This window comes from Homo sapiens, chromosome 2 (genome assembly GCF_000001405.40).
Source record: "Homo sapiens chromosome 2, GRCh38.p14 Primary Assembly".
In the NCBI taxonomy this organism is placed as follows: Eukaryota; Metazoa; Chordata; class Mammalia; order Primates; family Hominidae; genus Homo; species Homo sapiens.
The window spans coordinates 8,590,396-9,016,371 of NC_000002.12; the positions used below are offsets into that span (position 1 = coordinate 8,590,396).

General features: G+C 42.3%; 3 protein-coding genes, 3 long non-coding RNA genes, 1 other non-coding gene and 2 pseudogenes across 37 annotated transcripts, besides 28 other annotated features; 4 read left to right on the top strand and 5 right to left on the bottom strand.

Moving 5' to 3' along the window:
• Positions 1 to 8,473: 8,473 nt before the first annotated feature.
• Positions 8,474 to 66,030, bottom strand: LOC105373411 (uncharacterized). Of its 3 annotated transcripts, none has more exons than XR_001739274.1 (3): positions 65,925 to 66,030; positions 17,078 to 17,406; positions 8,474 to 10,622 (listed from the first exon to the last, which is right to left on the bottom strand). It is a non-coding gene; the product is annotated as an uncharacterized LOC105373411 (long non-coding RNA). The 3 variants fall into 3 exon arrangements; XR_922758.2 differs by lacking the exon at positions 65,925 to 66,030 and adding an exon at positions 32,375 to 32,518; XR_007086198.1 differs by lacking the exon at positions 65,925 to 66,030 and adding an exon at positions 22,360 to 22,576.
• On the top strand, positions 12,662 to 13,109 carry SNRPEP5 (SNRPE pseudogene 5; annotated as a pseudogene).
• Positions 42,783 to 43,982: an enhancer, noted in NCBI's record as "P300/CBP strongly-dependent group 1 enhancer chr2:8773308-8774507 (GRCh37/hg19 assembly coordinates)". NCBI's record gives its function as "activates an origin of replication core promoter dependent on BRD2, BRD4, P300/CBP, MED14 and CDK7 cofactors, with strong dependence on P300/CBP, by STARR-seq in HCT116 cells {active_cell/tissue: HCT116}" and the evidence as "EXISTENCE:reporter gene assay evidence [ECO:0000049][PMID:35650434]".
• Positions 42,783 to 44,337: a biological region, named in NCBI's record as "P300/CBP strongly-dependent group 1 enhancer GRCh37_chr2:8773308-8774507".
• Positions 43,836 to 44,337: an enhancer, noted in NCBI's record as "H3K4me1 hESC enhancer chr2:8774361-8774862 (GRCh37/hg19 assembly coordinates)". NCBI's record gives its function as "activates a minimal SCP1, AML or CMV promoter by ChIP-STARR-seq in primed H9 embryonic stem cells {active_cell/tissue: H9 hESC(primed)}" and the evidence as "EXISTENCE:reporter gene assay evidence [ECO:0000049][PMID:30033119]".
• Positions 46,806 to 47,329: an enhancer, noted in NCBI's record as "H3K27ac-H3K4me1 hESC enhancer chr2:8777331-8777854 (GRCh37/hg19 assembly coordinates)". NCBI's record gives its function as "activates a minimal SCP1, AML or CMV promoter by ChIP-STARR-seq in naive H9 embryonic stem cells {active_cell/tissue: H9 hESC(naive)}" and the evidence as "EXISTENCE:reporter gene assay evidence [ECO:0000049][PMID:30033119]".
• Positions 50,869 to 53,066: an enhancer, noted in NCBI's record as "VISTA enhancer hs1527". NCBI's record gives its function as "enhancer in: neural tube[7/10] | hindbrain (rhombencephalon)[7/10] | midbrain (mesencephalon)[7/10] | forebrain[7/10]" and the evidence as "EXISTENCE:transgenic organism evidence [ECO:0001131][PMID:17130149]".
• Positions 71,855 to 73,054: an enhancer, noted in NCBI's record as "MED14-independent group 3 enhancer chr2:8802380-8803579 (GRCh37/hg19 assembly coordinates)". NCBI's record gives its function as "activates an origin of replication core promoter dependent on BRD2, BRD4, P300/CBP and CDK7 cofactors, and independent of MED14, by STARR-seq in HCT116 cells {active_cell/tissue: HCT116}" and the evidence as "EXISTENCE:reporter gene assay evidence [ECO:0000049][PMID:35650434]".
• ID2-AS1 (ID2 antisense RNA 1) lies at positions 80,589 to 91,468 on the bottom strand. Of its 2 annotated transcripts, NR_110154.1 has the most exons (4): positions 91,432 to 91,468; positions 82,642 to 82,912; positions 81,186 to 81,377; positions 80,589 to 80,882 (listed from the first exon to the last, which is right to left on the bottom strand). It is a non-coding gene; the product is annotated as an ID2 antisense RNA 1 (long non-coding RNA). The 2 variants fall into 2 exon arrangements; NR_110153.1 differs by lacking the exons at positions 80,589 to 80,882; positions 81,186 to 81,377; positions 82,642 to 82,912 and adding an exon at positions 89,414 to 90,192 and having other exon boundaries at positions 91,432 to 91,466.
• Positions 85,348 to 86,266: an enhancer, noted in NCBI's record as "H3K27ac-H3K4me1 hESC enhancer chr2:8815873-8816791 (GRCh37/hg19 assembly coordinates)". NCBI's record gives its function as "activates a minimal SCP1, AML or CMV promoter by ChIP-STARR-seq in naive and primed H9 embryonic stem cells {active_cell/tissue: H9 hESC(naive and primed)}" and the evidence as "EXISTENCE:reporter gene assay evidence [ECO:0000049][PMID:30033119]".
• Positions 86,267 to 87,184: an enhancer, noted in NCBI's record as "H3K27ac-H3K4me1 hESC enhancer chr2:8816792-8817709 (GRCh37/hg19 assembly coordinates)". NCBI's record gives its function as "activates a minimal SCP1, AML or CMV promoter by ChIP-STARR-seq in primed H9 embryonic stem cells {active_cell/tissue: H9 hESC(primed)}" and the evidence as "EXISTENCE:reporter gene assay evidence [ECO:0000049][PMID:30033119]".
• Positions 87,898 to 88,431: an enhancer, noted in NCBI's record as "OCT4-NANOG-H3K27ac hESC enhancer chr2:8818423-8818956 (GRCh37/hg19 assembly coordinates)". NCBI's record gives its function as "activates a minimal SCP1, AML or CMV promoter by ChIP-STARR-seq in naive H9 embryonic stem cells {active_cell/tissue: H9 hESC(naive)}" and the evidence as "EXISTENCE:reporter gene assay evidence [ECO:0000049][PMID:30033119]".
• Positions 88,377 to 88,876: a silencer, noted in NCBI's record as "silent region_11126". NCBI's record gives its function as "represses an Ori minimal core promoter by ATAC-STARR-seq in GM12878 lymphoblastoid cells {active_cell/tissue: GM12878}" and the evidence as "EXISTENCE:reporter gene assay evidence [ECO:0000049][PMID:35858748]".
• Positions 88,377 to 88,965: a biological region, named in NCBI's record as "H3K27ac-H3K4me1 hESC enhancer GRCh37_chr2:8818957-8819490".
• Positions 88,432 to 88,965: an enhancer, noted in NCBI's record as "H3K27ac-H3K4me1 hESC enhancer chr2:8818957-8819490 (GRCh37/hg19 assembly coordinates)". NCBI's record gives its function as "activates a minimal SCP1, AML or CMV promoter by ChIP-STARR-seq in naive H9 embryonic stem cells {active_cell/tissue: H9 hESC(naive)}" and the evidence as "EXISTENCE:reporter gene assay evidence [ECO:0000049][PMID:30033119]".
• Positions 90,860 to 91,363: an enhancer, noted in NCBI's record as "NANOG hESC enhancer chr2:8821385-8821888 (GRCh37/hg19 assembly coordinates)". NCBI's record gives its function as "activates a minimal SCP1, AML or CMV promoter by ChIP-STARR-seq in primed H9 embryonic stem cells {active_cell/tissue: H9 hESC(primed)}" and the evidence as "EXISTENCE:reporter gene assay evidence [ECO:0000049][PMID:30033119]".
• A 192-nt stretch (positions 91,469 to 91,660) lies between the features above and the next one.
• On the top strand, positions 91,661 to 94,066 carry ID2 (inhibitor of DNA binding 2). The gene is made up of 3 exons (NM_002166.5): positions 91,661 to 92,118; positions 92,448 to 92,511; positions 93,290 to 94,066. The coding sequence occupies exons 1-2, from the start codon at positions 91,771 to 91,773 to the stop codon at positions 92,502 to 92,504; spliced, it is 405 nt and encodes a 134-aa protein (NP_002157.2). The 5' UTR covers positions 91,661 to 91,770; the 3' UTR covers positions 92,505 to 92,511; positions 93,290 to 94,066.
• Positions 91,851 to 91,900: an enhancer, noted in NCBI's record as "active region_15273". NCBI's record gives its function as "activates an Ori minimal core promoter by ATAC-STARR-seq in GM12878 lymphoblastoid cells {active_cell/tissue: GM12878}" and the evidence as "EXISTENCE:reporter gene assay evidence [ECO:0000049][PMID:35858748]".
• Positions 94,183 to 94,973: an enhancer, noted in NCBI's record as "H3K27ac-H3K4me1 hESC enhancer chr2:8824708-8825498 (GRCh37/hg19 assembly coordinates)". NCBI's record gives its function as "activates a minimal SCP1, AML or CMV promoter by ChIP-STARR-seq in naive H9 embryonic stem cells {active_cell/tissue: H9 hESC(naive)}" and the evidence as "EXISTENCE:reporter gene assay evidence [ECO:0000049][PMID:30033119]".
• Positions 94,974 to 95,763: an enhancer, noted in NCBI's record as "H3K27ac-H3K4me1 hESC enhancer chr2:8825499-8826288 (GRCh37/hg19 assembly coordinates)". NCBI's record gives its function as "activates a minimal SCP1, AML or CMV promoter by ChIP-STARR-seq in naive H9 embryonic stem cells {active_cell/tissue: H9 hESC(naive)}" and the evidence as "EXISTENCE:reporter gene assay evidence [ECO:0000049][PMID:30033119]".
• Positions 95,268 to 95,327: a silencer, noted in NCBI's record as "silent region_11127". NCBI's record gives its function as "represses an Ori minimal core promoter by ATAC-STARR-seq in GM12878 lymphoblastoid cells {active_cell/tissue: GM12878}" and the evidence as "EXISTENCE:reporter gene assay evidence [ECO:0000049][PMID:35858748]".
• Positions 95,348 to 95,567: a silencer, noted in NCBI's record as "silent region_11128". NCBI's record gives its function as "represses an Ori minimal core promoter by ATAC-STARR-seq in GM12878 lymphoblastoid cells {active_cell/tissue: GM12878}" and the evidence as "EXISTENCE:reporter gene assay evidence [ECO:0000049][PMID:35858748]".
• On the bottom strand, positions 130,686 to 247,218 carry KIDINS220 (kinase D interacting substrate 220). Of its 16 annotated transcripts, NR_145964.2 has the most exons (32): positions 247,085 to 247,218; positions 236,591 to 236,734; positions 228,300 to 228,398; positions 227,223 to 227,321; positions 222,842 to 222,940; positions 222,000 to 222,101; positions 215,876 to 215,974; positions 212,535 to 212,732; positions 210,005 to 210,103; positions 207,807 to 207,905; positions 206,376 to 206,474; positions 203,415 to 203,592; positions 200,665 to 200,829; positions 199,485 to 199,664; positions 198,252 to 198,417; positions 195,811 to 195,962; positions 195,346 to 195,635; positions 189,279 to 189,419; positions 188,501 to 188,744; positions 188,244 to 188,332; positions 186,353 to 186,497; positions 180,275 to 180,437; positions 161,071 to 161,249; positions 159,717 to 159,940; positions 157,492 to 157,605; positions 156,750 to 156,806; positions 146,473 to 146,604; positions 144,260 to 144,358; positions 143,049 to 143,285; positions 136,794 to 136,872; positions 136,492 to 136,548; positions 130,686 to 135,204 (listed from the first exon to the last, which is right to left on the bottom strand). NR_145964.2 is itself a non-coding variant. In NM_001348738.2 (30 exons), exons 2-29 carry the CDS (start codon positions 236,696 to 236,698, stop codon positions 136,498 to 136,500), a joined length of 4,047 nt encoding a protein of 1,348 aa, NP_001335667.1. In that variant the 5' UTR covers positions 236,699 to 236,734; positions 247,085 to 247,218; the 3' UTR covers positions 130,686 to 135,204; positions 136,492 to 136,497. The 16 variants fall into 16 exon arrangements, 14 of the variants coding, with proteins under 14 accessions (NP_001335667.1, NP_001335670.1, NP_001335668.1 ...); NR_145965.2 differs by lacking the exons at positions 156,750 to 156,806; positions 157,492 to 157,605 and having other exon boundaries at positions 222,000 to 222,098; NM_001348738.2 differs by lacking the exons at positions 136,794 to 136,872; positions 156,750 to 156,806 and having other exon boundaries at positions 222,000 to 222,098.
• On the bottom strand, positions 166,513 to 167,471 carry LOC100216337 (ARF like GTPase 1 pseudogene; annotated as a pseudogene).
• Positions 213,462 to 213,511: an enhancer, noted in NCBI's record as "active region_15274". NCBI's record gives its function as "activates an Ori minimal core promoter by ATAC-STARR-seq in GM12878 lymphoblastoid cells {active_cell/tissue: GM12878}" and the evidence as "EXISTENCE:reporter gene assay evidence [ECO:0000049][PMID:35858748]".
• Positions 247,275 to 247,334: a silencer, noted in NCBI's record as "silent region_11129". NCBI's record gives its function as "represses an Ori minimal core promoter by ATAC-STARR-seq in GM12878 lymphoblastoid cells {active_cell/tissue: GM12878}" and the evidence as "EXISTENCE:reporter gene assay evidence [ECO:0000049][PMID:35858748]".
• Positions 247,345 to 247,394: a silencer, noted in NCBI's record as "silent region_11130". NCBI's record gives its function as "represses an Ori minimal core promoter by ATAC-STARR-seq in GM12878 lymphoblastoid cells {active_cell/tissue: GM12878}" and the evidence as "EXISTENCE:reporter gene assay evidence [ECO:0000049][PMID:35858748]".
• Positions 259,784 to 260,078: a silencer, noted in NCBI's record as "tiled region #5743; HepG2 Repressive non-DNase unmatched - State 21:Repr". NCBI's record gives its function as "represses a minimal TATA promoter and a strong SV40 promoter by Sharpr-MPRA in HepG2 cells {active_cell/tissue: HepG2}" and the evidence as "EXISTENCE:reporter gene assay evidence [ECO:0000049][PMID:27701403]".
• Positions 262,295 to 413,289, bottom strand: MBOAT2 (membrane bound glycerophospholipid O-acyltransferase 2). 13 transcript variants are annotated; one of them, NR_135598.2, is made up of 14 exons: positions 413,145 to 413,289; positions 368,102 to 368,247; positions 352,792 to 352,869; positions 318,226 to 318,321; positions 297,623 to 297,678; positions 292,116 to 292,170; positions 286,635 to 286,818; positions 282,713 to 282,905; positions 278,051 to 278,154; positions 273,775 to 273,839; positions 272,195 to 272,327; positions 271,876 to 271,927; positions 270,218 to 270,369; positions 262,295 to 268,509 (listed from the first exon to the last, which is right to left on the bottom strand). NR_135598.2 is itself a non-coding variant. In NM_001321267.2 (14 exons), the coding sequence occupies exons 4-14, from the start codon at positions 352,821 to 352,823 to the stop codon at positions 268,284 to 268,286; spliced, it is 1,296 nt and encodes a 431-aa protein (NP_001308196.1). In that variant the 5' UTR covers positions 352,824 to 352,869; positions 368,102 to 368,247; positions 383,964 to 384,040; positions 413,145 to 413,289; the 3' UTR covers positions 262,295 to 268,283. The 13 variants fall into 13 exon arrangements, 4 of the variants coding, with proteins under 4 accessions (NP_001308196.1, NP_620154.2, NP_001308194.1 ...); NR_135603.2 differs by lacking the exon at positions 271,876 to 271,927 and adding an exon at positions 383,964 to 384,040 and having other exon boundaries at positions 273,775 to 273,855; NM_001321267.2 differs by lacking the exon at positions 271,876 to 271,927 and adding an exon at positions 383,964 to 384,040.
• Positions 264,523 to 265,074: an enhancer, noted in NCBI's record as "NANOG hESC enhancer chr2:8995048-8995599 (GRCh37/hg19 assembly coordinates)". NCBI's record gives its function as "activates a minimal SCP1, AML or CMV promoter by ChIP-STARR-seq in primed H9 embryonic stem cells {active_cell/tissue: H9 hESC(primed)}" and the evidence as "EXISTENCE:reporter gene assay evidence [ECO:0000049][PMID:30033119]".
• Positions 264,664 to 264,958: a silencer, noted in NCBI's record as "tiled region #138; K562 Repressive non-DNase unmatched - State 17:Gen3'". NCBI's record gives its function as "represses a minimal TATA promoter and a strong SV40 promoter by Sharpr-MPRA in K562 cells {active_cell/tissue: K562}" and the evidence as "EXISTENCE:reporter gene assay evidence [ECO:0000049][PMID:27701403]".
• LOC124906167 (small nucleolar RNA U13) lies at positions 388,500 to 388,604 on the top strand. Its single transcript, XR_007088755.1, has one exon. It is a non-coding gene; the product is annotated as a small nucleolar RNA U13 (small nucleolar RNA).
• Positions 411,946 to 412,600: an enhancer, noted in NCBI's record as "OCT4-NANOG-H3K27ac-H3K4me1 hESC enhancer chr2:9142470-9143124 (GRCh37/hg19 assembly coordinates)". NCBI's record gives its function as "activates a minimal SCP1, AML or CMV promoter by ChIP-STARR-seq in primed H9 embryonic stem cells {active_cell/tissue: H9 hESC(primed)}" and the evidence as "EXISTENCE:reporter gene assay evidence [ECO:0000049][PMID:30033119]".
• Positions 411,946 to 412,659: a biological region, named in NCBI's record as "Sharpr-MPRA regulatory region 6065".
• Positions 412,365 to 412,659: a silencer, noted in NCBI's record as "tiled region #6065; HepG2 Repressive non-DNase unmatched - State 20:ReprD, and K562 Repressive non-DNase unmatched - State 1:Tss". NCBI's record gives its function as "represses a minimal TATA promoter and a strong SV40 promoter by Sharpr-MPRA in HepG2 and K562 cells {active_cell/tissue: HepG2 | K562}" and the evidence as "EXISTENCE:reporter gene assay evidence [ECO:0000049][PMID:27701403]".
• Positions 413,203 to 413,662: a silencer, noted in NCBI's record as "silent region_11131". NCBI's record gives its function as "represses an Ori minimal core promoter by ATAC-STARR-seq in GM12878 lymphoblastoid cells {active_cell/tissue: GM12878}" and the evidence as "EXISTENCE:reporter gene assay evidence [ECO:0000049][PMID:35858748]".
• LOC124907728 (uncharacterized) lies at positions 413,681 to 418,468 on the top strand. The gene is made up of 2 exons (XR_007086199.1): positions 413,681 to 413,733; positions 415,074 to 418,468. It is a non-coding gene; the product is annotated as an uncharacterized LOC124907728 (long non-coding RNA).
• Positions 418,469 to 425,976: the final 7,508 nt, after the last annotated feature.

Sequence of the window (425,976 nt, forward strand, 5' to 3'; positions counted from 1 at the left end):
TCACGCCTGTAATCCCAGCACTTTGGGAGGCAGAGGCAGGTAAATCACCTGAGGACAGGAGTTCGAGACCAGCCTGGCCAACATGGCAAAATCCTGTGTCTACTAAAAATACAAAAATTAGTTGGGCATGGTGGCATGCGCCTGTAATTTCAGCTACTCAGTAGGCTAAAGCACAAGAATTGCTTGAACCCGGGAGGCAGAGTTTGCGGTGAGCCGAGATCGTGCCACTCTACTCCAGGCTGGGTGACGGAGTGAGACTGTGTCTCAAATAAATAAATAAATAAATAGAAATAAAAATAAAAGTCACATGCCCGTAGTGACTGAATTCAATCACTATGAAAGGTTATACAATCCAGGTTAGTTTCCTGCTCGTTTCATGCCCCCATTCACTCTCCAGAGGGGTCCGTTGTCAACCCATCCACCCAGAAATTCCCCACCTACACAAACACATGCAAATATCTTTTTGCAAAAAAAAAAAAAAAGCTGTCTATCATCACCAGTTTTTGCATTTTTGTTTTAATTTAATAACATAAATTGGCGTGCTTTTCCTATAAAATCTGTCTCATTCATTTAGACGTCAGTATAAGATTCCATTATATAGATGCATCATAATTTATATCCCCAGCTTCTAGTTTATGGCCATTACAAATCTTGCTACAGTGAGCGCCCTTGTTCATATTGCCACAGGATATCTAAAGGGCAAATTCCTAGAAGTGGAATTAGAAGTCTCAAATTACATGCACTTATGTACGTAAGGCAAAATTGCCACCAACGTAAACTCTGGTCCAGTTTCTACTGCCACCAGCAGTGCTGAGAGCCCTGTTCCACCACACCTGAGTCATCACTGCAGATGATCAAACTTGTTCATCTTTGTCAATATAATTGGTGAAAAATGGCATCGTCTTCCGATTTGCATTTATGAAGCAGTGAAGTTGAGCTCCTTTTCATGTATTCGCAATATAGTAGGTTGTGTTGTGTTGTTTTGTTTTGTTTTGTTTTTAAGTGAGGCTAAGATCCAGAGAAGAGAAAGAAATGTTTTAAATGTTACTGTCAATAGCTATAGAGCAGTCAGCTATGCTCATGTCAGCCCCACGTTAGTAACTTATAAACATCCAAATGGAGGGGTCAACAAACATCACTAGCTTCATATTCAGGCCAAAATGCTTTCTACCAAATTCATCTACCACCTGAGCTTCCGAGTGGGGGAGAGATTGAGCCCAACTCAACGGCAACTGGACACGACACTTTCCTCTCTCTGCTGCACCTTCCTCCTTCCAGAGTGGCCCCATTACTGAAGTGTTTGTTAACTTTTGTTAAAACACACTCTCTTTTGGTACAAAAGAGAAGTCTGGTGGGGGAATGGAACGTTGTGGTGTTGGAATCATTACGTCTTATCCCGACCTAGCAAAATGTGTCTCTTTTTGTTTTTCCTGCTTTTGATTTTAATGTTTTATTTCATTTTTGCTCTGAACAGGTGACACATTCACATGGTTCAAACCTCAAAACAACATAACCAGGTGAACTTTGAGAAGCCTGGTTCCCACCCCCGACTTGATCATCATCTCATCCCCCACCCCTTATAATTACTCTTCTCCTTATTGTCAATAGTTTTTATTATGGAAATATCAGAGCTGGGTACAGTGGCGCTCACCCACAGCTACTCAGGAGACCGAGGTGGGAGGACTACCTGAGCCCAGGAGGTCTACAGTGAGCCGTGATCACACCACTGCACTCCAGCCTTGGCAACAGAGCAAGACACCGTCTCATAAAAAGAAAGAAGATAATAGGGGTTTTGAATTGATCTTCTAAATTTCAAAATATATAATAGTGCATAGGCTTTTTCAAACGATCTTGCTCCACTCACCTCTACCCAGCAGGCATCTTCCTCCCTTTTGAGAAGCCCTGGAAGAGAGATCCCCAAAGTTCTGTCCATGACGAAGACCATGCGGCAAACGTGAGAGGGAGCCACAATGCAGCTGCCATACATAAATAATGTTTTCACCGTCAACATTTCCCAGGAGGGACATTGCTATTTTGTGAGTGAGCACCTCATCCCTGGGAGCATTCAAAGAGATGCAGCCAGGGACAGTGTAGAGCTTTCCACAGGTGTCAGGAGAAAGGAGCATGAGACTTCTTCCACTTCCGGAATTCCACGTTAAAATTTATGTATTCAACACACATATATAAATACAGCTTCCTGTGTGCCTACCAACGTGCTAGAGAGTGCCTGCAGAGAGCTGCATCATAAGCCCTGCCTGCATTCGGGGAGACGAGGCCAGCGCTGTTGTGCACAGGGTTGCAGGTTTTTCAGTGCACACATTTCCTAACTGCACGGGGAGTTCGTGAGCCAGACAGCTAGCCAGGTAGCAGACAGAGGCACATGGAGAAGGTGTCAAGAGTCAGTGGGACGGGGCAATGGAGAGCAGAACAGAACAGGAACGGCTCCTCCAGAAGCTGAATCCTGAGAGGCAGCCTCTCTGCACCGCACTCCTCATGGCCTCCCTGCCTATCAGGCGTCACAATGGTGTGACTGATATGCTCTTGGAATGGCCGGGAGTGGCACTGTGGGATCCTGGAGCTGTGACAACAAATGGGAAAGGAATCCAGAGGCCTGGGCACTGCCTCTAACTGTCTCAGCTGTGGACAGCCACCAGCCTCCCTTCCAGGGTCCTCCCCATTGGAACAACCAGGACACCTGGTCCCCTCTCACCTTGTGCAGGTGTCAAAAATGCCCACCGGAGCCAGGCATGGTGGCTCACGTCTGTAACGCCAGCACTTTGGGAGGCCAAGGCAGGTGGATCTCTTGAGGTCAGGAGTTCGAGACCAGCCTGGCCAACATGGTGAAATCCCATCTCTACTAAAAATACAAAAATGAGCTGGGCATGGTGGCGTATGCCTGTAATCCCAGCTACTCAGGAGGCTGAAGCAGGAGAATCACTTGAGACACACAGATGGAGCGGTGACCATGTGAGGACACACCCACAAGAGGGCCATTTGCAAGCCAAGAAGAGATGACTGGGGAGAAACCAACCCTGCAGACACCTTAATCTTGGATTTCCAGACTCCAGAACCGTGAGAAAGTAGATTTGTTGTTTAAGCTCCCTGGCCCTGTGGTATTTTGTTATCACAGTCCTAGAAAACTGATACCATCATTATTTATCCCTTTGGTGTTTTTAATCTTTCTTCTTTTCTGAGCCATTTGTGGTTTCCTTCTCTATAAGAGTAGATTACAAGTCCTTACGAGAGGAAGCCATAGATTGTGTCTCCCACTCACACGAGCAAACCCATAAAACCCATACTTGCAAATCCGCACACGCGCACACACACACACACACACACACTGTCTTGCCTCTCCATCCAATAATCTCTCAGTCAAGAAATGTTCCCCCAACCAATTAAAGCGTTGGTTATAGTCCATGGGTAAATCTTGATTTATGAGCCACCTTAAAATGAGAGAGCCCCTCTCCAACGTGACAAGAGGGGCTCCCATGTCCGCTGACCTGTGCAGTTAAACAACCTTGATAGGTGTTTCCTTTTCCTCCTCCCTGCCTTCTTCCGGCGTGCTCTCCCAGCCCATCCCTGGTGATCCTCATGCCTCCCCAAATCATTGCATACTTGCCTCAAATATCCACAGCCATGCATTTGGGGGAAGAGGATAAATCTTTCCCTTCCTCTTCAATAAATAATGATGCGTATATGATTTTAAAAGCACATTCATCCCATCCACCAGAATGAGTCCATAGGGAGCATGAGGGACACGTCTACTTCCTGGCGGCTCCATGTGCACCGCCCAGCCTGTGGTGGCTGAGCAGGGCCTGAGCTGGCTAGAAGCTGCCCTGCACTAAGGAAGGGTTCCCCAGCAACCCCAAAATGCACCCATTAACTCAGTCTTCCTCACTGGAGAACACTTCAGCTGCCAACTGCTCAGAAGTATCACCAGGGACTTGGAAGCCATTTTAGTTCACTGCTAAAATCTGGTCTTTTCTGAAGGCAGAGGCTGTCCTGAAACTGAGGATGAGAGCTCAGCCAGCAGGAAATCTACCCACCAAATACGGGGCACCATAGTGTGACAGCTTGTTCTCCTTATCAGCTTTCCAAAGATAGTATTAAGTCCAATGCATAGAAGCTGTAATAGAGGCTTTTTCCTTTCTGTCTCGCTCTACCTAATGAAAATGATTTATCTATTATGAAACAAATCATTTTTATTTTTATAATGTTATTTTATTGAAAAAAAGCCATAAGATTAAAATAAGAATTCAAGTCCAAAATCATCCTCAAGTCCATCCCCTAAGAAAAGTTCATGTTTCTCTTTATCTGAATTATTCTTGCCCATTTGCAGATGTAGTTTTCACAAAAATAGTTTTTAAATCAAGTAAATAACAAGTAGTTTGCTTTTTCTTTCTGAGAAATGTGATTTCCTTGGAAGGACACGAGGGTAAAACATGAAAATGAGTGAAAAGCACCCAGAGCGTGAGTCATGGGCTGTGATCCGGCAGCCAGGTCCGAGGGAGGGGGCGCCGGCCATGCACGCTGGATGCTGCAGGCAGACCCAGACACTGCAGTGAGCTCCCCTGCCATGGGGCAGCACTTTCCCTTCCAGAAGGCGCTTCTGCACACACACCCACTCGATTCCACACTCGCTCTCAGTCTGTAAGTGTGCTGCCTCTTGGGGGAAAATCCACCTGTTCACATCTGAATATTTTCCCTCTGGGGTGCCCCTTCTCTCCTTATCCCAATTTGCTACAAGCGGGCCCTTCAGCCAGCAAGCCGACTCAAGAGGGCAAAAGCTTCACTTAATTCCTTCCCAGACAAGTTGTTCCAAAATATTCTTTTCAAACAAATCGTAATCAACAGCAGGAAAATGTCCCAGGGACGGAGGGCCCAGTGCTCACCTCTTTGCAGCTTCCTCTGTGCCCGCTGTGGGGTGCGGGGGCTGAATTCCCCGTGAGCAGCTCCCCGGAGGGTCCCCACCCTGCCAATCAGGTCCCCTGCTGTAGTGTAGACAGCATTGGGCAGTGAGGATGCTGCACTGAACCCGCTTCCCACTCTTCCTGCTCCCCATCAGGCTGGGACAGAGTCCCCGTCCACCTCCGGGCTCCTGACTTCTGGGAAACTCCTGCTCCGGGACTCCGGCCCAGAAGCCAGCTCCAGGCCCCACTTCCAAATGCTCATCCAGCCTATGGGTTGACCAGCAGTCACTCATGTCCTCTGCTAGCCTGTCTTCAGCTTGCCCTGCCTCCACCCCACGGCCCCTGAGCAGAAGCAGCAGCCCAGGTCCTCTGAGCCAGGAAGGAAAGGCAGAGAGCAGAGGACAGGCTCCCTAACCGAGTTCTGTATCCCGCCGCCAGTGCCAGGGCGCCACGGCCCAGGCCAGAGCGTGAGGAACAAGCCACCAAAGTAAGAAAGCAGCCACACGGCAGCCCGAATGCTCATGCGTTCCAGAGCATTCTCCAGGAACTTTCTCATTCATCCCTCCACACTTTTCTGCTTTTCAAAATAATGCTGGTACAGGGCCAGACACACACGCATGCCACACACATGCACTAGACTCCCTACAGGCTCACAGACACACACCAGTGCACACACTGCGCGTTCCTCTCTGCTGACATCTGAGCGAGGCAGGTTCACAAGCAGCCAGCGGCCTCCCACATCCACCCGTCGCAAAGGCATCAGCCTTCTCCCCTTTCTCACTTTCAACAGCCCCTTCGTTCACCTACGTGTGGACCTGTGGCCAAAGCTGCAGTATTCGGGAGAGAAAAGGAATCGAATGCTTGGTTTTATCAGAGGAGGCACGGAACAGGTGCTTGCCTAGAGATCAGACGCCAAGCCATGGCCATACCTGTTCTTCCCAGTGGACTCTGGCACCCACCAATGTGGGCGTTTCCCACGTGGCCAACATCCTTTTTGCTTCTTTCCTTCTTTTCGTTGCCCACTCAGACGACAGGGATGCCCCGGCCACACAGTCACTAGTCTGCTAGGAAGTGACCTGGGTATCTTGACACCCGGCTGCCCGGGCTAACGATGGGCCCTCAGAATGGAACCCTGGAGCCTGGCAGGGCGGAGGCTGCCTGGGAACCCGCCAGGGGTTCCTGTTTCCTGGGCCAATGTGTGACCAGAGGAGTGCGAGTGTGTGTGAACATGCAGACCGTTTGTAAGTGTGTGTGCACTTAGGGGTGTGTGTGTGTGTGTGTGAGGGAATGTGTGGTATGGGGTATGTGTGTGTGTGTGTGTGTGTGTGTGGTGTACACATGCGGTGTGGGAAGGGCATGAATGAATGTGGTGTATATTGTGTGTGTGGTGTGTGTGTGTGTATATGTGTGGTGTGTATGTATGGTGTGTGTGGTGTGGTGTGTGTGTATATGTGTGGTGTCTATGTTTGTGTGGTGTGTGTGTGGCAGGTGTATGTGTGGTGTGGTGTGGTGTGTGTGTGGTGTGGTGTAGTGTCTGTTTCTGTGTGTGGTGTGTGTGGCAGGTATATGTGGTATGTGTGTATGTGTGTGGTGTTTGCGTGGTGTATGTGCGGTATGTGTGTTGTGTGTGTGTGTGTGTGTATATGTGTGGTGTATGATATGTGGTAGGTGTTGGTGATATATGTGTGTGATGTGGTACATATATGGTCTGGTGTGTGTATATGTGTGGGGTGTGTGTGGTGTGGGTGTATGTGGGGTGTGTGTGTTGTGTGCTGTGATGTGTGTGTGTGATGTGGTGTGTGTATATGTGTGGTGTGTATGTGTGGTGTGGTGTGTATGGTGTGTCTGTGGTTAGGTGTATGTAATGTGCATGTGTGGTGTGGTATGTGTGTATGGGTGGGGTATGTGTGGGGTGTGTGGTGGGTGTATGTAATGTATGTGCAGTGTGGTGTGTGTGTATACATGTGGTGTGGGGTGTGTGTGTGTGGGGTGTGTGTTGTAGGTGTATGTAATGTGGGTATGGTGTGTGTGTGTATATATGTGGTGTGTATGTGTGGGGTGTGTGTGGTAGGTGTATGTAATGTGTGGTGTGGTGTGTGTGTATATGTGTGGTGTGTATATGTATGTGTTGTATGTGTGGTGTGTTTGCATGTGTGGTGTGTGTGCACTCATGCACACTTACACAGTGTGTGTGAGCATGTTGGCCCTGTGTGGCTCTTTGCGTGTGAGTGTGTGCCATGTGTATGAGCGTGTGTGTGTGTGTGTGAGCCTGCTACCATTGTGCCTGTGATATGCTGAGGAAGCCTGCAGAGAGCAGGACTGGGGTGTGGATTCCAAGTCTTGGCCAGTGCACAGCAGGATGGGGACCAGGGAAACCCCTCTCCTGAGCCTGTGCCCTCTCGAACATAGGGGCAGGTTCGCAAGGACCAGAAGGGATCTGCCTCCCATCTGCCACCGCCCCATCAAAGGCAGAGCTGAAGTGAGATCAGTTGGGTTAGGGCTCCACGGAAAACCAGGTAAGCCCCAGGGACCACAGGCCGACTAAGGCTGACAGCAATTAGCTGATTAGTGAGGGGCAGAGGGCAAATCCAGTTCCACAATCAAGGACCATGAATGCAGAACTGTCAGTGGATCCCATGGGGGTGGCGCAGGGGCATGGAAATGCCCTGGCTCAGGACACGGAGCAGCCAGGTCAGAGCCCAGCTGAACTCTTAGGAGCTATGTGACCCTGGGCTGTTCACTCACCCTCTCTTGGCCTTATTCCACTCGCACACTCAGATGCTATTATAACAAGCAGTCCCTGGACAGCAGTCAAGTCCACAGAGGGGCTCTGCAACCCATGACATACTACTCAATTGCTAGTTTCCAAAAAGTACCTGGGGGCTGATCCAAAATGTGGGAATGGCAGGTCCCAGCAGAGAGAGAGAGGCACTGGTAAAGCCGGGAGAGTGAGGCCGCCAGGCATCACCAAGGGCCACACGAACCAGGGAGGAGTGACAGAGGCAGGAGAGGAAGCTGGGGGACAAGGCCCAGCAGAGGGCCCTTAGGCTAAAGGAGGCCGTTAAACAGAGCAGGAGATGGGACAGTCAGCACTGGGACGAGACATGGGGGCTGACTTGGAGACAGTGAGACCTGATAGGAAGACATCACGCAGGAGTCCTGTTGCATCACTGTGAGTCACTCTAGGAGGATTATGCAACATATGATGAGTGTACAATATTAGCCGGGCGTGGTGGCTCACGTCTGTAATCCCAGCACTTTAGGAGGCCGAGGCTGGTGGATCACTTGAGGCCAGGAGTTTGAGACCGGCCTGGCCAACATGGTGAAACCCCATCTCTACTAAAAATAAAAAAATTAGCTGGGCATGGTGGCACGCACCTGTAGTCCCAGCTTCTTGGGAGGCTGAAGCATGAGAATCGCTTGAACCTGGGAGTCAGAAGTTGCAGTGAGCTGAGATCGTGCCACTGTGCTCCTGCCTGGGTGACAGAGAGAGACTCTGTCTCAAAAAAAAAGAAAAAAAGAAAGAATATGCAATGTACAGTGAGTATGAAATATACGACGAGTATGCAACATAAGATGAATATGCAACATATGATGATTATACAATGTACAGTGAGCATGCAATATACAATGAGCATGCAACACATGAATATGCAACACTTGAGTATGCAACATAGGATGAATATGCAACACATGAATATGCAAAACATGATGAATATGTAACATGAGTATGCAACATGATGAATATGCAACATATGGACATATACAATGAGTCTTCAATTATGATGGATGCAACATGTAAATATACAATATATGAGTCTGCAATATACAATATACAAGGAATATGAAATATGAATATGCAATGGATGAGTATACAACAGATGATTAGCATACAACATGTAATAGACAAAATGCAATGAATATACAACACACGGTGTGTATACAACATACGATGAGAATACAACATGCAATGGCTCTACAATATAGAATATAAAATCCATGACGAATATACAATATACAACGAATATACAATACACAGTGAAGGCCTGAGCCCAGGTGGTGGGAGTGGGAGCAGAGTAGAGGCTGGAAAGGTCACTGGGGAGAATAACCAGGACTGGGCTGCAGGAGGATGTCGGGCTTAAGTGACGGCGACTGGAAGCAGGACTCTCTGCTCTCTAGTTTGGGAGACAGCCAGGGCTGCGGCGCCATCTCCAAGACGAGGAAGATGTGGCCTCTAAGAACAATTAAACCTTTCTGGAAACGTTTCTACCACTTCCTGGAAGCCTTCCGAGGATCCCACCTCAGTCTTCCGGCCGCCGGTCCATCACTGGGGCTAGAGGATTTGAGGAAGCCTCACCTGCATACAGGTCAGCTGGTTTGTAGGAAAATATCCTGCCCATGTCCCCTCCGGAGGATTAACCAGAAAAAGGCATGTCTGCTGCCCCCTCGGGGACGCTGGGGCAGCTTGGTGGGAAGGGTTGGGTTCAGAGGGCTAAAAATGGGCCACAGGTGCTCCTAGAGGCCACCATGTGGGAGAAGCCAGACCCAAGTCCACTGGGGCAAGGGGAGGGCCTGGGCGCAAGCAGACACAAAGTCCAGAAGGCAAAGGCAGGGGCACAGGTGGGAGGAGCCCAGGGTCTGAACCCCGGTGAGAAGGCCAGACGGTCAGAGAGGGAAGGGTCTGGGGCAGGCCCACCATGCCTGTCCCTTCCCAGGGAGATGCCACCCAAAGGGGCGGGGCTTGCCCCTGGTGCCCCAGGTGGAAAGCCCCAGTCAGAGCTGCAGGAATCCCATCCGGGCGTGACTTCAGCACTGCAGCCCCTCGGCCCAGCACTCTCCACAGGGCCTCCTGCACACCCTCTGAACAGAGGCCCAGGACGGGGCCCCTTCCACAGCCAGGCCCAGCATCAGCAGCCCGAGAGAATGCTATGCGTTCCCAGCAAGTGGGGAGCCGCCCCTGGCTTTGGATAACTTGTCCCAAAGCCCCTTGCTTTCTGACAAGAGTACCCCGCTCCAGCTGTGCTCGGTTTTACCTCCACAGTTCTCCAAGCCCTCCAAACTCAGACCCTCCCACCAAACCCATTTCCTCTCGAGGGTCTCATGGTGGTGGTGAGAGGGCTGAGGTCCCACTCTTCTAAGGAATAGAGTGCAAACACCCTTCTGGGCCACAACTGCCTAAGGTCGGCTTCACTGGAAATGATACAACATTCGAGGCCCCCAAAGTGCTCTGACGCAGTGGATTCTTGATAAAGGTCTTGGAGAGTGGGTCCCCCAGAGCCGAGGGCACCCCCTCTGAGGCAGGCTGGACCCATCCCACGCTGGGCTCAGAAACCTTCCTCCAGACAGTGCTGCTGAGCCTCGAACCCAGGCAGCCGAAGCCATTACATGAGAACCGTGGGCCTGGGCCCGGTGTCCACTCTGGGAAAATCCACAGAGCCATGGCCGTGGTGACAGGCAGCCACCCACAGCCACCGCAGGGACGGGAGGGGAGCAGTTATGGGCTGGTTACAACTTATGGTCACAGAAAATAAAACGGGGAGACGTCCAGCTCTGGGTGGAAAAGCCCCATCTTTTTAAGCCTGGAAACTATGCCATGTCTCCACGTGCGTATTAAAGATTTCCCAATTCGGAAGTCACTGAGCACCAGTCCTTCTAATAGAGCCTCAGATAGATAGTCTGTTTTCTTGAAGATCAAGTTTGAAACTTCACTCTCTGGAGAAAAGAACAGGATATACATGAAATCCGCAGAAACACAAAGAACCATCCTTCAATGTAAACTTAAAAATTACAAAATAGAAGTAAAATAGGAAGTAACTTTTCCCTCCCTTCACTCAACCACCATTCACCTGAAATCCTTGCCGAAACACTTCAAAGTGTGTGGGGGGGCTGGAGGCAAGTTGCCCGGATGCGGGACCCTCATGCACTATGAAGGGAGTGCAAATTGCTACAGTCCCTTCCAGAAGCGACAAGACAATATATATATTCTCTAAATATTCTAGCCATTTCACCCCCAAATCCCTCTGCTGGGAACCTGCCCTAAGGAAGCAATTCAAAAGATCAAAATCGTATGCACAAAACATGTTCACTGTGGTATTCCCTATAAATTAAAAGTCAAATGCTACAGCCATAAAAAGGAACGAGGTCATGTCCTTTGCAGGGACATGGGTGAAGTTGGAAGCCATCATCCTTAGCAAACTAACATAGGAACAGAAAACCAAACACTGCATGTTCTCACTCATAAGTCGAAGTTGAACAATGAGAACACATGGACACAGGGAGGGGAACAACACACACCAGGGGGTGTGGGGAGTGGGGGGAGAGAGAGCATCAGGATAAATAGCTAATGCATGCGGGGCTTAAAACCTAGATGATGGGTTGATAGGCGCAGCAAACCGCCATGGCACATGTTTACCTATGTAACAAACCTGCACATTCTGCACTTGTATCCCGGAACTTAAAGTAAAAAAGAAATAAATAAAGTCAAACGCAACTTAAGTATTTAACATCTGGGCATCATAAGTAAATTATCTTGCATCAAATCAATATAATATTATGTAGTATTTAAAATTGTAATTATGCTAAGTATAGTAACAAAGAAAATAACTTACAGAAAATATCTGAATATTGGACAAGGTCAAGAAGGCACTCCCCCAAAATGAAAGTCATTTATTTACCTTTGTATCTAACTGTCCTTCACTTTATTCCAGAAAATTCTCAGGGAACCCTTGTACACATGCTTTACTAGGATGCTGGAAATGGGGTTTATTCCTTTAAAAACATTTTTGACAATTTATTCTGAGAAAATTATCATGCACTCATTGCTGTACTGCTACTATTTTCTAAATGGGAATAGCATAAATGTCCAATAATAAGGGATTTAAAAAATAATAGATACCCAAACAATGGAATATTGTGCTACCAATCAAACTTATGTTGTAGGAGAATAATGACATCAGAAAATGTTTCTGATATATTAAATGAAGTAAATTACAAAATCGATTTTAAAGATTAGTTTCTGTTTTTTAAAAGGTATATATTTTTAATTTTAATTCCTTAATATTTTTCTTTTATATATAATAAATGTTAATTCAAAATGGAAAAAGTGTTCCAGAGCTGAGCCTGATAATTTAAGAATAAAAATATCCAAGGGTTAAGAGCTAAAACTATAAAATTTTTGAAAGAAAACATAGTTGTAAATCTTTATAACCTTGGATTAGGAAACAACAGACATGTGACAACTAAAGAAAAAATATTAGATAAACTGGAAAGAGAAAAGACATGGAAGAAAATTTTTTCAAATCATATTTCTGATAAGGGCCTAATATCCCAAATCTATAAAGAACTCTTAAAATTCAACAATAAAAAGACAACAAATCCAATTCAAAAATGGGCAAAGGATTTGAATAGACATGGTTCCAAAGCTGTACAAACAGTCAACAAGTGCATGAATAAATGCCCACCGTCATTAGTTATTAAAGGAATATAAAGCAAAAACCACAAGGAGATACCCCTTCACACCCGTTAGGACCACTTAAAGAAAGAAAGATATGGTCTATCTTGTAATTGTCTGACAAGTTTAGTTAAGGAAGATGTGGAGAAACTAGATCCCTCCTGCATTTCTAGTGAGAACGGAAAATGATGCAGCCACTTACCAAACCAGTTTAGCAGTTCCTCAAAAAGTTAAACATAATGTTACCATTTGACTCAGCAATTCCACTGCTAGGTATGTACCCAAGAGAACTGAAAACATATGTCCTCCTCTTGTGAAATTCCACCATGGTGTACCATGGCCAGGGCCAGAAAGTGCAAAGGGTTATGGTGCAGCCCATCAACCTCATCTTCAGATACTTACAAAATAGATCACGGATTCAAGTGTAGCTCTATGAGCAAGTGAATATGAGGATAGAAGGCTGTATCATTGGTTTTGATGAGTATATGAACCTTGTATTAGATTATGCGAAGAGATTCATTCTAAAACAAAGTCAAGAAAACAACTGGGTCGGCTCATGCTAAAAGGAGATAATATTCCTCTGCTGCAAAGTGTCTCCAACTAGAAATGATCAATGAAGTGAGAAATTGTTGAGAAGGATACAGTTTGTTTTTAGATGTCCAATATGAACATTTATTCATATTGTTTTGATTACCCTTATGTTATTACAAGATGGCAATAAATGCTGTGGGATTGTTTGTACTAAAAAAAAAAAAGAAAGAAAAAAGAAAACATATGTCCTCCCAAAATTTGGTACAAGAATGTTTATGACAGCATGATTTATAACAGTCAAAAAGGGAAGGAGGGCTGGGCGTGGTGGCTCACGCCTGTAATCCTAGCATTTTGGAAGGCCAAGGTGGTGGATCACCTGAGGTCAGGAGTTTGAGACCAGCCCGGCCAACATGATGAACCCCCCCACCTCTACTAAAAACACAAAAATTAGCCGGGCTTGGTGGTGGGCACCTGTAATCCAAGATGCTTGGGAGGCTGAGGCAGGAGAATCGCTTGAACCTGGGAGGCAGAGGTTGCAGTGAGCCAAGATGGCGCCCATGCACTCCAGCCTGGGGACCAGAGTGAGACTCTGTCTAAAAATTAATAAAAATAAAAAAGAGAAGCAACCCAAAAGTCCACTAACTGATGAGTTAATAAATAAAACATGATATATCCATATCTATACCATGGAATATTATTTGCCAATAAAAAGAAAGAATAATTAACGCATGCTACAACATAAACAAATCATGGAAACATTATGCTCAGTGCAAGAAGCCAGACACTAAAGGTGTGCATTATACTCTTTCATTTGTAGGAAATACGGCAAATCCGTAAAGACAGAAAGTAGATGATCAGTGGTTGCCAGAGGCTGGGGGAAGAGGGAATGGGAAGTGAATGCTAATGGGTTTCCGGGTTTCTTTTTGAGGCAGCAAAAATGTCCTTGAATTAGATAGTGCTGATGACTGCACACCTTTGTGAATATACTAAAAACCACTGGGCTGTACTTTTTAAAGAGGTGAATTTTATGACATATGAATCATATCTCAATTTTTAAATTATGGCAAATATATACAATAATGCACCACATAACAGTACTTCAGTCAATGTCAGACCACATGTACCATGGCCATCCAATGAGATTATAATGAAGCTGAAAAGTTCCTGTCTCCTGGTGGTGATGCTATAGCTGTCATCATGGCATTAACCCAACACATTACTCACGTGTTTAATGTAAACAAACCTACTGCGCTACCAGTTGTATAAAAATCTAGCACATAGAATTGTGAATAGTACATAATACTTGATAATGATAATAAATGACTATTATCATAATATAGTATGTTGTACTAATTTATGTACTTACTATATGTTTTATCGTTATTTTAGAGTATACTGCTTCCACCTTTTTTTTTTTTTTTTTGAGACGGAGCCTCGCTCTGTCACCCAGACTGGAGGGCAGTGGTGCAATCTCGGCTCCCTGCAACCTCTGCCTCCCAGGTTCAAGCGATTCTCCTGCCTCAGCCTCCCAAGCAGCTGGGATTTTAGGCACCCGCCACCACGCCCAGCTAATTTTTGTGTTTTTACTAGAGAAAGGGTTTCACCAGGTTGGCCAAGTTGGTCTCAAACTCCTGACCTCAGGTGATCCACCCGCCTCGGCCTCCCAAAGTGCTGGGATTACAGGCCTGAGCCACCGCACCCTGCCTCCTTCTACTTATTAAAAAGCAAAAGTTAACTATAAAACAGCCCCAGGCAGGTCCATCAGGAGATATTTCAGAGGAAGGCATTGCTATCATACCAGATGACAGCTCCATGTGTGTTTCTGCCCCTGAAGACCTTCCAGTGGGACAAGATGTGGAGATGCAAGACAGTGATATTAATGATCCTGACCCTGGGTGGGCCTAGGATAATGTGTGTGTGTTTTAGCTTTTAACAAAAAAGTCAAATTTTTAAAAATTTTTAAATAGAAAAAAAACGTATAGAATAAGGATATAAAATATTTTTGTAGAGCTGTACATTGTGTCTGTGTTTTAAGCTGTTATTACAAAAAAGTCAAAAAGTTGAAAAAATAGAAAGTTTATTAAGTAAAAATGTTACAATAAGCTAAGGTTAATTTATTATTGAAGCAAGAAATTTTTTTTTATAAATTTAACATAGCTGAAGTGTACAGTGTTTACAAAGTCTACAGGAATGTACACTAATATCTAAGCCTTCACACTCACTCACCACTCACTCACTCACTCACCCAAAGCAACTTCCAGTCCTGCAAGCTCCATTCACGGTAAGCATCCTAGATGGGTGTACTAGGTTTTCATCTTTTATGCCATATTCTTACTGGACCTTTTCTATATTTATATAAACACTTATTCATACCATTGTGTGACAATTGCCTAAAGTATTCAGCAAAGTGACATGCTGTTCGGGTTTGAAGACAAGGAGCAATAGGCTACACCACATAGCCCAGGTGTGTAGCGGGCTCTGCCAAAGGTGTGTGTGACTGCTCTGGGACGGCCTCACCATGGCATCACCTAATGATGCATTTCTGAGAACGGATCCCCGTCGTTAAGTGATGCTAACTATACTTACGAGTACATTGTGATGAGTCATTATTTACAGGTCATTTTAAACCCAAACAGTGATTTACAGGGACTCTATCTCCTAGAACTTTTGAATTTCCTACAGACAGTCACAAGAAAAACATTAAGATGAACTTAGAGAACAAGCTGAGTGCTTTCTCCTTGCATTTCATAACAAAAGGCAATGTTCATAGGGGGATTTCAGATAGTGTGTTGATTTAGGGAGAAAAATCACATTGCTTGAAGAATTCAAATCAAACTATAGGTTCAAATACTCTACTACCTAATCAGAGATTTCTATTTACACCCAAATAGGAACGGTCAAACCTGAATTATTATTATTATTTATCATAAACCTAAAGTCCCGGCTTGAGTAATTCATAGGCACAAAGTGTGGCAGCTACAGTCGCCTATATGTCCCGCCAGTCACTAAAACAGGCACAGTTCTTCATCCACACGCCATTTCCTCTCTGCCCTTCTTTGTACCAAAGATCACTGTGTCCAAGAAAAGCATTCTCAGGAGGCCCGAAACTGTGCTGTGGGCAGAAAATCAGCTTTCTGAAACCCTGAAGCTACTACATGTTTGCTCTTGGTTGAAACTGTGCTCTGAAACCTCCCCGTAAAAGCTTCCACTGGGCCTGGGCCCTAGAGAAGGTGATAACATGTGGAGGACTGAGGCTTCTTCAGATGAGGGGAAACAGAGTCTGTGCAGGTAGACGACATCTGCTTCTCCCTAAGGCGCTGGGTTCTAACTCACTCTCCCTTCAGTTTAACCCAGAATGAGTCCCAGGAGCGAAGCCCTTGCTCCAGTCATCTTAACACCAAGATGACAGGGGGAAGATCAGAGGTGGGAGAGACAGTCAGGAGCCCTGTCCAAGAAGTGCCCTTGGTAGAGGGTCCTGCAGACCTTGGACCACCCGGGCATGACACCAGTCAGCGCCCCACAGGCAGCTCTAAAGGCCTGTGTTCTCTCTTGGGATGGGCTGAAACTCGTTGCACTGTCACTTTGCACACAGGTCCAAGCTTTATGCTACAAAGCAGCATGCAGACCAAGCCTGCCTCAAGTTCACGTGAAAGTCCCTCAGATTCATGAATACATCAACCCTGTCTAGGCCATTGCTTCAGGGACACTGAGAACAGATGAAACCAGGGGGTAGAGATTAAAAGACACCAAATTCCAACCTTCATCTTCGTCTCTGAGTCTGTCACTTAGGCCCAGAAAGTTAAATTCTCTGTTGCCCACAAACAAAATACTGAGTACCACTTCCTCCCCAGGATTAAGATGAGAAACGCTTTAAGGGAATCCCCGTAAAGCACAAAGCAAATCCATTTTATTTTAAGAGAGAAATTCCTAGCCGGGTGAGTCCAGGTTTTTGAGCCTCACGGCGACAAAGGCACATGGCAATTGCTTTCTCCACGTTTCTCCTCCCACCTTGCAGATGCCAAGCGTGGGATCCTCTCTCTCCCTGTTTAGCCCTTCCTCGTGTTTCCCAAGGAAGGACCTGCTCAAGCCCCACCGGCAATTGCACCTTGCATAGGAATCACCCGCAAAGGGCTTTGAGAAGGGACTCGGGCGGCAATGATGAACAGAGCACGGGGATGAGCCTCACCTCAGACACCCTCGCAGGGACCTCCAGCAAGTTCCTTCTCCCAGGCATCCTCAGTGTCCTCACCTGTGAAAGGAAAAGGCTGGAACCCATGATCGCTGAGGTCCCGTCTGTCTTGATCTCTTCTGCCCAGCTCTGCCTGCTGTTCGTGAACTCCTCAACCAGGTCTTAGAAGTGCTGAATACTTTAAATGGTAAATCATCTTGATTGCTATCAAAAATGGGTTTGGCCGAGCTGAAGCTTATTACTGGTCCCATGAGGAATTGCCTGGCCAAATGAACAATGATACAGCAGCTTTGTTGATTTAGCAAGACATTCTTTTCCTTTATTTCCTGTAAAGAAAAAAAAATGCCATCATAAATTCAACTCCTCTGACTCTGCCGGCCACAAACCACTCATTCCACTGTGAAATGCTTGTTGAAACTATGACGTCGTGTAATTCTGGAGGGAAACTGAGGACACAGCTGGCTACAGAGAAGGCCCCACATCTTGGCCAAACCCATTTTTTATAGCAATCAAGATGATTTACCATTTAAAGTATTCAGCACTTCTAAGTCCTGGTTGAGGAGTTCGCAAACAGCAGGCAGATGATGATACCTCGTGGCTGAGGGTCTAGGGGCTTGCGGCCTCAGGATTGAACTGAGAGTTGTAGCAGAGAGATATGGGGGGGGGAGGGGCGACAGCTCAATGTGGGGGAAACACCCAGATATTAAAGCCAGAAGGACCCAGCCTTCATCTCGATTCTTTGATGGCTAGCGGTGGGGCCCTGAGTACTCAGGGCACATGAGCGGGAATTGCTGCCAGGAGCTCCAGGGCTGCCAGGATGGAAGCTCTTCCATCCTAGGGCCCTATTTCAAAAGTAATTTTAAAAAAAAAAAACCCCAAAGCCAGTATCATGATTGACTGAAATTAATCACATCACTCCAAAGGCATCTTCCACCAACACTGGCCCTCTGTCCTGGTCTGAGAGTGGATAGCGGTGGAGTGATCAAATGACTCAGGTTGGAAGTTGCAGGAAAAACCCCCTGAGTGAGCAGTATGGCCAGGGCGGTGGGTCAAATGAGAGTGGCACTCAGAGCAGAGGCTGTGCACACTTACCCATCCATCATTTATTATTTCTTCATCCAACCACCACTCACTGAGAACTTCGTCTGTGTGAGGCCCTGGGGAACTACAATGAATACAATGTGGCTTTGGTGGTTGAAGCTCACAGATGAAAACAGAATGCTGGTGTGTCTACAAGGAGCCGATCCTCTTACAGATATTGTTTCACTGAATTTTATCATCACTTTGAGGTCCGTGTTATAATCTTCATTTTACATCATGAGGTTGTTGAGAAGCATTTGAGGTTGAATAATTTAAGTCACTGTCTTAGTCAACCTGGGCTGCCATCACGAAATATCACAGCCTGGATGCCTTGAACATCACAACTTCATTTCCTCTCAGTTCCAGTGCCAGCAAATTCAGTGTCTGGTGAGGGCTCTCTTCCTTACTCACAGATGCCACTTTCTTACTGTGTCCTCACGTGGCAGAGAGAAACAGCCAAATCCCTCTCTCCCTCTTTTTATAAGGCCACCAATCCCACTGGATTAGGACCTCTCCCCTATGATTTCATTTGACTCCAATTACCTCCCAGAAACCCGTCTCCAAATATCACCACATTTGGAGTTAGGATGTCAACATAGAAAGCTGAGGGCGGGGGCACAATTCAATCCCTAACAGTCAGTCAGTCAGTCTCAGAACAAGATTTAAAACTGGATGCATCTGCTTCCAAAGCTGGTGTCCGCTCTACTCTACTACCCTACTCTACTCTACTCTACTCTACTGTACTCTACTCTACTCGCTGCCTTCTCCACGCTTACCACTTGCAGGTTATAGACCCCTTGAGAATGATTTGGGGGGACATTCTTGGCCCCCAGCCTTGTGCTGAGTATCACCAGCTCTTTGGGCAGTGCCAACATTTCAGGATCGGTGGGCACCCCCTTCTCACTTGTTGTTGAGGTTGATGTCCTATATTAATTTTAATGATTTTGCCACATTCACCTCCAATTGTCACCATTTAAGCAAGAGCCTTAAACAGGTGTTCCAAGGTCACATGCGTTTGGAATTTGTTTCCCTGCCCTTTGTCCTGGGAAGATATCCACCTCTGGGGGGAAGATCAAAGTGCAAATTCCTGACTGCCTCTCCTCGTGACAAAAACCACATGCAGAATGCCATGCTGATAGGACAAGTGTGGTATGCAGCTGGAGAGGCAAGTCGGCTGAAAAAGGAGACGCCTCTCCTCCCCCTTCAAGGCCCAGCCTGAAGCCATAAAGATCTTTGGTGCTTTAACTAGGATTAAGAAAATTCCAGGCGGAAACCAACAGTTGACTTCTTTGGGCTTTCTCTTGATTAACTCCACATAAACCAAAGTTCTATGCCTTGTAGAATTCCAACTATGGATATTCTCAATCAATCTACTATTTCCCATGACAGAAGCAGGTATTGGTCCTTTGCAGACATTGAAAATAGGCCAAACAGAGCCTCGAATAATTTGGCCTCATGGGGCCACAATCCATCTCAGTTTTTAATGCATGTTTCTCTTCAGCAGATTGTGCACGAATGATTTTACTAATGAGGTAAGGAGGACACACCTCAATAAAGCCAAGTAATTACTCTAACTCAAAATACTTGCACAGCACCTCCAATATGGATTATAAACTAGCATGTTCAGATAAACTGAAGCCCACTCAGCTTCTGTGTTGGATGTGGAAATCCTCCAGCATTCAGCATGGGCATGCACAGAGCCGGACGCAGGGTTTTTTTGCAAGAAAGTCGTGAGACATGAAGACTGTAAAACAAGCCTAGTTTCTGGGATACAGAAGTACAGACCATCAGTTTGTGTTTGTCCTCGAGTCTTTGTCTTCTTATAACTGAAGGGCCTTGGACAGGTGATCCCCATGAGCCCCCATCTCTTCAGGATATTCCTCATGTAAAACAGAAGTAACAAGATGGATCTCGCAGTACAACGGAGGGGGTTAGAGTAGATAAGGCGTGCAACAGTGCTGTGAAATCTGTAAAATCCTACAAACACGTTGATTACAAAGATGACTGTGCTAAGCTCAAGAATAGCTACATGTAGTATTCCCAACAGGAAACTCCCCCCAATGTCCAGACACGTCCAATCTGACCCAAATTAATGGATTCTCAAAGAGAATGTAATACTAGCTGTCATGTATTGTGCACCTAGCTCTGTGCACATAGACCTCATTTATCCCTCCCAGCTGCCTCCTGGGTACCAATATTGCAATTTCATGGATAAAGGACACTTAGAATCTGGAAAGTTCAGCTGTCTGCATGAATTAGTCCATTTTCATACTGCTGTGAAGACATATCCTAGACTGGGTAATTTATAAAGAAAAAGAGGTTTAATGGACTCACAGTTCAACATGGCTGGGGAGGCCTCACAATCACAGCGGAGGTGAAGGAGGAGCAAAGGCACATCTTACATGGTGGCAGGCAAGAGAGTGTGTGCCAGGGAACTGCCCTTTTATAAAACCATCAGATCTCCTGAGACTTATTCACTATCACGGGAACAGCACAGAAAAAACCCACCCCCATGATCCAATTGCCTCCCACCAGGTCCCTTCTAGGACACATGGGAATTACGGGAGCTACAATTAAAGATGAGATTTGGGTGGAGACACAGACAAACCATGTCACTGTGCAAATATGTAGAGCTGGATTTGAAGACCAGTTTCAAGAAGGAGGGAGAAGGCTAAAGCAACTCATTCAAGGTGAGACTATGAAGGGGACCCTTGGTCCCATTGGGGGCCGTGCCTCTCCTCTCCATCCACGCCAGTGGAAGGAAACCAGCCAGGTCCAATACGGCTATCGTGTGGCAAAGCAGAAGGCAGAGCTCCGGGGAGAATACCAACCCTACCACACTGCTGCCCGATTGAGGATGGGCTAAGGGCCTCTGCTTCAGGCTTGTTTTTGAAGCTCCCACAGCCTTGTGTGACTCTTGGGATCCTGGAAGTCACAGATGGGCTCCTGGCTGGCCAAGCAGTGCAAAGTGCTAGCCAGCCCGCCTTTGTGCCCACAAGAAGAGGGTTGTGCTGTCCTTGATCTTTTTCATTCCCTGGTGGGTTTATTTGGGCTTTGATCTTTAACCAAAGATCAAATCAAGATCTTTTATCAAAGGTGTTTGTATAGAGAGACACCCTGAAAAGAAAATGCCTTTGTTTGATTAAAAAGTATCAGACACCTCCCTTCCCTCAATGAGTGGTCGGGGTCTTCCACCTCGGAACTGAACACACCAGAAAAGATCAAACATTTCTCTGAGGACGTTTCCCACTGAGACCACGCTGCTGTTACTTTCAAACCAAGGAGAAATGTCTAACCTGCCAACAGCGATCATAAAGTTTGTCGTCAAATATTGAGAAACATCAGAGCACACTATGGATGCATGGCCTTGAACGCTGAAAGCCCTTGTGGTGTTGCCTGGGTCACAAAAGCAATATATCTTCCTGGAGTGATGCTTTTATAGGTTACTGCGGAGTTTTCAAGCTGTAAAGGCCCTGGGTAAGCTTGTCTGACCACCCCCCGACCATGTTGGTGATAAGAAAACTGAAACCCAGCGAGCGAGGACTCATCCAGGGTCACGGAGGTGCTGGACGCAGAGCAGCAAGTGACCAGAGCTTCCATTAGGGCCTGTTTGGAGCTGAATTGAGACCCCCAAAATTCATATGTTGAAGTCTTTACCCCCAGTATTTCAGAAAGTCACTGCATTTGGAGAAACGTTTGTTAAAGAGGAGATTAAGTTAAAATAGGGTCATTAGGGTGGGTTCCAATCCAATTTGACTGGTGTCCTTTTAAAAAGAGGAAATTAAGGCCAGGCACAGTGGCTCACACCTGTAATCCCAGCACTTTGAGAGGCCAAGGCAGGCAGATTGCTTGAGCCTAGGAGTTGAAGACCAACCTGGACAACTTTGTTGGACCCCATCTCTAAAGGAAAAAAATATATATACAAATTAGCCAGGTGTGGCGGCATGCACCTGCAGTCCCAGCTACTCAGGAGGTCGAGGTGGGAGAATCACTTGACCCTGGGAGGTCAAGGCTGCAGTGAGTTGTGATTGTGCCACTGCATGCCAACCTGGGCAACATAGTGAGATCCTTTCTCCAAAATAATAAAAATAAAGGAATTAGGATGCAGACACACATGGAGAGAACACCACGGGGAGACACAGGGGGTAAGGCAGCCACCTCCAAGCCACACTCAGAGGCCTCAGAAGCAGCACACCCACCAAAACTAGATCTCAGACTTCCTGCCTCCGGGCTCTGAGAAGCCAGACTTCTGTTGTTGGAGCCCCCAGTCTGCGGCCCTTTGTCAGGGCAGCCCTGAGCAGCAACACTGTCCCCCTCTGCGTCTCCATGTCACGGCAACCACGTGGGGAACAGGGATTTTGAAGGACATCATTTCTGCACACTTACTTAAAGAGATGCTGGCAAAGCCCTTTTCATGAGTAGACACAGTATGGGAGAGTCCCTTTGATGTTGTTTGTATTGCGCAGATAGTGATAGAAGGTCATGGCAATCATTTTCCTGTGTGATCAGTAAGCTGTCTCTGCAACCACCTCCCAAAGAAGCCATTCAGAATAGTTGAGGCAGGGATGAGATCTCTGGAGTAACTGTGTCCGAGGCATGGTGCTCCCTTCCAGGGATAAGATCAAGTTACTTTGTTTGAAAAAATCTAATGAGAGTCTCATGGATTTATTTTCTTGCTTCCTGAACTGAACTGAGAAGGAAACCATAGGGAGGATTTTTTGTTTGTTTTTTGAGACAAAGTTTTGCTCTTGTCACCCAGGCTAGAGTGCAGTGGCGCAATTTCAGCTCACTGCAACCTCTGCCTCCTTGGTTCAAGCAATTCTCCTGCCTCAGCCTCCCAGGTAGCTGGGATTACAGGTGTGCACCACCACCCCCAGCTAATTTTTTTGTATTTTTAGTAGAGATGGGGTTTCGCCATGTTGGCCAGGCTGGTCTCCAACTCTTGACCTCAGGTGATCCACCTACCTCAGCCTCCCAAAGTGTTGGGATTACAGGCGTGAGCCACCGTGCCCGGCCCATAGGGGGAATTTCTAATGGAAGCATGGATGGAAGTAGGCAGAGGACAGAGTAAAAGAAAGCTTTAAAATGGAACTTGCTCATGTGTGTTCAACTGCCTGTGAGTGTCCATGCACTCTGGACCAGCATTCTGGGTTGCAGAGACGGAGATGAAGGTGCCATGTGGCTGAGGGCTGTGGGTCATAGGCCCTGTAGCACAGTAGTCACACATGTGGACTTGGAGCCAACCTGCCTCCACCACTTGGCTGTGTGAGCTTGGGCAAGTTCCTTGACATCTCTGTGCCTTGGTTCCCCATGATGTTACATGGAAGCCCTAGCAGTGCCTCTCACAGGGTGATGTTAAGGCTCCAGTGAGTAAAGCATGTGGTGCTCTCGGCACAATGGAGGCCGCACAGTAAGGCTTTACCCTTCTGGCTTGTGGGTGAAGTCAGACCCTCTGAAAAGCAATAACTAACAATGCCAAGAGTATCCTAATGAGGGCACATGAAGGGCTTTGGAAACCCCGCATGGGGAGCCCGAGACTTGGCCTACAGTGGGTGGGCACAGATGAACCCTAGGGGGGCCTGGGGAGCTGACTCCGGAACACAGATCCGAGCCTGTTCTGGAAGGGACAACCCCTGTTGGCAAAGAGGGGACAAGGGGAGCCTTGTGAAATACTGCCTGTTTGGGGAAATGTGGGGAGTTTGTTGTAGCTGGGGAGAAGGCTGTGTTGGGGAGGGTGGTAAGAAATGTGACTGGAGAGGTTGAGAGGGTCCAGCCACAACTTTATCCCAAGAGCAAGGGGTTTAGCAGGAGGTGGTGTGGTCAGATCCGCAGCTTAGAATGACTGGCTGCTCCTGCTGCTGGGAGGAAGCTAGATTGGAAGGACAGAGGCTGTAAGCAAGGAGACTCGTAAGTCCAACAGGAGATGATCAGGGCCCTAACGGCAGTACTGCAGAGGCACCACATCCCTTCCCCTCCCTGAGCACGCGGGGAGGAGACCGTCTCCCGGAGTGCATTTCCCAGCCTCCTTTGCAGTGAGCTGAGGGGCCGCAGGACTGAGTTCTGACTAATAGAATGGGGCAGAAACGATGTAACCCATTTCAGGCTTGGCCCTTAACATCTTGCAGGACCCTCTCATCTGCTCTTACTTTCTGCAGCAAATTCAGAAGTACTGGTTCCAGATGGCAGAGCTACAGCTCGAATTAGACGAGATCCCAGAGTGGTGACCTAGAGGTGAGTTGCCAGAAGACCAGCCCGGCCATCCAGACACTGTGTTCAGCCACTGAGATTGCAGGGATATTTGTTACAGCAGCATGACCTAGCCCACCTGACTACGCCAGGAGGACTTGGGGCACTTGGAGAATGAGCAGGACTGGGGGAGAGAAAGGAGTCTAGGGGTGACTTCCTGGATGACCAGGTGAATGGTGGCACCATTAACTGTGGCAGGAGATGCTGGGTGCTAAGTCAGTACTTCTATCTTAGACAAGTGTGTTTGATGAGCTTAGGCAACAAGCAGGAACCCCCTGCAATACGTGCATGAAGCAGCATCAGGGAAAAGGCTAGAGCTGTGGACTTGGGTTTGTTGGCCTCCAGGTGGTCGCTGATGTCTTGTGGAAGGAAAGAGAGTGTCTGGGAGTGCCTTGGAGTGTGCAGGGCAAAGGACACTAATGCACAAGGAAAAGAAAAGGAGAAGGAGCCGGTGAAGGAGCCAGAAAGAGTCTGCTATTCGGGAAGGGGAAGAATGAGGAGAGGGTGATCAATGCCAAGATGCTGATCAACAGGCAAGTCTGATGCAGACCAAATGCACGCCCTGGATGTGGCACACAGTAGGCCCTGGAGGGGCATACAGAGCCAAGCCGGGTCAGGGGATGGAGGGCGGGCACCAATACCATGGTCTGAGACATAAAAGGTGCAGTGGGTGTCCCCGGGAGAAGCCCAGCCCAGAAGGGAAGGAGGGAGGTAAGGGAGATGCTGAGTTGAGAGATGCTCATGCCAAACAGAGAGAGATGGCAGAAAAGCGCAGCAGAGGGGAGGTTGGAGAAGATATAGCAGAGAGAGGTGGCACTTGGTGCAGAGACATCTAACCCCAAGGAGCAAAGGGCATGGTGAGAGATGGAGAAGAAAACCTCCAACTGCCAAGACCTTCCCAGAGCAACGTTCCCCCGACCCCACCCCAGAGGCTTCCAATTCCCTAAGATGGCAGCCAACTAGGGCTGCCGCAGCCTCTCCAGTGTGCCAGCCTGCTGGTGTCAGAAACCATTCAGCCCCATGGCCCAGGGACCAGAGGTTTGTGCCCTCTGCACGTGGCCCTGGTGCAAGGCCCTTGGCTGGGCACCGAAGAAGATAACAAAGTGTTTATGACAGTCGCAACCCTTCAGGAGCTAAAGCAGTCCAGGAGCAAGATAAGGCAAGTTCAGAAATAACTCATCTGCAGCAGACAGATAACTGGTAAGTGCCAGGGAGAGGAGCAGATAATGTGTGAGGGAGTTCACAGGGAGACTCCCTCCTGCTGGAAGAGATCAAGAAAGAAACACTGACGCAGGGCCTGGGGACCCAGGCCTAACCTTTGCATGCCAGTGTCTCTGCCGGGTTCTGGAGTAAATTGTCTCTCCTTCTTCTCGCCGGGGCTCCCTTCTCCATCCCATCAGCTCCAGCTCCTGCTCCCACCGTGGTCAGTGAGCTCGCGCTAGATGAGCATCCTGTTCCTCCGATCACCAGCAGCATCAGAAATCTGATGCATGAACAAGAGCAAAGTCACAGGGCTCCATAGACACCTCCTGGGATTGGGGCACAGACGGAACTTGAGCAGGACTTTAAAAATGAGCAAGTGTTAACAGCTCATGGCAGTCGGCAAGACTGGCTACAACCACAGCACCTGCTCTGACAAATACAGACCATCCTCCTTTATCAAGTCCTCCCTGTTGGATAACGAAAAATCCAACAGGTAAAGTTTGCTTCTCAGATCTTCTGAATAGTCATTGAATTCAGGCCATAAAATAATGTCAAACGCTTAAAAAAGGGAAGGGAATGAGGCATCTTGCGTACTGCACAGAGCAAACTGAAAACCCAGATTTATTTCCATAATGTGAATTTTTAAATATGATACTGAAATGGGCACAAAAGTCAATAACTTTATTAAAATGATTTTGCATTTCTTAACTTGATCTTTTCTGACACTACCCTTTGGAGTCACAGATGAGAAAAGCAAGACACATGACATGTGGTTCTACCTAAGGCAGCAAAGTGAATAGTGGAAAGACAAGCTTGTTCCAGAAACAGCATGGCGGGGAAGGGTGTCTGTCGTTCTAGATCTTTCCAGCTGACTCTGGGGAAAGGATGCAGGGAGAAGAAAAGCTCCTTCCAGGGACTGCCATTTTTCTGTGTGTACATGAGCTTCCGAGGGACGGTGGTCACCTCCAAGGTGAAATTTGTGAGCCACACACTCAAAAAAGGTTGGCGGGCCCGGAGGGGAGTCCAAAGGGAAGCCCCTACACACACAGACATGGAGATGTGCTTGCCTTAGGTCATGAGGATGCCAGAGCGGCTTCCTATGATTATTCAAGCCTGATGGAATTTCACAACTGGTGCGAGATGAGCGCAAGGTGTTTAGACACCTTGCAAGAGCTGGAATGCCAGGAGGGGCGGCCGGGGGGCGGTCTCCTCCAAAATTCAAACCCCCAAACAAGTCCGACTTTCTGCAGACAGCTCCTTCGCCATTCAGTAGGGACCTCTCCCCCAACACGGGACCAGCCCCTGAACTTGAAAATCCTACTTGGCTTCCCTCACCCCAAACACATCGGAGTCGCAAGCCCCACCAGGCCCGTTTCCAAGCCCCCACTCCTGTGTCTCCAGGAACCACTTGCCTTGTCTTGCCTTGCCTCAGAAGCATCATTTGGAAGCAGAAGCCTGTGGCTTCATTTCTTTTTATTTTAGAGCTGATCTGCTAGAAAAAGGTATTTTGCGAGGCGCAACGGAGGTAGAATGTCTCGTCAGCTAGCCACTTCACAGACATATGGCCTGCTATCCCACCAGTTAGGAAGTGATTATTGGAGCTGCACAAACAGATTTTTTTGTCAAAGTGGAGGTGTGATTTTCTCAGGTTCTGTGAGAACACACACACATATTTTTACCAACCCAATCTGTTTTCCAGCAGCCGGGTGGCCGCAGGGCCTGGACACCCGCTTGGTGTTTAGGAGTCATGAAGGGTGCCTGGCGAGGTCCCTGGAGGCTGCAAACCTACCTGGCAGGAGCCAAAGACCCCAGGTTCATTCTGTGACCACGAACAGAGCCTCTGCCTGCCCTTACCTGTGACAAGAGGGATGGCCACGAAAGCTGCCTCCTTGCACACAGAACCAAGCACCAGCGTTCACCCTACTATGCATCTGAGAGCCGGGACTTTTTTTTAAACTCACCACTGCTAGTTTAGTTCTAAAATCTCTTTGAAATAAAAATTAAGACACACAAGAGATACTAGGGTAAAGATGGCAGATGAAACACGTTCCTTTACTTCCATTCTCTCTCTAAATCCATCAAAGACAAACATTTTGTTTTGTTTTATTTTACAGTGTAGCTTTGTGCTATGGAATGTGGTAGCCCCTAGCTACACGGGCTACATTTACCTTTTTATTAAATCAATTCTAAACTTCAGCTTCCAGATCACACTAGCCACATCTCAAGCACTCAGCAGCCTCACAGGGTTAGTGGCTGATATACTGAACAGCATAGAAAAAGAATGTTTCCATCAGCATCACAGAAAATCCTATTGAACAGCACTGGGACGGAACCTCCAGGAGCAAAATCTCGGGAGAACACACTGGTAAAATGCCGGAGGCTGGGAAGGGAAGAGTGCGTGGGGGCTGGCTGAGCACGCAGGATACAGCTGAGCCCTACACCAGGATTGGGGGGAGCCAAGAAGCCAACTCACCCTTCGCACTCAAGGAGGCCTGAGCAGGGGCAGCGGAGGAAGCTCACGTGCCCTCACTCATAAAGAGAAAATTCTACACTAAGGTCATAGACTTTATTTAAAGGTTAAAAAAAAAATCCTTCTATTCTCTGCTTTGACAAATATACCTTCTTGGTGATGTAAAAGGCCCATGTGTTAGTTTCCTAGGGTGCCATGACAAAGTACACACACTGGGCGGCTTAGGACCACAGACGTTTATTCTCTCACTTCTGGAAACTAGAAGTCCAAGATGAAGGCGTCTGCAGGGCTGGTTCCTTCAGAAGGCTGGGAGGAATCTGTTCCTGGACTGTCTCTTAGTGTCTGATGATGACCGGCACTCGCTGGCGCTCCCTGGCCTGGAGATACATTTCTGCCTCCATCTTCCTATGGCTGTCCTATAAGGATACCCATCATCTTAGACTAGGACCCACCCGACTCCAGTATGACTTTATCTTAACTAATTATACCTCCAATGAACCTATTTCCAAATAAGGTCATGTCCTGAGAAACTGGAGGTTAGGACTGCAATGGATCTTTTTGAGGGGACACAATTCAACCCTTAACTGCAGGTTCAAATGGATAGTCCTCCTTGGACTTCTCAGTTCGGCACCAAAACACAGCAACATGGGAAGATCCCTGATCGTGGCCCATTCCCCTTCCTTCCCAGCCCAGCTCCATCCTGCACCTGAGGGAGCTTGCATGGCTCCATCCAAACCTCCCACAACCCCTTGCCCCCAGCCACTCCTCAGCCTAGGTGGCTCACACTGGCAGCATGGTCCACTCTGGAAGGAGGGCTCTGGAAAGAGCCCCCCCGCCCCGGGGCCCAGGGAGCAGGGTTGGGATCCTTTGGACAGGGAATTCCAAGGCCTCCTTTCCCTGGAGAATGTTCTAGAAGGAGGAATGAGGTGCGCACTCTGAGTGGGCATGTCCTCTTGGCCCCTGAGAAGGGGCACAGCTAGAAGAGGGAACATACACTCTCTGAGGCCGTGGCCCAGGTCTAAGGGCATTCCTGCCAAGAAGCAGCCAGGTTTACCAGCGGAACCCAAAGAGGGCTCAGGATTTGGGGGTGTCCACAACTTCTGAAAATGAGAAGGAACCTGCTCACAAAGTAGTGAGGTGCACAAATCCCCTTTCCGACACCAGCAAAAAACTGAAGGCTTATTCTCTGGAGAGGAGACCAGGTCTCTAGTTGGGGAGATCCCAGGCACAGCTGAAGGTCAAGGCACCACACAGAAGTAGCAGATTAAGGGAAGGTTTGTATATGGAATATTGACCTGCGATAGCCCTGCTCCAGCCCTCTTCTCTCTCTCGGCCTTCAGAACGTCTAGGTTGTCACTTCCAAGAGAGGATTAAAGGGCTTTTTTGAGCTCAAGCCAGTGCAAGAGGAAAAATCTAAAGATGCCGATATTGGTAGTTCCCCAGGAAAATAGTCCAACCAGATTCTTTTACAAGGAAGTCCACAATCAACAATCTTAATCACACATTTAGTGCTTCCAATCAACTTTTCATGCCCCACTCTTAAATATAAACCAGTGACTGAGGGTCTCAGCTGAAGAAAGCCCCTGACATGAGAGAGCGTGACCAAAACAAAGAGAAGAAGGTAACTTGGAGGAAACAGAGATTATGCATAGAGAAGAGAGAGTATAAAACAGGAAGCTATTATCAGTATCCTCAGATAGACAATCAGAGATGGCATCCAGGCACAAACACGTTTGTTTGTTTGTTTGTTTGTTTGTTTTTTAAAGAATATTTAGAGAACAGAAAGAATAGTTGTAAGCTTAAAATGCCGTGTTATAAATGTAAAGTTCATTCGAAAAATTAGAAGACAAAACAGAGGAAATAGAGAAAATAGAGCAAAAAAATGTAAAATTAGTTCAAGGGGTTCAACATATGAAGACAGAGTTCCAGAGAGAGAGAGAGAAACCAAGGAAAAGGTGGGAAAGGAAAGCATCATGACATAGTTTAGGAAATTTCAGAGAACTGAAAGACATTAATTTCTAGCCCGAAGGACCCAATGAGCACCCGCCCATATGACAGATGAAAAGATACCCAGCCTAAGCCACCCGCATAACATTTACAAACACTGAGGACAAAAGACAATCTTACAAGCTGACAGGGAGATACAAATAGGTCTTCTACAAAGGATCATGAATCAGAATAATTTTGATTCTCAAGACAAATCCTGGATGCTAGACTACAATGCAGCAAAAATCCAGGGGAAAATGATTTCCAACCCTGAATGCTGTACCAAACCCATTATCAACTAAGTGTGAGGGTACAATGGAGATGATGTCAGACATTCAAGGTGTCCAAATATTTGCCTCCCACGTCACAGGAATGATCAGGAAATTTGCTCCACCCAAATAAGAGAAAACCATGAAAACCAAGCCCTGTGTCCCTTGACTTTCTACTTACCAGTGAAATGCGGGTCTGAAGGATTTAAAATGTTGGGTTTTATCTTTTTTATTTGTGTGTGTGTTTGTGTGTGTGTGTGTGTGTGTGTGTGAGTGTGTGTGTGTGTGTGTTGCAGGAAGGATTGGAAGTTTCCTCAGTATCATCCCTTCATGGTTCACCAGGAAGATGTTACCGGAAAGGGGTCCCAATCCAGATCCCAAGAGAGGGTTCATGGACCTTGCGCAAGAAAGAATTCAGGGCAAGTCCATAAAGTAAAATGAAAGCAAGTTTATTAGGAAAAGTAAAGGAATAAAGAACAGCCACTCCTTGGCAGAGCAGCTGGGTCTTATCTTTAATATGCTTCCTTTCATGAGGATACATTCCACTTCGTCATCTGACTTACTGGTACTTGTGTCATGAGAGAAAACAAGCCTATTCCAATTTCTCAATTTTTTTGAAATCAACGTCAATTCCAAATTCAGTGCAGGTAGCGAGCCAAATGCATTTATAGCCCACTTGTTTTCTCTTTACATATCTTCCTTCATGGATCTTGCAAATAGCTTATTTTCCATTTCCATAATTTTTCATTATAACAGGAAGAGCCAGGAGAGCCGAGATAAATGAAATTATTAAATGGTCTCTTCAGACCCTTTCTTTATCCCAACATTTATCCATTCACTCATCTTCTAACCAAAGGTATATTTACAAGTAAGAAACAAACACGTGAGAGAATCGATGATTTCATCAGTGCTACCAAGAGGCAACAAAACTGAACGCCTTCACCCTCTTCATTTACGTTTCCACTGCCAGCTCTTGCAGACTCAGATGGACAGAAGGGAAACCAGGCAAGGGAGCTCAAAGACTAGGGAGATCACGTCCAGGCGCGGTGGCTCACATCTGTAATCCCAGCACTATGGGAGGCCAAAGTGGGCGGATCACCTGAGGTTAGGAGTTCGAGACCAGCCTGGCCAACATGGTGAAACCCCGTCTGTATAATAAATATACAAAAATGAGCCAGGTGTGGGAGGCTGAGGCAAGAGAATCGCTTGAACCTGAGAGGCGGAGGTTGCAATGAGCCAAGATCATGCCACTGCTCTCCAGCCTGGACAACAGAGCAAGACTCTGTCTTCACAAAAAAAAAAAAAAAAAAAAAAAAAAAAAAAGGCAAGGGAGATGAAGATGAACCAGGAAAGCTCTCATAATGTTTTCATAATTGACCTACAAACCTAAATTCTGTGGAAAAGAACCCAGTGCAAAATCCCAAAGTAGTGGTAAAATTCCCACTTGTTAGGTTCACATTTCAGGCATGCCTCCATATTAGCTTCCCATTTCCTTCTCTCCTGCACTAATCAGGAATGAAATAAAGACTCAAACTTCAACCTGTGGCCTTCAGTTGAACCCCAGGTCTCCAGGGAGCCCTAATGGCTTTTTGAGCCTGGCCTCCCTGTTATGTGGACAAGCAAACAGGCAGGCCTAGGAAGATGACCAGTCTCCCCAAGGTCAGCGTGGGCCAGAGGTGCAGCTGGGACCAGAGCCTTGCCCTGCCCCTACCTTCCCCTGCATTGCCTCCAAGGAGAGAAAAACAGCCCCAAAAGACCCCCATCCCCTTGCAGCCCCCAGGGAGGCCCAGCACCTCCAGTGAGTGGTTCTGCCTCCCCAGCCAGCTCTAAGGTGACCACTGCAACCTTCTTCACACTCCTCAAAGCTCAGAGCCACCGCCTCCTGCCAGCTCTCAGCATCTGACTTTACCTCAGAGAAAACAGAAGCCAGCAGAGGGGAACTCCAGCCCTGTCAGCCCCGATCCTTGAACCCCAGCCCTGCGCCACAGCCCAGCTCCTCCCCTGTCTCGCCCCTCTCCCTCCCCAAGGCCAACCCCTCACCTTCAGGCACAGTCCTTGTCACATTGATGAACCCAGTTCCCCTCTGGTCTCTTCCTTCTCTCCCAGCTACTTGCGTCAACTTTAAAACATGCTCATGTCCCTCCCGTTAGACAGACAGACACACACACACACACACACACACACACACACACAGAGCCCTCAGGCTCCTCCTTCCTCCCCTCCAGTGCAGCCCCCACCCACCTCCTTCCTTAAATCCAAGAGACCTCTCCATTCGCTCATTCTTTTCCCCCTGACCTGCCTGGTGAACTCAGTGCCTCGTTCTCAACCTTCTCCTCCTCCTCCTGGGAGCACTCTCTCTCTTCCTCCTGGGCTGAGCTTGCCCTTGGGCAGCCCTCGCTCAGTCCTCTCTGCAGTTCTGCCTCCCGGGCCCCCTGCACCTGTGGATCCCAGGGCAGCCCTGGCAGTCTTCTCTTTGCACTTGGCCTCTTCCTGGGCACGAGCCTCCTCCGTGACTTCACTTAGCATCCATTCACCTACAGCCTGACCTCCAGGCTGAGTACCGCCTGCTAGATGACCGCGCCCAGTCACCCCACAGAGACCTCAAACGCAGCATCCCAAGAGCCACGCTCCCCTCCCGACCAGGCCCCACGGACCACAAGATTTCTCCCCTTCCTGCACAATCTCTCCCTTCCCAGATGCATGGCTCACCACTCCCTCCCTTGCCCTGCACTCTCCAGTCACACAAATGTGACTCTGGTCCCAAATTGTCTTGCTCAGGGCCTCACACATGCTATTCTGTTGGAAACCCTCTTCTACCCCTGCCCACCCCTCCCTACCCCCAACCCTTAAATGACTAAGTCCTAACTCTCAGGTCTCAGCTTAGACGCCACTTCTTCCAGGGTGGTCTCCTCTGACTCCCCGAGTCAGAGTCAGGACCCCCTCTCTCTGGACACCCGCTTCGGAGCTGCTGTTGTGGGTCTCACTACACAAGAACGGCGGCCTGCATCTACCTTGCGCTGCTGAGTTCTCAGCTACCGGCACACGGCTGGCACTCAATGGGCACGCCACATGCCCACACTTGTGGAACTTCACCCGTGATCTAGTTTTGTGTCCCTGAGCCTGGCACACAGTGGACCCTTCCGGAGTGTTCACTGCTTCTGCTTCCACTGCTTCATGTGGAAGAAGGTGCCCACTGGGCAGACCAGAACCCACTAATGCTCATGGACCAGGGAAGAGGAGCAGCTGATCTGGGAGACACAGACTGGGGCCACACGAACCCCCAAGCCCCAGGGAAATGAGCTCAAGCTGATGGCCTCAGCCCTGCTCCACAGGAGACACAGAGCTTCCTGGATGCAGTGGGCATCTGAGAACAGGATAAAAATCTGCCCTAGGTCTATGGGAACTGGGCCTCCCATCCCAGGAACTGTGCCACCTGTGACAGGTCACTGGGGAATGCCCCACTCCCTCCCTGGGCACGGAGGAGCTGAGGAGGCCCTGACCAGTCATGTGACTGGACTGCCGAGCTCCAGCCAGCCCCACGTGTGGGCAGCACCCTGGCCTCCAACCCAGCCACACAATGCTGCAAAGCGACCACCTGGGCAAAGCCAGGGCTCCGAGGCACAGGCAACCACGATGTCCTGGCCACCAAGGGCTGCTCTAGCAGGGACCTGTCTTTGGCAAGCTGCCCTAATCTAATCAGTGTCTGAACACAGCAAGCAGTGCCCACCCGCAGGACCAGAACACAGAGGAAACCCTTGAAAACTGGCCCAGGACTAAGCTTCCCTCTGAGTCAAGCTGCGTCTCTGAGCCTCTGCCCAGACATCCCAGAGCATTCGGTGCTGGTGCTGAACACAGCCCCGGGGAAGGCGCCCTGCCTCCAGACTCACCTTCTCCTTCTTCCTTCCCTCTTATTGTCCCTCCCAGGATAATTAAACAATAATGATTAGTGCCAAAAAAAACAACATGTCGTTTTCCTGGGGACTCGGTTCTTGAGCTTTCTGAATAAGGAGGCAGCGTTGATCGGGAGAAGTAGGGCAGGGGCAACAACTGGGGCCCTAGAGCAGAGGAGTCTTCCATTTCCTCATCTCTAAAATGGGTCACACATGGTATTTCTGCTGCTCCGGGATGACCCCTCAAAGCAAACTGCACCCGGGATGTCCACTTCAGCTGCTTCGCACCCCGAGGTTACACCTGGTCAGACTGCAGGACTGGCCTTTCTCGTCCAGTCTGCAGCAGGGCCCTTGCCACCCGCCCGGCCGGGTCCAGCAATGGGCCCCAGTGTCATCATTCAGGCCCAGGCCCAACTTCTCCCCAGAGGCTGGAGGGGCTGGGGTGACCTTCTAGGCACATCGGGGCACAAAACAGAAGGCGGGAGATGCACACTACTTCTGCCTAGCAGTCGTGCCTTTCCCTCTTCTGTGGATAAATGAGTCACTTTTTCATTGTCCCAGTACAAATAGAATTTGGCTGAAAGGTCTGGCGTTCATGGGGCTCATTTCGCGTTCTTTTGATAGTTGTATTCTATTTGTCACACATGGTATTTCCTTCCCTGTGGCAGGTGGTTGGGGAGGGGAGGTTCCCACCCCCAAAAGTGAAGCGTAGGGTCTGGAGATTTCCTCACTAATCCACTGAACAGATCCTGATTGAGGGTCTACCTTCTAGAAAGGAGAGAGAGATAATAAATGATAAGCTTGGTACATAAATAAGTTATGTAGTAGGTTAAAGGTCACAATACACAGAAAATAGAAGACTGGGGAAGGTGAACTAGGGGGTGAGGGAAGGTGGGGGCAGGTTGTACATTAAATAGGTTGGTCAACATGGACCTCATCGAGAGATGAGATTACAGCCAAAGCCAGGGTCAACCAAGAGGGACTGTGGGTAAAGACCATTCCTGGTAGAGGGAATGGCTGGAATGAGGCTCCCAGGGGAGAGTGTGCCTGGAGCACGGGCAGAGTCCTCCCCAGTCCAGACATCTGGTCCACCCCTGACCCCCGATTCTGATCTGGGCATCTTCTGGCAACAGGATGGGGGCCAGGCCTTGCCCCCAGGAGCCCGAGCCCAGCCAGGTCTAGCAACTGAGGCCCTGTGTCCCTAGCCTGCCCAGATGTCCACGTGTGACCCACTCCTGCAGAAGCGCTCTGCTGCACCGGGATGACCCCTCAAAGCAAACTGCACCCGGGACGTCCGCCTCAGCTGCTTGGCACTCTGAGTCAGCCTGCAGGACCTGCCTTTCTCATCCAGCCCGTGCCACCCACCTGGCCGGGTCCAGCAGTGGGTCCTACCACCATCGTTCAGGCCCAGGCCCAGCTCCTTTCCAGAAGCTGGAGTTTACGAGGCCATGCCGCTGACCACACTGCCAAGTCGTCCCAGTCACCAGGCACAGCCACCAGGAGCGCTGGGTGGGACCGGAGGCAGCCCTAGAAAACGGGGCTGCCTGGAGGTGAGCAGACTGGTGGACGATGGACGCAGGCCAGATGCGGGGACCACAGATGCGCTGCTGTGAGGACAGAAAACAGTTGCAGGTGTCCCAGAAAGCGTTCCAAAGAGGAAGGCCCTCTCACCCCTGGAGCACGGTTTCCAGGCCCCCAGCCCACAAGGACAGCCCCTCTGTGTCCAGCCCTAGATCCCACTCACACCTGCCTTGAAGCGCTGGCTGTGGACATGCTTAAATCTACTCACATGTGCCTCAGACCTGGGTTGGGGGTGGGCAGGAATTTCCAAAATCTTTTTAGACGGATTCAGATTCTTTTTAGCTATCCAATCCTTTCTTCAAATGAAATGGGGCTCATGAAGAACCCCAGTAGACAGAGCGGGACATGAAGCGGGTTGGAGGGAACGCTAGGACCCTCACTGGAGCACCCACACTCACCCCCGACAAACCCCCCAGGAGACCACGGCCCCCAAGAGCAGGGGTGGCTGCGCTCCTCACAGCCTGTGGCTCACAGCTCACAGCGGAGCTGCAGGCCCAGCTGAGACGAGGCGGCAGAGAGTGGAGTGGATGAGCGGGGTGTGCGAGAGTGTGTCTGTGACAGTGAGTGTGTGTGTGTATGAGAATGTGTGTGAGAGTATGTGTGAGGAGTCTGAGAGTGTGTGTCTGAGAGTATGACTGTGTGTGTGGAGTGTGAGAGTATGTGAGTGTGTGTGGGAGTGTGTGTGGGAGTCTGTGTGTGGGAGTCTGTGAGTGATAGTGTATGACTGTGTGTGAGGGTGAGCATGTGTGTCTGTGTGATAGCAATAGTGTGTTTGTATGTGTATGATTGTGTGTCAGTACATGTGTGAGTGATGTGTGTGTGTGTGTGAGTGTATGTGAGAGAGTGTGTGAGTGTGTGTGTGAGAGAGGGAGAGAGAGAGGGAGAGAGAGAGGGGAAAGGGCTATCAATGTAATTTGCCTCTACAGCTAAACACACAGGCCGTAATCATAGCCATTTTACTAAATGCCCATAAAACTAAAAAACAAATAGGAAACCTCCGGATTACAGGGCCTTCTCTGAGCAGGGAGTGGCGCAATCAAGTGCTATCTGCGCTAAGTCCCAGCTTGCAGTGAGTGACCCAGGAGGCGCGGGTAAACAGAGAGAGGACCCCGTTCCCTGTCCCCCCCATCAAACCTCCAAGGCTGAATGCCTCCGAGGCTGAGCGCCGGGGGAACGGGGGGCTTCCTGGGAACGCAGTCCCCTCCGTGTGGGGGTCCTCAGCTCCCCTGTGTGAGCCTGTGCCATGCGGAACGGGACCACAGCCTCAGCCTCACAACGTGCCTGTGACCCAGCGGGAGTGGAACCCAGGCCTCTGGCACCGGGGACCCTCAGAACCCTGCCTGCAAGGGAACCCCAGACTTTGAGGGGAACAGCCTCGTGCAGCCCTCATTTCTCCCTTACAGCTGTGGGACTTCACAGACAAGCAAAAGAAAGGGAGCATTTTAGCAAGAGCAGCCTCAACGCCACCCCCTAGAGAGCAGAAAAAAAGGGATGCTACCCCAGGTCTTACTCTAGGGTCTCCCCTCGGCCACACTCCCTGCCTCAACAGAATCTCAAGCGCCAGAATCACCAAAGGACATTCTAAGTGTCATTCCGCCCTGAGTGTCAGAAAATGCCTGCAGTGGATCCTCAGTGGCCTCCGCTGATGTAAGGAGGGTGGCCCGGAGGAGGCCGCCCTGCAGAGGGCTCCCCAGCACAGCAGCCGCGGGGACCCAGCACGCCAGGCGCACGACAGGGAGCAGCCGGTAGCCGGGGCAAAGTCTGCAAGGATCCAAGCAGGACCTGCCCCACCCTGGTTCCACCCTCACTTCTTGATGCTTGCCTTCCAAAGACCTGGGGACTTACCTGTCCCCTGAAAGATACGTTTACCAGGTAACAGCATCTTCCCAACCCCCACGAACCTCGCACTCCAGGCTGTGTGCACCTCAGATCTCTGTGGAAGTGGCATCTACTACTGAAAACATTTTTTTGGCAGAAAAAAAAAAAACCCTCAGCTTTAAGAGACTATTGCTGGCAGTGCAGGCTCCAAGCAGACCCAGAATCAGGCCTAGCCAGGCCCTTCCGGCAGCCCCCTCAAGCTCCGAGCTCCCTCCCAGCAGGGCGTCCCTCCGCTGCACCCTCATGGATGCCCCATCCACCTGATGGCAGCCCCTCCTTAGTTCTGGCCACTCCTTCAGCACCAAGGCCTGGGAGGTGGCTTAGGAGGTGAAGAGGAAGGAGCAGCAGGGATGCCCCGAGGCAGACGCCCGGGAGTCATGCACTAGGGCCTCCCAGGGCTGACTGGGCCAGGCACCTGCGCAACCCTCACTGACATGGCACGGAGAAGGCAGTTGGACGGTTCCTGGTGGTCTCCATTCTTCATCTCCTGAGCTCCTCTTACACTGGGGTCAGCCTCCCTCCCCTGGCTGGCACAGGGCTGGTCTCAGCCAAACCCTGTGTCCCTGCCATCTACATCAGTCGGTCCCATGTGAGAAGGAGTGACTCAGGCACTTTGTAATGCAAGATCGTTTACTTCAAGGCGCAAGAGGCTGAACCTGCTTACCCCACCTGGCCGGGAGCCCCCTTGTGGAAGAGAAAGCGGAGGGTTGGGGCGGGCGGGGGGACCGGTGCCCCACCCTGCAGAGTGCTAGCTGAGTTAACCTGCCACAAAAGTATTAGATATCTGGGATAAAATGATCATGGGTGGTGTCACCCCCTTCTTATTAAAATTCTGGGGCCAATGGTTTCATGTGGTTTGAGAGAAAGAATGCTCCCTGGCTGGGCACAGTGGTGCACAACTGTGGTCCCAGCTACTCAGGAAGTTGAAGTGGGTGGATCACTTGAGCCCAGGCAGGTCAAGGCTGCAGTGAGCCGTGACCGCACCACTGCACTCCAGCCTGGGCGACAGAGCAAGACCCTGTCCCCCCACCAAAAAAGACAGAAATGTTCCCCTACGTTTCTTACATAAAGGCAAGACCAGCACCCGCCCCCCGCCCCTGCCACCTTGTCTCATGGATGCTGTCTGTGCCTTTAAGACGCCCAGTGGACGCACACGCCCGAGAGCTTAGAAAGTATTGCCTGTCACCGCCAGATTTTTTTTTAGGTGTGCAAACATCCAGAAATCAGCATGGTTCTAATTTCTACTTGACAAGTCCATGTAGTTAATTTTAAAATGAAAATTGTGTCCGTTTCAAACTTCTCTTTCCTCTTTTTCACACTAAATACCAATACCCTTGGTGCCAGACTCTAGAGTCTCTTTCTATGGGCAACATTGGGAGTAAGGATGGGACCTTCCCCACCGCCTCACCCAGCAGGCTGTGCATTCCCAGCCAGTGCCTGGGACAGGAGAGCCATCTGATAGTTGTCCATAGAAGGAATGCCTGCTCTGGCCTGGTATGAACACACGCAGCCCAGGACCTCCAGGCCACCAGTCACGTGTGGGAAGAGAGGGTGCAGCCCCTCCCTGCAGCCCAGAGAGCAGGAGAATCCAGCCCTGGGGACCGCCTAGGGCTGGACTATGGCCCCACCACCCCACTTGCTGTGTGACTCTTGACAAACTACACAATTTCTCTGTGCCTCAGTTTCCTCATCCTGTGAAGTGGAGAGTGTTACAGAAGCCACCAAATAAAGCAGCAGCCACCAAATAAAGCCCCTGTAAGGATTAAGAGAAAAAATGTAAGTGAATAATGACATGTAGCCAGGTTGCACGGACTGACACTCCATCAACAGAAATGCAGAGGGCTCAGTATGTTTATGGTTGATCAAACTGATTCACAGAAAATGTAATGAGAAAGCACCCTGCCACCTGTCATAAAATTCTGATTTATTTTACCCTAAAAGTCACTTTATAAGAAATCAAAGGCAGCAGACATGATCATTCACTAAGCAATACACATATAATTAGTGAATGCCTCTGTATGTACATCATACTTTCATACGTTTATTTTATAGGACATTGGGCTATCATTATTATGTATGAATAATCTTAAGGTGGGATATGCTCACCTTTAATAATTCAGGGAACAGTATTTTTACTCATAAAGTCATAGAGTAAGTGCTCACGAATGTGCTGTTTCTAATGGGATATTGTACTTGGTTTCACTGATTTCTCAACTTAAAAGTCCCAAAATTTTATTTTCCAAAAAATCTGCTTAGAAAAGTTCCTATTCTGGCTGAATCCAGGTATGATTGCCTTTATCCAAAATGGATTATTCATCATTCTAAAACCTGTAGGTGCTTAGGGGTTCAGGGTAAGTTAGGTAAATTAGGTGGGTTCAGAGTAAATTAGTTAGGGTTCAGGTGCTTAGGGGTTCAGGAATATGGTTCCCAAGAAAATGGATAAAACACACACTTGAAACTGAGGGGCGGGGGGGCAGGGGGTCGGGGGAAGTTCTTCAAACTGGGACCCTTTCGTTTGGAAGCAAGAAGTTAAGAGTTTCCCCCCACGCAGCGTTTGCCCCTCCGTGGCCACTGCCCCACCCGGCTCTGCCCTGGTGGTCACCGCAGGATCTTGGACTACCACCCGCGATTGTTACCTGGGTCTCCCCACCTCCCCTCCCATAAACATTAACTCATCGTGCTTTTGTGTTTCCCAACCCCATACAATGCGTCCTTCCCAAGGCCATGGGCTACTTCTAAGCCTAGTTAATCCTCCTCGACAGGCTGATGGAGCTGGGATAAGAAGTTGCCGAGGAGTCTCTGTGGCTGAATAAATCCAGACCACCCTCTCCCACTGCACGTGTCCCCACAGGCTGAGGGCCTGGGCCCATGGGGGGCTGCGCCATGGTGGGACCCAGACTTGTGGGCACGTGGCTTCCCATCTTCTGGGGCAGGCAGGACAGCGGGGATCCAATCAGCACAGTTCACAGCCCATTGGCCAGAGCACATCACTCACCTCCCCTGGAGCTAGGAGACCCCAGGGTGCCAGGAATTAAATACAAGCAGGAGCACCAGGAACCTGGGCCGACCTCTCTGGTCATGCCTCTGTACCCACCACCTTAAAGCTTCTCCAAGTCTGCAAAGCCCCCTCCCAGCCCTTCCCCTTGGCCACCATAGCATCCTCTGCGTAGACCTGGCCCCTGTCCCTGCTGACCCCTGCTCCCAGGCACTCTTCTCCTGCTCCACACGCTCCTCCCAAGCGCCTTTGTCAGAGGCAGTACCTCTCATTGCAGACCCCGGAGAGACAGGGTGGCAGGGTGAGGCACTGCGGGGCGAGAAGTGGAGCCGCCCAGACAGGAAGCCGGAGTCCTGGATGGTGGTGGTGCCCTCTCAGAATCCGTGGGAAAGCAGCGGGGTTGGAGGACAGCACCCTGAGAGGGAGGAAGCTCACCGGGCATGAGACACTGATACTCAATATCTGGCAGGAGGGACTCCCCAAGCAGACCCCAGCAGGCCTTCCCGATGCCCCCAGGCAAAAGCAATTTCCCTCTCTGGAGTTCCTCCAATGCCCTGTGGCCGTGTCCCCAGCACTGCCTTGTTTTAGGGTCCCCTGTGCACGCACCTGTCCCCAGCTAACAGAAAGCTCTGAAGGCAGGTGCAAGGCCTCACTCCTCCCTCTCCAGCCCTCATGCTTTGCTGTAAGCAGCTCCGGGCCCATTCGTTCAGCTCAACGGAGCAGCTTCCGGAGCCCAGAGGAAGTCACCTCCCAGGTGCAGCCCCCTCCCAGGGCTTGTGAGGAAACACTGTGAGCCAGAGCCCTGCAGGTCAGCTAGAAGGAGGGGGGTGAAGAAGCGTATTTCTCTGGATTGGCACAGATGAGGCATCACCATGCAGGCAGATTAGGGGGAAGGTTCTGGAACCTCCTGGCTCACATCCCTCACTTCCTGTGGCCCAGTTTCCAGCCCTAGACTTGGGTCTCACTGGGCTAATATCAAAGTATAATAAGCAGGGCTGGCTCCTTCTGGAGGCTCAGGGGACAATCTGTTTCCTTTCCTTTTCTTGCCATGTTCAAAGCTAGCCATGGCCAGTGAGTCTCACATTTCACTGGGACACTGACTCTCCTGCCTCCCTCTTCCACATTTAAGGACCCTCAGGATTCCATCAAGCCCACCTGGCTAATCCAGGATAATCTCCCCATCTCCATAGCCTTCACTTACTCACATCTGCAAAGTCCCTTTGCCATGCAAAGCACCATATTTACGGGATCTAGGGCTTAGGATGTGGCCATCTCTGGGGGCCATTATTCCACCCACCACAGTCCAAGGAAGGTGCTCTCGGCAAGACACTGTGAATACGGAGGCACCCTAGGGTCCAAGTCAGAGCCTGGGAGAAGATAGGCAGCCTCTGAGCTCCCCATGTGTCATATTTGTAATCAGAGAACAACACCCACCAGGTACCCAGTGGGCTCACAGCACTGGGGAACGCCCCCCGCCCCCCACCCCAGGACAGGCAGTCACTGAAGGTCCTGTTTGAGCAGAAGGATGGAGGGGGTGTTGTTCTTTTGTAGGATGGCTTCCTTGAGGAGGCAGCATTTCTGCTGCTTTGTAAGTCATGGAAGGGAAACAGCTGGAAGGCCTGAGTTTGAGGAGAACACTCCCAACATCTGGGCCACAGCCCCCTATAAGGCCCAAGGCCTGGAGCAGCTCCAGCTGAGGGGAATCCTCAGCTGGTGAGGACATCCCAGGGACCCCAGTGAGGGGCTCTGAACTGTGGGTGAGATTCAGTGTGAAGTGTTGAGTCCCGAGGAGCCCAGGCCGGCCTCTGAGACACAAGCGCCTTTGTCAGAGACAGCACCTCTCATTGCAGACCCCGAAGAGACAGGATGGCGGGCTGAGGCACTGCAGGGCGAGAAGTGGAGCAGCCCAGACAGGAAGCCGGAGTCCTGGATGGTGGTGGTGCCCTCTCAAGATCCGTGGGAAAGCAGCGGGGTTGGAGGACAGCACCCTGAGAGGGAGGAAGCTCACTGGGCATGAGACACTGATACTCAATATCTGGCGGGAGGGACTCCCCAAGCAGACCCCAGCTCGTTCAACTACAAAGACTTTGAGCATCACCTCAGATCTCCAGCAGTCAGAGAATCTGCCATCCTAGGGTGGGGCAGCATCCTAAAATGTCATCTGGTCTGCCCCACCTGCCAGAGGAAGGCAGAAGCTACATTGTCATCACAGCACGGAGCAAGTAATGGCAGCCTTCTCCAGAAAGTCCCCTGAGATGTGGGCAGAGCCACAGGTGGGATCTGGGCCTCCAATTTCCTGTCCAGGGGCCCGGAGCCTCCTCTCTCACAGCTTTGGAAGCCTGAGGGAGTCCTGTAGCTGTAAGGACTCGGCTGGGGGTGCTGGGGCCAACAGGTCATCCTCCTCATTCCTGCTCAGACACCCTTCCAGCTGCACAGTCTTCTGCCAACCACTTAACCTCTCTGAGCCTCAGTTTCCCCATTGGAAAAGAGGACCTGAGCATTCCCACGCACCAGGGAGCCAAGGACTTCCCTTGGGACTCATCAAACACCAGTTCCTTCCCTCGTCCTTCCCCCTCCTTCGTCCCCCTCCTTACTTAATTCAAGTCAAGCTAAATTGATTTTTTGAATCAGCCTCACTAATTTCCGGTCCTGGCAGCTTCCAAAATGAAAATGCCTTGTTCAAAGCCCACAGTCTGAGCTTCCTGTGGTCTTCTCGTGTGGACCACATATCAACGGGGCGGGTGAGGAGTGGGGTCAGCCCCAGGGAGCCTGAAGCAGCCCTGGCCCCACAGCGGTGGCACAACCAGTTTAATTATTAACTCTTTCTCCGGTGCAGTCAGCCGCCAACGCACATTCATGAGATACTAACCCCTTCATCTCCCTCCACATCACTCGGCCACCCACACGACAAGAGCACCAGCGTGCCTGGGTTCTGAGTCACTTTCCAACATGGTATTTCATTCCCTTCCAGGATTATTTATCATCAGGGACCACATACGCTTTATATGTCAACAGCCCATTCTGCAGCTGACATCCCTCACCTCCTCCAGGCTGCTCTGCCCTGCTCAGCCATCTCTCTGTTCCTTGCGTCCTTCTCCAGTCCTCACCTCTCTCCCAGTCTCCCAGGGTCACCAGAGCTTCTCAGGCCCCTATCCCTTTCCTGGACAGAAGCCTCGCTTCACAGGCCCCGACCAGCCCAGATCACTTTCCTTCCCCCACTTCACTTGTAAGCACCCCTGTTTCTTAAAGAAACTCCTGATTTTCTTCCTTCTTCTGGGCCCACTGCTGGCACGGCAGGGGAAGCCATTTCCTTCCCCACCATCCACCCCTTGATGAACACAGATATCCTAAGCATTCTCATCACACTCCTGCACTTTCGAAGCTCCCACTGTGTAGGACACCACAGCTCAATTCCTCTTCATGGTTTTCAAGACCTCCTGGCATCTGGCTCCGGCATCTGGTTCCAGCCTGCAGACCCAATCAGTATCCGGGTCCAAGCCCCTGGTCCTCCCTGCTCACCAGCAAACGGCTGGTGCATGTCTTCCTGACTGTCTTGGCTCAGGCCACCCCTTCCATCTGAAGTGCCCTGTCCTCTTGCCCCCACCTAACCCATGAGCTCCGGGCAGGTGGTATCTCACCCTCTTAGCAACCCCACACTACCTAACGTAGTTCAGTTCAAGCACACCGTCAAAGCCAGGCGAACACTTGGTGTATTTGTTCCCTGGGGCTGCCGTCACCAATTACTGATGGCTTCAAACAACAGAAATGTATTTCTTCACAGTTCTGGTTGCCAGAAACCTGAAATCAAGGTGTGGGCAAGGTCGTGCCCCGTCTGAGGGCTTGGGGAGGACCCACCTGAGCCTCTTCTTAGCTCCGGCTTTGCCAGCCATCTGTGCCATTCCTTGGCTTGCAGAGGTCCCTCTCCAGCCTCTGCCTCCACCATCCCACGGTGCTCCATGCGCATGTCCAAATCTCCCTCTTCTAATAAGGAACCAGTCACTGGATTAGGGCCCACCCATAAGACTTCATCTTAACTTGATTACATCTGCAAAACTCCTATTTCCAAATAAGCCACAGTCACAGGCGCCCAGGTTAGGACTTGGACGTATCCTACTGCGTTTGGGGAATGCAATTCTACTCACAGCGTTAGCCATGTACCTCAGACAGTGATGCATCTGCCTGAGTCTAGGTTTTCTTAACTCTAAGACAGCACTCCCATCTCAGGGAAGTTGTGAAGCTGTCATGAAACTGGCAGGTAAAACCCACCCACTTCTTGGCACAGATTTCTCGACCTTTTTCTGTCAAGGCCCACAGGACATCCTTGCAGGCAGAGCTGCAGGCCCAGCAGCTGTGACAACAGTATAACCAAAATCTAGAATCTGTGCTAATTTTTTTTTTTAAGAGATAGGGTATCTCTCTGTCACCCAGGCTGGAGTGCAGTGACAGGATCATAGCTCACTGTAACCTCCAGCTCTTAGACTCAAGCAATTTTCCTGCCTCAGTCTCCCAAGTAGCTGGGACTACAGACAACTGCCACCACACCTGGCTAATTTTTATTTTTTGTAGACACAGGGTCTCACTATATTGCCCAGGCTGGTCTCAAACTCCTAGCCTCAAGCAGTCCTCCCACCTCAGCCTCCCAAAGTGCTGAGATTACAGGCATGAAACACCTCACCCAACCCCAACCTGTTTTTTTAATTGAAGAATAACTGGCGAACTATGCCATCTTAAAATGATTAACATTATTATTATATAATTACATAATATAGAATATAAAATGAATATTTTCTTGAAATGTATCCATTGTTATCCATTGTTCTTAAACTATTAAGAACTAGGAGTTTAAAGCAAAAAAAAAAAAACATTGCTGCTGAAGACTTTGTCCTCTCCCAGCTCCACAAGAGCACAGGGTGGCAGAGCCAGGGGTTTGAGCCCAGGCTCTGGGCTCTGACCGCCGGGGGCCAAATCCCAGCTCACCGTGAACTGTCTGAACAGCCATGGGCAAGCCGTTTCTGCTCTCTGAGCCTCAGTCTCTCATCTGTGACTGGCGGCATCCACCCCTCGGGCTGCTGTGGGGGTGAGACAGAACGATGCATGTGAGGCTGAGAAGGGGCCTGGCAGACCCCGAGCACCCGGTGCGGGGTGGCTGCTATCATGACTGTGCAAATGCTTCTCCTGAGTGGGAGAGGCAGCATGATCATCACAGGAGTTAAGCCAGCGGGAATTCTCTTCTGTGTGCTCCACAAGAGGCTATTTGCTGAGCGTTATTGGAGACCTCTCAGGCTCTGCAAAGCCCCTGCTGCCCAGCGCTCTATTCTGAGCCCGGGAGCGATCAGGGTGGCTTTTTGAGGGCTAATGACTCAGAAAGTCCAAGGAGTATGCGAAGCCAACGTGGAGTGACACAGAGAAAGCTTCCCCCACAAGCCCCCTCCTCCCCCGAAACCTGGCCCCATTCAATGCCCACAAGTTCCAGTCAAGCCACTGAGAGCAAACATATTTCTAAAGAAAGGGAATTTTCACGAATTTTGTTCTGAAAATGCAGCAGGAGGCTTTGAGACTTTGGAGACCCCTGGGCCATTGAGATTCTGTACTCGGTGCTTCCCACACCCTCTCCCCTCCGGTTCCACCTCACCCTCCTCTCCAGGCCTCTGTCTGCCACAGGTTTGCTGGAACTGCCCCAGCCCCCAGGCCCCAGAACTCCTCTGCCCAGAATCTCCATCTCCTAAAGCATGAAAGAGACAAAGCTGTTCAAGCCTCTCTTCCCTCCACTGCATTTTCCTCCCTCGCATTCCTGAGATGCTCTCCTCCTCTCTGCAGCCCAAGAGCCGCGGCCTCTGCTCCTTCTGTTTACATTGTACAGAGCTGGAGACTTTGTAAGACCCGATAGGAGGAAGCACCAAGAGGAAATCGGAGCAAACGTCTTAATGAGATGGTCACACTCGGCCAGGGTAATGGTCCTGAAGTGCTAGACGTGCTTCCCCAGTCGCTGCCTCACTGTTATTTGCCGCTTTTCTTTCATTACCATTCATTCCGCATCATTCATGTGATAATTTGTCATGTTTGTTCCTAGTCCGCTTTAATAGTACTGTGTCCTTTTCCCCCAAGTGAGCATGGTTGGGTTTGTTTTGTTCATGAGACAGGTTTTTTGCTCTTGTTGCATAGATGGGGGAAAGTGAAAGGGCAAAATAAAGAGATTTCTTGCCAGGAGTGACTCCAGAGCAGTTTAGAGAAATCCTGGCCTGGAGTGGAACCTGACAGGGGGTGTGTGTGCAAGACCAAAAGGGTCCTCCAGGGAGGGGTGATTGGCACCTCTCTGCACCTGGGAATATCAGGGCTAGCCCAGCCCCAGGGTCCTCCCAGCTGAAAGCTCCTCTCAGTGAGCAGCTGCCCAATCCCGAAGGCCCAGAATACACAGAGAGACCTTTCCTCTCAGGATAAGGGAGCTCCCTAAGTGTGGGTGTGGGGCCCTGGCTGGGTACACGTCCCCATCGGTAATGGGACACCTTCCAGAGGCCACGCCACACTCTGGAAACTGATCACTGAGTGAGTAGAAGAAGATAGCCAGGGCTGCCACTCTCACCCCTCCCGCCCAGATCCTCCCTGCCAGTTATGGGGGAAAATTACATTCATATATAGATAATAAAATATATATAATAAATTTAAAATATATTAGAAATTATATATAACTATACATATAATAAAATACATATAATAAATTACATTTATATATGGGGAGAGAGAGGGATGGAGAGCGAGACAGAGAAAAGGGGGAGAAAGAGAGAGACTCAGAGAGGGAAGACAGGAAAGAGAGGAGAGAGCTGGGGGAAGAGAGAGAGAGCAGGGAAAGAGAGAAAGAGCGGGGAGGAGGAGGGGAGAGGGAGAGAAAAAGAGAGAGAGAGAGATCTCCTCTACCCGCAAATAAATACTATTATGATGTTGGCAATGTTTTAAATTGGAGCAGTTGATTTTTATTCCCGTATGCCTGAACTTAGAATCAAATACCTGACGAGATACAGTCCCTTCGAGATCCATCCAGACACAGCACTGTCAGCACTTGGTTTTTGCACTGATTTAGTTTTCTGAAGCTCATCCTCACATCCCACACCCTCTGACCCCCCAAAACCATTCATGCTTCTCATCAATCTTGACTTTCACAAGACTCAAGCAATTATTGGGGTAACTGTGCCCCTAAACTGCCCTCTTCCCTCCCCGTGCCCCTAGGAGCACCGGGCTGTCTTGCACGAGCACAGACCCACACATCTCACGCACCCCTCGTCGTCGGGGAAACAGACTTGGCAGACCCCTCAAGGAGCTCCAAAGGCTGCTTTTTTTAAACCTGCAGAAAACAGAGGAGGTAATTTAACCCTCCTTTCTGATAAGCTCCCTCACTGTCTTTTGCCCCAACACAAAGGTCCTCATTAGCTTTCACTCGGGGCTTTGAACTCCACACAAAAGCCTTCCTTCCCCTAACTGCCCGCTGGAGCTGGCGGTGGGGCCGCGGCCAGCGTGTCAGCATTCCCTTTGTTGTCTATTTCTAAGGTGTTTATAACGAAGCCTTTTTCTGCTCCAAGCTCACCCCCCGTAGGTGAAATCTCAGTCAAGGAGGATATTCTTCAGCTTCCTAAACACCAGCAGCCCCTTTTTTTAAAAGCCTGACAGTTAACTAAGTTACTTTTGAGTACGACCTGTTTCTAGCACTTTGGGTGGGATAGGCCAATTGAGAGAGATGCTAATTCCCCTGTGGATATGACTAGGCAATCACCTCTGTGGAAATGGTGATGTCCTTTTCTCCCGCTGGCCACAACCTACCTGCAAGCTGTGGTCCAAAAAATTACTAGGAAGTTCAACAACTCCAGTGCAAAATGCATTTGTCCCTCAGAAGCAATGTGTTAGCTGTCCTGTAGATCCCAGGCTAGCCCACAGAATTTGACTTGGTCCCTGGAGCTGCTGGTCTCCCACACTAATAACAGTCTCAGAACAGGGCCCAGTTCCAGGAGGAAGGAGAGCAAGAGAGGGAGTGCCCTCCTCCTCTCCAGACAAAGTGGGCATCGGGGGACTGCAGAAGGGCTGGCATCTGTCTTCAGTCAGTGTTCTCCCCTCGCCATCTCTGTGCCCCTCTCTCTGTGGGTGCCAGATCCTGACCTCTGACTCCAAAGCCCACTAGAAAGCACCCTATCCTGAGGGGCTGGGGACAGATGGGCCATCCCACCCCTCCATTCTCAGCCCATACTAATCTCTGCCCCCCTGTGCCCAAGCCCAGGGCCCTGTCTGCTCAGTGCAGGTGAGGAGTCAAGTCCCCTGGCTGGGAACCCTTCCAGGGAGAAAGCAACAGGGAACAAAGGCAATGGCTTGCCATCGGCCTGGCCCTACCGCACTGAGCTAGATGACAGCAGACGGGGCACTGTGCCTCCCTGGTCATTGCCTCCTTTATCAAATGAAGGGATCTGGGCCCTCAACTGTCTCCTGAAGTCACCTGTGCAGGCATGTGCATTGGTTTAAGAACAAATTTTGTTAACCCAAATGAATCTCCATCCACCTAATAGAGTTTCAGGCAGGAACCTAAGGCCTGATGAAAACACACGGACCGTAGAAACAGCTTCTTTGAGGCCAGGTTCCCTGAAGTCATCTCTTCTAAGCTGTCCCTGATCACACAGAGTCTCTCCTTCCCACACCCCCCATATCCTGAAAGTGCCAAGTTTCTCCTGATGGCTCCATGTCAACCATGCCAGAGGCTCCTCAACAGACAAAGTAAAATTAGCGTGGCCATTTACAAACCCAAGTGCTGGTGAAGCTGGGACCTCCTGTTCTGGGAGCCCCCAATTGTTAAGCCCCATGTCTGCACACAGCTAAGGAAGCTGGCCTCCCTGTGGCGCATGTGTGGCCGTGACTGTCCCTATGATCAACACCTAGAGTCACAGTTAAGGACTCATCATGTAACTCGGCTTGACCACTATGAATGCCCTTAACCTCCTGTGTACTATCTTGAGTCTCCTGTGGAACTCATGTGTAAAGCGATCACAGTATTTCTACGGGAACTCCAAGAAACCACTGGAATTCTTAGTGCCTTTGAGTTTGACCTACTGTATTTTAAGTCCACTCAGGATGGTAAGGAAGATGATGGTCCAGGAAACAAATGTTTTACTTTATAACAGATCTGCTCTGTGTTCGCTTTTAATAGAAAGATATAGACAATATATGCTCAATACATATTCCATAAGTGAATGCTTACCATTCTATATACAGGCAACTTTCCCATAATTCACTATTCCGTATAGCACGGTGTTTCTACAAGGATAATAGAGCATCATTCGAAGAGTAGCACAGCCTCACTTAAAAGTCTTGCCAGAGATTAGAACGGGCGCCCAATGGCAGCCCCATGGCTGTTCTATTAGCATGTCACCCGCCCATGCAGCTAAGCATATGCAAACCTTGAATGCAGCTGTTTGCATCAGCATCCAAGACAGAGGTGATTCTCCAAGGTGTGGACTGCTTCGGCTTCTCGTTTCCTTCTGCTGCTGTCCCTCACCCAGCCTGGCCGCTGGACAAAAAGGGAATACGCAACACCATTGGAGTTATGGAGGAAGAGACTGAAACTGCACCGATCTGGAATTTGGAGTGGACTTGCCCATCCTTCAGCAGGCTCTCAGTAATCTCCTCCACCAGCGTGCGTTCACCACATGGCTCTGGCCCCAACGCCACCAGGCTGGACACTGGGGAGTTAGAATGTTTAAAGTGTGGTGTCCATCACCCTACAGGAGGTAATTGATCTGGTTCAATGGTTCTCAACCAGGGGCAATTTTGGCCTGCAAGGGATACTTGGCAATGTCTGGAGATGTTTTTGGTAGTCACAACGGGAGGGTATGCTACTGGCAACCAGGGGATGAAGGCCACGGATGCTGTTAAACATCCTACAAGACAGAGGACAGCCCCCACAACAAAAAATTATCGGGTCCAACATGTCAATGGTGACAAGGTTGAGAACCCCTCCGGCAAAGCGGGCTCACCTGGGAACCACAGGTACGATGTTAGACACCCTATAACCAGCTGTTGATCATGAGAGCCACGGAAGCTCAGAGGAAAGGGAGGCTGTTAGGGTGGCTGCAGCTACACGCCTCATTTCGGGGCCTCCATTTCCCCTTCTCTAAAATAGGAGTATTGAAGGTTGTGCTTATTCATGACCACGGCTGGGGATGTTTTTGCCCCTTCCTCTCTTAGACATAAAAATCTCTTTCTACTCTCACAGTTTTAAATTAGGAATATTTGGTGGTGTGATCGTGTATGTTTAAAGCCAAACAGAAATTTCCTGTTTCCCAGCACAAAATAAAATTCAAGTTTATAAAAGAGCCTGTAAAATCTCATAATCAAGCCCATTAGCCAGGCAAAATGCTCCACTTTGATTTTGTGGTGTTTAGCTTTCTTTTCTTAGCACCACTTCATTAGCGCGCTTTTAATGGATGTTCTCCAGCCTGCTTCTTGAAATTGCTGAAAAAGAAAACACACGATTCTAAAGCTCAAGACACAAGAGAAATATTCCTTCCCCCTTAAATATGGAGGCCGGGAGACCGCAGAGCGTAGGGAGACACATGGGATCTAGCATGGCCCCACCACCAGGTCTTCCGGGCGCGTCGGAATCCTCGGCCGCATTTTTGCTCACTGGCCTCATTGCCAGTGGGCTAATTTTCAGCTCTTTGCTGCTTCAGCGGACCAGATTTTCTTGATTAATAACAAAAGGTTTTGTTGGGATCAGAGCTGTTTCCCACCATCTCTATGCAAACCCCGGCAACACAAACTGTGTACATTAACATTTCAAGGCGCTTCCTATTAAGGATGGCAAGAAAAGCCTCTCTTGGTGGGTAAAATCCATTTTGTCCTCTCTTGTGACATCTGTTCTAACTTTTAAAGCAGAAAGGAAGCTAGATAATGCCAGAGAGTCCTTTGATTTACAGTACTTGCCCTTCGGACGCCACCCTGCTCTCTGAAAGCACCTAACCTTTCTTTTCTGGATGTACGCAGGCACCGACGTGAGAATCTGCACATTCCCTTCACACTGGAGAACTTCAGAAGTAATTCTGAACTTGTCTTTCAAACTTTTAATTGTCTTTTTCATGATTTCTTAATTACATTTTCAATTACTTCTAAACCTCACAACACTGAGTCTTTGAAACTCCAATTTTTAACAGCACAAAATTTTAATGTTTATTGCTACATATGTTATTGTGTTTCATCTCTAATTCCCCTCAAAGCTAATTTTGCTTTAGTAGAATGAGAAATTGCAGCAAATTTAGTTAGGCAACTGAAATATGTACACAAATACAGAGGAACCCCCGCAAGTGATAGAATAAAAAGGAGAAGAAGAGAAGCCCAGCGGAGTCCCGGTCCCCTCCTACCATCTGTGCTGCAAGCTCTGGGGTCCCTTACATTGGTCATCCTGAAACAAAGCTGAAGGCAGATTCCAGCCGGTTTTCCATTCACTATTCATTCAGAGGTCCACCCGCTCCATATGCATTCAGCCAACTGCTGTGTTAAATCAGGGCCTTCTCCCAGAATTGACATGGTAATGAAATCATGGTGTTGCTCAGTGAAAAGACCGCCATAGGTATGCCCCTCTCTTGACAAATCCACCCTTTCACCCCATTGAGGCCTGAAAATTATCTCATAACATCACAACATCTGTGCACAGAGGCCTGCCTTTTGGAGCTGGGCATGTTTATTGCTCGGTTGAGTCTCCTGCACTGGCTCTCTCAGGATAGGGCAGGCTGCCACTCAGCTTGGTCCAGCCACTCCTGGGCATTAGCCTAGCAGCCCCAGGCTTCCCTCCTGCTTTTCCCACAGCCTGCGTGCTCCCAAAGCCTCGGGGCCCAGAAATGCTGACGTCTGGATGCCGCATGCCAGGAATTTTAGTGGGATCATTTTCAGGTGTTAAAGGTGGACTACAGAGCTCAACTAGTTCATGTATACTTGCTGTCAGAAAACCTTATAATTAGTCCGGCAAAGAAAACCAGACAAAAAGTGTGAGGTTTCTGGGGTGGGAGGAGCTGAAAGTGAGGAGAAGTTAGCTAATGAATTTTGGTCAGACTCTAGCAAATGACATTTGCTTAACTAATAAGTGTATATGAACTTTATTTAACTGGCCTAGGTCAATAAAATGCTTCTACAGGGAGCAGCGAGGTTGGGGGAACATATAGTTTGCACAATCTGCAAGCTATATGTGTTCTGCCCCGATACAATGATTCCATTTCATTTGATTTGACATTTAAGAGCCCTTTTTAGAAGGAAAATGAATATTTCTGTATTTTATTTGCTATAACCTCACTTGACTCTGCACATAGCTGAGAATAAATGTCACATTCATTGCACTGCAAACAGTTGTGTGCTATCCTGGAGAGGGGTCACATGGTGTTGGGGGGGTGTTATTAGCCCCCCCGATAAGTGCTCACAGGGTGTGTCTGTGGCCCATATGGGCTCTGGGTGCCCGGACTTGTTTTGCTTTCTTCCCCTGTGTCCACATCTGAGCAAGGATTTGGATAAAATGTTCCTGATTACATATGAGATGCATTTTTGCCTGATAACAGGGATACACAGAGCGTCTCTTTCATTCAGGTGTCCAGGAGGCCCTGCTTCCACTGCAGGGAACAGAGAGACAGGCCAGCTTGACCTGGGCTTTTCCAGCGTCCATTCCCATACCACCTGGCCTTGACCACCTTGCTAAAGCTTGAAGGTCAAAACTGAGCCATTTTGATCACTTCCTGGTCACAGGACTAGGAAATGCCTCGCTGGTGGATATTTTCCTTTCAGTTGTCTTTAAAAGGAGTACTCTGCCTGTTGGGGTCACTCCCAGAAATAACGTCTTGCCAGCTCTCTGGGTGTCCTTTAGCCCAGTCAAGTTGACTCATGAACTTAACCATCACATGCTCAGCTAGGCTTCTAAAGCAGCGCTTCACAGACATGCCTACACATCCAATACTGATGGGGTCCCACCCCAGTCTGGGGTGCAGCCTGGACCAAGAGTCAGGGTTCTGGGGTGCAGATCTGGTCACTGTACTGTCCGTTCCCAAAGCCCTTCAGAGACTTCCTGCTGTACCACCACCCATGTGCCAACCCCTTCATCAGGGCCCCCACCACTCTGGGCTCATCTCCCATCACATCTCATCCCTCCCCACTGCCCGTCGCCTCTAGGGTCCTTAGGAAAAGGACCCTGTCCTGGGCCCTGAGCTTTTGAGGGCTTAGCTTCAGCCCACATCTGGCTGAGCCCTTCCCAACCTGGCTACGGACTGAATCAGTTATGGATTGAATTGTTTTCCCCCAAAATCCATATGCTGAAGTCCTGACCCCCAGAATCTCACAGTATGACCTTATTTGGGGATCAGGTTTTCACAAAGATAATCAAGTTAAAGTGAGGTCATTAGGGTGGGCCCTACCTAATATGACTGGTGGCCTTACAGAAAAAGGAAAGTAGGACACAGACACATAAAAGGAAGACAATGTGAAGAGACACAGGGAGAAGATGGCCACCTCCAAGCCAAGGACAGAGGTGCTCTGAAAAGCCAATCCTGCCAGACCTGCAGCCTCCAGAACTATGAGGCAAGGGCTTCCTGTTGCTCAAGCCTGGCGGTTTGTGGTGCTTTGTAAAGTGGGTAGTCCTAGCAAAGCCAGGCAGGATCTGCAGGGTCGGCCCACAGGAAGCCCGTGCCCCAACTTCTACACCATGCCCTAGGCACCTCGGAGCCCAGAAATCTCTGCCCAAAGGGCCTGGCCCCATTGCCAAGGCCTGGGCAGGTTCCTTCCTGGAAGCGTCCTCCCAGGGCGGGCCGCACTCCAAGGCTGCACTCCAAGAACCAGCTCTTGGAGGAGGGTGGGGCAGGAGCTTGGGTTTGAGAGCTGAGAACCCGCAGGCCGCTTGCAGGACCTTAGCCATGGCAGAAAAACCAGCCCCAGAGGCGGGCAGGGGACGATGGGACACACCAGGGACCTCACTGGCCCGGTGCCCTGGGCCCCGTGAACACCAGGGGGCCCCCTCCGCCCCACGCTCCCTGGTGGCCGCGTCATTCCTCCTCAAGCCGAGTGAGGAGGGCAGGGAAAGTCACCCCGGCTGCTGCCCCCATCTCGTCCCACGAGAAGGAGCAGAAGGAGCAGCTGTAGGTCTAGAATCGCATCCTGACTCCTCAAGTTTCCCATCGCGCTCCTTCTTCAGCTTCACTGCTCAGCCCCGACCTGGCTTTCTGCCCCATCGCTGTGCCCTCTGACCCCCAGCCCCTCCGACAAGCACCGAGGCTCCGCCCTCTGTCCGAGGCCCTGTGAGCACGGCGCGGGAAGTCAGCAGGGTGGGGCGGCTGCCCCTCGGTGCCAGGGCATGGGAGCCTCAGGTGGGGCTACTACAAAGTGCGACTGGGGCGGAGGCGCCGAGAAGCCACGCGGGCTCCTGTTCCCGGACCGCACCGCTGGGGCGAGGCTACCGAGTCACCACGACCCCCAGGCCAGCCCAGGCCACGGGTGACTCCTGGGGGCTGCCCGCGGCCCGCCCGCCCGCCTGGGGAGGAACCCAGAGGAGCCCCGTGGGCCATGTGCCTGTTCCCAAACTGCGATCCATGCCAGGCTCCGCACCCCCGGGCACGGCGACGTCCTGGCCTCAGCCTGGAGCCGACAGCAGGGCCACGGCCATGGCCTCCGAGAGGGCAGCTGCCGAGACGGTGGCCGGGGCTCTGACATGCGCCCTGCTCTGCCCTTGGCCCCTTCCCCGGGATCTGTCCGTGTGCCCGGAGCGCCTACGAGGCCCCAGTGGAGTCACGGCCCCGGAAAGCGCTGCCCCTGCGCCTCAGCCCCAGTAAAGGCTGTTGGTTCCTCCCGGCGCAGCCCTTCAAAAGCGCCCACGTTCCTCCCTGTTCAGGCCACATACTAATTTTAAAAGAAAAAAACACAACCCCCCAACTGTCAAAATAAGGTATTTATATTTTAGTGAGTCATGTTAATATGTGCTCCAAAATGGTAGGGGCCTCCTCAAATCCTGCTGTCGGAGTGTGTGTTCTCAATCATAATTAAGGTTACTGTTAGGTTCTTGGAGACTACAGAGGCAACCAGTTCTTTATCCATTGTGTTTTTGACTGTGACTAGCCTAGGACATTTTGACGTTCAGACAAGTGTTGTCTAGTTTTGACACTCTTCAAAGGACCGTCTTCAGCCCTCAGTGTAGGTTTCTGATAACTGAAGATTTTGAACAGGAGTTGACCTGGTGAACTGAACCAGTGGAAGACTGAAGTCATCTTCTTTTGACTTTTTGGGACATGGTTGATCCTTTGTTTTGTCTTCCAGAATCGAGGAAGCTTTTCTTTTAAGCTGTTTGTAGCTTTTGGCCATTGTGGGGGTGAACCAACCAGTGGTCTGTGACTACAGTTCAGAAGAAACAGTTGGGCCATCAAACTCCAAATGGCCATGCAAATGGCGGACGATGGCTCTCTACACTGGGGACCCTAGATAGGCCTCTAAGTTAAGAGCAGTCATCGTCCCTATCCTAACGGCCATTAGATGTACCTCTTCAGAGCAGGGATTGATGGCAGCAACAAGCATGTGGTGTGGCACTACCATCACACCAGCTGCTGCAGGGAGGGTGCAGGTAGGAGGTGGACAGGGCCCCCCACAGCCCACTGCCCTGGGGGTGGCTGCAAGGGGCCGAGCCCAATCCCGTTCAGGAGGGGGAGCAGTGCAGCAGGGGAGCAGCATGGCTGGGCAGAAAGGGGCCCCAGTGCAGAGCTGGGGCTGCACTTTGGGGATCCAGGACAGGAAGTGGAAGTGGCAACCACTTTTGGGACCTGGCCAGTGGCACAGCCACTGTGCCCACACCGCCTAGGGTGCCAGGTTCCTGCACTTCAGAAGAAGGCTCTACACAGGCCATCCAGGGCCGGGTCCCTGGGGTCTGCCCTGAGTCAAGATGGCTGCCAAGCTTGCCACTTCTGATGGCCGAGCCCAGGGCCCGAGATCCACTCCATCCCAGGCCATCCTGGAGCACAAGGGCAATGGGGAGAGCTCATGGAGATGTCGCCCCTGCCCCGGACACTGGCTTGGGGCCCAGCAAGGATCAGGAGCCCCCAGCCCATGCTGCAAGGGGGCACAGCTGGGGCTGCATGCTCCATGGAGCCAGCAGGAGCCAGGAGCAGGCAGCAGCCCCGTCCTCACAGGCATGGCTGCAGCTGCCCAAGCCAGGCAGTAGACCTGGGCCTCCCGTGGTCTTGGAGGGCCAGGAACAGGCAGGAGCCCTGCCCTCCCAGGTGCCACTGCAGCCACCCAAACCAGCGGCTTCAGCCTCAGGCATCTCTGCACTCTTGGGGACCTGGGAAGGCCCTCCTGCCCTTGCAGGCTCAGAAGTGCCTGCTCCAGCTGCCTGGCTTCTCCCTGCTATTGATACCTGCTCCGATCTTGGAGCAAAGTCTGGGCCAAGCTGGGGTGCCATGAACAGCAGCAGGAAGCAGACAGATTCCTGGGTGGAAGGAGGCAGGTCCCTGGAAAGACCCCATCTTCAGGCCAAGGGCTGCCAGATCCCTGCACCAGAGTGGAGGAATGTGGTGCCTTTTTTGACCCCACCCATGGCCATGCATGAACCAATCAGCATGTACCTCCTCCCCTCTGAGGTCCATAAAAGCCCCAGGCTCAGCCAGAGCAGGGTAGAGGACAGAGGATGGAAAGATGACTGGGCACTGGAGGACCAACTGCAGAGATGATCTACCCTCTCTGCTGAGAGCTGGAAAGTCAATGGGGACCTGCCTGCAGAGAGGAACCACCCTCTCCAGGGCCTCCTTTCTGCTGCTTGCTGAACACTGGACAAGACTACCTGCCTACAGAAGGAACTGCCCCCTGCAGCCTCCTCAGAGCTGCTCTAACACTCAATAAAGCTTCTCTTTGTCTTGCTCACCCTCCACTTGTCTGCATACCTCATTCTTCCTGGATACAGGACAAGAACTTGGGCAAAGGCGCCACCAGCCACAGAGGTTTCTGGCCAGAAAAGCAACCCCCTAAAAGATCCTGTAACACAGTGAGGGCCCTGCCTTGACTTCAGAGCCACTGCCTCCTAAGTGGCCTAGAAGCTTCTTGGGGACACATTTTCCTCCAGGGGATGAGGTTCACTGATGCCTGTTCTGGGTCTCTCCACCTTTACCCTGCACGTATCCTTCCTTCCATGGAACTTCCTTCCATGAGCTTCCTTCCAGTCACTCATGTCCTGCACAGCGAGGCAGTAGGCCTATAAGTAGAAGTTGGTGCACAGCACCCCTTGTGCACATGTGAGGGGCATTTGCTGGGGGACATGGCCCCATGCAACTCCACAACTCCCCTGTTCCCCATGAAAAACCCAAAATGTGCACCCTCATCTCAGACCTCCCCTTAGGACCCCAAATTCTCTCTGGTGAAATTGTCAGCCACCTTCCTCTGGAAATCCCCTTTCCAAAGATCCCCTTTGTGGGCTTAGCTGTCAGAAGCATAGCTTTGCCCTTGCTCCCGTCGCAGGGGGGTCCACATCCCCTGAATCTGGGCTGGCCTGTGGCTGCTATAGCTGCTGCAATTGAGCAAAGTGAGGCAGTGGGATGACGGCAGCCTCCACCTTTGCCATCTTGGAAGACAGGTGCCACGTACGGAAACCCAGGGTGGACTCGGGATGATAAAAGTCCACACAAAGAGCCCCCTTTATGGCCTTTATGGCCCGGCTCCCCAGCAGCAGCCTTGAGGCCCCCAGAGGCCTCTTGGTCTCTAGCAGGTCAGGCTGTCCCGAATTGCTGACCCACACACCAACCCCTGAAGCGGCTGTTATGCCAGGCTGTTACATTTTGGGCAGGGGGTGGGGGCTCTGTCATACAGTAACGGATAACTCAACCATCCTTGGCAGGCCCCAATCATCTCTTGGATTCCAATTTGCCAGTGTTTGTGTTTTGGTTTTCGCTTTCCCCATTTTATGACCTCCCTAAATCATTGCTCACTGCTTCCCTGAAGTCCAGCATATAATAGTCAATCTGTGCACTGGAGTCTCAGAATAAAACCCATTTATCTTCCTTAAGCATTCCAGAGCAGTAAAACTAAAAATATTAGCAAGTTACTTTGGCTAGAATTACCAATAGTCTTCCCATAACATTTAACTTCCTATTTCTTTAACCTGAGTTTAAAGAAAACATATACATATATGTTTATATATAAATGTATATATTTATATGTATATAAATTATAATTTGTACATAATATATATTTATTTTATACATAACATATATTTTACATGTAACATAAATTATACATTGATACATTATATATGTGTACATATATGTGTATGTATGAGCGTATAACGTATGTGTGTATATGTGTATAGGTATAATGTGCATATATATGTGCATATATTATATATGCATGTGTGTATATATGTATGTGTATAACATGTATATATATATGTGTGTAGGTATAACGTGTATATATATACATGTGCATATATGTATGATTGTATAACATGTGTACATTATGTGTATATATTTATGTGTATATGTATAACATGTGTATATATTATATATGCATGTGTGTATGTATATGTGTGTATATATTACATGTGTGTAACATGTGTATATATTATATGTATGACATGTGTATATTATATATGTGTCTATATACTATATGTGTATAACGTGTATATATATGTATATTATACATGCATGTGTATATATGTGTATGTGTATATTATTTCTATATATGTGTATATGTACGTGTATATGTGCACATGTGTATATATGTATGAGTATAACGTGTATATGTGTGTATATAACATGTGTATATGTATGTGTATATATGTATATATTATATGTGTGTACGTATGTGTATGTGTGTATATGTGTGTATGTATGTGTATGTGCGTATATGTGATTATATGCATATGTGTATGTGTATAGCATGTGTATTACATATGTGTGTATATGTGTATAACTTGTGTGTATAGATGTATATATTACATATACGCATGTGTATATATGTATGTGTATATTACATGTGTATATGTATAACGTGTATATATGTGTATATATTATATATGCATGTGTATATGTATGTGTATAATGTGTATATTGTGTGTATATAATATATATGTCTAATATGTGTGTATATATATTATATATGTGCATGCACACACACACACACACACACACAGATCACTCTGAAGATCTACTTTTTAGGGAAATGTCACATAATCACCACTTTCCTCCTTTCTGTCAAAATATCTCCCCCATCCAGGCACTGGGTGCCTTAAGATGCCACCCCTCACTCACTCCCCTCGGCGCACTCCTTCCCTCAGGTCCCAGCCTTTCTTGGCGGCTCCTCCTTCCTGTCCCATGTGACAGCACAACTCCTTTATCTCCAATCCAGTTCACCCCAGCAGCTGGTCACCAATATTTGTTGAATGAGCTCTGCAGGGGGTGGGGAAGAGGAGGTGCCCTCCAAGAACATCCCCTAGCTCCTTCCCCTGCTCCCCGTCCAGCCACAAGACTTCCTATTTGACCTTGGTTTTCCAAATTTCCTGCAGTCTCAGTGGTAACCTTTCCACTCCTCCCTGGCCCCACCACAAGCAGCCAACCAGAGACTGGCAATTGGTGGACCCGTGGAAGGGATCCATGAAGGGACCCATGGAAGGTCCAGGAAACACAGAATAGAGGAGAGGACACACCTTTGGCCAGTTACTTGTTTCAAACTCATGGTATATTAATACTTAGAAAAATCTTTTAAGCATCCAATAACACTATTTTGATCATTCAATGGATGCCCCTCATGACCAACATACCCACACACTAAGAAAATCATGCATGGCATAAATAAAGCATGGGGTCTTGAAGAGCTTGCCTTCTGGTGAGGAAATGGCTGCAGACGAGCCGTGGGGAATGGTACCAAGCTGAGCCACTGGGGCTGGGCAGAGGGGCACACAGATGCAGTGGGAGCACGGAGGTCCTCAGAGGAGCAATTAGAAAGGCTACTAGCAAAGGGCACATTTGAATAGACCCTTGGAGGAGGAGACTCGCCAGACAGAGATGGGGCAGAGGGGTCACAGGCAGCAGGACCCAGGGACCCAGAGACAGGAATCCTTTGTGTGGAAAGAGAAAAAGCCTGGAAAGGTGGAATAAGAGCGGGCCGTGTGGGTCCCATTTCCCGGAGGGATTCTCTCCTTTACTTCAGCACCGAACCTGTGCTAAGTGATGCTGACATCAAAGCGCACAGTGGAGCAGCCTCAGGGCCAGGATCAGGGCGATGATTTGAGAGCAGTGAGACCTTGAATGCAGAATTTATGAGGTTTCAAAAAACTCAGTGGTCAAGAGAAATCATCTTTCAATGCAATATTTAAGAAATCAAAATTAATGCAAAAATCCATGGCCCACTATTCACAATAGTAAAGACATGGAATCAACCCAGGTGACCATCAGTGGTGGACTGGAAAAAGAAAATGTGGTACGTGTGCACCATGGAATACTATGCCACCATAAAAAATAAAATCATGTCCTTTGCAGCAACATGAGTGCAGCTGGAGGCCTTTATCCTAAGCGAATTACCACAGGAACAGAAACCCAAATACCACATGCTCTTACTTACAAGTGGGAGCTAAACACTGAGTACACGTGGACACAAAATGGGAACAGTAAACCCTGGGGATACAAAAAGAGGAGAGGGAGGGAGGACAAGGGTTGAAAAACTACCTGTTGGTTACTATGTTTACTACTTGGGTGCCAGGATCATTAGAAGCCCGAACCTCAGCATCATGCAATATATCCATGCAACAAACCTGCACATGTACCCTCTGAATCTAAAATTTTAAAAAATAATTCATGATCAAGAAAATGCCAAATTTTTAAATAAAGGCAGGATCATACATACATAGAAACAGAGTAGAGTGGCAGTTACAGTGCAGGGGGGATGGGGAACTGCAGGTCAGAGGGTACTAACAAGTCTAGGGATCCAAGGTACAGCATGAGGACTGTCTGAGTTCATTTGTGTTGCTATAAAGAAATACCTGAGACTGGATAATTTTTTTTTCCAGTATATTTGGTTCAGGGTTCTGCAGGCTGGAAGACGAGGTATCTGCATATGCAGAGGGCCTCAGGCTGCTTCCCCTCATGGCGGAGGGTGAAGGGAAGCCGGTGTGTGCAGAGACCGCATGGTGAGGGAGGAAGCAAGAGAGCAAGACGGTGCCATGCACAGTGGCTCACGCCTGGAATCCCAGCACTTCAAGAGGCTGAGGCAGGTGGATTGCTTGAGCCCAGGAGTTCGAGACCAGCCTGGGTAACATGGTGAGACTCAGTCTCTACAAAAAATACAAAAACTAGCCAGGCATGGTGGCATGCACCTGTAGTCCCAGCTGCTTGGGAGGCTGAGGTGGGAGGATGGCTTCAGCGTGGGAGACAGAGGTTGCAGTGAGCAAGGTTGTGCCACTGCACTCCAGTCTGGGCCACAGAGCCAGACCCTGTCTCAAAAATTAAGGAAAAAAAAAGAGAGAGAGACAGACAGAGCAAGAGGGGAGGTTCCAGGCTCTTCTTCACAATCAGCTCTTGCAGGAACTAACAGAGCAAGAACCCATTCATTACTGTAGGATGGCATCAAGCCATTCATGAGGGAGCCATTTCCAGGACCCAGGAGCCCTTACACTAGGTTCCACCTGCAACACTGGGGGTCAAATTCAACAGGAAGGTAGTGGTTTCAACACAAGGCTCATTCACTCCCATCTTGGTGTCCAGCAAACTCTTCTGTCTACAAATATCTTCTACCTTTTGGAAAGTGAAAACATTTTAAACTTAATACTTCAGTTCAGGAGCTGGAAGCTTGTCTTCTCACTGAGTACTACTCAACACCCTTTGTCTCTGTTACCTAAGGGCAAGCCATGTGTGTGGGCCAGGGCTGGGCGCCGACCAGGACAGGCTATGGATACCTGTGCATCCTGCCAGAAGCTCGTGCTAGGCCTCTACAATGGCCAAACGGTGCTGGCCAGAATAACATGGGCTGATCAAAGGAAGGTGTGTGGGGATGAATCTGATAGTTAATGGCATTAGTGTACATTTCAAGAAAAAGGGAGGGGGCAACTTGAGTGCTCCCAGGACTTTCTTTAAAGGCGCAGACCAAAACAAGCCAAGTAGCCGCTGGGCAGGTCCCAGCAGTCAGGGCAGCCGGGCCCTGAGCCCAGGGCCTCCTGGAGAACCGCCCAACATTGACCTGTGAGCAAGGTGCCCTCTCATCGATCGCTACTGACTCCTTCTTCACTTTTCAAGACAATGATCGTCTGGGATGAAATTTCTTCCTCTTGCATCCTAGCCAAGAAGCAAACTTATTTTCAGAATTTAAGAAAGATTTTCAAACATCTCCAATTTGAAAAGTTCCAATTTCAAGTAATTTTAAACAAAACTCTCCATGAGCAACTAAATATTTAAAATGTGTTTTTCCATAAAAGTGAATCAGCTCAGTTCTGCAGGCTGAAAATACAACAAGGAGGATCCGGGTTGCAGAAAGCAGAGGGCCACCTAGACCGTGTCTGAGAGACGGGGAGAAAGCAGCTGTCTGCTGTGCACCAGAGGCCTCTAGGGACCCCGGCAGCAACCCCGTGGCGGGCCACACTTGGGAGCTGATTTGTTTTCAGAACCACCAGCTAAGCCACATGAGCCAGGAGCCTGGTTATCCATTCAAAGCCCACAAATGCCTACTGAAGCGGAACTTAGAGGAAAGGTTCAGAGGGAAGGGTTTCTCTCTTCTCTGACCCTGAAAGAGACCCATTGTAGCCTGAGGGGCTGGATGGAAAGATTTAGACAAAAATCACAAAACAGAGAGGACAAAAGGTCACAATCAGTGTCTATGGCATGGTAGAAAGCCTGCTTGCCTCTGAGTCCAGAAAGCTGCACTGGAATCCTGCAACATACCTGCTTATTTCCGAGGTCTACGCTGAGCCTCAGTGTCTTCCTCAGGACGAGGTTGGGGCTAGTGGAGCACCCTGCCGTGTCCTCCCTCCCAACTTCTGCACGCTGATTCTGGTTCCCTGACTGTTCCTCCTGTTCCCGCCCAACAAGGTACTCTTCACACAGGGGTCTTGCTACAGAATGAATCCTGCCTTGTTACCCACCTACTCCAAAATCACCACTGGTCACTCCCTTCGAGAGCTTAGCCTGTCAGAAGCACTCCTGCCCACAGGGTCAGCTCCACACTCCTCAGTCCTTTGGGACGTGGCCTGGCCTGAGGTCCTGGCCTTAATGCTCATCATAGCAGCCAGACCAGGTGGGCGCAGCTCTTCAATGCCCCCTGCCTGTTCCTGCCTTGCCCTTTCTCTCTGCTTCAACAACCTACCTAGGCTCAAACTGCCAAGTAAGAGCAATCACCTCCAAAGGCTGTTGTGAGTAAGGAGTGCATAAGGGAAGCCATCTGACGCATTTACCACAGTCCCTGGCATGGCCAGTATTATCTGCTTACCTGTCATCACTGTTAGAATTATTATTAGAATTGCCCATCATGGCCAGGCATGGTGGCTCACAATTGCCCATCATGGCCAGGCATGGTGGCTCACACTTGTTATCCCAGCATTTTGGAAGGCCAAGGCAGACAGATCACTTGAGCCCAGGAACTCAAAGCCTGGGCAACATAGCAAGACCCTGTGTCTACAAAAAAATTTAAAAATTAGATGGGCATGGCAGCACATGCCTGTAGCCCCAGCTATTGGGGAGGCTAAGGCAGGAGGATTGCTTTAGCCCAGAAGGTCAAGCCTGCAGTGAGTTGTGATTGCACCACTGCACTGTAGCCTGGGCAACAGAGTGAGACCCAGTCTCAAAAAAAAAAATGAATGAATTGCCCAACACACCTACCATCTCCTAAGACTCGTCTTCCCCAGGAGGTCTTATCCCATCGCCCATACCAGTGCTCCCCAGGTTGGGTTAGGCCTGGGCCCCAGGCTTCCTGGCACCCAAGCTTGCCTCTTATCTTAGGACTCGCCATATTATACTGCAATGTATATATTTGTCATGCCTCACTGACAAATTTATATTTTATCTTTGTTTCCCATACTACTATCCTAATAGTTACCACTGCATTGATGTTCAAATTTAATGAATAAATGAACACATCTATCCCATAGTGGGCACACAGATGTTAGTCTACTGTCAAGCCTTTTCTTGAAGATATCTGATGATGATGTTAACTCAGCAGCCTGTTCCCACAGGCTTGGAAGCTCTGATTATCACAATAGTTACTCTTTATCCAACCTGTGTCCTCTCTGCTACAGTCTTCACTCATATCATCTGCCTTCAACCTAAAGCAGAGCCCATAGTTGACTGTCACCACCATCCACACCACCTGGTTGCACTGGCTCTAAGGCTCTCCATCTACCTCAGAACACTGACTGTCTCGCTGCAGCTTGACCCTAACAATTCCCACCAACTTGTTCCGAAATCAGGAGGGTTTGATTTTCTCTACAAATAATGTCTCATGCATATGCTTTCAGAAAAGAGGCTGGGGTCTGAATTTCCTAGACATGGTTCAGCTGAGCCTCTTGGCTTCGTTCACTTTCAGTCTATTAGGGACAGTGACATGGGCCAAAACTGCTTCAAAACACTCCTGACGAGCACTCCCTTGCCACTTCGCTTTTCTGGGGTGGAATGAGTACTGCAGCAGTTTCGTGCAGAGAAGGACATGAGCAGCCTAATACCTTTTGGAATCCTTGATAACCCCTTGACGATGTTTGTCCATCACCCCCACCTCTCCCTCAGTTAAGTGACTCTATTTCCTTAATTTTTCTCCAAAAGATCATTAACTCAGCAAGTGGAAGGAAATGCTCACAACATTGGAGAAGGCAAAGAATGGGCTGATTCCATCTTAAATGGAGGAAGATGCAGCAGGATTTGTGGGTGGGGTTATTTTCTAGGTGAAGGGAGGGGCTAAACATGAAGATTTTCATTTGCATGTAAATTTCAGTGATGCATACTGCCCAGAGAAAACGCTCAACTTCTTGATCAATCATGAACTTGCTCTGAAAACGCTGATTTTCATTAGGTGATAAATCAGAAATTTCAGGGCATCCTAGGAGCACTCCCCAGGAACAAACTTCAAGGAGTGACATTCAAACTAATGAAAATGTGTTTCTCCCTCCCTTTTGAAATGGCAGCGATAATACTGAAAATTAAGAACGGCAATGATAGGAGATTTCCAAAAGCAAAGTACCTTTGGGCAATACAACCGCAAAAGATAATCTATAGAAGCTCAGCCATTCCAACAATTCACACAGTACCTTCGTGCCTGGCAGGTTGCAATTCTGTCTTGCTTTGGCAAATGAGTCAGTCAGAAGCCAGAAAGAAAAGCTGACTTCTACACCCTGCAGTCTTACAAAGCCAACCAACTAAATCAACAAGGACTAGCTAATGTTTGTACTTTTCTCTCCCTGCTTTTTTGAGCACCACAAATTCAAAGCAGCTGTGTGCTTCTCCCCACTCAACCTTTGGCCTATTAGCCAAAGCATATGTAGTCAGCAAACCCGGTGGCTGAGACCTGGCTTTCTCAAGCCCAACTTAGAGGCTTCTAGAGGTAAAAAAAATTTGTGCCAATTAAATAAGTCAATTGAGGCCGGGTGTGATGGCTCATACCTGTCATCCCAGCACTTTGGGAGGCTGAGGTTACAGCTTTGTGAGGTGGGAGGATTGCTTGAGCCCAGGAGTTCAAGACCAGCCTGGACAACATATGAGACACTGTCTCTACAAAAAAGTAGAAAAATTAACTGGGTGTGTTGGCACATACCTGTAGTCCCAACTATTCTGGAGGCTGAAGCAGGAAGATCACTCGAGCCCAGGAGTTCAATGCTGTGGTGAGCTACGATGATGCCACTGCACTCTAGCCTGGTGACACAGCAAGACCCTGACTCTAAAAAGGTAATAAGTCAATCAAAACGTCATGTCAGCCTTCACTCCAGAGAAAGAGGCCTGTTTCTTATGATGTCATGGATACCTATGAATTGTGTATATGTCTTTACACATTTTCCTTTCATTTATGATGAGAGTGAAATAACTTCATTTATTCATTCAATGAATTTTAACTAGAACTTCTATGTGCTTGTCCCAGCTAGATGCTGGGAAACAATACAGTGAACAAGAGACATCGGGCTGGAGGAAGAAGCAGAAATAGCCACAGACACTTACCAGATATTCACCCCCACCCCAACCCCCGCCCCCACCCTGAGCTCAGCCCTGAGCATCTTCCTGCCTCACCGGGAATCCACATAGGGCAGGGTAGGAAGATGAAGGAGGAAACAGCCTCTTCTAACTGAAAGGCTCAACCACAAAAGGCTTTGTATAATTAAGTCTTAAGTGAGAGAACTTCCAGACCAGGTCATGGGGGCCCCAGGTCTGTGGAAAGGCAATGGCCCCGAGGTGAGACAGCTCTGGTGGGTTGGAGGATGAGCTGAGAGGTCAGGCTGCAGAGGCAAGGGCTGGGCTGGCACTGGAGGGGCTGTCCTCAAGAGCTGGGGAAACCACAGAGAGCGAAAGCCCAGATCTGAGTTTCTGAAAACCTGCTCTAGTGACAGATGAAGAAGACGGGACAGGGTTGTGTACTCACTGCTCACCATTCATGATGCAGGGCACGGTGCCAGGCACCGCAAGGAAATGAGGCCGCAGTGAAAATGGCCTCTGTTCAAACCCACGTGGAGGCAGAGGCCACGGTCAGCCCCCGGGAGACACTGTGTGCTCCAGAGCAGGTCACCTCACCCAGACGGAACACGCCTTTCCCCAGTGTGCCCATGACTCTTCATGCCCCAGCTCCCATCCCTGGAAGACCCTGCGAGGTGGCGCCAGGGAAAGGAAAGGGCCTCCTTCCTTGGAGAAAGAGGAAATTCAAGCAATTCACAGCTATTCAGGAATCAGCTACTCTGTGTGCTCACCGTGGGGACGAGAGGTAAGAAAGACATCTGATTCAAAGGCATCGCTACAGTGGAGGCAGGAGGAGGTGGCGCCCTAGGATGCTCTGACATTGAACAAAATGTAGCAGCAACAGGGTGATGGGCCACACCTGTCTGAGGGCAGCAAGAAGACCTTGGGAAGAGGGGAGTGAAGAAACCAAGGAAATCCCAGGGGCTGCAAGTGGGAAGAGGCAGCAGGGGCCCGGAGTATATCGGGGCTGGCAGAGAACAGATGGGACCTGGGAGGGGATGCCCGATGCAGCCTCAGAGGAAGCCTTGGCCGCCTGGGTGAGAATCCTGCCCTCTTCTGACAACTGCAGGGCTGCCCTGTGGTTCGGCCCAGAACAGTGGCAGGAGCCCCACTCACGAGAAGGGTGTTCCTCTGGCCTCATTTGTGTGGAATAGACTGGCTATGAGGATACCAAAAGATCCCGAACGCTCAACTGTGGCCCTGACGGCAGAGCTGACAGCTGCTCCGGTGCCAAAGTGTCTCTTAGGTCCAATTCTACTTACCCATAACTGCAGGGCCACAAGTCACTCTATAAATTGTGCCCCACAGTGGCCAGGCATCAGGCGTGGCTCATATCTTGTAATCCCAGCACTTTGGGAGGCTAAGGTGAGAGGATCACTTGAGGCCAGCAATTCGAGGCTGCAGTGAGCCGTGATCATGACTGCACTCCACCCTGGACAACACAGCAACATCTCCAAAAAGATATTTAAATGGTGTCCACAGATAAGTGTTGAGACAACAGGGCACGGTCAGCTCTATCTGCTGTCAGGACGACGTCGCGTGTTATTTACGCCTGGTTGGAACACGTCAGGGGGAATATCTTAACACATCAGATGCGTGTACTGGGCATGGGACCGTCTACCTGTGGGACCTTGCCCCCAGGTTCCCTGAGAGGTGCCAGGCTGGGGACCTCATCCAGTTCTATCTCTCTCAGTGTGGCACAGGCCTCAGTGAGTGGACATGGGGTGCACATTTCCCCTTCAGGAACTGTACAAAAATTGAAGAAAAGGAACCACACACCCCAAATTCAAAGAAAGCCTCCAACAATTGGAGTTGGAGGCGTTCTCCAAACCCCTTCCCCACTTCCTGACAGCCCCCTGTCAGCCTTGAAGAAGAGGAAGGAACAGGCCAACCTTGGGGACCCCGCCTGCCCCCAGGGTTGAGCAAGGCTCTGAGGGCACTGCTCCTGGAGACCAGGGCTGCCCCAGGGGCAGGGGCAGGGCAGAGCACCACCCTCGTCAGCAGCCTGTGGCCTTGGCCCGTCCTGTCATCACTCCGGACCTCTATTTCTCAACCGTAATTTTAAAAAAACAGGACACCGTGGCCTGTTTAGGGCTTCTTTTTGGCAATAACATTTAAGTCTGGAACATGACAAGCTCCATCTCCTGGTCTGATAAAACAGCAAGTACCACCCCCAGAATTCTGGACAACGTCCACCCCTCGGGCCCTGGACTTTCACCTGCACCCTGGCTGCTGAGCAGGCCTCTGGCATCATCTCCCAACCCAGTCATGTGTGGCTCCAGGCCTCTGAGCCCAGGCAGGCTCAGCCACCCTTAGCTGGAGGCCCCGACTAACACACAGTTCCCTCTTCTTCTGCAGGCCAGCCCCAGCCTCATCCCTGTGGTTGGTTGATATTGGTTTTAAGCTATGGGTGACAAACTCTCTGTTCTCTGAGTGTGCCTTCAGGACATGATGTCACCCTCGTTGAAGTCTGAATGCCCAGGAAAGGCTGCCTGAGGGGTTGGACTGGATTGTCGTCCACCTGCCCATCTGCAGAGCTGCCAGGGCTCACCCGCTTGGGCAGGAGCACAGTCCCTGGAGAGCTGGTCAGAGCAGACCATGGGCTGTCCCCAGAGGCTTGAATCCCACCGCTCAGGCTGGGGCTGGAGCGTCCACATTGCTGACGGGTTCCCCAGTGGTCTGGACGTCCTGGACCGCACTCAAAAATTGCCGCCCTCAAGCATCCGGGAGACAGGTGGTTCTGGCTCCTGGACACTGCTCCACCTGCCACGTCTGGGATAAAAGCCCCCTGCTCTGGGCCATCACAGTGGCGCTGTTGAAGGAGATCACAGAAAGCAGCCAGTCCAGCCCAGTACAGGCCAGGCTCCAGGGAAGAAGAACAGGCAGGGGCATCCAGCCCAGGGGAGCAGGGACGGTTTCAAAGGAAGTGATATCTGAGGCTTCAAGGACAGAGAAGGGTCAGCCAAGCAGCGAAGGGGAGGGTAATGGTGTTCCCAGGAGAGGAGCGGGCAGGAGTAAACATCCACCCAGGGCTGTCCTGGGAACAGCAGGTGTGTGTGGCTCCACACAGATGGCTGGAGCATCATGGGAGAGGAGCAAGAGATGGAAGCTGAGGCTGGACAGTGGGCTGGCTGGACCCTGACAGGCTTCAGGCCGGTCGTGGAGTCTGGACATCAGCGTGCAGCTGCTGTCAGCAGACGGGGCTGGCAGGGCTCACAGAGGCAGGGCTGACATCCAGTCTCAGGCCAGGGCCAGAGTGACTGTCCACAGGGAAGAGGGGACAGCCCCAGGTATCTGGGATAGAAGGAGGAGGGCAAGTAGGGAAGAAAATTCAGAACTCACATTTTTTTTTTTTCCTGAAACAAACTCGAAAAAGGTACTGTCGGTTAAAAAACAAACAACAAAATAAAAAACAAATAACAAAAGAAAACTCTGACCCTGTGGGTACCACACTTTTTTTTTTTTGAGACGGAGTCTTGCTCTATCGCCCAGGCTGGAGTGCAGTGGTGTAATTTCTGCTCACTGCAACCTCCGCCTCCCGAGTTCAAGCAGTTCTCCTGCCTCAGCCTCCCGAGTAGCTGGGATTACAGGCACGCACCACCACACCTGGTTAATTTTTGTATTTTTAGTAGAGACGGGGTTTCACCACGTTGGTCAGGCTGGTCTCCAACTCCTGACCTCGTGATCCACCCACCTCAGCCTCCCAAAGTGCTGGGATTACAGGCTTGAGCCCCTGCGCCCGGCCTGTACCACACTTTTAAAGAAGCAATTGATTATAGACGTTTTCTTGCTCCCTACGGCATCAAATGTTTGGTGTCACTGTGTGGTGCTGCAGACCCATGTGTAGATGGCCACAGCCTGCGTGCAGCTCTGGGGGTCTTATACCTCCATGTCCACACCACCCTCTTCCTCTCTTACTCCTCCTTGGGCTTCCTGGCCCAACTAGTTTCCAGTATACTAGGGTATACTTAGACCTTCTCAATGCCCCATGCTCACTGACTTGGGGTGCACTGGAGACACTGATCTCTCATTTTAAAATAAGAATCAGTGAATAGGTGGATGTGAGGATTTTCCATTCACCTTCCAGGTACGTCTCCTGCCTTCAATCCTTCAATGCTCTGGGCCATGCCCTCTCACGATAGGGGAACAGGGTTGCAAATGGCAAACGAGGGAGGCCCTTCTTCCAGGAAGCCTATTATACAAGAGCATTCCAGGGCTCACTGGTGCTGTCCTGCGAGCCACAGCAGGCTGGCGGGGGACAGCATGACCCAGGAAGGGTGCCTAAGCCACCTGCCTTCATGGCCAACCCTGACCCTGAGGTTAGAGCATCCCTCAAAACATCTCCACTCGCACATCTCTCTCTCATTCCTCACTCCCAGATCCTTAAAACCATCAGCACAGAGCCAAGACATTTACAAACAAAACAGTAACAAAAACCCAAACTCTTCCAACCTTCAGACTCCACTTTAGGACCTAAAAAGCAACATCTTCCAAAGCAGAGAAAAGTACTTCAGGGGAAGAAAACTCCAGACTCTGAAAGGCGGGGAATACAGTGTGTGTTGTCACATGAACACCAAATGCCAAGAAGCCATCTCAGACAAGGACGCCAGCCCACACCAGCTGCTTCTAAGAGGCTGCCCTTTCCCAGAGGCATAACACCATGAGCCTAGGAACACAGAGGGAAGAGGTGCTCCCAGCAGCTACGTTCCAAAGAGCGGGGCCAGGACGGCCCCACCACAGGACTCACAGCATTGAAATCCCATTTGTGGAGGCTGCCAAATGTCAGCATCTGCCCTGGCCTTTCTCAATTGCCATAACTCCACGCGGCTGAGAAAGAAACAGAAGGGGAAACTCCACCAAACTTAAAAATTGGGAATAACTGTACTGCTCCCTGCAAACACATAAAGCTGATCCAGCCACGGTGGCAAGTACTTCAAACAGAGCCGCTTCCTTCTTAGCACTCTGTTTTATCTTTTTATTTGTTTTTGAGACAGGGTCTCACTCTGTCACCCAGGCTGGAGTGCAGTGGCACAGTCTTGGCTCACTTCAACCTCTGCCTCCTTGGTTCAAGCGATTCTCCTGCTTCATCCTCCAGAGTAGCTGGGACCACATCTGTTTTATCTTTAAACTGAGGAGACACGCCCCTCCGCCCCTCTCCACATATACCCTGGCATCCTGTGTCTTCTCTGCTCTCTCAGGGCCACCTTCTGAGCAACAGATCCCCACGGCAGCCCCAGAGAGCGGAGTGGGGGTGGGGGGGATGGCTTTGTCAACTTGTTCTCATTCTTGAGCTGACGATCTCTCCGTTTTGAGAGTGAGGAGATCTAGGCCTTTTTCTTTTCCCTGGCATGTTTAATTTACAATTACTGTACTCAGGCAGTGTGAATGTTTACCATATGTTGGTTGTGTGGCAAAATATTCTGGCTCCCAGAAAAAGTCTGGTAGCTGAGTCAAGCTGAGTCACTCACCTAGAGAAGTCCTGAGGGAGGTCATTAGAGGTGGCTGGGACAGGCACGGTGCCTCCCTGCCTCCTGGAGGAGGAAAAGGCAGAGCTGGGAGTCAGATCCAGATGGGTGCCCCAACCGGCTGGAGCACAGAGGCTCTTACAGAACACCACGATTGTGTTGGGATTGTATGCACTAGAACTTTGCCTACAGAGGAGAAAAAAGCCGAGTTGGAACCAGGGCAATGAACAGGACCAAAGAAACTCAAGGATGGAAATGGTAACAAAAACGCAAAGCAGAACTCAGTCACCATCAAAACACAAAGATCACTTCAATTTAGTATTTTTTAAATGTGTCCTTCATTCTAATAGTATATGGTTTACATACTAAAGTGAAAGAACTTATTCATTTTGATGATAAATCATCATGTTTTTCAATGAAACATGTGACAGGTTAATTCCTGCAGTTTCTGCAATGTCCCCAACAGTTAGGACCTCCATTCTATCATAAAATGGCCACTTTTCATCACCGTATGGCCATGACTACTGAAAAACACAAAATGTCAGGAAAAACTAAACCGCTGCTGCTGAGTGCCTGATGAGCGCCTGAAGACAGTGGCTCACAAGTGGTGTGTGCTTAAGAATCAGCTGAGGAATCTTGTCTAAAATGCAGGTTCCAAAGCCACACTTCCAGCTATATGAGGCTGTTCTCACACTGCTATAAAGAACTGCCCGAGACCAGGTAATTTAGAAAGGAAAGAGGTTTCATTGACTCACAGTTCAGCATGGCTGGGAGGCCTCAGGAAACTTACAATCATGGCGGAAGGTGAAGGGAAAGCCAGGCACCTTCTCCACAGGGCAGCAGGGGAAGAATGAACGCAGGAGAAACTACCAAACACTTATAAAACCATCAGACCTCGTGAGAACTCACTCACTCTCAGGAGAACAGCATGGGGGAATCCGCCCCCATGATTCAATTACCTCCACCTGGTCTCTCCCTTGACACGTGGGGATAATGGGGATGATGGGGATTACAATTCAAGATGAGATTTGGGTGAGGACACAGCCAAACAATATCACTACCTCCGTTAAAAAGCTGAGGGTCTGCAGAGTGTTTCTCCAGGCATGATTAGAGGAGTGCCCAGGAATCTTGTGAAAATTTTAAATTCCTTGGCCTACTCCCTACTCTACCACAGATTCTGATAGGATAGGCAGGGGTGGGGGCGGGTCTACAAATCCATATTTTCCAGAAGCTTCCAGGCCTTTCTAGTGAGGTTTTCCTGGCAGAGCTTTCAAGAACACAAGAGTAAAATCCCATTACCAGCCAGATGACCATCAATTCTGAGCCAACATGAGAAGGTTGTTTATGGGTTTTTGTTGTCCCGCTCCACATAAGAATAACTTTCCTCACTATTTCCCTCATACTTGACTGAAAAAAGGGAGCGGGACGGGTGCCGTGGCTTTGCTCCTTGGTCTCTTGGCGGCTCTGCGGCCTCAGACGTGTTGCTCGCCTCTGCCTCTCAGCTTCTTCCTCACGTCACACGGAGCCTGAAGCACAGCTGCTTCCTCAGGGCGTGCTCAGGGCTAAAGGCACACCTCTTGCCAGCCCAGCCAGTGCCTGATGCCCTCCTGCTCTTTGCTATCAAGTTCTAATCCCTGTGAGCAGAGAAATGAACAGCAAACTCCATGAAGGGGACTTAGCATCACCGCTCGAGGGGAGAGTGAAAAACTACTCACACTGCCGAGAAAACTTCAGGTTAGCTGAGCATCAGCCATGTGCAGGCACAGACTTCAAAGACCCAGGAGAGGCTAGAGTAATTCCAGCACTTTGGGAGGTCGAGGCAGGAGGATCACTTGAGCCCAGGAAGCTGAGGCTGCAGTGAGCTATGATTGCACCACTGCACTCCAGCCTTGGTGACACAGCAAGACCCTGTCTCAAAACAAGCAAATAAACAACAACAACAAAAAAACATCCAGGAGAAATGGAGTGTGTCGTCTTCATGGAATGAGAGCTGGAGTCACGGGCCCTGGAAGACAGGCATGACGTGGGGAGGAGCTGGTCTTTAGGCAAGGGAGCCCCCAGCCGGGGAGGTTCCAAGCACTTGTCACACATCCGCTGACTTACCTTAAGGGCACAAAGAAGTCATGTAAATGCTTCAGACTGTGTTACCTCCAGTTTTCAAAGTAACTGACATGCCACAGACCACAGATGGCAAATGTTTCCTCCACAGGGCCTATCAGGTGACTGTGGCTGCCCGCACACTGTGTTAAGAAGGATTGTGGGCCGGGCGCGGGGGCTCACGCCTGTAATCCCAGCACTTTGGGAGGCCGAGCCGGGTGGATCATGAGGTCAGGAGATTGAGACCATCCTGGGTAACATGGTGAAACCCCATCTCTACTAAAAATTACAAAAAATTAGCCGGTCATGGTGGCAGGTGCCTGTAGTCCCAGCTACTCGGGTGGGGGAGGCTGAGGCAGGAGAATGGTGTGAACCCGGGAGGCCAAGCTTGCGGTGAGCCGAGACCACACCACTGCACTCCAGCCTGGGCAACAGAGCGAGACTCCATCTCAAAAAAAAAAAAAAAAAGGATTCTGAGCAGCAGTAAGGCCCCACCAGGCCTGCGTGAAGAGCGGCCACCCTCGGGCCCCGGGTTTGCCATTCTCACATTGGCAATATCCATGAATTCAGGGATGTGAGTGAGCACATCTTCTGACACGTTCCTCCAAAAAGTCAAGGATTCACCCTGGTAACTCTAAGTCCTCTTGGGGCAGAAACTCCTTTGACACTCAAAACACAGGTCCTTTCTCCACTCACACAGAAGAGTTTGCAGGCAGTTTCCTTCAGCATACGAACCCCAGATCTGATACAAAAGGACAAATCCTGTATGATTCTGCTTATATGTGGTACCTAGAGTAGTCACGTTCGTGGAGACAGGAAGTAGAAGGGTGGTTGCCAGGGGCTGCGGGGAGGGGAATGGGGAGTGGCTGTTTCATGGGCAGAGTTTCCATTGGGGAAGATGAAAAAGTTCCAGAGGTGGATGATGGTGATGGTGGCACAACGTGAATGCACTTAATGCCACTGATTGTCCATTTAAAAATGGCTTAAATGGGCCAGGCGTGGTGGTTCATGCCTATAATCCCAGCACTTTGGGTGGATCACGAGGTCAGGAGTTCGAGACCAGCCTAGCCAACATGGCGAAACCCCATCTCTACCAAAAATATAAAAAATTAGCTGGGTGTAGTGGCTGGTGCCTGTAATCCCAGCTACTCGGGAGGCTGAGGCAGGAGAATCGCTCGAACCTGGGAGGTGGAGGTTGCAGTGAGCTACTGCACTGCAGCCAGGCCACAGAGCGAGACACCATCTCAAACACACACACACACACACACACACACACACAAGGCTTAAATGGTAAATTTTATGTTATACACATTCAAGCACAAGTTTTTTTGAAAAACAGCAGATCTGCAAAATGCCACTCCTAGGTCTTGTAGCTTTGTTCTCACACTGACGAGCATGCCAGTTTGTCTTTGCTGGGGAGTTGATCAACCCTCAGGGTTCCCTGTGCTTCCAGCAGTACAAAGGCCCAAGCTGTGTCTCAGACACCAGGCTCATAGCTCCCTGAGGCTGACCCCATTCGTGATCCTGGATGGGCCACGCAGGGTAAGGACGACTGGGCTTTCTACCTGAAGCTCTCGAACTGCACTCATGTTCCATAAAGAACCTCATCTCATCTTCCGAGGGGGGCAGGATTGTTTCTGCTGGCATTTGGTGCCAGGATCCCAGGTTGACTCCAGTAGTCACAAGTCCCAGGTTTTCTCAACTCTAACGGAGGAGCCCAAGCAAAGGGACACTCCCAGAACACCCGGGAGGCTTATCCTTCCGCCGCTCCTTTGGTTTTCCTTGGACTCTCTGCTTAGAAACCTACAACGTGAAATCCAGTCATGGAAGCAGCCACAGAACAGTTGTTTCTTTCTGGTCAAATTTATTACATGATAAATTAGTATATTGTTATACAATCATTTCAATATAGAGTGTATAACAGCATGCACATCTCTGTCCCCCAGCCCAAGAAACAGCACATTCAGCATGCACCACTGAAGCTCCTGGAGTAAACCTCCAGCCCTGGTCCTCGGCCCCCGCCTGGAGAAGTAACCATGTGGATTCAGCACTCCTGGCCCTCCGCACTGCTCCATACTTTCATACTCACGTTGGAAACAATGAGTAGTGTTGTGTTGTTTGTTTGAACACTCTGGATACACCAGCATCATATTGGACATATACTTCTGTGGCCAGGTGGTCTTCTTCCATCCTTATGTCTTTTATCTTCATCCATTTTGACGTGTGCAGCTCTAGTCCATTTATTTTTACTGCTCTCTAGAACTCCACTGTTGGGCACTCCCACATTATCCCCTCTCCCATAGATGGAAACTTAGATGTTTTCATAATGACAAACAAATGCCGCAGTCAACACGTGTGCACATTCATGCGCATGCCCATGGCTGGAACTGTGGGGTCAAGGATGGGCACATCTTCAGTTCTACTCAGAATGCCCCTTTGCATTCCAGTGTGGTGGGATTGATGCCCATGCTCCCTGGCAGTATTGGAGAATTCCCACTGCTCCACATCCTCACCAGATTACCAGATTTTCTGTTGTCAGACTTTTTAATTTTTGCCAATCTCATGGATGTGTTGCGCCATGGTAAACCAAGTCCTAACAAGGGCCAAGAGGCCTTAGGCCAACACCATCTGGCTGCCACAATTCCACCCCCACACCACCCCACTGTACACCTTCCTACACTTAGTTCCTATTCCCTTCCTGGACTCACCGCGTTTCTGCCACCCTGGCCTCGATGTTCCATGTATGTACCAGGCACTCATGCCTTGGAACTTTTACACTGGCTGTTCCCTCTTCCACAAATGCTGTTACCCAGGTACAGTCATGTTCTCTCCTTCCTTTCTTCAAGTCTCTGTGCAAATGTCACCTTCTCAGTGCAACCTATTGGGGCCACCTTATTCACAACTGTACCCAATCCTTGCTCCTGGCACTTCTCCTTTATCACCTACACCTTTATCACCTTCTAATAACCTATGTGATTCACTCACCAATTTTATTTCTTTGTCTCTTCCCACCAAAATGTAATATCCAGGTGGTGAGGGATTGTTGTTGATTTTGTTTCCTGGTATTTCCTAAGTTCTGAGGAGAGTGCTTGGCACATAATAGGCATTCAGTAAATACTTGCTGAACACATGGATGGATGAATGGAAGAATGGATGGAAGGATGGAAGGATGGATGGATGAAGTGATCAATGGATGATGGGATGAATGGATGGATGGATGAAGGGACGAAGGGATGGATGGATGGTTGGATGGAGCAATGGATGGATGGATAGATCAATGGATGGATGGATGAAAAGATGAATGGATGAATGGATGGAAAAATGGATGAAGGGATGAAGAGTAAATGGATGGATGGATGGATGGAGGAATGGACATATGGATAAAGGGATGAATGGGTGAATGGATGGATAAAGGGATGGATGGAAGTAAATGGACGGATGGATAAATGAATGGATGGATGAAGGGGTGAATGAATGGTAGACGATGGATGAAGGGATGAGTTGATGAAGGAATGGATGGATGAATGGGTGGATGGATGGATGGACGGATGGATGAAGGGATGAATGGAAGGAAGGAAGGATGGATGGATGGATGGATGAAGGGATGAATGAGTGGATGGATGGATGGATGGACGGATGGATGAAGGGATGAATGGAAGGAAGGATGGATGGATGGATGAAGGGATGGATGGATTGATGAAGGGACGGATGGCTGGATGGAGTGATGGATGAAGGGATGGATGGATGGGTGGATGGATGAGGGGATGGATGGATGAGGGGATGGATAGATGGATGGATGGATGTCTTAAAGCTCAGTCATTTGTGCTACTATTCACACTGGCTGCAATTTGTGAGCTTGGAAAACCAGTCCTTTTTTCCAGCCTGAGGTAAGATCTGATTCTTCACAAGGCTGTTTCACTACTGACATGTTTTCATCAGATACGTTTGCATGTTCATTAACTCATGTAAACATTATTAAAAGGACTATGTAAACAGCTTCCTACACGTTTCCTCTTGCTTTCATTCAGGTATAATTATATGAAAACACAATGTACCATATGTGCCAACGGGCCATTCCCTTTCTTGTGCTTCCAAACGACAATTCCCCTCTGCAAACACACTCAGATACCAGGTCTTTACATTTCTCCTTCTACTCCAAATCTAATCTGCCTTCTGAAGACAAAAATCTCAAAGCCCCTGCCCAATGATATGGCAGCCAACAATGTCCATTCTCACCCTAATATGGTCTAGGAACTCACTCTTACCTTTAAAAGTGCTTTGCAAATTGTAAAAGGGTATTCAAAAATGGTTACTTCCTCCTTCACTGTACCCTTGTCACAACTATTCAAATAGTCATAAACATTCAATGCTGCCAAACATGATGGTGGTTTCCAATCCTCTTCACCCTACCCAAGTCCAACATGTCACCCCTCCAATAGTCACTATGTCCCCTCACACAGGAAACATCTCAGAAACAGGCATGAGTGTCCTGACAGCTGCAGAGGAATAAGTATGCTGAAGGTCACTGAAAGTGACTGGCCAGCAGCCTCTAAATCAGTTCTATTTTCTTCCTGGCATACTACTCGTCTAGATCTTCCAGCCCCCTCCCTTGCAGTTAGGTATGGCCATGTGACCGAGTTCTAACACAGTGGTTCTCAACCAGGACAATTTTGCCTCCCGGGGACATCTAGCAATGTCTGGAGAGGAGGCAACTGTGGTTGTCACAACTAGAGGAGAGAGGAGAGTTCTATGGGAATCTAGTGAGTCTCTGAGGCCAGAGAGCATCCTGCTGAACATTCCACAATGCACAAGACAGCTCCTCACAACAATAAACACCATTCACAGGCTTTGTGGCTTTGTTCTAACTCTGATTAGCCTTTGGCCAGCTCAAATGCCCATGGTGCCAAAACCCTACACTCACCCTGTACTAATAGTTGAGAAACCCAGTTCTAACCAATGGAATGTGAGCTAATGTGTTGGAGCCAATTCCTTGCCTGATCCATAAAAACCAGCCAAGTGCAGTTGTCCAAGCTCTTTCCTCTTCCTTAGTCTGGGTGGAGATGATCCCAGGCAACTTGGAAGCCACACGCCGAATACAATGGGGCCACAAAAATGGGAAGAGCTTACATCTGTCACTGCTTGAATGAGAGCTGTCTGCCCATCAGTAACACACATTTTACACTACGAAATAAACTAGCATGTTAGAGATCTGGGTTTGTTCAAGATACCAGCTGGCATTAGCTAACTCAGTCACAAATACTTTTGCTTGTTTTCTTGAATAGATTCTCCAATATATGGAGCTCCATTTGAGCCAACATCACCTGGGGGACATCTGGATTGGCCAGTCCTATTTCAAGTGGGAGAGGGATCTCCAGGGTACATTTCTCTGGAAATCAACTTATAACTGATATAACGAGCTGGCTTATGCAAAGACACAGGAGGGGTCTGTGGGCCCATTTAAGTCTCTGAGGAACTTTTGAAATTGGTCCTCTTTAGATAAGCTCGCTACAGTTCACCTCTGGCCATTCTAGTCCTATAGGACTTCAAATTTGAATCTCTATACTCTATGTGCTGCAAGTTTAGTCGAAGATATCTTCTCTTGCCCAGTTATCTTAACCAGTCAGAGCTTAGTAAAAATAAATGCAAGTTCCTATTTCTTTACAGATTTACTATATCTGTCATAAGGCGTTTCTGCAATTGTAGTGATCGTTTACTGAGGAGGTTGCTAAATTTAGCAGATGAAATATAAGGACATACTCATACTAAGAAAAATTATTCTATTCATTGTCCAGCCAAAACTTAAATTTAAATAGGTTTCCTGCATTTTATCTGGCAACCGTATTTACTGAGCACTTATATTTTTCCAGGTACTACATCTGAGATACATTCAAATCCTCAAAATAACACTGAGCGGGGCGCCACTATCGTCTCCATTTTCAAATGGGGCAAGAGAATGCAAAAGGCTAGGTTCTCTCCCTGGGCCACAGCCCACCTGCCATTGGCAGTGCTGGGATCCCAAAGCAGCCAACACATGGGCTCTTCTCGCCTGGTCCAATGCTCAGAGGTGTGCCCGCAGGCAAGATCTGCTCAGGGAATGCTCCTTATTTCACCACCATTCCTTTAAAACCTACAGAAAGCATAGTCTTTTTTTCTAATGGGCAATCGTCAAAACACAGTGGCTGTAAGGGAACCTGAAGATGTGGTGAGGATGGTTAAGAATATCTTATTTAAAACTTTCATGTTTTGGAACTATTGTAAAATATCCATAGTAAATATTTCCTTTTTTAAAGCTTGCATTTCTCTCAGAGATGGGTAAATGGACGTGATCCAGTTTCAGCAAGTCTTAGGAGGCAACTCGGTGCGAACCTCAGGAGCACAGACTTTGAGGTCAGATGGGCGTGGGCTTAGATTCTGGTTCCACCATCTCCTGGCCGTTCTGGCATGGGCAGGTTACCTGGGCATCCTTCACACTGGCAGTTTGCTGGCCTGCAAGATATGAAAGCAGCAGTCTCCGTCTGAGGGCTCTGTAAGGGCTTAGTGCAGAAGCAGGTGAGGGAGCGCTGCCCATCCTTTACACATGGGAACCTGGGGCTCATGGTGACTCACCCTAGGACACGCTGCAAACCAGGGGTGCAGGTGCTCCCAGAGACGAAAGAAACAAAGGACTGGGTGGGAACCAAGAGCTCAGGCTCAGGGAGGGACAGACTGGGGGAGCCCTCAGCCTCACCCCCCAGGCCCCAACATGCACCCCACCCCCGTAACGGCAGCAACCAAAGAACCTCATCCCACCTTATTGCAAGGATTGCCTGCTTCTGCATTTCTTTAGTGGCTCCTCCTGGAGAATTCAGGACTCATGACTTGAACTAGCAGGACTTGATGAACTGTAACTGCATCCACCCACTCCTGACTGCTTTCTCGGGATCAGAAATGGCCACACTGGGATTGTGTCACTGGGCAACACCATCCCAGGAGTTCCTGCACCTTAAATCAACAAGACAATGGGAGAAAAAGCCTGATCCTAACCTGGAAGCATGATCATCACTCCACACTCAAATTCTTTACATTGTTGTTGTTTTTTTTTAATGTTGAAATCACTTTAAAATCTTGATAAAGAGAAGTGACGCCTCTGAGATGTTTCTGTGACACTGTTTCTGCAGTGTCTGGAGGTACCAGATGCTCTCACTGCCTTTCCAGGAAACTGTGCGGCCCACAGGCAGTCACCTCTCACCAGTGAGGCTTCCTCGTGTCTCCAGGGCCCCTGAGCTGGTACCATTCATCATACTTGGTTTTGGTTCAAAACATACAGTCATCACATAGGGTTATAAATTCTATATCTTGGGGGATAGTTGGTAGGGGTTCTTATTGGTTAAAAGAAAGTCCTAAGAATATACTAGACACATATCAAATAAAACCTGTATTTCTTTTAAAATTAAGGCACTTTTAGGCGGGGTGCAGTGATGCCTGTAATCCCAGCACTTTGGGAGGCTGAGACAGGCAGATGACTTGAGCCCAGAAGTTCGAGACCAGCTGGGTAATATGGTGAAAATCCATCTCTACAAAAAAATATAAAAATTAGCCAGATGCAGTGGCTCACATCTGTAATCCCAACACTTTGGGAGACCAAGGCAGGAGGACCACTTGAGCTCAGGAGTTTAAGAACAGCCAAGGCACCATGACGAAACCTCGCCTCTAAAAAAATACAAAAATTAGCCAGGTGCAGTGGCATGTGCCTATAGTCCCAGCTACTCGGGGGACTAAGGCAGCAGAATTGCTTGAGCCCAGGAGGTAGAGGTTGCAGTGAGCTATCGCACCACTGCACTCCAGCCTGGGTGACAGGAGTGAAACCCTGTCTCAAAAAGAAATAAATAGCTGGGTGCTGTGACACATGCCCATAGCCCCAGCTACTTGGGAGGCTGAAGTAGGAGGATTGCTTGAGCCCAAAAGGTTGAGGCTGCAGTGAACCATGATCATGCCACTGTACTCCAGCCTGGGCAACAGAGTGAGACCCTGTCTCAAAAAAAAAAAAAACAAAAAAAACAGGTAGGTTTGTTGGGTGTAGGGATATGTTTATTTTATGCACTATAAATCATGTTGTTATAAAACTTTCAGGAAAAATACACAAATAAATTATCAATGATTACAACTATAATGAATGCACAAGATTATACCTAGAAACTCTGTACCCCCAATTTCTCTTTTGGAGGCCACTTTATGAAACAAATCACCCACAAAAGTATTGACTTACGACAATGAGTTACTCTACAGTCCCACTGGCCAGGCTCCAGCAGGCAGCCTCACGATGTCTTGTGTGCTTGGTCAGTTGGTGGCTGGGGCTGAGGTCATCTTACTGGGCTGGACATCCACGGAGTCCTCTTTTATTCCCAGCCAGGTGCTCAGCTGGGATGACTGAGGCTGGCCCCTTTTTTAGCCCTTTCCATGTGGCCTCTTCATGCCACCAGCTTAGACTTCCTCACTGCATGGTGATCTCAGAGATGTCTGCATTTGTTACATGGTGACTGTAAGAGAGAAGCCAAGAAACCAAAACCTTTTAGACTATAACCGTCCCACTTCAACCAAACGCCACAGAAAAGACTGTGGCCCCAACTCTAACCCCATCAGCAAAGGGGAGTGAAGAGCTAGATGGCCCCCCTCAGTCTGCTGTCAGAAGACGCCACCCTGAACAACAGGATGGTGTCAGAGAAGGTGCAGTGGGGAGCAGACAGTCATCCCTGCAGGTCAGCAATAAGCATCAGCAGAGGCTACCTGGGAGCCTGAACACCCACCCACCCCATCCACCACCCAGGGGATAATCAGGCACTGCTCTCTCCCCACTGAGGTTGTCAAGGTTGAGTAAGAACTGCGACATTCATCACCTTCCAATGGTAAGATGCCTCCACCCCACAATGTCATTGGAGGCCACGTGAGGAGCACCTCCTCCCAAGCCAGGGTGGTGCAGCAGAGGCCACTATAATAGAAGATTTAAATAAGCTCCACATCATAACATTACCCCCAAAACGCCCAGGTTTCAAGAAAAAAGAAAAAAAAAATCATTCATCATTCCAAGAACCAGGAAAAGCTCAACTTGAACGAGAAAAGACAATCAACAGTTGCCAACACTGAGGTGACACAGATGTTGGAATAATCTGACAAGGACTCTGCAGGGGCCATCAGAAAAATCTTCTAATGAGCAATTATGAACAGGCAAAAAAAAGATGAAAAAATAGAAAACTCAGTAAAGAAGCAGAAGATGTAAAGAAGAATGAAAGGGAAATCTTAAAACTGAAAAATACAGTAACCAAAGTAAAAACTCATTGAATGGACTCAAAAGCACAGTGGAGAGGGCAGAGGAAACCATCTGTGAACCTGAAGACAGAACAACAGAAATTGCCCAACTGAACAACAGAGAGAAAACAGATTTTTTAAAAATATATTAACATAGTCTCAGGGACCTCTGGGATTATAATAAAAGATCTAACATTAGTGTCATTGGAGTTCTGAAAAGAGAAGAGAAAAAGGGCAGGGCTGAAAAAGCATGTGAAGAAATAATGGTTGAAAATTTCCCAAGTTTGGCAAAAGAAGCTGTCTAGAGAACCTCAAACAGAATAAACCTAAAGAAATCCATGCCTAGAGAGATCATAGGCAAACTTCCAAAAATGAAAAGACAAATCAAGGAGAGAGAAACCACACCTTACTTACATTGGGGAAAAAGCAATTCAAATAACAGCAGATTTCATATGAGAAATCAGATTTTGTCATGAGAAACCCTGATAGAAGGAAGAAAGCACCACAGAATGTCAGGTGCTAAAACGAAAAAACACTGTCAACCCCAAATTCTATATCCAGCAAAAATATCCTGCAGAACTGAAGGCAAGAACAAGACTTCAGATGCGGGAAAACTAAGGGAACATGTCACCAACACACCTACCCTAAAAGACTGTCCAAAAAATGCTCTTGAAACAGCAGGAATTACTCAAACGGAGACTAATGGAATATCAGGAAGGAAAAAAGAACAAAGGAAAAAGAGAAAATGCGGGTAAGTATAACAGATTTTCCTTCTCTTGAATTTCTAGAAACGAGTGTACAGTTAGTTTCTTAAAGCAGGCGTCCCCAAAACCCCAGGCAGTGGGCTGGTACCGGTCTGTGACCTGTTAGGAATCCCAGGCAGAGCAGGAGGTGAGCAGTGAATGAGCATTACTCCCTGAGCTCCGCCTCCTGTCAGATCAGCCACAGCGTTAGTTCTCATGGGAGCGCAAACCCTACGGTGAACTGCACATGCCAGGGTTCTAGTCTGTGGGCTCCTTAGGAGAATCTAATGCCTGATGATCTGAAGTGGAACAGTTTCATCCCAAAACTATACCCCTAGTACCCACCACCCATCCCCCAGCCCCACTCCCTCAACCCTCTCCCAACCCCCCATTGGAAAAATGGACTTCCATGAAGCCGGTTCCTGGTGCCAAAACGGTTGGGGACCGCTGCCTTAAAGGGTCCAAGTAGGCTCATTCTCACCCAGCAGTCTGCCTACTGCAGGGTTCATTTAAGAGGCCGATTATTTATCCAGGGCTCATTTAAGAGGCCAATTATTTATCTGAAGCTTCTCAAATTGTGGTCGCCGCACCACCGGCATCAGCATCTCCTCGCCATGCTTGCTTAAAATGCTATATCCTGGGCTGCTCACCAAACCTACTCAATCAGAATTTATACAGGTGGCCACAGAACTCTGGGTGTAAACGTGGGTTTCTTACATAGACTAAGGTTTGAAAAGTCCTAAGATGTTAGTTGACCTTTAGTTAACAAAGGGTCAAGCTCAGTCATTCGGTGTTAACTTGGAAGAAAAATGAGAACAAACTGTTTTCACAGATTCCTGGCTCTTGGCAATCCAGCTGTCCAGGAGTGGAATACATTTCAAGGTTAAAAGAGTAATCAATGCTCCACCTGGAGTCAAGGTTACACACCTTTGCACAATGGCAGGCTGTCCTAGGAAGTGTTGGCTGGAGTCTAGGCCACCACAGAGGAGTCTGTCATTCACGTGTGCCTGCGTTTCTTCCTCTCTGAAATGGGGGCAGCCTTTCCAAACTCTTGGGCTCAAGGTGAACAGCAAAAGAGGTGTGCCGTGCACAGGCGTGTAAAAGACTATTTTTTACCTAAAGTGAATGTTTACTCTCTCCTTAAAGAGGGCCTTCGTGTTGCTCTTTTTTCTTTGAAATGGAACGTCTGTCTCTGTATTCTTCACACAGAATCCTAGAAAGTCAGGCATGATGGTTAAAATTAAATGTATGCCTTAATTTACCCATCCTTTTCTGCGGAGTCCTGATGAAGGGCAGGCCTAGGACTAAACAGGAGAGGCCCTGATGTCAGCGGAGGCAGGAAGAGGCCGGGATGAGCCCAGGACCCACCGCAGAGCTAACCAGGGCGATGTGCGCTCCACCAGCTAGAGCGCAAATCCTTCGCCCCGTGCCTAGGACTGCTCCTCCAGGAACTCCTCCAGGTCCCCTCCGCCCGCGGTGTCTCCACGTTCCCTCCTGGAGATGCAGCCTTAGGTCCTGCCCCTCCCGCAGAATGGTTCGCGGTGACGCGCGGCTGGGATCTTGCAGGACCCGCGCACGCACTCTAACTGGAAAGGAAAAGTCTGCAAACTGTCATTATTATGAGGAGAGGGCTGAATCTGGGAGTAAACGCCTTAAAGATGCGGCAAGGGGAAGAAGGAGTTCAAACTATTGAAAAACCTGTCCACCAGCCAACTCGCGCTGGCGCCGCCTGGGTAACACCAGTGCCCGGGCGATCGGTTCGCCTGCCTCCCCGGCCGAGAAAGGGCTGTGCCCCAAAGCCCTTGTCCTGTGCCCAGGACAAGCGCGTCCCGGCCAGGCCCTAGCCCGTCCCAGGGACCGGGACAGGGCTCACAGGGCGGCTGCCCCAGCTGGGAGCGCACGTGGTGCGAGGCAGGCGGGTTCCTCCTCACTGAAGTCATGGACTTGGCTCGCTGCGGAGGGGCCGGCGCGCGAACGTGGCTTGAGCCAAAAAAGAAAAAGTGCACACAATGTGTTTCTTGTTAGGGACTGCAAGCCGGGGCCTCGGGTTTTGCTTTTGGTGCCGCATTATAATATTAAGATGCAGTTTGATTCCGGACAAGTCCGTCCTTGTCGCTGGCTGGGGCGGATTCCCACGGACGCTGGTGGGCAGAGGGGGGGTGGCCTGGGTGCTGCGCTGTGGCGCGAGGGTGCACAGCGGATGGAGGGGGGGGTCCCTGCATGACCTAGGCTCCCTGCGGTGGCCGGACCCCAAGACTCGCGCCTCGGGGCGGCGCAGACAAGGCGACGCCAGCCCCGCTCCCGCCAGCTCGCGGGCGGCCCAAGATTGTTTTCCAAGACCTTATCTCTCACTCAAGTTAATTTTCTCTTTTAATTTGGTGATCGGAACAAAAGACACAGGAAAATCCTTTGTGAAAGCTAACGCAGCCACAAATCGGGGCACTTCACAGCATTTGTAACAAAATATTTGCAGTGCCCGTAGTTAAGTCGGCCCCTCCGCCAAACTTCCCAAACTTTGCTTTCTTTGAACCAAGCTGAAAAGTGATCTCCCTAAAAGGGGATCAGAAGATTGCAAGCAATTGGATTTAGCACGGAGTTCTACCTGGTGCTCTAGAGAGCTCTGGGCACACAGGATGGTGCGGGAATCCTGGAAGGAATTACAGCCTGAATGGTGGCAGGGCAGGGGAGGAGCCACTGTGAAGCCGTGGTAGTCGCTGAAACGCTTTGTTAATGCCATTTATTAGCTGTATGCGACAAGAAGTGTAAGAGGTTAGGCAGGTCTTCAAAAATATCCAAAAAGAGAAAAATAAACATTCCCTTGTTTGCTTTTTGTGGCTTTGCTCATTTTCTTCCCCTCGAGTGGCCCTTCATCTAAGGCTGTTTTAAACCCAAAATCGGTTATCTGGTTTCAGGGTAAGGGCTCCCTCTTGCCAAGGTATTAAATAAACAAGTACAGCAAAAACTTGAATCCTTATGTAATCCAAATGCCGTTTCCTCGAAAACCACAACAAATGCTGCTAAACCAGATAACAGGACCGGGAACATTCGGCCCCCCAACCCCCACCCCACAACACACAGCCTCCGCCCCCAGCTTTAGGGCCAGCAGAGGACATTTATGTTCAGGAACTCCTCTCCAGGACAGATAAATAATTGCTACTAACACTCTCAACTGCAGATGAGCACCCTTGAGGGATCCGGATGCCATAAACTGTCCGGGAGTGTTGGCATCTGGTTCTTAAAGCCAGGACCCCAGGAGGCGTCTGCGTCTGCAAGCTGACTTGGAAGTTTCTGGCCTCTTGATGTTCTCAGTCGAAAATGGTGCATTAGAAAGGGGATTGGTCTGGCCCGCGCTTTGTAGTAGTAATGAGGGCGCGAATCGCGCTAGGCTCTGCGCGCGCGAGGCTCCGCCGAGCAGGAGGACTGGGGCTGCACATCCTCCCGGCTCCCCCAGGGCGGAGAGGGGGGCCGTTCTGGAAGAAAAAATTGTTTATGCGCAACCTCCGAGGGTTCCGAGGAGTTAGGCAGTAAGACGGTGTGGAGGTTGGGGGGGCGGGGCGAGTCTTTCAATCTTTCAAAGGTATTTTTAGGAATCCAGGATCAAAGCCATTCGGCGAGAAACCGAAATAATCCAAAGGAGTAAATAAATCTCGCCATGTGCTAAGACAGTGACCTTCTCCCCATCCACCCTTCCCTCGCGCCAGCCCCACCCTGAACGCCTCGGTTGCAAAAACAAAATAAAGCAAAACCTTTTGCTTTGGCAACCTCTAAGCCACATTATGCCTCCTTTTGCAAAAGGAAGATTTCTTTCTTCTCCCTCTCCCGGCTTTTTTCCTTCGTCCTCTCCTCCGCCCCTCACCCGCCCACCCCCCCCCCCCCCCGAGCCCTTTTCTTTTCTTCTCGGTCCTCTTTCCTTCCCCAAATCACTCGAAACTTAAGACGTGCAGCGTCTGCAGGTGCGCGCGGGCCGGCGGCCGGGCCTGGGCGAGCCTGGGACTGCCGGGCCTCGCAGGCATTGATCAGCTGGGCGCGCGCGCTGAGTGACGGCGCGGTTGCCATGGCAGCCGCCTGAGCGGCGCCGCGAGGACAAGGCTGCAGGGCGGCGTGAATGGGCGGCGTCACGCGCCTGGCGCCAGAGAGTCTGCTCCGGGGCTCCGGCTCCGGCCCCGCCGCGGCCTGGCCCGCGCGCCGCCGCCGCCGCCACCGCCGCCGCCAATTCATCACCTGTCAGGGATCACTCGCGGGGTCACGGGCGGAATGGACACAGCTGTGAGAACAAAACCCGGGAAAGAAAGGCGAACGCTCCCCATTGCGCCAGATGTGCAGGGAGGACCTTGAGACGCGCCCCCCGCCCCCGCAGGCTCCTCCCGCCCCCCGGCGCATCACGCGGGGGTGGCAAAGGCGGCCTGGCCAGCGCGGAGCTCCCGGCCCGGAGCTGCTTCTGATTACCGCGAGGGGCCCGGACGCGAGAGCCGCCGCGGGGCCTGCCCTAGAGGCGGAGTGAGTGAGTCCTGGAGCCAGGCTGGGGGACCTTACGGGCCGGTCTGTCGCTGCCACGGGGTGGGGGCGTCCCGGTGGGGAGTCGAGGGGAACCGCACCAACACCCACCAGCGGAAGCCCTGCACACCTTCCCACCGCCCGCGGATCTAGCCCTCCCTCTAGCTGGGGCCGTTTGAACTTTGGAGGCCTCAAATGCAAACCCACCCAAGCCACCAATTGACAGATTTTGACTTGCCTTTAAACCCACTTGGAAAATGCTCCGACACGATTTTCCCCCACGAAAGCAATTTTTAAGGTGATTTCATATTGGGCGTGCTGAAACAGACACACTAGTAACTTAGGCCTCGTTTAAATCATTAACTTATACAGCTTCGTAATCCCCTTTAAATGATCTTTAAATGAATGTAAAACTGGGTAGCGTGCCAATAGAATCGAATTCAACACAGCCAGGCAGACTGGACTCTGACATGGCAGCTAAAGAAAGAAACACCAGAAAACTTTCACCATATTTAGCCATTTTACTACATCAGGGTACAAAAATGATCATGGGAGAAGGCACTGCCTTAATCAACTTTGCAAAGTGTAAAGTGAAACCGCACAATGCTCATTACCGCCCAACCCAGAGCCTGGCTGTGGGGATAATGAGGCTGGCACGGATGTTAACATACGGTGTCCTTGGAAAAAGCTAGGAATGCGTCAGTATCGAAGAGCTGCAATGTCCAAGAATCATAAGTAATAATTTGAGAATCCCAAAGATGTTTGTTTACATTGGCTATTATTGTAAAATAGTCAAAGTATAACATCATGAACCAAAATAGTGTCAAAACAAAATCTGTTCCACTGTGGCACGTATGTGACAGAAACACATGCACACAAAGTACATCAAAAGGCTCGAACTGTGGGAGGACTCGGATAGTAAATCACTTCCAGACTTAATATCAGAAGAGATACGGTGCATCCAACGCTGTCAGGGACAGAGTCGCAGGCAGCATTGCCTGGCCTGGGGAAGGCCCTCCGCAAACTTCTGGCTGGACAGGAAACAGTTTACCTCCTTCCTCCAAACTGAGGGGGCTGAATTTCAGGAAGGTGAGCTCCACCTCAGTGCCACCCACTCTGCCTCCCTGGAGAGGCGTCATGGGGCGCATAGCTGTCACGTGACGGTCAGAGACTGCTGGCCCCACCAGCTGAGAAATTAATCATTAATTGAAGGAAAAAACACTGTTTCCCCATTATCGAGCTTTTCTTTCAGCTTCTAGGCCTGCCCCTTCCGCTTTCTGAAATGCAAAGGAGGTAGAGATTGAGGCAGAAAGTAAATAAGATTTGAATATTGCCTTTCCTGGAGTTTTCTAGTTCATTGTTTTCTGGAGCAAATATTTTCAAAAACAAGAAACTGACACACTGTGGTCAAAACAGAATTCTAGATAAGCTACAATTATGTGAAAATTAAGGTATTTAAGTAAATAGCTGCAAACTTTTTAAAACTTAGACTGAAAGAACGAGTTCTTAAAAGATTTTCAGCCAAAAAAAAAAAAAAAAACCTTGAACCCGTATTCAGTACTAGTGCTGAAAAGATTCCAAACCTCATATGACAGAATATTTTTTTTTCCTTAGTGTGAAGATGTCTATCAATGGCTAGGGCCACCTATCTGTCACAAAGCTTTGGAACTCCTCTAGGTGTTGGAATGTGACACCAGAAATCACAATTAGTGCATAATTAATCACATTACTTTGCCACCTACACGGAAGGGCACAGACCGGCAGCCTTTCAAGGGCAGTGTATGTAAATGTAGTTTCAATATGCAAATTCTCCTAATTATTTCCGATTAATACGATCATTATAATAGCCCTGCCTCCTTCTTGAAAAGGAACCCTGAAAGCGCCCTGCCTGTGAGAGCTCCTTAGCGACCGGTGAGGTTGGGCATGGTTTGCAATAAGTACTCATTTTCTTGAGTTTACAGTAATGCCTCCCGCGCTGCTCCGGGTTGCAAAAGCCCACACTAAGCCTGTCGTCGAATGCGTGCGTGGGTGGTTTGTTTGTGTTAACATAACTTTTCCTTATCTGAAGAGACGAACTCACTCTACAAACGTGACTCTTCAGTGACAACCTAATTTGCGTTTTCACTTTCTTCTGAAATGCTTTCTATCTTTCCTCACGCTCTCCCTCCGATGGGTTGCAGTGAACTGTGGCTTCCCCCCTGCGGTGCTGAACTCGCCCGTGTAGCTGTGATTTTAGAGCTGCCGACAGCTCTAAGGTGTGTAGGGCTTGGTCTGGGAACACCCCCAGGGCAAGGGTCCCGCCGCGCGCTTGGAATTAGAATTAAGAATGCATATTTAGGCGCCCAGGGTCTGCCCCCTTCTCCCTCCTCCTTCCCCTCCCCCTTCCCCTCCCCCTTCCCCTCCCCCATCTTCCCTTCTCTTCCTCCTCCCTCCTCCTCTCCCTCCTCCCGCCTCCCTCCTCCCCGCCCCCCGCCCGCCGCTCCCCGCCCCCCGCCCCCCGCCAGCCCCGCACTTACTGTACTGTACTCTATTTACCACCCCAGCTGGGCTCGCGCCCCGCCCACCCCGCGGGGATTGGCTGCGAACGCGGAAGAACCAAGCCCACGCCCCGCGCCCGCGCCCACCAATGGAAGCGCCCGCTCGTCTTGATAGACGTGCCACCTTCCGCCAATGGGGACGAAGGGAAGCTCCAGCGTGTGGCCCCGGCGAGTGCGGATAAAAGCCGCCCCGCCGGGCTCGGGCTTCATTCTGAGCCGAGCCCGGTGCCAAGCGCAGCTAGCTCAGCAGGCGGCAGCGGCGGCCTGAGCTTCAGGGCAGCCAGCTCCCTCCCGGTCTCGCCTTCCCTCGCGGTCAGCATGAAAGCCTTCAGTCCCGTGAGGTCCGTTAGGAAAAACAGCCTGTCGGACCACAGCCTGGGCATCTCCCGGAGCAAAACCCCTGTGGACGACCCGATGAGCCTGCTATACAACATGAACGACTGCTACTCCAAGCTCAAGGAGCTGGTGCCCAGCATCCCCCAGAACAAGAAGGTGAGCAAGATGGAAATCCTGCAGCACGTCATCGACTACATCTTGGACCTGCAGATCGCCCTGGACTCGCATCCCACTATTGTCAGCCTGCATCACCAGAGACCCGGGCAGAACCAGGCGTCCAGGACGCCGCTGACCACCCTCAACACGGATATCAGCATCCTGTCCTTGCAGGTAAGACCTGCTCCGGGGTCCCCGCCCCGCCGCCGCACACTCCCGCGGTCGTCTGGGCTGTCACTAGGAGATCCGTAGCCCAGACGGTGACTTTCGTATGAGCTATTTAACTTTATTTTCTTCAGAATCTGCTGTAGATTGAGCTGTGCGTGAAATTGCTAGTAAGTTCTGACATGTTAATGCGTCTGTCTTTAAATCTGAATTGTTACCATAAACGTGTTTAATGGAACTTGCTGGTCTGTGGACTACAAAAAAAAAAAAAAAAAAAAAAAAACCCTTTCTACTTAACATTGTCTTAACCTCGTACTCTTTATCCTCTTTCTTTCCAGGCTTCTGAATTCCCTTCTGAGTTAATGTCAAATGACAGCAAAGCACTGTGTGGCTGAATAAGCGGTGAGTGTTTGCTTGTGCCACCCGTGGGTAAACTGCCCCTCGGTGTGTGTGCGCGCGCGCGCATGTGTTTTTGCTTGTGTATCTATAAAATGTCTGATTTGGTAAATGCATGCTTACTTCGCGGTGTTACCCGTACTACATTGTCTCACTAGACATGAAGGAGCTTGTAGCTTTGGGTGCTCGAGATCACAGAACATTTTCCTTTAAAAGGAAATGATGCCAATAACTTACTACGAAGGCGGCCGAGGAACGTGTGTATTGGCTTTGTAGCAAATGTAATGCCCTGGATCTTCCTACGAGTCCTCTGGTACTATGAGGTACTAACCTCCACTGTAATTAATCTTACCGCCACAAATTCCATAGTGATCCTCCTTCCCTAAAACTATAGTCCTCTGGGATTCTCTGGGCTAGTTGAGGATTGCTACCCTGTGCCTTCAACCCTGTGATGTGGGATCCCAGACTTCCCTATCTGTTAACTAAAGGGCTGTTTTCAATCAAATAATTGTTACGAGAAGCAGACTGGCGCCTGTAGCACTGCTGTTGGAGATCCAAATAGGAGATTGGGTTGGGAAGTTTTTCCCTTGAGTCTCTGCTATTTTAATGTTTAATTTGCGCTGTCGAGGCGAGTGTGTGTGTTGCATCTGGACGCCAGGGTTTGCCCAATCTTTGAGTGTTTGGTTAAATGTTCAAACTGTGGCTTCCTCCCGGCGCCAGTCGCCCGCCTCTGCCCTTAGGTTACATTCTCTTAAACATGCCTTTCTCCCCCACTCTTTCGCAGGTGTTCATGATTTCTTTTATTCTTTGCACAACAACAACAACAACAAATTCACGGAATCTTTTAAGTGCTGAACTTATTTTTCAACCATTTCACAAGGAGGACAAGTTGAATGGACCTTTTTAAAAAGAAAAAAAAAATGGAAGGAAAACTAAGAATGATCATCTTCCCAGGGTGTTCTCTTACTTGGACTGTGATATTCGTTATTTATGAAAAAGACTTTTAAATGCCCTTTCTGCAGTTGGAAGGTTTTCTTTATATACTATTCCCACCATGGGGAGCGAAAACGTTAAAATCACAAGGAATTGCCCAATCTAAGCAGACTTTGCCTTTTTTCAAAGGTGGAGCGTGAATACCAGAAGGATCCAGTATTCAGTCACTTAAATGAAGTCTTTTGGTCAGAAATTACCTTTTTGACACAAGCCTACTGAATGCTGTGTATATATTTATATATAAATATATCTATTTGAGTGAAACCTTGTGAACTCTTTAATTAGAGTTTTCTTGTATAGTGGCAGAGATGTCTATTTCTGCATTCAAAAGTGTAATGATGTACTTATTCATGCTAAACTTTTTATAAAAGTTTAGTTGTAAACTTAACCCTTTTATACAAAATAAATCAAGTGTGTTTATTGAATGGTGATTGCCTGCTTTATTTCAGAGGACCAGTGCTTTGATTTTTATTATGCTATGTTATAACTGAACCCAAATAAATACAAGTTCAAATTTATGTAGACTGTATAAGATTATAATAAAACATGTCTGAAGTCAATACCTGAATTCCGAGTGGTTTTTAAGATCTCTGGCATTCACTAGCTCTTTTCTCTCCCTGTCTCCCCCTCTCGGCCCCCCCCCCCACACACACACACACACATTGTTTTCTTTATCCCCTTCTCCTTCATCCCCCCACCAGCAGCACCCCTGAAGCTTTTACTTGTGTACAGAGAATCTTATCAGATGTGTGGTAAGGCAGAGGGCTGAGTTGACAGGGACTGGGGAGGCTTTGAGCACAGAAGTGCCTCGAGTCCTTAAGAGAAAGCTTGGTTCTGTGCCTCAGGGCTGAGTTTAAAGCCAAGAATGAGTTGAGTCTGGGAGTGTGGAAGCACTACCTGTCTGAGTGGGCGTTAAGACGCTTCTCTGGAGTAAATGAAAGTTAATCAGGAGAAGAAAAGAGGCTGTACAGAATTCAGAACATGATTTCAGGTTTAAGGGAAGGCAGAAACACCCGAGGGTTACTGTTTGCACAGGGAACTAAGCTGTCACCTGGCCCCGGGCTCCTGAGGCCTCCTTGGCTTCGCCTGCGTCCACACCTGTAGCCCCCCCGCCACACCCCACCCACCTCCGGGCCTCCGGAGACGGGGCTGGGCCGGGCGCATTTTCCCGGACTTTTCGATCGCCCTCAGCCTTGACTGCCGCCCTGGACTGGAAGGAAGAGGCAGCGGGCAGAAGCCTTTCCCAGCCAAAGACCGCGGGTGGCCACGTGCTCAAGACTGGTCTGCGTTTTCAGTCCCGGGGCGCGAGGTGGGCTGGGAGGCTCTGGAAGGCGGGTCCCAGGTGGACGCGAACCGGGGGAGGAAGGGATCCGGGCGGGGCAGCAGCTCACCTGGGGCGGAACAGGTGTTCGGGCGGCGCCACCGAGGAGTCCGCGCGTCTCCCCGCCCTGACCCCCGATCGCTCCCCGCGGGCGCTGGCGCTGGAGGAGGGCGGGGGCCGTGGAGCCGCGGCCGCCCGGATCGCCCTGCGGACCCGCGCCGGGGACTGGGCTCTGCCGGGGCCAGCGCGGGGCGGTCGTGTGGTTGATCATCATACCCGGAGGAAGCCCTGAGGGCCGTAGGGGCGTCTTCCCCGTCGCAGGCTACCCGCGGACCTGGCCCCCAGGTCCCCGCCACCTGTCGCCAGCCGCGGCCCCGGCCGACCTCTGCGCGGCGGGGAGGGAAGCGCGCTCTGGTCCCAACCCGACCCCCGCCTCGCCTCCGGGAGAGGCGCAGACGCCGGCCGCACGCTCGCCCCCCAGCCACGGGGACCCGCGCGTAGTCCGCTCGGACGGCCCTGGGGAGCGTCCCCGGACGGAAGCAGTGCGGGCGGGACTGTGGGGCGGCCCGGGCCCTTTCGAGCCCCTGCCGGGCACCGCTGGCGACGTTGGCCCCGGGACCCCTGGAGCCGCAGCCGAGGCGCAGCAGCCCCTCTCGGAGGCGACTTCCCGCGGCGCCAGCCGCGCTGCCCGACTCCGGCCGTGGAGCCCGGGCGCCACCTGCTGGCCGACACGAGGACGGCGGCTCTCGCGCGGGGCCTGGTGGGCCTGGGGCCCGGGCACTGGGAACCCGAGGAGCAATCCGTGGGGTGGAGGAGGTCCCGGGAGAAAACGCCAGGGAGTGCGGCCTTTCCAAATGAGTGCTGCTCCAGCATGTGTACAGCCGTTTCCACGTGTGGATCTCATGTAATCTTTGCTACTGCATAGCATAGACAGGATCCCCTTTTGCAAATTAGTAGTTGCTGCCAACCTCTATGCTAGGTGCTGTCCCAGAGATTTTTAAAAAGATCAGACAGGATCCTAGTCTCAAAGAGACTATGCTTGGATTGTGGGGATAAATGAATTGTGAAGTCACATGAAAGCCAGAATGCTTTCCCTTCTCTTTCCTGGATGTTTTGTTAAATTTTGTTTTAATTTTTCTGAACTGCTTAATAACTATTAACCAAGAACGCCAGTGTTAGTTAAAGCAGTGGGAGGTGGGAGTCGGCCTCCTTTTCTTATTCCAAATCCTAATGAGAATCGATCACATTTCTTCCATTTAGTAGGATGTGACTGTAGGCTTCTGTTGTAATAGATACTGTTTCTCAATTTTTGGAAGAGCCTTTCAATTGCTAGGCTTGTTGGAAGGGGTTTTTTTTTTTTTTTTTTTTTGAGAATTTTAAATCATAATTCGTGAGTCAATTGGTAAAATACTTTTGACTGCATTTACTGATATTATTTTTGTCTGGTGGATTACACTGATATTTCTGATACTGAACTAGCCATGCATTTCTGAAATAACTCCTACGTGAACATCATATATTATTACTTTTTATATCCACCGTGGATTCTGTTAGCCAATATTTTATTTTTGAAAATGAAATGGAACTGTGATTTACTTTCTTGTGTTGTCTGTAACTGGTTTTTGAATCAAGATCATACTAACCTCAAGCAATAAATGTACAGGTCAGTTTACATTTAATTTTAGCGTTCAAAGCCATGAGTGCATCCCTGAAGGTCGGCTAACGTGTAGTCTGTCTATTTCAGAGGTGAGCATTGAGTAGCCAACAGCACACAACCAGGCAGTGGGCAGACGAACTCAGTCCAGCGCTTTTTCAGGAACATAAAAAGGACTTTCAAGTAGAGGGTGAAGATGTAGACTCTAATAGAAAATAATATTCTTGTCAATAAGGAGCTGCTTTATAGAGCTTTTAAAATCCACAGCTAATAATTTGTGCGGCTCTCTGCAGGGCAGGTGCAGAGCCATCCCAATCCCCTTCAGCTTGACACCCCATACATCCTTCCAATTTTTGATGCATTTTGCTACCGGAAAAGGGGTTTCAGACTTTGAGTGTCTTTCTGGATGCTGATCCAGAAAAGGTGTTGGATGTTTTTCTATTTCATCATAAAGATACTTTGAAGACCAGGGGCAGTGGCTCACGCCTGTAATCCCAGCACTTTGGGAGGCCAAGGTGGGTGCATCGCTTGAGCCCTGGAGTTCAAGACCAGCCTGGGCAACATGGCAAAACCCCATCTCTACTAAAAATACAAAAGTTAGTTGGGTGTGGTAGTGCACGCCTGTAGTCCCAGCTACTCAGGAGGCTGAGGTGGGAGGATCTCTTGAGCCCAGGAGGTCAAGGCTGCATGATTGTGCCACTGCACTGCAGCCTGAGTGACAGAGCGAGACCCTGTCTCAGAAAACTAATTAATTAATTAATTTAATTAAAGATAATTTGAGTCAGAGGCAGCATAAGTTGAGAAGCTCAACAACATGTGTTTTGTTTATTGCTGACTAAAGTAGGCATTATGAGGAGCACCGCCTGAGACTGTAAGGAAGGAAGGAGATTTTCCAGAGGCCCTGAAGGAAGATGCAACAGAAGGACAGTGGGAAGAGCATGCACACATTTGTGGCAGTCCTGAGTGAGGGCACCAATCCCAGTAAACTAGGGCATTGGCCAAACAGGAATTACAGACAAGTTTTTACAACCCTGTGAAGCAGGGCATTGAAACTGATACTACCACCCAGGATCCTGGAAGGCCTGAAATGTCGGTTATTGATTAGAAAAAAATAATACTCATTAGCTCAGGAAGATCATAAGGAAGCTTGTGTGTGAACCTGAGCTCAAGAGGGAAATGAAAATCTCCTCCGAAAATTTTTACCCATAAACATGCCCTTATGGGCAATGGAGATTCAAATATGTACTACCCACTTGGTTTGAGAAATTTTGATGCTGAGAAATTAACACAAAAATGGGTTTCTGGCTGGTGATACCCCTGGAGTGCTTGGAAGTGGCACATGCAAAGCTTCTTCTCTGGAGAGAAAATTTCTCAATACAGACTACACAGAATTCTCACATTTTCACGGTTGGGTGAAAGTCAGTTTATAATTCAAAAATTTTAAAAACACTGAAAACAATTTACCATGAGAGAATCAGTAGCTAAAATGAAGAGAAAGATTAGAAACAAAAGATCTAAAATGGCTATAAAGTAAGCACAACTAAGATGATTAAAGAAATTTAAAAATTAAGCAAGAACATAAAAAATCACAATATACAGTATTATATATAAAAGAATAGGCAGATTTGAAAACGAACAACATCAAAGTGCTTACATATAGTTATTGAAAGTGAAAACTCAATGAAAATGTTAAAACCCAGATTAAAAACTACTGGAGAGAGAATTAATGAACTGGGAGATGAACCTGAAAAAATTACCCAGAATGAGCACAGAGAGATAAAGATAAGATAAATATGAACTCAAGGTAAGAGACAGAAAGGATAGAGAGAGAAGTTCCAACAAGTATGGCAGACTGTATCAACTGGTTGTGGCAGTAGAAGGGAATCTGTCACAGTAAACGTTCAAGCAACTTGAATGTTAGATATATCTTCTCTTAAAGGCTTTTAGTCAAGCTAATATTCTGCACATATACATGTTTTGTTTGGTTTCAGACAGGGTCTCTCTGTCACCCAGGCTGGAGTGCAGTGGCATTGATCACAGCTCACTGCAGCCTCAGCCTCCCTGGGCTCAGTTGATCCTCTCACCTCAGCCTCCTAAGTAGCTGGGACTACAGGTGTGCACCACCACGCCTGGCTAATTTTTTCTATTTTTTTTTTGTAGAGACAGGATTTCACCATGTTACCCAGGTGGTCTCAAACTCCTGGGCTCAAGCATTCCTCCTGCCTTGGCCTCCCAAAATGCTGGAATTACAGGTTTGAGTCACTGCACCCAGCCCACATATACATGTTTTAAAAATTAAGATGAAAAAATCCAACACAATTAGAAATAGGAAAACAGTAGCAATAGAGTTCACAGATAAAGTAATCAACAGCCTGTAAGCATACAAAAAGATGGCCAATTTCACCCATAATAAGACAAGTGCAAATGAAAAACTATATAACAATTCTCACCCAACAAATGGGCACAAATCCAAAAGTTTGACAATATACTCTGTTGACAAGACTGTGAGGGAAACAATCTTGTATATTGTTGATGATAAAATACTCTGACCCCTATAAAGAGGAATGTGGTGATATCTAGCAAAATTGCATATGCATTTACTCTTTAACCCAGCTTTCTCCCTCCTAGAAATCTATCCCAAAGTTACATTGCAAAAATATGTAATACTGTATGCACCAGGTTAATAGATTTGGCATTGCTTTTAATAGCAAATGACTAGAAACAACCCAAATTTGGGACTGTTTGGAAAAGCTCTAGTATACTAATACATGGTGATGTAACGCAAAGAGGAGATCTTTATATACTGACATGGGCTTTCCAGGACAAAGCGTCAGGTGAAGAATGCCTAATACAGAACAGTGTATATGGTGTGCTAGCTTTTGTATGAGAAGGAAGGTGTAATAGTAACACATAGATTCATATTTGTTTATATTTTCAGAGAAATGAAATGGAAGAAAAAACTAAAATTAATAAAAATGGTTATTGATGGGAGAGGCTAGAATAGAGTGGAGGAAGCAATGTTAGAAAGGGAGTGTAGTATTTCTGAATGTATATTCCGTGTCAATCTTTCACTTAATGGGTTTACTAAACTTTGACGATCATTGTCTAAATCGACTACTCCTTTAGTTATCACATTACAGTGAATACATTCATCATTAGAAATTGCAGCATGGTGGCCAGGCGTGGTGGCTCACACCTGTAATCCTAACACGTTGGGAGACTGAGGTGGGTGGATTGCCTGAGCTCAGGAGTTCAAGAGCAGCCTGGGCAACACGGTAAAACCGTGTCTCTAATAAAATACAAAAAAAAATTAGCCCCCGGGCATGGCAGTGTGAGCCTGTAATCTCAGCTACTAGGAAGGCTGAGACAGGAGAATCACTTGAACCCAGGAGGCAGAGGTTGCAGTGAGCTGAGATCGCACCATTGCACTCCAGCCTGGGCAACAGAGAAAGACTCCGTGACTTTCTAACTGTTTCAATTATGGTTATCTGAAATCCAGCTCATACTGAAAAGTCAGGAAAATGCTTAATTATTTCTCTTTAATTCTCCATTTTTACAATTATATTGTATTAAATGTGGTATTTCTGAATGTATATTGTCATATAGTTTTGACTGAGATATGTAAATACTTTTTACAAATTACATTTAAAAAACAATATGTAAGTAGAAAAAAATGACAACAAATGGACCTAATTACGTCTCAAGTTAGTAACATACGCACACAGAGGAAAAATGACCCCAACTGACCTTCGACAGTTTCACTGTACATTCCCAGTGGATCTATTCTAAGGACAAAAAGAACTGCAAAGAAATCATAAACTTCCTTTAGTAGCCACATCGCTAGTAATAATATTGGTATTGTTATTTTTGAACTATTATATGTATATTGTAGGATAAGCAAAGAAGTAATTATACTAATGTCATTAGGAACCAAGATTTTCAATGTAAGAGAAATGAAACATCAGCATAACGTTCAAGAAGTAAAAGCTCTGAAATCTTACATTTGAACTGAAAATATCAATTTAAATGCATGTTTCTTTTTAAAAATATATTTTTATAGCTTTCCACTGAAAATGCCAGAAGCAATGACAACCAGGTGATAATAAGCACCCGCTTACACCAGTTTGTACGATCAAGTACCACTCACCACTAAAAGGAACCAGAGTTTTTTGGAGAAATGGCTGATTCCCGATCTAGGACAGGAAGTAAGACTAAAAATAAAGAGGAGACAAAAATAAAGCAAAAACGCTTTGGATACCAATGGAGGTTTCTAGGGCACCAGCACATTCTAAAAATGGAGAATTAAAGAGAAATAATTAAGCATTTTCCTGCCTTTCCAGTACGAGCTGGATTTCAGATAACCACGATTGCAAGAGTTAGAGAGTCACCATGTTGAATCCCTAAAGATGAGTGTAGTCACTGTAATGTGGTAACTAAAGTAGTAATTGATTTAGACCATGATCTTCAAAGTTTAGTAAACTCATACATTGTAAGGTTGATGAGAAATTTTGTAATAGAATAATCAGGCTGTTAATAAAGAAATGATCACCTGAACCGACTGATCAATCTCTAGAAAACCAATCAACTGGCCATGAGGTGCCTCCCGATGGGACATGATCGACGCCAGCGACACTTCCTGTGAAGTATTCTTAGGGAAAAGAAGAGTAAAAATTCAATCTGGGGTAACATCAATCCCTGAGACCTAACTTCTTGTCAATGGGAAACAGGAGAGAGCAAGTGAAATGGGATCGCAGGAAGTGTTCAGACAAACCCGGAACAGGGCATCCTTGGACAACTGGCCCAACCTTTCCAACAAGCCGATGACGAAGAAGCAGAGGCCAAGCACCGAAAACACTTAAAATACCACCACCACATGCAACGGATGGGCTTTGTCTGGATCCTGAAACTCTAAAGGGACTTTTTTTTTTTTTTTTTTTTTTTTTTTAGATTGCTGGGGAAATTTGAGTGAGGGGTGGGTATTATATAATAGTGAAGATTTTGTTTCCTTAGGTGTGAAATTGGTATTTTTGAGATGCATACTGAAGTTTGTAAGGATAAATGACATAATATATAATATTTGCTTTAAAATCCTCCAGAAAAAGAAAAAGGGAGTAGGGCTGGATGAGCCAGATATAGTGAAATGCTGCCGCTGTCACCACTGAGTGACAGGCACATAGGTGTCCTCCGTTCACTCCTTTTGCATATGTTTGGGAATGTTTGTGATAAGTAAGTTAGAAAAATAACCCAGTCCTCTATCTACTGGAGCACAGAGATGCCCCCACTGCCCAACTCTCTGAAAAGGCCCTGGCCTCCTGACACACTGCTTGGCACCCTCATTCACTTCCTCAAGATTGACCTTGACTGAGACAGCAATTGAACTCTCCGCCCTTCTGGCTCTGAACTACTTTCACTCCTACTGAGACGCTGCATGGCTATGACAGGGGCGCCTAGCATGGATCTTAGCATTTGGCAGCAAAGAAAAGTGGCCGAAGCCTAGGAACGTCCTGGCTTCCCTTCCTCTTCTGCCTGCTGCCATTATAAGTAGAATGGCGTGTGTACTTCCACGTATATGATTATGCCACTTCTTGGAATGTGGTCTTAGTTTTAAGTTAATTCTCCACCTAGGGACAACGCTGTAAGTTTTATTTTACAAACATAATCTTCTAAATAAGCTCTAAATAAGTTTCATCAGTTCTGAGAGAAAGTTCTTAAGCACACAATTCTTCAATATTTGATGTTTCAAAAATCCTATGGAAGCAAGTTAGGCAGAGAAAAGGACAAGGCCATTCTTAATGTTGTAATTTTACCAGAGTTCGCCAAAGCCTCCCAGGGGAGGAAAAAAAAAAGACTTCTAAAAAATGTCAACTGAAACTTTAATTGCCTGAAGTAAAATATTTTAAAGAGTGAAAATTTCAAGTTTAAATTTAATCCAAACCAGTTAAGTTGATTCAATCTAAAAATATCTTGACTGGGAAGGAAATTTTTGGACAAGTTTGTCAAGTCCTGGCTTTGTACCTGACAATGACTTTTAGAGAATCATCCCCAAACAAGTAGACGCCCTTGAGTGCTCTCCCTGCAAACCGCGTTTGCTGCAGGGCAATGCCAGCTCACACAGGCCAAGGGGTAAAAAGCAGGACTCTTCCTGCTAATTATTTTTGTTGTATCATCTATTGTCTACAGGAACAAAACATCCACCCTAGCGAGCTGCTCCTGCAAAAACGGGGACACCTCTTGCCACTGAAAGTCTCTGACGTGTCGATGGAGTTACACTGATGTATTAATTTATTCGGCAAACATGCATGGGACTACGCCAGGCGTGGCTCTAGGTGCTGCCGACACTGGGATGAAACAGCCGGGATCCCTGCCCCTGTGGAACTTGCATTCCAGCAATGGGAGACAGACCATGAGTGTGTCTCATATGCATTCGAAGACAAATAAAGCAGGGAAAAAGAGGAGACAGAACCTAGGTGACCAGTTATGAAGTATGAAGGTGTTGTCTTCTGTCCTCAACCTCCGGTCGCCGGGACCCTGCAGAGCTCAGCCGACTCCGGGTTAGCATGGCCAGTTGGGGGCGTGAGAGAGCAGCCGCAGCGGGGCGGCGGGAGGATGGGAGCGGCCGCAGCCCGTGTGCTTCCCGGGGACTTCCCGTCCACCTGGGGGTCCCAGCAGCCCCGCCCAGCACTTCTTCACCCTGGCCTCCCTGTGGCTGCGCCTGAATCCAGACCGCGCTTTTCCCCACACTCAGAGGACCAGCCTGATGGCCCCCGTCCCTGAGCCTGCGGCCCCTGCATAGAGGCTCTACGTCCCAGGCACAGGGACCCTCCTCCAGCTTCTGAGCTTCAGTCACTCCCGCCTTTCCCCTCTGCTCCCTCATCCTGGGGGGCATGCTGCCTGCGGCACTGCCTCGGTGACAGCTTGGAGTGCTGTCTGTTCAGCTCCCCAGTTAACACATTCTAGCTAGTTAGCAAGCTTACTCTCTCTCTGAGAGCTCGGGGGGTTTCTGTCTCCTGACGGGGCCCTGACTGGTACCCCAGGCTCCATGAGAGCACCGTGGACAACAGGAGCAGCCGAACACGCAGAATCTGCGGGAAGGGGAATCGGGCAGTGGGTGCGGCCCGTGCAAAGGCCCGGCGGCAGCAGCCATCCAGGGAAGTCCCACCTGAAGGCAGTGAGGGGCGGTGGGAGTGGTGACGGGGAGGGGGTGGAGGGGGCTGGGAGCTGGTGGGGGGCTGATGGGGGGCGGTGGGGGCAGTGGGGGCTGGCGGGGAGTGGGGGAGGGCTGGTGGGAAGTGGTGGGGGCTGATGGGGGGCAGGGGAGGGGGCTGGGGGGTGGTGGGACGGTGGGGGATGGTACGGGGGTGGGGGAGAGCTGTTGGGGGGAGGTGGGGGGATGGGGGCTGGTGGGGGAGAGGGCTGGGGGAGAGCGGTGGGTGGTGGGGGAGCGGTGGGGCATGGTGGGGGACAGTGGGCCGGAGCAAGGCAGCCAGGGGCCCAGTGCGAGGAGAGGAGAACGGACAGGATGGGGGAGGCCCATCACACCCAGCCTCACAGGCCGCGCTAAGAGCTTTGGCCTTTACTTTGTGTAAACTGGGACCTTGGAGAGCTTTGCGCAGGAGAGTGATGGAACCAAACTATTTAGCAGCCACATTTCTTTTAATGTTTCTCGTTTATAGGTTACACATTTGTTGTTATTATTATTGATTTAATAATACTGTGTCAAGATAAAGTTGTCAAAATCACGGCACCCAAACTTCACATTATAAAATTTTAATCACAACCTGTTTTATCACAATCGCTTTGCAGCAACGGAAATTATTCGTAGTAATTATTAAGTTGGTGCAAAATTATTTGTGGTTTTTGCCATCACTTTTAATGGCAAACGCCGCAAATAATTTTGCACCAACCTAAATATTATAACTAAGGAAACGAATAGAATGGTGTGCATCAGAGGTACCTCCGCCAGTGCTTACCCCGTTTGTTATAGAGGGACGGGTTGTCCCTGCTGCTTTTTTATGGAGCGCTATATCAAAAGGGCTGAGTAAAATGAAGACATTCCCCAGAGGACTGACTCACTAAGCAATCATATGGGCAGTTTCTGGGAGGAAAGGAAGAAAAAAGCCATACTTCACAACTCTTAGAAGCTGTTGCAAAGCAGACCACATTCCTAAACTGAAGGTAAGTATTGTTTGCACAAACTCAGCGTATTAGGCTAATTTGTTTCCATACTTGATTTGGATTATTTCTCTTAGGATTTTAGAACTGTCATCATGACCACGTTGCAATGTACCCCAAAGTTGAATGTCTCATTGACCACACATTTCTTTCTTTCTTTTTTTTTTTTTTTTTTTGAGACAGAGTCTTTCTGTGTCACCCAGGCTAGAGTGCAATGGCACTATCTCGGCTCACTGCAACCTCTGACTCCTGGGTTCAAGCAATTCTCCTGTCTCAGCCTCCCGAGTAGCTGGGATTATAGGCACGCGGCACCACACCCGGCTAACATGGTTTCGCCACGTTGGCCAGGCTGGTCTTGAACTCCTGACCTCAGGTGATCTACCCGCCTCCGCCTCCCAAAGTGCTGGGATTCCAGGCGTGACCCCCTGCGCCCGGCCTGACCACACATTTCTGTTGTCATCCTAGGGACTCAAAAATAATTCAATTTTCTCTTTCTCAGAACTTTTTCCCTTTGCAAAATACACATTTTCAGTTTTAAAATATCTTGCAATAGCACTCTCTTATACATTATTCCACCTTTCATTTCATTAATTACCCATGAAATGGTCTGTTTTTGTTAAATAAATGCACACTTTTTTTCTGTGTATAATACAGCGAGGGCACATGTGGGTAGGAGCAAGATATGACTGGAGGAAAACATTTTTAAAAACTAACAGTGGCCAGGCGCGGTGGCTCATGCCTGTGATCTCAGCACTTTGGGAGGCCAAGGTGGGCGGATCACCTGAGGTCAGGAGTTTGAGACCAGCCTGACCAACATGGAGAAACCCCATCTCTACTAAAAATACAAAATCAGCCGGGCATAGTGACGCATGCCTGTAATCCCAGCTACTCAGGAGGCTGAGGCAGGAGAATCGCTTGAACCTGGGAGGCAGAGGGTGCGGTGAGCGAAGATCGCACCATTGCACTCCAGCCTGGGCAACAACAACAAAACTCTGTCTCGAAAAAAAAAAAGAAAGAAAGAAAAACTAATAGTGGTCCCTTTGCTGTGACTGTGGGTGATTTTTTTCCATTTTAATGTTTACTAAAAATTCCTGGCTGGGCACAGTGGTTCACACCTGTAATCCCAGCACTTTGAGAGGCCAAGGCAGGAGAATCACTTGAGCCCAAGAGTTGGAGACCAGCCTGGACAACAAAATGAGACCCTATCTCTATTTAAAAAAAAAAAAAAAAAAAGCCAGGCATGGTGGCATGCCTGTAGTCCTAGCTACTTGGGAGGCTGAGATGGGAGGATCACTTGAGCCTGCAGTGAGCCATGATCGTGCCACTGTACTCCAGTCTGTGTGATAAAGTGAGACCCTGTCTCAAAAAAAAAAAAAAGTTATTTAACCTGCATTATTTTATAATCAACCAATATTTTTTGTACTAAAATTAACCACAAGCACTGATCGACTGAATGAGGAACGAACATTAAGGCAGCCCCTACATAACCTGATTCCTGGTCCTCGGAATCTCCACCCCAGGTCTTTTGTCCTCTTCTCATCATTTTTTTGGTTAGTCAGTCAAAAAGTAAAGCAAATATCAGGGATTTATGTGCCCCGTGCTACATTGAGAGAGAGAATGTAAGTTCTCAGCCTTGAAACCCATGATTACATGGCAGGAAGCAAGAATTGCCTCAATGGAACCACTGGGAGTGGAGGACACAGCGAAACACACAACGCCAGGTGAGTGGCATCAAAGCACTGAGCTGGAGGGGCAGAGCCCAGTGAGCGGCTCTGGCATCTGGCTGATCATTGGACAAGGAAAAGATGGGAACTTCAGGGGCAGAAGCCTGAGGAGGCAACACAATAGTGATAGAAGAGGAGGGAGACCAGCATGGGCTCGCAGGACATACAGGAGCAAAGCCGGCCATGCCGTGCAGGGAAAGTGATCCTTTACAAACTTCCTGAATTTTGATTTAGGAGTAAATTGGATTCTGGAGTAAAACCTGAGCAGTGAAGCTGCAGAGACAAGTGAGAGAGGTAGGAAAACAATCATGTGTGGCGGGCAGAAGTATCCTCCCAAAGATGTCCATGGCTTCATCTGCAGAACCTCCTGATGTGTTCCCCTCACATGACAAAGGGACTTTGCAACCGAGACTAAGGGCATAGATTTGGGTTGGGGAGATTCTCTTGGATTATCAGGCAGGCTGAGTCTAATCACAGGAGTCTTTAAAAACAGAGGACCTTTTTCGTCCATAATTAGAGCAGGCCACAGAGGAAGGGTCAGAGACTGCAACACTGCTGGCTTTGTAGATAGAGGGAGGCGGCCTCTAGAAGCCGGAAAAGGCAAGGAAACAAGTTCTCTCCTAGAGCCTCCAGGAGGAGCACAGCCCTACCCACACCCTGCGAGACCTGTGTCAGGCTCCCGATCTACAGAACTGTAAGACACTAAATTTGTGTCATTCTAAGCTGCTCAGTTTGTGGTGATTTATAATGGCAGTGACAGAAAACTAATGCAGGCTGTGTTCTTCCTGAGAATGAATGCATATGACTGCCCCTGCTCATAGGGAAATGCAACCAAGCCTGCACAGTCAGTGAGGACATTGGAAGTGGTTTCTCACAGCCAGTTCTCATGAAGATCCCTGAGTAATGGGAAAGACCTGGCCTGACATCCATACACAGTGCAGTGTGTCTCTTAAGTCCTGAATGTTTCTGCAGATTGTGACACTTTGGGGCTTACTTTAGAGGAAGGGTGGGCAGTTCCCAATGCCTCAGGCATTGTAGGTTCCGAGGTGGGTGGCCTGAGGACCTGCCACTTTTTAAAGTGAGGATCAGGAATGTGATGGGCTATCTTCCACTGCCACGAGGAAGCACGGAAGCTGGGAGTTCCCTCAACTACAGAAGATGTTCCTCTCCCAAATTAAGCATTCATAATGAGCATCTTGTCCACTTTATGTTGCTATAAGAGAATACCACAGATGGGGTAATTTATAATGAACAGAAATTTATTTGACTTATGGTTCTGGAGGCTGGGAAATTCGACAGCATGGCACCAGCATCTGGTAAGGGTTGTGTCCTCCCATGCAGAAGGTGGATGATATAGTTTGGATCTGTGTCCCCACCCAAATCTCATGTTCAATTGTAATCCTCACTGTTGGAGGAGGGGTCAGGTGGGAGGTGATTGGGTCATGGGGGTGGATTTCCTCCTTGCTGTTCTTGTGATAGTGAGTTCTCACAAGATCTGGTTGTGTAAAAGTGTGTAGCACCTCCCCCTTCGCTCTCTTCCTCCTGCTCCAGCCATATAGGATGTGCCGGCTTCCCCTTCACCTCCTGCCGTAATTATAAGCTTCCTGAGGCCTCCCCAGCCAAGCTTTCTGTGGAACCATGTGCCAATTAAACATCTTTTCTTTATAAATTACCCAGTCTCAGGTAGTTCTTTATAGCAATGTGAGAATGGGCTTATACAGTAGGAGAGCAAGAGAGAGTGAATTCAAGTCAAACTTGCTTGGATAACAAACCCACCCTCCACTAAGCTTCCTCCCAAATAACAACAGAGTCCCCATGACCTAATCAGCTCTTAAAAGTCCCACCTCTCAACACTGCTTCACTGGGGATTAAATTTTCAACACATGAGTGTTGGGGGACACAGATGGGCCACAGCAATGAAGTTCCATGCCTGACTGGGGTTAACAGGTGACAGCAGTTTGGTCTGCCTAACAGGCTGCCGTATCCCAGGGTCTAGCACAGTGCCTGGCACATGGTAAGCAGGCAATACATGTGTTGAGTGTGTGAATAAATGCACTGGACTGGATCAGACCTTCATGAGCACTGAGTTCCTGCCCTAGACAGGCTCCAGGAGGGGCCACAGGGTCCTGCATCAGGGATGCTGCAGAGGAAGAACTTCCTGCACGAGATGGAAGCTCAAGCTCCAATTCACTCCTCAAGGCCCTTTCCATCCAAATTCTAGCCGCACAGCCCACCTGAGATTTTTGCCATGACCTGAGGTGACATTCGAATGAGTCCTGGAGCCCAGCAAACACTGTGCACCCCGGGTGCTGGTGTAAGATGAGCATAAGGAGCTCAGGTGCGGGGAGAGGTGCCACCACAACTGAGCACCGTGCAAGTCAGCGTGTGTGCCACGCAGGAGTAAAGACTGTGCTGCAAGAATGTGGACCATGGGTGATTCATCCTGAGTTTGGTTTTGACCTTGCTTCAGACACATAACGGCTGGCACAGTAGCTAGCTGAGATTCTCACGTGAGTGTTCTAGGCCTTAGAGGTCCAGGTGAATCTGGGCTCAGTCTTTCCAGACTCACCTGTGCTACAAGCCCATGCTTATATTCCAGTCCACAGACCACAATAGAGTTGATTCATGCAGCTTCCCTGAGGAAACATGCCTGGGTGTGTGTGTGTGTGTGTGTGTGTGTGTGTGTGTGTGTGTGTGTGTGTGTTGAAAGCAAAGCACTTTTTTTTTCTTTATAGTTCATCCACCTTTTTTTTTTTTTGAGACAGGGTCTCACTCTGTCGCCCTTGACAGAATGCAGTGGTACAATCACAGCTCACTGCAGCCTCAACTTCCCGGCCTGGCTAAGTTTTAAACTTTTTTGTGGAGACAAGGTCTCACCATGTTGCCCAGGCTGGTCTTGAATTCCTGGGCTCAAGCGATCCTCCCAATTCAGTCTCCCAAAGTGCTGGGATTACAGGCATGAGCCACTGTGCCCAAACTGTACTCTTTTATAACCTAATCTTAGAAGTTAAGTGACCTGCCATCACTGTTGGTCACACAGACCAACCGTGGTATGTAGGGTGTGGGCTGTGAACAGCAGGAGACAGGGAGGCCATCTTGGAGGCTGGCCACCACAGGTATTTTTATGAAAAACGTCGGGCTATGGAATGGAATGGAATCAGGACCAGGCCGGATGTCCTGGATTCCTTCACTGCTGATGGAAATCCGCCTAGACACCCCATAATCACGAGCAAGTGCTATATCCCGTAGGTCTCACAAGTAGGAAATGCCTCTTTAAGAAATGGCTAACTTCCTACTGCAGACACCATTTTAAATGCTCTGCAGAAACATTTGGTGGAAATGGCAGAGATAATTTTGGCCATGCAACTCCTCCAGGCATATCTTGCTTTGTCACTAAAACTCTCGATTTAGGAATTATGCTGGCATTCCCTCCAGCTGCTGAAATGTCTAGATGTCAATGGTTTATATGTGTCTTTTTTAGTTATAGCCAAGATATTTCAAACTTATCTACTAGATCACAATTAACTTGGTTTTTTTAACCCAAGAAACTAGCAATATTAAGTGACCACATATTGTGGATATCATAACTCATTAGAGCCTTTTACTTTTTCCAAGTATTATCCCAGCTGATTGAAACACCTATCCGTGGGAACTTGAGCTGACGTAGATAATAATATAGTATTTCTGCTTCTACAATGGCAGGGAGAATTTTGGCGTATCTAGAAGATATGTATTTTTATTATATATTATATATAATATATATTATATTATTAAATATGATATATATTATTTTGTCATATATAGTCTATCAGATATGTCCAAATTCTCCTTGCCATTATGAAATGTATATACATATGTAAATAGAATGTATATATTTCTATGTAGAAAACCATACTTTTTTTTTTTTTTGAGACGGGGTCTCACTCTGTCACCCAGGCTGGAGTGCAGTGGCGCGATCTCGGCTCACTGCAAGCTCCGCCTCCTGGGTTCACGCCATTCTCGTGCCTCAGCCTCCCTAGTAGCTGGGACTACAGGCACCCACCGCCACACCCGGCTAATTTTTTGTAATTTTAGTAGAGATGGGGTTTCACCGTGTTAGCCAGGATGGTCTCGATCTCCTGATCTCGTGATCCGCCTGCCTCGGCCTCCCAAAGTGCTGGGATTACAGGCATGAGCCACTGCACCTGGCCAGAAAACCGTACTATTAAATGTTTTGTGCCAGGCCTGGTGGCTCATGCCTGCAATCCCAGCACTTCAGGAGGCTGAGGTGGGAGGATTGCTTGAGCAATCCTGAGCGAGTTTGAGGATAGCCTGGAGAACCTGGTAAAATCCTGTCTCTACAAAAAAAAAAAAATACAAAAATTAGCCAGGCATGGTGGTGTGTGCTTGGAGTCCCAGCTACTCAAGAGGCTGAGGTAGGAGGATGACCTGAGCCCAGGGAAGTTGAGGCTGCAGTGAGCCCTGATTGTACCACTGCTCTCCAGTCTGGGTCATAGAATGAGACCCTGTCCCACTCAAAACAAAACAAAACAAGTTCTGCTCTTGAAATGATTATCCTAAGAATAAGCAGAATGAAAAGGTGAAATGAGTTTCGAGGTCTAAATGCCAAGGATACAGTTCAGGAGTTTTGTACCCCTCCCTGCCTTATGCATGAAGCTTTTTTGTGGGGAATTCTTTTAATTACTGGAAGCATACACGCAGCTGATGGCATTCTTCAATCTCACAATTGAAGGTTACACCTTCACGCCTAGTGCTTGGTCAATGTGGACAAAAGAAGCCACGTTCTGGAAATGTTGAAGATGCCACGGGCCATTTCCACACGTTTCAGCCTAGGAAGGTGGTCGTCTTTTGGTAACATCTAGATAGAAAAAGCGAGGCACTTGAATCCTAAATCTTATGTTGATATGCAATCCAAAAATAGCATATATTGAAGATTTTTATATACTTCAACATTTTCCGTGGAAGGCCTTTATATTCTTAGTTATAGGCAAGAGCCCAAGATTTCTGAGATTCCACAGCCAAATCATCAGTGAAATAGAAAGAAAAAAACACTCTTACTGGAAGCCACATGCAAGAGACGGTGACAGTGTCGGGAAAGAACGCCATTTCTATTTTTTACATCTCTTTCACTATAGTAAGGGTGTGAATTTTAACTGACATTTTCCAACTAAGTGAAAATCACTGTGGGTTGGGGGAGGTGAATGGAGGCAATTAGATACCAAAAGAAGCTGAAGGCCTCAGTGTTGAAGGAAAATTCCTACTTGATTTCAAATGTTTTCCACCAAGACAGTTTCCTGCCCTATGCTAACCCCACAGAAGCAACGTTAGACACAAAGCTGGTGACAGCGGTGGTAGCGATCGCGGCTGTTGGCATCTTACCCCTTTCTCTGCTGTTCCCTGTGAGGTGCAAGCGAGCGTTTGCAAAACCTGGCGCTCAGTCTCACTGGAAGCAAAAGAAGGGATCCTTTCAGCTCCATTCCGCAATCTATAACCCCCTCTCCTGCCCTAGATGTGCAGCTCTTGAAAATCAAGCTGAGACACATCCAGCGTGGAGCAGAGGTCTTTTTCCATTTCATTTCCTGCCACGAGGGAATCAGTCCGTAGGAGGCATTTGTCTTCCTTCTCCCTACAGTGATCTGTGGCCGTTTATACATCTGTGGCTGCAAAAATATTTCTGGCCCCACATGCTCTTCTAGAACCTTGCCACCACTCCTGCAACAGGAGCGAGGCGTCTCTGTCTTTTGCCCTTGAAGCCGAGCTGGACTTCGTGATTGCCTCCACTAGGATGTGTGAACCCCGAATATTGGAGACGGGTCTCCGTTAATTTAGAAAGTTTATTTTGCCCAGATTGAGGATGTGCACCCATGACACAGCCTCAGGAGGTCCTGATGACATGTGCCTAAGGTCATCAGAGCATGGTTTGGTTTTATACATTTTAGGGAGACGTGAGACATCAACCCACATTCCTAAGAGGAACATTGGTTCGGTCCAGAAAGGCGAGAAAACTCAAAGCAAATGCGGGATGACTCAAAGCGGGGAGGGGGCTTCCGGGTCATAGGTAGATAAGAGACAAAAGGTCGCATCTTTTGAGTTTCTGATGAGCTTCTCCAAAGGAGGCAGTCAGATATGCATTTATTCCAGTGAGCAGAGAGGTGACTTTAAATAGACAGGGAGGCAGGTTTGCCCTACGCAGTTTCCAGCTTGACTTTTCCCTTTAGCTTAGTGATTCTGAGGCCCCAAGATGTATTTCCCTTTCACAGATGCAAAGAAAGGAAGTGACCCTCTGTGCCTTCCAAGATTAGGTCTTAACAGGTAATATGACCTCTGCCTGGTTCTCTTTCTCTGGACGTTCCAAAAATCGTTTATTTGGCATACAGACACCATTTTGTGAGGAAGCCCAGGCTGCAGAAAGAGACCATGAGTAGGGGTTGCCACCAGTAGCTGCCATCCCCGCTGACAGCCACCGCCACCCATCAGACGCCTGTGTGAGGAAGCCTTTGAGTTGTCTCCAGCCCTGGCCACCACCTGACCACACCTGCCTAAAAGACCTGAGCAAGAACACCTGGCTGAGGCCAGTGACCCCAGAACTGTAGAACTATAAGGAAAAAATACTTACAATAACTGTCTACAATAAAATATGTACTTGTTGTTTTATGCCATTCTATATTTCTTACACAGCAACTGATAACCTGAACATGATCTGAAAAGGTAAAAGATCAAACAGTTTAGAATTATACTCTTCAAACATTTTTGTTTATGTAATCCCCTTATAGGATTTTTAAAAACCGTATATCTGCTCCCACGTTTTTAAGTTTGTTCCCGGACCAAACCGAGGGTCGGGCTGCTAATTCTTGCAGCCCAATAATGAGATGCAGATGAACTGGGAGAGAAGGGAGTTTTAATTTCTGTACCCAGTTACAGGGAGAAGGCCTGGAAATTATCTCCAAGCCAACTCAAAATTACAGAGTTTTCCAGAGTTTTCCAGAGCTTATATACCTTCTAAGCTATATGTATACATGTAAGTGTGCATTTATCTAAAGACATGAGTGATTCACTTCTTTTAATCTGTAACTAAGGTCTGAGTCTTTAAGACCTTCCACTGGCGCCTCAGTAAACTTACTTAATCTAAATGGGTCCAGGTGCTGGGATGATTGCCCTTATCTTGTCTCCTGCTAAATTACGGAGGTTTGGGGAGTTTCTTCAGACCCCCAATAAACTTGTTTCTGGAGGCCTGGGGAGTTTTTTCAGACCACCAATAAAACTTGTTTAATCCTAAATGGTTTCTGTTAAGAATTCCCTCATTATTTTGTCATGATTTAAGGCCCAGGAAAGGTCTAGGCAAAACTCTTGGTGGGCTTTTGTTACACTCCAGCCTTTGTATGAGGGCACTGGCTCTCTCAGCTTTTAATGTTTGACTGAACCACTCAGTCGGTGCCGAGACAGTTGTTATGGAGGCCTGCGTTAGTGACACCTGGCCTGCCACAAGTTGTCATCTAAAATTTTTGTTATTTTCAATGTATGCAAAAGAAAATTTTATGCAAAATCATTACGTTAGTGTCTTAAATGCACTAACCATTTAATGTCAGCACCATTTGATAGCTGTGATCGCCCATATTCAAAATACAAGAACCATTTCTTCCTTAAGAGTCAAAAATTTCATACTGTTTTTTAATCTCTGAACTGGTGTTTCTATTCCATCTCCTCCATAGGATTTTATTCTAATGTAATACATGTTTATATTTGAAAATCATTTATTGATTACCCTATCATACTTTTGTGTAAAAAGAATATATATAAATATACAGAAATTATAGATGTTCTTATTTCCACTGATCACAAATTATTCTTCAATGCCTTACAGTTTTTATAAACATTAAGATAATATTTTATAGGCAATAAGTCCATTAATGAGATGAGTAAGACTGTTATTTACTTTTAAGTCTCGCTTATTATTTTAAGTATCCATAGATGAATATTATTTTTCTGTAGAATGAGCCAGAGTTCAACATGAATTTTATCCCTGCTTTTTTTTTATTTGTATAGATATAAATGTCAAGACAACTTACCCACATAAACAAGGAGACGGAAATGGAGGCAGCTTTGATGGGACGATGTCGCTGGTTCTTCCAACTTCTTCCAAATGATGTACTAGAAATCACATGGGGAACCATTAGCAATCACCATTTCAATTCTATCCAAAGACAACTCAAGTACACCTGCCTTCAATTTTACTGAGTAGTAAAAGAATTTGAAATTGATGGTTTCAAGTTTCACCCATGTCCAACCCTTGGAATGCAAGGACTCTTTTGCTTATCTGTGGTGGTGGATACCACGAAAATTATGCACAGACCTTTTTTTTTTTTTTCTTAACTCATCAGCTATCGTGAGTGTTTGTGTGTTTCATGTGTGGCCCAAGACAATTCTTCTTTCAGTGTGGCCCAGGGAAGCGAAAGGTTGGACACCCATCCTTTCCCCAGGGCTGAGTCACTCATGTTCTCCACTTCTGGGAATCATTGTAAAAAGGCCTTACCAAGATTTATCAAATGAATATTAATTTTTACCTTTTACTCTCTTATTTAAGGCCCCTGTCTAGCTGCTTATGCTCAGAAAGGATTGAGAAAATGGAAACACCGAATCATGTCAATAAGCCTTTTCCCAAAGACTGTTTTTGAAAGAATGCTTTTTAGGCCAGGTGCGTGGCTCACACCTCTAATCCCAGCACTTTGGGAGGCCAGGGCAGGCAGATCACTTGAGGTCAGGAAGGAGTTCGAGACCAGCCTGGCCAACATGGTGAAACCCCGTTGTACTGAAAATACAAAATACAAAAATCGGTCAGGTGTGGTGGCGCTCACCCATAATCTCAGCTACTCTGGAGACTGTGGCCTGAGAATCACTTGAACCCGGGAGGCGGAGGTTGCAGTGAGCCGAGATCACGTCACTGCACTCCAGCCTGGGTGATAAAGTGAGACCCTGTCTCAAAAAAAAGAAAAAAAGAAAAAGAAAGAATGCTTTTTGTCTTATGGGCTTGAAATACATTTTGTCAAAACTGGAGCCACAGAAATAGTTTGTATTATTATGCAAAATGTTCCCATAAAAACAAATTGGTAGAGTCCTCATTGTCAAATCAACCAAGCCAGACTTACCTTTCGCTATTAAAAAAACTAACTTTATTTTTCCATTCAATATTCAAATAAACAAGTCAGTGATGCGTTCCTGACAGCCCTGCTGCTGTCTAATCCTAATCCCCACGGAACGCCGGGTCAGGAAGGAGCCCAGCGCCCATGGGTGCAGGCAGAGCCAGGGCCCCAGCCTTTCTCACTGGTGCTCTGCTCACGGGGGATTCTTCCTCAAACAATAATTTAGGGAAGGAGGCGGGAAGGGCATCACACAAATACCGTCACCCTTCCTGCTGTCCCTCAGTAGTGTATCTACATTCAGAATGTCCTGACACAGGCTAAAGTAGCCCTCCTCTAACAGAAGCGTGACTGAGGCAGGGAGAGACACAAGTCCTGCCACAGCTTTCGGAGCATCTTGAAAGGAAAGGTATACAAGCCAGCCTTGTAGCCTTGTCTGATGGCCCCGGGGTTTGACCTCAGGTGAACACAGAGAGGGATTTGGGCCTGAGAGGTGAGGGGAGGGCGGGATCCCTGCAACAGGGGTGCTCCCAGGACAGCCAGCTCCTGGGAGAGAACGAGGAACAGAAGCTTGAAGACGGATCCCTCGAGCCTTCCTGCCTGTGTGCCTCCAGTTTGAAGAGCCTTGCTTCGGAACGAAGGGAGGCTCCACTTGGAGTATTAATTGTTCATCCCAGCATCTGCTGATGGCGGGAAGACACGAGCAGTGTGCTTTCTGCAAACAGCCTAAAAAGTCTTGGGGGGTTTAAGGAGTAACCATAAAGAAACGCAGCTTGGGCAGCTTTAGATGCATATGTCTTCATTTTCATTTTCATTTTTAAACAAAGTCACACATGAGCATAATTTAAAAATCCAAAGACCACTAAAGGCCCAGAATGAAAAGCAGCAGCAGTCTCTGGCCCATCCCTCTGCACCCATCAGTCTCGCTCCCCAAAGGCAACCAACTTCAGAGCTGCGGCCATTCCCCGGATTTCCCTCCGAGCATCTAAATCAATAGTGTCCACTGCTCTTGCTCAGCAGATCGTACTTAGGCGTCCTGCATTTTCCTCCCACCACAGTGAGGTGAGCTTAGCCCTCCCCATCATCAGACGCATACACATCCCCTCTCTCACCTTCCCAGGGTTGTAATCATAGCTGTTGTCAGACATTAGCATTTATCTCATTAAAACAGGTTGAACCAAGGTAGCAAATCAAGTCCATACCTCTTTTCTTCCGTGTACCTTCCATTTTTCTGAAGCTGATTGTCGTATTTTCTCAATTGTCTTTTTTCCTGTAACCTTTAAAAAATATTTGCCCCAGTTCTCCAATCCATCACCTGTTTATCAATACATTTCCATGCACGCAAACATACCAGTTTCTTGTTTTTCAGAAAGATTTCCATCCTCCTGCTTCAGCCTGGATTCCTGGCTGTTGGTATGGGAAGTCTCTCCTTGCTATAATCTTGATGTGCTTGATTATCTTGTCTTTGGGATCGCATTTCCTGGATAATTTGTCTTCCTCTTTCTTGGTTTACTCTCCAGTTTTGCTACAGTGTACCCTCCAGCAGTTTCCTAGGAAAGGGCCATGTAAAGTAACCTATTAAAGTCATGCACACTTAAAAATGCCATTATTGTACCCTCTCACTTGACTGATACTTTTTCCTGGGTCTGAACCACACTCAATTGCCTCAGAGAACTGAAGTTCACAGTCTTTTAAAATAAACATAGAAATCCACCCTCACAGTCAATTACCTTTATAATTGACAACTTCCATCCATCTTATCTGAGTTCCTTCCCCAGGAAGCCAACTCTCAGGCCTCCCAGATAGTATCAAGGAACTGAAACTCACCAGATCACCACATCCAGACAATGAAAAGCCAGACCCCTCATTCTTTTTCATCTCCTTACCTCTCCCCAATTCCTGTTTAGCTGCCTGTAGTTACATTCTTTCCCCGCTATGTAAGCCCTCAATTTTAGTCAATCAAGGAGATGGATTTGAGAATGAGCTCCCATCTCCTCAGCTGCAGCACCCAGTTAGAGCCTTCTTCCCTGGCAATACTTGTTGTCTCAGTGATTGACTTTCTGTGCTGGGAGCAGCAGGACCCAGACCAAACCCCTGGTGTGTTGTTAACAAGTAGAATATTTTAGGTTGAATGGCACTTTTCCCTCCAAATTTTAAAGGCTTGTTCTAGCATCTTCCAGCCTCCAGTGTTGCTCAGAGAAGACTCTGATGATTCCTTTATTTGTAGTTGAATTATTATTATTATTATTATTATTATTATTTTGAGACAGAGTCTTGCTCAGTCTCCCAGGCTGGAGTGCAATGGTGCAATCTTGGCTCGCTGCAACTTCCGCCTCCCAGGCTCAAGTGATTCTTTTGCCTCAGCCTCCTGAGTAGCTGGGATTACAGGCGCCTGCCACTGCACCCAACTAATTTTTGTATTTTTTAGTAGAGACGGGGTTTCACCATGTTGGCCAAGCTGGTCTCAAACTCCTGACCTCAGGTGATCCACCTATCTCGGCTTCCCAAAGTGCTGGGATTACAGGCATGAGCCACCATACCCTGCCCTGTGAATTATTTTTGTGTGACCCTTTTTTTTTTTCTGGAAGCTTTCAGAATCCTCTCTTTATTCTGGAGATTCTGAAATTTCTTGATCATGTGCATTGGTGTGGCTGTTTTGATTCACTATGTGGGGCATTCAGCAGGCCTTTTCCATATGAAGGCTCACATCCTTCAGTCTGGGGACTTTTCCTGTAATGTTCTGGGATAAATCCTCCTCTCAATTTACTCTCTCTAAATCCTCTCGATTTACTCTTTTCTAGAACTGCAATTTGTTGGGTGTTGGATCTCCTAGATTGCCTAACTTAAAAAAAAAAAAAGTTTCCCTCCTATTCTTCTTTTGTGATTTAATTCCACATTCTGGGAGATTTTCTGAACATCATCCTTTACCCTTTCTATTAAATTTTAAATTTTGCCTACCTTATCTGATTTCCAAAATTTATTTTTATTCTCTAATTGTTCCATTTTTATATATAGTATTCTGTTTGGGGGTGTAGCATCTTCTCTTAGCTCCCTGAAAATATTTATTGGATTTTTTTTTAAAGTTTTCTTCTGCTCTTTGCATTGCCTCTGTTTCCTTCAAATGTCATTTCTTTCTTTATCTTCCCCTGTTTGTTTGTTTTAGGCATTCCCTTTTATATTAGAAGCTTTCCTAGAATTTTTGATGACCCCTGGATACATTCAATCATGTAGCCAAATCAGCTCCATAGAAAACACAGCAGCTGTGTTGATGAGATGGACTTGTCAGCTGGTGGGCCTCACTGAGGCCTGGGGAGAAATACCCTGAATCCCAGGCCCAGTCTTATTCAGAACTATTCCATTTTCCTTGAGTAGAACCCCCTAGTCTTCTGCCTTAGGGATGAAGGCTGGCTGTCAGCTTCCTGAACGCAGGGTAGGGAAGCAGGACTCCCACCTCGTCAGTACTGCAGAATTTTACTTAATCCCTTTGTTTTAAAACTCGTGCCTCACCCTTCAGCCACATAACCAAGTCCTCCAGTTCTCCAAAGAATCACCGTCCTCACTCCTCCCTGCAGTGGAGCCAAGGGCATGGCCACCTGCTGTGCAGGCAGGAGCAGGGGCTCTCTCTGGCCAGGTGAAGACTTTGAGTCACCCTACCTTGTCTTATCCCCACTTTCCCCTCTTCCTCAAGGGGACGCCCCTGGGCTCCAGGTCCTTTGCAGGCCTTAGAGGCCCTGCACATCAACTGTTCTCTGGAGAACCCTTCTGCAAGCCTCTGGGATGTAGCTGCCTCCTCTGCTGAGACACTAGCCACGCCTCGTCTCCTTCCAGGCTGCTGAGCCAGTAGCGTTGAACCCTCTCACCTGCCGTCCCCGCCTTTCCTATGCCCTTTGTCCTTGTAGGTTGACGCCTGTGTCAGCAGAGAGAGGAAAGAGACGCAGGCGATCATTCTCCCGTCCTTACGTGGCAGACAGGGTTATTTGCGTAGATTGACCGAGATGAGTGTCCTGCACTCTGAAGAACCTTGGTGGCTCCTCCTTCGGAATTGATTTAAGCAGTGGTAGCATAGTGTTTTGAAGACAGTCAACGGTGGGTTGGGTTTACTGGAATTGCCCAAGGTGTTTGGATGAAGGCCTTCATTAAGCAAGGCCCTTGGCGGGACGTTCTATGGAACCAGCCCTGAATGGTGCTCAGGGGAATAGGCTTTGGGGTCGGATCTGTTTGCAGGAGACGCACATTTTCTCTTCTTGGGGTTTGTTTCAAATTTTATATTGAAAGTTCTAATAAATTATGTAACAAAGCAACCGATGTGGTTGGATTTTCTAAAGTCACGGGACCACAATCTAGTTTTTGTGTGTAACACCTGCTAACATCTTCATGAGCTAAGTGATAAATCTGCTAATAGATTTTGGCCAGAAATGGTTTCTCAGAAACCCCCCATCCACCAGGCCCCCACCATGGGAGGCCAGCAGCCGGTGGGCCCCATTCAGCTGTGCGTAGTGAAGCATCCTTCACACCCTCCAGGACATGAGCACGTTGGCAGGGATGGACTTTTCCACCTCCTGGATGGAGCAATACACAGATGTCAGAGGAACAAAGCCATGTGCTCTTTATTTAGGATTTTGACATGTGCAGTTTTGGGGATCTTAGGAATGTTGTAATTTTCCAGGGAAAACTCTGACACTTTGTTTCGGGGTCACAGAGAAAACACCACCTTTCATCGCCGATTAGTTTTCCTCAAACGCAGGCTATTTTTGTCCAGTTTCCTTTGAAAGACCAGAACGAATGCTCGGCCTTATGATTTCTCCACTTGTCACTCAGCTTCATGGTACAGATCTCAGAGAGCTCACCTTGGGTTCAAGCTGTCCTTCAGCACACGCCATGCACTCTCTCAAGTTAACCCTTCCGTCCTTCTCCCAGTACTTAGCAGTTGGCTAAATTCACGGATCTTACCTTTTTCAGGGTTCTGTAAGTGACTGACTTCTCCCTTGGATTGTCTCTGATATCTTCTAGATCTTGTTTAATTTTAATTTCATGCCACACTCACGTTTGATGTCATTTCATTCCAAAAGTCCCTTTTTTATGTATTTAAATTTTCCCTGAACATTAGACTTCACATAAACTTGATACTAATTTCTTTGCTTCAAGTCACGGTTACTTCCTTTCTGGCTAATGCGTATTAATGCATTCTCCTAAGTTGTAGCCTTCTAGAACAAGACTAGTTTAGACAATGTTGAGATTAATGCTGCTGCACGTTGAAACAAGTTGTGACATGCTGGAGAACACTTTGAGCCTGGATTTTTAAATTTGCAAATTAAAACTGTTGGACTAGACTCCATGCCTCTGAATATTACTAAGCTCAAGGGTTCTTCTGCTTCCATAAGTTACACAAGAACATTCTTCTTAACATCATTCATTATTCTTCTCAAAAACTTTTGAGATCCAATTATGTTTTGGCCTATTGCAGCTCTTTCAGGAATAAATTCTGTTAACAAGCTCAAGTTTGCCCCTCGGCCCAGCACCTTGATGACAGCAGTGGCTGCGTGAATTAACACTTCCTTGGATTGTGGTAAGTTTTTAAGTCTCAAGTGTTACCCCCGAGACAATTGCCTTTCAGGGGAAGATGCTATGTCCAGAGGCACAGCATTTCAGCAAGAAAGAAAGCAAGGAGGGGGAGTTCTGGGCACAGGAAGGAGTGAGGACAAACACAATGATAAGGACTGTCTGTTACTTCAGGAAACTGAAGGTCTTCAGAATATTCAGGAAAAACTCGTTAAGTGGACAACTTCAGCTGAGAAATGGAGTTTGTGCGGGAGTAAGTTGGGGTGGGATATCGCAGGGCCTTGGTTGTCCACCTAAGCTCATTAGAATCAGATTCTGCAAGGGACGGGGAGTCACTGAACACCGCTGGGCAGGAGATGGCTGTGACGAAGTCTTTGGCATTTGTGTGGAAACTGGAATGAAGAGGGAGAGGCTGGAGGCAGGTGATAGTGAGAGCTAACTTCCAGGAGACACCCTCCAGGGAGGGCTGCTGCAGTGTGGAAGGCTTGGTGACTGCTGGGAGGAGGGAATGGTGGGGAGGGGAAGTGAAGAGCGCTCCATTTCTGAGCCCGAAACGCAGATAATTATGGTGCCAACAACAAGAAGGAAAACGCAGAGGGGAGAGTTGGTTTGGGGACGATTCTGAGTTCTGTGTTAGACATGCTGCACGGGAGGGGACTGCTGACCTGGGGGCGGAGGAGGAGAAGGTCTGAGAGCTCCGGAACTCCAGGCCCTGCCGAGCACACTGGCCTCGACATCCGTGCCTCCGATCGCCTCTGCTTTCTCTGCGCATGGTCCCAAACTGAAAGGTCCCCATTTCAGTCTGTTTCCCAAGCACAATCTCCTCACCTCCACTCACGGACGTCCCTCACCCTCAGCTCCTGGCACCTTCGTCAGGTTTCATGAGCACCACAGGACTCTAGTTATAGACTTAGCCCAGGGAGGCCCAGAGACGTCACAAATGTGAAAGATTCTTTTCTTTTTGCAATATTCTTTCTGATTATAAAAATACACGTTTCTTTTAAGTAGCTCAAGCCCAGAAATTTATACACAAAAAGTCCAAGACCAAACTCCTGCACATGTAAACACGTAAACACGTGTAATCACGCATCCATACATGTGGAGACATGTAAATACATATCTGTACAAACATAGCAATAAAAATGGAGAATGATCCAAATATCCAATAAAGTAAATAGATAAATTATAAATATTTATACAACAGAATACTATTCTGCAGTGGAAATTAGTGAATTATAATGCTATACATCAATAGGAATAAACCTCACAAATAGTGTTTAGTGACAGAAATAAGTCAAGGATAAATACTAACAATATGATATTATTTATATGAGATCAAAACCAGATAAAGTTGTTCAAGAGGTGGGGCACGGTGGCTCACGCCTGTAATCTCAGCACTTTGGGAGGCCAAGGCAGGCGGATCACGAGGTCAGGAGTTCAAGACCAGCCTGACCAAAATGGTGAAACCCCGTCTCTACTAAAAATACAAAATTAGCCAGGCATGGTGGCGTGCGCCTGTAATCCCAGCTACTCAGGAGGCTGAGGCAGGAGAATCACTTGAGCCCGGGAGGCGGAGGTTGCAGTGAGCCGAGATGGTACCACTGCACTCCAGCCTGGGCTACAGAGCAAGACTCCATCTCAAAAAAAAAAAAAAAAGTTGTTCAAGAACGTACACATAACTGGTGAAATTATAAAGGTAAGTGAGGAAATGGTTGTGATACGGTTTGGCTGTGTCTCCACCCAAATCTCATCTTGAATTGTAGCTCCCTCCCATAATTCCCACGTGTTGTGGGAGGGACCCAGTGGGAAGTCATTGAATCCTTGGGGCAGGTCTTTCCCGTGTTGTTCTTATCATAGAGACTAAGTCTCAGGAGATCTGCGAGTCCCTCTGCACACGCTGTCTTGCCCGCCACCATGTAAGACGTAACTTTGCTCCTGATTCACCTTCCACCAAGATTGTGAGACCTCCTCAGCCATATGAAGCTGTGAGTCCATTAAACCTCTTTCCTTTATAAATTACCCAGGCTCAGATATGTCTTCATTAGCAGCATGAGAACAGCCTAATACAGATTGTCACAAAGTCAAGGCAGTGGTGCTGTCTTTGGCACTTCCCAAAGAAAGCACTTTTTTTTTTTGGGGGGGGGGGACGGAGTCTTGCTCTGTTGCCAGGCTGGCTGGAGTACAGTGGTGCAATCTCGGCTCGCTGCAACCTCTGCCTCCTGGGCTCAAGTGATTCTACTTCCTCAGCCTCCTGAGTAGCTGGGACTACAGATGCATGCTGCCACGCCCAGCTAATTTTTGTATTTTTAGTAGAGACAGGGTTTCATCATGTTGGCCAGGCTGGTCTCGAACTCCTGACCCCAGGTGATCCACCCACCTCAGCCTCCCAAAGTGCTGGGATTACAGGCATGAGCCACCGCTCCTGGCCAATAATTTTGGTTTCTTAACCTTGCTCTGGTTACATGGATGCTGGCTTTATTATTGTAACATAATAAGAAAATATAGATTTGGTCCAGCATTTCCAATATGCGCGCTGTGGGTCATCTTTTGGTCCATGTTTCAGCCAATCACCAACCAGACTGTGAGAGGCTTTCCAGCTTGCTTAGCTACAGCATCAAATGCAGAAGCTCTGCCAGCCGGACTCACAACGAACTCAGCCTGCTCCGGCCTTCGGCTCCTCCCAGCATCATCTCACACTCTTGATGTCCATCCACACCCATTTCCCAGGTTTCTTTCTGTATACACGAGAAAACGCAGGCATTCTTTGGGAGTGTGGCACACCTCCTCCTGGCTCCCACTGTGCCTGACCTTTAGGGACCTGCTAGCACCGGGGCCTAGTTCTAGGCCTAGAAGCAAAGGGAGTGGTGGGGGTGGGAATCCAGAAACCTCAGAACCCATTTGGGAAACTTATTTTTAAAGTCCTGTCCTTTAGCCACTCTAAAGTGAAGTCTGTATTAGTCAAAGTTCTTCAGAAAAGTCCCAGCGTCTGCAGCCAGCAAGCTGGGCCCCAGGGGAGCTGATGTGGAGTTCCAGCCGGACTCGAAGGCCTGAGAACCAGGACCGTCAGTGGTGTCCCCTCCAGTCTGAAAGCTGGCAGGCTCGAGACCCAAGAAGAGCCAATATTTTAATCCAAGTCCGAAGGCCAGAAAAACCAATGTCCCAGCTCAGCAGGCAGGAAGGAGTTCCCTCTTACTCAGTCTGTATGTTCTAGTCAGGTCTTCCATCGATTGGATGAGGCCCACCCCTGCAAAGGAAGGCAATCCGCTTCACTCGGTCCTCATTCCAATGTTAACTTCATTCAGAAACCCCTCACAGACACACCCAGGATAACATCTGAATCAATGTCTGGGCACCCCATGGCCCAGTCAAGCTGACGTGTAAAATCAACCACCACACCGAATTCCAGGCCATGCTTTATGTTCATGCTCACTACTGGTAAAGGAGGGGAAGGGGAGTAATGGCAGAAATCATTGAAAAGCTGGCCAGGCCCAGTAGCTCATGCTTATAATCCCAGCATTTTGGGAGGCCGAGGTGGAAGGATTGCTTAAGCCCAGAAGTTTGAGACCAGCCTGAGTAACAAAGTGAGACCTTGGTCTCGACAAAAATTTAAAAATTAGCTGGGTGTGGTGGCATACACCTGTGGTCTCAGCTACTTGGGAGGGGCTGAGGCAGGACCCCGGGAGTACGAGGCTGCAGTGAGCTGTGATTGCACAACCACACTCCAGCCTGGGTGACAGAGCGAGATCCTGCCTTAAAAAAAAAAAAAAAATAAGGAATCTAAAAGTCACTTATAAAAGATGAGACTTTTGATTTTTTAAAAATTTTTGTGATAGTTATGTATGCTGTTCTAGAATTTCACAATACAATCAAGAAAGCCCCAAGGTAAGATGACACTATGAAGACTTCTCTGGAGGAGCTGTAAGGTGATCCTTGTTTTTCTAACCAACCAACTTTCTACTCTCTCCTTGCTATGATCTCCTCTCCTCTTGGTTCAGACTTATGTGAATTTTCTCCCTACCTCAAACCTATTAATTGATTTATTTTGTATTTCTGGAACATAATAGGGGTTATAAAATAATTTAAAGGAAAAAATACTAAGTACTTCTTTCCACCTGTGCTTTAAACTTGACCCCTGGCTACAGAGAAGAACTTAAATAACTTGCCTTTGTTAAAATTATTTTTATTTAAAGAATGTATTTAAAAAAGCTAGGTGTCTTCTTATGACTATCTCTCCTGCTTTCTAAAAGGAATCCATTTAGAAATTAACAAATAGGTCATGCAGTACTGGTGCTTCGTCTCACAAAAGGCAGCTCTGCAGATTGGAAGCCTGTGGCCTCATGGAGGGGCCTCTCCAATGGCATGAGAGCCCAAAAATCTTTTCCTTCCTTCCCATCTCCTATTCTAGATTCCTTTCTATTCAGTTTTCTTTCTTCCTGATATGGTTTGGCTGTGTTCCCATGCAAATCTCATCTTGAATTGTAGTTCCCATAATCCCCACATGTTGTGGGAGGGACCCAGTGGGAAACAATTGAATCATGGAAGTGGTTCCCCTATGCTGTTCTCATGATAGTGAGTGAGTTCTCACGGGATCTGTTAGTTTTATAAGGGGCTTTCCCCTTCACTGGGCACTCATTCTTCTCTTTCCTGCCGCCTTGTGAAGAAGGACATGTTTGCTTCCCCTTCTGTCATGATCATAAGTTTCCTGAGGCCTCCCCAGCCCTGCAGAACTGTGAGTCAATTAAACCTGTTTCCTTTATAAATTACCCAGTCTCTGCTATGTCCTTATAGCAGAGTGAGAATAGACTGATACACTTCCATTTTTAAAGTGTGTGTATTTTCCTTGCAGGTGCCTGAGTACTGAGCTTTGCACTTTGGGGGATTAAAAACAATGGAAACATAAATCCTAAATGAAAGAATTTCAAAATTTCTGGCAAACAACACTTATGTAAAATTAGAAGCTAATACAAGAGGGCAGAGTATAATCAAGTGTGTGATTATGTGTTAGTGACTTTAATTGCAGCAGAATTTTTTTAAATAAGCAGGAAAATAGGATCAAAGTAGCCTGAAAAGGTCTCATGAGGCTGGGCTTGCAGGAAGCCAAGGATTTGGCTTGCTTGGGTGGAAGTCATTCTCGATTTGATGGGAAAGGGGGCTTGTAGAGGCTGCTCCCCTTCTCATTTGATGACATCAACTTTCTTCATCCTCTTTTCCTTTTTATCTCCATTCATCTTTGTGCTTCTCTCTCGGGCTTGCTGGGTATCTCGAGATTTATAGCACTGAGATGTTTGCCCATGACCGTGTTTTATGGATTATGCTTTAGGTATAGCACGTAAAACTCCCCATGAAACCCAAGGTCATGTAGATTTTTTCTGATGTTTTCTTCTAGGCGTTTTACAGTTTTGCATTTTACATGTAGATCTATGATTCTTTGAGTTAATTTTTGTGTAAGGTTTAAGATCTATAGGATCTCTTGGGGATGGGGGAGAACATATAGACATCCAATTGTTCTAGCACCATTTATCCATATAAAGGATAGCTGAAAATACTATCCTTTATCCATCCATTTAATTGCTTTGTGCCTTTGTCAAAATGTATTTGGGGGTTGACATTTTGGGTCTTTGTTCTGTTCTATTGATCTGCGTGTCTACTTTTAAGGCAGTCCCACACCATCCGGGTTACTGTCATTTTATGTTCAGTTGAGCTCAGATAGGATGACTGCCTTCTCACCCCAGCCACTCTCCTGTATTTGCCTATCTCCCTGTTTATGGGTTTATGAGGAAAATTTTTCTTCTTCTCCTTCATGTAAAATAAAGTTCATAAAATTTTCAATAATACTAAATAAAATAATATTTTAAATATTTTTAAACAGTTGTGTTGAGGTATGATGTACATGCCCCAAAACTGACTTGTTTTAATTGTATTACACTTAAAGTAGTTTTGGGTGTGGAAAGTGTTGCTTTCCTCTGACATCTATGCCCATGTATTCTGCCTCCCTCCCATTGCGATGGATTCCATTGTCTGTGTTCCTGGGCAATGCCAGCCCTCCACTTGGTCTTTTTGTTTAGTTGAATTATGCCTGCCTTTGTTTCAGAAAACACTAGCACACTTTCCTCATCTGTGAATGGATATTGTGAGGGTTAATTTTATGTGTCAACTTGACTGGGCAAGGTATGCCCAGACAGTTGGTAAAACAGTATTTCTGGGTGTGTCTGTGAGAGTGTTTCCAGAAGAGGTCAGAGTTTTCATGAGCGGACTGAGTGAGGAAGATGCACGTTTGCCAGCGTGGGTGGGTATCACCTGATCCGCCGAGGCCCAAATAGGACAAAAAGGTGGAGGAAGGGTGAATTCTCTCCCTTCTTGAGCTGGGACTGTCATCATCTGCTGCCCTTCGACCTCAGAACTCCTGGTTCTCAAGGCTTCAGACTCCAGGACTCACACACCAGCTTCCCCGCCCGCCGCATTTCCCTCACCTTCCATTTCTCAGGGCTTCAGACTTGGGCTGAGTGACATCACCAGCTTTCCTGGCTCTCCAGCTTGCAGACAGTAGATTGTGGGACCTCTCAGCTTCCATAATTACAAAAGCCAATTCTCATAATAAATCTCCTCTTAGGTATCTATCTGTCTGTCTGTCTGTCTATCTACATTTTATTGTTTCTCTGTCACTGGAGAACCTCAATACAGCTACTAACAAGGTAGATTTTATGTAAAAAAATATAAAGCAGAACAGCTAAAATAGAATAAATCTTAATCTAACAATGTTTTCAATTATAGAAAATATTAAATTAATTATGATATTTAGAACAGTTTTTGGTTTTGTTTGGGACAGAGTCTTACTCTGTCACACAGGCTGGAGTGCAGTGATGTGATCACAGCTCACTGCAACTTCAAACTCCTGGTCTCAAGTGATCCTCCCACCTCAGCCTCCCAAGTAGCTGGGACTTCAGCTGTATGACACCATGTCCAGCTAATTTTATTTTTACTTTTTTGTAGAGGAAGGGTCTCACTATATTGCCCAGGCTGGTCCCAAACTCCTGTGCTCAAGCCATACTCCCACCTTGACCTCCCAAAGTTCTGGAGTTACAGGCCTGAGCCACCCTCCCAACCTAGAGCAGTGTTTTTAATGACCAACTCCAAGGCTGAAAAAGAGTTAGTTGCCTTTCGCATATAATTTCTGGAATCATAATATTCTAATGCAGTTTGTAACTAAATTTATACTATTCAAAAAATCTAAACAAAACAGAACCGATGAGTTTGAATTATATTTGAAATATCAAGAACTTTGTAACTTCCAATCGATAAAATCTTTAAAAGAAAATTAATCTTCTAAAAAAAAGAGGTTAAAAATAAACTAATTGGAAAATGTTAGAGAAGTACTTCCATAAACATGGGATACAAATTTCTGACATGCTATTTGTGATCATGTTAATTTGCTAACCCTAGGAACTGCTTATTAATGGAAATATTTTTGCTGAGACATCTGCAATGCAGCTTTGATGTCTTGTTAAACTATCAAAAATACAAGATGCAAATGCTGTATTCCCAAAGCAACTTAAAACTCTTCACAATACACACACATGGCATTTTAAATATTTTGTGATAAGAATGAATTACCTGTGCTCTCAATTCAAAAATGTGTACTTTGAAATAACTTTAAGAGATCATCAATTCTTTTTTAATCATAGAATAGTTTCCCTATGAGAAATGCAAACTTTTTTTGGAAAATAGGTCAAGACACTGAGCATTTTTGACATCCTGGGACTCTTTAGAGAAAAGGATATTTTCTGAAAAATGGGTATAGTGCCATTCCAGATATGCAGTTAAACTTGATAACTCACATCTAATTTCATAAGAAATGAGGGCCGGGTGTGGTGGCTCACACCTGTAATCCCAGCTACTTGGGAGGCTGAGGCAAGATAATCACTTGAACCCAGGAGATGGAGGTTGCAGTGAGCCGATATGGCGCCACTACACTCCAGCCTGGGCAACAGGGTGAACTTGTCTTAAAAAAAAAAAAAGAAAAAAAAGAAATGAGTTTAAGTGTCTAAAAAACAAGGAATATTAGCACCCAAGAAGTCTAATGACAAGAAGCTGTATTCTGCTAGCCAGAAGATGACCCAGAGGAAGAGATCAAATGCAGCCAAAAGTGGGATGAATGCAACCCTCCTGTGTATCATTTGTAATGATAGAAGCACTTCATGATTTCCTCATCGGCAAGCATGAGGGAGCTGGATGAAATGACTGCAGCATTTTCTTCTTACTCCACATGCCTGTGACTGTCTCTTTAACACCCCCTGGAGCCTGGAAACTGAGTTCATCTACATTGCTGGAGAGGCAGAAGGCACAGCAGGAGATATATTAATTGGCTTTGGCATCTGGTGTGAGTTCAAATCCCTGTTCTAACATGTACCAGCTGCGAAGCATTGGGGAAGGTTTTGAAGCCTTGTCTCCCTACAGATTCGGGAGCTGATATTTGCGAAGTGACTAACACGCAATAAGCACAGGGGAGGTAGAACCAGTTTTCAAAGGGATAATTCTTGTTCCTTCATCATTTGTATTTTTAAAAGATAAACTGAGACTGAAAAGTCAATGGCCATTTCATAAATAACAGAGTCAGGCCCATAACGCAAGCCGTGTGACTCAGCTGTTCTTTCAACTTACAATTTATTAACCAAAGAACTCACCAATTCAGAGATGGGTTTGATCAAATCAGCTACCTGACAATGGGAAATTTAAACGCACAGACACACACACACACACACACACACACACACACACACAGCACCAGTTTAAATCTATTTCAAATTAGTTATGCTTACACCAAAAGGCAGAGTTCAGTTTGCGAGATCCCATCAGTGAGGATGGTGTAGCCCGACAGGAATTTTGAGAGAGACAAGGGTTCAAAGATCCAATGAGTTCCTGGACCAGGATCACCTGCAGATCCGGACTCCGTTCCTGTCTACCAGTGAGGCTGCTGTGACTCGAAGGAAGAGCCAAGAGGAAGGAGCCGGGGAAAGCTGGGGCTGCCTTGGCTGAGCACGTGTTTTATGCTCTCCACCAACCTTGTCTACGAGGGAAGATGGAGACAAATGCTGCCCAGGCCTGCGCAGCCGAGAGTGGTGGACACTGGGGGAAGCCGGTACCGCGGTGTGCGTGGAAAATGCATCAGATCTGGACTTAGACAACTGGAGTTGGTGTTTTTGTTCTGTCACTAGCTGGGTGGCTTTGGGGGAGAGAGAGGTCTCCAACTCTTGAATCTTCAGTTTTCTCAAAAATAGATAAAAATAGTCAATGGTTTAAAGGACAGTTATAAAAATCAAATATGCTATTGTGTAAAAGTTATACATTTTCTGCATCTTAGCCTCCTTATTTGTAAACTAGGGAAAGTAACAGTATTCACTGTGTAGGGTTATTAGGATTTAATGAGTTAATCCATGTGAAATGCTGATAGCAGTGTCTGGCTTGCAGCGAGCACTCCAATCGGTAGGCAGCTGGTTACATAACACAGAAATGTCACCAGCCATTTCAACCCACTGTCCACTGTTACTGTTGCATTTATTGGCTTTTGGCTTTGGTGACTGACTTGTCGTTATGAAAGGGAAAAGGGCTCCTGTTTTGCCTATTTTCTTTTTTCCTTATGAGACCACAATCATTTAAAAAAAAAACTCTACAGCAGTAATAATTTTTAAAATGTATATATTACTTATATATTAACATTAAGCATTAATACTGTTCAATAATAGAATATGAAGAAAAATACATATAGTGGTATTTGGGATTATAATCTTACACAGAATAGTGACAAGAGACATATGAAAGGGCAAGTGTATCAAAGCTAGATGACAATAAGACTGCAAATAAGATGAATTTATTCAACACTATGTACAAAGTTTAAGGCCGTGGTCTAATCCATGCATCATAATTGGATGAGTGATATCCATCGATCATTAGCCCGATACTGAACATTACTCCAAAATAATTAGTAGGAACAAAGATGTCTGATGTTAATAAAACAAGACTCTTTTTCTCCATAAGTATAATTCACATGGCTATAGATTTTTAAGTTTTACTTTTCCAAAACAGAAAGCCTTGAAGAGACTCCAAACCCTATTTTAAAACAAGAAAACTGATGATGATGATGATACTGATGATGATGATACAGCAAATAAAGCTAAAATTAAAATGTATCTTGGAAAAATATGAGAATCAGCTCATCCCTAACTGGTAAGGAGCATTGACGGTAAGTATCACGTCAAGAGTGGGCGGCACCTGGAGCCACACTGGCTGGGCCCAGACCCTGGCTCTGCCACTCAGTAGCTGTGTGACTTTGGGCAATTCCTTAGCATCTCTGTGTCTCACTTTCTCATTTGTGAATTGAGAATAATAGTAACTATTTTATGCAGTTGTCATGAAGATCAAATTAGGTCTTAGAACATTGTCAGATACACAGTGTGTTCAAACACGGCAAGCCATTTTATTATAACAAATACATACAATACTTTAGTAAGTATCCAAAATGAGTACAGGATAAAGAATAACTGATAAAATAAATATTCAACACAAAATGTTGAATTTGGGGGTTCAGTTGAATATAAATCATCCCGAGCCCATTAATACTGATAGAGATACAACTCCACATAACCACGCCATATATTAAAATCTCTTTCATTAAACCTAAGCAAGACACCATCAACTACAGGAGTTTTAGGAACCATTAAGAAAAAAAAATGTTGTCATAGATTTTATTGACTGCAAGACATATTCTAATTTCTAACAAGTCAGAATACAAAAAGAAAATATGCATCTTAGAACCGAAGAAATTCTGATATGAGCAAACTGGAAAGTGGTCAGCAGAGTTAGACTGCAGAAGAGTGTGTTTAAGAACAAATATGCAGACACAAAGTCTAGTTTTCCCACTGGCTGCTGAGGTGGAAGATGTGTTTCTGGGACATGAGCGCTCACTTCTGGAGGGTTTAGCATCTCATTAATTACCAATCCCTGCTTACACCACAGAGGGTGTGGACTGGCATGGGAGCCCCCCAGGAACACATCCTGCCACATCTGCAAGAACAGGGAGAAGCCCCCAAGAGTTCCTGTTACCACTGTTCTGGGAGAGAGAGGAGAACCTAAAAAACAGATAGCAATTGAGTGTTTATATTATAAATATTTATAAGCAAATCTTGAAAATTGAGCAGATTCTGGGTGGGTTTGATGATCTGAGAGTCCCTTGAATAAAAAGAATTCTAGAAAAGCTGTGAAACTTCACCTTTCCCCTATTCTTAACCTTACTTGCCTTTGGGAGGCTGAGGCAGGAGGATGACTTAAGGCCAGGAGTTTGAGAATGTAGTGAGCTATGACCACACCGGTTACACTCAAGCCTGGGCGAGACCACAACAAAAACCTTACCTGCCAACTGCTCCATGCTGGAAATTTATTTCGTTTCTTGGATTGTGGAAAGAACTGGCTTACTGAAAACCACACTTCTCTAAAACCCTTCTTCCAGTTAGGTGTTAAGATTTTAACAGCCTTTCCTATCTGAATAAAAACTGCACACAAAGTAAACTTAAGAGATGTCAACAACTCATCTGTTTGTTACAAGATGAGTCTCCATGCTTCATCGCCTGTGGGGAATCCTCATCAGCGTCTAGTGGCAAAGACTCCTGTGTGCTCACCGAAACGCTCCCCTTCCTCCAGGGCACACAGTCACATGGATTTCCCATGCACCCTGGCAGCTCAGCAGGAGTCCATGACTTAAGAAGGCCAATGGACTGTGGGTGAAGTCTGTGGACGGGGAAGCCACATGCGTCACTTCCAGGCCTGGGCGTGTGCATCCTCCACTCTCTTCCCCTGTGGGTGCAGAAGGCGGGGCAGAGGGCCCTGAAACCTTGGAGGTCGGTGGAGCCCAAAATGAAGGAGCGTGGGCCTCTGGGTCTTCATGTAAATTTAGGTAACACTGAACTGTCAGGTGAACAAGAAATAAACGTCAAATGTATTCAGTCGATTAGATTTGGTGATGGTTGTTACAGCGGTTACCCTCCCTCAACATAATAAATTTTCAAACAACTCATAATGGCTCACTCATGTATAAAATATTCCATATGAAATCCCGGGATAACATGCTTATTCTAGCTCAAGCTTAATCAGAGTAGTCCATCTGAGGGAGGAGATAGTAGAGGGCAGCAAGGGGTTGTCACTGAAGATAACTAGCCTTGCTAAAAGAATGGTTGAAGAAGTGAGCTACAGATAGGGTAAATCCACATCTCAGACATTCTGTGATGGTCCTGATATTATCCTAAAGTAAAATGTAGAGTTGAACCATTTTAATTAGATTCTAGAATTCTATTAATTTATAAGATGGGCATTTCCACAAAGGACTAAACAAAGTACAAGAGGATTAAATAATCATCCACATGGGAGGCACCGCCTTGCACTTTAAAATGATGGAGCTTATCAAGACTGGCTGTGGATATCTGTCCCTGGGAGGGTTTTTTCCCCCATTTTTTTCCTTTTTGAGACATGTTCTCGCTATGTTGCCCAGGCTGGTCTTGAACTCCTGGGCTCAAGTGATCCTCCCGCCTCAGCCTCCCCAAGTAGCTGGGATTACAAGTGCATGCCACCATGCCTGGCTTAGGTCCCTAAGAGTTTGCAACAAAGCATGCTATTGTGGTTGAAAGATTTCCAAAAGCACAGCAGAAAAGCTTACAGGGGCCAGGCAGGTGACAGGGTGGGCAGAAAGTGAGAGGGAAGGTGGGACCTGTAAGGAGCTGTGGCACAACAGCACAATGTTAAGGGATTTACATTCAGTATTTTATGAGACGGAGTCTCACTCTGTCGCCCAGGTTGGAGTGCAGCGGTGCGATCTCGGCTCACTGCAACCTCCGTCTCCCACGTTCAAGTGCTTCTCTTGCCTCAGCCTCCTGAGTAGCTGGGGCCATAGACACCTGCCACCACGCCCGCCTAATTTTTGTATTTTAGTAGAGACGGGGTTTCACCATGTTGGCTAGGTTGGTCTTGAACTCCTGACCTCAGATGATCTGCCCATCTCAGACTCCCAAAGTGCTGGGATTACAGGTGTGAGCCACTGCACCCAGTAATTTGAAGGCACTGTGTAGGATTTGTGGGCAGACACTCTCAGAGTTGCCCCCCTAGTTTATTCATTCACTTAACAAGTTTTAATTATTTATTTATTTGAGACAGGGCCTCACCCTGTAACCCAGGCTGGAGTGCAGTAGTGTGATCACCACTCACTGCATCCTCAACCTCTCAGGCTCAGGGAATCCTCCTACCTCAGCCTCCCGAATAGCTGGGACTACAGGTGCACACCACCATTCCTGGCTAATTTTTTTATTTTTATTTTTGTAGAGATGGAATCCCATTATGTTACCCAGGCTGGTCTTGAACTTCTGGGCTCAAGCCATCCTCCCACCTTGGCCTCCTGAAGTGCTGGGATTATAGGCGTGAGCCACGGCACCTGGCCAACAAGTATTTACTGAATGTCCACTGGCTTTCTGAGATCTAGGATTTGGTCTAAAAGATATCTCGAGGCTCTTTCCCAATCTATTGCTCTAAGAAATGTTTTACAGTAAACTAGGATGGTAACCTAAAAAAGAAAAATATATGACAACCTAAAAAAAACTTAACAACACAAAATGACTGAAAAGAACTCAGGTAAAAGGAGAAAAACATACAGAACTTAAAATATAAATTAACTTCTTTCAAAATAAAAATAGTTTAATTTCCATCAAGTATAGCGATATGCAGTCTATAAATTCTCACAAACACAGCTTTAAAAAGTGCAAGTTGCAGGAACTATGATAAATTTGAAAATAACAATCTTTTTATTAGACATCTGACCAAGAGGATGCTGTAAGATGCGCAATGTCAGGTTATATGGAGCTTATTCACATGCTTCTTGCTATACTAAATATACACTAAATGGCTTTTATTTAAAATTTCATAAAAGGAACATTTCATTAAAACCAATTTAAATTCTACAACTACTAAGAACAAATAAAACTAGTAGAGGTGAACAAATCTCTCTTCTCCAGTCGACTGGACAGCAGGATTACTGAGTAGTAGGTAGGCCGAGTCTTCTTCACCCCCTTATTATTTGGTGAGGAAGTCAACTGTGAGAAGTGACTCGAACTGTCAGAAGAAATGAGAAAAGTGCTTGGGTCTATGGGCAGGGTACTAAGATCTACAGCGCCTGTTGCCTTGAAAGAAAACGAGGTAAATGTGTACAAAATGTTAAAATTAGAAAATGATCATGGATAATCAAGGTGGTATTATTTCAAAAGCTTCTTAATTTGAATAATATGGAGCATGTAATTCTACATTGCTTCTAAAAGGAAAGTTTCATTTACTCACGTTCTAAGAATTCAGTTTGATATGTTATTCCATGTTCTGTCAAATCTCAGAAAAACGAAGAAAGGGTTCCTAGCACATACCACTAGTGTAAATAACACTACAAAAAGCATTTAACCTAAGAAAATGGACTTACGTGCAATCTTGGTAAAAAGATGACTGCAGCTGAAGCTCCGCAGGCAGACTCAGAATATTTCGTGTGCTTTGAAGCAGGAACGCTTGTCTTTATATTACGTAATTCATGCTATTGCTCATTTAAGTTGGTCTTTCACTCCAGATAGGTTTTTATTGATTTTTAAAGGGTCATCCTTCGAATAGTTGGGTAATAATTGCTCCTACTTCTTGACTGACCCTTTTATTCTTATACATTCTTTCTTTTTCAAAATGCCACACTGTACTGGGAATTCAGATCTGCCCATCCTACAGCTACCCGGGCCCCACTCAAAAAGGGCTTCTGAGTTCCAGAAAGTCCTCGTCATGAAACATTCCACCTACAGCACGTGTGTGCGACACACACCAGACTCTGATGCCAGTGTAAGCCAAGGCTGTGATTGGCTAATCATTTTACTTAAAAGGTTTTGACCAGGTCGGTGACAATATTTAATTTCTAGCAACCATTTTAGAGGTTTCTTACTTAACTCCGTTTGTTAAAGTGGTGAGAATATAAATTCTCTAATTGGTGAGAACTTTTTTGAACAGCTGGCTTAAAATTACAGCCATGCATCAGTTGACGACAGGGGTACATTCTGAGAAATGCGCTGTTGGACGATTTTGTCGTGGGAGCATCACAGAGCACACTTAAACAGACCTAGATGGTGGCACCCACTACACACCTAGGCTGTGTGCCATAACCTACTGCTCCTAGCTACACATCTGTACAGCACGGTACTGAATACTGCAGGCAACTGTCACCATGCTATCTGCATGTCTAAACATAGAAAAAGGACGGTAAAAATATAGTATTAGAATCTTATGGGCCCACTGTCACAGATGTGGTCCTTTGTTGGCCAAAACGTCCTAACGTGGCATATGACTGCAGCTGACTTCGAAAACTAATTTTTTACATACCTTAGTTTAATCTGGATCCTCTGAAGAGCTATCTATCTCAAGGCCAGCATTTTCTTCCTAGGCATGAAAGGGTTTAAAATTATGTAAGATTGTAAATTCTCTATTTAATCAGTCTCAACCAGGGATTCTCAACCTTTGTGATAAGCCATTAAAAAAACTATCCAGTGCTGGCTGTTGTCTATACGTTTCTATTTTTCAATTCAGTTGCATAATTATGGCCTATGCTTAGAATTCTGAGGTAGGGAAGGATAGGGAGTACCACAGCCTGGAAACTCAAAACGCGATAGTCTCAGAGAGCCCACCTGAGTCTGCTCATGCTGCCCCCGCAAAAGAACAGTATCCCCACTGGTTTCTTCCCTTCCGCCCAGTGTCGGCGTGCGCCTGGAAGAGAAGGTGGGAATAAAGGAGGCTCGATGCTCAGTCTGGAGTGCTGGCCAAAGAAGTTAACTTATGGCACCTTCCCTTTTACCCACGTATTCCCTCAAGTCACTCGCCCATGAAGGGGCACGGTGCCTTCTAGTGCTTTTCCTGGTAGATAGGTTGATTTTACTCAGGAGTTAGCCAGGAATTCAGAGATTCCTGGATTTTTAAACTATGGGATACTTCTAAATAGGCTGAGAATTCCGGGTGTAACTAAAAATCACCTTTTAAATTTAGTCTTTTACCCATAAGATTTACTTCCATTCAAAAAAATATCTTCTAATGGTTAGTATTTGTAAGAAAAAAATCATGATTACAAATGTATTTTACTGCAGCAGTCTAACATGCAAATGTTCTAAAAAGGTCTCGAGAGTAGCATTTTCGCAAGTAAGTTTCATTTAAAATTACTTGGCTAGGCAATCAAAATCATTCTGACCACTATATAAACCCATATAAGTAAAATATAACACATAAACACATTTTGCTTTTAATATTGAAAATGTTGGTTATTATGAATGCTTAAATTTCCCAGTGTTGGAGAGCTGATCCCTAAATACCCAGCACTGCGGAAGTTATTTCAACTGAAAGAGAAAAACAGCTTCTTTTATTTCCAGTCTTCTCCTGCAGAAAGCCTGTACTCACAGGCAGCACTCCGTAAGGCCACGGTGAATGAATCTGGCTTAACATTTGATACATTATCAGAACTATCTGTGGCTTACAGTGAAGGCAAAATGGTATATAAAACACAAGACTCGGCTGGGCATGGTGGCTCATGCCTATAATCCCAGGCCTTTGGGAGGCCGAGGAGGGAGGATTGCTTGTATCCAGGAGTTCGAGACCAACCTGGGCAACATAGCAAGGCTGCATCTCCTCAAAAAATAAAAAATTAGCCAGGTGTGGTGGCACGTGCCTATAGTCCCAGCTACTCGGGAGGCTGAGCCCAGGAGGTCGAGGCTGCAGTGAGCCATGATGGCGCCACTACACTCAGCCTGGATGACAGAGTGAGAGACTGCCTCAAACAAACAAACAAACAAACAAACAAACAAAACCACAAAAAACCCCACAGGACTCTAAATGGATAGAATCTAAGGGCAAGATTAGAGCACCAATTTCTTTTTCTATCATTTTGCACCCAGTTTAAAGCAGAGTTTTGCATGTGTGAGAATCAGACTGAGCTATAAACAGATACACACACACATAGACGCACAGGTTCAAGGGAGATGGTCTATGACTCAATAACTCATCTGGTTTGTCAATTTCGGTATCAGTATGAAAAAGCAAACTTTTCCAGGAAGTTCATGGAATAAACTGATATCCTCCAGGTTCTGGATAACCTACCTTTTCTATCTACAGGAACGCACTGCACAGCGCTGCTGGGCGCTAGCATGCTGTGGGCACAAACGCTTCATAAAGCACCACTGAGGCACTGGGACTTACGAGCCACATTCTCTTAAAAAGACTAGTTGGGAGCAGTTCAGAACACTTCTGCCAACTGCATGACTGTACATGAACCTGAAAGTCTTTAACAAACTTCAGACATGTGACAAAACAAACACACAAACTACTTTTATTTTTAATCAAAATGTGAATCATCATAGTGAATAAAAATTCATGAGTCAGAATAGCATGCAATTTTTTATTGTTTTCTAAATCTATTTGTACACTTAATATGCTAGTATTAATTTCACAAACAGTATAAAGAATGTACTCCAATGATATTACGCGGCAACTACTCACCTGAAAAAGAAAACATTGTCTCTGAAATAATTCCTAATTATACAATTTTGCAAATAAGCACTATAAATGTTAAAATGTTAAGACTTCAGTGTATAATGTCAATAACATCCTGCCTTTTTAAAATTGCTTAAAACATTTGTTAAAGATCATGCAAAATAAACACTGTATTAAAATGCTAGATTACACTCAAACATCAAGGCAATGAAACACAAAAGAGCAACTATTTAGCACAATGACTGGCCCAGTAAATAACTTAATCAGCATATTAATAAAAACCCACTGAGTGATAAACATCGAAAATGTAACACTGAATCTAGATAATAGCGCATCTGCGATCTCACCATCTACCGTCCTAACTGTGACTTGGGGTAAACCACCAGAATTCATTCTACATAAATGAGCTATGTTAAAACGATAACAATATTTCATTGCATGATGACAGGGTACATTTCTAGTCCACACAGTACTTCAATGTGACCATTCTCTTAACTCGGCTAATAATTAATGGAAAGTACACTTTTACAGTCACAGCACTTATATAGATATATATATATATTTTACCCTTGCTTTGTTACATGTTTCCAAATTTTTTTTTAAAAAGTATTTCCTTTCTTATGATCCTTCCCCAGAACTAACATGCTGACTTAGGAACAGATGAAGTAGATAAAGTCTATCCTAGTATAGAGAGCAATGATTTAGTTTTACCTAATTAAATATTTCCTTGTCATTTATCAATTGTCACTGACCTTTTTGATGTAATTATTTCCTCATTCACTCATCTATAAATATTTATTAGTACCTATTATTACCCATGTCTCCCTGATTTTCCAGAAAAAGAATTCATGTTTTTTTTTCTTCTCATTGCTAAGCTCACTTAGAAAAGTTGGGCACCATTTAAAAGAGTTGGAGAACAGACCAGGGTGGCTTCTTGGGCACAGCTGGATGGTGCTGGAAGCCAGGCCTGGGATTTGGAGAGAAGAGTTTCCGACATATAAACCCACGGAGGTCACCAGCCCTCCCCGCATCTACTCTCCTAACAGCTCAGGACAGCCCCGTCACACTACTGCCAGCCCTGGTGACTCACTTTGTTGGCAATTTTTAAAGCCCTCTTCATTATGTACTTCCTACTCTTCAGAACCTCTGTGATAAGCAATACCCCTGCCATACAGAACGCTGGATCTCGGTTTACTCAGCCTCTCCCTGTAGCGTCACAGGCTGTGCACTCACCTAGGTGAGCCCCTAAGAGCAGGGTTTGCTTCTGCTTCACCTAACGCCACGTCTTCCCTCAAATGTGTGGTCACCAAATGTTTGCAAAAAGGGTCTCTAGCTTTTTTTCTTTTTGGCACATTAAGCCCTTTAAAATACTTCTGACCTATCTTTATACTCAGATCTCACCTCGTCTCAAAAAGTTTTATGGGGTAATGCGCCAATGAAAGGTACAGTAGTATTAGTGAGTTCTGAAGCTTCTAATTACAAAGACCACAGAGGCTGGCTGGTGAGCCATGCTTCTCATGCTCCCTTCTGTCACACTGCAGATGTCTCTTTTACCTCGGCCTCATCATCGGTTAGTTATCTGTCAGCAAAATGTAGAAAGGTGATGGGCGTGGATGGAGTCAAAATCCAGGACAATTCTGTCATAAAGGTACAGTAACACTCTTCTCCTTTGCTTGTTTTTCTCAAAGAATGCTTTCTCTTTCTTCTCCAAAGCCTGTGCTCTCAGAAGAGGCTGCTGCATGGAGCTCCGGAGGATCTTTGGAGAGCCTTGTGTAACTTGAACGTTGGCTTCGCTTATGTGTCATGCTTTTTAGATTCTCATTCTGAATAGTGGTTGGGTTGGGACTGGAACTAGGCCTCAAAATGACTTGAGAAGTCTCCCTAATTCCCTCCATCTCATCGAAATTTTGATTGGCTCTGTTGGCTGGAGCACTATTGTTGTTCAGAGTCACGGTGCTGGGAGTTCGGTTCAGGTTGTAGGCTTTCTGGCATGCAGGCCAGTTTTCTTCAGGGCTGCTGGCTATCAAGCTGCATTCGGAAGGGCTTTTCTTGTCTTCTGAACAAATGGACATCCGAGCTATAATTGGATCTTGCAGGCCACTCAGGCTATGTGGGATTCCCCGCTTTCCGCTGTGACTGTCATCTTCCAGCTCTATGAGATTTGCCTTTTCAAGCTGGGAGTCATCCGCCACTTCATTGTGCAGAGAGTGATTGGGAGAACTTTCACTGGATCTCACTCCTGAATCCGATGAATCCTTTTTGTCAAGGAGCGCATCCGATAAATACTCTTTGGCTTTAATGAAGGTTCTGATCGGCTCAGCACTGTGTTCTGGAGACTTCGGCACTCTCTCTACTTTCCCTTCGGCTTTTCTGTCTTTGTCATCTTTGAGCAGTGGAGTGTTATCTGATTCTTCTGTGCCAGATTCATCCTCGTCACTTGGGAGTTTTTGATAGCGCAGCCCACTTCCCTTAAGCTTCAAATCTGTCTGGAAGAGGCTTGACCTTTCGGAAGATTTCTTGCCTGGGAGAAGCTTACTGCCTGACTGATCTGATTTTTCATCTTCTTCAGTGATAGGATCCAGGGGGGAAGCATCGTTGGTGGAAACCCCTGATGATGAATAATCGATAACATCTCCCCTCTTCATTAGAAAGGACTTCCTCCCATCATCGGGCTTTGGTTCACTATCCTTCCCCTTTTCTTGCTCTAGGTTTGAATGAATAGAGCCCCCTGATGAACTCTGACCCATGTAATATGTGCTATGTGGAGAAGATCTGCCACTAATGGTTGTAGACCCGGGGCCCCCTTCTAACTGGGACATCTGAGCAATGTATTCTCTATAGGCATCTCTATACTCGGCCTGCACCTTATCAGTAAGCTTTGAAATTTCAATACTGGAATCCTGGGAATTGAGACTCGAAAGACTTGGGGTTCTGCGAGTTTGTGACTGTGAAGACAGAAAAAAAATAATTTAAAAATTCAAATAAGAAGAAAAAAGGCATAAACATCAGCTTAGGAAATATATATGTACACTAACCATTTAAAAAGTCATCAAAACATCAAATTCTTTTAAAAGAATTCTACATAACACAGATTAACAAAAGCTGTGACCTTATAATGCTGTTACTAGAAAGCTTTCTATAAATTTTAATAAAATCAGTTTATTGTTAATATTTAAAAGTATGATTAAACACTGTATTAACAAATAATCTTAGCACTTGTTTCTGGTTTTTATTTCATTTTTAAGAGACAGGATCTTGCTGTGTTGCCCAGGCTAGATTCAAACTACTGGACTCAAGCAATCCTCCCGCCTCAGCCTCCTGAGCAGCTGGGACTATGGGCATGTCCCACATGCTCGGCCACAGCACTTGTTTTTATAACTTCAAACGTTTAGCTTTTATTTAAGGCCAAAGTCAACTTCATTGATAAAATATAAAATGCAATGAGGCCAATAGTTGGGCCTTAGTAAACAGAAAAATAAAGTAGTTTTACAAGTTTATTTCCAATATTAAGTTTTAGAATTAGAATTTGCTTCAGATCCCAGAATAGCTAAGAAACAAGGAGCAAAAAGTACAGATGAGGAAAAAGAAGGAGAAGAATCAAGAAAGTTTAAGAAGGGTCAAGAGCAAAGGCTAAAACAAAAAAGAAGGAGCAAAGTGAATTTGTTGGGGACCTTCTCAAGGAAATAGGACATTTTCTTCCTTCCCCAAGGCGCTGCTCCTCCTCACCGCTGCCCTGCCCTGCCCACTCAGTGTTACTCGCTGCCGCCCGCTGTGCCTCCTCCCCCGTTGTTCTCCACACCCTGCTCTGCTTTTCCTCCTGCGCTCTCCTCACTCCCGCTACTCCTCCTGCATCTCTCACTTTGCTCTGTCCCTGCCCCTACCCCTACCCCTCACCTGGCCTCCTTCTTCTAAGAATCTCCAAAGGAAGAACGCGCCTACATCTAATGCCAGACCAGAAGAAACCAATATCCGTGAAGGGTGTGCAGGCGTCCTGGAAAACCAAAGGATGGTGCTCAAAGGGACACTATGTGGCCAGTGTTCCAATGAAGATGTACTTCAACCAACAGTTACTGAATGCAACAGGAAGATCGCCTGAGAAAGGCTGAATTTGCTGACCACCCTAGCTCAAGTGGCCTAATCCCTATTGACTCTGCATGCTGTGACCCTGATGGATATCTCAGCTCTCATCAATGTCTACATGAGCTACTTTTTTGTTTGTTTCACTGACTGCCCCTCTCCACATGGATGCAGCTCCTTGAGTACAGGGAGCCCTCCATCTTGTCTCCTGTTCACTTAGGTATTCAGTAAGCATTTTCTGAATGACTGTCTAAATGCCCATATAATCTCAGTGAACTGAACGGTGTGCTTATTCTTCAATAATATGAAAAATGCCATTCAATAAATACCTGCCAACTTAGATTACTGTGACGAGGGGCACCTTCATCCAGGCCAAGCGTGTTCAGCTCTTCGAAGCTGAAGTTGAGTGTGTAGGGCGTCTGGCTGGAGAGCTCGGTGTGAGGCAGCTCGTTGTGGGAAGCGCGGCGAGCAGGCTCACCGTGCGGGGCTGGGCCACTGCTGCTCTCACTGAGGAAACGTGGGTCTTCAGGGACCACGTGGCTTTCTGCGTTTCTCATTTCTAGTACCTTAACAGAAGAAAAACATAAATATTTACACTAACAAATCATATTTTAGAAGCTTTAGAAATATTTAGAAATACCAAACATTATAAAGCTATTGCAACAGCAATGAGAAAGCATACTTCTGGTAAGTGAATTTCTAGTGAATTTGTTTTATACATCAGCTTATCTTTCATGTTCATTAATACTAAAGGAAGCAATGGTAGAAACCACCATACATATACTACACTGCAATTTGTCCATTAAATTATTACTTCTGTTTAAAACTTAACTTGAGGACAAAGAAAAATGCAGCTGGCTTGTGTCAAAACCAGAGCTGGCCAGGAGTAGGGCGGTAGGTCCAGATTTTATTCAGAACTATGGCAACAGGGGTAAGCAGTCTCACTACAGAAGGGAGTCCAACTCGGAATAAGCACGAATGAGTGGGGATCTACCACCAAGGGGCAGGGTGGGGGTCGTGGATGGAACATTACTAAGGGGAGGCAGCAGGAGTGGGGGACTCTTGGTACGCCGATGGCCAGGGTGAGCCGACATCACCTGGGGGTGGGGGGGTTAGTGAGGCGTTTGATCAAATACTGAGGGTGATCACACATGTAAACTGACTTAACAGGATTCTTGCTAAACCTGGGCAATGCAAGCCCTATAAGGATGAATGCTGAAGGTCAAGGCCTCGAAGGCTTTGAGGAGCCTGATGAGAGTTAAGGCAGGTGAAAGCATGAAGAACCGGCAGGCGGCCTCTTCCCCAAATCTCTGAGTGAAATGCCCAAAAAGGCAAAGGCTGCCAAGTGCTGCTGTGTGTATTTTCCACAACACAGGATTGCACATAAGTGTAAGAAGCAGTTTTTAAATTTAAAAAAATATGAAAAAAATACCAGTTTAGGCCAGTACTTATTGATACTGGTTTTCTACAATGTTATAAATAATTTTGAATGTTATCATAAAATAATGTTGTAAACATCACAATGTTACAAATATCTTACTGTGCTTCTGAAAAGGTGCCAGTCTCCAAAATTCATATTCATCTCTTTCTTCAGCTCATCAATGTTACACTGAGCTAACACACGGCCATTTATGTTTGCCTGAGTAAAAATTAAAACAATTATGGGTATAAAGACAGAATGTGAAATATTCTGAATTACTAGTGATTGCCAAGTATGCTTATATTTAGTTTTAAATAAGTCTCTAGAGACCAGAAAGGCTGACCAAAAAAAAGGTTATCATCCCATATAATAATACAATAAACAAGCTGAATTTGAACAACATCAGCCACTTCATATTTTCCCAAATGTCTTAGGCATTTTCTGGGACCAACCGAAGAACTAACCCTCCTATTTCCAAAACTACCTATGCTGTCATGAGCAACAACAAAACTGTTAGTTTTTGTTTTCTAATCTTAGAAAATATGAACATGAACACAAGCTGCTGGGAGGGGACAAAGACATCTGTTCTCATAAGCGTGTTGGTCACTAACAACGTTCTAAATGAAGTAGGCCTGGCAAACTTGTTTATCCGTTATATTAGATACAGATATGAAGAATGCCCACCCACTAATTTTCCAGTCTATTAAATTCACAAGGCCCGGCGCGGTGGCTCACGCATGTAATCCCAGAACTTTGGGAGGCTGAGGTGGGTGGATCACCTAAAGTCAGGAGTTCGAGACCAGCCTGGCCAACATGGTGAAATTCCATCTCTATTAAAACTACAAAAATTAGCTGGGAGTGGTGGCACATGCCTGTAGTCCCAGCTACTTGGGAGGCTGAGGCAGGAGGATCGCTTGCACCCAGGAGGCGGGAGGTTGCAGTGAGCCATGGCCACGCCACTGCACTCCAGCCTGGGTGACATAGCAGGACTCCATCTCAAAGAAAAAAAAAATCATAAAAAAGGAAGTTATTACTTTTGGTTCCCTGTAATTCTAGTTTCCCCTAAATGAAACAACAGCATTTTCTTTATTAATAATAGGTAGCTTACTGCTTTTATAAAATGTAAAACCTGACTTTATTAACTGGGGCAAATTTATGAAATAGCTATGTTTATAATCAATAGAATGTTCAGTTTCCAAGTTAATCCTGAAGAAAACAGTATACACAGCAAGTCTGTGACAGAGGTCCTGCTGCAACAATGCCGCGGAGCCCTAAGCACGGAGGAGGCCAGCGGCTCTGAGGGGCTTCAGAAAGCCGGGGTCTAGGAGCAAAGAGCTGAGTGGGGAGAAAACCACTACCCCGATGGGAACAAAATCATCACAAAGGACTCGTGTGGGAGACCCCGCTCTTTCCTGACACCAACCAGCTGCCTGAAGGAGAAAGTGGGGCTTATCCATGGAAAAGCCGGTGTTTGACTCATGCAAACAGGGACTAGCACGAGCCAGCTCTGTAAGGAAACTGACATTATCTGAAACCTTTCTAAAATTGGCTGAGATGAGTAAAATGGTGTCTACATATGCTCATAATTCTTTAAAAAACTTCTCTCAGATGTCATTCTTTCAAGTATATAAATATTAGAGGCTGGTTATTAACGTTCTACTTTATTACACAGTACTCTGATATAAAAAGTATACCTTAGTGAAATACCTACTATAAAGACTTCGTTAAAACCTTCCCCCAAATCTCAGGCATCTCTAGCCAACTTCCTGATAGCTGCTAGAATTGCAATAGGATCTTAGAAGAAAAAAAAACTATGCAAATGCATTAACCTTGCAAACCCAAACCTATGTGGTTTCATCAAATGTGACATGATCCTAAGTCCTACATGACATGAAAATGAGAATTTGGAGAAAATGAGGCAAGTGTGGCTTACTTTGATAATCACTAAATCACACTAACAAATATTACAATTAGAAAAAAATGTAACACAAAGGTTTTCGGTTCCACACTGGAAAGATGAGTTCTGTTTATCCCAATGGGAATCCCTCAGAGCTTTCTCTTTCTCATCAAGGCATTCTTTACTTGTATTACGTCATTTAAAAAAGAACATGGTAAGACAGCTACTTTATTTTATTTTATCCATTTATAAAATAAGAGAAAACAGGGCAATTTTAGAATACAAACTAGTAAGAATTATGTTTTCCATTTAGAGCTTTCCCATTTTAACAGGGAATGCATGTTTGGGAAGCTATACATAAAGTTTACACGACCCACACAGTCCTGTCTTCCGCCCCCAGCGCTGTCTCTGGTCCGTGTGTAAGTGGCTGCCTCACCTTTTTGATCGTGGTACAATACTGAGGCAGCATACTCTGGTCCAGCCCTTCTATTTGTTTCAGCTTCTCACATACTGCATCCACATTCAGTGAATTCAGTAATACCACTGGGCCTGGGGCTGGGCCTGACCCCTAGAGAAGTCAAGGAAAAATACAGGTATGAATAAGCATTTAATGCCATCTATAATGAGGTCATGTGACAGAGAAAAACTCATTAAGTTATACCATGAAGTAAAGTAAAAAAAAACAAATATGTTTAGCATGGTAAGGAAATACCATTAGGGAACAGATTTAGTTACTGTTATAACCTAATGAGTAGCTTTTATTACAGCTGATACAGCCTGGTCAAAACCATTTTTTCTAAGAAAACAGAACATTTCATGAACAAAGCCTAGGTCAACTTCTCAAATGTTTACTGCCTAATCTCAAGAGAGAAGGGTGCCGTGCTTAATAAGAGGAAGAAGAGAGGTTAAAAAAAACACACACGCAAAAAGATGGAAAACTACTGATGCCAATATTATATGAATACAAAAAATAAACCTACAAAATAATTTTAAAGTACCTATACTAGACAATTAAGCAACTTTGAGTGTTTCTACAGACTACCTCAATGGTTACAAGAGCTGAAGTTTTCAGATCTTCATCATATTGTATCCAAGGGATCTAAAACTTCCTTTAGCATCTGTTAAATCATGATGTAAATACAAAACAACAGTATTAATTCTTAACACATGTGAAAGTAAATACCATCTATTAAAATTTGTTCTCATTTAAAAGGAAAGTCAAAATAATTAAAAAGTCTAGTATTTATTTAGAAGAAAAACATTTTCGGAATGTGGATACTAACAAACCAGTTGTCCGTGGTCAATGATAAATGCATCTTCCCAGCACAGATGTGCTCATTGTGGTTTAGAGGGTGCATCAGCCTGGTCAAAATCAGGACTTTAAAGTCACAGAACAAATAACTAGTTAGTAGTAAACCTGAACCAGAACTGTAACTTATCAGGTCTTATAACTTCCTATTTTCCTTTTTCCAACTTCTTTCACTTAACATAATGTTTTCAAGGTCCACCATGTCATAACATGCCAGTCCTTCATTTCTTCTTATTGCTGAGTCATATTTATCTTTTCTATCTTTCAAATGCTTTTATTCCTCAACCAGTCTCCTTGCTCTGGATACAGTTACAATTGTTTACATTTTTTGTTGTTCAAAAAAATCACAAAAAAATAGTTTAATCAACAAAATAACTAATGATCTTACTGGATTATGCCTCATAGATAAAATAAATTTCCATGAGTCCATAGTAATATAACTAAATAATTGAAAAAAGTGAATTAATTAGGAAGCAGAGACAGCTTTTCTTTACAGAATTCCAATTAATAAATGTAGAACAGGAAAGCAGAAAATGACCATTAGGCAAACATAGTAACAGTGAGTGCACACATGATCCACAGACGGAAGTGAAAATTAATGGGCAAAAGTATAAGCAGAAACGGGATATTTGCAGAGTTTCAAAGTATCTCCTCCAAGATATTCACTAGTTATAGAAGGAACAATAAAACTTTACAGGCTGAAACCTGGCAGATGCCACCTTAACCAAGTGACCAAGGTTAGCATTAGTGGTGGGAAGGCTTATGGACATCAAGAACCTTCAACTCTGATGCACTGGGAAGGGCATAGCATCACTCCTGCAGTTTTCTAGCAATATACAGTCCCCTTGTAATCACGAGGAAACATCAGACAAACCCAAATTGAGGGACGTTCTACAAAATAACTAACCAGTATTCCTTAAAAGTGTTAATTAAGGTCATGAAAGATAAGGAAAGACCAAGAAACTGTCACAGATTAAAACAGACTAAGGAGAAATAAAATGCAACTGAATTGAATCCTGGACCAGAAAAATGACATTTGTGGAAAAGCTGGTGAAATTCATATAAAGTCTGTAGTTTAGTTAATAGTATTATGCCAATTTTAATTTTTGCTTTTGATTATTATACTACAGTTATGAAAGATGTTTACATTGACAGAATAGCATTTTTTGCATCTTTTCTTTAGGGTTAAAATTATTTTAAAGTAAAAAATTTATTTCAAAAATCCCGAAATCTCTCTACTTCCGATTGTGCTAAAAACGACAAGTATAATAGACACGGATCAAATTAATCCTGTCAGCTTTGGAGGGAAAAATGTAAAATACTGAGGAGAATTTTATGTCTATGGAGAAGCTGAGAATTCAGCAACAGAGACATGTCAATAAAGACACCGCCCTTTTCCTTTAAAGCAAAAAGCTCTACCCAATGTTACTTTCACAATCTTTTTACAACTTCTACAATTTATCAGTTACTTTCAAGCATATTTTATCCTTCATTGGGGATTATGTAGAATATATATGTTACCTCTGAATTACTTTTAAAAGCTTTTTAAGAAAAGACAGACACATAGGGACATTAAGATCTTTGTAATTCCATCAAAACTATAGTCTGACCCTTATTATAAGTTGGGCTTTATACAAGAGCTAAATTATCAATTAATGAAAATATGTTATAATATGCTTCTTTGAATAAAGAAGAAATGGTAATTACCTGCTAGACCTTTTCTAAAATAATCATACATAAGAAAATTATTTTGAAACCACATGAATCTTATAACCAAAATAATAATTTGGGGGTGGAAATCTCATAAAAGGGAGGAGAAAGAGTGCAAAAATGATAAGGAAAGGGCAAAAAGCATATTCAATAATTCAGTAGGTAAATTCTTACTAGAAAATAAGCATATTACTTTGAGAATACACAGACTAGTTCAAATAATACTTTAATGTTTATCATGCATTCTTATTGAAATTATCTAAGTCAAGAAGAGACCATTTTAGCGTATTGATTTTAACATCAGAATTTGTTAAAATTTTTTTATGAATCAGAAAGCTGAATGCAGAAGATATTAGTGTGTTTAAACTGTTAAAAATAAACTACAAAATTTACACAGATCAGAATTTCTCCAGGTAAAAGTAAAGCTATCAAAATACTGAAATTACCCTGAGGTAACTATATCACTGTGTATTGTAAGTAGATTAGAACTACACTCTGACACATTATCATCTTTGGTAAATTTATTAAATAAGCACAAAACTGATTAGCCAGAAATGAGTGCCATGCAATGGCTGGAAGCAACTAATAAACCGAACGCACCTTAGTGAGCACAGATTTATAGACAGCCCAGCATGAAGTTGCCAATGATTGCTTCTAGTAGTCTAATAAGAAAAGTAAGATTTCATTGAGAGTTTCTGTACCTGTCTCTGTTTGTTAAACCCAGAGTCACACAGCTTTAAGGAAGGAATAAAACACAGTGAAGGACAAGAGCATAAAGTAACACATCCGATGCACAACTATAAATGTCTAACATACACAGGCAGAGCTTCATCATTCCTATTTCCTCCTCACTCTGAACGGACCACGGACAACAGCACACAGCAAGGAGCACACATGCATGCACACACACCCCCAACCACAGTAGCTGCATTCCATTCACATGTGCTTGGTCATCTTACAATTATACTCCTAAAAAAAATTATATTTTTTGTATTGAAAGAATAAATCATGAGCCATACATTTAATAAGAAAATGAGGTACATCAGATTGGCTATGAAAAGTCAATATTCGTAATATATGCAAGTTTAACATTAATTTAAAAACATTGAATAAGAAGGCTTAGTTACTTAGACTATCACATGATCATAAAATATCTAGCCACACTGTAGGTCATGTTCAGAAATACACTTTCAAATTTGAGTTTTGCTTCTTTGGGTATGTGGCACATAATAGATGCACTAAATACCATTTCATAAGAATGGCCCCAAGAGGCTTCTAGCTCGAGAAACAGACAAACCTTGCAAACTGTGATGAACATAACCATTTCAGTGAGGTGGATTTTTAAAAACTCTAATCCAAAGCAAATAATCACTGCTGGCAGTTATTCTTCTGTACTTAGATTGATAATAAATATTCTTAAAATGCTTAAAATGATCTAGAGATGACTGGCAATTTGTACCAAAGTTAATTTACAACACTGTTTTAGTATATTAAATGGCAGGGTTTTTGCTAGCCTGACGTTTGATGTCTTTCTTTTAACATATTCAATATCTGGGGCACTTCGTGGAAATCCTGTTTTCTAGTTTACACTATCGACCTTATTATAAATAGGTTTTTAAAAAGCTGTCTGTAGAGATTTGCAAAAATACCAAAATAGGAGTGCTAAGGAAATTACAGTTTACTACAAGACATCCAAAACACAAAAGAAAGCTATTATTCACCTGATTGGAAAATATAACTTACTCTTCAAGCTACTTAAGAAATACTAGGTCAAAGCTGACAAATTAGGCATAACACTACATTTTAAGAGCAATCTTTTAAAAAACACAAGTACTGGCAGGGTGTGGTGGCTCACACCTGTAATCCCAACACTTTGGGAGGCCACAGTGGTGGATGACTTGAGGTCAGGAGTTCAAGACCAGCCTGGCCAACATGGCTAAACACTGTTTCTACTGAAAGTACAAAAATTAGCTGGGCTAATTTTTCACTGTGCGGTGGTGCACGCCTGGGTCCCAGCTACTCGGAAGGCTGAGGCAGGAGAATCACTTGAATCCAGGAGGTGGAGGTTGCAGTAAGCCAAGATTGTGCCATTGTACTCCAGCCTGGGTGACAGAGCGAGACTCTGTCTCAAAAAAACCAAAATGAAACAAAACAAAATAAAAACACAAGTACTAAACTACTGCAATGAACATAATTTTGTTGTTTTTAAACTTTTAACTGTACTCTAGGATTTCATAACATTACTGTAATATTATTTCTGTGAAAATATCCCAATCAATTTAGTTGAAAATTGTTTAGGAAAAAAGTTTTCTTGAGTTGAAGTCTGGCACAAAGACTTTCAAGCGGGAAGTGAAGACAATTTTTCACTATACTTTAATAAGAGGCAAAAATGAGTAAATACTTTTCCAAATTCAAACAGAATAGTACAAATCCACTTCTAAGACACTTTAAAAAGTGTGAATGGTGTTAAAGCTGGTTGAGGCTACTGTGCAAAGTCGCTGAGAGCTGACAGGGAGGACCTGTCCTGAGCCTGAAGCCTAAACACAACCTAAAACGCCTTCGACTCCCTACCTATGGCACCTTTAACTTTCTTGTCCACGTCTTCTCCTGAACAATGAGAGACAGCTTAAGTTCTAAACCAGTGGTGAAAATAAAAATTGTCCACAGGTGAGCCCCACTTTTTTTTTTGAGACAAGGTCTGCTCTGTCACCACGCTGGGGTGCAGTGCTGTGATCTTGGCACTCAACTGATCCTCTCACCTCAGCCTCTCAAGTAGGGGGACTTCAGGTGTGCGCTACCATGCCCTGCCTGGCTAATTTTTTTTTTTTTTTTTAAAGAAATGGTCTTGCTATGTTGCCTAGGCTGGTCTTGAACTTGTGGGCTCAAGTCATCCTCCTGCCTCAGCCTTCCTAAGTGCAGGCTTACTGCATGGGCCATCCCATGGGGACTTGTTTTCACTTTTTACTTGGTCACTCCACTGACTGGACCCTGTTTAATGAAAACCAAGACTTTCAGTTTTAATATCTTCATTCAATAGTTTTCATCAACATCTAAAGGTAAAGGTAACAGCACACTGGAGCTGTGTTAACACTGCCTTTGCAGTTCTGAAATTCTTTATGATTAAACTTTGTGCTAATTATTGTCATGCTTTTTCAACAAGTTATAAAAGTGATCTAAATAAAGCTGTCCAAAGGTAACGAGTAAACCCTGTAGCTGAGGAGGTCAAGAAAGAATGACTTCATAAAACCGATAATTCCCTCGGTGGCCTTCAGGTCCACACTCTGTGAAGCAAGATTTTCATCAGTTTTCTTCACTGCTGTGTCCCACTAGAATAGCGCCTCTTACACTCAATAAATATTCGTTGAACTAATCGCTGATCACACAAGCATCGGTGGTACTCAATGTAAAATAATTCAGGGAAAAATGAAAGGATGAAGAAATGCTTTATTGCTCCTTTGAAAATGTGCTTTTCAATGAAACACAGTTACCACCAGGAGCAGCATACCTTAAATTAAGCCAAACTACAGAGCTTCGAGAGCAACTCTTTGAGATGACAGAACAACATGCCACTGAGGAGACCTGGCCAGACACAGGGCCTCAATACTAGGTCCTTTGCTTCACTGGGGTCACAGAATCATGTGAATGCTGCCATTTCCTAGTGGGAACTGGACTCAAAGAAGGTAAAGGCACCAGTGAAAACATCCCTGGAAAGCTTTCAAAATTTTAAAGTATCTAAAGTATTCAAATAACCTAGAAATTCCTCTAAATTCTAAGAAAACAAACCGATTAACAACTTTAGGGCTAAGAAGCATCAACAGATAAAAAGGCTGCATGAATCTAAACTGATTGGAGTATTTGTACACCACTCCCATGACTGAGACAAAGATGATTTAACCAAAAACAGTTTGAGTTCTGCGTCTTTAAGGCTCCACGGATTCTGGCCTTTGGGCAGTAGTAGCAGTAGTAATAATAATAATGAAGTACTTAAAGTATGCTAAGGCTGACTAATCCTTGAATCAGACCTGAGGCAGGTCTGCTTTTCCCAGTGAGAAAGCTGAGAATCAGAGGGGTAAAGTAATCTGTCCAAGGCAAAGAGCTCATCACCAGGGTCTGTTTAACTCAAAAGACCAAATACCTGACTAAGTCGTGTTCAGGACGAACGGGGCAGAGCCACCAGCATGGTGGTGAGCGCCATGGTCTCCTGCATTCTAGTTCCAAATCTGGCACCCCTTTCCTGTGTCCCTCAGGTAAGTCTCACACATTCTATCTGTGCCATGTGGAGACTAGCACTCCTGGGGGACCCTCAAGAGGAAAGGCATGTGTAATGTGGGTTCCAGGATTCTGCTTTTATTGGTTTTACAAACTGGAGTTTTGATTAAGAGTTCATTTCTAAAAGCTTCTATGCTTTGGAACTTTGAAAAACACTGTTCCTTTCTAGCCCTAATATTCTGGGAAGCATGTCTTGCATATAGTACTAATTTTTTAACCTGGTTTCACAAGATTTGGCATATATTTTTTCTCTATTATACAATTATTTTTAAAAAGCTAGCATGGAGGCTTATAGATATATCCAACTGTTTCACAGAAGTGAGGATTTGTTTTATTAATATATTAATATATTTTATATTAACATCTTTTATATTACTATATCATTAATATATTATATATTTTATAATATAAATATGTTATATATTAATATAATTATTTTATAATATATATTATTTATATTATATATTATTAATTTATATAAAACCTCACTTCTGTGAAACACTTGGATATATCTATAATTTATCTGACAAGTCCCTCCCTGGACATCACAAGCTATAAGCACTACAGTGTTCCTTAATGTGAGAAAACTCAATGATTTTTATAAGGATCTAATTTATAAAGGTGATTCAGATGTTCCTCATGGCAAAAAAAAAAAAAAAAAAAAAAAAAATATATATATATAATATATATATATATATATATATATATATATATATATATATATATGGGATCATCTCTATTTTGAAAAGACCATAGCTGGTTAACCCCTTATGGCCTGGCTTTTTTAACACATTACCTTGTGACATGACAATTTGTCCAAAAACGTTTGTGTAGTTCTTGACTCTTCTGCAGGCTTTGTATAGAGACGGCTGACTGAGCAGAGATGGGACCAATGGGAAATCCCGTTGTCCAGAAACACAGAGTTTTCTGCTACAGAGCTCGATGGGCTACACATACTTTTCTGCTAGGTACTCTCTGTTGGTCCAGCTACAAAGTTCTGGCAATGTTCCCATGTTCTGATTCTTTACCTTCCACCACAGCTTTCAATTTGGCATTGAACTAAGTGACTACTTAGTTTTTCTAGGCTTCGACAAAACAAATTTTACATTCTATTGTCGTTGTTAATTTCTTAAAAGCAAAGGAAGCTTAGTAAGCATCTATTATTTGTTATGCTAATCATAAAATGATCTTTTCATAGTAAAATAAAAGCAAATGATATGGTTATTCTACTAGACAAAGTCACTAATATATGCAGAGCACCTTTGTTGAGCTTCTAAACACATCTCAAGAATCACACGATTTCCCCTTCTCCAAAAACTCATTTCAAAATTTGCCTAATGCTCCTTTACTGGTCCCTAAAAGAAACTACAGACACCTTTTAATGACATGTATTTGTCTACATTCTTGAGCATGGGAATAGCTACTATGTCAGCATGTCTGTGTCATTAAGGCCATTAACTTCTTCACAGTATCTGATTTTCTTCAAAACTTTGCTCAGGAATTTTAGCTCAGAGAATTGAATTGCATGCAATAATGTGTATGTTAAAGGCTCTCTGACTAAACTAAAGGTCATTCTTGCATATAGTGATGATGACCCATGGATTAAAGATCCTGTAAGCACTGAAGAGAATTATTGTGGTTTACTGTGGATAACTGAAGTCACTGAAACACTTCAGCTGAAATGTTAAAATGACTTTAAAATAATCATCAACCTCTCAACGAAAGCACCACAACGGTTCTCTTTTTCTCTCCTATTAACATTAACTCAAAGGAAATTAAAGTTAAAAAGCTACTGCTGGCCAGGCACGGTGGCTCACACCTGTAATCCCAGCACTTTGGGAGGCCAAGACGGGCAGATCACAAGGTCAGGAGTTCGAGACCAGCCTGGCCAACATGGTGAAACCCCATCGCTACTACAAAAACACAAAAATTAGCCAGGCATGGTGGTGGGAGCCTGTAATCCCAGCTACTCAGGAGGCTGAGGCAGGAGAATCGCTTGAAACCAGAAGGCTGAGGTTGCAGTGAGCTGAGATGGCATCACTGCACTCCAGCCTGAGCAAAAGAGCGAAACTCCGTCAAAAGAAAAACAACCTATTGCCTGCTAAAATGCAAGTTTTAAGTTAAAAATTACAGATAAACTTAGTAATATTTCACCATGTTAATTCTAACTGCTATGCCACATTTCAACACAGCTATAGGCTAAACTGACCATATTACATGGGTGTAACATAGTCTGTAAATAAAACAACCAAAGTTAAAATACAAACTGGGTTCTTTTTTTTTTTTTTGAGACGGAGTCTTGCTCTGTCGCCCAGGCTCTAAATGAAGATTTTAAAGCTCCTCACAAACTTATTTCTTATTAAGTACGAAGTCTTATACAGTAATTTTTTTTTTTTTTTTGAGACCGAGTCTCGCTCTTGTTGCCGAGGCTGGAGTGCAGCGGTGCGATCTCGGCTCACTGCAACCTCCACCTCCCAGGCTCAAGCGATTCTCCTGCCTCGGCCTCCCAAGTAGCTGGGATTACAGGTGCCTACCACCATGCCTGGCTAATTCTCGTATTTTCTTTAGTAGAGATAGGGTTTCACCATGTTGGCCAGGCTGGTCTTGAACTCCTGACTTCAAGTGATCCGCCCACCTCGGCCTCCCAAAGTGCTGGGATTACAGGTGTGAACCACCGCGCCTGGCCACTTACATAGTAATTTATGAGGTGATTCCCTCTACAAGGTTTTTCTGTTTATTTTTTGTTTTTTTCTTTTTGTTTTTTTTTTTTAAAGAAACCTACCTTAAGGTGTTGGCAAAAAATAAATAAATAAATAAATAATTTCTTTTACATGCTGAACGATCTTCTGTTTATCTGGAAAATTTATTTTAACAAATATATAGACAAAGAAAAGTATTATAACACTGCACTAAAACTCAGACTAAGACTTAACTAAATGTAGACACCTAGATTGAGTTATTAAAGATGCATTTTTAGTCTACACCATCTAGCTTATGTGTCTTTTTGTAGTCTCAAGGGTGATACTGGATACTTTTCTAAAATATTCCACATGTGTAATAGCAACCACAGGCTTAACAAAAACAGTCAAAGGCAAAGCTAGAGCTCACACTGAGGAGCAAATACTACCAACGGAACACCCCTGACAGCTGATAGAAAAAGCCCTTCCTTATTGAAGAATAAAAAAAAACCCCATCCCATGTATTGAAAAAGGGGAAAAGCAGGAGGAAATAATGGGTGAAGTTAAACATCCGCTTTTTAATTAATTCAGGAACCATAATTATTAGCATTCAGCTACTCTACACTAGCTGCTCATCACACCACAAACGCAGAGTTAGTGAGCTGCTATCATCACAATTAAGACAGTCATTACTGAGGCAGAAGCAATGAGATGCCAGCGATCCACACCACAGGACTACTCCATTACCCTCGAGGAGTCTGTGGGTGAAGAAAGCCCCTCAGCAGCATCCTCCTTGATAACTTCCTAACAACACAAAACAGGAGAGTGTGGGTGAAAAGGGGAAGGGGGGAGCCAAACTGTGAAGACAAATGAACATGATGGTAAAATAATATACAACACTGAAACTCAACAGTTTATGTTTTTGCCTCCTGATTTATAAAAACATATTAATAGAGAGTTTCTTTTTTTAAACTATTACTTTTATCATCAGGAACCTCTAATATTTTGGGCACAAATGTCTTTCTTAGATTCAATAGTTCATTGGAAGAATTTCCCTTATCTTGTTTAATTCCTGCCATTTGATTGAAATGTTCTTCCTTCAATACATCCTCTATTTTTTATATCATGGTGCTAATATTTACATACTATAAAGGTACTGTATACACATGTTCTTTAAGAAGATATTAGAAATTACCAAATGTAAAGGCTTAGTTTTAAAAGTTTTGGTAGCAAACACTATATTACAAGCCAGAAATTTCTGGCTATAAACAAGTCAACATTTCTTCGCTGAGACTGCTAGTCATTTTCCTTCCATAGATATTTACCAGAAATGAAAATAAATACATTTTATGTTAGTAATAGGTTGTTTCTTAAAACTATGTATAAAATCAGTTGCACTCTTTTACTATGTAAAGGAAATAACCAAACCTCAAATGCTATCTATGTTTATTATTAAATTAATATTTGCGTTACCCTTTTATATACTTACTAGGCCATTGTTCTGATCTCTGGGCAAACTCGTTTTTACTGATGGACGTGAGATGAGATGTTGGGAGCCGCCAGGGTAATACCTTGGCGTGTAAAGGTATGGGGCAAAGAATGGCTATGGAAAAACATGTAACAAAAAAGGGGTAAACAATTACAGAAATGAAAGTGTAATGAGATTTTTCAAATGAAACCAATAAGATACAACTCCAAAACTTTAATGCAAATGACAAAACAAAAGAAAAAAAAGCCTCACTCATATTCCATAAGATGCTAAACTCAAACTTAAGAAATATTACTTACATTTTTATATTGGTCATTTCATATAAGCTTTTTTCAGAAAAATGAGCAACTAAAGTTTTGCACTTTACAGTTTGACACGAGTTTCTCTCTATATTTAATATGTTTACAAGCTTACCATCTGTCAGGTTCTAAGCAGTTTAACCAATATTAACTCATAATCTTTTTAAAAGAAGCAGACTGGAATCTTAATACTATTCCTTACCAATAAAAAAAGATTAGCCTAAATAAGACCAAAAAGTCTGGAATATATGAAAACACCCTGGCACAAATTCCAAGAATAATGTTATTACAAGTTCCTGGAGTTCACCTCTAGTTTACACCCTAGAGTTTATAACCTAAATAAGCAAGCATATTTTTTTTAAAAAACGTGGGGAATCCACTGTTTATGTGAGATTTATAACAATGGCATACATTTGTAACCAGCTTCATATAAACAGAAGATATCAAATTATACAGGCTAAACATAAAGACTGCAGTTCATAAGGTTTTGTTACACTGAGGTGAAACCTTCCCCACCCTTTTTACTCCTGCCAGCTTAGAGGAATTATTCTGCTTTTAACACTAAAAAATCTCAAATAACTACAGCAAAAAGTAGCTAGATTTAAAAACAAGAGAAAACTGTAAATGTTTTTAAAAATGATAAAATACTATTAAAAAGCATGATTACATTATTGTTATTCATGAAATTAGTGAACATAGTATTTCAGGCTAGATGGTAAGGTAATCTTTCATTTTTTAAAATAAGCTTCTCAGTTTCAAATTTTCAGTTGGTATCAACGGAGCTATTTTATGCAAACTTACACAGCAGATTTTAAGACTGGTAAATAAAAACCTGCATTTCACACTGCCTACCACACAGTTAAATTTTAAAAGATGGAATACATGATAAAATGCTATTATTCCACCTTTGTCTCCTTGTCCAAATAGAAAAACGGAGTAACATTTCTCGGGACTCTTTAAACAGTACCTAATTACTTATATGGCCACCATTTTTCAAAAACTGAAAGTTTAAATTCTAGAATCCTTTCTTTGTCACATTTATCCTAAATTCTCTTTCTTCCCAGCTCATATGAGATGTATTTACACAGGCAGTTTAGGCACTAGGCTTCTATGACTAACTAGGTCCTATGTTTTCTCGAATTAGACTAAAGAGGGAGATAGCAAAAATAAGAAATTGCAATGCACCTTAAGAGAACAGTTCCAGAAAGTGTAACCCCAGGTTCATGCTCCATTTTCCTACAGGAAATATTAGTGTTTGAGGTCATTAAAGTGAGAATATAGCTTGGGCCTACTAAACTTGACAGGGCCTGAATACCACTGATAATTAGTTGCATTTCATCTTTTCATCTGGGAAATTATCCTATTTATATTAACTAAAAAATTGTAGATGACTGAAGATAACTTGACATAAGACTCTAAAAATGGGCTACAGTGCTATTATTTGGAAAAACATCTGAGTTCCACAGCAGTACTTTCCCATTATTATCTCACATTTAAAAGACAAAGGTATATTAAGTATAGGTTTACTAAACTACTATAGGAATTTAAGTTTATCATTGTTTTAAATGCCAATATAAACTATTATACAAGATATAACAAATAGAACATTTGTTTATAAACAAACAAAAAACAGATTCCTTTGAAGCTAGGACAGTCACTGCTGACCCTGTGGAGTCCATTTACTTATCAAGAAACTAAATAAAAGAAAAAAAAATCTAATATTCAGACTCTCTTGAGACCTAGAACACATTAAAATTCTAAATTATTTTGATTTCCAAAAAGTCCTATATTTTACATTCAAACTTTACATTTTTCCTATGCTAAAGCCAAAGTACAGCTTTAAAACCAAAACAGAATCCACAAGCAGAAAACTGAGGTTTCCCTGTAACAAATTCTTAAAAATAAAGCTGCCTCCAACTTCCTTACCCTGTTGTAGAAGGGATGCTGAGGGCCCGTCATGCCGCTGTAATAGCTGCTGTGAGGCTGTGGTGACACCACTCCACCTGCGAAGGGCCCATTGAAGGACGTGGAAGAGCACACGGATGGGGGCTGGCTGTACCCTGATGGCGCCCTAGGAGGACCCTCATGTAGAGGGAGCGGGGGGTACGCCAGTCCTCCAATACTGATCTGCTCTCTGGCAGCACGAACATCTGAAAGATTCAATCAGACCCCAGAAGGCAAGAGAAAACAGGACATTAGGAATCAGTCCAATTATCACATTCTTCTTTAGTTACTAGGCAGAAACATGACTTTATCACTCTTGCCACGGATTCCAACTAGATTAAAAAAGAAGACAGAAAATCTTGAAAACTCACAGGCCTTTTAGTGAGAAATGCCCAGCTACTTTGCAAAAAAGCATTTTCACCATTCGAAGTCACCAATATCTGGATTCTTCTCTTCAGTTATTGGAACAATTGACTCTTCTCTAACTCTTAAAGGATTTAAGATATTCTAACAATTACTTTTATTCATAACGTTATCAAGTATTAATAACTCATATTTGTTGGGTATTAACACATATAATGTTAGCAAAGACTGTGGGTTTGCAAATTATGAGACTCATCCACCTCTGAACAACAACAAATTCCACAGCCATGTAATACCCTTTGACATCAGCCTTGTAACAGGTACCTAGAAAATAGAATACAGAAGTAGTTTAAGGCGATCTCCTCACAGTTCCTGGAAAACTCAAAGGCAGGTCAGCAGAGCCATGTCATACAAAAGACTGTTTCAATGAAGGTTTTATGTGTGTGCACGTGCACAGAGTGGTACCTCCAGAACTTCATTTATTCCAAAGCCTTAATGTCACTACCCTGAAGCTCTAGTCCCCAGATTTAAGTTAATATCTGAAAAGTAATATAAAGATTTTCTTACTTCTCTGGATAGAGATCCCTGTTAAGAACCAAAGACTGGTGACAAGCAAATTACAATGAATGGATATCATGAAGTCATGACTGTATGTTAAAAGAAATCCAATTCCAAAGTTCCAAAGGAAGGACTTGGGTGGGGGCGGGAGGGGTGGGGACAGGGATCATAATAAAGTGAGATCCACAAATACTAACAGGATTTTCTTTTTTTTTTTTTTTGTTTTTGTTTTTCTTAACATTCTCAAAAGGATGCCAAGACTCCTAATCTTTAATTTCATGAATTTTTCTGTGTAGTGCTTAGTTCAATACCTCTTGGTTTTTCATAGAGCAGGAGAAATGTACACAAATAAGTTAGAAACATGAAAAATTCTTAGAACTTTAGATGAAAAATTAAATTTACTACTAATACCCACCTGCAATAATTTCCCGTAGTTTGGGATCTAGGTTTACAGTGCATGGCAAAAAGACTTTTACATCTCGAGCCACAAGAACTGGGGTCCTTGAAGACAAAAACACTTCAAAATTTCTTATATCTCCATCAATTTCAAGAAGTGGCTCAACATCCTTAGTTGTTGGAATATTCTTTGATATTCTTCAAATAAGAAATCAATGAAAAAGGTTATTAATGTCACTATTAGAAAGGTAAATTCTGCATGTCACCTGAAGTTACTTATACAACAATTACACATCTTGGTCTGATGGATTTGGTCTAATTACACATCGGCTCACTGCAACCTCTGCCTCCAGGTTCAAGCGATTCTCCTGCCTCAGCCTACCTAGTGGCTGAGGTTACAGGTGTGCACTACCATGCCCAGCTAATTTTTGTATTATTAGTAGAGACGGGGTTTCACCATGTTGGCCAGGCTGGTCTCGAACTCCTGATCTAAGTTGATCCACCCACCTCAGTCTCCCAAAGTGCTGGGATTACAGGTGTGAGCCATCATGCCCAGCCAAAAAATCTATTTTTAATTTTTAGGGTTTTTTTTGAGACAGAATCTTGTTCTGCCACCCAGGCTGGAGTGCAGTGGTGCAGTCTTGGCTCATTGCAACCTCTGCCTCCCAACTCAAGCTTTCCTCCCACCTCAGCCTCCAGGGTAGCTAAGACTACAGGCTCATGCCACCATGCCTGGCTAATTTTTGTATTTTTCTATACAGACGAGATTTCGCCATGTTGCCCAGGAGGCTCTTGAACACCTGGGCTCAAGCATTCCATTCACCTTGGCCTCCCTATTGGGATTACAGGCATGAGCCACCTCATCCAGTCTAAAAATTTTTTTTTTTAATAAAAGAGAAAGAAACTCAAAAAAGTAGTATGGTTACAAAAAAAGGTAACAATGAGTACGGCCAGAATTCTACTGCCTTTGGCCATGGCAGGACTTGGGTGGGAAAACAGAAGGAAAGACGCACATGCACAGGTGTGTCATATGCTCGGGGTCACCTAAGCTGGCTAAGGGTCACCCCTCAATGAAGATTCATTGAGTTATTGCTTTACAGATGAGGACAGTGGCCTCAGACAAATTAAACAGATGGCCCAAAGTCACACAACTACGAAAGCAAATCTGACTGGTTCTGAAACCCATGTTTTAAATAGAATACCACAGTTTCTCCTTTGCAAAGAAAACAAGAAATCAAGAACTTATAAATAAATTACACAGATTAAAAAAAAGCTAAGTTTTTCCTTTTTTAAAAAGGGTTTTGTTTCCTATTGTAAAAGTAATATATGCTTACTATATATGTATATACGTAAGATAGAAAAACAGACAGGAAAAAACATACTTTAACCAATCAGACACAATACCTCCTAATATAATATGTCACTTAGTCTTTTATTATGCAGAATGTTTTGTATAACTGAGTTCAAGCAATATGTAAACAATTCTGTATCATGCAGAGACTCTTGAATGTAAAAATAAGTAATATTCAATTAAAAACACTTATTAAACACTACTGTATGAAACTGTAGTTTTTGTAGGTCAAAAATGGTCAAATGTTGACAATTCCTGATCTAAGGCAGTAAGCAAGAACGCATCACCGAGGGATAAAGGAAAGAAAAAGAAAGAGAAGTTAAAAGACAAGAGGTAGATGAGAAAACTAGAAACAAATCAAATGTCCACTAACAGATGGAAGGATAAATAAATAGTGGTATATCCACACAACGGAATACTACTCAGCCAAAAAAAAAATGAACTACTGATACAAAGAACATGGATGAATCTCTCAATAAATTAATCCAACCAATAAAGAGTGTATAGCAATATGTTTTCATTTGTATAAAACTAGAAAATGCAAACCAATCTAAAGTATCAATGCAGAGCAAGGTTTGCTGTGAAGTTAGGAATGTGAGGCAGGAGGGAGACAAGGGAGGGTATCAAAGGAAGACGTGGAAAATTTTAGAACTGATGGAAACATTTACTCTCTTGATTGTGGTAATGACTTTGTGGGTATATACATTTATCAAACTCGTGAGATTGGTCAATTTAAATATGGCAGTTTATTGTATGTCAATTACACCTCCAAAAGTTGTTTAAAAATCACTGGATATATCCTTCCAATTAAACAAGAATATTAACTGTTAGATTATACTAAGTGAGCACAGTTGCAGAGGAGCAGTAAGATTTTCACGCCCTTCAAAAAGTGAAATGGGAACCTTATTCTAATGTTAGTAACAGTTATATCATTTCTTTGGGACTAGCACTTTACTGCTCAGACCCAATACTTGGCTAGTAGCCAAATATTGAAAGTCATCTAAGGGAAAAACCCAGAGAACACAATTAGCAAACAAGAAGAGAATAGGGTGCTGGGGAGAAAATAAGGGTAGCAATTTTCTCTTAATTAACTTCAGAAAGTCCGTTTTACAGACACAGACACATGCACAAGACAGAAAAGCCCTCTGAGATGGGGTTACTTTTAATACATTAAAATCGTGTTCAAACTGATTATTAAATATATTTAAAATGAAATGGAAAACCTGGAGAATGGTTGCAAGTGGTGATAAAATCAGAGCTTAAACAGTTAAATAGGTAGTTCATCTATTGCAGGAGTTGAACACAAAATACTAAAAAGAGAAGCTAGAAAGATTTAGATAAAAACACACAGCTGACAAGTCACATGAAACAAATTAACTGCATTTTAATGCCAGCTCTGCTTCTGCCTGAATGCAACAGTGTTCTCAGTATGATGAACAATGCTGCTGTTCACAAGCCAACAGGCTACTGCTGGCTTCCAGATTGAAGTCTCTATTCTAACCTTCTGAGCTCAATACATTAAACTCTTCTGCTGAAAGAGATATTTATGTAAATGATAATCTTTTGGCAGTGGGCCATCAAAATCATATGTGCCTTTATTTTTCAGATATTTTTCCAAAGGTTAGCATTTAAAGAATTTAAGTAACTTCACTTTTCAGTTAAGAGTGAATTTGAATTTCCAGCATTATGAATCATGTGAATTAAAGTTGCCAGCAGTTAAATGGCCCAAAGAAAGCATTATAAAACCTCAGGCATCAATGAGCTCCTAGTAAGTCTAAATGCAATTTCCTTCTATGCTACCAATCTAGCAATACTTGTTAATGCCAACATCAATGTAAGTTAAAAGCATTTTGATTATAAATGACAGTGGTTTATACAAAGTCCATATTAATTCCTTGGCAGAAATTGCATAAACTATTCATATCACTTCCATTCAAAATGAGGTTTTAAATTACATAAAAGATTTCTATTTTAAATCAAAATATAAACAGATTCTTAGAGCAGAATTTATGAAGAAAGTATTATTTATCACATTTTATCTAAAAGTAGCTGCCTAATAATGTCATTATTTAGTAGGATGTTAAAAAATAAGACACAATTTGTTTAAAAATTTAAACAGAGAAAACTCTTAAATGCCTTAGAATTTTATTGCCTTGAAACAAATTTAACTTCTAATAGACTCTCAAATACTTTCTACCAGTGAATGTCCATTTATTAAATACCATCCATGAACAGAACACTTTGGAGATTCTGGGAGACAGACAGAACACACAGACAGAAAACAGCCACTTGGCATTGCAGCCAAAAAGTCAGAAACAAAGAAAAAATGGAGTCCATTTATACACCCACTGCCATCTGTGAAAAGGCAAAAGCCCTGGATACCTCAGGAGCTGGCTACACCCTTCCATCTTCACCCTGTTAATTCCTACCCATCCTTTGTGCTCGGTGCAATTTCCCCCTCCTCAGAGAGCATCCTGGAGACCAACTTATGTTCCTTCATTACAAGCCCCCAGAGCATATATACTTTCTTGCATAATATGTATCATAATTCTGCACTAGTGGAATTACTTTCTTAATGTTTATCTCCCAATCTAGACTGGAAATTCCATTAAAACTGGGAACAAGTTTAGTTTTTTCCACCACTGTATCTCCAGTGGCCTGCACAGAATACTGTCGCAACACTGTTGTCCAATAAATATTTGTAGAAGGAATAAACTACACATGCACACAAAGGTGTTCTTCCTCAAGAACTCTACCCCTTTAAAATAGAATAATTTTCACCTTAATTGTCCTTTCTGATACTGACAAAACCTTGTGCTTGGGAAAGCATAGGTTGATCCATCTGGAGTCAATTTTGTACATGGTGTGGGGTAGGGGTCCAACTTCATTCTTTTGCATGTGGAAATCTAGTTATCCCAGCCCCACTTGTTGAAGAGTCTGTCCTTTCCCCCATCAAATGGACTTGGCATCCTTGCCAAAACCCAACTGGACATAGATGTATGGGTTTTTCTTGATTCTCAATTATATTCTATTGCTCTATATGTCCATCCTCATGCCTGTGACACATTGTTTTGATTACTGTAGCTTTGTAGTATGTCTGAAATTGAGAGGTGTCAGTCCTCCAACTTTGTTCTTCTTTTTCAAGGTTGCTTGGTTATTTGAGGTGTCTTGCAATTGCATATGAACTGAAGGATCAGTTTCCTGTTTCTGCAAAACAAGGCTACTGGAATTTTGATAGGTATAATATTGAATCTGTAGATCACTTCAGGTAGTATTGACATCCTAATATTTAGTCTTCCTACCCATGAGCACAGGATGTCTTCCCACTTATTTAGATCTTCTTTAAATTCTTTTAGCAATTTTTTTAAGTTGTCAGTGTACAAGTCTTTAACTTTCTTGGTTAAAGTTATTCTGAAATATTTTATTCTTTTAGATGCTACTGTAAAATGAACTGCCTTCTTAATTTCCTTTCAGACTGTTCACTGAAGGTGTACAGAAACACAACTGATTTTTGTGTGTTGATCTGTATCCTGCAAACTTTGCTGATTAATTAGCTCTAATAGCTTTCTGTGGGCTCTTTGGGATTTTTCTATATATAGAAGAATCATCCAATCTGGATTCTTTTATTTATTTTGCCTGTCCAATTGCAATGGCTACAGCTTCTAGTGCAATGTTGAATAGCAGTGGTGAAAGTGGGTATCTTAGTTAACTCAGGCTGCTATAACAGAATACCATAGGCTGGGTGGCTTAAATAGCAGACATTTATTTCTTGAAGTTCTGGAGGCTGGAAGTCAGAGATCAAAGTGCCAGATGGTCAGGTTCTGGTAAGGGCCTTCTTTTTGGTTTGCAAATGATCTTCTTCCTAGGTCCTGACATCAAGGACACTACAGAGAGAGAGAGAGAAGCTCTCTGGTTTCTTCTTAGGAGGGCACTAATCCCATACGAGGATTCCACCCTCATGACCTCATCTAAACCTAATTACCAAAGGCACCAACTCTAAATAATATCATACTGGGGGTTTGGGCTTCAACACGAAAATTTTGGCAGGACACAAACATTCGTACATAGCAGCAGGCATCCTTGTCTTGTTCTTTTAACTTAGGAGGGATAATTTCAGTCTTTCACCACGGAGTACGATGTTAGCTGCAGATAAGTCAGTAAAGTTAACCACTAAAATGATGATCTCAATGTCAGGCCTACATCCAAAAGCTTTTAAACAAAACAGCTTAATATAAAGTGATCAATTAAGAAAATGAAGACTATGCTACCCACACTATTTCCTAGTCTATTCTATTTAGTCCAATCTTTGCAAATTCATTTTAGGAAAAAAAAAAGAGTTAAGATATTTACTAGTGTTTATACAAACAAGATGCAACCATTAGTTCAAAAAATAGGGTTTGTTTTTTCCCAACAAAAGTGCATACTTTAATAGGACTATTTGAATAAAAATCCCATACAAATGGAATGTGTACTTAACATTAAGAAAGCAGGGAAGCAGCATGTCCTACAACATAGAACACAATTGGCTCAATCAAGATGAATTACCCTTTCAACTAAATATCTATTTTTTATATTTATTACTAATGTCACAGTCAGTTCAGTAAATGCCAACAGTCTTACAGCTTTAACCTTTAGTCATGAGAAGCACACTTGATTGTTTCCAAAGGGATATGTGAGGCCGTCTTCATTTCAGAGGAGCAGAAGTGACTGTACTGTTGTTTGCTCTTTAATGTTTCAACTACCCATTCCGTTGTCTCATGAAGGCCAGTACCTCTGGTTGCTGAAGTTTTGAATATTTGCCATTTTCAGTCCTTCGAGGCAGATAACCCAAGTGAATGTGCATCTCTGAGGGAGTCATGGCCTGTTCCATGTCCTGCTTATTTGCAAATGCCATTAAAATGGCTTTTCTCAGCTCTCCATCAACATGGCAACTAACACTGACTTGGAAATGCCAATTCGGTCTCGGTCACAACTGTCTGCTCCACAGCATCTGTGTTTGAATAATAACATCTTCAGTATGGCTCTGTCCTCCTAAATCCTGGACTTGGAATTCTGTATGTTTTCTTTGTTGGTTTTGTTTTTAAGATGGAGTTTCACTCTTGTTGCCCAGGCTGGAGTGCAGTGGTGCAATCTCGGCTCACTGCAACCCCTGCCTCCTGGGATCAAGCAATTCTCCTGCCTCAGCCTCCTGAGTAGCTGGGAGTGCAGGCACCAGCCACCACGCCTGGCTAATTTTTGTATTTTTAGTAGAGACGAGGTTTCACCATGCTGGCCAGGCTGGTCTCGAACTCCTGACCTCAGGTGATCTGCCTGCATCGGCCTGCTAAAGTACTGGGATTACAGGCGTGAGCCACTGCGCCCAGCCCTGTATGGCTTTTATAAGTTGCCGTCTCAACATTAAATCTGATGATAGGAATGTTAGTAATGACTTTTCCAACCTGTAATCTGCATAAAATTGTGGTTTTTCCTGTCTATGTAATCCCCAAATTAAAATCCTCACTTCCCAGGTTCCAAACACACTGGAAAAAATACTTGAGAAAAATCTACCATGATTAAGCCCTGTTCACCCTCACCAATCCTCAGGAACAGATCCTGGTCTCAGCAGCAACTCCAACTCGAGGCACCTCTGCTCACCTTGGCCTTTGGATCTGCCTCTGAGCCTGGACTTCCACACTGGATCTGTCAATTTGCTGGTATTTTCAAGGAAAATACTTCTGGTTTCATTGCTTTTTTTCTATTGTTATTCTGTTCTCTGTTTTATGTCTCTCCACTCTAACCTTTATTATTTCCTTCCTTCTGCTAGCTTGGAGTTTAATTTGCTCTTCTTTTTCTAGCTCCTCGAGGTGTTAGGTTAGGGTGTTAATTTAATATCTTTCTCTTTTTTTAATGTACGCATTTACAGCCATAAATTTCCCTCTGAGTACTGCCTTTGCTGCATCCCATAAGTTTTAATCATTCCTAATATTCTTGTAAAAGTATTTTCATAACTATTCCATGAGTCACCTTTCCTACCATGTTGGAAAGAACATTAGCTTAGGGGGTCAGAAAGTAGACACTTTGTCTGCCACAGCCAAAGTAATAAAAGTACTAAGAGCTGAAGCTGTCCACATGCAGAAGACTGCATTAAGTACACAACAACTCTCAACAGAGAAAAGAACTTGCCAGAAGAGAAAAGAGGCATCTATGCTCGTGTGGTGGTCACAGAATATTCTCAAGACAACAATGCGAACAGTGCCAGGTGTTCTCACTGACACTCACTTTTCAAGGTCTACAAAAGTAAGTTTGCATTTTAGGCATCTTATTGAGTAACTACACTAGGAAACAACGAAGTGCTTATATATTCTGCAGGCCAAATAGATCATCATGGCATGCCTTCTTCAAGTGTGTTTGTCTATTTCTGGTTTAAAAGAAGACATTTGCAAGTATCTAATGTGTTTGACTTATGTGTTTAAGGACGGTGTGATTAGGGTTAAATAGTGCAAACCATAAAAGCACTTGTATAAGCTGCCCTGGAAACCATTGGCAGAGCTAAACAAAGTTATTATTTCACTTACTAGAAGAGTTTACTCGACATTAAACAAAAACTATTTCCCACCGAGGGTGTATATCTCCAAGATGACCTATTTGGCCAGAACATCAGGGCCCAAGATTATGTTTTTATATGAAGGAAGGAAACTTGTACGCATGTAATTTAAAGGATTAAAAAAACCCTTAAACTCAGTAGAATGTCATCATATACAAAAACTCTCTTTGGCTTTAAGGCTGCAATTCTGGCAACTAGATGGATGAAAAAACAATCAACAACCAGGGAGGGTAAAAGATAAAAACTCAAAAGGGGTATCTGCCTAGGTTCAAGTACAATACTGGTAAGGCACTGTCTTCATTCATGTCTACGACGTCGAATGTTCTGAGGAAGGTACATTTAGGGGCTCTGTATCCCTCTTCTTATATAAACTCTAACAGGGAAACTATATTTAAAAGTTATGAAGAATTGAGAGGGAATTTTAAGAAGAACGAAGTGGCTGAATACCTACTGTCTGCCATTCTCTGAGGCAGGTGCTTTACCTAGTTTATCTAACTTCTCTCTCTGCATCCCATAAGGTATTTATTATTTCCATTTTTAACATGAGGAAACTGAGGCTCAGAGAGGTAAGCAATGGATGCAACACCACCACAGACATAGCAGCAGAGCGGGTACCTGCTCCTGACTGCTTCAAAAGCTGCTGACTGCTCACTGCACCAGTTCAAACAGGAGCCACAGACATGGCTCAAAATCCCTCAGGTAATGACTTACACGTTTTTAACTCCTTAAAACTATAATAGAAAAGAATGCTGTTACATATTACATTTTAACAAATTGAAGAAGATCAACAAATAAGCTGTGCTCATAAGTCATCCTGGGTTTTTCTTTTAGTTTCAGTTTTTTGCAGACTGAAATAAAGCTTCTCCTCCATCTTCATGCACATATTTAATTTCCTTCATCATTTTTTCAGAATCCAGATCAGCACTTTTTTGTTTACAAAATTATGCAAACCAGTACACTACACAACAGCCTAGAAGCCTGAGCAAAGACTGTAAAAATGATTTAAAAATTGCATGACATGACTTTCACCTAGTCAGAGAAGCAGAGAACACTTCAAATAATTATAAGAAATGTGAACAACTCCAAGATACTATTGGTGATTCACCTATAAAACAATATTCCCAATCAATCTTTCAAGTTTCTAGATCAGATTAAATGAAAACATCCTGTCATCACAAAGAAAGTTTAAACACCGGTAACATTTCTGTCTACTCATGATTTAGGACTTTCTTAATGTTACAGTCCCAAAACTAATTAGAGAAATAAATAAATGTTTAAACCAATTTAGGATTGTAACAGTTGTCCACAATTCTCCAATTTTAATATTCTTCAGAATAGCTCATTTTTCTCACTAACTGAATTTGTTAGGAAATGTTATAATTTGAATCAATAAACTTGTATTAATTCTGCTTCATTTATTGGACTTTTGCATAAGATCTGGAGACAGGCTTCCACTGGGAGTACAAGTCTAAAAAATAGTGTATTACTGCATGATATTTACCCAGTTACAACCATGCAAGTAATCAGATATTAGTAATTCAGGTGACAAAGCAATACTTTCAGCTAGGGTAATGAGAGAAGACTTTAGTAAAGTGGTAAGAGAGGCAAAATAATTCATAACTGACTCCATGTGAAAATAGTGTCTATCATTAAAAAGCAAAGCCTGCTTTTTGGCATCAAGAGTTTATACTTGATATTTTAAAATGTTCCGACAAAAGTACATGAGATCAAATTTTCATAGCTGTTTTAGGCATCACTAGCAATATCATAAGTTGCTACCAAGTGATGAATTGTCCATGCAATTGTCGTCTTTAAGAAATCTAAAAGTGTATTACATTAATCATATATAGAACGCAAATGTTTGATAATAAAACTGAATGACAGGCATAGAGAAAGGAGGCTCTGAACTCAAAGTAGATCTATGAATATGTTTCAGATTAAGGCAAAATCTTTATTATGCAAGTTCTCTTAAAAGATTTAATGTTTAAAAAGTATAGAACTGAAGTTCTACAATGTTTAGGATTTAATATTTTTATATCTAAATGCAAATTTGTAAGCAGATCGATTTCTTTATGCTCCTCTTTTTTCATAGCCACTATTTTCCCAAAAGTTAATTTAAACTAATTTGAGGAGACAAAAGTAGTACAACACTTAAAAACTATGTCATATGAATAGATACCCATTCATTTGCCTAGGATCGTGATTCTCAGTGCTGAAAAATGTCCTGAAGCCATTTTTTTTTTTAACAACAACAAAAAAGGAAATTCAACCTTTCATTAAATTCTGACTTGTTTTTCTATGGAAGGGGAAAGCAAAATGTATTACATCTTATTTTTGGCCAAACATGCTAATAATGTTTGTAGTGAAATGCTCCCATCTTGTGGACTTTTTGAATATTGCTAACAGGAGCCACTTCTGCAGCATGGTTTTACACCAGCAGCTAGACATTTTCTTAGCATTTGAATTAGCTAGCATTTTTGTTACAAATCACTTTTGTTTATTCTTGTATTTTAAAAAGTCTTTAAATATTTTGATTTGAAATTCTGAAATCACAAACCTTTACTGGAAAAATCAACTTCTGGAAAAAGTTGGCTACTTGATCTGTCAAGGCATATGTAATTTTTTTGGTAAATTGAATTCTTTAATAATCAGACTTGTTTGAAAAATATAACTATACATAATGCTCTTACTATATTATAAAATAAACTGTAAACCTGCACAAGTAATAATTTTTTTTACATATTAAACATGTATTTCTTACATATTAAAACATATATTTCAAGAAATTGTCTTTGGTATTAGTTTCCAACAATTCCAAACACTGTAGAACTTTGGAATGTTCTATATACTTTTTCAATGTTAAATCTTTTAAGATAACTCGTACAATAAGGGTTTTGGATAATGAAGATCTGGGTTAATATACCTGAGTTTTTCATGTTGACGTTAGAAACACATGACTTTGGAACACTTAATATTTTTTCTTCATTCTACGTTTGCATTAAACACTGAAAATGGCATTATGAGAGTAAAGTCTGAGAAAATACATTCAAAATCAAAAGTAAAAGAAAACCTATTGGCTGGGCACGGTGGCTCATGCCTGTAATCCCAGCACTTTGGGAGGCTGAGGCGGGTAGATCACGAGGTCAGGAGATCGAGACCATCCTGGCTAACACAGTGAAACCCCGTCTCTATTAAAAATACAAAAAAAATTAGCCGGGCATGGTGGTGGGCGCCTGTAGTCCCAGTTACTCAGGAGGCTGAGGCAGGAGAATGGCGTGAACCCAGGAGGCGGAGCTTGCAGTGAGCCGAGATCGCGCCACTGCACTCCAGGCTGGGCGACAGAGCGAGACCCCATCTCAAAGAAAAACAAAAAAGAAGAAAAGAAAAGAAAACCTATTGAAAAAGTTACCTAAAAAAAATTATAGCCATATAGTAGACATAGAAATGGTATAAAGGCTTAAACAAACAGATGTACCAGATGTTTAAGTGCTAAATATCAGAAGTGATTTTTTAAAGCTTTCCACACAAAACCTAGCACAGTTACTAGACACAATTAGAACTAAATAAAGCATTTATTTGAGATTTTATATGTTGCTAAGTTGTTCGCGTTTTTCAACAGAAAAGATAAATTCAACACTGCAGAAAAATTTCTATCTGCTATAACATTCCCATTGATACCCTAATAAGTTATTCTAAATACTCATAGATATATCAATGAAAAGTTAAAATCTATCTGGAAATTAAAATATTTAGTTCTATATTTCTGGTATCTCAGACCCACTGCCTAGCTGGCAGCTACAGAGGACAGGCTCCTGGCCCCAAGAAACAGACTTGGGGAAGCGCAGTTACAGCTGTGAGGTCTTAGGTAACTCCTGCTCTCTGCCTCTTAGGGTTAGAAGTACAGGTTGAGTATTCCTTATCTGAAATGCTTGGGACTAGAAGTGTTTCAGATTTGGGAGTTTCGGCAGTACCAGCTGAGCATCCCTAATCCAAAAATCCAAAATCCCAAATGCTCCAGTGAGCATTTCCTTTGAACATCACGTCGGCACTCAGTTTCAGATTTGGGGGCATTTCAGATTTCAGATTTTCAGATTAGGGATATGCAACCTGCATTAAATGTGATAAGCTAGGTAAAGTGCTTAATCCAATGCATGGGACAGAATGAGGGCTCACATAATATATTAGCTACTACTTTTATTAGACTGTGCCCTGCATATAATAAATTCTATAAATATTTGTTTAATAAATGAACACAATTAAAATGTTTAGCACAACAGAACTGGAGTCATCTAAGTACATGGCCTTTTAAAAACAATTCTGACAACAAGTCTCTAAGAAGAAACTGAGTCTCTAAGAAGACTCTGAAGTGAGAGGAACCTGTCTAGAAGTAGTCAATCCAAAGCAACTCCACCAGAATGTAAATTAGTACAACCTCTATGGAAAACAGTATGGAGATTTCCTCAAAGAGCTAAATGCAGATCCACCATTTGATCCAGCAAGCCCATCACTAGGTATCTACCCAAAGGGAAAAGAGTCATTATATGAAAAAGACACTTGCACATATATGTTTATAGCAGCACAATTCACAATTGCAAAGATGTGGAACCAACCTAAGTACCCACTGACTAATGAGTGGATAAAGAAAATGTGGTTTATATACACCATGGAATACTACTCAGCCATTAAAAGGAACAAAATAACATATTTTGCAGCAACTTGGATGGAGCTTGAGGCCATTATTCTAAGTGAAGTAAAACAAGAGTGGAAAACCAACAACCATATGTTCTTACTTATAAGTGGGAGCCAAGTTATGAGTAAGCAAAGGCATACAGAATAAAATAATAGACTTTAGAGACTCAGAAGGGACAGGATGGGAGGAAGGCTAGGGAAAAAAAACTACATATTGGGTACAATCCACACTACTTGGATAATGGGTGCACTAAATCTCAGAATACACCACTAAATAATTCATCCATGCAACAAAAAACCACTTGTACTCCAAAAGCTATTGAAATAAAAATTTTAAAAAACACAGAGCAACTCCACCAGACCATGGCATTCATAAATGGATTATGAATGTAAGAAACCTTAGAAATGCAGCTGAACTCAGAGTTACAGGGAATGCCTTCAAAAACATTGCTGTGATTTTAGCATCACCTGACATAAGGCAGAAGCCGCCAAGTGTTAGGTGAAATATACAGTCATCATTCAGTCAATGTGTACTGAGAAGCTACTATGTGTCCGGCCCAGGGATATACTGGTATATAACAAAAGAAACATTTTACCCATATTTAAGCCTAAAGAATGAAGTATCTGGATGGACGGTATTCTCTTCAAGATAAAGTGAGGCTTCTCATCTACCACCTCCCCAATTCATGCCTTCCTCAATCCAAAAGTTATCATCAGATTTCTTTATTCTTTCAGAAATACCCACTACTGCCTAAATACTGATCACTTGTCTAGAAGCAAAAAAATTCAGCAATGTTTAAGAAAGTTACAGTTCATGAAGTGTATAGTCTCATTCAGGAGACAAATATTAAAGAAATAGCAATGCAAATATGTATAAGAAGGTAACTATGGCCAGTGTTATGAAAGAACACACTAGTACATAAAGGACTCATCTAATAAAGCCTCGAAGGATGGGGGGGCTTGGTAACAAAAGGCTTCCTAAGGCAGTAATATTTAAGATGAGACCAGAAGAAGGAGGTGGGATGGGCCAAAGAGAAGAGCACATGAAAAGTAAACAGTAAGAGGGAGAAGGAGCCGGAGCCAGGCTGAGGACACTGCGAACTCCAGCAGAAACCTGGTGCCTGAATACAGGTTTTGACCAATTATATCCTTTTGTCTTTAGAGCCCAATTTGATATGCACAGACCATCATTTGCACTTTATACTATCTATAAGTCAAAATCATTATTATTCTAAAAGCAACTCATTAGTTGCTCTCCTGCCCATGATATCTTTCCTACACCTAGCAGTCTTCAATGCCACAAAAATCACCTTTCATTCACTCTCAACCAGGGGTTTGTATATCAGAGAGCCAGACCATGGCAAGAAACAGGAAGGAAGGCAGTTTTTTAAATGATACAAAAAGTTGGCTATAAATCCATCATTAAAAAATAAAGAATAAAACGATCCTAAGAAACAAGAAAGTATTGCGACAGGGGAGACACAAAGGGAAATTAGTCTTATAAATTCTTGCAGATGTTTAGAATAACTAATTTTCTTTCAATACCCTGCAACAGGACTGTAGGTGAGGTTATTTACTTCCTAGCTCACATAGAAAATGCCACAATGTGCTATTTCTATAACCCAACTTTTATTATCTTTAAAAGACAAGGTTTCACTAGTCACCCAGGCTGGAGTGTGGTAGCTATTCACAGGCACAGTCATGGCACGCTGCAGCCTCCAACTCCCAGGCTCAAGTGATCCTCCTACCTCAGCCTCCCGAGTAGCTGGGATTACAGGCGTACTCCACCATGCCCGACTCTATTAATCATTTCATCTTTACTGTGGGATAGCCAATTACTTTCTGAACTTTTCATTTACCTTAATTTTTCCACCCAGGTTCATTCCTATTCCCTTCCCACCGTGAGAGTCTCAAAACAAGCTCCCTTGAATCAACAGGCTTCCCTAACTCAGGCCAAGCTGCACTGATACAGCAAATAGGCCCTGAAGCATCAGGGTAATGGCCACACATTTTTCAAGACCCTGCAACGAATCCCCATCTTACTCAGGGTAAAAGCCAAAGTCCTTACCATGGTCCTCCAAAAGGGGTCCATGAACCCCACTGGTGACCCGACCTGACCTCCTACTCACTTGCTTCACTGCACCCCATCTCACCACATCAGCTCCCTTGTTGCTGTTCCTTCAACATTGATTCCAGGTGCTCTCTGGCCCGGAACTGTTCCCTCTGCCTGGAAATGCTTTCTCAGATACCTGCCTGGAAAACTGTCTTGCCTCCTTCAACCCTTCCTCAACTCTTCCCTTCTCCATGAGGACAATCCTGATCCCCTTACTTAATGCAGAACCTGCACTACTCTTCATCTCCTTAACTCTCTTCTACCTTTTATTCTTTCCACCACACTTGCTGCCTTTAACATGCTAATTATGTATTATATATGTTGTTTATTACCCATCACTCTCTGACAGACTGCAAGCTCCTCGGGGCAGGGATCTTTGCTGGTTTTGTTCATGGATACACCCAAGCTCTCAGAACTGTGCCTGGTCCATAATAGGTGTCCAATAACTGTTTTCTGAATAAATGAATGAATTTTAAGCTTTCTCCCCTTAATTTCTCTCACATCTTTGGATGTTGCTGGAAATCTAGTAACAACAACAAAATAAATAAGTAGCAAAATACACAAATAGGTAAACTAAAAAAAAGCCAAACACGTCAGTTTAATGCATTTCATTGTTTTCTCCACACAACAAAAGTAGGCATGATTTAAAGATACATCAAAATAAGCTAAAAAATTATGCCCTTCACCTTTATCTTTAGAAATCTCAATTGTCCAATTTTCACAAAGACATGGATAAAAATAATGCAAAGCCAGAAATGCACATTGAATGGTCAACATTACATCTGATTATGGCTATATTTATACAAGGTTTGCAGGCTCACTCTTCACACTGAACTTGGCAAATATACAAATGTCATTTATTTCTGTCCAGATAAAACATGATTTCTATTATAGATGACACAATCTTTATTTCAGTAAAAACCTGCTTAGTTTCCTCTCCTATATGGGGAATTATCTTGTAATTTTACAAATAACTAGATCAGGCTTTATCTTTAAAAAGATAAAGATATGGATAAAATATTGAACCTCTGCGGTCAAAGCAAGTGTGTTTTGAGAATAAAGATGGAAACAATAATTATATAAAAGATAGTAATTTAATAAATTTTGAATGATGACAACACCAATACCTACAAATAAGTCATATATCAAAAACAAAGAATTTCATGAAGATTCTAAGCTATATATAAAAAACACCAAAATAGCATGCATTAAACAGTTTTTGGAATAAATATTGCTAGTATCTCAAAAACTAAAGAGAAAAATTATCAGTACAAAGGATGGACTTTGTACTACAAAGGAGGTGAAGCAACAACTTCCTCTAAACTAACTAATGTTAAATTTTTCATGCTATCCACATTCATAACTTAAGTCCACATGCAAAAGAAACAAGCTTGTGCAATAATCCAGGCCAAATGATGGCGGGGAAGAGAGGGAAGGAGAGCTGATCATCACCCAGAAAATGATGGAGAGAGCAAGCAGGTTAGTGAGAGCTACAAGAGGTATGAGATGACTACATGTGATAAAATGAAGCTTATGAAAGCTTTGGGTGAATATCAGGAGAGGTTATCATAAAATATGATGTTTTATTATGAGAATGTCCTAAATAATGTATAGAAATAACATTACTTGAATAATTTAAAAATAACAGGTCTATTAAAGTCATAAATTAGATGTCCATATTGTCTGTACAGCAAATTGCTACTTCAATGAAATGGAAAATGGCTACTATTCTGAAGCACCCTTAGAACTTATTCAACTGTTCTTTAAACATCAAAATAAAGTACCAAAATAAAGAATGTTGTTATCCTTATCACAAACTTATTCTGACCATATCATGGCCTGGGTAAAAGATTGACTGAGCAGTGTCAAAACAGAAATTTAAAGCACTATCTTCATGAAAACTACTTAAATTCATTTTTTTAAAAACCACTATCATTCTGCTTTAAATGCCAGAAATAAAGTTTTAGATTAAAATATTTCAATGGTTGTCTAAAATGCTGCAATAAAAACTAGACAAAAAATTTTTAGTTTTTATTTTACTCCCTTTCTTACTAAATGTATGTTAAAAAAAAAAAAAACTCTCAAATGATCCAGACAAAAGCTTTCAACTCAACACATAATTGCAAGAAAATTACAATAATTGTACCAATTAAAACCATCTTGAATGAACAGTGTGTCATCTTAATGTTCCCGTGGTTTACAGAGGGGTCTATTTAATTCGCTGAAATTGCTTTCCAGTGTTAGTATCAAATGTCATTTGTTAAAAGTTGAACAATTTAGAAAATAATTTAACAATTTCACCAAACACCAAGAACCAACATTTTCTTTTTCACCTGAATAAAGCCAGCAGATGTGTCATCAAATTGCTATAAAAATAAACGAGGCTTTTTATGCATTAAAAAAATAAATTTTACTACTAGCGTTAAAAATACTATTTTCTGATTGTTTTTACCAAATCATATTTCTTTAGTACAACAAATGAATATCAATTACATACTGCTGCTTTTTGTCGGCTGTAAATAAAACTTTCTCTTATTCAAATGACAAGCAATAGCATCAAAGAACTCAACTACAGTTAACTAGAAACATAATCATCTAGATTATTCTCACATACTTTAATATCTGGCTTTCCAATATGTTAATCAAAGTGTCTTCCTATAGTTTTTCATTCCAAATCCTTATTATATATAATTATTTTAAGTCAATTCATACGAATTATCAATGATTGCTTACTATATTTTTTCTCTTCCTTAGACTAGCTACGAAATATTCTTTGTAAGTAGTTGCAGGCATTTAAGACTTAAATATACCTATTTCACCAGGAAGAGAAGAAAAGCATCTCAAAATCACCCCAAATCCAGCCCAGTCATAGATGGCAAGCCTGCCAAATGCCGAAGTTTAAAGTAATGAGTTGGTTTAATGGCAAAGCAAAGTTCACATCCCTCATTCTATCCCCACCTAACACCTCTGCACTTTCCAAAGTGCAAGAATACATAAGGCACCTAGCAAAGTACCTGACGTGAAGGAAGGAGGTCAGTAACACTAAGTGACTCGACCTCCTTAAGCAAGGACCCATGTGAGATAACTAGTTCTCCTGTGCCCAAGTTTACAAATTTCTTGAAATCTAGAAATACATTCCTGGAGTAATATACTACTCCTAAACCAATTCAGACAGGGTCTAAGAATCTAAAGCAGCCACAAATTCCTTCCACTACTGTTTCTTAAGACATCACTCCACAGTTCCTAAACGAAGGCTTATTCTTTTTTATGACACATTTTTATTTACACACAAATGATAACAACAACAATCTTGAGGATAGATGAGAGTGTCAAGGGATTACCTGTTTACATTAAATAGGGCTTTATGTATAAATATAACATGCGAAAAATAAACCTCATTATATTGGTATGAATTATTACGAGGCACTTAAATATTTTTAAAACTTAAGTTTTAACCGCTTAGCAAACGTTCATAATTATACAGCACTTGTATTATAATACAAACGTTTATTCACGAAATAAAACCTTGTATGTACAATAAAATATTGTACTACAGAACCAAGAGAAAAACGAATCATGCATCTCACAATAAGATGATTTGTAAAACCTCAAAGACCAGATGCAATTCAGTACCACTTCTCAATAGGCAGACAGTAATTATACATCACTGCATCTACTGGAACACCTACTTGATACAGCACACAGGTTTAAACCACTAAACTACTTTCATATAAATTAAACAGCAAAACCTAGAAGAGCTCAAATCTGTGGACTAATACAACAACATCTATAATTCTAAAACCAGTTATTTACTTAGAAAACATTAAATGTGTACATAAAAAATAGGAACTAGAAAAATAGGAAAACCATATACTGACAATACTCTAAGGAAATAAAAGTTATCTGAAATCTTAGAAGTGTATATAAACTATACACTAAGGCTGGGCACAGTGTTTCACGCCTGTAATCCCAGCACTTTGGGAGGCCAAGACAGGAGAAATGCTTGAGCCCAGGAGTTTAAGACCAGCCTGGGCAACACTGCAAGTCCCCGCCTCTACAAAAAAATAAAAAGAAAGAGCCAGGAGTCCTGGTGCACGCCTACAGTCCTAGCTACTTGGGAGGCTGAGATGGGAGGATGACTTGAGTCCAGGAGTTTGAGGCTACAGTGAGCTATGATTGTGCCACTGTGCTCCAACCCGGGTGACAGAGAGAGATCCTGTTTCTAAAAAATTTTTTAAAATTTTAAATAAACTTTATATACCTGAAAAAGGAAAAGTTTGTCCAAATAAAGTCATAGATTTTACATGACAGGATATATACCTGTGCTAATACAACTCCAAAATTATAATGGAATTAATAAGAATGATTAAATCCAGGAGTATACATTTTATACATATTATTTTGTATTGTCTGCTTTATACGCGTTTTTTTTTTTTTTTTAACTCAACCTAAAATAAAGTAAAATACAAAGAGGTCACAAAAGGTACCTTTCGTAGATGGTTTTTAATGTCATTTGATCTGGAATACCTTCAGTCTCTTCCAAATATAATATGAGCCATGAAGTCCGGTATGGCCACTGCTCAGTAAGGTTGATCCAGCTAGCAAGCCTGTCCCAGTTGAAACTAATCTGATTGGCTCTCAGTAATCGTCCTTTTAAAAAATACAAAAGCATTTAAAAATTAATAGATGTGTGATAGTATGTTAAGTAAAACATTTAGTATATTCACAAATATTTTAAATTTCTAAAATTTACCATTTAATTTATACTACAAATTCAAATCTAGTACTGCCATGGCTTCTAAAATCCAAAGAGCTGCATTAAGTAAAGCTTTTAGGGCTTAAACACAATTTTAATTCTAAAGCAATTTTTTGGTTGTTTGATTTGCCACTGGTGAGATATACTTCTTCGACCACGTATATGCAGGCAAACATCTTTCAGAACTGTGTCACACAGTTCAACGCCACCCACGATCATTGAGCAGAACATCCATTCACCCACAATGGACCCCAATCCTCTAAAGTGCCATCTGCTGAGATCCTATTGATGGACTATAAACAGATCCAAATATGCCAGTCCATTCTCGTTGTAGTATAGATGAATGGGCAATCCCACAGGCTTTCATTTTCACATACTAAGGGTGGTCTATGTAAGTAACCTACCAACTGAGTTGTAATGTTTCTAATATTTATTATTTACGTATTTTAAAACAACCCTGTCTATTGCTGGGATTTTCTGAGGACTCTGATTTGCTGTTCTACCACTAGGCTTGTGTACATGTAGACAGTCGCAATCCTCAAACTTTCAGAACGGATGCCTTGTTTCATTGTATCATGTTTCACCATGATTTGGTAGAAATTCTGAGCTGCTGATACTGTTGTTAAATTTTCAAACATTGTCAATTTTACTTCATCATTATCTATTTTGTTTGTATGTAGACTAAGATACCTATTTGTTTTAGTTCCAATATGAGTTATTCCTTTCCCTACTACTAACAGATATATACATATAGATATATAGATAGATATAGATATACATATAGATATATAAGCCCCAATCCAATTCTTCCTATATCACCAGGCCCTCACTTCCTCAGCAAATCTGCTCATACACAGAAATTATATTTTCATGGCTGGATTCCTCTTCCCTGGAAGGTGAGATGTGAGCATTGATGGAGACATGGCTATGCTGGAGATATACACACAGTGCTGTGTGAAAAGAGAAAATGAGCACCAAATTTAGAAGCGGCAGTTAAGGGAAGATTTCCTTAAGAATATAACTACTAAAAAGAAAAAGACAAAAAAAAAAGAATGTAACTAACCACTAGAACTAAGCGATGAAGGATGAACCCAAGTTAGTCTGGTGGGAAGGCACGGGCTGGCAGAGACAAGGGAAGCAGAGTGAGGACATTCAGACAAAAGGAACAGCAAATGCACCATGCATGCATGCAAAGTCATGAAGGAACCGGTAGACAGAGAGAACTGGAAAACTATTTTAAAAGTATGAGTGAATAGGCCAGGTGTGGTGGCTCACACCTGTAATCCCAGCACTTTGGGAGGCAGAGGTGGGAGGACCATTTGAGGTCAGGAGTTCAAGACCAGCCTGGCCAACATGGTGAAACCCCGCCTCTACTGAAAATATAAAAATTAGCCGAGCGTGGTGGCAGGCACCTGCAGTCCCAGCTACTCGAGAGGCTGAGGCAGGAGAATCACTTGAACCTGGAAGATGGAGGTTACAGTGAGCCAAGATCACACCACCGCACTCCAGCCTGGAGGACAGAGCGAGACTATCTCGAAAAAAAACAAAAAAAAGCATGAGTTAATAAAAGTAAATATTCTATCCTAAGAATATATCTAGCCTATAATGAGTGAATAAAAATAAATATTCTATCCTAAGAATATATCTAGCCTATAATTAGCTAAAAAGAAAGCAATATCAAAAGAAAATTCTGAACAACGAATATGTCTAAGATAATTTTTTAATCTTATCTTCCAAAATAATCCAATAAAACAAATTTGAAATAAAGTACATTTGATACAGCACAATTTTTAATTAGGAAACCACTCAACTAAATACTTATCAATATTTATCTACTAAAACCTCAAATTCTTTTCTGATATTAATCTCTCTATTGAATGACTTTCCTAATAGCAACTATTTGCATGGTGTTGGGCGGGTAACATACACTTTTGCATACATGGGAAATGGGGATTCAAGAGGCTAAGAAGTAACATGCCCGTGACTCAAACCCAAGTCTTTTGCCTTCAAATTCTATCCTTTCCAATAAAATATATTTCCCTACACACTTCCAACTAATGTTACTCAATGAAATGGAAAACATCACAAAAAAAGAAATCAAAATTTCATTAAACACACAGATTTAAACCTGTAAGTTATTTTTCAACATAGCACTTTTAGGCAATGAAACTAATGGTGTTAGGGGCTTTTATAAAATGAAAATTTTACTTAGAAATTTTTCATAGGCAGAGTTATATTTGATGAGACATAAAAGACAAATATCTCTGATTTAACAATTGGAAAGTCTACTGTATAGTCAGAATAATATTAGAGAAATTCGTACATTTGAAATGTGGCTTTAGGAAGATATTTTCTTTCTATTCTGAAATGTGTAAACATCATTATTTTAAAAATGTGTATCTCAGTATCAACTATTAAATGATGTTAATTTGGTCCTCTTTAGAGTGTCTGAAAATGTCTAAATATAATCCAAAATCCTTCCTATGGATTTGGGGCCTGTAAGCCTCAAAGTGAACTACCCAGGGGCTAGATTTTTTCTTTTTTTTTTTTTTAAGATGGAGTCTCACTCTGTCACTCAGGCTGGAGCGCAGTGGCACAATCTCAGCTCACTGCAAACTCTGCCTCCTGGGTTCAAGCAATTCTCCTGCCCCAGCCTCCTGAGTAGCTGGGATTACAGGTGTGAGCCACCACGCCTGCTAATTTTTGTATTGTTCGTAAAGACGGGGTTTCATCATGTTGGCCAGGCTGGTCTTGAACTCCTGAGCTCAGGTGATCCACCTGCCTCAGCCTCCCAAAGTGCTGAGATTAGAGGGGTGAGCCGGTGCGCCCAGCCAGTGGCTAGTTCTTTGACATACTTCCCACTATTCTCTTTTGATCCCCAAAGTGCAACCACACTGGCCTCCAGCTGTTGCTGGAATTCCACCCCAGAGCCTTCACACTTGCTCTTCCTCCTGTTAAGATGCTTTTCTCAAGACAGATATAAAACTCAGTTCCCACTTCATTCAGGTCTCTTAGTCATTTAACAACAGTGTCCTAGACATTGTTCTGGGTACTGAGAAAACAACAATAAGAAAGACAGATAGAATGCCGGGCATAGTGGCTCATGCCTGTAATCCCAGCACTTTGGGAGGCCGAGGCGGGCGGATCAGGAGTTCAAGACCAGCCTGACCAAAATGGAGAAACCCCATCTCTACTAAAAATACAAAAATTAGCCGGGCGTGGTGGCACATGCCTGTAATCCCAGCTACTCGGGAGGCTGGGGCAGGAGAATCACTTAAACCCCGAAGGCGGAGGTTGCAGTGAGCCGAGATCATGCCACTGCACTCCAGCCTGGGAGACAGGGTGAGACTCTGTCTCAAAAAAAAAAAAAAAAAGAAGGAAAGAAAGATAGATAGAAAACCTTTGCCAGGTGGATTTTAAATTCTACTGAGGGGAAACAAACAAAAACCAAAGAAACAAACAAACAAAAAAGTAAATGATGTAGTGAATTAGAGGTGATTTTTTCTGTTGAGTAAAACAAAGCAGGGAACAGGTAACGCAAAGCATACCAAAGAAGATGTCATTTTATACGAGATGGTGAGGGAAGATCTTGTAGAAAAGCTGACATTTAAGCAAAGACTTAAAAGGAAGTGAGAAACCCCATGATGCATATATCCAAAGAACAATCTGTACAGGCAGAAGAAATAGCAATTGCAGGAGGAGCCTTTTGATGGGAGCATATCTGACATTTTCAAGGAACAGCAAAGAAGTCAGTAAGGGATGGAGGAGGAGAATGGTGGGAGATGAGGTCAGAAGGAGGAAGGGGATGCAGAAAATCAGATCATAAAGGGCTTTGTAGGAAACTATAAGGACTTAGATTTTTGTTTTCAGTGAAATGAGGACACATTACAGAGTTCTGAGCAGAGAATAACATGACTGGCTTCTATTTTAAAAGAATCACTGTGGTTGCCGTATGGAGAATAGGCTGTAGAGAGAAAAAGACAGGAGTAGAGACCAGTTAGACTATTTCCATAATTAATAAAGGTAGAACATGATAATGTATCTGATGAGGGTGGTATGCCAGAAAATGGCGAACAGTGCTCATCTTCTGGAAATAGACTGAAAACAGTGCTACAGAATTTACTAGTAGATTGGTGGTAGTATATGAAAGAAAGATCAAGATTTTCTTACTTAAGGAACTGGAAAAGAGTTGGATTAATAGATAGGAAAGACATGGATGGATGAAGTTTGAGTCAGAGAATCAAACATTCAATTGTGGACATATTATGTGTCAGATATATATTGACACCATTAGATGTCAAACAAGCAACTGAAGAGCTATAGGGCTGAAGATACATATTTGAGAGTCACTGGCATATAGATGGCATTTAAGCCTTTCAGAGTAAATGCGGTCGCCAAGGTAGCAGGTCTAGATAGAAAAGGAGAACTCCAAGAAACGCAACCAAGGGCATTCCAATGCTAAATGGCAAAGGGAGATGAAGGCTAACCACCAGCGCAAAAGGAGGAAATCCAGTCGGTGTGGCATTCTGGAAGCCAAAGGAGGAAAATTTTTCAAAGAGGAAGAGTGATCAACACACTGTCAAACACCACTAATGGGGTCAAATAAGATGAGCACTGGCCTGGCCACTGAATTTTATAACATGGAAGCCATTGGTGACCTTGAAAATGCAATTTTACTGAACTGAGAGCAAGAGATTATTGGAATAAGTTAGAGAAAACAGAGGGAGATTAATATGAGACACAGGGACAGACAAGTCTTTTGAGGAGCTTTGCTGAGAAATGGGGTAGTAGCTAGAGGCAGAGGTACAGTCAAGAGCAGCTTTTCTTGGGAAGGGAGCAACAATCTGTGTGTTGATGGGAGTAATTTTCGAGTGAGAGGGAAGGCCATCTCCTGTTTACAGTCTTGTTTTCATGACACACATCATTCTGTGACGTTATATCTTTTGGTTTTCTCTACTAGGGCAGAGACTTTATCTTGTTCACTGCTTATCTCCACAATGCCCAGAAATGTTACCTGACATAAGGCAGACACTCGCTACACATTTGATAAATGAATACATATATGTTGATAACATACTAAAACATTCCCATTGTTGAACATAAATACAGTGAGGCTTGAGAACTCACTTAAAGGAACTTAAGTACCAAAAATATTGTAAGTATATTAGATACAACCTCACTTGGAATACAGTTCACAGCATGAACCCCAACAATATTAAACACAATTCTAGTATAACTATCATAATAGAGTTAACACTAGTAAATATTACAAAGTACCAACCAATACCCTGCAAAGAGACATATATTTTACAAACTAAATTACAAGTATTTATGTGGTTGCCCTGAAGCTATGAGCAAGGAGGAATTCACAAGGCAGAATTCCATGCAGGGACTTCAGGCACAGGGCAATAATCCTCAATTTTATTGTCAATATTTTTTATTCAAAATATATGAAAATTAAAAAAAAAGCATATAACATCTGAATCTCAACATTTTAAATTATAAGCTTATACTCAGTAATACAAATCAGAATAAAATTATCTTTATAGTGAAAGAAAAACTTGAAGCAAAAGATTTTTTAAATAATAAAGTTTTAAAATAATGGTATACAGCCGACAGTTGATAATATCAGTTGACTTTTCATTGTCAAAACTAAAACTGACTTCACTAAGTGCACTTAATACAAATAAAGCCAGTATTCAGCAATGTAAACATATACACACAATACATACCTTTGTTTCTGAAATTAAATGGTTTTGTGAATGCTAAAGCTTATTAACTATCATAGACAATAAGAGACAAAAGTCACCTGTCACAGAAACAATATTAAGTAATCTTCTCATGGTCTGGGGACTGATGTCACTGAACCAGTCCTCGGTAACCAGCAGTTTTGTAAGATCAAAGGACATCTGGCGAGTGATGGTCCTCTGCATCTGCCTTCTTCGGTAAGTGTCCTGAAACAGCACGTCGTCAGTGAGAAGGAACCCACGCGTCCAGTCTAAGAACTTAAGGCTTTTTGAGATGTTAATAAATGTTTATAACAAAAAAAAAATCCAAAGTTTTAGTCAAAGAGGAATATCATACAGTAATAAATTATTATCTGTGAGGTAGAATCTTCGTAAAGCAATTGTAAAGTCATATTCACAGCAACTGCATGAAATGCTATGGTTTAGCTTCAGATGCATTTTAAGTTACAGTGGTACAGTTAGAGGAAGCTCAATGCTTTTAAGATTATAAGTAGGCAGAATTGTGTAAAGAGAATGATATTCAAACTCCATGGGGTCTGGCTATTTATAGAAACCCTTAAGTAATAAAGCAAATAAGCCCTTGTCTGGTTTTAAGGATTCAGCATTTTGATTTTTAGGTTATTATTATTGTTAGACAGGGTCTCTCTCTGCCACCCAGGCTGGAGTACAGTAAGGCAATCATAGCTCGCTGCAACCTGGATGTTCTGGGCTTGGGCAATCCTCCCACCTCAGCCTTCTGAGTAGCTGGGACTACAGGCATGCACCACCACATCCAGCTAATGTGTTTATTTCTATTTTATGTAGAGGGTGTCACTATGTTGCCCGGGCTGGTCTTGAACTCCTGGTCTCAAGTGATCCTTCCACTTAATCCTCCCAAAGTGCTAGGATTACAAGCATGAGCACTGCACCTGGCCTGATGTTTAGGTTATTTTAAAGTATGTGAAAACTAAGGGACAGCCTCTCTAACTATCCTCACATCGCCACATGAACAAAAGGCACTCTTCAGGGTGGGTGGGCTAAAGGAATTCCATCTCATAAAAGGGGGAACAGGTACAACCAAGGTGTGCTCTTGTCTAAGGTCCCGATGCAAGGGAAGGATGGATGCAACCATGGGGCACCCAAGGTTGCCAGGCAAGAAATTAAAAATGGTAAGTTATATGCGCCTCTGAATTTAGTGCTGTCAACTGTCATTCATCATATTAACTTTGCATCCATATCTGTAAAGGGTAGAGGCATAAAATCAAAATGTCACTGAAGACATTTTTTTAAAAAGTAAGACATCCAAACTTAATGGTAGCAAACCAGAAAAAAACATAATGCCAATACTAGCCCAACTTCACTGAGTGTGAGTGGCACTGTCACAACTGCCCTGCAAGTGAATATCTTCCTGTCATATGCATACAGACATATACACAGCACATGCCCTTGTTCCATACAAATAAGATGGGGAGGTCAGGGACAACCAATGTTTTGGAGAAACCCCCAGTGGCTGGGAAGGACACAAATTACTATGTGGTAGAGAAAAAAGAGTGAGCGTCCCACAAGCATTTAGGGAAGGCTGGCCAACAGGAAGACAAAGCCAGGAGTTTTCTCACACTACAAACCTTTCTCCCCTACTGCTATGGTGGCAACAGGCATAGCTCAACCTGACCAGGAATGAATAGAGTGGTTCTCAACCCTGGATGAAATCATTTGGCAAGCTTTAAGATCCCAGGGATCAGGAGCAGCACCTGGGCTGAGAACAGGTTGGGACCCCTATACGAAGTACAGTTGTTAGGGTTCTAGGTGCAGACATTCCCTGAAACACATGAAGCTGAAAGGAAATTCAATGATAATGTTTATTTGAAGCGTTTAATGCAATATTTACAAAGTATTATTTAAGTGGCATCATCTTTATTTGTATTAAATTGAATAGCAATACAAACATACAGCTCGAAGCCAATGGCATCTTACCCGTCTATTGAGGGCTGTCTTGCTACCAAGTTTTGTCATCTCCCCAAGGCTGTTCTGTGAAACTCTTCTGTCAGCATCTTCCTGTATCCCTTAAATAATTTATCAAGACAGCATCACTTACACCAAAATTCTGTTGTATATGATATTTAAAGAAATGTGAAACAACAACAATATTTTTCAAGGTAAAAAGGAGAGTCGCCATAAAGAAACTACAAAACTATTTCAAACTCAAAGTACTTTAGGAGCCTGAGCTTTACCTGTAGTATCTGAGCATGGAACGTCTCCATTTGTTGCTGAAGTTACGAGAAATTTTCTTGCATTGCTTAGTCCACGACTATTAAGGAACACAGGCAAGTGGACTATGTTGCGCATGTAGTCATGGCCATTTATATTTGAATCCCGAAGCACACTATTGAGGTTCTGGTTAATTGCCTTTATGATAATATGTGGATCACTTGCAAAAATGGCAATGAACGGGCCTTTTGAAAACAGAACTCGGACCTGTGGCAGAAGAAATGTACAGTTGTGACATACATTTTAAATTGTCCAAAAGAATAAGGCATCTCTTCAAAATATGTGCTACCTTTTGGTGACAATATTTCTAAACTACTATTTCTTTTCATCAAAACTTACTCTGCACAAAAGCAAATTTTACTGACAGCTCAATCTAGGTTTGTTGTCATCTGACATAGATAAAACCTGCAAAGAAAATTAATATTGTCCTTCTTTCAGACATTTACAGTCTGCTAAAGAGGTAAATCAATGCACATGAGAAACATTCATGAATACAGATGCTCTATTCATTTTTCTCACAGTGCCACTAAGCTAAAATTATTTAAATATCTTTGTGACTAAACATTTATTCTTGCTACATTTCTGTATAAAGAATGGTTGTTTTTACAAAAGAAAAATCACAAAATAGGAACTACTCAAACAAAAACCAATTCCGTTCTATTTTTAGATATTTGTGAAGTCAAACATTCTCTCAAGTGCCACAACATAACAATGGTGGCTTTTGAGGTGGCGCAAACGTACAGTGTCCAGCATCTGAAGGACTTTGTCCTGCTCACAGGCATCTAATCCATCGATGATGACCACCAGCCTTGTCTGATTCTGAGTGAAGCTGTCAATGGTTTTTGCCATCCTGGCCATCAATTCCACTTCACATTTAAGAACCTGTATTGCAAAGGAAGGTATAGAAAGCACTGAAGGAAGATCCAAGAAGCTTAAACATATTTCTTAGAAAGCGTGATAGAAAGTCATCTAATAGGAACAGAAGACATTCAAAGTCCTTGCTGCCAGTTGTGCTTCCACTTAAAATAAGAGCGAGTGCTTCACAATTTACCAAGTGACTACACATAAATTACAGCAGCTGATCCTCAGAATGACACTGTGGGATAGACACTACCATATCTGTTCTAAAAAGAACAAACTGGGTTGAGTGACTAACTTGCCAAGATTAGAGGCTCTGAATGTGAAAAGATTCAGATCTGGATGCAAATCCAAATGATCAAAGCACTACACTGCTGCTGGCTCCCTGATGGCATCTGACCTTTCACTTTGAAAAAGAAAATCCTGTATTATTTATTTTGGTGGTTCAATTTGCTATTTTTAAAAACAGATATCTTTACTGGGCTCTAGAGGAACTTATATTATTAGACAGTAGTTGCTAACTCTTTTGAATAACTTATAAAAGTCTATTTTATAAAAACATGCTACTGTTATGATGTTTCTCACTCCAAATATGTATTTCCACTGGAAAAATCTGGAATAGAACTCAAAATAAATAAAAGGACTGCTGGTTTCTGGTTCTACATATATGTAAACACTTTGGAAGTGGCCACTCCTTGATTACGTAAGCTTATATATGTGTGTGTGTGTCTGTGTGTGTGTGTGTGTGTGTGGTGGGGGGTGTGTGTGTGTGTGTATAATGTACATATTATGTATGCTTATAAATGTAAATGAAATTAGTAACAACAATGATACAAGGGACGGGAGAGAGGAATTAGGATTATTTTGCTATTATAAGATAAACTACCTGAGAAGTGATATAGTATTACTTGAAAGTGGGCTTGGATTAGTTATAAATGCATATTGCAAACCCTAGGGCAACCACTCAAAAAAAACAGTTTAAAAAAAAGTACAACTGATATGCTAAGAAAGGTGAGAAAATGGAATCATAAAAAAATGCTCAATAAAAGCATAAAAGACAAAAAGAAGAGTAGAAGACAAAAATAGGAACAAAAATCAAGCAACAAATAGAAAACAGTAACAAATACGATAGATATTAATCCATCAAAACCAATTATCCCTTTGAGCGTCAGTGTTCTAAAGATATCAATTAAAAGAGATGTCAGAGATGATCAAAAAATAAGAGCTAATTGTATGTTATCTACAAGAAACCCACCTTACATAAAAAGACACACGTAGATTAAAAGTAAATGAATGGAGAAAGCTATACCAACACCAATCAAAAGAGAGGGGGAGTAACTATATTAATTATTATATATATATAATATATATATATTAAAGGGGGGCATTACATAACAACAAAGGAGCTGATTCTCTAAGGAGACATAATAATCCTAAACATTTATATATCTAAGAAAGGAGAATCAAAATATGTAAGACAAAAGCTGACAGAACTGCAAGAAGAAATAGATAAATCCACTATCATAGCTTGAGACCTCAATACCATTCTATAAGGACAGATGCAGCAGTCAGAAAACCAGTAAGGACGCAGTTCAGCTCAACAACACCATCAATCAACTGGCTATAACTGACACCTACACTTATTTCATCCAAAAAAAGAAAAAAAAACAGAATACACATTCTTTTCAAACTCACATAAAGCATTCACCAAGATGGACCACATTCTGAGCCATAAAACACGCCATAACAAATTTAAAATAGAAATCATGCATACAATGTCTTCCCCTCAGTGGAATTAAACTAGAAGTCAAAAACAGAACGATAATTGGAAAATCCCAAAACATGCAGAGATTTAAAAACACACTTCCAAATAACACATGGGTCAAAGAAAAAAGTCTCAAGAGAAATTTTAAAATATTTTGAACTAAATAAAAATGGAAACACAACTTATCAAAATTTGTGGGACGCAACAAAAGAACAGCTGAGAAGAAAATTTATAGCACTGAATGCATATATTCGTAAAGAAGAAAGATATAAAATCAGTAATCTGGCTGGGTGCAGTGGCTCATGCCTATAATCCCAGCACTTTGGGAGGCCAAGGTGGGTGGATCGCTTGAGCTCAGGAGTTCGAGACCAGTGTGGGGAACATGGTGAAACCCTATATCTACAAAAATTAGCCAGGTGTGGTGGCGTGTAGCCTGTGGTCCCAGCTACTCGGCAGGCTGAGGTGGGAGGATCCCTTGAGCCCAGGAGGCAGAGATTGCAGCAAGCTGGGATCGCACCACTGCACTACAGCCTGGGCAACAGAGTGAGACTCTGTCTCAAAAAATAAATAAATAAAAATAAAATAAAATTAATAATCTAAGCTTCCACCTCAGGAAACTAGAAAAAGAGCAAATTAAATCCAAAGTAATCAGAAGAAAAGAAATAATAAAAACTAAAACAGAAATAAAACAATGAAACCAAAAGCTAGTTAGTTCAAAAGATAAACACAATCAATAAGCCTTGGACTAACTAAGATGAAAGAAGAGGAAACACAAATTCAGAAAAACAACAAATAAAAGAGAGGCTACCACTTTAGACCTACCTCATGGACAAAAATAGGATAATAAAGGGATACTACAAACAACTCTATGCCCACAAATTTGATAACTTAGATAAACAGACCAGTTCTTTCAAAGACATAATTTGCCAAAATTCACAAGAACAGGCCTATATCTATTGAAGAAATTGCATCAATAATAATTTTTCAAAACAGAAAGCACCAGGCCCAGAGGGTTCACTAATGAAGTCTACCAAGCACTTACAGAAGAAATTATACCAACTCTACATAGGATCTTTCAGAAGACAGAAGCAAAGGGAATGCTTCCTAACTCATGCTATGAAGTCAGCATCACCCTAATACCCAAAGCAGACGAAGTCTTGACAAGAAAAGCAAACTACAAACCAATAAATATCTCATGAGCATAGATGCAAAAAACCTCAACAAAATATTAGAAAATCATATGCAAAATGTATAAAAAGAATTATACACCACAATCAAGTGAGATTTATGCCAGGTAGGTAGGGCCGGTTCCACATTCAAAAATCAATTAATGTAATCCATCACTTCAACAGACTAGGCTGGGCACAATGGCTCATGCCTGTAATCCCAGCACTTTGGGAGGCCGAGGAGGGAGGGTGGATCACCTGAGGTCAGGAGTTCAAGACCAGCCTGATCAACACGGTGAAACTCCGTCTCTACTAAAAATACAAAATTAGCTGGGCATGCTGTTGCATGCCTGTAATCTCACCTACTTGGGAGGCTGAGGCAGGAGAATCACTTGAACCCGTAAGGTGGAGGTTGTAGTGAGCTGAGATGGCACCACTGCACTCCAGCCTGGGCAACAAGAGTAAAACTCCGTCTCAAAAAAAAAAAAAGAAACAGGCTAAAGAAGAAAGATCACATGATTGCATAATTAGATAAAGCAAAAGCATTTGACAAAATCCAACACCATTTATGGTAGAAACTCTCAGTAAACTAGAAATAGAGAGGAACTTCTTCAACTTGATAAAGAGTATCTGTAGTTAACATCATACTTAATGGTGAGAACATGAAAACATCTACTAAGATCAGGAACGAGGCAAGATTGTCCCTTTTCTTACCACTCCTTTTCAACATAGTACTGCAAGTCCTAACTAATGCAATAAAACAAACAAACAAAAAGGAAATAAAAGGTATGAAGACTGGGAAGAAAGAAAGAAAACTGTCTTAGTTCACAGATGACTTGACTCTCTATGTAGAAAAACCGAAAGAACCACAATGAAAAAAAACTCCTGGGACTAACAAACAATTATAGCAAGATTTCAGATTAATACAAAAGTTGATCACTTTCCTATATATCAGCGTCAAACATGAAATTAAGAACACAATTACTATATATATTAACACTGCAAAAAACGAAATAGGTATAAATCTAACAAAATATGTATAAGATCTATATGAGAAAAACCACAAAACTCTTGAAAGAAATCAAGGAAGAACTAAATAAATGAGGAGATATTCCATGTTCATGGGTAGGAAGACTCAATACTTGACCTAAAGATTTAACGCAATCTCAATGAAAATCCCAGCAAGTTATTCAAGGTGAATCAAAAGTTCATATGAGGAGAAAAAGACCCAGAATAGCCAACACAGTATTGAAGGAGGAGAACAAAATAGGAGGACTGACACTACCCAACTTCAAGAAAATAGAGCTAGAGTAATCAAACAGTGTGGTATGCGCAAACGAACAGACAAAGAGAAAGAGCCCAGAAACAGACCTACACAAATATAGTCAATTGATCTTTGACAAGCGGCAAAGGCAATACAATGCAAGAAATAGCGTTTTTAACAAATGGTGCTGGAACAACTGGAAACAAAAAAAAAAAAAGAAAAGAAGCAAGGAAGCAAGAAAGCAAGCAAGAAAAGAATCTAGACACATTCACACTTCACAAAAATTAACTCAAAATAGCTCACAGACCTAAATGCAAAAGTATAAAACACCTAGAAAATGACAGAGGATAAAATCTAGGTGACCGTAGGTTTGGTGTTAACTTTTTAGATAGGACACTAAAAGCAAGATCCATGAAAGAAAGAATTAGTAAGCTAGACTTCATCAAAAATGTCTGCTCTGCAAAAGACACTGTCAAGAGAATGAAAAGCAACCAAAAGAATGGAGCAAAATATTTGCAAAAAGCTTATCTGATAAAGGACCATTAGCCAAAATACACAAAGAACTCTTAAAACTCAACAATAAGAAAATGAACAACCTGACTGAAAAATAAGCCAAGACCTTCACAGCCAATTCACCAAAGAAGACATACAGATAGCAAATAAGCACATGAAAATATGCTCCACAACATGTGTAATCAGGGAAATGCAAATTCAAACAATAAGATACCACTGCACACCTAACAGAATGGCCAAAATCCAGAACACCAATAATACCAAATGCTGGTGAGGATGTGATGTGGAGCAACAGGAGCCTCATTCATTTCTGGTGGGAATGCAAAATAGCCACCTCAGAACAGTCTGGTTGTTTCTAACAAAACGAAACATCATACAATCTAGCAATCACACTCCTTGGTATTTACCCAAAGGAGTTTTCAAATCCTTTATGTTCACACAAAAGCCTGTCCACAAAAGTTTATAGCAGCTTTATTCATACTTGCCAAAACTTGGAAGCAATAAAGATGTCCTTCAGTAGATAAATGTATAAATGAACTGTGATATATCCAGACAATGGCACATTAGCCATGCTAAAAAGAAATGAGCTAGCAGGTCATGAAAAGACATGAAGGGCACTTAAATGCATATGACTACGTGAAAGAAGCCAATCTGAAAAGACTACACATGTATGATTCAACTATATGACATTCTGGAAAGGGCAAAACTATGGCGATAGTAAAAAGAAATGGTAGCCAGGGGTTAGGGAGGAGGGTGGAGGGAGGGGTGAACAGGTGTGAAGAGGTGAAGCACAGAAGATTTTGAGGGCAATAAATCTACTCTGTATAAGACTATAATGGTGGATACATGTTATACATTTGTCCAAGCCCACAGAATGTACCACACCAAGAGTGAACCCTACTGTAAACTATGGATGCTGGGTGATTATGATGTGTCAGCCTAAGTTCATCAATTGTAACAAATGTACTGCTCTGGTGGGTAATCGTGCCAATTGGGGAGGCTGTGTATGTGTGGGGGAAGTGGGTATATGGGATATCTTTGCACTTCCCTCTAAATTTTACCGTGAACTTAAAACTACCTTAAATTATAGTCTTGAATGAACGAATGAATGAATGAACAAATTAAACTAAAATAAATGCAACACTTTAACATTTAGAGAGTGTACTTCCTAAAGCCCAAATGAGCATGGCAGTGGCAACATATTCGCATTACAATTTTTTCTAATAACCAATGAGTGCTTACTTTCATGAATCCTTCACTTTTCAATTTGTGCAGTTTGGAGGCTGCATTATGGAGGCGTTTTCTTTGGGAATTCAGGAGCGAGTCCAGCACTTGCCACCATGTACGACAGTTCAACACAAAGGCCAATCCCACTACAGATGCGATTGATATGAGGACAGCATTTACAGTCAGATGCTTTGGGTCAACTCTAAATATAGCCAGAAGAGTAATTCCAGATATAATGCAGCCAATGATAAAAAGGAAGATGACAAAAGATGGGAGACAACATGTTTTTTTCCATTTCTTTTTACCTGTAATGCAACAAATGGTTTTAATAATTAACATATCAAGGATCTAGAAAATCCTAACATTATAGTCACAATACCTGATGAGTCTAATGTTCAAGGTGTGTTTTCATGAAAATAAACTGAACATCTATCCCACCCCCATCCCTTACACACAAAGAAGGAAGGAAGGAAATCCTACCCTGAGTATCTTCAGTCTTGAATACTCGAAAAAGCCTGGTTGCCAAAAAGCCAAACTCTCTTTCACAAGCATCCGAGAGGGTTGCAATCATTTCAGCCAGAGAAGTTTCTCCACCTACACTGGACAGTCTATTGTAATCTGTAAACAAAAACCTTGAAGAAAAGAACAAATCAAACATTACTTTATTATCTAAAGTAACAAATAACTTCAATGTATGTCATCTTTGCATCACTTACCCTTTATTTTCTTTTTGTCTCTTTCAAAATATTGTTTTTTAAATTCCAAGGAGGGAAAAGAATTTGTAATTAGGTAGCTTCCACTTCTAAAATCTTACATACTTTTCTTAGGAAAAAACAGTAACAAAAGTGAAATGTGCAGGGCCATATAAAGTAATTCTGACTAAGGACAGGCGGGGGAAAGTTACGCCAGAACTTAGATGTGGAGTATCAAGACACCCCAACAGATCTCACGACATAGTGGTTAAAAGGTGACACACGTGTCATGATGTGGCCACCAAGAGTTGCACAAGAAAGTTTTCTAACACCAACGAAAGAGACTCTAACCCTGAAAAAATATTAATTACAGTCATTAAAGAATTTCAAGCCCAGTAATACCATTTAAAAACTCAAGTTTTAGCATGGCTTATTTTATTTATAGCTTCCACGTCTACCAGGGATTGAGAAATAGTTGTAAAATATTCTCTTCACAATTGATCTTCAAAATTAAGTGAATTATTTGTATTCAGAGTCTCTGAATCATTATTATTTCTGTTAGTTCCTTTCTCCCTTCCATCTCTAAATTAAACTCTCATCTCAGTCCAGTAGATAAGCATTGCTCTCAGAATACAATCTGTAATATACTGTGTGGTCTTGACGATGCTACTTTAATTGTTCTAACTGAAAAAAAAAAATACCACCTCATTAATTTAGACTGGTTTCCTTATTTTCTGTAAAAATATTCCCCCAATTATTTTATTCTGTTTTCCTTTTAACTTTTTCACTTTTAAATCCTTTTCTTAATACTTAATTCTCTATGCTAGTTACTTAAAAGTTTTTACCTTTATTTTTCTCTTATACTCAGTTTTAATATTTTACCTGGTTTGGCTTATTTATTTTCATCTTAAATTACACTTATTTTTTCTTATAACTAAAAAATTTTCATCTTTTAATGCTTTTTTTTTTTGAGCAGGGTCTCACTTTGTCACCTAGGCTGCAGTGCGGTGGCGTGATCTTGGCTCACTGTACCCTCAACCCCCGAAGCTTAAGCAGTCCTCCCACTTCAGCCTCCCAAGCAGCTAGAACTACAGGCACGCACCACCACACCCAGCTAATTTTTCTATTTTTTGTAGAGATGGGGTTTTGCCTTTACCCAGGCTTGTTTTGAACTCCTGAGCTCAAGCAATTGACCACTTTGGCCTCCCACAGTGCTGGGATTACAGGTGTGAGCCACCACATCTGGCTTAATACATTTTAAATTCTTACATTGCTTACTTCCATTGAATTTCTTTTGCTTTTAACTTTCTAGCTTTTTTTTTTTTTCATTTCACTGTCCTCTGGAGCCCTCTACCTTTCCTTTATTCCTGGACTTAAACATTTTTCATCTTTTCTTTTTTCTCATAAATTTCCTACTTAATATGAATAATAATTTTAGACAGACATGTGAATATATTTCCTGAGCTGAGAAAAGCACAGCTCAGAGAGGGGAGCTGGGTTTCCCCAGGTTAACCGCTCACATAAGGAAGGGCCAGGTCTCCAGCGGGAAGCTCTCTGGGGACCAAGGCCAGTGGCTGGACCCCTCCTCCATCCAGTGCTCTCTTCAAAGTGTGTTCCAAAAGATGGTAACAGGTGACATAACAGGGAGAAAAGGTTTATGCTTAAATAAAATTTGGTAAATAAAAGTTAAACAGGTTTCTTTATGGAAAGGTGCCTCTGATCCTTTAACGTACAGGAGGGATATATAATCTGAAGTGTTTCCCACGGTATTTGACCAGGGCATGTTTTTATTTCTGTATGTAAAAGGTTCCAATGTTTTTTGGAACATACATTGAGAAATTATATTCTATAAACTTTTTTTTTTTTTTGAGACAGAGTTTCGTTCTTGTCGCCCAGGCTGGAGTGCAATGGCGCGATCCTGGCTCACTGCAACCTCTGCCTCCCAGGTTCAAGCGATTCTCCTGCTTCATCCTTCCAAGTAGCTAGGACTACAGGCATGCGCCATGACGCCCCCGCTAATTTTGTATTTTTAGTAGAGATGGGGTTTCACCATGTTGGCCAGGCTGGTCTCGAACTCCTGACCTCAGGTGATCTGCCCACCTTGGCCTCCCAAAGTGCTGGGATTACAAGCGTGAGCCACCACACCCGGCTCCTATAAACTTTCCGAAGTGAAAAATATTTTTTTCTGAATCTCATTGAAGATTTCTTCTGTCAAATGGTACAACTCACCTCACAGGTAAAGCTTTAGTAGTCTGCTCTGGCAACTCAGGTGGATTCACAAACATCAATTTAAGGAGGAGTTCCAAATATCCAATATGTCTTGCCAATCTAGTGCTGAGGACCCAGGCCCAATTCCAACTCTCTCCTTCTCTTCGTCCACCAAAGTAAATGACAACTGAAATTCACAGTTTAAAAAAGTTATCCAAAGCAGTCACTAGTCAAGCAGATCTTTTCTCCAAAGATCAAGTATCAAGTAATGAGAGCTAAGCTTACATAGCTTCCTATGGTCCCATACTATTTCCTAACTACTCCTCAAAGAATTCCATTAACCTCCCCTAAGATACAGAAGATATGAAAAATGAAAAGTAAACTGACTAAAACATGCCTTAAACAGAAACATAACTGCAGTTCAGATTCAAATGCAAATCATCTTGGGTTTATCACTATTCGCAACTGGTGAAGTTGGTTATCAGTTCCTCTAACAGTAAATCTATTTCCTTTCTTGCAACTGAAGACACCCCCAAGAATAGGGATTATATTATATTTTTTTTATTTTGCTTTTAGATAAAATTAAAAGTACAGACATGGTCAAAATGCTCAAGAGCATACCAATGATGGCTTTGAAGCCTTCTTTTCAGAAAAAGAATTTTTTTTTTTTTTTTTTTTTTGAGATGGAGTCTCGCTCTGTTGCCCAGGCTGGAGAGCAGTGGCGCCATCTCGGCTCACTGCAACCTCCCCCTCCCAGGTTCACGCCATTCTCCTGCCTCAGCCTCCCGAGTAGCTGGGACTACAGGCGCCCGCCATCTTGCCCGGCTAATTTTTTTGTATATTTAGTAGAGACGGGGTTTCACCATGTCAGCCAGGATGGTCTCGATCTCCTGACCTTACGATCTGCCCGCCTTGGGCTCCCAAAGTGCTGGGATTACAGGCGTGAGAGCCACCGCACCCGGCCCAGAAAAAGATTTAAATATAAATCATTAATTAACAAAAAGAGTAAGTATAATAATATAGGTTCTTGCTTCAAGATTAACAAGTAGTACATTAGTTTATAAGCTACTTCAGCCAAGTTGTGAGCAATGTTCCTTTAGGAAAATTTATGGAGTAGCAAAAAGATCAATTTTCTCACCCAATTATGAAAATCACATACAGGTTTTAAAAGACAGATAAAGAAAATGTTTTTTCTTTATCTATGAATCTTAACGTTTTCTCCATTTTTGAAAAAGATAAAAAGCAAAGACTTACTAAAGAATATATATAAGAGAGCCAAGAAGCTCAGTGACACTGCTATTCCAAGATTTGGGTGGACCGTGAAGGCAAACAATAAACCAAGCCCTCCACAAAGTAGCAGGGTAAGAAACACTATGAGCCATGAGAACTGAAAGAGAGGCTCAATCTGTTGTCCGGCGAAGGTTTTCATTTCGTCTGAAAGAGAATTTAATACGAAACCTTATTCCTGTTTTGTTTAAGAAATACAACTTTTAACTCAATATGCAGTTTTCACATTTTCAATGTAAACATTTATTGGACACTTAGTAGGTCCCTAGATGGAATACTGCCACTTAACCATTTTACCCAGTGTTCTCTTGCCAAAGATGAACATCTCACCCCCAGGACCACAGCTAGGCCTGACTCGCCACCCTCTCCTGCTTCACGTGGAGGATGTACAAAACCCCTTCTCATATACTCCCATCTGTCAAGATTTTCTTGAGATTTGTTTTTTGTGGTTTGCATTAACACAAACAACAAATATTATGCATATGCATATTGTTTCCACATGCAAAAATAAAAACTATACCCTATATCTTCAAACTACATATCACCACCATTCCACTGTGATCCTTCTCATCCCTTCTCCCTCCAATCACATTTGAGAATACTGTTCTTAAAGGTGCATGTTGAGCCCAATGGAGTCCCACACAAGTAATTCTTTGTACAAAACTTGGGGAAAATTTTATAGGCAATACTGAAACCTATCCTTGAAGAATAAGTAAGCTTTTGCCAAGCAAAAGGCATGCATGTTGGGTGGGTGGTAGTGAGGCCACTAAGGAGCTGCTAATAGAGGGAGCAACCTGGGAAACACATCTGGTCTGTTCTTGCAAGAGCAAACAGTCCTCTGTGACTGAAGCTGGGGCACATGCCAGAGGTGGTGCTGGCAGGTGGGACCATGCAAATTGACAAGTCTGTGAAGGGCCCGAAAAAAACTTGCCAGCAAGGGTTTTATGTGGGGTTATCACACAATTGGATCTGCTTTAGAAAGAGAACTCAAATGACCGTGTGAAGGACCAACCAGAGGGGAGTTCATCTCAGTAAACCACATAACACACATGCTTATACAGAAAGTGGTCTTCCTCTTTATTTCAGAAAAATCCCCAGAGAAAACCTTGCTTTATATATACAGACTTTGTACAAGCAAGCCCTTTACCTTCTAGTTTCTTGAGTAAGAAAGATTTCCCACTTCCCCACTGTGCATATAACCCCACACAAATGGGTGGCTGCATGGTAGGCTCACTGAGAATATCTGCCAGGGCACTGCTATATAAATCATATCCAAGCATGTCACCGTCTGTTTCAGTAGGAGACAAGTGTCCTGTAATTAAAACACATCATATCTTACATTAAACAGTGGCATTACTATTAGAAATGAACACTATTTTCATTGTTTCCTTGATTAGAGAGAAAAAAATTATTTCAAATGTTTATACCCATGTAGGGACAGTTTCAGGGAGTCTCTGAGCCTATTCTGACTTGGAAGGCTACCTGATTTAAAATTCAGAGATTCTTAAATTACTATCGTATTTCATAAAAAGTTTCAGATATTCTTAAATTACTATCATATTTCATAGAACTTGATACTTATTAATTATATGATACATCATTTTTATGTATAACTAAGAAAGAACAAAATGTTGCCAAATTGTGACATCATGCTTTCTTGTCCATCACTTACAAGACACATTCCAATTTCAGAGATGTTAAATTATGGGAACATTGTGCATTTTAGAATCGATAAAATATGATTAACACAAATAAGCATATAAAATAAATTTAGTACGTGTAATACCTATACAAAGAAAGTTGTAAAATGTTACTGAAGAACATAATAGATAATAATAGAAAAAGAAACATTTTATGATTCCAGGAAGAAAGGTTCAGCAATTCTCCCAAATTATTCTATCACTTTAAGGCAGTTCTAATTAAAATCCATGAGAATTTTGTTTTAATTGAAAGGAAAGAAGAATGTGTAAGAATAGAAAAAAAAATTAAAGACTACTGAAGGGTAGTTGCCACTGGAGAAGAATAAAAATGTAAAACAATAATTTGAACATTCTGGAACTCATATAGGATATTAACATAAGTGGCATTTCAAATAAGGCAGGAAAGGATGAATTAGTAAGTGGTGTTGGGAAAGTTTAATCATTCATGAAAAAATTAAATTAAAATGCTATATACCTCATAGCCTCAACAAAATTTTCTGAAACATTAAAAAATTAAGTAGAAAAAAGTAAAACCATAGAAGTACTAGAAGGAAATATAGGAAAAACTTTAAAAATCTTTGTTTAAAAAGGCCTTTCTTTTGCAATGTAATACTAAGGCCAGAACTGCAGGAAAAGACTAATGAATAAACTACAAAAATGTAAAACTTTTGAATGAGGAATAAAAATCCATGACCATCAACCAAGAGTATGCCGGGGGAGAGGAATGCAGCACATGGGATAGACCCAGGATCAATATCCATAACACAGAAAGACTCTTACATCAATTTTTTTAAAATATTAAAAACTAAAAAGTGGGCAAAGGATACAAAAAGGAAACTGGCAAGAATACAAATAGCCTATGAACATATTACACATTATCTAAGCCAAAAGGCTGAGAAGCAATAGCCTATGAATATATTACAAGATCTCAATTTCACTAATAATTTTAAAACACAAATTGAAATGAGATTTTCTTTTCTTATTTATCTGATTAGCAAAGAGTAAGAGGCTGGAAATACCCAGTGCTAGCAAGCTTGTGGGGAATTGTGGTATCTTACACTGCCAGAGGGAGAAGAAATTTTTACAACCATTTTGGAAAGTCTATCAAAACTATGGGCATCCACTGACTTGGCAATTCTACTTCTGGGAATTTACCCTAAGAAAATAATCCTAATTGTACCCCCTGAATCTCTAATAATATTTTCAAAAGAAAGAAAAAAAATCCTAAAAATAAGAGTCAATGGATATACGTACAAAGGTGTTCACTGCAGCACTAGTTGTTAGCAAAACAAACTAAATATTCACCAATAGCGAACTCAATGTACGAAAAATTATGCAATAATTAAAATATGACACTTTAAGCTTTTGTAACATATTATAACTCAATTTTTATTTTTTAAAACTATATACATAGTATGTAACATTTTTATAAGCATAAAGAAAAGCCTGGAGGGTCATTTAAACAATTACAAGTTGGGATATAGGGGGTAATGGGGAATTTTCACTTTCTGCTATACTCATGTTTTCATTCTTGAAATGTAATTAGTGCACATTACTATTATAATAAGAAAAAATATTTTAAAATACAAAAAGTCATAAAAAAATAGAATCATGGCCAGGCACAGTGGCTCATGTCTGTAATCCCAGCACTTTGGGAGGCCAAGGTGGGAGGATCACTCAGCCCCAGACTAGGGAACATGGCAAGACCTCGTCTCTACAAAAAAAGAAAAAAAATCAGCTGGGTGTGGTAGCATGGGCCTGTAGTTCCAAGTACTCAGGAGGCTGAGGTGGGAGCATCGCTTAAGCCCAGGAATTTGAGGTTGCAGTGAGCTATGATTGCATCACTGTACTCCAGCCTGGGCAACAGAGTGAGACCCAGTGCAGTGGTGTGATCTTGGCTCACTGCAATCTCCATCTCCCTGGCTCAAGAGATCCTCCCACCTCAGCCTCCCAAGAAGCTAGGACTACAAGCACACCACCACGCTCAGCTAATTTTTTAATCTTTTTGTGGAGATGAGGTCTCACTATACTGCCCAGGCTTGTCTCAAACTCCTGGGGTCAAGCAATCCTCCCACCTCGGCCTCCTCAAGTGCTGGGATTACAGGCATGAGCCACCATGCCTGGCCTTATTTTCCATATTCTTTAATGGAACATTGATTATTTAAAAGCTCAGTTAGGAGCAAAACTCAATACTTACTGGCTCCAAATATTTGAGTTAAAATACTCTTCTGATGGCTACAGTCAATATTATAAGGAGTCTCGCCTGCTTTGTTGGGCCTATAAAGTAATCGCCCATCTTTGGGATTTCTTAAAAGCAGTTCTGCCAGTTTCCGGCTCCTTCCACGAATAGCAATATGCAAGGGAGTATCTCCTTTCTGTAAAATAATAGTACGAAACTTGAACTTTCTTATCTTTATATATAGTATGCAGACAGTAACAATTTTCATGTTTCTGTAAAATAACAAAATCTGAACTTTTCTTATTTTTCATATAAAGCACATATATAATATGAATTTTTATCTCTATCTTCCCCATAATATCCTTCTGTAGCTCCTCATCCAGCTTTGCTCAGATACTGTTTCTCCCACAGCCCTCTAGAATGAAGGTCATTCTTTTCCCCTTTTCTTAACTCAGTGAAAGAGGAGAAGCAACAGGCTTTCTCCCTGCAGCTCCTCCTAGGCCATGGGTCCACTTCATTAGTATCCCTCCATCATCCAAATATTTATTGTCCAAGGATGTCAACTACCTTCCTCAACTAATTTAAATTCTATTTCACAGCTTTCTTCATTTGTCTAGAAAGCGTTACAATCCATGCGGACAGCCATCTAACACAAGTGATCTTGTCAGCTCCATGACCTTTGTCAACCATTTGCCACAGTGAACCCTTAAATCTCATCACTCTACATTCTCCACCTGAGTCCTCTATGTACACCTATCCTCCTCCGACTCTCTCCTCTCCTCTTCCATTCTCCTCACCTTTCCACTCTCCTCACCTTTCACTTTTCCCTATCAACCCACCTTCTCTCCTTATTAGCATCTCCAATCACATTAGTGCTCACATCCAACACTAATGAAAGCTAACATGTAAATTTCAAAAGTCCTCTTCGGGCTGCAAAGTGCTCTCCTATTGATTACTTCACAAACACCTTGACAAATTAAATTCTCAGTTCTCATCCACACTGATCTCCAGGACACTAAATGAAAATGACCTACACATTCTTCCTGTGGCTTCCAAGGCACGACCTTATCTTGAACTTTTCATCTTCTAGACTCTCCTCTCATGTCCTAAAAAATGTGGTAGCATAACTATGCACCAGACTCACTATATGTAAGGCTCTGTGCTTCGTACTTTGGAGGATATAAAGATGTAAGACAAAATAGTTGCTGACCTTAAGTAGCTTATGTCGTAATAGGAAGAGACTGGATAAACATGCACAATTTAAAAACTGCAGTATGACACACAGCATAAGAGTCCATTTTGACTTCAGCTTTCATCTTTCTTCACACCGATCATCTTAGTCGCTCCCATGCAACTCTCTATCCTAGTAACTAATTGCCAAATTTCCATCACCAGCCTTGATTTCTTGCCCAGATTCCAGTACTAGATTTCCCAATGTCTACTGGCCACAGGCTCCTGAATGTCTTATCAGCCCTCAAACTAAACATATCCAAACCCAATTTCATCTTATTTTCCCATCTCAATTCCAATTCTCATCCCCAGACCTGTGAGAAGACAAAACAGTAGCAGCAGCATTTCTGCCAGATACAAAATTCCTATAAATGCAGGGAGGATATTAGCATACTTTGCTGACAGGCTGAAAATAATCAGAGAGCAGTGACGGGCAAGGTAAAAATAACATTAATCGTCACTTTTAAAATTGTTTTTATGAAATTCTCTATGAAGATCCAGGTTCAAGACTTTTAAAAGTTTGTATCCCAAATTCTAGCAGGATAGCACTTTACCCGTCCTCAGTAAGAATGTGTTCATGAATGAACAACTGTTGCAACTATCATGTGTATTTGTCAACAAGTATCATGTGCTGACTCTGGGCACAGCAACACACAAAAGAATACCAAGGCAGAGGCCTTCAGGAAACTTATTAATGAGTATAAAGCAATTACTTAAGATAGCATATTATATAATTAACAAGGCTATATGGAACCTTGAAGGATACAGTCTGGTGGTTCTGTATCGCAAATTGGGGGACCAGTGTCAGATGAGTCAATGGCAGATTGAGAAAAACAGGCATTATAAGAAGTTTTCTAGAAAGCTACATATATTCCATTTTGAAAACTCTTCTTTGACTTTTTATGTCTTCTAGTTTTTAATATTAAAGTTTCCTTTCTTTGATATGACATGTTAACATGGTAATGACAGGGGGGAGGTGCTTTTATGTTTTAAAATAATGTTGTAACATGGCAAAATGAAACATAAACACATTGACTCGTGACTCCCTGTTTTTGTTTAACTGCCTTATAACTAATAGAAAAACAAACTTCAATCTATTATTAATTAGTAAAGCCCAAACCATATCATTCATCAGAGGAGAAAATTTACAATATTATTTTTTACTTTATACATCAGTTCACTTCTATCCTGGGGGAAAACCAATTTAAAGTACAGAAAGAAATAAGCTTGTTTAAAATAAAAAGAAACTAAAATGAAAAATCAAATCTATATGAAGTATGAAGCCACTTAGAGCTAAACTTATTATAGAAAATATAAAAATTCCTCTGAAAGGATTATAGCAAGGACACGCGGCAGAACAAACACATTGACTCCTGTCAGTGAACATTAACACCGTCTGCTCTGAGCATCGGCCTCCTCCAGCCCCTGTGCATTCTTTCCTCCTGTTTATCTGCAGCAAGCTCTACCCTGATGAAGGCAGAGCCTCCTCCTGATGTGGTAGTCAATGGCAGTGCCCCACAGCTGCTGTGAGCCGTAGAAGGAAAGTCGGAAGCAGCTGCGTTAATAGCACACTGAGCCCACCCACTCCTCAGCACACTACTGTGTGGGATCCAAAGCCCACACAGACATCCCCAGCAAGTCATCTCTCCCCACACAACCTAAAATCAGATCCCCATTAAATCCACTCCATATAGAGGTCAGTCGACCAACAGCTTTCCATACAGTGTTCTCTCCGCACAGATGTTTTACCTTATCTACAGCAGACACTTTAGCACCTTTATCTAGCAGCAGCTCCACCACTTCAATGTTTCTCATCTTGGTAGCCTTTATAAGTGGCGTTTCACCATCCTGTGGGCACAAATAAGAACATTTGCCAGATTAATAGCTTGACTCCTGTGTTTATGTCATACAAATGCACATGTCAAGAAATATCTGACTCTGGTAACAGCCTATATTTAAAACCCTCTCAAGAAAACATAAAAGCTAACAACAAAAAAATGCTTTTCCTTTACACCCACTCATTTGTATCAAAGTGACTGTAAATCACGTAGCCAGGTGTGGGACCTGCCCCAGCTGCTCGTAAGCTACAGCCGGCAGCAGTGGCTGCTTCTGCCCTACCCCAGGTTCTACCACTGACCTGGGGCAGCTCCCCTCCAGAGGCTACTTCCCGTTCTCCCCACCGACCAACCCACAGCCCAGCCTGTCAACGTCCAGGTAAGCCAGTGTCCAGAGTTTTTCAGAAATGTATACCAACATCACTTCAATTCTCAGTGAAACCATTTGAAACAAGCAGTATGCCTTCAGAAAACCTCAAAAGAGTTCATGATTGCTTTCAAAACCAAAGGAAGGGAAACAAGAAGAGACCACAATTCAGCACTGAGTTAGACAAAAATCTGGTCAGAAGCCACAGGTAGTCACCCTGGCTGACACCAAGGTCCAAAAGAAAAAGAAAAAAGAGGATTAAGGAGCCACCTGCAAACCAGAAGGTATCTCAGAAATTTTCTATCCTGGGGTACTGGAAGTACCATCACTGATTTAGAAATTGGCCGGTCCTGATCTACAGCAGATGACATAGGATTGTCTTATGGATGACTCTATAATTTTGCTTTATTCATTAAGAATTCCTGCCATATCAACCCAGAATTCCAAATATATTTTCCCCATAGAAAATGATTACACATACGCTAAATAGGAGACCACAGTATTAGATAATTTTTTATTTTTTACACAATTTGAGTAAAACAGTTGAAAGTAGCTAGTCTGGGGAACCAACCACCAGTCACATGGTTATTTATGTATTCATTTAAAGAGACAGGGTCTCACTATATTGCCCAGGCTGGCCTGGAACTCCTGAGCACACGCCATCTCCCCACAAAGGAATGTGTTCAGATAACAGTGGCATAAATGAATTTGGGAGAGATGAGCTGTCCAAATAATAACAATTTATGAATGGCTGATATTGCACTTCCTGAGAAGTATTTAATTGAAGTAACAACACACTGTATTTTGCTATGAATACACAAATCCTGAAAGGATACAAAGTTACTCCTCAATGTGATAGAGAATATTACCAGTAAAATCAGTGTAACTCTAACATCAAACAAAGACGACTGAAATAAAATGAGCAGTACTAACATTCAGCATAAGGTGCTGCTAACAGAATAGAAATGCCATTTATACCTTTGTGCATATTTCAGTGTCAGGATTGCACTGTAAGATATCTCTCACCATTGTTGCATTTCCTTTCTCAACAGCCCAATACAAAGCAGTTTTATTATCCTAGATAATTAAAAAAAACACAATCACTTCATGTAAGATACAATATTTAAAACTGCTACTTATAAATACAAAACATTTCTGTCAGAAAGCATTCCAACAGGCAGCATGGTAGGAAATACTATTAATCCTTATGCTATCTTGGAGTTACTTTTGAGAAATTCTTTGTGAAAGAAGCCTAGGAAAACTTCGTATTACTTAACCTAAAAAGTAGCAATCCCACATAGTTAATAAACTACACTTTTGTAATGTAATCAGATTTCAGGAACACACACTGGGTTAGGAGTCATCAGTACCTGAACCCTGTAAACTCAGACATGTCACTTGGCTATTCTGACCCTTAGATTTTCATCTGTAACATGCTGTAAGTATTGCCCAATTTTTCAAAAGATAATGCACGAAAATGTACTTCACAAATATAAGGCATTATCATTTTTAGCTTTCTTAATTTCCATCCATCCCATACCCCTATAACTGCCTTGATCAGATCTTTAAAATCTTATCTAGCTCAAAACCCAAAAATCAATCCACACAGACCTTGAAAGTAGAGCTAGAGAACAACAAAAAAACGAACTCAAACACAGAAGAGGACTCACAGACGCAAGGAAGTTAGGTAAAAGTCCAAGTAGGTGGCCTAGAACCCATCTTTAGTGGCAATGTGATTTTAACCCAGGAGATAATGAATGACTTTTGCAGCAGCCACATTAAGTTCCTAATACCAAAATTTCCTCAACAGTTTCTCTTCTAAAAAATGTACACTAGCTGCCCAACTCAAACTTCCCAGGCCCTACCCGCCTCCCATTTCATTTCTCCACCTCTCCCCACCATCCCCACCACCATGCCTACCATCCCACTGCCCAATGCCAAATGATTCATTCACTAGCTATGAAATGCGGTCTTTCACTTTCTAATTTTCTCTAATTTTCTCATCCTATTACAACTCCCCTTGCCTGAAACACCCAGCTTTCCTTTTCTATTTTTTTTTTTTTAAGAGACAAGGTCTTACTCTGTCACCCAGGCTAGAGTGCAATGGCACAGTCACAGCTCACTATAACCTCAAACTCCTGGGCTCAAGGGATCTTCCCACCTCAGCCTCCCCAAAGTGCTGGGATTACAGGCATCAGCAACCCGGCCAGGCTCTTCACCTACCTAAATCCAACTCATCTTCAAACTTAGCTCAAGTTCTACCTTCTTCCAAAAGCCCCAGACCTTAAGGCCTTCTTTCCCTACCTCAAGACTCATACTTGAACCTTTTGCTAGGCAATCAATCATATACCATCTTGTGGCTTCACTTTTTATGTTAAAAGCATAAAAATAAACAAACTAAAATCTCTCAAATTAAAATACATGTGTCTTAAAGACAAGGGGCCCATGTTAATTCCCCCATAACATTTGGCATAATAGTTATAGTTTGATTCAAAAATGGATTTTGATACAAGAGATTTTTGGCCAAATACAAGAAAAAACTGAGCAGAAATGTAGACTGTCCAACAACAAAATGAAGACGCCAAGAACTTTTTCTAAAGTCTAAAGCTCTTGAAGTATTTGATAAATTCACAACTGTGGGCAAGGCTTTTATCTAAAATTAATAATCTTTGTGGTTCTATGAACTATGATTGCCTTAAGCAATGTCCATAGGCACTACCAAGTGGTCCTAGGAAAGGCAGGCACAGTGGGGAAAAGGGAGAAGAAAATAAAACAACAACAGTAGAAGAACAGCAGATGGAGGAAGAAGACAAAACAGGGAGAAAACACTAAAAAAAATAAATAAGTACCAGATATTCAAAGTGTCACCGACTCTCTCAGTATCACTAACTACTCATTATAGTTCTGAGGATTGAATCTATATATACCCATTAGTAAGGACAGTATATTCTAAAAACATGAGCTTTTTTGGTTTACCTCTATCTACATTTAACTCGACATTAATATAGAAATTTTACAATAATGGCAGTGAAACTTAGTAATAATATACGTCTGTTAAATGTACTAGGGTTTACAAGTTTATCTCCATAGGAAAGTGGGAAGAATAACATTATGATCAGTCAACACTTACATGCAATTATACTCTAAGATAGCAACTGCACTGTAATCACACATACCTGTCCTCTAATGTCTATATCAGCATATTTTTGGAGAAGCGCTCGAACAATTTCAACATGACCACCTCTGACAGCGCCAATCAACACAGTATCCCCACTCTAAGAAGACAGAAAATAAAAACAAAAACAAGGTAAATTGACAACAAATAAGCACTCTTTTTAAGTTACAGTTAATCATGTTTTCATATTTTTTTCTAAAAATTTCTTGGAAAAAGTCTACCTCTAAATAAGAGAAAAATGTTACTTAACTAATATGAATATCTGATATTAACAGATATCAGAGTAAGGGACAGAGGACTTTATGCCCCAAAATGAGGACTCTGAAATTCCTAAACAAAGTTTAGAAAGACCAGTTACCCAGAACAATAATCTATTCTCTTTGAAGGTAACCGCCTATTACAAATGTAAATTAAATACAATGACGTTGTGGCTGTCAATGAACCAAATGAACATTTTAAAATCATATAGTAAAAATATCTTGGAATAATGCTATATGACGAAAGCCATGAATTCTAAAAAAACGGAGCTATAAAGCTAAAACTATCAGTGAATCTACAGCCACATTCAATTAAGGGAGAAAGTTCCCCGAGCAGCATCCATGAAAACCTAGTGGATTTGACAGTTACAGGCCAGTAGTACATTAAGACTGACTCATTCCCCAGCATAAGACTAAGTTCACAACCTCATGAGGACATTGCTCTCCCCTGAAACTATATTCACCAAGCAGCAATCATTTTTAGTTATATCTACCTATACTTAAAATACTGGAAACAGCTATTTTGGAAATGGGCATAAATATTTTATTATTTACTGCTAACTTAAAAATCAGTTGTAGTCTTTTGTGTTGAATGAGCCCATGGGCTGCAGCTCAATTCAATCCTGAGTGGACCTTAAAAGTACTATGAAATAAATCAGGATGCAGGTCCTTAAGGGTTATTAAGTTCAGCACCATGCTGTAGTGTGTTAACTACCACATTTATAGCAGAAATAAACCAAAGGCAGACAAATTTTAGTTGGGAACATTGGCATTAACATGGGTGCAGACTAGTAAACTTCTTAAATGTGCCATCCACCATTCTAGGTACTAGGAAACAAGACAGACGCGGTCCTACCTCTGGAAGAATTTACAGCCTGGCAGAGAAGACAACATACAATAAACAAAAAATCATACAAACACTATGCAAATAAAATAAGGTAATGTTCTAGAAAGTGACTACCAGGTAGGCAGGGCATGATGGCTTATGCCTGTAATCTCACCACTTTAAGAGGCCAAGGCAGGAGAAATCACTTGAGGCCAGGAGTTCGAGACCAGCCTGGTCAACATAGTGAGACCCTGTCTCTCAAAACAAAACAAGAATTAGCCAGGCGTGGTGGCATGCACCTGTAGTCCCAGCTACTTGGGAGGCTAAGGCAAGGAGGATCGCTTGAGTCTAGGAAGTTGAGGCCACAGTGAGCTGTGATCACACCACTGCACTCCAGCCTGGGTAACAGAATAACACCCTGTCTCAAAAAAAGTGATCACGTAACTACTTCGGATTAAGTAGTTGAAGACCTTCCCGAGGAGGAAACCTTGAAGCTGAGGTGAGAATGACAAGAAGGAGCCAAGATCAGCATTCCAGACTAAGAGCACAGCTGCTGCAAAGGCCCCACAGCAGGAACAAGCTCAGTGCATTCAAGAAAGGGAAAGAAGCAAACATGGCTGCAGGCTATGAAAACTGGCAGAAGAGGGGTACAAAGTGGGGAGAGAGGTTGGGCAAAGACAATGTCATGTCATGTCTATAACTAAAAAGATAACATTCATCCTCAGTGCAACAGGAAGTCTTGGATGACTTTAAACAAAGAAGTACACACGAGATTTATTGTTTTAAAGATCACTCCAAGATCAGAGTGGAGAACCCAGTTGCAAAGCTACTGCTTTGACAGTAGCACCACCAGAGACAGTGGCTTCAGCTGGGAAGTGATAGTGGAATGAAGACAAGTGGACAGATAAAGGATTTGTTTTGGAGTAAAGTCAACAAAGCCTGCTGGAGGGCAGATGAGGAAAAGAGAGAAATCAAGGCTAATGCACAGGATTTGGGGCTTCAACAAGAGGCTGAATGATGGTACCACTTGCTGAGATGGAGAATGAGGGAAAGCAGGTTTGGGGTGAAAAAAGCAAGGCATCTGTTTTATTGTAAGTTTAAGAGGCCAATTAGACATTCAAGTGGAGCGTTCAGGTAGAGGTGGATCAGTAAGTGTGAGCTCAAAGAAGTTAGGGCACAAGAAAGCACACCTACAGTGACACATCAAGGTCAGTCACAGACTAATAGCACATGTGACATTTTCAATAACAACATTATTTGACAAAAATTAAAAAGGACATTTTTCAGAACTATTGAACAGTTTTTAACTTACTAGTTTCAAAGGCAGAAATAAACTTATTTTAAAACAAGTTTATGTCATGCATGAGAATCTTGAAAGGTAATAAGACACTAAGGTCACCTTTCATCCACTTCACCACTAGGAGACAAATGTGAAATAGATGACCTACCCTGTCAGGTATGTTCACATATGTTCCAGCGTCGAGCAGATCCTGCACAATCTCCGTATGTCCCTCCTTTGATGCAATCATCAAAGCTGTATTTCCATCTTTATCTGTTAAGTTTACATTTGGATTCCTCTTCAAAATTTCTTTTACTGACTGTGTGTAACCTCCTTTCACTGCCACAATAAGTGCAGTCATTGAATTCTAAAAACAACAACAACAAAAACAAAACAAAACGCAAGCCCAAGAAATTAATGTATTCTAGAAAATATATGATTTATGCCATAATCATAAAACTAATGTTTTCAAATAGGTGGCCTATTATTGTCATTTCCAATAGTAAAATGCCAAAATAAATAGCAAGAAACATACCAAAAATGGCTAGGAGGTATCTTTTGTTTTTGAAAATACATTAATGATCTTCAGTCATTAGAGCTATTATGAAGTTCAGTTATTTAAATGATAATCTGAAATTGGACTCATTTACAATAAACTAACTCAGTAATGAAGGATAAAATAGTTGGCAGGGTGACTATTTTAACACCTATATAGAATGTGTTTATATATAAACACATTCTAAATTAAATAATCCAAAGTCAGGTGAATCAGACTTCAAGAATTCTTTATAATAAAACCCATAAAAAACACTAAAGTAAACAATGAATTAATAGCCATGAGCTATTTCAAGAAAAGTGTAATATACTGTTTGGCTTTCATAGTAACCTAGAAACTACATTTTCAAAACCTGTCTTATTTTAAGTAATTCTTTTAAAAATTGCACATCTATTTTATAACAATAAATCAGGCCAGGTACGATGACCCACACCTATAATCCCAAAGCTTAAGGAGGCCAAGGCAGGAGGATCATTTGAGGCCAGGAGTTCAAGACCAGCCTAGGCAACATATGAGACTCTGTCTCTAAATAAACAAACAATAAATCAACTAAGAGAAGAATGTGACTCACTACCAGAAGTAGTATTAAAACTGCTTCTTGAGATGTTCATCTACTTCAAGCTGTCATACAATTTCCCTATAGAAATATTTTGGGTCAGCCCCCAAAATTGAGCTGTCATTCTCCCACATATTAAAATAACACAGCCTTTTCAAATTCTTGAGCCATCAATCATCACAGAAACAAGCCACTTGTTCACTTGACCAACTGTCCAGAGGAGGCAGGTGGAAGGTATGTCATCTGCAGCTGCCTACGGACTATGCTGCCTCCACCAGCACAAAAACAGGGCCTACGCCTTGAAGGTTTGCAATGAGTCAGCTCCTGCCAGTATGCAAACAGGAGGAACTGGTTGATAGTGTGCCAAAAAGTATGACATAAAGAGTTTACTCTTGTTTCACTATGACCCAAGATCTGGTACTGTCTCTTCTCAGAATCCTTTATGATCCACTCATGTAACATACTAATTCTATAAATAGCAGTCTGTATTATTTTAACTGTTTCTTATGCATAAATATTGTTTCTTTTAACCATATTCTTATAGGCTCAAGGGAAAAGTGATATCAGGCTTCTTCACCTCTCCAACACAACTGGCACAGGCTGGGGAATGAGGAATTAAAAATTGCTAATCAGTAAGATGTATCTAACCAGTTTTTAAGCTTTCTGGCTTCTGACAGCTGATTTCTGATTTTTAAAAATCTGTTCATTGAAGAGGGAAAATAAGGCACAGCTAAAAATATCCCAAAAATTACAATATTACTTTAAATTTTATAAGAAAAATATTTTAATGCAGCACAATGTTTTCCCCAATATTAAAAACCATTTGATTTGAACAGTTTATTAAACAATTTGTACTACGTATAGGAAAAAACAAACTCCATTTCACATAAATTCTTACAACACTAAATACTTCTATGACCAGATGTGTGGGGTTTTTCCACATCCATCAAGCAATCAATTCTGCAGCAGACACCAGCTGGGTATTCTCCAACTCAATTCTGACACTACCTACCTGGAGGTAGCATCAGACCCCACAGGCAAGTGTTCGGTGCCCAAGACTGCCCCCGCTTCCCATGCCAATGAAAGCTCAGGTTGTCTGACTGGCTGTAAATTGGAGCTCCCACAACCCCCTCCTTGGCTTTGATTGATTTGCTAGAGCAGTTCACACAGTTCAGGGAAGTACTATTTACCAGTTTCCATAAGGGATATTTTAAAGGATAGAAATGAGCAGGCAGATGAAGATACACATAGGATGAGGTCTGAAAGGGTCCTGAGCACAGGAGCTTCTGTCCCCATGGAGCTGCGCTATGCCACCCTCCCAGTACGGGGATGTGTTCTTGGCCATCTTCCTGGAAGCCCCCTGAACTCAGTCCTTTTGGGTTTTTATGTGGGCTTCATTATGAAGGCATGATTTATTAAATCATTGGTCAATGATGATCAATGCAATCTTTAGCTCCTCTCCCCTCCCCAGAGGTGGTGGGTTAGGGCTGTGAGTTCCAACCCTCTGAGCACATGGTTGGTGTCCCTGGCAACCAGCACCTCAACCAGTGGGGTTATCTAGAAACTTTCCAAAAATAACCTCATTAACATAAGCTCAAGTGTGGTTAAAAGGGGCTTATGATAAGTAACAAAAGACTATATTTCATCTTTATCACTCTGGAACTGATCCAGAGCTGTTTCAAGAACCCAGGACAAAAGGCCAAATATAACCAAAGATACTCTTATTGCTGTAGTCACTTATGAAATTACACAGGTTATAGGAGCAGTCAGCCAGGAACCACGGACAAAAACCAAAATATGCACAGCACATTTTGATTAATGACAGATGGCATATATGACATAAGTTCCATAAGATTATGATACTGGACTTTCATTGTACTTTTTCTGTGTTTAGGTATGTTTAGATAAAGAAATACCATTGTCTCCCAACTGCCTGCAGTATTCAGTACGGTAACACACTGCACAGGCCTAGAAGCAACAGGCCATACCATAGAGCCTAGGAACGGAGTAGGCTATACCAGCCAGATGTGTGTAAGTGCACTCTATGATGTTCCCACAATGGCAAAATCACCGATGACACATTTCTTAGAACGTATCCCTGTCATTAAGCGACACATAACTCTCTATATATCACACTAGGATCACTGAAAGCTATTCTTTATACTTTTAGCCTCCCCAGTTGTGTGTGCATTAGCAACAGATCCTTAAAAGCATCTATTTATAGTATATATGTTTATAATATAACATTCTTAGAGTAACAGGAAATGCTTGTTTTCCTGTTACTATCATTTTAGAACTAGAGGGAAATTTCTCTAGGCATACACTAAAGAAATAAATTCTCTCTCTTAAAATAAAAAACATGTTTCTATTGCCAAGCATTAAAATATAAGATACTTACAGCTCCTTCTTGATCCACATCAGCTCCCATGGCCAATAAATGTTTCACACATTCCAAATGACCCTTTCGTGCAGCCCAAACTAAAGGGGTGGTTCCATACTATTAAAACAAACAATAAATTTAAAATTATTATAAAAAGTATACTCAAAGAAACTAGCTCTTAACATGAATTTTAATAAAAATCTTACTTTTTATCATTCTCATAAAACTGTATACATTTATCGTAATTGTAATCTTAGATAAATCCTATTTCTCCCATTTTATTTCTCCTGAGTAGATTAACCAGTCCATGAAATGTCTTTTAACCAACCTTATTTAACCTTTTCTTGAGACAGAGTCTCACTCTGTCACCCAGGCTGGAATGCAGTAGTGCAATCTTGGCTCACTGCAATCTCTGCCTCCCGGCTCAAGCAATTCTCCTGCCTCAGCCTCCTGAGTAGCTGGAATTACAGGTATGCACCACCACAAATGGCTCATTTTTTCGTATTTTCAGTAGAGACGGGTTTTGCCATGTTGGCCAGGCTGGTCTTGAACTCCTGACCTCAAGTGATCTGCCTACCTCAGCCTCCCCAAGTGCTGGGATTACAGACATGAACCACTGTGCCAGGCTCTTATTTAACTATTATAATGAGTGACAATGTTTCCATCATAAGGTAACATAGCCCCAAATTTTCAACAAGCTTTCATCGCTTCCCATATCTTATGAAACAGAATTTAAAGTCCAGCAGTCTGACTGTAGGCAGGAATAGTAACAACCAAGTGCCAAACAAACTAAAGTGGCCTAACCACTTTACATGGGTCTACGTGTGTGATCCTTATCGTAAGAACAATTCACAGTATCACATTTTCACAGATGAGGACACTGAGGCCCTAAGAGGTTAATTCATAGGCAAAGGTCACAAAGCTATCAAGAGGTGGGACAAGACCCATGAGCCCTTGAAACTGCACTCAAAAGCACCTTTCCCTGAAACATGATTCAAAAGGCATCCAGGAATATAAATCATGCATTAGCCACATTGCCTGCCTCTGGGGAGGCTAGCGATCAGCAGACACATGAATGTCCACAGTGACCTTTCAGTACATGGAGCCCACAGATAATTTAATTTAATCTACTCTCTGTGACAGCCCTGTCCAGTAGAACTTTCTGTGTTGATGGAAATACTCTATAATTCTGTGCTGTGAGATACAGTAGTCACTAGTCAAATAATGACGATTAAGCACTTGAATGCTATGTGGCTACTGTGACTGATGAACTGAGTTCTTTTCTTTTTCATTTCATTTTAATTAATGTAAGTCTAAGTAGTCCTGTGCTAGTGGCTACTGTACTGAGCAGAGTCGCTCTATAAATCATGTCAGGCACCACAGCAACCAACCACACTGTTGAGGGCTGGAGCCCTGGACAGGCTTCCCAGATGGATGAAGACTCCATGACAGACAGAATCACAAGGTTGCCAATACAGCACATGGGAGCCAGCACCTCACAAAACGAGGAAGAGAATGGAGGGAAAGCAGCTGCCACAGCCACCGCCTCAAAGCAGGCTTAGGAAGAACGAATAAGAAATACAGGATGAGCAGGCACTGTGGCTCACGCCTGTAATCCCAGCACTTTGGGAGGCTAAGCCAGGTGGATCACCTGAGGTCAGGAGTTTAAGACCAGCCTGGCCAACATGGTGAAATCCTATCTCTACTAAAAATACAAAAAAATTAGCCAGGCGTGGTGGTATATGCCTGTAGTCCCAGCTACCGGGGAGGCTGATGCAGGACGATCACTTAAACCTAAGAGGTGGAGGTCGCAATGAGCCGTGTTCATGCCACCACACTCCAGCCTGGGTAACAGAGCAAGACTCTGTCTCAAAAAGAAAAAAAAAAAGAAATACAGGAGGAGATTCCCAACTTCATTCCTGCATCTGTGGTTTTCTCCACTAAAAAGAACTAAATTCTCTTTTCTAGCCTCCTCTTTTGCGGATAATACTTACTCTGGCTAAAATGCCTTTCCTAACTTTACAATATCAATATCTTAGATATCTTCAAACATAATACACATAGAAAATCACCCTTCATAAAGCCTTTTAAAAATATACTTATTGTAACTGAGTTCTCATCCTTTGAATATCTATTGTATTGGATTTCTGCCCTTCTGATGCAACTGAACTATCCACGATTATATGCTATGATTTCTGCTCCTTCCCCTGCCTCAGCACATGAGCCGGCTAGTCCTTACCCACTCCCATTAGGGAGACAGTCCCACTTTCAACATTACAAAGAATTCCTGACATCCAGCAAGACCTTCCCTCACCTTGCATGCTGTCTGCTTCAAAACAGCTCTGCAGCCACAGTCTGAACTACCTCAATAAGTCTCTCATCTCTCAAATTCTGGTCTCTATCCCTTCTCAATCTAATCCCTTTATGTGTATTCCTGACCCTATGGTCCTCTTTCACCCAGGCCCTTACTCAATAATCTCCTGCCACATCATCAGTCTTTTCTTCTTATTCCCTCTTCCTAATAGGTCTCTGAATGAGGTCCTTCTCATGTGGGTCTCTCCTGTTCTAACAAATTTTTCCAACAGGCTACCCTCTGAAGATAATCACTGTTCTTTCTTTTAAGCTTTTCAAGATAATTTATAACCCCTTACCAAACCCCCCTAAAAAACTAGTTTCTGCTATAAACATTACAAAACCACCATTTCAGAGGTCACCCAAATAGTTACCTAAACTCCAGATCTATGTATCTTTTTTTGGTTTGTTTGTTTGTTTGTTTTTTTCTTTGAGAGGGAGTCTCACTCTGCTGCCCAGACTGGAGTGCAGTGGCACAATCTCAGCTCACTGCAATCTCCACACCTCCTGGGCTCAAGTGATTCTCCCGCTTTAGCCTCCCAAGTAGCTGGGATTACAGGCACCCACCACCATGCCCAGCTAATTTTTGTATTTTTAGTAGAGATGGGGTTTTACCATGTTGGCCAGGGTGGTTTTGAACTCCTGACCTCAGGTGATCCACCTGCCTCGGCCTCCCAAAGTGCTGGGATTACAGGCATGAGCCACTGCACTCGGCCACCTATGTATCTTTTACTAAGTTCTTTCTTTTCTTCCTGAAAGCTCTGCAGTATCTTGAACTATATTGACTGTCCCTTCCAAATTGAATTTTTGATTCATTCACCACCTTTGATGCTACAATAGCCAAGTTCTCCTAGCTCTGGAGATTAATAATAATTATATAAATAATTATGTATTATAATTAAGAAAATAATAATTATTATTCCTAATAATCAGCCCTTTGCTCACCATATTCCGTTACTACTGATCTCAGCTGCCAAATCCGCATTCACATCATTTCAAGAATCACCTCTAGGCAAGCCCTGGATCACCGGCAACCCAAATCTCTATGTCCGCTATCTAGTAGGACACCTTCAACTACAGGTTTCTACCACTTCAAGGCCAACATGTCTAAAACAGACTTCCTTTCCCTTCTCTAAAAATCAGTTCCCATAGAAACCTCCCTATTTCTGTCAGAAATAAAAATACTCTCAATCTTCAATCAATCCCACCGTGTACTATTAAACGTTAATTTTTTCTAAAACACCCCTTTGCAACCACCTACTACACTACTTAAAACCCCCAGTGATTCTGAGTGTCTACAGGCCAGATGTCCAAGCTCCTCAGCCAAGTATCCAAGACTCACCCAAAGGTAGCTCCACCTGCAGCCCAGCTTCCTCCTCCCACCCATCTCCTCACCACTGAGGGTGCACTCAACACTAGCTCAACAGGCCACCTGAAGCCGTCCCCTGGTACCTTGTGCTCTCATTTTCCCTGTGCCCAGTTCGTCTCTGCTCCTCCTCTCTCACGGATGTAAACTCTACCCTTTCTTCAAGGTCTAGAGGAAGTCGCATTCTTTTATGAAATCTTGACTGACTGCTGCGCCATCAGTGAATTCTCCCACCTCCACACTCCTAAGTCACCTGACCCTGGGCCTTTGCATTTTACATGGCCCACTTATCTCCCTGCTTCTCTAAACAGAGATCATTTTTTCTTTGTTTTTGTATCTTCTGTGCTAAGTGCAGGTACAGGGCACTGCATAGTGGGTACTAAACATTTTCTCAAAATGCTAATGAGTGACAGATTAGGTAGCATTATTACCTGATTCTGGAGGGCCTTGAAAGCCAAGCTATATGGAAACATTTTATTATAGGCAAGAAGGATAAAATAAAGGCTTCTCTATGATAATTAAATTACATCACAGGCTGGGCGTGGTGGCTCACGCTTGTAATCCCAGCACTTTGGGAGGCCAAGGCGGGTGGATCACCTGAGCTCAGGAGTTCGAGACCAGCCTGGCCAACATGGTGAAACCCCATCTCTACTAAAAATACAAAAAGTAGACAGTCGTGGTGGCACGCACCTGTAATCCCAGCTACTCAGAAGGCTGACACAGGAGAATCGCTTGAACCCAGGAGGCAGAGGTTGCAGTAAGCCAAGATCATGCCACTGCACTCCAGCCTAGGTGACAGAGCGAGACTCTGTCAAAAAAAAACAAAAATTCCATCAACAGACAAAACTGTATCCATTTTAGACATACCTCAAACCTCAGTCAATCTGAATTAACCAACAGTACAAATGCAATATTCTTAAATGCCATATCATAATATAAATATTTACAACAGCCTCCCTACGCTCCTCATTAAGCTATTATTTTGTGTAATATTTTTAAAAGAGGTATAACATGCACAAAGTGCGAAAAATATACTAATTTTCACTGTACTACTTGATGATTTTTTACATATGTATACACTGGCATAACTACTGCCCAGATCAAGATATGAATGATTTCCAACAGCCCCAAAAGGTTAAACAATACTGTTGTACTTAAAGAAATTTATGCACAGAATCTATTTCAATGACGAAAAACAAATCTTTAAGTAATAGCTATTTTCCTATATTTAGCTACAATGCTATAAATGTGAAAAGACTATGACTATCCCCACAATGTGCCAAATTCTAAGACCGCTACTGGAAATAATGGAGGTACAAAATGGGAAAAAAAAAAAAAAAGAGCAGTCCTTATCTTCATGAAACTTACACTCTAGTGGTAAGAAGGATGTGGAAATCAATCATTACAAGGCAATAGGTTATGTGCCCTAATGGCAATGTGCAGAGTACCCAGGAAGGGGCACCTAGGGTAAGGAGACTTAACAAAGAAGGTAACACCTCAAATAAGCCTTGAAAAATAAACAGGAGTTCATCAGGCAGAGGAGGGAATAACATTCCTAGCAGAGGGAACAGAATAAACACAGAAACAACGTTCACAGAACATTAGACAATCGGTTGTATCTAAAACACAGCATATATGGAAAGAAATGGCAAGAAGTGAGCCTGCAAGACAGGCTGAAGCCAAACTGAGAAGCCTGGGTTTTATCCCGAAACAGTGAAAGCCAACGAAGCTTTCCAAAAGTAAGAAGAAAAAAAGATAATTAGGTAGGTATTTATGCAATGATTGAGGTAAGTGTTAAGGATTTAAAAAAAAAAAAGAATAGCACATCATTCTGGGGTGCTTTCTGGAGGTGATGGCAAATGGGCAGAGCCTCAGAGATGATGTGAAGCTGAGGAGGAAGAGGCGGGCACACTGTGAAGGGCCCTGGACCGTGGGTCATTCAGTGGCTGGCATGCAAGGAACCATGGCGGACAAGCAGTAAGAGAAGGGGAAAAAGGAAGGCAAGGCCCATCTTCACCCATCATACCAGAGATGGTCTTCAGGAATTTAAGCACAAGAGAAACATAACCAAACTTCAATTTCAGAAAGATCTCTCACACAACAATACAGAGAAAGCAGATAGGACTGAATGTAGGAAGGAGAGTTACAATAGAAAACTTCAAACAATGAAGACAGGGACTCTGTTATCCCGGTCAGTTTTCTTGGGAATGATGAATGTGACATAAGAAAACATCAGAAGGATACTTACTACATAATACACCCAGGGAATCCATCTATGAGATATATATCTATATAAAATACATTAATATACAAAAATATAAAATACATTAGAGAAGCCTCATGAAATCATATAAAAATGTTTATAACTTAGACACTGAGTGGACATAACATGGACTGGAACCTGAAAAGATGCTGCTGACCTACCTTATCAGAGCAGTTGACTTTAGCACCATTTTGCAGTAAAAGATGAACTATATCTGCATGGCCTCTCCCTGCTGCCCAAATGATTGGGTAAACACTGTACTGCTAGGATAGATTGGTTGGTAGGTAGGTAGATAAGTAGGAAGGAAGGAAAGAAAGAAAGGAAGGAGGGAGGGAGGGAAGGAGAAATAAAATCTTTTAGGTAGATATTTACAACACACATTTGCTAAGTAAAGTAAACATCAAAGGAAGTAACACAAAGTAATGTTTTTTTTAAATCAGATTACAAACCATTCTCCACTTTAAAAATAGACAAAATACTCATAATACATAATTGGCAACTAAGATATAATAAATCTTAAGTAAACATATATTATGAACACATTTATTTTTATAAATTCAACACATTAAAATGTGGTTATCTGGCCAACAGGCAATACTAGTAAGAAGAAAGCAAAATAAGAGGAATGTAAATATATATAACAGAATGTATAGAAAAACAGTATGATTATTTTGTAAATGTTTCTTTTCTTTAAGTTCAGATTAAGGATTCACACACAGAAAAGAGGAAGATGACTAAAGATCTCAAAATCTCCTTTTGCAATGTTATATAGTTATAATTAACATTTAAGCTCTAAGAGCTGCCTTTTTGCTGACAACAATTGAGAAATACTTAGCTTTAGAAAAAAATTATCATTACTGTGTTTTGAAATCATATTCTATGTTACGTTTAATAAGATAAAGAATATTTCTACCCACCACGAAGCCAAATATAATCAACCTTAAGTATTCCCTAAGAAAACTTACCACTTATAATACAAACAAATTTTTTTGTTAATGCTTACCAGACCAGTGACACTTGGATTGGCACCATGAGAAAGAAGCAACTCTACTACGTCAGTACGGCCTTTGTAACATGCCCACATAAGAGCTGTCCATCCTCCCTAAACAAAAAATGTAGGGGTAAGGGAATCAAACTTTAAATCATCTCTGAGTATAAAAAATGTCACTAATGAAATTTCTTTAGTAAATATCTTTATAAATCATTGTTTCATGATGGTAGTATTATATAGTTCTAAATTCCCAGGCTCCCCAAATACAATAGTACATGAAATAAGTCAAATCTCTTGCATCCACAAATGGTTAGTCCAAAGTTTATAATATATTATGAAACCTGAATTAGAGAACATTCATTATGAACTCTTCCAAACTTCTAAGATTTATTTTGGCTGTCCAAAAATATTTCTTCAGGCTGGGTGCGGTGGCTCATGCCTGTAATCCCAGCACTGTGGGAGGCCAAGGCAGGCAGATCATGAGCTCAGGAGTTCGAGACCAGCCTGGCCAATATGGTGAAACCCCATCTCTACTAAAAGAATACAAAAATTAGCCAGGCATGGTGGCGTGTGCCTGTAGTCCCAACTATTCGGGAGGCTGAGGCAGGAGAACCACTTGAACCCGGGAGGCAGAGGTTGCAGTAAGCCAAGATCGCGCCACTGCACTCCAGCACAGGCGACAGTGCGAGACTCCATCTCAAATAAAAAAAAATTTAAAAAATAAAAATTTCTTCAGAAAACTTGCTATGTTCCTAGATATTCACTTCTTTCTATGAATTTAAACTTTATTCAGAGAGAGATTCTAACAATCATATTCAACTCCTGCATTTGAACACATCCTTTAAATCCCAGATCATTTTAGTACCTCTTGCTAAAAGAGAGAGGATGCTAAGGCATCTCATCTGTGACCAGAATTTCCAGAGGTAGGCAAAGTCATCAGGTATGAATCAACACCACACTTGATGATGTTCTACTTGCTAAGCTACAGGAGAAATTTTCTCCTTAACTACGATACGATTCAATAAAAAAGACCAATGTAATCAAATCTTACTAAGGAATTTTTTTTTTAAGTATGGAGCATCTTAAAAGGGCACAGAGCCAGCCTGAAAGAGCTTCTAATGGATAAAGTTGGAACAACTTGAGCAGTAATATTAGTACTGGGCTATAACCCAAGGAATAAATATTCATAAGTCCATACTGAAATAGAAAGATATAGATAGATATATAGATGAATGGATGAATGGATGGATGGATGGACAGACAGATGATAGACAGATAGAGTAGGGTGTGGGGAAGGGAAGTAGGCACTCTTCCTTACAGAAGAATTCTAACTAATTAATGTACAACATATGAGGGAAACAGAAAATCATCATTACACCACCACAGTTATGGTAGTAACTGCTGCAAGTAAGATTCACTGATGAATGCTAAATCAAATAGGTGAAAGTTTTAGTCAGAATAAAGATATTTTGTTTAGTGTCAAAGTATCTTCCCCCAAATATTTAGTAATTACAAAGTGAAAAATAGTGCTCTTACAGTGGCAGACACCACCCTAATCAAGAGATGAAGGCTGACATCACCAGTGATACAAACTGAAATCACGTTCCCCCTAGGGGGTACACCAAGAAAAGCACATCGCCTCTGGGACATCCTTCCCTCTAAAGCACATCTGCAACTGAACACGAGAAACATCCACAAATCCAAACTGAGGAACATTCTAAAATTACTGATGAGTACTCCTCTAAAGTGTCAAGGCCACAAAAGACACAATTTAGGTGAAATTACAGAGCTGGGCATTTGATCAAGTCAAGTCTTACATCTGTATTTTAACTTGTAAAATACTTGCCCAGAACTTTTTAACATCATGTCCTCACTTCAATTTGAATAATGTCCCAGCCAGGCATGGTGGCTCATGCCTGTAATGCCAGCACTTTGGGAGGCCGAGGCAGGCAGATCACTTGAGCTCAGGAGTTCAAGACCAGCCTGGGCAACATGGCAAAACCCTGCCTCTACAAAAAATACAAAAATTAGCCAGCCACGGTGGTGTGTGTCTGTAGTCCCAGCTACAGGGGGAGCTGAAATGGGAGGATCGCTTGAGCCCAGGGGATGGAGGTTGTACCGAGCTGAGATCGTGCCATTGCACTCCAGCCTGGGTGACAGAGACCCTGTCTCAAAAAAAAAAAAAGAAAAAGAAAAAAAAAGGGAGGCCTAGGCAGGAGGATCACTTGAGGTCAGGAGTTTAAGACCAGCCTGGCCAACATGGTGAAATCCTGTCTCTACTAAAAATACAAAAAGTTAGCCAGGTGCGGTGGCATGCACCTGTAATCCCAGCTCCTCGGGAGGCTGAGGCAGAAGAATTGCTTGAACCTGGGAGGCAGAGGTTGCAGTGAGCCAAGATTGTGCCACTGTGCTCCAGACTGGGCAACAGAGCGAGACTCCGTCTCAGGGGGAAAAAAAAATAAAGAATAATGTCCCTCTGGCCCCCTACATAAGAACCTATGAGATAAAATTTTAATCTCAAGAAAATGAAGCTAAATTGGCAAAAGACTGAGACCAATTAACTATAGTGTAGCTTTATATTTCATGAACTCTTTCTTCATTTTGGTGCCAGTAGAAGTCCTCACAGGAAGAGTCCTCACTAGACTTCTGATATGAAATCCTGGAATTCTTCCTGAGCCCCACAGGATCTCAGTGGTCACTCTCCTCTCCTTAAGCAAGTCCCAGGGACTCTGTCTTCCCTCAACTTGGGAAGTTGAGTAGTTACTTGGGTAGTTACTACCACCCACCCACCCAATCCTTTGAGGTTAAGGTCCCACAAAACTAGCTACTAAGAGAGACATGGTCCTCAGTTTCCCCAACTTTCAGTGTTTTAAAGCCAAAATAAAGAACCTTTAATAAAGATCCTTTAAATGTTAAAGGTTTTCTGGTCATCACTTTGAAGAAATAGGAAGAGCCAAAAAAGTTTAAGAAATCAGTTTTTACAAATCTTAATACATTTTTACACATTCATAACGTATATTTTATTGTTCCTAATTCCCTTGCTGATCTATGTAAAACAATGATAGAGGAGAAAGCCTTTGGAGCAGGGAGACCTGGTTCAAAACCCAGCCTAAGTGCTTACTAGCTGTGTGACTTAGGATAAAGATTCACTTCTTCCAGTCTCAATTTCCTCAACTATACATTGAGAATAAAATCAACCTTAGTCCACAGGATTGTTCTGAGAAGTCAGTTAAATGACACAGCAGCTATAAAGCACCTAAAGAAGCCAGGCACGGAATAACTGGTATGGTACCTATTGGTATGGTACCTATTCCACCCCTGGCCTCTCTAGGTGCTTTATAGCCACTGTGTCATTAACCCATCTGATAATCTGGTAAGGTACCTTTAATAAAATATTGAGAACTCGATAACTCCCTGCATTTCCCTTCTACCTTTCGTACCAACAAGGCAAGAACCACATTTCACTCTCGGCTGTCATATCCGTCTTTGCCTCAGTTACTGACATCATTATCTTCTCTCCCTAAACTTTCACTGCAACGTACTTAAGTTCTTTTTGGAAATATGTAAGATACCAGTGGTTCCCTGTATCTTCCTATAAAAATAAAGATACCACCCATTGCACTTAGTTTTGAGAACAAATATAAGATTATACAGGTTGAACTACTGTGAAATTATAATGTGCTATTAAGGGCAAAATGGTGAAATGCTGTGGCTTCTTAAAAACTCAGACCGTCTGTACTTCAAAAACCATCATCAGCTAAGTAATAAATATTTTATATATCACAGCAGATCGTTTTCTTCCTTCCTTCTACTGTTAAAATCAACTTTTAAAAGGGCTGAACATTTTACAGAATTAGCCAGAAATGACCTCTCTCTTCACCTTATGCTTTAACCAGATGCCAAACTCAAGTAAGAGCTAAGTAATAATTAAGGATCACATCTTGTTAAACTTCTGTCATGCACAGATAGCATGTCTGAAAATAATCACATTTTTAAAAATAAATCTAAAAATATTATTCTGAAAAGTATAACTTCAAACACCTGATAATAGTTTTAAAACCATACGCTGTCCCTCCTAAAGTCCTACCTAAAGGAAACAACTGTCTCAGAAGTTCCAAAACATTGATATATTAAAGAGTAATGAGTTATTTGTAACAATATGTCAGAATTTTAAACTCCAAAATAAATGAAAAATGATGACTAAGAATATTCTAAGAGGTATATTACAACACCTGGGTTTTAAAACATTCTTGAGGGTCATTTCAATGCCCAATCCCAAATTCTAAAAACATTATTATAATATCATTTCACACATAAAAATAAAATATTTCACACATATCTATGATTATAAATAAGATTTCAGCTAATTAAGAACATATAAAAATGTCCATACCATATCACGGTGCTCCAAGTTAACCCCACATTTCAGTAGTTCCTCTACGATGTGCACATGCCCTTCTTTCGATGCAGATATAAGTGCTGTCCAATTATCCTTGAACATATATTTTAAAAGTTATCATTTTCAAACCAAAAATAACACGTCAAAGTAAGGAAAACTACATTTGAACTTACATACCAAATGATCATACCAAGTTGACATGGTGTGACCCATGCTAACTAAACTACTCTAAAGTCATACTGAAGCTCTCTTAAGATTCTATCTGTCCACTTGCATCACTAAGAATGGGGTAAACATGGCTTTACAACTGCTTGTTCAGTCTACTCACTGAACTTCTAATCATATACTGCGCTTTTTAAAAACGAGAAAAGATGATCATCAAAACCTCAAAGCTAATCCTCATGGCTAGCCACCATTACTGTAATATAAATTGGAATTAAAGAGACTGTAATCAGATTTAAAAGCACATTCACAGGTTAGCAGACTACAGAGATCTCATATGATGTGTTTAGAAACCATGTGATAAAGAACTATTCTCTTTTATTTTTTAATTCCTAACTGTAATATAATTCAAATGATCATTCAATTAAGAAACAAAATAGATGTAGCTGTGTGACCCTCAAAAGCAATTCCAAAAATACAGGGAGAATCAGAGGAAATGTAACCGTGTGGAATGTTGATTTACCCCTCACAAGTGATATCAGAAGGGACCATATATTCCTGGCCATTATCGCATGTAATGATATTATTTATAATAAGTTACCATTATGGGGAGTTACTTAACATGACTCGTATGTGGATATCTTCTAGGTAGATATTTAACTATATGTACACATGCTCTCTATTCAGCCAGTCTCATCCATATAAAAAAACCAAAGAGCTGAGATCCTTCATTGAAAGTAAAAATTTCTCTCCTGTATTACTCCTTTTAAAAAAAACTGATATAGCCCACTAGGCAAAGTTGAAATATATGTAAAAGTTTTAATTACTACTTTTGAATCACTTCTGAAAAACAAAAAAATAGCTAAGAAAAAAGTGAGTAAATGATGAGTAAATTATTTTAATATATACCAAATCTTCCAGATTGCAGTTAGCTCCATTCTTAATTAATTCCTTCACTATTTCCAGATTGCCTTGTTCGGCAGCTATCATCAGTGGAGTCTGGCCACACTAGAGAATATAAAAGACAAAGGGAACTTATCAAGTTACTGCACTTTTACTAAAACATCACAGTTAAATATACCACACATTTTCATGAATGTATGTTAAGCATTGTTTAGTTGTGTTTACTATATTTAATTTAGAAACAGCTTTGAACTTTAAGTTTCAGTTTACTAATAATTTAAAAGTCAAAGAAAAAATAAAACATAATTTTTCTTCCCACAGTATTAATAATCTGTTTTTGGCACTGCAAATTCATTTAAAGTAAGTAAATATGAATAACACTAGGATTTGGAATGCAATTACTGAAATATACATAAAATTTCAGAATACTTATGGTAGCCAAATTCTCTAACAATACAGGTAGAATATGATCTAAAATGTGTTTTTAATTATATATATGTTTTGTCTGAAATAGGACGAGAAGAAGAAAAGTAAAATAATAAATAAAAACAACCAGGTGCTATGTATAATACACATATGTAGTTTTTTAAAGCCTTCTCTTAGAAACTTAGTTCATTAAACTAAATAAAGCTCCTACTGCTGAAATCAGTGTCCCAGCCTTTGTGTTAAGAATGAGTCACAGGAGTACAGAGACGATGCTCCCTCAGCCCTGGAGATGAGGGCAGGGCTCAGGCAGCTGGGTGCCTAGACAAGTCACCCCTAACAGCAAGCCTCATCTACTGCAAGTGCAGTACAAAAGTTATCATTTTCTGTAAGTGCCATGACAGGAAACAGATCGGCAAATACCAGGTTAGGCCGAGCGCAGTGGCTCAAGCCTGTAATCCCAGCACTTTGGGAGGCCAAGGTGGACGGATCACATGAGGCCAGGAGTTCAAGACAAGCCTGACCAACATGGTGAAACCCTGTCTCTACTAAAAATACAAAAAATTAGCCAGACGTGGTAGCACACGCCTGTAATCCCAGCTACCTGGGAGGCTGAGACATGAGAATCGCTGGAACCTGGGAGGCAAAGGTTGCAGTGAGCTGAGATCGCATCACTGCACTCCAGCCTGGGTGACAGAGCAAGACTTGTCTCAAAAAAAAATTTAAATTAAAATTTTTCAAAAAAGGAAGTACCAGGTTAAAGAGTGATGATACTAAAGGTACTAAGACACACTAAGGCATATGAGAAAAATGTACACCAAAAATTAAGTTTAATTATGCAAACACTTAAACACCTACTTACTACATGTATATTAGTATGGAGGGAAAATCTATGATTCTTTTAAATGCCCACCTGACATTATTCCTCTGCTTCAAACCCTTCAATGTTTTCCCATAGTTCTTCTGGATAAGAACCGACATCCTTACCCAAGCTGACACAAACCCTGAGTGACGCGGAGCAGGGCATGCCTGGCCCTCGACCCAGTCTGTGCCACCCCCGGCCTCAACGTGTCCTCCTGCTCATTCCCACCTCCTTACTGATCCCCTATAATTTACTTTTCCTATACTAATCCTTGTTTGTAACCACATTTTCATTGTGTGATTAACAACTGATTATTGTCTGTCTCCCCTAAACGCCGGGAAACATGTCTGTTTTGCTTATGGGTTTAAAACTATATACCCAGTGTGAGGGACAGTGGCTGCCACACAGGTACCCAAATATTTGCTGAGTAAACGAGTGAGCAAAGTCTCAAAGAATTTAAAAATCTATTAGGCACAACATCCAAATAAGCAAATAGTTATAATGATTACCAAAATACAACAGATGCTATTATAAGAATAATACAAGTAAGGATTTAAACACGAACGCTGGTTTAAAGTTCAAGTATCGGTCACGTTAAATATAGACATTCCTATGTAAGGATGGATGCTAAATTATACGTGGTAGCCACATGTCATCCAACCAGGGTCATTAGGGAATGACGTATTACACATAAATAGATTTTCTCGGTGAAAAAATTTATCTTCTCAACATTCAAGCTGATTATAACTTTTATGATAATCATCACTCTGAAAAGCTATGCACGTACTGCTAGTTATTAAGCAGATGGCCTTAAAAGTTATGTTTAGAATTCTGAGTCGTCACTACCAACATCAATTACTATGCCACGCACGCCTCTGTCCGCTCTAGGTTCTTTGGTATACATTCTATAGAACTGTTCTCCCTTCTAATCTACTGGGATAAAAAGTCAGGTATCAAAGTCATTGGTAGAATATATAAATTAAAGCAACAAACTCTAAATCCACAGTCCTGAGAATACATCAATTTTACATCACAGTTTTCAAAATTATAATTCCAAAGACTCAGGGAAGTTTTCTGTTTACGCTCTGGGTCACAGTTACATTTCAGATGTTCACATAGGTAAGTGTTTCTAGATAATGAGAGAAAAACATAATATAAATGTTTTAATAATATAAATGTTATAAATATATAACATAATATAAATGTTATAAATACATATAACACAAGTAGGAAAGATGGTATAAATTTGATAGCCTAGAAACATGCCAAATGAAAGATTAGAATTGTCATTATTTTCTCTTGCAGAAACTATTAGCTGTCCACCCAGTATCTAGAAAGACAGGGCTTGTTGCGGGTGGCAATGAGCTCAGCTGAAAAAAAAAAACACCCAGTGTTCAGCCTCACTTGCAGCTGGAAATAATCCCACAACGGTGCCCTGGCTAGCTCTCCCAGGAAAGCGCTGTACTAATTCAGCTGGTCTGTGCCTTTTCCTTCTTCTTGCCCAATACTGAGACACAGTGCTGGAGCTTTTGCTACATGACTGATGTGACGCAATAGGCACACAGTGAGGACTGGCCAGAAAGAAAGGAGCCTGGGTTCTGAAGCCATCTATCAGCCTTGAAATGGCTCATCTAGCTTGTCATGTGAGAAAAACAAAACCTTAATTTATCTAAATCACTGTTTTGAGAGCTGTTCCATGCACTACAAAGCAATTCTTAACTGATGCACCTTTTGTAGCTACGCTATCCAAAAAGATAATGACTTTCAGGAAAGGCTGCCATAAAGTTTTATAGGATCCCCAAAAATAGAACGATTGTTATTTTAAAAGTTGGGCCTGAAAATAAAGCCTATCTTTGGATTCTCCTAGTTCTTGCTTAACCAGTCCAGTAACTACAGTTGTAGAGATAGAGTAACTTATGTCATGAAAACTTTCATTTTTCTACTTGAAAATGTATCAGTAAAGATCCTTTCCATACCTGACCCCACACATCCCAGCAAATTCCATGCCTATCTCCTTCTAGAAAACACAGGATTACATTCCACATAATCCCCGCTCTACTACTCATAGTGACTTCAAGCCAAAACACACCAAAAACAAAACAGAACACTACGCACCTACTGAAATACTGGACTTTATCTCAGCTTCCCAGAAGACTACAATGCAAAAACAACTACTATTTAAGCATCTTTTTGCTCTTCCCAATTTCTAGGTTCCCATTTCTACTTATTTAAGTGTATGAGACCTAAATAACCACTGGTTTTTTTAAAGCAGTCCTTCTGGAGGGTTTCTACTTCTTCCAATAACCACAGTGAAACTAAAACATTTCGAAATCCTCCTTTGAAATTTCCTTTAAAGTCTATTTACAGGCCAGGCGCAGTGACTCTCATGCCTGTAATCCTAGCACTTTGGGAGGCTGAGGCAGGTGGATCACTTGTGCCCAGGAGTTGTAGAATAGCCTGGGCAACATTGTGAAACTTCATCTCTACAAAAAAAATTTTTTTTAATGAGCCAGGCGTGGTAGCACACGCCTGTAGTCCTAGCTACTCAGGTGGCTGAGATGGAAGGATTGCTTAAGCCCAGCAGGTCAAGGCTGCAGTGAGCTGGATCATGCCACTACACTCCAGCCTGGGCAACAGAGCAAGGCCCTGTCTCAAAAAAAATAAAATAAAATAAAGTTTACTCATAAACATACAGCAAAATCCATTGTTTAAAGTCTCAGTTCATTTTCTTAAACGGGAAAAAAATGACCAGCCTCAACACTATTCCCTTATACCAAGGACAGCTGACAGTGACTGTTTGTTCCTTTCAAAAATAAAATAAAAATAAAAACTCTTCACTACTCTATAAAGGACAAAGATTTGCCATCATTGAGAATATTCATAGGCCAAAGATTTATCTAGTTTATAAATAAAGCAATAAAAGGAAACTAGAATTCACTGTTTGTGGGCAATTATGTGCTAATAAGCACAGTATCAGGCAATTTTATCCCTTTTTAAATTTGTTTATTTTATATTTTTTAGAGATAGGGTCTCAGTCTGTTGCCCAGGCTGAAGTGTAGTGGTGCAGTCATAGCTCACTGCAGCCTTGAACTCCTGGGGTCAAGCAATCCTCCCACCTCAGCCTCCCAAGTAGCTAGGTCTAAAAGGTGCCACACCTGGCTAATATTTTTTAGAAGTAGGGTCTCACTACAGTGCCCAGGCTGGTCTCAAACTCCTAGGCTCAAGAGATTCAGCCTCTCAAAGTGCTGGGATTACAGGTGTGAGCCACCACATACAGCCTACCCACATTATTTTAATTGATCTAATACTTAAGAATCTTTCTCAAAACTGGTAACCAAACACATTAACATGAAGTTACATAAATATTTTTTAAAATGAGAATAAAGGGGAAAAAATACAAACAACTTTTTGTAATTCTATAAAAATTACACTTTATCAGAAGTTGTAAAAGCAAAATGCTAAAAAAAAAAAAAAAAAATACCAACTTTTACACTGAGCCATAACTGAAAAAGCCTAGATGGTTTCAAATTATCACGTTAAAACTCCAATTTAAATTGATACAATATTAAACTGGATATGTTAATTAATATCCATTAAATGCTTATCTCGCATGATGCTAAATTAAGCTCTATGCCAGTGCTTTACTCCTTATAGCAATAAGATTAATTTTACGCTTATTGATGTGCTATTTTTTCCTTCCAAGTGAAGCTGTTTTCTTAGCATTCCCTAGACAAGTGTCTCTAAAGTAAAATTTAATGTTTTGAAACTATCATATGGTTATTCCAAATATGCTAACATATGCTAACAAAATGACTACTTCTGTAATCTTTTTGTAACAACCTCCAATTATAAATGTTATATCTTATCTATGTATAACAACTTTTGACTATTCATAATCATTGAAGGGGGTAATGATGTTAACTAATGAAAATATATTTTGTTCAATATAGAAACATTGAAAATATAGGCATTATCATTAAATAAATTTTATTCTGAAGACTCAAAAAAAAAACATAGAGCTTACACAGATTATAATTTGTTTAAAGTCAAATAGAGCAAAGTTCAAATATGGACTCTACCAAATAATATCTTAGATAGGAAACTGAGGAATTCAGTCATTTACTCATAAATAAAGATAAATAACAGTATTATTCTTTATACAGCTGCTACGCAAGTTAAATGAGCTAAGATATAGAAAATATATACCAGAATATTTGCATAAGTATTCAATAAAAACATTAGCTATTATTCAATAGCTAATGAAAATGAACGAAAACATTCAATAAAAACATTAGCTATTATTGTAATAACAACATTTTTATATCAACATTTCCTTAACGACTGAGTTAACATTAAATGATATTAGGTACCACAGGTCAGAAAAAGTAATAATAAAGTAATTCAGCAGCTTTAAAAACATTTATACGTCAGGCATGATGCCTCACGCCTGTAATCCCAGGACTTTGGGAGGTCGAGGCGGGCAGACAGATTGAGTCCAGGAGTTGGAGACCAGCCTGGGCAACATGGCAAAACCCCATCTCGACTAAGATACAAAAAATTAGCCAGGTATGGTGGTGCACACCTGTGTCCTAGCTACTTGGAGGGCTGAAGCAGGAGGATCGCTTGAGCCTGGGAGGTCGAGGCTGCAGTGATCCCTGATTCTGCCACTGCACTCCAGGCTGGGCAATGGAGTGAGAACCTGTCTAAAAACAAAAAACACAAGCAAAAACATGTATAATATTTGCACACCCATGCTTATAGCAGCATTATTCACAATAGCCAAGGGATGGAAGCAACCCAAATTTCTAGCCACAGATGAATAGACCAAGAAAATGTGCTACGTACATACAATGAAATATTATTCAGCCTTAAAAAGGAAGGAAATCCTGTTACGTGCTATAACGTGGATGAACCTTGAGGATATTATGCTAACTGAAATAAGCCAGTGACAAAAAGACAAACAGTATATAAGTCCAATTACATGAGGTGTCTAAATAGTCATATTCATACAAATAGAAAGTAAAACGGTCACTGCCAGGGTTTAGGGAGAGGGGGAAAGGGAGAGCTGCTGTTTAATAGACAGAATTTTGATTTTGCAAGATGAAAAAGTTCTGGTAGACCGGATGCAGTGGTCATGCCTGCAATCACAGTACTTTAGGAGGCCGAGGTGGGCGAATCACTTGAGGTCAGGAGTTCGAGACCAGCCTGACCAACATGGTGAAACCCCATCTCTACTAAAAATATAAAAAATTAGCCAGGTGTGGTGGCGCACGACTGTAGTCCAAGTTACTCAGGAGGCTGAGGCATGAGAATCACTGGAAGGCAGGGGGCGGAGGTTGCAGTGAGCCGAGATCACACCACTTCACACCAACCTGGGTGACAGAGTGAGACTCCGTCTCAAAAAAAAAAAAGAAAAAGTTCTGGAATCTATTGCCCAACAATGGAGAAATACTTAATACTCCTAAACTGTATCCTTAAAAATGGTTAAGATAGTAAAGACAATAAATTTTATGTTATGTGTTTATCACAATAAAAAAATTATAAATAAAACTTTTTATATGTCTACACAAGATATATATGTAAGCAAATATATACAAACACATAAGTATATATACATACACATACACATATAGTGTAAAATAAAAAACCACTCCTTATTCATCTTATCTACTGGCAAGAAATATTATACTCTTGAAAACACACACAGTTCTAAGAGACAGGGTTGTTTTCCTTAAGTTTTGTAAAACAAACACATACCCTGATACTTACAATATTTATACAAAACTGTATTAGCACCTAAAATGTCCTGCCAAATAATAATAGCTTGGCTTGCCGGACGCGATGGCTCACACCTGTAATCCCAGCACTCTGGGAGGCCTAGGTGGGTGGATCATGAGGTCAGGAGACCATCCTGGGTAACACGGTGAAACCCCATCTCTACTAAAAATACAAAAAAAAAAATTAGCCGGGCATGGTGGCGGGCGCCTGTAGTCCCAACTACTCGGGAGGCTGAGGCAGGAGAATGGCGTGAACCTGGGAGGCGGAGCTTGCAGGGAGCCAAGATCCTGCCACTGTACACCAGCCTGGGTGACAGAGTGAGACTCCATCTCAAAAAAAATAAAATAATATAAAATAATAGTTTGGCTTTTCATAATGAACTAAGATCCACATTTTTTACCTCATAACATTGAGGAGAAATATCTCATTTGAGTTAATGTTTATTAGTGTGTTACTAAATATAATACATAACCTATTTAACTCTCTAATAAAGATGTAGGGTTTTTAATAATCCCAAAGTGTGTGGGACAAACAATGGAGGATGATAGTTGGGGCTCATTAAAGAAAGTATTTCAGGCAGGGCGGGGTGGCTCACGATTGTAATCCCAGCACTTTGGGAGGCCAAGGTGGGCGGATCAACTGAGGTCGGGAGTTCAAGACCAGCCTGGCCAACATGGAGAAACCCTGTCTCTACTAAAACTACAAAATTAGCCGAGCGTGGTGGCACATGCCTATAATCCCAGCTACTAGGGAGGCTGAGGCAGGAGAATCACTTGAACCTGGGAGGCGGAGGTTTTGGTGAGCTGAGATCGTGCCATTGCACTCCAGCCTGGGCAACAAGAGTGAAACTCCATCTCAAAAAATAAAAATAAAAATAAAAAAGAAAGTATTTCAACAATCCCTGATTTTGTCTGGTTAATCAAGATCAGGTCCAGATGATCTGTAAAGTTTCACAGAAGTACTTGATTTCAGTAATCAAGCTTCCTGAATATTAATTATTCCATCAGGGGAAAAAAAACAATAAATCTAAATTCAACAGTCATTTATATAAGTTAAAATGTACTCCAAAAACATGAAATTTGAAGTACTTTTAACTATAAGACATTCTATCATAAGTACAGTGCAGTATTACTAAGGGTTAGAACTACCTATTTCTTACACACTTCTATCCTATACATAGCAGGCAGTCAACAAATATTTGTGAAAGAATGTAATTTTGCAAACTTGGTCTTACCTCATTTCTCTCATCTACATCTTTGCATTTTTCAAGAAGAGCTTTCAGAGCAGGAATGTTTTCTTCCTCTACATAATTTATGACGCTCTGTGATATCAAAACTGACATTTTCACAGAAAGCTGCAATTAACTTTATTTGAATACCTGTTAAATTAGACAAAATACACATAATTTATAATTAGAAAAAATTAAGTTACTATTAAATACAATATCCTTCTTAACATTAACCTCATGCAAGGACACCTCCAGTGGCAGAAGTGAAGATACGACTTCCCACGGCTTCCATAGCTCAGGTGTCAAAAAGCTGCCGTGATGTCTCTTAGGTTCACACTCACCTCCATCTTAACTTATCCAAACACCAAACTCCACATCCATCCCCAAACCCTCCTCATCACCACTCCAAAATGCTCCCCTGCTCCTCCTGCTGTCACCATGCCAGTAAACGGCAGCTCCAGGTCCATTCTTCCAAGGCCAAAAGCATTGAAATTGTTCATGACTTACCTCTTCCTCTTACACCCTACACTCAATCTATTAGCAAATGCTTTTGGCTCTACCTGTAAAATACATTTCACATCTGACTACTACTCACCACTTCATCACTGCCACCCTGGACGAGCCACCGTGACTCACCTGCGTCACTATCATCGCTTCCTAACTGGCCTCCCTGCCTCCACTTTACCTGGAAGAGTGGATTTTAAATGGTCTCACTGCAAATAAATAATTAAGTATGGGAGGTGATGAATATGTTAATTAGCCTGATTTGATCATTCCACAATGGATACATGTATCAAAACATCACATTGTACCCCTAAATATATATAATTTGTCAATTAAAATTACATTACTTTTTTTAAAACTTTAACATATATCAGAATCACCTGAAGAGCTTTTAAAGCAGATTCCTGGGCCCCACCGTCAGAGATTCTGACTCAGCAGGTCTGAGTGGGGCCCCTGACTCTGCATCTTTATCCAGCTCCCTGTGACACTGACAACACTGAGGAAGAACCACAATGTGAGCAGTACTAAGTCAGAGCATGGCCTCTTTTATTCAAAGCCCTCTAAGGGCTTCTCGGGGTGCTCAAAGTAAAATCAAATGTTTTTACCTTGGCCAAGATAACTCTTCAGTGGCAAGCCTCTCACCTGTGTGACACCTGTGACTGTAGCTCCTACCACCCCCTCTCACCCTCCTGGCTGCATGGCCACACTGAGCACCGTCCCACCTCGCCAGGCCTCTGTGCTACTTTTCTGTCTGCCTAAAATTCTCTTCCACAGGACATGCACACGGCTTACCCCCTGACCCCGTCAGGTCACCTGGTTACAAAGTCTCACCGGATGTGGGATGTCAGGGTACCGACCCCACACAGGCTTCACTGTCACCCTGCACTCTCAACCCTTTGTCCTGCTTTCACTGCTCTCCACACCACTTGCCACCATCCAAAAAATGACATATTGTTCACTTATTGTCTGTCTACCATAACTATAAGTTCTAAAAGAGTAGAAATTTTATTATATTCAACTGGACATCCAAATGCAAATAAATAAACCTCAATCCATACTTTGTACCACATACAGGTGCTAACTCAAAATTGACCTAAATATAATGTCTGAAAGTACAAAACTTCTAGAAGAAAATATAGATGACTTCAGTGACCTTAGATTAAGAAAGATTTGATATAACACTAAAAGCATGGTGCATAAAAAAAGAAAACTGATAAACCAGAGTTCGTCAAAATTGAAAACTTTGGCTGTTATGAAAATGAAATTATTTGGGACTGGTGAATCCTCTTTGCCTTCCTTTTCCTCCACCCTTGAACAGGACTGTCTATAACTGATATCCCATGCCCATTCCCTAACTCTAAGTTGGAGCAGATAACTTGATTCTTGCGTTTCCCAGGTGGAAAGGAATCATGCCTCTGGATGGACTACACCCAGACCCTCTCATACCTGATTTAGATGATGAGATTTAAATGAGACTGTGGACTTTGGGTTGATGCTGAAATGAACTGAGACTTTTGGGGAGGCCTTGCGATGGAGTGAATATGTTTTGACACAGGAAGGAAATCTATCTCTGGGGGCCAGAGGGCAGAAACTATAGCACTATATGATTCTACTTATATAGCATTCTGGAAAAGGAAAACTGCAGGGGCAGAAAACAGATCGGGGCTGCCAGGGTCTAAGGCAGGGGAATGAGATGGCTACAAAAGAGTACAAGAGAATTTGGCGAGTTAATGGCTGTTCTATATCTTGACTGTTGTGGCAGTTACACAATCATTCGTTTGTCAAAATTCAGAACTGTCCATTAAAAAGGGTGAATGTTATTACATGTAAAGTATAAATCAGTATACCTTACTTTTAGGGAGTATATATTCAGAACAACTTGAATTTATACTCTTGGGGTGAAAAACTATTATTTTAAAAAATGATGTTATTTGATCCCATAGTTGCACTTCTAGGAATTATTCTAAAAACATGAGAAACATGAACAAAATTTTAAGATTTTAAGTAAAACAATTTTATCCATAAGAACAAAAATCTTAGAAATGGATATTATATAAATTATAAAAATTCACAAAGTAGGATAATATACAGTCATCAAAATGTCTCAAAAAATGTGTTACAGAAAAATGCTCATGATAGAAGAAGTGAGGTAAAAGATTAAGAGCTATATATACAGCATCTCAGCTATTTTAAATGTATACATTTTTAAATACTGGAAATAAAAAAAGAACAAATGGTGATGGGCATTAGTGTAATTTTTATTTTCTTTAAAACCTTTATCTCCTACATGTTCTGGAATGTGATGCTTCTATCATTAGAAAGCAGTGAGGGTTTGTATTAGCAGTCATCACCAACACCTACCTTCATTTATTCCCACTCCTTCTAGGATCAAGCCTAAGGCCTCAGTGAGGTTTGCAGGATCTGGCTCTCCCTCTATACCAGCCCCAGCTCACCCCACAGCCCAGCCAAGCAGAAGAACTCAAATTCACCACACTCCCCCAGTGCTGCTCCACACTCCCGCCTATGCTCAATGTGCTCCTTCCATGTAGAACACCATCCTCATCTCTACTCTACCAAGGCACCCATCTCCCTCTGAGTCACACAGCTACCATTTTTCATCCAGTTTACCCCCTAAAGTGTGAGATCACCCAACCCCACACTCAGTGCCTTAGTTTAGACCTTCACCATCTATACTAATCAAGACCCCTAAGGTTGCAAGAGACTAATTTAAACTAGCTTAAGCAAAACAGAAAAATGTATTTGAAGGATAATGGTTTATTTCCCATAACCACACTACAGGAAGAGTGGGTGCCACTGGACCTCAAATGCCAGGAGGATTCTCTTTCTCTACTGGCTTAATCTACTTTCCTTCTAGACCAACTACTTCTACACAAAGGGAAATATGGCTTCCCACAGCCATCCAGCCTCAAATCAGATCGTTTATTTATTTTTTGAGACAGGGTCTCACTCTGTCACTCAGACTGGAGTGCAGTAGCACGATCATGGCTCACTGCAGCCTTGACCTCTAGGGCTCAAGCGATCCTCCCACCTCAGCCTCCTGAGTAGTTGGGACTACAGGTGCACACCACCATGCCCAGCTAATTTTTCTATTTTTTGTAGAAATGAAGTTTCACCATGTTGCCCAGGCTGGTCTCAAACTCCTGGGCTCAAGTGATGCGCCTGCCTCTGCCTCCCAAAGTGTTGGGATTACAGGTGTGAGCCACCGCACCTGGCCTAAATCAGATAGTCTCTAACACCAGAGAAAGCAGGCTATTCTTTGTTCCCAGATCCAACAGTCCCAGAAAAGGGCTCTGACTGCCCAGGCTGGATCTGTTGCACACCCAGAACCAAGCAACTAGAGACACAAAGTTGGGAGGGGGTTACAAGGTCACACCATATTGGCACTGTTTCCAGAAAAGAGTAAACAGTTGTGATCTAGGCATCAATCCTAAAAACTTCTACTACACCATCTCTCACCCAGATCAATGTGACAGGCTAGCAACTTTTGCCTCCTCTCTCCAGGCCTGCCACCTGCAATCCATTTGCCACACTGAAGCAAGAGTGACCTACAATACATCTCTCCTAAAACCAAGGTTGGGAGGACAGATGACAGCTTTACTACTTACAAGTTATTCAAGGAACTTACGCCTTCTAAGGCTTTTAAAGCCATTGTAAAGATGCAAATACACAATTCCTACGGAAAGCTTTGCTCTCCACTGAGCAGAGTGAAAACTCAGTAAGTTCAATTCTTGATTATGATGAGGGCATGCAGATTCTTCACAATCTGGCCCCATCTTACCATTCCAGCCTTATCTTTCTCCCCTCCTCAGCCCCATCCCTCCCACCCTCTACATAGTCACATCTACACCTCCAGCTCCAGCCAGACTGATCTACTTGCAGCTCCTTCACTGCCCCACACTTTGTTCTTTCCAGACCTTTGCACTTAATGCCCCCTCTGCTTAGAAAGTCCATTCTCCACGTATATATGCCTGAACAGCTCCTACCCATCCTTAAGAACATGGCTCTAACAGATCTTCTGGAAGCCTTCATTGACTGGCTGCTTACCCCAAGCTGGGCCAGGCCCTGGGCTCCTCCACACCTGTGTATACATCTAGTTGTAGACTGCTCACATCACACTCAACTCTCCTCTCCATTTTACTCACTCTCTCCACATCTCCCTTAGACTAGAAGTTCTTGCAGCAGGATCTGCTTTATATCTAGCACAATGCCTACACAACAGGAGGTGAGAGAGAAAAGCAGCCCCTGACTGTCGGGAACTGACCCGGCACACACAGCCAGACTTGGTGTTCTAACATAAATGCAACAATTTCAAAGAATGCCAACATCAAACAAGGTCACTCTGTCACCAGGATATGAAGACAAAAATAAGACTACTCTGGAATCATATCTGAACATAGACAAAAACATGAACATCACCCAAACCACAAAATGCCCAAACATCTTCCTATCGTGGCTAATATGAAGCATTGCTGCTTCTTTATCAATTACAGCTTTAGCCTTACTCCATACCTCTTGCCTTTTCGTTAAGATTTTAAATATCCAATTGCAGAATTCCCACTCCTCCTTATTCCTGAAGCACCCGAGACTGAGCAAAGCTTTGCTTCCTTGAACTCTTCCCCGAATCACCTAACATCATCTCGAATCTTCTAAGTCCTTTCTAACAACCTGTTACAGAGACCCCCAACGTTCCCTAGGACAGGCATTCTCCTTCATTGCAGGGAGTTAATAAGACCAACTTTGTTCAACTAGAGGTATGTTCCTGGCAGTCTTTGACTAGAGGGCACTGACAGTGTTTAATAAATTTCACTGAATAATTGATTATTAAATGTCATAAGATGTTTGTAAGCACATATATAAGTGCCTAGAAATTACAAAATAAAATTAGAACATTAAATCCACATCTGTTGATACACACAATAGTAAAACCAATGACACGCTGTCATGTTTAAGAGCACGTGTGTAGTATAATTCTACTTGATAAAATAAATAAGACCCCCATATATGTATCTATCCAGTGTGTACACATGAACAAAAAGAAAAGTGTGGAAGGACACACACCTGGCTGTAAAATTCGTTATCTTACCATGTAGGACTAAAAGGAGGAGATGATTAGCTTTGCCTTCACGCGTCTTTGTGCTATATTGTTTTACTTGATGTATTAAGTCTACGTTCATTTTCAATAGAAAAAAAAATGTTTCATCACAGGAGGAAAACTACAGCTTCTCATCTTTCACATTTCAGTTCAACGTTCACTTCCAAAAGCCCTTTCGGCTTAAAACGAAGCTGTCTAGTGGTCAAAAGTATGGACCCTAGAGCCAGACTACCTTGGTTTGACTCCTGACTTTACTACTGACCATTATATCATCCCAGGCTAGTTTCTTTTTTTTTTCCTTAATTTTTTTAACTAATACATAATAATTGTACATGTTTATGGGGTATGTGTAATATTTGGATTACATGCATAGGATGTGTGATGATCAAATCAGAGTATTTAGGATATCCATCACCTCAAACTTTTCTCATTTCTTGGTGCTGGGAACATCTCAAATCTTATCTTCTAGCTACTTTAAAATATACCATAAAAAATAAAATACACAATAAACTGTTAAGCATAGTACCATGCTGCTGAACACTACAGCTTACTCCTTCTACCTAACTGTATGTCTGTACTTATTAACCAGCCTCTCTTTATCACTCCCTGTCCCCTGGGGTAGTTTCTTCACCTCAGTGTCTGAGTTTCCCCATCTTCAAATAACTGCACAATTACATGCAATGGGATTAAAATAATACCTAACCCATATGAAGCCAATAAATATTAGCTGTTTTACATAATAACAGAATATGATCATTTCTTAACCACCCTTTCTTGGTTGATTCTCATAACCTGGATTGTTCTCTATTATGGAATCTTTTTTATTCCTTCATAACACTTTACTAAACTTGTAATTTACATATTTATGTTTTTTAAATTTGTCTTTTTTTTTTTTTTTTTTAGCTACACCTGCTGGAATGGGACATATTTACCTGATTAATAGCTGTCTCTCCCACTAGGATATAAGCTTTTAAAAGGAATGAATTATTTTCTTTCGTTCTATACCAAATACCCAACACTTAGCTTAATAGCTGGCCCATACAAGACACTATATTTCTTGAATAAATGGACATCAGTTGAATCTAATGTCCACAGCACTTTCTCTCTAATGGGAATATAAGGCTATACATTCTTTTGCACAATTAGCAAAAAAATTAATGTCTTGCCACCCGTTTTGAAAATGGCAGATGTAGCCAACAGCAATGTCAGAACAAAAAATTTATGTTGTAGTAAGTCCATTTTTAGAACTTGCCAATTTAATAGGCAAAATCTCTAAATGTATTCAAAATGCTTTCACCAAAAGGCCAATCGGTTAATAGACGCACCCTATAACTTTTCTCCGGTTACAGACACAGTGCATGAAAGCAACAATAGTGCCATGCTGCCCAAGGCTTACTTATTTCTTATCCTCCAGATACGACACAGTAAGTTCCTGAATGTGGCCCCTCCCATGGTTCTCTATCTCCAGCCCCTCTTCTCCTCCTCCCACTTAAGTCTCCAGCAACAATCACCCCTGTGCAGTCCCCAGAGCCTACCCTGGTGCTGACATTCCTGGGCCTGGGTGGCAGCGCTTGCCCCCTCCACACAGAGGCCTAAGTGGTCCTCCTGAATCGTGTCTTCTTACAACCATTCTGTGCTCAAAACATCCCAACGGTTGTCCTCTCACTCAAAATCCCAGATCCCTACCAGGGCCAAGGCCTTGCTTGATCTATTCCACCCCTTCTCCACCTCCCTAAGCTCAACTCTTGCTGCTCCTTCTCCTTGACTCTACTCAGGCCACAGTGACTTTCTGTACATACGTCACCTGATCAGAGCTTCTCTGACCACCGTGTATAAATGGTGTATACCATTTATACGTGTATAAAACAGCCCTCTCCCCCTCTACTATATCCCCCTTCCACAGCCCTACTTTAAAGGTCTTCTTTATAACACCTAGCATCACTCCACATACCACATACTTTGTTTTTGGTCTGCTTCCCCTAGCCAAACAAATGTAGCTCAATGAGAATAAAGACTATCTGTTTTGTTTACTGCTGAATCTCCAGCACTTAAGAGAAGTGCCTGGTACACCACAGAACCCAGTATCGGTAGAATGAATGGACATGCCCAAGCTGATCCAACCACCTGTAATGCCTGACCCAACTTTAACATTCTTAACAAGCCAAAACACACCCTTCAAAACCCCCCTCGCGGGTCACCTATAAACTAACTTATGTATGTATATGTATGTATGTATGTATGTATTTAGTTATTTATTTTTATTGAGACAGGGTCTGGCTCTATTGCCCAGGATGGAGTGCAGTGGCACATTCATAGCTCACTGCAGACTCAAACTCCTGGACTCAAGCGATCCTCCTGCCTCACCCTCCCTGAATAGCTGGGACTACAGGTGCATGCCAACACACCCAGATCATTGTTTACATTTTTAATTTTTGTAGAGACAGGACTTGCTATATTGCCGAGGCTGCTCTTGAACTCCTAGCCTGAAGTGATCCTCCTGCCTTAGCCTCCCAAAGCACTGAGATTACAGGTGTGAGCCTGCATGCCCAGCCTTGAACTAATTTATTAAGGGCTGTCTCTCTCCTTCATTCTTACATCCCCAGAACCTATTACAGATCTAGAACAGGTAGAAACTTAATAGATAACCATCAAATTAAATAACTGCATAGGTATGCTAAAGATACCTCTTCTGAAGGACTTTGCCCACCCACAGCCCCTGCTACCCTCAACAGCCATGTTCTCTAGCATCAGCCATTCCCAGGGATGGGCATATGATCTGTGGCATGAAACTGTTGAAAAAGATAAGCTGGGCCAATCAGACTTCTCTCTCTAGAACTGGGAATTAGAAACCAGAGACTGGGCCAATCAATATGGGTCACACATAAAATGATACAGTTCTGAGACAGCCAATCAGCAAAGAGAGAATACAACAGATATGAACAGAAAAGAGACTCCTCCTAAGTAAGAGAACAAATGTGGCCCCTAAGAGGAGGTCAGGGCTGCAGTGAGCCAAGATCACACCACCTGCACTCCAGCCTGGGCAACAGAGCCAGACCCTGTCTCAAAAAAAAAAAAAAAAAAAAAAAGTTGCCCCAGGGAGATGTAGAAAATGGAGGTACCTGGGATCCTGACTTCTTTCTGACTCTCATTCAATCCTATTATCTCCTTTTCCTTGAAGTAAAAGGTTTAAGTTTCTACTGTCTTCTAAACAGCCCTGACAAATACAGTAGCACATAAAATGGAGAAACTGACCGTTCTTGAGCAAAAGCAGGAAGAAGGGGATGGCACATTCATACATGATCCTATAAAAATTAATCTGGCAGTGTATGTGACCCAGACTGGAAAAATACAAAGAATCAGGGCCCTAGATACCAGTCAAGGAATCACCAGACAGTACACAAGAGAGGCAGTGGGAATAGAGAAGAAATGAGGGATATTAACTTGAAAAATATAAAATCCCTGACATTTGAACTTTCTGAACTACCAAAATATCCAGAAGAGATATTCTGGATATAAAGATAAAACTATGTGACTGGTTGGAAAAGAAAACAGGTGGAAGATGACCAGATGCCCAGCATAGGTGACTGAAGAATGGAGCTGCCCTTAACCAAAAAAAAAAAAGCAGGAGAAAGAGCAGACTTTTCTCTACTTAAGTTATGCCTCCTCCCTTCCACCACCCCAGCTGGGCGAATGGGGCTTTGGCCAGGCTGAATTTGAAGTGTCCCAAAAGAACTAGGTTGGAGAAACCCACCCAATACTTGGAAAAAGATACCGTTCACACTGTGTGTGAATGATCTGGAAATTATTCACACAAAGGGTGTAGAACAAGGATTCTCAAACTTGTGTGCACCAAAATTATTTGGGAAGCTTGTCAAATACACATATCCCTTGAGCTCCTCCCCGGGAGAATCCCATTCCCTAGATCTGGGGTGGTGCCCAGAAACTGACATTTTAACAAGCACCCCAAAATGATTCTGATGAAAGTAGTCCATGCTAGTAAAGCTAGAAGAGAACAAAGAACACACCTGGCCACGGCATTTCCCAACCTGGGCTCTGCACTCAATACCCCACGGTGGTTTAAAAAGGTGTAGATGTCTGGTCCTCAGTGTTGTCAAAATGTGGACAGGAACGAACCTGAAGGGGTGATTCCCGAGCCACACCTCAGGCCGAAGGAATGGGAATCTCTAAAACGCTAAGAAATCTACATTTTTAACAAGCGCCCATAGGGAGCAGAGATGGCTGCATAGTTATTCATAAAAAAATTTTTCATCGGTTTAAACCTGTCAACTTGAAAGAATAAAAATTCCAACATTACAAAGTGATGAAGAAATTATTTCCCTATAAATAAATCTTGGAGGCGTGGAAATCAATGGCTTGCACTATTTTGCCAGGCGTTTAAAAGCCTGCACAGGACAATGGAGCAATGGAGCCCACGATAAAAGCAAGGGAGAAAACAACACCTCCCGGCCCGTGGAAGCCTAGGAGGAGGAACCTAGAAAGACTAGCGGTACCAGCTAAGGGGGCTCTCAAGGTGGTGGATGTGCCAGAGGCTGCTTGGCAAAAGAAAAAAAACGGTTTTACCAACACCCTTCACCCCAACCCACCCGAGGGGCCCCTCAGGAGACAGACCACCAGAGACTCCAAGGTCGGAGACCTTCCCGGCGCTCCAGGAAACGCGGACTCGCCCCGAAAGCCGGGGCCCGAGCGTCCGGGGCCCGCGCCATGCCCTCCCCGGGACCCCCGGTCCGAGCTCGCCCCTTCCGCGCACTCCTCGGCTGTCCCACCTCCCCGCCCGACTCCCCGAGCCCGGCCTCGCCCCCGACTCCTCCCCAATCCCGCGGCAAAGCTTCGCGGACCGGCCTCCACACTGACGGTCTCCCAACCTGGTCCTCAGCTCCGGCGGAACGGGCCCGCTCGGCTGCAGGCGATGTCAGAGGACGGGGAAGCAAGAGACGGCGACTGCAAGCGCGTCGCCCTCACCACACCCGGCGGCCATATTCTTCCCTCTCCGCGAACTGACAGATCACGTGCCCTGGGTAGGGGAGGGACTCCGGGTTGCCACGCCCCCTGGGCGTGGAGGGGAGGGGCGGGGCGGGGCGTAGAGCAGGCGGGGCTGGAGGGGCCGCGGGGCGGGGACACCCAGGACAAGCGCCCCAGGCAAGGTTTTTCAGTGTCAATGTCACTCTTATTACAGTTAATTTATTATCCCTATTTTCCATTATAATCAAGCTTATTCAGAGAAATAAACATCAATTATATCTTCAGAAGAAACTGCACATACATAAGAAATGAAAGCCCGCTCAGCAGCCTTCTTCCGGATCCAGGAGCGAGACCTCTGCCTTTCGCGGGGCCTGTAGTTCACACTCCTTCCAGGTCTCCCAGCACCTCCCCTCACCTCCTTCAGCCTCCACATTCCTAGGCCTTGCTGCCAACAAGCGTCAATCTTGATTTTTGAAAAGGTCCAAGGATGATTACGACGTGCGTAGGTTGCGAACCATCGAAAAGCACCCACCAATGTGTCAACCTGGCAACTCAGGAAAAAGCCAATAAGGAGCCTGACTTCATCAGAAGTTGGTGCGGGGTGGGGACAATGGCTCACTCCTGTAATCCCAGCATTTTGGGAGGCCAAGACGGAGGATCACTTGAGCTCAGGAGTTTGAAACCAGCCTGGGCAACATGGAGAGACCTCTTCTCTACAAAAAAAAAAAAAAAAAAAAAAAATACAAAAATACAAAACTTAGCCAGGCGTGGTGTTGCACACCTGTAGTCCCAGCCACTTAGGAGACAGAGGTGAGAGGATCACTTGAGCCCAGGAGTTCGAGGCTGCAGTGAGCTGAGATCACACCACTGCACTTCAGCCAGGGCAACAGGGCAAGATCCTATCTCCAAACAAACAAACAAACAAACAAAAACGGAAGTTGGTGTGCCCCTCATGAAACAAGGAGCGAACACCCCAACGTGTACAGTGGAGTCCTAAATGGTGTGATTTCTTCGATAATGACTTGCTAAGGCCAGCCACTGTTGTAAACAGGGCAGGGTGGGTCAGGCGTTGGGGGTTAGAAGTATGGTAGGTGTATTAGCCCGTTTTCACACTGCTATAAAGAACCACCTGAGACAGGGTAATTTATAAAGAAAAGAGGTTTAATTGACTCACAGTTCTGCATGGCTGGAGAAGCCTCAGGAAACTTAAAATCATGGCGGAAAGGGAAGCAAACACGTCCTTCGTCACATGGCTGCAGGAAGAGAGGTGCCCAGCAAAAGGGTCAAAAGCCCCTTTTACATCCAACAGATCTCGTGAGAATTCACTCACTATCACGAGAACAGCACGGGGGAAACCGCTGACGTGATCCAATCACCCCCGACCAAGTCCCTCCCTTGACACGTGGGGATTATGGGGAATACAATTCGAGATGAGATTTGGGTGGGGTCACAGAGCCAAACCATATCAGTAGGATATAAGGATGAAGCCAACCTTAGAGTAGGGGAGAAGACAAGGAAACAGGTTAAATGTGCGTTATTTAGCACAGCCTTTCTGAGTCCTGACCATGTCCTAGGCACAGTGCAGTAAGGAGGTAAGCACAGAGGATGGAGTTACCAACTCTGCTTGGGGTCCACTAGGAAGGTTCACAAAAGAAGGGACCCCCCCCCCCCGCACCTCCAGCTGTATCTGAAGTATAGTTTGTCCATCACATCAGTTGGATGGGGCTAGGAAGAATGTCCAGGTCGGGGAACAACACTTTGGAAAAGAATAGAGATGAGAAGGAGGGTGGCCCAAAGTTCCAGGAACTGTCAATATTTGCCAGCCTTGGGGCTGGGGTGGCAGCATGGGAGGGGGCAGTAGATGGAGCAGGGGTCAGCCTCTGAAGGGCCTTGAGTGTTAAGTACCATTTGGGAATTTGTTCTAGGGAAATAGAAGGCCACTGAAGGGATTAGAAGAGTATCAAATTTGTCCTATGGAAATAGAAGGCTGCCTCCCCCAGCATCCACTACCCTTCCCACCACCCCCCAACCCCATCTTTCCTCAGCCTCCAGCTGTTTCCCTCAATCCCCTCCATCCTCCTCTTATCCTCTCACTGCTTCCTCCACCCTCTGCCCCCACATCCTCCCCCAACTCTCCCCACACCCCTCTTCCTCCCATCCCCCCCTCTGTCCTCCCGTCTTCCTCCAGCCACCCAAGCCTCTCCAATCCTCCCACCACTTCCCCTAGTCCTCCTTCTGTCCTCCCTCATCCTCTTCCCTCCCTCTCTTGGTAGCACAGTTTAGCACTCCCTCCTGGAAATATTTCTTTTTTTTTTTTTTGGAGACAGAGTCTCGTTCTGTTGCCCAGGCTGGAGTGCAGTGGTGCGATCTCAACTCACTGCAAGCTCTACCTCCCGGATTCACGCCATTCTCCTGCCTCAGCCTCCCGAGTAGCTGGGACTACAGGCGCCCGCCACCGCGGTCGGTTAATTTTTTGTATATTTAGTAGAGACGGGGTTTCATCGTGTTAGCCAGGATGGTCTCGATCTCCTGACCTCATGATCCGCCCGCCTCAGCCTCCCAAAGTGCTGGGATTACAGGCGTGAGCCACCGCGCCCGGCCCCCTCCTGGAAATATTTCTTCTCCTGGGCTTCTATCCCATTCTTCTGGCAGCTCCTTCTCAGATTCCACCTCCCATGAATTGTTGGGGTTGCAGAGTTCTGTCCCCACTGGACTCACCCATACCCCTCCCACCCACCCTTGCTCCTGCGTCACTAGTTTCAGAGACCTGGCTCCAACCCTAACCACCAAAACCGGAAGTTGGAAGTCATCTTCCCCCTGATTAAATGGTCAGTTAATCAGCCCATCACCTGACTGTAGCCACTTTCATCCCAGTGATCTGTTTAAAGGCCTCAGAGCTCCCAACCGGGACTATCCGAATACCCCCAGCAACTCTCCCTGCTAACCCAGTAGCCCTGCTAACCATTTCTCCACAAGCTTGCCAGCTAATGCCACTTCTTTCATTAAACTCTTCAGTGGCCTTCTGTTTCCCCAGAACAAATTCCCAAATGGTACTTAACACTCGAGGCTCTTCAGAGGCTGGCCCTGCTCTGTTTCCTGCCCCCTCCCACGCTGCTACTCCCACCCCAAGGCTGGTAAATATTGACAGTTCCTGGAACTTTGAGCCGTGCTCCTTCTCATCTCCATTCTTTTCCAAAGTGATGTTCTCCAACCTGGACATTCTTCCTAGCCTCATCCAACCGAATGTGATGGGCAAATTCTATTTAAGATACAGCAGAGGGGGTCACCTCTTTTGTGAACCTTCCTAGTGGACCCCCACAGAGTTGGCCATTTCATTCTCCGTGCTTATCTTCGTACTGCACAGTGCCTGGGACAGTGTCAGGACTCAGAAAGGCTGTGTTAAAGAAGGCACATTTAATCTCTGTCCTTGTTCTCTCCCCGACTCTAAGGTCGACTTCATCCTTATATCCCACCATACCTCCGACACCCCCTCCTCCACCCCGCCCTGTTTACAAGAGTGGCTGCCCTTAGCAAAGCCATTACCAAAGAAATCACACCATTTAGGTCTTCATTGTATGTGTGGGGGTATTCTCTCCTTGTTTCATGAGGGTATGAACCCAAAATATCTGAGACAGTCTCAGTCAATTAAGAAAGTTTATTTTGCCAATGCTAAGGAGCACCCGTGACATACTCTCAGGCAGTCCTAAGGACATGTGCCCAGGGGGATCAGGGTACAGCTTGCTTTTAAACATGTTAGGGATGCATAACACATCAATCCATACATGTAAGATTTACATTGGTTCCATCTGGAAGGGCGGGACAGCTGGAAGGGAGGGGGTGCTTCCAGGTCATAGGTAGATTTAAAATTTCTCTGATTGGCAATTGGTTGAAAGAGTTATTATCAGTAGAAAGGGGTTTACTTTCTACTTTTTAAGACTTTACTTTTTAAGTCCAAGGTTTTATTAAGCAGGTGAAGCCGCCAAGTATCAGGCTTCAGAGAGAATAGACTGTCAATGTTTCTTATCAGACTTTATGTCTACATTGATGTTAATGCTGGAGGGATATAAAGAGGCCTGACTCCCTCTTCCATCATGGCCTGAACTAGATGTTAAGGTTAACTCTGGAATGCCCTTGGCAGAGAAGAGGGGTCCATGCAGACGGTTGGGAGGCCTTAGGATTTTATTTTTGGCTTACAAGCGTCACGTCAACTTCTGATGAAGCCGTCCATGCTCCTCGCTGACAACTTCTGATGAAGCCGTCCATGCTCCTTGCTGGCTTTCACCTGAGTTGCCGGGTTGACACATGGGTGGTGCTTTTCAATGGTTCCCGACCTATGCACACCGCAATCATCTTTTTAAAATCACCTTTTTAAAAATCAAGATTGACATTTATTGGCAGCAAGGCCTAGGAATGTGAATTTTAAAAGATCTCTCCAGCTGATTCTAATGAAACACCCTGTCAGACTTGGTTTCAGTTCCATTGTGTCCCAATCAGTGATTTCAAATACCAACATCCTTTTTTAAGGTCAAGCAATGTTTGGAGGACCCACAGAGGACAGCAGGTGTCCTTCTAGTCATCACCGATTGTGAAAGCAACACGGGAGTTGCAGTTTGTGTTCTCGCAGGGATCTGTAGCCCCAGAATGGGAAGCTGTGCTCCAAACATAAGGAACTATGCGAATAATCAGCAAGGCATTTGACAGCTTTTCTTGGTGGGTTTGTGGACACAGGAAGTGTGGGTTCTCTATCAGAGGTTGGTCACTGAAAGGGGTCACTGAAAGGGCTCACTGCAGTGTGCTGGTTAGTGAAATGATGACCCAGGAAGATGGGGCTCCTGAAGCCTTCGCCTCCCCCATCAAGCTCCATTTTGAGAAGGGCCGCCCTCATTCTAACCCCCACCCCACCTCTCTACCCCACCTCTCACCCCAAACCCCCTAGTACCTCTGCCCTCATAATTTCTGTAACTCCATCCCTCTACAACAAGCCCAGGACACTGGCTTTAAGCAGTTCCAGGCTCATGCCCAGGCCGAGCTCTGCCCACCGGGTGTGAGCCATACTGAGTGTGTGTGAACCTGCACAACTGAAACACGTCTCTTTGAGGAACCTGGAACACAACAGTGAGCAAGGCAGAAGGAGAGCGAGGGAGTGCTGGGCTCTCCAGCTTGGGTGGTCCAAACACCGCTGAACTTTCCTGGGGGTTCTCAGTAAAGAACTCTGCAAATGTCCATCTCAGAAGACACAGGAGGTTCAGTCCCAGACACCAATAAGACAATGCCCATGCCACCTGAACCTCCTGCTCCTCTCCCCAGCAAAGAAAAATCCCTGAGGATACGCAGCATGCAACTTGTTCTTTCTTAGGAATGTTTTGGAAAGCAATCCAGATAACAGCCTGGAAAGAAGTTATTGGAAACAGGCTCGGCTGTAGCCACATTTTGATGGAGGAGGAAAGGAGGGTCGGACGCCAGGTGTGGCAGGGGGCAGATGATGGCGGGCTGGTGATGAGAAACCCTAGCCCCTTCCCCCACTGCAGATCTGAACTGGAGAGGGGAGATCCTTGGGTTCACTATTTTTGCTATTATACTGGGCCAGGCATTTAATTACTAAAAATGATAATTTGTAATGACTAAAAGTGGCAAGATAACATTTTATGATGTAAAAGCGACAAGAAAAATTATGAAAATGATGAGCCCTACTCAGAATTCCTCCAGGGATGGGAGGCAAGAGGTCTATAGGCCCATAGGCCCAGGCATTCGCAGGAGTCGTCCTGAGGAAAAGGCAAGTTGCTTTGCAATTCTGCTGTACTGCATTCACCTGTCTCAAATGATGGTGACATTAGGCCAGGCGCGGTGGCTTGCGCCTGTAATCCCAGCACTTTGGGAGGCTGAGGCGGGCGGATCACCTGAGGTCAGGAGTTCGAGACCAGCCTACATGGCGAAACCCCATCTCTACTAAAAATACAAAAATTAGCCAGGCGTGGTGGCACATGCCTGTAATCCCAGCAACCTGGGAGGCTGAGGCAAGAGAATCAGTTGAACCCAGGAGGTGGAGGTTGCAGTGAGCTGAGATTGCACCACTGCACTCCAGCCTGGGTGACAGAATGAGATTCTGTCTAAAAAAAAAAAAAAAATTCATATGATGGTGACATTTAGTAAATTATATCTATTTTAATCACAAATATTTCCTCGCTCATGCCAAATGCTGTTTATTTCTTTCATACTTATGAGCTCTAAAACTCATATTTTACAAAGATATAACTGTTGTAAAGTATAACAAAAATTATTTCTCCTCAGTTTTGTTTCAAATATATCCCTCTTTCCACATTCTTTAGTTTTTCTCATGGTTCCTGGAGCCTAAATCTTTTTGGCAAACGCATCCCCAGGGTTTCACTCCAGCAGAATCACTCATATCAGCTGAAGGGTCTGTCTTCTGGACTTGCTATGTGGTTTTTATGTAGAGGGAAAAATAGGAGTTATCTTTCCATTCCTCACCACTCTGCCCATCAAGACTATAATTTAATCGCCCTTTCATCTTTTTTAACAGTATCAGCATACCGAGATGATGATTTCAGCAGTCCAGGTTTCAAGTTCATGGTAATTACATTTTCCATAGAAGTCTGAAGATGTTTTGCGTACCACATTGCTTTAAAAATTGTTCTTCTCTGATTATAAAAGGAATATGAGTTCATTATAAAGAATTTGGAAAATACGTAAAAATTTGAAGAGATAGGTCCCCTAATCTTATCACTCTGACTTCTTAAACGGAGATTTAAAAAATAATTTTTATTGACTGGGTGAGGTGGCTCAAGCCTGTAATCCCAGCAGTTTGGGAGGCTGAGGTGGGCAGATCACTTGAGGTCAGGAGTTTGAGACCAGCCCTGGCAACATGTCAAAACCCCATCTCTACTAAAAATACAAAAATTAGCCAGGCATGGTGTCACGTGCCTGTAATCCCAGCTATGTGGGAGGGTGAGGCAGGAGAATCGCTTGAACCCGGGAGATGGGGGTTGCAGTGAGCCAAGATTATGTCACTGCACTCCAGCCTGGGCAACAGAGCGAGACTCCATCTCACACAAAACAAAACAAAAGGAAAACAATAATCATTATTAACCAAACTCGCTATTGGAAAGGGGAGGGGTAGGAAGGATGCTCCTGAGATGTTATGTTTTGTGGGGTATGATGCTGTTGATGTCACTTCTCTTGATATCTTTGCCAGCTGCCTCCCTGACCCCTTTAATCAGTACATTCCTTCTACAGAAAAATATGTAGAAGGAAGTTTGCCTAACTCCAGGATGGCAGCAGAAAGAAAAGGAATACACAAGAGGACAACGTTTAGAACAAATATGAGAGGCAGGAGAAGAGAGGCAAATGCACAACCCTGTGTTCAAAGGCCCAGTTCAAATGGGGAGACACAGAGAGCAAGAGACAGAGACAGGGAGAGATGGTTAGAGGACAAAGAAAGGGACAACTGAGTTATCTGTTGTCTGCAGGTCATATTCATCAGTTCATGTGAAAAGCTGTCGGGTTTCAGTGGGGTTTCGCAAGCTCAACATACAGGGCAGACCATGTTCATGTTGCCCACCCACTGCCTGGCCACAGCTGCTTCACACTCTAGAGCTGCTTGCTTTTATTATTATTATTTTTTGAGACATGGTCTCACTCTGTCACCCAGGATGGAGTGCAGTGGTGCCATCAGGGCTCACTGCAGCCTCAAGCTTCCAGGCTCACGCAACTCTCCTGCCTCAGCCTCCTGGGTAGCTGGGACCACAGGCATGCATCACCACGCCCAGCTAAATTCTTTAATTTTTTGTAGAGATGGGGTCTTGCCAGGGCTGTAAAGCTGTTTTCATCATCAAATTCTTACCCATTAATAGAGATGGAAGACTTAGAGAGTCCTTCTTCTTGGGAGTACAATCTAGTTAGTGAGACAGGTGATATACTAATGGAAGATATTATCAGTACAAGATAGTATAGGCAAGAACCGAGGAAGTGGCAGCTCGGAAGAATGAGTGGTCTCCGGGGTTAAGGGGAGTTGCGTAAATGCCCTCAAAGAACGGGAACGGTCCGGCAGGGGTCAGGTGAATGATAGCAACCATAAGGTGGGATGGGCACCGCATGGCCAGGAGTTCTGCTCAGGACGGCCGTCCAACCACACTGGCTCACAGTCTCAAACCAAAAGTATTTTCAGGGCAACATCAAGTTAGCAAGAGGTTCAGTTCCTTCCTCTCTTTCTTGAAAATTGGGATCTTTGCTCATTTCCAGGGTCTTGGCATCTCACCCAATGTAGGTTGGCACCTTGAATCTCCATTAACCTCCAAAGCCAGAGTTCACTCACAGCACAGATTCCCATGAAAGGGAACAAGAACTGGAATAGAGACAGTTAATATTGCATTCGGTCCACTGGTGCATTTTTAACCCCTTCAACTCTATGAGAACTATGGGTTAATATTAATTTTATTGTGCCATAAAAAATTTGTAATTTGGATCTGCTAGTTAGCTTCATTTGATCATATGTTAAATGATCAAACAATTTTTTCTTGCTAAAGGTATATTAATACTTTAGGTCAGCATGTCATTTAGCAGCAGCAGCTTCTGTTTATCTTATTGATGATTGAGTGGAGAGGATGTGCGGCAGATGGGATGAGAGAAGGTATTAAATCATCTTCTAGGAGAAGGGAAAGCAGAGTGACATGGGCAGAACTGCCTGGCACTGCTAGGCACTACTAAGGTGAAACTAGGCAGCATGACGATGTCAGCCACCAAGGTGCAGGAGCGGGTGCAGCACAGGACGCCAGTGGATTTCAGGAGGACTGGCTTAGCTTTGTCAGGTGAAGCTGATGGAGGGAAACAGGAAGGACTTGAAGGGATATGCAACTGATGATTAGAATTTCACCCCACTGAGTCTCAGTGGGGTCCTGAGTAGGACATGAGCTAAGATCAAGGGGATAGAAGTATGGTGGTGAGCTGATACAGTCTGGATGCTAGAGGGGGTGAGATGGAAAGTTGGGAGGTGGTTGAGAATAGAATGCTTGAAATGAAGACTACTGGTAACAACAAGGTCTAAAGCATGTCTATTGGCGGCTTATGTAGAAAGGGGGGAAGATCACTGGAGGACTGCAAATCAGGGAAGTGAGAGGCCAGTGTGTTGGAAGGTTTTTCTACAGGGATACTGAAATCATTAAGAATCATGTGTTGTGTTGAAGAGAATGACAATAACCAAATTCTAATATTTTCTATTTTCTAGTAGGGGGTGACCCAGAAAAGTCTGTAGATGGTGGCAGCAAGGAGGAATGGGAGGTTTGATGTCAGCTAGCCTGAGCTGGATGCTGGTATCTTGGGAAGGAAGAAGAGACAGTTGTTTGCAGATAATATGGAGGAGGAAGGAGAGTACTTGCCTCCCCTGAAGGCCCAGTGATGAGAGGATTCAGAGAGACACCATCACTTCAGAGGGCTACAAGGAAGCTATGTCCTTACGTGAGATGTGGGTTTTCATTAGACCAAAAGGTGAATGGTGGAGTGCGAGCAAATGGGGATTGTTTTTATTTTGGTCTTACTGGTCATGGGCCATGAATTCCCAAGGACAGTGGTAGTGTTTGGGGAGTTGGAGGCAGGGGTGGTGGATGGACTGCATAGAGCTGCATGGGGGATAGCAAGGTTTCAATTTGAATTTTTTTTTAAGAGACAAGGTCTCACTAGCAGGCTGGCCTCAAACTCCTGGGCTCAAGCAATCCTCCTGCCTTAAATTAGGCATGACCTGGGTCTTATATATCCCTATGGTTGGGATAGATGCCACCATGCCCAGCTCAGTTTGAATATTAACAAAAGTGGAGATGATTTGGCAAACCTAAATATATTGAATGCTACGACTATGGACAAAGGAAAAAAAAAAACAGTCCCGTGTTTACAACAGCAGCATTAGGCTCTGATTGTTGAGCCATTCACACAGCAAGTTCCAACAAAGAGCACCATCATCGTGTACTTAAAAAGCACGACTCACATTGTAGTTTATGGGTCCAAATTCCTTATGGAATAAAATGTCAGGAACACATGATTGTTGGTGCAGCGTTTCCTAGTTCTTCATCATTCGTCAGTTTTTCTGTGAGCAAACTTGACTCAGAAAGTCAGATGATAAGTCAGACAGGCTGTTTCCTTATATTGGGTATATCCTGAATTATTCCACTGTCTACTTTTCTATTATTCTGGACAAAGTTTTAATTTTTTTCTGTTTATGTTCCTCCTGTCCCCCTGGAAAAAATTTTTCGGGAAACTACCGTGCACCAGGGTCAAGGAAGAGAAGTACATATCATGGCCCCCGTGTCTGGAATTTGCTTACCGCTTCAGTCTACAAATGTAACTTGACAGCTCATTTTCTGTCTTGATGGGTTGCAGTAGGGTTCGTGCACATGCGGCTTATTTAATCTGCATATTAACTACATCTATCATTTTGCTTTTGTCTTGCTGTCGTCCTTTTAATTAAACTTAGGTCCAGCCTGGGCAACATGGCAAGGCCCCGTCTCTACAAAAAATTAAAAAATTAGCTGGGTGTAGTGGTGCACACGTGTAGTCACAGCTACCTGGGAGGCTGGGGTGGGAGGATTGCTTGAGCACGAGAGGTCGTGGCCACAATGAGTCGTGTTCTTGCCCACTGCACTCCAGCCTGGGTGATAGAGTGAGACCCTGTTTCATAAACAAAACAAAACAAAAAATGTTAAGTGTAACAGGAAAAGAGAGGAATCGAAAATATGTTCAATCCAAAATGAAGTTCACAAACTTACTTTGTAAAATATATCTCCATCTTTTTTTTCTATCGATAGAAAAATGATTAGAAAGAAATCTACCAAAATGTTAAAGTTGTTTATCAGTGTTAGGACAACGGATCAGTGAAGAACTAGGAAACGCTGCACCAACAATCATGTGCTCCTGACATTTTATCCCCTAAGGAATGTGGACCCATAAACTGCTTGAATGTGTTTTACTGCCCAGGTCATGCCTAATATAAACATCAGGGAGGGAGTCACCAATTCGTGTGTGTGGTGAACCGATTAATTCCTAATCTGAGGGTTTAGGTGAAAAATATTTAATCTTGTCCACAGGACACTTTCAGTCTTAGTATTAAGCTTTTTTTTTTTTTGCCTTACTGCAAATTTTCTAAAATTCATCAAATTTCACAAAATTCTGTGGTTTGTGTGAATATGAAATGTATTTAAGAAGTATAGGTTATTTCAGTTTAGCAACTGTTTAACAATGACTGATTTTCTAAGTGATTCTGCTTACACCCAATTCCAATGTATGTGTTTTAAGTGTTTCTCATGCTTTCAACATAGCCTCAAGGTCCTAAACATGTTGACAAAATGTGGCCGGCTACCATGAATCAGTGTAGAGACTTTGGGAACTGTATCTGCACATCAGCTATAACTAGTGGCTAGTAATGAAGGCCCTTGGCAACAGAAGTCCCATAGCTGAGTGAATTAAGCTGAAGTAAACGTTAGATAATTCATGAGTTTGTAGACTGTTCTATATTGAGTACTCTATCTCCTTCTTTGGTTGTGAAGTACTTTTTGACTTTCTACAAACATATATATTAACAATGACAACACCATGTGGTTAGTGTAAGCCACACATGAGAATACTGAGCAGAGAACTTGTGTCTGGAAGACACAGGAAAAGCTGCCTGGAGAAAAACACCTTCTCTTTGAATGCTTAACATGCATCATAGTGCTTGGAGCATAGTACCAGTTCATCGAACGTTTCCTGATTAGTGACAAGGAACCTGAATCCTGGTGATGAAGCTGGAGCCAGCCAGGGAGGAGGGGTGGGGTGGATGTGGGGAGGAGGGGAATTTTGGGTAAATGGAGCAGCAGACACACAGGCTAGGAGGCAGGAGCAAGTCAGACAGTGGGGCAGGTCCAGCTACTCCGCATGGCTGGAGGATGAGAGTGAGCATGTGTGTACTGGCAGGGCAGCAAATCAGAGGGAAACATGACGAAGCAAAGGCAAGCAGCTGCCAGACCACAAAAGTCTTTTATGTCACATTAAAAGTTTGCATTTATCACAAGCATTTCAGAGGAAGTTTCACCTTTTTTTTTTCTTTTTTGAGACAGGGTCTCGCTATGTTGCCCAGGCTAGAGTGCAGTGGCGAGAACACAGCTCAACCTCCTGGGCTCAGGCGATCCTCCCTGCTCACACTCCTGAGTAGCTGGGACCACAGGCACACACTACCAGGCCTGGCTAATTTATTTTTTGTAGAGACAAGGTCTCACTATGTGCCCAGGCTGGTCTCGAACTCCTGGGTTCAAGTGATCCTCCTACCTAGGCCTCCCAAAGTGCTGGGATTACAAGTGTGAGCCACTGCGTCCAGCCCAGTTTCACTTTTGAAGCAAAATTAAAAAAATATCTTTAGAAAGATGACCCCATTCTGTATTGTAGAGAATGGACTGAAGGAAGGCATGACTGGAGAATGGAAGTCCGGTTAGGAGGCTGTTCCTATAAACTAGATGAACAATTGGGAGGGAGGGCAATGAGATGGAGTCGGTTATCTGGGGGGTGGGCACACAGGGTTGATGAGGTCAAGATGGTACACAGGTCTCTGACTTGGGTAGCCAGGGAAATAATAATTAATGAGATAGGGACTATAAGAGTTATCACAAGCTTTGGGGCTGATGGAATGAGATGATGGGTTTCGTTTTAGATGTTATGAGTTGGAGGTGCTTTGAGTTTTGTATGGAGATACTTAGCAGGGAGTTGCATACATATTGGTCAGATATGGGAAAGGGAGGAAGGGCTGGCGGGAGGGGAGTTAGGCAGACAGATGTGTGCTGGAGGGAGGATCCGCACAGAGGAGCTGTAACAGTAGGTGTGTATGCTCTGAGAGGAGGAAGAGGAGTCTCAGGAGACTGAAAATGATTATCCTGAGAGGCAGGAAGAGAAGGAAAGAAGGATCGTTACACAGAGCCAAGAAAATAACTTCAAGAAGAACATTTGACTTGTCAATATAGTCAAATGCTACAGAGATAAAGTGACATAAAGAATGAAAACCATTGAATTTGGCAACAAAGAGGCCAAAAATGACCTTTGTAAAAATGGTTCAGTAGAGTGTTGGGGACAAAAGGAACACAGAGGTGGTGTTGCCTACTCCTCTGAGAAGCTCCGTTGGAAAGGCTAGGGTTGTAGAACAGGTTGCCATTACTTTTTAATTGGTCCTTCCCTCCTATGAAAGAGGCTTGATCCTAAGGCAATGTGAATATAGTATTCTTCTTGAGGCTAATGATGCATGCGTTAAAAAAGGGTGGAGTGACAATGAGGATCTCAACTCTCCAGTCTCTGGTGCCAGGCAGCCGACTTTCCCAGTAATGGCTGAAAACAGCTGGCATCTAATCTCAAATCTCAGGCCTGTCTTTCTAGGGTCACTCTCATGTTCACCCCTCACAAAGGGACGGCACCCAGGAAATGGTCTCCCTGTCCTGGGCCACAATGCATCCAGCTCCGCGCTGCTGACCCATCAGGACCAGAGCCCCTGCTAATGGTGAGGCTCAGCCTGTACCAAAAGATACAACTGGGATCACTCAGCAGGAGGTAACAAAAAAGAAGATTCAAGCACAAAACAAACTTCAACAGTAGGTACACAGTCGGAAAACAGAAAAGCTTTCACCAGGAAAGAGACATGCAGTATTTAAAGACTTAAAATCTGAGCTGACATCTGGCTCCAGCAACAAGCTGACTGAGCCAACACAACCCATCATGCCACAAACACTGAGAAAAGCTATCAGAAATGTAACACCAAGTTATGTTGTAAAATCACACAGCTAAGCTCACAAGAAAGGCAGCCAAAGGCAAAGCCCCCCAAAGAGGCCCATGCTGACATCGCCGGTACCCCTCGGGAAGGAGAGAAGACCAGGACAGGGGGGTATGCTGTCCTTATGTGCAACATTCTTCTCATGCGAAAAAAAAAATGAACCTAATGTGGCAAAGCAGTAACATCTGTTTAGTCTGAGGGTGGGCACACAAGTGTCTATTATATTGTTCTGTACTGAACCACCTGCGTGAAATATTTCATTGACGTTTTAAAAAATTGGCTAATTTCCTATTACTCCTTTTCCCAGTTGTGGGAAATGTTATTAAACAGATAGACATATTGTTGGTACATAATAGAGCTAAACTTGCTTAACTCACTTTTTATTATATTTGTGTGTAATACTTTATAAAATTCTTGGCGTAGCTTTTCTTTCTCTAACTCCCCACCTCCTCTTTCTCAGCCCAGGAAAAGCCTTCCTCAGGGATCCAGGAGCCAGCTCCTCTGTGGAGCTCTCTCGCACTCAGCTCTGGGTCCTCACTCCTCCTCCTATTGCCAAGGCCCCTTGTGAATGCCTCCAATAAAGCACTAATGGTGTCACATGGTCACTATTCACCAACACCTTGAGGACAAGGGTAATGACTTATTCTTCTTACCCAGCACGTGGGTAGGAGGGATTCTGAGTCTGTACTGCTTTTGGTCATGGCCCAGTTTCAACATGGTCTTGAACCTCAAAATGGGGTAACTTAAATCTGGCATGAAATTCTAAGGTCTTCCAGAGAGAAAGCACTAGGAATGGACCTGTGAGTTTGCTCAGCCTAGCATCTCTATACAAGCGTAAAACAGAAGACGTTTCCCTACAATTGTTCACAACGGCATAAAGGAAGAGCCCCCAGGCACGCTCTGAAGTTCTTCTAGGTCTGTGATGACACAGAAATCTAGCAGAGTCCCAGCGCTCTGCTTCCCAGTAGCCACACCCGTCCTCCCACAGGAGTGCTGCGAACCAGCTAACTGCAGGGCCTGGGAGGTGGGCGTTCCCTTTCAGCTGAGCAAAGTCAGTATCTTCTTCACTTGACAAGTCTGTTGTAGGAGAGAATACAGATACTATACACTAAGTTAAGGTTGTTTTAATTACCTTCCAAAGTGCTTATGACAATAGTTTCTTTTAAATAATCTTTAAGCAGTTAAAGAGTCAATGACTCTTCAGAATATTATCACCATATTACTAAAGAATCCTTCAATAAAAATGACCATTAACTCTCGTAACAGGGCCAGTATTGTTCTATAAGTGGAATTAAAAGCCTAAGATATTAGCAAACACACACACGCATATTTTTAAACTACTGTTTAATCAGTTGTAAAGACACACAAATTAGAAAAAAAAAACATGTCCTAAACATGTTACATGTAAGTTAAAAACACCTTTAAAAACCAGCAATAAGCCACCAGTGCAGCTCTGACAGACTAGAAATGAGTGGTTATGAAATGAGCACATCTCAGTTTGACTGACACAGTGGGAGTTTTAATTTACCGTACATCAGGAACTAATTTATGAATCTGTTGAAAAATAACACTTCTTTAAAAAAATATTTTGGAATAATAAAAACAGAAAGCACAGAACACCACATTCTATTCTCAACTTGGGAAGGCAAATGTAAATACTAAATTCTGGCTGCTGGAGTTGGGTCTCTCCTCATGTTTGGGCGACTGAGGGCTCAACTACTACTAGGCAGAGATCAAGACAACGTTTAAAGGAAGGCAGGAATGAAATCACACATTTTCACTCTGTATATGGAAGAATTTCTCACTTCACCTGAATGATTTACTTTCATTCCTATGGCCTTCTATCGTGCCCCTTCTGGTTCAGAGGAGCAGTCACATAAAAGTGACAAGATGGACAAGACTGGTTTGGAACACATTTGTGTTCAATGTTTGATTCCTTTTTCCTTGTGATAAAGCCAGAGGCAAATGTACTTCATTGATAAATCTGTGTGCGCAGAACCAAAAATACATAAAATTGGGAAAGAGGCATATTTAAAAAGTCTGTCAAACTCTCAACATATATTTTCGTCCTTTAATGCAAAAGGACAGGGGGGAATATTCAAATTGATTTCCCAAGAAAATTAACCTAAAATAGTGAACGTGAAACAGCTAAGACTCTGGTGAAAGGCAGTCAGTCACCTTTCCCATTTCAAACATGTTACTAAGAAACTGCCTAGTCATTTTACTTATGTTGCTCTGTAACTTTTGGTTTTTCACTGTAGCATTTCCATTTATTTTTAGTGTGTGATTTGATAAAACATGGCTGGAGATGGCTATGAATCGCTGAGTAAGCTTCAGACAGCGGTTCTGCATGGGTCATCACACTATAATTTACAGAACATACAGTCTTAGTGTTGTATTTTTTCTTTATAAAAGTTGTACTTAAAGAAGAGTTATAATCAGTTTTAAAGGCAAGACAAATTAGTTGGTGTAAAAACTGTGTATTTAGGCTGTGTTTCACAAAATTTCCCAGTCAATGGCCTATGGAACGTGTCAGTTCTTTATTGGGATTTGCATAATGTTAAAAAACCTATTAAAATAAATATTATTTTAAAACATACAAAAACATTATTCAGCAGCCTACCAATTAAAATGTAATTGGCTGCAACCTCTGTACAAGAAAAGCCTCAAAAAGCAGCTTAAGCATTGATTATAAGAGCTTTCCTACAAAATACCGATGTGGAAAATTTCATTTTAAAATTTCTGTTGTAATCAGAGTTTCTATAAATAGATTTGACTACTTGGTGTTGCAGAAAAACACTGTAGAGACCCTCTATGTTCTAATCTTTCAAACTCAAATTTCAGGGTGTATTTCTCTCCTTAAATGCAAATCTTTTGCTTCAGCATTGGGAGCACGCGTTCATCAAGAAACCCACTTTTACAAGGGCTGGAGAAAACAGAAATTTCAGCATCTAAGATGAGTGTATCAACGACCAGCCACTCATTAAATGCACACTGGGTTAAATGCAGCAGTTTTATAAGGTATTGAGGGCAGTTAAGATTACATCTCACAGTGTTATTTAGGATTCTGCACCTATATTAAATTTCAGCCAGGAAGAACTATTAACGCCTGGATAAAACTCCACAAAATACTAGCTTATATCTAAAACTCTGGACAAATTTTTAGCTGACACAGATATAGTAGGCACTATTCTGAAACAATTATTTTCTCAAGTAATTTTTCTTTCAATTATAATGTAGAACTGTTAAGACCAATTAACTAATAATTGTGAACAGTTGATAAGGAAACAAAAAAAGTATAAATGTCCAGATTTGTTCATGAATATACAAACTAAATACTTACAAGGTATGAACTTTAAATAGGAGAGATTTTTGTCCTAAAACTGTGATCTAGTCCTTGAGTAAAAGTATAAATTTATAATTATTTTAATGGCAAAAATTTTAAAGCTATTGTTTTCTGCGGTTTAAAATAAGGTGTAACTAAACTAAATATGCTTTAAATATCCTTGAATAACTTTGAGATGTTATATAGTGGTAAACCCTGTCCAGTAGTCAGTAATCTGTATAAAATATTTCAGAGCATATATCTTCTCCAATTCCACACAGCACAGAAACCAACAAAGCAGAGAGAGCAAAAGGAAAACATGTTTTCTTCAGCAGAGACTATTTCATTATGAAACACTCATTGTAAGAGCTATTGCCAGTAGAAAAAGTATGTTGCCATGCCTTCTGATTTAAGGGATTCAGAGGTTTCACTGTTATCATGACAACCTTTTGAAATGTCAGGGCTTTGAGCTCAAGTAGTAAGTCAATGACCATGACAATAGTGTGGACTGTGAATGTGCCCAAGTCCTTGAATCCTACAGACCTTGCTAATGGCTCCGTTCACGACACCCAACTGGTCCTGAACTCTTAGGATTAACCCGTTTGCTTATGGCTGAGGAACTTGGGGTCTACAGGACAGGTGGCTCCTCCAAGTCTTAAGTCTCATGAAAGGCAGAACCAGAATGAAGATCCAGGTCTCCTCCTAGGTCAGCTAGTGCTTAAATGTGAGTTACTGTCACTTTCTAGAAACCTCCTTTTTACTGCACATTTTTCTCAAAAGTGGTATGTTTGGAAATCCTGTGTGTGTCACACATGGTGGAGACCAATAAATATATTTTTGAAGCAAATGGGCAGTAGTGGCTAATAAGAGAAGTGGTCACCAGACATTTTTGAAGCCAAATAAATCTTCTCTATCCTGCCGGATATTTTAGAAGCTAAATAAATTCCCCCAATTACCCTGAGTTCCAATAAAAATACTTACTTTAAGAACAGAATGAGCCACTTATAAAATGGTGACAGCTGAGGCATACCAAATTATACTCTTACTGTTTCAAGAAAATGAAATTGAAGGATGAGTAGTTATTTTTGTTCATTTTTTCCCTGAGTAGTATATAATTAACCAAAAGTATAAATATGATGTTGATTGATCATCTCTAGAGTGATTTCATGATACCTGAATAGTGGAAAATATAAAACATAAATATGCATTGAATCTTATTCTATTGATTAAAAAAAAGCAAGCACATAATACAACGAATCCCCTTTCTATTTAACAGGAGTAGACGTACCAGTTTAAAATTCTTCTACTGTAAGTACTAGAAGCAAAATATTAATCTTTGTGATTATTACTTCTCCAAACTAGAGGAGAGATATCCAAAAACCATTTCATGAAAATAACTAGTTGATTCAGGGGTATGAAAATCAGTCAAACTGGATATGGAATTATTATCTTCGAAGGAACCAGAAAACCAATCAAATATCTTGCTTTCTAGATGACAGTGCCAAGATCATATTCACTGAGCAAGAAACAGGTAACAGTGACTAAGGTTTACAGGCTGAGAAATAAATTCAGGTAACAGAAATGTGATTATTTGTAGGTGGCTAGATAGGCTGAACCAAAAAAAAACACACACACACACACACACACACACACGAACAAAACCCAACAAGTTTGTATTAAGCCTTCTTGTTTTCACTTATGACATGCCTGAACCTGTCTTTTAAATTCTTAATTTGTTCACTTTCTCTTAATAGCAGTCGGATTCTCTGCAACATTAATGAAAATGATCAAACATTTTACAGGGCAGGTACATTCCATGAACATTCTTTCTATTCTCTCACATTAAACAGCTGGCATAATTTCTTTTTTCTTTTTTTTTTTTTGTGAGACGGAGTCTTCCTCTGTCACCCAGGCTGGAGTGCAGTGGCACAATTTTAGCTCACTGCAACCTCCACCTCCCAGGTTCAAGCAATTCTCCTGCCTCAGCCTCCCAAGTAGCTGGGATTACAGGTGTGCGCCACCATGCCCGTCTAATTTTTGTGTTTTCAGTAGAGACGGGGATTCACCACGTTGGCCAGGCTGGTCTCCAACTCCTGACCTCAAGTGATCCGCCCACCTCGGCCTCCCAAAGTGCTAGGATTACAGGTGTGAGCCACCATGCTCAGCCAACATAATTTCAATGCATGGGAAAACAGAGGAAATTTATTTAGTTATCAATCCTTTCCTGGGTAGGGTTAGCCTTATCAGCCGGAAAACACTTACTTTTAGATAAATAAAAATAGATTAGGATATTTCTAAACTTCAAAAAAGACACATGCCCATTTTTGCTGAGACCTCAAAAGCTGCAAGTGCATTTGCTTTTCCTTTCTTCTTTAAATGAAGTATTATATAGCATAAGCCAGATGGTTGCCTTGTCTTTAACTTCATTTGCAAATTTATTAGTGACTCCACCCCCCGAAAAAAAGAGAGAGAGAACCCCATCACAGAAAATTTGCATTTCATTAAAAATTTAAGGCAAAAAGTAAAAGTAAGTTCCATACATAGGTCAAACAAAGGTGAAGTCAGAAGGCTTTGCCCCCTCCCCTCCTACAGGGCAGGAGGTACAATCTGGGGCTGAGGCCACTCCACTGCCTGGCATCAAATCCCACTCTTCTGCTTTCAGCTCCTGTGGCCACCACAGTCCTCTGTGGGATCGCAGGAGATGCTTAGTAATCCAAGGCAAGATTAGTTGTGGTAAAAATGGCCCATAAAATAAAAGCACATTTTTCCACTTACAGAACCTAAAACTCATTTTAGTAAGAGTTCACAGCAAAATTTTAATGTGAGAAGAGTTTGAAACTGAATTTATATTATTCTTAAAAAATGTCACCCAGACTCAGTGACTTTTATTTTTCATTTCCCTAAAAGTTTCCCAAATATGAATTAAATTGTCAAGGATAAGAAATGGATTAGCCAGATAGTAACCTACCTAGCGATTTCTCTTTCAAAACCTTTGAGCAACCTACCAGTATTATTTTCAAAGCCTCTAATTCTACATAATTTATGCCTGATAAATTTAATTTAGAAGTCCAAAGTATCACGAAGTCATTCAACTTTTTTTTTAAGTCTCACATGACGGCGCAGAGCCCTGGCATGGGGGGGAAGCTGCCTGCAGAGTCGCGGCTGTGCCCCGTGCATTCCACCGGAGGCCACGCAGTGCTTCTTCATTCCTGCCTTCCTTCGTCACCTCTCTCTTTTAAGAAAAAGAATAAGCTTAAAATATCACATTACCAAACCTCTCATTATGTTTTAAGAGATTCCTTCTGGAAGCGCTCTTTGACTGCACAAGGTAATTAAACTCTCCAGCAAAATCAGCTACCTATAATTTGGCGTCCATTACTGTTTACAGTTTCACTATGGATTGTAGTCATTTGACATACTTTAAGAAAACCCTTCAAATACTGAGATGTTTATTGCATTTTAAAAATATCCACACTCTTAAATATCCTGTTTCAAATTCCTCCTAAAATCCTTTACAGCACACAACATCAACTACTGCAGTAGCGTTCTCACAATATTACACTTGAAAATACCATTTAGGAACAATATTTTAGGAAATAGAGGGTTTAAGGCAAGACATTCATTTGGAAAAGTTAATTTCTCTCTATCATCCAGATTGACACGATTATTTTTCCACCTCTTCAGTGCCTTGGGATACGCAACATACATTCAGCAACAGGGCACGCGTGTGACCCTACGGACAAGTGCTGAGGTTGGGAGTGCCCACTGAAATATGGAAATATTCTTACATAAGGCGTGGCCCACGGAGACATGGCATGGGAGGGCTTGTTTCACTCCATTTCCAATCTGGTGTACAGGAAATTCCTTATCTATAACTGTCCATTTCCCCCCAGTTAACTGCTTTTCCAACAAACTCAAACCCCTTGAAAAGGTGCTAAGATTGGTTTCTGTTAACATCAAAAAAAAAAAACAGCCCTCAGAGCCTTCCCGATCACTGCTTTAGTGATGAATGTCTCGAGGCTATTTCTTGATTCTGATTGCAAACATTGTTTGTTGTAGAAAAACTGTTCTGTCCCAAAGAATTTTCTCCTTCATCAAACTTTTTGGATTGTGAGAGCTGAATGTTTTCATGTGTATTCTTTCTTCTTTGAGTTTTTTTCACTGGCAACAACAATAATACTAAGATACCAAGAATGTGCAGGCAATAATACCAGGAGCTAAAAGAAAAAGGGAAAAAGTTTATTAAAACTTGATAATTAATAATCCTTAATAACTGCACACTTGTCAAAATGTCACATGGCCCACCTTAGGATGTATTTGTTTACTACATTACTACATTATTCTTTTATTTTTCCCCCTCAGGAGAAGAAACCTGACAGTGTAGGCCAGTGGGTATTTATAGCACTGGATAAATCCAGGCTAATTAGAAGCCTGATTTTCTAGATAGCATATTACATTCCTTTGTAAGGGTCAGAAGGCCATGGTTAAACAGAATAAAAACAAAAATGTACATATTAATACCGGTAGCAATCTGAAAATCTCCCCAATCCAGATAATCAAAAGTTGAGTCAACAAAGAAAATGTGGAGATAGTTAAGACTTTTACCAGTCTGGCCTCACCTGCTATTTACTGTCTCTAAGTTACAAATATTCTAACGGAGGGGAGTGACAGAGAAGCAATATTGCTTCTTGATGGTTACTTTCATGAAGCAAAGAAAGGCCACATTATTAAAAATATTGAAAACATCATTTCTCAAATTATATAAACCAAATGTAACCTAAACTGTATCTATAACTGTAAGTTCAAGTGATTCTGAACAAAGTTCCTGGGATAGAAAATCTAACCCACAGCCCAATCACATTTTTAAACATGTACTAATTTTGTTAAAATGGAAACTGTAGCAGGACTTATTTAATGTCTTCCTGTATAATTATTGTCATATTTGATTCAATAATTTTTTTACGACTCTGTGCTAAGTCATTCTAAATGCTAGAGTAATAAAGAATTTATAAAAGAATAAAGTTTTTGATCTCTAAAATATCACCATCTAATATGGGGAAGTGGAATTTGGTGGGCAGGGAGAGGAGATAAGTAGATTATAAAAATACAGAATTCGAGACAAGACAATTTCTATAATATACAGATCACCACAGTATCAATCAAACATAAAAGACACAGTGAAAAGGAACAAATAAAATATAATTTATTTTCCTTAGGCTGGGTGTGGTGGCTCATGCCTGTAATCCCAGCACTTTGGGAGGCCAAGGCGGGTGGATCACGAGGTCAGGAGCCTCAAGACCAGCCTGGCCAAGATGGTGAAACCCCATCTCTACTAAAAAAAAAAACAAAAATTAGCCGGGTGTAGTGGTGGGTGCCTGTAATCCCAACTACTTGGGAGGCTGAGGCAGAGAATTGCTTGAACCTGGGAGGCAGAGGTTGCAGTGAGCCGAGCGAGATTGCACCACTGCACTCCAGCCTGGGCGACAGAGCAAGATTCCGTCTCAAAAAAAAAAAGATAATTAATAATTCTTTGTAAATAGCTGGTTTTTTCCCCAAAGAAGTTCAGGACAATTAAGCTAACAAGTTTTTTGTTAAATTTAGGAGAGGTTAGCTGGTTTTTTCCCCAAAGAAGTTCAGGACAATTAAGCTAACAAGTTTTTTGTTAAATTTAGGAGAGGTTTGAGGCAGTGGTTACCTGGCTGATATTTCTCTGTCTAAATCACTCATCTGAGGGTTGAGCAGTATGAGTCATTCCACAGAGAAACGCTGAGACTTGCTTGGTTCAGAATTAAAAAGTAACTGATAATGCATTTATCAGCAGGAAATGTGGCTATGGTACTGTTTTTCTATTCTATCCAATAGCAAGAAACTTTCTTTTGAAAATAGAGTTATTCCCACTGACAAAGTTTTAAGAGTAACACTTACCTGTAAAACGTGAGTGATGGTTTTATAGAAAGAAGCACAAATGGCACAACTGTGTAACTTATTGCTACTTGAGTTACTATCCATGTTATAACATCATAAAATAATTTCAGTTGGGAAGGTTCAATGAAATAATGTCTAAAGTTATTTCTCATCTGAAATAAAGAAACAAAAACATTTGCTGTATCTTTAAATTAACATTACTTATGCAGTTACACTGGTGATATCAACTGTTGGAAGGATGTGGAGTAGAGTAACTGAAACTCTCCTAAGTTGCTAGTGGGAATGTACACTGCTACTATGGATAAAGTTCGTTCTAAAAAAGCGAATACACATTGTACACACTGTGTATAAAAGACAGAGAGAGGGGAGATGAGGAAGTAACAGGGAAAACATAAATGACTGGTGAGTCTGGGTAAAGGGCATATAGAAGTTCTTTGCAACTTTTCTGTAGATTAGATTCTGTATTAAAATAAAAGTTTCCAAAAAAAAAAGAAAAGTTTAAGACAACACTGCCTAGAGATCCTTAAATCATATTTGGTAAAATATAGTATATAAATAAAGTTTGGTTTACCTTCATCCTTAACTCTTATTTAACCTCTGCATTTGTGAAAGACAAACTTGGCTTTGCTAATATGCAAGTGCATGGTGTATTTGGGGAATGACAAGTAAATCTAATGGAAGCAGAGAATTCATGTATGCATAGATACCTGGTAATTCTAGAGAGGTAAATGGGGGAAGGGAGGAGGGCAGTGGTAGAACTTGAACACCAGGTAGGGAAGAAGCCTATCCTATTCTGTCTGCTATGGGAGGGAGTTAGGTACAGTTTTTAAGCGCAAGAATGGAATGCCAAAAGCCCGTACCTCAGGACAAATGGATTTGTCATTGGTGAACAGGATGGAATCAAGAGCAGGTGACTGCCATGGTGGTGAGCTAGGCAAGAGATAGCAGAGCCTAGCCACTAAGAATTATGGGTTTTGCTAATGTCCTTCCGATGCTTAGAATGTCATTTTCTTCCCCATTATACTTCACTCACTATTGAAATAACTTTCATCTCTCAAAGTCCAGATCCAAACACCTTCCTAATGGGGCCATCTCTAATTAACCCAACCCAAAGAGACTTCTTCCATCTCTAAACACCTATGCTACTTAGTATTTATAACACCCACAGAATCTGTCTTATGCACACACACACATGCATAAGGTATGTACACACATATACACCTTATCCCAAATTAGACTACAAACTACTGGAAGCTACCCTTAGTTAATACTTCTTGAAATTTCCCTCATATATCCCCAAAGTTCCTCAAAATGGAATACAGTAAATATCTGCTAGTTTGTTAAATGAAGCCCTCTTACCTGTAAGTGCCATTACCAGCTTGTTCAAACATGGTTTTTGTCACGTCACTTTCCTCTAACTGGTTTTCAAGGGCTTACCCTAAATTATCCTTCTCCTTATTTCTTTCATGTCACCAACCTAATTTCTCAATTGTTTCCCCAAAATATTACTCTATGTTCTGTCTAGGCAAATACTCTAAAGAACTGTGTCCTCTTCCAGTGTGGCTCATCCACTGTCTTGGCCTCGCACAGCCTAGTCTTCATCTGAGAGAGGACTCAAAGGTTACAGCTTTCAGGAAACATTTCTAAAATAAACCTACCCATTCTGATCATCTTTATTTAACTCAGTTTTTATCTCTCCTTCAGAAAATTCTGTAAAGACAAAGTAACATTTTGTGAGTGCCTCCTACCTGCCGGGCACATAGAAACGTGTTTTCTCCTCACAGGAACTGGGCATGGAGCCTAGCCCGTGGTGAGCGCTCAGCAAACATGCACGCAGTACACACCTCGCTTCTAGTGGAAAGGACAATACTGACCACGACCAAGGAAAGAGGGTCTACCTTGTAAGAGAGATGTACTCAGCCTTTTTAACAGTTCAAGTGGACCATTGAATTGTAAAATAAAATTCTTGATACTTACAGCTCTTGCTGCTAATGTCATTAACACCCCTGTTAGAAACGTTAGATAATATCCTGGGTATACCCCGTGCCAAATGGCAGAGAGAATGAACGTCTGGATAGTTGGACTGAAGGAGGTTCGTTCATAACACACCCTAGAAACCATGAAAAACATGGAGAGCCAAGTGGAGTGAGTGACCCGAGTTTACAAAGCCTGCAATGATCATTCTTTTATTACCTGACAGGATTTAGGGTAACTAGAAAAACAAATACAACTTATCTTAGGCAATCACTTCTCTATGATCTCAGGGAGGCTATAGCTATTAAGTGTCAAATTTAGGAACATAAAGTTAATTCTCATCTTCTTATTGGTATATATAGTATATATATTGGTATATATAGTAACTTAAATGATCATTTCTAGTATTTGGGAGTCTATACAATTTACAAAAAGAGTAAGGTTGCTTTTATCCTACATTATTTTATTTAAAAAAAATCAATAACTTTCAACTGACCTAATAACACTACTCCTTCCGGCAGATAGACTGTGCTTAGTCTACAATTCTTCTATGACAGGGATAGAGAACTCAGCTGAAAATAAAGTTTCCCTAAGGTATCAAATTTAAATTATAACAATAACAAAAAATAACACAACAGATTAGCTCAGAGGATCTGCAGCCACTGGGGAGACTGCCAGGCACTGTGAAGAGATGACAGCGTATGCTAGCCATCTCAAGGGATAAAGATGTTTAATTTGTCATTTAAAAAAGGACACTATAAAAAAAGGCTGCTTATCACCGTATCGTTATAGGGGCCGTTTTTTATGAAGTAAATTCAAGATAGGGCAATGTGCTCACAGGGACGATAAGAGAACCCCTGGGAGGGTGTGCTGTTCCCCAGCTCTGTCCTTCGCACCTGTTACTCCACCCAGCCTGGCTTGCCTCTACCTTGCCCTGTTCACGAGACACGCTCCTGACACAAACCTCAGCTCAAGCACCCACACTTGTAGGAAGTTCTTCCCGCATCCCTCTGTGCCCTCGCTGTTCCTGCTTTCTCTCTCCTCATCCTCACCACAGGGAACAGCATGTGTCTGATTACACCACCGTGTCTTTAATAAAATTGTGAACTCTTTCACTTTCAGGAGCTGAGTCTTTTTATCTTACTCATGTTTGTTTCCCTTGCCTAACAAATAAAGATTTGTTGAATTGAAATATTTAAAACCAGGACTGTTCTGGAGTACCCAGGCATAAGTACTGTGCTTGTGCAGGCACTTGTTAATTTAAACCACATCTCTACTGAACACAATCAGGAGCTGCAAAGGAGGATACTGGTGACCTCTGACATTGGCAGAGGCCTTTAAAGGAGGCTTGAGAGGGCAGGATAGCTGCACCTGCAGGATAGCTGCATTCGTGACTCAAGCCAAAATAGTTCTCATTCGATACTGACTTGCTTAGGAGGAGGCTAACAGTGTTTCCCGGCTGACACTGAGGTCACAATGTCACTCAACACCGTTAATTTAATCAAGAACCTGAACTCAATGAAGCTCAACCTCGAGAACTAGACGCCAAAGCACATCTAAAGATCGTTTTTGAAGGAACGCACCTTTTGAGCCAAAGAGCTGTCTGAATATTCCAATTATCAAGAAACATCTTGAAACTTGTTGACATCTGAAAAAAAAGGAAACTTTTTTCTTTGTGTCACAAAATAATGAAGCTTTAAATATAATAATATATTATTATGCTAAAAAATAAAAACAAAAATTACTTAACATCGATGGTAGTATAGTGATTTCTCTTTCCTTAATCTTGTTTTTCTAATGTGGTAACATCATTCTACGTAAGACAAGTTTATTTATTGTTGGGAACATCTATGAGGTGATGGATTATCACCATTTTCTCTTGTATGTTAACATTTACAAGGGATGTCATGGATTTCTTCCAAAGACATTCCTGAGAATGTGTACAAATGCCTTTTGATGGCCTCCCTCTCACACTGAAAACTGGGGCGCCCACCTTGTTACCTCCTTCCCGCCAAGCTCCGCCATGGTCCTGGGTGAAGCAGACATCCACCGCGACATCCTGCCCTGCCATCGTCTCTCGGTGCCCTGGCTACTCTCAATTCTGGCGCTGCCTGGCTGTGCTGCCCCTGAAAGAGTGGATCTGCACACCCAGGTCTCACAGGGCATCCCACCTTCCCAGCTTCCTCTCTCAAGTTACTCCCACTAAAGCTATTCTTTGATCTCAGAGGGGGCCTTTCATCTCCCACCCTGTCTACTTTTATCCTATGTAACTCTCTCCTCCTCTGGTCTTCACTTCTGACCATTTTAGATTTTGTGTTCCCTTATGTAAATTACTACTCTTATGTCAGAATCTTCAATGCTTCTGTTTCTTTTTCCTTTCCATTCACCTCCCTATCAAAACCCTAATTCCAGATCAAACACACCGTCCACTTTCCCCACTGGTAACATTTGTGCGCTGAGTGCAGAGTATCACCACATTTCAGACCTTTGTCTTAAGTTCATGGTTCTCCACCACGACTGAGCCCTCACCTACAATCCTGTTTTCCTAGACAGTTCATTCTCCTCTTCCTGAAAAAAGCTACTGGACTGAACCATTTGAAATTTTCTTTTCTCTTTTTTTTCAAAATAAAGTCAAGAAGAGGTAAGTGTCAGCAATTTCGCATGATTCAACCTAATACCCCATCTATATCTCTGGTCCTATCACCTCCTTTCTCCCTCACAACAGGTAAGTTGGCCTCCTACTTTACAGAGATGATATAAAATCATCAGACTCCAAATTCTCATCATCGAACTACACACTCAGCTGCACACACACTTATCCTGCCCTCCTTCCTGTCTTTATAACAGGAGAAGTGGTCCTTCTCCTTTAGGGCCAATGTCTCCACTTCCATCTTCTCCGGGACTTCAATCAATAGGTCTCTCTCCTTCAACTGTAGGAGAAGCTTCACACTCTCCCCTCCAAATAATCTCCTAATCACTAAATATGTTTTACTCTCTCCATTTTAAAACAAAATTAAACAAACAGCTCCCCTCAATTCCCTGTTCCCCTCAGCTACTGCCCTATTTCTACCCTCTTCCCTTTACGGGGAATGAACTCCTAGGAGTTGTGTAATCTGGCCTTTATGCCAATCCCTCTCCTGAAACGGTTGTTCATAAAACCATAAACAAGGATGGGCACGGTGGCTCATGCCAGTAATCCCAGCCCTTTGGGAGGCCGAGGTGGGTAGATCGCCTGAAGTCAGGAGTTCGAGACTAGCCTGGCCAACATGGTGAAAAGCTGTCTCTGCTAAAAATACAAACATTGGCCGGGCGTGGTGGCAGGCACCTGGAATCCCAGTTACTCAGGAGGCTGAGGCAGGAGAATCGCTTGAACCCGGGAGGCAGAGGTTGCAGTGAACCGAAATCGCGCCACCGCACTCCAGCCTGGGCAACAGAGCGAGACTTTGTCTCAAATAAATAAATAAATAAATAAATAAAACCATAAATGATAAAGGCATTTATGTCCTTCTCTTACTTGGTATCTCAGTGGCACTTAGCATTGATGACCATTTTTTCCTTCAGAAAAATTAACTCCTTTCTTTACTTTTTCTCATGCCATGCACTCTCAGCAGGGGTGATATCGCCCCCAGGAGATGAAAATTCGTTCTTAAGGGGCAAAAATATCTTTTTTTATGTATAAAGAACATATATACATACAGTAGTGTATCAATAGGTATACAGATACACAGTGTATCTGTGGTATTAAAATTTCAGGGGGGAAATTATTAGGAAAAGAGTGTCTCAAAAGTCCTCTTAAGGTGTTAATAATAAACAAAGGTGAGAAACACTGCTATATCCATCATTCAACTTCAACAATGATCAATTTTTCCCTCTCCTTCTCCATTTTTATTGCCAACATTGTTGTTAAGAATATTTCAAAGCAAATACCAGACTTATTTCACCTGCAATTAGTTCAGAATATATGTCCAATAAATAAAGACTTTTTAAAAGACCATGATCAAACAAAATTAATAATTCCTCAACATTATCTAATCCCCCTTTGTATTCAAATATTCCTGATTGTTTAGAAAAGTCTTTTCCAGTTGGTTTGGTCAATCAGCATCCCAAAAAAGTTCATACAGTGCATTTGGCCAAAGCCTCTTTTAATCTGTAACAGCTTGGGTCATATGTCCCATAGAACTTCTCACTTTTGATCTGATCTGGTGTTTAACTTACCCTCTATACTCCACATCCCCTCTAAATTTGTAAGTATCTAGAAATCCGATTCAGATTTGGTTATCTCAGCACACTTCAGTGATGGCCTGCATTTCTTATGGCATCCCGTCTCGGGCACTTACTGCCTGACTGCCCACTTTTAGCAATATTAGGGCTCATCAGAGGATCCAGCTTGGCCTCTTCACCTCAAGTTTTAGTAATCTCTTCTATTTGGAATGTTGGAATGATCCTTTTCGCAGGCTAGCAAAACAATGGTTTTCTTTTTTTTTTGAGACAGGGTTTTGCTGTGTCACCCAGGCTACAGTGCAAGTGGCACGATCACGGCTCACTGCAGCCTGCTGAGTAGCTGGGTCTACAGGTGCTCACTACCATGCCCAGCTAGTTTTTGTATTTTTTGTAGAGATGGGGTTTTGCCATGTTGCCCAGGCTGGTCTCAAACTCCTGAACTCAAATGATCTGCCTGCCTTGGCCTACCAAAGTGCTGGGATTACAGGTGTGAGCCACAGAGCCCTGTTGGTTTTCTCCTTTTTTCTTTCTGGCTACTCCTGAATTCCTTTGCCCAGCCTCTCAGTACTGGTGCTCTTTTAGAGACTCTCACCTCTTCTGATTCTCTCCTCCAGGGCCTGAACTGCCACGTGCTGATAGTTCCCAGATTTCACTCTCAAGCTCGGGTGCCTCTGCTGAGTGTCTGACCATGATCTGCCTCGTGGACAACTCACTAAGTCTGTGATTTGAAGATATTATCTGTCCCTTCAAACTCATATCTATTCTCTGTTCCTTATCTAAGTGGAAGCTATCACCATAAACCTAGATGTTTAAACCAGATTTCTGGGCCTGATTCATAACTCATTCTCTCTTGCTGATCCCAATTTATCACCAAATTCTGTTGAGTCTCTTACACATCTCTCCAATATATTTATATGTTTCTAGCCCCACTGGCAGTATATGGTTTAGGTCACCATTATCTTGGATTAACAAAACATCCTCCTAACAGAGCTCTCTGCCTCTTGAGGGAAATACATTCTACATGCCAGATCCTTCTAAAACACCTATATGATCACCTCACTTGGCTACACATATAATCCATCCGCAGTGCCCCATTGCTCTTATAAGAAAGATCAAAACTCTTAATATGGCCTGTAAGAGTGTGGCTGCCTGGCCTCCACTTCCCCAACCTCATCCTTCATGACTCCCTAAACTATGAAGCAACATGAGCTGCACAGCTCTCGGCTCCCAGGCTGCTCCCTCTACTTGGAGTGTCCGGTTGTCTCTTACTTCTTTGGGACTCAGCTTAAGCATCATTTTCTTTAGGACTCTCTTCCCCCAAACACCTCAACTAACCTGGATTCCTATTTCATGAATACCCACATGCCTTACCCCTCTCTGATCACCACCTGTTTTACCTTATTCTGTAACCTCTAGGAAACTAAAGCTCCATGAGGGCCTGAATTGCACCTATCTTATTCCTTGTCTCCAGTGCCCAGGGCACATAGTTGACGACCAATATGTATTGGTTAAATGAAAGAATGAGTGTTAATATTAAAAAACCTTCAATACCACTCCTAGGACATCACACCATAACTTATGAAAGCAAACTATGGTACTTAAAGTATATAGTAACTAACTTCTTAAAGATTGACTCACCTCTATTTGTTGAATTCTCAAATTGGAAATTAAGTCCCAGCGAGCTGCTCCATTTTCGTCATACCCTCTGAAACCAAAGCCTGCAGCATTATTAATGGCATCAGCTATAGAAAACAACATTAGAAAAAAGTATTAAGAATCTCCATAACAATTTACCATATTCTCCCAGAAGGTATGTGTTATTATATCTTTTATTCTTAAACAGTAAAAGTAGATTTATTCTGATTTTTAAGTCAGAAACAACATCGCATACAATGAAAATAACATATCTAGGACAATTTGGTTAGTCAGTAATACATGAGACATCATGCATGAGTTGGGGGCGGGTAGAGTTTAAAAGCTGCTGAGGACCAATAGGTGAAGGTGAAGACTCGAACAGGAAACGCTCCCCAACATTAGCTGTGCCACTGGAACACAGCAGAGTACGCTCAACCAGCTGCCAAGAAGTTGCTAAGGGGATGTTTTTGCTCTGGGAGCACCATGTTCTTTTTAATCATATATTTGAAGTGTCCTATAAACAATAATATATAAGTGAGGCATAATATTTTCCTTCCATTTTTTTTCTTTCTTGGTTCACCAGAACCTACTCTGTGTATATGTCTCTAGAATTTTTAAAAAATAGAGACAGGGTCTCCCTGTGTCACTGCCCAGGCTGGAGTGGCAGGATTATAGCTCACTGCAGCCTTGAACTCTTGGGCTCAAGCAATCCTCCTGTCTCAGCCTCCTGAGTAGCTGGGACTGCAGGTGCACATCATCATGCCTATTTTTTTTTTTTTTTTTTTGTAGAGATGGGGGTCCCACTATGTTGCCAAGGTGGTCTCGAACTCCTGGCCTCAGGCCATCTTCCCACCTTGGCCTCCCTAAGTGCTGGCATTTCAGGCAAGAGCTACCGCACCCGACCCAGAATTTGTTTTCTAATCCTTTTCACCACAATGCTCAATTAGTTATTTTTGCTTTATGTACATGCTTAAGCTGCAAAAAAAATTTCTGCCTCAAATAAGCCCTTTTCCAATCAACTGGAAAATTGTTCATGCTATTTGTATCATGACCAAAGAAAAAACAAACAAATCCATCAAAGCCCAGCAAAATAATATACCTATACAGACATGTATCCTTAAATTGTTTTATTGTTTATTAGTGCTTTTTAGTACATCAAACAAAATCCTTTAAAAATTACACTTTGGGGGAAAAGAATAAACAAGATTTACTCCTCTGTCAGGTTTAATGAGGTCAGCCGCCTTTGTTCAATTCACATAAATATGAGCCTCTAAGGTAAGCCTGCTAGCATAGTAACATATTCAACAGAATTAAAAATCTATTAACCGCATGGGCAGCATACCCATAGAAATGGCTGCTGGGGAACTCCTTCCCTCCCTCATGGTTGCCAACACTTCTGATTTGTTCATGTATTCATCCTCTCCATCTTTTTTAGCCTACTGTGATCTAAGAGCAATGAAACTCCTAACCAACTTCACAAGTGACAACAAGATTGGCCCAGGGTATGGTCAACAGCAACGAAACAAGAAGAGAACTGGGGATATCAAACTGCAGGAGTCCACCTTCCATGTTCCCCTGCCCCCCAGTCTCCCACCACAGACCCTGCCTAATCTTTACCTCAGGTAATGTAAATCCTGAGAGAGCTTCCAAGTTGTCATTATATAGAGATATTCCAAATAACTGACCATTAACATCAATTTAAACTTTAATCTGTCCCTACATGGACTAAATGTTTTTCAAACTTGAGTTAAAGGGAAAAAAAGTGCTCAGATCCCAGTAAATCATTTTTTTGAGGTGATAAGGAGAAAAGGGCAGGGCCACAGGGCTGTGGAGATGAGAAGCCTGATTCCCATTTTGAGAAGCCTGAATTAAGGAATTAAATATAGTCTGCCTAGCCACTAGTATCCATGAAATTATAATTTGAAAAATGTACATGTGGATACAAAAATCAGAAAGTAACTGTCCATATGATCCAGAATACATTCATACTATTTTTATAAATTATTAGTAAAATACAAAAACAAAGTTAAAGAATTTTGGAACTCTTGGACTTCCCAAAAAACAGATTTTTGGACCTCCAGAGATCATTAAACTCCAATTTTACAACCAAATGGACAATTACAAAAAGGTGACAGGGGTGGAGATGAACGTGGGCACATGCATGCTGAGCCTCAGCTGGCTTCTCCACTGACAGAGTTGAAACCTGAACCTCAGCGCTGAACCATTACCAGGAACTCAACCATTACTTGTGTTAAGACAGTACAGACATAGTACAAGTATTTATTGCATGGAATAACTTTATTGCCTTACAGCTAAAAATTCTTTAAATTCTTTAAATATAGTTCAATTTCAAATTGTCATTCATATATATTCTAATATGATTATTTCTTTAAGGAAGAATCAGGGAAAAGGAATTAACTCACCTTTGGTTTGTAAATATGTAAAAATGCACAAGATTCATTTTTCAAACCAAATATTGGGGTCGGAGGATCAGAAGTACCCTAAGAATCATTTTAATTGTCATAATTGCAAATAAAAAATTAATGATAAATTTGGTTGATTTTTTTTTTGAGGCAGGGTCTCACTCTGTTACCCAGGCTGGAGTGTAATGGTGCGATCACAGCTCACTGCAGCCTCAACTTCCCTGGCTAAAGCGGTACTCCCACCTCAGACTCCTGAGTAGCTGGGACCACAGGTGTGCAACACCACACCTGGCTAATTAAAAAAATTTTTTTTGAAGAGATGGGGTCTCACCATGTTGCTCAGGCTGGTCTCAAACTTCTGGCTTCAAGTCATCCTCCTTCCTCAGCCTCCCAACATGCTGGGATTACAGGTATGAGCCACGTGCCCGGCCTAATGATAAATCTTGTATATTTTTACATATTTACAGAGATCTTGTGATTTTTCTCAAAAGCCTTATAAATTCAAGGACCTCGTTCTATTGATAAGATTTCCAACAACTAGATGTCCAACCGAATCCAAAAACATGCAGAACTCTCATATTCTATGAATCTAGCGATTCAACCAACAGGTCAGAATTCTTACAAAACCCTAAAAATACCAGGTTTGTTTAGGAAAGTTCTCAGTCTCAATTTAAAGTCAGAATTTAAGTAGTACAGGAATTTAATTCGGTATTATTGATGTCTAAATTTGGCTACAATAAAAATGTTCAATCCTTAAAGAAATCTTAGATTAAAATCCATAAGGTAACATATTTTAATTGGCCATTAACTCACTAGGTTACAGCAACTTTTAATGATGCTATTGTGCACAGCTGTATGATGAAAGACTGAAAATAATGAATCCAGCCCCAAACTGTATTTCACTGTAATCAAAATAAAACCGACAGTAAAATGCTAATCCTTAGAGGCCTAATTATTGGCTGATGTGTTTCTTTGTGCATTCATTCAAATATTTGTTGAGTAACAAATATAAACAAGGCAAGCAGAACACAATCTTAAGAATAAAGGAGTTTATAATCTTGTGGGTGAGATAAAAAGACAATACATATATAAAAGAGGTTTCAATTTATCCAATGAAGCATTCTCTCTACTTTAGTCCAACCTTCAAAACGTGGCCAGAATCATCTTCTTCTGCCACAGGATCAGGCCATCAGCCTGCCTGAAGCCTTTTGTGGCTAATTCAGCAGAGCAGGCAAGGTCCTGTGAAAGCCCATTTCACCTGACCAGGTCCCTCCTTCCCACATGCCCCTGCTAACATCTGCCACGCAAAGCGAGGTACCTCCATGTCTCTTTGCTCATGAGTGCAAAACTAGCCATTTTCCACTTGCTGAAATCACATTCCATCTTTTTGTTTTTGTTTTTGAGACTACCTAGGGGTTATTGCTCAACTCATATTAAAACCTCACTCTGTCGCTCAGGCTGCAGTGCAGGGGTGCAATCATAGCTCATTGCAGCCACAAACTCCTAGGCTCAAGCGGTCCTCTCACCCCAGCCTCTCAAGTAGCTGGGACTACAGGCACATGCCACCAGGCCTAGTTGATTTTTAAAAATCTTTTTGTAGAGAGAGGGGTCTCACTATGTTGCCCAGGCTGGTCTTGAACTCCTGGCCTCAAGTGATCCTCCCACCTTGAACTCCCAAAGTGCAGGGATTATAGGGGTGAGCCACCATAACTGGCCCACATTCAATTAAAGCCACGATTGCATGTTATCTTTTCTCTAAAATTTGTTCTACCTGCCAAGCATAACTGATGACCCCCTATCAATGTGCCAATATCATTTTATTCACTTTGCTGATAAACTACTGATCATATTATACTATGGCTAATGGTCTATTTAACAGGTATCATAACTGTAAGCTGAATACAATCATACTAAATTATAACCATCTGGAGGATAAGAACTATGTCTTATACATACTCGTATCTATCCTGGCTAGCACTGAATCTAGAATATAATATGCATTCAACAAATATCTGTTGTCTTTCATTGATCCATGTATTTTTATTTTGTATTATAATAAAATTGATTCAGTTTTTAGAATATACTTACATATGAGTTGCGAGGGCTGTTTTTTCTACACAGATGACTTAATTTTTCCAATTGGTCTTTATGTATCCTCAAGAGGGCGCACTGATAGCAATCTATCGACAAGGTAAGAAACGCTTCAACCAGACACAGGGAAATCTATTTACATGTTACTTACCTAGCGTCCATGCAAAATAGTATTTGGGTCTGGCAGCCAAAAGAGAGATATACAGATAGATAATCTTTGTTGGCCACGAAGCTGTAGCTTGAAAATGCTCATCAATGTTGTACTCCACAGGTAATGTTGTACAGATGGTCAAGTGAAATAACAAGGACAGCCCACAAACTAAGAGCTTCTGAACAACCGCAGTCTGAAAAGCGCAAGGCGAGACTTCATCAACTTTATCCATGCTCCTTTTAATTCATTCTATGTATTATCGACAGATTAATCTTCCTGAATGGATCATCAGTCCTACAACTCTCCTGGTCAAAATTCAAGAGCTACATTGCACTTGGCATTTAAAGTCTTCCATGGTCTCATGGTATGAACTTTTCCAACTGTATCTATAAGTACTACCTAGGGGTTATTGCTCAACTCATACTAAAATCTCCATTTTGTATTCAGAATTTTCAGGAAATAAAAAAATCTAAAAGCAAGCATAAGTGTATTGGTGTGAATGGAAGTGAATATAAAAAATTAACACTAATTACTTTTGGCAATAAATTTTATATGGATATATATATTTTTTCCATTGTGTCTTTTCTGTATTTTCCAAATTCTAGGCATCTCATGGATGTTATTTTTACAATAAACAATCTATGCATCTCTGTAAATCTGAAAGTTAACACAACTTTGTTCAAGAATAATAAAAACCAAAAGAGCTATACACCTGAGAAGAATAAGAATTTGCATAAAAGACCCTGGTGAAAGGAAGAGGCTATTCTTAGCAATAGTGCGGTAAGGTCGCATCACCAACTCATGGTATTTTGTATTTTTACAACTCATGCTGTTTTTATATTTGTAGAAGGCCAGAATATTTCAACTTCATTTGGTATAAAAGAGATTATATAGGCTAGGAAGAAAAAGAAACAAGCGAAGAGAAGGCTAGATCCAGATGAAGTATGCAACAAAATATCTGGATTTAGAAGTGCTCTATACAGTAACCAAATAGTATTCAAATTAACTGCAGTAATTTATCAATGAAGCTCCACATTTTAACACTTTATATAATAGTGCCAGAAGAAAAGCTCCAAGACAAGAGCCAAAGCATATGCCGGATGCACTGCACTTCTGAGAACAGTATTTTATTATTGGTTGCTCCTGCGAGGTGGAACTCAGTGTTCAAGGACTCCTTGCAGCAGTTGTTATTCTCATTTTCCATTGTCTTTTATCCCTTTCTTTAATAAAATAAGGCTACTCTTTCTTCAGTGCCTCCCAAATATCTTACCTATACATTTGAATTATGAGATTTTAAAATGGTAGAGAAAAAAATTGTAATTATAAATGAAGCAAGGTGAAATAAATGGCCCCATACTTTAATTTTAAAATGAGGCTTATCATTTTAGTAATGTAATAAGAAGTACTGTGGCCACGAGACTATATGGTTCTGAAGTAGGGCAGGGATATGGTGCTGCAACGAAAATGTAAAGAACACGAAAACAGCCTGTATCCTGAGAGGTGATATCCTCAGCCCCCTTCCCCTGCCCAGACCCAGAGTCCCAGCAGTCAAGTTTGTATGCCCTAGGCAGAAAACTGGAGAATCCTTCACCCAAAAAACCAAAGAGCCCCAGAGAAATAGCCTACAGACATCATGACAGAGACTGCCAAGTGTTTCCCAGGAGCCCTCCTCCCCTTCCTGCACAGAAAAGGAAGTTTCTCTTGGGTGCTTGGAAGTCTAGCTAAAGATGACACATCATAGCCTTTGGTGCACCCGAGTGTGGCTATATGATTAGGTTCTGGCCAATAGGATATGAGCAAAAGTAATATGTACAGGGAAGATGGAGCTTGGATCTCTAACACTTTGGGGCCCCCATATTATCAATGCACTGCTTACAGGTGAGCTGTCCCACATATAACATAAAAACAAATTTCCACCTTGTTTAAGTTCCTGTTATTTTGGTCCTTGTTTCAGCAGCCAAACCCATATCCTAACTGATGCAGATAGAGGAGAGAACAGTGGAGAGGTCCCCAACAGAAGAGCCAGTGGGCTCCGTGAGCATCCTCCTTAGGATCCTGAGCATCTATGCACTTCACTGATGCACAAGGAGCTTCCAAATGCCCCTTGAGGGACTTATGACTAACTACCACTATTTGACTTTATAAAGTATATGCACGTGAAATTTAAATAAAATATATTATTAAAATGGTGGGAAAATACATGAAGAATATTTGCCATTATCAACAACCTCTGATTTAGGATGTCTATAACCCAAAAGAGGAAAGTGATATTTTATGATAGTAAAACCCATAAAAACTCAGTGAAGTGATAGAATATATACATTTGTATTATTCTTTGTCAAGTTTGATTTACTACTATCACTTTTATAACATTTGATATTTTCAAGTATTTTACAAAGTCATTTGATCTTCATACAGTCTGTAAAATGGGGAAGACATTAAGATTCTCCTTTTGCAGACAAGGACTCATACACATTAAGTGATGTGCCGAAATGATGAGCCAAACTGGTCACTGACAGTCCAGCATCTTGACTCCTAGGCTTTTATTCTCCTTCCAGCATTCCCGAATAAACTTCTAAGAAGCTGTCTACAATTGTCTTTACCTTCTCTTACAGCAGGGAGACCACTAAAAGATTAAGTGGTCATCCTGGAGATACAAAACAGTCAGTGAAGAGACACCAATTTCAAGTCTGGAATCCCACTCAGTTTGATATGACATTTCTCAACACTTAACCAGTAATAGAAAATATGAAGACAAAACACCTTTTTGGTATAAAATACAATGAGCGACATGGTAGGAAAGAGGTAATATACTATCTTTTGCAAGTGCAGGTACATTTCTACATTGACTCTTTGTTGCCCACACAGTGGAGGGTGGTAGATTTGCAGGAGAAAGAAGGTGACCCCTTGCTCTAAGCCCTACATTCACAGAAAACACACCAGCCCCTTTCCTTCATCTCACAGACTTCCTGATTGGCCTATTCTTTTTCATGGAAACTTTATAGATTTTACCAGATGAAATCTAACAGAAACTTAGCCTATACAGAGCCTCACTGCCTTTCTTTATGAAGCAGCATCCCAGCAATTTCAAGTGCCCCAGTGGCTTAAAGAAAATAAACATTATGTTTGGTTGTAAGGCAACTTAGCATAGACTTGAAACCAGATTGCACTGGTTTGAATTCCAGTTCTACTGCCAACCTGGGGAATCTTGGTCAAATCACTTAGCCTCTGAGTCTCAGTTTCCTCAATGGTGAGAAAAACAGTGTCTACCTTGTATGAATGCTGTGAAGGCTGAAAGAGTAACTACGTGTGAGGTGCACACCACAGTGCCTGGCACATGGTGAGCACTGTCAAAGTGTTAGCTATTATTAATATCTTTATCATATTACTAATCTCTTCATTGTGGGAATCAGGAGCTGTTTTGTGGAAAAAGGTGGTATTTGAAGTAGGCTTTTAAAGAGAAGAAAGATTTCAACTTGCAATAATTAAGAAGAGGAGAGGGAAAGCAAAAAAGAAATGGAGGATACAGAGTGTTTACAATCTGCTGGAACACAAGGCATAGGTAAGAAAGAAATAAGAAAGAAAGAAAAGGAAGGGAAGGAAAGGGGGAAGGGGGAAGGGGGAAGGGAGCCTGGAAAATTGTTAGGCTGGCCAATTCCATGCTAAGAGCTTTCTTGTAAAATCCCCTATAACCATAAAGCATTATTCTCACTGAGGAATTTACCACATAGTTTCTCAAGTGACCTTATTTGTGTTCTTAATCATGACTGTACTTCTACCAGGTGCAGTGTGAAGTTATTTATCTTGAAAAGTATTTTTAAAGAAACAGATGGATAAGTTCACAATGTGAAAATATTTGTATCTTTAAATAAGACTAACCAATACATGCTGTAAAGGCTCCAGATAAATCTCATGACCTTACATTTGGAGATGGCTCTGTTCTTTCATACTGTGTCTCTTCTTTTCCATTTTCACCAGATTGTGTGATATGGTATGATCTGCCTTCAATGAAAGTAATGTAGTCTTTGTAAGAGCAAAGTGGGCCTGCCAGGATCCCCATGAAGTTACAGTTGTAACTCAAATACTCCAGTAAGCTTGGCATGCGCCTGCAATGAAAAGACATGCAACCAGTGAGATGCAGCATAAGCTTCAGAACATCTGATAGAATAACGATCCACCTCACTGCTCTCCATTTCCAAAGTAAAACAAGCTTTCATTTTCATTTGTACCCATACAATAAGAATTTTAAGGATCAGAACATAGTCATGCTCAAAAGTATGTCTGAATAAGAGTTTCTATACAGATCCTTATGAGCAAATATGAAGGTTTCAACTTAGATTTCTCACGATGAGACAAATCAAAGATGGACGCACTATCTGCAAAGTGCTGTCTCCTCCTAGGCAATCATTTGCTCTTCTAACAAACACGTGCTGTGCACTGTGTGCCCCACCTGCTGCAGGGCCTGGATACGGCAGTAAACAAAGGAGAGGACAATCCTGCATCCACAGAGCTTGCATACTGGTTGCAGAAAACAATAATAAAATTTATAAAACATATTTTCAGAAGTGCTAAGTGTTACAAAAAGAAGGAACTCTTTTATTCTATTAAGAAGTCAGAGAAGGCCTCTCTGGTAAGGTGACAGTTGAGCAGAGACCAGGAAGAAGTGAGAGGAGTTGTGTGGATGTTGGTGACAGGGGTTCCAGGCAGAGGGAATGATGCGTGAAGACCCCTGAGCTGGGCACGGCTGGCAGCAAGGCAGCCGTGGGGCTGGAGCAGAGTGGACCCGGGGGAAGAGGTGGGAGCAGGGAAGACAGCTGAGGTGAGATCAGATGGGGCTTGCCTTACAAGCCATGGCAGGAACTTCAGATTTTATTCTGACTGAAATGAAAAAACACAGCAGGGGTTTAAAAGATCTGTCTCAATGCGTCACTCCAGCCCATGTGTGGGGCTCCTGCGGTCTCCAGGCAGGAGGTGACAATGGCTGGAGGAGGGGGCAGATGCTCTGCACGTATCCTGGCAGTGGAGCCTGAAGGCTGCGGAGGGATTGGCTGTGAGGTGGAGGAGAAAAGGGAGTCAAGTCAATTCCACTCCTTAGAGGTCTGTCCAAATGATACATGGTACCTATGGGTAACAGTGAAAATGGGTAGTTAACACAGGAGACTATTTAGACTATTTATGTTACCATATAAATGAATAAGGAGTGTATTTAAAAAAAACAGCTGCATTAAGAAAGCCTACTGTCCACTGTTAATGATAAACCATCACAAAGAAAGCACAACTGCACCTGTGGACAGCAGGCAGGCTTCTTGAACATGTTACAGTCCATGCTCCTCTCTGAATATGATAAGCTCTCTCCTTAAAAAATACAAACACTCTTGTGGACAAGAGAGGTTGAGAGAATACCCTCATAAACAGTTTTTTAAAGAGCTAGGTCTTGTTATGTTGCCCAGGCTGGACTCAAACTCCTGAGCTCAAGCAATCCTTCTGCCTTGGCCTCCTGAGTAGCTGGGATGACAAGCACACACCACCTTGCCTAGCTTAGCATATATTATTTTTCTTTGATAAATTAAATAGAACAAAATAGTGATTCCTGTCCATCTGATACTATCTGGGTTACCACTCAGCCCAAACTACTTTTCTAACTTTTCCAGAATTATTTTTCCACTTTTAAAAATGTCTTGAACCTTGGCCGGGCGCGGTGGCTCACGCCTGTAATCCCAGCACTTTGGGAGGCCGAGGCGGGCGGATCACGAGGTCAGGAGATCGAGACCATCCCAGCTAAAACGGTGAAACCCCGTCTCTACTAAAAATACAAAAAATTAGCCGGGCGTAGTGGCGGGCGCCTGTAGTCCCAGCTACTTGGGAGGCTGAGGCAGGAGAATGGCGTGAACCCGGGAGGCGGAGCTTGCAGTGAGCCGAGATCCCGCCACTGCACTCCAGCCTGGGCGACAGAGCGAGACTCCGTCTCAAAAAAAAAAAAAAAAAAAAATGTCTTGAACCTTAAGTATTTTCTTTTTAGGGCTTGAAACTGATGACAGAAAATGTTTCTGGCAGATTTTCTCTTTCAGTTCTTTCTATTTAATGATGAAACAGCATGCTTTCTCACTGTATCAAAGACCAGGGTAAGTACCCTGCAGTCACAAGGTTACAAAAGAACTCCTTGTACTCTAGCAGCAGAGCTCCATTCTCAATACCAATTATTTTAACACCAAGTCAAACTATGTATCACCGTTAGCAAGGACAGGAGATAGTTCTAAACCATGAAACTGGCTTAAGTAATTTTTGGCTCAACTGTCATATCAAACAACAAGTCATTTTAGGTACCGAAGTAAGTAACTGTATTTATTTATAAAATGAGAACTTAAGTCTAATTGTAATGTATAATATCAAACAAAAGACTCATTCATTCATTCCATTGCTATTTCATATCAACTATGTGTTGTCTCAAGCTTGGGCTTCTCGTGTACAGAATTATTGACACTTTGGGCCCATGATTCTCTGTGGTGGGGTCCCCTGTGCAGTGCAGGGTGTTTAGCAGCACCCCTAGGCGCTACCCACCGGACGCCAGTAGCACCACCCGCCTCAGCAGTAACAACCAAAAGTGTCTAGACATTGTCAGCTGACTCTTGGAGGCGAAATCACTCCAAATAATGACCACGGTTTGGATGATGGGGACAATAAATGAGACAAAGTTCCTGTCCTCAGTGACAGGGGCAGGGAGAGGGACAATTAAAACAAATGTCTTGTATAACATCAGACAGTAATACCTACTATGAGGAAAACAAAGCGGAGCAAAGGGACGGAAAGTGATGGCAGGAAGGGAGGGGTATTTTTGATAGAGTGAGCTGCACAGTTAAGAATGAATTGAGTGAGGAAGCGTGGTCGAGCTCTGGGCTCTTCCTGGGCCTTATAATGCTGTGGTCAGGGGTTTGTAATTCTATTCTAAATTATAGGGGAAGCCACTGGAGGATTTTCATCAGGGGACAGGAGTAATATAATCCAATGCACATTAAAAGCTTCCCTGGCTGCTAGCTGAAAAGTAGGCTGCACAGGGCATGGGAGAAAATAGGGAAGCCAGGAAGGAAAGCTACCACAGCAGACCAAGCAGAAAATGAGGGTTTGTACTGGGATGTGACGGGTGGAAGAGGTGAAAATCAGTCAGATTAGAGATTAATTTTAAAGGAAGGGCTAACTTGACTTGCTGGTGAAATGGATTTGCTGTAAGAAAATGGAAGTCCCCCCAAGCCACCAGTGATAATGGTACTGCTATTAGCTAACTGGGTGAAAATGGTGGAGGAACAGATGCGGGAGGAGGAAGGAGGAGGGAGACAAATCAGAAGTTCTGTTTTGAACATGTTCTGTTCGAGCTGCCTGTCACTATCCATACAAAGACCTTGAAATGGCAGTTGGATAAATGAGGCTGGAGCCGAGGGGAGTGGATTGGGCGGGAATATAAATTAAGGAGCCTTCAAACACGAAGATGGCCTTTCAAGCCAATGGATGTGACCACCTGGAGAAAACGAAGTCCAGGGCTGAGGCCAGGCTAGTGGTAAGGCAGAAGCAGGGGCAGAGGATGCAGCAGAAGAGACAGAGAGAAAGAGCCAGTGAAGGAGGAGAAAAATTGAAAGAAGGGAGTGTCCTGGAAGGAAGTGAAGAAGGTATTTCAGAAGAGTGGCCAACTGGCCAATGCTGCGAGGTTCAGCATCATGTAAAAAGGCTGACAGTGAAATCGGCCAAGATTAAGGGCAATCTTGAAAGAATGAGTTCAGACCAAGAGTGGGCACAAAAACCTGAATGCAGGGGGCTGAGGGGAGAATGAGGGGAGACACTGAATGTCGACAAAGCCTTCAAGAAGTGCTCCTCTAAAGGAACATGCAGTAATGGGGTGATGGCCAGAAGGGAATGAGAGGTGTCATGAGCTTGTTCTGTTCAGGTGGTGGGGATGGCCCAACAGAGAGGGAGAAATCAGTGAGTGAACAGGCAGGAGTAACTGACGCAGCTAAATCCTTGAGAAGGAAGTGAACTCCGTGCAGCAGTGAGAAGCTGGCCTTCGATTAGATGATGGACAGCTAGTACTTGACACCAGGAAAGAAAGTAGAGCACTGTGTTATAGATTCAGGCAGCATGGGAGATTTGGTGGTTGCAGAATCAAAGTAGGATTGCTTTTTTTTCTCTCCAAAAAATAAAATTTTGCTACCAACATGAGTATGGGGGACGGTGTGTTAGAAGTCTGGGAGGAAGGAGACTATATCATCTTAGAAGAGTGTGGGCAAGTGAGTGGACTGAGGAAATGCAGTACTACTGGCGATACTAAGGATCCTAATTTTAAATTGGGGTAATAAATTCAAAATGAGTCCAGTCAGCAAGACAGTGTTTTTCTACTCAGCATTCTTCCCCTGTTCAGGTAGGTGAAGAGGTGGGGTTACCCAGGTCTGGGGATTTGCTCTCGATGTGAGAGGCACAGGGGAAATGGCAGCTGAGTGTCTGTAAATGAATAGCTACTGGGATGGCACAAGGGCTCCTAAAGATCAAAGAACCAAGACCAAATCAACCTCTCGTCAGGAAAGCTACTCAAGTGTCTATTTATTGATACATAAAGATTGACTATAGGGGATATCAGAATAGAACATTTTTAAAGACAGGAAAATACAAAAAGACCCCCAAGACATGCTACTTGGGATGAAAGATGAATACTTAGTGTAGTTCTAAATAATATCACAAACAATCTCATTCTTCTAGCAGCTATGCACTTATTCATTCTAGATTTGGAAACAACGTAATCTGTGGGAAATTTTTCTTTAAGTATAATGAGTATTCCATCTCAAATTATATTAGTTGAGATAGACACTGTGAAATTAAGCCATTCCTTAGATTAGTCATCAGAGTGCCTTTAATAAATGAAGTAGAAGCTTATCCCAGAATGAATTCCTCAAATAATAATGAGAATTATCTGACTGGTTCTTTATTATTTCAAAATATGGCATCGATGTGCTATATTAATGTATTATATCTTAGCCCAGTACCTGCCATCAAGTTATTGGCCTGTAAATGGTAGCTGCTATTATTACCAGTAATTACTACATGGCAGACATGAAGACAATACTATCCTCCTGTCTTCAAGGAACTCAGAGTCTCATAGGGATGAAAACTTTAGCAGCTAACCTCGTGGCCCATAGGAGGCGCAAATGTACAATCGCAGAGGCAGGGTGCTACAGGAGCCCTAGAAGGGATGCCCAGGCCTGCCCAGCAGGCTTTGGCAGGAGGGAAGTGCATGGAGAGAGTGAGGCTTGATTTTCAGAAGTAAGTACCTCTAGAAGGACTAGTCAGCCTCAGCCACAGAAGGAACGTGGGTCCTAGGCAGGGGCGCAGGAAGCATGGCAGAATAGGATGCAAAGGCACGTACCTTACAGCTAAATCCCTCTGTGAGGAAGTCAGTTCTTCATCCTTCCGAAACATCCCTGAGAAACAAAAATAGGTACTCATCAATTAAGATTTCTCCCCAAAATGGCATTTTTGCCCATGCACACTTTCATTACTTTCCTCATTTGAAATTCATGCTATTATATTCCTAATTTTGATATAATGACTGTTCCTTTCCTTCTCATGGCAACACAGCCTCGATCATGTGAAAAGTCTCTATAAAATAACACATGGTTGGGTATCTGACTCCACTCTAAGGGGAGTTATAATTAAAGAATTCCCAAATGCTGGCACTTTAAAAATTATAATGTTATTATCCTTAATCGTAAATGCTATGACTTTTCGAAAAGGGGCATTACAATTTTTCTATTATGGGATGACTTAAATGACTACACATGAGTACTATAAACTAGAAGATCAACCTAAAGCAAAGAGCAATTTCCTTACTCCTCCATGACTCCAATGCATGAAAACCAAACTCAAATACATCATCTTCATCCATCTATTTACGTTTCTCTTCAAAGAGGAGGATATATTATTTAAGATTACACATCAATTTACTAGATCCATATGCTTTAAAAATATATACCTCAAATCCAATTTAAAGACCAAAGGGGAATGAAATTAAAAAGCAAATAGCAACATTAATATTAATAAATTAATAAACTAATATTAGTAAAGTAGTAATATTCCCCCAAAGAACCAAAGCTAAAGCAATTAAAAAACAGTGAAATAAATAGACAAAACTAAAAACATGAAAAGACAAATCGTAGAATACATGTAGCCAACTAACGTGAAATGTTAATTTCACGATTAATAATGTTTTCATTATAAATCATTACATGTACATTAAAAGAGCAAGATGCCATTTTCACCTATTACAAGTATGCAGAAATTTTAAAGGGCTCTTACTCATATAATACAATCTAAATTATGTAAAACACACATTTTATGTATTTTATATGTATATAAAACAAAGATGAGAAGAAAATAATTACTGTCTTAAAATGCCTCAGGAACTATTCTATGCACTGAGGAAAGAGCAGACGAAAAACAAACTCCCTGCTTTTATAGCACTTATATTCTAGTAGGGAGACAGAAGATAAACAAATAAATGAGGTACCAAGAGGAACTCACATCATCTTGCTGTAAACCAGTATAGCAAACACTTTAGAAATCTTTCTACCTTCTATTCCTACAACTCTAGCCCTAAGGAAATAACTGAAGGTGTGATTCAAGATTTATGACAAGGATCATCACAACTTTATACGTAATAGCAGAAAAAAAGTAACAACCTATATATGCAACAATTGGGGAATGGGAATATATTACACATTCCACTTTTGACAATTATGTAAAAAGAAAACCATGCCTCATAAGATGATAAAGGAAATATTAATAAAAAAGAAGGGGCCAGGTGCAGAGTGGCTCACGCTTGTAATCCCAGTACTTTGGGAGGCCAAGGCGGGTGGATCACCTGAGGCCAGGAGTTTGAGACCAGCCTGGCCAACATGGTGAAACCTTGTCTTTACTAAAAAAAAAAAAAAAGAAAAAAAAAATTAGTTGGGTGTGGCGGCGGGCGCCTATAATCCCAACTACTCAGGAGGCTGAGGCAGGAGAATCACTTGAATCTGGGAAGTGGAGGTTTCAGTGAGCCAAGACTCAGCCAAAAAAAAAAAAAAAAAAAAAAAAAGTCTGGCTCTGAGAAATGTTGGGGGAGGGACATGGAAGATTATTTTTTCTTCGTATTTCCAATTTGTATTTTTCAAATTTTCCTCAATGATCACATACCTACTTTTTATAATCAGGAGGAAAAAAACACTTAAAAAAAAAGATGATCGAAGATTAGAGAACGGTAAAACATTATCAGGATTTAAACCCCAAAAAAGGGTAATTCCTACTTGTGACAATTCTACTTTCTTCCCCCATATCAGATATATGTTGTCCACCTTTTCCTTAAAAAAAAAAAAAAAGAGCCATCTTTAGAAATGAGGATAAGTATTCAATTTTTAAAAACTCCTTATCCTTTTTTCCCTCATGCTTTTACCAGGCAAGTGACATGTTAATAGCCTTCTTTGTGATTTCAAGCTTTGCCATACATAAACTATGTCATTATATTTAGTCAGCATTTCCAAGTGTTTGGCATAGGGTGGGCCTCTACACCAGTTCAGTCTGCCATGTTGCTCAGAGAAGCGATTACTGCTTTCGAAGTGTAAACTAACCAAGAAAAGTAGACACAGAGCTTAAAGGATAGAGTTGCATAGAACAAACTTGTGTCAAAAGTCTACACGCACAACAAACCCAGCCTTCCTTCTCAGTTCAAAACTTGGGAACTGGCCAAAAGAATCAACAAAAACCAATTAAAGACAAGATATCATTTTTTAAAGCTAGAAGTCTAACCAAGTCCAAGTGAGGCAGTGCAGCAAACAATGGGGTATGACAAGACTTCTGAGCCCTGGCATGACACCACATTGCAGGTGGAGACTGAAAGCCTGCCACTGCTGCTGTGTCTAACAGCTGATACGGGTAGTCCAGTGATTCTACTCTGCTGCTTAGTTACCCTGAACATACCATTTTTTCACTGAATTAATGGAATGGCGTATCTTCCACTGTTTAGTACTTATGTATGAATAGGTAAAAGAAAATGATTGCTTATCATTTTCATGTAAATTCGGAGTCAGGAATCATGGCGATGCCAAACAACCACTGATTATCTCCATGGGTGGCTGCGATAGTGGCACCTTTGGTTTCTGATGGTTCAATGTACACACATTTTGTTTTATGCACAAAATTATTAAAAATAATGTATAAATTACCTTCAGTCTATGTGTATAAGGTATATATAAAACAAATTAATTCTGTGTTTAGACTTGGGTCCCAAGATATCTCATTACATGTATGCAAATATTCCAAAACCCGAATAAATCCAAAATCGGAAACACTTTTCTCAAGTATTTCATATACGAGATATTCAACCTGTACAAACATTCTGTTAGGTTCAAGTATTCCTATTGTGAGGTGACATCAATGAAGCTGCCAGCAAGACAACCAGCTACACTATCCCTAAAGGCCACAGTACAAGCCAGACTTCATGAGCAAACATGCCAGCAGGTTATTTTAGTCATTCATCCTAAGCCCTCAGCAATCTCATATACATGATTCAAAGCCAGAAAGGCAAGCAGGCTCTATTATATGAGGGTGATGAAATGTCTTAAAAACCATGCCTAGAAATACCCAAAGATAAAATAACACCTGCTTCCTGAAGATGCAAATATGAATGATGCCACTGGATTGATAGTTGAAAAACAGACACAGCTGTAGGTAATTTATTTGGTTTCATCTAGGGGTGGTCCTGAACCAGGCTGTGCAGAAACAAGTTAACATAGTTCTGAGAATGCTATCCTTAGAAAGGCCTGCTTATGAGGTGTGCCCACGGCTGGTGTATGAGAACTTGGCTGGTCCACAGTCCCCTACACCGATAGGAAATGTCCCCTATGTCTAGCCTATTTGTGCCAACAATGTGGTTTATTCTGAACACCTGCTTTCCTTCTGGGAGCCTGGAATTTTGGTGTGCGCTAGGCAGCGGGGGCCTATGTGACCAGCCCCCAGTAAAAACTTTGGGTGCTGAGCGTCTAAAGAGCTTCCCTGATGGACACTTCACAGGTGTTGTCACAATCTGTTGCTGGGGGAAATAAGTCCGTTCTCTGTGACTCCCCTGGGAGAGGACTTCTGGAAACTTGTGCCTGGTTTCTTCCAGACTTCATTACAGGCACCTTTGTACTTTATTGACTTTGCTTGGAATCTTTTCACTGTAATAAATGTTAGCCTTGAATTCAACTACATGCTCAGTCCTGTGAATCACCAAACTGGGAGTGGTCTTGGGGTCCCCCAATACACAGATAATAAGGCCCTTCTCTGAAAGATTAGCTGAGAAAATATGGCTTAGACAGGGTTCAATCTATCCCTTGGGAATAAAGGGGTAGGTGGTATGGGATGTGGCAGGCCTGCAGCAAACTGTCTCAGAGGATGTACTGAAGCAAACTGGAAGAGGAACCTAGTTTGAAAAGTTAAAGTGTATGAACTCCTCAAATGCTGCCAAGACTAATCACAATCTAAACTGTTCTAAAGAGATAATTACCATTAAATCCATTTAAAAGAACAGGTTACAAAATGGGGTTTGTTGTTCTTCTGAGTTGAATATATATATTGTCATCAGATACTTCTAGATCTATGGACAAAATTATATCCTTGATCCACGACTTTCCTATATTCTCTTTCCAGTGTCACAGGAGTAATCTGTTACCAGCATACTACAGAAGTTCTAGCACCTGAAGATAATTATAGGCTTTTACCTACAGTGTTTCCTAGTGTAAGTTTTATTATAACTACAGTCTAGTAACAGGGTCGAGTGAGTTTCACCCACTTCATTGATCACAATGCAAGAACTACAAGACACTGTGCATAAATTATAATCCAAGAAAAAACCCTCCAAGCTGAATCATACTGTTAATTGACAAAGGAGAAAACTGAAGCAGTAAGAAGCTGAACTGGAATCTGAGCGTACATCTGCCCATCCATCAAAACCCACACTCCAACCACATCCTCATGTTCCCTCCTGTATGCAGAATTTTCCCTCAGTGGTGTTTCTTTTTCTGAAGGGCAGAAAGATAGTTGCTGTTTAACCTGCAGACTTGATTAAACAAGTAGCAGAGAGTTTTTAATCTACCTCCTTCCCTCCACCACCCCCTCAAAAAACTAAGTGTTAATTTTGCTTGTTAGTAGCCAGAGGGGACAAGAGGAAAAATTCTCCTCTCTCTCTCTCTGCACTGTACTGTCAAGGCTGGTTCTCTGACAATAAGAGGGAAAACCTGCCCGGGGAGTGGGCACAGGATGGGTGGAGACACAGTAGGGCTCAAACTCATCTCAAAAGCTCCGCAGGCTACATACAAATGACCATTCTAACAAGGATGCTTCGTTTCTTCAGTCTTCGAAGGAATCAGAGCCCAAATCTCACGACTCAGAGTCCTGTTAGGCCAGGACTAGATGTCCACTCACTGAAGACAGAAATATTTCTAATAAAAATACATGGAAACAGGTAATTATGAATGTGTGTATATCAAGGAGAAGAGGTGGGGGAAGGCACATAAATTATAATAAAAATTTAACGAGGAGCTGAAGCAGGAAATAATAAAACCTGATCTAGACCAAATGTCTCTTTCCTTTATATGTCAAATTATCACTACTGTGGGCCATATGACTAAATCACACTATTCTACTGTCACTGCACTGAATTCAAAACGAAGATAAAACACTGAAGGAAAGCAAGAAAGCAAGCATTTTTCATAATCCTAAGCACAGTTAAGTATATTTCCCTATCTTACCTCCCTCCATTTCCTTACTCTAATAGCAGAAAGTTATGGCAATATCTCAAGCAAAAGATTATTGGAATTAAATTTTTTCAGCAATAAAAATTAATTTCAGAATTCTTACCATCATGAATTTCGCAAGCCAAACTAGTGATCTTCTGAGTAATGATCATCATTGGGCTGTGACAAGATAAAAAAAATTAGTGTTTTAAAAGAAGAAAGTTAAAACAATACTTATGACATATGAGTTAAGAGTTTATTCTGCTTTTATCACTACAAATCCTGAAATTTTTAACATAAAAAAGACCTCCAAGGGATTTCAGCAATAACTCAGAAGTTATGTATTTGAGGACAGCATAGGCGATGGGGATCTGGACTTTCTCCGAGGCTTCAAAAAATGAAAAACAAAAGAAAAAGGCTCCACCCCTAAAAGAAATCTCCAGTGACCCAGTGATCTAACCTGGCCTCCTCATCTCACACATTAGAAAACAAGGCCCGGAGGTAAGAAGCACGCAGGCATGAGATGTGGCCCCAGTCTCCTGCTTTCTGCTCAGTACTTTCTTCAACATATCATGGACAGACTCTCAACTCCCTATTCTAAAAACTAGGCACCCAGGAGTTACAGACTCTAAACACAGCCATCTAAGGCACTGAAATCATGATGTATTTTAAAGGAAAAAGGACTTTAAAATCATAAGAAAAAAATGGCATTATTTTCCCATATCTTATAATTACTATAATTGAATGAATAACTTAGAAAGGAAAAAACACATCCACATAAGAAAACCACCAGGATGCATCTTAACCTTTAAAGATGACATTAGCTTACAGACAGTATTAAAAAACAGTTAAGGCTGGGCACGGTGGCTCATGCCTGTAATCTCAGCACTTTGGGAGGCTGAGGCGGGAGAATCGCTTGAGCCCAGGAGTCTGAGACCACCCTGGTCAACACAGCAAGACTCCATCTCTATAAAAATAAATAAAATAAAATAAGAATAAATAAAACCACCAGGAAGGCTTTTATCCTTTATTACATTAGCTTACAAACTATACTGAAGAACAATTGACCAGAAGTTATTTAATTTTTTGAAACAATAATATAATAAACCCAGAAAATTGTGTTTTGCCTCAAGGTAGACTGTGCTCTATACACATGCAGAGGAGAACATGTTTCACGGAATCCTGAGGACAGTGTGGCGCACGCAGCATCACCCCATGCACTGCCAAGGAAAGGGGCCAGGAGGGGAGAGGACCCCAGCCTAGGGAGGCTTAGACCCCCGTGGGTCTAGTTCTGACCTGCTCTCTTCCAGCAGTCCACACCGCTCAGTGCAGAAGCTCGAACTGCTGCCTCTCGCAAACAGAGGTGTCTTTCTCACAAGGTCAGCAAACGGCAGCAAGGGTTTGCTTTAAACATTCCTACCACTGGAAATTTGATTCACAGACCTGGGCCCTTGAGAAGCTACAGCTCATTCTCCTCAACTAACGGGAAGGTCTCATCAATGACAAATGTTCTTAAACTGGAAGTGCTTAAGGGAGGAGATTTCTCTTAGGTTCCCTTAAAAAGTCAGTTCTTACATTTACATACTCACTCCTCAGGAAATCATGCTTCAACCAACCTAATCCCCCAGGTGGCTTGGAACACCCGATTGCTATTTCTGCTTTGCAAGATAGATACCCTTCAAGCCCTTGAAAATGATAAAAATGCCCTATAATTTCCATTTCCCTGGGGGAGAGAATCATTTTTCTCACACTGCCTAATTCTTTTCATAGTTTAGCTCACTGGTGAGTTATAAAATTCTCTTCAGTTCTAAATTCTAATTTCCACGTCACCTTAAAACATAGTAACAACTGATAAAATAATTATTACATTTATTTTGTCAATTCAGTGACACAGTAAGCTGTCAGGTATACATAGACAAGATGTTAAAAAAATGCAAATAAGTGCTCTGAGTGTCCTTCTTGTGCCCACTTGGGCCCCTGAACCCACATGCAACTTCTATTCCATCAGGTGCAAAGGACACAGAAACTCTTATGAAAGTAAGCTGCGCTGGGAGGACGGGTGACATGTGGCTGGGAGGACGGGTAAGGTGTGGCTGGGAGTATGTGTGACATGTACCTGAGAGGATGGGTGACGTGTAGCTAGGAGGACAGGTGACATGTAGCTGTATTGCTGGTTCCAAGAATCATGCTCTAACAGAGCGGGAGGGAAGGCAGGAAACAGACCTGAATACTCCAGCCTCTCTCCAAATGCTGCTCCCTTTACCCAGACTACTCTTCCTCGAAGCATTTTACAAGGATAAGTTACTCCTCCCTCTTCATGAATCAGCTGAAGAGTCACTTCACACAAGAGGCCCACTGGACAACTCTATCTCAAGTAGCTTCCCCTGTGCCCACAAAAACACACACACACACGCGCGCACGCAAATACTCTTCATTTCATCTTAGTCCTTGTTTGTTTCCTTCAAGGTGTTTTCACATTCATAGTTGTTTTTTTTATTAAATCTCAGTGGTTGTTTTAAAATCTCTCCCTTTTTAAGAAAGTCCATGAGGCAAGGAACCTAACAGTCTTGTTCACCACTGAATCTCCAGCATGTAGCACAGTGTCTGGCACAAAATATGTGCTAAATGTAAAAAAATGTCTTTTTCATCAGGGTCTCGCTCTGTCACCCAGGCTGGAGTGCAGTGGTGCAATCTCGGGTGACTGAAGCCTTGACCTTCTGGGCTCAAGTGATCCTCCCACCTCAGCCTCCAAAGCAGCTAACCCTACAGGTACATGCTACCACACGTGGGTAATTTTTAAATTTTTTGTAGACACGGGGTTTTGCTATGTTGCCCAGGCTGGTCTCAAACTCCTGGGCTTAAGCGATCCACCCACCTCAGCCTCTCAAAAGTACTGAACTTACAGGTGTGAGCCACCGTGCCTGGCCAATAAATATTTTTAAAATATCAAATAAACTGAATCTAAGTGTCCAGTCAAGATCTATTATTCCTTCTGTAGGTTAATTATACTCTCTCCCATCTGTTCTTTCTCATCTGTGCTTGAAAGCATTTATTATATATTGTAATGATTTGTTTACTTTTCTATTACTACAAAAAACCCATGAGCTACTCAACAGTTAGGAACACAGCTTTAATTATTTCTGTGCCTTCAGTACCTGGCACCTAATACACTATCAGTGTGGTGACTGGTTTATAGAAATGCTTCATCATATTTTGGTTTCATTTCCTGATGGTCATTAGCTCAACACATTCCCTTTGTTTTAAGTGGATGGCAGTCCCAAGGCTTCTGGTCCAACCCATCAGCCGGTGCGTAGCACATGGAGAAACAGAAAGACAGAAGACAAAATTATCATAGGGAACTATGCAGGAGTATGTTATGGATGAAAATAAGAAAGGATTATAGGAAAAGTTCAGTAAGGGATGAGCAGATTAAAGAGAGCTCAGAAATGCAAATTGGAGGGCAAAACAGACATATGAGTCCAACGCAGCAGGTATATGGCTGGGAGACAAGAAAGACTGATGGGAAAGGGCATATCTCACCCTTCCGCAGCAGGAACGACTGTGCAGGAAGCATTTACAACAAAAACAGTGCAATGGTGCACAGGGAGGTAACTGCAGTGGGCTTTCTTAACAGCATATTTTGTTCATAAATCTCTGGTTCAGGACAATTAGGGTGATTCACACAACTATTTCACTTACATCTTTACTGACATTTTAACTATTAAATATCTGTTGACTTTGTATTAATGGAGCTTCAGTATCTAACCACTTCCTGGGCCCTAGGAAAGTCTGGGATACCTTGACACGAATTGGAAAGAACCTCCTGTTTCCCTAGGATGGAAATGGGAAGCTGAAGAAGGTAGGAGAGGCAGAAGGCTTTGGAACTTCCAGAGTGAGGTCAGGGCCTCAGGATGGAGCTTCCGTTTCCTTCTATAGGACAACATTAGTATATTTAAGTGGTATTACCGAAATTTCCTTCCAGTGATACTCTGCTAAGAATGTGGGAAAATATGAAATATAACTGTCCAAAGTAATACTTCAACTGATGTAACAGTTTCAGCTAATATTAAAAAATTCAGCTGAAGTAAAAACTCCAGACTTTCTGAAATAAAACAAAGGATGAAAAAGTTAAAAAATATATTCACACACTTTTTTCTCTACAAAGAACAAGAATAGTAGGATTTGGTTCTATTACACAGTAAAACTCAAATGTAGTTAAACATTACAAGATAATGAATGCTAAAAATGAACAATTACTTTCATGATTGTTCCATTATCTCTGGGAGACCACTAAGCTTAAGGGAAGTCTGTATATTAATGCTACAAATCAACTAAAAGCATCTACTAGGTAACAGCTTGCCACCAGGACATGTGTTACCCAGCAACGGAGGCAAACTGTTAACTGTTCACCTCAGTTATCCTAAGTGTACAAGTACCCTTTCAACCAAACAAGATCCACTGACACCAAGTAACCCCACTTACCTAACACCAAATGAATACAAAGTGAGAGATAATGGAAAAGTCCATTGGTCTTAGTCATCCATTCATTCATTTACTTACTGCTTCATTCAGAAAAAAAAAAGTATTTAATTAATGAGCACCTACGATGCACCAAGTACTGTTCTATGTGCCAAAGATACAATGTGAACAAGACAGGCCAAGTCCTTGCTGCTATGAAATTTATACTGTACTGGAGAGAGACAGATTATAAACAAATAAACAGGTAAAAGACACAGTGTGTCAGATGCTGCCAGTCCTGGGCAGTGAAATGAAGCAGGGTAAGGGGCCTAAGGAATACAGAACACAGGTGGGAACCGGCCTCACCCAGAAGATGACAGTGAAATAGAGGACAAGCTCTGTGGAGGCCTGGGGTAAAAATATTCCAGGAAGAGAGAAAAGTAAGTTCAACAGCCCCAGGAAGAAGTGTGACTGGCATGTTGGAGGATCAGTACGGAGGCCAATGTGATGAGCAAGGAGGACAGGAACAGAAGCTAAAGATGGCAAGCAGGACACCGGATCCAGCAGGCTCTGCAGAGCGAGGACACAGGCTTGGATCTGAGTGACACGGGAAACTACTGGAGGATTTTAGGCAAAAGAGTGACTTGGTTTTAAAAGAATATATTCTGACTCTAGGTTGAAAAAAGACTGTGGGGGCACCAGAGGCAGGGGGAGGGGGTGGGGGAGGAGGCAGGGGGAGGGGGTGGGGGAGGAGGCAGGGGAGGTGGGCAGGGGGAGATGGTGGCTCAGACCAGGGTAACAGCACAGGAGGTCTGAAGTCACCTCTAGATCTATTCTGAAAGGAAAGTCAATGGGATTCGATAATGTATCCAATGTGGGGTTTCATACCTGGAACCACCAAGGTTTTTGACCAGGGTAACTAACTAGGAGGAGAAAGCTGACTGAGAAGGGAAAACAGCACTGCAGCTTCAGGCACGCTTGGCACAAGAGGCCCTAGACAGCAGGGTACATAGGCAGCTGGACATAAGAGTCAGAACACTTAATCCTGACCCCACATCAGCTGTGGAAAACAAGGAAGTTATTTAACTTTTCTCAAAACGGTTACCTATAAAACACAAGTGATAATAATGCCACTGTGTGGATTAAATTCAATAGTATCTGAGACACAGCAGATGTTTAATAGGAGCTGGGTCCCTTCTCCCATTCACACCTTTGCATAGTAACTGCCAGAACTGCTAAGAAGCCAGTGGCGCTGAAGGGACCTAATAATCAAAAGGGAAGTGCTGTTCCTGGAGAAGCTTTCTCTTGAGAACAGGAAATGAAAGGTATGTGAATAAACTACATAACAAAGTATCCACTGCCCAGTGAGCTATTTGAAGGTCTGCACAGAGAGAGCTGAGGGAATGCATTTCAAACAAGAGTCATTTAGTTTGGGCCTTTAAGACTGCAGAAGTTTGGACATGCAGATATGGCTGGAAGGATGTTCCAAGGAGAGACACTGGGATAAGCAGCAGAACTGAAGAAGAAAGAACAGGTGAGAGGGCACACATCAAGGAGGCCCTGCAGGCCTGTCACCAGCTTCTCAGCCTCAGGAAAACACTGCATTTTTTTTTTTAATACTCTAAGTTCTGGGATACATGTGCAGATCGTGCAGGTTTGTTACATAGGTATACATGTGCCATGGTGGTATGCTGCACCCATCAACCCCTCATCTACATTAGGTATTTCTCCTAATGCTAACCCTCCCCTAGCCCCCACCCGCCGACAGAACCCGATACGTGATATTCCCCTCCCTGTGTCCACGTGTTCTCATGGTTCAACTCCCACTTATGAGTGAGAACAACACTGCATGTTTCTGACGAACCTTGTACCACACTGCTTTGTGAACACACATACATTCAGGGAGAAAGGCTTGGTTCGGTAGGGTGGGGAACAGACAAAGCAAACCATAAATAGATCCATCTCTGTTTACTCCTGGTAACTTGAATTACATTAGTGGCAGCTAAACGGAATGTTTCCTGTAATCAAACGTAGGTCAAGGGCTGGGAGACACTCCCACAGAATGGGCCAGGATAAAGGCCCACTACTTGCAGGCAGTTGAATGATTCATATCGACCCTATTTACAACACAGTTGCTGGGCGCCATGTGCGGGGAAGATAATGAAGGGCCAAGGGGGGCCTTCCATGACTCATTTCAGAGAACACAGAAACACATCTACAATTAGACTCTGAACGTGAATAATACTTTCTAAAAAGGAGTGATGGACATGACAAGCACACCTGTGGCTATCAGATTGTGTGCAGAACTGGTGGGTTCTTGGTCTCGCTGACTTCAAGAATGAAGCCACAGACCCTCACGGTGACAGTTCTTAAAGATGGTGTGTCCGGAGTTTGTTCCTTCTGATGTTCAGACGTGTCCAGAATTTCTTCCTTCTGGTGGGTTCGTGGTCTTGCTGACTTCAGGAGTGAAGCTGCAGACCTTCACGGTGAGTGTTACAGCTCTTAAAGGCGGCACGTCTGGAGTTGTTCGTTCCTCCCAGTGGGTTCGTGGTCTCCCCGACTTCAGGAGTGAAGCTGCAGACCTTCGTGGTGTTACAGTTCATAAAGGCGGCACGTCCGGAGTTGTTCATTCCTCCCAGTGGGTTCGTGGTCTTGCTGACTTCAGGAGTAAAGCTGCAGACCTTCATGGTGAGTGTTACCGCCTCATAAAGGCGGTGGGGACCCAAAGAGTGAGCAGCAGCAAGATTTATTGTGAAGAGCAAAAGAATAAAACTTCCACAGCGTGGAAACGGACCCTAGCGGGAGCCACTGCTGGCTCACCTGGCCTGCTTTTATTCCCTTATTTGGCCCCACCCACATCCTGCTGATTGGTCAATTTTACAGAGTGCTGATAGGTCCATTCTACAGAGTGCTGATTGGCCCATTTTACAGAGTGCTGATTGGTCCATTTTACAGAGTGCTAATTGGTCCGTTTTACAGAGTGCTGATTGGTCCGTTTTACAGAGTGCTGATTGGTCCGTTTTACAGAGTGCTGACTGGTGTGTTTACAATCCTTTAGCTAGACACAGAGTGCTGGTTGGTGCATTTACAATCCTTGAGCTAGACACAAAAGTTCTCCAAGTCCTCACCCAATTAGCTAGACACAGAGCGCTGATTGGTGCATTTACAAACCTTTAGCTAGATACAAAGTGCTGATTGGTGCATTTACAATCCTTTAGCTAGACAGAAAAGTGCTCCAAGTCCCCACCCAACCCAGAAGCCCAGCCAGCTTCACCTCTCAATCCCCCCTCTAAACAGGACACCCAACTGCTATTGAGAATTTGGCCGATGACCGCTCTAGCTACTTCCTGCTGGATAGGAGCGAAGAAGGGGCCCTGCAGCTGTAGTGTCCTCCAGAAAAGTTGTTAGTTGAGCTCATTTGGGGTTCCGTTTGTAAGAACATCTGTAGGTTGATGGCCTCGATTCTAGAGGAAACAAATTTGACAAAGAGGTTAAAAATAAAGGGCACGAAGGCAAGTAATAGCAAGATGGCTGTCACAGGACCTAGAAAGGGGAGAAGCCATGTTGCCCAACTCCAGAGGTTGGTATAAGAGTTGTGAAAGGGAGCCGGGCACGGTGGCTCATGCCTGTAATCCCAGCACTTTGGGAGGCCGAGGCGGGCGGATCACGAGGTCAGAAGATCGAGACCATCCTGGCTAACATGGTGAAATCCCATCTCTACTAAAAATGCAAAAAAAATTATCCAGGCGTGGTGGCAGGCACCTGTAGTCCCAGCTACTCAGGAGGCTGAGGCAGAAGAATGGCGTGAACCCGGGAGGTGGAGCTTGCAGTGAGCCGAGATCGAGCCATTGCTCTCCAGCCTGGGTGACAGAGTGAGACTCCGTCTCAAAAAAAAAAAAAAAAAAAAAGAGTTGTGAAAGGTGTTGTCTGATTGCAGAAGCCTTTTCCCGTAAAGGCCGGGTGGCATCTCGTAATATCCCTGACTGGTTAGTGTAAAAACAACACTCTTCCCCTAAGAAGGTGCACAGTCCTCCTTTCTCAGCAGTGAGGAGGTCTAGGCCTCGGTGGTTTTGGAGAGTCACTGCTGCCAGAGTCTATTTGGGATTGTAGAGTAAGGATAGATTTCGTCACTTCCTGCAAACTGTCTGAGAAATCCTTTGAGAGTGTGTGGCAGTAGGATAATGCATGTTACACTGTTAACTTTTAGCAAAATTTACTTTAGTTGAAAACCTTGTTAAGTTTGGGATTTTAATTTTTCTTTGCTATTAATAAGACCTTGTTCAGTCCATATTAACTTAAAATTGGTATAGACGGCTCCTTCCTGATTCTATAAGTACTTTAAGGTTTGGCTGAGTGCAAACAGCTCACACGTTTGAGCAGACCAATTATTAGGCAATTTTCCTAACTCTGCTTCTGTAATAGTTTCCTTATCACTTACTGAATACCCATTGTGTCTTTTTCCTTAATCGCCTGGGAGGAACCATCTATCTCCTGTCCTGAAGGGAGTTCCTCCTATGCCTGATGGGACCTTTGTATGATAATTAAGATTTAGATCCCGTTAGGAAACCTGCTGGGTTAAGGATTTTTGATAGGAAGGCTACGGGCTGTCAGTGGCCTCAGTGCTTTCGGGCTATGCCCTTGTTTACACTGATAACAAGGTGGTATTGGAGTGTTACAGGGTTATAGAGAAGACCTTCAATTATCAATTATAGGTTTTAAAATTTACCCTGGCTTTTAAAGGAAAGGGGTACACTGTTTTTTCTTTACTACTTCTCTCTTTGACTTCTTTGTCTCTGTCTCTTCCTCTCTTTGACTTTCTGTGTCTCTTTCTCTCTTTTTCTCTGATTCCATCTTTGTCTCTTCCTCTCTGTCTCCTTCTTTGTCTCTCTTTCATCCTCTCTCTTTCTCTGACTTTCTGTCTCTTTCTCTCTTTCCTTTCTGCTGCCTCTGCCAGCTGCTTATGCTGCTGTTCTCCCCTCTCCTTCCCCTTTGGATGGCTTCAGCAGTGTAAGACTGCCACCTCCTTGGGTTTCTGTACTGCATGCAATAACTCCATGGTTTCCTTGTGGTATTTAATGGAGGGAACGTTCCCCCAGAGGTTAGGAACTCCCTTTCTTTCCATATTGCAGCATGGGCATGTAGGATTAGATAAGCATACTTGCTATCTGTATACACATTTATTCTTTTTCCCCTTCCCAGTTCTAAGGCTTGGGTAAGTGCCACTAGTTCTGCTAATTGGGCACTGGTCCCTGGGGGAAGAGGCTTACTTTCAAGTATGGTTACATCACTAACTATGGCATAACCTGCCCTTCATATCCCATTCTCCACAAATGAACTTCCATCAGTATATAGGTTAAGGTCAGGATTAGCTAAGGGGACTTCTAAGAGGTCATCTTGGGCGGCAAAACTCTAGACTATAATTTGTTGGCAGTCATGCTCGATTGGTTCCCCATCCTCTGGGAGAAAAGTGGCAGGGTTGAGGGCCACACACATACATATCTGAAGCACTGGTCCCTCAAGGAGTAGCGCCTGGTATCTAAGTAGGCAATTGTCTGATAGCCATAAACTTCCTTTGCCACCTAGTATGCCATTTACATCACGAGTAGTTCAGATAGTGAGATCCTTTCCTTGTATTATTTTGATAGCCTCTGACACTAAGACGGCCACCGCCACAACTATCCGTAAACAGTGAGGCCAATCTTTTGCTACTACATCAATTTCCTTACTTTGGTATGCCACTGTTTGTGGGGTTGTCCCACGAGTCTGAGTAAGGACTCCAAGAGCTATCCTTGCTCCTCTGTGACATACAAAGAGAAGTTTTGTCCTGTCGGAAGGCTTAAAGCTGGAGCTTGTACTAGGGCCTGCTTTAAGGTTTTTGAAGGCTGTTTCTGCCCCTGGTTCCCGTTCTACTAGATGAGTATTTGCCCTGGGTCTCCTTGATTAGAGTATAGAGGGGCCTGGCTATCTTGCTGTATCCGGGGATCCATAGTTGGCAAAAGCCAGTGATTCCAAAGAACCCCCGCAACTGTTTTAATGTCTTAGGGCACGGATAAGCCAGTACAGCCTGTATTCATTCCTTGCTGAGGGCCCTGGTTCCTCTAGCTAAGATTAGGCCTAGATATTTGGCCTGCTGTAGGCAAAGCTGGGCCTTCGACCTAGACACCTAGTACCCTTGATTAGCTAGAAAGTTCAAGAGATCTAGAGTAGCCTGCTGGCAAGAGGCTTCTGAACTGGTGGCCAAAAGTAAATCATCCACATACTGAAGGACCAGAGTGCCTGGACTTGAGAAGTGGCCTAGATCTTGGGCCAGTGCCTGACCAAACAGGGGAGGGCTATCCCTAAACCCTGGGGGCAAGACCGTCCACGTAAGTTGGGACGTGTGGTCTGTGGGATCCTCAAAGGCAAAGAGAAACTGGGAGTCAGAGTGCAGGGGAATACAGAAGAAGGCATCCTTGAGGTCCAGAACAGTGAACCATTCTGCTTCCTCTGGTATTTGAGAGAGCAGGTTATAGGGGTTGGGTACAACTGGATATAGAGGAATTACTGCCTCATTGATAAGTCTAAGATCTTGCACTAGTCTCCACTGACCATTCGGTTTTTGTACTCCTAGAATTGGGGTGTTGCAGGGACTGCTGCATTTCCTTATTAAGGCTTGAGCTTTGAAACGTTTAACAATATCTTGCAATCCTTTATGAGCTCCAGGTCTTAAGGGATATTGCCTTTGATAAGGAAAAGTGGTGGGGTCTTTTAGCCTGATTTGGAATGGGCGGGCATTTTTTGCCCTTCCAAATTGCCCTTCCAATGCCCAGACTTCAGGGTTGATTCCCTCTTCAAGTAGTGGACAACAAATGGGTAACTTGTTCCCCATATTCACGTAGATAATAGCTCCAGCTTTGGCTAATATATCCCTCCCTAATAAGGGTGTGGGACTTTCAGGCATAACAAGGCAGGCATGTGAAAAGAGCCAAGTCTCCCAATTACAACTGAGGAGGTGGGAGAAATACCTGGTTACAGGCTGTTCCAGGATTCCTCGGATGGTAATGGACCTTGAGGACAGTCATCCAGGACAGGAGATTAGCACTGAGAAGGCCGCGCCAGTGTCCAGGAGGAAGTCAATGTCCTGGCCCTCAATGGTTAAACCGTACCTGGGGCTCAGTGAGGGTGATGACATGAGCTGGCGCTTGCCCTGGGCACCCTCAGTCCTGTTGTTGGATCATCTGGTTGGGGGTTTCTGACCCAGAGAACCTTTGTCTTATGGAGCAGTGCACCTTCCAGTGATTGCCACTGCATAGCGGACATGGATGAGGGGGTAGCTTGTTTCTCATTGGACAATCTTTTTTAAAGTGTCCTTGTAAACCACACTCTTAACAAATCCTACCAGATGATTGGCCTGCTCCATTTTCTGTCCTCTCTGAACCACCAAGGTTTGTTTGTCTGAGGGCCATGACTAAGGCTGCGGCCTTTCTCTGATCTCGCTTTTCCTTTTGGGCCTGTTCCTCTTGGTCCCTATTATAGAACACCGAGGTTGCCAGGTTTAATAATGCCTCCAGATTTTGTTCAGGGCCCAGGGCTTGCTTTTGGAGCTTTCTCCTGATATCTGCGGCTGATTGGGTAATAAACTTATCTTTTAGAATCAATTGACCCTCTAGTGATTTGGGTGACAGGGGAGTATATTTTCTTAAGGCCCCCCATAGCTGTTCAAGGAAGGCAGAAGGATTTTTTTCCTTTCCCTGAGTTACGGTGGACAACATTGAGTAATTCATGGCTTTTTTCCTAATTCTTCTTAGTCCTTCTAGAACACAGGACAACAGATGTTTACGACTCCAGTCCCCATGATCTGAGTTGAGGTCCCAGTGGAGATCCATACTGGGGATGGCTTGCTGACCAGTAGGGAATTTGTCCCTTTCTTCAGCTGTCATTCTATCATTTACTTGACTAAGATACCAAGTATCTCCAAACTTTGGGGCTGCAGCTAAAGTCGCATTCTTTTCATTAAAGGCCAGGGTTTGATCTAATAATAGCATGACATCTCTCCAAGTGAGCTCAAAGGTTTGCCCTAGACCCTGTAGGACATCTATGTACCTATCAGGATCATCTGAAAACTTCCCCAGGTCTGCCTTGATCTGCTTTAAATCAGAGAGGGAGAAGGGGACATGTACCCAGGTTGGGCCAAATTTCCCTCCTCCTACAGCTTGAAGGAGACATATCCAATAACCTGGGGGGTTTTGTGGTACTTTGGAGATTTCTTTGCTTATTTCCTTCTGAGTGGGGGAGATTAGAGGAGGATTATCATTAATAGAAAGGGGAGCTATAGGGAGGCTAGGATATGGCGGTAAGCTGAAAGGTCCTCCTGTGGGATATAAATTTCAAGCTTTGCATACTTGTGTATTCTCCTTCAATGAAAAGAAAGCTCAGACATAAGGTATTTCACTCCATTTGCCTTCCCTCTTACAGAAAAGATCAAGCTTCAGGATAGTATTGTAATTTGTACTTCCCTCTGGTGGCCATTTTTCCCCATCAGAGAGAGAATACTGGGGCCAGGCTGTAGTGCAGAAAAAAATGAGCTGCCTCTTTTTCAGGGTTTGTGGGTCAAATTGGTCCCAATGGCTTAGGATGCATTTCAAGGGTGAGCCTGTTGATGCCTGAGTGTTTCCCATCTGAAAGACAAAACCACCCATGGTTTTGGTTTGTTTTGTTTCTCGCCCTGCCCAAGAACCTGCAACAGTCCCTGGACCCTGCTGATCGGAATAGTTGTGCTCACTGATGCAGCAGTAGAAACAACCCCTGCCCAAGAACCTGCAATGGTCCCTGGACCCTGCTGATTGGAATAGTTGCGCTCACCGATGCAGCAGCAGAAACAACCCTGCCCAAGAACCTGCAACAGTCCCTGGACCCTGCTGATCAGAATAGTTGAGCTCACCAGCACAGCAGCAGAAACATTAGTTTTCCTCCTAGACCACAAGGAGGACCAAGGAAGGTCAGATTTAGTGGCCCTTACCGACGCATTCTCAAAAACGTGCACCCTTGCCTGTCCTCCTAGACCACAAGGAGGACCGAGAAAAATTGGATTTAGTGGCCCTTACCGACACATTCTCAAAAACCTGTTAGAGTCCTAAGCATTCTCCTGTTAGTATTAGGACTTTACCCATGTACTATAAAGATGTTATGCCCCAAAAATGAAGTGGAGGGCCATACCCTGAGGGAGGGAAGGGATCTCCAGAGTTACAAGAGTGATGCCTTTTGTCCTCACTTATATGAATAGGAAGGATACAATTTCTGAGGCACCCCGTATCCTAGCTTCAGGAATAGTTTTTGTTAGGCCTGCTTGTCTGAGGAGGGATTCTAAAATTCCAGATAGTCCCCCCTACGATGGGGCTTTGGGCAAAAATTATGTCTTTCTGATTGGTGAGCCCGGGTGCCTAAAGAAGGTAACAGAGTCCTGAAGTTTATACTAGAAATCATTCTTACAGGAGAAACTAGAAAAGAATCAGAGACAGGGAGTGGTTTTTAGAAGCAGGACTAGCCTTGGAGAAGAGAGGCGAGAGGAAGTTTGTCTGACAGGCATTAGGACCCAGGAGGCAAGGGTCAGGATAGATAGGATAGATGGGCGAGTCTCGCTTGGGCGACATGACTTTGAGAGTTCCGCTCATGGCCGCAGGGTCAACCAACTTGTTGTCGGGACCCCGGAGCTGAATGGCTTTCCTCTCTGTCAACCCTCAGCTCAGCCCAGAGGTACAGGAAAAGTGGAAGCTGGTTCCAGGCAAACCAACGCTCCCAACTCCTAAGAGTCAGGGGTTGTTAAGAGAGCCCTTTTCCAGAAAGCCTGACACCCGTGTCCGTAGTCCAGCGGCCGTGCTAGTCGCTTTTAACTGGCCAACAGGTGCCCAGTATTTAGCCCCCAAATTCTAAGGAAAAATAGGACAAAATAGCAAATGAAAGGGGTCCGATGGTACTCACCACTTGGCGATAATCAGTGGTCCCTTTGTGGTCACCAAAATGTGTCTGGAATTGGTGGGTTCTTGGTCAAGCTGACTTCAAGAATGAAGCCGCGGACCCTTGCAGTGAGTGTTACAGTTCTTAAAGATGGTGTGTCCGGAGTTTGTTCCTTCTGATGTTCGGACGTGTCCGGACTTTCTTCCTTCTGATGGGTTCGTGGCCTTGTTGACTTCAGGAGTGAAGCTGCAGACCTTCGTGGTGACTGTTACAGCTCTTAAAGGCGGTGCGTCTGGAGTTGTTCATTCCTCCCGGTGGGTTCGTGGTCTCACTGACTTCAGGAGTGAAGCTGTAGACCTTTGCGGTGACTGTTACAGTTCATAAAGGCAGTGCATCTGGACTTGCTCATTCCTCCCAGTGGGTTCATGGTCTGACTGACTTCAGGAGTAAAGCTGCAGACCTTCACGGTGAGTGTTAACAGCTCATAAAGGTGGCGGGGACCCAAAGAGTGAGCAGCAGCAAGATTTATTGTGAAGAGCAAAAGAACAAAAAGCCTTCACAGCGTGGAAGGGGACACAAGTGGGTTGCTGCTGCTGGCTCGGGTGGCCTGCTTTTATTCCCTTATTTGGCTCCACCCACATCCTGCTGATTGGTCAATTTTACAGAGTGCTGACTGGTCCATTTTACAGAGTGCTGATTGGTCCGTTTTATAGAGTGCTGATTGGTGCGTTTACAATCCTTTAGGTAGACACAGAATGCTGATTGGTGCATTTACAATCCTTGAGCTAGACACAAAAGTTCTCCAAGTCCCCACCCGATTAGCTAGACACAGAGCGCTGACTGGTGCATTTACAAACCTTTAACTAGGCACAAAGCACTGATTGGTGCATTTACAATCCTTTAGCTTGACAGAAAAGTTCTCCAAGTCCCCACCCGACCCAGAAGCCCAGCTGGCTTCACCTCTCAAGATCACATGGTCTATCACTTCTTCTTATACTTGAAAAAAATGCTGCCTACAAAAGTACCTGGCTCAGCCTTCAAGAACTTAGCAAAATGCACAGTGCCTGCTTAATAAACCTTAGTGAAGGAGCACACACGACTGAGCAGTAGTAAACATTTACCAAGCCTCTGATACGGTTCAGTTAGCTCTAAGATATATCCTTGATGTGAATAAACAATTATTTCACATAGATTTTTTTTTTTGGTGGGTACACTAAAAGCAACTCTTTCAGTACCACAGAAATCAACATATTCCAATCAGAACGTTTTTGCCAAAAAATCTGTTCTCGCTTCCATCTACAATCTATTATCTCTACCTGGGGCAAGGATTCACCTTTCTCTTCTCTTTCCAAATGTCCCAATACAATTTACTGAGTACAGCCTAGCTTTCCCCACGGATTTCTGATCCCACCACTGCTGTTCTGTATTTTAATTTCTTAGATCCGTGAGTCTCTTTCTCAGTCCTTCATCCGGGTTTCCTTGGTTTGCCTATTCCTGTCAGTCCAGAATATTTTAATGACTCCTGCTTTACAGACGGCAGTATGTCTTTATATCAACTTCACTACACTCAAGCATTTATTCTTCTAGAGAAAAATTTTCAATTTATTTATCTAATTTCCCTCAAGACTCCACAATTTTACCTGCATTAACATCAACAGATTAACTTGGGGGAATCAGTATCTTTTTTTTTTATTTTACTTTATTTTTTATTTTTTTTGAGACAGCTCTGTCGCCCAGGCTGGAGTGCAGTGGTGTGATCACAGCTCACTGCAACCTCCACCTCCTGGGTTCCAGTGATTCTCGTGCCTCAGCCTCCGAAGAAACTGTGATTACAGTTGTGCGCCACCACGTGGCTAATTTTTGTATTTTTAGTAGAGACGAGTTTTGCCATATTGGTCAGGCTGGTCTCAAACTCCTGGCCTCAAGTGATCCAGCTGCCTCAGCCTCCCAAAGTGCTAAGATTGCAGGCATGAGACACCATGCCCAGCCCCATTCGTATCTTTATAATACTGAAGGTTGTTTTTATTTTTTATTTTTTTTTTTTTGAGATAGGATCTTGCTGTGTTACCCAGGCTGGAGTACAGTTGTGCGAACATGGCTCACTGCAGCCTCAACCTCCGAAACTCAAGCGATCCTCCCACTTCAGCCTCCTGAGTAGCTGGGACTACAGGCACACAGCACCATGCCAGCTAATTTTTAAATTTTTTGTAGAGATGGGGTTTCACCATGTTGCCCAGGCTGCTCTTGAACTCCTAAGCTCAAGTGATCCTCCCACCTTGGCCTCCCAAAGTGTTGGTATTACAGGTGTGAGCCACTGCACCCAGTCACAATACTGAGTTTTATTATTCAAACAAACAGTCTGATTTTTTTTTCCAGTTACTCTATGTTCTACAGTAACAATTTATAGTTTTCTGCACAGGTTCTGTACATTTCTTTTTACACATATTACTACACATTTCATGGTTTTTCTTGCTTTTGAAATAGGATCCTTTTTCTATCATATTTTCTAACTGATTACTGCTGACATGAAGAAAGCTATTTAGTTGTTTTATACTTCTCTTGTATCTATTTTCTGAGGCTAACATGAAACCAAACAACTTCAGTAGCTTTTCAACCTTTCTGTAAACAGAAACTTGTATTATGTATTATGGTATAAGTTTATCTTTATCTAATCAACATTTTAAATGTATCTTAAACCTAACAATTTACACATACACACACACACACGCGCGCAGTTTCTCCATACTCTTGTGCAAGTAAAACTGTCCCATAAAAGAGAGATTTCACACTGATTCCTCAGCAAGAGTCTGGGCTTTGCTTCTTGCACTTTCTAGCATCAGAGCAACAGACCAGCTCAGCACCAAGAGTGAGTCACTATCCAATCCACCTTATTAGCCATCTAACATTCTGAATAGCTATGATATTCACGCTAATTAGGATCAAGTCAGGATCTTTTCTGCTCATGTATTATAACACATTCAAGGGTTCCCTGTGCTTGAATACTTCATTAAGGGGAGAGTCTGTCTCTAGGTGGCTTTTTCTCCCTTGTGCCCATTAAAAAACAAAACAAAAAAAAACAAGAGCCTTCAAGTTCATTCTGCCACAATGATCTCCTTCAGCTAATTCGACTATCTAATCTTTATCAGTTCACTGATAATGGTCAAAAGTTTTCTCCTATACTATGCAGCCATAAAAAAGGATGAGATGCATGTCCTTTGTAGGGACATGGATGAAGCTGGAAACCATCATTCTCAGCAAACTATCAGAAGGATGGAAAACCAAACACCGCATGTTGTTATTCACAGGTAGGAAGTGAACAATGAGAACACTTGGACATAGGGAGGGGAACATCACACACCAGGGCCTGTTGTGTGGTGGGGGGATGGGGGAGGGATAGCATTAGGAGAAATACCTAATGTAAATGACAAGTTAATGGGTGCAGCAAACCAACATGGCACATGTATACGTATGTAACAAACCTGCACGTTGTGCACATGTACCCTAGAACTTAAAGTATAATAATAAAAAAAGTTTCCTCCTAATGGATAAAAATTATTCTTTAAACTTGGAGATTTATAAACAGGTTTTCTATCTTTAAAAGTCCAGGTTGTTTTTCTTCTACATATTTAAACATTTAAAATTGCATTTAAGTATTTAACTGGCATTTTATTTTTATTTATTTCATTTTTTTGAGACAGGTTCTCACTGTGTCACCTGGGCTGGAGTGCAGTGGTGCAATCTCAGCTCACTGCAACCTCTGCCCCCAGGGCTCAAGCAACTCTTCCCACCTCAGCCTCCTGAGTAGCTGGGGCTACAGGTATGCGCCACCATGCCTATTTAATTTTTTGTATTTTTAGTAGAGACAGGGTTTTGCCATGTTGCCCAAACTCCTGAGCCCAGGTGATCCACCTGCCTTGGCCTCCCAAAGTGCTGGGATTACAGGCATGAGCCACCACACCCAGCCTTTTAAATGTCAGCAAAATACTTCTAAAGTCACGTCCTATACAGCTGTTTTTTAAACATGCACTATGCTCTTAATGTCAATTGTCCTATGATCTATGAGGCCACGTGACTCATGCTTGCTGACAGGATGCAGGCACAAGTGTTGCGCAGGCACACCCTCACTTTGCTCACACTCACCACCCTGCCCTCAACTTCACCTAGAGGATTCCAGAGCCTGAAGGAGGTGAAACCACAAGAAGGAAGGAGTCTGGTTCCCTGAATGACTGTGTGGAGCAGAGACTCCCTTCTCAATGAACTGTAATGTGAATGAGAAATAAACTCTTATTACGTTGAGCCACTGAAATAATGTTACTGTTTTAAATGCAGTTAGCCTATCCCTAGATAACACAGAAATGTGAGGTAAAGGTCTTGAGACTGCCAAGAATTTGGAATAGCTGACGAGGAAAATAAAAAGGGTAATGACCAAGATCAAACTGATGGAGGGGCTGTGAGAGCCCAATAAAGACTGAGTCACACAAATCTATAGTAACACCAATCCACATGGTTGTACAATAAATTCAATTTGCCTATGTAAATCACTTTTTAAATCAAATGGTTAAAAGAGCAACAAAATATTTTTTAATGAAATATACGGAATCCCAAAATACAAACTAGAGAAATACAGAGCAGATGTGGCTGAAGCAAGACTGGAGGACCTAGAACCTCATCTGCTGAGCTCCTCCGACACCTGCAGAACCTGCCTGCAGAGTCCCAGGACTCTAAAGGTCAGTGTGAAAATTCATGATTTTACAGTATCGTTAACCTTAAGTTGCTAATGTTAATATTTGTTATCAACATTAAACTAAATTAATTAAAAGTATGCTTTTTGTTTCTATTTTCTACTATTAATAAATGCTTATTTCTCACTTATTATAATTCAAGTATTCAAAGCTCTTAATTTCTCTTTCAGATGGCACAGCTTTGCCCACATGGCTCCAGTTTCTCCATTTGTGTTGTCTGTTACTTTCCCCCATTTTTCTCACTGTATTTTCAACTTTCTTCTGTACTGAAGTATTATTCCCGACTCAATATATATTTAATGCCATCGTGTGCTAAGCACTAGGATGCATGATGAACAAGACCAATATAGGTGCAAATTCTCAGGAGAATTTAATTTTCTAAGTGACTGCAATTCTTTTAAACTTATATAACTATTTCCCAATTTCATTACACTATGATGACAATGTGACCTGGGCTACTTCCTCAAGATCACGAAGGTTTTCACAGTGGTCCAGTATCTACTGATCCTGCTCATGAGGTAATGTTTTCCAGGAATACCTACTATCCATAAACTAGATGGCCAGCATCTGCTCTCCTTTTCTGCCCTTCCAGGTGTATCTCCCAATTCCACTCAATAGCTTCGATTAACTAGTTTTTTAGTGCATTTAAATTGTTTTGTTTTGGCCTTGGGTTTTATTTGTTTTTGATGTAATTTCCTTTCATCTGAACCTATTTTTAAAATCTGTGTAGTAAAATATACTTTAATCTCATTAGGGAGAAAAAGGTATTTCCTCTTTCTCTTCTAAAACTCTCTTGTTTTATAGAAGTGATTTTTTTTCCCTGAGCTCATACAACTTTGGTCCATTTCTATTGCTGAACAATTTTTTTTTCAGAGGTAACATGATTTTTCCAACACACTTATCCTTACACTGGATTTACTGCTCATTACTTACGCTGTCCAGATGACCCGAGACTAGCCCAAAGCAGGCCTATTGTATCTTGTTCACTGGAGAAAGCAGTCAAGCTTGACATAAAAAATATATATGTATATAAAGGTTTATCTTCAACTTCCCCATCTGGTACCAAAGTGTTAGCAGATGTCACTTTATAAAGATGGAAAGCAAGTTACTTCGTAAGAGCTTGTGCATTTATTTCACAACAGACATATAATCAGTTTTGTTACAGGACAAAAAGATTCATCTAGTACCAGGAAGAAAATACATCCCCTTTGAAGGAACAAATGCCAGAAATTATTTCCACTACTCAACTGAATACTGGTGTTGAATGGAGAACACTGAAAATAGGTGAAATGCATAGAAGTAAAACGCACTCTTGAGCGCCTTCTCTAGGAAACTCAGACTGACCTAGCCCAAGGACCTAAGAACCAAAGGAAGTTCCATTAGGCAGGAAGAAGCAGAACAAGGCTCTTACTGACTTAGATAGTACTAAAAAGACTACTTACAAGAGAGAAATTCTAAATTTAGAAAGAAATTTTCAACTAAAATGTTTAATAATAGCTTTTCACTTGAACTACTAAATGCAAATATATTTTGTCCTTTAACCACCTTGTTGGAATGGATAAAACAGGCTACTGAATCAAAGTTTTCATCTTACCCTGAAAAATCAGCAGAATATTGTCCATAGTCAAAGATATAGACTCGAGTAACTTGGCACACTGTGAGGTATCCCAGAGCAAACACAAAGCAGTAACTGCAAAACAAAAATAAGCTACATTAATGAAAATAAGACTCATTTTGTTAAAGAGTACATTTTAAAGTAATTTATTAGCTAAATGATATGGTTCAGAAATTAAATATTACTAGATCTACTCTACAAACACCCTTCTTTAATAAATTATGAAAACTCTTTTCTAGTATCCACTTCAGTTTACTTGACTATCACCTTCAATGGTAAATTCATTTTATTCATTTCCTTCTGAGAGACATACACACACCACTTTACATATTTGAAATCAGGATCACAAGCATAAACCTGTGGTTAGTATGTGTTCCATTTATTCCTCCTTTCTAGGACACAAAAGTTAGCACAAAAATATTTGGCTAAGGTATACATTCAACAAATTCTTAATAGAATTTTGAAAAAAACCTGTCCTCGATAGTCTAAAAGCATACCTTCTAAGTATGAGTCGGGTGGCATTTACACACATTTCATAGCCATGAACACTTACTGATTTCTATAAACTTAAGATGCTTGGAATATAGTTACAATTAAAAACATAGCATGGGAAAAAGAACTTATATATCAACAGGAGAGAACAGAAACCCAGAAACAGACTCCAGAATATTTAACATTGAATAGGATGAAGGCTGCAATGCAAATTATCAGGGAATGGATGAGTTGTCATCTAATTGGTTCACAGTCTGGGTGGGGAAAAGCAAGCTATGCCTTCATCTCACACCGAAACAATTCTATGTGGATTAATGAATTATATGTAAAATATACAAGTACAACAAATAGTAACTGTGACTAAATATTCAAATGTTCTGAAATTGGGGAAGGACTTTCTAAGCAATATATGATATAGGAGAAATCAAGGGAGAAAAAAACCTTTAACTAAAAAAAAATTTGACCAAATAAAAATCTTTGTCATGTAGGCAGTTCAGGTGGTTTTATGAAAGTTCTTTCAAACTTTTGACAAATAGTTAATTATAATCTTTTGAATTATTCCTGAGCAAAGAACAGGGAAGGAAAGCTTCCTAATTCAAATGTTTAACAAAGTTAATATATTCATGATTGCTGTATCTGACAAAAATAGCACATATGGATACCCATACACAAAGCATTGAGAAATCAAATTTTAAATAATTTCTAAAAATCATGTGGCAGACTGCACTTTCCAAAGATGCCCAAAACAGTATCTCCCATTTTATACACTCTTCTGCAGTCTGTCCTGCTCCCCGTCAAGAGGAGGAGTCTACCTCGCTGCCCACCTCTAATTGCCCACTTCTGTGGGCTGGCCTTCTAACTGCACAGACCAGCGGATTACAGAAGCAACATTTTGCTAGTTCCAGGTGTGAACCATAATTAACCTGGGAGTTTCTACTTTTTGCCTTTTAGAAGTTGGTTGTTGGGAAGAAGTGTGACCATCCTGAGACCACTGCATGTAGAGATTCTGGAGGATGAGAGACGATCCAGAGAAAGACAGAGAGAGAGAAAGAACAAGAGAGAAAAGGTGGGATAAAGGAAGGGTTGGGGATTGGGTTGGGTGTAGGTCCTAATCAAGGAACTGATCACACACATCTAGGGGACAAGGAAGGAAGGAAAGAGGGGTGAAGGAGAGAGGAGCAGCGTGGAGATGGAGAGTGAGGCACTAAGGAGCACCAAGTGGTTAGACATGTGAGTGAGGAAGCTGATTCCACATGAAAAAGAGATGATGCTATCCAGTTGAACCCTTCCTGAACTGCTTATCCACAGTCATAAGCAACCTAATACAGAGTATCAATTTGTTTTAAGCCACTATGTTTTGATGTAATGACATAATCAAAACAGAAACTGGTAACTGAAAATGGGGTGCTACTATAACCAAACACCTTTATGGAACATGTCAGATAAGAAGCCGTTTCTAAGAATCCTAAGCACATGCCTCTTAGACATTCTCTGATAGATAAAAAAAAGTTTTTAAGAACCCCAAGGGTGTTGTCACACAGCACCCCAACTCTCAAAGTAGAAAGGAGGCTGTCTAAAAGAGATTTGTGGGTGTAGTTTCTGTCTAATGTAGAGGATTACAATTAGATACACAGGAAGCCCACATAGTTTTCTAATGGGCTTGTAAAATATTAGACTGAAAAGGAGAGACAGTTCAAAATGAAAAGAGATGTTTAGGTCCCCAAATTTTACCCACAGGAAGCAGTCTAGGAAAGCTATTCAAATGTAAAACCTGGCAATTTCTTATGAAAAAGAACGACTAGTTCAGGGTGTGGAGTCAAGAGCTCAGAGGATGAAGCCAAACACCACACAGATGCACTAGAGGGACTGGGTCTGGGCCCTAAATCAAGGAACTGATCACACATATCTGTCTAGATTTCACAATCACCATGGACTAGGGACTGAGAAGCGCCTTACAGTCCAATCATTTTCATTAACAATAATGTCTCCTACAGTTGTCCTATGGCTGATCATCACTGGATACTAGGTGTGTGAGGGGCAAAACACTTGTCCATTAGTCCACTGGTCCTCAAATCAAAAAGAACTGTACTTGAGGACCCACTCCAACAACCCTCATCCAGACCTGACTTAGATGACAAGATCAAGAACTTGAGCTTGATTCCCTAATGAAATGAGACTTTGGGGATCTTGGGAGGAAAGTGGGTAAACTTTCATGTAGGATTCATGTGAACTGTGGGGGCCAGAGGACTGGCTGTTTTTCAAGACTGCTGCCATCAATAACATCCCTCCCTGTTGCACATGTCTAACTCTTTACATCAAGAGCTGAAAGAAAATTCTTGCTATGGTTGGGATGTTCGTCTCCTCTAAAACTTCATGTAGAAATCTAATCTCTAATGCTGGAGGTGGGGCCTAATGGGAGGTGTTTGGGTCATGGGGGCAGATCCCTCATGAATAGATGAATGCCTTCCCTGGGGGATGAGAAGGTGAGTGAGTTCTCACTTTATTTATTCCCTTGAGAACTGGTTGTTAAAAACAGCCTGGCACCTCACCGCTCTTTCCTCCTCTCTGGCCACGTGGTCTCTGCACACACTGGCTCCCCTTTACCTTCTGCCACATGTAGAAGCAGCCTAAGGCCTTCACCAGGGGCAGATGCTCAATGTTGAACTTTGTAACCATCAGAACCCCAAGCCAAATAAACCTTTTCTCTATAAATTACCCAGCCTCAGGTATTCCTTTATAGAAACATTACATTAAGACACTTTGCCGTCCCACCCCCTTGAATCTATGCTAGACTTAATAATTTATTTTTACCAATAGAATACAGTGCAAATCATAAACAGAATTAAAAACAAAAATCACATGATATCTCAACAGATGCAGAAAAACGATTTGACAAATATCCTGCATACCTTTATGATTAAAACCCTCATCAAAATTGGTATACAAGGGACATACCTTAATGTAATAAAAGCCACCTATGACAAACCCACAGCCAACATAATACTGAATGGGGAAAAGTTGAAAGCATTCTCACTGAGAACAGGAACAAGACAAGGATGCCCATTCTCCACACTCCTCTTCAACATAGTACTGGAAGTCCTAGCCAAATCAATAAGAAAGACAGACAGACATAGAGAAAGACAGAAAGACAGAAGGAAAAGAAAGAAAAGAAAGAAAGAAAGAAAGAAAGAAAGAAAGAAAGAAAGAAAGAAAGAAAGAGAAAGAAAGAAAGAAAGAAAGAGAAAGAAAGAAAGAAAGAAAGAAAGAAAGAAAGAAAGAAAGACAGGCCGGCCGGCCTTGAAAACCCTAAGGACTCCTCCAGAAAGTTCCTATAACTTATTGATAAAAGAATTCAGCAAAGTTTTCTGGATACAAGATTAACGTACACAAATCTGTAGCTCTTCTATACACCAACAGCAACAAAGCGGAGAACCAAATTAGTAATTCAACCCCTTTTACAACAGCTGCAAAAAAATAAAATACTTAGGAATATACCTAACCAAGGAGTCAAAAGACCGCTACAAGGAAAACTACAAAACACTGCTGAAGGAAATCATAGACGACACAAACAAATGGAAACACATCCTATGTTCATGGATGGGTAGAATCAGTATTACGGAAATGACCATACTCCAAAAGCAATTTACAAATTCAATGCAATCCCCATCAAAATACCACCATCATTCTTCACAGAGTTAGAAAAAGCAGTTCTAAAATTCATATGGAACCAAAAAAGAGCCCGCATAGCCAAAGCAAGACTAAGCAAAAAGGACAAATCTGAAAGCATCACACTACCTGATTTCAAACTATACTATAAGGCCATAGTCACAAAAACAGCATGGTACTGGCATAAAAATAGGCACACAAACCAATGGAACAGAATAGAGAACCCATAAATAAACCCAAATACTTACAGCCAACTGATCTTCAACAAAGCAAACAAAAACGTAAAATGAGGAAAGGACACCCTTTTCAACAAATGGATAATTGGCTAGCCACATGTAGGAGAATGAAACTGCATCCTCATCTCTCACCTTATACAAAAATCAACTCAAGATGGATTAAGGACTTAAACCTAAGACCTGAAACTATAAAAATTCTAGAAGATAACATTGGAAAAACCCTTCTAGACTTTGGCTTAGGCAAGGATTTCATGACCAAGAACCCAAAAGCAAAGCAATAAAAACAAAGATAAATAGTTGGGACCTATTTAAACTGAAGAGCTTTTGCATGGCAAAAGGAACAGTCAGCAGAGTAAACAGGCAACCCACAGAGAAAATCCTCACAATCTATATACATCTAACAAAGAAATAATATCCAGAATCTACAACGAACTCAATCAGTAAGAAAAAAAACAAACAATCCCATCAAAAAGTGGGCTAAGGACATGAATAGACAATTCTCAAAAGAAGATATACAAATGGCCAACAAACATATGAAAAAATGCCCAACATCACTAATGATCAGGGAAATGCAAATCAAAACCACAATGTGATACCACCTTACTCCTGCAAGAATGGTCATAATTAAAAAAACAGTAGATACTGGTGTGGATGCAGTGCTCAGGGAACACTTCTACACTGCTGGTGGGAATGTAAACTAGTACAGTCACTATGGAAAGCAGTGTGGAGATTCCTTAAAGAACTAAAAGTAGAACTACCATTTGATCCAGCAATCCCACTACTGGGTATCTACCCAGAGGAAAAAAAAGTCATTATTTGAAAAAGATACTTGCACATGCATGTTTATAGCAGCACAATTCACGATTGCAAAATCGTGGAACCAACCCAAATGCCCACCAATCAACAAGTGGATAAAGAAACTGCGGTATATATATACGATGGAATACTACTCGGCCATAAAAAGGAATGAATTAACAGCATTTGCAGTAACCTGGATGAGACTGGAGACTATTATTCTAAGTGAAGTAACTCAGGAATGGAAAACAAAACATCATATGTTCTGATATGTGGGAGCTAAGCTATGAGGATGCAAAGGCATCAGAATGATACAATGGACTCTGGGGACTTGGGAGGAAGAGTGGGAGGGGTGTGAGGGATAAAAGACTACAAATATGGTACAGTGTATACTGCTTGGGTGATGGGTGCACCATGATACAGTGTATCATGACTGTAGCCAGTACAGCATAAACAGAAAACGAACAAACAAAAAAACAAAAACAATCTCATTAACATAAGCAAAAATATTAACCAACATTCATATTGGAACTACATTCATTTGCCAATAATGTGAACAACTACTTTACTAAATAGGACAGTAACCAAGCATTTATTTATAGTCATTTTTGTCAAATTACAGTTGAATTGCAGCCATAAGTTAGCTGTGAGAGTTCAGGAAAAAAAAAAAAACAATGAAAGTGTTTTGTGAGAATCAACGAGCTATACGGAATTGAAAATAAAGAATATTCTATTATCATTATTATTTGTCAATTGTGCACTAAAAGTCTGTTAAATTTGTAAAATTTACAATAAACTCATGTATGCATATTTATGCATTTTTTTCCTAGAAAGCCAGTTAGTTGTTACTTACCAATATACCCCAACTAGCCACATGTAGTTACTGAGCTCTTGAAATGTGGCTAGCACAAACTGAGATAAGCTGCAATTGTAAAATAAACCCCAGATTTTGAAGACTAAGTATAAAAACAAAAATTGTTTTCATTGATTACACTTGAAATGATATTATTTTGGCTATATTGGGTAAAATGAAATGTTATTACTAAAATATATTACTTAATGTGCTTTTTTTTCAGTTTTTAAACTGTGACTACTGGAAATTTCTTTTTTTTTTTTTTTTTTTTTTTTGAGATGGAGTCTTGCTGTCACCCAGGCTGCAGTGCAGTGGCGCAATCTCGGCTCACTGCAACCTCCACCTCCCAGGTTCAAGAGATGCTCCTGCCTCAGCCTCCCGAGTAGCTGAGACTACAGGTACCCGCCATCACACCCAGCTAATTTTTGTAATTTTAGTAGAGATAAGGTTTCACCATATTGGCCAGGCTGGTCTTGAACTCCTGACCTCAAGTGATCCACCTGCCTCAGCCTCCCAAAGTGCTGGAATTACAAGCATGAGCCACCGTGCCCAGCCGGAAAGTTTTAAATTATATCTGTGGCTTGCATTGTATTTCTATCACAAAGTACTAAATAGTTTTCCTGAAAAAAGGAAAACGGACCCAGCTGGTGGGGCTTTTCACATTTTTGCCATTCTCTCTACCTAGAATATGGATCTGATGGCTGCTGTAGCAGCCATCTTGCACCCATGAGGTAATCAGCTGAGAGTCAGAACAAGGGAGGAAACCTGGTTCTTTAATGACATTGTTGAGCTGCTATATTGGCTCTGGACAATCTAACTTGAGAAAGAATTCTAGGTGGTGGGGGTTTTTTTGTTTTGTTTTGTTTTGTTTACTGTCTGTACTCCTCCAAAAGCACATCAAACTTTTGTTGCTATCTTGTCTTTTAAATTAGACTGCAGGGAAGGGTGTTGGGGAAAGCCTTTGATTTTTCAAGTTCACACATCAGCAGAGAAAGCAGACATATAAGCTACTATGTGCACAAATTATTTTCAGTGCCACAGTCCATTTATGAATTTCACTGAATGTCTTCAAATAGAAGAATATACATGCAAATAAAATCCAGACCGACCTGGACTGGATTTAAATAACAGTCCCAATCACTTTTTATTATTCCTACCTGTGTGACCTTAGAAAGTGACTATCCTTCTGCATCCTGGTTCTCTCACTTCTAAAAGGTGGACGTACTATTCCAGGGATCCTGGCTATGGTATCCCCATCACTGTCATCTCACCCTCCTTGCAACTGACTGGTTTATGGGAGGCAGAAAACTTAGGTCTGGTTGATGAAGCATGACACAGAGCTTTTGGAAAGGCCTTTCTTACTCTTAGTGTGACACTTGCTGTTGGCACGTCTACATGTGCAGGGTCCATCTTTAGCTTACAAGGAGCTAGCCTGAGGACAAAGTCAATATGCTGAGATGGCAAAATAAAAAACAGAACTTGGTGTTTTGACGCCCTCATCAACACTGAGCTGTTGAATTAATGAAAATGAGGTGCCTTGTCTCGTGACTTCCAGCTTCGAGAGGTAACTTTCTCTGCTGTTTACACCATTCAGATACTACTATAAATTGGGATTTCTGCTCTTCACAGCCAAAAGAATTCAGATATGATTATTACTAATATCAAAATAAAATCAACAGCTTCTGTAGAGTTCTAGAACGGAACATTTTCTTATTCATTGCATAAGAACTGTTGAATTGCTGCCTCATTTCAAAAGGTGAAACCACATCTAAAATATCTGTTCACTTACGTGTTGGATATAGAGTGGAAATTGCTCAGGGAAATTGCTAATTCCCATGTAGCAGCAACTATGGGAATTAATGAACTAGAACTGCTGAAGAGAACTAAAAACGAATTCTTCTCAAAAAAGGAAAAACAGGTGATGTCACCAAAAGGTTCAAAATCCTGATGGGAATGAAAACAAAAACTAACAAATGAGTGTTTGTTTTAACACGATGAAATCAAATTAAACGGTTTACTCCAAGGTTCTCAGGCTTAGACGGCTTTGGTTGTAGCCCAACTGCATAAAAGGCTTGCACATTTGAATACTAACTTTTTTATCTCTATTCTGCCTTCCCCTCTGTTTATATTTTCCAAGACTGTTTACTATGTACCTTTTGTTTTATAGTGTTTTATGCACTTATTGAAAAGTTAGGGGAATTACATTACCTGATTTCAAGACTAAGTATGAAGCTTCGGTAACCAAGACAGTATGACACTGGCCTAAGGTCAGACACATAGATCAATGAACAGAATAAAGAGTACAGAAATAAAGCCATACATAGATGGTGAATTGCAATTCAAAAGGAAAAAGTATTTGCAACAAATAGTGCTGGGACAAATGAATATACATATAGAAAAAATAAATTTCAACCCTTGTCTCTTAACATACACAAAAATTAACTCAATATGGATCATTGATCTAGGCATAAAAACTAGAACTGTAAAACTTCTAGGAGAAATTATTCATAAACCAAGGGCAGGCACAGGTTTCTTAGTAAAAGATAAAAAGCTCCAAACTAAAAAATTAAATTCACTTCATCAAAATTTAAAAGTTCTGCTCTTCAAAATTCACCACTAAGGAAAGGAAAAGGCAAACATAGGTTGAAAAAAATTTTCATAATTTATCTATCTGACAAAGGACTTATATCCAAAACATAGAAATAATGAATTATAAAAAAAAATTAAACCCAACAGTCAACAGATATGAACAAAATGTCCCAAAAGAAGATACACAATTAGTCAAACAGTACAGGAAAAAAATGTTTGACATCATTAATCATCAGAGAAATCTAAATTAAAATCATAATGAAATATCACCATATCTGTCAGAATGAGCACCATGGAAAAGGCTGAGAACACCAACTGCTGGTGGGAACAGAAAGGAACTGGCGCTCGCATACACTGCCAGTGGGAGTGTAGAATGCTACAATCACTTTGGGAAGTTTGGCAATTTCTTACTGGATTAAAATATTTTTATTCGATGCTCCAGCAATTCCTCTCCTAGGTATTTACACAAGAGAAATGAAAATATGTATCAACAAAAATACTTGAAGAATGTTTCAGAAGTTTTACTCCTAATAGCCCATTTTTGAATTTTTAAACAACTCAAATGTCCATTAATAGGTGAAAGGATACATAAATTGAGATATATTAATACAATGGAATAAAAAGGAACAAACTGTGAAACACAACAACAGGGATGAGTTTTTTAAACATTAAGCTGAGTAAAAAATGCCAGACACAAAAGATTACATAATGTATGATTCCGTTGCTATGAAATTCTAGAGCAGGCTAAATTGATCTATGGTGACAGAAAGCAGATCATTGGTTGCAGGAGACAGGATGGACTGATTGCAAAGGATCACAAAGGAACTTTTAGGGACAAGTGAAATGTGCTATATCTAGATTTAGGGTGGAAGTCACACCAGTCTACATGTTTGTCCAAGCTCATGGAACAGGCAGCTTTATTTTATTTTAGATAAGTCGTACTTAAATAAAACTGATTAAGAAATTATTTGGAAACAAACAATTTTTGCACAAGCCCTTTGCAGATTCCTTCTTATCCTGGGGTCCCAGGGTTCAGTTTGCATCTTTTCTCCATTTACATTCATTTTCAAGAGGAAATGGGCACAGTGTGCAGTGCCTCTAAACAATTACAATGGTAACATCAAAGATCACTGATCTCAGATCACCATAACAGAGATAATAAAGTCTGAAGTGTCAGAATTATCAAATGTAACACAGAGACACTAAGTGAACACATGTTACTGGAAACCAGCACTGATGGATTTGCTGGGTGCAGGGATGCCACAAACTTTCTGTTTGTTTAATAAAAAGAAAAAAGGCAGTATCTATGGTGCAATAAATAAATGGAGTGCAATAAAATAAAATGGAGTGCAATAGAACAGGTGTGCCCATATTTGTTTAACCTGAATTATAGTTCCTATCAGAAAGGCAGAAGGAACAGTGAATTAAGGAGCTGTTACTGCTCCAGGCCTAAAAGGCTTGCAAGCCTCGCTCAAATAGCCTTTTTATTAAACAGCTTTATTGAGGTATAATTCACACACCATGAAATTTACTTATTGTAAGTGTATAATTCAACAATTTTTAGTAAATGTGTAGAGTTGTGTGACCATCACTGCAAGACCGCTGCCCCAAGAGTTCCCTTGTGGTTACTTGCAGTAATCCCTAATTGTACCCTCAACCCTAGGCAACCACCGATCATTTTCTGTCTCTAGATCTGTCTTTTCTGGGAGTCTCATGTAAATAAAATAAAACAATATGTAGTCTTTTGTATCTGGCTTCTTCCACTTACCGTGCTCTTGAGGTTCCTCCATGTTGCAGCATATATCAGCAGTTTGTTCCTTTGTAAACTGCCGAATGGTATTCCATTGTATGGACATGCCACATTTCGTTTATCCTTTCACCAGCCGGTGAATATTTGGGCTGTTTGAAGCTTTTAGCTATTATGAATAGTGCTACTCTATGTGGACATACGTTTTCACCCTGGGTAGAAACCTAACAACAGAATTTTCAGGGCATATGGTAAGTTAATGTTTAACTTTCAACCAAAATGTTTTCCAAAGTGACTACAATTTTTATGTTCCTGTAAGCAACGTATGAAGATTCTAGTTTCTTCATATCCTCACTAATGCTGGGTATTGTCAGTCTTTTAAATTACATCCATTCTAGTGGATATATAGTTGTTATTATATAAAATAGTTTTAATTTTATTGTAGTTTTAATTTGCAATTCGCTAATGGCTAGTGATCTTGAGCATCTTTTAATTTGCATATTGGCCATGAAATGTGTAACTAGCAATTCTGTCCATCTTTAAATTGGGTTGTCTTCTTAGTATTGATTGTACGAGTTCTGTACATCTTCTGGATCCAAGTCCTGTATCAGACACATGTTTTGCAAGTATTTTTCTCCTGTGGCTTATCTCTTCATTTCCTTAAAGGTGTCTTTTGAATAGTAAAAGTTTTAAATTCTGAAATACGAGTATTCAATTTTTTTATTTTATTATGATTCATTTTTAATTTTTTGTTTTGAGACAGGTTCTCGCTGTTTCCCAGGCTGGAGCACAGTGGTACAATCATAACTCAATGTACCTTGGACTCCTGGGTTCAAGTGATCTCCCTGCCTTAGCCTCCCAAGCAGCTAGGACTACAGGTGTGCGCCACCACACTGGGGTACTTTTCTACTTATAAACAACTTTTTTTAAAAGATGGTGTCTCACTATGTTGCCCAGGCTGGTCTCAAACTCCTGGCCTCAAGCAATCCTCTTCCCTCGGCCTCCCAAAGTGCTGGGGTTACAGGCGTGTGCTATCACACTCAGACAATTTTTTTCTTTATGGGCAATTATTTGGTTGTCATATCTAAGAAGTCTTTGCCCAATCACAAGTCACAGAGAATTTCTCCTGTGTTGTCTTCTGAAGTTTTATAGGTTTAGCTGCTACATTGAGGACTAAGAGGCATTTTGAGTTGATTTTTATGTATGATGTGAGGTAAGGGTCAGGTTCATTTCTGTGCATATAGAAACCTGATTGTCCCAGCACTGTGTATTGAAAAAACTATCCTTTCCCAACTGCCTTGGCACTTTTGTCAAAAATCAACTGACCATAAAGGTTTATTTCTGAACTCTCAATTTTGTTGCAATGATTTATATGTCTATCCTTATGCCAATAGCACAGTGTCTTGATCACAGTAGCATGAGTTTTGAAACACAGGAGTGTAAATCTTCAAACTCTGTTATACTTTTTCAAAATTATCTTGGTTACTTAAGGTCCTTAGTATTTCCATATAACTTTTAGGAAAAGCTTATCAATTTCTACCAAAAAAAAAAACTGCCAGTGTTTCTGTTAGGAATTGCATTAAATCTATAGATGAATTTGTGAAGAAATGCCATCTTAACAATGTAAAGTCTTCCAACTCATAAATATAAAATACTTCTCCATTTAATCTTCTCTCAGGAATGTTTTACAGTTTTCAAGTGCAACTGCAATTCTTTTATTAGATTTATTTCTAAGTATTTTATTCTTTTTGATGCTGCTGTGAATGGAATTGTTTTTATACCTGCATTTCTGGATTCTCAATTTGTAGTATATAGAAATATAACTGATTTTGTACACTGGTCTTATAAACTGCAACCTTGCCAGCCTCATTTATTAGTCCTCAGTCTTTTTCTGTGGCTATTCCAACACTCATCTGGTTTCTGTTTGCATGGCTTACATCTTTTCCACTCTTTTACCTTCAGCCTACTCATGTCTTTAATGTGTTTTACTGGTAGACAACATATAGTTAGATTTTTTTTAATCCAGTCTGACAACTTCTGACTTTTCACTGGCATTTACTGTAAGTATTTATACGGTCAGATTTAACCTGCCATTTTGCTATTTGTTTTAGCTATGTCTCAGGCCTTTTTTGTTCCTCCTTTAGTGCCTTCTTTTGTATTAAACAAATATTTGGTAGTGAACTATTTTAATTCCTCTGTTGATTCTTTCAATGTATACTTTTTATTTATTTAGTGATTGCTCTAGGAATTACTATGTGTCTCATTTCATCACAATCTATTTCAGATTAATACTGACTTAATTCTGATAAAATTTGGCCAGCTTGCTCCAATTCAGCTTCATTTTCTCTGTCATCCTTTGAGCTATTACTATCATATATATGGCATCTACATATTTTACAATACCAAATAATACAGTATTATAATTATTGCTTTAAACACTCTTAGGTCCTTTAAAAATTAAGAAAAGAGACATGTATATAGACTTCCATATTTACCCACCTATTTACCATTTCTGGAGCTTCTCATTCCTTCCTATGGACTTCCTTTCGACCTTAAGGACTTCCTTTGGAATTTCTTATAAAGCAAGTCTTTGTTTATCTGGGAATGTCTTTACTAAACCTTCATTCTTGAAGGATAATTTTGCTGGATCTAGAACTTGTAGTTGCAAATTTTTCCTTCAGCATTTTGAATATGTCACTCTATTTCCTTCTGGCCTCCACTGTTCTGATAAGAATTTTATCATTGCTCTCTCCATAATGAGTTGTTTTTCTCTCACTGCTTTCAAGATGTTCTCCTCGTCTTTGTCTTTCAGCAGTAGGACTTAGTGAAGATCTGTTTGTGTTTATCCTACTTGAGGTCTGTTGAGCTTCTTGGATCCACAGATTAATGTTTTACATCAAATTTGGGATATCAATGGCCATCACTTCCTCAAAAGCTTTTTCTGTCCCTTTCTCTCTCCCCTCTCTTTTGGAACTCGCGTTAAACGTTGTTGATGCATGGGATATTATCCCTTAGGTCTCTGAAGCTCTGTTTATTTTTCTTCAATATTTTTTATACCTTTTTTCTTCAGATTGGCTAATACCTTTGATATACCCTTAAGTTCACTGATGCTTTGGCCATTGCAAATCACTGTGTAGCACTTATCATGAATTTTTCATTTCAGTTACTTTTCAGCTCTAGGACCTTCATTTGTTTCTTTTTCAAAGTTTCCATTTCTTTATTTACATTCCCTATTTGTTAAATCATGATCCTCCTTATCTTAATTCTTTAAATGTATTTATAATAGTTGTTTTGTCTGGTAAACCCAACATGTGGGTCCGTTTAGAGGCAGTTTCAATTGACTGCTGTTTTCCTCGTTTCTCTTAATTTTTTAAACTGGACATGTTAGATAATACATGACAGTAACTCTGGATTTTAATCATCTTTTTCTTGAGCACTGCTGTGCTGTTTTTGTTTCTTAGCCTGAAGTTAATCCACTGAATCTTTCTCACTCATGGTGAGAGCTGATGCAGCAGCTGATGTCTCTACTCAGTTTTTTAAAGCCTCAGTGTTGCTTTTTAGCCTCACTCCAGAGGTTGTCCCCGTGTCTGCATATCTGAGTGGTCAGTCAATGATTAGTCGGAGCTTATGCTCAAACACCCGAAGCCAGTAAGAGAGCTGTTCAAAGTTCCATCCTTTTTCCAGTCAACCCCAGCTCTTACTTTCCCCCAGGTCCTCTCAGGCCTCCTCTGTGCTGAGATGCAGCCTCCATCAGCCAGGGGTGTGTGGAGATCTTATCAAGTCCCTTGATGGCTCTCTCACTTCCAAGATCTCCCTGTTATATGATGGACCACATCCTCAGGCTAGGAGAGCTGGAGGCATTCTCTGTTAGCTACTGCATGGGGTTCTCTGCCTTTCACTCCAAATCAAGTCAGCTGGTTTTCATGGCCAGCCTTGCCCTTGAAACTGCCTTTGCAAAAATTATAGTGGTAAGGGAGATCTGACATAACTGACTCAAGCTTGCTTCTATCAGGCTAAACTGCTTTTGCTCATTCTTGTGCAGGGGTTATAATAGTCCTTTCTTGAACTGATCCTGCCCTTGTTCAAAAGTTGAAACCATATTGGTAAAGACTAACAAAAGGTCACAAGGTTAGACTTATGGTAGGGACTACATCTTTGCTAAAGAATAGGCACACCTAAACCATGACCTGCCATTGCTTAGCTTGCTTTTCTCTAAATTGCTTACTGTTTCAGAGTCATGTAACCAGGGGTTGCAAGATTTATAACTTTCTCAACTACTCCTACAGAAAACATTACTATTGTGAAACCTAAAGAACTGGTCTTTGAGATATTTTTCAGAGTAGCACTTTGGCAGATCAGGAGACACCACCTGAGACCTCCTCCCAGGAACTGACTCAGCTATGCAAAAACAGTTTTAGACACCCCTATGAGTTCATCCCCAGTCAATCATTACAGTTCTCCAGGCCCCTGCCAACCGGAGCACCCTTAATTTGAATTCTCAGAGAGGCAGATTTGTGAAATACCTCCTCTGTCCCTCTGCTTGGCTGGCCCTGCAATTATTAAACTCTTTCTTTGCTACAATACCTGCTGTTCTCAGTGCATTGGTTTTTCTGGGCAGTAGTCAAGAAGAACCCATCAGGCTGACACCCTGGTAGCATTACTTTGCCAAGGGATGGGGAACAGGGTAACTCCAGGCAAGAATACCATCAATTCCCACTGTTTTTGATCTAAAAGTCAGCAGTTTTTTATGAATTAACATTTCTCAAATTGTTGCTTGCTTTTGGTCAATTTCCAGAGCCCAAAAGTGTTTCTGACAAGTTCATCCAGTTGTACAGCCGTTTCAGGGGGAAGAACATTCACTGACCCCTTCACTATTCAATAGCTGGCAGGTGCATCAATTAAAATGGGTTTTTTTGTAGATCAGCAAGGAAACATTATTTCTGTGGGAGGTAAACTAGGGTTCCAACACAGATCCAGAAAACCAGAAACATCTATGCTTAGTAAAGTACTGGTAGTAAGAACAGACAGCCAACCCTCACTAAGAAGAGTAAACTTGAGTTCTTTAAATGAGAAATCGTCTCTATATTTGCTACTTGAATAGAAGAATTTTTTTAAACCACCTGCTTTATCAGCACAAGACAGCCATGCCATCTTCACACAAGATTCAGAGGTCCCTCCTTTTCTTCCCACTCACTTTAGAACACTTGGGGTCCTCTGTAGGGCAAATTCACCATTCCTCTAGGATCCCATTTCACTGATTAATAGCCTCACTAGGCTTTTCCTTGAATACAGAGACACCAGATTCTGGTGTCTGGTAACCAGAACACCCACTTCCTTCCTTCCTAAAGACCTGCACAGAATCTTATGATCCTCAATAAAAACTCTGCTGTTCTACGAAGTGTGGGCTTGCTTGGTGATCTGCCCTGTCTCTCCTGACCAGGTGTTCTCTTAGTTGGAACAAAGGGATCTGAATGAGTTACAGATAAAATAAAAATCGTGAGGGATTTTGTTTGTTCTTTTGCAAAGCCCTATTCATAAACAAAGAGGAAAGGAGCTTCGATGTATTCACTATGCCAGACACAAATAATGACACTGATACATGAAGTCACTTGATTCTTTCCTGTTCTCACTTTTGTTTACAGATGACAAAAATGAACCAAACCCCCACCCAGCTATGGTTCAGCTGCTTTTTTTTTTTTTTTAACAAAATCTAACTTTTGTTCCCACAACTGACTCAGTAAGATAATGAAGTCACTTAATTGTTCTTCACTAAGAAAATTTCAAAGTTAGCTAAAATACACAAATAAATTGGTTTTTGGCTATTGGTATTAAGCAAGATTATTTTATCTTTCAAAATACAACGAATAATATTGTAGTTTACATGAAGATTTAAGACCTTCAGCATATCACCTGATTAACAGTCCCCAATTCAAGCTCTCCTAGTATCTCAATAAGTACATATAAAAAAACATTCAAAGCTTTTTAATAACATGAAAAACTACCAATGTAATGGCAGAATCGTGGAGCAACTGAGAAAGATGATCATCCACAAAAACACATCCAGATTTCAGCCTATTCTAGTCACTAATAAAACCAGGACTTTGAAAAAAAATGTTTGGAAAAGACTTCATATCACCCCTCTCACACCCCAATGCCAAGATCTTGGTTTTTACACCAAGATTAGAACCTATCACTGACTGTTCCTCAGGGGCCATATTTTAATAAAGGGTGCTACTGTCCAGATCTCCCCACCTGCCTGCACACAAGATCACTCATCATTCTTCTATTCGACTTTGGGAGAAAAAACCTTTAGGTGGAAAGTAGGAAAAGAAAAAAAGTAATTCAAATAATTCTGAAAAGCACTTAAAAGCAAGGGCAACAAGACTATGTGGGTTACAGTTCTTTACATCCCATATTTTGGTTCATAAGACAACTGAACCAGTAAGTGGGAAAAGGATGAAGACACCACCATGGTTGAGCAAAAGATGAGCTGTCATAGCCTCTTAGAAATGAGGCCCTAGAAGAAAAGGTACACTCTCTAGTCTGCTCTTTGACTGCAGACAGGAGAAAACGGTTAGCATGTGAGCAGAGTCTGTTATCAGTTCTGTTAGAATATACATGTTAATCATCTAAAATTGTCTGGCAGGGTTCTGAGGACACAATATTGAACAAGACTCACAGTCCCCATCCTGAGTTTGAAGTCCAGTACAGGAGGCAAAGGCAAATGTGTACTGGCTCATTCACACGTGGCCACTCCACTGAATATGATGCATGTGTGTTTTCACATTTTAACATCTCTGAAATCAAGAATCCTCTTCATAACTGATGGCATGTAAACCTTTTTAGTGGTACATAAAATAACGGTACATCTTACCATCAATGACATCTCATATTTAATGAAATACAGTATTTCATTTAATCTTCACTACAATCTTACGAAGTAAGTGTTATTACTCCAATTTACAAAAGAGGAGTGTAGAGAGGGTAAGTAACTTGGATAATGTGACAAAGCTACTGGGCAGGAGAGCAAGGGTGAGAAGGCAGTGTGGCTCTGAAGTCTGGGTCTTAGCAACAGGTTTCTTTTGTTCTTTGTTTGTTTGTTTGTTTTGTTTTGTCTGATTTGAGACAGAGTCTCAATCTGTCTTGTCACCCAGGCTGGAGTACAGTGGTGTGATCATGGCTCACTGAAGCCTTGACCTCCTGGGCTCAAGCGATTCCCCTACCTCAGCCTTCTACATAGCTGGGACTACAGGCACACAGCACCACACACTGACCACTTGAAGTGTTAAACCACCTGAATACAAGTATAAGTAATACAGTGCAATATGTGAAGTATACAAGATGTACAAAGTAAAGTACGACTCTAGGTAGAAAACTCAACATAGAGTACAAGGCTGATTTATTAAGAAAAGGGGGAAAAGGCCTCGCCACAGAGGTCACAGGTCAACAAGGCTCTGAAAGACCAGCCAGAATTCATGTTGGGGGCAGGGGGCTCCCTGCAAATACAAAGGAACCAAGTGTTAAACAGTAGAGCATGTGTGCACTACTACAAACGGTTCATTATGGCCGGGCCTGGCTCAGTCGAGGAGCGAGTGCTGTGAACTGAGAGTGGAAAGGAAGGCAGGGGCAGTCACAACGGGTGCTGCGAAGCTGCCAAGCTAACAGAGTCTGAAGCAGAAAAGAGGCATGGTCAGACAGATACTGTAAAAATCATCTGGGCAGCAAAGCACAGCACAGACCAGAGGCCAGAGGGACTGGCTGGCAGAGTAATGTGAGATGCAGGTACCAGATGGTAAACAGCAGAAATGGGTAGAGCTGAAGACCAACAGTGGATTTGACATGGGTTGGGGGGTAACAAGAGCTAAGGGTCACCACCACCCACTTAGTGCTTACTACATGCCCCGGGCTGCTCTAAATGCTTTACAAATCTCAAGTCCTCAAAACAACTCAATAGGAAACCAAAGCACAGACAGGTCTTAGTGATGGCTAGATGTGGAGGTGAGAAGGAAGAAGGGATGATTTATTCCAGTTACCTGGGCACCTTAGAGAGAGAAAGCATAAGCAAGGAAGAGATCTGAGGCCAAGATGAGTGTGGTGTTAGGTATGCTGGGGTGGGAGCAGAAATGAGCAGGGCGAGACACGGGGCAGGAACATTCTCTGCCCAGGGACACCTGCAGACCATCAACCCCCATCTCCTTCTTCCAATGGCCATTTCTCTGCCTTCTTTTTCTTCCTTTCTGTTACTTCTTAAACACTTTACCCTATATCATTAAGGATTATCTCCCAAGAATTATCTTCATTTTAAAACTTTTCATTATACATTCATATTGTCTGCTAAGTGTGGGGACAGAGATAAAGTGAATGAATTTAATAAGGCAACTAAGATTTAGATTAATCTTTGAAAAGAATAGAATGGAAGCCGAAACCCATCAATTAAAACAATTTTCAAGAAAACTGAAGACTTAAGTGAGGTAAGAAATCATAACTGCAGTAGCTCCGTCGAGTTGCGTTTCTCTCAAACACCGGGCAGCCCAAGTACAATAGAGAGCTGTGTCCAACCGAGGCTGGGAAAGTACCCAGTGGTGCATGGAGTGCCGATGAGGCAAGGGAGATAAGGGCACAGGCAGGAGGGGTAGAGCTGGTGTTCCAGGAAGGGCAGGGCAGGAAGGCACAGCCAGGAGAACTGGGGAAGGGGAAGGAGGAGGAGCATCACCTCTAGCACACTTCCTAGGCCCTCAACTCTCGAGTCTGTCACCTATCAGTGTCAGGCAGACATCCAAATGTGGGTGGTCCTGTGGGAGTGAGACTGTGTGATCAGGCTTTTCTCATGCTGCTACAAAGAAATATCTCTGAGTAATTTACAAAGAAAAGAGGGTTAATTGGCTCACAGTTCTGCAGCCTGTACAGGGAGCATGGTACTGACATACGCTTGGCTTCTGGGGAGGTCTCGGGAAGCTTATAATCATGGCAGAAGGTGAAGGGGGAGCAGCCACATCACATGGCCAGAGCAGGAGTAAGAAAGCGGTGGGAGGTGCCACACACCTTTAAATGACCAGATCTCACAAGAATTCACTCACGACTGTGAGAACAGTATCAAAGGGACGGCGCTAAACCATTCATGAGAACCTGCCCCCGATCCAATCATCTCCCACCAGGCCCCACCTCCAACACTGGGGGTTACATTTCAACATGAGATTTGGGAGGGGACACAGATCCAAACCATATCAGTAAGCAAGCCTGACTCCAGAAGAGAGGTCTCAGCCAGTTCCAGGAGCTGCAGATTTCAGATAGAGCAGCACTAGACAAGAGAGTTAAAAGTGAGGGTGCAGAAACATGTGACGCTAACGAGGGGCTAAGGTGACCCCTGGCACAGAGGCTGGTAGGACGTCTGCCATCCAGATGACTGGGGAAGACTACAGAGCCAGCTACCCAAGAGGCATGAATGAATTCTAGAGCAGCTGTTCTTAAATTTTTTGGTCTCGGGACCCTTTTTACCCTTAAAAATTATTGAGGAAACCAAAGAAACATAACTTACATAAATAATAGCCATTGATATATACCATATTACGAATTAAAACTGAGAATTTTAAAAAATCTGTTAATTCAAGAATAATTATAATAAAATTTTTATGAAAAATATATTTCCAAAACAAAAAAAAAATTAGTGAGAAGAGTGGTACTGTCCTATATTTTTACAACTCTACTGAATGTCTGACTTAATAGTAGACCAACAGATCCTCAAATGTTTCTACTGCAAATCACATATCATATAGACTCTGGAAAGACCCCGTATGCTCTTGAGAGAATGAAAGTGAAAAAGGCAAATAATGTCTAAGTGTTATTACTATGAAAATAGTTTTGACTATACCACCTCCCTCCTAAAAAGATCTCAGGGACTCTCAGAGATCTCTGGATCAGATTTTGCAAATGACTGATCCAGAGGATGGTAAATGACAGCAATTTAGAGAGACACCAAGAACAGAACAGCCAGATAAGCCCGCAAACTGAAAGAGCGGTAAATGGAAAAGGTAGTGGGGAGGTGGGAAATTTTCTACTTATGTCAGCAGACACAAAAATAGATCTCTAAATTGGCTGGTACCTTTTTTGTATGCCAGGTGGGGATAAAAGAGTATAATAACATATCAGAATCACTGTTCCAGTCCCCCAAAATCTGGTATAACCCTTTACTTCAAAGAGGTAAAAATTACTGCTATAGAAAGTACTATTACTAATTAAAGTATGTTCTGTTACATGCATTGGGGGTAAGAAATACCACTGATTTACCCATGGCTCTTACATTTTATTTATTTGTTCATTCATTCATTCATTCATTCATTCATTCATTCATTTGAGAAAGGGTCTCACTTTGTCATCCAGGCTGAAGTGCAGTGGCACGATCTCAGCTTACTGCAGCCTCGACCTCCTAGGCTCAAGCAATTCTCCGGCCTCAGCCCCCCAAGTAGCTGGGACTGCAGGCATACACCACTATGCCCAGCTAATCTTTTGTATTTTTTGTAAAGGCCGGGTTTTGCCATGTGGCCCAGGCTGGTCTTCAACTCTTGAGCTCAAGCGATCTGCCTGCGCTGGCCTCTCAAAGTGTTAGGATTACAGGCGTGAGCCACCGCACCTGGCTGGCCCTAACATTTTATAGGAGGCATCAAACATATGCATGCATGTATCATTATAACAGAATGATTTACATTCCTTTGGGTATATATCTAGTAATGGGACTGCTGGGTCAAATGGTTATTTGAGAGGAGGTTCCAGCTGGGCTTCCTGGGTCAAGTAGGGGCTCAGAACGCTGTGAAACTCACTCATTTCCTGCATCAGGACTTGGTCCTGGATGAATAATATTGAACACATATGCTTAAAATATTCCTAACATCTGAATTTGTGCATGTGTTTTCTTCCCCAAGAAAGCTATAAACAGCGAAAATTTTGTTGTAAGCTTCCCTGTGTCCTCTCTCCCTTCCCCTCCCCTGAAACTAAAAGGAATGTTAAAAGCCCATTTTTCTGTGACCAGCAGACCTTATCTATGTCCCAGTTCCAATTCCTTGTAAACACAATTTGTAAAATCTTGTGAGATCCTGTCTCCTTTGCCATGCCGCTGCAAGGTTATAAAGTAGATAAAACTTAAGTTACAATTCCAGTTTTCCTCAAGATCTGAGACATGTTAATTGTCTTTGTTTCTCACTCTGGTAACATCTTCCTGCTGCACGTACTTCCCACCTTAAAGAGTTTAAACGGTGATCAAAAAATCTAACACTGTTCTCATTGTTCAATTCCCACCTATGAGTGAGAACATGCGGTGTTTGGTTTTTTGTCCTTGCGATAGTTTGCTGAGAATGATGGTTTCCAGCTTCATCCATGTTCCTACAAAGGACATGAACTCATCTTTTTTATGGCTGCATAGTATTCCATGGTGTATATGTGCCACATTTTCTTAATCCAGTCTATCATTGTTGGACATTTGGGTTGGTTCCAAGTCTTTGCTATTGTGAATAGTGCCACAATAAACATACGTGTGCATGTGTCTTTATAGCAGCATGATTTATAATCCTTTGGGTATATACCCAGTAATGGGACGGCTGGGTCAAATGGAATTTCTAATTCTAGATCCCTGAGGAATCGCCACACTGACTTCCACAACGGTTTGGACACAGGAAGGGGAACATCACACACCGGGGACTGTTGTGGGGTGGGGGGAGGGGGGAGGGATGGCATTAGGAGAGATACCTAATGCTAAATGACGAGTTAATGGGTGCAGCACACCAGCATGGCACAGGTATACATATGTAACAAACCTGCACGTTGTGCACATGTACCCTAAAACTTAAAGTATAAAAAAAAACAAAATCTAACACTGGCTACCTGCTCGGGACCCCTTCCATGCTGTGGAAGCTTTGTACTGTCACTCTGCTCAATAAAGCCTGCAGCTTTTTTTTCTCTCGGTCTGCTCCATGTCTCTCTTTCACCGTGGGCTGCCGCCACACCAAATCTTTGGCGTGGCTAAGGCAAGAACCTCTGGCATTACAGGATTGCTGGGTCAAATGGTATTTCTGGTTCTAGATCTTTGAGGAATCGCCACACTGTCTTCCACAATGGTTGACTAATTTACATTCCCATTAACAGTGTAAAAGCATTATTATTTCTCCACAGCCTCACCAGCATGTTGTTTCTGACTTTTTAATAATCGCCATTCTGACTGGTGTGAGATGGTATCTCATTTTGGTTTTGATTTGCATTTCTCTAATGATCAGTGATGTTGAGCTTTTTTTAATATGTTTGTTGGTCACATAAATGTCTTCTTTTGAGAAGTGTCAGTACAGGAAGCATGGTGCTGACATCTGCTTGGCTTCTGGGGAGGTCTCAAGAACCTCAGGAGGTTCATGTCCTTTGCCCACTTTTTGATGGCTTTGTTTTTTTCTTGTAAATTTGTTTAAGTTCCTTGTAGATTCCGGATATTACACCTTTGTCAGATGGTTAGATTGCAAAAATTTACTCCCATTCTGTAGGTGGACTGTTCACTCTGATGAGTTTCTTTTGCTGTGCAGAAGTTCTTTAGTTTAATTATATCCCATTTGTCAATTTTTGCTTTTGTTGCAATTGCTTTTGATGTTTTTGTCATGAAATCTTTGCCCATGCCTATGTCCTTAATGGTACTGCCTAGATTTTCTTCTAGGGTTTCTATAGTTTTGGGTTTTACATTTAAGTCTTTAATCCATCTTCAGTTAATTTTTGTATAAGGTGTAAGGAAGGGATCCAGATTCAATTTTTTGCACATGGCTAGCCTGTTTTTCAAGCACCATTTATTAAATAGGGAATCCTTTCCCCGTTGCTTGCTTTTGTCAGTCTGTTGAAGATCAGATGGTTGTAGATGTGTGGTATTATTTCTGAGATCTCTATTCTGATCCACTGGTCTATGTGTCTGTTTTTGTACCTGTACCATAAATGTTCAATTTTCGCCATGAGGAATAAATGCCACGCTCAATTGTTCTAATATCCTTTCACTAAAATGCCTGGCAGTTTTTCAGGTTCTTAGCTATTGCCTCTGTTACCCTTACCTGTCTTTTCCATAACTACTCTAAATAAGGACTATTTAATAAGCTAGCAACAAGTAGGAGGAAGTCATTTTTTCTCTACACAGTTAATTTATCTAAAAGATTCTAAAGTTATATTTTTAGTCAGTTGATATTAAAATACTATTTTAAAGTCTATGTTTATTAGTATTTTAATAAATACCAACTGCAAGCAAAGCACTTACAGAAGGTTGAACAATTTTAAATAAAGGGAGAGATTCTAGAAAATAAAATCACTATTATACTCAGATATTTATTTAAGGGTTAAAATATTTTTAAAGACTCCCAATACTACATCCTGATGAAGAAGACAGAGAAGAAGCCAGTCACAATACAATGCAATACAATGTCTCAATGGTGCCTGCTACTCTTTGAAAAAGTAAACCAAGATTTTTATGCTAGCAGGTAAGCAAGTAAAAATATCTTTGTTTCTCCAACTTAAATAAAAAATTCTTTACAAGAATCTCACTAAATAAAGCAATCTAACAAACCTCAACAAGACTAATGAATTTCACAGACTTCTAGAGCTGCCAGTTACTGGTTTTGTGACCTTGATTTAATCTTCTGGAACCTCAGTGTCCCCATCTGTACAAGTAGACAGTAACACTTCCTACACGGGATTGTTTCAACAGTTAAATGGGATACAGTATTTAGGAGAAAAAAAAAAAAACACTCAGCAAAGTGGCACATAGAAATCACTCCATCATTCAAATTCCAAAGTCAAAGGCCAAAGGCTCTTTCTATTAAACCATACTCTTTCTAACACAGTGACTACAGAACGTGCACATGTCAAGTCTATACACTCATAACAACACACCACATCACAGGTAGAGTTCATAATTTAGCAAGTCCCAACTGTCTAAGACAATTTCCTCATTTACTAACCAAAAGTTGAAAAAATACCCCTTTCACTCATGCTTCTTTTCTCACAAAACTTCAACATGAACCACAATTTTTATATAAATGGCATGGTATTGTAACAGCTGAATAATTTTTTTTATCATTCTAATGGATGGTTGCATGGGCTCTTAATTTTTCTTTCAGTGTTCTGGCAAGGATTAGGATCTTGGTGTAAAAGTAAGATTAGTTTCTAGAAGTACCCAAAGGCAAAAGATGCATCCTTGTACTTTATCATAAAGAGTAATATTCTTATTTTAAGTTACTACAACTACCTAGTTATGTTTCAGTAATATATAATTATTTTCAAGATCAGATATATCATCAAATTGGATGTTATCCTGAAAATTTTTTGGGTGGAAGAGAGGGCAGAAACAGGGTCTTGCTCTGTTGCCCAGGCTGGAGTACAGTGGCACAATCACAGTTCACTGCTGGCTTGAACTCTTGGGTTCAGCAATCCTCCTGCCCTCCTCAAGTAGCTGTGACTACAGGTATATCACCAAATCTGGCTAAGTTATACAATTTTTATAGAGGCAGGGTTTCACTATGTTGCACAGGCTAGTTTTGAACTCCTGCCCTCAAGCAGTCCTCCCACCCCAGCCTCCCAAAGCACTTGGGGTTACAGGCATGAGCCACCACGAATGACATCTTTTGATTTTTTAATTGATTAATTTGGGGCATTAACTATCAAACTGACCTTTTAGACAGTCCTGAACTGGCAGAGCCCCATTCTATGAGCAATCTACGTGAACTTCTTTTTACTCTAATAGGTTCAGAATGTCCAAAGTAATGCCTTTATTTAGCAAAAACGTGTATTAGTCTTATCAACCCTCTAATTAACAGAATCCCCCCACTTCATATAAAAGCCCTCGATCCAAGAAAAAAAAAGTGCTTCCCTTACTTGCTCAAGAATGACTGAAACCTCAACAGGGATTCAGTTTACAATTTGAAATAAAGTTAATTCAAATGTAACACCTCCAAAAGAGACATTATATTAACTTACCAGTATACAAAGGAATCTCAATCACACCCTTTCCTGAGTGCAGGATTTGATGGCACAATGCTATGTTCTGAAAATCTTTCAGAAATCCAACAGGACCTGGACATCCTATTACCTATTACCAAGTAACTCCCTAAGGGAACTGAGAATATTTTAAAAACCTTACATCCTAAGCACAATATGCCAAAAGGCAACCACATTCTTTTGGATAGAGATATATGCATATTTGCTCTGATGAACAATCACCAACACCTACAACCCCTGCTTTTGTTCAGAGACCCTGTTGGCTCCACAAACTCTCCTCAGTCTATTTAGAGTATTTTTTTTAATGACACAATGTCATAATCATAATGGTTACTGCTTAGAAATAATAACAAAAAGCCCTGGGTGGAATGGGACACAACTAATTCAAATCCTAGATCACCATTTACTAACTTCTGTTTCTTGGTGAAAGAGGCATCACACACAAACCTGTAAGTGCTGTTGCTAGGATGCAATAGCATGTGCTTATCACAGTGACTGACACATGGTAATTACTGAAACATTAACTCTTAGGAGGATAAGATAATATCAAAAAATCAATTTTAGAATTACTCACAGTTTCCCAAATGACATTCAACTTTTATCTTGGGTTAGCACAGCAATACCAAGAGGGCCTGTACCTTTATTCCAAACCCCTGAAAGGCTGGTAAATATGGTCCACAGAGAACATACAAGAAAACAATCTAAAGTCCATTTTCCTTGCTGCCACATTTTATTCTCTCTTGTGGGATCATGGGATTGTCCTCAGTGAAGTTAGTATTTTCCCCAAAGAGTTCCTGCCAAGCCACTAACCACTGCTAATTAACTCCATGAGGACACATTTTCAAATGACTTGAGCCTTCTGCCTGCTAGATGGCACTTCCAAGATCATCATTCATTCCCAGTAGAGTTGAGGCAGTTCCTGATGACATTTCTATCTAGGAAGCCACTGTAGGAGTGCTGTGAGTACCGGCAGATGACAGGTAACATGGACCCCAGGACAGTCTGCTCTTCAGGGTCATGGTGGATTGAGATAGAGGCCATGGCAGCCCGAGCTGCCTCTTCCAGCCCCGACTCCACCCCACTTTGCCAGTTACCATGTCCGCTGACCTGTGGAGAGCCTAAGAGGAAGAAAAGCAAGAGGGAAGAGAAGCAGAGAACACCAGGAGACTACGGCAAGTCAACCCATCAAGAGTGGCATTCAAGGTCAAAAGCATGAGTGAGAAGCATCTGTTTGGAAATCTCTTACACCAGGAACCAAAATCCAGCCAAAAAAATGTTAAAAAGAGTCAAAGGCAAGAACTCACAAATACTCATTTGATAGAACAGAATACAACAGATAACTTCACTTACTGAGCTCCTATCATCTGCATGCTCAACAGCAGGATTTTAAAAAGAGTAAAATATCCCTGCCAAGGAGTTCACACTCTGGGGAGAAGAAAATGAACTGCAGGACATGGTGATAAATATGACAGTATGAATACTTAAAAACAAGCTTTAACATCACATAATCAGGAGAGAGGGAAAAAAACAGCAAAATACTTCAGAAGTAAAAATGACCTTTGAAAGATTTGATCTAGAAGTTTGAACACCTCTTCTTGGTAGCTGAACCCATTATTCCAAGAAAAGTTTACCTATGTGCCCACAATATGAAGCATGCAGGTACCCTGCTCCTCATCTAAGTTACTGATTTAATCCAATTTAAGCCTGGAAAAGTAAAGTGACTTAGCCAAGGTTCTGAAGGTAATGGAAACTTAGCAGAGCTTGAATTCAAACCCATATATATCTGACTCCAACCAGTGCCCATAAAAATCAATCACTAAGGCCACCCAGTGGGAATCAGAGTTTAAATTCAATCTTTTTTCATGTCCTTGTCTGCTGTTCAATTTTATCATCAATAAAGTAGACTTCTGAAGAAAATATATTTCCCAATTTTTAAAATAAGTATATGTTGGCATCATTCTACTTAACACCAAATATCTGTAAATCGTTTGTAACTTTTTTATTCTACTGAATACGGTCAGTGGCTGATACATAGTTTTACTACTTTCCACCACAGCTGTTCCCTCCAGGATGCCCCCCAGCCTTTGGTACACCCTTCTTTTGTAACAGTAATTGCCTGTGGTGGGTAGTTTGACTGTAAGCTTCATGACGGGACAGAGTCTGTCTTTTTTATTCATCACTAGATCCCAGCATCAGCATAACAAACATTTGTTGCAGGAATGACATTGTAATGTTCCCAACTCAACTGTTCATTTCAGAGGGTAAGGAGCCCATCTCCTTTATCTTTGAGTTCCTGGAAATACTGAGGCCCACAATAAATGTTTATTCAAATTGGTGGGCAGCTGAACCTTATGATGGGAGGTTTAAAATCACTTTCCTACAGCTTTTACAATATAATTCCATACACAGCAAGGCAACCCATTAGATCTATGCAATAATTTATTGCATTTACTTACATCTTTTACATTTTTCTTTAGGTCATTTATCTTGTTGAAAATTACTTGCCTATAATCCCAGCACTCTGGGAGGCCAAGGCAGGCAGATCAAAGATCAGGAGTTCAAGACCAGCCTGGCCAATATGGTGAAACCCCGTCTCTACTAAAAACACAAAAATTAGCTGGGCATAGTGGTGCATGCCTGTAATCGCAGCTACTTGGGAGGCTGAGGCAGGAGAATTGCTTGAACCAGAACCCGGGAGACAGAGGTTGCAGTGAGCCGAGATTGTGCCACCGCACTCAGCCTGAGCTACAGAGGGAGACTCCGTCTCAAAAAAAAAAAAAAAAAAAGAAAAGAAAAAGAAAAGAAAAAAAAAGAAAGAAAGAAAGAAAGAAAATTACTTGCCAAGTTATAAAGAAAATTTTCAGCTTAACTTCTCAAGGTTAACAGGCTTCCACTCTTGAATATCGCAGAACACGCCACATTGTGCTGCCTTCGCCAGGGAAAATATCTTCCTAATTCCAATTAGGTACGCCTGAAACACATTCCTCTTCCCCTTCTTCCACAGCCTAAGTGGAGAGGCTCCCTATGTTCGGCCCTTCCCTCATTTCCACCCCTCTGCTTCTTCCCTGGGAACAGAGAGAGTACGGTCTGGCAAGAGCTGCTGCAGGTACAAGAATCAGGGATGAGACTTGCTCCAGGGGCACAGAAAAGGAGACAGGGAGTCTACAGTGGCTTTCATGAGACCCCCATGGGGCAGGCCCTGAGGTGGATCCCAGTGTTCTAAATGAGGCAGGGGCCATGGCTGGGAAGCAGGAGTTCGAGGGGGCTCCTTGGACAAGGTGTGCTGTGATGCGGAAGTCATGTCATCACTCATCTATTCACCAGTGAACACTCACTGAGAGCATACAATCTCTTAGGTACTGACTATATTCAGAAAACAAAACAGGCACAGCATAATGGCCATCACAGAATTTGCAGTCAATGAGGACGAAACACACTCCTCAAGTTAACTCTCAAACATCTATCATTAAGAACTGAGATAGATTCTCTGAAGGAAAGGAACACAATTCCACAAGAGGATGTGTAACAAATCATTTGTCCTAGATTGAGACATCTCAGCAAGACTCGCTAGGGATGTAATACGGTGAAATCTGAGAGTCAGGAGGAGAGGGAGGATGAGGAACACTCCAGACAGAGGGAACACAGGGAACCACGCCTGCAGAAAAGAGACATTTTCCAGGAAGGAAGGAAGCGCAGTCATGGAGAACAAGGCAAAGGAGTCGGTAGAGGGTGGACAAAACCAGGCTGTATCCTAAACTCACTCTTTTAAGAAGTATTTACTGAGATCATACCATGCGCCAGGCACTCTGCTAGGCCCTGGGGATGAAGCCGCGTGTGAGACAGACAGGACATGCTCCTGCTCTCCTATCACTCACACTCGCCAGGGAGAGACAGACCAAGACGTAAACAAGCAAGATCACGTCAAACAGTGCTATGAGCATGCGACTGCCACCACGGTGCTGAATTTCTATGAGAGGGAAGTCCAAGCACACAGATTGCACCTACCCTGGGGCCTGGTTTAAATGGTACTGGTTGTGGCACACATCAAGACACATGTAGGGATTGTCTCCACAGCCAGATCATACATTTTTTTATAGGCAAGGCACACGTGTGTCTATTTTTAAATTGCATATACTAAATAAATGCTAGATAAAAGAGAAATTTGGCACTCTGTATCTCTGTTCCCTTAGTACATGAAACACATATGATGCATTTGTTTCTCATTTGAGAGGACAAGAGGATTGTTACACAAACAATATACTTTGGCCAAAGGGAAATGGCTGGGAAAGCATGCCTTGAGATGTAACAGTGTCACCCCACCCCCACCAAGCTCATATGGTTGGGCACACGCTCTCTCTCTAGCATACACACACATTACACACTCACACCTCACCACCCCCTATAGTCAGGCTACTTATTAAGGTGCCAGTGCTTCCACACCGTGTTTCATGCTGCCGTGTTTCATTCCACCACGTTTCATGCCGCCACATTTTATGCTGCCACGTTTCATGCCGCCACGTTTCATGCCGCCATCTCATGCCGCTGTGTCTCAGGCCACATTTCATGCCGTGTTTCATGCCACCGTGTTTCATGCTGCCACGTTTCATGCCACCGTCTCATGCCACTGTGTCTCATGCCACCACATTTCATGCCGTGTCTCATGCCACCATGTTTCATGCTGTCACGTTTCATGCTGCCATGTTTCATGCCACCGTTGTCTCATGCCGCCACATTTCATGCCGTGTTTCATGCCACCGTGTTTCATGCTGCCATGTTTCATGCCTCCACGCCTCTGCCTGTGCTGTCCACCCTGCAGTAAAGTCTGCCCTTGCTACCTCTTCAGCTACTTAAGAGTCCTCGTATCTAATTCACATACCATGCCCCCCAGGAATCTCTGCCCTGAGCTACTTGCTCCTAGCTGGGTTAGCTATTTTTGTAAACTCTCTCCCACCAGAGCTCTTAGCACACAATATTAAAATGTGTTCACATGCCTCCTGCCATACTGAACTCCTTGGAGGAGAAGCTGAGGACAGTGCCTAGGACACAGGAGAGGGGTGTGATAAATAAGACGAATGAATGAACCAATACCAACAGCCTGATTTCATGATTCATCACCCTTACTGGAATTCTGTCTACCACACAACAGTGAATGAATCTTTCTACTAAATGGAGACTGATATTGGTGCATCTCAGGAACTTAATCTCAACTCTGTCCCTTTGCACTCTGGCACAGCCACTTGTCCCCCACATCCATGTCCTGTGCCTGGGGAACACACTCCACAGCTGAACCCGATGGAGGTCCGAAGCCCCGACAAGGTGGCACTTGAGTAAATCCTGCTGCTCACTCATCCTGGCCTAGAGTCAGAGGGCCTGGGATTGCTGGAGCCAAAGAAAACGGCAGGACAGAGTCCGATGGCATCAACCGCAGTGGGAGCACGGGGGAAAGATGTCTTGTGACAGGGATGAAGGGAGGTTCTAGGACAAGGAGATCAGGGCTGAGGCATAGCTTCAGGACTTATGGTGAAGCAGGCAAGCTTATGCCAGGCTGCAGGGTCAGAGACACAGTCAGGCCAAAGACGTTCTCGGACCCTCCACACCACACAGGTCCTAGGAAACGGGCTTCCGTGGCTGCTTTCCAGAGCACACAATCCCTGGGGAGCAGGGAGGTCATCTGAGGTCAGAAAAGACACATGGCCAATCCTTTCCCTGGAGCAATCTTCAAGCACATACACACACAGAATAAACTCTGCAAACGGTTCTAAAACATCACATGATGTCAAAATCACTAGAAAGAAACTCACTTGAACTTTCTCATCCCATATCTCAAGAAAGATTCTCCTCTGTCTGCTGATATCTGTAATTCCTTTAACAGCAATAGTTTTTCGTTTCATAAAAAGTGATAAAGGGCAAATTACCTGTGACAGATCGTGCAAATAAATTTCAGTCAAATGAAATTAGATTACTTAAAACAGCATGCTCAGAACAGAACAGATACCAGTTCATACCCACTGTTTTCCAGCTACACGTCCTCAGTTACCTAACAACTCAGTCTCTGCTTGCTTACTTATACAATGAGGGGCCACCACCTCTCAAGCAGTAAAACTGCCAATGGGGCACACAATCAGCCCCCTCTTCCCTTCTACGTCTTAACGGGGGATAGAAAACAAGGTACTGGGAATATAAAGAGAAGGAACGGATATACTAAGGCATAAAAGGCAGAGAACAGGAAGAAAGTCAATGCTGCAATGACAGAACTTTTCCATTTTCTTTTTTTTCCTCTCTCTTTTTTTGAGATGGAGTCTCGCTCTGTTGCACAGGCTGGAGTGCAGTGGTGCGATCTTGGCTCACTGCAACCTCCGCCTCCCCGGTTCAAGCAATTCTCCTGCCTCAAGCTCCCGAGTAGCTGGGATTACAGGCATGCACCACCACGCCTGGCTAATTTTTTGTATTTTTAGTAGAGATGGGGTTTCCCCATGTTGGCCAGGCTGGTCTCAAACTCCTGGCTTCAAGTGATCCACCTGCCTTGGCCTCCCTAAGAGCTGGGATTACAGGCGTGAGCCACTGTGCCTGGCCTAGATAACATTTTAAAGGTAAGATATGAATCAGAATAATAAAACATACCATAGAGGCATTAAAGGGAATTACAAAAATAAAGTGTGTATACATGTGTGTGTGTGTATATATATATTTGAATTTACACGTGGGTCAATCAAAGCAAGTACAATAACTACATTATGAATACCTCATAAAGAGCATAAAGCAAAAAAAATCATAAAACAGAGAGAGGCAAGAATTTAAAAACTGTTCAGTACACAGATAAATTCAAATCTTTCATTTTAAAGACTTAAACTCTGGCTAGTCAAAGAAATATATTAAAACGTAATGTAAGAAATATATACCATGTAAAACTAGACTGAAAGAAACAAACAGATTGTATTCGACATAAACAATAACTTTGGACAACACATAAAAATGCTCTAAGTCCCATCTAGTGTATTTGGTCTGACCCATTAAACATTTTTAATTATTATAAAGGCCTAAGCAGAAAAAAAAATGAGCATATTCAGATAATAAGAAAAAAAGTGAAAAAGTAAAGTCATAGAAAAATATATATGGGTATAAGCTGAATAGAAGGGAGCTAAAAAAGAGATTAAAATATGTACTTTTCAAATTAATTATCCACCTGCTATTTACTGCCAATCCTAGCAATTTACTCACATGGCAAACCTTACTTACCTGCCCTAATCTTCTACATCAATAGTGTCAAATTACAACACCAAGATTCTATCCTAAATATCAGTAGCATATAAGCAAGTAGCACTATCTCCCTGAATACTTACTGTAAAAGAGTAACATTACTAATTTTATACAACTGTATGTCTCTAAAGCAGCACTATCCAATATCATTTTCTGCAATGACAGAAATGTTCTCTATCTGCACTGTCCAATGTAGCCACTAGCCACATGTGGCTAGTGAGCACTTGAAATGTGGCTAGTGTACAGGCGTGGTGGTGGGAGCCTGTAATCCCAGCTACTCCGGAGGCTGAGGCAGGAGAATCGCTTAAACCCGGGAGGCAGAGGTTGCAGTGAGCTGCACTTCACCCTAGGCAACAGAGTGAGACTCCGTCTCAAAGGAAAAAAAAAAAAAAGAAATGTGGCTAGTGTAACCAAGGAACTGAATTCTAAGTTTTAATTAATTTAAACTTACACAGTCACATGTGCACTAGTGGCTGTCATACTCAGCAGTACAGGTCTAAAGTATTACAAAGTTAACTTCACCGACTGCAACTGCCTTTCAGAAAAAGAAACAATTTCCCATTGCTAAACATGAATTTACTAACCTTCCAACTGAAAAGCATATTACTTTTGCTTTGGCCAAAATGTATGTAAGTCCCCTATTTTCAGTAATCTAATCTAATCTAAACCTGATTAATATCTTTTGCATCAGATATTAATTGTAGCATCACTTTGAACCCATCAGAGGTACAAGTTTTTTAAAAAATAGGGTCATAATCCTATAAAAATTGCTTCATCTGAAACACCATCTAAATATCCTTTCTCTTCTTATAAAAATAAAAACATCAGGAACTTGTAAGGGTTGGTTTACAGAGGAAAAAGAAAAGTCAGTGCAGGCAATGTCAATGGAAATGGAGGAGACAGTACACATTACAACAGAGGTAGCGACTGACAGTGCCAAATACGGAAAATGCAAAATAGAATGAGACTTAGAAAAAAACTAATAAAAGCCACAGGTCTGATTCTTTATACAAAGTTCTTGCAGACATATGTGATTCAGAATTCAGAAATATGGTACCTAGGTCATACATCATAGCTCAGACATTGCAGAACACCCAGCAGGATCTGCTAATAGACTCTGCCCCTGGGTTTTCAATCAAGTACATTTTATCCATCTGTATTCCCAAATTTCCATCTCTAGCCCAGCTACCCAGCTCCTACTACATGTCTTAGTTACCAATCTCCTCTTATATGTCTTACAGATATCTTAAAGTCATCATTCACTTACACAGCAAAACTTCATTGAGTGTTTACTATATACCAAACACGTTTAGGGGCTGAATATATACCCACTTGAAATGCCTATGCCACCTTCTACATGCTCCCCACTTTCAGGACTCCCCACCTCAGAAGACAGTGCTTCCATCTACTCTACTCCTCAAGCTGGAAACACGGAAGTCATCCTTGACACCTTATTTCCTACCGGTCCTTCTAACTCTCTCTCCAGTCTACTCAGTTCACTGCATCTCTCCACTGCTATCACCTACAGACTAAGCCAGTGGTTCTTCACAGCAGGCAATTTCGCTTCTCCAAGAGACATGTGAAAATATCTGGAAACATTTATGGTCGTCACAGCTCAAGGGGTGCTACTGGCATCTAGGTGGTAAAAGCCAGGAATGCTGCCTAACATCCTAGAAGGCACAGGTTAGTACTGAATGTCAATGAATCATCCATCCCAAAATGTCAACGGTGCTTTAAGTAAAAAGAAGAATGATGCATACCAATGATTTTATTTTTGTATTTATGACAATTCTTCTTTAAAAAATTATCACAATTCATAATTACTTTTAATGTAATAAATAAAATTCTATTTTGATGCAGTTCTATTCAAGTGAAATATATATTTTCATGTGAACAAAGTGAATACTTACTTGTGCATGTTCTCCACTCCTATGATGATCATGATACAGTAGGAAATTCCACTTTGTACAAGAAAGTGTAAGGCATACCTATAAAAAGTAAGAGCACTATTAGAAGAGGGATGCCAAGTCACAAACATCAAGCTGAAGTGAATTAAGCTAAAAAATACTTATGCATAACACAGTATTCCCAGAAAAAAAAATAAGGAATGAAACTTCAGGAGCTTAAAATCCTGTGGACACCCTAAAGAGAGAGTCCCATACCACAGGCTCCAGAAGAGCTGGGGGGAAAAAACAAGGCCTAAAGCCATGCCCAGTGCCCAGCACTCCATGTCTCCTGGCTGCATGGAAGCCGTGTGGGATTACATGGCTCAGGATTATAGCTTTCTTCATAACTCAAGGCACAATTATTTTAAAAAGTAATTAATATGAATTTCAGGATCGTCCTGACAGAACATCGGTTGTTTCCCCAAACTAGTTTCTCCAGTACCAACTTTGTACTCTGCCTTTACCTTTTTAACAATATGACTGACAAAACAACAAAAAGTGCTAAATATTAGAATTTACAAAAGAAAAGCGTATACTCTTCTCAATACATGATGGCTCAAGTCAAATAAACTTCCTTATATAAATCAAATTCATTAATTTTAATTTGCTGTAACGTATCTACAAACATCCTGGCTAACATGACAGTCTTTTCTTTTTTTGAGGTGGAGTCTCACACTGTTGCCTGGGCTGGAGTACAGTGGCGCGATCTCAGCTCACTGCAACCTCTGCCTCCCAGGTTCAAGTGATTCTCCTGCCTCAGCCTCCCGAGTAGCTGGGATTACAGGTGCCCACCACCACACCCAGCTAATTTTTTGTATTTTTGGTAAAGACAGGGTTTCACTATGTTGGCCAGGCTGGTCTTGAACTCCTGACCTCGTGATCTGCCCACCTCAGCCTCCCAAAGTACTGGGACTACGGGCATGAGCCACCGTGGCCAGCCCATGACATGGTATTTTCTAATATTCCAATATTCTTGAAATCCACCATTAAATTAGATAATTTACTCATTTCACAAAATTCAGGCAAAACATGATTAGGATGTCTGTGACTAAAATCAATCAAAACTATCCCTAATTTATGCATGTCCGTGCATGCACACACACTCTCTCCACTTTCTTTCCCCTTTGGGGGAATGAACAATTTAAAATAAAATTTTCGAATCATCAGGCACAATTTAAAGTACTTTATTTTTTTTCTTGAACCTCTAAATCTAGTTTAAACTACTACTAAGGGTGTTAACCTATGATTCAAATAACTTTTAATCTTTATGGAATAACAGGCACCTCCAATGTGGAAAAGTTATGCAAAATTTTGAACACATTTTTCCATAGAAATATTATAAACCAGTAATAGTCTCCAAGGCAGGCCTGTAGGAGAAACTTATTTGACCCACTGTACAGAATAGGTCAGTCTATCTGTTTGACTGACACACACACACACACACACACACACACACACACACGAAAATAATGTTGGCCTTTTTTTAATACCATTATAATCAGAGGAAGCAGAAAAACCTAAATGAGTATAAAAGGAAATAGAAGAAAGCTTTTTTAAAAAACAATTAAAACACACACTTTTCAAATTTATGATCTACCTCTTATGTGTTGCCAACACTAGCAATTCACTGGCTGACTCCTGACTTCGTGCGAAAGGTGACAAGGTCTGCTAGAACACCCTTAAGGGCTTCTTAAACTGCGAGGAGAACTCAATACAGGTACTTATCTTAAACACGGAAAACACATTTTTGAGGACTCTTGGGGGAAAAAAGTGTTCCTTTGCTACGTTAAATTTCTTGAAATATGAGGGATATATCATAACTTTAGAAGCTACAAGTCTTACTTCTCAAACAGTGCTATGGTGCCTCATATCACCTTAAGGTGCCCCCTCCTCTCCTGACATCGCCATTCAGGTGATATGTTTGGCCATCTTTGGAGAGCAGTATAATACTTGGGCAGCCTCCTGCTGTGTAAACCTTCGTTGCTGCAACAATCCAAGTTCAGCAGTAGAAAGTGAATCTGCATTTACCTCTATCTCACTGACCTCCACAACAAGCATTCAGTTGCTTTTCCACTCAATGAATGCACTGGTGATAATCTTCCTAATTTTCTGTACTGAGCTACTCTGCTTGTTCTCATTGGTAAAGTGACCATAATAAACACAGTGGCCACTTGAGATTTTTCAGGATTAAGAGATAATACATTAAAAGCGTTGATGGGGTTATCTAGCACGTAGTAAGCACTCAACTATTAAGTATTATTAGTAAAGTAAAAATTAAAGATAGATATGTTAAAAGTCTATTATCATTCAACCCTCGTGATTTCAGAACTGAGGAAACAAAGATCATCTATCTAGTCAGTATATTCCAACTAACATCAAAACTCACGTTGTTTCGGGGCAATTTATCCACTGGCTGATTCTCTAAGGAATGCAGCCGGGTAGAATGGAACCCCATGGGCTGTGGATCATCATCTTTTAAGCTACCTAAAAAGTGCTTTGAAAATGAAACAATGCTTTGTCACAAAACGTTAGTTTGTTTTCAGATATCACATTTTAACTCTTCTGAATTTCAAGTCACACTAAAGGCATAAGGTTTATTTTTAGAAAAAAAAAAGAGCACAGGTTTAAAAAAAGGTTGAAAACACCTCTTCAATTGTTCCACTAATCTTTACTGAATGTCTACCTTCTGAAAGGCACTGTACTGAACACTAGAAATACAAGTCAATGAGACCGTTTATGTCCTCACAGAGCTCCCAGTCTAGAGAGAAAGACAATAATAAATAGATTACTTCAATACTGTACGATATATGCTAAAAAAGAGATTAGATAAACACAAAAATTTCCAATCTGCATCACTCTGGATGATGGTAATAACAGATGAATGACTCTGAGTAACTTCCCATGTTCGTAATGACTAGCTATCACGCCATGTTTTCTGTAGTTTTACAGATTTATTTCTCACAGTAATCATTCGTTCTATGTCACAGATGAGGAAAGTGAAGCTCAGAGTGGCTAAATAACATGTCCAAAGTCATACAGCCACCAGACCAAGGCACCCACACTGGAATACAGGTTTGCCTGACTTCAGAGTTTAAGCTCTATTCCATTACCCTATAGTGTTATTATCAAGGACATTTAAATAAATAATTAAAGTCTAAATTAATTCTCACTTAAAAGGAACTTGCAGATGATTGTTTTAAAAGAAAAAAGCTAAGACCAAAGAGAAGCAGGTAAACGATCAGTTACAGGCATGACTTGTTTTACTGCACTTTGCCTTACCGTGCTTTGCAGATACTGAGATTTTTCCAACTAGAAGGTTTGTGGCAACCCTGCATCGTGCCAGCCTCTTGGCACCATTTTTCCAATAGCACGTGCTGAGACTTCATGTCTCTCTGGCGTATTTTGGTAATTCTCAACAATATTTCAAACTTTTTCAATATTATTTTACCTGTTATAGTGATCTGTGATCAGCGATCTTTGATATTACTACTGTAATCGTTTGGGGGCACCACAAACTGTGCCCACATAAGAACTTAATTGATAAATGTTAGGTGTGTTCTGACTGCTCCACTGACCGGCAGTCTCTGTCTTCCTCTGTCTCTCTCCCTCTCCTGAGGCTTCCCCATTCCGGAGAGACAACAATTATTGAAATTAGGCCAATTAATTAACCTACAATGGCCTCTAAGTGTTCAAGTGAAAGGAAAAGTTGTATGTCTCTCACGTTAAATCAAAAACTAAAAATGATTAAGCTTAGTGACGATGGTATGTCAAAAGCCAAGACAGGCTGAAAGCTAAGCCTCTTGCACCAGTTAGTCATGCCGTAAATACAAAGAAAAGGTTATGGAAGGAAACTGACAGTGCTACTCCACTGAACACACAAATGGTAAGAAAGCAAAACAGCATTGCTGCTAATACAGAGAAAGTTTAATTGTCTGGACAGAAGCTCAAACCAGCCAAACATTCCTTAAGCCAAAGCCTAGTCCAGATCAAGACCCTAACTCTCTTCAATTCTAGTAGGGTGGAGAGAGATGAAGCTGGAGAAGAAAATTTTGAAGCTAGCAGACACTGGCTCATGATGTTTAAGGAAAGAAGTCATCTCCAGAAATAAAAATCCAAGGTGAAGCAGCAAGTGCTGAGGTTATCTAGATGCTGCAGCAAGTTACCCAGAAGATCTAACTAAGATCACTGATGAAGGCGGCTACACTAAGCAAAAGATTTTCAGTGTAGATCTAATAGCCTACTACTGGAAGAAGATGCCATAGAGAACTTTCATAGCTAGAGAGGAGAAGTCAACACCTGATTTCAAAGCTTCAAAGGACAGGCTAATGCAGCTGGTGACTTTAAGTTGAAGCCAATGTTCATTTACCATTCCAAAAATGCTGGAGTCCTTAAGAATTACGCTAAATCGATTCTGCCTGTACTCTGTTAATGGAAAAACAAAGTCTGAACCACAGCAGCTCTGCAGCATTGTTTACTGAATATTATAAGCCCCTTGTCGAGATCCATTGCTCAGAAAAAAAAGATTCCTTTCAAAATATTCCTGCATATTGACAATGTACCTGATTATCCAAGAGCTCTGACAGAGGTGGACAAGGAGATTAATGTTGTTTCCACACCTGCTAACACAATACCCATTATGCAGCCTGCAGATCAGGGAGCAATTCTGACTTTCAAGTCTTGTTATTTAAGAAATACATTTCGTAGGGCTATAGCTGCCATAGATAGTGATTCCTCTGACGGATCTAGGCAAACTAAATAGAAAACTTTCTGGAAAGGATTCACCATTCTAGATGCCACTAAATACATCTGTGATTCATGGAAGGAGGTCAAAATATAAACATTAGCAGCAGTTTGGAAGAGGTTGATTCCAACCCTCATGGATGACATTGAGGGGTTCAAGACTTCAGTGGAGGAAATAACTCCAGATGTGGTGGAAAATAGCAAGAAAACTAGAAGTGAAGCCTAAAGATGTGACTGATTACTGCAATCTCATGATAAAACTTCTCAACAGATGAGTAATTGCTTCTTATGGATGAGCAAAGAAAGTGATTCCTTCAGATGGAGTCTACTCCTGGTAAAGATACTGTGAACACTGTTGAAATAACAACAACAAAAAATTTTTTTTCCAACTTCTATTTTATACTCAGGGGATACATATGCAGTACCTAGGTATATTCCATAATGATGAGGTTTAGGGTATGAATGATCCCCTCACCCAGGTACTGAGCATAGTACCCAACAGTTAGTTTTTCAACTGTTGCTCCCCTCCTTATCTCCCACCTCTAGTAGTCCCCAGTGACCACTGCTGCCATCTTTATGTCCATGAGTACCCAAATGTTTAGCTCCCACTTATAAGTGAGACCATGCAATATTTGGTTTTCTGCTGCTATGTTAATTTGCATAGGATAATGGCCTCCAGCTCCATCCATGTTGCTGCAAAGGGCATGATTTCCTTCTTTTTACAGCTGTGTGGTATTCCATGGTGTATATGTACCACATTTTCTTCATCCAGTCCAGCACTGATGAGCATCTAGGTTGATTCCATGTCTTTGCTATTGTGAACAGTGCTGCGATTAACAGGGAAATGCATGTGTCTTTTTGGTAGAATAATTTGTTTTCCTTGGGGTATATACCCAGTAATGGGATTGCTGGGTCAAACGGTAGTTGTTTCAAGTTCTTTAAGAAATCTGCAAACTGCTTTCCACAATGGCCGAACTAACTTACTTTCCCAACGTTGTATGAAGCATTCCCTTTTCTCCATAGCCTTGCCAATATCCGTTGTGTTTTGACTTTTTAATAATAACCATTCTGACTGGTATGAGATGGTATCTCATTGTGGTTTTGATTTGCATTTCTCTGATTAGTAATGTGCAGTAATTTTTTCATGTTTGTTGAACACTTGTATGTCTTCTTTTGAAAAGTGTCTTTTCATGCCTTTTGCCCATTTTTAATGGGATTATTTGCTTTTTGCCTGTCCAACTGTTTAAGTTCCTTATAGATGCTGGATATTAAACCTTTGTCAAATCCACAGTTAGCAAATATTTTCTCCCATTCTGTAGGTGGTCTGTTTACTCTTGACAGTTTCTTTTGCTGTGCAGAAGCTTTTTGGTTCTAATTAGGTTCCACTTGTCAATTTTTGTTTTTGTTGCAATTGCTTTTGAGGACTTAGTCATAAATCCTTTCCCAAGGTCAATGCCCAGATAAAATGATGTTCCTTGCTTTTTTTTTTTTCAGGGTTCTTACAGTTTGAGGTCTTACATTTAAATCTCTAATCCATCTTGAGTTAATTTTTGTACATGGTGAAAGGTAGGGGTCCAGTTTCATTCTTCTGCATATGGCTAGCCAATTATACCAGCACCATTTATTGACTAGGGAGTCCTTTCCCCACTCTTTATTTTTGTCAATTTTGTTGACAATTAGATGGCTGTAGGTGTGTGGCTTTATTTTGCAGTCTTCTATTCTGTTCCATTGGTTTGTGTCTGTTTTGTACCAGTATCATGCTGTTTTGGTTACTGCATCCTTATAGTATAGTTTTAAGTCATGTAGTATGATGCCTCCAGCTTTGTTCATTTTGCTTAAGATTGCTTTGGCTATTTGGGCTCTTTTTTGGTTCCATATGAATTTTAGTATAGTTTTTTCCAATTCTGTAAAAAATGACATTGGCAGTTTGATAGAAATTGCTTTGGGCAGTATGGCCATTTTAGTGGCATTGACTCTTCCAATCCATAAGCTGAGAGGTTTTTCCATTTGTTGTGTCATCTATGATTTCTTTTAGCAGTGTTTTGAAGCTCTCCTTGTAAAGATCTTTCGCCTCCCTAGTTAGATGTATTCCTAGGTATTTTTTTTTCTGTGTGGCTATTGCAAATGAGATTACATTCTTGATTTGGCTCTCAGCTTGAACATTATTACTATACAGAAATGCTGCTGATTTCTATACATCGATCTTGTAGCCTGAAATCTTGCTACAATCATTTATCAGTTCTAACAGCCTTCTGGAGGAGTCTTTAGGGTTTTCTAAGTATAGAATCATATCATCAGCAAAGACCGAGAGTTTGACTTCTTCTTTTCCTATTTGGATGCCTTTTATTTCTTTCTCTTGCTTAATTGCTGTGGCTAGCACTTCCAGAACTATGTTGAACATGAGTGGTGAGAGTGGGCATCCTTCTCTTGTTCCTGTTCTCAAGGAAATGCTTCCAGTTTGTTTTTTGTTTGTTTGTTTGTTTGAGACACAGTCTCGCTCTGTCACTCAGGCTGGAGTGCAGTGGCGCGATCTCAGCTCACTGCAAGCTCCGCCTCCCGGGTTCATGCCATTCTCCTGCCTCAGTCACCCAAGCAGCTGGTACTACAGGCGCCTGCCACCATGCCTGGCTAATTTTTTGTATTTTTAGTAGAGACGGGGTTTCACCGTGTTAGCCAGGATGGTCTCGATCTTCTGACCTCATGATCCACCCGTCTCGGCCTCCCAAAGTGCTGGGATTACAGGCATGAGCCACTGCACCCAGTCAAATGCTTCCAGTTTTTGCCCATTCAGTATGATATTGGCTGTGGGCTTATCATTGATGGCTCTTGGTATTTTGAGGTATGTTCCTTTGATGCCTACTTTCCTAAGAGTTTTTTTTATCATGACAGGATGTTGGATTTTATTGAAAGCTTTTCTCACATCTATTGAGATGATCATATAGTTTTCATTTTTAATTCTATTTATGTGGTGAACCATTGATTTGTATATGTTGAACCATCCTTGCATCTGAGGAATAAAGCCTACTTCATCATGGTGAATTAACTTTTTGATGTGCTGTTGAGTTTGGCTTGCTATGGTATTTTTGCATCTATGTTCGTCAGGGATATTGGCCTGTAGTTTTCTTTCTTTGTTGTGTCTGCCAGGTTTTGGTATCAGAGTGATGCTGGCTTCACAGAATGAGTTAATAAGGGGTCCCTTCTCCTCAATTTTTTTGTAATACTTTCAGTAGAATACTGGTACCAGCTTTTTTTTTTTTTTTGAGACAGAGTCTCACTCTGTCAGCCAGGCTGGAGTACAGTGGCATGGTCTGGGCTCACTGCAATCTCTGTCTCCTGAGCTCAAGCAATTCTCCTGCCTCAGCCTCCCGAGTAGCTGGGATTACAGACATGTGTCACCACACCTGGCTAATTTTTGTGTTTTTAGTAGAGATGGGGTCTTGCCATGTTGGCCAGGCTGGTCTTGAACTCCTGACCTCAGGTAATATACCCACCTTGGCCTCCCAATGTGCTGGGATTACAAGTGTGAGCCACCGTGCCCTGCCACTAGCTCTTCTTAGCACATCTAATAGAAATCAGCTGTGAATCTATCTGGTCAAGGGCTTTTTTTGTGGTTGGTAGGTTTTTCATTACAGGTTCGATTTTAGAACTCAATATTGGTCTGTTTGGTGTTTCAATTTCTTCCTGATTCAATCTTAAGAGACTGTGTATTTCCAGGAATTTATCCATTTCCTCTAGATTTTCTAGTTTGTGTGCACAGAGATGTTTATAATAGTCTCTGAGGATCTTTTTGTATTTCTGTGGGATCAGTTGTAATGTCACCTTTGTCAATTCTGATTGTGCTTATTTGGATTTTCTCTCTTTGTTAATCTAGCTAGCAATCTATTGGTCCTCTTTATCCTTTTAAAGAACAAACTTTTGGTTTTATTGAGTCTTTGGTTGGATTTTTGGGTCTCAATTTCATTCAGTTCAGCTCTAATTTTAGTTATTTCTTTTCTTCTGCTAGCTTTGAGGTTAGTTTGTTCTCGTTTTTCTAGTTCCTCTAGGTGTGATGTTAGATCATTAATTTGAGATCTAACTTTTTGAGGTGGGTGTTTAACACTGTATACTTTCCTCTTAACACGCTTTTGCTGCATCCCAGAGATTTTGGTATATTGTGTCTCTGTTTTCATTTATTTCAAAGAATTTTTATGCTTCTGCTTTGATTTCATTGTTTATCCGAAGCAATTCAGGAGCAAATTGTTTAATTTCCATGTAATTGTGTGGTTTTGAGAGATCTTCTTGGTATTGATTTCCATTTTTATTCAATTGTGGTCCAAGAGTATAGATAGTATGATTTCAGTTTTTCTGAATGTATTGAGACTTGCTTTATGCCTGAGCATGTGGTTGATCTTGAAGTACATTCCATGTGCAGATGAGAAAAATGTATATTCTGTGGCTGATGGGTGGAGTATTCTGTAGATGTTTATTAGGTCCACCTAGTCAAGTGATGACTATAAGTACAGAATTAATTTATTAGTTTTCTGCCTCATTGATCTGTCTAATGCTGTCAGTGGGAGTTAAAGTTCCCCACTATTAATGTGTGGCTAAGTCTTTTCATAGGTCTAGAAGTACCTGTCTTATCAATCTAAGTGCTCCAATGTTGCACATGTACACACTAGGATAGTTAAATCTTCTTGAGTTGAACCCTTGAGAGGGAGGATTTTATGTAATTTTATCCAGGTAGAATTGTATGTAATTTTATGATTTTATGCATGTAGGTTTCATTATGTAACGCCCTTTTTTTTTTTTTTTTACTGTTGCCGGTTTTATCATATATAAGAATAGCAAGCAACCTCTGCTTTTGTTTTTTCCATTTGCATGGTAGATCTTTCTCCAACCCTTTACTTTGAGCCTGTGGATGTCATTATGTGTGAGATGGGGCTCTTGAAAACCGCAGAAGAATGGGTCTTTTGTTTTTATTCCACTTGCCACTCTGCCTTTTAAGTGGAGCATGTAGGTCATTTATATTCAAAGTTAATATTGATATGTGAGGTTTTCATTCTATCATGACATTGTTACCTGGTTGCTTTGTAGTTTCTAATGTGTGGCTGCTTTACAGGGTCTGTGGGCTATATATTTATGTTGTTTTTTGTGGTAGCAGGTATTGTTCTTTGTTTCTGTGTTAGAACTCCCTTAAGGATCTAAGGCTGGTCTGATGGTAACAAATTCCCTTAGTGCTTGCTTGTCTAGAAAAGAGTCTAGTTCTCCTTCACTTAAGAAGTTTAGTTTGGTGGGTTATGAAATTCTTGGTTGGAATTTCTTTAAGAATGCTGAAAATAGCTCTCCAATCTGTCCTGGCTTGTAAGGTTAGCCTGATGGGGTTCCCTTTGTATATAACTTGCCCTTTTTCTTGAGCTGCCTTTAAGATTTTTTTCTTTAGCATTGACCTTGGACAGTCTGGTGACTATATGCCTTGCTGATAATCATTTTGTATACTATCTTGCAGATGTTTTCTGGATTTCTTATATATGGATGGCTACTTCTAGCAGGATTAGGGAAGCTTTCCTGAATAATTCCCTCAAATACATTTTCCAGGTTGTTTGCTTTTTCTCCTTCTCTCTCAGGAATGCTAATAATTTGTACATTTGGTTGCTTTACATAATCCCATATTTCCTGAAGATTTTGTTCATTTATTAAAATTCTTTTTTATTTTTGTCTGATTGGGTTAGTTCCAAAGACTCGTCTTCAAGCTCTGAAATTCTTTTGGTCCAGTCTACTGATAAAGCTTTCAATTGTATTTTAAAATTCCTTGAGTGAGTTTTTCAATTCCAAAAGCTCTGACTGATTTCTTTTACAGATGTTTATCTCTTCCTTCATTTCCTGGATTGCCTTAGAAGTTTCTTTGTGTTGATTTTCAACTTTGTCTTGGATCTCACTGAGCTTCCTTACAATCCATGATTTGATTCTTTATCTGTCATTTCTGAGTTTCCATTCTGGTTAGGGTCCATTGCTGGAGATCTAGTGCAATCATTTGGCAGTGTCACTACATGATGCCAAAATTCTTGCACTGGTTCTAGAGATGCTGGCACTTCTAATTTTTTAATTATTTTCATGCAGGTAAGATTTTTTTCTTTTTCTTTCCTTCCCTATAATGTTATTTCTTCTTTCCTTTTTCCTTTTTCTCCCTTCTTAATGAGTGTGACTGTAGAGAATGCTAGGTAGGGCTTTTGGGCTTTGCTTCTATAGCCCTATACACTTCTTTTGGCAGGTTTTATATCAGGCTGTGGAGTTCAACCTACAAGCCCACAGATGGTGCTTATAGGTGAAAGCCAGCTGCAGCCAACATAGCTGCGTATATACTTGATCCTTGTTTACTGGCAGAAGCTCTCTATTGCCTCAGGCAATAAGCTGGTTTGTGGAGTATATAGTGGTCTGAGCTCCCTGCTCAGCCCTGGGGGGCAGGGGCCACAAAGAGCAGGGCCAAACAGAGCAGGTTGGCCTACAGATCCCCCAGTGGCAGGCACAGACACTAGCGCCAAGGGAGAATCCAGAGGGCAGCCACCGAGAATGCAGGATTGTGCCTAGGCATGCAGCTGGGAAACCATCTGGGCTCCATGTTCTCTACACAGGAATGGGAGATGGCTTAAACTTCTAATCTAGAAGAGTTGCCATTCCAGATGCTTGGAAATCTGCCTGGGCATGGAACAGACAGGATACCCTTGAACCACAGTCTATGTCCAGGAAGACTGGGGTGGCTCAGGCTGCTGAACCAGACAAGCAGATGCTCTGAATGCCTGTAGATTTGCCTGGGTGTGGAGCAGAGAGAGCCTCACTTCACCATGATCTGTGTCCAGGAGGGGTGGGGTGGCTCAGTCTGCTGGTCCAGGCAAACAGGTGCTCCAAATGTCTGGATTTCTGCCTGGGAGTGGAGCAGAGGCGGCCCTGTCATACCACAGTATCAGTAGAGCAGAGTGGGGCACCCAACAATGACACAGGTGGATCAGTTCCAGGTCGCCAAGCTGGCCTTGGCTGCAAGTGTTGCTGCCCAGGAGAAAGTGCAACTTAGCAGCTCTCCTCCTGCCCCAGGCTTGCAATGGAGGAAAGCACAATTCTAGCCCTACAGCTGAGGTGCTTTCCACAATTCTGGCTATGGAGGCCCCTACCCCACTCCAGAGCAGGTGCTCTAATCTCTGGCCTAAGACTGAAATGCCTACACTGCCATGCTGCTGAGTCACCAAGGAATGGCTGGCTTCATACGTGCCTGGATTAAAAATGGTGTCCTGTTCTCCATCCCAGGTCTGGGAGAATGTCTGCAGCTTTTCACGATGTCTGTCCTTCACAGCGTCTCCAACCCTCTCCCCAAGTTGGCTCCAGGGCTTGGGAGAAATAAAGTGCTCTCCCTCAGACTGGGTTGCTCAGATCCCCAGTGGAAAGGTGAGTCATAGAGAAGGTCTCCCTGCCTCTCTCACATACTGGGGCTTCACTCACTTTTATCAACTGGATGCTATCACGGGGGCTGTTTGCCAGCATTCTCTTCAGGATCTGGGGTGTCCTTCACAATTCTGGTGAATTCCTGTTTTCCTTCTTGAATTAAAGCTCAGAGAGTTGATCTTTATGTACTATCGTGCTATTTCCAAGTGGCTGAGGAACACTGAAAGTCTCTAATCAGCCATCTTGGACTGTAATTTTAATTCAGAATTTAGAATATTACATAAACTTAGTTGATAAAGCAGCAGCAGGGTTTGACTCCAATTTTGAAAGTTCTACTGTGGGTAAAAGGCTGTCAAACAGCATCACATGCTACAGAGAAATCTTTTGTGAAAAGAAGAGTCAATCACTATGGTAAACTTCATTGTTGCCTTATTTTTAGAATTTGCCACAGCAACCCAAACCTTCAGCAGACAACACTCTGATAAGTGAGCAGCCATCAACATCAAAGCAAGACACTCTACCAACAAAGAGATTACAACCCACTGAAGGCCCAGATGATCCTTAGTATTTTTTTACCAATAAAAAATTTTTCAATTAAGGTATGTACATTGTTTTTTTAGACATAATTATATTGCATACTTAATAGACCAGAATATAGGGTAAATATAACTTTTAAATGCACTGGGAAACCAAAAAAATTTGTGTGACTTGCTTTATTACAATATTCACTGTATTATGGGGGTCTAGAATCAAATCTGTAACATCTCTGAGGCATGCCTGTATATTTACAGAGTACTAACATGTTTTCCAAAAGGGAAGTTGTCAAAATCAATAGCAGATACGATTGCCTTTGAGCCTACAAAAGAAAGTACTGAAATGCAAATCAAAAGAATATATCCCTATTAGTTAATTCCAGTTAGCAAAGAGTTATCTTACACATGGTACAGAGGCATAAACAATCCGTCTTTCCAAAGAAAGAATACAGAAAGCTTTCTCCTTTAAGAAAAAAATAGAGAACTCATTTGAAAAATAAAAATAAAAATCCTGGCTGGGCACAGTGGCTCATACCTGTAATCCCAACACTTTGGGAAGTCGAGCTGGGCAGACTGCTTGAGTCTGGGAGTTCAACACCAGTTTGGACAACATAGCAAAACTCCACCTCTACAAAAAATTAGCCGGGTGTGGTGGCACACACCTGTAATCCCAGCTGCCCAGGAGGCTGAGGTGGGAGGATCAATCACCTGAGCCCAGGAGGTTGAGACTGCAGTGAGCTGTGATCATGTCACTGCACTCCAGCATGGGCAACAAAGTGAGACCTTGTCTTAAAAAATTGAAAAAATAAGAAATCCTGGTTATCACATATAATTTGAAGTACTTCAGACTACCTGACATTAACAATGTCGGGTTACTTGTGACATTGTGTTATAAGGCATCCAAGAAGACTTCACAGCAAGAGAACACTTCCTCAGTAAAAGATTTCTAGGTAAAGAGATGCCTCCTCATCTTTGGCAGTACCTCCATGTTACACAACTGTAGGAGATATTGTTTATATTTTTATCTTCTACTCTGTCTCCATAGACCACAGAGTGAATGGTGTCCCCTGGAGTTGGCCAATATGAACTACAAGCCCTTCCCAATGCATTATGAAAATATGCTACACAAATATATACTGAATATCAAAGTTATTTGTGGATGAAATGTATAGACTGGGATATACTTTAAAATACTCTACAAAAATAAGTTGGAGAAAGGATAAAACAAGAATGGTGGAATTTTAATAATCTGAAGCTGAGTGATGGGCATATGAGGGCTCACTATATTGTTCTTTGTACCTTTGTGTTTGAAAAGCGCCATAATCAAAAGTTTGAAAAATATACACTACTCCATGGCATGATTTATGAAAAGTTTAAATAGTATCACCTGAGAAACCTTAAAAAACTGTGATGATATAAATGTGATGTCAATGAAGCAAAAAAGACCAGACTTGGGTCTTATTTAAGAGGTCATATTTAAATCTCAATACTAACCACTATCTACCAGGGCAGTACCTAGCACAGGTAATATGGTAGAGACTGAATAAATTATCCCTAATTAATTTTTCATGAGTTTCTAGGAAACACTTGCAATTGCCACAGGCAAAAATTAGATTAAGAAATATCAGTGTATTCCAATCCTCATAACTATCAAAAACAACATCCTAGAACAAACACAGAAGCTCATCAAAGTCCCAGAGATTCTACACCCCACAGACCAAGTGAGTGCATTTTCAACCTCTCAGGGAATTCTGATATCAAACAACAATCTGCAGAAGAGCAAGCCTAGAAGTCCTTCACTGTGAATGGCGAACACTACAGCAGATGAGCATGCAGCACAAGTGCTCACGTAAGAAAGCAAGCTCAGGAAGAGACCACAAAGAGACTGCCGCTGAGAGTTTCTGCTGTTTTGCCAAGACAATGTGCCCTTCTGATTTCTTCAGCATGCACAGCTAACATTTGTTTGTTACTTCCTGTAACAAACAGGAAGTACAGTATTTCTGTATTTAAGGCTCTCGGAGTATCCCTGAGGATTGAGAAAGAGACCTAATGAAAGAAAACACCAACATCCATTTGAAAAGTCAGAAATAAAAGCTTTCCATCATAAATAATTCTTCCCCAGGAAGAACAGACAAATGAACAAACAAAAAGCCTCTTTTTGGTAATGGCAGAATCTAAAAAATGGCAATAAAGTTCTATCCATAGTCTTTATCAGGCTCTTAAAAGCTACTTGCCCAGAGAAAAAACAGGCAAACAAAAACACATTTAAATGGCTTTTCTGTCAGTATAAAAGATTTGCAAAATAGGTGTAAAGAACTACTCATGACAGAATCAAATGCCTTTATATCCTCTTCATCTGTCTTTCCACAAATTATAAATAGTAAATTTTCCTCTAAGACTAAAGAGAGAGCAAGCCCATTTCCCATTCGTTATTTTTTGTTTCAAAAATAAAAATATGAAAGTTGGCCTGGAGAAAAAACTTTTTAAGTAAATATAAGAACAAAACCCTACATAATGTATCTTTCCACACACTCAATTCTCAAATACATCCAAATAGTCTTCATTTTAAAAGGATCAAAATAATTACTTACCATCCAAAGCAAAAAAGTGCAAGATAAAGGCCCAAAAGGGTAGCAACTACATGTCTTATAAAAGAGCTAGTTTTGCTTGAATGTAGATAAGTTCGAAACCAAATGGCTGCTAGCAAGGCAAAGAGTTGGCACACTACAAAGTTGACCTGTAAAGAAAAATTAAAATTTTGTATTAGCAACACAGACCTGAATTTTTCATATCATGTTACATTGAAATTCTCAGGACAAAAACACCAAGGTTACACAAAAATTGACCTTCCAAGTTAACAAAACAAAAACAAAAATTGAGGGAAATCCCAAGGATGAGCCTCAAGTTCCAAGTGATGGGCCAATGCCCACCAATACTGTCTCTGCTAGACCTGGCAGGAGACAGGTGTGGCCACGTGGGGAGAGGTGTAGAAGGACACCTGGAAAAATCTGATTGACACTGGTCTGCAGACACAGAAACAAAAAGCCCAGGGCACCTATCGGTTAAAGGGAAGAGAAACGTGTTTTAATGACTGAGGGAACCCTGTAACCCGTGAAAAAGAGGAGCACTAAATTTCTTCGCAAAAGCTCTGGGAGGGGTCAATGTCCCCAAGTTCCCTGAGACTATAAGGGCACCAGGGCCTGGAGGATCTGGTGGGATGCAGGACAGTCTATGGCAATAGGAGTAAAGGGGAATCTACTGCGGCCTAAACATCACCACTGTAGCTGAGCTCTGAGGCATCTCAAGGATTGGCTCCCAAGGGGAAGGAATGAATTAGATAAGGGACAAAGCAGCCTTCGAAAAGCTCAAGTCCACCAACCTCAATTTTTAAATTTCCTTATAGTTCACTAGGAACTAAACTGTTCTTGACTTATAGAAGTGAAATACACTCTGGTAAGACTGCTGCTGCTCTTTTCCCTCCAAATAAAAAGACTGAAAATAAGAATCTCTCATGGTATGTAAAGATAGACTGGAGAAAAATCTCCATTTCCTTTTTTTCTTTTTTTTTTTTTTTAAGACAGGGTCTTGCTCTGTGGCCCAGGCTGGACTGCAGTGGTGAAATCACAGCTCACTGCAGCCTCTACCTCCCGGGCTCGGGCAATTCTCCCACCTCAGCCTTCCAAGTAGCTGGGACTACAGGCACACACCACCATGCCGAGCTAATCTGTGCATTTTTTTGTAAAGACAAAGTGTCACTATGTTGCTCAAGCTGGTCTTGAACTCCTGGGCTCAAACAATCTGCCTGCCTCTGCCTCCCAAAGTGCTGGGATAATAGGCATGAACAATCACACCTGGCCAAAATCTCCATTTCTCCCTTATGAAACATATTCTCATAGAATCTTAGGAATAATAGGCCTTAAAGTCTATAAATAAAGGAAAAAATCCATTGACATTAGGAACCTGCAAAAAAAATACATAACAAAACAATCAGTGTTTCAGGCACCTAAATTGTGAACAAATCACACTATCTACATGTAGCTATTTCCATAGACCCATAGAAATATCTCTGCCTAAAGACACAGACAAGTATGTTCTCTTTCTCACATATCAAGGAGAAAAACAGTAGAACGTTGTTGTACACTGTCTAAGAAACAATTGTTCTTTAAAACAGACTCAATAAAAGCAAAATGTCTTTCCAAAAGGTTCTAATACTTCCTGCCTTCTAAAGGGTTCTAATGGCATTTTTTTTAATTAAGCAAAAAGTGAATAGAATGGAAAAATTTGTGTTCTTCATATTAACTACTCACATCTACATGGCTTCTTACAGTTTAAAACTTTGTTTCAAGTATCTCTTATTTCTTTCTTTTTCAGATAGCTCCTAATTTAATTATTATAACAAAAATTTACTGAGCATCTACTATGGGCAAACATGGGAAATCTAAACATGCATGAGTCCCAGTCCTAGCTCAGGATGACTTTAGAACCTAATGGAAAACATAAACATATACAGAAGGAACGTCAACCCAACATCAGAGTCTTTTTAATGGTTATATAGAACATCCTTCAAGACACCACAGAAGAGCACGCCTGAAGGGGTGCCTGCCACAAAGGATGTGAGGGGTAAGCAGGGCGGGCAGCATTTCCCAATCCCGCTGATCTCCACAACCATAGGAGGGGGCAGCTTCCCTTCCCCCATTCCATATCAGTCTATTCATACATTACAAGACAAAGTATGATTCCTTCCAAGAAAGAGTATGTCAAGGACCACACACATACAGGATTTTACAGAATCTTTGAAATCATCTCTTTTCAACATTGTCATCGTTCAGATAAAGAAAATGAGATCAGGCCTCACACTGGACACTGAATCAAAGTCTTTGGGGAGATAGGCCCAAAAATATGTATAAAAAATAAAATGGAAACACAGGTTCTTATGATCCTCAAGGTGTGAGAAGCACTCTGTTGGACAATAAGGGAAAGGGCATTGTAAGGAAGAAAACAACATGAAGGAAGCACTTGGACATGAAAGCGCAAACGCACCGCGTGGCCAGGGATCATGGGAGATGAGGCTGGAAGCAGGGTGGTTCAGAAGTGAGGGCTTTGTATGCCACACCACGGCGTTTGAGCCCATAGTGATGACAAAACCATGGAAGATTTTTAAAACAAGGAAGTGATGAGATTGACCCTCCACCTCTACATATCCAGAACTCTTGGATACCCATGAGAAACTATGAACCACTCAATAGAAAACTGGGCAAAAGGAATGAACAATTTACAAATATCAATGTCCAATAAAATCTGAAAAATATTCTCTCTCAACCATAAGTAACGAAGTGTGAAATAAACCATCAGTGAGGCACTATCTTCCGCCTCTCAGTGCTGCTGGGGACATGAGAAAGCTGGTGCTCTACACTGTTAATCTGACTGTAACTTGGGGCAGCTCTTTAAAGAAAATTGGACAATGGCCACCAAAACTTAAAACATAATATCCTTTACCAAGAAACTGAACATTTACAACTTTACCCCAGATAAAGTGCACAAAAGCACAAGAGGCTTAGGCACACATGAAGATCCACTACACACTGTCAGAGCACACATGCACAGGGCCATCCACAGGGGACTGTTACACAAATAGAGCATTTCACATCTACAGAGAAGCAGCATTTCCATTTCCCATCAGTAGGGAAAAAAAAAAAGCTAGATATTTCCCATCAGTAGGAAAAACAAACCTAGATTATCCAATTAATGTAACTGGGGTAACTGGTTTTCCTTTTGGTAAAAACCAAGTTACACTCCTGTTTCATAAGCCACGTTGTTAATATTAATCGTGTGCTTATGTGGCAGGTATGAGTACACACCCCTCAAATCTCCACCCGCAGGGGGCATAATTGACCAAGAGCATCATCTGCAGCACACTTGATACCCATCACCAGGCTCATGCCAAGGCCATGCTGGGACCTCCTTAGAACTTCACTTCTCCACAGCCAGGCTCCCTGCCCAGATTCATGCCAAGGCCATACTCCCTACAGCCTGTGCCTCCCCCTGCCCAGCCTTCCTTCCTTCCCCCTCTCCTCCAGAGGGGACTGTCCTGCAGTCCGCAGCTCTCCCTTCTGCCAGCTCCCCAGAGCACTGTCTCATAGACAACTTCCCCAGCTCATCACTTGCTCATCTAATTGCTCCTTGGCACCTGCTCCTCAGAGGACCCAAGCTGACACAACACTCTAAGCACCTTACATTTATAATCTATTTAATCTTCACAATAACCCTATGAGGAGAACTCTACTATTATCTCCATTTACCGAGACTGAAACAGTTTAACTAGTGTAACTCGTTACAAATCAGGTAGTCTAGATCTAGAATTTGAATTCCTGACCACTGCATTATACTGCCTACCACATTTAAAAACAAACCCCAAACAGAATAATGGTCCATAAACAACTGTGATGGTCTTTAGTACCAGTCACCTATATCTGATTCTCTTCTCCTTCTGGGTAGACAGAGGATGTATTTCCTAGTCCCTTGTGGGGACGAGTTTTGGTTGGTGAATTGTTAGCAGAAGTGATGTGTGTTGCTTCTCGGCCAGAACACTTAACTGCCAGAACAAGAATCTTCAGAGTTGTTCTATCTGCAATGTTCCAGAAATGCTGAGGTGCAAATTACCCTGCCAGTCCATGAGTGGGCAAGTAGCAAGAGGGACCTTTGGTGGTTTGAGCCTGTGAGATTTGGAGATAGTTTATTACTGCAGCATAACCTAGCTATGAAAACTAAAACTATATATATATATATCCTAGACAAGAATGTAAGAGATTATAATCTTATGTGATATAACAATAATTTAATATAAATTTTATATATTGAATGGATTTACTCATAAAAATTAAAAACTTCTACAAAACAACAACAACAAAAAAACTAAAAACATCCTAAGTAACAATGTGGAAGGAAAAAGAACCTATATACACACATGGGATATGTAACAAAGAGTTAGTATTCAAAAGGTAGAAAGAACTCCTAAACGCCAGTAGGAGAAAGATAAACATCAGTTCAAAGATCAGGGCCGAGCGAGGTGGCTCCTACCTACAATCCCAACACTTTGGGAGGCCAAGACAGGAAGATCACTTGAATCCAGGAGTTTGAGCCTGGGCAACATGGTGAAACCCCATCTCTACAAAAAAATACAAAAATTAGCTGGGCATGGTGGTGCACACCAGTAGTCCCAGCTACTGGGGAGGTGAGGTGGAAGGATTGCTTGAGCCTTGGAGGTCAAGGTTGCAGTGAGCTGTGATCACGCCACTGCATTCCAGCCTAGGCAACAGAGTGAGAGCCTGTCTCAAAAAAAAAAAATTGAGGCGGGGGGGCAGGGGGAGGGAAAAAACTAACCCGAAAGTCACAAAAAGAAACTAATTTTTTTTTCTTTGAGACAATTTTGCTCTTGTTGCCCAGGCTAGAGTGCAGTGGCACGATCTCAGCTCACTGTAACCTCTGCCTCCCGGGTTCAAGTGATTCTCCTGCCTCAGCCTCCCAAGCAGCTGGGATTACAGGCATGCACTACCACGCCCGGCTAATTTTTGTATTTTTAGTAGAGATGGGGTTTCTCCATGTTGGTCAGGCGGTCTTGAACTTCTGACCTCAAGTGATCCACCCGCCTTGGCCTCCCAAAGTGCTGGGATTATAGGCATGAGCCACCACACCCAACCTGAAACTAAAAATTAAAATTAGATTTTTTAAAATGTGGTGAAAATAATTATATAAATCTGTATATTTTGATATGGAAGATTACCAAGAAATACTAGTAAGTGAAAGTTACGAGTTGTAGAAGAAAAATCCAAACTATGTATATACATTCATTTATTAAATATGCATTTATTCTGTAATTATGAGCCTACTATGCTTTTACTATGTGCTAGACATTAATATAGTGTCCATATAGTCCATTTATATATACCATACTTCACTAACTGTAGGTGCTCAGTAGATACCAGATGTGTGCCAGGCAGTGCAGCGCACTGTGCTTTACAAGAAGGGGTTCATGTAATAATCACAGCCACCTTGCACAACCAGGTACCCTTACTCCAGAGCCCATGCTATTCTACTTCCATATGCACAGGCCCAGAAACACTAGACACTAAACCATTAGATGCTGTCACCTCTAGGAAGGAGGTAATGGAGAACGACAGGGACTTGAAATATTCCAGTATTTCTAATACTACACGTACAATGAAGCCTCCTGTGCAAACCCCTCCTCTGGCCCTATTCCTTCCACCCCTCCCACAAAGAGTAACTACCAGCCTTAAGTTTGCTGCAGTATTCTCGTGCATATTTTTATACTTTTGCTACTTGTGTATTTTACATATTGTATTGCTTTGAATATTTTAAACTAAAAATGGTGTAAAACTGAGCGTAAGCTTCTGCAATTTTTTTCACTTAATATTACATTGCTGACATTTATCTATGTTGATACACATGGCTCTACCTTATTTACTCATCTTGTGTATTATATTTCATTGTGTTAATACCCAGAGTAGAACCTCCAAGTCAAGCAACATCCACTTGACTAATTTACATATTGCATTGCTTTGAATATTTTAAACTAAAAATGGTGTAAAACTGAACGTAAGCTTCTGCAATTTTTTTCACTTAATATTACATTGCTGACATTTATCTATGTTGATACACATGGCTCTACCTTATTTACTCATCTTGTGTATTATATTTCATTGTGTTAATACCCAGAGTAGAACCTCCAAGTCAAGCAACATCCACTTGACTAAGTATTGCTAAATTGCTCTCCTAATTATTTATCAGCAATGTGAGTTCCACTGCTCCATATTCTTGACAACACTTGGTACTGTCAGACTACTAATTTTTGCCAAGCTAATAAATATAAAACATTATTTCTCTATTTTTTAAATGTGTATTTCTCCTGATTACTAGCCAGGATGAACATTTTTCTTATGTCTATTGGACATTTAGTTTTCCCTTTATATCCTTTGCCCATTATTCTATCAGCTTGTCTTTTTCTCATTGACTTCTTTAAAAAGAATTCTTTATATATCTGAAACTGATCTTTTGCAAATAGCATCTCTCTCAGTCTACAGCTTAGTCTTGTATCTTTGTTTATGGTGTCTTTTCCAATAGTGATTTCCTTTACAGTCTGTGAGCTCTTTAGCTTTTTATTTTTGCAGTATACATACAACTGTATTACACGAATACATGGACACGCATCAATGTACTTCTTGGTTTAGTTTTTTTAAAAAACAGAAAATAGTTCAAGTGTAATTATATCATTGAGTAAGAGAAACCAGGAATTCTGAATTTTCCACTTACGGCATTAAAACATTTATCTATACCTATTTCCTACTTAAACCAAATACCTTAGCGCTCCCAGTGCTAACATTTTCCATTCCTGTGTAATAAATTTTATTACATTTCACGAAACCTAAGGTATCCTCAATGCTCATGTGAGATCAGTGTTATCTCTACTTTAAAAGGAAACAGCAAGTACAGCAGATGTGGGACCTCAACCTCTGCGATCTCCATCTTACACTTTTTTCCTTTTAGTTCCAAAGTTGAACCTGATCTTATCATTTTTAAATTTTTACTAAGGGTGCTTACACTTTAATTAACATGTGGTTAAAAAATACAAAAATGTTATCCACAAATTTACATTCTGTCTCCACAAAAGATTGTATATTTTCTCCAGCTTTATATGTATATTTTCTCCAGCTTTATATGCTTTAAATTTCCTCCCTCTTACTAGAACACGAGAAAGGAGTTTCTAGGGTATTTAAAATGCATATCAAACCATACACTTATATGTAATTGAGCAATCTTCTGAAAAGATCTGCACTGTTCAAATATGATAGCCACTAGCCACACGCCCATCAACTGCCACACGTGCCCAACAAAAGCTTGTTAATTATCTCCACATCAGAATTAAGCATTCTACACTAAGCCAAAAATTAACCTATAATAATTTTGGAGTAAAAAAACCTTAAATTTCAATATAGCGCAAAGTGATTACAATCTTCAACAAATCAATAAAAACAGCCCCAAAAAATCAATTGTTACATCCACATCTCTACTGATGGAATACAAAATATGTTCTAATTTTTAAAAATAACATTAACGGATTTTTGATAACATATTCTTAACCAGTCCCTCCCAAGGTGAACAGCCAGTCTTTGTGAGACCCTGCATTGATGGAAAGGGGAGTGAGGAGGCGTGAAGTATACAACCTGATGTGAAAGATCAAAGTGTATATCAAAGTTCAAAATGCGTAACAAACTATACACTTATTGCTGAGCAATTTTCTGAACAGATCTGCATTGTTCAATGCAATAGTCACTGGCCCCATGTGGCTATGAGCACTTATATGTGGTTATTCCAAATTGAGGTGTGTCTTGACTGCCAAATACTCACCAGACTAAGAAGACATAGTATAGACAGACAGAACAACCTTCAGTTTCAAGCGCCCTGTGCTGGAATCTTATCTGTGGAAGTTTAGCTGTGTAAAAATCATCTGACAGCTAGTTAGAAACAGATTATTGGATTCTAGCTCCGTAACTTTTTATTCCCCAGTCTGAAATGAGACCTTGAATTATTTTTTTTGTTTTTAATTTCCCAGGCAAAACTTACGTGCAGCTACGTTTGGAAAACAAGAGTCCTCATCAACCAACCTCGCAGCCAGTTAAGTAAAGATGATAGGGCCCAAAGGCAAAGGAAAGAACCATTTTTTACATCTTTATGAGATAAAACAAAGCCAAATACGACATCATTACACATCCACCAGATTGCCAAAAGTTTAGTGTCACAATACCAAATGCAGACTACAATGTAGAGCAATGGGATTTCTCATACGTGGTCAACAAGTGCTTTAGAAAAAAATTCAGTATTTTCTTACAGGATTGAAAATAGTCCTACCCATGACAGAGCACTCCAATACCCATGTGTCTAACATGGGGACTAGGAGAGGCATGTACAAGAATGTTCAATACAATGTTGTTCATAATAGCCAAATGCCAAGGAAAAATAAAACCTTTAACAGCAAAATGGCTAAATATATTCTGGTTTATCTGTACAATGGGAAATCACACAGAACAACGAAGATGAAGAAACTATAATTTCTAGAAGAATCCATACATCTCAAGTCAATTCAGAGGAATATATATACAACATATAAATGTACTTCACAAAAAGTTCCAAAAAGCAAGCAATAAACCATACTGTCTGGGAATGCCTACATAATTGACATGAAAATGACAATCACTGAAGTCACTGAAGTGTTTACGTATGAAGGGAGAGAACGGGTTATAATAGTGACAGACAACAAGGGATTTTGTGGGCTGGTAATGTTTCTACTTTTTGCCCAGGGTGGTTACACAGATACTGACTTTTAGTTTTTTATTAAACCTTATGTATTATTAACAGTAACACTATGTACTGTAATAAATAGACACAAAAAATATGTAATGGCTCTAATGAAACAGAGGTTCACAAAACTGTCCAAAGCAGATACCCTGCTCAAAGAGCTTCACTCGAATAAATGGAAACGCAAAACATTCTTGGATGGGAAGACTCGGAATCATAAAGATGTTACTTTCTCCCTATGTTAATCATTAAATTTAAGTCCATACAATAAAAATGTCAATAGGATTTTTAAAAAATAAAATTTGATTTTAAAACTAATATTGAAATATAAACATGTGAGATAGCCAGAAAATTTATGACCTTCCTTTCACAGACTAGAACACATTTTTTAGAACCTAGAATGATGAACAGACGAACAGACAGATCAGTGAAATATAACTAGAATTCCAGTGATAGATCCAAACACATAATGGGTATTCAGAATATGATAAAGATAATATCTGAAATATTTTGAGTATAACACAAACTTTGGAAACAATAAAAAAAATTAGATACAACTTCATCACATAAATATAAAAAATTCCTTCATGGGCAAAACACCATAAACAAAGTCAAAGGACAAACAACAAACTTAAAAGCAATAGTAGGCAGTTCCAAGATGGCCGAATAGGAACAGCTCCAGTCTACAGCTCCCAGAGTGAGTGACGCAGAAGACAGGTGATTTCTGCATTTCCAACTGAGCTCTGAAGAGAGTAGTGGTTCTTCGAGCACGGAGTTTGAGATCTGAGAACAGACAGACTGCCTCCTCAAGTGGGTCCCTGACCCCCGAGAAGCCTAACTGGGAGGCACCCCCCAGTAGGGGCAGACTGACACCTCACATGGCCAGGTATCCCTCTGAGACAAAGCTTCCAGAGGAACGATCAGGCAGCAACATTTGCTGTTCAGCAATATTTGCTGTTCTGCAGCCTCTGCTGCTAATACCCAGGAAAACAGGGTCTGGAGTGGACCTCCAGCAAACTCCAACAGACCTGCAGCTGAGGGTCCTGACTGTTAGAAGGAAAACTAACAAACAGAAAGGACATCCACACCAAAACCCCATCTGTATGTCACCATCATCAAAGACCAAAGGTAGATAAAACCACAAAGATGGGGAAAAAACAGAGCAGAAAAGCTGAAAATTCTAAAAATCAGAGTGTCTCTCCCCTTCCAAAGGAATGCAGCTCCTCGCCAGCAATGGAACAAAGCTGGATGGAGAATGACTTTGACGAGTTGAGAGAAGAAGGCTTCAGACGATCAAACTTCTCTGAGCTAAAGGAGGAAGTTTGAACCCATCACAAAGAAGCTAAAAACCTTGAAAAAAGATTAGACGAATGGCTAACTAGAATAACCAGTGTAGAGAAGTCCTTAAATGACCTGATGTAGCTGAAAACCATGGCATAAGAACTAGGTGATGAATGCACAAGCTTCAGTAGCCAATTCGAACAACTGGAAGAAAGGGTATCAGTGATTGAAGATCAAATGAATGAAATGAAGCGAGAAGAGAACTTTAGAGAAAAAAGAGTAAAAAGAAACGAAAAAAGCCTCCAAGAAATATGGGACTATGTGAAAAGACCAAATCTACGTCTGACTGGTGTACCTAAAAGTGACGGGGAGAATGGAACCAAGTGGAAAAACACTCTGCAGGATATTATCCAGAAGAACTTCCCCAACCTAGAAAGGCAGGCCAACATTCAAATTCAGGAAATACTGAGAATGCCACTCCTCGAGAAGTGCAACTCCAAGACACATAATTGTAAGATTCACCAAAGTTGAAATTAAGGAAAAAATGTTAAGGGCAGCCAGAGAGAAAGGTCGGGTTATCCACAAAGGGAAGCCCATCAGACTAACAGCGGATCTCTCGGCAGAAACTCTACAAGCCAGAAGAGAGTGGGGGCCAATATTCAACATTCTTAAAGAAAAGAATTTTCAACCCAGAATTTCATATCCAGCCAAACTAAGCTTCATAAGTGAAGGAGAAATAAAATACTTTACAGACAAGCAAATGCTGAGAGATTTTGTCACTACCAGGCCTGCCCTAAAAGAGCTCCTGAAGGAAGCACTAAACATGGAGAGGAACAACCAGTACTAGCCACTGCAAAAACATGCCAAATTGTAAAGACCATCGATGCTAGGAAGAAACTGCATTAACAAATGAGCAAAATAACCAGCTAACATCTTAATGACAGGATCAAATTCACACATAACAATATTAACTTTAAATGTAAATGGGCTAAATGCTCCATTTAAAAGACACAGACTGGCAAATTGGACAGAGTCAAGACCCACCAGTGTGCTGTATTCAGGAGACCCATCTCATGTGCAGAGACACACGTAGGCTCAAAATAAAGGGATGGAGGAAGATCTACCAAGCAAATGGAAAACAAAAAAAGGCAGGGCTTGCAATCCTAGTCTCTGATAAAACAGACTTTAAACCAACAAAGATCAAAAGAGACAAAGAAGGCCATTATATAATGGTAAAGGGATCAATTCAACAAGAAGAGCTAACTATCCTAAATATATATGCACCCAATACAGGAGCACCCAGATTCATAAAGCAAGTCCTTAGAGACCTACAAACAGACTTAGACTCACACACAATAATAATGGGAGACTTTAACACCCACTGTCAACATCAGACAGATCAACAAAACAGAAAGTTAACAAGGATATCCAGGAATTGAACTCAGCTCTGCACCAAGTGGACCTAATAGACATCTAACAGAACTCTCCACCCCAAATCAAAAGAATATACATTCTTCTCAGCACCACATCACACTTATTCCAAAATTGACCACATAGTTGGAAGTAAAGCACTCCTCAGCAAATGTAAAAGAACAGAAATTATAACAAACTGTCTCTCAGACCACAGTGCAATCAAACTACAACTCAGCATTAAGAAACTCACTCAAAACCACTAAACTACATGGAAACTGAACAACCTGCTCCTGAATGATTACTGGGTACATAACGAAATGAAGGCAGAAATAAAGATGTTCTTTGAAACCAATGAGAACAAAGACACAACATACCAGAATCTCTGGGACACATTCAAAGCAGTGTGTAGAAGGAAATTTATAGCACTAAATGCCCACAAGAGAAAGCAGGAAAGATCTAAAATTGACACCCTAACATCACAATTAAAAGAACTAGAGAAGCAAGAGCAAACAATCTGAAAAGCTAGCAGAAGGCAACAAATAACTAAGATCAGAGCAGAACTGAAGGAGATAGAGACACAAACAACCCTTCAAAAAAAATCAATGAATCCAGCAGCTGGTTTTTTGGAAGATCAACAAAGTTGATAGACCACTAGCAAGACTAATAAAGAAGAAATGAGAGAAGAATCAAACAGACACAATAAAAAATGATAAAGGGGATATCACCACCGATCCCACAGAAATACAAACTACCATCAGAGAATACTATAAACACCTCTACACAAATAAACTAGAAAATCTAGAAGAAATGGATGAATTCCTCGACACATACACCCTCCCAAGACTAAACTAGGAAGAAGTTGAATCTCTGAATAGACCAATAACAGGTTCTGAAATTGGGGCAATAATTAATGGCTTACCAACCAAAAAAAGTCCAGACACATTCACAGCCAATTTCTACCGGAGGTACAAGGAGGAACTGGTACCATTCCTTCTGAAACTATTCCAATCAATAGAAAAAGAGGGAATCCTCCCTAACTCATTTTATGAGGCCAGGATCATCCTGATACCAAAGCCTGGCAGAGACACAAGAAAAAAAGAGACTTTTAGACCAATATCCCTGATGAACGTCGATGCAAAAATCCTCAGTAAAATACTGGCAAACCGAATCCAGCAGCACACCAAAAAGCTTATCCACCATGATCAAGTGGGCTTCAACCCTGGGATGCAAGGCTGGTTTAACATATGCAAATCAATAAACATAATCCAGCACATAAACAGAACCAACGACAAAAACCACATGATTATCTCAACAGATGCAGAAAAGGCCTTTGACAAAATTCAACAGCCCTTCGTGCTAAAAACTCTCAATAAATTAGGTACTGATGGGACGTATCTCAAAATAATAAGAGCTATTTATGACAAACCCACAGCCAATTTCATACTGAATGGACAAAAACTGGAAACATTCCCTTTGAAAACTGGCACAAAACAGGGATGCCCTGTCTCACCACTCCTATTCAACACAGTGTTGGAAGTTCTGGCCAGGGCAATCAGGCAGGAGAAAGAAATAAAGGGTATTCAGTTAGGAAAAGAGGAAGTCAAATTGTCCCTGTTTGCAGATAACATAATTGTATATTTAGAAAACCCCATCGTCTCAGCCCAAAATCTCCTTAAGCTGATAAGCAACTTCAGCAAAGTCTCAGGATACAAAATCAATGTGCAAAAATCACGAGCATTCCTATACACCAATAACAGACAAACAGAGAGCCAAATCATGAGTGAACTCCCATTCACAATTGCTTCAAAGAGAATAAAGTACCTAGGAATCCAACTTACAAGGGATGTGAAGGACCTCTTCAAGGAGAACTACAAACCACTGCTCAACGAAATAAAAGAGGATACCAACAAATGGAAGAACATTCCATGCTCATGGGTAGGAAGAATCAATATTGTGAAAATGGCCATACTGCCCAAGGTAATTTATAGATTCAATGCCGTCCCCATCAAGCTACCAATGACTTTCTTCACAGAATTGGAAAAAACTACTTTAAAGTTCATATGGAACCAAAAAAGAGCCCACATAGCCAAGACAATCCTAAGCCAAAAGAATAAAGCTGGAGGCATCACGCTACCTGACTTCAAACTATACTAGAAGGCTACAGTAACCAAAACAGCATAGTACTGGTACCAAAACAGAGATATAGACCAATGGAACAGAACAGAGCCCTCAGAAATAATACCACACATCTACAACCATCTGATCTTTGACAAACCTGACAAAAACAAGAAATGCGGAAAGGATTCCCTATTTAATAAATGGTGCTGGAAAAACTGGCTAGCCATATGTAGAAAGCTGAAACTGGATCTCTTCCTTACACCTTATACAAAAATTAATTCAAGATGGATTAAAGACTTAAATGTTAGACCGAAAACCATAAAAACCCTAGAAGAAAACCTAGGCAATACCATTCAGGACATAGGCATGGGCAAGGACTTCATGTCTAAAACACCAAAAGCAGTGGCAACAAAAGCCAAAATTGACAAATGGGATCTAAATAAACTAAAGAGCTTCTGCACAGCAAAAGAAACTACCATCAGAGTGAACAGGCAACCTACAGGATGGGAGAAAATTTTTGCAATCTACTCACCTGACAAAGGGCTAATATCCAGAATCTACAAAGAACTCAAACAAATTTACAAGAAAAAAACAAACAACCCCATCAAAAAGTGGGCGAAGGACATGAACAGACACTTCTCAAAAGAAGACATTTATGCAGCCAACAGACACATGAAAAAATGCTCATCATCACTGGCCATCAGAGAAATGCAAATCAAAACCACAATGAGATACCATCTCACACCAGTTAGAATGGCAATCATTAAAAAGTCAGGAAACAACAGGTGCTGGAGAGGATGTGGAGAAACAGGAACACTTTTACACTGTTGATGGGACTGTAAACTGGTTCAACCATTGTGGAAGACAATGTGACGATTCCTCAAGGATCTCGAACTAGAAATACCATTTGACCCAGCCATCCCATTACTGGGTATATACCCAAAGGATTATAAATCATGCTGTTATAAAGATAAATGCACACATATTTTTACTGTGGCACTATTCACAATAGCAAAGACTTGGAACCAACCTAAATATCCATCAATGATAGACTGGATTAAGAAAATGTGGCACATATACACCATGGAATACTATGCAGCCATAAAAAAGGATGAGTTCATGTCCTTTGTGGGGACATGGATGAAGCTGGAAACCATCGTTCTCAGCAAACTATCACAGGGATAAAAAACCAAACACTGCATGTTCTCACTCATTGGTGGGAACTGAACAATGAGAACACTTGGACACAGGAAGGGGAACATCACACACCGGGGCCTGTCGTGGGGTGGGGGGAGGGGGGAGGGATAGCATTAGGAGATATACCTAATGTAAATGCCGAGTTAATGGGTGCAGCACACCGACATGGCACATGTATACATATGTAACAAACCTGCACATTGTGCACATGTACCCTAGAACTTAAAGTATAATAAAAATAAATAAATAAATAAAAGTAACTCAAGCTAAAAAAAAAAAAAAGCAACAATATAAGTCATATCACCAAGAGCTAATTTCTTTAATCTATCGGAAGCTCCCACATATCAATAATAAAAACAGTATAATAGAAAAGTAGGCAGAGCATAGGCACAGTCAGGTCTCAGAAAAAGAATCACAAATGATTCATTCCTAAGAAAAGATGCCCAAACCCTATAATACAAGAAACGGAAATTAAAATCAAAGTAAAATAACATTTTCATCTATCAGATAGACTTCAGCAGTATTCTGTACTGTCAAGTGTATAAGGAAACAGGCACACTAAACATTGTTGGTGGAAGTATTTAATATATACTGACATAACGTTAATAGTGAACAATTTGGAAATAGGGAAGACGATGTATTTACATTTATAAACATGTACTGCAGCACAGTGATAATATCAAAATTGGAAAAGACAGAGACTACTAAAGCATGGTACATGAAGTGAATGGAATGAATGCTCTCTAGCCATCACAAAGAATGAGGCAGCCCTGTACCAAGTACCAAGTACTAAGATGAAATGATCTTTTAGATACCCCATAGCAGTATACTTTCTCCTTGCTAAAAGAACCCAGATGTTGTTCAGTAACCAGACCAGGCAGTCATGTGTTTTAAGAAAAGCTAGACTCTTCACTAGTCTCATGGGATGAATAGTGACTGGTCTCAGCCAATCATCACCAACAACTAATTCTGGGAATGTAACTGTGCTGCAATTCTGTTCAATGAGAAATATGGCTAGGGATTACTGGGAAAGTCTTCCTCACTCTTAAAAAGGGATACAACAAAGATACTTGCTTTTCGCCTGTGGACTCTGCCAGGTACGTGAGACACACGGAAGGGGAAAGACACCCGGGAATCATGTGGCGGGCAGCCTAGGAGAAATAAATAAGAAAGCAGAACAGAAAGATTAAAGAACCCAGGCCTTGATGAGGTTGCTGAGCCACTGAATTAACCAATCCAGAAAGCATGCTATCTCTGTATTTCCAAGAGGTAACAGACGTCTCCAGCGGAATATCTCTGGAAGGATACCCAGTAACTGGAAACAATGGCAGCCTCTGAGGGTGGAGGATGTGGTAAAAGTGAGACTTATTTTTTCATTATGTACCTATCTCCCTTGATATTTCATGGGCATTTATTATCTACTCCCAAATAGATGATTTTTTAAAATAATACATGCTTGCTTTCAAATTTCCAAACAAGAAGCTAAGCACCAAAATTTAAGATAGTAATTACCTCATCTCCCTATACTGAATCTGCTCGTTTCATCCCACTAAATTTTATGCAATGGCAACCACACCTTAAAGGATGCAAGCATTTTCATCCTAGGCATTTCTAGGCCATTGCCACAGAAAAAGCACTTTTTCCAAGCATAATGTAAGCAGAAAGTTGGCTCTACCACTTAGAGCCAACTTTAGTAAGGTAATGGAGAATATCTAATCCAAAAGTATAGCCTCCTCACAAACAATGAAGATGAATTCAAAGCTACCAACTGGGGAAAGTGCTTTCTATAAACCAACACAAAAATCTACAGATTACCTAGAAAGAATAACACTCTGCACAAAACTCAAACTGAAAACATCCAAAAACTGAATTATTTACTGCACTTGTACCTGACCAATGCCACCATCTTACCAAATCTGCCTCGTTTCCTCCTGGATCTCCTATTTTACTTAATGGGGTCACTTCTACCCACCTCTTCAACCTAGAAAGTAGAACCTTTATTCATACTTTTTGGGATCCCAAAATACTTTTAAAGTAATTTCTGTACGTGCTTATATTAAACCGTCACTCACTGGCCTGTGAGTCTGACTTTCCTTTTTGATTGTGAGCTTCTGATGGCTTGGGAACAAATTTTATTCATCTATGCATTACTACCAATCCCTGAGTGGAAGGCCTGGCTCTATCTGTGCCTTTCATTCACTGAAAGGAAAATGGGGATGAGCACGTGGGGGCAAGAATCATGCCTCAAGAGTTTGCTTAAAATCAAGGGGAGCAGACTAATACAACAGCTCATATTTATCTTCCATCTTTCCTAAAGGGAAACATTAATTGCTACAACTAGAAACTTTATAACCACAAATGTAAAATAAATACATGAAGCGTAAGGACACATTCTATCAACATTCTGTAAACACTTCTTGTATAGGTACAATGGATGAACACCACAGCCATGGTTGTCCCCGCACTCACAAAACTTACAGGCCAGTAAAAGAGGACAATTAAATGAACAATACAAAAAAAAAAAAAAAAACGATGGCCACTAAGTCTTATGTTAGGCAGAGAAATAGCATCATGAGAACACAAAGTAGAGAGATTTATTTGGCATGCCTCTCTTAAGACTCTTTCTTATCTCCTGAATTATATGGCCACTGCCCATTCTAATTCCACCTACACCAAATACACTGGGTTCAGCCAGCAAGAAGCCCTGTTCTGCAGGACAAGCCTGTACATCAGACACAACATCCTCTCCTCTTCCTCCCCAGACAACAGCACAGAGAACTGCCAATCTACAGCCCAGACATCCATATGTTGTTAAAAACAGCCAGACTCCCAAAGGTTGATTAACTCACAAATCCCTAAATATATTCTCAGACCATCATACAAACCAAAAAGCAGTGAGTTTTCCCAAATGCATGGAAACAGAAGCAGAAAGCGAGCGATTTAATCAAGGCACCACAGAGATTAAAGGTAGGCACCTACCTACCAGGCTAATAATGAGTGCTTGTCTCATTTTGATCTCTGTCTTAACCAACTATAAAAAATTCCTATGAACTGAGAAGGAATTTATTTACACTCTCCTATGAAATTAAAAGGTACTAGATTAACTGCATCCACAACTGCTTAACTATGAAGCCTAAGGAAGGGTTAAACTATGAAGCTTCAGTAGGCGACCTACTGAAATAAATACAAGCCAGATAAAAAATAAGTAAGGCTCAACAACATACACACATCCCAAAGCATCACACAGAACACAGACGCACAGAAAGGATGGGCCTGCTTCCTCTCCAAACACTGTCAAGCTTGCTCTGACAAATGAGAAGCCAAGCAGCCCATCCCTGAACAGGAAGAAGGGGGATGAATACCAGAACAAGGAAACCCTTCCATAAAGCGCGTTCAGAGCGTGTCTCCCTGTGTGTGCACATCGACACGTTTAATCTCTTAGGTGGTTACAAATAATACCAGCAAATCAGAAGACCTGCTGAAAGGAAAAAGAAAGTAGTCTAACTTCATAATGACTGCACAAGTGAATCTGGTATAGTCATACAATAGGATATTACTTACTTAGCAATAAAAAGGAATGAACTATTGACACAGACAACAGCATGGATGAATCTCAAAATAATTATGTGGAGTCCAAGAAGCCAGAAAGAGAGAAGAGTGCCTACTATATGATTCTATTTAGATGAATTTCTAGAAAACCCAAACTAATCTATAGTGACAAAAAGCTTATCAGTGGTTGCCTGGGGATGGAGGCCAGGGAGAGGCAGGAGGGAGACGGTACTGAAGGGCACAAGGAAACTGTTGGGGTGTCAGATATGTCTATCATCTTTATTCTGGTAACAGCCTTATGGGTGGATACCTATGTCAAAACACCAAATTTTACACTTTTACTATGTACAGCTTTGGTGTCACTTATACCTCAATAAAGCTGTTTAAATTTTTTTTTAATAAAAATAAGTTCACATTGACCACCACTGGGTTCAACTGAAAACCTTGCAATGTGATTGAGATTACTTTCCCTCTCAGAAGGGTATTTCATTGAAGTTACATATCACACTTTGTGGACAAGCAATTGTGGAATGAATACAGATGTGGAATACTGAAATGTCTGTATTTCTTCCCCATTCATCCTTTCAATGGCTTAAAAGAAGCTAGAGCATTTTAGAGAAAATTCTCATCACTTCAAGTTTCTTACAAAGGCTCTTAGAACTCGATGAACATCTAATTTTTGGAAAGGAGGACCTTAAAGACCATCCTGTCCAACTTTCTCAGTTTAAGGAAGTAAACTGCAGAGCCCACTCCCTAATGGGGAGTTCATCCAGTCCTATATGGCTCTGAAGTGAGCTCTATGTTGCTGACACCTTCCTCTGTCATTTTAGTCTTGACCTCTCTGATGAACTTCAGACATTTATTCGGCTGTCCATTAAACTATCTCACTTGACTATCTAATGAGTATCTAAAATTTACTGTGGCCACAAGGGAACTGCTGATTCCCCTCACCACCAACTTCTCCTCCAAGTTGACCCATGTGAGTAACTGCACCATCACACTTCAACCAAAACCTTGCAATCAACCTCTGACTGCTCATCTCCTGCCCTCCACAAGGAATCCATGCTTCAGTTCCTTAGCTCTATCTTCAAAGCACATCACAAAGCTGGCCCGGACTCTGTCTCCACGGCTGCGATGGCTTCTTATCTGGACAATAGCTCTTTAAGGTCCCCATTTCCTCTCCTGCCTCTACCAGTCAGTCCCTACACAGCAGCCACAGACATGAGGCCACCAATACCCAGACCCTAAAACATTCTACAGACTGCCATGATTAAAATAAAATCTCCGCTCCTTACTCTGCCCTGAAAGACCAAGGCCCCTTCCACCTCTCCAGCCTCATCTCGCACTGTTTCTCTCACTGGCTATATTCCAATATATTGACCGTCTCCAACACACTCAACTCACTTCCACCCCAAAGCTGACACTTCCCCACCTCCACACATGGAATGCACACAGATGTTTCACCATTCACAACTCAAATAACATCTTCCAAAGCTTCACAGACCTTACAATCTAAAGAAGCATCCCCAATCACTTGTCATGGACCCCATGTTACTGACTTTATGGTATTTTTCATTATATAAAATGATCTTGTAAACAATTTTACTTATTTATTATATTTGCTAATAAAATTTATCTGTTCACTCATTCATTCCTGCTATGACCATCAGAAGCATTAGCCCAAATAAGAACTGTGATCCTTTCCTAATTTAACTTGAAAGCATTCCTCTCCAAGTGCCTAGGTCTATGGGGTAAAAGGCATCCACCTGAGTTGAGTAATGAGAACACATAGACACAGGGAGGGGAAAAACACACACTGGGGCCAGTCAGGGGGTGGGGAGTGAGCGGAGAGAGAGCATTAGGACAAATAGCTAATGCATCGGAGCCTAAAACCTAAATGACGGGTTGACAGGTGCAGCAAACTACCATGGCACACGTATACCTATGTAACAAACCCGCACATTCTGCACTTGTATCCCAGAACTTACAGTAAAATAAAAATTAAAAAAGCACCCATCTTAAAAAAAAAAGGTGGTGGGGGGAGGCAGGGGTCTATTTTGAATCCTTTTTTAATTCCTAAGTGTGATGACTGGGTTTCCACACTCATGTGTGAGATGTGCTTTCCTCAAACCTTTTTTACAACATCAGCACACTACCTATCTGTTATTTAAAAATAAAGGTCAATTTCAACAGTGCTACTAATTTTCAAGTCTTCAAATTATGCTTCTAAAGAACAAAAAAACTCCTCTACTGGCCTGCCTCATTATCATCAGATTTCCATTAGATACAATGTCAGCTTATCAACTTATGGATATGTTGACTTGATTTTGAAATTATACTGCTTCCCACTAAAATAGTACACTTTTCAAGAAGGATCAGGTCAATATAAAAAGTACTAACTTTTAATGATTAGATTGGGATCAGTGGTATCTTGCCTTTGGGATATTTAACCAATAATCACTTACATAATACACTATCTAAATGAACCAATTTAGGCATTTTTAATTTATTTTTCTTTTTTAGAGTTTTAAAGTTTCCAGACATTGCTACCAAAGAAAATCGCAATAGATTATTTTGCCTCAATGTCACACATGATGAATGATTTTCTAGGAAATCGTTAAAATAATCACTGGGATGTGCATTTTATAAGGACCGTGATTCTTATCTGTTTTGTTCATTGTATCCCCCAGCACCTAGTCCCACCACATTTATCAGCTTAACAAGTATGTGTTGTTAAGATACTTGCAAGCTCATGTTTCCTTTTATTTTATGCAGATCATTGTATTATTCCAAATTTAGGGGGTACTGCCAATATGTGTAATCTCTTCTTGCTATTGCTTGATGCCATTATAATATTAAGCATGAGTTTAACAGCAATTCTAAATCACACGTTTTTGACTTCCAAACTATACAGCGACATGTGGCAAATCGATGGCAAGAGATCAACATAGATTCTTACATAAGGTGTGATCAACAAAGATTCTTTCATGTTGTGCTGACAACGCAAGACTCAACATGGAGTCCTGATACGCAGACTCCACTACTAATACGCCTAACAATAGTGTCTCTTTAGGGCTAGGGAGAAAGCCGCAGATGGAAAACCATCTGTGCATCCCAGACTATGGACTGCCAGAATATCACATTTTATACCAACCCCAAGGTGAATGTTAAATAGCCCTACACAGCTGATAAAGGTCACCATAATTAAGTAGTCAAAGGCAGCAATTGTGAATCATAGAAAAGTAGCTCAGTTTTGGTATGCTGCAAGTAATTTATACAAATGAAAATTAAAGTAGTCAAGTTTGTGAACAATTTAATAAAGATTATTCCTGAAATATTACTCTTGCCCTCACATTTCTAAGAAAAACAGCAGTAGAGATGCAACTAGGTTGTGGGAACTACATATAACACAGTGAACACAGTGGGAATGTGTGCCACAGGAATGCACCTACCACATCACAGCAGGCTGACAACAGCGGATCTGAGGCAAGCAACTCAACACCACCCAATCAACCCTAAAGACAAATCCCTGTTCTAGCCCTGACCAAGTAACCTCTGGCATTTACAACCTCTTTATACCATAGTTTCTTAATAAGAAAATAAGAATAATCCCTATCTGCACTTGTAGATTATGAGGTTTATAAAGAAAAAGAAAAACAAGCAAACATCCACTTCTGGTCCTTTGAGTGACATGGTCTGCCTACCTGGCCACCTAGACTGAGGTGGAAAAGGTTCAGAGCCCACTGGGAGAGGTCCAATACAAGGCAACAAAAACAAGTAAACAGGCAACTGTTCAAAAAACAAAACAACCTTTTTATAAAATATTATGCACTATACCACTTCACATCCACCAAGATGCCTACAATCAAAAAGATCGTTAAGTGTTGACAAGAATGTGGAGAAGCTGGAACTCCCACACACTGCTGATGGGAATATAAAATAGTACAACCACTTTGGAAAACAGTTCCTCAAAATGTGAGACATGGTTATCATATGATCCAGCAATTCCACTCCTAGGTATATACACAAGATAACTGAAAACTTAAATCTACACAAAAACTTCTACAAAAATGTTCACAGCAGCATTATTCATAATAGCCAAAATGTGAAAACACCCTAAATGTCCATCAACAGATGCATAAATAAAATGTGGCATATCCATATAATGAAATATTATTTGGCAATAAAAAATGCACACTGATATGCAAAGATAGATAAACCTTGAAAATATTATAATGAAAGAAGCCAGATACAAAAGACCACATATTGTATGATTCCACTTACACGAAACAGGCAAACCTACAGAGATCGAAAGTAGACGAGTGGCTGCTTAGGGCTGAGGGATTTGGGGAAATGGGGAGTGACTGCTAATGGTACAAGGCTTCTTTTTGTAATGAAAATGTTCCAGGTTAGACAGCAGTGATAGTTGCATGGCTCTGAGTACATTAAAACCATTGAATTGTACACTTTAAATGGGTGAGTTGTATGGTACATGAACTGTATCTTGATAAAGCTATTAAAATATACTGTGCATTATCTTTACATAATAATTATAGCTTTCAGCCATCAAATATGTCTGATCAAGATGAAATACAGATATGCTGTCGCCCCCAACAGCCCCATTCCATGTAGTTTCACAAAGTCCTGTCACAGCCACAGGCCCCAGGAACAAAAGTCTTCCCTAGGGCATTTCTGCCAGAGCCTCAGAGAAGACGATGCTCTCCCTTCCCAGGATCACAAGTGGAGCTGGTTTCAAATGAGCTGCTTCTGTGACAGGAGTGAATGGGCCAACACTCAAAGAAAAGCAGGATGAGAGAGGGGGTAGGGCAGTGGGATAAAGAGGGAGGGGGAAACAGGAAGGACAGAGAGGAAGGGAGACAGAGATGAAGAACACAGTGTTTATTGTTGGACTATGTGTATCCAGCCATGTTGGCTAGCTGAAGTGGGTTTCTGTAATTTGCTTTAGGGGTGTCCTAATATGTTATTTCATTACAAACTATTTCCATATTTAACTGATGAACTTTCTGAAGATCTATACCCAAAACTAAATCCCAGGCCTTTTTTATTTAATAAAAAGACATATGAAACATTGGAAAGAGCACACAAAACTCAATGGTTAATGAAGACAGACAGACTTAGATCCAAATATGAGTAGTGGGCTTACCTAAGCGATGCTGGGTACATACCACTCAACTTCCCCAAACCTTAGTTACTTCTGTAAAGTGGAAGCGAGCCCAGGTTTGGTTTCCTCTCAGATAGGCTGCTGTCCGGATTAAGCGAGATAACCCATGGCAGGGTCTCAATACAGTACCTGGCACATGAAAACGCTAATGTATGACCCACCATTATTAGCAGTCAACTCGTGATTTACCACAGACATATTTACAGCATAGGAAAGTTTTGTTTTAGAGCAAAGATAGTCTGAGTAAGACGAGTAGGTAAGACCTGGAGAAAGCTGTACTACACTTCACAAAAAAATATTTCTCATTCACTTGGAAAGCATTATTCTTAAGGTATGTTAGAAACTAAACTTAACAATGATAAACACAACAGCCAGAACCAAAAATGCTAATTCATAAAAATCAATTCTAGTTCTTCGCGAACCTTGTCCAATATATACTTTGGTCAGAGTAACTTCTTCTTAGCCTTCCGTCTGTAATCACTTTTGGAAACCACTCCTCACTTGCAAACAGTCAGCTCTAGACAACTGTTTAGATTGCTAAGCTTTCTTTGCTTCTATGACACTGCGTACTGTTGCACCCACCTTGGAGAATTCCCTCCATCCATCTACTTCCAGTGGATATCACTAACTTAGCTCAGATGTAAGATCTCCCCAAAAGTGACCATGCAATCAACCCACCTCTGAGTTTATTCATTCATTCAACAAAGATTTAGTGAGACACCTACTATATGCCAGGTACTGTACCAGGTGCTAGAGATGCAGAGGAGAATAAAACAGGTACCTCTTTTCTGTGTTCTCATAAGGACCTGTTCCTTCCTCATCAGAACACAAACCACTCTGATTCCCAATTTCCTAATTACTTTTCCATAACCCCTCAGAGACTCTAAGCAACCTGGGGGCAGGGACCATAGCGGATCTGATTTTCACTGTATCACACTGTTTTGAATAATAAGTCATGGAAAAAAATTGAAATAGAACAAGGTGTGTGCACAGAATAGCCACAATACAACTATCCGCAGTCAGAGAGACTCATGCATAGCAAATTCTGAAGTGTGTAAAGCCACAGACTTTACAGGTCACTGAGACTCCCATCTGTGCAGAATACAGCCTGCCACTGAGGTCCTGGCTGCATCTAGAGCTTGATCCAAATTATATGATACAGATATGAAATCATATGATACAGATGTAAAATACATATTTTCACAAATACATATTGTATTTTCATTACAAATATATCTAAAGTAAGGAAGAATAAAACTGCACACAGATTAGCTAAAATGGAAATTTCTTAGGTGAAATGCACCAATTCCATACTCGAACTACTATAACTCACCCAATATGAAACAGATAATTTAAACAGCCCTGTAACTGTTAACGAAACACTTTGGAATTTAAAATCTAGAAAAAAACATCTCTAGGCCCAGATGGTTTTACTGGAGAATTCTATCAAATGTTTAAAAAAGAATTAATACCAGTTTTACACAGTCCCTTCCAGAAAACAGAAGAGGAAGGAATATTTCTCAATTCAATAAAGGGAGTGTTCCAGACTTAAGGAGACTAAAGAGACATGCGAACTAAATGCAACCTATGATTCCAAACTGGACCCTGTTGCTAAAAAGGACTTGATGTGATAACTGGTAAAACTTTAAGTCTGAAGATTGGATGATAGAAATTTACTACTTTCCTAATTTTGATGGTCATTTTGAGATTACACAGAAGAATGTCCTTTTTTGTAGGAAATATCACAAAAGTATCCAGAAGTGATGGAGCAGTGAGTCAGCAACTTACTCTCAAATGGTTCAGGAAAACATTCTCTAAATTGTACTTGGAACTTTTCTGTGAATTTAATATTGTTTTAAAATAAAGAAAAATTATTTCTGAAAAAGATAATATAGGAAGATATCTTTACAATCAATCTCAGCATACAGAAGACTTTCCTAAACTAGGTACAAAAATATCACAAATCATGAATAAAATGTTACAATTTCAATCACATGGAAATTAAGAACTATGAATAGAATATTATTTAGCTTTTACAAGGAAAGAAATTCTGACTTTTATGAGGTCCCATAACATACCTCACATGTGAAAACATAAATGAACCTTGAAAACATATGCTAAGTGAAATTAAACCAGTCACAAAAAGACAAACACTATAGGTTTCCACTTACACGAAGTATCTAGAACAGTCAACTTCACAGAAACAAAAGGCCAGGGGTTGGGGTGAGGGGAAAATAGGGAGTTGCTTAATGAATATGCAGCTTCAGTTCTGCAAAATGAAAAAGTTCTGGGGATCTACTGCTCAACACTGTGAATATACTTATCACTACTGAGCTGTGTGCACTTAAAGATGGTTACGATGGCAAATTTCATGTTTATTACCACATACATACATACGTTTGTGGTTAACACTACGAAGAAAGCAAGGAAATGATTAACACAATATTCCAGAAGTCATTCCTCTCTGGGATGGGGTCTAGAAAGGGCATGCAGGGAGCTTAAAAGGGTGTTCCTTAAGTGGGAGCGCAAGTGGCTTTCATCATCCTCTAAAAGCATACATTCTCTTGCAAATCTAATTTCCCAAATCAACTCCCCAGAAAAGGGAGGATGTACTAGTACAGAAAGCTCTAAAAATAAATAAAGAACTAGGGGGGAGGGAAGGGAAGAGAAAAAACCATAAATTCTTCCAATATTATTAACTTAAAATTCTCTTTTCTGAATAATAATCAATTTCCACAACAACTTAAAGTTATAAGTGGTATTGGCCAAATTTTATTTAATTTTACATAACTACCTTTTAAATAGGGAGCCAAATAATATCAATCCTTCAGCCTCCCTATCTTCATTACCAAAACAGGAGGAGTCAGACAGGAAAGCCAGTCGCCCCCAATGGTCTGAACAAGGGGAAGCAGAAAGAGGGGCTGAGGGCCAGTGTTCTCCTGGAGAAAGAGAAAGAAAAGCTGGCGGCTACACAGAATGCAGCTTGTTCAGAGGCCTCCCACTCCTGACTAGTTTCCCTCTAAGAAAAAAATGTAAGGCTCAAAATATATGCATATAGTTCCTCAGGGGAAAAAAAAAACTAAAATGTCTAGTTCCTTTTCTCAACGGCTTTAAGATATGCAAATCAAATTCTTCATCTTCCACTGCTCAACTGGCTATATTAGCTGAGAGTTAGGTCAGACACAGACAGGTCACACTGATGCTGATTGAAAAATGATCTACCTTTTACCGTTTTTTCACAATGCTTTCAGGGGAAAAGAAAGTTTGATTTAAATTTTTTTCATCATTCGAATCAAATTACCACAGGTTCTTTATTCTATCAAACTAACTTCTTATTCTGAAAATACATGGAATTCTTTAAAGATAAAATGTGTGACCCCCAAATAGAATATTGAGACCTAATCTATACCGGAACTCCAGACTCACATCTTCAATGGTCTACATGTTTATACCTCAAAGTCTAACAAACATCTGAAACTTAACACAGCCCAAAGGAAAACCTTTCATATCCACCCTTCCCATGCTCCAAAAGCCACTTCTTTTCCAGTCCTCCCCGCCCTGTCCCCTAGCTTCCCATAATTATCTGCCCTAGCTGCTTAGGCCAAAAACTTAGGAAGCGTCATCCTTCAGTCTTCTCTTTTTCTCATAACCACATTCAATCCACCAGTAAGTCATATCAGTTCTACCTTCAAGTATATGCCAAATGAGGCCACTCTGCACCACACCCGCCATGACCACCATCACCGAGCCTAGACTACTGTGACCACAAGCCAACTCCCCTCCCTGATTCAACTCTTGCCCTCCACACAGTAATGAGAGCTTCTTCAGAGGTAAACCAGAGTAGCTAATTCCTCTATTCAAAGCATCCACAGCTTACCCCTATGCATAGGCTGCTCAGAATGGCTTCTTCCAAAGAATGCAATATGGAAAGTGGGAGTAAAAAGAGAAACTTTACAGTGGAGAAATCTGACAGACACTGCCTCAGCCAGGTGATCAAATTAACATCAAGAGTGATCAGTCACACTCAAAGTACATACCCTTGGAATGATGTGATGAAAACAACACTTCATCTTTGTGGTCTTCCTCTCAAACACCCATAAGCACAGACTCATGAGAAAAACATTCAATAAATCCCACTGGAGAGATTCTACAAAATCCATGACCAGTTATCCTCAAAGCAGACAAGGTCACCAAAAAAAAAAAAAAAAAAAAGTAAAGTCTAAGAAACTGCCTCAGTCTGGAGGAAGCTAAGGAGACACAATGACTAAATGTAATATGGGCCAGGCATGGTGGCTCATATCTATAATCCCAGCACTTTGGGAGGCTGAGGCAGGCTGATCACTTGCGAGACCAGCCTGGGCAACATAGTGAAATCCCCTCTCTCCAAAAAATACAAAATTAGCCGTGCCTGGTGGCGCATGCCTGTAGTCCCAGCTACTCAGGAGACTGAGGTGGGAGGATCACTTAAGCCCAAGAGGTCAAGTCTGCAGTGAGCCGTGATCACATGACTGCACTCTAGGCTGGGGGAGACAGGGCGAGATTCTGTCTTTAAAAAAAAAAAAGTAATACGGTAGCCTGCATAAGATCCAGGAACACAAAAGGACTCTATAGACTGAATGTCTGTTTCCCCCCAAAATTCATATGTTGAAGCCCTTACCCCAATGTGATGGCATTTGGAGATGGGGCCTTTGGAAGGTAATTTGGATTCCATGAGGTTGTGAAGGTAGGTAGGGCCCTGGCCTGACTGGATTAGTGCCCTTATAAAAAGAGACACAGAGGGCTTGCTCTCTCTTTCGCCAAGAACGCATCTAGAAAAGACCACGCGAGCACACCCCCAAGTGGTGGCTGTCTGCAAGGCAGGAAGAGAGCCCTCACCAGAACCCAACCATGCTGGCACCTGGATCTCAGACTTACAGCCTCTGGATCTGCGAGAAAATAAATTTCTGTTGTTTAATCCACACAGTCTATGGTTTTTGTTATGACAGCTAACTAATACAGACCTTAACCTTAAGTAAAAACTAAAGAAATCTATCAAATAAAGTATAGAGTTTAGTCAATAATAATTATCAATACTGCTTCACCAGCTGTGACAAATGACCATACTAATGAAACATGTAAACAAGAGGAAAAACCGGATGTGGGGTATGTGGAAACTAGCTGTACTATCTTCACAACTTTCCACAAATTTAAAACTATTCTAAAATTAAAAGTATATTTTCAAAAATCTCATGGCTTCCCATCATATTTATATTATGACCAAAGTCCTCCCAGTCTTTTCTACTCAGCATCTAACACTTACACCTTGCTCACTCTGGCCTACTATGTTCACCTTTACAAGGGTTACACAGGTTATGAGTTACACAAGTGTACACATTTGTCAAAATTGGTCAAACTGCACAATTAAGATCTATGCATTTCACCATATTTAAGTTACATTCGATTAAAATTTTTTAAAAATATATGATTGCCAAATGAAAACTCTGATGACCTAAAAAGTACCCTTGAATTTGGCAGCTGAAAACACTCACATTTCTTTTGCTCTGGAATCTGGAATTTGGGCAAGGTTCAGCATGGACACCTCATTGTTTCTCTATTTGGCATCAGAGACTGGAATTATCTAAAGGCTTGCTCACTCACATGTCAGACAGTGGATGCTGGCTGTCATCTGGACTTTAGCTGGACCTGTAGGTTCAAACACCTACACAAGGCATCTTTATATGCCCTGGGATTCCTCACAACGTGGTGGCTGCGTTACAAAAATTTTATGTTCAGTATGAGCCCAATTTTGTTTGAACATACACACACACTCTAATAAAAATATATTAACAAAAGTTGTCTCTGGACTGAAGGGTAATGGGTGATTTTTAAATTTTCTATTTATACTTTTTTATTTTATAAGTTTCATATGATAAAGATGTATTACTTTCTCAATCAGATGAGAAATATACAAACTAAATTCAGTTCCCTACTAGAGTATATAACACATTACTGAAAACACAAATGAAATTAGAAATGCAAAAATGTTAAACATATTTGCATGTCATAAAAGAAGAATTAGCTCTCAAACAGCAAAAACATTATGAAGTACCTCATTTCACCTCCCTTTTTAAGGTACAGATGAACTGAACTTTGGCTTTGTCCTTGGTTAAGCCCAAATCCCCACTATTTTGCTTTGGTTTGGGTCTTGGCCTAATATCTACTTGCTGGTCATTTGTAGCATCCTTAAATTGGTGGAGGTCAGTGACCATCTGATAGCCTAAACTACCACCATTTCTGATAAGCAAAGTAACATCAAAAATACAAACAATGCATGTCATTCATATTTATTGTTACTATATGAACATCAACTTTCAAATATGTATAAACACTCTACAGTTACCTTGGGGTGTAAAGAATAAATGACTTTATATGATTTATATATTACTATTGTATCAGTTTAAATATGTTTTATTACAAAAATACAATACTATAACTGAGACTAGGGAAACAAATGAGTTAATGTGAGTATTGAGAAAGGATTCATTATATGACAACTTTTGAAAGAACATTATATCCTTTGAGCCAAATTTTTTAAGAAGTCATTAAGAGATTCGATTATTTCATAATATATTATTTGTAAGCTTGTTTAGTATGCCAACATTAAACAAAATAACCCTTAGGAGCTGTATTTGATTTTGAGTTATTTAGTTCCATTCAAATAATGAAAAACAGCCTTTTTCATGAAAAAGCTCTATTTGTGAATTCTACACATCCTGTGAGAATGAATTAAAAGGAGAACAATTAGCTCTGACATCTCAATATTGCAAGGAGAAAAAAAATCCTAAACTCATGCATAATAATATCCATAATGAATCATACACAATAAAATAAAGTATATGAAGAAAAAAGGGAAGTGTTAAAGAAAACTGGAGTATCTAAAACATGTATTGTTCTCACTAATCAAACCTGAAATTAAGTCTTAGAATGTTTTAATAAGATAGTTCCTATTGTTTTGAATCTATGGAGGGAAACAAATGTTTGCAGAAATGATTAGATGACACTGTTGATCGTTTTCAGGAGTTGAAGACAAAGAAATCTTTGAGATTTGCCTGGATAACATTCAGCTTTAACTCAATGTTGATTTTAACACTAGCATTAGACATCTGACCAAAAATATGCTTTGATGAGCCCCTATTTCAGGTAATCTTAGGTAACACATTTCCAGCACACCACCTGTGTCCTTCAGTGATGCTCCTTTGTCACACCTGACACCCATCAGCCCGTTAACGTCAAATGAGTCTACTGCGTCTGAAGAAATGGTATTGTGGGCATGCCTCATGGGTTCTATCATTGGCTCAACAGGATAATTTATGAGAACATGCTTATTACTAAATTAGCCATTTTACTTTCACTACATTTTAGTAAACAATAGAGGCAAAAAAAATCTTCAAATAAGTACACCAATACTGCAAAACTCTAGAGAGGACAACACTTAGAAAGTGAACTTTCAAGATACGGAGCTGTATCATCCCAGGAGAGCTAGAAATGTTCAATCATGAGCCCATGGATTTCACAGAAGACTGAGGGCTACTGATGCCTAATGTACAAATATGCAGCTGTTCATAAGCCAGCCATGTGAAAAAAGAATAGGAAGTGTCCAATTCTCTGAAAGGTAACCACGAAGAAGTGGACTTATTCAGACCACTTCTGGGTTACTCCAGAAAGTTTGCAAGCATGTAAATGACAAACTCTCTAGCAACTACAACTATCTAGAAATGAAACTGGCTGCCCTAACAAAGGGAACAAGCGCTGCACCAGAAGAAGTGTTCAAATACAATCCAGATAACCAACACCTGATAAAACTTTATTTCACACAAGCAGTTTGCACAAAAGGTGCAATGGCAGCCATGGCTGCCATTTATAGAGTACTCATTACACACTACACTCTTGTGCACACAGATAAACTCACACAGCTTGTAAGGGATGCTACGTTGCAGAACCACAACTGGAACACAGGTTGACTCCTCAATCCACGATCTTAGTCACTATAATCTAAATGTATGAAACACGTTTGTTTTTTCATTTGCTATATCATCAAACCCTGCCAACTCGACCCTCTGCTCTCTGAAATTTGAGGCCTAGGAAAAAGCCTGGCAATCAATAAATACTGAATGAGCTAGGCTGTCCCTTCTTTACACTGCAGTTTCCTTAACTAGAAGTTGCACCTTTGCTCCAGGATTCTGAGAAAATTTATACTTTCTCCTTCATTTCACAAGGGCTAAACTCCAATATCACACATTTATCAAATCTGGAGATAGAGACAAAATAGGAAAAGTAGTTTAATATTTTTATATTATTTTCTAGTGGTTCCTGCTTTCAATAAAATACAAAAAGGAAAGCAATCCAAGTCCAGCCTCTGGCATTATAGTCTTTGCTGACATGGTACTAACATCCTTTTATCTTTAATATACTATTTTACTATTAATTTCTAAGAATTTTTTAATCTACTGAAGCATTTCCTACCCAATGAAATATTCATTTAAAAATTATTTAATAGATCACTTTATAATCCTATAAAGTAAAACTCTGAGTATATGCCAAAAACCTTCTTGGAATATTTCTCCATTAATTTATATTTCTTACACCTTAAAAAGAAACTTGAATCCTTAGAAATGAATTCCTTCAATTCACATAAAAATTGCAACAATACTTAGAATTAATTTTGATTAACATATCAGAATTTCCATCCAGGTCTAATAGACAGCTGAGGCTCAATGTTTGATGCCAAGTTTACCAAAATTTTCCTTTACTATGTGGCTTTAAAAGTATTTTCCAAGAACAAAAGGTGAAGACATAACTAGTCTCATCGTACAAGAAATACACAAGGGCTATAATTACAGCACCCAAAATTATAAGCTTATACTAAGGACCCCTTAACTATCTCCAAAGATACTAAGTACTAGTTCAACAAACCTCTCCCCTGTCCTCTACCTTCATCTTCTTGGCTCTACTTGCAAACCAAAAATCTCTGTCACTGCTATTCTTGGGATATAGGTAATAAGAACAGCTGTGTCAGTCCTAGTATTAGAAAAGGCATGCTGACACTCACAGTGAAGCACACTACAGATTAAACCTAAACTCCAAAGCTGATAACTCCAGAGTTATCACAAAATAAAACATTTTGGCCAAAAATCAATATACACTTTCTAGAAAAACGAAAAACTGACAGGGACTTATCAAGACCTTTCCAAGTATTACTTTATTCCCCTCCAGCTAGACATTTATTTTAATGTCACATACCATAAAATAGCCTTGACAATGTAAACCAATTAATAATAGTAATACTGGATCTGCAAAAAGAATAAAATGATAGTAGTGTGAAATTCCAACCTTCCACTGTAATGGGGTATTAACTTTCAAGATTATTTCCAAGATGTGATCTTCTCCAAATGAAAAGAACTAGTCAGATAAAATTTGAAACTCTTTCAGCCAATTTAAGGATGAAATTACTAAACGGTGAAATATAAGAACTGTATCTTCAACTACTGCTTGACATGGTTTCCAAGCATTATGTAGTCCTCAGTGCCCTGCTCTGGTTATAATCTCATTTGTCAATGTTCCTTTTAAGTCTCAGAACACAAGTGTACTTCAGATTGGACTGAACACCACAAACTTAACAGAAACTGTTACCTAATTCCTGGTGGCCAATAAACTAAATCTAGTCTAGATGTGTTATCAGGGCTCAAAAAGAGAAAACTTAAAATTTTACCCCAAATTTTAAAAATCCTGTTTTCACAAAAAATCCAAATTTCCATCTTCCCTTGACAAATCAGCTTTGGCAGCACCAAGCGAACATTCCTTTATGGTCATCATTAGCAAAAGTGAGTAGGGGCTTTCCCTTTAGCCTGGGAATGGGCTTTCAGACGGTCATGCTGTCCACACCTCAGAAAACCCACGCATCTGCCTTTCCATTCATGTTCCTTCCCTGGTACCCTCCAGACATCTGAACTTGGAATTTATGTTGGGACTAGCTATTTCGCCTAACCTCACAATCTGGTCAGCTAAGCAACACCATACAATAAACACAAACTCCCAGGCTTGTTGATAAAATGTACTTCCGGTCTCAAGTCATTTTCTGTCTATACAATTAATTTCTAGACCTTTATTGCAGGTCTTTACATCTATCTTGAAATTTAATATTGTTAAATTAGATGCATCCAATTTTACTATTTATTGAGCACCCAGTAGATAAATGGTTTTGTAACTACTTGTTCTGTAACAGCCAGCACCTCTCTCCATTCATTCTTTTTGTTTGCTTTAATACAGATTTGAAGGTCTCGCTACATTGCCTGGGCTGATCTCAAACTCCTGGACTCAAGGGATCCTCCTGCCTTGGCCTCCCAAAGTGCTAGGATTACGGGCATGAGCTACCGTGCCCAGCCTCTCCATTGAGTTTTAACAAGTAAAGTATCACTTAGATGTTTTTCATGTATATATTGTAGTTTTAGCTATAATCTAGTTTCAAAAAGAAAATTAAAAGAACCAGAATGTTTTGTTTGTACAAGCAGGGAGCTATCTATTTTATTTTAACATATACCATACATGTATTGAACTACTTAAATATATCTAAAATTATATGTTATGTATCACCCTGACCTTCCACTAACACCTAAGTCTGGCGGAGAAAATCTCCAAAACCTGAAAAAGTTTCTATGAGATGATGGATTAAAATGGGAAGCTATGTCTTTGTCCAACGCCTAGACAGAAGCAAGGCATGCTGGTCAGAGCTTGGGACTTCCCAGAAGAATGTGGTCCACGGGGTTGGCAGCTGGCTGGTCGCCTGGCTCAGCAGAGCTTTCCCCACTCCACAGGGACACGGGTTTACCTGTTCCTTTGAGCTGCTCTGGGAGGATCTGTCAATGATTCATCTGCTGCTGCCAAAAAGCCAGGCTTCCCTGGACTGGATGGATGGCTGGAGGACATGGAGGGTGGGTGAGATATCCCAAAGGAGTCTTTCTAGAGGGCCCTACTAAAGGGACACTAAAAGTGGCAGTCCTTTGTTCTCTATCAATAAAGACAATTGTGCAACTGCAGGCTTCTTTTATCTGAATCTCTTGATTAAAATGCTCATAAAGCTTCTTTTTCCAACCACACCTGACACTGTAATCATCCAGCTGAAAATAGTGGTACCTCTCAGAATTATCTTCAATTCTTTTTGAATAATCCAGCCAAAATCCCCCAAAATTCTTCAATGCTTTGCATGTCCTCAGCCTCCTTTTAAGTAACCCATTTTAAAAAGGTTTCTATCACTCACTTCTTACCTAAGAGAGACCTGCTGCGCGGTCCTTCAGTGAGCCTAACCACTAAAGGCATCGGAATGCTCAAGACTCCACAGCAGTAAGAGGCACAGACCAGCTGCAAGAGAAAGCAGCTGCAGAGTGACCAGAAGCTGATTAGGGGAGCTCAGTCTGTGGAGAAGCTTGTTGGCCAGTGAAGTGAGTGTCCACAGATTTCCTAGCCCCTAACCTGCCTTCTACCTAGCCCAGGAGGCGTGAGTGCCAATGAAAGACAGGAAAAGTGCACAGTTCCCAGGAAAAGTCCCCTGGGAACACCCAGCATGACCCCACTAGACCCACTAGACCGCATCCCTCAGAACCTGGCCTTCCTAACTTCCTCAGCAGGACCTGGCCCTCTCTACCAGGAAGTGCTCCAAGGAGCTGCGGTGTTTTATGTCTGAAAATCACTGCATTCAACTGCAGTACCTCCGCTGTACCCTGTGTCTTGTTCACCACCTGGCATACATGAGACACTTCACTCCTTGCAAAATGGATGACAGAGAACACTCTCCTAGGCTCTGAAGAAAGTAAAGCCTTAAACAGCATGGTGCCCTCTCCAGCCCCTGGAAAAGCACTTAAAGTCAGTAACACCCAAAACGCCAGGTTCTGACTCCGTGTGCATTGTCTCCTCAGTGCTAACCACAACTCCGTAGGGAGACACCCACTACGTGAACTACTTTATAGATGAGGAAACTGAAGCAAATAAAAGATCAGCACCTTGCCAAGAGCACACAGCTAACAAGGGACAGTCAGAAGCTGAGCCAGTCTATGCTTTCATCACACCAGCCCTGCGGACTCTAAACATGCTCCGTGCCAAGAATGGTCCTAGGCAGACGGGACACAAAGATGAGTAAGTGGAGGTCCTTATTCTTAAGGAATTTAGTTTGGGAGGGAGACTTGTAAAGCAAACAAAAAAAAAATCAATGCTCCAGGTGTTATCAGAGTAGAATACAGTGAAAGCGGGGCATGATGGGACTGTTCGGAGGGCCCTAACCAACAGGGCAGCCCAGGCATTCTCTCGCAGCACTGCTTCCTGGAGTTGGAGGGGTACTCACATATGACAAGAAGGCAGTGGAGAGGGGCGAGGACCCCGCATGGGATCTTGCCATTAACTCCTTCCTAAGAAAGAACTGGATGACACTGGGCTTCTGCTGTACAGAAACAGGACAGGCTGGTTAGTCCAGAGCAAAGGAGAGAGGCAGATCAGGAATACCAGGGGCCTCTCTTCTCTCGGTCCTTCTCCAGAACACTGGCCTCATGACATAAATGCTGCATGGGATGCGAGACAGCTGTGTGAAGAGGTCCCAAGTCATGGGTCCACCTGGAATGCCTGCAGCCTGAGGCAGAAGAATTACAAATACTTAGGGCATGTAGGTGTAGCATGCACGAACATATCATGCATGCAAGATACCCAAAAAGGGAGGAAAGGATGGGGCAAATCTTAAAACGCTTCATCAAGGAGGCATAGGCTTTAGCTGACTATTGAAAAATACGGATCTGCCAAGCCAAAAAGTGTAGCAGGGATTTCAAGAGGAAACAGCTTAATCAAAGGCAAGGAGTTAAAAGAGAGAAAATGTATTGAGGAGCATTTTAAGTAATTGAGTATGCAAGTACTTTAAGCAGCAGAAAGCCAGGATTTAAATTCCAGCTCGCCACATACGTTGCTCTAAGCAATTTACTCGGCATGTGTGGAAAGAGTGTGAGAGTTTGTCAGGGGTCGGGGGTTGAATAAGCCATCCTTCTGAGGGTCCAAGCCTACCCCATCAGACAGAGACTTTCAAAGGTAAGCTCACAGTAAGAACAGAACTGCCACATAATCCGGCAATCTCACTACTGGTTGCAGTGAGCCGAGATTGAGCCACTGCACTCCAGCCTATCTCAATCAATCAATCAATACAATTTTTAAAGGAGAGAAAAAAAAATCACATGGAGCAGGCTCTCTCACAGAGTAGGCCAAAAGGGACACTTGGCTCAGGCCTCCCATTCCGGAAGGACCCCAAATGTAGACGTTCAACATTTTCTACATATGAGATTATACATACAGTCACCAGAGATGCAGTGACAGGACTGAAGGGAGATGTGTACACCATCCAACTTTAATATTGTCTTGTTTCAGGGCCAAATTGCCTAGAGTAGAGTACACAGTGAATTTTATTTTTCCCTTGTGACTATATTGTCAATAGCACAATTACACTGCCTTACGTTTTGGCGAGTACATGTTAATGTGTTAAATATAAACATTTTTTAAAAATACATTCCATTTTTTTTTTTTTTTTTTGAGACGGAGTCTCGCTCTGTCACCCAGGCTGGAGTGTAGTGGCACGATCTTGGCTCACTGCAAGCTCTGCCTCCCGGGTTCGCGCCATTCTCCTGCCTCAGCCTCCCAAGTAGCTGGGACCACGGGCACCCGCCACCATGCCCGGCCTAATTTTTTGTAGTTTTAGTAGAGACGGGGTTTCACCGTGTTAGCCAGAATGGTCTCGATCTCCTGACCTTGTGATCCGCCCGCCTCGGCCTCCCAAAGTGCTGGGATTACAGGCGTGAGCCATCGCGCCCGGCCTACATTCCATTTTAATAAACTTTTAATAATATGAACAGCCTAAAAACTTTGGCCCAAGTCTGTTATCTGTGATGGTGGTGGGAGGTGGGGGGAAGCAGGGGCCCTGTCGAAAATGCAGACTCCCTGGCCCTCATTGGGTATACCCTGAGTAGAGCCTGGGAATGTACACTTTTAATAACAATCCAAAGTGATCTTTGACACAGGTGGTCTCAGAGCCACACTTTAAAAATGCACCGCAATGGCTCGGCAGCTGGAAGCTGTTAAGAGTTTTAAGCAAGGAAGTAACTGATGAGTGCTGCATGTCTCAACATTTGCCACTGGATTTCATTCTGAGTATCAGAGACGGAAGCCTGATTATAGTGGTTTTAAAAGTGAACTGGAATTAGGAAATCAACTATTCTTTCAAAATGTATGACTGAGAAGAAAGAGACAAAATAACAATGTGCATAAAGGAGTCTGACAACAGGTTTTTTATTTGTATTCATCGGGTAGAGAAGTAAGTCATATTGAAGCAACCCTAACGTCCTGGATTGTATTTAAATGCCCCTCCAGATCCACTCTCCTCTCTATTCTGTGCCCCCAAAGCACCAACTTGTCCTCTGAAGTAGACCCCAGCAGGAGATGAGAGGATGGGAGAAGCGAGAGGCAGGGGCATGCTCTCCCGGCCGCAGCCCTCACTCAGGTTCGCTGTAGGCTGGCTGCGTCCTTCAACTGGAGGCCATAGCTCTTCCTCCCCTGCTGTGAAGCAGCCCCTGCTCCACAGCCACTATCTTGGGGTTCTGCTCCTTCCTTCCCTCTTGACCCTCCACATCTAGTGCAGCTGGCTCGGGAACTTCGCTATTCCTTGCTGATTTCCCAAGACCTGCCCACATCTTTGTAAATAGCTCTTTAAGTTACCTGGTTGCCTTAGTTACCTACTTCAATCTGTATCTCTTAGCAGAACCCTGAATGATACGTATAACATTAAGCAGAATGTAAATGCCAGAACAATGCCAAATCCAAAATACTCTCGTGGCTCAAATAAGGAAGCAGTCACATCAGATGGGATTCAGAAAAAGATTCGTGTGCAAGGTGCAGTGGATACAGGAAGGACGGTTAGGATTGGGAAGCCATGGTAGAAGAGGCACGTCACCAGTGCCTGTTCCGATCTCCTGAATCCTGAGCCTACCTTTCCACCCATCAGCTGCCCCAGTTGCCACACACTACATACTGAGAAAAGCCTGCTTCAATCACCCATAGCACGCATAAAAATCATTAAAAGACCACTCTGCTGAGGGTCGTATTTATGGCTGCTTTTATTTTAAAGGAATCTTACCAAGTGCTATCATTGTAGAGTCCCACCTGTTAAACCAACTGGAGCCAAAAGCTGAGTGTGAGTTGTTTTTATTTCCCTGGAAAGTTGGCCCTGATGGACCCAATAAACCGAGTTGAAGGAGATGAAGGCTGTTTGTACCTACAGAGGCAGTAACAACATAGGAAGCATTTTTAAAGCAGGGAGACAAAGAGCTCTTGAAGCAGTGAGGAAGCAGAAAAACCACTTTTGACTCCAAATTCAAAACTAGATTTTAATCCTAGTTTAATCACTGTGTGGGCATACGACCGAACCCAAGCCTTGTATTTCCCTTCCTAAAAAGCAAGTCCTAAAGATTAAAAATGAAATACATATGAACAGATGTTAACGTCTCAAAATAAAAACATAAATAAATTCCAGAAATTTGATAATTTGTAAAGAGGAAGGAACTGTGCATCAAACATCTACTAGAGGCCTGGCATTTTACAAAGATTATGGTTTCAATCTTCACAATAACCTACAAATAGGTACTACTACTTATTATTATCCTTATTTTACAGATAAGGAAACCACGGCTTAAAGAAAAATTTAGTGTTTTGCCAAAGAGCACAAGGCTGGCAGAGTCTGGCTGCCAACCTAATCATGCCATTTCCACTACACCACTGCCCTACTACTTCCTCTTAATGAAGGACATGGAATACAGGGAAACCTACATTAGCTGCAATTGTCAGGGCTCGTGGTATTTTGCTTAGCTGCTCTGAATTAAACAGAGAGGCAGTTTCAACTCTCTTTACTATTGAAAACATCTTCAAAATTTAGTAGTTCACTTTCCTCCTCTAAGTTTTTATTTATTTTCTCTCCAATTTGGTCCAAAAAGAATTTGGGCAGCTTTATCAGTTAATAAGACAAACAGAGAATCATGGAATTTTAAAACTAAGCCCAACACACATAGAGGAGGAAACTCATTCATGTATAGTAACATATCTAAAACCGTTAACTGACAGGAGCTAAAACACAGATTCAAGATTCTCAGTCCCATATGCCTTCCTGATGAAAAGGAATCGTTCACAGCAGACTCTCCGGGTTTTCAGTGTTCTCATGATGAAGACTAATGCTCATTATGAGTGTAAAAGTAGACAGGAGAGAGAAATGAGTTAAATATTTATGTTCTAAACCTAGAGCATTCAAATGGCAAGTTGAAAATAAATCTTTGATCTGCTTGTTTTGTTGCCATTCACCTTCTCTTCCTAAAAGTCATACTCTTAAGAAGGCTCAATACTGAGAACTTCACCTGTTTCTTCATCTATAAAATGGAATTCATCATAGTACAGACCTGCAGGAAGATTAAAGAAGTGAATGTTTTCAACTACCCTTTTCCATAACATCAACTTCACTTCACTGGTTATCTGCACGGTGCAGGGGAAGAGCGGGGGGCGGGGGTTGGGAATATATAGAAAAGATCAGTCAATGAACTGTCCAAAAAGGAAACAAGGATCTCGTAAGCCCACAATGCTTTCTCTCCCTTACACATCATCATTTTCTCTGTGTCAACCACAACCCCTAGTCCTTCAGTGTCGACTTCAGGGACCTTCAGTTGCTCTCCTCCTTTCCCTCCAAAAATATGATCTAAAACAATGATCTACCAAAAATATTTGCCACATATTATTAAGACCATAAACTAAACCTGACCTTTTTTATTCAAATGGTAAATACATACGTGCACGCACACACACACCCGTGAAGCTAAATACTTCAGGTCTTGAACTTTATCTGACTTCACCAGGTGTTGTGAGGATTTGATTAAATAATATAATCTGTGTGAAACAGCTTTGAAAACTGTATTAAGTGTTAGACATTATAATTATTATCTGACTTTGCAGGATTAGTAACATATAACCATTCCTCCTTCCCCTTCCCCGTCCAAACCTTTCAAAAGATCCTGAGTCTCCATCTTGCCCCTTTCCCTGCCCGGAATTCAGCATATTATCTGTAAAACAATGAATGACCCCTGTCCCTAAACATGGCTGTTCAATGACTTTATACAGGCCAGCTTCATCCCTAACTGGCCTTCTGCCAAGTATGCCATCCTGGATATCACATCACTAGGGAAATTTACTCTAGTTTCATAGCAGTAATTACAGCATCATGAGAAATAAGGACAGAAAATGGTTAAAAAGGCAAGAAAGAGATGGGAGGGAGGGAGGAAGAGGGAAAAGGCTGGATAGCAACCTCAGTTTGGTAACCGGGAGTTAGGCAAATCGAATGTAATAGCGTACAGGATATGTTAAGATTGAAAAATAAAAACACTCTAAAAAATAGGTTGATCTGGGACATTTAATTATTTTGTTTCATTTTGGTGCTCGCTTTCGAGTCTTAAAAATCCAGCACATCAGCAACTATTAATAATAAAGAACACAGATACCTTCAGTGATTCCTGATGTTGTCTAAACAGCACACTTGGGCCTTTTCTTGGCACAGCTCTTTCTCAGTCCATTTCCCTCCTCAAAACCCACTCTCCATACATTCCTTTAATCATAACCACCTACTAAACATTACCCTAGAAATAAAGTCATCTGGAAAACAAGGCCTAGAAAGGCAAACATCAGATGCCGATACTTCCTATCTTAAAGCATCATGTAACTTCACTTGATAATAGATTCTACATTTTTATTAAAATTTAAGGCCTATTGAACAAATACTATGGCTACCTAAATTCCAATACCTCTGGAATTCTCAGTAAAAATTAAGCAACCCAGGAGTCTAAGGCAAAGTATTTTGCTTCTTTTCCTTCCCTGGCCTCAGCCTAACCACAAAACACTTCCTCCTTTCTGCTACCTTGCCCTGCAAGGTGCATTCTTACATTCCATGCAGACCCATAATTTCTATCATCTCATAAATTCCACACTTACCTAGTAAAAAGTTAATTGTTTTTCTTACACTAAAGTCCTTTTCTTCCTCGGACATCAAACAACTGCTTTTATAATTTCCCAATTTTTCAAAACATTGTTAATTAGCACATACCAAATTAACATACTAACAAGTTATATTTTTACACTTTTCATTTCCTGATTTGTCTTTTTCCTGTTGAATCACACTATGTGATTATAACAAATTCATAAGATTTCTCTCAACTTGGAATAAATGATTTACATTATAAAAATTTTTATTTTGCTCAACTTTAAAATAATGGATAAATGACTTTAGTCATCCAATTTTACAAAATTGAGTTTTTAGTTATTCCAACAGCTTCATCAACAAGAAAGTCAACTCTAAGGTGCTTCAAAGAACAACTTATTATCACTATGAAAAGTTAAGGCTTGTGTGGTATTAATCCAATATTTTAAAGCCTTGCTCAAAGAGAAAACAACTCAAACTACAGTCATGTGTCACTTAATGATGAGGCTATGTTCTGAAAAATGCATCATTAGGCAATTTTGTTGCTGTGTGGACACCATAGTGTACTTACACAAACCTAGATGGCATAGTCTGCTACACACCTAGACCAGATGGTACAGCCTAGGAGGGTGAGTGACCAGCGTGTGAATGCAAAGGTCCAGGACTTTACCGTACACCACTGTAGACTTCATAAATACTCTACATTTACGCTACACTGAATTTATAAAATATATTTTCCTTTCTTCAATAATAAATTAACCTTGGCTTACTGTAACTTTTTTACTTTATTAAGTTTTTAATTCTTTTATAATAACAGCGTAAAACATACTGTACAGTTGTATAAAAATATTCTTCCTTTATATCCTTATTCTATCGGCTTTTTTCTATTAAAATTTTTTTAATTTAAAAAACGATTAAAAACTAAGACACAAACACACACACTAGCCTAGGCCCACACAGGGTCAGGATCATTAACATCACTGTCTTCCACCTCCACAGCCTGTCCCACTGAAAGGTCTTCAGGGGCAATAACATGCACGGAGCTGTCATGTCCTACAATAACAATGCCTTCTGGAATATTTCCTGAAGGCCCTGCCTCAGGCTGTTCCACAGTTAATTTTTTTTTTAAATAAATAGGAGTATACTCTAAAACAACAATAAAAAGTATAGTAAATACATAAACCAGTGATGCACTTAGGATTATCAAATATTACGTACTGTACCTAATTGTGTAGTATACACAATGTGCTAGACTTTTATAGGACTGGCAGCACAGTAGGTTTGGACTGGCAGCACATTAGGTTTGTTTACACTGGCATCACCACAAACACATGAGTAATGCGTGGTGCTACGACATGACAATGACTACAGCTTTACTAGGCAATAGGAATTGTTCAGCTCCATCATAATCTTACGAGACCACCAGCAGACATGTGGTCTGATGACCAAAATGTCACTATGCAGTGCACGACTGTGCTATACAAAGTCAGGGCTACACATGGCTGTACAAATTTAGAGTAGTCCCAAGGTACCAACTTAAGACCTTTAGCTAATAAAGAAGGATGTCAAAAATTTTAAGTCCTGTCACTTTCCCTTGATTCTCCTGCTTACTTCAGTACTGAAAAGAACTTTCTCTGGATGCTTAAATGCGTTCATTAATAGCAAATCACTTTAAAAAGTTATAAGCATTATATAAATGAATAGGTATTATTAGCATAGTCAAGAAAATATTTCAGCATAGCAGGGACGGGTAGGGCTATGGCAGACATGGAGCGGGAGGGAAAGAAAGATGGGGGAGAGAAAAAGGGAACGTGAACATGTGCCCATCTCTCTGAAAGAAATGTAAATATATAAACCTATCTCCCTTGCTCCTCATCAGCAAAGAACTTTTCAACAGACACCCACCCTGCATTTGCTGATATACTGGAAGTAGCCTATTTAAGGCAGGAGTGTGATATGCTAAAAGGTCATACACTGCACACCAGTGTGGAAATGTCAGCAAGAATCCTCCGCGGGGCCGGGAGGATGAAAAACCCTAAATTCTGGTCAATTTATTAATAAAGAGAGAAGAATATTTTCTTCGAATACACGATTAATTTCACTACCATACTTTATTAGCAAGACACCCATTAGAACTCTTGTTCAAGACAGGTGGGGGATAGGTACTTTACTATTAACCAGAAGTTATGACCGCGATGTGGAATTTCAACAGAAGCCACAATTGTTTAACACTCCTTCGACATACTTAAGGCGATTTTATTTAAAACAGTAAAGCACAAAGCAGCTAGTATCCTAATGTCAGGTTTCCAGCTTGCTGCTATGGAAAGCCGTCTGGACAAGAAGGAATCCCGTATTGAAGTGAAATCCCTGAAGACTAAATGACAGCAGCACCTTCAAGTTCAAGACAGTGAACCAGTATCCCGTGTGAAGTCCAAACACTTCCAGGTTAAGTACACTTGAAATAACTGTAAGCAAAATTTCCAAAGTTAACTACCTTTAGCCTGGGGCTAGAGCAATCACCTAACTATACACCCCCGCCCCCCAGCCCCCGCCTCATTAACAACTTCCCTAAATCTCACTGTCACAACAAAATACTTCCAAACTTTCTTTTCTCAGTAAAAATGGCGCTGCTTTTCCCATCACAATGCTGTTTATTTCTCAGTAATCGTTAGGCCCTTTAAACCATCAAACTCGATTGGCCTCATTTAAATACCACCCTTCCCTAGACACTGTCAAGAGCTTTTCTGAGGGCTGGGCAAGGAGGTAAAGTGGCTGCATCAATCTACAAGGTTGCCACTTTGTCAGCAAGAATCCTGGGATTAACTCCGACTTTTCTTCATAACCTGTCTGCCTTCCCACAAACTGTTGCCTCTGTCTCTCTTAAGCCACAATCCAACGCAAACTGTCCCCAAAGTGCAGTAGCGCTTAAGCCTCTCCGGGCCCCTAGCACCCATCGACGCCGTCTCTAAGGCACCCAGCACACCCAGACCCATGCATCAGCCTCTCCGGGGGTCGCTCAGAGGCGCGCGCGGGGCAGGCAGCACCACGCCAGGCTCCCCAAAGCGCAGCCTTCCGCACCCTTTCCACAACCCGGTCCATGCGCACCGGGGGCTGCTCCGGGACCCGACCACCGGATCCGAGCGCCGCTGCCGCGAAGGGCAGGGACCGCATGCACACCCGCACGCCCATACGACCACCCTCCCCGGGGGCTGTCGCCGGCAACAACGCCCGGCCCACCTCCCGCTCGGCCCGGGGATGGCGGGCTGGGGGCGCACCCAGGAGGGAGGGGGCTCTGGGACAATAACCGGCTTGTTGCCCCCTCCCTTCCAGGGAGCGGCGGGTAGGGGGGCACCGGGCGCCCGGCCCCAGCCCCCACCCTCCTCCCGGGCCCCCGGTCGGGTGGCACCGCGGCGGGGAGGGGCGGCGAGGGCGCGACGCCCGGCGCCAGGGCGCCTCGGGGTACCTGGTCGATGGGCAGCTGCACGGCGTTGCTGAGGGGCTGCAGCAGGGTGGAGCCCGTGGTGCTGGTGGTGGCCATGGCCGGGCCTCGGCGCTCCGGCCGCCCGCGCCGCTCGCCCGCTCGCGCTGTGCCGGGCGACGACGAGGATGGGGATGCAGCGGCGCGCCCGCCCCTGGGCCGCCCGCGGTCGGAGCTCTGCGCGGGGAAGGCCGGGGAGGGGCCGGGGGCGGTGCCCGGCTCGCACCTCCCCCTCCGCCGCCACCTCCTCCCGCGCCCGCCGCCCCCGACCGCCCTGCACAGGCGCGGCCCGTCCTGCCGTCGCCCCCGTCGTCCCCGCCCCGGCGCCCCAGCCGCATCCCCCGCCCCCGACTTCCAGCAGCTTCCAGCGGCCCCCTCCCCACCTCGCGCGCTCTCGCTCCAGACAGCTGCGCGACCCAATCGCGGCGCGACGCCCTGACGCCCGCAGCCAATCAGAGAGCGCCGGCCGCGCCACGCCCCTCCCCCGTGCCGAGGACCCGGGCGAGGGCGCCGAGGCGCGGCCCGGGCCGTCGCCGGAGAACGGCTGGCCAGCGTCGTGGGGCGCGCTCCTCGGGTGAGAGCATGGAAGAGCGTCTTTGCCCCTCACTCCTCGGTTTCTCCTCCCTGGAATGTCGCGGCCCCCCACCCCTCTCTGGGAGAGACGGCAGACAACAAAGGGGCCCGGGGTGGCGGCCGGAGGGACGATGTGAGGGACGCCGCCGAGCCAGCGCCAGGGGAAGTTGGGGACGAAGGTGGGGGCTGGGAGGACGACAAACCAAAACAGCGACCTGGCTGAGAAGCCCCTTTGTCTGGGAGAGTGCCGGGTGAAAGCCCAAAGCTGAGAGCAGCCCCGGGGTCTGACGCTTTCGTCACCCTGCAGCCGCACCCGGGCCTTTGGGTGGTGAGAGCTGGGCCTGGGTTCGACGCCCGCGGGCGCAGGGAGACCGGCTCCCCTTTGCTGTGTGAAAGTTTAGTTCTTTGTAGCCAGCCGCCCTCGTTGAAGGCCCCACCTTCTTCCTGAGAAAGTTTCTAAGCATCCCTTCACCCCTTGAGCGCAGGCACCCCCAGACTGTTGAAGTCCGCCAGGTTTACATACCCTGGCGGGTCACGTGTATATATAATCCCCCCAACTTCGTAAAAGTAAGCCATTTGAGTTCCTTTAAAATGCAAACGTCAACTTCTGTTCAGAAGACTTTAAAAGAGGAGAAATGCCACAGCAGTTATGAGGACAAATCAAGACTCAAGGATTTGGCAGTTTAACTTTGGTAGAAATAACTAATGTTTACTGAGAGTTTAACCACAGCTTTAATACTTTTGGTATTTAATCCTCACAATAACCGTGTGAAATAGACACTTTTACACACCCTCCTTCAAGGAAGTTGAGTCACAGAAGAGGTAACTTGCCCAGGGGCACACAGCTGGTAAGTAGATTGGAATCCAAGTAAATCTACATTTAGAGCCGACCTTATCACTAGGCCTTCATCTCTCTCACACTTAACACCCATTCCAGAAACTCCCGTCAGCTATCAGTTATACCATTGGGTTGATGACTAGCTTAGAGTCTTGAATAAGAAGGCAGCACAGATAAAAATACACCTGCCTTAGTAATCAGTCTGTGGGCTTACGTTTGTCTCTCTGAAAAGGAGGCAGTGGAACTCATCAGTGCAATCCCGTCTTGCCTAGAATCCTTTCACTGGTCGACTCAATCCTAGTTTGGTGGATTCTCAGCTGAAATGGAATAGAGGATAAAAGGAAGAGTAAAAAGAACAGGACCTTCATTCCCCCAGGGGAGTGTTCCAGTGGGATTTGTAATCAATTAGAGAGCTGCTTATTACAGTATATTAATCCAAAAACCCAGACCTATTAATATTATATTAGAAAGAAACCATTTTTTTTTCCTTTTCTTCACTTTAGAAAAGTAGAGGAAGCGCACAGGTGGCTGAGCATACAAACTGAAGAAAAAATTGAAATGCCATTTTAAAAACTTGAAAGGTGGGTGTTGGGAACATATTGCAACCTAAAGTAAGCAGCATGGAGATACAATCTCAGAGCTAGAACAAATAATGTCTGCAGAAAGGAGTTTCCTTAAGCTAAATTTTTATTTTAGTCAGACATGACAGAACATAATCTGTATTTGGGGTAACTACATGAAATTATTTAATATCTAGAATGGTTGAGCGCTGTGGCTCATGCCTGTAATCCCAGCAGTGAGCTGTGATCGCACCACTGCACCCCAGCCTGGATGACAGAGTGAGACCCTGTCTCAAAAAAATAAATAGGCCAGGCATGGTGGCTCACGCCTGTAATCCCAGCACTTCTGGGAGGCCAAGTTTGGTGGATCATTTGAGATCAGGAGTTCCAGACCAGCCAACATGGTGAAACCCCGTCTCTACTAAAAATACAAAAAAAATTAGCCGGGCATGGTGGCAGGCACCTGTAGTCCCAGCTACTCAGGAGGCTGAGGCTGGAGAATTGCTTGAACCCAGAAGGAGGAGGTTGCAGTGAGCCGTGATCACACCACTGCACTCCAGCCTGGGTGACAGAGTGAGACTTTGTCTCAAAAAATATAAAGAAATAAATTATATATATATATAGAGAGAGAGAGAGAGAGAGAGAGAATAGGGAAGATTTTAGCCATCTGGGAAAATTTTGCTGTGTCAGAGTTACAAAACTATAGGTAAAATATAGTATAGTAGTAATAATAGCTTAGATTTTGGAATCAAACACACCTAGTCTCTTCCATTTATTAGCAGCAAGATATTGGGCAAGTTATTTAACCTTTCTAAGTCTCCATTTCCTCATGTAAAAATGAGCGTAATAATGGCACCAACTCCATAGTTTATGAGGTTATAAAGGTGTACTTATATGAAGAGCTCAGAACAGTGCTTGGTGCATGATAAAACTTAAGAAAGATTATATTAGAGTTCTCCAGAGAAACACAACCAATAGGAGATAGATATGGTTTTGCTTCTCTGGAGAACTCTAGATAGAATAGATAGATAGATAGATAGATAGATAGATAGATAGATAGATAATAAATAGATATGGAAATAGATAGACAGAAGTTTATTATGAGAGATTGGGTTGAGATTATGAAGGCTGAGAAGTCCCACGATCATCTGCCATCTGTAAGCTAAAGGCCGAGGAAAGCCAGTAGTGTAGGTCCAGTCCAAGCCCAAAGGCCTGAGAAACACAGGAGCCAACAGTGTAGTTCAGTTTATGTCCAAAAGCCTGAGAACCAGGAGCAATGATATCCGAGGGCAGGAGATGATGGATGTCCCTGTTCAGAGTGAATTCACCCTTCCTCCACCTTTTTGTTCTATTTGGGCCCTCAGCAGATGTGATGACGCCGGGGTACGTGGGTGAGAAAATCTTTACTCAATGTACCAATTCGAATGCTGATCTCTGCAGGAAACATGCTCAAATACACATTGAGAAATAATGTTTCAATAGCTCTATCTGGGCACCTTTTAGCCCAGTCAAGCTGACACATAATATTAATCCAAGAAATTTAGTATAATTCTGAAAATGGAAACCATTTGTTTCGTATTAAATATACTACCTCTTCATGTTTTTAATGAAGAATTGAAGCTGGCATTTTAAGCTGATAACTCATTGATGGTAGCATAAACTGTGTGCAGGCCATACAATTAGCCTGACCAGTATCTGCTAATTATACCAGAAGCTCTTCAGTGGAGACAAAAGAGAAAAGAATTAAACTAATTGTATATAATGCCTCACTGCCCTACCTTGGGTAACATCCATCCTATAAAGAGCAATTCTTGTGTTAAAACATTTATTGACCACTTACTATGTTCAAGGAGCTATGTGGGGTGACGTAAAGGATAAATGATGCCTGTAATCAAAAGAAGAAAACAGTCGTATTCACAAATTCACATGTTACAAGAAAAGTATCAAGGAAGTTTCTTTTTTTAATGTTAAAATCAAAGGAATATGTCTGTAAGAAAGAAGCTTAGCTTGAAGTTAAAAGACCTGAATTTTAACCCTAACTTTTCCACCAGATAGCTATGAACTTTAGAAATTGGCTTAGCTTCTCTGTGCCTTAAGTTTCCCATTGTTAAATATGAATAATGGTAACTGTTCATCCTACCTCATAGGAGTGTTGTGACTATGAGCATGAACTTAATCATAGACTCAATTATTTTTAAAGTTACTAGTACTGTTAGTCTGAGAAATAATAACTAGTAGTAAAGGGATTTCAATATAGCAGCCACATTGTTAACAAGAGTTACTTAGACAAAGGCACAGGAGCACCAGGCAGCATCCACGTGTGGTAAGATGGCAGTGCGGCAGTGCTCTTGTCCTGGGTTCATTGCCCTCGCCTCCTAAAATCGCTGTGATCATTAAAGATTGCTAAAATGAGATGTTTCCTTCCCAACTTATTTTTAACATTGAAGAAACCACTGGGAAGAAATGAATAATCTGCCAAGCTGCTTTTGTTTTGTAAAAATAGTATGTGCCATGAAATTCCATCTCTCAGGCAATTATTTTGCCTATTCTATGTTCCTATACCCTGGAATAATTTTGATGGATGAAGAACATTGAACCATACACATAATAACAACCCAAGTTAACTAGAGGGGCATCTTTAAGCACTTGCAAGCTAACCTTAGCCTGAGACTAGAAAATGGAACGAGAATGTCACCCTTTAAGACCTAACATAGTTCAATTAGGAAATCACAAAGTAGGCTGAACAAGAGGTAGCAAACACAGTAGGAGAAGTCCTGGCTCCACTGTATTCTGGCTCCACCACGGACGTGGACTGTACCAGCAAACAAATCACTCATCTTCAATTTCATTGGGAACATGTTAAGAGATTTGTTAAATAAATGATTTCAATTGTCACCTCTTCCTCTAAAATTAAATGATTCCCAAGAATTTTTGGGACTTTCTCTGTCTCTGTGAGACCACAGTCTAGGTTTAAATTAGGCTAAAAGATGCAAATGAAACTATTACTCATCAGTTTGGGAATAGCACTGCTTTCTAATTATTCCACAGGTTCCAGGACTACCTCAAATGTATTACGTCTCTAATCAGTCTTTCTCCTTAAAAATGCCTATTATTTCTTGGTGGACTGCAAAGATTTCTGTTTTATATCTGCGCATCTTGGGAAACATTTTATTTTCCTCATAGATTTATTTGGCATTTTTATCTTTATATGATTGAGTCAAATCTCAATACAAAGAACACCCCTTTCATGCTTATTTATTACAACATGAGCATGCAGCCTCCAACCCCTGATTCCTAGGTACAGAAAAATAAAGTTCAAGCTTTTTCATGCTTTTGCATATCTGCATAATAGTTTTTGTGTCCAAATTATGAAACACCTTAAATATAAATTGCTGTAGCCTCCCCAGGGTTCATCATAATCACCGTCACCACTAGCAGCATTTATTGCATCTGCTGGGGTCACTGCACTGGGGAAGAAGGCCTCATTTTCTCAGTTCGCCTAATATTCCAGGTTCTTTCTGTTTATCTATAATTGTAAGAAGAGTTGCCCTTCTGATACATGTTGACATATCACTGTTCTGCTAAACAGTGTAGTCTGGCTACTAGGGGAGGAGTTACACCCACCCTCTTCTGCTGCCAGCTCTGTGACAAAGAGAAAGCTGTAAGTTATTCTCCAGCCTGCTGAAGAGTTTTGTGTAGTCCCCAGCAGCCTATCACTTTCAGCAGAATTCCCTCTTTAGAAGTAAATGTGTCAAACTGCATATTTTGTTATGGGTATTTTATGCCTAAACCCTTCCTCCCTTATTGTCATTTTATAGATGCTGGGTTTTGGTCCACAGATTACAATACCAGTGTCCTAACTAATGTCAGAGTTCTAGCCAGTGAAAAATTAGAAATGAGAGTCATCTCTTCCCATCATGTCTGGGGTTACCACATCTAACCTGGTTCTCTTGCCAAAGAACTTGCTCTCCAGGATGGATGACTCTGGATAAACATGAGTTACCTGCTAAGGAATGGCCTTATAATCAGATGATAGTCTGGTTTCAAGCTCATCAAATTATCTTTTAATTTATTTTCCATTTGAAATCAAATAGTTATTCCCTCTTATTTACATTCTCATCTAGGCCTAAAATACTGTTTATCACAAGACAGTTGTTATTAAAACCACAAAACATTAAGTTTAAAGGTAAACCTATCATGAAAGAGATATTGTTCCCAAGGAAGCTTAAACCAATTTATTATTAAATTTACAAATAATGGGTTGCCACTTCCAAAGTGAAGATGTAGATCAGGTGGAAATAACACGAAAGGAGGGTCCTTTATTAGATACTTCATCTGAAGTTTTGTCCTTAACTTTGTTGAGGCATCGGGTGGGGAGGGTTACATTAATAGAAAGCAATAGATAAAGAAGTTGGGCACTGGAATGAGAAATGAGACTGCCTTAAGTTCGAGGCCTTCTTATTTGATTTGGGGAAAGTTACTTAACCTCCTTGGGCCTCAATCTTGTCATCTATAAAAAGGGAGTAATAATGATTTGTTGTGGTGTTCAAATAATACACTTAATGCTTGTCACATTGTAAGTGCTCAATAAATATTAGCCATCATCACCTTCATCAGCAGCAGCAGCACCTTCATCATCATCATCATCACCATTATGTCTTACAGCATATGGTTACATTTATCATCATAGGTACCATATGCTAGATAGAAGGGTAGATTAAAAACAAGTTGTTACATGAGCACAGGGAGGGGAACAACACACACTGGAGCCTGTCGGGGGTTGGGGGATGGGTAGGGGGAGCATCAGGATAAATAGCTAATGCCTGCTGGCCTTAATACCTAGGCGATGGGTTGATAGGTGCAGCAAACCACCATGGCACACATTTAGCTATGTAACAAACCTGCATGTCCTGCACATGTATCCCAGAACTTAAAACAAAATCTAACAAACAAACAAACAAAACATAAGTTGTTGCTTTAGTCAGCTTATTCCTCCAGATTGAGGGGGAAAAAACACTGAGGGCTAAAATATAGGGTATAAAGAGTACGTTAAGTGATTTAATAAATTCCTGGCCTACCTCACCTGAAAGCATTAACAGAGTTTTGCACTTAACGGAAATAAATTGGGCGACAACTAGTTTTGAACATTTTCTTCTTAAATGCTGGAATATACTGTGGTTAGATATTTTGCTTTTAACTGTTAGTATCTATTCTGAACCTTTACAACCTACACAGTAGGAAAGGGATTTTAAAAGGACAAACAGTAACTCATATAAAGATTTCATGGATAAGAACTAAGCAATTGAATGCATAATTTATAGTTTGGAGTACCATATTACTTTGTGGCACATTTAAAATTGTTACTCTGATTGATTATTTTGAAAATTCCAGGCACCATTAGATTTCATCCCTCTGCACAGTATTTCTCTAAATACCATCTCTGAATCCACAAATATTTATCTTTTTTTGGTTAGCATCCAGCTGGTAACCAGTAAAATGATCCTACATTATTCTAGGACAGGAGCCAGGAACTTGGTCTTATTGCATAAAGCTACTCTATTCCTCTTTGTGTGAAATATATTCCACTACTGGTCCCTAGATACTTATTTAAGAGAGCACTTAAAATCGCTCCCTTTGGAGTTGCCTGAGTGTCATTGAGAAATAAATCAAAAGACAAAATCAACTCAAGTATGTCTGATACAACTCAACAAGGCAGTGTATCTCAGTGGGGTCCCAAGATCTTCTTTATTAGAATCACTCAGTATGCTTATTTAAAATCCAGATTTCTGGGCAAGTCAACACATAAAGAATCAGAATTTTCTATGTCAGAGCCTTAGAATCTGCATTTTATTAGTGTTCATGGGTAATTCCTAAGTACCCACTGAAGTTTAAGAACTATTGCCCTGGGCCCTTAATATATCGTATTCTATTAAGAACTTCATTATAATTAAGCAAATAGAAAAATAATTCATATATGCTGATTCATATGCCATAATAAATAATTTAACTAGGTTTTATTGTGTCTTTCCAATTTACAAATAATCCACAATCCTTTCTCTATGTTAAAATGTTAAATTCTCTAACAATACATCAGTACTAATAACTATGACAACTAACATTACTAGATCCATTTTCTAATGTAAATAAAATAAAAATCAAATGTCCAGGGTTCTTATTGATTATGTGTAATAAAGATATAAATATTCTTGTATATTTCTGAGTAGCTATGATTTCTTACAAATTTCAGAAACCTGCCAGCTTTGAGATCCTGCATTTGAGAGCCAGCATTGGCTGGATACACCATGCAAGTGATAGAGCATTTGGACCAGGAAGAGAATTTGGAAGTAAAGGGAATTGATGTAGCACAGTGTTCAGTTTTAAGAGCTTCATCTAGGTGAAGACTCATAAGTAATATACATATGGTATAGCCAAGGTCTTTTATGAAGGAAAAGTAATCACAGACAAAAATTGTCAAAGAAGAAAATGAAAAAAAGAAGCAATTAAGAAGTTTTAGAACAGGGCTGGCATTTTTCTCTTGTTTTTATTGTTTGGATTTCACTTTATTTGTATTAAACAATTTTAAGAGGCAAATAGCACTATAAGATTTTAGCAAAAAAAGAGAAGTCCCTGTTCTATCTTTTCTCATTCCTAAATTTTGCTTCCTATAGTTAACACTTTCAACTCTTTTTTTTCTCTCTCTCTTTTTTGAGACAGTCTTACTCTGTCACCCAGGCTGGAGTACAGTGGTGCAATCTTGGCACACTGCAACCTCTGCCTCCCAGGTTCAAGCGATTCTCCTGCCTCAGCCTCCCGAGTAGCTGGGATTACAGGCACCTGCCACCACACCCGGCTAATTTTTGTATTTTTTTTTTTTTTTTTTTTTTGATAGAGACGGGGTTTCACCATGTTGGCCAGGTTGGTCTTGAACTCCTGACCTCAAGTGATCCACTACTGTCTCCCAAAATGCTGGGATTACAGGCATGAGCCACCTTGCCTGGCCAACACTTTCAACTCTTTTAACTATTTCTATTGGAATTGACCTTCACATTTTCTGGGGTAAAAAAAAAAAAAAAGATGTTTATAGTGCTATTTCAGGACTTTTCCATTTTAAACATTGTACATTGACAACCTAACTGTGGATGATGAGAATAGAATTATTTTCCCATTCTCCTTTCAACCTGATTCTCCTAATATATTACTACTTTGGGCAAAACAAATATTTAGTGTTTCCATTATTATGAACTCATAGATATTATTCAGAGAGGAGCCACATAGTATATTATGATTATGTTTTCATTCCTCTACAACTTCGTGTTTTTCCTGGAGCTAACAGTTGCCTTTCCTTAATCATTCAGTTTTCTATGTAAGTATCATTAATTTGAATTCATTTCCAAATCCTACCACAGAACTCTAGAACTCCTATCAACATGGCCAGGTGCACAGAGTGATCTATTAGTTCTGTGTTTTTCTGGGTATCCTGGACCCCTGTGTTCTTCTGCTTCACTCTGTCCTGGCCACTCTTAAGCCCTAAAGCAAGCCTGCAGCCAAGGATTTTCCTTTGGTGTGATGGAGGGATTCCTTTCATTCCTCTCCCATAATGGGACACCTGGATGTTACACACCCAGGAACAACACCCAGTCCCACCGTAGGACTGCTCTAATAGTAATCCCACAGCCCCCGCCACTTGCTGTTTGGTACGTAACAACTCTAGGGACCAGATAGTACATGCATTGTCAATGGCGGTGAAAATTGGTTTTAGGAGATTGGGAGTAATAGATATTTATATAGTACATAAATAGGTAAACAATATATCTATGATCTTCAAATTTCGTGGGTAGGGTGGTTAAAGGAAAATGTTTCTAAAAAAGCTCCACAGAGGAGCAATAATGAAAGAAAAAAGGATGAGAAACACAGATAGCAGAGCCTTTGCCGCAGGTGCCCCAGAATATGTACTACCTCTGTGTGGTTACCATTTCTTGTCTCCAATGCCCAAATCTCTCCTGGGTGAGTTTGCCTGATGGACCTCAGTGACATGCAGAGCTGCTGCTGCAAGGGAGCCTGGGAAATACAGTTTTTTCTTTCTAGTGTCTAAAACAGAGGAAAGCTGTTAGGAAGGGGATGAGGGAGTGGGTGTTGAGTGCACCAGTCTGTGATATCTGCCCAAGATGGGTCTAGAATTTCAGATTGAAACCCTCATCACTTAGAATTTTGAAGGCATTGCTCCATTTTCTTATAAGTTCCAATGATGCTATTAAGAAATGTCATTTTAATTTCTGATTCTTTAGATGTGACCTGGTTTTTAATTTTTCTTCCCTCTCTAGAGATATTCTTTTTTATCGCTGATGTTCTGAAATTGTAGTGATCTGTCTTAGGTGGGCCTTGGCTATTCATTGGGCTGGGTATTTTGTGGACTCTTTGGATGTAGAAACACAAGACCTTCAGTTCAGGAAGTTTTTCATGTTTCTTTGATAATTGTCTTCTCTTCATTTTTCTGTTCTCTCTTTGTGGAATTCTTATTTGTAGGATAGTGGGCTTTCTGGGTTAATCCTCTAACTTAACTTTTGTCTTTATTTTCCAGCTTTATCTTTTCTTCTATATAACTTTCTCAACTTTATCTTCCAACCTTCTCCTGATTTACTAATATTTTCTTTAGATATTTTTCATTAAATTGTTCACAAAAATATATACATTCCCCTCATTGAAAATTCCTGCAATGAATATAAGTAACAAAATGAAATAAGAATGAAATAATGTTTCATACCCTTAAAAAGTTTAAGTTATGAGAAAGGGGGTTTGTTCAATAAAAGAAACAATAAATAAATGTGAACAAGCACCCAGAACACATCCAAATGTCTATGCAAAGACTGTTCCCAACAGCTATCCCACTGCACGTTATGGTTTATGTAACTCCTCAACCAACCACTTATGAAATGTAAGTTAAGAAATATGAGATCTACCTCATGTTTCTGATTTTCACAATATCAGTGCCAAACTCATACCATCTTCACTAACTCTAAATGTTGAATGTTTCCAAAGTGAAAAGCAAACAATTCTTATAACCTGCTGAGCAGATTTTGCTGAAATAGTGAATTTCACTGTACTTAAGAAGAATTTGTTGGCCAGGCGTCGTGGCTCATGCCTGTAATCCCAGCACTTTGGGAGGCCAAGGTGGGTGGATTACTTGAGGTCAGGAGTTCAAGACCAACCCGGCCAACATGGTGAAACCCCATCTCTACTAAAAAAGAAAATACAAAAATTAGCCAGATGTGATGGCGCACGCCTGTAATCCCAGCTACTCAGGAGGCTGAGGCAGGAGAATGGCTTGAACCCAGGAGTCGGAGGTTGCAGTGAGCTGAGATCATGCCACTGCACTCCAGTCTGGGCAATAGAGTGAGATTCCATCTTAAAAAAAAAAAAAAGAAAGAAGAAGAAGAAGAATTTGTTGCAACTTATATTAAAATAGCATGAATAACAAATAACACCAAATAAATATCAGCAAGAGTAATGCCTACACATATTAAAGTATCCATTTAAACCATGTTCTAATTAAATAGAATGTCCACTAAGTCAATTTTATATATCATTACACGTAACATGATATCAAAGAATATGACTTTATCTATTAGGCATTTCCAAATACCTATTCCCAAATTAATATTTATGCACTTGTTAAGACTTACAGTTTACTTAGAAATAAAACAGAAACAAACACACATGCATTTTTATAATTTAAAATATTTCATGTTACACATGAGCAATGTTCAGATTTAAGTTTTAAGCCAAGTTTACTTTTTCCTAAGTTGTATTTATGCCAAGGCTTTCTTACAAAAATATATCTTATGTGTATAAATTGGACAAACTTACAGTAGTATTTCTAATGTTCAATTTGAGATGGGAAAACATAAACCTATTCTGAATAAAGATATTTGTCAAGGTTTGGGGTGTAAACATTTTGTCAGGCAAACAATTTAGTAAAAAAAAAATTGACCTTCATTTAAAAATATACGCAATCTCATAATAAGCCCCTGGACTTCCAAGTTGAAATACAGCTTGCATTTCTAGCGAAGACATATGCTTTATTTAAAGGGACAGGGTGAGTTATAAATTCACCAACATGTTGAAAATGCATTAGTTTTAAAAAAGCCAATACTGCTTCTGAAATGTAGGCAGTGGGTTATAATGTGTTCACAAATTTCAGAAAATATTGCTTCTCCCCTTTGATGATATTCCTGTAGTAAGTAAAATACAAGACTTTGACTCTGGTCAGTGGTCTCATTTGATGGCCGGGGTAATATATTTGATTTTATATATACAAACAAGCATTTCCTCCCCAGATGTCCTATTCACAGTGTCAAAAATTATAGTTCTATTTAGAAGTAATAGTGATAGAGCCAGATGAACCATCACTCCTTGTTGCTAACAAAGCAGAAATTCTGAACAATGTTTTCACCCATGGCTATTTTGATATCTGTAAGAGCTTCGGCACAAGCTAAAATTCTCATCAACCTTTAAAAAATGGCAATGAAAACAACAACAAGATCAATCATGGAAACTTCTCCACTATTCCTGATACACGTTCAATCAACTAATACAAAGCAAAGCTCAGTGATGCAGTAGAGAGAGACCAGGCCTCCAGAGTGATGCAGAATTATGCAGAAGAAGAATATTCCTTCTGCGGTCATGACTATTCCAATTTACTATGAATGTCCCCATCTGGAGAACAAAACAAACCTGATTCAACCAGAATGGATAAGCAGAGTTAGCTTTCATGGTCCTATAATATTAGGTGACACAGCTTTGGTCTTTAAAATTTGCACAGGTGACAAAATAAAATAAACTCAACAAT

Excerpts from the sequence above, each read along its gene's own strand:
- ID2 (NM_002166.5), top strand. The coding sequence starts at position 91,771 with ATGAAAGCCTTCAGTCCCGTGAGGTCCGTTAGGAAAAACAGCCTGTCG. Across the intron at positions 92,119-92,447 it reads TCAGCATCCTGTCCTTGCAG|GCTTCTGAATTCCCTTCTGA; the intron begins GTAAGACCTGCT and ends CTTTCTTTCCAG.
- KIDINS220 (NM_001348729.2), bottom strand. The coding sequence starts at position 236,698 with ATGTCAGTTTTGATATCACAGAGCGTCATAAATTATGTAGAGGAAGAA. Across the intron at positions 207,906-210,004 it reads ATATAGACATTAGAGGACAG|GATAATAAAACTGCTTTGTA; the intron begins GTATGTGTGATT and ends TTAATTATCTAG. Across the intron at positions 159,941-161,070 it reads ACTACGGGAAATTATTGCAG|ATGTTCGTGCTGCCAGAGAG; the intron begins GTGGGTATTAGT and ends TGAATCTTTCAG.
- MBOAT2 (NM_138799.4), bottom strand. The coding sequence starts at position 413,219 with ATGGCCACCACCAGCACCACGGGCTCCACCCTGCTGCAGCCCCTCAGC. Across the intron at positions 292,171-297,622 it reads GGCTTGCGAAATTCATGATG|GGATGTTTCGGAAGGATGAA; the intron begins GTAAGAATTCTG and ends TTTGTTTCTCAG. Across the intron at positions 273,840-278,050 it reads TGAGAATTCAACAAATAGAG|ATGTCAACAAGTTTCAAGAT; the intron begins GTGAGTCAATCT and ends CTTTTTTTTCAG.